This window comes from Rhinolophus sinicus, linkage group LG04 (genome assembly GCF_036562045.2).
Source record: "Rhinolophus sinicus isolate RSC01 linkage group LG04, ASM3656204v1, whole genome shotgun sequence".
Classification (NCBI taxonomy): domain Eukaryota; kingdom Metazoa; phylum Chordata; class Mammalia; order Chiroptera; family Rhinolophidae; genus Rhinolophus; species Rhinolophus sinicus.
The window spans coordinates 161,464,646-162,041,361 of NC_133754.1; the positions used below are offsets into that span (position 1 = coordinate 161,464,646).

Genomic DNA, 576,716 nt, shown 5'->3' on the forward strand with positions numbered 1-576,716 from the left:
GAAGATAAAGCTGGATCCAAACAAGAATATGAAAGAAATTTTGGGCAAAGAGATAATGGAGTAAATTGGAAGCAGCTGCAGATGGGGGAAATATTGGAAGTTAGAAGAATTTGACATCGTGAAGAGCAATTGGAGCAGGAAAGTTCCAAAATGATTTTTCTAAGATAAGTAAACAAGTGCACTGCCCAATGCTACTTAAAAAAAACAACACAGCATTCTTCCTGCTAATTTTAAGTGACTTTGTAACTTTATTGTATGTAATACTATATACACTTGTGACTGTTTCTAGACTTTTGATCCTGTTCCTGTGATCTGCCTATTTCTGAACCAGTTCAACACAGAACAAATTATCATAGCTTTATAATAAGGTGTTTTAACAACTTATAGGGCAAGTCACCCTCCCTTACTTTTAAAAATATTTTTCTTAGATAGCTCTGAATGTTTGTAATCCCATCTAAACTCTGGCATCATTTTGTCAAATTCCCAAAACCTGTCATTAAGATTTGGTTAGAATTTAGAGGAAATTCACATTTGTATAATTTTGCGTTTTCATCCAGAAATATGATGTCTTTCATTCTAATCTTCGCTTATCCCTCAGGGAGTTTTGTGCTTCATACAGTCCTGCATATTTCTTGCTAAATTAATTCCTAGGTCTCTGTATTTTTTTTTTTATTGCAATTGTGAAAGGAATTGTGTTTTCTATTGTACTTTCTAGCTGGTTTGTGTTGTTTTGGTTTGTGTTGCTTCATATGTGTATGTGAAACCAAAATGTATATACATGTGTATACATACATCTATACATGTGTGTATATATGTGTGTATGTATATGGGGACACACACACACACACACACACCAGCCTTCTGAAAACTTAAATTAGCTCTAAAAGTTTATTTGATTAGCTTATATTTTCTAAGTATGTTCTAGGTAATAGTTTTGTCTCCTTTCCAATATTTATAGTTTAATTTTCTCTGTTTAAAACGATGGCTAAGAAAGCCATAGTGTTCTTAAATATTTTCAGTAATATTTGGCACCTTTAATGGAATGTTTCTAAGGTTCATCATTAAGTAAGTTTATTCTTAAGTTCTCAATAATAGGCTTAAGAAATGTTAAGAAAATCTCCTTCTGGTCTCATTACAAGTTTTAAATCAATAATAGGTAGTAAGTTGTGTTAAATGCCTTTCTGGTACGTTTGTTCCTTTTTTAGTCTATTTAATATAATGAATTACATTAATAAATTTCATGATGAACTATTCACAGACACCTGAAATTTCAAAGCCCCACATTACATGGTTATGGTATATTTAACATAGTACAAGAATCAATTTTCTAATATTCCTATAGAATATCTACATCCATTTTCATAGGTGAGGTTGATACAGTTGTGTATGTGCATCAGTTTTATCGGTTTAGATATCAGAATTATGTCTGATTCCAAAAAATTGAGATTTCTGAATATTTCTAATACCCAAAATATTTAACAAACATTGAACATTTCTAGGAATTACCCAGAAAGTCAACAAAATTTGATGTTTTCTGGGTAGAATACATCATTGACAATCTTTTACAGTTCCTTGTAGGGGTCCTGGTATATGCAGGTCTTAATTTTGAAAGCTAGATTATTTATTCCTTGGAAAAATAATGCATTTTATCATGACTTTCAGATCCATAATCCTAAGTATCACGTTCACTTGTGATTTATTATCTCCCTCATATCTGTGGTTTCATACCCATTTCCAATCCTATTGTTGTGGTTTTCCTTTCCTCTTCTTTCACTGGCCTTAATTAGGTTTCATTGTTTCTCAACAGTATACATGAATTTATCAGTCCACTCTCTTTACATTTACCAATTCTGTAATTTTTGCATTGAATTGTGTTAGTTTCTATTCCCTACATCCTCAGTTGTATTTATTATTATATTTTTAATTTCTTCAATCATTTACTCTTCTCTTTTTCATATTTAGTATTAAATATATGCTGCAGGCAACAAATCTGCTCTAAGTACTGCTTTGGCCACACCCTTAAGTTTTTTGGAGCAGTTATTTTCATTAATATATACATTTTCTCTTTGCCACAAAAAGTAATTTAGGAAAGTGTCTTTTAAATTACTGAGTTTAGACTTTTCTGCTTTAATCAATTTCAAATTTTTATGGTATTGTTGTCAGAGAATGTCACCTATACATTTTCTGCTTTTGGAAATTAAAGTTTTCTGTCTGGCTCACTATAATATCATTTTATTATAATATATAAATATATATTTATATATTATTGTTATTATAAATTATATATTATTATAATATATAAATGTTTAATGTGGACATCCAGAAGCAATGAATACTGTATTTTATAAGGCATAGAGTTTAATATGTATCATTGACTTTTCTCATTCATATTTTATATATCCTCATTTTTCTATCCACTTACTCTCCACTTATTCTGACAATTAATGAGTTGCAGTTATTATGGTCAGCTCAAATCCCCCTTTCATTTATAATATTTGGGTTTATATATTTCAGTGTTGTATCCTCCAGATATAAATATTTATGAATTATACCTTTTATTACTACAAAGTGCATTTCACTGTTTTATTTAACATTTTATGTAATGCTTTTGCCTTGAAATCTACTGTATCGGATAGTATTACCACCCATTTATTTGTTCTTTACTATAATTTTTGCCCAACAGGTCATTGCTGTAATGACATATAGTTAACTATTGGTTTGGTCTTTATAGAGTATATATATATATAATGCAATACCTAAACTTAAGGGTACAATTCAATGAATTTTGGTAAATGTACACACCCATTTAACCACCATACCACAAGATATCACACACTTCCATCACTTCAGAAAATTACCATTATCCTCATAGGCAACCCCTGTTCTTATTTCTATCAACATAATTTTTGCCCCTTCTAGAATTTTATATAGAGAATCCTTCAGCATGCATTATTTTGTGTCTGGCTTTTTCACTCAAAATGTTTTTGAAATTTGCTCTTGTTGCTGCATATATCAATAATTCGTTCTTTTTTCTTGGTGAATAGCATTGTTTTACATGAATTATACCATTATTTATCCTTCTGTTGATGGATATTTGGGCTTTTTCCAAGTTTATGGCATTTATTAAGAATCAAGTTGCTGTGAACATTCATATGTACCTCCTTTTGTGGGCATTTCACTTCTTTTGGATAAATACCTACAAGTAGAATTTCTGAGCCACACAGCATTTTGGTAAATGATTAATTTTATAAGAAACTGCCAAAATTTTTTCCCAAATGATTGTATAATTTTATACTCCTGCCAGAAATTTCTCCACATCCAGTAGTTGGTATTGTCCATCTTTTTAATTTTAGTCATGCTGGTGGGCATGAAATGGTATCTCATTTTAATTTCCATTTGCACTTTCCCCAAAGACTAATGGTATTGAGCAATTTCATGTGCTTATTGGCTAGTTGTACATCTTCCTTTATGAACTTCTTGCTCAAGTCTTTTGCCCATTTTTGTATTGTCTTCATCTATTGGTTATTGATTTATAGAAGATGTGAGTATTGCAAATCTTTTATCCCAGTCTGTCTTCCCTTTTCACTTTTGTTATGGAAACCTTTGATGAGCAAATGCTTTTAACTCAAATTTATCAATATTTTTCCTTTCTGGTTAGTGCTATTTATGCTCTCTCTAGGGAATCTTTGCCTAACTCAAGTGTTTTCTTCTAGAAGCTTTATAGTTTTGATTTTATGTTTGAATCTATGATACATTTCTTACATATTCTACGTTTGGGGGTGTTATCTAATATAGAATTATATCCTTAATTTTCCAATTGTTTGCTGCTAATCTATAAAAATACAATTGACCTTGTGTTCTATGGCCTTACTAAATTCACTTACAAGTCCTAATAGCTGTCTCACAGATTCCTTAAAATTGTTTATGTAAAGAATCATGTCTAGATGAAGGAGGGGATTTTACTTCTTCCCTTCCAAGCTTTATAGCTTGTACTTCTTTTTCTCGCCTCATTGCAATGGCTAGCAGCCCCAGTTCAATATCAAATAAAAGTAATAAGAGAGGACATCCATACTTTGTTCTCAGTCATGGGGGAAGGTTTTCAATATTTTCATGTTAAATATGATGTAGATGTTCTTCATCAGGTTAAATACATTTGTTTCTATTCCTTATTTGCTGAGTCAAGAATTATTGATTTTTTGTGAAATGCTTTTTATGTACTGAGAGGATTATATGATTTTTTCCTTTATTATGTTAATATGTGAAATACATTAATTTTTGGATTAAAAAATGTTGTATTCCTGGAATAAACCCACTTAAAAATGACGTATTATTCTTTATGTTGCTGGATGGATTCAACCTGCTAATATTTCATTAAGGATTTTAATTTGTCTAAGCAATTTGGACTGTTATAACAAAATACCACAGACTGGGTGACTTTCAACAACAAACATTTATTTCTCAAAGTCCTGCAGGTTATGAAGTCCAAGATGAAGGCACCAGTAAATACAGCATCTGGTAGGGCTCTCTTCCAGGCTGAGACCGCTGACTTCTCCATCACTTTGAGCGTTAGGATTTCAACGTATGGATTTGAAGGGACACAGACATTCAGTCTACTGCAGTGTCTATCATTACCAGAAATATTGATCAGAAATTCTCTTTTTTTTTTTAAATATTTTTCTCAGGTTTTGGTATCTGGATAATGCTTGCTCCATAATGAGTTAGGAAATGTCCCCATCTTCTCTATTTTCTGAACTTAACATTCATATTACTTCTTTAAATATTTTATAGTATTCACCAGAGAGGCCATCTGGACCTGTAGTTTTCTTCACAGGACGGTTTTTCATCACAAATTCAAAATTTTAAATAGATATAGGGCTATTCAGATTTTCTATTCCATCTTGTATTAGCTTTAGTAAGTTGTTTTAAAGGAATTTGAAAACATTAATTTGTTGTTTATTGGCATAAAATGTCCGTAATATTCCTTTATTATTCTTTTTTATAAAGTTTATTGGGGTGACAATTGTTAGTAAAGCTACATAGGTTTCAGGTGTACAATTATTTAATACGTCATCTATATATTATTCTTTTAACGTTAATATGATCTATAGTGATATTCCTCTTTCATCCCTAGTGTTGTTAATTTGTTTTCTATCCTTATCAATCATGGTAGAGATTTATCAATTTCATTTTACTTCTCAAAGAACAAACTTGGCTTTGTTAATTTTCTCTATTGTCTCTTTTTATTTGGCTGATTTCTATTCTAATCTTTATCTGCTTGCTTTGGGTTTAATTTTCCAATTTCTTAAATAGGTTTGGATACAGAGTAGGCAGTGAACAAGATTTGTGTGTGAAGCACAAATTCTAGATTGGGTATCCCTTTCCTTTGAAGTCTTGGAGCCTATCTCCAGATTGTAGACACACACACTATACTTGGGCTTTAGGAGCAGATGTTCTTCATCTAGGGACACACACTGAGTGTTTCTGCATATTGCAGTGCATTGCATGAGATCCAGGACCAAAGTCCTAAAAGACTAGGTTCACCGCTTTGAACATGTCTGGATAGTCCACTAGTGCATTGTCTAAACATGACTAAACATGAGTCTGGACTTTCAGGCAAAGATAAGGTCCTGAAGTTTAAGCCTCTTTTTCACATTTCTAAAGGTTTGCCTAGGAAAACAGTGAGAGGAGGACTGTCTAAGGATCACTGTCTACGTAAATTTGAGTTCTTATAGATACCAGAATTATGAGTGTTATTTATTCTGGACCATGGGCCCAGATATCTGTATCTATAATTTTGCAGGTTTTAGCACCGTGATCACTAAGTGATGTCAACAAATTCGAATTAAAAATTCTAAAAAGTTAATAGTTAGTGGGTGAAAGGTGTATGGGAGGGCTGAGGTATGAAGACAATTATCGGAGATTACTACGGTTTCAGATATAACTGATGATACAGCAAGGAGTTAAAAAAACTGGAAACTAAGAGAATTAGGTCTGCTGCTCCATCCCACCAGGTTGCAAGTCTGTAGAAGTCAGTGATTTCCAAGGTTTTAAACCTAGAAAGTGAGTTGAAACAATGAACTTGGGTTTTCTGGATATCTTCTACTTTCCAGAGATTATTTTCTCTCCACCCCTAACAGTAAGTCATATGTCTCCTATGATTTAATAATTTCCTTTATAGACTTAAATCTGTGGAAACTTTTCCACTGTGAAGTCATGAAAATGCAAAGAACTTGGAGAAATAACAGATACCATGAGACAGACCTGATTCCAACCTGGAGATCCATTTGTGAGATACACATTCAGTTCCTTTACCACCAGAACTATACTCGGGGTACTCAAATAAATCTAGAACTTGTATGAGCTCTAATGTGGCAGTGGAGGCTAAGATGGGCACACCTGCTGAGAACAATCTTCTCTCATAAAAAAAATTAAAATGGCAATATTTTTGCACATTTTTCTGTCATGGAATATTAAGGTATTGAATATACAATGCACCTTGCCTTTCTTTTATTCTTTCAAAAATACTGAATGCCTACTATACATCATCCGGCATTGTACAAGGGATAAAAGGACAAAATGGTGAGTAAAGAAACAGAGAAAATAAAGCTAAAAGACAGTCATAAGAGGAAAGAGTAGGAATGGAGAAAAGAAAGTGAATTGCTGGTAGGTTCCTTTATTACCGAAGATTTTATATGTTCTTGGGTCCTCAGAAAAAAGAATGAAGGAGTTATGCTGGATCCTTCTGACATGAACGGCAAGGAGTGTGTGAGTGTGTGGGGTGTGTGTGTGTGTGTGTGTGTGTGTGTGTGTGTTGGTGGGTTTTGGAGAAGATGAGGGAGCATAAGGAGAATACCTCAATTTCTGCCCAATAGAAGTGGGAGGATGGAATCACTGATGTTCCAGAAGCTAAGAAAGGAAAAATGTAAATTATTTTCTTTACGCATGTGGTTTGCACAACATCCTCCAACATAAGACTCCCACTTAGGTCCTAAAGTTGGAAAAATCTAGGGAGTATGAAGAAAGGGAACAGAACAACAAGACTTGACACGGTATACCAGGTGTCAGCACTAGCAGACCAACCCCTAAAGGGCACCTTTGGCAAGACACTCTCCAGTGTCATTAGCCGTGTGCATTGTGAATCTGGATTTAATGGCATTTGCATAAATTATAGAGATGCATTCTCTTAAAATTCCCTTATGTGCAGGCAAGGTAGAAAAGGGGTCATTTGAAGAGCTCCTAAGAATTCCCTACCCCAAATGGTATTTCCCATACTGACTGAAATTCTTCAGTTTGTTTCACTGCTTCAGAACCCATCTTTATATCTCACTACAACCACGGAAGCAGTTATAACATAGTATAGTAATTAAAACTTCTGAAATCAGATTGTTTTGTTCACCCTGGGCTTCACCACTAACTGCTCGTGTGTCTTTGGGGTATGTTTCTTAACAATAGTTAAAAATTACATTTATTGAGCATGTAATCATATAGCAACTATATGGCCAAGCACTTTCTATATATTTACATGTATCATTAATCCTCACAATAACCTATGAATTCAGTATGAGGTAGGTATCATTATCATTTTACAGATGAGGAACCTGATGCACATGTAACTTTCAGGTTCAAAACTAGTAAATGGAGCAGCTGACATTCACACCTAGCAGACTTAACCACTACACTACAATCCCCTTACTTAAACCCTCTAAATCACTATATCTACCTCAGAGAGTAGTTGTAAGGATTAGGTAAGGTAATGTTTGTAGACTTGATGGACTATACAAAGAGTGTTCAACACAATTACTGTTATTTCATATAAATCAATTCTTTAAAAAATAATTGGAGTGGTACCCAGCAAATCTAATTCAATTTTACTGAGCCTCTATTGTGTATTTAGCTCTGAATTAGGGGCTAAGGTGATATAGTGATGTGTAAGACTTGAGTCCTGCCCTCAAGAAACTCACAGAATTCAAAGTTTACTTCCTTAAAATCCTGCAAGCGTTCTATACCGCTTTCAGAAAGGTCACATCCCTAGCTTAGCGTAACAGGCCCATGACATTCTAGCCCTTCTTGCCTGTCTGGCCTCTTCTCCTGCCACTCCAGAATCCAACCTGAGCCACTTATTCTTCAAATATGCAAGACATTTCACATCTCCAAGACCTACCATGTGCTGCTTTATCAACTTGGGAGATTCCCTTTCCTACCTCCATTTCTCTAACTTCAACGTTCAATTCAGATCTTTCTGTAATTTCCCCATCCCCTGCTAGATCAGATGCTCCTTCTCTGTGCTTCTACAGAATCATGAATACGTTCGTTGTTACATTGTACTGAAACTGTTCTGCTTATCTGCCTCTTCCGCTATTCTATAAGCTTCCTAAGAACAAGTTGTCTTAGTGGTCTCCATCCTTAGACCACAAATTGTCTTAGTGGTCTCCCAAAACAACATATGTACAGTAGGCACTCAATGAATGTGTACAGAATGAGTAAACAAATTAATGAACAAATTGTAATTAATCCTCTAACGGAGGTATAACAACTGAATGGAAGAATGAGTAAAGAGTGAAACTGAGCGGGTCTATGATGACTTCTTTGAGGAGGTGGCATCTGATTGACTCTATGGGAGTAGTACTTGGGTCAGTGGGTACATACAGAGGCCCTCCCAGGAAGAAAGATTTGAAGAAATGCCCTAGATGGAACTTTTGGGGTATGGTAAGTATGACTACAAACATAGGAAAGAAACACAGAGGCTAAGGACATATTGGCAGTAAAAGGGGGAACTGCAGAGAATCCAGACTATCAAGTTTATTCTCAATTTTCAATTTTAAAAAAATCTGACTGCTGCAAGTAATATGATCAGCTCCCAATTATTCTATTTGTATTTCTTTTCATTCATTCATAACTGACCCCTGATCACCAATCAAAAACACGGCTGTATTTATAAGGTGGTAGCAAAAGTATAGAAATGAAGAAAATAGTATGGAGAGAATAGGAGGAAACTACTCTAAATTAAAATACTCAGCAGACAGGAGTGTCTCGTCTGTATTAGAGTATGGACCATGTCATCAGCAGTTCAGTTATTCTTAAATTTATTTTTAACTGTCAGTTTTTACTACATATATTTCTATAGCAGACCCATGCTAACTAATTTAAGATGTAGAGACAGAGGTCCCTGGAGGCAACCAATATCATTACGTGCTTTGCACTGTACCTAATTAGCCACTGGCATTACTAAGGAGATAGTAAATCTGATATAGTAGTGAACGCAAGTTGCGTTACACAAAAACAAAATGCACAACCACTTCACTCACTGTGCTCCCTGCTTTAAGCACCAACCCAGTATTTACTGCACACCTGTTATGGGAAACACACTGTTCTTGGCACAGAAATACCTGAATAAATTTGGTATGATCCAAGCCCTTAAAGGGTGCACAGAGTAGGTGGGCCAAATGTATACATGATAATGCTATTCAGACTGTGATGAACGTATGAAAAATGTCGCATGGAAATAAAGATGAGGTATTCATTAATCTTAACAAAGGAAATGGGGAAAGACTTCATGGCAGGATTAACTGGGACTCCTAGGAAAAGTTTTCATTATGTTTCCTTTTTATTCTTGTAATTTTTTTGAATTACAAACGTGATATATGTTCATTATTAAAAAATTTTATTTTGGAAAAATGGAGGAAAAACTGAGGGTTGCTAGATGGGCAGGGGGGTGGGGATAAGGGGAAGGTGAGAGGTTTTGGGAACGTACAGAGGGATAGTGGATGGGGGGAGGGGGGTTCACACAGAGGGATATAAATGATAAATGTCTAAGTTTTGCTTTGTCTTGTGCACCTGAAACTAATTAATAAAAAAAAAAAAAAAAAAGAAAGAAAAAAAAAAAAAAAAAAAAAGAATTGTAGGGTACTACAGTACCTACTGTGGGAAAAAAAAAAAAAAAAAAATTTATATACAGATAAGCAAAATATCACAAATAAACCACTATATTTTTGTATATGCCATTTTAAAATTTTATTTATAAAAATGAGACATTGTACATTCTTTTCATGAGGTAACTTTTTTCAGACAACAATATATTACAACCAGCTTTCCATGTTATTTACTGTACTTCAACAACTGACTTTTTATATTTGTTTAAATAGGTGCATATCAAAATATATAAACGAGTATACAGTAAAAGCATGTCTCTCCCCCATCCCAACCCCCATCATCTTACAGTTTTAACCAGAAGCAACACTGCTACTAGTTTCTTGTGATCTTTCCACAAATATTCTATGAATATACGAGTATATGTGTAATATTTCTTTTTAAATAAATGGTAGCCATGCACACAGTTTTTTACTTTGCTTTTCTCTCCTCAGACAATACACATATCACCGTCTTGTTCCCTTTCGTGCCGGAAGAGTGTTCCATTGCATGGATATACAAGAACTTATTCATCCAGTCCCCTTTGGTGGACATTCAAAATAGTTCCAATCTTTTGCTATTACAGTATTGCTAGGTATATCCTTAAAATATAAATATGCACACATTTGTGATATAGCTGCAGGAAAATTGCCACAAGTGGAGTTTGAAGGTGAAAGAATATGTATATTTTAAAACTGGAAACATATTACCACAGTGTCCTCCATTCAGGTGGCCCTCCTGCCAACTACAAATGAGGACGCCTACCTATTTCCCCATGGATAGCTGCCCAGCCAGATACTATTTCCCATCCCCCTCCCCCCAAACACACACACACATACCTTTCAAACAGGTGAGTTACTGGTCTGGCCATAGGATGTGGAAATGTAAACAGAAATGGTATGCATTCTGCACCCCATCTTTGCTTTTCCACCAGCTGGAAACAGAAGCTTTCAAGGCCCTAGGCAATGGCAGAGCCATGTGATGCAGAGAAACTCTATCAACCAGAAACATCCACACTGGACTACTATAGGAGAGAAATAAATTTCTATGGTATTGAGTTGCTGAAATGATGGTATTTGTTATAACACCTTGCTTTACCCTAATATAGCAAGATTACCCTTTTTTATATAAAACCCCAGATCCACAGTTCACAGGACACACTTAGGAAATATTGCTTAAGTATTCCAATGTTAAGTATGCCAATGGCTATTAAGAAAGTACCCTTTATTCCTGATTATCAATAGCTGTTTTTACTGTGTGTTTTTTTTTTTAAATCAAGAATGGTATCGATTTTCAAATAAATGCCTTTTTAATATTTGTGGAAATGAGCCTAAGATTTTTTTTCCTTTGATCTCTTAAAGTGATATGCTACATTAATACTTCCTAATATTGAATAGCCTCGCATTTCTTATATACACTGCATTTACTTGGTTATGGTATTTTTATATGCTATTGAATGCAAAGGAATAACCAGAACACAATAATAGACCGGGAAATTCTTTAAATGTGATTTATAAATTTTAAATGTCCAATAAGGAAGTAAAAAGTAGAACAGACCCTTCTGAAAAACAAATTTGTTATCCCACTATCCAGAGCAAAAACAAAAAGAAATGGAATGCCCGAATGAAGAGAATTAGAGGATAGGTCTAGGAGGCCTAATTGCAAATTTAAAAAGTTCAAGAAGAATCATAATGGAGAAAGCAATAATCAAAACAGTACAAGAAACTTCCCTCAGGAAGAGACTAAAGTAGCTAGATCAAAAGCACACGATGAGTGCCAGGGAGGAGAAATGAAAAAAAAAGTACACGCATAGACATAATATCCTGGTAAAATGAAGTTTAAAAAGAAAAAACATATAAGCTTCCAAAAAGAAAGAACAGGTTACTACAAATGAATAAGCATAAGGGTAGCACTGGAGAGGGATAAGAACACAGGCTGTGAAGAAAGACTCCCCACGTCTGGGTGTGAACTTGGGCAAGTTACTTAACTTCTTTGTGCTTCTGTAAAATAGGGACGATGACAGGATCCCAAGCTTGGTCAGAAGCAGTATTTGAGATACTACATAGACGAGTCTGCACACAGTTAGCTAGTTAGTTAGAACCGCTGGACTTCTATCTGTTAATACTAAAAGCCAGACCAGAGAGTCAAAACTGCAGACTTTTGAGAGGATAAAAGCCTGAGTCCTCCCGAGCTTCAGGTACAGCACTAATGATCGGAAGTACTGTATACAGAGCCCCATTCTAATGCCTCTAAGGGTACACTTGCTCATGCTAGTGAAAAGTGAACCTATGGGACAGAGGAATCTCATTGATGAATTTTATTAATGTGAATAAGGCAAGGACGACAGTTTTTTGGCCGGGAGCTCAAGATAATCAGAGATGAACAAGTTGTAGGCTCTGTCAAAAGTAAAGGGACTCAGAAGCATATAGATTGGGGGAGGGCGGTTATCACTTTGTGAGGGGTATAAATGTCTAACTAGTACATTGTTTTCCACACCTGAAACTAATAATAATAAAAAAGTAAACAGACTCACAGTAGAATCTCTGAGGGTCAGTGAGGACTCTCCTACAATGATAGACCCTATTGTTATTGAGATTCAGGACCGTCCAAAGAGTGAACCAGTAAGGGACTCGCGGCTGCCTGATTTGAGCATTATAAAAAGTTATTTCATTCATTCAGCAAATTGTTTGAGCACCTCTGTGTGTCAGGAACTGCACTAGGGATCTAACTGAGAACAAGACTCATAAAATCCCTTCCCTCAGAGTTTACTTGCATATACTTGTATATACATGGATCTCGATTTATATGATCCAAATTAGAATACCCATGTGATATAAGAAACTGATCATACTGACTAAAGCCATTAACAAAATACCTCTCTCTCTCTCTCTCTCTCTCTCTCTCTCTCTCTCTCACACACACACACACACACACACACACTCACACACTCACACACGCGCGTACCTTTTAGCCCAATCATACAACAAACAGAAAAGTCAACTTTTAATAATGTTAATCATGAATAGTCAGATGTTACTTTAACTTAATTTAGTCCCATTTTTTATAGTTCTGTGAATGCAAAAGCTAGCATAACAATTTGGTGGAATTCTTGTGTTAATTATTTCAATTCTAGTTACTAAGCACTTAGCACCAACCGGAAATATCTTAAATGTTCCTCTCTACATACTAGCTAAAAATTCCATAGTCCACTGCCCATCTTCAGACAGAAGAATATTTCTTCAATACAAAAGGAAAACACAGAATTAAATGGCATATAAAGAATGTAGTGGGTTGAATGATGGCCCCTGAAAAGACATGTCCATGTCCTAATGCCTGAAACCTGTGAATATTAATCTAATTTGAATAAAAGGTCTTTGCAGATGTAATTAAAGATCTTGAGATGAGGAAATCATCCTGGCTTGTCAGTCTTATAGGAATCCTTGTAAAACAAAGACAAAGAGAAATTTGAGTCAGAAAAGGAAAAGACACAGAAAAAAGGAGGACTTTATGTGACCACGGAGGCACAGACTGGAGTAAGGTGACCCCAAATTCAGGAATGCCAACAGCAACCAGAAGTTGAAAGATGCAAAGAATGGATTCATCCCTAGAGCCTCCAGAGGAAGTGCAGCCCTACCAACACCTTGATTTTGGACTTGTGACCTGCAGAACTGTGAGAGAATAAATTGCTGTTGCTTTAAGATCCCCAGATTTTGGTCCTTTGATACAGCAATCACGGGAAACTAATACAGTGAACAAAGGCATTTTGGTAAGGAGCTCTGGGTTTAAGTCCCACTCCGTCATTTAGTCCTTATTTACTCTTTCGTCTATTAGCTTCTCTGAGCCTCCATTGCCTTATTTGTAAAACTGGGATAATCAAACCTGTGCTTCTCTCCCCCACCCGGAGTTCTGATAGGAATCAAATAAGATCATGTACGTGAAAACATTCCAAATACTGTAAAATCCTATACAAATGTGAATTAATATCCTCATACATTATCTGACATTTCAAGTGAGGTTTGGAGACTGGCAATTCACACAAATCAATACTTGCCTAATTTTCGCAATGCCAACATTGTATCAATTCTTAATATTAAACTTTTATAGAATTAAGCTGTCACTAATGTACATATTGTAGTACCTCTTTACTGCTAGGATTTGATGAAGGTCTAATTACCACCCACCATATCATCTATTTCACTTCCCTCAGATACCTTCTACTAATGTCACACTAATTTAATAGAGACCATCTAATTGGTTTATTGTCCCCATATATATTAGCAAATCAGTTCTAACCGACTTGTTTTCAACAATATCTGTGAATCACTTAACATAATCATAACTCTCTGACCTTAATTATTCCATGCTGAATTTTTCTCAGCTAAGAATGAACCATTACAAACCTCCTCCTATGTCTGGTTTTGCCGAGTAGGCACATCCTGATCTACTGCCAGACCTCGTTCTTCTTTCCCAAAGTCAAGTATGTTTATAAAGTATATAGGACTTTATAAAGTATAAAGGACATTATAAACTAAGGACATTAGTTCCACAACTATGCACAACGGTTAATTTCATAACTCTATAATCTCCCTTTACCCAAGTATAAGTTTATATTTTCTAAATAATTTTTCCATTTTTATTTCACAAGAAAAGTCAAGTTATTGAGAGGCTGTTTCTATTATACGCTTCAAATTTATTTCCTTTGGGGTAAGGAAGTTTGACACTAAAATTTTTCTAATGAATTTTTGTTTCTTCATTTGTTTGTCTTGTTCCTTTGTTGTTTTCAGTTTTATTGTCACCCCAATAAACTTTAGTTAAAAAAATTTTTTAAATGACACTTTCATAATGCAGTCTTGTATCTTGTATCAGAATTTACTTTTTTGTGCCTTCATCATTCTTTTCTGTATTAGATGTGAATACTAATTCAACTTTTCCTTAGATCTAACACAGTACCATAAAAATTTTATTCTCTGAAATTTTGCCTCTTCAGAGATCGTTAAGAAAACTTAAAAGAATTCTTCCCAAACAGAAGTAAAAACTTCAATGGACTTTGACATTTGTAATGTAATAATTACATGCAATTATTATCAACAACATGCATCCTTAGGAGGAGCTGTCCTTCAAGAATGTATTAGGTGTCCTTATCAAGCCACTGAATTGTGGGTAATATGTTATTTTAATATACTCAATTTCACCACTTTTCCACAGGTAGCAATTAAATCACTTCTTGAGATGCAAATTAAACATTTAGTTCTTAGGATAGCCACTGAAACTTTCAAATCAAAAATCATACTTAGGAAATCACAGCCATTATTTTATATGAATATAGACAAAACTACGCTATGGCATTATCCGTAACTTAAATACAGGCTTTCTCCCCCTACAAATGGGTTTATAAAGGTACCCACTGTATCATCTCAGAAACAGTAAGAAATTTAACAACAAGTCTCCTAATTTTCATGATCTCTAGATGGCCTGCATAAAAATAAACTGAACCTCTTCCAATAACCATAGCCTCTACATTTTTCAATCAATTCCACATGAGAGTGCCAAGATACTACTTATTCTGTGAAATGTGTTACCTCTCTTGATAAACAAAGCTGGAGCTAAAGGTCTTTCCTAAGAATCCTACCTCTAGATCCTCAGGACTCTTAGAAACTTAAACATCCTAAGGAGTCATCCACTCTCCAGTCCCCCATCTTAGCAATCAAGTATAGAATCTGGCTCCTCGCCACTAGAGGGGGGTGTTTCCCCTGCTGGTTTCTCCTTCCCCTGCCTTGGCTCACCGGAATTTCTGGTTGAACTACAAACAAGCCTCAAGTTCAACATCCTGACCTTCAGTTCCTTTTGCATATTGTGTGGCTCTTTCTTTTCATTTCAGGCTATAGGTTGCCACCAAAATATCAACTTCAATCCCTAATTACTTCTATTATTATGCCCCACATTATATTCCATTACCTTTCTACAAACAGACTAACAAGCTACACAGAACTGATTCTAGGGCCTTTGACATTAGTTCACCGGAAAATAATCAGAAAATCCAACCAAGCTTGAGCACTCCTTTTTCTAAAAAGCTTTTTTCATTTCCATGCTCACCCTATTTCATTTGAATCGTAGTAATACTAAAAAAATTAGGCAAGAATCAGTAACAAATTTCAAAGAAGAAACTCAGTGACTTGCCCAAGATTTTTCAGGTAGCAAACAGTAAAGCCACAAGGCAGACTCAAGTGCCCTGACCCCTAGGATCACTTCTGGTGCTTCTTATTCTACGCCATGAGTAGAAGGCACTACTGAGAGAATGAAGCACGTGCTGACTTCTTCTTTTTTACCATGCCAGTCTAGACCAAATATCCGTATGATTACTTATTTAACTTAATTCACCATTACTTCTGGCAAAGAGTATATCTGCTTAGAATAGCCCCCACTGGGGCCACAAAGTCAAGCCACAAAGTGAGGAAGGAGTGGATGAGACAGATTTGGGGAAAGAGAGAAGGAAGAGGGGAAAATAAATCTATTAAACAATCTTGAGGACAGGCTAAGATGCAAAATATGCAAGAGCAGGCACCAAGATCAAAGCAAGAAATCAGAATCAGAATCAGGAAAAGAAGGAACGAATAACAAACAGGAGCAGTCCCACCACCAGCTATCTGAACAGTCCCAAAAGCTCCAGAAGACACGGCTCCAGGCTTGTTCCTTGTTGCTTTCTGTGAAAAACTCTGGTCTAAGAATGAGACAAAAATACGCCAGTTAGAATTTGCACCCCCTTTATGAAGCCAGAAGACAGGGGAGGGAAGAACCCCTGATTTTATCAGAATAAAATCAAACCCATCTGACGTGAATCTGCTTGGAACAAAGTAGTAAATCCATCACTCAGAATGCTTTTGGCTGCAAGTGACAAAATCGCAGATCACGCACGCGGGCTTAAACAATAAGGAACTGTATTATCTCACAGAACTGGAAGTTCGGAGGTAAGGCAGACCAAGTACAATATAATCAGCAGTTCAATAAGGTCATCAAGGGCTCAGGTTTCTTCTCTCTCTGTTCTGCCATCTTCTAGATCAGATTCATCCAAAGCTAGTTTCTCCTAAAATGGCTTGGGCAGTTCTAGCCCTCATATTCAGACAGAACATCATCATCAGAGAAGAGGCACCATCTCTTTCTTCTATCTCTTTTTAGGGACAAGAAACCCTTTCCAAGAAGCACTCTGGCCCTCCTCCAGACTTCCTTTCACATCTCATTGGGCAGAATAGGTTACAGGCCATTCCTAACCCTTCATTGACAAAGCAAATGGGATTAACCATGATTGCTTAGACTAATCATCTGGGGTGGAGTGAATGGCTGCAAAGTCAATCACCATGACCATGGGCAATTTATAATGATGAGCATTATCGTGACACTGTTTTTACTCCCTAACAAACCCATAATTTAATTATGCCGCTTCCATGATATTAACTATGAGGCATGTGCTCGGCCTGAGATACAGATAATTACTCTTTGCTCACATCCCATCATATCATTGGAAAATTACTTATCAGATATAAAACATTTTATAACTTTGTTCAACCCACTATTTTAAAAAAAACTTGAATGCAACATTGTAGAGCAAGAATGGTAAAAACTTTGTCCTCCACAGCAACTCCAATAGAAACAGCTACCTAGAACCCCATTTCAGAAAAAGATCCAAAGCTGAGTGTGGATCCAATGAGAAATAGTGCCCTGACTGATTACTGATGTCTACCGTGGGCTTGGGTTTAGGCACAGCACATGGCATCTATTTACCAACACTGACTTAGAGTCTCTTTAAATAATTTCCCTCCAATGATAATGAATTTGTTTCAATGCTTCCTTATTTTCATTTTAGTGGGAATCCAACATAATCCCTCCCCTCACTTCACTCGCATCTAATTTACACACATACACACATAAGCATGAACTCCAAAACGATTTTATATATATTGGGAGCGTTCCACAGGAATTGTAGAACTGGGTCCCTTTCCTAAGTCCACAGAAAAGCTTGGCAGAATGGCTTCATTTACAAACTGTCTCCTTTAAAAAAAGGAAAGGGATCTTTGGGGCCCAGTCTATATGTGAACCGAGGCAGGACTGAGGGACAAAGAAAAGAGAATAGAAATGTACTCCCAATTAAGGTGGACTAGCTCACAGGTGCAAGACAAAAGGCAGAAAGGGACCAAATCCTGGACAAAGGTGACTAATCAATAATTGGAGAATGTTTAAATAATGGCAGGTCACAAACAGTATGCAGAGTTTATGTCTATAAAATGTATTTGAAAAGACACTGAAGGACAACAGTGGTTATTCTGGCGTGAGTTAATTTACGGCTTTTATTTTTTTCTTTTGTCCTTCTATTCCTTATCTACATTTTTCTGAGTGTCCTGTACTGCACATGCACTGCCTTTTTAATGAGGAGAAAGAAACAATAAAGGAAACATGCTTCTATCTTATCGCTCGATGTTTTGATTGTTCCAATTAACCTCTTATTGCCATATATTTAAGATCAAGCTTGTTCAGATATTCTATTGTTGGTCAACTAGGTTGTTTTAACTTTTGGTATCACAAGAAAAAAGTACTCTTGTAGCTGAAAATTAATTTGAAATATAAAAGAAAAATTAGAAAAATCCCTAGGATATGAATCAAAAGTATTTCATCACCCCATAACACACTAAAATTACCACTACTCAAAAAACTTAGGATACTCATTTTTTACCGAATTTGTCCAGTTGACCAGTTTGTTTTCAATTTAATTGTATTTGGCCAAAATTGGTTTCGGCCAAAATAACTTTAAATGAAATTGGTACTGGGCGAATATACTACCAGAATCAGAGGCAAGTCTGAAGGCAAAGATAAGAAAAATTATCCCCAAAAAAGGTCCAATAATAAAGAACAGGCAAGATGCCCTAGACAAGTTTAACAGATACAGATCACGTGGAGCAATGGTTCAAAGTGGAAGGAAGTCTTTTATCAAGGAGCTGTACAATTAGCCCAAGTAGCTTCAAAAGTGCTAGCAAGGAGATAAGTAAATTCAATTTCATCTGCCTGCTTGGACACTTTCTCCTAGGTAGAACAATGCTATGGCTTTCCCTAGGTTCCCTAGATGAAAAACTTGGGGGTTCAAGTTGAGGATGCATGTTCCCCAAATCATTCATCTACAATCACTTTCCCAAATAAATGAGGTTCTGGACGGGTCACTGTATGATGGGGAATCCAAATGACTTTTTTCTTGACATATTATGGTTCCCACTCCAAACTACAAAAGGTAATACCCCATACTGTCAGACAAAGCAGAGGTGGTAGGTGAGGTACATTTGCAGAGGAAAAGCAATCTGAACCAGACTGCCTCAGGAGTGAAGGACCCAGATAGTAACTTTCAGCTTCTGCGATAGCTGGTACTATGGCTAGACAGAGCTAGAAGACATCTCTGGTTTGAATAGTCTTCAAAGGAACCTGATTATAGTTAGGATTTCTTGTTAGCCAGTTATTGCTCAATGGAAAATCCTGGAGAGCTCTGAGCAGCCTGTTTTCATTCAAATATTGTTGGCCAGGCTGGTGGTGTTGCTGAGGAAAGCAGAGAGGTAGCACAGTGAAAGACATCTTTGCAATTAAAAAAGGTGTTCTATCGGAAGGAAAACAGAGAACTGTATTTATATTCAGTCACAGCAAAGTAGATGTGAAAAACAGGTAAATGAAACAGTCTTGTTTTGGGCAAGAAGCAAAACAATGTAGATAGAGATAGACTATTCACTAATGTTAGGGCAACTGAATAGCCACATGGAAAAAAATAGTTGGACCTATTCCTCACACCATTCACCAAGAAAAATGGGTCAAAAATTTAAGTGTAAAATAGAAACCATAAAAGTAGTAGAAGACAGTATGAGGAATCTCTTTTACAACGTTTAGTGAGGCAGGCTTTTTTCTAACTATGACACAAAATCCAGAAGTCATAAAAGAGAAGACTGACAAATTGAACTACATTTTAGAAAAATACCTACAAAGCAAAAACACCATAAGCAAAGACAAAAAACAAATGACAAACTGGGGGGCAGGGAAGGTATGTTGCAACTCATAGTAAAAAGGACCAGTTTCCATAATATAAATAAATGTTGGCCACATGGTTATTTTTAAGCAACCTTGCCCCTCTCAAAATAGGCAAAGAATATGAGACATTTCATAAAAGTAAATACAAATGGCTCTTAATCATATGAAAAGATATTCAAACTCATTCATAAGAGAAATAGAAATTAAAACTACACTAAGATAACATTTTTCACATGAGATTGGAAAAAATCCTAAAGTTTATAACATATTTTGTTGGCAAGAATATGGGTAATCAGGCAGTCTTGAACATTTCTGGTGGGGTTGTAAATTGTACAACCTCTATGGAGAGCAATTTGGTCAGACCTATAAAACTACCATGAGATACACTCTTTGGTCAGCAATTCCACTTTTAGGAATTTACCCTACAAACATATTTCACAAGTGTGAAATAATCTATGTAACAAAAGCATTTATTGCAGCATTGTTCATAATAGCAAGAGACTGAAAATTTCCCCAAAGTCCATCAACGTGGGACTGGTTAAATAAATGATGCTACAGCCACACGATGTGGAAGAGATCTCCAAGGTAAATTGTTAAAGTGAAGTACATCTTGGATATTTTCCACTGTTATGGAAAGAACTCCAAGATACACTGTTTAATGAAAAAGGCAGAATACATACAAGCTTCCATTTGAATAAAGAAGGAAAAGAGAATTTATATTTGTATTGGCTTACATATACATTTAAAAACTCTGGAAGGATGGGACTTGAGTAAATGGGGGATGGGGTGGAAGGGAAACTTTTCATCACTAAACATTTTGTTGTTTGAATCCTGTAAATTCATTCTTTTTAAAAGTTAAGCCTTAAAATATTTCATAGATTAAATGTTTAGTAGATATAATTCGAATTCCTAGATAATATTCTACATTTGGGGCCCTTAGTCTATGGGTGATAAGTGGCACATAACTGACTGCACCTGGAGGCCTTGACTAGCAGCATCCAGAACTGGAAAGCAAGTCAGGGTTAGAGTTGGAAATCTGTTGACTACAAGAGAAAAACTCACTGCTGCATGCCCAGGGCCGAGACAGTGAAGACAAAAGGGAAGAACACAATCTTGTGAGACTGTCAGAGCTAAAGTGGCACGTCCAAATAAAGAGATAAGCCAGAGCTTAATTCTTGGGGGTACTGGGGTCAAAACGTGACACAATTCCTTAGGATATCTAAATGGGTTCTCAATTCAAACACAGATGTCACAGAGTGATGTAACTTGGGGGTACTGCCCTCAATATGGGCAACTAGAAGACGAGCTGCAACAGTGGGACAGAGAGATGCAGCAACAGCAGGACAACGTACCACACAGAAGGCCTTCTCTGCTCCTCCCTTACGCCTAACCCCTGAGTAAAACTCTCTTGGAGAAGTTAATAAGGCCATGAGTTTGCTTAGGACAAAGAAAACACAGTATTTTGAATAAAGCTTCTTGAAACTGCTTTCATTCATTCATCAAATGTCTATAGAGCACCTACTCTGTGCCAAGTGTTCTAAGAGCTCAATCAATTCATCTCCAAAAATAAATATGGCCACGATGATTTAAACAAAAATGCCTTTAAAAAGATTTTGAGATTAATAGAAGCTTCTTTGAAAAAATGTTTGAAATACTAAAAAGTCCATTGATAACTGTAAAGTGCTACAAAACTGTGGTAAATTGTTTTCAAATTTTATCCAACTTATTCTATTATTTTTAAAAAGTGAAAATAGTGATTTAACATGTGAATTTAAATAAGAATCATTTTCAGAAATTAAAAATAGTCAGGTAGTTTATTTCAATTTTACTAAATTTCAATAGCAAAAATCTTTAAAATATGGCTTTCTACAAAAACTCATAGACACAGACAACAGTTTAATGGTAACCAGAGGGTAAGTGGGGAGGGCGAATGATAGAAGAGGGTAAAGGAGGTCAAATACATGGTGACAGAAGAATAACTGACTCTGGGTGGTGAGCACATAATGGGATATATAGATGATATAGTATAGAAATGCACACTTGAAACCTATGTAATTTTACTAACCATTGTCACCCCAATAAATTTAATTTTTAAAAATATGGCCTTCTATTCTCATCACTGCAATTGATAAAACAAGAAAACATAACTGAAAAGGGAACTAATTTGGAACAGATGTTAGAAAGGAATTTTTCCAGTGAACTATAAACATGCGGAATAAATACTGGAAAATGTATTATGGTAAGAAAAAAAAATCAGAATGAGTTGCTAATTACATGATCTAAGCAGGAAACCAGATACATAAAAATGTAGAACAGGCATTTAAAAAATAGCCCTAAATTAATGGACAAACCATGTTTTTACTATGTAAACTTAGATTAATACATCAACCTGCAATGTGTTAAAACTAAGGTATTTCCCAATGCTTATCCACTCAGCTCACATTTACCCATAAAGATGTACCCAAATGCAAACCTAACAAGTTTGCAAACAAAATTTATTGTATTCTTTCTGCTTGCTTTGATATTTTTGCAACTTAATACCTATTTGGTACTTTCATTTTGACCTGCCTTATTTTACTTTCTCTACTCATACTTATATCTCTAAAAGCAGATATAAAATAAAAACTTGCAACCCCACCATCATCAGGCCTTCTCTAGAAAAAAGCAGAAAGGACAGTTCTGCCTTGGCTGCAACATTTAAGATGAAATGGCTTATGCCTAACATGCAGTGACGATCAGAAAAGAACTGAAGAGGAACAAACAAGAGAATCCATTCCAATGAAAGTTTATTCATTTTTATGAAGTTAGTTTGTGATTCAGCCATATTCAAATGATTGCACAAAAACAAATTTCAAAGCTAAATACAAAATGACTTTTGGACTATCCAGGTTTCTGCTTGTTTCCACTTTATGGACAGGCGAAGGCTATGACGCTGGAGGTACATTAACTCTCTCAGGCCACCAAGATCCCACTCAATGCCTACAGTTTATTATTAGATCATGCAAGTCAAAGCAGTTTAATATAATATTACTACCAATATTACTACTATAAGCATGCACGTTAAATACAAGAGTTTAACGAGCCTCCTGACTACAGCAATCAGGCAGTGCTAGAACAGGCCAGAGTTGACTCATGATTCACAGTATTTAACCAACGTAAAGAGCATTCAACTTCACAACCTAAAACATCCTTAAAGATCATATTGTAAGCCCAACACTATCATTTTTACAGATGATGATGTTAAGGCGTCCCAAAAGATTAACTAACTTACCCAAGGCTGGGCAGCATCACTGCAGCAAAGCCAGATGCAGGCCTCTGAGAAGCAATCAAGTGGTCTCTGTGAAATACAGCATCCCACTCTTGGAGAATATGCTGAAGGAACCGTTCTTGTGTATGTGAGGCAATCTTTTTTTTGTTTGTTTTTTGTTAGGTGATGGGAAAGGGTTGCGTAGTTATATGTGGAAAGAGATATTTACTTCATCTGTCAACTCTAGCTAAAATGCAGATCTTATTTCCCAGGCAGAAATAATATACTGAATTGATATATTACACACGAGTAATAGCTTTTCTCCCCTAAATCATTGTGGTCTTCCAGAGTTTACAAGAGACTGGGGAAAACATAAGAAATAAACTATCTTTTTAACCAGATTGCAAGCATGTCCTGTTATTTACTAATGAATAGAAAAATATTACTTAATGAGATGTTAAAATATTATTAGCACTTACACTACTAAGCAATCTTTCTATCTTGGGTTTGCACTCTTTTCCAAAATTTTCTATAACAGAGAAAATCTTTCCTGATCTATAACATTACTTCTTCTTTGTTAAAATTAAATATTCTAAGTCACATGGGCGTTTCTCTAAAACTTCTGACAAATCGTAATTCCAAAACTTCTTTGCCTAGTTTACTTCTGTGTGTGTGAGCGTGTGTGAGAGCGTGTGTGTGTCTATATATATACATCTATCTATATATTTATATACATACATACACACATATATAGTCATAAAATCTATTTAAATACATTTAGGAAAATGTAAGAAGTTCAAGAATTTTTATTTTTAACTGGTTATACATATATATCATGATTCTCAATTCTCTAAACCTTAAGAAGTTTTTCAAAAGAAGTTGATATTAACATTGCCTAGCCTACAGCATCCAGTTCATCACTGAGAAGCAGCAGCCTAAGAAACAGTACACATAGAAGAGGAAAGAGGGAAAAGAAGAGTGAAACCAAAAGTTTATCAAGAAAAAATGATAGCAAATCTATCTACGCAGGTATAACAGGTACAAGCCAAACTGCATATCCTTGTAATACCATGCAGCTGTCTGGGCTTGTGGGGGGCACCTTGACAAGGTATATTCAATCAAGAGTATCAAAAGTTCAGATAAAGAAAACAACTACTGTATGACCTCATATACGTCTATTCATACCAAGGATATCCTAACCCATACAATTTGTTACTTATATTATGGCCGTTCTCAATTCATATTCAAATTTAAATGGGGGGATATTTTATGGATTTTTACTATCTATGTTAAATTTAAGTACCAAAGAAATCTCAAAGATATGTGAGGCATGCTTCTGAAGCTGATAGTTTGACAGGGGAATAAGCAACGGACACAAGAACATAAAAAGGCAGTAAAATGAGAACCTTATGAAAGACTAAAGCATAATCTGACTTCATTTCTTGAGCTAGTTTTAGAGGAAGAGTAAGATTTCAATAAGCAGAGAAGGGGAAGAAGAGAATGCCATAAAAAGGAAAATTATGAACAAATGTAGGAGGGTGAAAGGATGTTTGAACAACAGTGAGGATACCAATTTGACTAGCACAGGGAAATCCTGTGAAAATTAAGGCCAGGATGTGGAGGCTTTGGGGTTTTATTGTAGAGTCAACGTCCAGCTGCTGAAGATGTTTGAGCCCAAGAATGACATAACAAAAGGCGTATTTTAGGAAGATTAATCTGGCAATGACAGAATTGATCAAGAAGGGATAGTATGCAGGGAGGTCACATAGAAAGCTTACATTAGTCCACCTTCTAGAGCCCAGTACACTTAAGTATGTAAGTCAATGTCAGCTCAAGTTATAAAATTTTATATACATATCTTAAATATAGTATTGAACTTCTACGCTGATTCTAGAAAACTTGGACTCATACCTTTTTTTTTTTTTACTTTTCCTTCCTATATTCACCCTACTTAACAACTTCTGGCTTGGAATTTTTATTTTACCTTTCCTCACCCAATCTTTGCATTATAAGACTCATCATCATTCTTTTTTTTCACCATCCTTTACATAATAGCATAACCAACAGATTATATGTCATTGCTTGATCACAAGAGGATTTAAAGCAATTGTTTAAATCCCACACTGTTATAGCAATTGCTTTGTATCACACACAATAAATTTCTCCCAAATTTCGTTATTTTATTTTCCAAGAGAAAGAGCCTTTCTTTCTTACATACATACTCTATCAACAAAATCAAAACAAAATGAGTTAACTATCCAGTGAACCTGTAACATTTATTTCATAGAAAGAGTTAACAGACTGGCTGCCATAAGTATCATAAAAGCAGAAACTAACAGCTTTCTTTGCTTTGTGTGTATAAACTAGGGCATAAATATGAAAGTCCCTCTTCTAGAAAAAGGACCAAACCAGGTAAATGCTCAACATTTCATTGATTAAGGTAGTCTTATGCCACCTGATTTCCTAAAAGAAGAGATTTAATTATAAAATATTAATTTTCATTTAATAAAAGATAGTCATCAAAAAGGTAATTTCGATGACTGAAATAGTCACACATATGCCTTACAGAATATTATGCCTGATTTCTAGTAAATCAGACTTTTGAAAAGGTATAGAACAATAGACATTTGAAAAAGAGAACAGAATGATTATTATGTTTGAGGTCACCCAAATATTGCACATGTTCAGGGACCTAGGGTTAAGCAGAGGATGGTGTCCCACTTTGTCATGGAGCCTCATCTCTGTTTCCATGACTTTCCATTTGAGTGCAAAAATGTTGCCACTTATCAGGGACCACTGGAACCTCTCCAATAGTCAGTCCAGCTTCCTACCCAGAGAAGCACTAAGCCAGTTGATTGGCTTTGGGCAATGAGACAACAGCCTTCAGCCTAATAGCCATTAAGGAACAAAGATTGGTGACATACTCAGGAAGGGAAGGATGTAAGGAGTGGGTGGGTGGGGGGGGGAGGAAAGCAAAGAATTAACCAACACAGCCGTCCAGAAAGATACACCTACTCAAAGAGAGAAATGCTTTACCTGGAGATAATCAGCAAGGAATGGAATTTTTTTTAATTCAAGGTAAACAAAGAGACAGGTTTAAAACTGTCACTGAGGATGCCCAATAAATACGAATATGGTTAGTAGCTTTATAACTACCACGAGTGGGCAAGGACCTTTTATATATTAACATTTAGAAAACGTAGCTTATTAAATAAATTCAATGAGTCCTGTTTCCTAAAAACTGTACCTAATTTTAGGGTTCCTACAAAATTGTAACTCCAATTCTGCCTGAGATTTCAAATTGAAGGGGGAATGAGCGAGGTGCAGAACACATGAAATTTTTACAGCATGGAAATAAAAGTATTTTTAAACATTCTTGGGGGTGAAGAGTTAGTTAGGCAAGAAGTAATACGTGGAAACTGTCAAGTGCTTCTCTACACACCCACCCACCAGATACCATCGCAGCCGGCTAGGGGAGTCTCCCTCTTCTTGCTTGACAGCTTCACTTTCTTTGAGGTCTGGAGCTGGTGATCACACTGGCTCGTCATGGTATTTTCAGTTAACAAAGCAGTTACTCAACAGGGGAAAAAGCCACAAAGGAGCATAGCAGCTGCTGCTGCACCCGTGATGCAAGTGCAGGATGAGCCCCGGGCCGCCACCGCCGCCTCGGCTCCTCCGTGACGTCCGGGAGGGGTATCCCCGGCTCTCAGGAAGTGGTGGCCGCGGGCGGCTCCGCCCCCACGCGACTTGGGGCAGGCCAGGCCGCCGGGTGGCTGGACTGCCGTGTCTGCCGCGGCCGGGATCGCCGTCCGTTACACACATGCGCCCCGCTCCCTCGCCCGTGCCACCCTTCACGGCGGACCCCCGCGCCCGCGCCTCGCCCTCCTCTCCTCCTCTCCCGTAGCAGCCCGCACCGCCCTCTCCCACAGCTCACACCCACTCACCCCGACCCGCAGCGCCAAGCCAGGCCCAGCGTCGCGGGTCACCAGACGGGGTCGAGCAGAGTCCAAGATGGCGACTCCGCCCCCACCCCCTCCGCACTCCTGGCGGGGTCAGGGCGCCCCCTCACGCGGCGCGCTCGCTCCCGAGGCCCAGCTAAAAATAGCCAGGCCCGACTATATTTGGTGTGGCCGGATCCCCACGCGGCCACGCGCACCGCACCCCACCCCGCCCCGCCTGGCGAGCCCCGCCCAGCGCAGCGCTGAATGGAGAAGGGGCGGGGGTGACCGAGGGAGAACCTACTCCGCTATCTGCCGCGCGCGCCGGCGACTGGGCCCAGCCAACCGCCGAATTTAGTAACATCGCCTGCGTCAATCACGCGCCTCGCGTGCGTCAGCGACGCGCGGCTCTAGGTCCTGCTGCCCCCACCTCCTAGCTTTGAATGGATACAATACAGCAGCGCCCTCCTTCCTTCCGAGACTGGGTTGGAACCCAGGGCAGCGCAGAGACTCGGTTCCTCTCTGCCAGGTCAACTTTCGGGGCATCCTCCCACGGTCTTTTCCACACCACCCTGTCTCAAGTGGAAGTTAGGGGAAGAAATATACCCGTGTCATATATGTAACATTAGTTTTATTTTCAAGTTTCTGGTGCTAGGTAGAATCTTCTTCGATTCTGAAACGTGTGCTGTGGACAACAGGATCGTTCCTCCACTCCGCCCCCTGACACACTCAAATATTGTGACAGGTTAAAGAACTAATATGTCACATCTGATTCAAGTGGACCCATGGGGGCCATGTCTGTCTGCATTGTTTCAAATATTTTCTCCTCAAAAATTCGTTTCTGTAAAAGAGGTTGCTTTCACTCAGATGCAATCTTTGGAACTATGGTAGGAGCCCTTAACTGATAAAATTTTGTTTTTGTTTCCAGCAAGAAATTCACGTTTAAATTCATCATTTCCAAGGAGAAATTGCTCTCCCTCACACAGTCGCCCAGGCTTTCAGCACACCACTTAATGACAAATGTATCCCAGGAGACCAGATCAAATCCCTTAGGGAGGGACTGACTCATAAATCCTGTTGATTGATTTCAAAATGTTTAATTTAGGAGATGGGAAGGAAGGCCCGTCTACAAGCATCAAAAAGTGAAAGTGCGAGCTGAGAGTTCCATTTCTGACGAGGGAGGGGCGGGGGGAACACTTGCAACAGTCAGACCTGCTCAGCTGTTCAACACGTGTGCGTTTTACACACATCTAAATAGTTTCTGCTGCAGCACGCATGTGGATGATAGCTGTGCATTTAGTTGGGTTATATGGGTCCAGTTAGGAAACTCACACCTTAAGTATAAAGAAGTAAAACCTTCTCTTCCCGGAGCTATCTACATCCCTGTGTGAAACACGCACCCAGCAAATGATGGGAGATCAGGGATTAGCCTAGGCGCAGAGGGCCAGAGAGACGCAAACAGTTTTAGAACAGTTGCTGGCAAAAAGCGCAGCTGCACCTCAGGGAGTCTTTGGGTTGGTGCCTGACTCCTTCTGCACTGGCTGCCAGGTCACTCGGAGAAGCTGGCTAGCGGAGCCTTCCCTTTCGGAAGAGCTGTCCTCTCCCTTACCCCCTCGCCCTGGCTCCCTGCCTCGGGGCAGCCTCGGAGGCGCGCCAGCAGCACTCCTCCAACTCTACTCCACCCGAGCCTGACAGCTGGGCGGTCCCGCCTGACCCGCCGGCGGGCTGCTGCTCCCACTCGCCGACTCGTGCCCAGGCGAGCAGCGCCACTGCAAAAGGGTTGCCAGCGCGCGTCCGAAAGGCCCCCAGGCTGAGGCTGGCTGCGCAGCGTAGTTTCCATTGTGCCGCCCGGCGAATGGCCGGGCAACAGCGCGCGCTCACATGCACACATACCCTCCCTCGCACACGCGGAACCGGCTGGGCCAGGGGGAGGGAGGAGGAGGGTGACGTAGCGTCCCATGGCGTCACATTGACGTCTCGCATTCCAGGCACTCTATGGAGAGGCCGCTAGGGCTCCTGTGGCATAAATGACGTGCCGAGAGAGCGAGCTAACGCGCAGCCGGGAGAGCGGAGTCTCCTGCCTCCCGCCCCCCACCCCTCCAGCTCCTGCTCCTCCTCCGCTCCCCACACACAGACAAGCTCACACCCGCTCCCTCACTCTCACACATAGACACGCGCGCACACACACGCTCCGCACACACACTCCACTGTCTCCCGTGCGCTCACACCCCTCTCGCCCGGCGTCCTCGCGGGTGCAGCACCGCGCGGCAGCCGGACGCCCCTCCAGAGCTCACTTTGCAACGCTGACAGCGCCGGCGGTGGACTTGGAGGTGGGAACAGCGGCGGCATCCTTCCCGCTGGTCGCAGCCGGAGCCGGGACGCCGGTGGAACCCCTCGGCGGCGCTCTCCCATGAGTCGGGATCACAGCATCCCCTGCCAGCCTCTCACCGCCTCTGGGAGCCGCTGGGCTTATACACCGCAGCCCTTCCGGGACAGCAGCTGTGACTCCCCCTCAGTGCAGATTTCGGGACAGCTTTCTAGAAACTCGCTCTAAAGACGGAACCGCCACAGTACTCAAGTACGTATGAGATTCGCCCAGTTAATTGGGGGACTTGCTAAAAAGTTGGCGCTCTAGGAAGCGTCGCTGTGAAATTGACAACTTTGAATGTGGGGGGTTTCTCCCTCACCTCCTCACTGAGGCTTTGCTCGAGGAGCGTCCAGTGGGTTCCTATCTGAAACTTTTCCCCTGTAGCGGGCCCGTGGGGATCACTGGAGCTCGCGGGATTCCTCTCCCTCCAACCCCCACCCAAAGAGGCGAAAAGCCTCTAACAAAGAGGAGGACCAGGATTTGTGCAATAGCAGCTCCAGCGATGTAATTCAGGGTATTTCGGCTCTAGTTGTCATGGTAATGATGCTCTCGGCGGCAGCGGCGGCGGCAGCAGCGGCAGGGAGTTGCATCTCCAGTGATGAACGGCAGTAATTTCCCTGCCTTTTAACTAGGATTTAAAAATAGGGGCTTTGGTGGATCCTAGTTAATACACCTAATGGTGACTCTGAGTGGTTGACTGGGAGGCAGTGGGCCTGGGTAGCAGCAGCCGGAGTTTGCAAAGCGCTCGGAGGATCTCAGAAAAGAGGGCATAATTGTAAGAATGTGACTTATTGTATTGAAATGAGCCTAGGGCTCCACTAGACACGTCTGCCCATCTTCGCTGACTTGCCGGTTTACACTTTTCCCTTCGGAGGTAATCGGGTGTAATTGTGGACTCCCGCGCCCCGACACGCGTGGGGACCGTGTTCCTCTCCTCCGTGCTTGGCTCGTGTGGGAAAGGCATGTTTTACTCTTAACTGACAGAACTCGCGCTTTTGGAGAAGTTGCTCAGAGTGTTTTACTCTTAATAGAAACGAAAGTTCTCGGTGGTGAGAGAACAGTCGTGCCAATGCAGTCAGTGGAGACTGACTTCCAAAGGCACCTCTAGAACCTGTTGGAAACGTGGGGCAGTCGTGAGGGAGAAAGCGTTTGTCCATTGAATCCAAAGAACGTTTTTGAACACAGCCGTGTATTTATGCCTCTAGATACTCCAGAGGAAAGCTGCAAAGGGGTTGGTAATCAGAAATCTCGGGCTGTTATCCCAGGGCCTTGGGGTGCCAGGAGAGAGGTGCCGGGTGCCTGTTTAGTCATTTCATCACAAATTCAATCCTGAATCTTCTTTTCCCACGACGAAGAAATATTTTGTAGAACTAAGTTGGGGAAAGAAAAAGCTGCCCAATGCGTCTACTGGGCGCAGTGAGTGAAGTTAGAGTTTATTCGAGTTGTCTTAGGGCAACAAGATGCTCCAACGTGAATATCGAAGACTCCTTAGGCCACAGCAGCCTCCACACCGGCTCCCTCTCCCTGCACCCACGCACCCCCTTCACTGGGACCGTGCGCTCTCAGGAATTCTCCCCGCCGCTTGTCTCCTCGCTCTCCCTCCGTCTTTCTGAGAATCTCTGTCTTTCCCTTTCTGTCGGTCTCTCCTCCACGCCTCCCGCCCCCGCCCAACCTCCGCCCCCGCTCCCCAGGGTTGGAAACTCCGCGGAGGAGCCCGGGTCACAATGGTGCGTTTCACGGTTTCCTCCACACGCTTCACCACCGGGAGGGGAACACGGGGGTGTTCCTTTCGTCTGCCTATGAGAAAGAAAGGGGCTTTGACAGAGGTAGTTATTTCTTCCTAATTTACAACCCCGAGGCTCCGTGCTCCCGGCCCCAGAGACCGCGAGCGGGAGCCGCAGAACGTGTTTCCAGGCGCGGAGTCTTTGCCTAGGTAACCGGCCAGTTGTGTATGGGTTGGGGGGGAGGGGGGGACGAGGGGCGCTCCGCTCAGCTGTAAGATACGTGGTGTGGCTCTCTCCAGCAAACGCTGATGCGCGAGAGGAGCCCTATCCCTGAAGCGACCATCGCCCACCGGAGTCCTAGAGGCTAATCTTCAGAGAAGGGCTCGGCTTGAAAGGCCCCGGGGAAGGGCGGGAATGCGGGCACCAACTGGAGGAAGTGGTTGGGAGGTTGCTGGAGACCCCCATTGAAGATGCGAAGGGTGGGGGGCAGGAAGCGCTTGCTACAGCCGTGGGAAGATCCGTCCGTGCCTGCGCTAGAGCTCGCGCAAGCTTTCCGTAGAATTAGCTGGGGCTGGGGCTGAGGGTAGCAAGGGAATCCCTTATTTCCTGGCCGTCAGGGCTTCCCGGACCTGAAGGCTCCAAGTCCCTCTCTCTTCCTTGGGGGAAGCCCCGGGCTCAGGGTCTGCGGGAGACGAAACTTACACGACCATCGCGGCCGTGCACCACCGAGGATTTGCGGGGTTTATTTCGGCTCCAAGTTCCCACCCCTGGAGCTGTGAGTGGATCCCAGAAAAGGGGGCGCTATAGGCCGGAGTTTGGGGCGCTAGGATCCTTCCTTGAGGCCCGCCGAGCTGTGCTTTCCGCTACAAAGTTTCGCTGAGGCAATACGCAGAGACGCTGGCCTCGGAGCCGCTCAGGCACCCTCCGGAGTGTGCCCCTTCCGGGCCGCGGGAGAGCCCCCAGCCTCGAAGTCGCCCACACTCGAGGATACCGCCTGCTAGTTGCCTCGGCCCTCCCCGTCAGCCACGAACCCCATCCGCCTTGTCTTCTTGCTTCCAGCAGGGGCCTATTTCCACTGTGCCCTTTTGTTTGCTTGACCCTTGGCCCCCGAAACTCCCGGCTAATAGAAGCGAAGCTCCATTAGCATTTAGAATGAAAAGCTCAGACTTTCTTAATTCCTCAGAGCATTCATGCATTCGTTCCAGACCTTGTGCATTTCCTATGCGACGTGTAAAATTTGTGTTTGAGGGGTGGTGGCGGGTGGAATTGGGAAAATGACTATTTTCCGCTCGTGCACACTCACTGACCCCCGAATTCGGGCGGAACTCTTTCCTCAAGTGTTTTCCTTTCTTTGGTTTTCCTGACTTCGTGAGCTCGGAACCAATTGTGGGGGCAGAGGGATCGATTTCTGGGCGACGTCAGACTGCACCTTTTTAGCCTCCCTTCGGGTGCCACAAAACGGCGGTGAGCGCGGTGGGTGCGGACAGCCTTTCCTCGAGGGTGTGATGCCTTTTGCCTGGTGACTCCCGGCACTGCTTTCTTACCCTTATAATTCTTCGTAATTAACATAGCATTTCCAGAGGCCCCCACCAACTCCTAACACGCCCAGCCCAGGCCGCGGTGACCCAGCCTGGTTTGACTGTAACCTCTGTCCTCTCCTGGTACCCGCAGAGTCCACTGCGGAAGTGCGCAGCCCGGCAAGCCCCGGCCCTGAGACTGTACCCTCGGTGGAGCCGGGCAGCACCACCGCCGCTTCGACTAGCCAGACGTCTCTGCTTCCTCCACTCTCGGCCTCTGCTGGAGAGACCCACAGCCCCACCATTCAGCGCGCAAGATATCATCCAGGTACGTCTGAAGGCACTCCCCCTGATGTCTCCCCGGCTGGGAGAGGTGACTGGAGGAGCTACACAATGAGCAGGCAAGCTGGTCGACTTGCCCAGCGCCAGGGCAGTGACTGCTAGCCGAGCATTTCACAACACAGGTGGCTTCCTTGCACGAAGCTCCTCTGGATACCACACCCTGTTGCTACTGATTGGAGCAGCCAGATTACATTAAGCATTGCATTTCTCAGAAACATTTTTTCTAAGAAAAATGCAAGTATACCATAGATCAGAATCTTTTAATACATTTTTATGTCTCCATTTTTACTCTTCTTTTATATCTAGTTTATACATTTAAAAGTCATGGGTCAGGTCACTTAGAGCAATACAGAGCATTTTTGTTTGTATAAAACCCAAATCATTTGGGTGCAGAAGTGTGGATTATTTAAGCTCAGAGGGAAAGAGAAAAAGCATTTGACCTGAAAACCAAGGAGTAAATTTGAGTTGGCAAAAAGAAACTATTGCAGGCTTGGCTTGTAACACCTCTTTATGTATTTGTTAAAGGGATACCAGGTGCCAGGCCTGTGTAGGCACCAAAGATATGCAGATAAATAGAACTCAGTCCCAGCAAGCCACAGTCTATTTGGAAACCACAGAAAGACACAAGAGCAATTGGTAGGGGGAAATGGCAAAGAAGAATGACAGAAAAGACTAATGGAGGAGAAATCCTAGATGTCTGAAGGAAGGAGAATACGTGAAACATCAGACAGTGTTCTTTATTTTAAATGATTACCCTTTTATTTCACCCCAACAACTGGACTGCAGGATAAATAATCCTTTAACTTCAAACTAGTGAGTGTTTTGAAGGCCTGGTTGGAAAATAAAGGCTTGAGCAGGCCTCTCCTCATCACTGTTTCTTTCAACAGGCCCTCATCACCTTTTTTTCAAGTCAAGATTTTATCCCTTACAGGCATGACTCAATCAGATTTGGAAATGTGGGTATAGAAAGATATCAAAGGAAATGTGAAGCACTCACTTTTCTATTAGTCACATCTTTTACACCAGAGGCTCCAAATATAGACATTAAACCTGGTTTTCCCTTGGTTCAGAAAAACCAACCACCAAAAATTGTCCATTTTACCATTTACATTTAGCCATTAAAGGAAATAATTAGATAATTCATCCACTAGATCCAGTCATTCTCAGAGCCTTCTCATCCAGCCCAACCTCTCTGAACAGTAGTAAACACCCTGGATACCAGTTGTTTTGGGGGCTCAATAGAGTCAAACTGGCAGAGAAACTAAATCTATTAAGAAACTGCTTTATTTTCTAGGGGTACTGATTCTGTCGTAAGAAAATATGTCACCTAATTTACCTATTATGATAGCTGTAAACTGTTGTCATACAACAGCTACTGATATATTTTATTAGTCAGATTTGTGGGGAATACACACACACACACACACACACACACACACACACACACACACACTGTATATGGCAGAGAGCAGGTTTGGTGGGTGTTTTGTTGCAGATGCTGATCTTTTTCTTTGCAGATGGTGCACACTCCCCCAAATCCATTTCCTGGGCCTGTGTTCCCACCTCACCACCTAGCTGGCTGAAGTCATCAACAGGGATCCAGTTTTTGTAGGCTGCTAGCCCTGTCTGGAGGAGTGGGTGGAAGAAATCAACCACAACTTTTGTGTGGGTGGCCTTGGTTGGCACTTATCACATGTTAGAATGTCATTGTTTCCCTTGGCCAGTAAGCCCCATGTAAGACTGACTTAGAGGTTTATAGATCAATGTGTGTGACTAGGGGGACCAGTGGCCTCTTTTCCCCAAAATAAACCAACAGGGCATTCACTGGCTTTCTTTTTCTCCTCCCAACTAGTGGCTGAGGTCACTCCAATTGATTTATTGGGCTCCAAACCACTTTTAAAAATACCACTGGAGGGGTGGCCGGTTGGCTCAGTTGGTTAGAGTGTGGTGCTGGTAGCACCAAGGTTGCCAGTTTGATCCCCACATTGGCCACTGTGAGCTGCACCCTTCTTAAAAAAAAAAAAAAAAAAAAAAAATCACTGGGCCTATGAGGGAAGACATCAAATTTCCCATATCTGGTGGAAGACAGGGCAAGGAAGGAAAGGTGGGTACAAATGTCCCCAGGGAGCCGGGTTTTGGCATTCTGTGGCCTCTTTTGACAGTCTAATCAAGGCGGGATTCAGCTTTCTTGTTAGAGAAGGGAGGGGGAAGGAAGGAAGGAGGGGGTTTTCAATCTGCGCTACCAGGAGGAAAGGAGGTTTCTTCCTCTCTATTTCCCAGACTGAAGATCAATGTACCCAGTGCTACCTATTAGCTAAGAAAGAGTGCTACCTTGCTTCTCAAAGACCCTCTCCCCTGTCCTTGCAGATATGCCCTGCGTGCAAGCCCAGTATAGCCCTTCGCCTCCAGGTTCCAGTTATGCAGCGCAGACCTACGGCTCAGACTACACCGCGGAGATCATGAACCCCGACTATGCCAAGCTGACCATGGACCTCGGCAGCACCGAGATCACAGCCACGGCCACCACATCCCTGCCCAGCTTCAGTACCTTCATGGAGGGCTACTCAAGCAACTACGACCTCAAGCCCTCCTGCCTGTACCAAATGCAGCCCTCCGGGCCGCGACCCTTGATCAAGGTGGAGGAGGGCCGCGCGCACGGCTACCACCATCACCCCCATTCCCACCCCCACCCCCACCCCCACCCCCACCATCACCAGCAACAGCAGCAGCAGCCATCCATTCCGCCCCCGTCCGGCCCGGAAGACGAGGTGCTGCCCAGCACCTCCATGTACTTCAAGCAGTCCCCGCCGTCCACCCCCACCACGCCGGGCTTCCCGCCGCAGGCGGGGGCGCTGTGGGACGACGCTCTGCCCTCGGCGCAGGGCTGCATCGCGCCCGGCCCGCTTCTCGACCCGCCGATGAAGGCGGTGCCCACGGTGTCCGGCGCGCGCTTCCCACTCTTCCACTTCAAGCCCTCGTTGTCGCACCCGCCCGCGCCCAGCCCAGCCGGCGGCCACCACCTCGGCTACGACCCGACCGCCGCCGCAGCCCTCAGCCTGCCGCTGGGAGCCGCCGCCGCCGCGGGAAGCCAGGCCGGCGCACTCGAGGGTCATCCGTACCGGCTGCCCCTGCCCAAGAGGGCGCCCACGTTGGCCTTCCCGCCGCTCGGCCTCACGGCCTCCCCCACCGCGTCTAGCCTTCTGGGCGAGAGCCCCAGCCTACCTTCACCGCCCAACAGGAGCTCGTCGTCCGGCGAGGGCACGTGCGCCGTGTGCGGGGACAACGCCGCCTGCCAGCACTATGGCGTGCGCACCTGCGAGGGCTGCAAGGGCTTCTTCAAGGTGAGCACACGCCTTCTCCTGGCGCCCCCTCCCTCCGCAGCCAGCCTCAGCCACCCGCTCAAGTGAGCATCTAAGTAGGTCCTCCCGGGTTTGAGAGGTGTAATTGTTATACCCTGCGTTCCTGCAGCCTTTCCTAGCACCTTCACATCCATTTTCTCAGGTTGGTTTAACCTGAAGTCTATTACAGGAGGCCGCCCAGATGGACTTGAGGGGCCTGTGAACTTCTGAGTTGGCAATGCCTTATGATCATTTTCCTGGAGGGAGCTTTCAGTAGATTTGCAAAGAGATCTGTGACCTCAAAAGTGCTAAAACCTCATTACATTCCTCGTCTGTCCATCCTGAGGGGATAGGGTATGTGTGCCAGGTCCTGGGCATTTGTATCTCATTTGTTCCTCATAGTAAGAACTAGGACTCTAGAATCAAACAGACTTGAGATTGAATTCTGGCCACTCAGTAGCTATTTTTATTAACAGTGTCTTTAAGGTAGATCTTAATTATCCTCGTTTGGTAGATGAGGAAATGGAAACTTGGAGAGGTTATTCAACTGCCCAGGACATACACTCAGAGAGTGAGATGGAGACAGGATGCCAGCCCATGTTTGCATGGCCCCAAAGTGTGGAGCATCTTCACAGCTCTGCAAGCTGCAGAACAGACGGGGCAACTAGCTTGATGTAGTTTGGGGCAGCTCCCCCCTAGAAGATAGAAGCTGGAGTCTCACCAATCCATTCTACTTCTGTGCCCCACAGTACGAGGTGTGGAAGTTGTTCATTATCTCATAGACCCAAAGGAGAATTTTATAGTGGGAGGGTCTTCAGACTCCCTCGTATGTTACCCATGAGGAAGCTGAAGCCTGGAGAGGTGAAGCCTTGTGGAGCCTGTTAACAGTGATTTATCAGCACATGGGACAGTTCCAGCTGGTTTCTTCTGATTCTTTAATTCAGTGCTCTTTACACCACTCAGGGGAAAGAGAGCTTGTTCTCTTGCTGCTCTGCTTTAAGTATTGACTCCTGGATTTCTTCAGACACTTAATTCTTTGCCACCCTCCCCACTCCCCTGGCCATTGTCTCAGGAACTTGCCAACGCACAAATGTCCTATGATAATTAGTCTCTAGCCTCCAGTGCTGGTCAAGGTGGAGGGAGAGAGGAAGCTGGATGCTGATTGGGTAACCTAGGATTTGGGAGGCGAATAGGATGTATCTGGGAGCAGGTTGGAATTGGAGTCAGAATACTCAAATAGGAGTCCTTGATCTGTCACCTACCAATTGTATGACACTGGGCATGACACTTCTTTCGAGGCCTGAGCTTCCCTATCAGGTGAATAAAGGCTGTATTAAACGAGACAACATGTATGAAAGCACTTAAAACTACAGTTCATTATAAGTGAAAACTGCCAAGTATTTTTTAAAATGCACGTGTTTGTGGATTGGCATACATACCAACAGGCAACAAGTTATTTTTGACCTGGAGATAGGAATCGTGTGATTAATTAAATTCTGCAGAAAAATGAGAAAATGCTTGTGGAAAGACTGCAGTCTGTTAAGTGCCATACTGAAGGTATGCATGATTCTGATGTTTTAAACGTAGAACTCTCAGGTTAGCCTTTTTTTTTCTGCCTTAACTGCTCAAGCTTTACCAGGGTTACTTTCAAGGAACGGCATTCCTTTCCCAGATTTGATGTGTACAGCATTTCAGTGGAAATGCTGAAGGGCAGTGAAATGGGCAGCCAAGAAAGGAAAAAGAAAGAAAAACACTTAAGAGGAATACAAGTAACTTCAAATATAATCATCCCTGAATAATTGAAAGTTGACCAAAATACAGGAGTGGTAATACATTCCTAGTCTAGAAATGTCAATTAAGTTTCCCCAACAGCGTTCCTTTTCTGCAGCAATCCCTTGAAAACAAATCTATACTTGAAAGGGCGGGGGGTGGCATGGGGGAGAACTACCCCACAGATCTGTTAATTAAGGGAGCAGGAGCAGGTTTTACCCAGTGGCTTTCTACCATTAAATTGAATTCTTTAAAAATGTGACATGAAATGCAGTTAATGATGGAATTCAGTGATTGAACTGTAACGATCTCTCCCTGTCCTTAAACTGCATAGGCACATGCAACGGTAGAAAAGGTTTCAGGTTATTGGAGAAATGTATACCTGAAGCAAAATGCCACCAGCCCTGCAATTGGCATATAGCCTTGAGGATAATGGCAAGAAACAGAGTTTTAGAAATTACTGCATGTTTGAGGAAAGAGAGCTTTGTTCAGGAAATACAACTTTCCTACCCTTACAGACTGCTGAGAATTTAAATGCTGGAAACTCAGAAGGGTGATTGTGTTTTGGAATTTTGCGTTTTAAACTAAAATCACCAACTAAAGCAGGGGAAATGTATCTGGCTTTGTTAGATTTTTTTTTTTTAATTTTATATGAGCAGTTGAGAAATGATCTCTGAACATGAAATTAAAAGGTGATAGAGTGAAAACTAATAAACGGGGGTTGAGGATTGCTGAAAGTAAACATTGAAAATAGATCTCGAATTTTGGGCACAAAATAGATGACCAATCCCAAATTACCTGGATTTCTTTTTCTTAGGCTTACCAAATAAATTCCAACTGTCTGCTCTATTTAGAGTTGTATAGATTCAGGTAATTTCTGAATGATTTCTCCCTAAGTGGTAAATACACAACCTTTGCACAGAAGTTTTTAGTTTTTAAAAACTCAAGCCTCACTTATATAATATTTGGAGCATAAAATTATTGTTTTCATTTATTAATTGTTTCCATGTGTCATTTAAAAAATTATATGTGATTCTGAAGAATACAACATTATTTTATATCCAAGTCTAAGTTTTATCTATATTTTACAATATGGCTATTTTGATACCTATATCAATAGTTATTTATCAAATAACCTAGTAATGGGAATTTTCATTGAAAGTACATGGCTCTCATATTCCTTTCTTTCTCTCATTCTTTTTTGTTTTTGTTTTTGTTTTTTTCTTTCTTGGATGTGATAATGGTTTTTAGCATCCAATTTTAAGATTTTGTTTTCAGCAATCAGAAATGGCCAGTTCGCCATATATATTCTTTTAAAGACAAAATAAACCACACAGCCTAATTAAGTTATTTTTTTTTGCATTAAAACATCATTTCCTGTATGTTTTAACTAGACAAATCCTAATTTTTGCTTTTTATGATTTCATCTCTATTGGGGAACAAAGCCAGTTTACTGTGATATTTGACTTACAAAAGTGATAGCCAACAAAGTACATCCCAGATAACTTTGATTTTATTTTAATAAGGTCAGCAATAATCAGGGGAATAGAACAAGTCGAAAATTGTTCCCAAAGGGATATTAAAAGTGGAGATAATCTAATCCTCCAAGGTATGATATGTTGACCTGGTAATTTCAGATATGATTTTATCATTCAGACTTGGATGTCTCCTGAGACTTGCTTCAGAATAATCCAAGATGATTTTCCGTGTCAGCAGCTAACACTAATAAAATTGTTTTTCCTGCAGGCTAGCGTGTTAGGAAATTAAATTTATCTAATTATACGAATTGCACTGTCACTTTTCACATTGTAATTAAAATACATCTTGTCAGGTCCTACCTCTTTCCAGAAACTATTAGTTGACTATCTCTGTATTGTATTTTCTCAGAGAACGGTGCAGAAAAATGCAAAATATGTTTGCCTGGCAAATAAAAACTGCCCTGTAGACAAGAGACGTCGAAACCGCTGTCAGTACTGTCGATTTCAGAAGTGTCTCAGTGTCGGAATGGTTAAAGAAGGTATGGATATGATGCTTTTTATACCACTTGTATATACGTATTCTCAGATAGCACTGAAAAAAAAAGTTAATATTTACGTTGGGATGGTGAATTTTCCTTGTTTCCCTTTCCTTCCAACATTTTATTTTTACGGTGTATGTTTACATTTAAAAATAGTTGAGGACTACGTATTCTAATTTCTCAAAATCAATAGAGAGCTTGTGTACACACATTTTTGTTCTATTTAAGAAGGAGACTCTTGGGGCTAATTCATTACCATATGTAAGTATATGGGTGAGCTTTATGCTGCTTGTTTCAACTCTCATTACATCACTCTGTGACTATTATTCCAAACTTATTGCCACTTTTAAATGGTTGGTCTCATTAATGATTGTTCAACTATAAAGTGTTTTGATTCCTTTTTGTGATTTATGGCATGCTATTCACGAATATGTTTGAAAACATTTTTTTTCTCTCTTTCTGTTGGTACCAGTTGTCCGTACAGATAGTCTGAAGGGGAGGAGAGGTCGGCTGCCTTCCAAACCAAAGAGCCCGTTACAGCAGGAACCTTCTCAGCCCTCCCCACCTTCCCCTCCGATCTGTATGATGAATGCCCTTGTCCGAGCTTTAACAGACTCAACGCCCAGAGATCTTGATTATTCCAGAGTAAGTTTTATGATGTCCTGCTTTTGATGGTACTAGTAATAAGAGTTGATTGAATGACTTTGTGCCTGCCACTGTGCTAAACAATTTTCGTACCGTGTTTCCCCAAAAATAAGAGCGAAAATATTTTTTGCTCCAAAAGACGCATTAGGGCGTATTTTCAGGGGATAGCTTATTTTTTCATGTACGACAATCTACATTTATTCAAATACAGTCATGTCATCTTCTGGAACATCGTCATAACATACTAAATGGGCCCGTTTGGCCGAAGATCTTAACTGGGGCTTATTTTCGGGGTAGGTCTTATTTTCAGGGAAACACGGTACCTTTCCTACATTTCTCACTTCATTTAGCAATTCCAGTGCATCCATTGCACCAAATAATTTTTGCCTTATTGGATCTCTAAATGCCTTAACAAATGACGCTGACAGTGCTGCACCTGTCATAGCCATTGTTACAGGATTCCCGGTGGTTATGCCAATGAAAGTTTGCACAGGTGAATTACAATTTATAGATTTCTTTCATGGCTTAGACAAAGTGACTACTGGTTTTTCCATATTGTAATCAAACCATCTGGGTGAGCTTTAAGTTATCCTTAAGCAGTTTGCCCAGTTGCACTAGCATTGATTGACCTGCTGCTTATTCAGAGGGATTAGACCATTGATGTAGAGCAGGAAACTCTCGCCTTGACATCGGGAGGCATCAGGAGGACTGGGACGCAGCACTTCCTCTGCTGCTTCCTACGTGAGTCACCCGGCTTCTGCTCTTGGCTTTCTCATCCCTGGTGAATGGTGATGGTGGATTTTCCTTGTTTCCCTTTGAGAGATGATCCCTCAGAGGGAGGTTTTGAACATCATTCGATGGTTGAGAAAACATTCAAAAACCATAAATGATTACCAGTGTTGTTATTTAAGTCAACCAAAATATAGGCACATTTTTATGTCATATGGGCGAGAGTAAAATACCAGTTAGAATTCTGCAAACCGCCAGAAACTTGGATAACACAGGGAAGAACCATGAGAAAAGGTTTTATGAGCAGATGTATAAACATTACTGGAAGGCAGTTTTTACAAAGGCTTAATTAGAGAAGTGAACTTCTAGTAAGACAGGGTCCTGCCAAAGAGGGAAAGGAAGGAAAAAGATCACAATTCTCAGGCAATTTCTACATGCTAGACATTGTGGGACATTGTCTCCTTCAACCATTTAAGGAACCTTGAACTATAGGGATCGTTAACCCCACTCATTCTAAGACGAGAAAACTTAGAAACACAGTTTGCACACAGGTCAGAGAGATTCCAGTCCAGGGATCCCCAGTTGGCTGATCTGGCCTGGCAGCTGCGACCAGATTGCCCTTCCCAGGCCTACTCAGTATTTCAAACTTCTGACTGAACCACTGGCAAAGAGTGTGGATGTGTCTGTTATGTGTCCTCCTTTTAGGTTGCAATGTTGACAGAAATGAAAGGGTGATTGGCACACCTGCTATGATCCTCCTTCCCTCACCCCTACCCTGATTATCGGTTGTGAAGCCTCCTCTCTGCACCTGATCACAAGGCTTCATACGAGAAGCATGGTAGATCCTTAGCACCGAACGTTGAGGACTCTTAGTCTCATTTCAAGTAGCTTCTCTTGACTGAAGTCAAGTCTCAAACAATAGTCTAACAGAATAATGCAGAGGTTAAGGCCTTAGGCTTTGGAACCATGCAGGACCCTAGATTAAAATCCCAACACCATCATTCAGTAGCTGGGTGACCTTGAGCAACTGATTATACCTTTTAATGCCTCAGTTTCCTCATCTGTGTTATGGAATAATAATAATACCTACTTCCTGGGGTTTGTGAAGATTAAATAAGATTATACTTGTCAAAACGTCAGCAGAATGCCCTCCCTGTTTGCTATGTCCTTGCCAAACCTTATTCTACCATTTGTTGAGTGTCCTGAGTATGAACACTTCACATGTCAGGTGCCACATAGCAATACCATTAAGGTAAGTATTACGATTCCTGCTTCACGGATGTGGAGAGAAAAACTGAGAAAGGCTAAAGGACTGACTTGCCCAAGGTCACACAGCTAATATGCATCAGAGGTGAATTAGAAGCTAAGTGTATTGGACCCCAAAGTTCGTGCTCCTAAATACCAAGCTTTACTGCATCTCTGATTTCAGTGAAAGTGGGTGCTGGGAAAGCATGAGGGAATAAAGACTTCTCCCTCAAGCAACCTCAGCCTCCCTCCTGCAATTTTTCTGAATTAATGAAGCTTTGCCGCACTGCCCACATGGAGGCACAGAATCTGTTATTGGGCGAGGGCATTTGAAATCACTATTGATGGTCAGTCTAGAGAATTTAGGCCCCAAAGATGATTTGTTGGGCCCCAAATTATCAGATTATTAGTCTACATGGCTAATTAGTTATTTAGTGGCAAACCCTCCCCAGAACTTGGAGCTGTCCCAGCTGGGAACTCTCCACACTGAAAAATCAATCCACCATGTTTGCTTACCTCTGCACCATTGAATGTGTTAGACTGGTGTCATCATCCTCATCAACAAACATTTATCCAATTTAATTGTTAGCTTTGTTGAAAATAGCAGATTGACCATGCCAGAGTCTGGGTCACATTGATACCACCTTTGGGGCCTGGCTCAATTTTGTAAAGCGTATTTATTTTAATTGCATTGTTTTGGAGTCAGGTTGAACCTCATAGTTTGGATTCTCCTGCTTTAAGATAGCTTTAAAAAATTATCAAAAATTGGACCAAAATCAATTAAATTAAAAGACTTTTTAAAAAATACAGTGAGTTTTTATCAGAAACTTGGATGAAGACAGAGAAGGCATGCTGATCACATTTACAGATGACAGAAATCTGGGAGGGATCGTTAATATGATGGATGTCAGTATCAACATTCAGAGTGATTTCGACAGGTTGGAACAGGATGGGCTGACACCATCATGAAGAAAGTTAACAAAAATAAATGTGAAGTGAAGCATTTAGAATTTTAAAACATGGGAGAGCCTTGGCCTGTCAGTAGTTCATGTTAAGAAGATCTTGGGAGTTTATTCCATACACACTTACTGTGAACCAACAAAGTATATGTGTGGTGGAAGGGAGGGATGCTGAATTACCTTAGGCTGCAGAAGGAAGGGACCAGAGCCAAGCTGGTGTTGGTCCCACGAACTCTGTCCTATCAGACCACACTTCAGGATTGAGTCTAATTCTAAGCTGGGGTTTAAGCGGGATGTGGACATACTGTTTCTAGAAACTTGTACGAGATGATTGGAGGAAATGGAAATATGTGGACAGGAAGGGAGAAGCTTGGGCCAGGAGTAGGTCATTCTTTTGCCCTGTGGCAGAGGACTGTTGCTCCCAAGGATAGATCTACAGGGAGAAGGAGGGGGCCCCTTTCAGATCACTCTGAAAACAAAGATGAGCCCCCTTAGCTGCAAGAGCTGCTGTGGCAGTGTGAGTTCATCAACACAAGTAACTGAGAAGGACACATAACAAGATTTCTCACAAGCAGAGGTTATTTTGGATGATATTAAGTTCCTTCCAACTGTAAGATTTTATGATTCTGGGATTTACCTTGTTACCCTAAATGCAAGGGATTATCTATACATATAAGAATATATGTTGTGAAGTAACTTATTATTTAACAAGATGGAACTTGCTTTGTTCTCTAAATAAACATTAACATAAAACGAATGAAGCAAAATGAATTTACTGAATGCCTTCTTTGGGCTAGGCACCGTCACATATATTCTTACATAATTTCACTTAAGCTCCAGCTTTATGTGATATAATTTATGGTTTCAGTCATTTTTTTAAAGAATGTCATTCATTGAAACTCAATTTTCATAATACCTTCTCCTTAAAGTTTTATATTTATAAGTTTCTAGAACTGGAGGTGCCTTTGAGATCATGTACTCCAACCCCCACATTTTCAGAGTAAGGAAAGGATTGCAGAGGTTAAGTGGCTTGCCTAAGATCAGTGACAGAGCTAGGCTAGATCCAACTCTCCAAACTCAAGGTGATTTGTTTCTATTTCACCATACTGCTACTTATATTTAATGGCAATTTACTAGATATTTAAAAAAATAAAAACTTCATTTGCTTTTTAAAAATTACTATAATAGTAATATAGATCCACTGGTATTTAAAAAGGCAAACCATTTAGAAGTGGATAAAGTGAAAAATGAAAGTTTCCTCTCATTTATTCCTGCCTAATCCTACGCGTCAGCAGTAGCTCATGTTAACATTTTAATATGTATCCATAATTTATTACATTTTATATAAGAATTTGCTACAAATTTGCCTTGTCAGTCAGTTGATTTGCCGGAAAGAATTTATAAAAGGTATTAGCTTCCCCTAGTGAATCAGGCGAATAGAGAAATGAGGAAACGTTTGCCAGGCAGGGATGTTCAGATCTTCATGTACCAGCATACGTGCCTTTCAGGTAGCAGTGGGGCGGTTTTCCCCATTTGTGGGAAGAGGAGGTGGAGGAGTTGTGTTCCAAGTCTCAGAGGAAACAAATGTTTTAGAGGCCAGAGAGAGAGTTCCTTGCTCTGTGAAGCATTCCTGGCTCTGGGACCTTCACATTTCCTTTGGGCCAAGCTTCTCTCCTTCAAAATTGAGCTCAGATCATTGTATATCAGTGCAGTCAAAACATGTCACATTTGATTTCTTTCTTCTCGAAATGTTGCTATTCTCTGCCCCACAGTTGCTTTTAATTTAGCAATACAATTATATATAGATACTGGGCTTGGCATCAGAGCCTGCATAATTATTAATGAGAAAGTATACTTAACATCCTCATTAGTTGGTCATTTTAAGTTTTTTTTGTTGTTGTTTTGTTTTTAGCAAACTAGGATATTTTCTGGTAATTGGTGTCACTTAGTATAGTAACAGAGCCAAATACAAGAGATAACTGCTCAGACAAAATCAGGCACCAGCAAATGGCATTTACGTATGTTTATAAGATAGCCCGAGAAACACCAAGCCTAACATGTTAGACCTACAGAGTAAACAGCATGAAAACTGCAAAGAGGGTGGTTTCATGGCCTCCTCAGAAGATCCTCTCAAATTGCCTCTCAATTTGTTAGATGATTTCAGGCCAGTCCCGGCCCCTCTGTGGGCCTGCTTCCTCTTCTGAATGGTGTGGGGGAGTGGACTAAGTGCATTCCCATGATCCCTTCCAGCTTTTTAATTCCCTGACCCGCTGACCATCAAACCTGCTACGTGTAATTCCACTATGGCTGCAGGTCTGCAGGTCCCAAAGGATGGTGCCCAGACTGGCCCTGTCAAAAAGAGCCAGGATGTTGGCTTAAAATGTAGATTCCTGGGCCACACCCAGACCTACTGAATCAGGGGTTGGGGCGGAGGGGGGAGGCAGTCAGGAATCTGTATTTTAACAAGTGCCTCGGATGATTCTCTGGCACGCTAAGTTTTGAGAACCACCAACGCAGTTTAATAAGAACAATTCAATTTCACCTCGAACCTCCTCTTTCCCAGCTTTCCAGAAAGCAATGAATTCATTTAACAGATGTTGATGGAATGGCTCCTGGGTGTCAGGCACTGTTCTAGAGCTGTGGACACGTTGTTGAACAAGAGAAGCTCCTGCTCTCATAGCATTTCCATGCCGTGAAGGAAAGAGGAAGTAAACAGACACTTAACTGCAGTGATGACTTTGGGGGGAGGAGAGGGACTTTGGGGGGTTTTGTTTGTGTTTGTTTTTAAGGGGAGGTAATTAGATAAGAAAAAAATAAATTGGGGGAAAATATATTCACTGCCAATTTTTAAAGTATCACTTTTTAAAGTGTAAGAACCTAAGAGTATGTACATGTAGTTTGGCTTGTAGAATGAGCACATCTAAAATATACAAAGAAATATAAACACCCAAGGAAAAGTAACATTCTAAGGGGACATAAAATATTCTTAGGACGTTTTACATAGTTAGCCTGCACTGACAGTGAGATAGAGTAAATATCAGATTCCATGCTGCTAGGAAAGCATCACATTGCTAATTTTTTAGGGCTGGTGTTCCCATTCAAATAACTTATTTTAGGCCCAGGGTGTGCCTGAAATCTGACCTGTACAGTCATGTTACTGCCATAGGAAATGTGTAGACTCATTTTAGTTTCAATGACATCCATTGTTGTTTGCAGGTCTAGATTCTCATTCGGGTGCTTTGGTGAAATTAACCATTAGACATTAGCTGTCAGTAAATGTAATACTGTGTCACTGACTAGTGATAAAGCCAGATTTTTGATGGATCAATTATCCACATAGGCTGGAACAAAACGTTAGCATAAACAAGAAAAAAGACTCATTTCTAAAGTCTTCCACTATTTGGCCTGTGTTTGATTGGAATGATCAATAAACAAATATTTTTAGATTTTCTTTGGTGAACCCCATACCTGCCTAGCTCTGAGACATGGACGTACAGGAGCACAGAGGCAGAAGTGGGGGTCTGGCTCTTCCAGCTCTAGGTCCAGTATTCCCTGGTGAGGTTTTTATGAAGGGCTAGGCCAGACAGAGAAAGAATCTAAAATGTTTCATGTTTCTTTAAATCTTATGTTCAATAGAGGGAATACTCGGTTTATCTTTTCCCTCAGCATAGGATGCTGACTCTCCAGTCACCCCCAAGTTACTGGTGGCTCAGGCTTAATCCAGTTTGGCCCCAGAATTCTAGAACATGGACTAGTGTCACTGCAGGTGAAGCTCCAAGGGTCTGGCTGGAGTCTGGCATGCCAGGCCTGCTGGCTTCCCTCCTTGCTGGGCTCCATCAGAGAAAACTGCACACACAGGGCAGGCAGGGCCTGTATTGCCCTGTATGCAGGATGCACACAATGTGAGCCCAGCAGGGGCAGAGGCCTGCAGAGGACCCAGGGTGAACACTAAGCACTCTGGAGGATTCTGAGCAAGTAGTGGAGCCAGAGAGATTATTGAGTTGTGAGCCATGGTTTCAAGGAAGTCAGTGCAAGAGGGAACCGTGAAGTCTCATTCCCAGGAAAAAGTTTCTCTCTCCATTTAACCTTTCTCTCTCCATTTAACACACTATTTTAAAACAAAATAAAGCTGAATCAATGTCAAATTCTAGGCAATCATATCATACCTGGTGTGATTAGCAACATTTTTCATTGAATGCAAGAGCCATCACATGGAACATTCACCAGGACAGATGACAGTCTGGGCCATAAAACACACCTGAACAAATTTAAAAGAACAGAAATCATACAATGTATGCTGTCAAACCACAGTGGAATTAAACTAGAAATCAGTAACAGAAAGACAGCAGAATGCAACAGCCAGAAGGACTCCTAAGGAACAGCTAGCCCGGTCACTTCCTACGTTAGACGCAGAAGCAGACCCAGAGAAGTTAAGTGATTTTGTCTAGGGCTGCACAGCAAGTCAGTGCCAGAGCCTGGGGGAGGACCCCATGGCCTGCTGCCTCTACTCCACATTACCACTCACTCGGGAATGTCACACGTAGTGCTGTCAGCTCCCTAAGGTGGTTCTGCCCTGAATTTTATCCTGCCCTTGGAGAGCATATGGAATTAGATTCATATCAGAGGAGAAAGCAAAAAATAATAAAATCCCTTTTTTCTACTCTCCTCCTATTAACAGTATATGAGCTGAAAGGAGATGGTGGGAAGTGTCTTTGACACCAGGATCAGGCTGCCATCCTTGAATATCCGTGGGAAGGAGTTCTCCCAGACTGTGCTCCCATGGTCCATTACATCACAGAAATATCCAGGGCTTCACAGAACCCAGGCCCTGCCTGGGTGGGACAACTGGGCACAGAGGAGCCAGGGCTCTGAACAGGACCTGATGTTATAAGATCCTAGAGAGTCAGGGCTGAAAAGTAGAAACCTTCTGGTTCAACCCCTTCCCCCATTTTATAAATATGGAAACAGGGGCAGTGAGAGTTCCAAGTATCATAACCGTTATCAGTCATTGCTGTCATTGTTTGGGAAGCATGTCCTACGTGTGAGGCCCTTCACATGGATTATCGCATTTAATCATCGCAACAAAATATTGAGGACGGTATTGTCTATTGTCCCTATTTTACAGAGGAGAACATTGAGTCTCAGAAAAGTGAAGTCATTTACCCCAGATAACTAAAGTAAGCGGCAGAGCTACATTATTTCAAAAATTAGGGGCTGGATAAATAAATCTAGGATTAAAGTAGCTGGGCTCCTTCTCTGATGTTTCTTTTGTTATTTCACGGTACCTCTTGGGAAAGCACAAAGGAAAAAAAAGATCCAATTAAGCCAAGTGCCTCATTCCCTCATACCTAAGTAGTTCTACAATAAGTACCTGGCTGCCTATTGGCTGTTTCTCCTCCAGCCAGGTTAGGGCAAGCCTAGTCACTCCCTTGACTATTCTTTCATTGAACAATATTCAACAACTATTTACTGAGGGTCAATTATGTGCCAGTCACTGTGCTGCTTGCAAAACATGGGACCAGATGAATACATATCTGGACACCTCCAATTAGAGCAAGGCAAAATACTTCTGAAAACGCTCCCCCAGTCTACTAGCTAGTAACATCATACATATTTCCAGCCAGGAGGTGTAGGACTGGAAATCACAAGGCCACTTTTAAGTCTTGGCTGTACCACTGTTGGCTGTGTAACTTAGGGAAATCTCTTAGTTTGTCTGAGCCTCATTTTTTTCATCTGGAGAATAAGAATTAAAATCCATGCCCCACGAGTATTAACGGAGTGAAGGGAGGCAAAAGCGCATCTGGCTGTTATTGTGAAGGAAATGAGATGCATGTTGACATGAGTGTTTCTGCTTATCTCTTAAGTTTCTGTGTGGTTGGTTGTCCCTTGATTATTAACTTGCTGTATCAATCTTCCTGCCTAAAAGCAGGCAAGATTTTCTTCCTGTGATTCAAGCAAAACCCTGACTCTACTAGAATATCCAAACGCTGGGTATAAACTTGATTCCCACTTAGATTTTTCTTCTCCCGGGACCCTGTAGGTCAGTTCTGTCCAATAGAATGTTCTCATGGACACGTTCTGCACCACAAGTGGTTGTTGAGCTCAAAATATGGCTAGTGTGACTGAGCGGCTGAATTTTGTATTTAATTTTCATTAATGTAAGTAGCCACAAGAACTGACTCTGATGGCACACAGCAGCCTGGGCCCTGCCAAGGAGACACCCATCCCCCGCTCCCCTTCCTGGTTTATTGTAACTCACAGAAATCCACCTACAGGAAGCAAAAGTCATTCTCTTCTCCTGTTGGTTAATTCTGTGATCCCCAAACTTCAGCGTGCATGAGAATTACCTGGATGTCTTGGTGACACAGTTTTTTGGGCCTACTCTCAGAGTTTCTGAATCTGTCAGTCTGGGGCAAGGCCTGAGATGTTCTTTTCTAGCACATTCCCTGGTGTTGCTGATGCTGCTGGCCCAGGGACCACACTTGAAGAACCACGGGTTAACTAAGCATCTTACTTGAAGGCACCTGTACTTTAATGGAATCAGTAGGTCCTGGAAGCCCACTCGGACACAGACCCCTGGGGGATTGGTTCTCAACACTGGCTGCCCTTCGGAATCACCTGAGGAGCTTTCAAAACTCCTGAGAATTAGTCTCCACCCTAGACCAATTAAATTAGAATCTGTGTGGCAATGACCCAGATGTGTTTTTTAAAGCTCCCAAAATGATTGCAGTCAAGATTGAAAACCACTGCACTAACGGGACGTCAACAAATGTCTTTGCCTGTTTCGTAACAAAACTCACTCTATTTATATCACAGGGATGTTGTGAGACTCACATGAGACTGAATGCAAAAGGGTTTTATAAACTGTGGGACTTAAACGTGAGGATTGGGCATAGACAGTCTTGGAAGAGCCAACTTGCAAGTGATGCTCTCATCCCCGTTGCACTGAGATGACACTGCTCTCTGTGGTTTGCATTCTAGTACTGCCCCACTGACCACGCCACTGCGGGCACCGATGCTGAGCACGTGCAACAGTTCTACGACCTTCTGACAGCCTCCATTGATGTATCCAGAAGCTGGGCAGAGAAGATCCCTGGATTTACTGATCTCCCCAAAGAAGATCAGACTTTACTTATAGAATCAGCCTTTTTGGAGCTGTTTGTTCTCAGACTTTCCATCAGGTAATTACTGCTATTTTACTGTCCCTTCAGTCCACTCCTTCTTTTAAAGAAGTTTGAAACTGCTGTGTTTGTAAATGAGTCATCAGGGAAAAGTCTGCTCCAGAAGGAAATGTAAAATATGATCAGGCATTAAAACATGACAAGCAGTGGGTAGAACACTGGACTGGTAGCCAGGACTCCTGGGTTCTACTCTCAGTTCTAATACGGACTTGCTGTGAGACCCTGCGCAGGTCACTTGCCTTACTGGAAGTGCAGTTTCCTTCTTTGTGAAATGAGCAGGTTGGGTTTGGTGACCCCTGCGGCTCCTCGTATAGCTCCAGCTTTCTGTGGTTCTAGGAAGAGGCTCATGGTGCATAAAGGATTTCCTGGGAACAAGTATTTATTCTGAACATTGCATTTACCTCACAGTTTCTATTTATAAGTCACTGTTCTAGTACACGAGATGGGGCTGTAAAGAGTTCCCGCAGCTTCTCAACCCCCAGTGTTTACTCCAAGAGCATAGCTTCTCAATCAAAACTCTGGTTCAACCTGTCAAACTCAGTGACACCAAACACCAAAGCAGAAGTGATTTTTCCAAAAGGTGGGACCCAGGACCTCAGCGCATCTCAGGAAAGTCCACGTGTAGCATTTTAAATTCCATCTTCCTTGTTTCCTGGCAGGTATGTGTTTTTAGGAGATGGTAGCAACCTTTCACCAAGTATTATAGGAAAAAACATTTCCTTTCCCCTCAATCTCTTCCCTACCACTCCCTCCCCAACTTCATACTGTGTTACCAGAAACTCTTGTTTAAAGTGCAGATTCCCATGCCTCATTTCCAGCTATTTCAGTTTGAAATCTGCATTTTTAACTCATGTTCTGACGATTCTGATGCTGGTTGTCTTGAGGACCAGGTTTTAAACTCTGAGCTTGAACCATACTGTCCTTATGAGCCACTGTGGAGGGATCTGTGGCAGAGACAGAGGTGGAATTACAATGTGCCAGTAATTAGCATCATTACAGCTAATATCCAGTGTGCACAGGAGCCAAGCCAGCAATGTGTCCTGTATCAGGCAGGCAGCAAAGGAAGAAGTCAGTGACGAGCTGCCTGCGGGCAGACACCATATATGCCCTAACCACCAGGTTTTCTCCTATGTCTGGCCCTCGGAATGGCACACACGTGGTGTTTAGGAAATACTTGCCAAGTGAATGAATGAGTGAAGCTGTCCATCTAAGAGGCACAGTGAAAGAGATGCTGCTTGTGAAGGCAGTCGGCTGAAAGAGACAGGGTGTGACAAGAGATTTAAAAACTAAAGGAAGGCTAAATTAAAGACTACACAGAATTCAGAATTAATTCCACCTCATACTCACTGAGACCCTCTCGTGTACCAGGCACTGTGCATGGGCTTTCAAGTCCTTTTTTTTCTTCTTTTTTATTTTGTAGCAAGTCCTTTCTTGTATTTGATTCCCACAACCATCTTAGGAGGTAGCAGTGAGAACTCCTGTTTTATAGATAAGGAAACGGAAACCCAGAGAGAGTTAAGGAGTGCCCAAGGCCCCACAGCTAAGTGGTGATGTCAGCTAGAAGTTCCAGAATATACACTATCGGGGCAGATTTAGAGATAGCCCTCCTGCAGCCCCACTGGCAAAAGCCTAGGTCATCCAAAAGGACTCCTTTCACTTGAGGCCACTTTGCAGTTTGGGATGGAATTCTGGCACTTGCAGGGATGTGGTGTTTTTAGAGTCTGCACATGGAATTGTAGTGTCTAGCCTCAGGCCTTATTGGTTTTTGACATTTACGAAATGAGGGAGAAATCCTGGCGAAGGAGCACGGAAGGGAACAGTCTGGGTGCAGAGAGAGGTGGTGCTCGGGCCTTCACCTCCACTGTCTGTGTCCGCGGGCCAGCCAGCAGCTGAGTCCAGCAGCTTCCCCAAGGAAGTTAGTTAGCATAGAGAAGCGGTGATGGTGGTTTATCCCAGGAGCACAGTCTTGTTCATCAAGGGTGTGGGGGCAGGTTTCACAGCACCACACGGGGTTCTGAATGCTGCCCCACGGCTGTCTGGATGCCTGTGTGTTACGATGTGATCCCATTGCACAGACTGAACAGACTTATTTGACACGTTCCCTTCACCCCCCACACGTTCTCTTGTAGGTCGAACACAGCGGAAGATAAGTTTGTGTTCTGCAATGGACTTGTCCTGCACCGACTTCAGTGCCTTCGTGGATTTGGGGAGTGGCTCGACTCCATTAAAGACTTTTCCTTAAGTTTGCAGAGCCTGAACCTTGATATCCAAGCCTTAGCCTGCCTGTCAGCGATGAGCATGGTCACAGGTAAGTGCCACCCTGCCGTCACCGGAAGTGACCATGTTCGCTTTTCTCTCCTCTCCTGTGTGAAGCTGCATTCTGGCTTTGGCTGTCACACTCACCAGCAAGTGAGGAAAGTGACTGCCATTTTTCTGAAATCTACTACAGTTAACCTAGTTTAAACAACGAGACGTATATCTGCAATATTTTGTCACGAACTTTCAGGAAAGAAGATTCCTAGTCTTGAGTTATCATTGTAACGAACCCAATGTGTGAAAATCTAAATTTCCACAGGAGTTCTGCTGACACTTGGACTAGCTGCTCCAGGGTTATTTGTACAGAGGGTTTCAAAGGAAGATTACCTTACCCAGTCTATTCCTGTGGAGCAGAGTGGCACGTCTTCCCCTCTTCCCTGTCCTCGACTAGTGACCCATATAAAACACACCTTTATTTATTTACAACTTTATCTAACAACTTTGATTGGCAGTGGGTTGAGGAAAAATGGGTATTTGTAAATAGCAAAAAATGGCTCAACTCAACAATTTTTAAAAGTTAAGAAACAGAGCATAAAACATATTCAATTTCTATATTATGCCTTTCTCTTCCTAGATGTCTCTCCCTTTCTATCTTTTGGGAAATAAAGGATCCCAAGGCAGAAAGAGAGAGAGAAAGAGAGAAATAGAAAGAGAAAGAGGAAGAGAAAGAGAAAAAGAAAGGCATGTCGGGTAAGAGAGGGAATGCAGCATCTCCCTGTGGCCGCCCCTTTGCTCCTTCATACTTTCAGAGTTTCCTGTTTGATCTTATCCTTCTCAGTCACACTGGGGCATGATGAGGCAGTGACAGCAGGTAGAGACCCCAGAGGAGGCTACCCAGACTTGGGGCTCACCTCCCATCCTATTCATGAGCATGAACCACAGCCTACGCTCTAGGACTAAGAATTGAGGTTCAGATTTGATACCCTCTTGACTGTAGAAAACACGTTTTTCAGGCAGGTGGTGAATTTCACAGAGGACCAAATGCATCCTTTGGCGCAGATGGGCCCTTCTTTCTGACACGTCAGAAACGTGTGTTGTTTCCATGCACTTTCTTGGGACATCTCCTGTTAGCTACCGTGAGAGATGTCTGAGTACCTGAAAAGGCTAGGCTGATTCATCTTATAATGGGTTACATGAAGGCAAAGAAAAGTAAACGGCACGTACTACAGTAGGAATCAGACACTATCTTGTTCCCTAAGTATTCCAAGCAGAACCCCACCTCCTCTGCATCTTTGGTCCTGTATAGACCAAAGAAATTCCCTTCTTTTGATGGGAGCTGTCAGAGACTTCCAAGGGAGCCATTAACAAAACCAAAATAGAGGCAATCTCCAAGAGTATGGATTCCATTTAGAGGGCTTTCAAATGGCATATGGGAGCCCCCTGAAGAAAATAAGCATATTGAAGGCACAAGCACATTACTCCAGCAGGACTGTAATGAAATTGGTTCAAAGGCTGCCTTTCAACTAAATCTCTTCAGCTCAATTTCAAAACCATTCAGCTCTTCCTAGGACAGTGAAACATTCAAAACTAGAAAGTATGGAGTTTAGTTAAAAACAAACAAACAAACGAAATAAAAACTAGAGCCAGCCTTGGCTTGGCTTTCTGGAAATAAAACCAGGACATTGCCACATCTCTGGAAATGGGTGTTGAGTCTAGTTAATCAAGAGTCCATTGATCTGGGGACTCTGCTGCATGTCAGTGGGTTTTCAGAGATGAACACACACATCCCTGGGGAGACAGAACTTGCAAAGTAATGCATATGATATAGGTGCTGAGTACGATGGTGGGGGTGCAGGAGTGGGTACAAAGTGCTGAGAGACTGAAGGTAGGGGTGGTCGTGTCCAAAGAGGTAACATGAGCTGGGCCTTGATAAAAGCATACAGTGTTCCAAGCTAAAATGGAAGGAGTGAGATTTCTAGGCATAAACGAAAATTTGCTAAAGCCATTGAAGTTATGGATGTCATCAGTTTCAGCAAGGAAATGTCTGAAAAAGGAGAGTGATGAGAAATGAGACTGGTATGATAGGTATGGGTCATGAAGAACCTTTCACTCCTAAGTGAGAAGGTTGGAGTTTATCTTGAGAGCACTGGGGATCTACAGAAAGTTTTGTCCGGAGGAGCATCGTAGCAAAGTCTGCATTTTAGAAAAATCTACCCTGACAGCTGCTTTTGAGCACAAACTAGCAGGAAAGAGCCTAAGAGGGAAAAGTTCAGTCCAGGTGTGAGAGCTGTAGTTGAAGAGGAAGGTCCGAGGTGTATGTCTTTTTGTGTTTTACTGTTTAAGTAGAAATTCAGAGACAGCTATGAGGCCAGGCAGCCCCAACCTGGAGAGATTGGGCAGCTCAGGGCTGAGAATACGGAGTAGGAAGGAGGAGAGGTGTGTCAGTGCTGTCGCTGCCTCCAGTTTGCTGCTGTGTGTCCTGTAGTTACATCTGCTCAGCCTGGCTGCCCATTTATGTGGAGACTTGCTCAGGGAGGAGGCAGTTGGGCATGGCAGAAATAGCGTGGGCTTTGCAATCCAGCACTCCCAGGTTTTAACCTGGGGTCCTGTATTTAATAAGTATGTGCCATTGAGTGATGCATTTTATTTCTCTGTAAAATAGGGATAAGAACATCTATTCCACGAGGCGGCAGTAAGGATTATGTAAAATTAGGTTTGTGATGCAGCCAAATTGGATTCAGAATGGGCACTCGATCCATCCTGGAAGGATGGTGACAGGGACTCCCTCAAATTTGGCACATGCCTGCCCCCTTCCCCTTGGGAACCCCAGGGAGCCCCAGATCAGTCTCAGTGGCATGAGGAAACAGGTGGTGGCTTTAGAAGTCAGTATGTGGGGTGACTATCTCCTTGGGTGTTTGAGAGAGGCTCAGAGAAGGACAGTGATATTGAAGGAATTAAGCTGCACTTAAAATGGGCCAAGTCTGTTAGGGTGTAGTTCCATTTCCTGTCCCCAGCCCTGCCAGCCTGCCAGAGCGGGTTGTTAGAGGTGCTGTGGGTATAACGTACAAGAGCAAGAAGCCCCTCTGCTCTCATTTCTGGACCTCACAGTATTCTCTGTGATTTGCTCTCTCTGGGAGGGGGTTTGAACTGTGTGAAAGCCTCAGGAAGTGGCAGAAAGGCAATGCCTGGGAAACAGCAGTGTGCGTTGTCGTGGATATTAATTTTCATTTCAATATGGGCTCCCGTGAAATCTTGACTTCTGAATAAGCTCCATTGATCATAAAGGGTGATTGTGGAATATCCGTTGGGCTATTGGCATCAGAAAATACATCCCCAAACTATCTGCTCCTAAACCACAGAGAAGAACTCACAAAAAGGAAATGGGGTCTTAGAAGTCTAACCAGTCTTGTTTCCAGGAAAGTTATTAAGAATCTGGATAGTATTGATAGTTTGCACAAACACGGCTTTTTTTTTCTTTCTTTCTAATTCTTTCTTTTCTTCTTCCTCTGCCTCTATGTGAAAAACTAGGTGGTGAGGTGGGGCAGGAAATGGTTTCTTTCAGATCACTCTCCCTCCCTGCAGTAAAAGGGAATTCCCCACAGTTGTGGTTGTCAAATGTTTTTAGGTTCCTGTTCATTTACCCTTTGGCCAGTGCCACGTCCCTGACATCGGAGTCATGGAAAAGCTCTGTGTCTGATAGGATACCAATGAGGTGATATCTAGTTGCAATTAATTATGATTAATAAATAAGAAGCCCCCTAATAGAAAATTTCGTGTAGAATGACCATTTTATAAGTATCCATTCATTCAGTAAATAGTCAAGGCCTTCTATATTCAGGTATGATGTCAGTCTCTCGGGATGCAAAAATGAGCAATGCATGAATGCTGCTGTCAGGAAAGGTATAGCTTATGAGGAAGTCATATGATTGTGATGTAATGAACTCAATGTACGGTGGTGAGTGCTCACGTCCTTAAAAGGGACAGATTGAGTGCAGGGGAAGTCCAGAGGACTGCTAAGTTTTGGGGGGTGAAGAAATGTGGAGGTGTTGGTCATGAATGGCTTCCCAAGGATTTGGCATGTACACATAGAAGGAGGACATTCCAGATCAACGTCCTCCTTCACCTTTGGGGGGAAAGCGAGTATGGTGGAGTTGGCATTACATATGCTTTAAATCGCACAGACGCGTATCATCTCAATAGTAAGAAGAGAAACATGACGAGTGCAGACTGTTATACTCAATGACTGACTATATGTCCTGCAGTGAGCATGAGCGTGAGTCCGCTGTGGGTCCTGGTCTCTCTGCTTCTGGTGCTGAGAGCTGCACTTTGGGGAAATTTAAAGGATTTTTAGAGGGAAACAATGGTTCTATGTGATGTTTATCTTATGGCCTAGTATTATGACCTAACCTCAGAATAAAATTTCCCCTATAATTAAAAGGGAAAGCAGACTGGAAAGGCAGGTTTGGACCAGATAGATGGTGGAGGGACTCTTGAGTGCCCAGATGCCATTTTCCTCATCACTGCGCTAAAAGAATGTTCCCCATGGCTTTGTTTTCCTTACTCCAGACTTCTGTCAGGTGAGAAACTTGACTCCTTTCTTTTCTGCCGATAGTCTTTTTCCTGGCCTGATTAGAACATGAATTCTAAAAATTGAGAAAGAGGAAAGAAGGCAGAACCAGGGGCAGAAAGCCATGAAGCAGTGACCTGGCAAGACCAAGCAGGCCCTGATCCTGCCCACTCCTGTCTTCCCCGAGTTCCCCCACTCACCCTAAATGGTTACCTGGTTACCCTGGTTTTGTATCATGTATAGCCATCAGCTACATTGCAAGGAAAATTAAGTGTAAAATTGGTGGGGCAACATAGTGTTCTTAAAAGGTAGGGCAGGGGTGGAGAGGTTGTCATGGGGTTTGGAGATTAGTGATCCGAGTTCAAGTCCAACTTGCCACTTTGGGCAAGTTTCTTACCCTCTTGGAATCTGTTTTCTCATTTTTCACAGGGATAATGATGTCTACTGCAGGTTTCTTGTAAAGATGGAATGAGCTAATGTGTACTTTACAGAAAAGAATATTAGACAAACCTTCATTATTATTATCCTGAATGTTATGTGTCTTAATTTCAGGAAAAGCTAGCTGTTCCCCTCTCTCGGAATCCATAAAAAATGTTCATGCATCCCTACAATTGCATATATACATATTAAGTAATTTCTTTGTGCTTTTCTTTGCAACTAGACTGTGGGTTTCTTAAGGGCAGGGAGAGTCTTTTCATCTTTATAATTATTTTAGCATTTAAAGGTGTCTGCCACATGGCAAATATTGGTTGAATGAATGAGTTAATTGTGACTATCAGAAAGTCTCCCAAATTAGGAAACTCTGAGTTAATTATTTTCAGCCCACCGCTTTGTTATTAGAAAATAGACTAAATTCCTGAGAACTACCTTATTTCAATTCATATTAATTCAGAAATATTAATTGAGCATCTACTATGTGCCAGGCATATAATCCCTTACCCTTGGAGAGTTTGTGCTCTCACTGGGGGAGACACTGACTTGTCGCTTCCTGATTGGTGTGTGCTCAGTGCCTCTGGGACTGCCCATCAGTAAAGGATGTTACACAGCACATGAGAACTAGTAGTGGCCTGACTTCCCAGAGCAGGAAGTCCTGTTTGTTGGTGTGTGAGCTATACACACCTCTCTCCCCAGGAGCCCTCTTCTGCTCCCCTTTGGCCGGACCTGTGTTATTGTTGTCACTGGGTTGGCCTGTGCCCTGAGACCTGCTCAGAAAGAGCTGCTTTTCCTCCCTGGAGCTCCTGATGGTCCCATAATCCCTTTCTTCACCCTGGGCTCCTTGCCATTAGGAAGAGGAGTTGAGGTTTCTTATGTGCGCCTAAAAGGCAGAACTGGGAACTGGAGAAAGGCAAAACTTAGCTCAATATAAGAAAAACTTTCCAACAGACAGAACTGTTTGAAATTGGAATAAGCGGCCATGGGGAGTGAGTTCCCGTCTTGGGGAGTGAGGTTTACAAACAGAGACTAGATGAACACTAGGTGTAGACTGGGTCAGGAGTCTTCCGGGGACTAGGAGTGACCAGAGCAGACGTCTCCAGCTTATGTGCATGCACATCACTGGGCATCTTGTTACATTGTAGATTCTAATTAAGTCGCTCTTGGGCAGGGCCTGAAAGTCTGCATTTCTAACAAGCTCCCAGGTCATGTTATGCTGCTGGTCCGGGGCCCACACTTGAGTAGCAAGGGACAAGGGAACCTATTGGTCACTAGGAGCCCGTCAAATTAATAACAGCTTCCATTTAAAAATATGTGGTGTCAGGCACTGTGCCAAGGGCTCTATGTGCGCTCTGTTATTTAACGTTGGTTAGTAAATAAATTTGAAAGGACTTGGGATGCATTGCAGCAGAGATGGGAAGCAGAGAGACCAGTCAAAAGCTATTAAAAAAATGTGGGTAACAGATTAAGACCTGGTCCAGAGGCAGTGAGATTGAGAGGAGGAGATAGACGGAAGGACATCACAGCGATAATAACCAGAGTTCTTGCAGTGGATTAAATATGATGGGCTGGGGGGGGGGTGCCGAGAGGGGACGAATAGTTAAGAGATGATTATGAGAGTGATGGGGAGGATTGTGGAATCATTCATAGGCCAGCTCAGAGAAGTGGCAGATTTGAAGGGGCAGTTAACAAGTTGAGTATGGGATACAGAGGATACTTACTAATATCTAAATATTACTATATGCTAGGTTTTGTTCCAAATAATTCACATATATTAATTCATTTAATTCTCACAATAACCCATGAGGCAGGTTTGAGCCCTATTTTACAAATGTGGACACAGACCCAGAGTCTCCCAGCTAATAAGTGGCAGAGGTAGGCTTTTATATCCTGGAAATCTGGTTCCAAAGCGTCTGATGTGGTAGGTTTTTGAGCTTATAAAGTTCTTGACGGTTGCTAGCTTCTTAATAACTTGACTCTGAGCAACCTACACATTTAGTATTCATTGAATCCTATTCTACAGGTCTTTGACCCTCCATTTACATATTCGTTTAACAAATATTTATTGGGTGTCTCCTATGTAGCAGGCTTGGTGCTGGAGATACAATGGTGAGCAAAGACAGCCCAGGCCCCCATGGAGCTTACGTTTAAAGGAGGAGGCAGGCGATAGTCACACAAGCATCTGTGTTCAACCTGTTATATGCTTCAAAGAGAAAAAAGAGAGTGCTATAGGGGAACATCATCTAGACTGGGAGTAAAAAGAGAAGAGTTTCCTGGAAGAAATAGTTGATCTGTGATTTAAGGATGAGTAGGTCTTAAGGAAGCGAAGAGGGAAAAACACGAGCGCAGACCTAAATAGCTCTATTACGTCACTGAATTCTCCCCTCCCTCTTCCCTCCCTTTCTCTTTCCTTCCCTCTCGCATCTCAAGCCCCAGACGCTCTGTCTTCCCTGCCTCCCTTCCTGTCTCTCTTAGCAGAGGTGTCCATGGCTTGGATAGCTAAAATCCACAGGAATCCAACAGCATCTTTAGATACTCACACCATGCGGGTTAGGAGTGTGATCTGTTGTCTGTTTTGTTCACGGCTCTGAACCTCAGTGGCTATAACGCTGCTTGGCACAGAATAGGTACTCAATAAATATTTGTTGAAAGAAGTAATGAATCAATTAGTTAATTAGGTACACAAAAACTGGGAGGAAGTTACAGGGAGGCTGAGATCATCTCAGGATGAGGAGGCACATTCTAGCGTAATGTTCAGGGCCACCTGGTATCATAGAAATGTCTCTATAGACTTGGAGTGAAAGAAATTAACCACTTGTTAACTTGGACCAGGGGTTAGTCACTTAACATTCTGAGCCTTAGCTTTCTTATCTATTTAATAAAGATCATCTTTGTCTTGCCTAATTCAAAGAGTACTTGGGAGGATATGATAAAATAATCTAGGTAAAAGAGTGTAATAGAAAGTGCTTTTAAATATTATCAGGGTGAAATACTGAACTCCCACGTAGTGAACTGGACTCTGGTTGCTGGTGTCTGGCATTCTCTGTGGTATCTTGTAGTGGAAAGTCTTGTCTTAGGTGGGAGTTTGAACTAAATGACTCAGACTCTTACAACTCATATAGACTATGATTATGACACATAAATCCATGACTTAACCATTACTTAACCATTTCTATAACTTGTATTTTAAAGTTATAAATACGTAAAGCTGAGTGAAAATACAGAAGTACTGGATAAAAATGATGCTGATCAAAATGCAAGAAATACCGAGAAGCTTGTTTTGTTTAATGGTGGACAAAGATCTTAAACCAAAATCTGTGTGTAATTCTCTAGGAAGGGGGAAAATCCAAATATCTAATTTCCCCCAGAAATTTATGAACTCTCTGAATATCAGCTCTGCAGCCATGTTTACCAAGCTGCAACAAGAAAGGACATCCCGTAAACAAAAATGTCAGTGATTGGAGTGGTGTGGAATTTCAAATTACTAGGAAGCTCCTACACACTTAGTGACTCCCTAGTGATCTGGAAATCTTGCTGGCTTCTGGCAATAGTTTACATGGAGACTGAATTTTATCTCAGCCGCTTTTACAAAGCAAAGAAGCCACAAATCCAGTAGCTGTTCAAAACAACAAAGAAGGTGTCTTTGGCTTCTAACAGGAGCGTCTCTGAATTCCTCAAGGAATTCCAGGCCTAGGGTTGATCCAGCTGGCAGGAGGTATCGATCTCCACTTGAATTCACTGAATAAATAATGGTTGCCATAGTTATTGAGCAGTCACAACTGGTTGGAGAGCAGGGAAAAACTCTGAGGCACCTTTTGTGAGTTTGGCCATGAGAAAGTCTGGTTACGAGGTTCCATAATCAACCCCCTCCCGAAATCTGGCCAACACATGGCTCAGTTTCTTTATCCTGATAATGAATATGGGATTTTGAATATAATGCAAGACAGGAGGCACTGAAAGAAAGGGAAAGATTAAGTCAATGGACTGTATTTTGTTCTGGGAAAAGCATCCCTCCTTGGGTTATGAACTAATTTAATATATCTCAGTATTAATAGAATGAATGTATTATCAGCAAGACAACTGAGCATGTTACAGCTACCAGAGGCTTCACAAAGGACCAAATCCTTGTTTTTCTATTTTAACATTGTTTATTACACAAATAGCATTAACCTGGAAATTTTAAAAGAAAGGAGTTATCGGACATTCTCATAAATATTTTCACTTTTCTTTTATCCTTCTCTATATGCAGAAATAATTTTTGCATAGATACAATCATGCCTAGATACTATTTTATATTCTATTCTCTATTTAATATGATGTTATATATTTTTCCATTTTGCTTCATAGCCTTAGTATTTGTCCTTTCTGATATCTACAGAATCTTCCATTATGTGTATGTACCATTTAACAGTTTCCCTATTCTTCCACCTTTTATCTTTCCCCAGTTTTTAAAATAGATAATGCTATCCCAAATGTCTTTATGCATAGTTTTACTCTTCTGTTGAATTTTTCCTTTAGATAAATTCCCAAGAGTGGGATGACTTGGTCAGAGGCTATGAGCATTTCATGGCTCTCGAAATTTCCTGCCAAATTTGCAGTCTGCTTTTCTTTTTGCTTTCATAGTCAGGACACCACTGCAGGCTGGATTACTCTTAAAGTTCACTCTTGGGTGCTTCTTCTGAGACTGAAACAAGAGGACTGTGTATTTAGTAAAAACAAAGCACAGAGGACAGATTTGCATCTGGATTGATTAGCTAATAGTTTCCTGCGGAAAGCAAAATCATACATTCAAAGCTTGGGAATTGGGGGGCTTCTTTGTCTTTTGTTTGGCCCTGCAGTTACCCACCACTTGCCATGGGTCAGGCATTCTCTCAGGTGCTGACTGTACTGGGCGTGTTGACAGCTGACAGAACAGTTCATGTATCATCTTAGTTGAGCTTCACAATTTCCTCTGGAGGTGGGGTTTTACAATTGTACTTTTTCTTTTGATTTATTGTATAATACTTAAGACACATGGAAAGGAAAGAAGAATACAACAAAGACGTGCAGATCTACCACCCTGTAATCCCCATTCTCCTAGCCTAGGAGGACATTGAGCCTTAGAGAGATTAGATCACACCACTAGTAAGCGACAGAACCAAAACTGGAACCTGGGTCTGTCTGATTCTAAGCCCGGTGCCCTTTCTCTATATTATGCTGTGCTGAGAGGAGATGTCTATGAATTACAATCCACTGAAATGCTGCTGGCAATACTCATGGTTGTACTTTAATAATAACACATCAGACCTGGAAGGGCCCTTAGAGGTCATTAAATCCAACCTTGTCCTTTTAGGATGGGACCTAGAGAAGGAAAAACTCACCCAAGCCATACACAACTAGCCCAGCTGGAGAAGAATGCAGATCTGATTCTTGGGTCTCCTTGTATTTACTGCAAGAAAAGAAAAACATGTCTTGGATAGGTGCTTGGATTTTCTGGTGACTTTTCCTTTAAGGAAATAACTTTCCTAACAAAAATATTCCCAACTAAAAAAATAAATTAATGTGGGGAAAATTAGAAACTAAAACGTGATTTCCCATTGGATGGATGTCTTCCATCTTTCAAGAATTATTATTTTACATGTACATGTAATGAGAGATGAAAACTTTGACTGAGATAACTGGGGCCAAAGTCTTCTCTCAGGAAAGATGCTCTGATATCTACATGCTGAGGGAGAGCAAAGTAATTGGTACCGGATGTCAGGCTCCTTTCTCATTACAGGGAGATGCAACGTTGCTCTGGGTTGATGCCAGAATCTGCCTCAGAAGACTGGGTTCAAATCCCAGCTTTTAGCAGCTGTATGACTTTGGGAAAATCACTTGTATCTTATACATCAAATAAGAGATCATCATATTTGCCATGGGGATCATTTTATATCTTGTGTTACAAAAATAAGATACTGGTATTTATGTCTGGCTACCTTAGAAAATGCCTGCACTGCCTCCTGCTGCCCCCCCCCCCCTTTTCTTTGACTTGGCCATCTCCACAGCTGGAGGACATGTGTATTTTGAACGGACTGTCAGGTATAGGTCAAGAGGTGTTTCAAGGGGGGTGGGGGGGAGGAAATACAAGGAAAAGAAAAGCCGGACCCTTCTCAATGCTGGTGGGCATGAAAACATGAGTGTGCTTTGTATTGGGTCTTGCGGGGCAGCCCCGATTAGCAGATGGCACTTCTAGCCACCACGTAAGTCTGACAAGATGGGAACATTAATTCGTTGGCCTGGATGTGATGCTAGTCACTCTGAGAAAGAGTTACCTCCTGCCACAGCTTTTGTAAGACCTCAACAAGATAATATGGACGCTGTCATGCATTCAGTGTGGCTACATGCCGGAAACTGCATGCTGCCTCTGTGTCAATCACCTAGGCGGGTCTTCCCAGAAATCCGGAATTGGGTATGTTATTATCTTCATTGTATAAGGAAACGGGGGCTCAGAACTTAAGGGAAGAAATGTAGGGACTTACTCCAGGGCACACAGCGAGTGACAGACTAGGATTCAGACCCTAGTGCTGTTTGATACCAAAGGGCTTGAAGTACCACTAAGAGGAGGGCACTTTGATTGTAAAATGCAGAACAGGATACGGCTTTGATTAGGGGGTTCCACATTTCTTAAAGTGTTAATGGCCTCCTAAATGTGCCCTCTTCTATCCCTCTGCAGAACGACATGGGTTAAAAGAACCAAAGAGAGTGGAGGAGCTATGCAACAAGATCAGAAGCAGCTTGAAAGACCACCAGAGTAAGGGACAGGCTTTGGAGCCCCCCGAGCCCAAGGTCCTGGGCGCCCTGGTCGAACTGCGCAAGATCTGCACCTTGGGCCTGCAGCGCATCTTCTACCTGAAGCTGGAAGACCTGGTGTCTCCACCGTCTGTCATCGACAAGCTCTTCCTGGACACCCTGCCTTTCTGAGCGGGAGCTGCCTGGCCTGCCGGCGCCCACTTGCTAAGCAGCAGACTGACGCGTCTGGACAGCTACCGGTCCTGTCCTTCCTTAAGAGGAAAAGCAGCTCCTGAGAAAAAGACTTTTGGTTTTGGTTTCTTTCTTTCTGGCACTTTTCCTTACAACCTAAAGCCAGAACACTCGCAGAGTATTGTGTTGGGGTTGTGTTTTATATTTAGTCTTTGGGGTTGGGGTGGGGGTGTTCTAGCTCATGAGGGTTTTCTAAGAAATTGCTAACAAAGCACTTTTGGATGATGCTATCCCAGCAGGGGGAAAAAAAGGATAATATAACTGGGGATACAATTATAGTTGCTTTGTATTTAAAAACAAGAACAGCCAAGGGTTGTTCGCCAGGGTAGGATGCGTCTTAAGATGACCCCTTTAGAATATACTTCCTGTATCAAGGGTACGTATGTGGTGCAAACAAGGCAGAAATTCCCTCTTCTTAATTTCTTTCTTCCTTTATTTTAACAAATGGTGAAAGATGGAGGATGACCTATAAATCAGACATAGTAAAATGATAATGGCTGTTCGCTTCCATATACAAGTGCAATTTTTAAAGTGCTGTCTTACTAAGTCTTGTTTATGAACTCTCTTTTATTTTATATAGAAGTAAAGAGGAGGCAGTCATATTAGCCAATGACACACGCTACTTTCCTAGCAGAGGCTTTGTCCACCTGCTCTATAGACCTTTCTGAGGTATGGTCCGTCCAAGATGTCAGGCCATTCTTAAAGGATCCAGATCCCTGCCCTGACTGTCCAGCTGTCCCAAAGGGGGCTCAGATTGTACAATGGATTGCATACAACTGTTTTGGTTGCATCGTATAGACCAGACAGAGTTCCCCAAACTCGCTTTAGTTGTAGCAACTGACTGAGACGTTCATTCAGAAGCCTAGGAGTGTTCAGTGAGTCTCAAGTATTTGATCCGTAGATAAGAACATGCAAATAAGTAGGAGGAACTGGATCATACAGGGTAAACACCAGGGGTAATAAGGTTTTTAAAAATATATATAATTTAATTTTTGTTATTGGTTAAAGAGACAATTTTGGAGAGCAAGCAAGTCTTATTTTTAAAAAAACTAGTATGAATGTGAGTACTAGAAAGGATTAGTGGGCTGCGTTTCAACATTCCGTGTTCGTACTCCCTTTTGTATGTTTATACTGTTAATGCCATATTACTACGAGATGATTTGTTGCATAGTGTCTTTATTTGTATAAACATTTGTATGCACGTTATATTGTAATAGCTTTGCCTGTATTTATTGCAAGACCATCAGCTCCTGGAAGCTGAGTTACAGAGTACTTAAATGGGGTGTTCACAGTGACTTGGATACACCAATTAGAAATTAAATAAGCAAATATATATATAAATATAGCAGGTTACATATATATTTATAATGTGTCTTTTTATTAACCATTTGTACAATAAATGTTACTTCCCATGCGGTTATTTTATGGTTCATTTGCAGTGACTTTTAAGGCAGTACTGTTTAGCACTTTGATATTAAAATTTTGCTTATGTTTTGCTAAATTCAAATAATGTTTGAAGATTTTTAGGTCTAAAAGTCTTTATATTATATATTCTGTATCAAGTCAAAATATCTTTGGCCATTTTGCTAAGAAACAAACTTTGAATGTCAAACTGATGTCACAGTAGTTTTTGTTAGCTTTAAATCATTTTCAGTTAGTCTTTTTAAAGGAAAAATAACAAAACTATGCTGTTTATATTGTCATTAAATTATACAATCAAACAAATGCCAAATGAATTGCCTAACTGCTGCAAAGGATAACCCAGATAGCAAATCATATGTGTTTTTTTCCAAGAGTCATTCTGATATTTGATCATGTATTATGTTTGTGAGCTTTTATGGAAGATTATTATTTTTATATCAAGATGATAGGATCTGAAATGTTAGGATCTTGGAACGTTAGACTTGGAAGGGGCCTGACTTGTCAACTAGTTTACCCTACTTCCCTTGAAATTCACAGAGGAAAAAACTGCGGCCCAGTGCAAGGTAAAGAGTTACCCAAGGTCAAACAGCTAATACCAGAATCAAAACTAGGACCTAATTCTCCTTTCCATAGTCTTTTTACTCGACTTGCTGCATCTATAGGAAAAGAGGCTTTTAAAAATAACCACTAATACTTACATTTTACCTGATGATAACCATGAGTAAAGTAGTACTTTTGCATTAATTTTTTGAGCTTATGTGCAAACATAATAAACATTATTAAATATCAGGAAAGCTAACATTTCATACAAGGTAGCTTCAGACCAAATTCAAATTGAATTTGCATAAATTAGAAGCACTGTGCGTACATAACCCTTTTGTGCACCGTTAGTATTGGAAAGTCAATCCTTGTTTTTTTGTCATGTCTGCAAAAGAAAAAAGAAAACAGAAAAACAGAGCCCCAGAGAAATGCTGTTCCTTTTCATTTTGACACCCTGCAGATTTAAGCAAAAGACTCTTTAGCCGTGATGTCGACTGGCTGGACGGAATGAAGAAGGTTTTTAGTTATAGGTCCAGATACTAGTGTTGAAAATAAAGATGATAACCAGTGTTCTTCTGTCTTCCATAGTTATTACAACTATGAGGGCCTCCCAAGTCATCTATCAACTCAACTCTTTTTTTTTTTTTTTTGGTCTTACTATTGACACACAAGTTTATATAGAGTGGATGACCAAACCAGCTCAGAAGAGGACAGCAAGAATTAAAGCAGGTGATTCTTCCCATGTGGGAGAGCTCTCTTAGTATGAACATGCCTTCTGCGGGCAGAAATCAGGAATCCACCAGCTGTTAATGGAGAGTGCCTTGCTTTTATTTCAGACAGCAGAGTTTTCCAGAGTTTCTCTGCTCCTCAAACAGCATTGCTCTTTAGTGTGTGTTAACCTGTGGTATGAAAGAAATGCTCTTGTACATTAACAATGTAAATTTAAATGATTAAATTAAATTACATTTTATCAATGGCTACTGGTGTGTTGAATAGGCATGCTTCATTTAACAGTATTCTCTTAATCATTTATATAACGTTTGCTGTGAACTCTTACACACGTCCCCAAATGGATTTTTTTAAAAAGGCTTACTAATGCTGAAAAATTAATAGGCATTCCAATTGGAAATATATTTAAACCTCACTGATTGGGAAAAAGGACATTTTAAATTCAATAAACATTTATTGATTACTTCCTGTGGGCAAAACACTGTTGGGTGATTTGAGGAGATACAAATGCACAGTGTGTGAAACTGTTTTTCTTCCAACTATATACAACTTAAATGGAACTAACAATTTGTTGACTAAATGTATTCTTCAAGCGTATGAAGGATTTATTTCTATATCAAGATGGTGTGATACCAATTGTTTGTGAACCAGAATTTACAAGAATCAGGGTTAGAGTTCTCAAAGATTGATCAGTACTCTGCCTTTTTGCTGAAGTCATTACTACTATATTGCTTAGAAACCCCTCTCTGTGGGCACTGCCAATGCAACTTTTATTCAATTCTACCCCAAATACCATATACTGGGTTAGTACAAATATGTTTGTGTGTGTGTTGATGGTTCAAAAAAAGAAATGTGGAGATCTCATGATTTACTTCATCAGTTCGTACATGAAGTATTTTCTGTGAAGCTAAATGCCATATGTGGTCTAAAAGCCAACTCCTTCTTCCTGCTTCTCAGCAGTACTTTCATTTCCTCAGTGGTAAAATATGATTAGTAAGAAAAAAGTGAGAGAGATAGTGAAGCACCATCTTGCACATGAGTACAAATACAGGTACTTGGCCAAAAAAGGAAGGAAGGAAGGGAGGAAGGAATGGAGGGAGTGGGGGAAAGGAGACTTCTCTGGGGACACTAAGGGCAAGAGTCTGGTTTAAATGGGCAGGGAGGCAGGAAGGTCAGCGCTCAACAAGGGGAACTTGGCCTGTAGTTGAATTTCCATAAGTTAAGTGCACAGAGATAACACAAAAAGCTAACTGTTGAGTTTTAAACAAAAATTTTGTTAAAGTACACAAAGTTGACCATCTTAACCATTTTTAAGTGTATGGTTCAGTGATGTCAAGTACATTCATGTTGTTTAGCCAGGCTTCAGAACTTGCCATTTTGCAGAACACATGACTACAGGTCTTTGTGAGAGCACGTTTCATTTCTCTATAGAATAAATGCTAGGAGTGGAATCGCTGTGTAGGTTTCACTTTATAAAAAGCTGCCCAGCCTTTTTATATAGAATTAGAATATTTAGCCAGGAACATGCATGCTCAGGATAAACATGATTCTCAGACGTCCTTGCAGCTAGGGGTGGACTGGGCAACATGTTCTGGTCCGTGGGACAGAAGTGACAGTGTTCTGGTTATTATGTCCTATATGCCACTCTCTACTTCCAGATGGCATTTGACAGCGGCCTTCTAGAGACAACAGTATTATTGTCTGGCCCCAGAAAGTGGCTCTATGGGTGTAAATGTCAACTTGGAAAAGAATCAACAGCAGTATCAAAATAGGGGATATTTTAGAATGGCTTGTGTATAGGGCCGGTCTTAGAATTTCTATGTCGGATTTATATTGTAACCCACATGTTAGTTGTGGCCTCTTCTCCTTAGGATCTAGAAGGAATTGTTTTTAATTCCCTATTCCACAAATAGGGAAGTCCAAAGACCTCCTCAAAATATCTTCCAATTCTGCAGATTTTTACATTAGCCCTAGGTTCAGGGTCCTACATCTGTTCGTTCAGCTCTGTTAACGGCCCATCTTGCTGTGCTTTCTGGTGTCATCCCTATTTCTGGTGTCGCTCTAGAAGCACAACTCAGATCTTTCCCTTAATTTCTACCCTCAAATCATGGATAAGACTGGAATTCCCAAGTTCTAGAGACCTATCTTGAGCAATAGCTGGTGTCATTCACCTCTTCTTATTCATCCCCCTCTCCGCCTTCTATCTGGAACGCGGATGCTACCTTTGACTATGGACGTAAGGGTTCCTCCTAGGGAGTGTAGATAAGTAAGTTGGAAGGAATCCAGGTCTCTGAGGGTTTTGTGGAGAAGAGCTACCCTCTGAGTCCTGGGTTGTTTATACCTAAACTTTTCATGAGAGAGAAATAAACTCCTTGTTTAAACCACCGTTATTTTGAGTTTTTCCATTACTGAACTATATCCCAACTAAGAAACACAAGGTGCAAGAAAAATACCCTATCTGCAGCATAGGTTAAAAAAAAAAGTCAGGATTATTAAGGATAGTGATTCAGTGTGAATCAGTCATATTTTGAGACGACCAAAAAACACAAAGACACTTTAGGTCACAATTATTTGTTCATTTCTTAATTCCTTGATTCATTCAACTTTGAACTAGGTCCTCGGTTTCTGCTTCCTCATAACCTCATAACCTGATGCTGCCTGCCTGCCCTCTCATGGTCATACTTCTTTCTATCTTGTGGTTTCTCTCTTATCACCTTCTAATTTCACTTTTACAACTAACCACCTATTCAGTCTTTTCCAATTCCTATTCCTGAGAATCAAAAATTTAGTAAGTCTAGCTCAACTTTTCAGGCCAGGGCAATTGTAGGTCCTTGAACAATCTGTGGACGAAGTGCCCTTGGGTCATCTCTAGTTCAATCAGCTGTGGTTGAGGAAGAACACGCATTGACCCTTCAGAAAATATTGTGACTTGAATAGTTTCAGTCTGACAGGGCTGCAAATATAGTCGCGCTGTTAACTATCACGCCTAGTAGAGTAGGAAGCTTGACTTGGCTCATGGGGCCAGCTGTGGAGGGCAGTTTTGGTAGACTCATTCCTTCTTGCTCTCCTTAGTGCCTAGAACAATGCCTGGTTCTCTGGAAACCCTTAGAAAATGCTTGTTGAGTGAATTCAAGTCAGATATTCATCAATAGGGGTGGGACATAGAAAACATCACACTTTCAAGAGATAGACTATGTCATGATTTCCAAAGTCGGTATCTATCTAGAGCCAAAGTGTCTCGTTTCATATTTTTCTGAACTTTAATGGGAAGGGGGAGGAATCAACACAATCCCAAGGAAGGTTTGTTTTTTCCTTTCCTTTAGAAAGCAGCTGTCAGTTTAACTTATCCCAAAATACTGTCAGTGATGAGCATGACTGAAAATGCATTTTATCTGTAATTAGAGAGATTACATTAAACACTATTATTTGCAGACACACATTGAATTAACCCTAATCGAGGCTAGCAAATAGTAGAGCCTGCCTATTTTTCACCTCAAAATTTTTAGAAAATTGTGACGGTTGACACACAAGGGACAATGCTGATGAGATTTCCTTCCATCAAATGCTAGACAGTAATTGTAATTGCCTTTAAAAATGTTTTAGCAGTTTCATTAGTAAATCAGAAGTTGCCACAAATCTGGACTTTCTAAACATGGAGTTTTTTGACTGTGCATTCCAATACGAGTTTAATGAATTGATTTTCTAGGGAATTTAACTTTGCATCTGTTTTCAGGTGTAATTAATTCATTCTGATTAATGTGATTAGCATGGATATCAGTGGATTACACATGATCCCTTTTATTTATTCACTCACTTTTAATCTACCACACTGTCCATTGGGAAATTATATAAATGTTTTGGGGGAAACATCTGCTGGTAGCTTTGATCACATTAGATTTCTGAAAGCAGAATCCTGGTAGCAATTCACTGATTATTCACAGACTGTGATGCAATGTACCCTTGTTTGAGGGACCTATTCAAGTTTACATAGACCCAGTGTTTAAAGAGCTTATAATCCAGAGGGGACGATGAGACAAACATTACAACACTTGCAAGAAAAAATGACTGTCCTCAGATTTTGCTTTCTCTGAGCACCACTCCCCCACTCTCCTTAAATAATGCTATTACCTAGGGTTTGTCAATGGTCGCCTCTTCTTTAATGCTTTCCACTATCCTGGACAGTCTCATTCATGGCTTTAACTACCACTCCTGAATCTCTAACTCAGTCCTTCCCCCTGAGCTCCTGACCTGGAGGCTCCATATGCCTACAGATACCTTCACCAGGATATCCCACTCCACACTGAACATACCAAACCCAAATCTGTGATCTCCATTCAAGTTTGCCCCTCCTGTCTTCCCAGTCTCTATAAATGGCTCCTCCCCCCATCCAATCATCTAAGCTAAACTATTGTGAGTCTCAGGACAGGACATTTATTCCCCATGGTTCTCAAAACTTAACATTCATCTTTAATGTTCCTTGGAATCATCTGGAAAGCTTAATTAGTACAGTTTTCTGTGACTCATGCCCAGAAATTCTGATTCAGCAAGTCTGGACTAGGGTCCATGAATTTGCATTTCTAATGAGCTCGCAGGTAACACCAATGCTGTTGTGTCAGGGACCACATTTTGAGGACAATTGCCCTGGAGAATGAAAACAATTCCGGCACATCTCTATGACCCACCAAATCATCACTATGTGAGTAATCACTGCCAGAGAATGAAAGTCCAGGAACCAAATCTCCTCTGGGCAGAGTATTTCTGCATCAGCCAGAGGCGGCATGAGTTAATGAAACAGTACGTGATTTAAATATTCCTTCATCCACCAACTATGTATTGCGTGCCTACTCTCTGCCACAGGGCAAGGCACTGAGCTAGGCTCTGAGATCCAATATTGAGTAAAAGCATGACACAAATCCATGTCTGAACAGGTGAACTCTAACAATTCATTGAGACTTAGATGTCTCATCTGAAAAATGGGGATAATAATGTCATTGTGGAGACTTATGTGAGAGATCAAATAGAGGACTCTATTGGGTGCCTAGTCCTGCACGTGGCACACTGATTCTCATAAGGATACTTACTTAATAAATGGCAATTAGTTCTTATGTTTATGTTAGAATTAGCCACTGTAAAGTGCTATCAAATGATAGTTGTCATTATTTTAGCATTATTTCATAGACTCTCTCAATGAGCCTACCCTGGTAGTTGGCTAGGCTTTAACAATGAGAAAAGACCCCAAACAACTGAAGACATGGTGTAACTTGGAGGGTCACAGAGCCCAGAGTTTCTTTCATTCTTTAAGATTATTGGGGTTTAAGTGTTAGTAGTTTCCAAACTCCCCCCCACAAAGACTCTTACAATTGTCATACTGTTTAATTAACTGTAAATTCTTACAGAAAAATTCAAGGTGGCTCAGAAGTAAGAAAAACAACAAAGTTTGATCATTCTTACCAGATTCTAAGATTTCAAGTGTCATACTGTCTGAAAGCAAGTGGATATGGAGAGACAAAGAAAACTCCTAGTTGTTATTAAAGACTAAATGAGGTACAGCCAAACAATGGAATGTTATAAAGCCTTTGGAAATAGTATTGATTTGAATTTACTAATGTAGAAAAAAATGGCAAAGACAGCACTATGTATGTCATCTTGATTTTTAAAAAGATTATAGGCTTATTTATATGCCTCTATATAGAAAAAAAGTCTGGGAAGACATATACCAAATTGTTAACTACTTATTTCTCTGGGAAATAATTATGATTAACCTCCAAAGATTAGTCTGTATTTTCTAGATTTTATTCAATAACTATGTATGATGTAATAAGCATTTAGAAAAGAGAGAGAAAAAGAGAATGAGTCCAGAGGTCCTACAGGGAACAAGTAAACGTGTGGAAGTAAACATTGATCTTAGGTAATGTTTCTCAATCTCACTGAATATTAGTATCACCTGGGGAGTTTGTTTTTTTTTAATTAAATTTATTGGGGTGACAATTGTTAGTAAAATTACATAGATTTCAGGTGTACAATTCTGTATTACATCATCTATAAATCCCATTGTGTGTTCATCACAATGGAGTTTTTAAAACATCTCAATGGCCAGTCTGTCCCCAAGACCAAATAAATAAAAATCTCTGGGGCTAGAACCCAGGCTTCAGTAGTGTTTAAAGCTCCCCAGGTGTCTTCAAGGTGTAGCCAAGGTTGAGAACCATCGTCTCTGGAGAATTTCTCCTGCATTTCCTTGCATTGGTAGGCCCTGGGGGCCTTGGTTTATAGGGGACCACCATGGGTCCCCACAAACAAGCTAGTCCACAAGACAAACATCAGTGTTCATTGGCCCCCAGGATCAACATGGTTTTATTCAGGTTTCAGAATAATTTTGCAATGGATCAAGGCTGGAAATTACTTTGGCCACTGGATGGATTTCAGAAGAAATGGTGGAAGAGGATATCAGTTAGAATATCTGGGCTCTCTGGGAAGTCTGTCATCGGATAACTGTGGGATCTTGGACAAGCTATTCTTTTCTGGGCCTCAGTTTCCTCATAGCACTTGCCTGTCTGGGATGCTGTTAGGATTAAGTGAACTAAAACCCATGAAAAGAGTTTTGTGAAATGTACTGTGTAAGTACTATTATTTTTTATTAGTTTGTAACTAATCATATGAAGAAAGCAGGGAAAGATGATATCTGAGGAAAACACAAGAAAAGTCTGACTTATTCCCGGAGAAGGAGACACAGGCCTCTGCATGGATAGGGAGGCCAAAGGTCAAACAAATTAAATAAAGGACAAATCCATGGACTGGTATTAAAAGCAACCTGACAGGCCAAACATGAAACATTTCTTTCTCAGAAATCCAGAGAAGAGACGCTGAGAAAGGTCTTCCCTTTGCTTTTCTGATGGCTTCCAGGAATTTATACCAAAGTGGTGATGTCCCAGAATAAATAGGTTTTCTTCTCATAATTAAGCCAGAGGTTCTGGGAATGGGATGAGCACAGGGCTGAATTCATTACTGAGACTGCCTGCAATTTAATTCAGGGCCCAAAGAGGTAGCTCCTATGTGTCACCAGGAAAGAATCCTTGCATCTAGACAACAGGCTACATATGTCTACAGATTGACTTTATTTTCCTCTGCAGCTAATTTATTCTCCAAAAATAATGAGCTCTGGAAAGAACTTTACTGCAACACTGTCTGAGGGAGGAACTCAGTATCACAGGACCACCTGAGACATCATTCAACGTGGGTAGTGAATGACGCAAGCTGAGAGCCTCTTAATCATTGGGGCCACGATGTTTTCATCTCTATATTCCCTTCGTGTCACATCATGTTGGACCCAAAACACTACACAGTGAACCAACAGCTTGGAAGTGCCTCCTGCAGGCACAGTTCTTAGCTCACAGTAGGAAATTAGTAAATATCCGTGGAATGAAGAGCATTGTAGCCAGGACTAACACACTGAAAATGTCCACTGTTGTGCAAGTGTGTTCCCCTTTTGTTCACTTTCACCCGTTATCGGATGCAACTTCTCACATAAAATGCATTCATTGTCCCATATACTCAGGGTTAAGATGGGTCTACACTCAAGATAACCCATAGCATTTTTATGGTGCATTCCAGGTGTATTATTTAATTGAAACTTTACTTCTGAAAGCATGACTATTGTTGTATTCCAGGCAAGAAATAAAGAAAACCTAAACAAGGAAAGTGGCAGTGAGAGGGGAAAAAGTGGGAAACTTTCAAACCAGGTTTCTGGCTTGGACGCCTGAGTGGCAGATGACGTTATTCATTGAGCTATAAGGACATACAGTTTTTGAGGGGAAATATGAGTTTCGTTGTGGACATGCTGAGTTGTAGGTGTCTATCATCCAGGTGGCAGAGTGGCCATTGGATGTGCAGGTATAAAACTCAGAGAAGAAATCTGGAGAGATACTGTAGAGCACCATTAGCATGTAACAGTAATGAAAATCCAGAAAGAATGAGCATTGGGAGAAAAACAGTGAGAGGAGTTTTAGGGGGAAGGATGTGACAGAAGCCAGTAGCAGAGGGCTGAGGAGAAGGTAAAAATGGACACAGCATAAAAGAAAAGAGGGTAGTATGGGAGGGGACATGAGGTCCAGTGTGAGATTTTTAAAGATGGGAAAGACATGTTTAAATGTTAATGGGAAAGGGTAAGATGGACTTACTAGGTACCTCTGTATCTGTCCATCACCACAGCTGACCATAGCAACCCTCAGAGAAGAATGGTCACTGCTATACTTCTGCCTTTCAAATCCAGCACAAGTTCCTCTCTTGGCCAACTCTAACTCAGAATAAAAAAAAAAAATGGAATTCTTGGAAATGCGGTTCAGTTTATCCAAGTTGACACAGCACAATCCAGCACAGTCCACCCTTTGTCAACTTGGTAGCTACACACACTTCCTTAACCATATTTAATTTCCAAATGAAAACATCAACAAGACCATGCTATTGTATAACACGATTCAACTATCCACACAATTTTACTCATTCTGAAGGGCCAGGTTTTGCCACCCATCTGGCACTGAACTGAGCCTTCAAAAGGCTGTGACATAACTCAGTCAGGTCCGCTGCTTCCAGGTGATAGAAAGACCAGTACTGCACTCGTTCTCTGTAAAATGAGTTCTCTGGTAAGAAACAAGGCTGTACGGGATACCATGATGATGAATAAAGCATTCTGTAAGTCGGCAGATGGATGGCTTTGGAAGAAACACCACAGGAAGGAAAGGCACATCCATGTCCAAAATAAGTATCTATTCTAGTAAGAACAATGCACTTCCTCTTCCATGGTGGAAATGGCCCAATATAATCAGCCCAATGTGATGTCAGGTGGCCTGAAAAGTAGTGCCGTATCTCTAGTTGGTATTGGTCTTTGCTGTTAGCAGTTGGGGACTCAACAGTGGAAATCACCAGACAGGCTTTGGTGAGAGGAACTCTATGTCACTCTGCAGCCATGGCCACTTTATAGATGAGTTCACTGGGCAAAGGCAGGAGTGACTGGGGAAAGAGGCTGCCTGACAGCGACAGAACAGGTCATCTCGTATACCTGATGATTAGATCCTTCTCTGGTAAGATTGCTCTTTGGTGAGCATCACCGGGGACATAAATAACATATTCTGTGTTCATTCAGAGAGGTTTAACCTCCTATCTCTTCTCTAGACCTCACTACCTCCAATTCTCCAATCATCTTCCTTCTAAGTCCAAAGCCAGCCAACCAAACCATTAGTTACTGCTCATAAGTTAATACAGATCCATACCTTTGGTCATCTCTCCTTCTAGGCAAATTAACCAACCAGGTGCACTGCTTGGAGTTTTGCCACTGGGAAGATTTCCCTTCAACATTGTCATTCAAAGGCCACACTTTAATGGGGCTCTAGTGCTACCAGCATCCAGTTTCAATTTCTGCCAACATTTTTGGTAGCTATACCTATAAATCTGACCCGTTTTTTTTTTTTCTTCCTCAATCAAATGATCATAAAGATTACCCCACGAGGCCACAGGTGCAGATGAGGAGAGAAGACTCACAGTAGCAGAAGCAGCATTTATGGCAACGTGAGCTGCTTACTAATGCAATTTACTTGTGTCTTCAGGACCTGCTTGCGCGTGATCTCTTACATATCACTCCCGCTTGATGATGAAGTGCTGCTGGGCACAGCCTAGCTTGCTGGGTCAGACATCACCCACTTTATGATGGGCGTCTCAGGTTGTACGGTTACATAGTCAAGTGTTTAGTCTCTACTAGGACCCAGCAACCAGCCAGAAGCTATTTCTCAAAACAACAGCAATTGGGAAAGGATCACACAATTTTGCTTCAAAATCTCCAAAGGTCTATGCTGTGATTCTCCTACAAAGGCTTGCCCAATTCTTGACAATGCACCTCTGTCAAGACACTCTAAGAACCATTGAATCTGATGAGTCAAACAACTGTATCTGGTGGTCTTTACTAATGGGCATTGAGAGAAAAGCATTTGCCATATCAATAGCTGCCAGAGGACATACTGTTTTGCTTCAGTAAAGAAATCACATCGAAACAGTTGGGAAGAAAACTATTGGCAGAGTAGACGAGAGCAAGGATAATCTGGAACTTGCTGGAAACCGCTGCATCTGTCCATCACCACATCTGACTATGAATACTCCACTTCCATTTTCCATATTTGCGCACATTCTTCTTTTGGCCAACTCTAATTCCGAGTTATAGAGTAAAGGGAATTTTGGGAAACACAGTTCCCAGCTTAACCAAGCTGACCTAGCATAATCAGGTATATTAGGTTTTGTGTATTAATTTTTAACAGGTATATATAAATTATGTTTATTCTTTTGCGTGTGCAATTTAGTTCATAATTTTAAAAGACTATTTTAAAACAAATTTAAAACTTGATGCACTGCGGCGGCCGGTTAGCTCAGTTGATTAGAGCACATGCTCTTCACAACAAGGTTGCCAGTTCAATTCCCCCATGGGATGGTGGGCTGCACCTCCCCTCCCATGTCCTCCCTCCCTCCCCGCTCTGGGTTTGAGGATGCAAATTGGAGAGGGAACTATCAGATGGGGGTGAGGTGACAACTTGGGATGAGAGGCTGAAAAGGAGTGTGAGTTTAGAGAACAATCCTGGAGGGGTAACACTGTATGTGAGCCAAGCATTGTTCCATTTGGGAGTCTAGTAGGACAGCATTCCTTTCAAAGTTTTTTAACTAGTGGGGCCACTAACGTAGAGAAATTATTTGTTGTTAAAGTGTTTTCTGTCATATTTAGGAGTGACAGCTCAGACGTGGACCATACGTATTAAGAGATGGTGATAACCTCAAAAGTACATAGCAATTTACTATTACTTCTTATAAATTTGTTGTAACAGGTATATCACATTCATTTCTTCTTATAGTAAGTTTGTTTTTTTAAATGTTATATCTTTTATTTATTACACCAAGTATCCCGTATCCTAATTTGTGTTATTTCTGAATTTAAGATGCATGTTCTGGAGTTTGTCAAACTATTTAGTTAGTCATCACTACCTGGAACATTTTAGCACCAGGTGGCAGCAAAATCTGAGAGGTGAGATAAAATTCTTGGCAGGGAAGTAAACACCTAATTAAGAATTTATCTCAAACCCCAGGATGGTTAATGAGGAATAGCATTACTTCCCTACTCCCCTTGTTTCTATTTAGATATTCATTAATATTCTCTCTCTCTCTCTCTCTCTCTCTCTCTCTCTCTCTCTCTCTCTCTCTCTCTCTATCTGAGTGATTATCCAAATTGTGTACATACCCTCCCCTTGCTCCCATATACTCAACATATACTCTTATAAACACAGAGAATACCCACCAGCCAGCCGAGCGGACTATGCTGCAAGTTAGCTTCAGATGGGCAAGAACTACGACAGACCGGAGCATAGAAAGCCAACAGAAGAAACCAAATTAGAATCCATTAGGAAAATCCCGGATGCAAAGGAACAGAGACCAAGTTCAAACACCCATTCCAGATGGATGGAAGCAAACCAAGTCAGGTAACTGAATGAGATGAAGAGGAGATATAAAGCAAGAACAAGCAAGAAACAACAGTCACTCACCGTTAAAGGTCAGCAAGGGCAGGGGCGTGGTCTCTAAAGAGACAGAAAAGAAGCTAGAGTCACGCTGTCTTCTTAACTGTATCCAAGTGTTGACTACATGACCTCTACAAGAGTCTCCATTCTCTACAAGCTGGCCAAAGCACAGAGTCCTGGGATCCTTTTTGGCTTTTACCCTGTACTTGCTGGGTGATCCAAACTGGCTGTTTCCAAGCTTGGGGTGACTCCCTCATCAGATGAGAGTCAGTGCTAATCTAGTCTTGTCAGGAGAGATGGTAGTGATTTTGGATGGCTGTTCCAATTTGCTCTTATTTAGGAAGCTCTGCCTCAGTCACTTCAGATTTTCTCTGGGTAGGGCCTGGTACTTAAGCTGTCAAACTGGATAGAGATGTAAACTTTTTAAACACAAATACAAAATCACTTTAAAGTCCATTAAATAGAGTTTTTAGCTGGAAAATAACTAAAAATTGCCAACCAACTTTATTTTCAGATGCTTCCTTAATCATGACATACTTCCAAATAGTATTTTTCAATAATTATATTTTGTAAGCATTTAAAAAGAATACGTGTTTGAGCTTTTAGGCATTTTCAATCCTTTTTCCTACTTGTTAAGAAAGGCCCTCAATTCAGTCCTTGGAACATGTATCAAACTCTCAAATTAGACATCACCGTTTGAAGAATCTCTAAAAGGTTTGGAAGGGGATCTGCTGTAATCTTTCTTTATTCCTGAAGCTTTCCACACAACTGCATATTTCATTGTATGGCTGTAAAATAGCTGTTCATGTCATATGTCTAAAGAAAAACAACAGTCTTTGTTCCATTTCAAGATTCACAGGTGTTAACAGGTGGGAGAATTCCAGCTTTTGCTCTTAGGAAGAAAGGACCTATTGTGATCAGTAACTCCCTCTTGAGGAGTAGCTGTGTTTATTTCTGGCCTTGCAAACCAAGAGGTGGACTGTCTTCACAGAGCAGGTGTTTGTGGACAACTAGCAACAAGATGGACTCAAAGTACCCCACGCTGAAGAGTTGCTAGGTGCCCAAAGAGGCCTCAGAGCACCCTGGTGTGATCTCCATGTTCCCAGGGCTACACCTGGGAACCTGATTTAACAGCATGGTAAGAGTGGATTTCTCTCTCTCTCTCTCTCTCTCTCTCTCTCTCTCTCTCTCTCTCTCTCTCTCTCCTTTCTCTCTCTCAGCTGGAAACCCACTAATACACCCTGATGTATAAACCAGGAAGTTTGTTTATTAACTTATAACTAGGGACTTGGATCCTCTGATAAGTATATTCCTCATCTATAGACAGATCTACACAAAAAGCCAAAATATTATCAAAAGTCTGCTGCACACAAGCATAGACTCAGAAGAAAGGGAATTAGAATCCAGTATTTAATAGTATTAGCTTTGTTATAGCCCAATGCACTTGTCTCCATAAGGAACAAGACAGATTACATCCCTCACTGTGTCTTTATTTGGACTTGATCTAATAGCTTTACTAGATCTGACATTTTATATTCAATTTCAACTTAATTTCCATTGTCTTCTGGTGCAAATGGAAGCATACTAGGAACTCAAAAGGGTCAGACAAACCACAACAGTAGAGAACCATGGCTCAAGATGTATGAGGAGGAAGAGTGCCCTTAATTACTCTGCAGGACTTTAAATCTCTAAACTCAGATATATTCTATCCCATAATATACAAGAAACACAAACACTGCTGATTGTCTTCTGAGGCATTATGAGACATCATAGAGGTGATAAGAAACAAGTGTATGTTTTGATTTTTCTAAATAGAGAAATGATTTGAGCCTGAAAGGACAGAAAAAGAAGTAAGTCTAACATTAACCTCTGGAAACGTTTAGACAGATTGTTGGGCATCGAAAAGAAAGCAGCGATCCTGAGGAAGCAACACGAGTTTACTACAAAGGCATCAGCCTTTCAACCAGTTCATCATTTACACTGTAGGCTGGGTTATTAGCAGACATATTTATGTATTAGTTTATCAGATTTAAGATCAAACTCAAATATACATCATAAAATCAACTGGATGGTAGTTAATTTTCTAGGTCCCAAACCAGTGAATGCAGCAGCAATAATGTGTTCTTCCGAAGTCTGGGTGAAACTATAGTGGGTCTGTCCTGACCAATACCCACTCCACCTCCTGTAGTTACCCTGAAGGCAACTTTTTAGTTCTGATAATATTGCCTTTACTGAAAACATATATAAATTCTGCTTTCAGAATTCCATTCTGAAGTTTACTTTCTTTCGTTACTGGTTGAAAGTAATTGTCCTTTGAAAAATGGGTTTTTAAATTTTTTAGAAACAGTCAAGTCTATTAAAAACAAGAAAAAACGATGAACTCTGATCACCTAGTCAACTGAATGAGAGGGTGAGGAAGTAACGAAGGCAAAGACTAAGGGTCTACACATAAACCAAGGAAACAGATTTAATTGAGGGTCTTATAAATTGGCCCTAAAAGCAATCTCTAAACGGGGCTTTTCTAATGGAGGAAAATGTCCTTACTACTTTTGAATTTTTACAGATTATCTTACTTTCAAATGTTTAAAAATGTAAGTTTAAAATGATAAGGGAGATTGAATATAGGAAGACATACAGACTTTTCTATATCTTCCTTTCTTCTGACCTAGCAATGTAATCCGAGCATTACCAATATCTTTTAGTAATAGAACAGGTTTCATTCCACTTTAAATGAATTTATATATATATATATATATATATATATATATAAAAATCATATATATATATGATTTTTGAAAATTGGGATAACAGATTTTATCTTTTAATGTTCTGATAGGGTGCAAATCTTAGTTCTTTTATTTAAACTTAAATAAAAATTTTAAAACACATAGGAACAAAGATTTAGGTAGTTTTAAGTTTGTACCTTCTCTTAAATTCTTTTGAAAACAAAATTCAAACTTTAACTCTAAATGCAAAAATATTCAGTTACCAATTGATTCACATTATATTCAAATGTTATGTTATACATGACTTGAACCAAATTTTAAAAGTTAGAAGATCAAAAGTAGTACCAGAAAGAAATGCATGTAATGTTACTTTTCCAGTATGCCTCATTCATGCAAATTTCCCCAGGGGACATTTCAAATACTCTATACCAGAAGTTATTTGAATAAGAAGTTAAAAAAAAAGAAAAAAAAAGAAATGATCTTTACTTATAATTTAACCTTATTTCAGGAGGATTAAAGATGATTTACAAAACTCCATATAATTCAACAAGATATTTTATAAGCAAGTATTAAAGGAAGTATTAAAAAGAAAACAAATGTGGGAGAAGTAAGCCAGGGCTGACATAAGTATTCACATTCATGCTTTGAAGTCCCATATACTTGTTAAATTTGACTTAGGCATTCTAACAACCATTGAAAAGAAGGACACAATCAAGTCCATGATTCATAAAGTTTAAAAAATAAAGTCTATTTAGAGGGGGGAAACATTCTAGGTTCTGAAGTCTGAGGGTAGAAAAGCTCAATCAATCTCCTGCTAACTTAAAATATTTCCTGGTGGTACACTGAGGTGGTTGAAAGTGGGATTACATAATTGGTCAGGAATACCTGAAGTACAACTCAGACCATTTCACTCCTCTGCTCTAAAAAGTTCTCCATTGCCTATAAATTTTTTGTTCTGCCATTTGAGGCCATCCTCAAAACCAAATTGAGGTGCGCTCCCTGAAGGCAGATGGCATTTCTTATTCAACATTGTGTTACCAGCATTGTCACAGACCGTTGTGATAGACCAGGTGACAACTGATGCTCAAAGATGTTATATTACACAGAAGGATTCTCCATCAGCCAAGAAAATCTGTGGAACTTTCTCCAGCCCTCATCTCTCTACCTATAAGGTTTTCCCCTGACAACTCTACCTGTTGAATGGTGACCAGCATCCTCAAAGTCGATAATAAGGATGATAATGTCACCAAAAATAACTATAATAACATCACCTTGTATTTGTATAGTGCTCTACGGTTGACACAAACATTAGAATCTATTCTCACAACCAGGTTGCTTTGTGGGCCAAGCAGTGATCGTGACCCTGCTCTACCATGCAGAAGACATTTTGTAGAAGGTACCTCCTTAGTAAGTGGTAAATGCCATTTCCTCCCGATTTCCATAACGGGATGTGGTTTCTTCCTCTCCTTCAAACCCTTGTGGCATTTGGTTTACACATCTCTTGTGACTAATAACTACATCCATTTTATATAGTGCTACAGTTTACAAAAACACTTTCTCATGCTAAATTCCTATTTCTTTTTCATTCCCACAACATTATTTAAAGAAAAAAATAATCCTCTCCTTATCTTGAGGATCCTGCTGCCCTGCTGCTCTCTCCACACTCTCTAAAAATATACTCAGATTACACCACCCACAAATACTACCACACTCATTTTATCATCCTCCAAGAACAACAAAAACTAACTTCTAGGTCCCTACTCTCTGCCAGGTGCTGCTGGGATAATTTTTTATAGATACCACTACGTCAATTTAGCTCTTCTTTGCTCTTAGATTGTTAAATTTGATTTCCCTTCAAAAAACCCCACACCAACCAAATTCTAGAAATATGTACTTTCTTCCTCTGTGTATACTTTAAGTCATAAGGCCAAAGGGTAGTGATGCTGAGGAGGAACTGACACCCCTTCTGAAACTCTGCTGCACTGACACATTTAGGGACCGATTCTGGCTGGAGTTCAGCACGATAGTGTAACACATCAGGTGAATCACAGATGTGTTGACAAGAGCTGCCAGTTAGGGAAATTTCTGATGATGACATCATCAGGTAGGAAGACTCCAGCAGAGGTATTCTGATGATGAGGCTCTTCGTTCCTCACTTTGGCTCAGAGTGACAGCTTCAGGTCAGAAGAAGGCTGGGAACAGAACCAAGATAAAAGCCACTACCAGGAATCTCCTGGGTCTGATGTGGCATTACACAATTCCAGGGGATACTCTTCACATGGAACACAATATGCACGGTATTCTTGGAGTTGTGCAAGAAGAGGTCCTCCCCTCTGTGTCTGGCTCTTTCCCTCCATTCCACTGACTGAGCGCCATAGGAGACATCCATGTTGGAGACCCTCAACGGAACAGGACACGCTCAGGCTTTCATAACTCATTTGATGATTTAGTGTTTGGTGTTTTTATTTCAGTTTATTTAATGGCTTCCTGTCACTTCCTGTTAAAGATACCCACATAGGTGTGGGGCACAATGGGATTCTCCAGACTTACTGAATGGGAACGTGAAGACCAGGGCCAGGCCCGAGGGGTGACTCCTCTCACAGCGTAACTCCAACTCCTTGTGACAAAGATTTCCCCGGAAAAAGTCAACTTCACCTGGCATGTGTGGCCTCCATTCTTTTAGCTATGTTTTCCTGAGGAAAGCATCACCTTTTGAGAACAGTGAATTAGAAATTATTCTAATTCCTATCTGGGGCCTGGTGACTATTCCCACCTGCCCTTTCAGACTGTGGTTCTCAAAACTGACTGCACTTTAGAATTACCTAGAGAACCTTAAAAAACACTTTGATGCCTGGTTTCTATTTCAATTAAACCAGGATCTCTGAAGGTGAGGCCCAGGCAACTATATTTTTTAAAAGGTCCCCAAGTGGCTTTGTTGTGCCATCAGCATTGAGAATCAATGCCTCAGGTGGTTTTCTTATTCCTCCTCTGATCTCACCCTCAGTGACAAACTGAGCTTCAGAAGGTTTGCCCAGCTGGAGCACCTCAGTTGTGAAACTAGAGAAGGGACCAATGAGATCACAAAGGTGATGAGACAACATGTCATTCAAAACAAATATTTATCAAGCTCCACATTCCAGGCCATGGGCTGGGAACACACAATAAATAACACAAGTTGCCTGTGCCCTCAACAAGTTTCTGCTCTAGTTGGAAAGAACAGATATGTGAAGGACTGCACTGCAGAGCAAAATTAAATTGAGGTATGTGGGAGCACAGGCTGGGGGAATAAGGAAAGGTATGGGGGGACAGAAGGGATTTGACATGGGTCTTCAGGGAGAAGTAAAATTTGATCAATGAAAAGGAGGCAAAAAGCATTCCATAGAGAGGAATAGCTTGAGCAAAGGCATAGGAGCAAGGAAGTGGATGGGATGGTAGGAAGTTATAGGAATCTGGTGGAGCTTCAAGAAACGGTGGGTTATGTTGCTGGAAATTTAAATGAAAACTTGGAGAGCCTCAGAAGCCCCCGTGAGGAATAGACAGGTGTGTGAGTCTGCATGACACGTGTCTTAGATGGAGGGGGCCACGACAAAGGTTTAAAACTCAATAGTGCATGACCAGATCTGAAACAAATGGGAACATGATCAACATGAACTTTGATAAATGCATCTGAGGTAGTTACTCATCCTGCCCTCTGGCAACCTGTTCTCTGCTTAACGCCCACTACTTTTAGGGACCTGAATACACCTCTGTTGCATTCTTTGTGCTGTTTACATATGTTCTCTGTTCAGAATGCTCTTTCCTCCCTTCTTTGACGACTCCTGTCTACTGATCAAACTCTGAAATCACCTTCTCTGTGCCTCTTTCTATACAGCACTTCTGCAGGGATAGCTAATAATAGTGCTTGTAAATTGTATTGTATTTATTGAGATGTCTGCCTTTCCTTCCACATTGTGAGTCCCGAGAAGACAGGAATGGGATCTTTTTAAACTTTCAATCACCAGGACTCAGCACAATGGCTGGCATGTTGCAGTACAGACTTACTGGCTGAATGGGAAAGCATCTACCAGATGTTGGAAAGATTCAAACTTAGCAATTATGTCCTTTAACGTTTGAGTATAGGGATTTAGAAAAAAAAATTTCCATATTTAAAACCATTTGCTCAGGCTTGAAACATTTCTCTTCTGAAGTGTTTACTTATCTAAAAAAATGACAGTTGTTGAACCTATCAATTTATTTCCATATAGCAAGCAATATTTCTTTCTTTGGTAATAATCTGCCAAAGAAATATTAAAGTTAATATGCCTTTGGCTAGTGGAAACATAAGTATCACTCAAAAAGCACCTACAATCCAGTGAGGCCTACAGAAGGGGAAAAAAAATCCCCTAGGGGGTATGACAATGGGTTTTATGGGCTGAGAAGAGGGAGGTTGGGGCTCTTTGAGAATTCTGTTGATTTCCAATTCCTGACATACATTTCACTAGTTGGGGGATTAAAAGGTTTACTGGTGAGAGTGTTAGTTGTCAAAGGATTGAGGGCAGATTCTACAATCCTATAAAAGAGAGTTCTGGCAGCTTCTCCAACAGAAATCTAGAAAGATTTGGTATCTTGGAAATCATTTTGCCCTATTGTTATACTTTTTTAGTTCTTCTATAACAATCCTGCTGCTCTTGGAAAAAACGGTGACTTTCATGAACTTAATTTTTGCACTGTTGCTCTCATATCCTATTTGCAGGGCACTCTGACATTTCTCCTTGAGGTTCTGTTTGTTTTTGCCTCACATATTTTGAAGCTCTGTTGTTAGGTTCATACACATTAAGGACTGTTATGTCTTCTTGGATAATTGAACCCCTTTATTATTATGCAATGTGCCCCTCTTTATCCCTGACAATTTTCCTGTTCTGAAGTCTGCTTTGTCTAAAATTAATATAGCTACTCCCACTTTCTTTTGATTGGTATTAATTAGCATGGTATATCTTTCTCCATCCCCCACCCCATTTTTTTAAGGAGTGCGCAGCTCACAGTGGCTCATGTGGGGATCGAACCGGCAATCTTGGTGTTATCAGCACCACGCTCTAACCAACTGAACTAACCGGCCACCCTGAGTGCCTTCACTTTTAAAGGATAATTTTGCTGCATATCTCAAGTTTGTGTTGTTGTTGTTGTTGTTTTTACCAACACTTTAAATATTTCACTCCATTCTCTTCTTGTTGGCATGGTTTCTGATGTAATTCTCATCCTTCTTCCTCTATAAGAAAGGAGTTGCTTTTCCTCTTGCTTCTTTCAAGATTTTCTCATTGTTTTCGTTTTTTTTTTTAGTTTGAATACGATATAGCTAAGTGCAGATTTTTGGGCATTTATCTTGTGCGTTTTCTTCTGAGCTTCCTGCATCTGTGGTTTGGTGTCTGTCATTAACTTTGGAAAATTCTTGGCCATTATTACTTACAATATTTCTTCCATTCCATTCTCTTTCGCCTCTCCTTCTGGTATTCCAATTATGTATATGTTACATCTTTTGAAATTGTGCCACAGTTCTTACATATTCTGTTCTGGTTTTTTTCTTCATTTTTTTCCCCTTTGCATTTTAATTTGGAAATTTTCTATTGATGTATTTTCAAACTCACTGATTTTTTCCTTGGGACCATGTCCAGTCTACTGACAAGTCCATCAAAAGGAATGCTTTTTCCTCATCTTCATTACAATGTTTTTCATTCCTGGCATTTCCTTCTGATTCTTTCTTAAGAGTTTCCACCTCTCTGCTTACATTACCCAACTGTTCTTGCACATTGTCAACTTTTTCCATTAGACCCCTGAGCATATCATTCATAGGTATTTTAAATTCCTTGACTGATAATTACAAAATCTTTGCCATATCTGAGTCTGGTTTTGATCCTTGCTTTGTCTCTTTAGACTATGACTTTTCTTGCCTGTTAATAGGCCTTGTAATTTTTTGTTGAAAACCAAATATAATGTATCTGGTAGTGAAAACTGAGGTGATTAAGCATTTAAGGTTAGGTTTTAAATTAATCTGTTCAGGAGCTGGACTGTGTTTCATGTTTGCGGTACCAGTAGGTATCAGAGGCTTCCATTTCCTCTAGCATCTTTGTTGTCTTTGGATTTCTCCCAAAACTCCTTCTTATATAGAGATTGGACCTTGCAACTCTTTCAGCTGTAAGCCATTATTTTACTGGAGCCCTGTGGATGTGGTGGTAAGGTATAGGGAGAGGGGAAGCATTTTATAATCCTATGATTAACTTTCAGTCTTTAGTGGGCCTGTGTTCTTGGGCTGTGACGTTCACAAGTATTTCTCAGTTTTTCCCTCCTTAAAAGGGACTGGAAGGGTAAGGGGGTGCTGCAGTTGGGTAATGCCCTCCTGCCCCCCACAAACCTCTCACTAAGTCTTTTCTCCTGCTGAGTAGACCTTCGTTATGGAGAAGGCTCTGGTATATTTCGAAATGGTTTCTTTTCCCATCCTCTACCAGAAACATGAGGATTTTTTTCTTGGCTTTTTACCTTGAGAATCTGGTGAGCTTCCTGGAGGTAAAATCCAGGAAGTGTAGGGTCTCCCTAAGACTGCAGTCCCCAGGAGTTTCTCACTCTCACACTAGACCATACTCCACCTCCAACAATTTGTCCATGTTACTATTTAAATGTTCCTACCAGCTTAAGGCTCCAGGGACTTCTACTTCCAGGTAAGCTGAGCCTGGCTGTGATTCTCTGATTTGCATGTCTCTTCAGATTTTGGGCGTGTGTGGGGGGGAGGTGAGAGGGGCAGTTTGACCTGCAATCTCAATTCTCTGAAGAGTCCAAGAAAAGTAACTGTTTTTAAGTTTGTTTAGCTTTTTTCTTCTAAGGATACAAGTGACAACTTTCAAGTTCTTTACAAGTCAGAGCTGAAACTGGAGGCCCTTAGAATTCTGTAAAAGCAAACTTATAGTATTTTGTCATTTACTCAATTACAGTTAGCCTTCTGTATCTATGGGTTCTGCATCTGTAGGTTCAACCAACTGCAGATCAAACATATTTGGGAAAAAATGTTATATTTTGTTGATGATATGTACTATGTAGTTAGGCCTACAATGGTTGTGTGTACTAAACATGTACAGACTTTTTTCTTATCATTATTCCCCCAAACAATACAGCATAGCAATTGTTTACATAGCATTTACATTGTTTTAGGTATTATAAGTAATCTGGAGATGATTTATAGTATACGAGAGGATGTTCATAGGTTATATGCAAATATTATGCCACTTTATATAAGGGACTTGAGCATCCAGATTTTGGTATCCATGAGGGGTCCTGTAACTAGTCACCCCCATGGATACCAAGGGATAACTTACTCCCCTTCACACCTCCTCTGCTCTAACCAAATTGAACTCCTCAGTAGTCTTCATCCCAATCTTTTCTCCAATCCTACCCTGTGTCTTTCACCTGGAATATTCTCCACCAACTGCCTTTCCCTCTCTGCACATCCAAATCCAACTCATCTTTCCATGTCCACCCCAATTTCTAGAATTTCTAGATTTAATGTCTCCTTCCTCCAAACACCTATTTTATAATTTGATGTTTTTCTGACGCATCACTGTCTACATTTTATTCCAGTAAATTGGTATGTGTTTTGTTGCCGCCTCCAGTGCTTTACAACCTTTTCCCTATCATGGCACAAATAGAAAATGATATTTGTAAAGCAGAACTAAGACAGAAAGCTGCTCTCAGCCTTTGCCACTGGTTTACTTACACTGGGAGCTGGGGAAGTTAATCTCTCCACACACCTGTAACACATTCAAGCACAGGGCTTGAGAAGCTGTTATGTACTCACAGACACGGAGGGCCAAGTATAATAGGAAATAAAGCTAGAAAGCAAGGTTGGACCCATGTGGAATGTCTATCTATTTGCATGACTGTATATCTATCGTGTGATATTACTGACATTCATAATAACTAAGCTACTACAAAATTCAAGGTGTTTTGTAAATTGCCAAAGTTTAAATAGCATTTATTAGGCTGATGCAAAAGTAATTCTAATGCTAAGTATGTTTACTGTGTTTTAATTGAAAGCATAGTGTACAGTAGCATCTTTTGAGGGTAAGTTGGAGGGTGAGGGGTGTGAGTATGAGAATTCAAGTCAGTGAATAAAACAAAAAAACTGTATAGTCAAAATTGCCCCTGAAAATTGTTATATTGCTCACAAGGTCCATTAAGCATTGGTTTTAGAAATACTACCTTATGCAATAATTCTCGGGCACACTGTTTTGAGAATAATTAAGGTAATTAAAAGAACAAAAGGTGGGGGTAGGAGTCTGTAGGCATATGTCTGGGCATTTAAGCTACTCTACATGTAAAATGATTATCAAATTCCTATGTGGTGAATGGTTGATGAGTGGAGAATTCTAATGTTACTGGCTGCCGCAGAGTTTACTCCTTTTGGTTTGATATAAGGTCTTTATAACGTTATACGAACAGACTGGTGATGGTGATGATGACAGCAACGGTGACAATGATGTTGTGTGTGTGGTGGTGGTGGTAGCGGGGGACAGCAAAGCAAAAAGTGGAGAGGATGAAGTACTATAGTCAGTGACCATTACATATAATTTTAAGATGTTATAATAGTAGAAATAAGTGGGATTTTTGTGTCTACAACAGAATTCTCTTGATTAAAAGTAGTTCCCCGGAACGAGTTTAAGCAATTAACAAAAAGTGGGGTTGGGAATGGTGGGGTTTAGAAAGTTTTGGGGTATAACCAGACGTAAGTGTTGGATGCAGTTAAACATTGAGAATAAACTGGAATCAGGAATTTGAATGTGCTGCAAACTCTGTTTCCTTTTTCTGCATCCAATCATTCTCCCCTCCCTCCCCTTTCTTTCTATCTCTTGCGTGGCTTTTGATTATATTTTCAAAGGGGTGAAGGGCTTTAACAAAGGTAGAGATTACTGCTGCTATTTCACCACTATTTCACAGAGGTAATAGAGAGAAATAATATTAAGGAAGTTTCTATTCCTTGTTTAGAAAGGTGTTTTATTTGTTTTAAATCAACAATTGCTAGTTCTATATTTTCCTTTCTCACTGTGGTATAACTTACATGAAGTTCACAAATCCTAGCTGTACAGCTCGATGAATTTTCACACATGAAATCTCACCAGATCAATATATAGAACATTTCCAACACCCCAGAAAGCTACTTCATGCCCTTTCCCAGTTAATCCCATTCCCAGGGTAACCACTTTTATCACTTTATTTTTAATCTTTCTTCATCTCAGTTCACAAGATGGTTGGAATGATAAAATGCACAAAGAAATAGAATGCATTCAGAACTATAGTAGATATTTCAATAATTCATCGCTAGAGAAAGAACCTAGTGAACATAGTGGCTTTTAATGTTTTTGAACATGACCTAAAGAAACAACTTGTTTTTAATACCATGACTAGGATTTACATATACTCATCTCTCCACACTTCTAAACAGGATGTATGAGCAGCATGGTTTCCTCTGATTCACCAGCCTATGGAGTGAAAAAACACGGCCACCAAGAGCTCTGCTGTGAGCATCTTTTCCACTCAAGAAACCATCCCGACTAAAGCTAGAGTCCTATCCCCAACCCCAAATTCCTGGAAAGGTATTTTATTGTTCCAGATTGAGTCAGGTGTCTGCTCCTGGAACAATTCAATGGCCTAGGGTGTGGATTCATGCCTGTACAAAATGGCTGCCAGAGGCTCATTAACTGATAGCATGCAGATCTGGTGTGGAGAAACAGTTCCCAGAGAAGGAATGGGCTGGGAAGACAACTTAGGAGGCCTATATTATCGCGCCAAATCTGAATATGATTCTCAGGTTCTCCATATACTTACCCTATGATACTGGAAAAAGTATTTCTTAATTCATATAGATAATACATATTTTTCTCTTAGTCTGTTCCAAGCACTGTGCTAGGTTCTAAGTAAATCATAATATATACCTTTCCTCAAGAAACAGTTTTATTCAGATGTAATGACATACAATAAACACATACACACATATTTAAAGTGTACAATTTGGTAAGTTTTGATATGCATACACCCATGTAACTAGCACCACAATCCTGATAATGAACACTTCCATCACTCTAGAAGTTTCCTCATGCCCCTTTGTAATCCCTTCCTCTGCTCCCACCCCATTTAGCTAGTATTCTGAATTCTTCAAATAGGTCCTGTGATTCCCTAGAAACACAAACTTGATTGTGCTATTTTTGAAAGTGATCTTTTTGCCCACTACATTTTTAAATTGGCAATTTTGCTTAGGAAAGGTATTTCTCTGGACACTTTTTGAACTTGTTTCAATAAGCAATCATAATACCCGAACATTTTTTTTTCCTATATATATGTGTGTGTGTACACAAACACACATACACACACACACATGTTTGGCTTTCCTGGTTCAGTTAGGACCTCAGGAAAATGTTGGCTAGTAGTACTGGGCCTGTTCCTAACAATTTCAGGGCCCAGAGCAAGAGTACAAAAAGAGGTCTATATACCAAATGTTTAAATATTTAAAGATTACAAATCAAGCTAACAAACTGTGAGATTAAAAGTTCTATCTTGCTACCCTGACACACCTAACTTACAGCAAACATAGGTTTAATAACTTGGAGGGCTAGGTTCAAATTTACAATCTTTGAGGGCTATGCTTCTCTATTGTACTTGAGATAACTTTTTCAGAACTTAACTTGAATAACCTTTACTTCAAAAGATAATGTTTAACTGACCATTGAATAAAAAAAATTTTCACATGGCATTGTCAAATACTTTAATTTTTCTCCTTAGAATTAAAATTTTATAAGTACCTCATTCCTAGAGTAAAAAAACAAACATCGGTATTTATTTATTATACCCACAAAGAAAATCCAAATTTCTTAGATTTTGTGCTTTATTTTAGAAATTGCCTTTCAAGGCTTTCTTACAGGCCCCTAATCTTCCTTGGTCCACAATTTCTACCTCTACTCCCACTCCACTGGAAGAGCCTAAGAATTGAGTTGCCTTAGCTATGGCTTGACTATCCTTATTCCTTCTGAGGACAATACCATCAGTGGATACATCCTAAGCAAGTCATCTGAACATTGACAAACATGTGTTAAAAAGGCTGGGTCTGGAAGTTCGGCCATCCAAAGCGGAGGACCTGTAACCTGGACAGGGCTTCAAAGCCAGCTAATCTGCTTGTTCATTGGTGGTAGCAGGTATAACTGGAAGAACTTGCGATGGAAATTAGCATATCCAGCTGGAGTTCCAACTCTGCCACTCATTGGCTGCACTGGAGTGAGTCACTGAAAAAATCTTTGTTGAACCTCAGTGTCATTAGCTATAAAACTGGAATAAGGACATTGACATTAAGGGCTCAACTTGTTTTGGGGGGGGTGGTTATCAAACTTTTCTGAGCTTCAATTTCTGCGCCTGTTATAGTTAAGACTTGTACCGGCTCCACCTCAGGTTTTGTTTTTTCTTTTCTTTCTGGGAGCAGTGGCGAGAGGAAGAAGGCACAACTTTTTTGAGCTTCAGTTTCCATATGTGTAAGGAGCTAAGAACACAGGGCCAGCCCAGTCAATAAAGTTCCTGGGAGAACAGAGGAAAAGGGACAAAAACTTTGCAGAACGTAGAGGGCTATACATATATGAATTGTCTCATACTTCACAGTCAACAAACGGACGAAAACGCCTTTGTGTGTCTCCTTCCTACTGGCTCGAGTGTTACCACCCCACTACATAAACCAAGACCACTTTTTAAAAAGATTCCCGCCCGCGTTTGTACTCACCTGCGCGTGGGTCACACCTCTCAACGCTCGGACGCGGCGGGTGGGGGCGGGGCCTAGCCCGGCCGGCCCAATGCGACTCCCCGCCCTGTCGCTCCCGCGCCTGCGCCCTACGCACCGACCACCCTCGAGCGCCCCGGCGGGAGGTAAGGGGCTCGCGGGAGGCCGCCGTAGGGTCGTCAGAGCCTGACCCGCATTGTGGGCCCGGCCCGCGGGAGAGGCCCCCCCCTGCGGGAAAGAGGGGCATCAGATCGGAAGTGCGAGCGCCGTTGGGGCTCCTCCCGGCTCCAAGAAGTGGCAGTTTCGTTTTTGGAAGCACTGTCCGAAGCGGGTATAGGGAGGCGGCCGACAGGACGAGCGTGATGGCCTCCCGGGGTCGCGGGGTGGAAAAGTTCCTGGCGTCTGCCTTGCCCGTGACGCACTGTAGGCCTTAGGTCGCCGGGGTCCTCCGGAGACGAGCCCGCCCATCCGATCTCTGGTGGGGGGCGTTTGTTGTGTGTGGCCTAGGTGCGCCGTGGGTGACACTGCGAGGGTGACACTGCGAGGGGGTGACGCGAGGCTCAGGAGTGGTGCGGAGTGGACCAGGAGCAAGAGATCGGAGCCTCTTGTCAGCCAGACTAGGAGGTGGTTCACAGACGGTCCCACATCTAACTCCCTCCTTTTGTAAATTCGCGATCCGAGGCTCAGAGAGGAGACCTTATAGTAGGACTAAAGGCCTTTTCTTCCAAAGTCAATACCCTGCCCCCCAGTCAGAAACACGGGGTGACGTGCTTGAGGAAATTCGGTGCCACCAGTGTGGAGAAATGTGGGATCTCTAAGCCGATGGAAGGTGTTCATTACTCTTGGGTGAGTGTAGGGGGGTGTTTCAGCGATTTTGGACTTTATCTGGGGAATGGGGCTTTTCAGTTATCAACAATCTCTTAAGTAATTTAGTTAACTTCCCAGTACTTTTTTCTCACGAGAAACATGAATATTGTGGTACTCAGCTGATAATAGTTGCAAGTGCTAAATGGTAAAGTCTGTAACATCTGGAAACCCCTCCCCCCAGGTGTTAGTGTGGTGAATATGGTTTCAGTTCTAAAGGTTTGCCCTGGGTTATGTGAAACATCAATCCATACATTACAAAAAGACTATTTTGAAATAATTTGACATTACAGAAAAGTTAGAAAAGTAATACAGAGTCCTCTACGGCCTCCTTTAATGTTCACACCTGATATGACTGGTACAATTATCAAAGGTAAGAAATTAACATCGGTACAATACAATAAACTACCAATTTTCTTCAGATTTCATTTTCTTTTCTTTTTTTTCTTTTTTTAGTAGTAATGACTTTATTCTGTTCCAGGGTCCAATCTAAGACCCATCATTGCATTTAGTTGGCATGGCTCCTTAGTCTCCTCCAAGACCAAGACTGAGGAGCTCCAATTTGACAGCTCCTCAGTCTTGGTCTTTTATGACCTTCACACTTTTGAAGGGTCCTGGTCAGTTATTTTGTACTGTCCCTCAATTAGGTTTTTGTTTTTTTCCCCTTATGATTTGATTAAGGTTATGCAATCTGTTGCTACCACAGGTGTGTATGTGCCCTTCTCAATCATTTGAGGGGTGCCTGACATGACACATTGCATTCAATTATTAATGGCTTAGTTAAGGCGGTGTCTCCTGGGATTCTCTAATGTAAAGTTACTCTTTTTCCCTTTGTAATTAATCGATATCTTGGGTGAGAACTTTTAAACTATGCAAATATCCTGTTTCTCCTTAAATTTTCACTTGCTAATTTTAGCATCCATTGATGGATCTTGCCTTCAGTAATTATTACTGTGATGATCTGATGGTGACTTTGTTTCTCATTTCTTCATTTATTAATGTTCTGTAAGGAAGAGCTGTCTCTTCTCATTTATTTATTCAGTTATTTATCAGTATGGAATCTTTTATTTTTCTACTTGTTATTATCCTACCCTTTTGTTATTTATTTTATGGCTCAAGTTGTTCCAGCTTTGGCCATTGGAAATTTTTTCAGTTGCTTCCTGTGCCCTTTTGACAACCCGCTATCCTCTTTTGAGAACTTCCTTCCTTTCTGGCACCATAAGATGCTCCAGACTTATCTTGTGTTTTCCCTGCCCCAGCCCTGGGACCAATCACTTCTCCAAGGACCCCTGGTTTCTTTTTTTGGAGAGTGGCATTTAAACACCAAGATCTAGGGGCTAGATATGCTCATTGCTACTGAGGTATCATTGCTTCTAATGCCTGGCATGTGCATATATATCAGTGTGTATATGTATATATACACACACACGCATATCCATGCATACACAAAGATTTATTTTTATATTTGTATAGACATACATCTGTACATATATACAGATAGAATATATATATTCTATATATATACCTGAGTGTATATATATACACATATATAATAACACACACATACACACACATATATATATTTTTTCTGTTTATGTTTTTTTAAAAAAGTTCATTCTGATACCTCTGACTCTAACACCACAGGGTTCATTCTTTTCTTGTCCCTTATTTGTAACTTCTTTCTTTGACAGAAGTCTGGTTTTTGTGTTCTACAAAATATTTTCTTATTTGTTCGATCCAGTAATACACATAATTTCAGTATTTCTAACCCATACTTCTATGAGAAACAAATTTACTGACTAGAGTATGGTATAGTTTTGTGTAACCCTTTTTAGCTTTGTAGTATCCAGTTTAAATACAGTTTTGTAAAGTTACCTAGATTATTCTCTTCCATCCCTTCTTTCAGTATGATTATGCTATTTATAATACAGTTAATTTTATTTTTTATAGTGTGTATTCCATTTGGGTTTCCCCACATACTGTAGTTGTTTTTGTTTTGTAATTTATAAAAATTCGCTTTGTAGTATACAGTTCTGTGAGTTTTGATGAATACATATAATTGTGTATCCATTACCACTGTCATGATGCAGAACAATTCTATCACCCCAAATATTCCATTACACTTGTTAAAAAAATTTTAAAAGTAACACAGCTCTACAGAAGTTTGAGAAATTGGGCATTTTTGTGTTTTCTCTTGTCTTTTTCATAGGCATAGTTACATAGTTTGATGTTGATGTAAATGTATTTTTTGTTTTTTTGTGTTTTAATTATATCATAAATATGTTCCAATTTTCTGACTGAAAAATCAAGAAATGCTTAAATACACTTTCATTTATTATTCAATTGCACTTTTAAATCACATTTGTATATTGAATTACGATTTTCCCTTAAGAGCTTACAAACATTATTTGAGCTATTTTATCATCAGCCACTGCTGGACAACTTTGTGTTTCAATAGCATCATGATTTAGGCAATTATTTGAATGTTATGTTCTCTTCTTAGTTTTATATAGGCATTTTGTTATAATTTCATAAAAATGGAAATGCTGGAGAGAAGAAAAAATATTAGCTGGAAGGAGACCAAGAGTTGGAAAACAAGTTGGAAGGTTCTGGGGGCAGAATGGCTTCCCTGAGAGATGGCCCTTATGAGGCCATAGGTTTTTCTTGCACATGGAAAGCTGAGGGGCAGAGTCATGCATAACTCTGACCTGGAAATACCACTATTGGAACTCAAAAAAGAAAGCTAATCAGCATAGGGCAACCTTGAAAACAAGCCACATATCCAGTAACTGGAGATTGTTAAGCATTATAAACATTAGTGGAAGAGAAGACAGAATCATTTGAATTATGTCTCAAATGATACATAAAGTTTAAAGGCAGATGGGATAGAAAAGAGGATCTAGAAAGAGGGAACATCATTGCAAAGCCAAAAGTAGAGATTGGGTGATAATAAATTAGGCGGATCTACTTATGAACATTGTCTTTTCTTGTTAAAATAATAGGGAACTTGCAAAAGTTTTCGTTCGGAGCAGGAACATGTTACAGTTGGTGTTTGATATATAGTAATTTGGTAATCGGGGGAAAAATTGGAGAAGGCAAAATGTCTAAAGGCAGGCCAATTAGGACACTTGTAGTGTGCTAAACATACTGTGCTGTTTGACTAGAGTGATAGGATTAGAAATGGTGAAGAAGGGGCGTGTGAAGAAACATTTTAGTTTCATCAGCATCTATTGAGCACCACGGATGTTTAAAAACATTTTGATAGGAATAGTGATAGGTATAAAGATACATTCCTACAGTATTTACTCTGCATAGTAGAAGAAAACACAAGAAGCAGTGTGATAAACTGGAAAACATTAATGTTAAATAATTTAAAATTTATGAGTCTATTATATGTTAAATATAATAAGAAAAAGATACACCTTGTAGTACAACAGACACTTTGCACAAGCTGGCAATTCAGGAAAGAAGAAATGTAAATGGCTAATAAATCAATCCTATTAATAATTTAAGAATTGCAAAATAAAACAATAATGAGTAATGAGACACCATTTTGTCACCAGTAGAATGTTTAATAAAAATGATAATACCAAGTATTGGTTGGAGTATGGATAAATGGACATTTTGATGTATTGCTAGTAGGAATTGTAAATAGGCACAATATTTTTTTAGTACATTTGTTATCAAAAGTCCTACTTGTGTATACCTACTAATTCGATTTCCAGAAATAATTATAGATGTACTATGGATTTATGTATAAGGAGGGTAATTACACTGTGGCATAGTGTATAATGGTAGAAAATTAGAAACAGCCTAACTAGCAAACAGTAGATGATTAGTTGAATTATGTAACGTCTATGTAATGTAATACTCTGTGTTATAAAAAGATGCATTATAGAAAAATAATTTAAATAAAGACATTATTCTTAGATTATTCAAAATAAACCTTTTTTTTCTTTGTTTATTCATTCATTTATTCATTTATTCACCTAATAACAGTATATTATATTTGTTGCTACTTGCCATTCCACTCTTTTGGGTTTATTTTCTTTGTTGTTAAAGTATGTGTTTTAGTAGTTCTTTTAATGAGGGGCTTGGTAATAAACTCAGTCTTTATATATGTGAAAATTATTATTTTGCTTTCATTTCTGAATAATTTACCTGGGTATTTACCAATTCCCTCAGCACTTTGAAGCTGTTCCTGTCTTTTGGTGTCTTGCTTTGATGAAAAGTTTGCTGCTTTTGTTTTAGTTTATCTGTCTTTTATCCCTGGTTTGCTTTTTTAAGATTTTTTTCTTTGCCCTTGATGTTCTACAGTTCTATGTATTCAGGTAAATTTGTTTTTTTATTTATGCTATTTGGGGCTTATGCGCATTTTCAGTTTGAGGTCCTATAAATTCTCAGCATATTCTCTTTGAATAATGCCTTTTCACCACTTTTTTTATTCCCTCTTTATGGGACTTCTGTTATTGAGCTTCCCATTTTATCCTTTATGTCCCTTATCTTCTTTTTACATTTTGTATCTTTTAGTCCTCTGTGTTCTAACTGATATCTTCCAACAAATAATTCTCTCTTCAGTTACAGTTTACTGTTTACCCATCTTTTTAGGTGTTTGAGTAGGATTTTTTAAGTAGAATTTTAACTTGGTTTATTTTTAGATTGGCCTGTTACTGTTTCATAAAATTGTCTAATTTTTAAAAAGATTCTATTTCTTCCTTTATATCTTTGAATAGTCTAAAATGTACCTATTTTAATTTGCCTCTTAGATTACTATCTCTAGTCCCTTCGCTATGAATTTTCCTCTTTTGTTGGGTCTGAGGACTAACTTTTGGCAATTAACTTCTCTATGTATCTCCAGTTCCCATGCACTACTTACTGTAGGACTCCATTTTTGGTGAATGGAGATTTTCTTTTTTTTTTTTTTTTTTGCTTTTGAGCTTAGATCAAACATAAAATCCAAATTACAAGAAGATGAGATAGTCTGTAAAACCAACACTTCAAGATTTTCCTCTGTCGCAGGGGAACAAGCTCAAGAAGAAAGGAGCACTTGGTGTGGTCCTGGCATGTCATCTGTTTTCGGTCTCTGTGCCTTTCGCCGGCCTCCCAACAGCGCTGCTGTGTTGGGAGGTTCACAACTTCTGTCGTTAGTAGGAGCCACTGTGAGGAGGGCCCAGGGAAAAATGTGCCATTTTCAATGGAAAACAAGGGGTGGTTGCTTGTTATGATGACTATGTACTTTGGATCTGGATTTGCCACACCTTTCTTTATAGTAAGATACCAACTGCTTAAGAAATAAGGTTGTTTTACTTAATCCATGAAATAGATATGAAGGGGAGCATTTTAAGAGGTGCAGTCACTTTGAGAAATGGATCAAACTGTTGAACTCTACATACTAGACATATTTGTAAATAAACATGGCGTGGAAAAAAAAAGATTTTCAAATATGAAAGAAAGAAGAGAAACAGAACATGATTTATAGTAATAGTTTGTAATGTTTCTGGAATGATAGATCCTCTTTGATAATCTCACGAAAGCAATGGACTGGGTCCTTTAAAATAACTAAAAAATACATTCATAAGTTTTCATAAAGATTCAGTGAATCCACAAAGCCTTTTTGTGAACCCCTATCTCTATGGACCCTGGTATACAACACCATAACCCAATGGGATTAACATGGTCAACTTAATTTTTTTTTGAAATATGGAGGTGGTTGTGGCTAATGAGATGGCATGAAACCATGGTGCCCAGCAGTGGTTTTCAAGCATGGTTAAGCAGTGGAGCCCTTTATGTATATAAAATCTAATAAACTCAAATTTATGAAATAGATATAAGTAAATTTTCCCCAGTTGGAGCAAGTGTGGGGTCCTAGAGCCTCATTTTCTAATCCCTGCCCTCTCCGATCCTGGCCCCAAAGGCCATACCCTTGGACTTCCTGGAACACTGGTAGAAAACTGCTGGTGAATTAGAACATTTGATTGTACTTTGAGGAATCCTGGGATCTTATTTTAGCTGTGCCAATGGTTATTTGTATTAGTTGTAGACAATGCTAATCACTTGGTGGAAAAGGGAAGAGTTAATTTAAAGGACATCAATAAGAAGAGTTGGATGCAGTGGTATACTTACAGTATGTAATTACGTAGATACATTATGATATTGGAAATTAAGTTTGATAACAAACAGAAATGGTAAGAATGAAATTTTTTCCTCCAATTTTGCCATTTGACACCTTTTTCAAAAAGGTTTCAATATCCCAGATACATTTGGAAATGAAAACTTTGGCAGTATATTCCTAGTTTTTTTATAAAGGTATTTCTATACATGCATGCATACATCCTTATGTAAAAAATGATGTGGAAAGACATACATCAAAATGGAAAGAGGAGGGGATAGGAGAAAAACATGGAAAGAGAAGTTAACTGGGTAAGCAGATGATTGTTGATTTTATTTTATTCTTTTCATATTTTTAAACATTCTAAAGTGAACATACATTACTTTTGTAGAGAAAAAAAGGTTTTAAAATAAAATGTTTCTTAAAAAACAAGTCATTCAAGTTTAGCATTAAGTTGAATACATATTTAGAATAAATTATAAAATTACCTAATAGTTGGCTTTTAAAAATAGTAAGAACTCATTTAAAAAATTCTTAAATATTTCCCTTTTAGGTTTTTCTATATGAGTAGAAAAGACAGTCGTTGCAAGTAGAAGTGACATAACACTTTTTTAGGATGTCTGACGATGAAGAAAAAGTGAAATTACGCCGTCTGGAACCAGCTATCCAGAAGTTTATTAAAATAGTAATCCCAACAGACCTGGAGAGGTTAAGAAAGCACCAGATAAATATTGAGAAGGTAAGTTTTTCCATTTTCTACCACACACAAAAAATCCAGTTACATATTCTGATTTATATTTGTTGTACATTTTAGCTAAATTCAGAATATTAGATAAGAGGCTTTGCTGCCACATCTAGCTCCTATTGATTTAGCAATATTATTCATTTTTTTTAAATCTGGTTTTTCTGTTCTACAAAGACACCTCTCATTCCTTTTTTTAGGAAGGGATATAAGAATAGAATCTACATTTTTCTAGTTGTACATACTGATGTATTAGGCAGTTAATAATTAAAATGCAAACTGTTTCATAGTGTACCATAGTGTGGAGGCGGCGAACTTTGGCTAAGGGGCTACATTAACTTCATTCACCCGATGGCAAGTGTTTTGAACCTTGACTGTGTGTCTATCAGTAACTCCGATCCTCTTCAGGTGCATGTAGATTAAAGAGGCAAATCATTGTGTGATGTGAGGGAATTTCCCACTTTCACTGCTTCCCTTTGAGGAAAGCCCAACATTGAGAAATACTGCCTAGAGGTCAGTTTAGGAACCAGGAAGAGGGAAGAACTAGTCTCAGGGACTATGGTGGAGGTTGCAGAGCCTGGACTGGCCAGGGTCTGGTGGAATGGTGATGCCATTTATGGGACCATCAGGCTTACTGAGTACTGAGCATTGATTTTGATAGGTTATATTTTTTGATAGGTCTTGTTTGCTGTGGGACAGGTCAGTGGTATTTGCTCCTTCAAAAAAAAAAAAAAAACACCTCTCCCAGTATCATTTTTAATCTGTGTGGCCCTTCACTGATTTTTTTTTTTCTGGGGTGATGGGGTGGCGGGGTGTGGAAGTGATCATTAAGCCTTTCAATATAAACAATATTTATCACCCTCAACTGACTACCTTATACAAGTAAAAAGAATATCAAACATTTTTTCTCCCATAGATAGTGTCTGTCTCCCTAGTACTTAAGTATTTTTAAAAACTATAGAAAGTAAGTGCCAAGAATATTATGATGAAAATTTCAGTGCAAATATGAAGGTATTAGTATATTCAAGATTAATATTTTGTCATTTCTTAATTTCTTTCTTCTTATCCATGAACAATAAGTACTGTGACTTTTAAGGATGGAGGAGTTGTCTGGTAAACTGGTTATTCTGGTCATGACCAAAAACAAATTAAAGGGTTCCATGCTTGGATGAATGAGGAGGGCTTGTTCTGTTAGCACTCTAACAGTATAAAAATAGACTTGTTTACGTTTGATTGATCAGATCCGGGTTGGAGGTTTGACACGCTTTGGAGGTGTGTCAAAGTCCTGAGCTCATATTGAAGTATTCAGTTACAAAGATGACAAGAATTTGGCAGAATTGATTCTGAAAAGCAGAAATAGGTAGACCGTGGTCTGCTGAGACCATTTCTTTCCTTTATTATCCTATTTTACCTTTGAGGTTTGGCATGTTTTAGATTTCTTTTTTTCTTACATTCATTTTACATGAAAGTGCCTGCTGTCATTACCCTCAGAGCCTAATTACATGTACCACCCAAACGATTATCAGTGGCAAAGTCAGAGAGAAAGGCGGATGGGACAGGAATGGGTGTATTACTGATTTGGTTAGTTGTGCCAGACTTCATAAGAAAATTATTCTAGGATTATATTGATCTTCCTTTGCTGGAACAGTTTTCTTTTAGCATTTGGTGAAATTTTTACTTATTGTGGAAATGTTAGTCAATATCAGAATAATTACAATTTACCGTATAGGTGATGTTGTCTGAAACTAAGCAATTAAACTCATACTTATCTATGTTTTATTCCATATTCTTGATTATTCTACTGCCTCTAGGATTTCTCATTAGTTATGAAAGTGACTTTTTATCTATATGAGAATGACTAGCATATTTTAGTACATAGTTTGTGGCGATGTAAAAGCATTTAAAAGCAGCAGTATTCACTGTGGACAAAAGAGTTAAGAACTACGTTTATAGGCCAGGTGTCTAACGATGCCTCACTGTCAGAAAGGCATATTCTTCCTGGGGGAAGGGTGTAGAAAGATAAAATATTTATTATGTTAGCCATCAGTCATCCAATGTGAATTTCAAAGAAGAAAGTCAGACTGAAGGGAAATTGAAGGTAAGCCTTAGTGGAGTGATTCTGCAACATCCGAAAACAATGAGAGCAGTGTGTTGTGGACACCTGGGGCTATGTTCCATAGGTCCTTCAGCATGACACGTTATTACACAAGATAGACGTGATTAGAACGTAATCCTGAAATTTGAAGTGTTAGCATTCAGCTTTCTTGGCTAATGTAGGATAGACTTAAGCATAGTGAATAGGAACAACAAGATAGTAAACGTGGAACTTCATTTTCTTTGTTTCATATTGTAGGGGGTTGAGGGAAAACTTATTGTGTAGCATGTACTGTATTAGTTAGTATGTGGTTGAAGTGCATGTGGCAGAAAACCCCAAAACAGTGTATGAAACAAGACAGAGGTTTTTTGGTTTTTGCTTTCATTTTTAATCTTTCATTTATGGAGATGGTCTAAGCAGCTCAACAGTCATTAAAGACCCAGGCTCTTTTTAACTTGCTGTCTGATGCTCAGCTTGTTTCTATTACATATAAAATGGCAGCTCCAGCTCTAACTCGCACATCCACGTTCCCGTTAAGATTAAATAACCAGAAGTGTATTTCTTCTTTGTTCTCCTTTTTTCTCTCAATTCTCTCTCTTTCTCTTTATTCTTTTAAAGAAACGACTCCTGTTCTTGTTTCATGGATACAGTATCATATCGTCTCTCTATGGTGGTATTATTATTTTTTTGTTCTCTTTAGCTTGTCTGTTTTCCTGGTTTCCCTTTTTTCTTTATTTTCTTTTCATTTATTTCTGTCTCTCTCTTTCCTTCTCTCCCTCTCTCCTCTCTCCCTTTCTCCCTTTCTTTCTTCCTTTTCCTTTTTTGTGGTAGCCTACAGAATTACAGGCTTTGCTTGGTTAGCTGTTGATATTTAAGAGTGCTAATTGGAAGGTATTTGTGTGTGTGTGTGTGTGTGTGTGTGTGTGTGTATGAGTTACAAGGTAGTAGTGGGGGCCTTATTACCTGGAGGGGTGAACAGGTGAGGATCTATTTTAATGGGGAACCACCAGATACTCTTCTCAAGTGTGGTCTTCTCTGGTGATAGGGGCAATGCAATTGCTTGGGCCTGCGGAGAGGGCATCTGGTGGACTACCTGTTCCTTACATAAACTTTAAACCAATCCTGCTGCTTTTAACCCCATGGCACACATCTGTCTGGTTACCTGGTAGGTGGTATCTCTGGTTACTAAGTCTTTTTTGGAGTAGTGCTATGCTTGTTGGCTTGCTTCTTATTGCCTCTCACCCCCACCATCCACCCCTTCTGCAGCCTTAGTTTTCAGCTTTCTCTGGTCAGCTAAGTAGTTGCAACATCTGCATAATCCTTTCAGCTTCCAAAATGTTAAAATTTCTTGTCAACTGATATCTTCCATTGTATTCTCATTGTTCTTGTGAATTTATACCTTTGAAAGTTCTGTACTGTCATTTTAGTTGGATTTTGGAAAAGAGTAGAGATAAGTGTGTTCTATTTGACAGGTTTACTAAGAGGGAAATTATTTATCACAGGAAATAAATGTATGTCAGCTTTTCATAAGCGTTGGTGTTCATTGTTTCTTGCATTGTTAGCACTGAAAATGATGTAAAAAATAGGTTTCTAATCCTCAAGAAGTTTACAGTTCAATTAAGTATATAAGATAGGAAATATTTAGAGCATGATAAAAGGCAACGTATACGTGTGAAAATGAGTGGCTTGGCTTAGTCAGGAAGTATGAAGCCTGAAGTATATGGTACAAAATCAGACATAATCAGTCTTATGGATGTTTTTATTGATTGATTTGTTTTTGTTTTTTAACTTGTGATTACAACAAAAACCTTTTCCATTTCTCTTTTTAGTTTATTTCAATCTTGTAATCACATTTCCCCACCTCTAGTCTTTTTTTTTCTGGCAGAACCCTGATTCACTTTGCCTTCCTCTGGGTTTCAGGATAGAAAAGCCTCAGCCCAGGTGGTGATTGATGAAGGGAGTAATGGGGGTAATTTCATTCGTGCCATTGGTTAGCTGAACAATGTCATATATTCTATAGTTCTGGCTAATGAGACTTGAGGGAAAAGCCTGTTTGGAATATGGAAATTTCTGAAAAAGATTTTTCTACTGTTATAAAGATATACATGGGAGGAAATGGTCCTTCTGCTTCTGCTGGTCTTGTGTCTCCCTGTTGTAACCAGAACTATAGCCAGCAGGCGACAAGTCTGAGGACAAAACTCTTCAAAACTGTAAAAGATAATAAAGCAGAAAGAATTTGGGTGCTTGATGACCTTCTAAGCTTCTGAACTCAACTACCCTCGAATTGTCATCCTACTTCTAGGCTCCATCTAATGTGAGATGATAAATGTCCTTATTATTAAAGCCATTTTTAAATTTTGAGTTTTCTGTTACTTGCTACCAAAAGCATCCTAGTTGCTTTAAGTTATAGATAGCATTGTTTTAAACTGTCTCTGTAGTGCCACTGTGCAAGTAGATAATACAAAAACGATATTTTGTAAAAACAGTGCAGTTTAGAAATGCTTGTTAGTGGCTCCAACTTAAATAAATATTTAAGGAGTTACTTCTTGTAATTTTTTTTAAACATATTAAATCACTTTAACCTTTGTCTCCTCTCCAAAGATTTGGAATAATAGTTTTTAATAATGTAACCTAATTTAGTTATAATGTTGCATAGCAAGTAGAAAGAAGTCTGAACTATTTTATTCCTTATTTTCCTTAGAATTTTGTTATAAGAGATCAGGTCATTTAGTTCAGCTGCCACCCAAGACACTAATCTCTTCTACAGTTTACTTGACAAATGAGCAAATAATAATAGCAAAGGGAGTAGCTATTGTTTTTATTTGAGTGCTATGTTAGGGGTTTTATATACTGGGGGTGCCAAAAAATGTACACACATGACTTGTATTCATCTTTTGTTATTGGTATATATTATTACAATTTTAATACAGTTTTTCCTTTCTTAAAATGTGTATACATTTTTTTGGCACCTTCTGTATAGCATATCATTTAATCCCCACAACATCCTTATACATTCGCCTTATTATTGCCTTCCTTTTTTAGGTGGGGAAGCAGACTTACAGTGGTTAAATTACTCTCTTGAGATTACTATGTTGGTTAATGTGTTAAACTTCTAATTTTGTATTTGAAACATAGTGTGCTTCTAATAAAAATGTGTTGAAAGAGTGAACATACGTATGCGTGTTTACAGCCTAAGATTACATCAGTTGTTTTAGAAGCTGCTTTATCTTGCTGGCTTTTTTATTTGTTTTATAATCAACTAAATAAAATCCATAGGACTTTTTTATATGCACTTCAGCTCTTGGGCCAGAACATATTAATACCTATTTCTTGTACAGTTGCTCTTTTTCATTTAAATGTTAGGCTTTACATTTATCATTGTTACATTTCTTCTTATCATGTGGAATTGTGATCTTTCCTTTTTGTAATTATTCCTTCTAGTTTACGTTATCTGCAAATTTGGTAATTATGCATTCTTTGTTTTCACGGCATTGATAAAAAATGTTGGACAGGAAAGGGACAGAGTACTCTGATATGCTGTCACCATTTCTCTAAGTTCTCACAAGCCATCTCTCTGATAATCTGGTATAGAATTTTCCCAAAGATTGACAGTCTGCAGTGTTTTAAAGGTACTTTCTTTGTGAAAATTGGGTCAATATTTGCTGGTCTCCAGGAGCCTTTCCAATTCTTCACAGTTCCTCATAGATAAGCAAAAGTGTTTCTGTGATCACATTTGCAAGGTCTTTTTGTTCACTTGATGTAATTTCTTTGGGCCTGTTGACTTGGACTCATTTGAAGTATCTAGGTTTGTTATTACTCTTTCTTGGTTTTCATTTTCCTCTTAATCATGTTTATTGTAGACTGTTCTCTTTCGAAGATCACTTTTCTCAATGAAGAAGGAAGAAGAAAAAAATAGAGTTGAATCCTTTTGCTTTCTTTCGTACGTCTGTTAACACTATCTTCTCCATTTGCCCACCTTTAAAACATTGTTTTTTGTTCAAATCTCAATTTAGTTACTTATTGTGGAACATGCCCTGATTGATGCCATCCCCAGTCAAATATAAACACACCATCTTCACACCGCACTGGAATGGACCTTACAGTTCACAGATATAATATTCACTGATGTAACCATTCAGGGGAAAACGGCAAATGCCCATGATCTTTAGAGAGTTGTAAAGGTAAAATTAAAATCTTCCTCATAGGATTATTGTGAGGATTAAGATTTGAAATGCCCCTGAATGCAAGGTAGATACTTGAAAATGGGTTACTTCACAAGTAAGTTAGCCTACCCGAATACTCAGAGTTGGCACTGTCAGTGAATAGTTTCTAATGCATTAGGAGATTTACAGCACTTCTGGGATTCTAGCCTTTGTGTTTGTTTTGGAGTTTGTATTTTTGATAATTTGGTAGGCACCATGAGGTGAATCACGTTTACCTACACTATTATTAATTATTATTAATATTTATCTTCATTACATGAGTAGCTCTCAGTTTATGGCTTGCAATCTTGTGCCATCTGTTTATATTACATAGCTTTTCTGTTAGAGTCTATTTTCTAGTATGTAGATAATCATCTATGAAGACAAACTATTTTATTCTCTCTCTCCTTCTCTCTCTCCCTCCCCTGCCTTCTTCTCCACCCCCCTCACCTTATTGTACTGGCTAGATTTGTCACATGGTTGTCTTTAAATCCACCATGTTGCTATTTTTGTCAGTTTGTCCCATTTTTCTTCTTTTGCTCCCTTCTAATTGCATATTTTTTATGATTCCGTATTTTCTCTTTGTTGGCTTATAAATTGTACCTGTTTTTTTTGGTGTGTGTTTTTTTTGTGTGTGATTGCTTTATAGTTCAGAGTATTCCTCTTTAACTTATAACACTCTACCTTCCTAATATATATATCACTTCATGTATACGAACCTTAAAACAATATATTTCCATTTCCTCTCTCTTAGGGTCTTTGTAGTGTTATTGTCATGTATTTTGCTTCTATGTATGTTATTAATCCCACAATACATTGTTATTTTTGTTTAAATAGTGTTATCTTTCCAAGAGATTTTAAAACTAAGGAAAAAGACACATTTTGTATGTACCTATATTTACCATATTCAGTGCTTCTTTCATGCCTTTGTGTAGAACCAGATTTCTATCTGGTATCATTTTTTCATCAGCCTAAAGGGCTTCCTTTAACATTTCTTGCACTACAGGTCTGCTGGTGATGAATTCTGTAGACTTTTTTATGTTTGAAAAAGAACATTTTTGCCTTCGCTTTAAAAAAATATTTTCTCTTGGTATCGAATTGAGGTTGAGTTTTAGATTTGTTTTCAGTACTCTCTGTCTTCTGGCATTTTTCTCATGAGATGTCTTTTGTCATTCTTTTCCTTGTTCCTCTGTATACATCTGTCTTTCTTTCCTCTAGCTGCTTTTAAGATTTTCCTCTCTCTCACTTATTTTAAGTAATTTTATTATGGTGTGCATTAATATAATTTTATTCATCTTTCTTGTTTGTAGTATTCCTTGAATGTCTTGTATCTATGGGTTTATAGGTTTTTATCAGATTTGGGAAAACTTTGGCCTTAATTTTTCAAATATTTTTTTCTGTCGTCTTTTCTCTTTTAGAGTCCAATTACCTACGTGCTATGTTGCTTTCAGTTGGCCCATGACTACTCAGTGGACACGCTGTTCATTTATTGTCCATCTTTTTTTCATGTGTTTTATTTTGGGTTATTTCTATTGCTATGGTTTTAAATTTACTGATCTTTTCTCTGCATTGTTTCATTTGCTATTAATCCCATCCAGTGCATTTTTCACTTCAGTTGCATTTTTAACTCTAGGAATTCAATCTTTTAAAAAATACCTTTCATGTCTCAGTATGCTCACATTTTTTCCTACTTCCTTGCATACATGGTATACATCATAATAACTTTTAATATCCTTGTCTTTTCTGTTAATTTCTATCATATCTGAGTCTGTTTCTGTTGAATGGTTTTTCTCGTTCCAGGTCATATTTTCCGGCTTTTTTGCATGCAAGATAATTGTTTATTGGATGCTAAACATTGTGAACTTTACCTTGTATACTGAATATTTTTAAATAAACCCAAGTATTTTTGAGCTTTATTCTGAGACACACTTAAGTTATTTAGGAACAGTTTGATATTTTTGAGGCTTTCTTTTAAACTTTCTGGTGTAGCATCAGAACAGCCTTTATTCCAGGGCTGATTTTTCCCCCGTAAAGGCCAATACTTTGGACTATTCTACCTGATGTCCAGTGTATTGCAATGTTTTTCCTCTGTGACTTGTGGTCATGTAACTGTTTCTGGCCTATGTGATCTTTGGGGCTGAGTTCACATGTTCCCTTTCAGTGGTTCTTTTTCTAACCTCAGGTAGTTTCCTCGTGTGCAGGCGCTGATCTGCACTCAGCTATAGACTTGAAAAGAAAACCATGTGGGTCTCTGGAGCGCTGTCAGTCAAGGCCTCTCCTCTCATTGTAATTGTCTCCTCATATGCAGGTCTCTTCTCTTTGATGTTCTGCCCCAAGAATTCTAGCAACTCTGGCCTCCCTGAATTCTCAGCTCTGTTTCATTAATTTTTCTTAAAATATCATGACAGATTAATATTGAGTAATAAATTTAAAAGTTTATTTTTAAACATGTATCTTTGGTTTCCATTCTCATCTTTTTATTAATATCGTAACACTATCCAAAAGCATTCATACTGGATCTGATGACATCAATTTTTCTTATAAATTAAAGCAGTTTGATAGTTGTTTTAAATGTATTTGATTGGATAATGGTTTTAAATTTATGTTTGTAAATATATATTTAATATAGCTCAATTATTTTTAAGCTTAATAGTTATTGTTGAGGTCTTAGGTGATGTAAAACAATTTAAGAGTCTCAAAAGAGGTGGTTTTTTATTTCTCTGCACTGTTCACTGCTAAATTTCAAGAATATGCAGAATAGCTCTATTTTTATAATCTATTATGCCTTACATACGTGAATGGGGCGTTTTCATGTTTCTGTCCTTTCAATGGTTGATTTTTTTTTTTATGTGTAGTATACTGAAAACGTATTTAATGTCATTAGTCCACATCTGCTAACATCTTAATTATTTGTATTTTTTATTCCAACCAAAAATAATATGTGATGTTTGATGTTGATATTCCCATTTTGTATAGTGTAATGCTATACTGTTACCATTTTTTGCTATGGTTCCTGTCAAATGAAACATTTTCCATTATCAGGCTCATCCAGAGTTTCTTGGATGAAGCTTTAAAAGCTGAACATTGCCTTGATAAAAACTAAAACATATATATTAAATGTTTATTCTCATTTTTACATCCTTTTTATCTGTAGTATCAATTTTACTTTTTCTCTCAATTAGACTTTAGTTTCCAATACTTGACACTATCATGGACAGAAATTAAAATTCTTCATGTATACTAAGAATCTCAGATGAATGCTATTAATCTTTATTTTTCACATTCTCATTCACTTTTTTTCCTCTCCAAAGAGTTTGCAATATAGGCAAAGTTTATACTCTCATTTGGTAAACGAAATAGTATCTAGTGATTTTTTTTTGTTTTGCCACTTGCCAGAATTATGTAATGTTTTTGAGAATTTCCTACTTGTATGGTCTTTGGACAATTAACTGCCACTGCTAAGTCAATAACTTTTTCAACTGGTATGTTTAAGTTTTGGTAGATGAGTGGGGATTTTTGTGGTAACTAGAAATAATCACTTTCGTGATAAAAAAAAATTCAATACCTTTCCCCTCTCTTTTCTGTAGTATCAGAGATGCAGGATGTGGGACAAGTTGCACGAAGAGCATATCAACGCAGGACGTACAGTTCAGGTAAAGTTATAATAATGTTTCTAGTAAATCAGTATGAAAAAGAGCCTTAACAAAATTTTGCTAAAATACATGCCTTTGTAGATGAATCCTTTTATGCATATTTGTAACTATTTCCTTAAGGATGCATTTTTAGCAGGAATTACTAAATCAAATGTCATACATATTTTTAAGATTTTGATTCATATTACCAGAATTTCCTCTAGAAATTATATGTCAACTTACACTCTCACAATCACTGCATCTTCCAAAAACCTTATCCACCTTAGTATTACCCATTTCTCTAATTTTTGCTAATTAATTATTAAAATAATGCTGCTTTTTTGTTTTAATCCGGATTTTTTCTTTTATTGCTTTGAAGGGTGAAAGGTTTTTTTCATATGCACCTTGGAAATTGCCTGTTCATGTTCCTTGCATATATTGTATCATGTTGTTGTCCTTATAATTTGAAGATATTGATCTCCACTGTAATATTGTTGAATTAATATAGTGTTGTAAATATTCATTGCTAGTTACTGGCTTTTTAATAAATACATTTTAATTATTTTAACTTAATTTTTAAAAATCATATATTTACATAGTTAAAACTCAAAATAAAATTAAAAGGCTGATAGTACCCTTCCCTTATCCATCTCTAAGTCTTAGTTGGAAGAAACCACTTTTAATCCTTTTGGCCATTTTTCCTGGTTTTTAGCTCTTTATCCCTGAATACTATGTGTAGACTGGTATTTCATAGTCTTGCAGGTTTAGGCATTTTTTCTTCACTTCTTGCCATGGTAGCTGGGGATCTAGCTTTCCACTTTGCTATTCCCCATATTTAATTACGTATGTTAGAATTCTTGGTTGAATTAGTAATTAGTGTCTGTTATTTTGATTATATAGATATTGTTGTTTGTTAAAGCAAATAGTGAAATACAGTACAGCCTTTTGTTTTCTTTGAAATTAATTGCCTCTTTTGTTGTTGTTGCCTGGCTTTCTGTATATTGGTAGTTTTTGTTTTGTTTTGTTTTTTTACTAAACTTTCCACATCTCTGCTACATGCTATCAATCATATTTTTTACATACTCAAATACATCACTTCCATTTTTTTATCCTAAAGACTCCTCCTGGAGCCTTTCTTCTCTCAGTTCCATTCTGGACTCATTTTCTAGGCTTGTTGCACAGCTGCTGTTCTAGGACTTTCTTAGCTGCTTCTCTGTTTCAGGTCCCTGTTTTCCTTGATCTCATGTCTTCCTCATTTTTGGCTTACTCCACTGTTTTGTTGGAGTACCTCTTTCAGGAGTTCTCTAAATAACTTTAAATAATTTTTAAATTACGTGTCTAAAAAGGACCTTTTTCTCCCCTCATGTGATTGCTAATTTCAGTAGGTATAGAATTTTAGTTATAATTCCCTTTCAATTTTGAAGGTGTTCTAGACTTTCCCGTTTAGTGTTGCTTTTAAAAATGTTGATATCATCTGATTTCCTAGTCTGTTTAGGACCTATTGTTTTTCTCTTGGAAGCTTTTGTGATCCAATTATCACTGGTGTTCTGAAATTTGATGATTATGTGCTTTGTGTTGGACCCTTTCAGTCTAAAAACTCATGTTCTTTGGTTCTGGGAAATTTTCTTAACTTATTTATGTGATAATTTTTTTCCCTCTGTGTTTTCTCTTTGCTCTTATTTTTTTTCTTTTTTAATCTTTTATTGCAAGGGCCAGCAAACTGTGGCTTACCATCCAAATCTGGCTTGCCATATGCCCCATTTGTTTACATATTGTCTTTGGCTGCTTTCACACTGCCACAGCAGAGTTGAGTGGTTGCAACAGAGACCATATGGCCTGCAAAGCCTAAACTATTTATTCTCCGGCCCTTTGCAGAAAAAGTTTGCTGATTCCTGTTCTACTGGATGTTAGGACTCTTGGATTGCGTGTTTAAGTTTCTCTTCTGTTTTCTGGGAGATTGCCTCAGCTTTATCTTCAGTTCTTCCTACTGAATTCTTTATTTCTGCTATTATGTTTAATTTCCAAGAGCTTTTGTTTTTTTGATTGTATTTTCTTTTAATAGCATTTTGTCTTTGGATATATTCCAAAGACAATAACTTCTCCTGCTCTTCGAGACACTAAAAAGCTGATGGCTTGTCTCCTGGTGGACTTTGCTTAAAGGTGCTTTGGCAGGCTGGCATTTTCCGTAGAGGAACCTCCAAATATCAGAATCTGGAGGTTGTTCTACTATTATAGTTTAGTTTTCTAAAGAAGAATCCTCATTCTCCTCCTCAGGCAAGTAGGCACTTATTTTTCAGTTATAGAAGCAGGTTAGGTGAAGGCTGCTAGGCTCTCATTGTTCAGTACAGGCTTTTACATAAATCCCTTCTTTTAGCCTCGTGCCTGATGCTTCTAAATCTATAGTCTTTTTCTCCGAAAAATGCATCTCTGGTCCTCTTGCATTTTAAAAAGGTTACTACAGCTGCAGTATACTGAGTAGATGGGGACAGAATGAGATGAATGCAAGAGATTAGGAGGGGGTTACAGAAATAGTGAAGATGGAGAAAAACAGATTGATTTGAGATCTAGATAGAAATTTGACTTCTCTCTCTCTCTATATATGTGTGTGTGTGTGTGTGTGTGTGTGTGTGTGTGTGTGTGTGTGTGTATATATATATATATATATACATATATGTATTTTACTGCTTGCTAATTAGATTACAGGCCTAAGGGTCAGGGAGTATGTCTCCACTATTTGTGTATCCCACAGTACCTGGTGCTCAGCAAGATTCAGTGATTATTGAATGGTACTAAGCACATTAATGTCAATGAGATTATTATGACTTGTGTTTCTTACCATCTTCACTGTTTAATATGTCATTAAGAATCACTTATGATTTTCTTGAGATAATGGTATGGTTAAAGTGTTTGTTTACTGATTTCAAAAAATATATCTATTTACATTATTGACCTCCATCTGGCACAAAAGATTTATGTGTACCATTAAAATAGTGCAATTGAAACTGTGGTTAGATGTAGGTATTTGCTTTGTTTTATTCATTTCTGCCCTGAATTTTGTGTATAGTTTGTTCTTTGCTAGTTTGTGTAAAGATTATTTTTGGACAACTTAATGAGCAATTACAGATTTTCTAGATTTATCATTATTAGATTAATCTAGTAAGGACTATCTTTTCACTTTCATTATAGTGTGTTTATTAAAAAGGAGTTCTTAATTTAAATGCAACTTAATTTATCAATCTTTTCTCTTCTGGTTCATGTTTTTGGTGTATTGTTCAAGGAATGCTTTCTGTCCTACGATCAAGAAGTTATTTTCCTGTATTTTCTATTGGATGTTTTAAATGTTTTGCTTTTAACATTTCAGTCTTTCATCCATCTAGAATTGATGGTATGAGGTAGATAGAAATAAAATTTCATTTTATTCCATTTGAAAAACCAGTTGTCTCTCACTATTAGCTGATTTCTGCAGTGTTCATTTCATATATGCATGGTCTGTTTCTGGTATTTCTATTCCATTCCACTGGTCAATTTGTCTATTTCTCCACCAAGTTCTACACTGTCTTAATTAAGACAGTCTTATGATAAGGCTTGATATCTGATAGGAAAATACTTCCACTTTACTCTTCCTTTGCACCAGTGTTTTGCCTATATTTGGCTCTTTAGTCTTCCATTATAAAATTTGGAATCTGCTTTTCAAAGTCCATACACAGTCTTATCAGGAATTTGGAAATCGCATTGGATTTATTCATCTATTTAGAGAAAACTGACATATTTACAATACCTAGTTTTCCTACCTATAAATATGAAATATTCTTATACTTGTTTATGTCTCCTTTAATATTTGTGTCTATGGTTTCCTGAATGTAGATTGTGGTAGATTGTACTTTTTAAAGATAGTCGCAAAACATCTTCCATCCTACATGATCTTCTGTAGTATGACCTTCCTACTCCTCCCTCAACAGGGGGAATCTGATTCCCCTTCCCTTGAATCTGGGGTGAGGCAGAAGTAATGCTACTTGACTTCTGAGGCCAGGTCCAGAAAAGGTCAGATAGCTTCCACATGTTCTTTCAGGATGCTTGCTCTGGGGGAATTTGGCCATCATGTAAAATGTCCAAGTATCCAGAGACCCCCGTATGGGAGATAGCCACAGCTGAGCTCTTAGGAACTTCCAGTCTTGAGTGCCAGCCACGTGAGAGCCGTCTTGGACGTCCAGTGCAGTTGACTTCAGATGACTGTAGCTTGAGCCGACGTCTGACTCAACTGCATTAGTGAGAACTGTTCAACCGAGGACTTCCTCAATTTCTGATCCATAAAATCATTAGCAAAATCAAATGGTAGTTTTAGGCCCTGAAGTTTTGAAGGAATTTGTTATGCAGCAACAGATGACTGGAATACAGGGCTTACATTTACTTTGTTTATCTATTTCAGCCTATTTCATTAATCTGTTCTTAAGTATTTTACAATTTTAGGGTGGGTGGTTGCGTGTGTGTTTGTTTGGGAAGATGTTAAATGTCTTTTAAATTACGCTTTCTAACTTTTGGTGGTATATATAGAAATATAGTTAATTTTCATGTCTACATCTTGTGGCCAAGTATATTTAAACTCTTTTTATTTCTAATAATTGGTCTAAACCCTTTGGACTTTTTATTTGTAGGTTTTTTTTGTTTTGGGGTTTTTTGAGTAGTAGTTTTCCTCTCTTGTAATAGTACCCATTTTTCCTGATTTCTTTCTTACACTGATTTCTTGTGGTTTGTTTTTTTCAGTTAGGCTCACTAGTTATTAGAAGAAACAGTTAGTTATAAATAAGCTTGTTCAAATTTATCTTTTTTAAAAAAGACCTTATAAATGACTCTAGCTCCCTTTGCAAGAGAATCCTTAATACTAATTATACATATGTTTTTTCTGAAAGTAAGATCTCATTCTGTTCTATCCAGGATGGTTGTAAGGACTGTCACTCATGTGTGCAAAGTCCCTGCACAACCCTAGCTCACAGTAGATATTCAGCAAATGAGAGTTGGTACGAAGCTTTTTTTTTTTTTAAACTTTTATTTATTTTAGTGTGTTTTTCCAGGACTCATCAGCTCCAGTTGTTTCAAACTAGTTGTGGAGGGCGTAGCTCACAGTGGCCCATGTGGGGATCGAACCAGCAACCTTGTTGTTAAGAGCACCACGCTCTAACCACTGAGCAAACCGGCCCCCCCAAGAAGCTTCTTTGGATACTCCCACTTTTAACTGCTCAATCAAACTAAAAACATTTGTTGGCTTTTTGTTAGTTTAATTTAAAACACATGTAATTGCATCAGTTTCCCCCATTTTGGTTAGGTTGTCATATAAAAGTATAACATGTATATTTTTTAAAAGCTCAGTCTTCCCTACCTCCCTCTCCAAATATTTAACACATAGTAATAACGCTATGTGATAATAGAGGATTCTGAAAAACATATCAAAATTTCTCCTTTGTAGGAACTAACCTGAATAGGAATTCACAAAAAGTTAAATAAAATATTTAAATAATGGCTTAAAGCTTTAGTAAAAGAGGTAATGTACATCAGTGTATGGTTGTCCAATATACTGTAGAGACCAGAAGTGATATAGTGCCAGCTATCTGAATGCTGGATAAAGACGGTATTATCCTCATTTTTGAGGCAAAAGGAGGCTGAAGAACAGAGAAACTTAGTGTATGTCTACAGCACAAGGCCTTAATAAGTGGTAGTGCAGAAATCCAATCTCGAATTATTTTTAGTAGTAACTCAAGTGGATAGAAAATGGAATATTGCACTTAATACCTATGTAATAGGTTCTCATTAGATATTTGTTGAGTAAATGAATGGAGACCTTTTTCTCCTATGATTTTTATTCCTTTTGGTGGTTCAGTTAATATTTTTAAAGCTATATATATTCTTTTTAGTAACCTTTTGATGTTGAAATACATGTGTGAAGTCATTACATGGCTATCAGTACTTTAATGTAGCAGTTACGTAATACAAGTAAAGAATAGTCTAGATTTCTTTTAATTAAATAGCTGTAACTCTGGAGCCTTTAATAAATTATATGACGTCTAGATGTATTTACTCTAAGTTGTTTAAATGTTTACCAGTGGACTTGTGCTCTATGTTTGTAAAGAAATCAGATGAATTCAGATAACCAAATGTTTTCTGCTGTACACAGTTTGCTCTCAAAATTACATGTTGTCAAAACACATTAGGAATCCTTAAATCAGTATTTAACAAAGGCAAATATATGCATAGCCACTCTTCTTTTAATCATTAAACACATAATTAGCCATTTTCAGAATTTCAATTAACTCAGAATAATTACTTTTTACAATTATCAGTATAGACAAGTATGTACTTAAACATATCTTTTAATCTTTTGACAGGAATTTCAGGATATTTCTGAAAGGGGGAAAAAGCCATAACTAGTTATTAAATTTAGTTTAAAAACTGAAGAGACAGAGAGTGGTCACCTTTATTTTTGCTGAAAGTTTCACCATAGTTTGCAGTTTACTACTTGCATACTGCAAAGCTTATTAATTACTGAGTTGGCATACTTTCTTCCTTTAAAACTTACTTCATTGATTATAGATCCATTTATCTAACTTGTGGATAGTTCTGAAAGTTTTCAGAATGAGGCTTAATATCTGCTTCTCTAACGTGATTATTAGAAGGGCAGAAACATTTGAACATATATACTATGTTCTAGATACTATTCTAGATAATGGGGATATAGCTCTGAGCAAAACACAAGAAAACTTTTGTTCTCATTGAACTTATATTCTGGAGTGGTGAGTGGAGAAAGCAGAGGCAGATAATTTTTTTATAAAAAAATATGTAATATTTAGATGGTTATAAAAAGTGCCACGAAGTAAAAGTTGGGCAAGTTAAAGGGAACGAAGACTCACAGAAGGTGATAAGTGTTCTTTTATATAGAGAGTGGTTGTGGAAGGTTTCTGTTGACATTTGCGCAGAGACCTGAAGGAAGTAAAGGCATAAGCCTGGGGAACAGACTTCTGTAGGCAGAGGGAAAATCAAGTGTGAAGACTGAGGTGAGAGGATGCCTGACATATTCAAGGGGTAGTAAGTGTGGCTGCTATGAGCAAGGAGAGTATAGAGGATGAGGTCAGGGAGATCAGCGGGGTCTGATGATGAAAGGCCTTTGCAGCATGTGGGAATTTGAAGTTGGTTAGAAAGCTTTTGGAACGTTCTGAGCAGATGACCTGACAGGACTTCTAAAGATGACCTTGACTATTATGGAAAGGATGGATTCTAAGGGGGCAAGGATGGAAGCAAGAATACCAGTTAGGTGGCTGATTAATAATAATCAGCATACTTGAGTTTACTTTTCAGAAAAATGCAGATACACATATGTACAAATTTGTGTAGAATGTTACAAGTGGAGCCTAATATGTTAGATTTTTACTTACCTTCTTTGTAGCTCTGGTAAATGATTCTGAACTCAACAAGCTTGACAGAGGAATAAGGAACTACCATGACCTTAGCGCTGAAGTACCTTTTTGAAAAATTACACACACACATCATTCAAACATATAAAAATGTAGCAAAGAACACTTGAGCTATCTACTTTTTAATTAAAAAACAATTTTGTTTTAAGTGAGAAGCAGTAAGAAAGAGAGGGAATGAGGAAAAGAGAGGGAGAAGTAAGGACAGTAGACAGAAGTTAAGAGAAAAGCAAAGATTAGAGAGAAGCAAGGCCAGGTAGAGAATGGAAGAGAAGACAGAAAAGTAGATGCCACAATGAATGATGTTAGAAGGTAAATTGTTTTAGGTTATTATAAGCTTCAGAGAAATTTAAACTTAAATTCTGCCTTGAAATATTTATGAGCTGATTAATCAGGACTTAGGATCTTTGACCTCTACTCTGACTGGTGTAGGTACTATAGAACCTCGGGGAGGAAATGAAATCTAAGGCACCAACAATTTCAGGACCCACCATTATTTGAAGTACCTCTAAGAAAGAAAACGTGGTGCCAATTAAGGATGATGCAAGGGTTTTTTTTTAACATCTATTTAAAGACACATTCCAATTTCAGAGATGTTCAAAAAGATACTGTCCTAAAATTGATGAAATACAGTGTTTACAAAGCTTCTATCCTCTATTCCACTTCTGTCTTTTCCCAATCTATTCTTTCTATTTGGTATGTTCTGTTTTCCCAATACTATTCTTCAGGGACAGCTCAGCTCTCACCTCCTTCATGAAGCCTGTCTAGATCCTTACAGTAAGATGTCTCAAGTGTCCTTTGATTGTGGTTCTTATGCTCCTTCCAATTTTGAATATTTCTCCTTAATAGAGAATCAAAAGCAAAATAGGAGTTAAGTAGTTCTGCCTTCTCTGCATCATCTGTTAACGTTATACCATCTGCCCTAAGCAGTAGGCCCAAACCTTCTTTCCTGTTCTTCTTACTCTACATGTATTTTTTAAATCCTTTTTATTGTTCTTAACATTTTTCACCAGCCTCCGCTCATTATGGGCTCTTACTTTACTTACATGAGTCTCCTCATTTCACACCACTCTTTTGTGTTTATCCTTGTTCACATGCCTTTCTTTCCATTCCTTTTTTTTTTTAACAAGTCTCATAAAATTCTGAACTTACAGCACACCTTACACAACTATATTGGATTCTTAAGGTACCACTCTCTTTTCAGATTAACTTTTTGTCATAGTGTCAGAATTTTACTTTTTAGAAACTATCTCTCTTTTTTAAAAAGATCTTCCTACTGCAATATAATTTCTGATATGGCATCATACAACTCTTTTCTCTAAACTGATTCACTTCCGAAAGTATCACTATTTCCAGTGTATCGTTGTGTTAAATATTATGAACTTCAAGATAGCACTATTGCTTTCTCTCATGGGTTTCATTCCCACTTTACTGTTTTATGCCTGTATGTGAGAATTAATTCTGAAAAAATCATTCCTTTCATTATTTTCTCCATGTAAGAGGAAATGTTTCCTATACTGAGGATTTACATTATACTTTCCTAGGGAAGAATTCTAGTTGGTTTCTTGATAGTTGGAGATCCCTGTTGTTGGACCACTGCTTTGTGGATAATAATGAGAAAGCGTTCATTCAATGACCAGGTTTAATTGAATCAAACTATATATATATCAGAGATATACAATGAACCGCTGACAGTAGTGTTGGTAAAAATTTAGCCATTATTTGTGTTTTTGTTAATCTGGTATCAGATTTTATAGTTCAGTGGGTATTTTCTTTCTCTACACTAACATTATTTCCCCTTCATCAATAGCAATAGAGTTCTTAGCTGGACACCGCAATTGTTCTGGGGACATAAACATATGTATAAATTTTATAACAAGGGAAGAATGTGTGACAGGCAATGCTCATTGGCTGCAGAGACTTTTAATGGTTTTCCAAGGTAATGTTGCCTAAAATATCTCTATGGACTATGGAATATGGACTATGGCAACTATATAACCAAACTTTACAACTGTAGTCCAGAAAGGAATCTCAGAGCCAAGGGATGGTGGTGTGTTGAAAACAGTATTGTTTCAGGATTTGTGAAATGAGCTGTAGTCCTCCTTTTGCCACGGCATTCATCTGGACTCATTTCCTTATTGTAAAATCATGAGGATGGATTAGATGCTCACATGGTTCTATGATTTTTACATAGTAATACTTGTGTACCACATATTTTTAATCTACAGTCCAGTTGTCCTTAGATTTTCCAGCTCACATTGGAATGGTATGATTGGACGTAATGTTAAAGGAAGAGTGGAATCATCGTAGGGTAGAGGCACAAGCTTTTGATTCGCTCAGAAAGTCTTACAAGATGCTTTAGGTTGTAGCTAAACTACTTTTTCCTGAGTTAGCTTTAATTTTACTAGAATAAAATGGATACCTTAGAATGTATTAAGCTACCATACAGATAGGGATTATATTTATAGTTTAATGGAAAAATTGCTGGACTTGTAAGAATACTTGGATTTTAACCCCAGCTTTGCTGCTAAATAATTAAGTAAATTCTGAACTGTTTTTTTGTTTGTTTGTTTTGATTTCTCTGTATGTAATAATGTGGCATGTAATAATATGGAACGTAACACCTTACTCAGAGTAGGCACTTGAGAAATTAAATTAATATTTGTTGTCCTGTCTACTACACAGGATTTGCATTAGTATTTATGAAAGTACATTAGAGGAAAAGAATTTAAAATATTATGTGAGTCAAGATCTATAATATTTTACATCATCATACTGAGATTATTCTTGCAAGTTAATTCTATTTAATTGTAAAAGAATTCTTTTTATGTTTTTCAAAGTATAGAGCATTGAAAAAGATGGAAAGCTTCCCAGTTCATCTTATGAAGCTAGCACACCTTAAACCTGTTAAAGTGTGTTTAAACCTAGGAATGATAGTATAGACACTTGTACTGTTGACATATGCACATGTGTGCACAGGTATGCATATACATACATTTTCTAAAATTCTGAATACAATATTAGCAAATTGAATGCAACAGTGTATTAAAAAATTATGTATATTGACCAGGAAGGATTTATCAAAGAAATACAAATATGGCTGTATACCATGAAACCTGCTCATAATTCATTATATCAACACATTAGAGGAAAAGTTTTGTTTATGCCAATAGATGATTTTAAAAAGAGGGAAAAATCATTTGGAAAAAATCCAACAGCTTCATTCAGAGAGAAATGCAAGGTAAAAACACTGAGCTATATAACATGTAATACTGGTAGGATACTGGCAGTGAGAAAATGGACACTCCTGCTTTGGTGGTAGTGTTACAACCTTTTGGGGAGACAACTGATAATAACTGTTGAAATAAAAATGCACAGTATCATATTATCCTTTGAGTGCTGTCATTTTTGAAAGTCATCCCTACAAAATATAGTATAATAGTATATACTATGCTACGAATATATACTGCTTTAGCATATTAGGATTTATAGTCAAGAACATTTGTTTTAAACTGAAAACTAGAAACAACATGACTGACTTTTGATCACCGGAGAACTGTTTGAATAAGTTATATTACATCCATATTGTGGAATATGGGACAGCCACTGATCAGGAGGGACAGCCATGACGGTATTGTCAAGTTGGGGTGTAGAATGACAAATTATATATTAGTGTGCATAATGTAATCTTTTTTGTCAGTGTTTGCTTGAGCAATGAGAAATCTGGGTTAAGAGAGGTGAGACTGGTGAAGTATGGAAATCATCAAATTTTTCTTGATATGTTTCTTTTGTGTGTGATATATTATGAAGAACATTATTACCTTTGAAGAGATTATTACCTTTGTACTAATCATTTAATGAATGAAAAATGCTAAATAAATTCCAAGTATGAGGATGTGAGTTCTAAAGAAGCTGGATTTAGCCAGAGACATGAAACATAGAAAAGTATTATGCATACCTTCTGTTGTACAGAATGCTTGTAATCATTTCCATTCACAGCCATTATCACAAATTACTTCTGAAAATAAAGGTATTTTATACTAAAACATATGGTGGCTTTAATAATGTTTTTTTTCTTCTTTTTATAGCAACTCCGCTCCAACATCCGAGAAATGGAGAAGCTTTGTTTGAAAGTCCGAAAAGATGACCTTGGACTTCTGAAGAGAATGATAGATCCTGTTAAAGAAGAAGCATCAGTAGCAACAGCCGAATTTCTCCAACTCCATCTGGAATCTGTAGAAGAACTTCAGAAACAATTTAATGATGAAGAAACGTTATTACAGCCTTCTCTGACCAGATCTGTGACTGTTGGTGGTAATGTACTGTTCTAATTCTTGATCATAGTAATGCCGTTAATTAAAGTTCACCTCCTTGTATAGATATTGCAGATAATGTATAAGTTCTTGGACTGTGAGTGTGCCTGGAAATGCATAGCCTAGAAGTTTGGCAGGGTGAAAAATTTGGGGCTATGCTGGCTGGATAAAGTAGAACTTCAGGACTTCAAGTATCTATTTGTCTATATATTGAAAATAAATTTTAAAGTATTTCCTAAGGAGAATGTCTTCCTTGCCTGCAGAGTACTCGTCCCTCATCTCTAGGTATTGGACAAAGGTGGCCTCGTCAGTCATGTGTCTTTCTTAGGCATTCTGATTTTCACAGAGGAGGATAGATCTATCTTCCAGCCCCATTTTCTGAATTTAACTGACAGCATAAACAAAAAAACAACATTGGAGGTCATGCCATCGACTTTTATGAAGTGATACTTTAAGAAACAGCTCAGTGAAACTTTTCATTATATCTCTACCAAGGATGAAATTTATAATTGTTGAGCATATTATTGTAATTTCTTTATAAGGAACCCTGAAAAGAAATTCTTAGTTTGATGCATAGTAGTAGTAGTACTTCAAAGCAATCAGTCTTTTTTTCTTTTTTAAACTTATGGGTATAGAATGGCAACACTGATAAGGTTTCTCAATTTGAGTTGTTTACTAGAAAGCTTAAATCCAAAGATTTTAACTACCAAAAGCCAAATTTTTAAACTATCCTGGCTTTATTTTATAATTGCTGCCTTTGTTTTTCCTTTTTTGTTTTAGAGTTTCTTTTTTATTTTTAATGTATGCCATCTTGTTACATTTTATTTTTCAATTTATTAAATTTATTGGGGTGACATCATTTAGTAAAATTAGATAGGTTTCAAGTGTACATTTCTATCATACATCACCATATATTTGACCCCCTTTTCCCTTTTCTACCACCCTGTCTCCCCTTACCTACTCGTAACCACCAAACTGTTGTCTGTGTCTAACGAGTTTTTGTTTCTTTGTTTGTCTTGTTCCTTTTTTGTTTTCAGTTTCGTATTTCACATATGAGTGAGGGCCTCTGGTTCCTGACTTTTTCTGTCTGACTTATTTCGCTTAGCATGATAATCTCAGGATCCATCTATGTTGTTGCAAATGGTCCTATTTCATCTTTCCTTATGGCAGAATAGTATTCCATTGTGTATATATACCACATCTTCTTTATCCATTCATCTATTGAAGGACACTTTGGTTGTTTCCATGTCTTGTCCACCGTGAATAATGCTGCATTGAACATCAGGGTACATATATCTTTATGGATAAATGTTTTCAGATTTTTTGGGTAGGTACCCAGAAGAGGGATTGCTAGGTCATATGGGAATTCTATTCTTAATTTTATGAGGAGCCTCCACACTATTTTCCATAGTGGCTTCACTAATCTGCGTTCCTACCAACAGTGTATGAGGGTTCCTTTTTCTCCACAGCCTCTCCCACACTTGTTACTTGTTTTGTTGATGATAGCCATTCTAAAGGTGTGAGGTGATAGCGTTTTTACATTTTATATATGTTCTAAGCTGCCTTAAGTCTTTATGGAAAGGGTGGCGTATAAATAAATTACAGATTAGCATAGAATCTGAGAGATACTATACCTGTGCTGTTTTCCTCTTTTCATTTACCTAGAGACTCTTGTACCACTCCTTGTTTCCAAAACCAGATTATTTTTAATGTTGTATTTTCAGTGCTAATGATCCAGTAATTTATAGGGACATAGGAAAAAAAAAAAGAATAAACATTAGGCTATCATCCTGATCTTGTGGGTAATCTTGCTTTTATTGTATCCTTAGTACCTAGCATATACTAAGTACATAGCACATAGAGCTTGGCACACAGTGGACCATTAAAAAATGTTTTATAAACATGAATGAGTAAATATCTTTTTAGAGGCAATTTTGTAATTTCAGATATAACTGCTTCACTCTGTGGATAAAATGTTGTTTGAGGGAGAAAGAAATGTTAGCACTCAACCCTTATTTGAAGAATATTTGGGAAGAATGCTTTTTGATAGTTCATAGTTACTGTTTACATTATTCTGTTCATATGTAGTTATCACCACCATATTGATGGGGCTGAATGCTATTCTTATCATTTCGTATGAACTGATACTTTATGTGCATGTATAGAGAAACTGGGCTTTATAGTTACTTGTGATTAAGGGGCCATCTTATTCACCCAGACATTTTGACAGTCGTGATAGCAGTAATAACAGTGAAGATTCGCTGGATTTTCTGGAGAGAGTTGCTGGCATCAATCTGTTTCACTATTTAACTTTGAATTGCCCATCAGCAGCAAACAAAAATTTTGAGTTCTGTCCGAGAGTTTTCTGACAATATGATACTATTCTAATACTTGCTTTAATTTGCATTTTATTATTGCATGTTTTGTGTTTCTACCGGTAGGACTGTTTGGGTTCAACAAATTTGGGTTTATATATTATCTGAGGCATCGGGTGATTATTAGAAGGCAGTTTACCAGTTTGTTGGCAATTAACTTTCTCCATAGGAAACTGGTATAAAAAAAAATGTTGGTAAAATTTGAAGAAGCATGTATGTGTACAGAGGAAATGAAAAAGATTGGGGCAGTGCCAAAGGATGAAGGAGAAGATATAACAGGTGAAATTCATTTTCCAGACTTCTTGATTCTCAGACTTCTTAATTCATGGAACACCAAATTGGCCTAAGATCTAATTACTTGTCACTGGGAGAAACTACAAAAATGATCTCTGCAAATACCGATTTGATTAAGACAGTCATTCCATTTATAAAATCAAATACCTAAGTTATACTTAAAATAATATTAGAATGTCAAATTCTTAATGGTCTGCTGGTCAGATTATGCTTTGACTTTGAATCCATTGCCAACATTAAGCAGTTTAAATTAACTGTCTCACCAAATGCCTGAGTATTTCACCAGATATGAGATTTTCTACTAGGTTGCCTTAAATCCAGAAGTATTAGTAACAAATAATTGAGAGGAAGGAAGGAGAATATGAAAAGAAAGCAACTAATTTACATAAGACTTTAGTAGTGGGGTATAAATTGGATTTGCTCCATATGTGGTCGTCTTTTAGCTATAGTCTCTTTTCTGTCATTCTATATGTTTTTATCCAGTGTTTTCTGGTTTCTCCTATTTTTGCCTCAGATACTCATTATAGTAGTGACAGCCTATACAAAAAAAAAAATGTGTTTGATTTGCATAGAAGTGCCTTAAAATACTTTTTCCTTTAAAATTCAATCTGATTCTAAATAAATTGGTTGGAAACATCAGCCGAGATTCATGAGCAATGTTGCCACATTTCCATGAGTGAGATCAAAATACGAAAATAGTTTTTCATTTACAGATAGAAATAACAAGTAGGCTAGGACGTTTTATGTTCTCTGGAGAATCAAAGAAGCTTATTAAGTTTAGGGGAAAGCCGTGATGATTTTGCTGTTTCTTTTGTCCAGATTCTGAGAGTTCCTAAAGCACATCTTCTCTGCCAATCTTGCTTGATCTGAAAAACCCCCTCTGTCTCACTTGTGTGTCTACTTTCAATTTTAGCATATTGCTTCCCACCCAGAGAAGTGATGAGCCTACAGATCGGATTTGTACTTGGAAAGGTGTATCAAGTCATACAGAGTGAATCACTGCTCTTGTCCATCTTTGTCTTCCTTACTTTCCATCCAGCACACAACTTCACTAGCACAACAGGAACAGAATCTTATTACATTTTAAACAAATATTCACAAAAGAAAAGAATCCAATCTTAAAACTGCTGGGAACTTCAGACCAACATACTGAATTTAATGAAATATTAGATTTTATCACAGGTATATACAGGTACTGAACCGTTTTTGTAAAAAGTGTAGATGGTTTTTGTATGTTATTCAGAAGATGTGTTTTCTATGGGTTTTAATTCTCTTAGAAATCCTGCTTTGCAGCTAAGTTAAGCCATGACTTAGAAGTCATTTTATTCTGATAGATAGGCTTCTGTAGATGATCAGTAAATTCATTTCTTTCTTTTTAAGCTATCAGAACATGAAAAAAATTCAGGAAATACTTTTGAATTAATTTAGATTCATAATGACACTTTTTCTAATACAGTAAAGTTTAGTGGAAATTTCTTGTATATTGTATTATAATTCTTGGCAGAATCATTACCCTTCATGAAGTATGGAGAAAGAAAGCAGGGGGTGTGGGGAGAGGGTGAGAATGAGTATGAATACAGAAGTGAACGAATGAATGTTTAGACATATATAGAGAAGGGAAAAGCCTTATGTCTATGCTGTTTAACTTATTTCTCATTTAAACTAAAACTATCTTAATGTTTATTTGACTTTGCAGTCAATAATAAGGTTTTAAAACTGGAGTTTGAAAAACAGTGGTGAGTGACATACACGAGCATATACACTTTATACTTGAAGTTGTTTGCATGTGGATGGAACTATCTGAGATTATTATGTCATATAAAACAATAGCAATTTTGACTTACGTGGACAAGATAGGAGTTCTTTAGCCTTCTTTCCTGCAGCTGTAACCTGTCTCAGTGTTTTGCCTCCTCACGTCTGTAGCAATTTGTAAAAGTTCAAAGTCAGTGGATGACCACTGAGGATCTGATTTTTAATACAAGCTGAAATAAATGAATTATGGAAGTTGTAGAAATTAAAAGGTTTCTTAATTGTTAGTCGTGCCTCAAATTGATGAGTGATATTCAGAGTTGTAAGTTTACAGCAGGTTTTTCCATGAAAGAGAACAGATTTCTTTGTTCTAAGACTCCATTTGAACTAAGATGCATTCGCAGTTTGGTTTCAAGTGAGATTGTAAGTGACTTAAACATTTTTTGTTTTTTACTGAGGGAAATCTTTACTTTTGCTTAAAATGTCAGACCTTTCCCATCCCTTCATTTTTTTAGATCAAGAATTTATATATGATAATCTCTCCTCATTTTGTTATATACCCTGGCATTCTTTATGTGAATCCTCTCTAGTAGTACAAAGGTTGTGGCATAAAAAAATCTTTAGAGTCAGTGTTGCGTTTACGAAGTTATGCTTTACATTTGGTCTGTTAATAATGAAGTTATCATTATTCATCATCCTATTAAAGAAGTTGGAGGTCTTATAAAATAGGAATATTACGTGGAAGAAAGGCCTTAGAGTAATTCATTCATCTCGATTGAAGTGAAAATGGAAGTGTCTATGCAATAACTTAGGACACAGGGTAAATGACTCTGAAGCATTTGTAAAAATCATAGAGAGCTTTTACAATATCAGATACTTGCCATAATGTTGTAATGTAAAACTTTATATCTGATGTTTTTGCTTTTCCATTAAGATGAAAAAATATATTCAGATAAGTTAAGATTAAAAATTAAAAGAACACAGTCAATTTTGATAAGCCTACTAAATTACTTTTTAGTCAACTGACTGGGCCCTTCCTAAACAAATTAAACAGATTTTTTTCTTGAGAGGTAAAGCATTCATAAATTTTGAAAGTAAAATAGTAATGCAATTTTATAAAATACCATTCAGTTATAAGCAAGGATGAAAAAACAAATTGCGAGAGAAGATGAACTTAGAGGTATAATGGCTTTTGGGAGTAGATCAGGTGTCACTGTCATTTCCCTGTTTATAACCCTTCAGTAGCTCTCCACTGTCTATCAGTTAAACTCCAAGGTCTTTAAGTGGCCTGAAAGTCCCCTCCTAACCATCTATAATGTGTTATACTTGTAACATTGTCTTTTACTGTATGATTTGGCAAGACCAAACTGCTGATTTTATGTTAAGCTATATTGTTTCTTCTTTGAGAGCCTTTTTTCATGGTGGTGTCTTTACCTGGAATTTATATTCCTATCTTCTTTGTCTAGTAAGATCACCTTTTTCAGGATGCTGTCCTATAAACTGCACACCACACCAAGCTGGGTCAGATGCCACCCCCAGCTTGGAATTCCCACAAAATATAATATGTATCTATATTTATTAGATATTAATGAACTCTCTTACTGTTTTAGGATTGTCTCTGTATATCTAACTCTTCTAGAATATAAATTCCTTGAGAGCAGCTGCTTTGTATTACCTTTTCATTCCTGCTGCTCAACACAATACATAATGGGTGATCAGAAAATATTAAAGTGGTAGGTGTTTTGAGCTTGAAGTAAGGGGGACAAAAGAGCTCTTCTTTCCATTTCTGCTGCCGCTGTCCTAGAGCAGACAGACCATCATCATTTTGGACCAGATACATTGAAAAGCCTCCCAACTGATTTTTCACACTCTTTTTTGCGTTTCATTCCACTCTCAATCTATTCTTCACACTATAGCTATGGTTCCCGTTCTAAATCTGAAATCGGATGTGGCACCCTCCAGCTTCCCAAAAGTCTCCTACTCCTTTTAATAGTTCCAAATTGATCTTATGAGAAAGACAAAACTCTCTAACATGGTTTAGAGTGCTATGAGTTATGTCACCTTAGATTTCCAACCTCAACCTTCGCTTTTCTCTTGTCGTCGTCTGTGCTTCAGCTATACTAGACTCCTTTCAGTTCCCAAACCTATGCACATATTATTCTCCCTGACATGAATGCTCTCAGCTTCTCCCTCCACCTTTGCCCCAGTTCACTAATATGATTTCTGTTCATCCTCAAGCTATAGCTTCGGAACCTTCTCGAACCACTCTCCCATCCACAAGTCTAGGTTAAATAACCTCTCTTCTGTGCTCACATTGCATTCCGTACTTAGCCGTCATAGTTCTTATCAGACTATAATGAACTTGCCTGTTAACATGTCTGTACCACATATTACTTAGGAAGCTCCACTAATAATAGCAGCAGTAGCAATACAGTAGTGGTAACTCTTTATTAACCATGTACTTGATACATAAGCCAAGCGCAGTGCAAAGTAAATATCATCTTATTTTACAAATGAAGAAGATAAGTCAGAAAGATGAAATACCTTCCCAAGTCAGAGCCAGTAAATAGCCAGACCAGGATTCTTATCCAGGTCTTTCAGACGAGGCCCAGTTGACTCCTCGGAAATGTTTCTATGATTTACCACTGTGTCCCCAGCATCTTAGCACACTGATTGGCATATAGTAGGCACTGTATAAATATCCATTTAATGAATGAATAATCGATAAAACCAATACAAGGAAATAAGAAAGACCTGAAGGTGAAGTCTGAAGCACAAATTAATTTGTCATCATAGCAGTGTTTAATGAGGAAAGCTTTAGTGAGTTGATGACTTTAAAACTCAGAAAAGATAGAGAACCAGTGGAGGCATTGGCCAGAAAGATGAGTCTGAGGAGAAGTAGAGTGACAATATGTATTAGGTGGGTGCGAAAGGAATTGCGGTTTTTGCAATTTTTTTTTTAAACCTTTTAAACTGCCATTACTTTTGCACCAACCTAATACAAAAAGATACGTGTAGTAAGAGGTGTTAGTTTGATGACAAATTTATTGTTAACAAAAATGACTGTTTTTCACTGCTAACAACACATCACTTCTCTACTTTTAACACCTTAAGAGTCTGGTATTTATTACTAAAATAGGCAAAGAAATGATTAATGATTTAGCAATGAAAAGCATTGAACGTATTTTTACTGGAAACCTATCTCTTCCTGGAACATTGGCCAAATTGAAGTTTTCCTTTGGTGCTTCTTCCACTTCTAGCCCTGGTTATTCAGACTGGATAGACAGTATTTGTAACCTTTTTTTTTTTTTTGAGGTAGCTTTCTGGAGTAATTAAAAAAAACATTTGTTAACCTGGGAACAATGTGCCCATAGATATATATTTTTTTGTAGCATAATTTATTTTCGGCTTGAATTCAGTTAGTAAGCATTTTATATGGTAATGTTTTATGGAGTTTATTCATGCTATTGCGTTTCTAACTAAGCAGATAAACTCTAAACATGGAACTGTGTTTGTCCAGGAGCACTTCACACCACTGAAACTGAAGCTGATCCTCAGAGTATGACTCAGATATACGCATTGCCTGAAATTCCTCGAGATCAAAATGCTGCAGAATCATGGGAAACTTTAGAAGCGGTATGTTAAATTTTTTTTTTCCTTTTGGTAACTGTGAGGGATGAAAGTAAATAACTTCCTCTTTCTCTCTCTCTTTTTAAGGATTTAATTGAACTTAGCGAACTGGTCACAGAATTTTCTCTCCTAGTGAATGTAAGTATATAACTATTTTTGACTCAGAGATTTTAGCTTAATAGGATAAGAGGTTTATTGGTCACTAGGCTTGGATTCAAATTTTAATAGAAGTTACAATTTTTAAGACTGGTCTTAGGCCCTGGATAGAAGTCTAACTGTTCTCAAATTCCAGATCAATTAAATAAACATTTATTAAGCTCTTGTTATATAAAAGGTATTAGATCTTTGGCAGTGGTGTCTGACAAGGTTGGATATAGAAATAAATGAAGCCTGCTCTCTGCCTGTAGAGATAAGCTTGGACCCCCAAAACGGAAATTTCAAGCATGATTATTAAATGCAAAAATGAGGTAGATGAGAAGTATTATGAGCCCAAGAAGAAGCATTTAATTTCAAGGGAGGGAGGACGGGGTTGTGAGGTGGAAACGTTAAGGATAGCTTCACAAGATATGTAGCATTTACTTGAGCCTTGAAAACTGAGTGAAATGTCTAGAGGTGGAGAGAGAAGATGCATTTGAAAACAGCTGAACAAAGATATGGAGTAGAGAAGTAGATGGTCTTTCAGGAATGATAAGTTCTGCAGTGTAATCAAAGCATAAGGTACTGTGGGCAAGCAAAGCAAGGAGGGTTAGGGCGAGATTGAGACGGCATTCAGGCCATGCCAAAGCATTGGAACTTTACTTTGTAGGCACTAAGGAGCCAACATAGATTTTTGAGCCAGTTAGAGTGATGTGACCCAGCCTGTGCGTCAGAAAGATCATGTTAGCTTTGGGGCTGATATATTAGCCTAGTGTGAATGATAGCCTTGGGGAGGGGGGACTCTTATAGGTGGGCTGACTTGTGAGGAATCCACTGCAATAGTTCCACCAACAGCAATGGCAACACAAGTACAGTAGTCCTCCCTGATCTGTGGTTTCGCTTTCCACAGTTTCATTTACTGCGGTCAACCACGGTCTGAAACTACTAAAGAGAAAATTCCCAAAACAATCAATTCATAAGTTTTTAATTGCACATTGTTCTGAGTAGCATAATGAAATCTGGTGCTGTCCTGCTCTGTCCCATCCAAGACATAGGCGTAAATCATCCCTTGGTCCATCATATACACTCCCTGCCATTAGTCACTTAGTAGCCATCTCAGGTCATCACATCCACTGTCACCGTGCCGCAGTGCTTGTGTTCAAGTCGCTCTTATTTTACTTCATAATGGCCCCAAAGTGCACAAGTAATCATGCTGGCAATTCAGACATGCGAAAGAGAGGCCATCCGGTACATGTATGTGTAGGAAAAAGCATGGTATACGTAGGGTTTGGTACCATCTGCAGTTTCAGGCATCCATTGGGGGTCTCACAATGTATCCCCCAAGGACAAAGGGGAGTACTGTACGAAGGTTAGGGACAGCTGCGAGGTATTGCTGGGGTAGACTAGGTAGAAATTGGAGAAAGATGGAAGAGTCAAAGAAACATTAAGGCTTCATTCTGCATAAGCAGGTAGCCAGTGATACAGTTAACATAGATTAGGGAACATAAAGCAGATTCGGTGGGGAAGATAGAATAAATTTTCTGTTATTATTTTTCTAAATTATTCTTATTTTTCCTTCCCAGTTATTATGGGAAGGTTGGATGTGTGAATGTGTGTGTGTGTGTGTACATATGTGCAAGCCTGTTTCTGCTTGTGCTTCTAGCCAGGTTCAGTTCTTCGTTCTTGGTCATGAGTTGGGGTTGTACATCTTTGAGTGATGGTTTCCCTGACACCTGGCTTTAAGTTATAAGAAGTTCCTAGATCACACAATCTCAGAATTGGAATTGGAATTGGAAAGGACTTAAGAGGCCAACTAACCTAATCCTTCTATTCTTGCCCCAACCTCTCAAACAGATGGTCTTTTGACTCTTTTTGAACAGTTAAACAGTGCAGGGACACTTCATGCTTCAGCCGTTCCATTTGGAGGCTCTGACTCTCAGAAGTTCTTCCTTATACGTGTATAAACTCTGTCCTATAATAACTTCCCTCTGGTACTTTTGTCCTCTGGGGCCGTATACTAAACACGTTTTGTCTCTTTTCCATATAAGTTTTCAACTTTTGAGATCAACATTATCCTTCCTCACCCGACCCCACCTCACCATATTTTCTTCTCTTGAAAATCCTTGATTCTCTATTGTGTTCCTTCTAGAATATGATTTCTAGGCTTTTCAGTACTAGTCCCTTACTCTGCTTGTTTTCTAGTTTGTGCATGTTTCTTCAGTAATCCCTAAAATTAAATATAGTAAATTGTTTAAAGCATTTTCCTTTTTTGATACCTCTAAGTTGGAAGAAGCAAAATGTTTCAAGTTTCTAAGTTGTCTGTACAGTCTATTAATATATTCCATATAAAAGGAAATGATAAAACAACCCCAAAATATTTGTTGTTTTTAGAATCAAGATTTATTCAATTATTGTAACTCATAATCTGTGATCTAATGCAGTTTGTAAAATCTGTACTTGTATGGTTACACAGTTATATACATTTGTCAAAAGTCATCAACACGTACACATTAAAATGTGTGTTATAATGTATGTAAACTATACTTGAATAAAGTTGACTTAAAAACCAAACTAAACATGTACAAAGTTCTTCTCATTCAAGACAAATACATTTCCCTTCCAGTGGGATAGGCACATGAAAGGAAAATTAAGGGTTTGTGGCCATTTTGACAGTTACATGTCTGATTAGGTTATGTAAGCAGTTCCTAACCTCTAATGTAAGGAAGGTTTGTGCAGTAAGACTTTGGTTATAGCCATAGCTCTATACAAATGTCCTATTTATAATAATCTGTAAGGACATGAAACAGAATGTTATGAGGCTAAAGCTCAAAGGAGAACCCCTGATTACTATTCCCAGGGTGACTGAGTTCTCATGACCACATTGTCCAGGACTCACAGAAGCTCCATTTAGGCACCAAATGACTTGGGAACATAACCAGAGTGACCACATCCTCTCATTATCATCACATGGACATGATAGTATTTAGGCAAATTAACCATTTATCTATGGAGTACTTTCTACATGCGTGGTACTGTGCTCAGCTCAATGAAGACTAGAGACCAGTATAAAGAAGAATCTACAGGATAGTCGTGATAGTTGCCCATTCTGAATGTACTTATGCCACTGAATTGTATACTTAAAAATGGTTACAATGGTAAATTTTATGTTATGTATATTTTTACCACAAATAAAAAAGAATCTACAAAGCTATTGAGAGATCCAGGTGTGGTCCAATAGATGTTAATAAATTAATATCTCCTAGGCACCCTGCTTCATTTCTCTTCAGCCTTTATTGCTCAAGTGCCCTCTTTCCTCTGGGGCCAGCCCTATTCCTAGTCAAGGGGAATTTAAGGAACTCTGGGCCAGTTGTTCAATAGCATGTCATCCTCGCTGCAGGTCCAGTTTTGTCTCTACCTTTTGCCTTATTCCTGTGACTTTTTAAATCCAGTTTTACTCTGGCTGCATTAAACACTGGGTTGTAATGGATTCAATCAGATTCCTCCTGTTGTATTTCTCCTATGATCTGTGTGACCTTCGGGATGTCATTTGACAACAAAGAGCTTTGTAAAATTCATGGGACGACTAAATGGGATAATGTCTATTACTTCCCATCCCCTTCCCTTTTACTGACCCCTGCTGCATTTCTGCTTTTGTCCCTCCCTTATTTGATTCCCTCTTTGACTCCTTGCTTAGAATTCTACTTTGGCCACCAACAGTACCTTTAGCCAATTTAGTATAGCCATTGTAGTGTCTATAGTCTCTTTCTTATTGCTGAATCCCCTGATGTCAACATCCTACTTACTTACTCTGTTTATTGCCTACTCTATGTCAATATAATCCTGCATTCTGCCTGTATATCATAGCATTTGCATGTTTGTTTCTGGGCTTCTCTGGATATGTGATTGTATGTGCTTAAGGAGTAGAGATTACTGCCTTTGGAGTTTAGAAGCAGGATAGCTCAGTGTTATCTGGAAAAGTCAAGATCTAAGATTAGAGCTGGCCTTGAAAACTGGCTGGAATTTAGTGAGGAATAAAGGAAAATACCTGGAGTTTTGGCATTAGCTTTTTACACCCATAGCTTTTCACACACATTCATAAATCTGCACAATTACTAACAAGACTCTTCAAGGGAGAGCATTTTTATTGATGTAAATGGATTTAGGGATGGATTTGTTGAATGTATTACTATTGCTTGATACAGCGGATGCTGGGCCTGTAACTGTCCACAACAAGCATTCAAGGGAAAAACAATTCTTCATTAGGTTTGACTTCAAATGCCCAAATTGCTTTCTATTTGACAAATATTAACTTAATGAATCACATTTTCTTCACTGCTAATTAAGATTCAGTTATTTTTTTCAGGCAGATATGGGACCTAATTCAATGTTTTTCCTAAAACGAAATTCACAGACACATTCTTGGAGTCTTTTGAGAATTTTTTCCTTTAAAAAGGGAAAAGTTTATGCATAGCTCTAGTCTGAGAAATACTGCAGTGACCCTCATAAATGGTTTAATTCATTGCTAAAGGGATGCTGAGAACATATTTGAGGTGCCAATGTATAAAATGTCAGGAAGACAGTTTGAAGATTGTCAGATGTGGGAGGTCCAGGCAGGTGAAAACAAACATAAGCAAATCGGAAGCAAAAAGGGGATGTTGGTAGATGGAGGTAAGGAAGCTTCTGAGCCACCACTGTTGTTAGGAGCTTGGTTTCCTGTACTGGGGCGAGGTTGTGTATGTGTGCTTAGGCCTTGCATAAAGAGCCAAGGACACAGTGGACAAGGGACCAGATTCAGCTCTGAATGGAGTCTGGTTGGTCATTCTATGGACCGTGATTGACAACTCTGACACCAGTTTGCTGCCTAACTCTAATTATGTCATTGGGTCCTCCTTACTCAAGAAGCAGAATTTGAAGATATGGGCAAAGTTTGGGATTCAAACCAAGCAAAATAGGGGAAGAAGAAGGCATATCTGCACAACTAAGGGATGGCTGTGGGTCCCAGGATAGGGGCTGGTGTACCCTCTGCTTTATGTCCGTGCCCGTGTTTAAGCACGCTTCCTTGTGTCAGTGAATCAGTACTTACAGGTGTGGGGTACTCCGCAGGGTGAGACAGGCCTCATTAGGTACTGGTGATACAGTGATGGGGAGCATTATAGTTCAAATAATCAGTAATCTCGGGCTTCCTTTTGTCTTGTGGTTCTGTCTCTAATTTCATATGAAATTTTTATGAAATTAAATTTTTATGAAAATAATTCAAATAAAATTATTTTTAAATTTTACTTCATAAAAAAAAAGTCATAAAGCTGCAATATCCAACCTTTTAGGAAAGAGTTTTAAGAGATATTTCCCTGAGGCCTTGAGGTAACTCTTGGTGTATAGAAATGGCGATAATCCTGGTCCGCCCCGCCATCTTGATGGAATTATTTGGGGGCTGAGATAAAGGAGACACATTGGCTATTTTCCCTTTACCCTTCAACTCATCAAGATAAGGAGTTTGATGATAGAGTTTTACACCTATGATTTATCTACTAGGGTAGACTTCCAGGCAAGAATGGAAATTGTTGGGCATGTCTCAGATAGAAACAATGATAGGGTGACAGAAATCCAGACAAGTGCTGGCACTTATGCTTCTATGATTTGGGGAAAGAAAGCCAACCTTAAAAGAAGTTTTGTTGTCCGAGGAACATAAACATTGAATAAATAAATGCTAAGAGAGATCTAATGTTTTAGTGCTCTGGAATTTTAAACTACCATAGGAAAAAATTTAATATATTTTTTGATAGAAAAGAAGATGGAAGATAAGCTTTCTTTCTATTTTCCCCCTCATACTCTACAGACACTGTCTCACTTTATCCTTTCAGCTCTATGAGATATAAATATCGTTATCCTCATTTGAGAGATGAGAATACTGGCACCTTGAGAGCTTGAGTAATTTGTCCATTGTCACACAGTGATAATTGTGGGATTTGAACACAGGACAGCTGACTAAAGGTTGTGTTCTTAATCCTGTCATGTATATACACTAGTGTTTTTTTGTTTTGTTTTTTAAATTAAATGTATTATAGTGACATTAGTTAGTAAAATTACATACTTTATCACCATATGTTTGACCTCCTTAACCTTCTTTTATCACCTCCATCCCCCCTTACCCTCTGGTAACCACTAAACTTGTCTGTGTCTAATGAGTTTTTGTTTCTTTCTTTGTTTATCTTGTTAATTTGTTGCTTTCAGTTTTATATCTCACATGAGTGAAATAATACAGTTCTCGATTTTTTCTGTCTGACTTATTTCACTTAGCATGATAATCTTAAGATCCATCTGTGTTGCCACAAATGGTGGTATTTCATCTTTTCTTATGGCTGAGAAATATTCCATTGTATATATACCACATCTTCTTTATCCAGTCAGCTATCGAAGGACACTTTGGTTGTTTCTATGTCTTGTCCACCATGAATAATGCTGCAATGAACATTGGGGTACATATATCTTTATGGATAAATGTTTTCAGATTTTTTGGGTAGATACTCAGGAAAGGGATTGCTGGGTCATATGGTAATTCTATTCGTAAGTTTTTGAGGAACCTTCATACTGCCTTCCACAGTAGCTCCACCAGTCTGCATTCCCACCAGCAGTGTATGAGGGTTCCTTTTTCTCCACAGCCTCTCCAACACTTGTTACTATTTGTCTTGTTGATGATAGCCATTCTGACTGGGGTGAGGTGGTATCTCACTGTGGTTTACATTGGCATTTCCCTAATAGCTACACTCGTGGTTTTTAAAGTGAGAACCATCATGCAGCATCGGCATCACCTAGAAACTCATTATTAGAAATGAAAATTCTCAGGCCTCACTGGACATCCACCAAATCAGGAATTCCGGGGTTGGGACCCAGCCATCCATGTTTTGAGAAGTTGTCCAGGTGATTCTGGTGCATACTCAAGTGTCAGAACCACTGTTACATGAAGTGTGATAAAAAAATACAGTGAATATTTAAATTAAAAATATTTATTAGAGTAAGACACATTGCCATTAATCCCCTTCAAAAGACTCCCCCTCACTTCAAACACACTTATCCCGTTGTGCTTGCCATTTTCTGAAGTAGTTTGTAAGTCCTCCTCTGTGAGTGTCTTTCATCCTCCATCGTGACAACACTCCGTGTTACGCATCACTTCTGATACGGCAATTTCTGTCAAATAAAAACATTACGGTGGGTCCTCATCCACCATGTTCACTGGATCTGGCACCATGCGACTTCTGGCTGTTCACCAAAGTCAAAATGATTCAGGACATCACGACAGTACAACTAATGGCACTCATGGAAAAGGACTTCCAGAACTGCTTCAGAAAGTGGCAAGAAAGATGGGATAAGTGTATTCGAAGCGAGGGGGAGTATTTTGAGGGGGGGAAATGGCAATGTGTCTTTTACTGTAATTTTTATTTAAACATTTGCTGTAGTTTTAGATCACAGCTCAAATTTGTTTCTGACAGAGATGTTAGAAGGGAAACTGATAAAAGACTTTTTTGGGGGATTGTGTTGGAGATGTCAAGATAGTGGTGGAAAATATAAGAATGAAGGGTTACCTTGAAAGGTCTAGCAGTCAGAAGGTACATACTGGGCGTAGGAGAAGGGAAGGAATGTCAGTAATGTTGGCAGGAAGCAACTGGTGGTCGGGGGCAATTAGCTGTTATTTGGGCATCATGTTCTCAGATGAAATGATGATTAGAATTAGAAGTGTGTGTGTCTGCTTCAGTACAAGTGAAGAGGTCAGCTATAGAAGAGCAATCAAATACTTCTGGATTAAAGTTGAATTATGTCACAATCATTGTAGGAGGTGGCATTTAGCTGGATCAAAGAGGGATTCTCTTTTTTCTGTGAATTAAATAAAAACTGGATAATCTATATATTGATGTGATAGTGGTTACATGGGTTTGTGCATTTGTCAGAACTCACCATATACCCTTAAAATGGGTGCATATTGTTGTATGTAAATTCTGTCCAGATGAAATTGATTTAAAAATGGGAATGTGTTTCTGTGGCGAGTGATGAGTTCCTGTCACTGGAGGTGTATGAGCAGAGGTTTGGTAACTTGTCAGAAATGTTGTAGTGGGGCTTCCACATATCTGAAAGGAAAATCACATGTGATTTTCCTCCTAAACTTCCTTCTACCCAGAGATTTCATGAGTCACAATTTCTGTTGTGTCACTGTAAGTGTTGCCATTTTATGTAGAATGATTTGTTAATATTTTGATCTGAAACATTTTAATTCATCATGATTTTAAAATGTATTAAAATTGTATAGGTGTAAAACACAGGACAGTATATTCATTCTCTGCTCATTACTGCGTATCACCCATGGAAAGATTCCATGGCACATATTGTATTCTTATTCCTAAAACGTAATAACTTGTATTTATTAAATTAAGGGTGTTTTACTCCTAAGGCAGATTTGCTTGTTTTAAACTGAATCTTCAAAGAAAATAGGGAGGTTTCTTGGGTGGATTTTTTTTTTTTCTGTCAAACACAACATGACATATAAATGCTTATTTGGATTTTATTTTTCTCCTGGAAAGTAGATTCACTCGGAGAATAACATGTTTGCATGTTTGAATCAATTTTAGCATGAGATGCTTTTTCCTGTAAAGGTGCCACCGTTTTATTACCTAATAATTAAGTCACGCTCTTTTTTTCATACAAGTGAATTTGTACTTAGGACGTGGCTTATCAGATGCTGTTCATGAACTGCTATTAAGACTGCAAGGCTGCAGTCCATGGGCCCTGATTACAGGAATTAAAATAGTGTGTATTGGCTCTCCGCTGCTCCCAGCAGGACCGCTCACTCATAATTCCTTTGCATCTAGTCTCAGCAGGAGAAGATTGACGCCATTGAAGACCATGTCAACAGCGCTGCTGTGAATGTTGAGGAGGGAACCCGAAACTTGGGGAAGGTAAGATTCCGCTCCCACTGGCAAATCAATGGTCCTCCGGCTCCCAGGAATCTGCAGTATTAACCCGATTGATCTGCTCTCTCTAATGTTGAGGGAACCAGCAATTAAGGAAATAAGGAAGAAATGACACAAGTAGTGCAAGAAATCAATGGCTTTTGTAATATTCTGCTCCAATATTCTACTCTTCGTTCTGTCGGCAGAGACATTTTTTCAAAGAGAGAATAAACCAAAGCCTCACCAGAACGCAAGGCATTTGGCGTTACAAGGGGATAGCTGCAGAGGTTCGGTGAGAGGAGTAGAGAGGGTTGCCAGAATCCAGTAGGGTCACAAGTCTGAGGACGTGACAGCATGGGTGGAGTGGGACAATCTATTCTCCATAGCATGTTGCTTTTATTTAACCCCAGGTACAGAGCACAGAATAATCTCTGTGCAACATAAAAGCTTTGGGGGTATCTGTGGCTGCTAAAACTGTTTAAACCAGCTAGATAGTTAGTAGATGGATTGTTTTGCAAGTAAAATCAATTTGTCGCAGTCCACTCTTTGTAGCCCATTTCTCTAAATTCTGAGATCCGGAGTAATTGTAGTACCCGTGCAATACTTTCTGTCCTCCTGCCCCTGAATACAGTCTCTAAGGGTAATTATGTACCAAGAGTGAAAGAGGCATTGCCAGAAGTAATGGGAGAAAAATGCACATCACCACAGGCAGATATTCTCAACTCAATTTCTAAATTGAATTTTTTTTTTTTTTACAGGCTGCAAAATACAAGCTGGCAGCTCTGCCTGTGGCAGGTGCACTCATCGGAGGCGTGGTGGGAGGGCCGCTCGGCCTCCTTGCAGGCTTCAAAGTGGCAGGAATTGCAGCTGCACTTGGTGGTGGGGTGTTGGGCTTCACAGGTGGAAAACTGATACAAAGAAAGAAACAGAAAATGATGGAGAAGCTCACTTCCAGCTGTCCAGATCTTCCCAGCCAAACTGACAAAAAATGCAGTTAAAAACCAAACTTCGGGATTATTGGTGCCAACGTGTCCATCCTAATGAGGACCTTCGCTGCTGGTGGACACTCACTCAGCATTGGAACGTGCTTGTATCCAGCTAGTGACTATAGATGCAAGTGGGATGGAACTGGGATAAGTGGAGACATGTTGTCGTTTGCTGGGATGTTAATGGAGATGTTAGAAATGGGCCTGGGCGGAGGGTGTATGACGTTTGTCAGGTGAAGTTGAAAGACTTGAAAGGAAGTAGATTTTCTGCCTGGAAATGTGAAAACTGAACCCATGAACTTCGATAAGGATATGAGATGTGTGGACATGTTGGGTTATGGAAGAATAGTTTCTTTCCTAACCCTGACTTGGAGACCCTAAGGCTTCGCAGATTATTCACATGCTTATCTGTCTCCTACATGTAGAAGAGTATTTAGGCCTGTTAGCAAAGAAAAGTTCAAGAGCTTTTCTTATCAAATAGGGAAATCAGGATCTGCTGAGGGGCACAGTGACCGAGGCCATGGAGTCCGTTTGGTGAACCCTATTGCAGTTCGATCCATCCATATTTTCTGGTGAAGGAAACTCATAGTGTAAGAAAGTGGAAAGAAAGGCCCAACTTCTCTTTCGAGTATCTTAATTTGTGACACCGACTCCTTCTCTGAACCTTTCCTCTGCCTCTCTTTAAATAAAGACTCTCAAGTGGTAGGAGACAACATTACTAAGGCAATCACTAAGCTTGCTCTGTCAGCCTGTCTCTTAATACCTCAAAGATCTAGTACCCTCTGCCTTCCTTCCCATGTAATTTTGAAAAGTTCTCTGAGTTGTGGGGTGAATTTTACCCATATATAATGAGAGCTTTTCTCATAATCTGCTTTTTTGTGTTGTCTCCCATCTCTGTTCATCCTTTCCTATAACTTCTATGAAGAAAGAGAGAGAGAGAGAGAGAGAGAGAGAGAGAGAGATCCAAATATTTCCAACATTGTTAGACTTGGAGCTAAAAAATAAGTGGGGGAGGGGAACATCACATCATTTCTTGGGGCGTCTTCCAATTTCAAGGAGCTGATGTACCTGCCACGTGGGGACTCTCTGACCCCAAGTCTTTCCACCAGCCCTTGGTGAAGCTAAGAACTAGCTTTCTACCTCACTTCTGTTACTACCACCCTTTTCCCCAGGCTTTGCTGTCTCCTCTGCTGGCCTTGCTATTTCTTCCCAAGGATGGCATTCATGCTTGCCTTTTCTCACATTCAGAGATGATGATGCACAAAGCCTGGTGCCAAGACTTGGTCCCAAGGAAGGATTTGTGGTGCTAATCCCAACACTTGACACTGACAGTAAGCTTGCCACAACCCAACCAAATTATCCAAACAGCAAAAAGCTTTTAAATTTAGAAAAAAAAGAATTTAAGATTCCAGGTAGCCTCATCCTGCACCCCAGCTCATTTGAAATAGGAAGGAACCACCTGTTGCCTTATTGTTTTTCTCTGAAGCTAGAGGAATGGGTACCTATACCACATAAGGTGTGAATTTTCTCTGCTCAGGAGCCAGATTAATCGGGCAGTTGAATGGTTTATCACTTCTCTTTTGCTGCTTACTCTTAATAACTTTTATTGATTGCTACTTTTTACTTCAGTGTCTAATCTAAAGAGACCTTGCTCTTTCATGCTTTTTGACTCTCACCAATGAATTCCAAAGAGAAAAAGCACCATTTCTTACTGTCATTAAATAACTAGAAAATACCAAATCTTGTATTGCTATGACCTGTGTCTTTGATGTAATATCAAGAAGGAAGTGCTCTGAGTAAGTGTCAGATTCTGATCCAGTATTTGATAGTGTGAGGTTGGGATAATTACTTTTGAACTCCACCTTTTTCATGTTCTGATCCTTGCTGTCCCTTTAGCACAGGGGGTTCAAACCAGAACAAGGATCAGAATCACCTGGGTGTGTATTTAAAACAAGAGTCCTAAACTTCAGTCCCACAGACGATGCTAATAATGACCAGTCTGGCCTGGTCAGCTAAAATAAATTGAAGATATAGTTACATCAAGATTCAGCTGTGCCACTGAATTCTGTACTTACTGGTGTTCTACCTTCAACACGTCCCGTTCTTCATCGCAGCATATGGTTCCCACTCTGCCAACCCCAAACCGGCTATGCTTTTTAGCCCATGATCTTAACACAACCAGGGAGTCAGGCTGGTTTTACATCAGGACCTGAAGGAGAGACGAGGCCTATAATTGAAGCTCATGTTTTGTTTGGGGACCTCATTTTTACTGAGGCAGTGGGGATATGACTGTGCTCCTACAGGCCTTTGGTTTTTATTACTCAATAGGATTAGACTATTACTCTATCAGTCTTCATGATTAGGCAAGTTACAGTTCTTTAAAGAAGTTTTATCATTTAAAATTATTGAGAAATTGTATCTAATTTTCCCATCCTGGAACCTAATAGCCAACTTTTTGTAGAAATTTCTAGAAGTGTTTAATCAACTATAAATGATATACCTGTAATCTACAAAGTGGTTAGGAGTATAAATTAGTCAATATGACCCAGAAACCAATCTTAAAATTGAATTTAATGCCCTACAATATCAGATTAAATTCATCTCTATGATTCATGTTTTCACTGCAACAAGTTAAAAGGTGAGGAACACTTTGAATGAGTTCTTCAAGTTTATAGAGACTCATTTGTGTAAAGGAAGAGCTACTAAACTCTTTGGTATAATAATCTGATAACTTCTCTGTAGAGCCGAGACTGAAACTTTTTGGTGTAACCCACAGTAAAAAATGCACTTCCATCAAAACTCAGCATATCCATGATGGAACAATACTTACCATTATGTACAGTGCACTTTTTTTTTTTTTCAGTTTTTAAAATATGCTGGTTGTAACCTAACTAAACTGATTTCATAATCTTGAGACCCTTAGTTTGAAAATAAAACAAAACACCCTTATAGGGGAACTGATTCTCGTTGAATATCTTCTGTTTGCCAGGCACTTCTCTAGACATTATACAGATAAGGACACTGAGTCTCAAAGAAGTTAAGTAATTTGCAGAGGGTTATTCAGCTACCCATGGGGGAAGCCGAGATGTTAACTAGGTCTGTTGTCCTGCAAAAACTCCCGTTACTCTCTGCTGCTTCTAAATATAAAATTGAGGTGGGCCGTTCATGCTGTTTCACCCCAATACTCACATACTCTGTAAGGCAGGCTTCCTTTTAAATTACATGTGCCATTGGTTTGCTTTTTTTTCAATCTTTTCTTTCCTCAAAGTTTTTTATGGGGGCCAATGCAGAAGCACATGAGTGCTTAGACTCTAAAATGAAAAGTGTTTCTAGCCCACCCACACATCCTACAAATTTCCTTATGTTCATGGGTTATAGCCATCACTTAAGCAGTGCTTTTTATATTTAATTAAAAAATAAACTTTTTAAAGACAAATCTATCATAACTCATAGAATCAAGTGATTATTATCCTTTCAAATGGTACCCTTAGGAAGCCATGCGCTTCCTGTGATGACGCTACTATTACTTAGAACATTTTTGAAACTTTTCTTTTGGAATTGCCTCCAAAGACACTTTGCAAACCTACGTTTAAAAAAAAGCCATCTCAATGTTTATTAGTCAGACTCTACTCCCTGTCATTATGACCTCTCCTCTCTTCCTTCCTGTTTTGCTTTTCTTCTGCGGGCTTTGCTCTCCTACCGCTTATGCTGAAGCCAGTGACCTGAGGATGCCCAGAAAGGGGCCACACTGGCAGAGTTGCTGGAGCAAGAACTGTTAGGTTATACTGTAGCTGAGCGCTGTAGAGGGAGAATACCACAAGTCCCAAAACCCTGTGTGAGCTGCCTGCCTGCCCGTAAGTGCCGTAGTAGTTTGCACAGCAGTAAGGACTGAATACTGGTAATATCAATCACCAGAGGTTGAGGAAACCTGAAATATAAAAATACAGTGTACGTTTTTCTCCATTGAAAGTACCAAGCCATTGAAACAAAGCCAAGCCATACTGTGTGTCCACTTTAAGACTGAAAGGTCTTTTTTAGGGTCCCCTTTGCCCTTCATTGCTGCCATATGAAATCTTTGGGAGGAAGGATGACGAAAAGCCTGGGGAAAGGTTCTCCTGTGAAATGGGACATTTTCTTCTCTTGTAACAAAGTATAAAGTGGCTGTGGCTCTCAGGTACTTACGAATGTTAGACAATGTTCTTAAGTAGTCAGAGGCATAAAAAAATGTAGAGGTGCTTCCCTGATAGCCTAAATTCACGTGAACAGTTCGGGTTCCATTTGTATTTTTGTTAACACTTCATTTTGTTTCTAACAGGTGGTTCTCACTATTTATATTCATTAATTTGACACCATTTTACAGAGAAACTTCTTGGGTATTATAAACAGTCAGTGGTAAAAGACCCATATATTATTAGCCACATCACTGCCCTCAAAAATTATTTACTGTGGGAGACAAGAAATATATATGTGCTATATTAACTAAAGAAATAAATTGAAAGGAAAGTGTCAAAGGCAAATGATTTGCCCAAGATCAAAGCTAGTTAACATAAAAGCTAGCAGTATAACCATGTGCTAAAGAAAAGAAAAAACCCTCCAAGTAATTTAACTGAGTTCTTGTTACACCATATCAAGTTGCCTGTGGGTCTGAAAGACCAGCCTCGACATTCTCAATCAGGCGATACAGTAGAAAGAGAATGGGATGGGGAGTCAGGAAGTCAGAGTTCTAGTTTTGGCTTTGTCTCCTGTAGTTAAGTTTTTTCTCAGGGGTGGCTGCCTTCTCGCATTCCAGCCAGGGATTCCCCACCCATTCTTTACGTCTGGCCTCTCCCCGGGTCCTGTTCATTCTGCTCTGTCAGTGGCATCAATTTCTAAATATATTCACGGGCATCATTCTAGTAAAGGACTTTATTACCTCATGCTCTCTACCTCATCTTTCCTGACTTTAAGCCATTCCTCACTGACTGCCAGAGGAAGGAAATGTTTTCAGTGCTTCCTGACCAAGTTCAAATTCCTTAGGTTGGCATTCTGGCCCCAGACTTACCTGTTCAGATTCACAACTCATCATCTGACAGTGCCATTAAGAATCAGACATGCGCCACAAAAAGGATCTTAAGGGTTCTCTATGGTGAAAGTACAAACTGGTGATATGCTAAGTTTACATTTTTCCAGACTAAAATAATTTCTGTCATATCACATTTTATGAAAATAGCTGAGATTTGTTTAAGCTCTTGAACAAGACTAAAAGTTGTTTCCTAAGGAAAATAAATCTTTTCTCCCCCAGAAGAAATTACATTCAATATCTTAACCCCCAAAAGAATGTCACCTGTGCATCTGATAGCCAAAGCATGAGAATTTTTCTTCAACAGCATGGGTACTCCAGCTTTGAATGGACCACTGTCCAGCTCCTGTGAGAAACTTGACTAATGAATATTTGAGAAAAACAAGAGTACATGTTATCCATAAGTTTCTCAAGTACCTGAGATTTTCTTGTATTAAGGTTAATCACTGAAGCGATACTTACCTGGGCTGCATTAATTAAACCCCCTAAAGATATTTTCCATTTTATTATTAAACCCTTGTTGTTAGCAAGGGTCAGCAGAAGAAAAGGCCGAATGGCGAGAATTTCTAAGTATTTTGTAAAGCTTACTGAATTTGTTTATTACGTTGTTGAGTGGTGCTTGTATAAGGAAACATGCAATAAATTCACTCATTCAACATTTAGCTGAGTACCTGTTGTGTACTGGGCCATACATAGAAAAATATTAAACCCATAGAATCTACCTTTGTCAACCATTCAGGCTAATGAATTCAGATGCCAACAGAATGTAAGTGACAATAAAACATGGTAAGTACCCTAACAGAGGAATGAGCAAAGCCATAGAGGGCACAGAGAATGGAGAGACCAGCTCTGCCTGGAGAAGTCGGGGAAGGCTTTGTAGAACACGTAGTATTTGAGCAGCACCCTAAAGACGAATGTGCCTCACTGAAGCAGGGGTGTGGGCTTTCAAGTGGCAGAGGAATCGAACGTACAAAAGGCTCCAGGCATGAAAGCACAGTGTGCTTAGAGAAGACCAAGAAATTCACTGTGAGTGATGAGGCTGGTCAGATGGATATACAGACCAGGGTAGAGATTTTGTTTAAAAGCTGCATGTATTGCTTTGTATCACATCAAACTGTTATAACCCTCTTGAGTTCTTCATTTTGCCTTTGTTGCCAGGGAAGTTCGTAATAAACTTCACATTTTCCTGGGTTCTTGGTGTATTTGGCTTATTTGCTTTTCTTTCCCACACGTAAATTCTCCTTGCCTCTGCTCTGAGAATCCAAGCTTAGTGTCGAATGCTTGCTTTCTTCCTGTCCTTCTATTCATTCCATAAATATTTATTGAAAACCCATTGAGAAAATAGTCATGAAATTTACTGCTTAGTGTCCAAGACCTTCAGGTTCCAGTTTTCCTTCTCTACACGAGTATTTCTTGACCATGGCAATTCAATGGCTCCCATTTTCCTTAGTGGGTAATTTTGCAGTGTCTTCCAACTTAATAGCTGTAAAAGTCTTTCATTTGTGGTGGTGTGGTCTCCCCAAGTAGACTGTAGTGTCTTTGAGGGCAGGGTCCGTATCATCTGCTTCTTGGAGTATTTCGTCATATGAAGGACAGTGATAAGGGGAGAGAAACCACACTCCCCTTACTGACTCCCCGAGGAGATCACAGTAGGTGTGTTCTGCCTTCTTTCAGGGAGATGTATTGAAATGTGAAAACACGTTCTAAGTCATATCAAACCTTTGCTCAGTACTCACTTTTGTATATTAACATAGAAATGAATGATGCAACAGAAGAAATCGGGAAAACATCTCTAGAACTTGGAAGTCATGAATTAAAAATTTCAGAATTTGGCGGTAAAGATGTTTCTTTTTTCAATTACAAGTCACGACTTGGAAAAGAGAGGATATAGGACCTGAATCACTGAAGAAATGGTGCAGAAAAATTGGGTTTACCTTCTCACCATAGGATTGGAGTGGTCAGACAAATAGGGACCCAAGTTGGATATATAGTCTGATGGCTTAGTATTGAAACACCAGCAGCAGCAGCAGCAGGAACTTAAGTGCTCTGCCAGGCAAGCAGACATTGGAAGTAGGCAAGGGCCGGGCTGAAGCTAAGAGGTAGGCATCTGACAGGATTTGAACCAAGGTCTCTGAAACTCAGGTTCATGTATTTACTATTCCCACTAAACCACCTCTCAGTGACTTGATAGGAATGAAAAGGAATAAAGTGCTCAGCACTTACTAATTCTCCACAGACGTCAGTTCCCTAGCTTTCCTTTCTAGGTTTTATTGTTCATAACAAATGGCTGCTTCTTAACTGGGTTACGGTGGGGACCAAAAACTCAGGACTTCCTCAGCCTTCCCCGCCTTGTGCCCCCCTGCGCGCACTCACACCTTGCCCATCTTACAGGAGGATGGAAAGAATTAGTATGTGTGAAGTGCCTAGAATGGAGCCTGGCTCATAGGAACTCTATAAATGTCACTACTGTTATTGCAGTTGTTACTACCATTCTTTTTTCCTGAAGTTTAAAGGAAAGGCACATTGTATCATGCAACTGCAAGAATAGTGTTAGGGAGACATCTAAAATGAGTGAAGCCTTGATAAAAATACTAAGAATTCTTAAAGTGACTTTTTTTTAAGGGTTAGTTATTAAGAAGGTGCTACAATGACAGATGTCTGGTAGAAATTAAATCTTTTTCATCTCTGTTAAGAATGATATTCAAACACCAAAATGTGTAAGATCTGGTTAGGAGGAAGGTAAGCCTAACATCCCAGTATGTCTGGAACAGTTTTAATTTACATCTGTTGTCCTGGTGAAATTATTACTAATGTGCCTTTTTACTCTTAAGTGTCCTGGTCTGCATGAAAAAAATTACATGGTCACCCTAGTTATAAAGGCAATGAAAATAAGTGTGAAGTTATCTCCCTCAACCCCCCAAAAAGCATCTGTGTTTTAAAATAATTCATCATATCTAGGCTCAGGTAAGAGAATATCCTAAGGTAGTGGGAACTTGTAGGTTGATTGTAAAATACTACCAGTAATCTTTCAAGAACCAGGAACCAGAAAAGGTGCCAGAACACTGAGCTTGGGCAAAAGTTTAAAATTTAAAGGGTGAAGTTGGATTCCAGAAGCCACACACCAAAGAATTTACCTTCTAACCCTAGAAAATGTCTGAAATGAACTGTTAAATAGTGTTTTAAATCAGGAAGCCGTGCTCATTATGAAGACACAGATAATTGTCAATGATGAAGCACTAACCGGTCAGTCAGAACAGATGCCGTTCCATGTGCCTGAGGACACAGCAGGAGCTCTAGTCCCCGTCTTGGCTGGTGGTCAGGGCAAGAGAACGGTCACAGTAGCAGGCTTCCAAGAGGGATCTGCTCCTACCTGGTCAGGTTTCCACTTGGCATCAAGAGAGTGAGCAGGTTCCTCCCTGGAACCCCCACCCCACCCCCTCAACCGGCAAAACATACAAGACACAGCAGAGAGAGGCAAGTCCGTGATCTTCTACCTGATGGCCCAGAATTGAGAGAGAAACAGGGCAGCAACACCTAACAATGCTTTGCTGGAACAGTGAGCTAACAGAACAGTGACAGCCTCTACCCCTATAATTCCCCTGGAGGGGAGAAGGAACCTGCCGTGTTGGAGAAAGTAAAGCTCTTTCTGTTCCTAGCCAAGAAACCACTTCCTGGAGGAAGGCTCCCGACTCCCAGGCCACACATACACCTCCACGCTCCTGTGTTAACACACAGCGTAGCTCCTACAAGGTTGTTACCTTTTCCCCCATCTGTTTTGCTCCTTCACTCATCTTTCAGCCCTGTGATGATAGGGGCAGTCTCTTGTTCACTGTTGCATCTTTAGCCTGGCAACAGTAAATAACTAATACTTGCTGAATGGTAAATGTGTTTTGTAAACCACAGAATGTATTTTGTCAACTCACTATAGTCTGTCATTCCCCAAGGCTGAATGACTAAGCCAGGGGTCAAGTCTACCTCACGGAAAACGTAGTGTTCATAGGAGTTCCAGCATCTCTGCAGGCCTCTGCCCAACAGAGCACTTGTCATTCTGATAGTTATGTATCTTTGGGTGAGTGTAAGATTTTAATCTATTCTAGACTAAAATTTAGGACCCCATAGCCAATTTAGGATATAGGATTAAAGATAACTAGACGTCAGGTAATTGGGACTGACAGATGAGCCAGCAGGGTCCATTCCTTTATTCATTCGTTCATGTTTATGTCACTTGGCTTTTTACCCCATCAGATTTACTGTTCATGTTGCTAAGAATCCAAATATAGAGGAGTTCCAGCTTCCAGGGCATTCGCACGGTGTTAAGGAAAAGGGATACGTGTACTTCCGACTTTGTATTAGACTGGGAACTCTACAACACAAAGTGCTGTGGAACCACAGGGGTGAGCGCTGGCCTGGGCACTGAAGGATGGATAGAAGGAATTTCCCAGGCAAGGTAGGGGAGGGGGTTGGAAAGGGGGTTTAAATAAGCCATTTCTAAACTGCAGTGTTCCCCTTCTAGTGATTCAAAAGCCTACTGTCTGTGGGCAGGCCAGCCCTTCCCCAGGGTATTCTGCAAGAGGGAGCTCTGACACTTCACCTGAAAGCTAGGTTTGTGTTATCAGCACATGGATTCATACAGCTTCTCATTCCAATTCGAGCACAATTAAATGATCTAAAAAACTTTAAACCGGAAAAGCTTGTGACTCTGGTCATATGTATTGAGTAAAATCTTCACAGTATGGTATTATTTATGACAAACTGAATTAGTAAAAAGTCTCAAATATAGAAATATTTTATAAATATAGTTTTATTACTTGGAAATACATACAAAAATTCAAACAGCTAAAAAACAGTTGCCAAGCAGAGTTCCTACCCAACCTGTTTTAATGAACACATAAAACAGTTATAATCAACATAAAACAACTTAACTCCTTAAACAACTTATTATCCTCAGGGTCTTTAAATATTGGCCTTAAAAATTAATTTTGTTTTATTCTTTACACCCATTTCAATCTTTCCCCCGAATATAGACTACTAACATTTCAGTTGGGTTCATATTTTCATTCAGAAAAATAGGTAGCTATTTCCTATAATTATTTTGAAGTCTTCTGTCATTCTTCATGGTTTCTCAGATTCCCAACAGATGCAAACAAAGAAAGCATTTGAAACTTCCAGCTCTCTAGAATACTGGTTTGGGTCTAAGAGCCCTGAAATTACTAAAAGGGGTAAGATTTTTACTTCTCATTTTTGCAGTTTTGTCAGTCATTTTATTTTTGTCCAGCCAGACTACATCTCCTTGAGAGAAAAAAATAAAAGTTCAGTTTTTCTGCTTTTCCTGATTATTAATCCATTATACTGCTTTATCCATTCTTTTTGGTTTTTCAAATGCCTTCTTGGCAATTTGAGTGTTTTCTGCAAATTTAAGTTCATTCTGGGCTTTTACACTTCAAACAGTTATATATTTCAATCTTCTTTTTGGCCTTTTCCATGCGTTTTTCCTTCTTTTGCACATGATTTTTTGACCACTTGACTTCATCAGAGAGCTCTTATGAGATGCTTTATATGCCCACTCTCTAAATGTTCATAAGTTCATCTAAAGAAAGTTTTCATCCTGTTATGGCCTCCCTCACTACTGGAACAATGTTTGAAAAACTGGAAAGGGTGGCGGGTTGACAGGAAGGGCCCGCTTTTCATTTTGGTTTTGCATTCAACTGTGTTCTTCAGTCTAGTCTTTCATCCCCTTCTCTTCACAGCTGAGGAGCCTGATGCCCAGAGTAGACTGGAAGACTTCCTTCCACCTGGAATAGTCTCTGACTCATGGTTCAAAGGGAAGACGTCTAACTTGTGAGTTCTAGATATCTGGAAGTTCTCTTTACACATCCAGCTGGTGGCAAAGCCCTATGGATCGACATCTTTGCCACGTCTCGTATCTGTTTTCTCTATCTCTGCTGTCACTGTCTTAGTTCTGGCTGTTCTCTCTCCTCTGCTGGACTCATTCTATTACACCCAGACCTGCTGCCATCTTCTTTCTCAAACTTAAATATGAACATACTTCTCTGCTTAAAACCTGTTGATGGATGTCTGCTGCCTACAACATACAGTACAAACCCCTTAGCTTGGTGTACAAAGCCCTGCAGAATTGGCTCTCATTTCCCTACCCACAGGTCACTTCCCCACGCTCCACACATTTGCTCTATGACAAGAACTTATTTTCTGTTATGCATTTTGCTGTTTTACATTTACGCTTGTTAATGACTTTTTATAAAATTGGGCAGATTCCTGATGAGTGCCGAGTCCTTCAGAGGTACAAAAATTACCCAAGGTCATTTTGCATCTCATTCATTCAATAAACATTTGATGATGACTCTAGAATTGCTAGAAACTGGACATACAGACATAAGATTCAGTCGAGAGACGACACTTATAGTGGCACTAAGTCCCAACATGAATGAATGCTAAATAATGCATCTCAAACCCACTCACTGTTGTAACAGCCACTCACTCATCTTAGATCACACGGAACATGTGCTCCTTGAGCCCTTTCTCATATTAACTACTCTCAAGCCAGCACTTCGCAACCCAGTACTTGCGTCTTATCTTTCATTATTTTGGAAAGACAATTACAGGGTTACGAATTTATTCCAGTTAATTGCATGTGCTGCTTTTGGTTTTGTGTACTATCTTGTTGAATGTTTGTGAATTTTCATTCTGGCCACCTCAGATTTGGTCCTGAAGACATCTCTGATTTCAAAGTTACTGATTACAAGCAATGAAGATCCAACCTTTAGGCAACTCTGTCCTGCTGTTCTAGTTAATTTGGTGAAATATACTAAACATGCCCCTTATCACATTAACAAATTTATTATTCTAAATCAAAGATGGATAAGTCATGCATAACTTAACTAAGACTTCTAGGCTGAGTTTTAAAAAGAACAATCATTAAATATCCATTATAAATATTCACTTTATTTTGAAAGAATTGGAAGATGTTACATATATTACATACTACATATAATGGCACATGTCAGCCTTTTAAGCTTAAAAATAATCTTTCCCCAAACTGGGATCGACAGACTCCAAATATAAAATGACTCTTGGCCTATAGCACCAACCCAGGCCCAGAGGAAAGCCAATTTTGAACGTGTCTGTCCTCTGGCATTGGGCTTCCTGATAGGATACCGAGGTTTTTGTTCCCTCTGGTTTTTGTTCCCTGGCAGTATTGAGGCCTGGTACAGGGACCCATTTGACTGTACCCTGCAGGCCTAAGAAATCAGAGAATCTGGAGGGGGCAGGGTCCTCTGACAATTTCACAATGGAAAGAAATTAAAAACCTACGTGCCTACTGTCTGTTTTTGATCTATACAACTATAACAAGAGTACAAGATAGAAGGAGCTTAGAATTATTGAAATACCATTTGTCTGCTGTTTTTTCCTCTTTGGAAATGGAAGTGTCACGATAGGAGGAGCCTTAAAAGCCATCTAGTTCAACACTGGTAACCTGCTCCACGAGTAATTTCCTCTCCCAGGTTTAGGTATAATTCAGAGCTTTAAATGCCATCCATATGCCACTTTGTTAGAAAAACACATAGAAATTTAATAACGCCTTTCATTTTTTTCTTAATTCATAAGGACAGTTACTGCCAAATGTTCTGGCTTATGGCTCTCCTCCTCTTCATAGTATTTTTAAGTTACACATTAAGAATCCAAAAAACACCTCTATGGAATTTTCATAAGCAATATCCAACCAGTCAGTAAAACACAGCACACAGTGTGAAAATTTTAATTTATTCCCCTCCCAAGTATCCAGAATACGTACCCCCTTAGCTTTGAGAAACGTGATAATGAAAATACCAACAGAATTGATCATATGTAAAGAGCAGAAAGGAAAGCACACAGTACACAGGAAAAAGCCCTAAGTCCGCCTAACCTAATAGTACTGCAAGTTAATGGGATGCTTCTGGCAATGTCACCTTTCACTTGATTCATACAAATTTTACAGGACAGACTGAAAGCAAAGAGAGGCCTCTGATTTTTGTGTTTTTTTTTTAACCCTAGCCGATTTTTAAAAAAGAGGCTGTATTAAATGACAATGCATTTTGAGTCAGGGGAGGAAAAAAAATTAAAAACCCGAAACTTCTTTCAGTTTATTCAAAATAAAAATACACATAGAATTATGAAAATATAGGTTTACTATTTCCACCACGTAAGTTGATGCTGCTGTTTGAAAGGCTTTCAAATTGTTTTTCAAGTTTTTAAAGCTCATCTCGATCCCTCAATAAAGTGTACCTATATTCGCTGGGTGCTAGTTTCTGGAAGGAGCTCTCAGGTGGACTGCTTGCTACATCTTGGACTTCCTACAAGAGAGAATAAAACATTTTTACATCAACATACTTAATGGAGTTATAATGTTTTAATAAGAGTATTAGATGAATGGTAGTTGCCCTGTAATTATTTGCTTAATCTTCAATAAAAGATAGCTACTATGTGCCAAAAACAAGAGTTAACATTTGAAATCTTGCTTTCCTCATTTCATATGCCTTTCCTCAGATTCTCCAGGGCAGAGCTGCCACCGAGCTATTAAGTGTGGGCCCACTGACAGTTCCTGAGGTGTAGTGGAAGGAAACAAAGCACCCGACACCTGGGTGTTTTCCTAGAATATTCTACAGAGGCAGCACAACCCTTGATAATAAGTCGGCCCAAACCCTTCCCTCTTACAAATGACTGCTAAGAGAATTAAAGGCACCTTACTCTGCAGCTGGAATTCTTATTTAACAATTACCTGGATGCCTTATGTCAAAACTTAATTGACATAAGGAAGAAAATAAACACTTCAATACTGCAAGAAATTATTTTCTGCAGTTATTTTACTTGTGTACAAATAGCAGACAAAAATACACGGTGGAATTATAAGAGCGACTTCCAAGAATTTCAAAGAAAAGGCAGTGTAGTCTATCCTTTATCTCCGCACTGTAAGCTCCTCAAGAGCAAACATGATTGTCATTGTTTCAATATCCCCTGTAGTTAACACAGGCACATGGTGCATATATGATATCATACACATAATGGCACATTCCCATTATAATGGTAAATAAAGTGTCTACAAACTTCCTATATAACTTTGTCATGTTCCATTTCCCCCAATGCATATTTTTATTTTTTGTTGAGATATAGATTTGGTTTAATTTAGCTGAAATAATATTACTCTGAAACAAACATATTTAGTACCAGTTAGTATACAAAGATGAATAAGTAAAATACAAGGAGTTCAACTGTCTAATGGAGAAGTTGAGACAAAGCAGGATCATACAATAATGGTAAGCTACATCTTTCCCTAATCTGGTAAAATACTATGCAGGCCCATTTTTCTGAAGAAAATAATCACCTGTGAATTACTGCCAACAAAAGGTTTGCCTGCTTCTATAGTTGTTTAACTACCAAAGAAAAATCTGACCTCAGATTTTAAGGGAAAAATCTGTCATCAGATTCCTAAAGGGAACTCTTGACTCTCAACTTAATTTGATTCAAAGTGAAGAAAAATTCACTTAATTTTTCTTTTTCTTTTATATGTGGAGTTTCTTTGGGCAAAATAGTGGATTGAAGTTCTGGGCATATGAAATAAAAGAGAGTTTGGTATATATCATCTTCCCTCTCATTATAGTTGTAATAGACATGATGTAAATCAATAATGTATCAAAATGCAAATTTAGGGGTGTTTAACAAAGCAGGAACATAGAAATTACTTGTAACAAGTTACATGGTAGAAATAGCAAAATTCTCAGGTTAAAAATATATATATAGGGGCCGGCCTGGTGGCTCAGGCGGTTAGAGCTCCATGCTCCTAACTCCGAAGGCTACCGGTTCGATTCCCACATGGGCGAGTGGGCTCTCAACCACAAGGCTGCCGGTTCAACAACTCGAGTCCCGCAAGGGATGGTGGGCAGCGCCCCCTGCAACTAAGATTGAACACGGCACCTTGAGCTGAGCTACCGCTGAGCTCCTGGATGGCTCAGTTGGTTGGAGTGTGTCCTCTCAACCACAAGGTTGCCGGTTCGACTCCCGCAAGGGATGGTGGGCTGTGCCCCCTGCAACTAGAAAACGGCAACTGGACCTGGAGCTGAGCTGCACCCGACACAACTAAGACTGAAAGGACAACAACTTGACTTGGAGAAAAGGCCTGGAAGTACACACTGTTCCCCAATAAAGTCCTGTTCCCCTTCCCCAATAAAATAAAAAATATATATACACAAAGCAAATACAAAATGTCAAGCATTCGAAATCTCAAATGGAAAGCTGCATGAAACCATAAGCTTTCAGCATTATGAATACTGTACTGGTGAGGGCTCTTAGGATGGGTTAGCCAGAATACCAAATCATTTTTTTCTTCGTAGTGTGGTCAATCTCCGAGCTACAGAGGACGGTGTGAACAAGGAATGGAATCCACTGATTTCTTCACTGATCTACATGCTTCCATTTCCTACCTCCTATTCTATTTGAAGCCAATTGTATTTAACTCATAGTTAAGCCATATCCACAAAAGGCATACTCAGACCAAAAACATATATTGCAACATTCTTGCAACTTTTTTGAAGGAATGAAATTTAAAAATTTTTTAAAGGAACATAATTTGCATATTATCTAGAGTCTGTTCAGAATTTCTTTACAAAGACATTCAGGAGCAGAAACTCAAGCCTATGCAAGAGCTTTAGATCCTCTTCAAGACTAACTGAAAAAGGAAAAAAGTTCCCATTGGAAAAAAGGAGTCCTACCTGTCCTGGGGCTGTATCGGTTGGGTCAGGACCGTGATGGAATTCTCTGTGAAGTTTTCCAGAATGTAAGTCAATTACGAACTGCTTGAGTTTTCCAGGAATTCTGAAACCAAAGTCACATAAAAACTTAGCTTACACTATTACTTCTATTTTACCAACTTCATAAAAAAAATATTTTTTTTTAAATTTTAACTGCAATACTATTTCAGTCCAGGTAACAAGTCGAACATTTTCACACAGTTGTAATCATATCTAGACACTCAGTTCTGTGTTCTAATTCTTGCATTTGGTTCATAGAAATTTTTCTATGCTTATCATTGTAACAGATGTATCAGAGTCAAGATGCTTTCCTAAAACTTACTTAACCATCCCTTATTGTTGGACATTTACATATTTTCCTTAATGTAAGTAACTAAAAAACCTTCTGTTCTGCAAAATCACACTAAAAGTAACAGGGCTCAAGGGAAAAACAGTGCAAACCATTTAAAACTCTGTGGCACTGTAAGCAGAGTCCAAGGAAGTACCTAGAACAGAAACAGCACCATTTAGCCCCGACCAGGACCGGTGCCTGGGTCAGCCTGAACCTGGAGCTTCCGAGTCCTCTTTTGAGATGCGGGTCTTTAGGTCCTTGAGGGCAGAACCAATTCTATCAAAGAATCTAAGGTAGTGGATAGCTTTTTCATGTTTTCTCCTAAACACAACTTCTTTAACCACACGGGCAGCCTCACTGGATCACTTAACACTGTGAAAAGCAAAAGCACCTCTCAAGGCCATGAAACTGTCCTTTTTTTTTTTTTTTTTTTTTTAGGTCTTCATGTACCACTATGCCATCCTCTTTAATGGTGAAAAAGCTTTCTTTGATGGCTTCAAAACATCGAGGAAAACAGCATATGAACCAACACAAGTCATTTTATATTAACATCATTCCTCTAATTACTAATCAGGGTATAAGCAAATTTGCAGTACAGACATGCACTGTAGCAAAACAGACCATTATAAAGCTAAGCAGATTTATATACAGCAGGTCCTTGAATAACGTTTCATTACAATGTGAAAGAAGGGGAAAAAAAACCAATTCCCGGCCTTTTCTCTGCGTGTCTACACGGGTTTTCTCTGGGTACGCTCATTTCCTCCCACATCCAAAAGATGTGCAGGTGAGGTGAATCGGTATATCTGAACTGTCCCCCTCTGAGTGGTGTGGGTTTGGGTGTGGGCGGCCCTGTGATGGAAGGGCGTCCTATCCAGGATTGGGTCCCACCCTTCACCCTGAGCTGCCAGGATAGGCTCTGAATTGGAGCTGCCAGGACAGGCTTTGAATTCAGCTTATTCCTGAGTTGGAATAAGCAGGTTGGAAAATCATTATCTTGTTTTCATTAATCATTCTTAAATGTATGTACAGCTCACATTTATTTCAATGTTTAATATTAGAAGTGTTCTGGGTCTTCATTTAGAAGTTTGGTGATGTTCTTGAGACCAGAAATATGCCATGAGAATTTAATGTGTTTATATTCATTAGCCTCTGGTAAAAATGTATTCATTATATATCGTTTTGCTTAGTTTCAGTTTCCAAGAACCTATGTAATGCCATTAAGTGAGGACCTACCTGTAACAGCCTTTTTTCTTTGCATTTGAGTTATAACCAACAAAGTATTAGGTTAAAGAATAAGAACTTTTAACAAAGTATGGGCAAATTATGTCTACAAAACATCAATTTTTGCTGCTACTTGTCTACCTGCTTATTCTTTGAAGTCTTGCCAGCATCTTTTTTATTATTATTAAAATTTGCTAACTTGATAAGTAAAAGACATCTGCATTTTAATTTCCATTTCTTCAGAAATTGAGCATTTTTCCATTGTTTTAATTTATATTTCTGCTCAGATAATTTGTCTTCTGAGTTTTGATGTTTTTACATTTTATTATATATGTTTAAATAGAAACCCTTTGTTTTTCATATCTACTACAAGAATTAAAACCCAGGTTGACAAACACTTTCATTCCATCAGTAAAATTGACTGACTTTTTAAATCATTATTTTTTGGTAGCGAAGAATATTACCAGTTTTTCTTTTCATCCTCTCCTGAGGTCCTGCAAGTGCTGTTTCTTCCCTTCAATAACTCCCACTGAGATGTACCAACCAATAACTTCACTGCACGCCCATTGTGGCTCCCCACTAGCTCCAATGCAACAGAGAACAGTAGGTGCCAAATGCACAGTTTCCAAATACAAATGACTGTCAGGTAGCTGTATTGACAGAATGCCTCTGAAAGGTTCTCTGGTGCTGAAGAAAATGCACATGCACCAGAGATAAACAATGAAAGGAGATCAATTCAAATTTAATCTGACATCATCTACTGTCACCCACAGCAAAGTGCTAAACTAGAACCGGTCAATTCAAAGAATTGCAAATAGTCTATAATGTTTAAGATAAAGCCCCTATTAGTTTGTTATTTTATAAGGTCCAAAGATGACCACAACCAACACAATGTGAATTGCTTCTGCTCGTCAAGAAATAATTTATAGTTAAATCTTAAATGTAACAAATTCATAGACAACACTCAAACCACATTTTTCCCTAACATGATTTGTATCCCCTTGGTCGACAGATGAGAAGAGAGGAGGAACTGTGAGCAAAAGGCAAGGACATGGGAGACAGGACAAACCTGACCTGATGTGGTAGAGAAACAGATCACAAAAGAGGTCGTATCCAGTTGTGGCCAGAAACTATCATTATTAAGTAGCAGTTGGTGAATCAACAATGTATTGTCAAGGAAACAGACAACATAGTACTCTAATGAGAAGGAAAATAAATGAACCTTTGCCATAATAAATTCGATTGTATTTTCACACTTTAGGTTCTAATTTTTCTAATTAGAACACCTAGGTGTTTCTTTCCCATCCTCCAAACACTGTTTGTTTACAATCTTTATTTTTAGGTGATGCAAAATTTAGGCACAAATGTTAAGTATATCATTAAACGAGCTTTGAGAAATGCATACATGGTGAGAAGTACTTTTATTATTTTAAAAAATGTACATATAGAATTCACTCTTTTAGGTTCAGTTTTGAGTTTTAAAATATGCATGTAAGCATCTTGTTACCATCTCCAGAAATGGCGTAGGGATACAGAACAATTCCTACACCCTTTTTTAAAGTCAGACCCTCCACCTACCTCTAACTCTTGCCAATCACCGATCTGTATTCTGTTCCTATAATTTGTCTTTTCCAGAATGTCAGTATGTAATCATGAGACTGGCTTCTTTTATTTAGCATTTGAGACTCATCCATACTGTTGCATGTATCCAAATGTGTGTTCCTTTATTTATTGCTGAATAATATTCCATTAAGTGGATATACCACAATTAGTTTATCCACGCACCCACTGAAGGACATTAGGGTTCTTTCAAGATTGTGGGGATTCTAAACAATGCTACTACAAATCCTTGTGCACAGGTTTATGTGTGAAAGTAAGTTTATTTCTCTAGGAAAACTACTGGGTTAAGGGGAGGTATATGTTTAACTTTTTAAGAAACTTCCAAATTGTTTTCCAGAGTGGCTGTATAATTTTGCAATCCTACCAGTAATGTATGAGAGTTTTGGTTGCTCCATATCCTCAAGAACACCTGGTATTATCAGTATTTTAATTTAGCCATTCGAAAAGATGTAGAATGGGATCTCACTGTGGTTTTATTAGGTTGGTGCAAAATTAATTGAGGTTTAAAAGGTTAAAAATAATTGAAAAAACTGCAATTACTTTTGTAACAATGTAATAATTTGTATTTCTCTAATGACTAGTGACGTTTGAGCACCTTTTCATGTTCTTATTTGCCATTCATATATCTCTTACATTCTAATAGTATCTTTTGCAGAGCAAAAGTTTTTAATCTGATGAAGGACAATTGATTAATTTTTTCTTTTATGGATGGTGCTTTTGGTGGTCTATCCAAGAACTCTGTATAACCCCAGGTCATGAAGAGTTTCTCTTAGGAGTACATTTACTTCTAAGCGTTTTATAGTTTTACCTTTCACATTTTGGTCTAGAATCTGAGTTAAATTCATAGGAATTCTTTTTTCGGTATGTGGATGTTCAGGTGGTTCAGTACCATTTGTTGAAAAGATTATCCTTCTTCACTGAATTGTCATATCAGATAGTATGAGTCCTCCAAGTTTCTTTTTCAGTACTGTTTTCGTTATCCTAGTTTTACTTTTCCAAATAAATTTTAGAATCAGCTTGTCTATACAATAAATCTAGTGGAGATTTTGATGAGATTGCATTAAATCTATTGATCAATTTGGGGAGAATTGATAACAGTATTGAGTCTTCTAATCCAGGAATACAGTATGTTTCTTCATTCATTTTGGTCGTCTTTGATTTCTTTAGTAAGGGTTTTGTAGTTTTCAGCAATAGACCTTGCACATATTCTGTCAAATTTATTCCTAGGTAATTTCCTTCCCCCTTTATAAATGGTACTTTAACAGCTTGTTGGTTTCCAATTAGAAATAAAAGTGTATAGAAATAAAAGTGTTAAAAAGTTGAACTTTTATCTTGCTAAAATCACTTATTAGTTCTGGAAGCTTTTTCGTAAATTTGGGAATTTCTGCGTATACAATTATGAGCTATGAAAAAAGACAGTTTCTTTCCAGTCTGAACACTTTCTTTTATTTATATTCTTGTCTTATTGACTTGATAGGGCTTCCAGTATCATACTAAATAGAACTGGTGATGGTGGACATCTTTATCAAAAACAGTGAAATACTTAGGAATAAATTTAGCTAAGGAGGTGAAATATTTGCACACTGAAAACTATAAAACACTTATGAAAGAAGACACAGATAATTGGAAAGATACCCTGTACTCATGGATTGGAAGAATGTTGTTAAAATGTGCATACTACCGAAAGCAACCTACAGATTCAATGCAATCTCTATTGAAATTCCAATGACACTTTTCACAGAAATAGAACAAACAATCCTCAAATTCATATGGAACCACAAAGGACCCTGAAAGCCAAAGCAATCTTGAGCAGGAAGAACAAAAATGAAGGCATCACACTACCTGGTTTCAAAATATACCACAAAGCTATAGTATTCAAAACAGTATGGTACTGGCATAAAAATAGACATAGACAAATGGAACAGAATAGACATCCCAGAAGTAAATCCACATATTCTAGTCAACTAATCTTCAACAAAGGTGCCGAGAATACACAATAGGGAAAGGATAGTCTTTTAAATAAACAGTGCTGGGAAAACTGGACATCCATATACAAAAGAATGAAACTGCACCCTTATCCCACACCACATACAAAAGCAATTTGAAATGGATTAAAGACTTAAATGTGAGACCTGAAATTGTAAAACTCATTTTCAGTGATTCAGTGATTTGGGATAAATTACCTAGAGCCCAGAACTGGGGAGCTCATTAGCATTAGAGTAGCCTGTCCCGTTTTACTAGGAGTAAACTGAAACCTGTCCTGCTTTCCCCCAGTCACTGGGGCTCCTGTGGCAGCTGAGAAAAGAACTCTTCAGCAAACGTACAGGTGGTAGGGTGTTCGCTGGCCAGTTTTTTGGACGGTAAGTTTCCCCTGAAAGTCCTTCACCGGCCTTTATACCATACCCTGTTCTTTATGTCAAGCTATAGGAAAAAAATCAAGGTTCATAGATATGTGATTTAATTTCAGGTACCAGTAAGTACTCTCTCTTCAAACATCTTTCACTTTCACGCTTACACTGCTTTCCATATGTATTAAAAACATAATTGCTTTTGGTATAAAATTATGAGCTTGGACTTTGGATTTAGTGTATTCTGACATGAATCCTAGCCCTGCCACTAATCAGCTCTATGGCCTTGCTGGCTATGTTGCCTCCCTAAGACTCAGTTCCTCTGAAAAGGAAGCGGCAAGCAGAACACTGGTGGCAACCCACCCTACCCCCAAGGCCTACCTCTGGCACAGGAGGAGCCTGGACCATAAATCTGCTTTCGCTCTCCTTACCATAACCATACTTCCTCCATTTGACCCCAGAAATGCTGAGTTACTAAGTCGTAGTAATTATAGTAATTTATGGAAACTGCTTATCATTTAAGCCTTAATTGCCATGCAGCATAATAACAATTATGCAAGCCATTAAATGTGTCAGATTCACTTTGCTGCATGTTTTATTTGATTTTTAACACTAACATCTATTTACATAGGCTCAGTTTGTAGTTCACACAGCATGTGCCTCCTTACAATTAAAAAAATATTAGTTAGAACAGTGCCTAGGAGGTGAAATCAAGTACCTAAGAGAGAAATTAAAGAAGTAATTTGTTTCAAAGAGCTTCAAATATAGTCACTTCTGTTATCTTCCTCCCAACTGACGGGACTAAACACTTGCGGGGTGGGAGAGGAATAGTTCCTACTTCCAGATTTCTTAGGAGAATCCTATTGGCTCAGTTTCTTTTTGCATGAGGGCATAAATAGAATGCTGGTGGCTGCTAAGATTAGCTTTTCTTGGGTCAGTAAAGTACAACTGCAGCGCAGGGGGACTGGGTCACATGATAAAGAATACTACCCCTGTTAGTCTGGGTTCTCGGACAGACACCAAAATGGGATTAGAAGTGCTAGCGTGTTTTAAATCTGACTTCAGAACTGGAGGAGAAAACTGAAGCTAGCCAAGATGGAATTCCTCACAGGTTTCCTTTGATGTGTAACACATTCTAAGGACCAAAAGCCAAAGTTGGGCATATAGTTTGGTTGCCAATGAGTAAACCTAACCCTTTAGTGAGCATCCTGGTGACTTCCACTCATTTGAGACTTTACAAGTAGGGCTGTAAATTTCCAGTGAAAGGGTAGAGGTATATAAACCAGCCCAGGTTTCTCCACTACTAGAGGTAGAGAAATGTGCTGACAACAGTTCATGGAAAGGACCCAAGAGTAAGGTAGCACTGTGATTCCAAGCCCAGTCACTCTCCCGGGAAGCCCGTGCAGTGAGCCCCGCCACTAGAATAACTACCACCTCTCTCTCTCCTAAGAAATTCGTCCTTTTAGCTTGAGCTTGCAGCCTCAGGAAGCAAGCCTATGAAGGAGCGAAAGGAACAGGACACCCAACAGCGAAGTCGGACACTTCCATCTAGCCCCACCGTCCAAGTCCACACACTTGCTAAGGGACTAAATGAGTCCCAATGTTTAAGTAAATGCCGGGACGGTAGGGAGATGTGGATCTCTAAGGTGGGTTTCTCCTCCTGCCCCCGCAAGCACCCCCTACCTCCCCACTCACAGCACATGTTCTTGCTTCCTTAGCCATAGTTAAAACGAGACTCGGACAGGAAACTGCGGTCTTGGCTGCTGTCACTACCGCCAGTCCCTACACACCACACTCTCCCCTCCTCTTCCTCACTAGAGAGGAAGGAGGGTACTTCCTTTCCTTTGCTTCTCATTCCCTTTGTGCTCCTATGGTTTTGCTTTATTCAGCAGCCTCTTTTTTCCCTAGCTCTTCAATAACTCCTCACTCCATCTGATTTTGCACCACAAGAATTTAATCATTAATTTCTTGTGCCCTCAAGGGGGGAAAAAAGAAAAGCTAAAACTACTTCATCCTGTCTCTCTTGAGCTATCCCTCTATTTTTCTTTCCCTTTAGAAGCTAGCTTCTTGCAAGAATTTTCACGTCAAATCTTCATTTCCTCACCAAATAGTCCCTCTTCAACTCTTTGCAATACAGTTTTTTAATTTTGGGTTTTGTTTTTCTTTGGTCAAATCTAACAGATGCTTCATCCTTTTCTTCTGCTGAGCATTCCCTCCTGATAGAAGTTCTCCTCCCTCAATTGCCATATTACTCTTTTCTGGTTCTTTTTTCCCTTCTTTAATTCCTCCTTCTCCTCACTCTTTTACATCTTTCTTCTTGTGAGTTCCCCTTAAATGTTGCTACTCATCAGGGTTCCATTCTCATCCCCGTTCTAGGTCATCTCATCTGTTTCTATAACTTCAGCTATATCCTTATGTGTTTAAGACGCAGCCCCTATCTCAACTCACTGCTGAATCCCAGAGCCATGTAAACTTGCTACTGGACACTCCTCTCTGTAGCCTACAGGCACCTCAAATTCAATATGCCAAGAAAGGGAACTCATTACATTTAGCACAAGGCTGCTCCTCTAGTGAGCTCCCCATTTCAGTTAACGACAACACAACCAAATTAGGGGCCCAAGTCAGATTCCTGGCCATCACGGCTGGCGTCCCCTCCCCCATTTACTAAGCTACCGAGTGTCTCAAAAATCCTGCTGCTCTCTAGCTCTAGTGCTACTGCCAGAATTTACTTAGGTAATTCATTTATTCTAGAATCATCTACTGGTTATCTATCTTCAACTCTTTCCTGGGTTGCTGAACCGTCTCCAAGATTCTATTCTGAGCCCCTCTAATCTAGTCTCCAGTTTGCATCCTGAAGTGATCTTTAAAAAACAATCCCCTCATGAAAACCCTTCATTGGCTCTTCCTAGTTTTCAAGGTATCAAACTTCCTCAACACAGGACATGAGGGCGTTCATGAGCCCTCATCCCCCTGCGGCCCCCTCCCGTTCACTCACATTCAGCCAGCAGTCTCTGTACTTGTTGCTGCCACTGTGCCCTTTCTCCACGCCCTGTCTCCTTCTCGCCTCCAGACACACTTCTGCAGAGCTTTAGGGCGTACCACAGGCATCAACATCTCCCGAAAGAGGTCTCTCAGGGACCTCTTTGCTGAATTCTGTCAGAGCACTTACTACGTCACAAAACAAGTGCCTGTTACCCTGCGTATTTCCTTTCTCTACGTGGTTGTGAGTTCCCTGAGGGCAGGGACCTAATCTTAGTATACTTTAAACCATTGGTCTATATGCAGTGACTGTCAGATAGAAGACCTGGGTAAATACTTAATGAGTTCGTAGCTAAATGGTATTCTTTTGAGTGCACTTAAAGTTAAAAGCAACTCGTGTCTGTTAGTACTCTATGAGTTACAACACAACCATCAGCTCTCATTAATTTTCATAACAATGCCATTAGGAAGGTTGTACCGTCAACCACACTTTGAGTGTAAAGAACAAGAACAGACGTTGAAGGACTTGCTCGGGCAGGACTCAGCCCTAGGCCTCCTCTACGTTAGGACTGAACATCTACCAACCAAGCACAGCTCTACTGAAATCGGACCTCAGGTCATCCTCTCACTGTGCAATGTCATCTTTGGACATAAAAAAGAGTATTTAAATGAATTTGAGGAAAAAAAGGTCTAATTTGAATGAACACCAGTATTGCTTAAATTTTCACGTATGAAGAAACATCTCCATTTTGTACCACTGTATTTAACATCACAAAAATTGATAAAAATGTACAATCTGCGGTAGTTACAAGGTTTCTATGTTTATTAATACTATGAATAGATGAGGAGAGTCAGAAAGCTTTCCTGTTCTTGCAGAGGTCTAGAGCCGCATGCCCTGAGAAATGCGCCATCAGGGCTATCTTCCGGGCAGTAAATGCCACTAACATGCTTGCGATACCCAGTCACAATGAGCAGCGACAGTACCGAGTTCCTTTAAACTGACCTGGATTCTAGTCTACTTACCATGACGTGCTGACAAAGACCACACTCAATTCAGAACTAATTTCTCAAAGGCCAAACATTTTCTTTCAGAGATTAATTTCCAAGTATGAGGCTCACCTAATGCTGGCATTTCTATAAGGCTCTATCATAATCCTCATAGTCAATTATATCACACTTTAGAGTGAAAAAACAAAACAAACTTTTTCCACCCAAATGACAAAGTATTACTGTTTCAGTGTAAGATTTAAAATAGTCAAACACTTGTTTTTCAGTTCATGTTTGAGACACATATTAGTAATTTAAGAAAACCAAAATGAATACTTACAATACCTCCCTGAAGTCTCCAAACACATACATATGCCTAAAACTGTCAATAGCTATGACAGGACAATCTGCTGGAGTTTTCTGTATGTGCAGAAGAGGATGTCGAAATTTATCACAGTCGGCATGTAAAAAGTTTATTGTACCTTTAGAAGAAACAGAATTTGAAGAGGTAGATTAGAATCTTCTTGATTATATTCTCGTAAGATTGCAAATTCATAAAAAGTGGCATAACTAAAAAAACCCCCAACATTCTTTAAAGTAATATAGATCACAAAAGCTAAAACCTAAATATTATAACACTTAAAAGAGGTAGGATTTTAGTTCTTAGAGCAGAGAGTACACTCTTCTTAGAAATTACATCAACTCGACTTGAATTCAAATGCTACAGTGGATTTGTCTTTGTCTTAAATGGGCATCCGCTCTGCAGAATACCCAGGTCTGGGAGCAAGTTCCTGAAACTGACATGGGAACTATTCTCAAGGGACCCCCTTCATGTCATCAAGGGTGTTCTTCTAGTTCCTACTGGTTGATTTTTAATGTAATTCAACTCCCAAAATATTTACTAAGTGACTAATATGGGTAAGGCTCTGTACAATGCCTTCAGTTTATTATGTTTGACTTTCTTCTCTAACTACAAAGGGAACGTCGGTGATACCTTAAATTGTTTTTTGATGCTTTGGAGAAGTCCACAGGGAATTGCTCAACTTTCTTTCATTTAGAAATAAATGTTAATCAGACTGTGAATTCTCTTAGCAATATGTCTGGGACTATCGATTAGAAAGGAACCAGACAAATATCAAGGTGCTGGAAGAAAGTGCCTAAAACTAATGGAGTCCACTTATGAGCCCACTTTTCATGCTATTTGACTTTAGGGATTACTTGATTTTAGGAAGCTAGAACAGTCATGGTTGTAAACCACTGCTTCATATTAGCTCTCTACTAATGCCTCCCACCCCCATGTTTACATGTAAATGTGGGGGTTGTAATGGGGGAAGGGGATGGGGAGAAAGAAAGAAACAAAGAGGAAGGATGAAAATAAACACCTTAATCTGTCTACCTTTTTCACTTATTAATTGTCGGGCTACTTCATTCTGGAATATTTCTAAACTTTCTGTATCTTCTTTCATGTGGAAGAGTATTAGAAAAGGCAGTCCTTCTTCTGTCAATTCCTGTATAAAGAAGTATTCAGTGAGAATTATCAGGCCTCTCCATTCGGTTCTAGCTATTTTCTAGGTAGGAACAATTTTGAACCCAACCCATGTAACATGCAACAGTTGCAACATCCCAGGAAAAAAAGGCCCAGTGGTGTAAATAAACATTAGCTTTAATGGATGAAGGAACTCATTCCCTCCACCTGAGTGAAGTACCCAGGCATTCAGAGGACCTGCTGTTCTGCTCTGTTATAGGAACTGATCTGCCAAAAGTAACCACTGGGCTGGGCTGTTATCTTACAGTATTGGATGCAGCCATGGCATTTGAAAAATGAGTTGACCAAAGGAGGAACTATGCTGGTTCTATATCAAGATTCTGATTTTAGGGTGGGGTAAACTATTTTCACAGATAACACTGAAAAACTGAGTGTACCAGCAGTAAATAAATCTGAGTGATTTGCAAGCTTATGTTTAAGGTTTACTGCAAAAACTTACATGAGACCTACCCAAAGCTGAAAAGTGTTTGATTCAGAGCAAATAACAATAACATAGCCAGTTTTCAACCAATACACAATTTTCAACATTGTTAACAAATACCTGCCACTATACATGTGTGTTTATATGTACTTTGTATATATACATACACAAAAGCACCTTGAAAATTATAAGGTGCTTTAAATTTTTAAATTATTATTAGAGAATAATACAAGAGAAGTATGATGAGTAGACAGATTTGAATCATTTATTCTCTCTGACAAATGCTAAATCCTGACTCAAGCAAAAGTCCAGAAAGGGCCTAATAATAAAATTATTTCCATCACTTATCCTTTGTGTGTCTCTCTGTAATTTACGAACTGCCTCTGCAGAAAGTTCAAATGTTCTTTACCCTAAAAAAACTGAAACTGGAATCTATTTTGTAGGAGTAGAGTTTTCTTTTGGTTCCTATCTCCACAATTAAGCCTGTCGCATTCATATACAAAATAAATTATTAAGCATCTTGTCATGTTTACCTTTTTTAAATTGAAGTATAATTCACATAGCATGAAATTCACCATTTTGAAGTGTACAATTGGGTGGGTTTTATTAGATTTACAAGGTTTGCAAACATCAACACTACCTAACTGCAGATTATTTGTATCACTCCAGAAAGAAACCCCATACTCATTAGCAGTCACTCCCAATCTCTCCTCCCCCAACCCCTGACATCACATGGAGCTTTTGGAAGCTGATTTCAAGTTTCTTCTTCCTCACATTTTTTTCTTGCCCCCACACACTGCTACTACTTACTCCCCATGGTTCTGTCTTTGGACTTCTGTGTTCTGTGTGAAGTTCTGTGACAACTTCAATGAGTTCAACAATCTTAATCACCTCCACTAACTGGTCCCTTAGCTGTGTCTCCATGCCCAGTTTCTAGTTCAGAATCCAAGTCTAGATTTCCAAGTTCCTGCTTAATATTTCCATTTCAAAGTCTAACCAAATACTTTCAAGACTATTAATGCACAGTCTCCTCCTCTTACTTCCCTAGTTCCATTAGTATTTCACTATATTTCTCTCTTACCCCTTTTGTTGCAGGACTGAAATACCGCTTCTAGAAAACCATCCGTGATTCTACCTCATTTCTGCCAAAGGTGGAAATGAATTTGCTACTCTGAATTTCCAGAACATTTTCTCAGTGCCCTGCACATGGCATGGGGCTTGTCTTTATATTACATTATCTGTACAATATATGTGAACTTCTGGACTGGTAACCCAGAGAATCTTATTTCACTTCTCTTCTGCTCATAGATTTTTTTGTACATAATAATGTGTAATCAACCTATGACTGAATAAATGAAGACAGAAGTGTTGCTGAATAAATACTAATTGGGAAAGAAGACTCAGCAGTCATCTTTTAGAAAATTTAAGAGCTGGGAAGTTAAAAGTAAAAACAAATATATTACTTTATTAAACAAAAGTATGGAGGAACTAACAACTCTTAGGAGAAAAGTAATAAGCAGATTAATAGTTTGAAAATATCTGTTTGCTAAACTAATTTATATACATTAACAAAGTAGCTGGTAGTTTCTGCTGCTTGAGCTTCCAAGTTTATCCATGTCCACAACCAACATATTCTCTACCAAGCAAGTACTAAAAGATTCAGAAGAATGATATCAAGACAACTAGATTTAGAGGTTCCTCCATAGTTTAAATGATTTATGGGGAGTTGGAACTTCTGTTTTATTGTTTAAGATTTTCCAGCCTATACCTTTAAACTCTATTTTTTAAACTGTTCCTGCAAAAAGTGCCGAGCAGGTGAAAAATCGTGACAAGCTACTAAATCTTTCTGAGCCTCTGAGGACTAAATGAGCTAATACAATAAAAATGTAAGTAATTCAGGTAAGCGCACCTGAAGCCTAGAGAACTGAGAAAAGTAGCAGGGTTGTCCATTTGATAAACTAAGAAAGAACACAAGCAAGCAAGCTTTACTGGAACACATGCACACTGATTTATGTATTGTCTAAGGCTGCAAAGTTGAGTAGTTTCGACCGAAACTGTATGAACTGCAAAGCCTAAAATATTTATCATCTGATTCCTTTACAGAATAGCTAACCTCTGACTAAGTGGTGATTATAGGGGTGTGTTTGCTATGTGCTAATTTCTTGAGCTGTGTATTTAAAATCTGAACTATACACTTGTTATAATTTTTTGAAGTGTATATGCATATAAAAAAGTGTGTTTTTTTTAATTGCACTAAAAATATTTCTTAAAAATTGCATTCTTAGCCCATAGGTTTTAAAACTAGGGTGAAATGAAATGAGAGACGTGTTTCAAACACAGTAAAGAATAGCGAGAGGAACCTCACAGCCATAGCCCTTTGCACTTGCTCCTCCAACCTCGTAGATTTTTTTGTTTTGTTTTTGTGGGGGTTGTAAGAGTTTGCATGTGCTTTATTTCAGGCATACGGGATCACTGAGGTCAGTTATCTAAAAACTGATAAATGCTTTCCTAACTTCATTCTTTTAGGATAGATGGAAATCAGAAAAACCTTTTTATGGCAAAGGATGATTCACTGCATGTAATTAATTGTAACAAAAATCGGCAGAGCATTGTTCTGAAGGACATCCCCTTAAACAGGGATCTTCAGCCAAGGATGGGTATCAGAATCACTGGAGAGGCATTTTTAAGACTGCAATGAGCCACTGCTATTGCAGGAAATGCCACAGAGGGGTCCTGGGACAACGCAGTTGAGAACCACTGGCCTGTATTACAGAAATATCAATAGCTATGATGTTGTTATGGTCACTATGTTATTTTTACAACTGGTAAGTCTGTGGTCAAGTAGTAAAATGAATGGAGGAAGTCTGCTCTTTCAGAAATCTGAATTAAAAATAACAGCACATATTAGAAAGCCCATACCTCTCCATTTTCAAATGTTATTTCTCGGACAAGAGGAACACATTTATCTTGAATCCAGTTGTAAGTCCCATCAAAATTGGTCATAGATCCCAAGTACACCATGTCTGGAGCAGAATGCTGTTACAAAAACAGAAAAAAGTATTAAACAAATCTAACCTGTCCTGGCAAAATGACATTCCTGAAGCCATTTAGGGGCCCAGAAAATTTTCAGGGGACACAAAGAAAACCAACAAACATGGAACTTCTGAGAAAGAGGGCTGTAGATGGTAAAAAGCTGGAAATTCTGCGACTATCAGAAACATGGTTATCCAACGTACGATGTCTAAGCCTTCTGCTTTTCCTTGGATTTGGGTCAATTAACTGTTTATCAGTATCTTCACCAACAGCAGGCAGGCATTGTGAAAAAGAATTATCCAAATGAATTAATTTAGCTATCCCTTATAGTTGAAAATGTTCGAAGAAAATTTGGAGGCTTCCAGTGAAAAAGCCCTAAAAATTACAAGATACTATACAAATTGAAGGCATGGCTACCTCTAATATTAATTACCTACAGTATCTGTTTCCACTTAGACTCAAAAATCAATATTTATGAAGTGCCTAAAATGACAGTAAAAATAATAGCTAACATTAACTGAGTAAACTTACTATATCCAGGCACTGTTGTAAGCATCTTGTATGTGTTGACTCGTTTACTCCTTAAAATATCCCCATAAAGCAGGTATTATTATTATTGTGGCTATTTTTACTAATGAACAAACTGAAGCCCAGAGAAGCTAAGAAATTTTCCCAGAGTTATATACACTTAGGAAAGTGGCAAATATGACATTAAAACTTAGTCTCATTCCAGAGCCTATGCTCTTAACAATCAAACTACACCTGGAGACACCAGACTGGATTATGATAATCTAGAGAAGATCACACTGTGTAAGCTACTACTAAAGAAATGCCCTTGCAGAAAATACAGGCAAATACCTATCTGAATTCAGAATAGCAAATAAGTTTTCTGAGCAAAGAATTCATTCATATGACTATATAAAAACTAAAAACTTCAGTGTGTCAAAACACTGTAAACATTAAAATAAATATTATCAATTGGAAAAATTCTTATAGATTTCTGTTTTTGTGTGTGTGAAAAATTGTAGTGACAGACTGTTAGTCAATTCATGTATTTAAATTATACACACTAAGAAGGAGCAACTTACCCCTGGTGGTTTGTAGATTATGTTGTCTCCACTGTATCTTTCTGGTTTTGAAACAGTCCTAATAGGACGAGAAAAGTAGTAATAATACATTTTAAAAAAAAAAACACACAGCAATGATATACCTGAATGAAGCAGAATTGGCTAGTTGTTTTTGCAATGTATAAATTACATACTTGAAATATATACTTGACCATCATCTTTCCTACTTATAAGACTATGCAATACCAACAAAAGCATATATTTTTAGAATTTATTAAATAAAAACGAATTCTCTACTTTTTACTTTAACCATAGCAGCCAAACTAACCCACTCCCACTAACACACTCTCAGTTAAGACACTTACCCAAACGCAGAAAGAAAGGCACAGTCATCATGCAAAATATTTGCTACTCTTTCAAAAACTCTATAGTTTTCTGAATCCCTTTGCTCAAAATATCCAATGATATTTCTTTTGCTGCGCTGTAAAATAGAGTATGTAATTATTTTACAAACATATAGTTCTAGAAATATGTTATTTGACTTATTCAGCTGTTGTTCAATTATCTCCAAATAAAGTATGATATAAATGCATATTTGGCTTTTAAAATTTAGTCCAAAACTATTAAAAATTACATTGGATTGAAAATAATCTTTTAACTACAGTCTAGTATTTTATAAATATTTCCTTCAAGCATTTTATTTTAAAATGTCAAGAAATAGATAACTTTAATCAATGAAATCTTTTCCTAAATAAGGTGACTCATTCTAAAATATGTTAAAATAGTACATCACTTCCTAACATGTGACTGTAGGCAGAGACTCCTCCAGGGGTCTGTCACTCCTACACGTCTATACCCAAAATGCAAGACCCTGACCACTTCTTCCCCAGGCCATTTGTCAGGGTTGTATTTGCAGCTAGAAACACTGAGGTCTGAGGTAATCTCTCCCCCTGGACAGAGGGCAGGCTTACTGCTGGCTCTGACATGGGAGTTCCCAGAGTCCAGAGTTCTTCTCCTGTGTCTGTAGGCAGCAACCTGGGCACTAAGTGTCACCTCTATAAGTACTGGAGGGGAAGCAAGCAAACCAGTGCAAACCTGCTCATGCTGTTGGCTTGATGTGAGCAATAGCCCTATGTCTTACTCTGGAGCCTTGTGTCTCTAACAGCATCCATGAAACTATAGCTAATGTATTAGCTTGTAAGGAGGGTACAAATAAAATCTCAAACCTGACAACAAGCTAAAGCCCAAACTTAATTGTTTCTTGTTTTAAACACTACTTAGTGTACAAAGAAAAGAGTTTGCTAAGCTTATTATTAAGGGGGCCTATTTCAGTGGACCCTAAAACACATATCAAAAGAGCTGATATAGGAGTACTTAGGCCAGATACCCTGAGGTTCTCCCCTAAGAAAAATCTGGAAACTTTGGTTGTATAAGCCTGATGTAAACATCTATTTCTTCGTAACTCAGGCTATCTTGAGCCCTCAATTAATTCAAATTAGTGCAATTTACTGTACGCCATATATTTTATCCAAAGGTTCAGTAAAACATTAGCATTTACCTTGAGAAATAATTCAAGAAAAATTCAATTCACTAAGTATGTATATGTCAGATCCATTGTAATGAACTATAAGATGTCCAGATTCTTTGATTGAATAAAAATTTGTTTACAGGCAGCCAGTTGGCTCCATGGTTAGAGTGCAATGCTCATAACACCAAGGTCGCCAGTTTGACTCCCACATGGGCCAGTGAGCTGCGCCCTCCACAACTAGATTGAAAACAACGACTTGACTTGGAGCTGAGCTGCACCCCCACAACTACTGTGTTTCCCCAAAAATAAGACCAGGTCTTATATTAATTTTTGCTCCAAAAGACGCATAAGCCCTAATGCGTCTTATGGGCTTATGTTCAAGGGATGTCATCCTGAAAAATCATGCTAGGGCTTATTTTCCGGTTAGGTCTTATTTTTGGGGAAACCGGTAGGTTGAAAACAATGACTTGACATGGAGCTGATGGGTGAAAAACACACTGTTCTCCAATATTCCCCAATAAAAATAAAAAATAAAATAAAAACAATAAAAAAAGAATTTGTTTACATTAATTAAACTGGCAATGTTCATTTGATCCAGCAAAAGTTAACAACTTACATCAAGAGTGGTAATTTCTACTAAATCATGAAGTTCTTGAACAGGGTCACTTTTTTGTTGCCTGATGTAATCTGCAAGTGCTTTCACTGATCGCTGACCCCTATATTCTCTCTTCATCATCATTCCATTACGAAACAATTTAAGGGTTGGGTATTTGCTTATCCTGTATCTCTGGGCTATATCAGCTAAAAGAAAGAAAACAAAAATTAACTTCACCCTCGTACTTGGTCTGGGTGAACCCATTAGCCCAAGAGTCCAAAATCTTAACAATTATTTAGTGGGAACATTTGGGTTCAATAATACTTTTATGGTGTTAGAGAAAAAAAATTAATCATGACAGGTTTACATCAGCTAAGAGGACAGGCTCTGGACATACATTGCATGGTTTAAATCCCAAATTTGCTATTTACTGATTGAATTTGTAAGTTGCTTCAACTATCTACACCTTAGTTTTTCATCTGTTAAGGATAATAATTCCTACCACATAGGGTTGTTTTAAGGACTACAGGAGATAATACAAATGCATGGCACTGTAAACTCTTAACAAATGTTAGTAAACTATTATAAATTCCTGAAAAGAATTAGAATGCGCAAAATTCCAATTTTTAAAATATTCATTCAAGTCACTTTATACAATGAGGCTCTCTTATAACATTTAATAAAAGAAAATTAAATTTAAATTAAAAGCACTCTCAAAGGCTAAAAACTAGTATTAGATTCTTTGCTAGAATAATTTATAACCTCAAATATGCAAATCTTGCACATGCTAATACAATGAAACCCAAAACTCAGCAGTATATACTAAAAAAAAAAAATCCCTTTATTATGACCTATGTGTATATTCATAGGCAGTGAAATTTTTTAAAAAAAAAAATCATTAAAATTTGTGTTTATAGTCTCTAAATAAGAACCTAAGTCATGATCTCATTTTTTAGGAATCACAATTACTAAGATATAGACTCAGTCAGAATGAAAGAACCTTTAAATTTTTGTGCTGTTATTTTCAATAAAAATAACAGTACATAGTAGAAATCAAAGGCAAATAGAAGACATCAAAGTTTTCTAGACACTAGAAAAGCTCAAATGTCATATATGAGAATGATAAACGATGCACTGAATTTTTAGAATGAAGCTGACCTGAGAAACACTGAATTGGTCTAAAAGAGATGAAATTATTTTTAACTGAGCTAAAATGAGGGCAGAATTCTAAAATGGTAACACAAAAACCATGAAAGTTCTCTAACCCCACCTCCATTTCTAGAAGTTATAAAACAAAACAAAACAAACAGAACGGCAATTTTGTTTTATCTTAATTTTCTAGGAGATTTGATGGTAGAAACAACTGTACTCCAGGGAATCTTCTGCAATAGTCCTGAAAGAAATAATGAGAAGTCTGTCTACAAACTTAAACATTACAATCTTTAGGGTGCCTTAAAATTCTAGCTATGGATAAAAAAGATTAAATAATACTTTAAGACAATGAGGAATCGATGCTTCCTTAATTCTCAAACAACATCATGGCAGCAGATGTGCTACAACGAGGTGGCTTTTAATTATTAAGAAGCAAAATCCTTAAACATTAAAAAAACCATGAACATTAAAATTACATTGATCAATAATCTCAGACATAAAGGTGATTTTTTACAAGCTTTGGTCAAAAGTGATTTTAAGATAATTATAATGTGACATTTTGACAATATAACTAAGAATGACTTACGGGGTATAATAATTATTTTTTATTAACTAGATGGAAGAAATGTTAAAATGGATGTCAAAAGAATTACAAATTTCAAAAGGTTAATAGCTTGCTAATTGGAAAATTAGCATGTACCTTTGCTTCAGTGGTCCCTTACTTTCCTTGATGGGTTCTGCCTCCTGCCTGCCTCACTAATGCCCAGCAGGACTCCAAATGGGGGCACTGTCTCATGCTCTTTTCTCAGTAGTGTCTCTTCCTGCTATGCGTATTCACAGCAGACAATACAAAGAGGCAAATAATTCAACAGGAAGGTCTTACTGTTCTTGAGGTTCCAGAGTTAAGGACCACTGCTACCTATGTACCCTTTTCCATTCCCAAACCATGCCCTCCCCCTATGAGGAACACAAAACAAAAACACAACAAAATAAAACCCTAAACAGAACAATTACCAAGAAAGCCTAGAAGCTTACTCAGGACTCAGGTTAAGCCTGCAGAACATCTAAGTTCTATTTTATGTACATGAATTTTTCACTGTATTTTTTTTAACTTTTATTTTGAATTGAGCTATATTTCACATACAACACTGTGGTTTGATACGTTTATACATTGCAGTATTGCAGTGTGATTGTCATTGTAACTAGCATTAGCTAGCACCTCTATCACTTCACATAACTATTTTTTTTCAGTAGGAATAATTAAGATCTACTCTCTTAGCAAATTTAATGTTTTTAATACAATATTGTTGCCTATAACTATATTCTTAATGCCTCATCTATACATAGCTCTTATAAAAGCTTCTCAATTTACAATGTGAAAGGTTCAGTTAGCATTGGAAAGCAGACAGGTAAGAGTAACTCTGGTATTTGGGAGCATGTGCTTGCTTAATTCAAGGACAATTACAAAGTACTTTCCTAAAAATGCCAGTAGGACTCTGAATGTTCAGCACTGACCAGCAAGTCAGTGAGGAATGTCTCTTGCCATGCAGCCTATAGCCACTGGAGGTCAGCAGAGAACCCGGTCCCACCGGGGGCAAATGGATGGGACGTCCTACATCTAAGGCAGCATGACCACCAGGGAGAGTGATAAACTCTACTCCCAAACTCCCCAAATGAGGAGGCTGCAGAAGATGAGATAAAGTGAGATCATGATCCACAGTAGAAGCAAGGGTAAGTTTTAAGTGTGTGTGTACATAGAAATTTTGGAAAACAAAGACAATCACAAAGAAGAAAACATGAACCTTTGTAATCCAACCACTACTAACATTTTGGTTATGTCTTGCTAACTTTGAATAAAAGCTGCTTAACTAGCAGTGACATTTCAATTGAGAAAAATAAACTGAGGTTAGTCAAATAGTAAAAGCATCAATACTTGCAGAATGGGTATTAGTGGCTTGCAAGAAAATCCTAGAAAGAGTGAAGTAACACTCTTTAATCAAGAGCATTTGCAACACTCTGAATGACACAGAAGTTGATACTGTGTGGAAAAAATACAAAAATCAGTAACTCAGAACTGGAAGGTGATGCACCAGAGTCACATTCTGAATGTGAAATTGTTTCAGGATTACTTGAACGAATTTATTTTTCTTTCTAGTTACACACATTAATTATATGACAAAAAATATCTGTATCTAAGTAAGTTTAAAATAGTTCTTATAGTACATATAAAAATTCTAAGTGATAAAGCATTGTGTTGTAGTTCAATTTTTGTTTTTCTTCAGTGATAAAGTGTTCCTATAAGAAATCCAATTTAAATTATTTTGACCTTCAAAACAGTTACCTGGTAAAAGCTGCATCCTCCTGGGTTACAGTCTAGCTCCCTCCATTTACTATGTAATCTTGGTAAATCTCTCAGCTTCTCTAAGTCTCTCAGTGTCTTCATCTGTAAAATGATAATAAACTCCAGCTCTCTGAAAGCCCAATGTTCATTCCTACCTCAGAAACTTGACACCTACTCCTCCTTCTGTCTGAAACACTCTCGTTCCCCTTAAAAATTCCTATTCTTCCTTCAGGTCTTGTATCACTGTCTCAGAGAGGACTTCTCTATCCCCCCAGACCATATTCTCTCATACCACATGAAACCTTCCCTTCAGCAGTTATCGCGATGAGCAGTTGTGTATTTATTGCTCTTACTTTTTGGGTGTGTTTGGTTCACTGCTATTATCTTTAGACCCTATCACCCTGCATTAGAAAGGGTAGGCATATAAAAAAAACTGTTGAATGAATAAATACTATCTAACTCAAGGGGTTGTGGCAAACACAACTGAAATAATACACGCAACAGCATGCCTAAATCTGAGCACTAATTAACATAAACAGAAGTTTCCCTGGTAATCTGACTAGAAACTGTATATAAGTGTGTTCCCCCACCCCTCCAAGAAATAACACTATTACTCTGAATGGAAAGTCTAGGTGACACAGTGAGTCAGAAGCAAGGCAGACAGACTAAAGTATTAGAGGGCAGGACAGAGTAGGCTGCCACAATACCAGACAGGTGATGAATAAGAATGAGACATCTGTGGGAAGGATGGTATCTTGATTCTCAGGTCACCTTCTGTCTTTGCTAGGAAGCTTCACTTAGATTTTCTGCCTGACAGAAACTAATCCTGAAGCAGCAAGTGGGTACACTTGGCTGGAAAGAGTACTGTAAGGAAATATAGACCACAGAAGTAAAACTGTTTTTTTAAATTTATTGGGGTGACAATTGTTAGTAAAATTACATAGATTTCAGGTGTACAATTCTGTATTACATCATCTATAAATCCCATTGTGTGTGTAAAACTGTTTTTATTTGCATACAAAATAACTGTCTGAGTAGAAAATACTATGGGATCTACATAAAACTTATTAGAATTGAGTACCAATATATAATATCATTATGCAAAAATCAACTGTATTTCTATATAATAGTAACAAACAACCAGAAATTACAATTTTAAAAAAATCAATGCCATTTATAATATCATCAAAAATAAGAAAAACTTAGGGCTAGATCTCACAAAAGATGTGTGAGACCTAAGAAAAAATACCAGCCAAACCCAACATAAGGATGTTCTACAAAATACCTTGACTAATACTCTTCAAAAGTATCAAGGTTGTGGAAAAAGGGGAAAGAATGAGAAATGGAGAGATCAGAAGACCTGATGACTAAATGCAATATCCTAGATGAAAAGAAGGACATGAGTGGAACAGCTGAAAAAAATCTGAATGAAGCCAATAGTTTAGTTCATAGTAACATACCAGTGTAAGTTTCTTAGTTTTGACAAATGTACCATGCTAATGTAAGATGTCAACATTAGGGTATAGTAGGTAAGAAGCATACGGGAACTCTTTGTATCATCTTTGCAACTTTTCTACAACAAAAATAATTTTTTTAAAAATCCCATTTATAATAGCATCAAAAAATACCTGGGATAAATCTGACAAAGATGTGAAAGACATGTAAATTGTAAAACTACTTAAAACTGCAAAACATTGCTGATAAAACCTGAAAAGATCTCAATAATAGGGAGACATACAATGCTCATGGACTGGAAGATTCAACAATGTTAAAATGACGATTCTCCACAAATTGGTCTAAGGATTCAAAGTAATCCCAATTAAAATCCAGCAGTCTTTCCCCACATCTTTTGGTAAGAAATTAACAAGCTGATTCCAAAAGTCATAAAGAAATCCAAAACAACTAGAATAGCCAAACCACTGTGAAAAGAGTACAAAGTTGGAAGATCTATACTGACTTCAAAACTTATTATAAAGCTAAAGTAATGTAGAAAGTGGTACTGGTTTGAACAGAGACAAGTAGACAAGTCACAGACAAATAGGTCAACAGTACAGAATAGAGAGACTAGAAATAAATCCAAACATATACAATTGGTTGATTTTGACAAAGATGTAAAGTCAGTTAGTGAAGAAAGGACAGTCTTTTCAATAAATGATGTCAGCACAGCTTGATAATTATCTGCAAAAAAATGGATTCCAATCCATACATTGTGCCACACATATTAATAAAATAACTCCAAATGAATCACAGGCCTAAATGTAAAACTTGACACTATAAAGTGTATGAAAGAAAACATAGCAGAAAATCTTTGTGATATTGGGTGAGGCAAAGATTTCTCAGATACAACATCAAAATCATAATCCATTTTTGAAAAGGATAAATTGGACTTCATCAAAATTAAGAATATATACCCTTCTAAAGACACTCTTGAACAAAATTGGAGGTCTCACACTTTCTGATTTCAAAGTTTACTGTAAAACTACATTAATCAAAACAGTGTGATACTGGTATAAATGGAACAGAACAGAGACCAATGGAACAGAACAGAGAGCCCAGAAATAAACCCTTGATTTCTGACAAGGGTGCCAAGACCATTCAATGGGGAAAGGCTAGTCTTATCAACAAGTGATGTTAGGAAAGCTGGATGTCCACATGCACAATAATAATGTTGAATCCTTACCTTGAACCATATAAAAAAAAAGCTCAATGGAAAAGACCTAAACTATATATACTATACCTAAACTATAATACGCTAAGAAAAAAAGTTTCATAAAATTGGATTTGCAATGATTTCTTGGATATGACACAAAAAGCCCAGGCAACAAATGTAAAAACATAAATTGGACATCAAAATTTAAAACTTCTGTGCAAAGGACAAAAAAATCAACAGAGTGAAAAGACAACCTACAGACTGGGCGCAAATATTTGCAAATCATATATCTGACAAAGGGGTTAATATCCAAAATACATAAAGAACTCCTACAACTCAACAACAATAAAAATAATCTGATTTAAAAATAGGCAAAGGACTCAAACCAATATTTTTCCAAGGAAGATATACAAATGGACAAGAAGCACATGAAAAAATGCTCGACATTACTAATCATTAGGGAAATGCAAATCAAAACTATGATGAGGTAGCACTTCACACCCTTTAGAATAGCTATTATCACCAAAACAGAAAATAACAAACGCTGGTGAGGATGTGATGAAATTAGGATCCTCTGGACTTGCTGGAGGGAATGTGAAATTGGTGCAGCAGCTATGGAAAACAGTATGGTGGTTCCACAAATATTAAAAAAGAGAATTATCGAATGATCCATCAATTAATTCTACTTCTGTATATATATCCAAAAGAATTGAAAGCAGGGACTTGAAGAGATATTTGTATATACCCATGTTCAAGCAGCATTAATTACAGTAGCCAAGAGATGGAAGTAACCCAAGCATCCATACACAGATGGATAAACAAAATGTGGTACATACAATGGAATATCATTCAGCCATAAGATGGAAGGAAATTCTGACTCATACTACAACATGGCTAAGTGAAATAGGCCAGTTACAAAAAGACAAATACTATAAGATTCCACTTACATGAGGTATCTAGTCAAATTATAGAAACAGAAAGTAGAATGGTGGTTGCCAAGGGAGTGGGTAGGGGACAATAGAAGTTATTGTTTAATGAGTACAGCATTTCAGTTTTGCAAGATGAACTTCTAGAGACTGGTTCTAGAGACTATACAACGGTGTGAATATACTTAATGCTACTGATCTATACATTTAAAATGGTAAAGATGGTAAATTTTATGTTCTGTATATTTTACAATTGAAGACACTCTTAGAGTGAATGGAGAAAATATTTGCAAATTACACATTTGAAAAAGAATTTATATTCATAATATATAAAGAGCTCTCAAACCCAGTAAGAAATTACTATAAGAAATTATTATACCTGTTAGTAATTCAACAGATATGCTAAATTAAATATACTGACCATATCAAGTGTTGGCAAGAACAGAGAACAACTAGAATGCTCCGACACTGCTAGTAGATATGTAGGACAGTACAAATGCTTTGGAAAACAATTTGACAGTTTCTTAAAACGTTAAACATATACCTAGCATATGACCCAGGTATTTCACACCTAGGTATTTGCCCAGGATAAATGAAAGCATATGTACTAAGAGTTGTACCTGAATGTTCATAGCAGCTTTATTTGTAATAGACCAAAACTGGAAACAACCCAAATGTCTGTCAATAGTTAAACAAATTCTGGTATATGGCCATACAATGGAATGCCACTCAATAAATAAAAATGAGTAACATGCAATAATCTCAAAACAACCATGCTGAGTCAAAAAAAAGAGGAAAACAACATATACATGCGAGGAACACATAATATATGACTCCCCTTACAAAAAATCTTAGAAAATGCAAACTAATCTAGTAACACAAATGGTCCCCTGGGGAATGATGGAGGGAGACAGAAACCACAAAGGAGCACAAGGAAAATCAGGGGATGACAGGTATGTTGATATCTTGATTGTGGTGATGGTTTCATGGGTGTGTACATGTGTCAAAACATTAAATTGTATAAAATTGTACAGTTTATTATATGTCAATAATACTTCAATAAATCTCTTTTATTAAATAAAATGAATCCTACAATCTGCCTAACAGGCAATCCTCTCCAGAACGCAAGATGCTTAGGGTCCCTCCAGTTCAAAACCTCTGCAATCCAACTGGCACATAGGGGGTTACCAAAAGTACAATCTGTCTTACTGTCTCTACAGAGTGGAAGATGTGATTAAATCATCAATAGGAATTTCATAATGTCACTTTTAAAAAGTGAAGACTTACAGAGAAGGTAATATATATTTAGAGACAACACACAATACCTGCACTGTAACTTTCATTAGTGAAAAACTAATTTTGTAGATCTCTCTGGTAGATCAAAAAGCATCTGAACTATGGCCATTTATTCTCATTAAAAGAGAACTTTATTAGCAATGATGTCAGACTTATCTGAAAAGTTGATCTTTTTTAAAGGATAGTATAAATATTTAAGGGTAATTTAACATCAACAGTTAATTTTTCTTCCCAACAACTGTAAGCTTGAGAGCGTAATTTCAGATCTCATGGCCGAAATTCAGAGTAGGGACTGTTGTCTTCACTGTGATGTCCAATCAAATATATAAAGAATAGAAAGATTTGAAATGAGAGCCCACATAAAAAGCATCATGTTCTCTGTCAATAAGAGGTGGGAGGAAAGATCCAGAAAGCAGAGTAGAAATGCAGTCCATACTTACACTGACAACCTTTTATTGCTCCCTTCATCCTACCTAGTTATGAATCTCAGCAGACAGAAATGTGGGGTACAGCGTGTAAGATTTTGAAATGCTTTGCGGTTAGCATTTCTGTCTAGCACAGGGCTTTACCAATAAATTCCCAAAACAATTGTTGAATTGAACAGAAAAGAAGTAAATATAGCAGGTCCTCAAATATCATTTTGTTCAATGCTTTGTTATAACATTGATGAGATAGATGCCGTACAAATTTAACTCGTTTATATAACTAGCCTATGGTAAAACTATATTTATGTAACTACGTTAAAATTGTATGTCCTTTCCCTTAAAGTTGTTGAACCTATCGATGATGTTAAGTGAAGACTTACTGTAGGTCTGTGAAGGCATTTGGTCAGGAGATCTGGATTCTAAATCTGGCTTGACTAGACATTATGCTGTGTGAGACATTGGTTAAGCCACTTTATTTACATTTCCTCATCAGTAAAACGAAAAGTTAGTGTACACACACACACACACACACACATTCTAATTGTCAGATTACGTGTAAAGGACAGGAAATCTGCAGAATGGGAGAGTTCTATATTCAGGCCAATTTACCAACAATGTAATGCTCTCTTTCTCCCACAAACTGTCAGAGGCTTGAGATTCAGAGATTAATGAGTACTTTGGTAACCACTTAAAAGGGATTAAAACAAAAGAACTGAAAATAAAGAAAAGAAAAAAGTTCTTGCCTTTGAAGAACGGACATTGCAACTGGTGAGACAACTAAGACACAATGAACCAGAGTTACAAAATGCAATGAGTTTGATACTGAGAGAAGGAAGTTCAAGTGTAACGGGAGCTCTCAGGAAGAAATACCAGTGGAGGCTGACAAGCTCAAGTTAGAGAAATCTGTCATGTATACAGAAAACCACGAGGATTTCATAGAGAATGCCCCACTAGGACAAGTGAAATCCAAGAGACTGGATTTTAAGTGACTCTAACCTAAGTTTCTCAACACTCTCAATAATTATAATCAGTAACTATAGTTATTTACACCTCAAAGATAACCTAAGCCAATCTTAACAGAATCTTATAAATAACAGAAACACAAAAAACCTGAGATTTTTTTTTTTATTTGACTGACTACAAATGGTATTTTTGCATGATTCTAAAACTAACAGAAATCCATTTTTTTCCTAAAGTACATTTCAACTTTATTTATTAATTTTGGTATTTGCTTTGGTAGAAAACATTGCTAGTTATGATTTACTACCTATATGCTTGCCCTACTATATTTTAATGAAAAACAATTTTAAACGCTTCACACAGGCAAAATGGAAAGTAGCGCTGTAAGTACATAAAGATTAAATATCAACATTTTGAGCAAGGTCACTAGTACCTTTTTCATTTGTTCTCCACTTAAAGCAGAACATTTTTTTACAAAGAAAAGTGTGTGTGTGTGTGTGTGTGTGTGTGTCTCAGGAGAGGTGGGGAGGGGAGTTTCTTCCAGACTTCCTACTGAGATACTTACAGTGCTGATCACAATCAACTCTGGCAAACACTACTTGATTTTCATTTGGATATTCTTCCTTAATGACATTGGAAGCTTCTTCAAAAATTGGATGCAACATCTGGCTGAAACGACACCTATGCACAGAGAAGGTTACCAATTAAAACTGAAAAGCATTTAAGTAATAAAATTTCATTTCAGTTATTATCCATTGATATTTAGCATATGTACAATAAACAGCTTTTGAGACAATCACAGTTAATTTAGTCATAAATTCTGATGTCATTCACTGAAGATGAAGACAATTTTGAATTCGAAAACCGTACAAATAATTAAAAGATGTTTTTTCTTTCACCTTAGGAAAATGGCCAACATTATGGAGCTAAGGATCTCTCAAAAAGGCCATAAAACAAGCGTGAAATAAGCCCTGTAAGATGTATCTGCTTGGACTTGCAACTACTGAGACTCAGGCATTTATAAAAGAAATGAGCTTTCTCTAAATAATGAACATTATTTTTAAACTACTGTGCAAAATCTTTAAAATGGTAAGTTTATTGCACATATTGGATTGATTCACCTGACTAGTTCAATCAAATCTTATAAGCAAGTTAGCATACTAAATAAGTAAGGTGTATAAAAAGGATATACAGTATATAATGAACTGCTTCCCCTCAAAATTTACCCCTGGTTAAAATGGACTTTTGTATCTATAAACAAATATACTCAGTCGAAGAGCAAAAATCTTAAATTTCTAAGAAGATTTCCTGTCCATGTTTCCTTTGTCATTTTTGTTTCATTTTTATTTTTAAAAAGGGGCATAAACCCCACAATATTCCAGAAACTTGACACTTCTAATTCTGACTGTCCCTTAGTCATGCCAACCACTTCACAAATATATGCTGTGGGTCATTAAAAGGACCTGATAAGAAAGAAAAGAAGAATCAGAATCAGCGCACAACCAGCTGGGTTAGAATGGTCATTCTCATATGAAAAAGGTATTGAGATTCTGATAACAACAAAAAAAACAAACTATAATTGCTACCATTGCTTCCAGAGCCCTTTTCCACCAAGAAATATACGTAAATGAAGCCTGTGAACTCTTTAAACTGTATGTGATTAAGCCACACATATTAACTGTAATTCAACAGAAATAGCATCAAGTCTGTGAGAGGATGCAAACTTTAAACTTCCTCCCTATTTCTATGTGTATGTATCTCTTCTAGCCCACTCACCTGACTTCCTAAGGAGATGTCCTAGAATATACCAAGGAGACACAATCTGTATCTTCAATCTCTTGCTTTCAAGTGGCTCTTTCCTCTTTTAGCATTCTTAAATCTCTCCCATCTGGGATAGGTGGGTGGGGTCTGTGGACATCAGGGACCGTGTCTTATTGGACTACATATTCTAATAAGCATTTCAATAGATGTCTGTTAAATGAATAAACTGATAGACTGGAGAAACTAGACAGGCTAGAACCACAGGATTGTGGGTTCTTACAGTTTGCTGGAAATAGGGTGCTGGAGGACAGGGGAGGCAAGGGTAGGGACTGACTAATGATTTCTTGAAGAATTAGAATATGGCCTAGTAAAGATCAGTGGACAGGCTCCTGGCTTACGGGCAAGGTACAGACATACATTGAGGGTTCCTTCTGTCTGGATTGTCCAGTTTGCTGTCCAAGTCAGCATTTAAGAAGCACTGGTTCTTGTTTAAAATAGGATTGGTTTTAATACCAAAGGGTGGAAGAGGAAGATGAAATAAAAGTTCAATTGCAATATTACTGTACCTTCATACACATGTACCCTCTACATATGGAAAATTGCATTTATAAAAGTACCATAAAAGTAACATTTATAAAAATAACAAGCAATAGATCTATTAAAAGGACCTTCATGGTCATCTGCATCCAATCTCCAATCTGGTGCTTGAATCAACCCTTTGGGTAAAAGTCTTTTCACAGGGGACAACTGGGGGCACTAACTAATATGACCTAGTGAATAAAAATAACAAGCTTTGGAGTTAGACGTACCTGAGTTTAAATCCCAGTTCCACCACTTACTAGCCGTATGACCTTTCTGAGCCTGAACTTCCTCAACCTAAAATGGAAATTATAGTACCTACCTGCAGGGTAGTTCTGAGCATTAAAAACAATGTATGTAAGAGCTTGGCACATAACATCATTAGGAAGTACCTACTATGGTTTATTATTAATACCTTCCAAGACATATCAGTATTTTTAGGCAGTTCTGTTTACAGAACTCTTCCTTAAACTGTGTCACGTCCGTTATCTTCCAGAGCGAACTTAGAATCTAGTCTTTGAGGCCACACACTGTAAGTTCTTTCAGTTGAATAAAAGAGTACTAATTCATGAACGACTCAAGGTATTTTGGGCGCAATATGTTTTCCCAAATAACTGCAATTAGTCCACATTTCCAATTCAGTTTTTGCAACAAGGTCAGTGGCACATTTTACTTCTCTTTCTTACAACGTACAAAATCCCTTGATCAAGAGAACTATGTCTAATTTTAACTCTGCCACAATGTGGTCAGGAAACCTTGGGGAAATACTTTATTCCTCTGGATCTCAGTTTTGTTCTTAAATAGTTGGACTAGATAATCTTCTATGAAATTTTGTGGCTATTTTTACATCTGGATAATCCTAATTTACCTTGGAAAATGCTACCTTTGTTATACATTTTACAAATGGTATTTTCTCCATAAACCTTCAACATTTTACTGAGGTTCTTCAAATATCTATACATCATTCATTCAGGAAATATTAACTGTATACTTATCTGCCAATTATTATGCAAAGTGCTTGGGAATTAATGTTGAAAAAAGATAGATGATAACTTTTCACAAAGCTAACAAAGTAGTGTAGGGTGCCAACAACTAAACGATAGCAAACAAGTGTTATGGTTGGGTTCAGAAGGGGTGTTACAGGAAGATATAAAAAGGTTTCCTAACCTGACTGGAGAGGAGGAGTAGAGGTATTGATCTAGGGAGGTGACCTGGAGAAAGACATCTAATCTAAGACTTGAAAGATGATTAAAACTTAACTAGGTAAGTAAGTCGGTGAGAGAAGAGTGATCCATTCAGACAGAGAAAATACCACGACTAAAAGTACAAGATGAAAACTCTAGACTACTAAAGAAACTGAAAGACATTTAGTAAAACTAGAAAAGAAATATGGGAATAGAGAGAGGCAAGAGATTTGGCTGTAAAGGTAGGAAGGGACCAGGTATCAGGTAAGAGACTTACCTAAAGGTAACAGGAAACCATTTAAAGATTTCTTTTTAATAAAATTTATTGGGGTGACAATGGTTAGTTAACACTACATAGGTTTCAAGTGTACAATTCTGTAATACATCATCTATATATCACATTGTGTGTTCGCCACCCAGAGTCAGTTCTCCTTCTACCACCAATTTTAAGAGGCGGTGTAAACTGACCCAATTTTCATTTTAGGAAAGACCACTCTAGATTACTTTGTAGAGAATAGAATGGAGACACATAAGACTAGAGGCACAGAAAATAAATTAGGACATTGTCGCTGGAATCTAGGTAAATTGCAGGACTATGGCCTGAAATAGGGTAATGGTAACTAGTAGGTGGTAAACCTAAAAGGGTCAAAGAAGATACAGGTTGTCTAGGAATAAAGATTATGTGAGTGTTTCAAGCTTCTCTCTAGTTGAAACTGCCTTCTTCCTGTCCCCATGCCACATTATTTAACATCTATCACATATTATGTCCTTGCTCTAGATGCTCGGAGTACTAAGTAAGATATCTCTGCCTTCAGAGTTTGCTTGCTAGGACACAAACAAAGATAAAAGACAGAACAATGTAGTAAGGAAAAGAAAGTAGTACACAGGATACTATATGAACACAGAAGACAGAATGTGATGCAGACAGGAGAATGAATAAAGGCTTCCTAGAAGTAGTAGTAGATGGTACATATTTAAAAATTTATTTTATTATTATTATTATTATTGGGGTGAAATTACATAGGTTTCAAGTGTACAATTCTATAATACATCATTTATATATCACATTGTGTGTTTACCACCCAGAGTCAGTTCTCCTTCCATCACCATATATTATAAAAATTTCAACGTTCTTTTTCCTTCTAAACTTGCCAAACACTGCCCTATCGCCACAGTCAGGAAAAATACAGAATTGAAACATGTACGTGTGTGTGTGTGTGTGTGTGTGTGTGAGAGAGAGAGAGAGAGAGAGAGAGAGAGAGAGAGAGAGAGAGATTTGAATCTTTGTGTTGTAACCTGCTTTTACTTTAAGATGTGGGATAATGCAATCAGGTATATTTCTCGCTTAAAACACAAATGCTCAAATTATGCTCAAATTGTGAATGAACCTAAAGTGATTCTGTGGATGGAATACTGTCTCACAAAAGAAAAAGGCTTCCCCACTCACCCCTTCCTAGGAAGCAAAGAAAAATTCACTTTTACCAAGTTAAACCACAAAAATAAGATTATTACTTACCAGTCAGCATAAAAATTTACTAAAGCAACATCAGCATTATCTGCAATTGAAAAACAAAACCAAACAACCTAAGTTATTTGTGTCTACATAATTTTGACATAATTCAAGATATGGTTTCATCATGGTCTTTTTCCATTGTAAAGATCCATTAAAAATAAACAATAGCAATTAAGTTACCTCTTGCTCAAAAACCCATACATGGATGCCTTATAATTTGTGGGAGTCCCTATTCCTTTACTCTATATCCTCCATCTTTATACCTTCCTGAAATGAATGTAAAACAAAAGAGGAATCAGACCCAGATAAGGCAAGTGAGCTACTAAACAGCCTACTCTTATAAAGTGAAATAAGATGATCTGGATTTTAATAATCTATTTATGACCTTCTATATTTATGAATAACAAAATTAGCTTTGCAAGAGAAATCCTATTTCCCAGACAAGACCTCCATTATGAAACTGAGATGCCCCACTTAGTTATAATAAGTAATCTATAATAGTGTTGGGTAAAAATGTTACCTTTTTTGGTTCCTATCCACTTAACAGTTATTCTCTGTTGCAAAAATAACTTAGTATCATTTGCATAGGATGAAGACATGAGAAAGTTATGTTCCTTTCCCCTAAACCTAATACAGACAAACAGAAACACCTCAGGTACTCACAAAAATAAAACACAAAGATATTCTAGAATTTGGAAGATTAAAGGAATGAGAATATGTGAGCTTCAGTTCTCTTCTTCTTTTTTTACCTTCAAAGCACTTTTTATCCACTTGCTTATTCACTCTAAGTTCACAGACAGTGGTCCCTAGACCAAGAAGCACCAGCATCACGTAGGAACTTAACAGAAATGCAAATTCCTGGGTGAGTCTAGCAGTTCCTATCAGAAACTGGGGCTAGGTCTGCAATACAGATATTAATAAATCCTCCTGGTGGTTCTGGTATATGCTATAGTTTGTAGAACCATTGCCTTAAAGATATCCCCATAATGTGAGAATAGACTTTTAGCATTTAAAACAAGTTCCAAAAACACAAAACACTGTATGATGCTCAATGAATAAACTCCTCTTATTTCTATTATTTTTGGTTTTTTAATGCTCAAATCAGTAGGTTGAAATGGAGTGCTAAAAAAAATAATTTATACACACTGTACATTTTCTTAAATTCTCCCAAGTTGTGATCTTCTATCAACCATGTCTTCACATTTCCTCTACTACTTTTAAGAACAAGAAATGTGTTCCCCAAAGTTAATTGTATCTACAAGGACACTGCGAACAAAGCGCTCAGTAAAACTCTATTGAACTTCATTGGACCAATGACAATAAAAGAGATCAGAATAAGTGATTTAGCTAAAAGTTAAAAAAGAAAATTCTAGCTGTGTCCTAAAGTCATTAACATTTAATACTGCATAGTGACAAATGTTGGCCTCTAAGAAGGCTTTAGCAAAATACTTTATGAATTGTTAAGAATGGTATTTCAGGCAGGGCAAAGAAATAAAACAAGACTACAAGTTTTTACTTGTAACACAGGAAAGTAGACTTATATATTTTAAGAAATTATCCTAAAAATTAAAACCAAAAGTGCTGTTGATTCAGTGCTGTTAAACCATGGAATTAATCAGAAGGCCAGCTCCTCAATTGTTCTAGATGATTGAGATTTTATTTTATCTTTGTATATAAACTCTTTATAAAGAAAAAAGTGTACTTTAAAAATATCATAGTACTTACTTAAAATGTCATCTATATTCTCTGTATCAAGACTTGTTATTTCTGTTGTTACAGGAGTAAAAACCCAAGTTACCTGGAAATTTCAAAACAATGAAATTAATAAATGTTTCCACCAAAGGCAAATAACGAAAGTCTAAACAGAAAATGTATTAATAAAGTTGGTTCCATTTGTTAGTCACAAAATCATCCATCAATTGGTTTTAATCTTTATTATGGATTCAAACCCTTCACTAGATCAATGAAATTGGAGAAGTACAACTTCTCAAGCCTGAAAACTGGTCAAATAAGACTTCCTATACTTCCAAATATATAAAAGAGATTGTTTCTAAACAAGTGAATTGAGAGTTTCACTCACTGTTTTAATACTTTCAACTTCATCTCTACTGCACCATAAGAAAAAATGTGCCAGATGATTATCAGTTTTGAAGGAATATAAAAGCAAAGCTAAGTTTGCTGGTTCTAGCCCACCTTGTTTCTAAAACAGAACAAAATGAAGCGAATTCAAGAAAGTCTTTCAAATTGTGACCCTAAAAGCCCTTCTCGCTTCATCTTCACTTACTGGTGGTAACAATGTGTTAAGTGAGAGGCTATTAAAAAAGAGAATAAGAATGTTTTGCTCTCACTTTAACTTGTCTACCCAAAGTTCAAGTTTATCAAAGAAAATCTCAGTTTGCTACCTGCAAAACAAAGAAAAGATAAAATTTTAAAACTAAACTAGCAACTGTTAATTTATTTTTAAAAGTACTATTTAGTGTATTTTATCTTTAGCTTCCATCTTTGACACACTATGTGTTTTTTGATGCCTACACAGTTTTTGTTCAAGCCAGAGTTTGCATGTGGAAATTTATTCACTGAACCATTGGTATTGATTGACAACTAATGTCAGGCCCTGATTAAGATTAATATTAAAGACTCCTCCCTTGTCTACCCATTTCATGGTCACTTCAGTACTCGTAACAGTTACAACTCAATTTTATAATTCACCAACAATTCCATTTCTAAATGATATAAAGAGATACGTTGATGCTAGCATGTAAATAAGCCCAACTAGTTATTTTAAATATTTCTATAAATTTATTTGTTTCTTAGAAAAAGCCTAAAAATAACATCTTATTTTCAAGTTACCATAATAATGTAGCTAATAGTATTCTAACAACTAATAAATTATACTCTCCGAAAAGATAGAGAACTTAAAATCCCTGAATATTTGACTTACATAACTAATTTCATTATTCTCAACCTCAAAAATTAATTGTAAAGCTCACACTTCCCTCATTAGTCCTTACTTACTATCCACATCTCAATTAACAGATCCTCCCCTCATCAGTGTATGACTAGCCCCAGATAACTGTTTAACCTTTAAAAGATAAGCTGAGGCATATTAAAATTTTTAAGAGCTGATTTTGAGCAAATATCAATTAAAATCAGGCAGCATCCAGTCCAGCAGACAGAAAGGAGCTTCAAGGAGCTGTACAAAATGACATTTATAGGGAGAAGAGAGTGGGAACAAGAAAGTTATACTAGACAAACAAGTGAGTTGGTTACTGAAAACTTACTTTCCTTTAGGGCATGGCAGGGATCTACCAGGCAGATGACCTAACTAGTGCTGATTAGGCAATTCCTGATTGACTGGTTTAAGATTCCATTTCTAGAAGAACTGAAACTGTAATTCTTAGTTTGGTGATGTGGAGCTTGACATAAGTCACTCCTTTTTGGGCCTGTTGTCATCAAGATTTATTGGTCATCAAGATTTTAGAGTAGATTGTGTATTGAAGAAAAATTCAAGACGATGATGCAAAAACAGTATCACAAAGCAACAAAGTTGGTCATTATCAAAGTCAAGTCATTAAATAACTCAATAGTCACTTATAGAGTAGCTACTAGGCACTGAGGACACAAATGTATTAGGCAAGGCGTGCTCTACCTCAAGGAGCTCTCAAACTAGAAGTGGCATAATGAGGGGAGAAACGTGGAAAATGAAGATACAATAATGGTTTTCAGTTGTATAATCCAAGGAAACCCATTTATGAATAGTTATTACCTATCAAAATATGTTCACAGAGAACTATACTCTAAACTTAACTTCTTTTTACGTGCTAGGTAATGACAAAAATGAGGCAACCATCAATTTGCCTATATTAAATGGATAACAATTACTTAAGAAACATTGTACTAATAAGCATGCAACTGATAAGACTAGCCAGCTAACGCTGTGTTTAAGAAGGCCTACAGCAAGAAAACTGTCTCTGACCCAATAATCACTCCTCCCCATAGGGTGTAAAGGAGGCGTTTTATCATTACCATTTCTGTTAATATGCAGTATGAAGGGAAAGACAGGTTGTTTATTTGAATTGTTAGCAAGCTCCACGAGTCTGACAAATTGCTTCTTTTCATGTCAGCCCTGGGCAGAAACAAGATTCTCCTGGGGAAACATCTTTATGTGTCAAATGCTATAGTGCTTAAGTATTAATAAAAGTAGCTCTAAACCAAGAAGAGGGTAATCATTAATTTAATTTTTTAATTTAGACTTGAAGTAATTTTAAAATTTTTAAAAAGAAACAACAAAAACCTACACAGAAATTTTGAATAGAGATCTTACTACTAGTCATGGAGAGAGAATACAGCCTCTAATGATGGAATATTCAGACAATATATAAAAATATAGACATAAACATGAACTATTTTACAAATTGGTCATTCTTTTCAGTTCATTAGCTTATTTTCTTGCCAAGAAAACTAAGAGGCATCTCCAGTCATCTATAATTCATTAGATAATTCCTTCCACATGCATTTATTGTACCAAATTAAACATTCCAATGTTTATAACAGATCTCCAATGAGATATGTCTAGTGATATATTATATGAAAGGTACATCAGTGAAATAGTAAATATTGCATCCAAATTGATTTTAAAAAAGTAAAGTGACAGGCTAGCTTTAAACAGGAACTTCTTCAGCAAGTAAAGAATATTTTCTTCCATTAGATGGTTTTTAAATATTGAGGTATCTTTGGGAATTAAAAAGCTTTTCTTTCCTGAAATTTCCCCGTCCCTTCCATGACCACCTGGCTGCCTAGTGATGATGCCAGTACACTAGGGCTATTTCCATAGCATTTTTGAAGCCACCTAGCAGCCAGCTGCTTTTCCCCAAAACATGTCCCACAATTTTTCTGCTTCCATCTCTGCCTACATGGTTTCTTCTACCTGGAGTCCTCTTTACCACTACTGCATAATCCATCCTTCCAGCACTGATTCTCTCTTCTAAAGAGCACGGTGTAGTTTTCCTGGTAGAAAATGCCTTCTCTTTCTGAAAAGCCTCTACTCCATAAAGATAGAAAAAAGGAAAACGTAGGCTTGTTTGACTCTACAAACAAGCATGTGAACTCATTTTAAACTTTGTACCATGTTTTTGGTCCTCAAATATGAACACAAGAACAAGTAAAACTCATATGTGAGAATTCTGCACTAAAATGCAAATTACTGTGATTTTAGAAATATGTGGAATCTTCGATCTTATTGGAAATTTACATGTATGTTAATTTTTGAAAGTATACTGCCTTCTGTTTGAATACACTTCTACATCAAAATTATTGGCATAAAACAGAAGCATCAATAGAGAATGTTTCCTTCCCTGTGGCATTCCTGTTCTCCACTGGCATTACACCTGCAGGGCATTCTTCAGTAATAGCTTAGTGTACTCTTGTGAAATCTTTCCTTTACCTGCTTTTTTCTGTTGGAAGATTCTCAAAGCCCTTTACAAACTAGGTGTCTCCTACAGTAAGAAATAAGTAATGTACCAGGCAACAGCTCCCTTCCATTTCTAACCTGGATTGACAAATCAGCCTCCAACCTGAAGTTCCAACACACGGGACCCAGACTGCTTCTCCTCCCTGGGCCACGTCTCTCCCTCTCAGTTGTGCATCAAGCTGGCAAGCGACAGAAGCGTAGAGATTTGCAGATGGCTGCACAGAGATGAGAGAGATGAAAGGTGCCGGGAGAAAAGAAGCTGAGGCTGAAAGGCACTGTAAGAGCCTTGCAGCTGAGTATCAGTCAAGGCACATCTCACTGTTAGTGTTCCCAGAAACATTACAATGAACTAGAAGTTCAAAGAGGGGGAAAACAGGACTAAGTACAGAATAACACTGGGAAGCTTCTTTAACCCTTACATTGCTCAGTGATACGACCAACCTTCCTATAATATCAGTGCAACCCATTTAAAACAAGTCAGAACTAATCTGCTTTGTAAAGAACCATTAGAATTAACAACATTCTTCCTTAAATAACTCAAAATATGGTGAGCACAGACATGTTTGGTAAAACAAATTCTATGCAAAAATAATAATAATTCAAATATAGATAATATAATCCCTAAACTCAAATTCTGCTAGTAAAAACCATAGAAAATAAAAATAAATTGTTGCAATTCATACTTTCGCCTGCATATCAGTTATTTGATCATGCATGGATTTCCATTAAAAACTGAAGCCATCTGTGTTTTGTTCTTCACTGTATTCTAAAAATGGGATGAACTAATCTACCTGGAATAGACACTGTACTTCTCTGACCTTCAGAGAAGAATGGTCTTGTTATAAAAAGATTTTCAGAACCAGGAATGAACCAAGACTTTTCTCTTAAATTCACCCCATACTATTCCTCTGAAATCCAAACTTCTAGCAATGGCGGTACTAACAAAGCATGGGAACTGAGAGAAAATTCAAGTGAGAATTGTTTACTTCTTTTTCTATACACACTCTGGAATCTGAGGGTGGTGGGGGAAGAATACATGTTTGTGACATTGTTTCTTTCGTCATGGTTTCCCAATTAGTACCTTGCACTGGATCTTATAAGTAGCAGTCCAGAACAAATACACACAAGTGGATGCCAGGAAAAAATTACGACTGCTCTTTGTGCTACACTGTAATGCTTGCCCAGGATACATAGTGAAAGTGAGTTCCTTTAAGAGAATCTATATACATGTCAGTACATACATTCTTTTGTTAGGTCACTCATTCGTCCCACAAATATTTCACTGAGTCATCTATTACATGCTAGGCACTGGAGATAGGGGTGTGAATAATATATATAGATGTTTGCAGTACATCTGGCAAGATCATCAAATTTAACAATTTCACTTTCAGATTACAATCGCGAGAAGATTCTCTCAAGCATTTTAAGAGTCATCCACAATTCCAGCAAAGTCATTATCTATTCTTAAAAGAAGAAAAGTGCTGGGCACTGAACAATGAGAATTACATATATGTCATACTTCCTTTTTGACTAGGCTTTCAAAAAAACTTTGAGTTAATCTTAATGCAGAACAAATGCATTGACAGTTATTGAACAATCTTAATATCTCTAAAAGTGGGACAACCAGATATTAATGCTTCTTGATAAGATGCAATAGGAAATAGAAAGCACTACTTGTGACGTATTCTTAACCCCCCCAAAACTGAACCTGATCTCAATCTAATCAAGCCTAAGAACTAGTGTATAGAAAACAATGAATACAGAAGAACATGTAAAATGACACCATGAGGATGCAAGCAGCCATGTTAAAATACAGAAAATTTTATAGAAAAAATGACAGCCTATCTTCATTGGGGCTCCCTCTAGAAGTGGATCCCGTGACAAGCAACCCGTGAATACAACCAGTTTATTTGGGAGAAAAAGGAAGTACTCATAGAGAAATGGGGAAGAAAGCCAACATACCATATAAGAGAGTGAACTAAAATACCAATGTTTTCACTTTTAAAAATTTTTTCAAGGTTTATACCAAGTAGACTGTGATATCTCTTAAATTGTATAATTTAAATTCTTTAACTCTCTTATTACCAGCTTTTCCAGGTGGCATATGCATTTCTACACAGCAGAATGTGAAGAAAATATCTCCTACACATGTCAAAGAATGCCTTTATTTCACTACTAACAAATGACCCTGACTATTTTTTGGTGAGTCAACAGCCTTCAATGAAAAACTGTTCTTCAGTGAAATCTTTGGTGTCTTATTTTCCACATTCACTTAGTTCTAGAATGACTTTCAGGTTTTCTAGTTTCTTATTCCTGAATACTACACATTCTAGTAAAATACTGTGATTACTGAATCCAAAAATGATTCCATTATTGTATGTGCCTAATGTATTGATCCACTGCTTACTTTTATAATTTGTGTAACCATTTGTTTGGTTACTTTTAACCAACCAATTCTAAATGTCAATCAGAAGTAGTCCTTGAAAGGTCATACTTGCTCAGATACCTATCCTAATTAAATCGTCTTTAAAAGAATCTTTAATGCTGCCCCGTATGCCACATACTGTTTTAGTTAAATATGTAAAGCAAATGGATTTCTCTGTCCCTCATTTGGTCTAAAATCCCCCAGTGACAGTATCTAACCTTTCATATATACCAACAGTCATTATCTCATGACCTCCATCACTATCATGTAGTATTTTAGCTTTCTAAGCACTTCTACCAAAAAAGTAATCAGGTATTGACCAAGGTTTGTTAAAATGAAATCTGAATTTAAGAATCTATCTCCCTTGCGCACTTCTGTCTCCCTTTTCTTAGTTGCCATGCGATAGAGGAAAAGAAAGACGTATTAAGCATTGGCACAATTAGCAATCAATAATATCAGAAATGAAAGGAGGGACATCACTACAGATTCAATAGACAGTAAAGAATACCAAGGAATACTATGAACTGCTCTGTGCCCACAAATTTGATAACTTAGAAGAAATGAACCAATTCCTTGAATGACACAATCTACCAAAACTCACCCAAGAAGAAATAGACTATCTTAATAGGCCTATATTTATTGAATAAGAAATTGAAACAATATTAATAACCTTTCAAAATAGAAAGCACCAAGCCCAGATGGATTCACTACTGAATTTGACCAAACATTTAAGGAAGAAATTACACTAATTCTCTTCAATCTCATTCAGAAGACAGAAGTAGAGAAAACACTTCCTAACTCATTCTATGATACCAATGTTACCCTAATACCAAAATCAGACAAAAACATTATAAGAAACCTACAAACTAGTATCTCTTATGAACATAGATGCAAAAATCCTCAAAAAGATACTAGCAAATCAAATCCAACAATGAATAAAAAGAATTATACATCATGACCACGTGGGCTTTATCCCAGGTATGAAAATCCAGTTCAGCATTTGAAAATCATTTAATATAATCCATCACATCAACAAATCATATAATCATATCAATACATGTAGAAAAAGCATTTGGCAAAATCCAATACCTATTCACGATACTCTCAGTAAAGTAGGACTAGAGAAGAACTTCCACAACTTGTTAATGAACATTTACCAAAAAACCCACACCATACTTAATGGTGAGAAACTTGAAGCATTCCCCCTAAGATCAGGTACAAGGCAAGGATGTCTTCTCATTCGATTTTTTTTCAAGATCATACTGGATATCCTAACTAATGCAATAAGACATGTAAAGGAAATAAAACATATGGATTGGGAAGGAAGAAATAAAATGGTCTTTGACATAAAGATCTATGGAGAAAATCCAAAAGAACTGACAAAAAAATTCCTGGAATTTTGGTTGCAAAAGACAACATTAACATGCAAAAGTCAATTACTTTTCTATATACCAGCAATAAACAAGTAAAATTTGAAATTCAAAACACAGTACCATTTAACTTGGCACCCCCCCAAAATGAAATACCTAGTATAAATCTAACAAAATATGTACAAGATCTATACGAGGAAAACTACAAAATTCTGATGAATGAAATCAAAGAAAAACTAAATATATGGATAGTTATTCCATGTTTATGGATAGGAAAACTCAAAATTGCCAAGAGATCAGTTGTTCCCAACTTGATCTAGAGATTCAATGCAAACTCAATCAAAATTCCAGCAAGTTATTTATCGTGGCTATTGAGAAACTGACTAAAGATTACATGGAAAGGCAAAAGACCCAAAATAACCAACACGGTATTGAAGGACAAGAACAAAATTGGAGACTGACACTACCCGACTTCAAAACTCACTATAAAGTTATGGTAATCAAGACCACTGAGGTACTGGCAAAGGAATACAAAATCAATGGAGAAAAAGTAGAGAGCCCAGAAATGGAATCAACTGATCTTTTTGACAAAGGAGCAAAGGCAATACAATGGAGAAAAGACAGTCTTTTCTACAATGGTACTAAAACAACTGGACACCTCAAGCAAAAAAAACAAAAACAAAAAAAAACCAGAATCAAGATACAGACCCTACACATTTAATAAAAATTAACTCAAAATGGATCACAGACCCAAATGTAAAAACACAAAACTATAAAACTCTTAGATGATAACACAGGAGAAAATCTAGATGATCTTGGGTTTGGTGACGACTTTTTAGATATAACACCAAAGGCATGATCCATGAAAAAATGAATTGATGAGCTGGACTTCATTAAAATTAAAAATGTCTGCTCTGCAAAAGACACTGTCAAAAGAGTAAGATGACAAGCCACAGACTGAAAATATTAAGAAAAGACATATCTGATAAATGACTGTTACCCAAAATATACAAAGAACTCTTAAAACTCCACAATAAGAAAACAAACAACCTGATTAGAAAATGGACCAAAGACCTCAACAGACACCTCACCAAAGACATACACATGGCAAATAAGCATAAGAAAAGATGAGCCACATCATATGTCATCAGGGAAATGCAAATTAAAATGAGATACCATTACGTACTTCTTAAATGGCCAAATTCCAGAACAATGACAACACCAAATGCTGGCGAGGATGTGGAGCAACAGAAACTCGAATTCATTGCTGGTGGGGATGCAAATGACACAGCCACTTTGGAAGACAGTTTGGCCGTTTCTTACAAAACTAAACATACTCTTTACCATACAGTCCAGCAATCACACTCCTTGGTATCTACTCAAAGGAAATGAGAACTATGTCCACACAAAAACCTGCACATGGATGTTTATGGCAGCTTTATTCATAATTGCCAAAACGTGGAAGCAACCAAGATGTCCTTCAATGGGCAAACAGATAAGCTGTGGTATATCCACACAATGAAATATTATTTAGCATTAAAAAGAAATAAACTATCAAGCCATGAAAAGATACAGCGGAAACTTAAATGTGTATTAGTAAGCGAAAGAAGGTACTCTAAAAAGGCTACATACTGTTTGTTTCCAACTATACGGGATTATATGAGGAACAAGGGGGAAAAAGCAAAACTATGGAGATAGTAAAAAGATCAGTGGCCAGAGTTTAGAGGGGAGAGATGGATGCATCAGTAGAGCACAGAGGATTTTTAGGCCAGTGAAACCACTTTGCATGATATTGCAATGATAAGTACCTGTCATTACACATTTGTTCAAACCCATAGAACGTATACCAAGAGTGAATCCTAATGGAACTATGGACTCTGGGTAATAATGATGCGTTAATGTAGGCTCACCCACTGTAACAGATGCCCCACTCTGCAGGGGATGTTGCTAATCGGGCAGGCTGTGCATGTGTGGGGACAGGGAACAGACAGGAAATCTCTATGCCTTGCCCTCAATACTGCTGTGAACCAAAAATTGCTCTAAAAAACAAAGCATATTTTTTAAAAGTATTATTTCTAATGTCATTATTAATGCAAATGAAGTTATTTTCCTAAATACCTTTATGTAACAAAAGTACTTCTTTTCTTTTCTATTTTTATTAGTTTCATGTGGTAACAAATGTACTTAATTCACTACTTTTATTGTTTTCTAATCTAAGGAATAACATTTGAGATGTACACAGATGCACACAAATAGCTTATTTCTTCCTGCCTACTGATCTAGGTAAATGTAGATTTGGAGAAAAAAAAAACCATATAGGCTGACGTGGTTGAACAGGGTCCCCCAAAATTCACGTCAGCCAGAACTTTAGAATGTAACCTTATTTGAAAAAGGGTTCTTGCAGATATAATCAGTTATCGACCTCAAGATGAAATCATCCTGGAGTTAGGGTGGGCCCAAGATCTACTGACTGGTGCCCTTCAAAGCAGAGGAGAAGACACACAGACACATAGAGGAGAAGACGATATAAAGATGGAGGTAGAGATTGAAATGATGTGTCTATAAGCCAAGGATCCTCAAGAAGCTAGAAGAGGCAAAGAAGATTCTCCTGTAAAGTCTTCAGAGGGACAGTGACCCTGCCAGCACCTTGATTTCGGACTTTCGGTTTCCAGAACTGTGAGAGAATAAATTTGTGTTAAGCCATCAAATTTGTGTTAATTTGTTGCCGCAACCCTAGGAAACTAACACAGAGGCACAAACCACGTTTATGAGGTCTGGCAATTCGGTTCATGAACTTGCCACCATGCGCTTACACTGGCAGCACTGTACACAGAGCTCAGTAAGGTTTCGTAACCTTGGTACCCATATACAAGAGAAGTCACGACCACTTATGTATGTATTTGCCAAAGCACATATACCACTAGCAAGAAATGCTGACCGTTATAGCCCTGTTGTGTGCTAATGACCTTGCATCTGAAAAACCTAAGACTGTTACAATGAAAAAGTTATTTTGCTGTGGGAATGCCTTTCTTTTTGCTTTATTTTATTTTACTTTTGGCAAGGAGGTATAGGTTTTATATTGTTTTATTCATTTGTTTCCTTAGTACCTAGTAGGGTGCTTGGCATATGGTAGAAACTCCACAATGTTTGCTAAATGAACAAACAGACTGAACCAACTAACCTTAAAGTTCTTCCATTTTTAGACATGCAACAATTCTATGAGAACACAAAAGAAGCGAATCTACTTAAACGGGAGAGGCCATGAATGACATGTATTTTTCAGTTAGAATAGAAGGCATTTTCTAAAATCTTTGTTTGGTGACTAGAACTCCCATTATGACAGTGAAAGGGATTACTTTTAAATAGAAAAAAACATAATTCATCATACAGTAAGAATTCAAGAGAACTCCCACCTCAAAAAGACTCGAGAAAAATACTTAGCCTGCCTTAGCACAAACTACCAAGTAAAAACGTGACAAACCAATTTACAATCAAATTTACAGAGTGAGTACCAAAAAAAAAAGGAAAAAGGAAAAGAAAAAGAAATACAGTACTCACCACTGGATTAGGTTTAAAAAGGGAGAAAACAGCAAGTCTCGATCTGATGAAGTTCACATCCTCTACTGCTGTGGGACGAGCATAATTTTCCTACTTATCAATATATGAAATGAATGCAGCAGTTTCAATGAACGTTTTGTTTTTAGTAATTCAAAACAATAGTTTTCAGATAAAGAGACTGTAGGCTAGACAGTCTTCTAAATGGAACTCTCAGTAATCAAATGACCAAGTGTGAAGGCCACAGAAATATATTTTATAATTTCAAATTCTGTGTTCAACATCATGAGCTGTAAAGAGAGCACTGAAATATAGGACCCTAAACTATAAAGACCACTCAGCTATAAATTATGAGTATTATTGTTTAATTTCTTATCATTACCCTAGTTAATCCCTCAATTCTCATCAGCCTCTCTGGCCTCTACTTTATTAGGTCAAAATAGTAGTTATTTAGAATTACAAAGTTGAAGGGAGCCCTAGTTTATCTAATTGTATAATATTCCCCTCCTACCTCATGCAGAACTCCTCTTGACAGCTTCCCTGGCAGAATGGCCATGTAGCCTGTGGTTGACCACTTGCTATGATAGACAGCTTACAGCAATGTCTATCTTACTGTGATCCGCTGTAAAGTAGGGCCACTAGAAAGTTTGACCTTACCGGGCTGAACATCTGTTCACCTTCCCATTCTACACATTCACCATAACCCTATCACGAACAGCTCACCAAGAACATATCCACCTACTCTTCCAAAAGCTTACGGCCGTCCTTGGATGAGAAACCATGCGGATGGAAGCACTGAACCAGGTAGGTAGGGCCTGCAGGGAATTCAAAGGCACATTCTGTCCTTCAAGAGCTTCATGACTGTGCATGAAAAGTTAGCACAAGCTGTGTGATGCAAGTACTATAAGAAAGTATACTAGAAACATAAGGTAGAAAAAGGCACAGAATATGGTATGGGTTAGGTGAGCAGAGTCGTTTCTAAGGATGAAGGTGAGTAGCAAAGCCTGACTATGGAAGTTCACAAGTGCAGTGCTGGAAGATGAAGTTGGAAGGTTAGGTAAGTTGGGGGCAGAGTGTTAGAAGAGTAAGAGAAAACCAGATAGAGGGGTTGACATCTACTATAGCAGAAAACAAGCCAATGGAGACTTCTCAGTAAAGGAAGAGCAAAATGATTTCAAGGCTTAAGGAAGATTAGTGTTCCACGCTTTACGACAGAGACTGGGGAGAGGTAAGACTATACAGCTAAGAGAGTGCAATGATAATCCAGGGAAGGGAAAGAAGCGCCTGGACTGGGGTGGAGGAAATTTGGGGAAACTTTCAAAGGAAAGACACATAGGTCATGATGACAAACTAAAGAGCTGAAAAGTTCGACAAGCCAAAGTTATAAACCTAGGTGACTGGCAGAGCCGAAAGGGGGAGTAAGACTATTTTGGAGAAAATGTGTGTAGCCACTGATCTATTTCAATTTCACTAGCTATATGCCTTGCCCAGTTAATGAGAAAACAGCCGACAGTGAGGAGGTGCTTTCTACCAACTGCCACACAGAGTTTGGAAACTGTATCTGACTACTTTTCATACCCAGGACTAAAGCATCAAGAAAGTAACTGAGCCCAACGTACTAACCAAAACACTAACAGACTTCCAAGCGACTCCAATCTTTTAAAAGGCAATAGTTAAAAGCTGTGGGTTAAAATGACCAGATGACAAGATGTGATGAGAAGGGAGAAGAGAAACTCTTAGATACTACATGACAGAATATTCACATTTACCTCCTTACTGTCTTCTGTCTCTTAAAGGTAGGCCTTTTCCCTTTCCCCAACCAGCGAGGAACAGAAAGAAACTGAAAACGAACTACTGAAGCATAAAAGAAGAAGGGGAAATAGCATTTAAAAAAGAAATGGGGTAGGTAACAGCATGAGATGCTATAAAGATTATGAGCATAAGACTTACTTAAGGGTCATATAATTCACAATTAAGAGGCTACTGTTACCCTTGGAACACATCAATCACAATCATCATTTTTAAAAAGTTAAGTCATATTTGGTAGCCTCCGGTAAGGCAGACACCAGCTCCTCTAATTACAAACTTTCAATCTACAAACTTCAAAGTTTTCACGTATGCAAATCAAACAAAACCACATAGACTCTGCCTGCCACCAACAGATGAAATTAGCCATTCCTTGTATGACGTGTCACTCTGGACTTAGGAACCAGGGCATTAACAAACATTATTTCAGAATCTAAAGAAAAATGCCTCTTCATATTCTTGAATGATTTCCAGAAAAAAAAAATTGGTTATACTCACACACACATTTGGCTTGTTTGAATGGTATTGGCTTTAATTACCTAAAAAACAACAACAACTTACTGATATGAATTACCCCAGTCCTGATAATGGGTTCATAAACTTTAATAATACAAGTCAAGTGTCCTGTATTTCTCTTAGAAGAAAATGTACCCTGAAGACACCCTTGTTCCCTTCTAAAACTAGAAACAATTTAAACAACCTGAATAAAAGTGCATTTTAAGCCATTAAGAAAATATCTTCTATCCTATTTTACAATATTCATGGATATTTATTTACTCAGTACAGTAAGTCCTCACGAATGGCATCGATAGGTTCTGTGACTTTAAGGGAAACAACATATAATGAAACCAGTTTTACCACAGGCTCATTGATACAAACAAGAGTTCAATTCCTACCTGCATCTCATCAACTTTGTAATGAAAGGACATTGAACAAAATGACATTATTCGAGGACCTGCTGTACTGCAAAGTACTGTAGTATTCCAAAACAAGTGATAAGCTTCAAAAATCGTCATATGGGAATATAGACAAGCTCTCTACTAATTTCCTCCAATATCACAATCCATTTTGCATTCGAAGTAACAACTATAGCTGATCCCGGGAAGTGAGTATAGTACTACAGTACAAATCAGTATTCCCCAAACAAAGTAAGCTAAGAAAGACTCACTAAGGCATCAAACACAACGGCCTTACATACAATTAACTACTTCAGTCATATCTAGTCAGGTGGTTCTCTTGCCTCATGCGTCAAATGAGAAAGAGAAGACCGAAGATCTGATTATTTTCCTGCAGAATATTAGATACTTCTCAGATCTAAAACTATTTTTTGAGGACTCATCTTATTATATACCTTAAACCACTCTTTTGTTCAAGATAACCAGTGTCTACCTATCAAGGAAGTCTTTATAGCATTGTGGACTGGAAAACACAATTTACCCTTCGTTTCTAACCAAGTACCCACTTTCCCAATGGGAGAGCTTTGTAGATGTATTAATGAGACTAGAAAAGCAATATGACGGCCTTTTTTTCATCAAAGTTAAAATACCCATCATAAACTATCTTATATGCCAGTAGGTTCTTACCAAATACCTTCGTCACAGTATCTAAATTAAAAATATTTGTTATATCCTTAGTTTTCATCAAACATATAAACAGATTTAGTTTAATGGCCAAAACTTACTAAAAGTAGTAGATATTATACATGCTGTGTGTAAATAACTTTACAAACCACTGGAAGCAATATTTAAGGGTAACTATGGTATCTGTAAGTTAGGTTTATAGGGAAAAATGAAGCTGTACAACCAGCAATTTGAGACGTTCCACCCTTACACAAATAGAATTTTTATTTGCATCTTTTCAGTGAACCAAAGTCGGCTGTGATAATCTCTTCCCTTACTAAATTCAGCTAGAGAAAGATTATATATTTTTAAAACTCATCATCATTTTCCAAATACCTATTCAGTTACAACAGTCAGAGATAATTTTTGAATGATTTTGAGTGTACAAAGTAATGTGCACAACATAAAGCATGTTTCCCCACCTTCATTTATACCACTTACAGGAATTTACTAGCTTTTGCATTAAAAGCAGAAAAGCATATCAAGTTAGATTTTTATTTCTATCAATCATAGTAGCACTTGTCACTTTTTAAATAAGTTTACATCATAACTCACCGGGGAAAGAGACAACTTAATATGTACTTTAAGAAACCACTAATATTTAGAATCAGACTTTTAAAATAAAAAGCCTCATTTACTCATTTCAGAGGGTTAAAAAGGCAGAACAAGCCCAGAAAGAAGTCAGCACAAGCACTATCCTCCTCCAAGGTCCTTTCTCCATTTCATGACAACCCCATCCGCTGCCAAGCTTTCCTTCTCTATTCACTACCTTACAAAATAAAAATATGTCCTGTATGCCAGACGATGCAAAATACTATACATACATACATATATGTATACAGAGAGAGTACCACATATATATAAAGCACTATATGATATATGATACATGTATGTATCTTAACCATACAACTGTGTGAAATAATAACCCCCACGTTTAAAATAGGAAATTTGAGGGCCAGGAATGAACTAAATAGGACTTTCTGGCGTTGAAGTCACTCTACCTTCTAGTATTGTCAGTTATCCTGGAATTACAGATCCTAGAACTATTTCCATAATGCATCAACTCTCCCTGACAGGGATGTACATTGCATACCTAATCTTCTGGGAAAAGAATCCCAAGTACAAACATATGCTTGAAGCACACAAAAATATTTCAATTGTAACAACTTATATTTACTGTTTACAAACATACATATTAATTTTATTTTTCACATCATCATAGCAACTCTAAAGCAAAGGTAGGAATTATTTGATTCCCATTTTACAAATGAAGAAAATGAAACTCTGCAGTATCTGACATATAGTAAGTGCAGTTATTTGTTAAATTATAAGACTCAACTAGGCTAAGTAACTTGTCCAAACTAGTGGCTGAAGTGCGTTCAAACCCAGGTCTCTTTTAATTCTAAAATCAATGGCCTATACAACAAAATACAACTATTTCCATAAACTATTTTCATCATTTATACTGAATTTAAGTACAAAACTAAATAGTTATAAAACAGGTAGGCAGATAAATTGTTGACTTAATAGTCACATTGATAGGCTGCTTTTGTTAGTACAGTAACGATGGTGCAGTATCAGCATTAGAAGAGCACAGGGCCTGAAAGTAGTCACACCAGCTCATTATGTTAGTGCACACAATTTTAATACCACGCACGGACAATTTGAAAATACAAAAAAAAAAAGGGGGGGGAGGAATCATTCATTCATTCATTCATTCATTCATTCGCTGATTCCTTCATCTAAGCATTTGCTGAGCATGTAGTATGTGGCAGAAACCAGAAAAGTTTAAGTGCCTACAGCGTACCATGGACTCATTCACAAAGAGTCTCATTTTTGTCTTCCCAGAACTCTACAGTAGAGTTCTTTATCCCCATTTGGTAGGCGAGAAAATGGAAGTTCAGAAAAGTTAAATAACTTTTTTACATTAAGTGGTCAAGCTAGGTGTCATTTCCAAGTTGTACGAGTACAAATACATGTACACACGTGGGCATCTTTTCCTTCTAGATTCCCACGTAACCAGTGGTCTAACACTCTACACCAGGATCAAACAAAAGCAAGAGCCCAACCCTACCTTGTTCAAAATATACATGTTACTATTAAAAGTCCTTTCAAATATACACAGAAAAAAATGTAAGGCTATATGGTTGACCTTGAACAACATGGATTTGAACCATGTGTACATGGTTTTTTTTTCAATAAATACATATAGTACTGTAAATGTATTTGTGTTATGATTTCTAATAACATTTTTTTCTCTAGCTTACTTTAAGAATACAGTATATAATAAAAATAACATGTAAAATATGTGTTAATAGACTGTGTACTATCGGTAAGGCTTCCGGTCAGCAATAGAGTATCAGTATAGTTTCGGAGGAGTCAAAAGTTATATCCGGATCTGCAACTGTGCGGGAGGTCGGCACTCCTAACCTCCGTGCTGTACGTGAAATTGTTATCAATAGTTGGGGTACGCGCTTTTTTCTTCATGATGCTTTCCTATACCGTGAAAGCATATTGCTTTCAGGAATCAAAAAATGTATCCGGAAATCTTTTGTTTTAACATTTTAAGTTGTGACAACTACAGGTTGTGACCCACCCTGTCACACACAGAGACACACTGGGGGGACGCTGGGGTGAACAGCCAAGGCTACTCCCAGCAGAGGCATTTGGGCCATGGGCTACGGAGATCAATATTATCACCAACCCTGTTAGGAAGTTCTACCTTATTGGGTCAGATCAGCAACTTTTAAAACTTAAATTAAGCAGAGAATAGAAAAAAAGAAAATATCAGCAAACAACGTACATAGCAAGAAATCAGTACAGTTTTGTGAAAATGTTTTAGCGACATGCCTTAATCTTTCAATATGCTGTAGCTTATTCACAGTATGACAACCACATTGCCATCTTTGCCACTCCTTGAATAGGCCTGGGACAGTCTCACATTAGGGAATTTGCACGCGCTAACACCCTCCCTGGAGGCTCTTCCCTGAAGAAATCCAAATGACTAACTGCCTCACCCACTTCAAGGCTCACCTTCTCAGTGATTCTTACAAACTTCAACTTGCTATGCATTCCTTACCCTCCTTACCCTAGCTCTACCACTTCTTCTTCCCATACACTTAACAATTATTACTGAGCACTTAACCTCTGTAAGGTATTGTACTAGAAACTGAGATCTAAGAATAAGAAATTGTGATAGCTTTTTACCATTTTTTAGTCCACAAAATCATAGAAGCATGCAAATAACCCCTCCTGAGTCAGATATAATACTTGTATTAGTCTTCACGAGTTAATAGGCAAGAAAACAAAGGTAAGGAGCAGCAGATCCAAGGTTTGGGCCCAAATCTCTGACTCCTAAACTGAATATTCTTCTGAAAACACAACTCTAGACAACTATAACTTCAGTCATTACAATTGCATGTAATCTACTCATGGTTCCTATATCCCTTCCCACCTACTAAACTGAGCAAGACACTAATGTAGAGTCCTATAGAAATAAGACCTGGTTTTATTTTAATATAAGACCCGGTCTTATATAAGACCGGGTATAATATAACATAACATAACATAATACCAGGTTTTATATTAATTTTTGCTCCAAAAGATGCATTAGAGCTGATGGTCCAGCTAGGTCTTATTTTGGGGGAAACACGGTAGAATGATTTTCTGAGATGATTTCTTCCTTCTTTTCATTATTATATTAGTAATGTTCATGTCTACAAACTCAGGTGACTAAAAATTACATACATTAAAACACAATGCTCAAGCTTCAACATAATGCGAAAAATCACAGGGCTGGAGGAATGAGAGATCTGACCACAATATCACCAAGGGAATCAAAGCAGTCAGAATTTTATTTCAGTCTGTCAAGGACAGAGCCAAGACCTGAGATCCATGGCATTACACACGAAGACTTCTTTCTCCTAAGTGCACTTTTCCCTCCCCTCTTGAATGGAATAATCGGAATGCCAGTGAGAATCCGCTAAAGACCATGATTTTTATTTTGGCTAAGGTAACAATGAGCTGTTCTAATGGAAACTGGCCAAAGGATTTTCTAGTGTCTTTAGGGCCAATTCTGACATCTGGCCATGTCAGCAAGCCATATAGCAAGACTTCTTTAAAACAAAACAGGTATTAGATTTAGTAAGTTATCCAACCCTTTTTATTCATTCCATTGAAGACTGAAAATAAACCCATCAATTTAACCCTTCGAGGCCCTACTCTCAGCTTTCTTCAAGACTTCTGTGATTCTCCCATTGCGAAGTACGTCTTTTGCCTCTTTCAAACATGAGAAGCTGTCCTTCTCATACTTTAATGGGCATATATGAATCAGCCAGGTACACTGTAAAAAGGCAGATTCTGCCTCAGTAGCCTGGGAGGAAAATGCCAGAATCTCCCAGGTAATACAGATCCCTAGGCTCCCAACCACATTTCTGTGTAGCAAGATCTATAACCCACTTCTACAATACCTTAAGGGCATCCTATCACGTTCCTTTTGAAATTCTAATTATTTACATACACATCTTCTCTCCCCACCAAATTATAAATTTCTTAGAAGCATGACATGCATCTCAATATTCTTTTTCTTCCATTGTAGATAGTACATAGGCATTCAAACGACAGGAGGAAAGAATACCAATGAAATTAAAAGTTCTTGCAGCCTGGGCCGCAGATAGTTCCTCTCTATGGAATGAAAGGTAGGCTACAGATCAATAAATGCTGTGAAAAGTCATACTGCTTTTAATCACTTACTTGATTAGATGAAACAGCACAGCAATGGTCAGTATCAGGAAAGCAGTGACCAAACCATGCTATTCCTTACACTGGATAAGGGTGAGGGGCACAGACCTGCAACTTGTTGAAAAACTAGCAGAGTTTTTTTGAGGAAATACCCAATCAAATAAAGTCATTAGGGGAGTTAGATGAATATCCTTTTTGAAAAACAAAACAGACTAAACACAGAATCACTGAATCATTAAATCCAGTGTGCTTACCTTCTGGACTAAAAATTTTACTTCGGTGATTTATCCAAAGTTAAAGCATTAAGTATATGAAAGACTTGGAACTTGTACATAGATGCCCTGACATCTAGTCCAGCATTCTTTGCACTACACTACCTCTTGAAGGCACACTAAATGAATAGACAAAGTAACACTTTCCATTGTTTTTTAAACTGTATCTTGTAAGTACATCTATTCTGAATTACTGGAGGAAGTAAATCATCTTTTTGAAAAAGGGCAAATAACATGGACACTTACATTACATATACACAATTATAAATGGTTAATAAATATGAAAAAATATTCAACTTTGGTTGTAATCAAAGAAATGTATATTTAAATCAGATTATCAGTTTTGGTCTACTAAACTGGCACATTACAAAAACACCCACTGATTGATTAGCAAGTGAGGAGGCAGTTTGCATACTCATACACTGTTGATGGAATACATATTGGTACAATGTGTATTTTCAGTAGAGCAATTTGGTACAATGTATCAGGAATCCTAAATAACAGACATACTATATGATCCAAGAAATATAATTCTAGAAAAGTTACCTGAGGATGTATTTGGAGATTTGCAGTGAATATCCTTGTATGTGTACCTTCTGTACATTTTTAATAATTTTGTTTATATGGCCAGGGGAGAAAAATATCACACTAAGCTTTTGTGTTTAGGTACCCATCCCAGAAAGGCTTCTTAGGTATAAAGTGATATGTTCCAAAATGCCTTTGAGATCGGGGAAAACTACTTGCCTACAGAAGTTTAGGATTATATGTTTCAGCTGTCATCTTATGAACATCACTAAGTCTGAACAGATCTAGTTCTTTAGAGCTGAGCTATAATTTGCCTGAAAAAAAATATTGTAGTAGGAGAATAAATGGCTTTTTAGAGCAGGACGTTTAAGGAAAAAATGATGACCTCAGTTAGGTGGGAATTTGGATATTCAGTGGCTGCATGTGGGAGGGAATAAATGAAGTCTGAAAGGGGAAGTGAGGGAGGAGGAACAAAGTACATTGGGGAAGATAAAGGATATTTTTTCAGACAGGAAAGATACTGAGTAAGCAGGTTCCATCACTAGGACATAATTACCAGTTAGATAAGTAACTCAAATTATGATTAGACAGATGTTTTATAAATATGTGATAACTAGTATGTGATTATTAAAACTACTTTGGTATACACTGTGTTCCAACTGAATCTAGCTTGTCTTGAAATTTCGGCTTATTAAACCTTTTCTTGGCTTTATTTTCCAGCCCATTAATCTTTATAGGTATTCTCTAAAACAGCTTCTAAGTTTCTATTCCTCTACATTTATTTATATATACAAAATGTTAACTAGATTTTAAAATTATTAGAAAAAATTCCCTCTTTTTTATATTTAACAGGATTTGGTTTTCTATAAAAAGCATGAGTTATTTCAAAATAAATTCTTTCTCCTTCTTAAACTTAGCTCTACAACCAAACTTACCATTCCAGAAAAGAGTATCTGATGTAGTTTTCCTATTCATTGTTTCAACTTTTCTTTCAAATGTCTTAAGATTTTTTTCCCTTCACATGTTTTGGTAACCTAAAAGTAATTTCTGGCAGACAACCCATATTCAGGCCATTTTATGGACAAGGAAAAGAATATTATCTAGAATCTTTAAAAGAGAGAATGCTCTCTAATAACAATAAGTATTATTCCAGTACTTCTAGAAGGAAAAGAGAGCCACATTGTATATTGAAATTACCAAGAACCAGCTCTATACAGAATATTTCCCTCTTTACAGAAGTCCTTCATTACGGTATAAGAAGTGTCAATAAGACATTTTATCAATTAACATTATCGTGTTTATATACAACCTTTAGTTCTCAGAAGTACTTCGACATCCCCTTTAGTTTTTCATACAGTTTTTCCTCTGAACAGGTCCAAGTACTGTATGACTTGCAAATCACAGAGTGAAAAGGAGGAGAAACAGAAACTATTTTAAACACAAATATTAAAAATTTAATGTAATATGGTGAAATAAGCACTGCAAGTCAACAGACCTGATCAAGTCCCTGTTCTGCTGGTAACTAGCTATATGAGCCTGAGTCAATCATGTTTCCAAAATTAAAAAAAAAAAAAAAAAAGTACCTTTGACTTAATGTCTAGCTTAAATTTGGCTTTTTAAAAATCTGCTACAATTAAACTGTTTTCAAATATTGTATTACAGTAACAGCTCAATACACATATGTCACTTCTTCCCATGTGGAGTTGAGTCCTTCACTTTTGGAGTGAGTCCTTCACTCAATTTGACTTGCCCCCTGGCTTACTTGCGTTGCACACTCATTATGTACTTTGGAGGAAAGAGACAGAGGAAAGATTCCTTTATGATGGGATGGAGCTGAGCAGGTGAAGGAGTTAAGAAATGAATGCTTATGTATACAAAAGATCTGGTCATTCTCAAATCAGGAGCACGGAAGAAGAACTCTACTTAAATTGGGAGGAAAACGGTTGTAACAAAAATTGAGGGAGGCCTTGAGCTGAGGCTTTCAGCTTAATAATAGCTTCCACCTTTATTTCCCCAGTGGAGACCAAACCAGTCTCCAGTTCCGGGTTCCCAACCAATCATATCAAGCCACAACAGAGGCTCTGCCAACCCGGGCACCGTTTCAAGACTCTAGAGTGAGATTCACACGACCCCAGCACCTGTCGGCCTCACACCCTTTCCAAAAGGAGGGGGTAAGAGGGGACAGTAGGTCTATCCCCCCGTCCTTTTCGATTCAGGCTACCACCCGGTCCAGGAGCCCTGGAGACTGAAACAAACTCCGTACTCCGGAGAAAGGGGGAGCTCCTCGCTGTGACCCACCCATGTATCCTTCCTCCAGGATAACTCTATTTACAGGTCCCAACCTCCGACCATGGTTTCTCAGGCCTCGGGGACCCTGGGCCTGGAGAGTGGATAGACGGATGCCAAGAGTGAGGGCAGCGGAGGAGGGTGCACTCCTTGCTACCGGAGAGAAAGATACGAAAGCAGGGGTAGGAGCGGCTGTGGTCCCCCTCGGCGAGTAAGGGAAAACGTCCCTGCGTCTAATGAAGTGTCTGTCATTCCTTCACTCACTCACCAGGAGCAGCAGGGAGCATCTCAAGTCGGGTAAGGATAGGAAGACTGCAGGATTCATGGTAACGCTGGGATCCGCGGCAGGGACAGGCGTTGGCTGCTTGGACTGGGCAGGGTTGGGTTAGGTTAAGAAAGGGCTTGGCTCCGGGAGCCGGCAGCAGCGGAGGTTTCTCCCTGCAGCCGCACCTCGTCCTCTCGACCCGGAGCTCTAGCGGCGAACACCCGGGACAACTTCCAGAGAGGCCTCGCAACCCTCACTTCCGGGTCCTTCCCACCTCTGAGCATATCGGGAAATGTAGTCCTGCACCACTCTCACTGAGCACGTCACCGGGCATCCAGAACTCATTTCCCATAAGGCTCTTCGCCCAGGACCACAGAGTCCTTTACGCGCGGGGCCTTGTGGGATAAAAAGGGCGGAGAGCGGGTGTACCACTGTGTTTCAGAGGGTGGGAACCACAATTCCCAGAAAGTTGTGCGGTTGAGAGTCTCGGACGGCCTCCCGAGGTGCTCTGTTAGTTTCAGCACGGTGGGGTCTGTCCCAGCCGGACGTAGTGTACTGTCCTGGCTGGAGGGGCGGCCCGGTGGGGGTCGTGCCTCCTGGAGCCGCCCCCAGGACGTGAGTCCTGGAGGAGGCAAGGGTGAGTAGGAGGGGGCCTGGATGGGGAGGCTCGGATCGATCTGTACTGGCTTGTACCCTGCCTTAGACTCACGGCCCTCCTGGCCTGGGCTGTGGCCTGAGCCTCCATCACTGGCCTCCTCGCCTGCTGCCTCTTCTTTCTGTGCTAATTACTGCATTATAAAGTCGGAGGCTTCTCAGGGTCTCAGTTGAATAAGTAAATGATTGTCCCTTATCCCTAATTGTGTCTGTGGGCTTGTGTAAGGAACAGCTATGGGATAGGATGCGAAAGCACGTTGTAAACTGAAAAGTTCATGTGTGAAGAGTGATTGCTCATAATACATGGATCACTCCCCACAAGATAATTACAAAATTCCTTAGCCAAGCAGTTGAGGCTCTTGACCTGGTCCCAGTTAGCTCTCCAGCCTCATCTACAAATACCCAGCCAGGTTTACGTGCCCCAAATGGTAGCCAAACAATCACTAAGTCCCCAGGAGGCATTCTGCTTTTTGTGGTTCTCCCTATGCTTTGCCTTTGCTCCAGCTCTCCTGCCGCCTGGAATGGCCTTGTAACCCCTTTTCTATCTGGAATTCCATCTCAAATGTCACACTCTCTGAGAACTTCCCAAGCTGCCACCCTTTAGTCCTAATCAGATTTACTATTCCTTTGGTAGTGACTACAGCACCACTAGTTTTGTACAGTTACAATTATTAGAGCATTTATTACACTAGCTTGTTTTATAATTAGTAATGATAATGATACCTTTGCATTTTATAGCATTTTATAATTGACTGGTTTTGATTTTCATCTATAAATATTATTTACAAAAAAACAATAGCTAAAAAAATACATTTGAGCTGGAAAAAAAAAGACCTTAGAGCATCACTTTCCCAGGGTGACAAAATTAGACAGTGGCAAAGCCACTACTTTTAGTTAGTTTTCCTGTTTCCCAATCCAGTGGGCTGCTCTGTATACCACACACCTGCCTCTCTGACAGAGGAGATAGAGATGAGGAATTTAAAAAGAGCCGATACTCATGAGTATGAACTTATTACTCCAAGAAATTAAATTTTGATCCTGCTTACCCTCTGGACTTAGTACTCAGCCTATAACTTTTCATTCAACAAATATTTACTGAACACTAACTATATATATGCCTGTTGGTGAAACATATATAACTATAACTGAGATCTAATTTTTAGTGTATTTACAAAGAGTATCAAGAGTTTGGGGGTATTTCTTGTGTGTGTGATTCTGATGGGCCTAAAACTCTGATCACTTAAAATCTAAAATGACATGTATTAGAGTTTAGAACAGTGCCTAGCACCTAGCTGATACTCAACTTGTTGAATGAATCAACATTGTCTACCTTTTCCATTTTCATCTTTTACAGAAAATCAGAGGTGAGTTAGCCTAAGGGCATGCTGCTTGTTATTAACCAGGCCTAGAGCCCAAGTTCAATTACTCTATGGTGTTTCCACCTCCATCCCTCTTTTATATCTTCTTTCAAGTCACTTTAATATAATCCTGCATATGACAGTGGTTTTTTGTGACATGACAGTAACGCTAAGAATGACGGCAGTGTCTCTCAATGTCCATAAAAAATAAAGATGTGAAGAGCTGACCTTGACCAAAATGAAAACACTTTCCCTCTAAGGCAGAATTTGAACCTAAAATCCTTGTCAATGACAACACAAGTACTAGCTCATCAATAGTGATAAGTTTGTCTTACAAAACTTTCAGATTCTCGGGAGTCACAGAAAGTGGAGTGACTCTTTTTGGTAAAATAAGAAGAGGGCCTAACTACCTTATGACAGCTATTAAGTGTAGCTGGTTAATAGCTGCTCTCTTTAGATAAGTATGCATGCTCTAGTGTACCGTGATCCCCATGATTCCCTGTGTTTCTTACAGTTTTTAACCTCCGTGGTTCTTGCAGACATTCAACTTTGAAACTTTGATCTAACATCTTGTGTTTAGGAAAGAAGTTTAAGATCACTGATGCAAACTACCCCTCTTTCCATCAGGTGCTTGAATTCTTGCTGCACTTCTGACATAATCCAGCCTCTGCTTACATACTCTTATGATAGAGAATTCACTATTTTCCTATGCAGAAAATGCATTTCTAGGCGGTTCTAGCAAACCACATCTATCTGACTACCAGTCAGAACAAAATTTTCCTTAATGAAATATGGTTAATCCTAAGGGTATGGTGTTCCAAGTAAGATCCTAAGGTCAAGATCTCAAGCTAGGTTTGTATCCCTGGTGGACATAGGAAAGGAGAGAACAAATAAAAATTCCTCCTTTTGTCTGCATGAAAGAAAGAACTAGGTACTTTTTAATTTAGCACTTAAACCTAGTTAATTCTGACCTAACAATTAAGGTCACATCATACCTAGTTGGTGGCTTGGCTGTCACCTTTATTCTCAGTACCAATTCTAATTTTTAGTGTTATGTGGAATCAAATTACCTGTATTATTAGAAATAACTTAGAAATCAATGTGGTTTCTGGGCCCTGTGCCTAATGTTAAATATTGAGCCTCCTCCCTTTTTTTATTCCCTCAGATAGCTCCTGACAAAGGTCTTAGAAGCATCTAAAATCTCTTATTTTACGGATGAGCAACTTGTACAACTTGTACAGATGGCAATCCTAGGATGGCAGATTTTTTGAATTCTAGTCACGTATTCTAGTAAACCACATTTATAATAGACCTACTTAGAACTGATGAGACAGCTTTCAGAAATGATTCCTGCATATGCTCATTGTTTCCATCATCGTTTCAGGTTGGTCCCGTTGTTGAGAAGACTATGAACAGGTCAGAGAACTTGTTCTTTACTGGCTCCTCATTAGCATCCCAAGTTCATGCTGCTGCTATTAATGGAGATAAGAGTGCTCTTCACAGGCTCATCATAGGTAAGCAGTCCCTGTAAATACCGAAGCTTTAAAAATAACTCTTTGTCCTAAGGAAGTTTGCTAATCTTAATTTTAATTCGCACTGTACTTACACATTTTAATAAAAATACATTATTATTTACATTTTGTTCCAGAACTTGAACAAGAAAGAAATTAAGTCCTGAAACTTAAAAATATGGATTAGGATTAGGTGAAAAGTACTTGAGAAATATCGGCGTATTTGGTATTGAATCTGGATATGTACTCTAAGGTGCGAAGAGAATTCATCTTTGTGATAACAAAGATCTAGAATGAGATAGTAGATAATGATCTTTAACATTTAATATATACCAAAAATACTAAAGTTTACAAATATTTTTAAATGTTAATGATTGAAAATTGATTCAGTATCCTCTCTATCATTGATTCAACTGATTGAAATTGATTCAGTGTTCTACCTATCATATGTATAGAGATATAGAAGTTCTAGAAAGAGAGAACAAGGTGCATGGGAGAGAGACAGTATTCCGGGACACGATGGATAAGAATTTTCCAGAGTTGTAAAACCCACAAGTCATTAGTCCCAAAGAAAAATAAGTAAAATAAAAATGTATGTTATTTGTGACCATTTTACACACCAGTGTCTGGTTACATCATGATTGACAACTTGGGCTTTAAAATAAAGTCCATAATACTTGAACTTTCATATTTGTTCCTTCAGAATTTGTTTTTACCCTTACCTTTCCTGTGTCTCCAAGAACTTTTATCCATGCACCCTAACCTCTGGCTAGGCTTTCTGTTCCCCAATATGCCATGCATTTTTCTTACTTTTCCTTATACATCTGTTACCTCTCCTCTTTTCTACCCTTTTCCCACTTACCCTCTTCTCTACTAAACGAACTCCTACTTCTCTTTTTAAAATATATTTTGTAAGATTTTTATTAAAATATAGCTAACATACAATATTATATTAGTTTCAAGTATTCGCCATAGTTACTCAACATTTCTACACCTAAAGAAATGATCACCATGATAAGTCTAGCACCCATCTGACACCATACCATGCTAGCACGATATTCTTGACTACATTCCCTATGCTGTACAAAAACATACTTTCTTATTTTGAAATAAGGTATAGAGAAGTACATACAACTTACATGTACAGGTTAACAAAGAAACATAAAGCAAGCAAACATCCATGTAAGCCCCACTAAGTCGAGAGACAGGATATCGTTTCCCCTGAAGCCCCTTAGATGTCCTTCCCTGCCCCTTGGAATAATTTGCTATCTTGACTTTGATAGTAATAATTACATTATAGTTTTACCACCGAGGTATAGGTCTTAAACACTATAGTTTCACTCTGCTTTTTGAACTTTTTTTGCTAAACGTTCCATGTTTACTAGGACTGAAAATTGTGTATACAGTTTTGTCATTTTCCCACTCAAAACTCTTTAATTGCTTCCCATTATATTTGGAATAAAATTTAATTTAAAAGTGTACCTATACCTTTTCCCCTCTCTAATCTCACCTTTCACCACTCTCTTCCTAGAAAAACTTGCTGTCTTTCAGTTTCTCAAACTTGCCAACCCCTTTTCCATCTCAGGGCTTTTGCCTGGAATTCCGTTCTCTCCGTTCTCTAACTCTTACTCAACCTTCAAATCTCAGTATTCAGGTCACTTCTTCAAAGAGTCCTGCTCTAACCATCCAATCTCAGTGAAATTTGTTCTTTGTGTTCTCTCTTGGAACTCTGTCGTTTCCTGTCATAGAACTTGTCTCAAATTCTAACTGTGTGTTTTTATATGTATGACTATTTTCATGTGTCTCTTCTGTAGGCTAGTAGCCTCCATGAGTATAGACTGTCTGTTTAATTCATCACTATATTCACAAGATCCAGCACAGTACTTGGCACATGGTAGGCACATGATAAATATTTGTTAAGGGAATGAATAAATATTGGAATCATTTTGAGTATCTTCCCTTCTAAGAAGTCTATAATCACCTTGAAGGCCAGAATTAAATGTGAATTGAATTGACTTGAATTGAATTGAGAGGCAGGTTAGGACTAAATTCCAATGGAAAAAAAATTTTTTTAAGCCAGAATACCTAAGAGAAAATATCTTATAAAATGGATTCTTTATTATTTTAATGAAAAATATAACCTTTGAAGGAAACAGAACGTGAAGCGTGCTATAAATTAAAAATACTTACACATGCTCAGTCATACAAATTAACTAATGTGTTACATAATAAAACTTGAAATATTCCTATAATTTTTATATTCCCCAAGGAAAAAAATCCTTAAAAACAGAAAATTGATGATGTGAAACCAATATAAAACTGATAAATTTATTTATAAATTGGTTCCCTATTCTGTCATCTTGTCTCATTGCTTATTTTGAGCTATAACATTGCTCATTTTGTAAGAATTCTGCCATTATGTCTTTGGTGCAAAAACAGTAATACCTTTGCTTTGTGGTATTTCCCAAAATTTGTATATTCCTACTAAAATAATAACTGTTTCATCTTACATTTCAATATATATTATATATTCTTTTATGTAGCACGTTTCTCTTTTCTAAACTAGTAACATAGTACTACAGATGAATTATGTTTTTCTTGAATCTTTGCTCACCAAATGCTCAGTGAATTCATTCACTTTAGCATTTTCTATTTTCCCTTCTCTGTTTCCATGGAGAAGTATGTCAGTGATGTGTTTGACTCCATGGAAACAGATGAGCATCTCTTTCTACATACACAACTAATTATATCGAACACTTTCTGTGCTGCCCATTGTCCTGGAGGAGGATTGAAGAGGCTTTCCCTGAGTGAGACATCATCTTAGTAACAATTTTTAGTCTTTAACCTAATACAGTGGACTAATGTTTTAACATAACTTATTACATCCTAGATTCATATGAACTAGGGCTTAGTCCTGGGACCTAAAAGTAAAAACATGCATAGTAAAATCCTTATATGCTGTGGTTTATCATTAATAGATAGGTAGCTTTTTCTCTTAACATCAAACTCAGATAATTTGAATGAATACCAGCGCTATATTTGATAATAGAATTTAGTAGATTCATTTTAATCCTATATAATATAGTGTAGTAGAAAGAATATGGATTTTTAAAGTCAGGTAAACCTAAGTTGTGAGTTCTGGCTTTGTCATTTATTAGCTGTACTACCTTGACTAAGCCTCTTAATCTTTTTGAGCCTCAGTTTCCTCATCTGCATGCTATAGATTGTAATACTCTGCCTATGTGAGAATTAAATGAGATAATGACTATGAAACATCTAGGGCATCTATCGTTAATATTACTGTATTGTATATTTGAAAGTTGCTAAGAGTAAACCTTAAAAGTTCTCATCACAAAAACAGTTGTAATGATGAGTGGTGGTGGATGTTAACTAGATTTACTGTGATCATTTCACAGTATATACAAATATCAAATCATTATATGGTACACCTGAAAGTAATATAATGTTACATGCCAATTATATCTCAAAAAAAATCTATCAGGTTGGTGCAAAAGTAATTGCAGTTTAAAAGGTTAAAAATGATTGCAAAAACCGCGATTACTTTTGCACCAACCTAATACCATCACACCTGACATAGTAGACAATAACTAGAACCTTGTTACTATTATTGTTGTATCAGGTTGGACTTCCAATAAAATAATCAAGTGTTACATAGTTTCAGAGATGTCTCGAATTGAAAAAGCTCTAAATACAACAAAGAATAATACTATTTTCTTTGTGAAAACCAAACTAAATCATTTGTAAATATGCACAGTGTAATGTTTGATATTGTCATTACTGCTAATAGTGTTTGGGATTATTGGCAGTGGTTAAGTGACCAGGCCGCACCATGCTGATTCCACCACAACTTTTGTTGCCCTGTGCATGTTCTGAGCAAGTATAAGTCTTCCCGTATCATTTTCTCTCCTTGTTTATGACATCTCCCGAACACAGTAGTTAGGTATGCAAGGAGCCTCGTAAGTAGTAAGTAGTGGTATTATTTCAGGATATTTCTTCCTTTACCTCAACCCTGACCTTAAATGTCAGGGTCACTAAATGTTTTATAAATGCTTCCTTACATACATAGGTGTATATCAATATACTTACGTATGTATGCATCCATACTACTAATAGTAATAAAATTATCCAACATTTATAAATTTGTCATACGTGCCAGGCACTGTATTAAGTGTTTTGCATCTCATTAATTCATTTAATAGTGAAACACTACAGAGTTTGGGTACTATTATTCTCATTTCCTATGGGAGGAAACTGAGGCATAGAGATTAAGTAACTTTTCTAATAACTAGAAGAAAATTGAAGCCTGGAAGTCTGATTCCAAAGCCCATGCTTTTAAATACTAAACTATGGGGCTGTTTTTTGCGTACACAAGCACCTTCGTATGTGAATCAGAGAGAAAGAGAGAGATAAGGAAACTGGTTAGGTCTTAACCTTGACTGATGAACTTAATGGTTATCTAAATTAGATTTTTCTTAACTTTTTTTGTGCTACAAGCCCTTTTGGCAATTTGGAACCCTTCTCAGAAATATGTTTTTAAGAGCTTAAATATAATGTATAGGAATCCAAAGAAAATCAGCTATATTGAAATATAGTTATCAAAGTATTTGAGAGTCAAACTCAATCTTTTGATTACGAATCCTGTGTTCTTTTTCATTGTTCTCATGTTGCCTTTAAACAATAAGCAAATATTTTTTTAAATGACCAAAACTGTGACAATGCAAAAGATGTGACATAAGTAGATGAAAGCAGGTGAAATGCATCTTTGATGTCACACGAAGGTAACATTGCAGAACAAGCAAATAAGATGTCAGTAGAGAATGATGGATTTACTTGTGTTGGAGAGTGTGATGCCAGAGCTATTGTGTAGTCTGGCACAATTGTCACTAGGAGTGACAGTCGTTTCCTATAACTGCTGGAGTTGGAGCTCTGATTTCCCCACATACCAGTCCATTAACCAAACAGACTCTTCTGGTTCAGCAAACCTTAAAATAACTGCATGCAGTAGAGCAGCGGCTTTCCAGTGAGGGTCCAGCTCAGCTTTCTGAGCTATGTTCAGACTGAGCGCATGCAGGATGCCAGCCCCAGCTAGGCAAGCACCAATTGGTCAGGGATTAGAGGCTCTCTCTACAGTTGCCAGAATAATTAAAACAACACACGAGCCAGCTGCTTTCTAGATTAGCTGTTCCTGACAGCAATGCAAATTTAAGTGCACTGTCACCCAGTGAATATTAGTGTACATTATAAGCCCTACATTTGTACATGTTGCAGTTACCAAACACTTCCAAAAAATAAATCATTTCACTGGAACATCAAAATATGCTGTTGTGTAGGCTGGACAGGTATTGGCTGAATCTTAGAATTGAAGAAACTAAGGAAGAGGATAGAGTAGGTAGATAGAGTAGGCACCAGCCTCAGTTAGCCAGGAAGCTCCGAACCTGACAGGACCTTCATTACTCAGAAACTAGCCATAAAGCCACTGTCCCCCTAGAGCAACTCCAAACAGGACCCAAGTGAGGCTGAATGCTGCTATTGCACGAATAGGGGATACATGCCTTCAGGTTCCTCAAATACACAAATTTTACCTTATAGGCACAACATATTGAGTGGCAGGAACATACAATTCAATCTTCTCTGTTGGGAAGTATAACTACCAGTTACATAAGAAACCAAGTATATCAGGTATTGAGGAGAAGGTTGAAGTTTCCCTGTATCTTATAGCAGACTTGGGAAGAGCATAGCATTTGGCCTAAAGCTCTGTGTCCTCGATGTGGAGTTACCTATTAGCCCCTGGTGCTGCGTTCACGTTGGCCCTGAGAAGTCTAATCAGTTAGCATTAGCCCAGTATGTGATGATTGCCTCCGTTTCTCAGCATTTGTTCTTGTGACCACAGTTCCTAAATCCTCTCCCTTATTAAAGCTTCTGAGGAGGAGGAATCACACTCTAGGGGGAAATTAGAATATGAATTACCATCTTCTTGCTAATACTAGGTACTACTGTCTGTTTAACACTAACAAATAAGATGCTAGTAGAGAGAGCTGTTTAATCACAAAAGACAACTAGAGACAAGCCTTATTATGGCATATGTATTCTCTGAAAGTATCATTTTGACTCCAGAAGGGCTCAAACGATAAAAAGAACATTCTCTACCTATAATACGTTTTGGTTCTGTAAAGGAGTTTGGGTTTAAATCAGTCCTTATCTGTAAGTGCAGCGATAGAATCTCTGGAACCTTCTGGATTAGATATTGGAGGCCCTTATGGAGAGAATAGTACCTACCTCTGCTTTACCACTCAGAAGACTTGTGCACAGGGGCTTTCGTTATCACATATGTTGCATCAAATGCAAAACTTGCCTCCATCTTCAAAACCAAGATTTTGAAAAGGAACACCTGCTTCATCCAGGAGGTGTACACAATCTGAATATATTTGTAAGGCTCTTTTAAATTTCAAGAGCAATGACCTTTCTTGCCTTATTACCAGATTACGTGGAAACATGGATTAGCAAAGTGAGTTATCTGAACAGCTGTAAAGTACTTCTGGGTCCCAGTATATCCAAGATTTAAATATAAATTAAAATATGTAGAACTAAAAAGGTAGCTTAGTTTCAGGCACTAAACAACTCAGACAGAAGTGCAACACCTTCTCTTTCTTTATCTAAAATTTCCATTTCCCCAAAGAAAATATTTGGCCAGTATTTTTCCCCCACGAGCAGAGTTCATGCTAAAACACCTAAAAAGTAACTGGCTTCTCTCATGCTCAACTCATATACGATTACCCTCAGCTAGTATATGAGCACCTGATCATTACGTGTGGTGAAAGTAGCAAAATGTTTTCACTTAAAGCGCATGGCAGAAGCCATGGTATCTTTTGTTATTCTTCTTGTTAAGTAAAATTTATTGAGGTATAAATACAGTAAATACTGTAAACTTCTCCCTTGTTGTGTACAGTTATTTAATTTTAACAAATATATAGTTATGTAGTAACACCACAACAAGGTATATAGAACAGTTCCATCGCACCCCAGAATTCCCATGTCCCCTTATAACCAGTCCCTCCCACATCTCAGCCCCTGGTAACCACGCTGTTTTCTGTCCCTATAGTTTAAGCTTTTACAGAATGCCATGTAAGTGAATCATACAACGTATACTCTCGGAGACTGTGTTCTTTACTTAGCATTACGCATTTGAGATTCCCCTCCCCTCCCCGTTGTTGAGTGGGTCTGTTGTTCATTTCTTTTTATTGCTGAGCAGTCTTCCATTGTGTGGATGTACTACGGTTTCTTTTGTCCTTCTCCAGTTCAGGGACAAGTGAGATGTTTCCAATTTTTAGTAATTATAAATGGAACTTCCATAAACATCTACATACAGGTTTTTATATCTTGAAATCTAAAGATAAAGGAAATAGAACATAAGTTATCATGAACATAAGTTTTCATGCTTCTATTTCCTCTGAGTAAACACCTAGAAGAGAGATTACTGGGCCATGTAGTAAGTGTATATTTAACTTAATAAGAAACTGACCGTTTTCCATTTTGTATTCCTACCAATTATATCTGAGAGTTCTAGTTGTTGTACATCCTCACCAGTATTTGGTAATGTCAGATTTGTTTTTGGTTTTGTTGTGTTAGCCATTCTCACAGATGAGTGGTTAGAATTTGCATTTCCCTGTGTATTAATGATGTGACCATTTTTTCATATGCCTATTTGGTTAAATGTTTATTCAGACCTTTGCCCATCTTAATTTCATCATCTGTCTTTTTATTATTCACTTGTAAAAATTCTTTATTCTGGATAGAAGGCTTTTCAGATACACGTTTTGCAAATATTTAAATTTGTGGTTTGTCTTTTTGTTTTCTTAACAGTCTTTCAAACAGAGTTTTTAATTTGGATGAAATCCAACTTATCAGTCTTTAATGGATTGTTCTTTGTTATCATATCTAAGAAATCTTTGTCTAAACCAAGGTCACAGAGACTTTCACCTTTGTTTGCTTCTAAAACTTTTATGTAGTTTTAGGTTTTACATTTAAATTTGTGATTTATTTTGAGATAATTTTTGTTACGGTGAAAAGTATAGGTTGAGTTTTGGGTTTGTTTGGTTTTTGTTTTTACACGTGGATTCTAAAATTTCCAGCACCGTTTGTTTAAAAGACTATCCATTGGTTTGCTTTTGCACCTTTGTCAAAAATCAATTGATCGTATGTATGAGTCTATTTCTGTACTCATGATTCTGTTTTATTAACCTATGTATTTTTTTGCCATTTCACTTAAATTGTGAATTTATGGGCATAAAATTGTTTATTGTTTGTTGTTTATAATATTCCCTTATTTTCCTTATAATATCTGCGGGCTCTGTAGTGATGTCCCCACTTTCATTCCTGATATTGGAAATTTCAATATGCTTGTTTTTAATGATCAATCTGATCAGAGATTTACCAATTTTATTGCTATTGTCTAAGAACCAACTTTTAGCTTCATTGATCTTTTTCTAGTGTTTTTCTGATTTTAATTTCATTTGATCTCTGCTCTTACCTTTATTATATACTTATTCTGCTTGTTTAGGGTTAAGTTAGCTCAGCTTTTTTTAGTGAGCTAAGGTAGAAGCATAGATCATTGACTTAAAACTATTGTTCTAGTCTAATATAAGTATTCAATGCTGTATATTTCTTTCTAAGCCCCCCTCATGTGTAGGGTAGAAACAGTATTTTTATTTTCACTCATTTAATTATGTTTTTTTAAGTTCCCTTGGGACTTTCTCTTTAACCCCTGGATTATCTATGTGTTAATTCCCAAATACTCAATGATTTCCCATTATCTTTCTGTTATTGATTCTAGTTATAATACATTACTGTCAGAGAACATACATTGTGTGATTTACTTCTTTAAATCTGTTAACATTTGTTTTATGAACCAATATATGGTCTATTTTGGTGAATGCCCCATGGGTGTTTTAAAAGACTGTATATCTGGCTGGTGCTGTGTGACATGTTCAATAAATATTAGTTATATTCTGCTGCTTTATGGTATTATTCAGTTCTTCTTTATGCTTGCGGATTTTCATTTTAGTGGCTCAAGCAATTATTGAGAGAGGTGTCTTGAAGTTACTAACTATAAATGTGAATTTTTCAAGTGTTTTTTTTACAATTCTATCAGCTTTTGTTGTGTGTATTTTGTAGCTATGTGGTTTGGTACATACACATTTAAGATTGTGAATTGACCCTTTTATCATTATATGTTTTTATTTGTTCCTGGTAATTGTTTTTGCTCTGAACTCTACTTTATCAAATATTAATATAATCACTTCAGCTTTCTTTTGTTTAGTGTTTACATGGTGTGTCTGTGCTCATTCTTTTACTCTTAACCTACTTATATTGTTATATTTCAAGTGAGTTTCTTATGAATAGCATATAGTTGGATCCTCTTTTTTTATCCATCTCTATCTTTTTACTGATGTGTTGATACCATTTACCTTAATGTAATTATTAATGTTAGGATTTAAGATTTCCAATTTGTTATATGTTTACTGTTTGTTCTCTCTGTTTTTATTCCTCTTTTGTCCCTTCCCCATCTTCTTCTGCATTTCTTGAATGTCTTAGTAGTCCATTTTAATTTATATGCAGTGAGGCTCTTTGTAACCACTTTATTGAGATTCACCATACATATATACCATATAATTCACCAATTTAAAGTGTACAATTCAGTGTTTTTTGTATTTTCACAGAGTTGTAAAAACATCCACAATTGATTTTAGAACAATTTCATTACTCCCCAAAGAAACCCTAGACCCTTTAGCTATGACCCGTCAAATACTGTTTCGCCTCCCCCTTTCCCCTCAGCCCTAGGCAAGTATTAAATGTAGAATTCTGGGTTGACAGCTCTCCCCATCACCTAACACTTGAAAAATATTGTCATTCCCTTCTGTCTCTATAGTTTCTCATGAGAAATATACTATAATTTGAATTGCGGTTCCCCTATAAATAATGTATTGTTTCTCTCTGGCTGCTTTCAGGATTTTTTCCTTTATCTCTAGTTTTCAAAAATTTGATTATGACTGACTCAGCATGAATTTCTTTGGTTTATTCTGTTTGAGCTTTACTCAGCTTCTTAAATCTGTAGATTTGTGTCTTTGACCAAATTTGGGCAATATCCAGTCATTATCCCTTCAAATATATTTTCAGCCCTTCATTCTTTTCCTCTCTTTCTGTGATGATATGAATGGTAGATACATTCTTGTTGTGCCACAGAACCCTGCGACTATTGATTATTTTTGTTTCTATATTTTCTGTAAGTTGTTCAGAACGGATAATTTCTATTGGTCTATATAAAGTTCAGCGATTCTGTCCTCTGTCATCTTCATTCTGCTATTGAGCCTTTTGAATGAGGTTTTTATTTTGGTTACTTCATTTGGTTATTTACTTATTTATTAAATGTTTATTAGTCTAAAATTTTCATTTGGTTCATTTTTATGGTTTCTCTTTCTTTGCTGAGACTTTGTCTTTTTCCATTTGTTTCAAGAGTATTCATAGTTGCTTGTTGGATAATTTTTATCATAGTTGCTTTAAAATTCTTGTCAAATAATTCTAATATCTGTATATTCCTGATGTTGGTGCCTGTTGATTGTCTTTTCTTGGTTAAGTAAATATTTTCCTGGTTCTTGATTTATCTAGTAATTTTGGATTATATCTTGGGTATTTTGTGTATTATCTTATGAGACTCTGGATCCTATTTAAATCTATTTTAGTAGACTGACAATCTATTTAGGTTTTGAATGAACATTTCTTTCCAGTTTTGTGAACTGTGGTTCATGTGTCAAGTTATTTTTCTAAGCACTTGTAAGGCTCTTCCGGTCTGCTCCATTTCTGTGATACCCAGGCCAATTTAGAACCTGGGCAATATTCCACCCAGAGTTCAAGTCTCAGAGAGTTTGCTATTTTGATTCTGATCAGTTTCACACATGAGCTGCTCAGAGTTGTCTACAACTTCATGTGTCTATTTAAGGAACTGCTTTCTCCAGCTTCTGCCTCTCCATAGTACTCCCCCATTCTCTACTTGGAAGGGGTAAGATACCACCTCATTGCTATTCTTTGCTTAATTCAAGGCCCCATGGTTCACAGGGCTCCTCCCTACATTCTCTGCAGAATCCAGCAGGGAGGAAAGGAGTTGCAGTCTCTTTTGTTATATGTGCTTTGGGTAGAGCCGGTATAGTCAAAATAGTTCATACCTGCAGGGCTACCCTCTTGCCAATCTTTTGACTAGAAAGAGTAGGCTTCTTGTAGAATTTTGTGTCTATGCCCATTGGTGTTTCTGGTGTGCTACTTTAGCACCAAGGCTGACTACGGTATATCTGGGAGGCAATAAACCTTCAGGGAACTCACCATCAGGTTGTTCCTGAAGTTTCATAGTTCCCTAGCCAGTATGCCTAGTTTTCTTGACCTTTCGTATATTTTGTCTGGAGTGTTTAGTTGTAATTATCAGGAGAATCAGGAAAATATGCACTTGCTCCATATTATCTAAAATGGAAAGCCAACTATGATTCATTTTTGTATCTCTCAGAAACATACCACATTGCCTAGTGTATGCCCTTCCCTAAGTATTTGTTGACAAAAGAAAGGAGTGAGGGAGGAAAATGAGTAGCTTCGTTATCTCGAAATGTTAATTTAGCATAACATAGTAGTTAAGAATATGACCAAGAGTCAACAATCATTTTGAATTTTAGCTGTACCACCTACTTTCAGTATAATATACAAAAGTTACTTAACGTCTCTGAGTCTCAGTTTCCTGTATTATACGGGTGGTAATAGCTATCTCATAGGGTAAGCAAAATGAGATAATGTATTTAATGCATTTAGCATTTAGTGCTTGATAACAAACAGTAAACGTAGTTCCTAGTCATAGTAGTAATTACAATGATCAAATATCACTATTTTTTATACTCACAGGAAACTCTGCCCTTAAAGACAAAGAAGATCAGTTTGGGAGAACACCACTTATGTATTGTGTGTTGGCTGACAGACTGGATTGTGCAGATACTCTCCTGAAGGCAGGAGCAGATGTGAATAAAACTGACCATAGCCAGAGAACAGCCCTCCATCTTGCAGCTCAAAAGGTGAGATTTAAAATTAGTTTGAAGTATAAACCTTTTGTGTGCTACTTATCAATTGCTTAATGGAACTGTACAATGGACAGATGATAGAAAAATCACATGTACATGACTCTTAGTTTCATATGTTTTCTGTAAAAACAGTCTTTAAGCTGCAGATAAGATAGTAAACCACAATCATCAGTGACTACTGTCACTTATCCAAGTTCTTCGAACAATAGAATTTACTTTATGATCTAAGATTAAGTCGGGAAAAAGGAATCAAAATTATATGTACAGTACGATTAAACTATGTTACAAATCAATTTATGCATGGGGGAAAAGTAAAGACAAAAGAAAAAAGAACCCAAACAAACCCCACTAAGATGTCAGTAGTAGTGGGTTTAAACATTGGGAATATATATGAATTTTTATACTTTTTCACTGTTTAAAATTTTTCCTTTAATTAGTATTACTTTTACAAGAAAAATCTGTAATCTCTTAAAATAAGTGGTATTGGGGGCATAAAATAAATTTATTTTCTGAATATATTTTCAGCTTTTTATGATTTCAAGTTTTTAAAGGCATTGTCAAGAGCTCAGATTTTTAAAATTAAACATATCAAAAAAATGAAATGGGAAGCTTTACTAAATTTACTTAAAGACTTATTTCCCTGAAAACTATTTTCCCGCATAAAATTTCTGTGTATAAAATATATTGTTATTGCCTGGTATTTTCCTTTTTGTTATTTTAGACGTATATTTTTTTAATAAAAGGCAATGGAAATTAGTTAGATCCAGCAGAAACTATTAGTGTTATTTCCCACTTAAAAATGTGAACCAGATAAAGCATATTAATTGAGGGGTTAGAAAAATACCTGTTCATTAGTTGAGTACATAAAAAAAGACTGACATTAAGATATATTACTGAATGTGCTAGCTATATGCTCCTATCAGTCGCATCTGTCAGGTTAGTTCCAAAGCTACTGCTCTTGAATTTGCATTTCATTATAGTAATTTTTTTAAACTCTCCCTCATTTTGAATCTCACTTTTAACTGCTTCTCGGATATCTATAACCTTTCACCTAGACTTGTCAGCTATTAAAATTATTCACTCGGGAGGGGTAACTCCATTTAACTTGCTATCATAAAAAAGTAAACATTTCATATTTGAAATAGCCTCAATATTAAGAATTTGATAGTTAGATTTTTTTATTGTGATTCATTTGAGTTTAAAACTCAACTTCAAAAATGTTAAGTTGGAGGAACCTAAGTTAATATCAGTGGATCATGTGAAGGGAAAATGAGGATTTAAATTGGTGATCAACAGTATGACAGTTTTGTAGAGGTATAATTGAAAATGAGTAATATATCTTTAGGCTATACTAGCATTAGTAGAATTTCCAGAACAAGGATGGTAATAATTCTTTAGTGCTCTGTCCCTATCAAACCTGGGTATTGTGTTTGATTTTGTGCTTCATACAAAAGCACCCTTATTAAGAAGCCAGGATAGTATAGATCAGGCAGGAACAAGACGGTGAAGGATCTAGAAATAATTTTCAAAGAATACTTGGAGATGATATGTCCCAGGTGTGTAGCACACCCTGCCTCTGATCAGACAGTACAATCACAAATGCTTTTTAGAGAAAACATCTTCACCTTAAACTTCTAGGATTCCCTCATATTAAAATAGATCAAACAAGATCTCACAGTGAAATACATGAGGAAGCAATCTACCACAAATGAGAACAAAAACAATAAGTAGATTTATTCCATCAAAAACATCAGATATTGGCATCATTGAAAACACAATATAAATAACCATTGATGGAATGTTTAAGGATATAAAAGAAGAAATCATAAAAATGAGCAATCCATAATAGACTTTCATAACTAGGCATAAATTCTGGCCATAACTACGTATTTTAGAATAACCCAGGGGTGTCCAAACTGCGGCCCGTGGGCCAACTGCGGTCCACAATCCATTGTTAATTGGCCCGCAGCAAATTCCAAAAATATATTTCGTTTACTTAAATAAACCAGGTGAACCAATACGTACTTCACCTCAAGTGAGTGGCCCGGCTGTTTGTGTATTTTACCGCATATGGCCCTCGGTGAAAACCGTTGAAAAAAGTTTGGACACCCCTGGAATAACCCATCTGCCAAAAACATCTCCAAAAACTGAACAAAATATATACAGCACATTGTTTGAAGACACTGAGAACAATCAGCACAGGCAGTATCTAAGAAACTACGATCATTCAGAGAAGGGAAGCCCCACATTCGTCTGGCCTTTTTCGTTTAAGGCATTTTCCAAATTGGAATCCAAAAGAATAAGACCCTAGCAGGAAGCAGGAATCTTAGGCTGAGAAACCTGGATGGAGTTTGGAGTTAGCAGTGCCTGGGACTTGCAGGGCAAAATCCTGGAGAGAAGGGGGCTACAGAGAAGGAACCCAAAAACTTGGGTACAAATTCCTCACAAATCATTAGCAAATTCCTAAACTGTGCTTTTATAGGGCAAGGCTCTCAGAAACCCAGCAATAAACAATTGCTGGGACTCTAAAGACCTAAACAGAAATAGTTTTAAAATTATCCTATATTATCTCTTCTATTTAAGTCATTTAATATATAACAACTAGATTTTTTTGTGTCGGGATCCATTCTCACTTGAAAACATATGAATAATTAATTTTCTCAGAACAACCTAGCTCATTAATTTTTAGCCATTTACTATCCGATGTGGGCCAATGCCAGGGTTTTATACTGTGCAATTCCTATCCTATTTTTTAAAATTATACCAGGGGTGCCAAAAAAATGTATACACATGATTAGTATTCATCTTTTGTTATCGGTATATATTGCGTATTGCAATTTTAATAATTCTTTCCTTTCTTAAAATGTGTATATATTTTTTGGCACCCTCTCTCTATATATTTCTTTTAAATAAAATTAGCTGAGGTTTCATTTGGTATTTTGGTCCTTGTCTGTCCAAGATTAATTATATTTTTTTAAATGAAAGGTCCTGACTACTAGGGAAACACTTAGGAAATATGAAAATGAAAGTTACAGGATCAAGTACTTTAGGCAGACTAATATGGCAACTAAAGCTACTTTGGAAGAGAAAGAGAATGGAGGTACATAGAAACATATTATAGTTCAGACCAGTAGACAGGAGGAGTTGGATCCAAGAGATATATTGTGGAGGTAGAACTATTCATTCAAACAGTAGTTGCCAAATGTCTACTATGTAGTCATGACTATATACCTAGAAAAAAACATGAAAAATGAATCACATGTGTCTGCTATAAATAAGTACCGTCAGTACCAATCCCTATTAACCTTCAGTTCCTTTGTTTAGTGAACCTCTGATATATCAGATGTCAAATATTCTGTTCAGGTATTTCCTATTCCATTATGTGTGAATGCAGAAGTGTGCTATTTATGTAATCATCAATATTCACATATATTGCATGCATGCATTCATTCAACATATGTTAAAACAGGTCCTGTGCCAGACCTTGGAATACAAAGGTGAAAGACATGATTCCTGCTCTTAAGCTGTTTACAAAGATCATGGATAAAGATATCAAGTGATGATTAAAGCTGGTCTATGTGCCTTACAATACCTAAGTGTTTTATATTAACAGCCATGACATGTAAATAGTGATTATTATTGACCTGAAGATCAGTCATTCTCATATGTTATTTGCTATGTTTTTGCTTTTTTGTGTGATAGTGAACTATATACTATGTTATCTTTCTTGAAGATGGTTAATAGGAAAACTCATGTTCCCCATAACATTTTGTTCATGTCTCTATTAGAGCCCATTATCTTGTATTGTAATCATTGCTCACCTGTCTCTTTCACGCGAGATTGGAGCTCCAGGCAAGAACCTTGTTTTATTTATTTTGAATCCCCCAGAATATAACACAGTGTCTGACATGTCTTGGTTGAATGAATGAATGCATGGTATGCTACGTGTATAGAAAGTCATTATTAATACAAATGTTAGACATTTTGTTTATTAGAAACATTTATCCACTTTCAAAATACATATATGGGAAAAATCTTATTCTACTCTGGTGATTGGCTTAGTTTTTTGACACATATTCACTTCTCTGGAAACAAATTGCTGTTAGACCAAGCAGCTAAGGAAATGTTACCCATGAGAATAAAATTAATCTCAATCTACTGAACATCTGTACCTAATTTGTTTTTCATTTAGTACCCTCAGTTTAATCCAAGAAAGCAATCAGTCATACCTTTCCTGGGTTCTTACAAAAGATATCTAATTGTTAGAATTGTTTTGCTCAAGGGAAACTACTATTTCTCTGACTTCCACAGATACATTTATTTGTTAATAAAGATACAAAAGCTTTAGCATTCTTACTGAGTGTTCATAGTTATGCATTTTTAATCTTCCAGGAGGTTATTAATTTGGCTTCAAAAAGATTAAGACTACCCTCTTTGAAAAATTAGATCATGCTCAATGCAAAAATTAAAGAAACTTCAGGTTAAGTTTTTGTTTTTTTTCTGGTTTAAATCAAAACCAGAATTCTCTATTCATCAATGAAAACTGAATGTTAATTTTCAGTTTTCAAAATATGTTAAAATATGTTTCTATGTGAATGATTTACCAAAAATGAAGAAGCGTAGAAAACCTTTGAAACCTCTCAAGGAAACTTAATACCAGGTGACAGTATTAGGTTTCCTTATTGTACACACACTCACACTTGCACACATACACACCAAGCAATCCACGCTCCCCAGGCCCCTTCAACTCCATGTTCCTGTATTCCCTCTCAGTACATGTACACCTCTACCATAACTCCTTACCTACCACTGCTAATCACTTACCTGTATTTCACCCCTTCTAATGCTATTTGAGGGCAGAGGCCATGTCTTATTGATTTTATAGTTCCAGTCTTAGCACGGCTCCTGCCATTTAATTGGGATTCAGTTGTTAATACATGAATGAAGGAATGAACCACTCAGTCAATAAATGTGAACATCAGATGAATTTGTTATGAATGGTATGGTCTTCAAAATTGTTGAAGTTTAAATTAATAGTTGTACTTTTCATTACCCACTCACCTCATTATAATTTGGTAAGTAGGATTTTACAAGACTCCGTAAGCTTAATTTCTCAACAGATATCACTCTTGTATGCCTCAATTTCTTCATCTATAAAATGGGATAATACTTTCCCCTATTTGCTGTGTAGAAAAGATGAACCCTTAGCTATAAAGCATTTTGCTTGTTAGGGAAATATACTCTCCAAGAGTGGAAGTTATCAAATGAAACAAAAACAAAGAAAAGAGTGTAAGTTATCAATGTTATTGCTATTAATCATACTGCAATACAAGTGTAAACATGAAATTGCTCTTTGGGAATCAGTAGATGTCAGAGATAGAAAGGTCCTTGAGGATCTTCTTAGTCCAATTCATCATTGGATGAAGAGATTGAGTCAATTCTCCTTTCAATTTTCTTAATACATTATTCATCGTTTTCTATGCCTTTGCATATACCAGAATGTTTTTTGTCTTGTTTTTTAAACTAATTATTTTAAACATATAGATAAGAATTGAAAGTAGTATTAAAACACTGTGTACCTAATATTCAGAAGCGATAAAACTGGATTTTAAGAATTTGCTTCTGATTTTTTTAATGAAATAAAACAAGCTTGAAGTTTTTTATTTATATTCCAAAGTCCCATTCCCCTCTTTTTCTGCCTCCTCAATCTATCTTAATGTTTATGGTTTCAATTCCCATGCATATTTTTCTACCACACACACACACACACACACACACACACACACACACACAGAGGGTGCCAAAAAAATGTATACACATTTTAAGAAAGGAAAAAACTGTATTAAAATTGTAATACTCAAGATATGCTGATAACAAGAGATGAATACAAGTCATGTGTATGCATTTTTTGGCACCGCTACAAGATTTAAGTGTGTAAAATAACATTTTATATATGTAAATATGTACATATTTGACTTAATATCATGTTTTTGAGATTTATTCATGTTGAAACTATGCAGCCCTTGTTCACAAAGATTGTATCCAAATGTTCAAAATACACATGAAAAGGTGCTCATCATTATTAATTAGGGAAATACAAATTTAAAATCATAGTGAGATACCACCACACAACTATTTGTATTAGAACGTCTAAAATGAAAAAGTCTGGCAGTATCAATTGATGGTAAAGATATGGAACAACTGGAACTGTCAACTATTTTTGGTGAGAATGTAAGTTGGTGCATTCCCTCTCGAAAACTGACTATTTCAACTAAAGCTAAACACACACACACACACACACCCCCAACATCATTGCAGTTCACACCCCAACCTCAATAATATCTAAGAGAAATAAGTGCTTCTTTCCAACAAAAGACACGTATGTATATGATAGCTTTATTTATAATAGCAAACATTCTTAATAGCACAGGCAACCCAAATGCTTATCAACAGACAATGGGTAAATAAATTGTGGTATATTCCTACAGTGGAATACTACATAATAAAAAAAAATGAACTGCAGATACATTCAACCACATGAATGAATTTCATAGACATCATGTTGAGTGAAAGAAGTCAGACTCATATGCCAATACATATGAATTTCAAGAACAGATAACACTATATGGCGATTCAAATCAGATTTGTGATTAGCCAAGGGATAGGCTTTGACTGAAAAGGCCTGAGGAAGCTTTCAGGGGTACAGGAAATGTTCCATATCTTGATCTGTGTGTTGGTTACCTAAAATTTTATCAATCTTTACACTTGAGATTTATACTCTCTAATTGTATGTGTCACACCAATACAAATATAAAAATGGTGAAATTTTCAGAAATCAGTGACTATGATTTGTAGGTAGGATAAGGGAGAATGGAATCAAGAATGGTTCCTGGCCTAGGCTTTTAAGCACTTAGGTTGCATTTCCCCAGCCTTAGCCTCAGGAACTGTATGCAATCATGTATCTATACTCTAACCCAGTGGTTCTCAAATTTGAACAGGAGTCAAAATCACCTGGAGTTGTTTAGTGGGTACTTCTAGGCTTCTCTGTGGCTGTATTCACTCAGTGCATTTAAAAACAATTTAATAAGTACACACTTGACCACAAACTGTGTAGCCAGTGGGTATCTGAAGAGTAAGCAAATAAGGTTTTAGCTGTTGGTGTGCTTCTAAAAGAAAGCACCAGAAGACATTTGCAATGCCATTACTTAGAAACGTATGAAGGTCTGAGTGTATGAAAGAAACCCTTATGTTCTGGAATCTTAATGCTCTCTCAAGAAGTCTCTGGACTTAGATGGGCAATGTTAGTTACAGTTCACCCCATTTGACTTCAGCCCTACCTCGGCTGCCTTTTCCAGGTAGGCCAAGTCCTAATCTAAAGAATCTTTGCTTCATTGCATTCTAACTTTTACATTGCAAGTAGCATCAAGTTTGTCCTCTTCTGAGTATTTAGAAACTACCTCTAAACCTGTCCTCTGGTTTCCCAGTTTAGAAACTGATTTCAAATATTTAGGATCTTACATTTAAATGAGTGTTCCAGCCAAAACCGGAGTTAGTCTGTTTTTAAACAAATCTGAGAATTGGAGTAAAAACCTGTCTGCCCTTTAATATTTTGATTATACTTAATGTACTTTTACTTGCATGGATGAAATTTACAGTCACGAGGAACAACATGCCAACAAATCTTGATTGAAATCACTGTTTTGGATTTTTCTAACATAGCTCTAATAAGGAAAAAATATTTCATTTAGTTTCATAGAAGCTTCATTGCAGTTAGAATAGTTGAATATTACCTATTTTCTATATGAGTGAACTGAGTTTGAATTCTTCAAAGCCACTTTGTCACTTGTAGAATCAGAAATTATTTTGTTTTGCTGATTCTCAGCTCAGTGCTCCCGATAAAGCTTCACTGAAAGACAACTTACATGCTCTTCTGCAGCTTGCTCTCTCAGTCTCTGGTTTTTCTATCTTAGAGTAATTCCCAAATCCAGTTTCCCAGTCAAACCCCCAAAGAAGTACTTAAGGGTTTCTTTCTCGTGGGCCAGATTCAGAATTTGAACCAAGAGCTTCTGCTTTTAGGTCCAGTGTTTTTTCTTTATGACACAATACCTCTCAAATAAAATAGAGCAGACTTGCAGATTTTAAAATCTCTGTGGCTTGAAGAATTTTGTTTTGAATATGATCATATTTCCTACAACCATATTCATTTCCTAATCATCTTTATCTCTTCACTGACCCCCACTTTTACGAAGTTATGAAAATACAAGCATCTGCTTTCCATGAATAGATTAGAGATCCCCACAAGCCTAGATTCCCATGGAAACCAATCAAAAACTAAAAGGAAAAGAAAGATTATATATTGAATTTCCCTGAGACCTGCAGCTTGTTTTTCATTAGACTCATGCTGATTTCTTTTAAACTCTGGGCAGAAGGCCAGTGAATATTTTTTCAGCTGATAAAAAGAAACTTCAGATCTATTTACTTTCATTTAAACTTTAAAAAATTAATTTTGTATATAACATTGTGGAGGAGGAACAAATTTTTCTCTACCCTTCTAGGTTCTTCTGCCTGGTCAAATAATTAAATCTACTTGAGAAAAATTCACAAGAGAAAATAACCAAATTTAATTACATACATAATTTGTTTATATGGGAACCTCGCAAACATGAGAGAGTCAGAGACCCCACATACGTGAGAGATTCAGAGACAGAAAGTTAAAGTAAGGTCTATATGACGTTCTGAGCTAAGTATGAGGTAAGGCACCTTGGGGCTGCAGAGGGGAGAAAGTCACTTGCAGGACTGTAAGAAGAGCAGATGTTCAGTAATTAGAAGTTTGCCCTGCCACATAGATAAATCATGAAAAGTTATTTCTGGTAATAACTCTTATTATGGGCAAGACCCCAAATTTAAATTCTTTAAGGGAGAGGTAAAAGTTTCTCATGAGCCCCCAAGGTCTCCATTGCCTTCAGCTCAAAATCATTCACATGCCAAAATGGGACATCTTGGGGAGGCCTGTTCTGAACCCCTTCAACATCAATTCCAAAGAAAACTTGAGCGTTAATTTTCTAATTACCTACTTACGTCATAGGACCATATTTGTTTATATAATTTCCTCGTCTTTTTTTTTTCCTACTCATATTTTACTGTTCAAAACAGAGAGAGAGAGAATCGGAGGGCCTATTATTTTGAGGCTGGATTTTGTCAGTGCCTGGGCACATTTTCCCCATGACCAGTCCTAGGGCTTTTTACATCTCCTTTGACTGTTAAGCTTTTACAAAGCCCAAATAATCATTTACTAATACGATAACAAAAAATAACGAAAATGCCAAAGTAAGGGGGAATCAAGAAAGCCAGGGAGGAGGCGACTGGGGAGAGCAGTGGCCTGTGAATTTAAATAAGGCAGCCAAAATCATCTTCATTGAGATGTGGACATTTGAAACAAGACTTGAAGGAGATGAGGAAGTTAGCCATGTGAACAGCTGAGGGAAGAACTTGCTTTCGTTTCAGGCAGAAGGAACAGTCAGAACACCTTAAAATGGGAGCACGACCGGAATGTTTGAGGAATTTCAAGAAGGCCAATGTGCTTAGAATGAGTGAGCCAGGGGAGAGCAGTAGGCGATGAAAGACATGGTGGCTAGATCCTACAGGGCATTTTGGCCATCATCAGGAATATGTTTTACTCTGAATGGGACAAGGAGGCATCGGAGGGTTTTGAGGAAAGGAGGGACATGATCTGACATACGTCTTGATAAAATAATTGTTCTGGCCAAGTGAAGAAATTTTTCTTCAGGTTTACTCTTATCTGTTCCTTCATTCCTTCTTCATATAATGTACTTTCAAGACTCCTCCCCATCCTAATCCCTTTTACCATATTTGCACACAATTACCTAAATTCCCCTGAAATAAGACTCCTGGAACAGAATGCAGTGCCGGTCTGATGTACATTAACCTTTTGGGAACTAAATACAGTTGTTTCATGTTTAAGGTTTTTTCAAATAAAATCTCCAAGTCTGCTTTATACTTATTACTGCTTAAAGTAATCCTGTTTTTATGTTGTTGTGGTTCTGGACCCAAGTGTAGCATCTTATTGCATCCATATTTAATCATTTTTTTGAACTTCCCAGACTTACTTAGGTAGAGTTTACCATTCCCTCCTTTGCCCTCCAGTACCTTTGTGCCACTGTTATATCACCTGTCACACTGAAAAATATTAATTTGTTTACACATTTGATTTCCCTACAGACAATGGGCATCTTCATATCAGGAAGAGTATCATGGTCATCTTTTTTGTTTGCAGGGCCTAGTAGTTAACAAATACTAGGTGAATGCTTGGTGAATTGAATTGGGTTCATCATGCAACCTGTCACGGTCCTCCTGATTCTTGAGTTTGTCATTCAGTATAGTTGTCATCTCTCCCACATATGAGTCACCAGAATTCTCATCCTAATCTTTGATATCAAAATAGATCCTGCCTGCAGAAAGTTTAATCAGTGCAATACTACTTCTAAAATTAGCTTCACCAATTTAAAACACTGTTTTATTCTTTCCTTGTTCTTGTCTATACAATGTCATCAGTGGTAACTAGGCTTCTTGAAAAATTTTGTATGACCTGTCAGAGTCTACTTGTTCGCCCTTTCAGCTCTGATGAGTATGTAATTCATTTATTCAACAAATAAATTTTTAGTATTTAATATGTGTCAGGCATTGTACAATATGTCTTGAAGTATTAAATTCAATCTGTGTCTAAATATTTAAAGTCCTTCAGATTCTGAAGTTAACATTTCGCCAATAAAACTAGTCATTTTCGAGAAATGTATTGAGTATACTCAGTTTATCTCAAATAATGTTAGATTTCAGAAGATATGGTTTATATCCTTTTAAATTTTTTATTCAAATCCTTTCTATCTCTTTGTGCTTCATCAGACTGACTCTTTGCAAACCATTTGTTAGGAATTTGAGCTAAAATATCAGACTATACTTTGAAGTTATTCCTGTAGACGTCTAACCATGTATGCAACTGGTCATTTTAGTGTTGTGCAGAGTGTAAACTAGTATAATCTGTGTGTGTTTGTGTCCATGTGCACACAGGTGCATGCTTTAAACTGTTATTTAATTGAATGGTAATGTGCATACATATTATCAAATGTTAAATATACCATGAAGGTTTAATCTTCGTGTGCATTATCTAGGAATAGGGAAAACCTTTTATCTGTGAATCAAAACATAGATGCTATAGGAAAAATATTAATAAGTATGGCTACATAGAAATAAGAATGACTTTCCCCTCTCAGAAAACATCATAAACAAAGAAAAAGACAAACTGAGAATCAATATTTATGTACAAGTTATATCATCAACAAAGGATTACTATCCCTAAAAATAAAATGGAGAAGAAAAAAACAAATGACTCTATTTAAAAAAGGAGCAAGAGGTATAAATAGATAGTTCACAGAAAAGGAAATGCAAGTGGCCCTTAAATGCGTAAAATATGCTCACGTTGTTCATTGTAAGAGAAATGCAAGTTAAAATTACAATGAGATAACATGTTTTTTATGTGTCAGGCTGACAAAAGTCTAAAAGTTTGGCAGTGTGCTCTGATGGCAGAACTATAGCTGGACGGAATGAAAAGTAGTTACCACCCCTATGGAGGGAAACTTAATGATATCCTGCAAAATTAGCTAGCCTATGCATTTACCTTTGACTCAACATTTCCTCTCCCAAACATACACTGGTAAAAATAAGAAATGATGTATGTACGAGGCTATTTAATTGAAGCATTATTTGTAAAAGAAAAAGCATAAAGGGAATGTTTTGTTAGGCGATTGACTGAATAAGAGTATTCCACACAATGGAATGCTATGTAGCTGTAAAAAGTGATGAGAAATATTTTTATGTAATATTTTAAAACAATATCCTGGAGTGAATAAAAAGTGTGGAATATTATGTAGGACTTATAATTCAGTTGACAGTGAACAGGCTAGACTTGGAGTGCTGGGACTGAAGTTACAACATTGGCATGGGCAGAAAATGATGGCAAGTCCAACCAGAAATAATGGGTGATATCCCAGCAAGTGAATCTAAAGGGATCCTGGAGTCCAAAACATGCTGAGTTGTAGAGATGAGGAAAGTGAGTCATCTGTCACCGAGAACTCAGCCACAAAATTGAAAGAGCAAGTGAAGCATGACAACATAGCATTCCCTGGAAGAACTCACAAAAGACAAGACTTGGAAAAATTTGGATAGTTGGCAGGGTTTTTTATTTTTTTATTTTTTACAGGACTTTATTGGGGAACAGTGTGTACTTCCAGGACTTCTTTTTTTCCAAGTCAAGTTGTTGTCCTTTCAATCTTAGTTGTGGAGGGCGCAGCTCAGCTCCAGGTCAAGTTGCCGTTGCTAGTTTCAGGGGGCGCAGCCCTCCATCCCTTGTGGGAGTCAAACTGGCAACCTTGTGGTTGAGAAGGTGTGCTCCAACCAACTGAGCCATCCGGGAGGCAGCTCAGCTCAAGGTGCCGTGTTCAATCTTAGTTGCAGGGGCACTGCCCACCATCCTTTGTGGGAGTCGAACCAGCAACCTTGTGGTTGAGAAGGTGCACTCCAACCAACTGAGCCATCTGGGAGCTCAGTCAGCAGCAGCTCAGCTCAAGGTATCGTGTTCAATCTTAGTTGCATGGGGCGCTGCCCACCACCCCTTGTGGGACGCGAGGACCGGCAACCTTGTGGTTGAGACCCCACATGGCCCATGTGGGAATCGAACTGGCAGCCTTCGGAGTTAGGAGCATGGAGCTCCAACCACCTGAGCCACCGGGCTGGCCCCCAGTAGGCAGGTTTTTAAGTTAGTATATAAAAAGCATAATTGGATTCCCAGTGCCTAAGACCATAATACTGTTGAATGGATGGATGGATGGATAGATAGGCATCAATTTGCTAGACCTTGAGTTATAAGATTGGGACTAGATTACAGGAGCAAGATAGAAAACGCGGTTACATGATCTAGATCATAACATTAAGGCATCCATGCTGGCTTGACTCACTGATCTCACCAATGAGCTAGACCCAAAATTTTCCTTAATTAGGGTCAACGTAAGTTCCAAAGGTGGGGAAGGACAGCATGCAGACCACAATATCTAGAATCAGAAAAATTGAACATCCTTATCTTGTTCACCTTTTGAATGGCTAGAAAATCCTGCCCAGAGCCCTGCGGCAGACTTTCCTTCTATCTCTTTGACTCCCACACCTAATCCACTCTCTTGGCAAGGAAAATGAAACCACCATGATGGTTTATATCAGTCAAAGCCACTGTATGGATTTGTTGTGGGTCCAAGCTCTGGGGGACATAAGCACTTAGAGGAGGACCAACAAAAATCAGGGTTCTGTTATGCTGGAAGATGGGCATAGATGTTAGGCAGGCATTCTGGTGTCGCCACAGTTCCTTGGGACACTAACTGCTATATAAAGCAATGAACATAGGCCATCTTTGTGGAATTCCTTGCCCTTCCGCTCTAGGCTACAAAAAACACCAGCCATACCAACTCTGCTTACAGTGGGCGTGGCTTAACACCTACCCGACTTTGATGTCCCCCCTCCTGTTTTTTAGCAAATGTGGATATGTCCTCCTGAATGCTCCCAAATAAGGGAATTACCAAATTGCTTAGTTTTATATGTAACAAACATAGGCACCACCTAGCATGTTGCTCCACCCTTCAACCCACAATTTGGAGAAGTATAGTTGTAAAGAGCACTGGTCTGAAAAGCAAAGGATTCATTTAGTCCAAAGATAGTTATTTATTGAGCACTTACTAGTCATAAGGTACTGTCCTACATGTTTAGGATATAGCAGTGAACAAAGCAAAACAAATCTCTGTCTTCAAGAAACTTACATTTCGTTGGTGGAAAATAAATCAGTGAATGAGAGTTATAAAATACCTACAGTGTTATTTCAGATGGGGATACCTCCTACGGAAAAAAAAATAAAGCAGATCTAGAGCAAGGAGCCTAGGGGTTGCAAATATAAATAGGGTGATCAGAATAAACCTCACTTACGAATGTAACACTAAGCGAACATGTAACATTTAAGCGATCTAAAGGTGATGAGAAAAAGACCTTTCAGGGAGAGAGAATCCAAGTTCAAAGACCCTGAGATGGGAGCATGCATGGTATTTACAAGGAACAGTCAGCAAGGAGGCCACTGTGGCTCTAGTGGAGTGAGGATGAGGTCAGAGATCACGTAGGGCCTGTAGGATATTTAAAGATTCTGCTTTTACTCTGCGTGAGAGAGGAAGGTTATTGAAGTATTTGAGTACAGAAAATATGACCTAACATATTTTGAAAGACTCATTCTAACTGCTGTGCTGAGGGTAGACTGTCAAAAGGATGAGGGCAGATAAAGGGAGACTAATTAGGAAGCTGGGAGATGACGTTGGCTTGGACCAGAGTGGCAGTGGTTGGAGGTGATAAGACGTGGTTCAGTTTTAAATACATTTTGAACGTACTGATGGACCATGGAAATGAGAGGAGGAGTCAATGAATTTGACACTAAGGTTTTTTCTAAAGCCTCATTATCTTTTTAAATGTTTTATTACAGAGAACTTCTCCCCTTCCCATGTTGAAGCAAATCCCAGATATTATATCATTATATGAACATTTATTTCTAAAAGAAAATGAATCTTTTTAAGTATAACCATGGTAGTACTAAAAATTTAACAAGAATTATTTAAAATCATAGTATCATAAAATAGTTCATCAATGTTCAAATTCTAAGTTGTCTAACAACTGTTTTTATTTGTTTATTTACATTTCTTTGAATCAGGATCCAAATAAGGACTATATATTGTAATTGGTTTATGGCTTTCAAGTCTTTTTAATCTATAGATTTCTCCTCCATCTCTCTTTCTTTCTTTCTTTGTCTTACAATTTTTTTGTAATAGTGGCTTAACTCCTACCCTAACTTGATGTCTAATTCTAAACTGATTGTCTCAGTCTAGCCTGTATTGATTCTCTCTGGGTATAGTTAACTTGTCTGTCTTCTGTATTCTCTGTAAATTAGTTATTGGATCTATAGGCTTGATCTGATTCAGGTTCAACTTTTTTTAGCTAAACTACTTTATTATTATGATACATTTCTCATCAGGAGACACATGATGCTTCATTGTTTCTATGTTTGTGCCATTAGCAGTTACTGATGTTCAGTGCCTAAAGCCAGTTGCTTATTGGGAGTTGAAAAATGGTGATATTCTAATTCCACCATCCCTTCTATAATTATGAGCTGGAATAATTCATTGAAGAGAAACTTCCCCTTATCTATTATTAGATTACTCAATGGTACAGTTTATATAGAAAAGGAGGAATAAATCCTTGATTCTTTCTCTTTACCAGTTTTCAAAATAATGAGTTGATTTCCTGTGTCCTCCCATCATGACCACTTAATGTTTTTTCCTTTTTAATATCATAATGTACAAGGCATAGGATTGTTTATCATTTTAACATAGTTACGGTATGAATCCAATAACATTATTATCCTTAACTAACTGATATTCAAATTTCTCCATCTTTGGTTGTGAGAGGTCCTTCAGGGTGTTTTATGGGTAATTTTGACATGATCTTATTGTTTGATAGCTTCCTTGCTATCTGCTATGACCAGATATTCTTGGTTCATTTATATTTTTTGTTCCAGATCTGGAATCAGCCATTTCTTTTAAGAACTATGATTCCTTATGGTCAAAAAAAGAATTTGGAGACCACAATCTAGACTCTAGGTGGTGTTCATTGTTACCGGGTTGGTGATTGTTTCTAAGCCTTACAGCAGACACTGCTTGGAAATATTTTTGTCATAAAAATATGATTTTGTCACTTCCTATTCTAATTCAGGACTATGGTGTTTATTTTTAACTTAACCTTTTCTATCTTACATCTCTACTCCTTTTTCTCACCCAGCTGAGAATGATAGAATATCACATTGTGTAGATGAAGAAATGGGAACTCAGAGAGCTTGAGTCATTTTTCATGAAGTGGCAGAGCCCAGGATTCTAACATAGATATGACTCCAAAGTCTTTGCTTAGATTTGTCTTCTAAAAATTTGGCTTGACACAGCTCCCTTGCTTCAAAGCATGGCATTTTTCACAGAACTCCAGCTAGGGAATTCAATTCAACTAATAGGTCTTGAGCGCCCATTTTTATGCAAGATTCTGTTTTCTTGTATAAGACTGATGTCCATCAGCAAATCTTGTCAGCCTACATTCTGAAATTTATGTACAAGTCAACCACTTGTCAATGCCCCTTTGTCACCACCCTGGTCATAAGGACCAGTGTCTTGGATTGGATTAATGTGGGAGCCTTGTTTGGATTTTTGTAGGGGCCTCCTAACTGGCGTTCTGACTTCTGCTCTTGTCCCCTGCAGTCTATGCCTCTCACATCAGCCAGAATGATCCTTTGAACCTCAGGTCAAATCATGTCACTCCTCTGCTCCAGACCCTCCAAGAGTTTTCCATCTCAGAGTAAAAGCTCAAGGAATTCCTATTACTTATAATACCCTATATGTTTTGAGTCCCCTGTTATGTATATGATATCTTATTTCTAACCTTCCCCTTATTTTCTCTGCATAAGTGGCTCTGGCCTCAGTGCAGTTAGTTACTCCTAGAAGTGAAGAATGCTCTTGCCTCAAAGTTTTTGCAGTTTGCTCTTCCCTCTGCTAGGAAGTCCATCCCAAAGGGCATCTCTGTGTTTAACTCTCTCACTGTCATCAGTTCTTTACTCAAAAGCCTTTCCTGGCTATACTATCTAATACCCCTCACTTCTCACATTTCAGTCCCCCTACTCTGCTTTATTTCCTTTTCCTTTACTATCTAAAGTACTATATATATATATATATATATATATATATTTTAACTTATTTACCTTGTTTAATGTCTTTTACCCCACCAGAATGTCAGAGGTTTTTTTGGCCTGTTTTTTTCACTACTTTCTCCCTATTGCCTAGAACAGTGCCTGGTTGGTGGTCAAACAATATTTGTTGAATGAATGAGTATACTTCTAAAGTTACAGCTTTATTAATTTTCCCAGGTGGTCCAGCATTTTTTTCATTATGCATGTATTCTTGACTGAAAAATGTATGATGATAGTCCAGTCGTCTAATAGAATATTTTTTTAAAAGGAAGAATAGCTCTGCTTTGCTATCTGTCTTTTTCTGATGCAACCCTCTGCCCTCACCCCAATGACTCCTGCTTGTTCTTCATAGAATACTTCCTCTCTTGAGACTGCATATTTCTTTTCCTTTTCTTCCTTCGGGTGAAATAGCCACAGACTGTCCATTGGCGCTGACCCTCCTGGGAAAGTGAGCTAGTGCAGCCTAGTGGAGGGCCGGGGCCTGAGCATTTGCATCTCCAGAATGTTTGTATTGACAAATGGCAGCCAGTTATTGACATTTATGTCCCTTGGTGATACTTCAATTGGCTTATCTTTGCTGGTCAAATGCCTTAATTGTTCTGGCCTTTAATTCAGTCAAAGTTGGAGCTGGAGCAGAGGGGCAAGAGAAGGAGCCAGTCTAACCGAACATCAAACTTGAGCTGGGGGGCGGCTGGCAACGATCAGCCTGTCATAATGTTATGATTTGTTCATTTTTATACCATTTATTAGCCTTTACTTGTTGTGCCATTTGGCCTTCAGGGCAGATAAAGTGCTGTCTAATTTGGTAGGTTTGCTTCTGTCAGAGCAGCCTCGACAGGGAAGGTGTTAGCTGCAGTGACAAATAATCAATAGCTGTCGTTGTCATGAGGAACGTGAGCAGTTGGGCCTTTCATCTAGAGGATTAGAGGTCTAATTGGATTGCGAATAGGGAGGGTGGGCTGTTGGGTAACCTTGTCAGCCTTGTGAAGCTGTCAAATGTTGGCCTTATTCATGGTGAAGGGAATAAGGAACCATGTGTTTTCAGAATTGAGGAGGAAGGCATGTGAAAGCTCTTTTATACAAAGGAACAGATCCTGAAGTCGACTCAGCTAACACGTTCCCTTTTTTATTTGGTTAGATAGCCCTTTAGATAATAAAGCTATCTAACTTTAAATGCTATCTTCAAGCCCAGGTGTGCAAAACACCCGCATGGTACAAATCCACGTTTATACTGTAGTTGTTTGGTGTAGTGATCTATATGATATCAGTTAGGCAGATGTGGTTGATAGTCGTGTTCAAATCTGTTATGTACATATTGACTTCAATGAAAAAATTATTTTCAAAACATGTCCCGCTTACAGAAAAATTGCAAGTACAGTACAACAAACTTTATTTTTCCTGAACAGTGTGAGTGAATTGCTGACTTGATGCCTCATCACTTCCAAATGTTTTAGTGTGCCATTTTCTAGAAATAAGGACATTCCTCAACATTACCACAGTATCACCATCAAAATCAGATAGTGAGCATTGATACAGAACTACCATCTCATCTCATCCTCAGACTCCATTATTATCCCAGTAATATCCTTAAAGATTAAGTTCAGAATCACACCTTGCATTTAGTTTCTAAGTCTCTTTAGTCTCCCTCAATCTGGAAAAAGTTCCAGTGTTTCCTCAACTTTCACGGTGCTGACACATTTGAAGATTACAGACTAGATATTTTATATAATGCCCCTCAATTTAGGTTTGTGACATATGTTCACATAATTAAATTTATGGTATTCCTATTGGCAGAGATATCATAGAAGTGATGCTGTGTCCTTCTCATTGGATCTTATCAGGTGTCACACAATTTTGATTTTCCCCATTTCTGATGTTAACTTGCTCACTTGATTAAAGTAGTGCTTGCTTTTCTCCACTCTATTGGTACTCTTTCTTCTTTGTAATTATAAATATTTTGTGGGGAGGTACTTTAAAACTATGTAAATATTTTATTGTCTACTTTATCTGATATTAATGTAGTCACTCCAACTTTCTTATGATTACTGTTTCAGGCATACATTTTTTCCATGCTATTCCTTTCAACTTATCTGTGTCTTTATATTTAAAATGCATCTCTTGTAGACAGCATGAAGTTTTTTTTGTTTTTCGTTTTTTTCTAATGTGACAATATCTGCATTTTAGTTGGAATTGTTAGTCCATTTACATTTAATGAATTGTTGATATGGTTGCCTTTCAGTCTTCAATTTTGTTTATTTATTTTTTCTGTTTGAACCATCTGTTTTTGTTCCTCTCTACCTGTTTTCTTGCTCTTTTTTGGATTAATCAAATATTTTTTTATATTTTATCTTAGTTCCTCTATTGGATTTTTAGCTATGCCTAAGTATTATTTTTAAGGAGTTGCTTTAGGATTGACAATGTATACCTTTTACTTATCACATTGGAGTATTGTACTATTTCTCATAAAACTTAAGTCAGATATGTCATTCCATTGTCTTTTGGCCTCCATTGTTTCTGATCCACCATCATTCCTATTATTTCCATGTGTGTAATGGCTGTTGTTTACTGGTTTCTTTCTTTAGGTTTTGTTTTCAGCAGTAAAATCAAATGTAAAAAGTCCAGTGATTTGTACATTTCAGATAGTGTACTTTTCAGTTTAGAATTTCAGTTTGTTTTTTTTATAGTTTCATTTTATTTGCTGAGATTTCCTCATCTGTGTGACCATGATGACCATCTTTTCTGTTCAACTGTTATAACTGCTCTAAAGTCCTTGTGTGCTAATTTCAACATCCAGGTCATCTTGAGGTCTGTTTATATTAATTTTTTTTTTTCTTAACACTCAGTCCTATTTTTCTGTTTCTTTGCATGTACAGTAATTTTTATTATATACTCAGAATTTTGGAAGATAATTCTGTGACTGTTCATTCTTTTATCATCCCCCTAAAGAGTGTTGATTTTTTTTGTTTTTGTTTTTCTCAGGCAGTTAAAACTGGCTATTCTCACTGAACCTGTTTAGTATTTCAGTTTTTCCCATAGTCTTTAGTTGAATCTCTTAGACCTGTCCATTCTCTACAAGAAAAAAAAACAAAAAGTCTCCACTTTTAAGGCCTGGCTCTTCTGAGATTTCAGTGAAAATCCTGAGAGGTATACCAGGCTTAACTAGGTGGGACTCAACTCCAAGTTCTATCTTCTCTGCATTGGGTGGTAGCTGAAATCTCTGACAACTTTTCCAACCTTCCATTTTTTGGTTTCTGCAGACTTCTTGGTGTCTCCTCATGCCTTTGCAATTCAGGGGTCAGCTGAGTATTTTTGCGGTGTCTATATGCATTTGACGTCTCCCACGCTTTGGCTCATTTTTCCATCTGTTATTCCATCATCGTAATCCAGTCTGCCATAATCTATTGTCTAAACAACTGAAATAGCCTATCAATCTTCCTGATTCAAGTCTTTGTCTTCTTCAAACCATTCACCATGCTGCAGCCGGATTTCATTCACTCATTTACTCAATTGTCAAATAGTTGATGAGCACTCACCCAAAAGACAGTACTGTCAAGCAGTTAAGTTATTGAAGCTGTTAGGTTGGTTTGCCACAGAGGTTCAGCTGGTAAAAAGACCACAGGACCAAATTTATTTATATAGTCTATTACTCACAGTACAGTTGGCAGCGTGAGCTTTATGTTTGCATTGGTTCTCCTTGGCCCCAAGACCTGCAGGGGTGATGTGGAGACAGGTCCAGGTAGATGCTGCACAGACAGTGGGTCTCTGTCACACCTGAGGAAACATGAGCGTAGAAAACCCCCAATCTTACATCAGGGTTTCAGACAAACAAATCCAACCTTTGTCCCCAAGTGAGACATTATTTTTATTATTCTGGTTAGCAAGTCAAATCTATCCTCTGACCTGAAGGGAAATATTATCTTTAGCTTCCAAGGTCACTTGCTATACAGACATCCTTAAAAAGACAGTCTAGTTACTAGACATGTAGAAACAGGAGGGGGAATTGCCTCCAAAGAAATACAAGGACCAAAGTACAAAGCTTTGGTCAAGTTTGAGAGTGATTTCAGAAGTAAGAGAAATGTTTTCATCTATTCCCCGGGTCATTGTCATTTCATCCTTCCCCTTTCTATCTGCAAAGGAAAAAAGAAATCTCAATTACATGCTAATTATAAGCTTAAAGTTCCAAAGTAGTTTTTAAATCTTTCATCCCACAACAAGATAGAAAGCTGAGAATCAGGATTACCTCAGAAGTCTTGGACTTACGCTCCTTTACACTAAACTGGAGAGGTGTGGCCTGCAAAGGCATTATCTGTTTATAATTAGCAATTTAGTAATACTTTGAGCAACTAACCAAAGGAATTGAGTTTGATTTGATCAGAAGAGGAAGAGACTAGAGATATACACCATGATTTTAGCTACAAGGGCCTTACACTGAAGATGAGGAACATGGGCCTCTACTTAAAGAGTGATCTCACAAGACAGTGTTGGTATGCTGAGAGTATGTATGCCTTGTAAGGAAGTCAGGCTGTAAGGGAAGCAGTCATCAAGGGAAGCATTTATGGAGCAGTCCAGTGTCTGTTATTCTTCCTGCTAGGTGTTGAGAAGCAGTTATTCCTGCAGCTTTTTTATCCTGACTTCCTGGTGCAGACACAGGCACTGAAATAGTTACAGTGGTGGCTTTGCATTGTTCAGGGACTCATTCCTCGAAGCCTCACTAAAGTTCTTCCAATTATTTTATAAGCATGAAATTCCTTGTATCAAAGTCCTCCCTGCCTGAAATACCTAAAATAGTTGTTATTTTCTGCACTGAACCTGCCCAGTACATGGTGGAACTGAAATTTCAGGTGGGCCTTCGTGAAATGGTCAAACTTAGACAAAGAATAGGTGGGGGATAGAATTTCAAGCAGAGGGACTTGAGTGAGCAAAGCTTGAAAGGCAGGAATAGCCATGGCATTTTTTAGAAACACCGAGGACATTGATTACAGAAGAGAATGAGAGATGGATTAGAGCTTCCTACCGTACAAATTTCTTTCTTTCCTATCTAGTCTTAATTATTTTTATTTCTGTGTCACCATTTCACATTGCCTTTCTTTCTCTCTTCCTGGTCCTTTCTTTCCCCCATATCACTTGTCTATAGCTCAAACCTTTTAGTTTCACACAGTAGCACCTATACACATTGCTTACGCATTGGATGACCTTCAGAATGAAAGAAGTTGCTTCATCTCCAAAGTTCTGTCCTTTCCATTGACTATTCCACTATTAAGTCGTCAGGAGGCATTCTTGAACATGACTCTATTACTGAGCAGACTCATTCATAAATTTAGTCTCCTTGGACTAACTAGATTTATTGTGGGCTACCAGAAATCCTTCTCAGATGTGCATGACTGCGCTTGGAAGCTCTGAGCTTTACAACCCTGTATTCTGCCACCTGATTCTAGCGAGAGCAATATCTCTTATCCATTGGCAGAGGAGAGTTAAGGATGTGACTGGGAGTTGGGGCATAAAAGGAATGTGATGGACTTGAAGACCTGTTGGAGGGAATAAGACAGGCACTTCACTATAGCTACAGGCAAATTATATCTCCTAAAGTCCAAGACATAAAGTCCAATAAATATTTGATGTTTAGCATCTATAGTGTTTGGAGAGCCATTGTGAAGTACCTACCAGTTCAGTTACTTTTTGATAAAGTAAATTGAAAGGAGGCTTGATTGGAATGAATCCCTGTTTCAGGTGTTTTAGGTTTGGATTTTGTTGTTGTTTTTTTTGTAAATTTGTTTTCTTACCATGCTTTCTGGTATTCATTCTCAATGTTTTATGTTACCCATAACCCACTACTGGGACTTGTTGTTAACTGTAGTCTCCAGTAACTTTCTCCTTGGCTTTGTGAGAATTTTTTTTTTTCAAGTAGAGTTTCCCAAGTTTATTCCATCCAACAAAAATAAGACTAGGTATTAAGCAGCTCTATGTTTCTTATAAAAAAGCAATATAAATTATAAAAGCTTAAGAGAACCCTGAAAATCATCCTGTGCATTTCCTAAAGCTTCTTCCTTAGAACAATATTCTCATGAAATGTTGTGTGAAAAATGGGTCTCATGGTCAAATAAGTTTGGGAAATACTGATTGTTTCTTCTTGGAAATTTATAGTGCATATTCACAACTTAAAGGCTCTGAGAAGTCATGCAGTAATGAAACTTGTTTGGTTTATTTTTTTTTATTCAGGATTTCTCAAAATCATTTGATTGCAGTACTTTTTTTTTTTTTAGCATGAACTAATAGCATCTTAAGGATATGGTGATTTGAAAAACGCTTTGGTAAATACTATTAACAGTTTAAAACTTAATTGAATTCCTTTATTTCACAGTTGAGGAAACTGAGGCCCAGAAAGTTGTCTTACTCATCACATCTAAAAACAGTGCCTTACATTACACAAAGTAGATGCTCAATAGTGACATGCTCCTGTTTAGATCATTAGGTAGAGCCAGGACCAAGACTTAACACTTAAATCTACAGCATTTCATAATGATAATACAGTTAAACTTATATTCACTAGTATTTATGCTGTTGATAAATAAAAATAGATTTTATTGCTGTAAAAAATGTTACATACTAGCTAAAAAGGCAAACTACAAAGGATATTGTTTTTTAAGCAATACCAATGAGGACTACAATTACACAAATTTCACCCAAGTCATAGAAATACAGTTATGATTCTATAACTAATACTACATGAGACCAATAAGCTAGATCAGTGCTTCTCTAACTTTAATGGTATGTAGGAGCCACCTGGAGACCTTGTAAACTGCAGGTTTGCCTTCAGTCAGCAGATCTGAGGTGGGGGCCGTGAAGTTCTGCATTCATAACAAGTTCCCAGATGATAACTAATGCTGCTGGTCCACAGACCACACTTTGACGAGCATACAGCTAAGATGAATTTTGTGACCAATACTGAAAAGCTTTTTTCCTGGAATGAAATCAAATCTAGGCCAAGTCTTGGCCAAAAGAGCGATAGAGGAAATCGCTTTCATTCCTCCTCTAACAGTTATTTTCACAACACTCTTATCCTCTATCTTACACCCTGAAGTTTGCTTATCAAGATCTCTAAGACCCCAACTTCATGCAGCCCCAGTTTTGGCTCAGGTCACCCTACGCCCATACTCAGCCTCCCCTTTTATGAATAGGTAGGGTAGGAATGGCTCACGTGCAGACCATACCAAAAATATTCCATTTTAATATTTTATACAGAATGAATTTTGTGTATTCTCTTTTTTAGTGCCCCATCCGTGGGCTTGTTTAGTTTTCTGCTTGTAAAGTATCAGGGCACCTACCGCTTTTTTAAAGACTACTAAAAATTGCTCCTCTGTGAAAGTACTTTGTCTCTCTCCATGATAGACTGACTCATAGAGTCCATTGTCCACCGGTGTCACATTAAATTAATCCATTTGCATACAAATGAAGTATATACAGAGGGTGCCAAAAAATGTATACACCTTTTTAGAAAGGAAAAAAACTATTAAAATTGTTATATTCAATATGTACTGGTAACAAGAGATGAATACAAGTCATGTGTATACATTTTTTTGGCACCCCTGGTATAAACCAGAAAAATAAATAAAAGAGACAAACTAAAAATTTGTGGTTTGCTGAGATTTTAAATAGTTTTAGACTACGATTCTATCTCTTTAGTCTATAACAGTCTCAAATGTTGTCCCCTTGAAATTGGTGACAGCGCTCTGGGTTTTGAAAAATCGGTTCAAGTCTGTCGAAAGCCAACTGAAAGGGGAATTTTCTGAAGCTTTTTCTAGTCCCATGATTCTCACAAAATTCTTCAATTCATTCCAATCTAGAAAGTAATGGATCTTCCTTAAAGTCATGCTAATCCCAAAGTGATCACAAGAGACACATTGTCCCTTCTCTGATCAAGTTTCTTCTTTTGTTTTGCTTTTTTTTTTTTAGCATTCTTTGTATTTTATCCCCAAGGCATTTCTTTTTTCACAAAATATTATACTATCTATAAGAAACATTCTTGGAAGTTTACATTTTAGGACTCCATTTTGACATGATACGTTTTGGTCATTACCATACTTAGCTAAGTTATATTTCACTGTCACCAAAGAAGATATCTTAGAATTAAGTTCTTGCATTGTGCTTGACCTTTCTGGCTGGCAGTTTAAATTAGATAGTATCTCCCACCGTCTTAAAAGACATATCATCTCTTAGAAATGCTACCATTTGCAGAGAAAGAAATTGTGACAATAGGAAAAGGATGTGAGGTGAAGAAAAAGCTCTGTGTCTACTATTTGGTCATCAAAAATCTGTGCATAGTTTTTATTGCTAAAATAAAATGTATCACGATTGGTATGTGGGGGCTCTCGTTAGTATCAGAAGTTTTTATGGGCACCCTTCTGGTTACTTGATACAACCTGGTATCTTGTGCTGTGTTTTCTCAACGGCCTTTGTAAACACCGTAACCTTAATAGATCATTTTGAAAGAAGCTGCCATCCTGCTGCATCCATTGGAAGCCTCCTTTCAGGTTTCTGACAGATCCTTAATCTGATGCTCAGCTTTGTCATTTGGATCAATAGTAAACCAGATAAGATGTCTTCTACTTGCAAGGCTATGGCTATAAAAGATATTTGAAAAATAAATTCACTTTTTATGTCCATGCCACAAACCTGGGGAGTACTAATTTGTCATTTGTCTCTCCACCTGTCTGTAAACAGTCAGTTAAATTGGTTATTGATGAGAATAAGGTGAATTATACTTGAAACAAGAAACAAGAGTAAAATAGAAATAAACTTCATAGTAAATTTCTTCGATTCCTACAAAAAGATGACATCTCTTTATTTTTAAAAAAGGGGCTAGCATATCTTCATTTTAATCTCTTTTTGGAACAAGCAATTAGTTTTATATTGTTTTCTATTCCAAATAATCAACAATAACAATTAATTATAAGTTATACTTTACAAAATACTTATATATAGACGTATATGTATATATGTATATACATATATGTATATATATAGTTTAATCCTCATTACCTCTACAACATAACTACCTATTTTATAATTTGTAAGGTATTTGTTATTCATTTAAAAAGTGTTTATCTAGGGCCTACTGTGTATAAGGCACTGTGCTGGCTGTACAGATTTTGTATACAAAAAAATAAGTTGATGATAATAGAAGAGGTTAGAATTGTAGCATTTTAATGTTAGAAGAAATTCTTGAAATCATCTCCAAATGTGAATCACAACTAGCTATTGAGTGGCATTATTTTTTTCTGTTGTGTGATGGAAACTGATAAACTTTAAAAAATAAACCCATAGTTTAATTTTTTGAATTTGTATTTTCTCATTTATGAAGTGACAATAATTCTGGCTTTCACAACAGGGATACTTTGAATATTAATTAAGATGATATTATGGAGCATCTCACAATTTAAGTGCAAATCTAAGGATAAGGAACATTCTTTGTAGGTAAGAGATAGAAAGAGTATATCAAAATATAAACCGTGGTTACTTCAGGTTTGTGAGGTGCAGGCTGGTTCTTGTTTTCTTCTTTATATTTCTCTTTGTTTTTGAAATTTCTTCAATGAATGATATTACTTTCACAATAAAAATTAAGGTATTTTTTTTCTTTTTTCTTTTAACTTTATATTTTGGTATAATTTCGATTTAAAGTTGCAAGAATAGTACAAAGAATTCCCATGTATATCCTTTACCCAAATTCCCAAATGTACACATTTAACCACATGTACTTTATCCTTCTTTCTTGGTGTGTGTGTGTAGACATTGTCTGCTGAACCATTTGGAGTAAGTTGTAGATGTGATACTCCTTTGCCTCCAAATCTTTAGTACGTTATTTCCTAAAAAAATAGGAAATTCTCTTATATAACCAGAGTTCAATTATAAAAATAGGGCAATTAGCATAAATACTATTATCCAATCCATGAACCTGATTTATATTTTACCAGTTGTCCCAATAATGTCATCTATGTAAAAGAAGATCCAGGATCAGGCAACAGTCCCTTAGTTTTGTGTGTGTGTGTGTTGTGTGTGTGCCTGCCTGCACGCATGCATGCTACATGCACGCTTTATGACATGGACATTGTCTAAGCGTACAGGCCAATTATATTATCTTTCATTCTGGATTTATCTGATGTTTCCTCATAATTAAATTCAGGTTATGCACTTTTGGTAAAAATACCACAGGAGCCGTGCTCTGCTCAGCATATCGTACAAGAAAACACATGGTGATGTTAACTTTGATCACTTGGTACTCCCTTGTAACATTACTATTATTAATACTATTTTTTCCTTTGTGATTACTAAGTATTTTGTAGAGAGCTAATTAAAACTATGTAAATATCCTATTACTCCTTAAGCTTTTATCCACTAGTGTTAGCATCCTTTGACTACTCCCACCTGAATCAGTCATTATGGTAGTTGCCAAATGGTAAAAGTTATTTTTTAAATCACTGATTATCCCAGATATAAAATTAGATGTACAGTTTGATGAACACTATAAAAATCACCTCTCATGTTAAACAAAAAAGCTAAGGAGGAATGGAAGAGATTGCACCAAAATGCTAACAGAGCTTGTGGTAGACTTTGGGTAGTGGGATTGTAAGTACTCTTTCTTCTTACTTTATTTTCCCAATTTTCAACATTTTCCCATACATATAAAATATATAAGTCCTAATTTTTAATGTTTTTCTAAAATATATGTTTGTTTATTTACAATTGGTCCCCAAAGAGCTTGAGGGAGATACTAAAATGTTGATTTAACAGTTGTGACGTGCTTGAACTTAGAACACCTGTTAAACTAGAATTAAAACATAGCTCTGGCAAACAGGACACCTACTTGGGATAAGTTACAAAACGGAACAACTGAAATAGCTTTTGATTTGCACTCCACTCCTTTGATTCTCCACATTAACCTCTAAACCTTAGCATTATTCTTTACCAATTCAGTTGCCTGTCTGTCTCAAAGATAAAAGTTATAGAAATGGTGGCAGGAAGGTGAGGAGTGGTACAGAGTTCAGGGATTGATCTGTAGGTGGAGGTGGGTTATGATGCGATTTTCAAAAGGTTTGAGACTAGAAGACTCAGGTTTGATTCAAGTATTACCACTGTAAGGGCCTTGGCGACTATTTTGGAAGTAGGTAATAGTTACCAAGTCAGATTATTAGTTAGTGCTCAGCATTTAATTAAATCCTTTAATGCATAGCCTGAATGAGATTCGTTAAGAATTTCTGAGTTTAACTGAATTTATTTATACATTTTTCTATACATTTATCTTTTCCACTATCTAAGAAATCCCATCCATACTGTGGAACTGAAGTAGAGAAGGCAACAGATGGATTCAATCAGTTGTTTGAAACAGTTCCCCCAAAGGCACATATCTTAGCTGAGTAGATGAATTGATTTTTTTTTAACTGCCTGTTAGTATCAATAAAACTAAGGCACCTTGTTGGAAGACTCAGGATGGAGCCTACCACAGGACTTGGGGTGCTGATAAAGGAACCATTAGATAAATAAGATTTGTGAAAATTAGCTTCTGAATTTAATGTTTAAACATGATTTTTAAAATAACTGCTTGCAACGTAACTCAGAAGGCTGATCAGGGTCAGTGAGGAGAACAGACCAGCTAGATTATAAGTGACATCAAACAATGAGAACACTAGAAGTGATCTGAAACAAACATGGTCAAATAAAAAATGTTTTGTTTACAAACACTACTTTTATGATGAGGGAAAAACCATAATGGTATCGGAGAAAGAAACCAATATTTATTAAGACCTTTCTGTGAACCAGTCACTATGGGTTTTTTTCTCTTCTTTTTTCACCAAAGGGAAACCTGAGGCTTTGAGCAGTAACATGCTTCTAGTTAATACAGCCCATGAAGTACCCTGATCTGACTGGTTCCGATATATATTCTCATTGAATGATACCATGCTGCCTCCCCATAGGGTAGCATTTCTGATTCCCTTACAGCTTGAACTTCTTTGTTAGGAAAATGAATTTTTGTATCAGGAAAAAAGAAACAGACTCAAAAACTATTACCCTGTGGTTAAGAAAAGTAAAAATTATTAGAAATGAAGTTATTCTTGAGGCAGCTAGAATTAAAAACACTTTTAATTTTGACGTAGCTATAAAGAGTGGGCCTTTGGCTTCTTAGAATCACAGTCAAAGTACATTAAGCTGTATGAGCTTTTAGATCATAAACCAACCTCCCCATTTGTCTTGTGAGAGGAACCTGAGGTGAGGAGAAATTCATTGCGTGGAGATGATCTGGCTGAGACTGCTCTCGTGTCGACGACTTACTTAAATCCTCTAGTACTACTTCAGAAACTTCAAGGAAGAAGTCCAGACTCCTTGGTCTGGCACCTTTCATCATCATCAACTCCTTGCTTACCTTTTTGGCTTCAGCTTCATGTACCCACCTTTTTACTCCATCCTCAGGTATACTTTTTTTTTTTAAAGGAGGGAGTAGCTCACAGTGGCCCATGCGGGGATCGAACCGGCATCCTCAGTGCTACCAGCACCATGCTGTAACCAACTGAGCTAACCAGCCACCCCGTCAGGCATACTTTTTAAAGCTTTTATTCTGATCATCTCTTCCTCACCCTCATTCTCCACACACAGTGCCTTTTCACATTCAACTTTCTTCCCACTGAAACTGGTTTAATTGTATACATACTTTAAGATGCAGCACAGGTACTGTTTTCTCTAAGAAGCCTTTACTGGCCCCCTAAATCTGTTTGAGGGGCCCGTCTTTAGAGATCTTGTCACTGTCTGTCCTTACATAGGACTAATCTCATTCATTATATTACAATAGTGAATAATATTTGCAGATGGATTTACTATCTTATGGCCAAAGTGAGGGATAGTGGGAATTATTGCAGTGTGTATGCAGTAAGTGGATTCAAGAGACTTGATATACAGAACTAATGTTGGCTTCAGAATTTCTGTGTAGGAGGAGCTTATGGGGACAAATTAATTGGAAGGGGTGGGAATAAGACCCAAAGCTATCTTTGTTTAGCACTTTACATAAAATTTACAAAATAGCTATTGTGCATATCAAAGAAATGGGGAGCCAGAACAAGATGGCGACATGGATGAGCGCTAAAGTATTGGCGATTCCAAAGCAAGATCCAACTCAGCTGCTATCTTCTTCATAGATTCTTTCCTGATCTAACCTTTTCGCCTCACCACAAAAGGCTGAAAGTACATCCCCTAGCTGCCTGTCTCTATGGTCTGTTCATGTATTTGTTATGTACTTACCCCCTCCCACTGCTTGCACTATATATTGTATTGTATACAAGTGTACATCTGTATTTTAATTATTTTTGTAAAGCTTCCAAAGCCCTTAGCATAGTGTCTAATTCAGAGTAATTACATAGTAAATAACTAGTGAATGTTGAATGAATGCTTGAATTAAGTCAGCATTTCTCAGTCTTGATACCATTTTTTAATCACCTGCAGAGCATTTAGAAAATATTAATTCCAAAGTCTCAGAAATTCTGATTTCATTGATCTGGGATGGAACAAGAATGTTTTTTTTGGTGGTTTGTTGTTTTGTTGTTGTTGTTTTTTAATTAAAGTTTATTGGGGCAACAATTGTTAGTAAAGTTACATAGGTTTCAGGTATACAATTAATTCTGTAATACATCATCTATATATCACATTGTATTTTCACCACCTAGAGTCTGTTTTCCTTCCCATCACCATATATTTGATCCCTTTTACCCTCATCTACCCTGTTTTGTTGTTCTAGTTATTGTTGTTTTAAGCTGTTCAGGGTTGAGAACTCTGACATTAGGTTCTTTGTATAAACAGTGATTCTCAAAATGTGGACTCCTGGACCCAACAGCACTAGCATTTCCCAGAAACTTGTTTAAAATGTAAACTCTTGGGCCCCACACCAGAGCTAGTGAAGTGAACAACTCTGAGGAAGGCCTCAACAACCTGTGTTTTCAGGCCTTCCAGGTGATCCTGAGGTATGCTAGAATTTGAGAACTACTGATTTAAGATAAAATAAATGTTTTCAATAAATGAAAGACCAACTATGAGAAACAAAACACGTTTTAAAATCATCCCAAAAGGCTGTGACAATTTAAAAGAGCACTCTAAGTAAATGAGCGTACCTCACACAAGCACAATGGAATTGTACTTGTGGAAATAAGCATTTTATAACTTTTAAAAATATTTACTTTTTATATGAGGGACTAAGTTTTTATAACTATCTACATAAAAATAGGCCCTATTAGGCAGGAAAAGCACATTAAAAGTCTGGCGTTGGATAAGGAACATTCAGAGTCAAGGATAGTTTTCCATCTATTCTCAGAGAAAAGCCTATCTACTTTTTATTTTGGACAGTAACATTTTCTCTTTCTGTTGTGTTGTTTGACTATGTGCCACTTGATAGCTCTGTCTATTCCTATGGAAACCAAGTTAGTGGATAGAGCCGAGGCTTGGGGGAGGCACTGGGGAGAAATATTAGAAGAGTTCAGCCACGGAGCAACTAAAGATGTTGCCTTTCCTTCAGTCAAATCCTCTTTGAGAGCCAAAATCTGTTTTAAGCCAGAAAGATGTTGTTAGCTGATGTATTGTCTAACTGTTCTGCTAGATGGATGAACATCTTAAACTTGGAAAGTAACAAGTAAAGCTCCTTTTCTGTCTTTGACGTGCCATTCTTAGCCTTTCCTTAGAGAATTGTCAAATAGCTAAAAAAAAAAAAAGCGTTTTTAAAGATTTGCTTTAGATGGCAGATTAGTCATGTGATTACCATCATAGTCATTGAGTAATTAGAAATTTTAGCTATAAACACGGTATTTAGGCTTGACAATCAGAAATTTAAGAGGGAAAATGTCCATGACTGGGGAAAGCAGTGCAGATTCTGTTCCATTTCTCTAGCTCAGTGAATTAAATGTCATTCAAAAACTTGGTTTTTGTAACTATTTGCTTTCCTATAAAGATTTCTGTTAAATAAAAGACCAAGAAACCAGAGTACAACCAGGCACCTAAACCAATTTAAACAAGGAAATGATCCAAGCAGATAAGAATAATGAGTAAAGGCCTTTCTCCTTTCCAATCCATTTATACTCTATATTTGATACGGTACTGGTATCCCATGGTCTAGGTAAAAGAACAATAATACTAGATTGCATTGTACTGAGCTATTTATGTGGATATTTAAATTATGTTTATATTTCAGTTAGCATGTAGAGGTTTATTTTTCCAGTTTTATGTACTTTCATTTATTCCAGAAATTGCTGTCTTTGGATAAAAAAGTTGAAGCAACTATTAATATAGATGACTCATAACCCTCTATCTTGAATCTAGCCATCTCTTCCAATCTTTAGATCCATATATATACTTTTTTTTTGCTAGACGTCTTTATATAGATTTCCCTCACATGCCCCAAACTCCACATGTTAAAAAAACAGAACTTAATAAATCTTCATCCCCCTCCCTATTTTTCCTTCTATCTTTTCAGTTGTTGGCACCATTCTCCATCTTGTACTAATTCAGGAGTCCTCTTATATATTTCACTAACGTCTCCTTCCTTCCATTTAGCTCTCAACATTTCTATTTTGGATTGCTGTAGTAACCCCCTAACTAGTCTCCCTGCCTAAAGATTTGTTCTGCTTAAACCAAAGCTTCACACAGCCTCCAGATATTTTCTAAAAATACAAATCCACTTATATCATTTCCTTCTTAAACTCTTCATTGGTTTCCCATTACCCATACAATAAATTTTACACTCTTTATCATTCTGTTTTAAACTTTCCATTTTCTCGCCCCTCTAATCATAGCTTTCACTTCCTCTTATACTACATTTTCATATTATAGTAATATAGAATTATTTTCAGAGTCTGAGGTTTGATTTTACCCTGTACGCTAAGAAGGGAGTCTGTCACTGTTTCATGGATGCTGACGATAAACAAGAGACTCCAGAGTCAGAGACTAATGAGTTTGCTACTCACAGCACAGCAAAAAGCATCAGCTCCTGTATGTCTGCATTGGTTTCCCTTTCCCCCAAGAACCATGAGGGAGTCGCAGAAGGCCCAGAGGGATACTGCACACCCAGTGGGTTTCCATTATAGCTGAGGAACATTGAACTTCAGGAATCTACTGCTTTTGTAGTAAGCGGGAAGCCCAGAGGAAAACATGACCTCATCCCTCAGGTTGATTGCTGCAGACACAACGCTGAGAAGTTGCTTAGGTAGAGTGGTCACGACCTATTGCGTTACATGCAGTGATGATCCGGACTTACGGTAAATTGCCTCTTCCAACAATCCGTCCCTTAGCCCTACATGTTCTTGACATGAGCATGCCATTCCATCAGCTAATCTGATTAATCTGACCAACAGAGACTGGGAACAAATCTGTTTAATATGTCTCATACCACATTTAATTATTAGGTTGGTGCAAAAGTAATTGCGGTTTAAAAGGTTGAAAATTATTGCAAAAAACCTCAATTACTTTTGCACCAACCTAATACTAGCACGCCTCGCGGCAGGATGAGAACAACCTGTAGTATTGAGTATTGACTTCATCTATGCCCCGTAGTATCCTGGACTAAGTCAACTATTCATAAGCATCAAGGGAGACAGTACGTCTTCTTTTATACAACCAGGATGTACTCTGAGGCCAGCGTGTTCTCTATTATGACTCATGCAAGGAAGTTTGACTCGCTTGTTGATCTTTGGTGTCATTGCCAATAATTCCAAGAGACTCTACATGGACTAAAAAGCAATCCAAACCCAGCGAGGGACTATTTCATGGCCCACTCCCCACCATATACAGACATACAACCTGAAGAGGCACAAGTCACATTAGTTCAGGATTTGTTGTTAAAATTGGACCCTCATTACACTGCTTTGGCTAAGCCACAGGCAGTAACACCAAGTAGTCGCAGCTTCAGTTGTCATACATGGCATAACCCAAGGCTTCTCGTGCATCAGGAGAAGCATATTAATCTGTATCCATCAGATTCAACTAAGGCTGTGCCAGTATCTGTGTTTGTACATGTGCAAGGGGTCCACATTCAGGAGTTGCCATTGGTGGCATCAAGCACAGCAGAAAAATGTAGGACCATCACGTCCACATTAATTTTTCTGTTTCATGGATGGGGATGACAAACACAGAAGCAGGTCAGATTGCTAGCCTCAGCTACTGTTTGATTCAGGCAGCAAACGATATCTTTTTTTTTAAAAAAAACTCCAGGATGTAATACTGGCTCCAGAGGACAAAGGCAGCGTTAATTGTTGTTTCCCTCCCTATACCTCCCAGTGTCTAAGGGGTACCCTTTTCAGCTACTGAAGTTGTTACTTTCTCTCCTTAGCCACAAAATCAGTATGTCCCATAGCTATAACTACATCTTTTCTCCGGTCATCCCCTATTGACATCCATACCTTTCCTCTGGAAGGGTAGGTGCCTATGGGACAAATTTACAGAGACCGTTCTGTCCCCCACCTTAGCCCACATGGACCCTGTGGGAGGACTTGGTGACCATTGAGCTCAGTCAAGTGGTTATTATGGATATTAATGACCTAGGACCATGTCAACTTAAAAAACAAATCCAGATGGCTAAACCAGAATTAAGTTTGCATTTCTAAGCCCCCCTTTGGCAGGGCTGCCGCCCATGGGATGTACCAACCAGGTCAGCTGAGATGCCTGTTAGGGAAAAGAAAGAAACATCATAACCAGAGATGGGCAGGGAAGAATCCCAAATTTTCAAAATAGGTGTGTAGACACCCCTCCCCCATCCTTTTGTGATGATTGTTTCCCAGGAGACTGCCAAGAGGAGACAGACCCTTTCTGGGGGTGCCACAATCGGTAACCAAGCTGCCTCACTTAGGTATGTTGACCAAAAGGAGTCAACTGAGATAGAGTCAGAAATCTTTCTGAGTTTATTTTCTCAGAGGCCATGCCAGCTCTTGACAGTTTTGATGCCTGAGCATGGCAGGAAGCTTAGCATGTCCATCAGATACCTTAGCTATTGGCTCTTTGTTGGACGGTCTTTGTGACAAAGGTACACCATAGTCAGACTATGACAGTCAGGTAGTATCAAACCCCAAAATATAAAAGTTTAGTGTCAGGGCCTCAGTGCTGTGGGCAGTTAGGGTAATCAGGCTGGAACAGCAACATGGTAACCTGAAAAATGTCTGCAGTGATGACACACAAGGTGGCTTTGAGAGGGAGTGGTTAGCAGTCCCTGCCAGGAAGAAGCAGGGGCAATGCCCTGTGTAATGTGGTGTCCTTCACCACAGGGAAAATAGGCCACCCTAGAAGAATACACAGTCTGGTTCATGTTTGGTATCTAAATACATTGTATACTTAAATAATTATATTCTGTATTAAAATTTTACTATGTTAAATGTATAAATTTAGGAAATAAACATAACTTTATTATATTAAATAGATAATAATTACATTTTATATTAAAATTTATGTTTTAATATTAAATACAAATTAATGTTAATTTATATTAAAAACACCTTTTACTTTGTGCCCCGTCTATGATGATGGATTCATTGCCGTGTTCAATGCAGTGATGGATCCAGGTGGCAAATGGCCAGTGACCCGGGGAGTGTAATCTTATTCAGCAACGTGATTCCAGTCAGTCTTATCAGAGAATAGACCCTTTCTGTGGGACCTACATGAGTAACCCAGACTGGTCGATTTGCAGCTACAATTTATTTCCACAGTTTTTGTCTCCAAAGAGGGGTGTCTTTAATTTGCCATCTATAGTCTTTCAAGTGGCAGATCACATGACAGAGCATTGACAACAGCCCAAGAATTCATAGAAACAGACCTGTCTGTAGAGTAGGTCTAAGGTAAGGATGATGGCTTCCATTTCAGCCCACGGGCTGACTTGCCCTAACCACAGACATTCTTCCAGAGTTGTCACTGATGTTGGACTGCCTCCCAATGGAGGTTGCCTCCCATCAGTAAACCAGGCCGAGGCATTCAGGGGAACCTCTGTGCATCAAGGGCACCATTAAGTGAGCAGCTTTGCTTCGAACAGTGGCCACCTATACACCCCGTGCTGTTGCCAGACAAGTTAGACAAGTCAGGCTACGGTAGCGATTGGGTAGGTACATAGTGCAGTTGGCTCTGGACTAGGCTTTGCATTCACTTTCGCTTTTGAGTAGTTGCTCACTCGTGTCTCAACCAAGTGAACTTCTAATGTTTCCAGTCCACCCAGAGTTCTGTCTTGAAGAGCACGGTCCTCATTGCTCTCACCATTTATTTTCACTTCGGAGATTCCTTGGCTCAGCAGCCATGACCGCATTGCCTATCAGCTTGCTGACCCATTGGCAGGCTAGCATCCCTTCCTCTGCCCAGACATTAAGGCTGCTTGTTTTAATGCTACTCCTCACCATGCAGACTCATGAACAGATAAGACAGTGGGGTCCCTGACCTCCCCAACCTTGCCCACTACTTGGACATGATCTCAGGGAGTCTTCTCATTCCTGAACCTGACCTGCAGAGCCCAGATGGACACTGAGCACACAATGGGTTTACATGACATCTGAGGAATGCTGAATTTTGGGAATCTCCAGATTTTAGTCAGTAGTAAGCAAGCCTGCTTTTATCTAATGTCCAGAAGGGTGATATTACCTCATTCCCTAAGATTGCTCACTGCAAACTCAGCTCTGAGAAATGGCCCAGGTAACAAGGAGTCCAGGCTTTGCATTCTTGGCATACCCTATAAGGACATGCAGGGACACTCAGGGTCATGGCACATTGCCTCTCCCAACGCTATTGTGGTATTTCCAAGACTCATTGGTGTCTACAGCCATTACTGATATTTGTGACCTATAGACTTCCTAGGGATGGTGATTCTTTTAAAAAATTAATATGGTAAATGCCTTGAGAGTTTATAAATATATAATTATATAAATATCATTAGAATTAATAACATGTTTCATTATTTCCATTTCAGTATTAAACAATGTATCTTTTGGTACCTAATATGATTAGGATTCCCAATAAAATATGGCAGAATGCCTACCTTATATTTTTATGTGGTCTTAGAGATATAGTTATGTTCCCAGGACAAAATTATATACAAAGCCATAAATGAATAAAAAATATAGTGAACATTTGTATATATAGTGAACAATTGCTTTTCTTCTCAACTACGATGAGAATAACTCTTAAGTGCTGATGATACAGAGAGAACAAAAATGCAAAGCTATTAATCAGATAACATGTATGTCCCAAAATATTGGTTTGGGTAAAATATCTGTTCTCTTTGGTGTTCCAGGGGGGCTGCTATAGTCAGGGTTGACCAAATCTTGAATATTGGAGGCTGTTAAAGTAATTGTTTCAACTGAAGAAGAAGCAAAAAGCAAAGGCTCCTAGGAGCCAGATGTACAAACTATGGTAGCCATTTTGGGAAGAAACATAGAGGTGGGTATCTAGAATGTTTTGATGATCAGCTGCCAGTTGTCTGGAAGTTAATGATTAAGGCACTTACCAGGAACAGACAGTAGTTTTGTAGCACATGATTTCAGATATTTCTTGTTAAGAAATACACTCCCTTTTTTCACACTGAGTGAGTGAAAAGTGGTCATATTTACACTAAAGAAAAAAAAATACTTAGAATTTGGGGGGGTAATCTGTGCTTTATTATGAAGCCATAGCTTTAGGAGGAGCTGTTTTTCTAGAGAAGCTTTAGGAGGAGCTGTTTGTCTAGAGAAGCTTTAGGAGGAACTGTTTGTCTAGGGAAGTGGCAGGAGCAGGACAAAGATCAAGTGTCAGAACCAGGAAGCTCAGTGACAATAAGTGATAGCCTCATATCACTAGAAATAGGGCTGCAAAAGATCATTGTAAGAACATATTCTTATAACAGATCAAGAGATGGGTGTTAGCAGCTATCAGGGTGAGCAAAGAGAAAAAAGAAAGAAAGAAAGAAAAACAATAGCAAACAGTCTTCTCTTTAAAATGAGCATGCAAACAAAAATTCCAAAATATATAAAGAAATCTCATGCTAGAAAAGCTAACAACATCGCTATTCAATTCATTACTAGTGGAAAAGCATAAACAAGATATAAGAGACAAGCCATACAAAGAGAGGAGATATTTGCAAAACCAACCAAGAATTAATACCAGAATATATAAATTACTCCTACAGATCAGTAAGAAAAAAACAAATAGCTAAGATGGGAAATGAGTAAACAACACAAAAAGACTATTCACAGAAGGCAGAAGCAAATAGCCAACAAATATATAGAAACATTCCACCTCAATCAGGGAAATGAAAATGAAAGCCATGGTAAAACACAATTGTATACGCATTTTATTGGCAAAAGTTAGCAAGTCTGACAAAACCAAGTATGGCAAGGATGTAGAGAAATAAGAATTCTCATGTATTACTGGTGGAAATGTGAATCAGAGTAGCCACTTTAGAAAGCAATTTCAACCCAGCTTCAGAAATGTGTTACCAGGAGATATGTACAAGAAAATTTATCACAATATTGTCTATATAGTGAAAAATGAGAAAAATACTAAATATTCCTCTAGAGGATAAATAAATTCATATGACAGAATACTTTCATATGACAGAATACTTTCCACAGTGTGAATGTATGAACCAAGGCAACTTGGATAAATCTCAAGAAATATTGCTTTGAGTAAAAGGTGGCGAGTGATTCATGTAGTACCATTTATACAAAGATTGGAAACATGTAAAACAATACTATGTAGCTAATGAATACATATATTTGTAAGAAATAAAAGTATTAAAACACTGGAATGATAAACACAAATTCAAAATAGTAGTCTCTTAAAGAGGGAGAGAAGGTAATGGAATTGGGGAAGGGCAAAAAGGGAACGTTAACCATATCTGTTATGTTTTATTTCTTTAAAAATGAAAAATCTTCAACTATAATTGAAAAATAAACAATTTTAAAAATGAAAAATCTAAAGCAAAATATCAAGGTATTTCACTCAAAACTTCTATATTATTTTAAGATTTAATGACGATATGTTTTTTCTAAAAGGGTTCATCTTAGGGAACTGTACAGACAAAATTATGGTATAAAGTTTAAAGGAGCATTTTGGGTTGGTTTGTTTCCCAGATTCATTTCAAGTTCTGTTCTCCAGGTCAGTCAGAGAACTTTTTCATTATTTCACTCTTGCAGAGATTATACTCCTTCTCATGCATCTGGGGAAAATCCAAATGGTGTAATCATTTACATTACAGACAAAAGAAGCTCTTGCTGTTAATAATTATGGGAAGATTAAGAAGATTATGACTACCTAACCAAAAAAAGAAATGTCACTCTTTCAGCGACATTAGAAAATTTTTCACATTTCAGTGGCATAATTGACCTGATCATATCAGAGTTAATGTTTTTTCTTTTTAGTGACTAAACGAGGACTTTTCTGTAACGTCAGCTCTCTCACTTCTGCTCACTTACTACCAGAGTTTTCTTAACAACATACACTCTTTTGATCTGTAACCTCCTTCACTCTTTACTATTTTCTACCCAGTCAGAAATTATAAAAGCAGATCCTAAAACAGTCTATAGCTCAGGATCAGGTTCTATGTGGCCCTAAGAGTGATCCTAAATGATTAACTTCCAAATCCTCCCCCAAGTATTTGTGTTACAAGAATAAACCAGAAAACTTAAGAATTCCTAATTTGAAGCAATAGTGAGGAAATGTTTAGACATTTTGTTTGTTTGCTTTTGTATTGAGGGGGCTTTACAGGAAGCAGAGTAGCCTGTCACGTGTCCCCAGAGTCATACAACCTTCACAGAGTTATCAGTTAGCTTGTGGCCTCAAACTAATATCTTCCCCGTGTCGACGAACACTAGAAATATTCTCCTGATTTTAGCTCTAAGAGTTCGCTGTCCCCTCCGCTTATTTCTGGAATTGAGTTTACATACACTGGACATTTAATAAATGCTCATTCATGAGACCAAGGATGTTGACCTTGGTTCAAATGGATTATGTTGTTTCTAGTTACAGCATTCTGATGTGTCTCTGTCCTTGGGAATAGGAGAAGCTGACCTGATCATATAGCTGACCCCTTCCCATGGTACCAGCCAAATTCCTATTGGGTATGACCTTGTCGGCCCTGTAATCATCATTATCTATAGACAGCGTATGGACATCTTTCTCCATGTGAAAAAAAAAATCAGAAAAACCATTATTTATATTCCAACTATTTTTACTTTAACCTGTCCCTAACCTTGGTTCTCTCCTGAAACACTAGCTGAACTATGGAGACTATGCACAGTCACATCTTTCTATCTGCATGCCTTCTGTCATAGGCCACTCCTGGCTCCGCTTGGCCAGTGATTTTTTGTTGCCTCCTCCACATTGGAAAACTGTTCATAATAAAACTAGCAGAAATTTACTGAGCATTTGCTTTATGCACTATTCTAAGAACTTTGCAAATATTATCTTTATCATTTCACATGCATGAAAATGTCAGCTACTATTATTATTCCTATTTTACAGAAGAGGCAGTAGAGGCACAGGAAGATACTTTATTTAACCTGTAAAAATTTTCCGTGGTACTTCTGTGAGGAGCAAAGATGCAATCTATGTCAAAGAGCTTTGTAATAAGTGAAATTAAGTGCAAACATTTTACTGCTTCGGAACAAGGCTCATGAATGTTTGTTGAATGAATGAGCAAATTATCACTGAGATATATCGTGTTTTGTGTAGGTAGAATCCTCAGAATAATGTAAAATGTAAACATGCCAAGCACTCTGTCTGTAACTCACTAGTCACCCCCTCCAACATATTCTAGTTTCCTTCTCCTCTAAATTTCAGAATCAAAATTGTCTGATTTAATACCTCTAAAAGGTCATGATGAATTATTCTGTAATATTTGAAATGTTACACTCAGAAAGGTCAAGCGTTATTTTTTGGTATGAAGTACCACATAGATTTGTTTTTCCTGGGCACTTTTTCCTTTTCAAAGAAAAGATGGCAAGAGATTTAGAGCAGGGTGCCCTCTTGAGGAAATTTTAGTACCTTCCATCTCAAAAGCTGACACTGGGTGAAATGAGAAGTCCAGATAAATGATGTTCACTACAGTCGAGGCTCAGATACATGGAACATTAGGTGGAACATTAGAAAGTAAGAGGAACGAAATACCAGATATCTGAGAAGTAGGATTCTTGAATGGTTACAATCTAATGTAGCAACTGTAAATAAGAATTTTTAAATAGAAACAAAACCTCTACAAGAGATTTCATTCCTCTTATTCACTCAGTCCTTCACGTAATATTTATTAAGCACCTGTCGTATTTTGTGCCAGGAATTAACACCAAGCACAGTGGTCAGTAAAGCTTAATCTCTGCCCTCATGTAGCTTACAGTTTATGAGGGAGATCACAGTGAAGGGAAACAAATTCATGTCAGTACAAACAGAGAAAAGCAGTATGAACGAAATGAGAGGAAGCTGGAATAAAGAAGGACAAAGTAAGTTCAACTTGGGGCACGCAAGGACACGCCTCTGAGAGGAAGTAACTGAGCTGATTCAGTTTGCTTTTCAGTCCACTCTAAGTCTGCCCACCTAATCACAGTCTTTCAGGCCCTTTTCTAGCCTCGTTCTTTCTGGTCTCCGTCCTAGTTGCATCCTGTGTCTGCCCCTGTGCACAAGCAGGCAACTCCCACTCGTCCTTCTACTCCTCCTTGTTCTAGCGAGTCCCCTTCGCCTTGCAGCCTCACAGTCTTCATGATCGCGGGGCGTGGGGGCTGCTTAATTAACCAACGTCTTCATTACTAATACTCATAGCCCTCCACAGTAGAACATCAATGCATTATGATGTTAAAGTTCCAACAAGGTTAAGGATGGAGAGGATCTCAGATGATGAAAAGGACAGATAACCCTGCCCATTACGCTTTGAAAAGGGAGAGATAAATAGGCATGAAGCAGCCAGAGAACTTGATCATGTAATACAGTTGGGCCATGTTGACTTTGAAATATCTGTGGTACTAAGCATATTGAAGGCTTATTTCACGAGGTCATTGTATTTTAATATAAATAATATGTACTTTATTGGTTTGATGTGCTGAAACTAATATACTTATTGCTACTACTAAGTAGCAATTTGGAGAATACACCAAAAACCATAAAATGTACAGACTCCTTTCACCCAATAAATTGGTCCCTGATAATTTATTCTTATGAAAAAGGTAAGAAAACTCTATGCAAAAAATATGTACATTGTAACATTTTCTATAAAGAAAATATTAGAAACAATATTAGAAGGGTTAAATAAACTATGTTGCTTTAACACAACGAAATATGCATATAGAAAGGGGTTTGAAGGAAACATGAAAAAATGAAACAATTGATAGAGTAGCGGAATTATAAGTGTTTCCTTTTACTAATTTATCTGAATGTTATGACTCTAGCAGAATAATTAAAATACCTAAAATATTTTAAAATTTAAAAAAAAGGAAATTAGCTCCATACTAAGTTTCTTCTTACCGTCCCTTGTTTTTCATTTAGGGAAATTATCGTTTCATGAAACTCTTACTAACACGTAGAGCAAACTGGATGCAGAAAGATCTGGAAGAGATGACTCCTTTGCACTTGACCACACGCCACAAGAGCCCCAAGTGTTTGGCGCTTCTGCTGAAGTTTATGGCACCAGGAGAAGTAGACACACAGGATAAAAACAAGGTAACGACTGCCCAAATCAAAGACAAATAAGAGCAGAAAGCAATTGCTTCCTTTTATGATGTGAAACCTCAAGGAAGAAGGCCCAAATTACCACTCAAATACATGGTAGGACAATTCCAAGTCTCCATACCCCAGTCAAGTATTTCACTTAAATTCTGTCATTTAATCCATCTAGCAACCGTGTGTGGTAGGTAATATGATCTCCTTTACACAGATGAGGAAACTGAAGCTCAGGAAGGTGAAAATTTTGTCTGAGATTAAGTGGCAGGGCTAGAATTCAGCCCAGGCCTGTCTAACCCCCAAACCCATTATTTGACAGCTAGGCAGAACAGTGACCATGGGGGTTAGATGGTGGGCGCCAGCACGCGGAGCAGGGTACTCAGTGCGTAGCTGTTGAATGGCCTGGGCTTCAGCATCACACTTCTTGGGTTTCCATCAAGGAGATGCCACCTACTTGTTCTGTGCCCTTGGGCAAATTACTCTTCTATGCCTCAATTTTCTCATATGTTAAAAGAGGGTAATAGATGTCGAAGAGAAAATGAGATAATACAGTATATAAAGTGTTGAGCACATAATACATATATATATGTATATATAAAGTATCTAGCACAATGCCCAGGGCAGAATATGCTCTCAACAAATGTTAGCTATAAAATAATTATTATTAGTTTCATTTTGGTTCTAACATCTGCTCTGGCATTTGTTGCTAAGATCTGCTATCTTCTCTGCCCTTGAATTTTAACATATTGTATCCATTGGTCATTGTTTTGATCGACTGGTTATTGCTCTGATCATTCTTTATAGGGAAAAAAAAATGTGGTCTTTAATTAGACGAATGCAATAATCCTCTTCATTTCCTCCAGGCACTTAATTATAGAGTCTTGCTAACTCTAACATTCCCATGTAATTAAAACTCTTATGATTAAATCCACTAGGTTTATATTCAATAATCCTTTCATTGTCATAGTGTTCTTTATGTAGTTTGCAGATGTTATTTAGTAGTCACTCACATGACCCAAAGTTCTGTGATCAACTTTATGTTACAACTACTGTAAACTAATATGCCTAACTCACAGCATTTCTAGTGCTGATATTTTACTGAAAAGAGCGCTTTGATAAATCCACAAACACCCATTTAATTACTTAAAAAGCTATGAATGTCTTTGGACTTTATAATATCTTCCCCAAATATTCTAGAAACTTTCTACTGTCTTTCAGCATTTGTATATTCTTCTGTACTGAACAGGGATGGGAGGTATCCAGTCAGACAGGTGGAAAATGGATCTACACCGTCCAGGCAGGCACAGAAAAGAGAGCAAAACAAAAAGCATAGAGCAATGATTCTCAAAATATCTGAGGGGAAGGATCAGTTTCTTTGTTTTTTAATTTCCAGTCTGCCACAGACCAATAATTTTATGACATACATTAAAACTGAACACCAAAAAGAAGAACAATCCAATTAAAAAGTGGACCAAGAACTTGAATAGACATTTCTCCAAAGAAGATACACAAATAGCCAACCAGCACATGAAAAGATGTTCAATCACTGATCATTAAGGAAATACAAATCAAAACCACTATGACATGGTACTTCACACCCTTTTGGATGCTATTATCACACACACACACACACACACACACACAACAAGCAAGTGTTAGTGAGAATATAAAGAAATTTGAAACCTTGTGCAGTGCTGGTAAGAATGTAAAATGGTGCAGCCACTGTGAAAACCAGTTTGGCAGTTCCTCAAAAAATTAAACATAGACTTACCATATGATCCAGTAATTCCGTTTCTGGGTTTACACTCAAAAGAATTGAAATCAGAAAGTAGGACAGATATTTGTACATCCATGTTCACAGCAACATTATTCACAATAGTAAAAAAAATGGAAACAACCAAAATGTCCATTGATAGATGGCTGGATAAGCAAAATGTAGTTTATACCTACAGTACTGTATTGTTCAGCCTTAAAAAGGAATGAAATTCTGGCACATGATACAACCTAGATGAACTTTGAAGGTATTCAGCTAAGTGAAATGTCAGATACAAAAGGATAAATATTGTCTGAGTCCACATATGAGGTACCTTAGAGTATTCATAAAGACAAAGGAGAACAGTGCTTGCCAGGGGCTGAGAGGGGGTAGGAATTGGTAATTACTGTTAAATGAGATGGAGTTTCAGGTTGGGAAGATGAAAACTACAGGTGGATGGTGCTGAGGGTTGTATAATAATGTGAATGTACTTAATGCCGCTGAACTGTACACTTAAAAACACTTAAAATAATAAACTCTATGTTATGTATTAGGTTGGTGCAAAAGTAATTTCAGTTTAAAAGGTTAAAAATAATTGCAAAAAAAACGCAATTACTTTTTCACCAGCCTAATATATTTTATCATAGTAAGAAAAAAAAAGAATTACTGGAAAAATAAAAAACAAAGATATAGAAAGTACAACCCCAAACTTGTTACTCTTAGACTCAACAAACATAATAATAAATTTCGGTAAATATATTCAGAACAAATATAACATGGGAAAAGAAAAGAATCATGAAACTGTATGTTATTTATTGAAAATGTAATCACAGGCAATTAATTTCTATTTGACTTTTTGTTCTGATTATTACTCAATAAATAGTAACAAGTTAAATGACTCTTCATATTAATGCCTATAGGTGCACATTGAATGAATACCACATATGTCAGTATTTAAAATTTTTAATGTGACAAATAAGCTTGGTTCCTGCTTATTCTAGATTGATCTAATTCTAGATGGGATTGATGACAGTGCTACTAGAAAGGGATAATGTATATCTAAACAGTTTCTATGTGTCTCCTTAATAACTTTCCTAGTAAGGAAACCAGTCTTACTGAGGTATGTTGATGAGAATACAAAAGCAATTTTAAAACAAGTTGAGGATGTTAATTTTTAATTTTTATCTAAAATAAAGCAAATCTTGCTATGTTTTTAAAATGTATCATCAATAACTAGGTCTAGCAATTTATCTTGTAAAATTATAGTTACACTTAAATTTATCCTTTGATGTAAGAAACAGATTCTTGATGTATGATTTCCTATGTATGGATCTTCTTTTTAATAGATATTAAAATTCGAAACATTCTATCCCATTCTTAAGGTACTTGGTGCAAAATCAAGATCATCACTTACTTTGTTAATTATTCATAAATCACTGGGCTGCTTTTCTCTTTCTCAGTATTATCATTTATCAGTACCTGCTGACCTAAATGCTTGCCATGATTAAGAGGGCAGATTGTGGAGTCAGAGAGCCTGGGTTAAAATCTCAATTCAGCCACTTACTGCCGTTATGTCCTTGAGCAGATGCCGTGCTCAGTTTCCTCCTCAATCATGTAAATTCAGGAGTACTTACCTCCCAGTTGTCGTGATGACTACATGAGATAAAATATATAAAACTCTTACAACAGTGCCTGTTACACTGTAAAAGCTTGGGGAAAGTTGCTTGTTGCGTTGTTAACTGTTACTGTTGTTACTGTTGTTGTTCTGAAAATCGCTCAATTTTGCAGCAAACGGCTCTGCATTGGAGTGCTTACTACAACAACCCTGAGCATGTGAAGCTGCTTATCAAGCATGATTCCAACATTGGGATTCCTGATGTCGAAGGCAAGATCCCACTGCACTGGGCAGCCAACCACAAGGATCCGAGCGCTGTGCATACAGTGCGATGTATTCTGGTGAGTACGGTGGTGCCACTAGACCTGGATGGCCTTTCCAAAAACATTTTTCCCTATGAAATATCCAATATACACAAAAGCATATACTGTACGTGGCACACAAGCAAATTATGAAGCAAAAGAATGCAACAAACGTGAACCCATCCCTCAAGAAATAAAACATTTTAGTACCGCTATTTAAGACCACAGAGAAGTTTTCTATGTGCTAGTTTCCAAATGCATGCTCTCTCCCCGTGCCGTGCTCATTTCTGTCCCCCATAAACTACTTTCCTGGATTTCTACTTATCAACCCCTGACTTTGTTTTATCCTTGTGTTTATTAACTAGTGAAGAGATGTAAGGGAATATTTGTAAAACACATGTCAAATGTAAAGAATAAGGAAACAATGAATATTCATGTATTCATCGCTGAGTTTAAGAAAAAGTGCGTTTCCATTACCTTTCAAATCCTCTGGATACCTTCCAGTACCATTCTTTCTCAGAGGCAAACAATATCCTCAATTTTGGATTTATTATTCCACTGATTTTCATTATAGTTGTACCATATATATTCATGTTTCTAAAAAATATGATGTTCAGTCTTTAATATTTTTGAATTTTATATACATGGAGCCATATTTTACATATTCTTTTGCAACATGATTTTCTTGCTCAATATTATGCTGGTGATTTTATCTATATTGCTGTGTTTAGCTATAAAATATTAATTTTTACTGCTATTTGGTATCATTTTATAAACAAAACACACATTATTCATTCTGCTATTGACAGCCATTTGTAACTGTTCCAGGTTTTTGCTATTTACAAACAGTGCTGCTTTGAACTTTTTATTTTTTAGCCTATCTATGGGTATATTCTCACTAACACTTGTTAGTGTGTGTGCGTGTGTGTGTGTGTGTGTTTGATAATAGCATCCAAAAGGGAGAAGTACCATGTCATGGTGGTTTTGATTTGTATTTCCTTAATGATCAGTGATGTTGAACGTCTTTTCACGTGCTGGTTGGCTATTTGTGTATCTTCTTTGGAGAAATGTCTATTCAAGTTCTTGGTCCACTTTTTAATTGGATTGTTCTTTTTTGTTGTTCATTTTTAATGTATGTCATAAAATTATTGGTCTGTGGCAGACAAATATATTAACTGGTTGTTGCATGTGTATAGAAATGCAATTAATATTTTTGTTTGTTGAGTATATATTTAACCAACTTTCTATCCTTTTTTACTAATTTTGAATATCCGTAGATTTTGGAGGGGTGTTTTCTAATCACCCTTTCCCAGATTCCAACTTATGTGCTATGAAATTTTCATATTTTGTCCTATTTTCTTGCAACACAAATTAGACTTTAAAAGATATTATTTTGTGTATACAATGGTTATTTATTTCTATGTACATGTTGACTAATTTCTTTGCTCTGCATTTGTTTATGAACCTCAAATTTTCCTTCTATAGTTATCTTGCTTCCTGAAATATAAATCTTAGAACTTCCTTTACTGTAGATCTATTGGTAGTAAACTCTCTGTTTTTAATTGTTAAGAATGTCTCTATTTCTATGTTGCTCTCGAATATATAGTTTTCCTGTACACACAATTCTAAGCAATTACTTTTCTCAACTCTTTCAGGCTATTATTGCGCTGCCTTCTGCCTTTCATTGTTCCTCTTAAAGAGTCTGCTATTGGTCTAATTGTCATTCCTTTAGAGATGATTTGTCTTTCCTCTTAGGCTGCTTTTAAATTCTTCTCTGTATGGCATTCTACAGCTTTGCTACAGTATGTCTAGATGTGACTTTTTTCCCCCCTTGTTTGGTATACATTCTGATTATTGCATCTCAGTTCTGGAAAATATGTAGCCATTATCTCTTTAAATATTGACTCTTTTTCATTCTCTCTACTGTTGCTTTTATTGTCTCTAATTATACATATTTTAGACCTTTTCATTTTATTGTCCATGCCCTTAACTTCTTTTTTACATTTCCATCATCTTGTCTCTCTCTGCTATGTTCTGAGTAATTAAATCAGATCTGTCTCCCAGTTTACTAAGTCTTTCTTCAGCTGAATCCAATCTATTGTTTATCGTATTCATTGAATCTTTAACCTTAGTGATTATATTTTCACTTTTAAAAGTTCTATTTGGTTTTTTCAAATCTGCCTGGTCATTTTGATAGTTTTTGTCCTTGTTCACTTTTTGTTTCAGTTTTATTTTTTTACATGTTTCATTGATAGTTATTTTATATTCTTTATGTGTTGATTCTAATATCTGAAGTCCTTGGAGGATAATTCTCAGTCTTAATATCTTATTTCCTCACAGATTTGCCACTTTTTTACTTGTAAACATATCTTAGTCCTTGGGAAACTCAAGGACCTAAAATACTATTGTGGTAATATTCTATTTCTTTGTTTTTTTGAAGCCTTTATAATACCTTTCATACTCTTTTTTGTAAAATAAATCGGCTAACTGTACAAGCAGCTCTAAATCTGGAATGACCCTTCAGACAATTCTCAAATTGGGGCAAGAAGGCTTGGCTTTGGATATGACCTAATTTGAGAAGGGGCATGGCCTTGGGTGAGGTAGCTCTCTGTAGCTGAAACAATTCCAGAAGGCTGACTGTTGAGGGTCATCTGCTGGCAGCACTCCCAGCAGATGGGAAAATAAGTCATTTAGTCTTGAAAGGGAACCTAAGCAGTGCATCATAATATCTGCTACAAAGATCCAGTAGAAAAATGAATAAATGTTGTGAACTGTCAGTTTACAGAGAAATAAAACTTACTAGCCAATAAACATATGATAAAAAAAATCTCAACCTCATTTATAAAAGAATTGCAAATTAAAACACCAGTGAAACGACTTTCATACCTATAAGGGAAAAATATACTAAGCTTGATAATACCAAATGGTTTATTTGTACCAGCATTTAGGGAAATAAAAACATTTACACATTGTCATGGATCTGTTAATTGGTACAACCATGTGGAGAATGCTTAACAATATCTAGTTAAAGATGCAGATATCCTTCAACCCAGCAATTCCCATTCTAGGTGTCTAAACTAAAGAAAAATGTCACATATGTGCTACAAGGGGACAAGTAAAGGAAGCATGTTCATTGCAGCATAATTGTTAATAGTGGAAAAAATGTAAATAGCCTAAATATCCCTTAATAGGAGAATGGATAACCAAATTATGGTCTAACAAATGAACTAGATACCCTAAAGTATAGTGTTGAAAGAAAAAATTGCCAAAGGATATACATAGCATAATTCATAAGTGTAAATATTGAAAACACACATATGAAATTCATGTATTGTTTATGACATATACATATGTAGCAAAAGAACAAAACATACAGCTTTAGCTCAATCCATAACAGATAAAAAAGCACATTCTGCAAAATATTGATACCTATTTAATCTAGATAGTCAGTACATGGTATTTATTATCTTTCATAGTTAAGTATGAAAATAATTTTTAAAGGTTTTGATGTAAACTTTTTTCTGAATTTTATCACTTGTGCTGAAAGAGAATATAGAAGTTTAGGAAATTGCTTAGTTAATACTTATGTAAAATGTGATTTATTGAGGATTCTGTTTGTCTGAAGTCTCTGGTTCCTTAAAAATAGGATGCTGCTCCCACGGAGTCTTTACTGAACTGGCAAGACTACGAGGGTCGAACTCCTCTTCACTTTGCAGTCGCTGATGGGAACGTGACAGTGGTTGATGTCTTAACCTCATACGAAAGCTGCAACATAACATCTTATGATAACTTATTTCGAACCCCCCTTCACTGGGCAGCTTTACTGGGTGAGTTGAATGTGAATCAAAAGATCAACAGTAGGAGAAACTGCATGCGTATGGGAAACTCTATGCCTGCTCTTCCCTAGTTCCCATCTCCTATTTAATTATTTTAATTTTTAATTATGTGACATTGTTTTATATCTGAATCTATTTATGCTTAAAGTTTAGTAATATAAATGTATTCTCTGTTATATATTAGTTTTAATTTCAACATCATATCTTAATTTTTATTATAAAAATAATGCACATTCATTGACAAATACAAATGTAAAATAAACCTTTTTTTAACATTCAGTGCCTTTATTTTTAGGGAAGAAAGCTTTAATTTTATGTTTGTGCTAAAACAATCATATTTGATTTTTCTCTTCATATTTTCCTGATATACCTTTTACTTAACCTTTTTGGAGATCACTTTTTTTAGGTGAGAGGGTGCATATATGTGTATGTGTATGATTTGGGGGGGGCAATCTGAGAGTCTTTCTCTTTCAGTGAAGGAGTTTTACCTATTAAAACTCATTGTTATAAGTAAGATATATAATATGGGGGTGGCCGGTTAGCTCAGTTGGCGAGAGCGTGCTGGCTGATAATACCACGGTTGCCAGTTCGATCCCCGCATGGGTCACTGTGGTGAGCTGCACCCTCCTTAAAAAAAAAAGAAAAATATATGTAATTTGGTTCTTTTCTTGATATTCTGCTCAAATCTCTTTGAGTGTTGTGTTTTTTGTTTTGTTTTTTTAATTTTTCTTTTGTTTTCCTGTTTGTTTTCTGCCTTTTGGTGTGTGGATTAGGTTTGTTATTTGGTTTTGAATTACCTAATGTTTCAGGAGGTTTTTAAGGTTTTGTTAGTGGTTATTTTTAAATTGACCGAGAACTCTGTTAAGCCTGAGTCAGAGTCAAGAGTAAAACTGCATCTGTTAGTTACTGCCTATGTAAAATGAGGAATTTAGCGCACTTACTTACTGCTTTTTTATTATTTGTTAATATAACCTGAGGTTTTCCCCCAATTATTGTGATCTTAGTTTTTTAAGTTACACATTGTCTCTTTGGAAAGTGATTTTTACATTTGCATTCAGTTTTATAGTCAGAATTATAATTGTTACTTAGAGTTCATTTCAGTGTGCAGTTTCATTCTTTTTTCCTTTTTTTTTTGCATTCTGGGAGGACTTTACAAATTTATCTCCACATCACTAAATTGATTTTTTGTTCCGCAAGTTCTGCTTTCTTTCTACCCCTTATAGATTTTATTTCATTTCCTTCTCTCATCCATATTTCCTTTTGTCTCAGTCTGTTTCCCTTTTTACCTCTTACCATTACCTTTTCATTTCAGTCTACTTTCTTCTTAGGATATTCTGTTTCATTTCATAGAGGCCATCTCTTTGCACTAAATTGAGGATGCCAAACAGTTTCCTGAATTTTCCTCGGGATCCTTCTCTAGATCATTTTCTGAGGTATGCGCTTCATCTGTCTGATGGTGTTCTGATTTCCCTGTCCTGTAGAGTGTTTTCATGTAGCCTTTACTGAATGTTTCTCTTTATCCTTCAAAGAAGGTAAGATGTGTTTCAGTTGACTGTGTGGCATAGATTGCCTTTGATCCTACTTTTGTCCCTCTGTGTTGTGGAGAACTTGATCTTAAACTATAGCTGGAGAGCAGGTAGATGAGAACAACTCTCACTAAATTCTTTTTTTCTGCCTGACTGTCATGCAGTGTTTCCTTACTCTGCTAATGTGGCATCTTCATTGCCTGGTTCCCCAGTATGCTAAAGCAAGAGAATTTATGAAATTCAGGTTTCCTAAATATACGACTGCCAGGTTTGTTCATTCTTTGATTCTTTCTACAGTTCTTCACTTGTGGAGACCACATCCTCCAGAATGCACTGTAGGGTATTTTCTACACCACCACTTCATTATTCCTGCTCACTTGCTTTCTGGGATTTGAAATCACTGCCTACATGTTAAAAGACTGGAAGAGGGAGGTTAGAGGGAATGGATAGGATACCTTAGAGATTGCAGGAGATCGTACTATAGTTTGTTCTCCTGAACAGTAGAAGAGAGTAGCCATGCACTTCTGATTGGTTATGCAGTGGAACCTGAAGACTAAGGGACATTGATGGCTGAGAGGGGCTGGCTTCTGATACAACGTCCTCCTTTCTTATGGGAAGTTTTATAAAGTGAAGCCAAGGAATGCAATGAGCTGATACCTAATATTTTTTTCTCAATCTGTTAATAATAATTAATGTCGTTTCATTCCTGATTGAACATTTAAATCTTTAGTATTGTGTCTGCCTTTGTTCTACTTTATCATAGTATTTTAATGAGAAGTTAGAAGAGGCTGCACTGGGGCTGCTATTCAGAAACCATTTTGAATGCTGTATTATGTACGAGTGATTTTTCTAACCCCTTTCTTTTACATAGAATATAAATTAATGTCCTTGGTATGTGACAGCTACCTTGTGTGTCTGCTTTCAGGCCATGCACAGATTGTCCATCTCCTTTTAGAAAGAAATAAGTCTGGAACAATTCCATCTGACAGCCAAGGAGCAACACCCTTGCACTATGCAGCTCAGAGTAACTTTGCTGTAAGTAACACATGACAGTTTTTTCTTTTGATTAAATTTTAATTTTGATATCATTGTAAATGCATTTGCAGTTGTAAGAAATAAAACAGTGAGATCCCATGTACCCTTCACCCAATTTACCCCAATGGTAGCAGCTTGCAAAAGTATAATACAATATCATAAACAGGAAATTGACATTGATACAGTCTACTGGCCATTTAATTGCGGTTTAAAAGGTTAAAAATAATTGCAAAAACTGCAATTACTTTTGCACCAACCTAATAGCATGTGTTCCTGAAAATAAGACCTAGCTGGACAATCAGCTCTAATGCGTTTTTTGGAGCAAAATTTAATATAAGACCGAGTATTATATTATATGATACCTGGTATTATATTATATTATGTTATGTTATATTATATATTATATTATATTATACGTGGTCTTATATAAGACCTGGTCTTACATTATAGTAAAATAAGACCAGGTTTTATATTAATTTTTCCTCCAAAAGACGCATTAGAGCAGATTGTCCGGTTAGGTCTTATTTTCAGGGAAACACACGGTATGTATATTATATATCTGAGAAAGCAATAATATGAATTATTGATATTTCCAAAGATATGGGATATCATTAGCAGTTCTTTCCTTACCCCCCTTTATAGTTTACTCCAGCCATTGTGTCACTCAATCCAGCTAGCAACGTGGTAGTGTCTAGGCTGCTTCAGCTTCCTGAGTATGAGTGGCCACCAAGGACCGCAGACTTGTCCATAGAGGCACATATGAAAGCAACCACATTTGATTTTGCTGCCTTCTACATGGTGTGCATAGTGAAACCCTTGGTTTCATTAAATTATAAGAATGCTATCATTAGCATAGCATAATTCCATCTTCCTGACCTCCACAAATGTAACATTGAATACCTGAGTACTCAGATTGCTAAAATACAGAGGGTGCCAAAAAAATGTGTACACATTTTAGGAAAAGAAAAAACTGTATTAAAATTGTAATAATATATACCGATAACAAAAGATGAATACAAGTCATGTGTATACATTTTTTTGGCACCCTCGGTATTTTATTTCCCATCCTTCATTCTCTCTGGTACTCAGAACAACTATAACTATAGTCCTTCCTTCCTGGCATTCATGAAAAATTATTTTACCACCTAGGGTTTTGGCAAGCTATTATCTTTTATCTTCCAAGATCTCAAAAAAATACAAAGTAGATTTTGAAGAGGATCTCTTTTTACAAACAGATGAGAAATTCAGTTGGCCCAGGCTAGTCAATCTATGGAAATCAGAAGGCAATCCATGTTTCAACACAAACCTATGAGATAAGATCTGTTATCTCTATTTACAGATGATGAAATCAAGGTTCCAAGAGATTAAGTGACTTGCCCAAGATCTTCAATCCAAGTCTTAGGCTCCAAATTTAACATATGTACAGATACCAGTAATTAAGTAATTGTGCTAATGGGTGTAAGAAATAATGGTAGAACATATGGATGTTTATTCAAAAAATACTTGCTTTGGATAATCTTCCAATCCCAGAGATGGTTTTTTAACAATTATGCAAATTTTCTAAGCTCAATTTGAAGCCCCTTAATTTTCTCAGTCTCTGTTACTTCACAAGAGGTTGCAATTCTCTTTTTGAAAAACATCATCAACAACAGTAAAAAAAAATAATTATTTGATTCAAAAACGGAAAAATACTTTGCTTCTTAGTGGCAATCACATGTAACAGTGGCTTTGTTACCATAAAAAAATACTACTCTCTTGTCTCAAATTTTTAAATGAAGTTTTCTTAACAGGAAACAGTTAAAGTCTTTTTAAAACATCCTTCAGTGAAAGATGATTCAGACCTTGAAGGAAGAACATCGTTTATGTGGGCTGCTGGGAAAGGCAGTGATGATGTCCTTAGGACTATGCTGAGTTTAAAATCTGACATTGACATTAACATGGCAGACAAATATGGAGGTACAGGTAAGAACTGGGAGACATAATGAATTTGCTTTCATTCAGGCTCTGAAGTGTGGGTGGTGCTATAAAACTTGTACAATAGTACTTTAAAATCATTGTTCCTAATTTAATATTGTTTGACTTTTCATCTTCACTTTTTCAGTTTAGGTTGCCAGGATATCACTCCAAAGACTTTATTTCCAGCAGGCATTAGGGCTAAAATTAGCCTATATTTCTCTACCTGCTGAATGATGGCATTTGGTTTAAAATCTTAGTTGTTTCTTAGACATGGTCATGGGAACTCTTCTGATTATCTTTTGTTAAAAAAGCATAAACCTATACTTTAAAACTGTGCATATTTAGTAGTTATTGATTATATTTTCAAAAATTTAGCATTATTTTAAGGAATGCACACATCTAAGTATGTTCTCACCAGTCTCATTTAATATGCTCTTTACTCAGAATTGCATAGCATTACTTCATCCTGAATCTGCCATTTTAGAGATAACCTCTCAGGACTCTAAAAGCTTCAAAACTTCAAGTCAGCTTTGCATAAAAATCTCTTACTAGATGTTTCTTTCAATCTCTTTCTCTAATAAGAGAGCCCTTTAACTATGTGTTAGTTAATGAGAGAGGTACACGTTTTTTAGCATTCACTGTCAACTTGGCAGTCTTCTCCTGTGTTCTGTATCCTAATTGCAAGTCAGAAAGAAAGAAAATTCACACAACAGCACTGAAGAGAATAAAAACTCAGCTATGAGCGTCTCAATGTTATTTTTTTCTTATTTGTAGAAACATACTAGAGCCATTTGCAGCTACCTGTTGTCCTGGATACAATCTTCCTTGGCCACCAAACTATTGATCCAGCACTGGGGGGAAGAGTGGAGAGGAAATTACATCTAATAATCTCTCTCTCTCTCTCTCTCTCTCTCTCTCTCTCTCTCTCTCTCTCTATCTATCTATATATATATATATATATCTTAATATATATAGTAATAAGTATATATATATATATATATATATATAGAGAGAGAGAGAGAGAGAGAGAGATATCTACACCACCATACCCTCTAAATTATTTTTAAGAGTTTTTAGATAATATCAATTTTGATAAAGTCTTTAACTTTCAAAAAGATTTCTTTATCAAAGCCTCGCAGCAGACCTTAAGCTTCTTAAGAGGTATACTGCAGACACGTAGGACATTGAATTCATAAATGGTCCGAACATTTAATTTTTTGTCTGACTTCCATTAGTGTGCACCCTTTCACTTTATCACTAGCCTTTATTTTAGCTTAACTTTTTCATGTATTTTAATAAAGTATAGGTGAGGATACTTGAATCCTTTTGACCAACGGTGTCTTTTGGATGTGCACCATGGTTGGAGTTCAGACGTAAATTCTTCTCAGATTCATTAATTCCCTGGGCTCTTTCTCCTATGGGGATTTTATTATATACCAGAGATGCTTCCTGACATTTCTCGTCTAGGAAAGTGACTTCCTCTGCATCATCCCTCTATAGGGTTGTTGTTGTTTTTCTCCTTTCTATTGGGAAAAAAAAAGTTCTTGTCAACAGCAATATACGGACATTATTTGGATCCTGACTCAAATAAATAAACTATAAAAATGCTAAAGTCATCAGAAAAATATGAACACTGTCTGGATATTTGGTAATACAGAATTTTCGTTAGTATGTTTTAGGTATAATAGTGGGACTTTGCAGTGCTGGGCCTGGAGCTCATTTCGCCTTTGCCAACAGGCGCCCTGTTCGAACCAGCCCATAGGGGGCAGTAGAGGGACTGGAAACCTGGAAGAGATTACATCTTTCTGTTTGCTTACCATATGTCTTTGTTTCCTGTTCCTGGAAGCATCACCCTAGTAAGTCTTCTTCAGCACAGCAATGACACTTAGTTCCAATGGCAACAGTTAATTTCACTGTGCAGTTTTTCCGTCAGTCCCAGTAGCAGCCTCAGAGCACCCTCCTCAGAGGTCAGAGTTTGAGCTCCGCAGGGCTCCACTTCTAAGCTTTTAAGTTTTAATAATTCCATCCTCTTGTTTTTGTTCCCCCAGTCCTAGAATTTGTAGCTGTTTTCTGCATTGACTACATCTGTGATACATTAGTGTTCCCTTTTTGCTTTTTTCAGTTCTTCATTTCGCAGCTAACAATTCCTTGTATTGAATTCTCCCTGTTCAAGTATCTGGCATGGTTTCTGTCTCCTAAATGGACCCTGACTGATACAGTGGTTGTGTTTCTAAACAAAATACATGTGTTTCAGATACACTTACCAAAATATTTACAAATGGAAGGATATGACTCTAGAATTTTATTCAAAATGATCACAAGTAGAGGGGCTGGATGGCAGTTAGATGAAACAAGATTAGTCGTGTACTGATAATTGCTGAAGCTGGGTGATGGCTATACTGAGTTTACTGGACTATTGTCTTTACTTTTGAATATGTTTGAAATTTTCCGTAACGTAAAGTTAAATTAAAAATATAGCACTCCTGTGTAAACTTGTGGCACTTTTTCAAAGAGGGAGCAACAACAGTTAAGTCTAAGGTTATTTTAATATAAAGTAAATGTAAATAGTCAGAAATGGATAATTTCCTTTAATAAGATTGCTCTGTTTTTTGCTTAATTGACATTTTGTCTAATTTTGTTTTATTTGACATTGATATTTGTCTGAAGAGTACCTATTGTATCCTGATGTCATATCACAGAATTGTAGAATTTCAGAATTAGAAAGTACCTTAAAATTAGATCTAGTTCAGGGTTTTCCAGGCCATGTTCTCCAGAGCACCGGGTTTCTATAGAGGTACTTGAAGTGTTGCTGAGGACACAGATGCTTAAGTGAATAACCCTCCACCCCTGCTTTAGTCAGAACAACTCTTACCGGTTTTATATGTGGAGTGTTTTATAAAATTTCATTTGGAGGAAACAGCATTCTTATGCTCTTAAAATGTGAAAATCACTGAAGTATCATAGGTATATCATGCTTCAATCTGCCTTATAACATTCTCAGTAGTGGTCTTTCATCCTGTGTTTGAACAGCTCCGATATAGGGAACCCACTCCTTGCCTCTTAGTTAGGTTAACTAACTCTACTAGAATGTTCTTCCTTATACTGCGACAAAATTTGTCAAACTGAATGTTCCACTCTGTGCTTTCTTCCATGTGACAACACTTCAAATATGTGAAATCTCTCACACTAGTCTGAATCTCATCTAGGTCAAATTAACAGTTATCCATTTAGCTCAGGACTCTCAAACTCAAGTATGCAGAAGAATTACTAGGGGTGTTTGTTTAAATGGAGATTTCCAGAATATATGGGCAGAGAACCTGTTTCAAATTCTGTCAACAAGTCCTGTTGACTCCATCTCCAAAATATATTTTAAATCTTTCTATTTCTCTCCATCTCTACTCCTGCCACCCTAGTTCAAGCCATCATTTTTTACCCAGTCTACTGTAATAGTGTTAACTGGTCTCCCTGCTTATGTTCTAATCTGCTACAATGCATTTTCCTCAGAACAACTAAAGTGTTGTGTTTAAACCGTAAATCAGATAATATCACTCACCTATTTCAAGCCCCTCAATGTCTTTGACATTCTGCCCTGTATGTCCATTTATGATCTGGCCTTTTCTACCTATTGTGCTGCAGTTTCCTTGCCTTCCTAAAGCACATGGATTCATTCCTGTCCTTATGTTAACTGTTCCTTTTGCCCAAACTAGTCTCTCTGCAGGTCTCCACATTGCTGTCTCTTTTTTATGATTCAGATCTCAATTTAAATGTCAGCTCCTTAGCAAGGCTTTCTCTAACCACCAATCAAAAGTAGTCCCCCAGTCATTCTACAAATCAAAATACCTTTTATTACTTTCAATTATACCATCCATTACTAGCTAATACTTGTTGTTTATATATTCGGGTTTTTGGGGTTTTTTTTTTGCTTCCCATGCTAGAATGTAACATTACCTATTTTGTTCCCTGCTGAATTCCCCTCATTGCATTCATACCCAGCCCATAGCATTCTCAACAAATCTCTAGGAGTCTGCATTTTTATAAGCTTCCTAGGTTTGGTCCATGGATCACACTGTATGAAAGAAACATTGTTCTAGGCATTATAGAGCCATAATACTTAGAAAGAGCTGACCCGGACCTCTAAATAGTTATCCTGGCAAATTCAGAAGAATTTAAAGAGTGATGAATTTAAATAGAATTTAAAGAGTAATCTAAAGATTGAAGGCATAAGTCAAGCACTAGAGTGGTATAACATAGGTAAGGGATCAGCATAACATGAAACTCATATATAGTCACAATTACTCTTGCAAACCCCTCACAAAAGCACCAGAGAAGAGACCACATTCCATCTCAATGTTTTCTCCAGTGTTGAAACAAATTGCTGTTTCTTAAATTGGGCCCTGAGGAAATAGCTGGCTTGCCTTTGGAGGCACATTGTATGAAAAATGCACTCAATGCAGTAAGGTGCTCGAACTCTCAGTATCACGTGGGTACAAAGACCAACCACAGGAATAGCTCGTGAAGGAACCATAGATTGACGTGTCTTGTCACACAGTCCCTCAGGGGCTTGTGCTTATTGAGTGGGTTGGTGGGCAGAATTGCCTGCATCGTTTAAATTATTTCTCTTTGTCATTTATTTTTTTCTTGCTCTCTTATAAAGAGGAAAAGATAATAAAACTAGTAACTGAGAAGAGGGGACCATTTCAGACCAACAGGACAGAGGAAGAAAACGGTGAGATGAGAAAGGTAGAAGGAAAGGGGGAAAGTGTGAGTAACACATATGAATAGAAGGAAGATAGAAATCTATAAAAGGGAAAAATAAAGTAGAGAATCCTTAAGATTAGACTGCATTTAGCTAAAATGGGGAAGTCAAACGAGGGAAAGAGACATAGTTCGAATAATAAAGAGGTAAAGTTGCTATTACAGCGTTCATCACTTTCTTTTGCTCCCCTTTTAGCTTTACATGCTGCTGCCCTTTCTGGCCATGTCAGCACTGTGAAGTTATTATTGGAAAATAATGCTCAAGTAGATGCTACTGATGTCATGAAACATACTCCACTTTTCCGAGCCTGTGAGATGGGACACAAAGATGTGATTCAGACACTTATTAAAGGTTAGTTATTAAGAGTGCTCCTCATAAGTCACTCTCAAAAGGTAGGAATTCTTGCATTCATCATTTGAAATATACAGCCTTATGGAACAGAGAGCCTCCTGGGTAGAAGGATGGAGGGAAGAACGCCACCCCTGGCAACAGGAAACTCGAGGTCCTAGCTCCACCTGTTGGTAGTTGTGTGATTTTTGGAATAGTCACTTCATCTGCCTGATCCTCAGTTTCCTTTTATGTACAAGGGAAATAATGCCTACCCTGATCAACTAACAGGCTTATTGTAAAAATCTGAAGTAGATAATATACGTGGAAGTATTTCACTGAGACGAAAGCTGTTGTTATATTTTTTAAGCTTTTATTCTTTTTGATAAATGCCCTCTATATTAGACATTTTTATTCTATTTTTGCTTTTTTTCAGGTGGAGCAAGGGTAGATCTAGTAGACCAAGATGGACATTCTCTTCTCCATTGGGCAGCACTGGGAGGAAATGCTGATGTTTGCCAGATATTGATAGAAAATAAGATCAATCCAAATGTGCAAGATTACGCAGGAAGAACCCCTTTGCAGTGTGCTGCATATGGGGGGTACATCAATTGCATGGCAGTGCTCATGGAAAATAATGCAGACCCTAACATTCAAGACAAAGAGGTAGGAATTCTGGGTCTTTTTCTGTTGTTTCTAAGTGTTTAGAGTAGTTTTACTTTGTTAACTAAAATTGAGTAAAGTGACAATTTGCCAAATGAAGAGATCTCTCACAAATCTATCTGTTAATTAAAAATGATTTTTATTTATCCACGTTCTTTTCAAGTCCTGGTCTGTCTATGTAATTTAACAAAGTCATAATATAGGATGGGAATAATTTTATAACTTTTATAAAATATACATACATGGCATATGCATATGTATATATATGTATGTGAGTATATATATATGTATATATATGTACATATATATACATATAGTTGTATGATTTTACAAACCACATTTTGTTTTGTTCACTTAAAATTATCACAAGTATTTTCTCACTTGGTATATAATCTTTTTTGTAATCATGGATGCTAAACATTCTAAACTTCTAAGAACTTTATGTTTAATCATAAAGATCAGTCCTCATCGTAACTCTATAAAGTATTTACTATTATTACCCTCATTTTACAGATGAGGAAATTGAAGCTCATGGAACTTAAATAATTACCCTAAGGTAACAACAGTGGCAGGGCAATTGGAGGGAGTCTGTGTCCAAACTATGCCTATGATTCAAATTTTACAATTAAATAAGTAACTTCCTATCACTAGACACTTTTTCGTTATTACAGATCATGTGGCATTAGTCATCTTTGTGCATTTAATATTTTTTTCTTTTGGATTATTTCCTTAGAATGGTTTCTCATAAGTGAGATTATTGAATCAGAGTAATGAATGGTATATGAATGTAATTAGGCTTTGATATACGAGGATACTGTTGAACTGATTTTTAAAACATATGGGTTAATCTATGCTTCCCCCAGCTATGTAGTAATGTATTGATTTCTCTCAATTTAGCCAGTATTGACTTTTTTGCTAGTTTAATTTAACTCTTTAAAAATACTAGCGTGTTTTCCATGTCAGAAAATATATTCCATATTAATTATTTCAATAAATATTTATCAAGATTATTACTACATATAAAAGTAACATAATGAAAATATGTAAAATGTGGTCCTTGTACCTATGTTATTAGAAATGCATCTTTTATAATTTACAGTATCTTTTACATTTTTTACAAGTTGTCAGTTTCTTACACAAGTTGTATATATTAATCCACTTTCCATTTCTATTTTTATATGTATTGTTTTAATGTGTATTGTTTTGGATTATCTACATAAACAATCATACTATCTGTGAATAATAACATTTTTGTTTATTTCTTTCCAATCCTTATGCCTTTCATTTCTTGTCTTACCTTATTGAACTAGCTAGGACCTCCAACACAATGCTGAATACAATTGGTGATAGTTAACGTTCTTAACTCATCCTGGCTTCTCAAGGAGAAAGCTTGAAATATTTCACCATTGAATACAAGGTTTGCTATAGGTTCCCTTATAGTTCTAGTTGCTAAGATTTTTTTAATCACAATTAGCTGTTTAATTTTTGTCAGATACTATTCCTGCATCTATCAACGTGATCATATTATTTTTCTCCTCTGTGCTGTTTATATGGTGAATTACATTGATTACATTGTTTTTCAGATGTTAAACCACCCTTTGGTTCTTAGAGTAAGCCCACTTATGATATATTTTAAAACTATATATATTAGTGGATTTTATTTGCCAATATTTTAAGATTTTTGCAGCTAGGTTCATGAGAGAGTTTGATCTACAGTTTTTCTTCCTTGTATTGTACTTGTCAGGCTTTGGTAACAAGGTTACACTCACCTTATTAAAAGAGTTAGGAAGTAGTACCTCTTTTCTTATTCTCCTAATGAATTTGTGTGAGATTGTTGTTAATTCTTCCTTAAATGTTTGGGAGGATTCCCTGGTGAAGTCATCACATCTAGGGGTTTCCTTTGTGCACAAGTTGTTAATAATGATTCAGTGCTATTAACAATTACCAAACTATTTAGATTTTCTAATTATTTTCATTTCCCCTTTAGTAAGTTGCATTTTTGAGAAATTTATCCATTTTATTTAAAAAGTCAAATGGATATGCATAAAGTTGGTCATATATGCTCTTACCTTTTTTATGTCTGTAGGATCTATAGTGATTTCCTCTTATTCATTCCATATACTGGTAATGTGTTTTGTCTCTTCTTTAAAACATTTTCCACTTTGCTTATTCACCTTTTCAAAGGACTGACTTCTGTCTTTGTTGAGTTGCTATATTTTAAGTTTTTAGTTTTACTATTTCATTCGTGTTTACTCTTACCTTTATTATTTCCTGCCATCTATTTTCCCCAGGTTTGATTTACTGTTTTTTTTAAAGATACTGTTGATGAAAGTTTAAATCATTGATTTTTTTCCATATTCTTTTCCAATCTATGTATTTACACATGCTGCTGCTTCTAAGCACTGCTTAACTGTATCCGACAAGTTTGGATAAGTTATACCCTCACTATCATTCAGCTCAAACATTTTCTAATTTCTATATTGACTTATTATTTGACACATAGATTATTTAGGAGTGTATTGTTTAATTTCCAGACAGTTAGGCATTTTCTTATTCTCATTTTGTTGTTGATTGCATTAATTTCCTATTGGTGCTGTAACAAATTTCCACAAACTTAGTGGCTTGGAACAACACAAATTATTACCTTACTGTTCTGGATATTAGAAGACCAAATGGGTCTCACAGGGCTACATTCCTTTTGGAGGCTCTAGGGCAGAATCTGTTTCTTGGACTTTCCCTGCACCTCGATGCTGTCCTCATTCCTTGGCTTGGGCCCCATGCCTCCATCTTCAAAGCTAGCAATGACTAGCTGAGACTTTTTCACACTACATCACTCTGACACTCACCCTCCTGCCTCCCTCTTTCACTTATAAAAACTTGTGATTCTACTGGGCCTACTTGGATAATCCAGGATAATCTCCTCATCTCAAAGTCAGCTGATTAGCAACCTTAATTCCCCCTTTCCATGTAACATAACATAGTTACAGATTTCAGAAATTAAAATGTAGTTATCCTTGCTAGGTAGTGCATTATTCTGCCTACCACACTGATGTGTACTTTAAATTCTCCTGTGGTCAGAAAATATACTCTGAATTATCATAGTCTTTCAAAATCTTTTAAGTCTGTCTTTATGCTCCAGCATATGGTTGATATGGTAAATGTTCTATGTACACTTGAAAAGAATACTGATTTTGTCATTGTTTGGATGCGGTGTTTTATATATATCACTTAAGTCAAATTTTTACATTGTATTGTTCAGGTCTTTTATAACGTTCCTGCTCTTTTATCTGTTTATTCTATCAACTATTATAAAAGATGGGTTAAAAATCTCCCACTGTAATTATGGATTTGACTACCTCCCCTTTTAATTTGTCAGTTTTCAGCCTATATATTTTGAAACTGTGTTATTAGGTACATACAGATTTAGGATTGTGCTATCTTCCTCTTTGCTTTAACACCATGAGATATCCCTCTTTATCTCTATCAATGCTTCATGATTTCTTTATCTTTTATGACACTGAAATTATTTAAGAATGCAGGTCATTTGTTTTATAGCATTTCACTCCATTTGGGTTTAGCTTATGATTCCTCACAATTGGATTCAAGTTTTTCATTTTGGGTTGGAATATTACATAAGTGATATTGAATCCTTCTCCGGAGATCACCTCTGGAGATATATGATGCCCCTTAACTTGTGCTAATTTTCATCACTTGGTTAAAGTACTGTCTATCTTCTCCACTTCGTACTTTGGGGAGAGAATTATATATATTTTTTAGTTAGCCTAAATAACTACGTCCAAAAATACTGATTCCAGATGTACTTGATCTCTGCTTGTGCTTGTAGGGAAGAACAGCTTTGCACTGGTCCTGTAACAATGGATACCTAGATGCCATTAAATTACTACTAGACTTTGCTGCCTTCCCTAATCAGATGGAAAACAATGAAGAGAGGTAAGTCAACTGTTGATAAAAAGTGTGTACTATTGTGCATCTCACATCCTTTCTGCTAGATTTTTAAAATCTCAAGTTTAAATACTGGTTCAAAAATAGTAAGTATATTTATACGGCAATCCTGAACCAGAAGAAAAGAGTAAAAGGCCCAGGCCATGTTGACTTGGCTCATGGGATTGGAAAGCTATTTAGAACTTTAGAGATTACCTAGGGCGAGCTTACATTTTACAGATGAGGTAACTTCCTTTCTTCTGGCTGGTGACTAGCATCAAGTCAGGGGTTTCTGATTGACCAAAACTAGGAATTTAGTGGAATGTGTTACAGGTTCAAGAAGTTTCTCTTGATGAAGAGGATATTATCAGTTAGTGGACAGAGGTGCCGTGATATAACATGAAAAAAATAAGGAGAAACTAAGATGAAAGCTCGGGACTTTAGTCTAAATACAGATTTCTTGAATAATATGAGATCCACAGGGTTAGGCTGGGGGTGTTCTCCAAGGACCCAGGCCCAGTGAAAAAGGACCAGATACAGTGTGAAGTCGAAGCAGAACAGATTCTTGGTGTTCTTGCATCTAGGAAGATTCTAGTAATTTGTAGGTAACAGCTAAATTTGTGGTCAGACTTCCATCCCTGAGCTTTCCCCAACCCAGGTCTGTGCTTTAGTTTTCATTGTCCATGGATGCTCTAACTAAAATGACACCATCCCCACCTTCTTAGCCACCACCAATTCTTTCTTCCTGTCAGGAGGTGGGAAACTTTGAGGAGAAGGGGGGACTTTCTCTGTGGGCCAGCTGTCTCAGTGGGAACATGCTCTTCCTCTCTGGGGCCAACCCCTTCATTTTCCCCAGTTCTTCAGAACCATACCCCATTAATTATATCCTCCATCCATTATTTTCCGAAACTTTTTCCCTGAAGTTTGTCTTTTCTGCCCATAAAGTCTTCTCTCAGACTCTCTTCACTGCCTCCATTTCCTCATACTCACCATTCATGCCTTTGTAATCAGGCTTCCATCTTCACATTTGTACTGAAATCTGTGTCTAAATGGTCACTGACAAATTCCCAACTGAAAAATCGTACACTGGCCTCTCTGTCCGCTCTCACTGGCTTATTCTGCATCACCTAGTTCTGTTGCTTCCTCTTCTTTACTTTATTAAGACTAAACCTTTTTTAAGCTTCTGTGACAGTATATTTCCCTGATCCTGTTCTAATTCTGTCTGCTCTTCTCCATTTCTTTTGGTTCCTCTTCCATTTATTATTTTTTAAATACAAACATTCTTCAAAGCCTGGATCTGTCTCCTTTGCGTCAGCAGTCACCTGGGCACTGCTGAGTTCTAAAACTCTGTTTCAGACTCAGCATATCTCTCTCCTTGGCTCACACTGTCATCTCCTCTTCATCACCAGCGCCATTGTCTAAATCAAGCCCTCTTTGACTCTTTCTGGAACTATTGCACTGTCTCCTTGCTGTTTTCCCTCCTTTGATCTTTCCTCATTCAACTCACCTACTTCCAAGGTAGCCTTCCTAAATCATATTTCTAATGTCATTGTTAATCATGTCATTCCTCTGTTAGAATGCAGCCTCATCTAGGGAAAGTGTTCTGATTCCACAGTCATGTGTCCCAAACTTTCTTCTCCTGTACATGGTGTATTTCTATAGCATGTGGCACGTTTCACTTTATGTTATCATTTTATGTAATCTGTCCTTTGTATTAGCAGAGAACTCCTGAAGATCATGGTCATCTCTGTATTGCTCACTGTGCTTTTCATGTAGTAGCAGTTCAGTAAATAACCTGCACTACAAGTGGATGTTTTCAGGCTCCTAGAAGCATGACCCTGCTCCATATCTATTTTAGAAATTTCTGGAATTCTTAGAGCACATGCAGAATTAGATAAAGCAGACTAGTATGTCTTACTTTAGGAGCAATTATATTCAGATGACAACTGCAAAACAAAAAAGATTTGAAGATTTAGGGGGTTGGACATGTAAGGAAGCTGGAAAGCCAAGTGGAATCTTCAAGGCTGAGGTTTTGATATTAAAGCAGATATGTGAGAAAGCTGAAGAATTCTCCCTCTGAAATCCTAAAAAAATCAAAAGGGAAACTTTACAAATCCTAAGTGCTAGTAATGATTTATTTCTAGAAAGGATTTATTCTCTAACAATGTTAACTGACTACTAGTTTTTTAGGAAACAGTAAAAAAAATTTTTTTTTGTAATTCAATTCCCATTTATATGCTAATCAGCCTTGAATTTAAGACCTAAGTAAGCCTGTGAATGAAGATGCTTACTGCTTCCTGGAGGAAGCATATGTTAATTACAGACCTAAAGACGAAAGGAAAAATCCTCCTACCTGTGCTGCCAATCATACAGATGAAGAGACAGTGCAATATTCCAGCCTCCTTTAATGTTTCATCAGCAGTGCACCTTGCTGTGCAAATGTCAGAACTTGGCACTGCCTTTCATGTTTATTGACATTCTAGTTTAGGCATTCTGCTCATCCCCTCAGACCATTCCCAGATGGCAGGTCCAATTGTGTCTTGTTCTTGTCTTTATCTACATTGTTTCTTGACTGGTTACCATCAATGTAGAGCTAATTTTTACTTCTGGTGCATCGACACTACCGCTTGATGTGCACAGCATAGACATAATTTTTGCCAGCTACTTCTGGCTTTCAGTCAATAACTAGCTGACAGCTACACTCTGACATCGATGGGAATATTCACAGCACTTGAATGTTTCTAAATTGAACTGGGGATGAAGAAAGATTCAGAAGTAATAAACACAATACGGTCAGTTGCTTAAACTGTAGGTATAAACTTCAACCTTAAAACCTTGCTAGATATTTGAATTGTGTCTCCTTGGTCAAAAATTGACTAAGAATCCTAAATAAACCAATTGTAAAAAGACATTTTTGAGAAAATTGGGGAAATTTGAATATGGAGTGGGAATTAGATCTTCCTAAGGAATTCCAGTTAATTTTGTTAACACAAGAAAGACATTGTGGTTATGCTCATATTATTTATAGATGAATACTGAGATGGAGAGATATGAAATGATAGGAGTTCTGGGATTTGCTTTAAAGTACTTTAGCAAAAATAAAGAGGAAAGGCTTAGATGAAGCAAATATGGCAAAAATCTTGCTAATTGTTAAATTTGGATGATGAGTATTTACAGGATTATGGTATTATTCTCTCTACTTTTGTTTATGTTTGAATTTTCTCATAATAAAAATATAATTTTTTTCATTAAAAATATTTATTTGAAATGAAATTTTCCATCCAGAAGCAGCCTAAGAGATCTAGTTTTTCTTACCTTCCTTTCACCACCTTTTACAAATGAGAAAACAGAGCTCAGAGAAGTAAAAAGAATGCCCAGGGTCCCACAGATCTGCTGACTCCCACTTCTGCGTTCTTTCGGGTGTATTATGCTCCCTGTTATTTCCTTTGGTCATATTTGTAAGTAAAGGTATAGTTTGGGCCCTTACTTTCATAAACCAGATTTTGATAATCCTGCTTGTATACTATGTGAAAGACACTACATTTTAATTATAGAAGAAATGATCAAGCTTACTAAATATTATGTTATTTGCATGTTGATTTTAGAAGTTTCATTCTATAGGAGACTTATACTCAGTAATTGACAGATGTATTGTGGAAGGATTATTAAACAGGGAGTCATGCGATCTTAGTTGCAGTCTAGATTCTGCAGGTAACTAGTTACATAACCTTCAGCAAGGTACTTATTTTTTCGGGGTCTGTTTATTTTATTACACTGAATGTCCTCTAAAATTCAGTTTGGCTCTACTGTTGTGTGGTTCTGTGACTCTGATAACCTTTTCCATTGAATATGTAGTTAAATTTTTTAAATTTACAAAATGCTACCTACTTATAAATAATATTTTAAAGTTTATATAGGGACTTCTACTTATGGCCTCTGGTCCCTGAACAGTAGGGGCAAATCAAGCTGTCCTAAAATGGGGGTTCCTTAGTTTCAGTATTTGGGGCTTCCTTCTGAATTCAGAGTTTCCTTACTGAAGTGACCAAACCATTTATAACCACTTATAAATACTAGTTTGGGTCCTATGGAAATAATATTTATAATGAGTGACTGTGGTATCATAGATCATACTGCAATGTATGTCCTATAACAATAACAATAATAGCTGGCATTTATGAACTCCTTCCTTTGTATCATGTATAATACAATGCATTCTTTACATTTATTACATTTTTTTCCTCATGCCAAGTCTGTGATGAGGAAAGCTGGGTCTTAGAAACATCAAGTAGGTTGTTTAAGAAGTGACAGTTATCACTAGCATTGTTGGATGGTAGAATTTGAATTTGTTTTGTTTTTTTACTTCAATTTTTTAGCTTTTTGTATTGTTTGAATTCTTAAAAATGTGTCATTTTTACCAAGTAGTCATTTTTCTTTAAAAAAGGAAAACATATCTGCCAAGATATTAACAGTGGTTAATTGTGAGGGTGAGAATACAGATAACTGTTATTTTCTTCTGTGTATTTATCCGATTTATTTTATATTTCTAAAAATAGAAGATACATTTTTAAGAAGGAATTTGCCTAAAATCACACATCTAGAAAGTAACCAGTTGAGATTTAAACATATAACTCTATGGCAATAATACCCATCTTTTCTAAACAATATATTTATCAAAAAGGTACTATATACACACTGTACAAAATTTAAGGGCATAAAAGAGCATTTAGTGAAAAGTCAATGTCCCTCCTATCTCTGCCTCTCAGACAAGCAGTTTCCCTCTCAGAAGTGGCACCATTACCAGTTTCTTGGGAAACTTCTGGAGATACATCTTACACAGAAAAGCATATAGGGATATATTCTTTTCTGTACAAGTGGAGCACGCCATAATACTGTTCTGTTTCTTACTTTTTTCTTCTTTGAACAAGACATCCTGGAGATCGTTCTCTATTTATTCATATACCGCAGTAATGGCTGCATTATACCGATGACTTCATTGCGTGGATGGCGGGTGCTTTATTTAAACAGACTTCTGTTGATGGATATTGAGGTTGTTTCCATTCTTTTACTATTTCAAACTGTGCTTCTATGAATATCCTTGTACATAAAGCATTTCACACATGAGAGCAGATCTGTGGGATAAAGGCCTACACGTGAAATGGCTCTGTTGAAGGGCAGATGCATGAGTAATTCTGACAGATATTGCCAAATTGTTCTCCCTAAAGATTAATGTAGTATATGAGAGAAGCTGTCTCCCTCCATCCTTGCCAGCACAGTATGTTCTTAAACTTCTGATCTTTGCTAATCTAGTTATTAAAGTGCTCTCTCATGTGAGTCTTAATTTGTGTTTCTCTTAAATGAGTGAGACTGGACATATGTTTAGGAGCCATTAGTACTTCCTACTTGGGAACCATCTTTTATCTTTGTCTTTGGTGTTTTTGCCCTGCAAATTTTTGTTATTTTTATGTAGTTGGATTTATCATGCTTAAGTTTCTGTTTTGTAGCTTAAAAAAAAGACTTCCCACCCCAATTTAAAAAAAAACCATCCATGATTTCTTCTAATATTTTCATATATATATATATATATATATATATATATATATATATATATATCTTTGGTTCATCCTTTTGAAGTAAAATGTGATATAAGGATCTTTTCCACGTGGCTAGCCAGTTACCCCAACACTGTCTCATAATCCATTCTTTCGGCAGTGATTTAAAGGGCCATCCTTATCATACACTAAGTCTCTCCATTTGGAGGTATATTTTGTATCCCATAAGCGCTAACTGTCAGTAATCATGGGCTCAGACATCTGAATCTCGCAGAATATTATTTGCAGTACTTTTTCAGATAGGAGCGAGGAATTACTTGGAATCTGGGCAAGAGGAGAAGTGAGCATGTGTTCTCACAGCCCCTGGTTTGTGAGCAGTGAGCAAAACTCAGGAATGGGTATGATCAGCAGCCCAAAGCACCTGACCCCACGTTCACCCTTGTTTTATGCCCCTCAGAGAAGAAAAGGAACAGCCCTGGAGTACAGAAAATAGCTTTGCCTGACAGCATTCCACGTCTTAAAATGAGGTTTCCTTCTGCTGCGTAATATTGCCAGTTTAACTGCCTTGAATTATATTCCAACACTTGAAACAACAACAAAAGCTCTTCCTGCTTCAGGTACACGCCCCTCGATTACGCTTTGCTTGGTGAACGCCATGAGGTGATCCAGTTCATGTTGGAGCACGGTGCCCTGTCCATCGCAGCCATACAGGACATCGCTGCCTTCAAAATCCAAGCTGTCTACAAAGGGTACAAGGTCAGGAAAGCTTTCCGGGACCGGAAGAATCTCCTCATGAAGCATGAGCAGTTGAGAAAAGATGCTGCTGCCAAGTAAGTTTGAGCTGGAGAGACTGTTTTCTCACAACTAAGAATCAGAGTGGAAGGGGCGGGGTGGGGGGGCGTGGCCAGGACAGGGAACCTGGAGAGAATCTGAGACAATTTTGAACCCTGTGCCCATGTCACCCTTCTGCTCACCAGTCTTTCAGAGGACTGTGGCTAAAATGAAGGCTGAAGGCCTAGTCTCTACTTTGTGGCTGTTCCTCTTGTTTAGTCCTTGATGTTCTAACCCAGGGACAAACCACTGCCACCCCACCCATGGCAAGTAGTCGGAGGGTGGGTGTGCTGCCACAGTGAGCTACAAAGAGGTAACTGGTCTTCTTGCCTTTCCTGTCTTTGCAAAAGTAACTAACACCGATGTCTACTCTACTTTCACTAGATTAGTCGCAGTCTAGTTTTGATGTGATTAAAGCAACCAACTTGTATAAATAACTTGCTTTTCTCCACCTCGTCCTTAACAAATATGTACTAAATAAATGTAATTTATTCAAGAAACATTGATTGAATTTTTAATATAAATACAAAACTATTGGATGGAACCTACCCAGAAAATAGTAACTATAAAAGCAAAATACTTGCTTCAAGGACCTCACACTTGTCTGGATAATGATACAAAATGTGCAAAATAGTCATTTATGCCTGTTATACATTGTGATTATTTTACCATAAATGAATGATTTTAGATTTTGCTTTGGTTTGCCTTTTCTTAAATAGCAGGAGAGTATTGCATTAGCAGGTATAGATCCCAGAACTTCTAATGATAAAGATGTGAAAGACAGGCAGTTTCCTATAGGATAACTTCCTGGCTGTGTCCTGAATGTTTCCAAATCCTGGGTTCTTCCAATTCTTGAATCCTTCCATATCTTGCCCACAAGGGGGAAGCATAAGTGTGATAAATAACAACTAAAAATAATAATAAAATGCTGGGTAAACCATGGTAGTAAGAAGTTAAATACCACGATGAACTGGAATGCTAGCTGTAATGTCAGCCTTTGCTGCACGAGATTGACAGAAACACATTATTTTCTGTGTCTCTGAAGCTACCAAAGTAAGTGGCGTCCTAGGAATATTATTTTGCATTGTTTTTTCTCTTATTGAGGCTCTCTTTGCTTCACCTTTGCCAACGAATCCAGTGTTAACCTAAAGCCTCTACATGCATCTTTTTCCAGCCTTCTTAGGAAAGTTCTGTGCATGTGAGTGACAACTGCCAGTGGGTAACACATATGACAAATTATCCTGAGTTGCAAGTAAATATGCTCTACAAGGGATAGAATATTGTATTTCCTTCAACTGATGTTTCTATAAACTTCAATTTAATATGTGAGAATCTGTTTTCAGAATTTGAAGTCATATCCACCTGAATATGGCAGCATGACTGACTTCGTATGTCCCTCAAAGAACTGTATTAATCCACACACATTCCACTTTTTTTTTGGAGAAAGGGGACGCTGGAATCCTTCCCCCATATACTCCCTTTCCAGCAGAATAGGAGGGTTGTGGGAGAATGGAAAGAAGACCTGGGTTCTAATCCAGCCTCTGATATTTACTTGTGATGAATTTCTCTCTCTCAGCCTCAGTTTCTTGATGTGTAAAACATGATCACTTAGACCAGTTGATTTCTAGGCGCTCTCCCAAGTCTTCATGTTTAGTGAGCTCAGCCTCTTCCTCCTCTCTTTTGTCTGTGGTGCTGCCCAGAGGCTGTCTACCTGGGGTCAGGAGTTTGGATTCAGTGTAGAGCTCGGAACTAAGAATACATTTATCAGAAGATGTCCTCTACAGAGGGAGGTGTTTCAAATAATGAGCCTCAATAAAGTACATAATGGTTTACAATAGTTTTTTCCCTAACTTGCCCTTATATAATTCCCAGCCCAGAGGGTTTGAAATGACTAGATTTAGGAAACACTTAGTTCACCTTTATTTATTCTTTGTTCTTAATTCTTAGTTTCTGAAGTTCATTTTTTAAAACACTTTTAAATTGGAGCTGTGCTTACTATGATAATATTTGAAATTGCCAAAACTGAAAAATTATAATCTCCTTTACTTTTTCTCAATCACAATCTTCCCTTTAGTGGGTGTCATTATTGGACGGAAACAAGTTTCTTACACTTTTAACTATCACCTCCTATAGTCATTGTAGCATAGCTCTCCAAGTGAAATATTTAAATGTTAAAGAAACTGATTGAATTTGTTTTAATTTTATTTCTCAAAAGTTATTTCTTAACATCCGAGTCAGTGTTTAATTTTTAGTTTGGTTTTTGTTTTAAGGAACAGAAATCAGAATGTTAAATTCAGTCTGTGCCGCCGCGGCCTCGTTAACTAAAGGAGCCCAGGCACATCCTGTTACCTCAATGTAACTCTCCCCATTTCTCACGACAGGGTGGCAAAAATCACCTTCCTTAAAGCAAGGATGTGAAAGGAACGTATTAAACTTAAAATGATTTCTAATTTACTGATAGAAAAATTGGGAGAGAAGTTTTAGTCATATTTTCTAAGGCGTGCTTTTTAGAAAATGCTATTTAAGGAATACTTATAATCCATTTAAAAGCACTTTATAACTCATACTGCACCACCTGTGTTGTTGCCAAAATGAACATTACTATAATTTACCCGCCAAAGCACACAGTTGAATGCACACTAAATTAAGACTGTATTTATGTTGATCACTCTTCTTTCCTGAAGCTTCCTTTTTGCCAGGTTTTTATTTCACTCTCTAATCTCAGATCTCCTCTAACTCGCTGACTCTTCCTTCTCACATCTTTTTAATTATCCCATCTCCACACTGAGGACAGTCCCGTGGGCTAACTCCTTAGACTTCCACTCCTGCTATATATTTTCATTGAAAATGTATTTACTCCTAAAACTTAAATTACTTCATCTCTGTAGATAACCCCTTAATCTGTCTCACATCTTGACCTCCTGGAACTCTAATCCCAACTCATCAGTTTCCTACTGGGCGTTTCCACTTGACTTTCCTTTTGTTACTTGCCAGCATTTCAGATCACTGGACATTTTCATTTGCATATCTTATTGTCAGTATCACTTCAGACTCACTGTGTGAAACCTACAGCTCACCACAACCTCTCTTCTCACATCCTTATTTCCCCGCTAGTGCCACCACCACTGATTCTGTTTATTCCTCTTTTGAAATGCACTTTTATGTCCTTTGGCTTTCATTCTCTGTCCCACCACTCTATACAGGCCACCATTCTTGAATACCAGCCATGATGCTATGTAAGACCTTTCAACATTTTGCTTCCACTTATATCTCCAAGTCTCATTTCTCTCCACTACTATCACCCTCCCACACGCTCCCACTTGAAGTTGTCGGCCATCCTGACCTTGCTTTACTTCCCTTCACACCACTTTCTTTCCTTACCACACTCTCTGGGAGACCTTAGCTTCTTTCTGGCTAGTGTATGAGATTGAATTTGTCTCCTAGGGTTATATAGTCAAGTCCAGTGCAGGTCACCCAGTTCATACTCTTGTGATGCTTAAGTCCCTTCTGCAGGACGTTGTCCTGTGTCCTCAAAAAGTCAAATGACAAGGAATTTTGTACCTTTCAAGAAGTGCATTCCATTAGTGGACAGTTCTATCTGGCAGAAGTTCTTTTCTACCTTTCGGTTTTGAGCTACCCCTTGAAGCAAAAGAGAAAAGTCTCAATCCTTTTCCATAAACCACTTTCAGATAATTAACGAAAGTGCTCATGACACTCCCACTCATACCCTGGTGTCCTTTTTGCCTCATAGTAGATCCTACTGCAGCCTGCTCCCCAAACACCTTCAGTTTGTCAGTGTCGGTGCCAAGGTTGACCCATAGGTCTGACTCTTCTGCTCATACTGTGGTCTGACCCATGATTCTGCTGCATGCCTTTTCCTTCTCTGAGCCTCAGTTTCCCATCAGTAAGATGAAAAGATTTCTTCATCCAGGACAGGCTCTTGGGCTCCATGAATGCCCTTAAACTATGTGCAGCTTTTTGTGTATCACGAGAACATGTGAATTTAGGGGGAAGGGACCTGTAGATTTTTATTCCATTCTCAAATAAAGTCCATGAGTCCCAAAGAGATTTTTTTAAAAATGGACTAAGTAATATCTGAGGTACCTCCCAGCTGTAACATTCTATAAATGCAGAGGTCCTAAAACACATGACATTTTCTTAGTCCCTTGAGAGGAAGTCAAAGACCAAATATTAGTAGGCCTGTTATTCAGCGACAATGAAGAGATAGAATCTGACAGACCCCCTACATACAGTGCGATACCAACTGAAAAGGTTAGAACTAAACCTTTGCTGTCTGGTGAGGCAGTCAGTTTCCTCTCACTGGAAATGTTCCAGCAGAAATTGAATTATCATCTCTCCAGAATAATATATAAGGAATTTTTAAGATTATATGAAGAGCTGGTCTCTAAGATCTCTTCTGATTCAAAGATTCTGTGAGAGCTATGTTGCGTGTCTGTGCTCATGCTCTCTCTGTGCCTCAAATAATCTTCTCTCATTTCCCTCCTCTCTCATTTGACATTCTTTTTTTTTTTTCTTCCTAGTTAATTAGGCTCTCACATCCTCTATTTTAGCACTCATCCCATCTAGAACTCACTATCTGCAGGAATGTATGGGTTTGATTCCGCACTAGATTGTCAGTTCCTTAAGAGCGGGGATTGTTACATATCTTCATATCTCCAGTGCTTTAGAGTACTTGGTATATAGCAAGCATATAATAATAAATGTTCGATAACTATCCCTACACAGGGTCTAAGACCTTATATAAGTCACTCGTCATTCTAGGCCGTAGTTTTCCACTCTGTCAAATGGAAGTGTTGGACCCAAGACTGTCTTAGGTCTCCTTCCGCCTAATACTGTGAATCTCTGTAAGTTTACTACTTTAACTTGTTTGCCTTACTCAGGCAGCAAACACATTTATCCTCAGGACGCATGCAAGCGCTTATATATTTGTGCATTTAGATTTCCAACTCCCTCCGTATTTATTGTGAGCAAACGATCATTTGACAGGTTTATGATTTTAAAAAGAAACATAAGCACAAAGGAGTTTATCACTGCATGTACCTGAACCTTAGACCCCACTATGTGGCTTCCACAGAGAGTTGTATTTGCCCAGAAGAAATGAATTCTATTAGACACTGCATTCCATGAATATTCAAGTTTCCATTGCCCCGAGTATAGGACCTAAGAGAGGTTCAAGAGATGTAACTAAAATGGCTTCCACAGAAAAGGGAGTTAGTTGTGTGGTTTCAACAAGGAGCATTTTCTAAAAATATTCTTAGTCCCAGCCCTGTAGGCCCACACCCAGATTTTTCCACTTCTAACCAGATCCAGTCACAGGGCAGCTTATCTTAACAGCTTTACCTCTAGATAAAAGTAATATAATTCATATTATTTTTATTACTTTATATAGTGCTTTACAGATTACAAAGTTCTTATACACTAATTCATTAAATCCGTACAATAACCCAACAAAGAAGACAGATTAACTCTCCTTAATCTCACTTCATAGATGGGAAAACAGCACACTGAAGTTAATTTGCCTGAAATCACACATCTTGTAAGGGAGAGAGATGGCACATGAACCTTAGTCCCACCCCAAGCCAGGGTCCCCCTCATTGTCTGGTTCAGGGGAATCACCCCACCAGCCATGCTTGTGCTAGAGGCTGTCCCCAGCCTACAGCACCTGTCTGATAGGCCAGCATGGAACAGCCCTGGCTTCTTTTTTCTGACTCATACCCAGAGGTATAACTGCTGGGGGCAGAACCAGACCCCTAAGTCAGCTTTTCTCCTGACCCAGTGCTTATTCAATTCTGCCGTTGTTGTTTCCAGTAATTGTTCAGAGAGTGGTGCCAAGCCACCATCATCAATTCTGAAGCATAGTTCAATAAAATGTTCCTATTATTCTCAGAGCTAAACAGCAGAGCATACCAATATTTTCCTAAATCCTTAAGAAAGTTAAGAAAATTAGTTGGCCCCAAGCCTATACCAGGACTATGAACGAAAGGCATTGGCGCAAAGCCAGGTTAAATCATACAACAACGGGACACACTAACTAGACCTCCATTTTCTGTGAAAACCATTTAATCACATCTCTCAAATCTCTCTTAGGTCCTGTATTCATGGCAATGAAAACTTGAATACTCATTGAATGAGAAAGAGGCTGCCTCTTTCTGCAGTGTCTCATAGAATTAATTTCTTTTGTCAAAATTAGGCAAATACAACTCTCTGTGGAAGCCACATAGCAGGGTAGAAAACACCCCGTCAACTTCTGGGACTTAAACTTTCCAAGTCCAGATACAGGTCTGTGCCATGTTGTGCCGTTGCATCCAGTGGTGAGATGCTGAAGCCATTGGATGTTCAAGTCATTTAAGTTACTGCCCTCGATCTGGCTCCCTTCACGTCAAGCAATCTTTTGATTAGTTTCTTGTTGGCCCTTGTTTTGCAGTTGTCATCTAGGCAACTAATTTGTAGAAATCCCCATCTTTGGGTCTTCGATATGGTTTGGGTAGGGAGGCTCCGGGGTACATCTCTGCTCCACAGTAGCCCTTCGGGGATTTGAAGGAGCCTTGTGTCCCTTAAATCTCTTCTTTCCTGGACAAAACAGCCCCAGTTCCTTCAGCCCATCATTTGTAGACCCCCCTCACCCTGTGTTGCCAGGAAGGACCTGAAGTAGCTGCTGTCAAAGCTCTGATCCCTGGTTCACTTTCTCACCTTGTTATCCTGTGAGGCTCTGGGGAGCCACAAAAATTGCTGTAGAAAAGACACTATAAACCAGACTAATTGGCAGCCCCTCAAAGGCTGTTGTCTGGCCAGTTTCCCTTAAGATAATAGAAAAAAAAGGAGGGGAAAATGTGGGACTATTTTATACATTAAGATTCTGTGATGTTAATAAATTCCCTGCTAAAATGTTACTTGCTGTGTCATGGACAGGATATTTTCTTCCTCTTTGCATTTTCATATAAACTAGAATAACAATGGTTCTTTTTCTGGTATTTGTTTCCTAAACTTTACAAAAATAGGTCAAGTTTATAGCATAGCCCACCATGAAGATTAAAGGTCTTTGGAATTTTGTAATAAATTAGTTGGAGGGAAAAACACTTACATTTCAGGACATTTATTGAGTCTAAGAGTTTAGGACTAAAAGCCACACTGGAATCTAATTTGAAATGCTGTTAATGGTTACTTTGATGTGATATTACCAGTTTCTTCATATGACCCAATTAACTTGTTAAATGATGGAAAAAGATTGAGTGAAATTTTTAAAAACAATTTTGTCATTTAGATGAATTTTACAGGAAGAAGTAAAGCAACTGAGTTCTGTGTCAGCTGTGTGTGTGGTTTACCATGTAGCCTTTGGTAAGTCACTTATCTCTCTGCATCAGTTTCCTTATCTACCAAATAAAAGTGTTGCCCTCAGTAAACTGAGGTTCCTTCAGCCTCTTTGACTATGAGCAGTGGTTCTGGACCATTTTTTCCCAGGGAGACACGTAGATGTGGGATCATGTGCTACTCTCAGCAGCTATGTTGTGTGTGTGCGCGCGATGGTGGTGGTGGTGGTGGTGGTGGTGGTGGTGGTGGTGCCTTTGTTTTAAGGTAGCAGTATAGATAAAATAGGATGCAGGTTATGCATAATTCCCAGGTCTAGTAATCCCACCCCTCTTTTCCCCAATGATCACTATTTTACAGCAAGAATCATAGTGCTGGAGAACTGTACAACTATGGGCTGTATGCCACCTGGAAGAATTTTTTTTTAATTTAAAATGCGTCAATTTTTAAAAATCATTAATATACTTCTATTCATAAGTTGAGGGTCTAACTATTTATTCTGATGATTACATTCTTTCTCCCAAATGTACTTATGTGGTTCTACCAAAATGAAAAAAGCACCTCCTGCACACCTCCCCCTACAAAAAGTTTTCAGAAGGCAGAGCCTCCTTTCTTTCTGGATATCCTGATCTCTATAAAAGCCTGGAGCCCTGTTTGTCTTTGCTGCAGGCTCAGAAAGGTCTACAGTAAGAAGGTTTGCCCAGGGGCTGATTGTACTGTGACTTTTTAGAATTGAAAAGGAAATCTGTTTGGTTTCCTAAAAGAAATAGAAATGACTGCTCATATAACAAAGTCTAGTTTATCACCTTAATGCCCCTGTTAATGGCAGTGAGATCCATGTAGCTGCCAAGCCAGACCACCACACACACGTGTCTGTCTAAAGGACCAGTATTCTCTTAAAGCAGTTCTCTTCATCAATGCAAATAAAAAGAGCAGCACTCCCTCTGCCTGTCGGAAAAAAAAGGCTAATAGATCAGTTAGCAGCACCTCACCACCCAGATGCTTCTACCTTCTTCTGAAAAGCAGCCTTCTTCCAGAAAGATCACACTAAAATGGCACCTGCTAGCATCTGCTTGAACCTCGAGCCCTGATGATGACAGGCTGTCCAACTAGCCCATCAATTGCAGTGCAGCACGCACAAGTGTCAGCCGTTGGCAAAGCATGTAACAAAACCAGAATCAAATAAAAATACTAGAGCTGTACAGGTGTTAGCCACTTTCTCTGGGAAGGAACTCAGTGGGGCTGGACCCCAGATAAAGGGCTTCACCACAGGAAGACCTTCGGAAGGGGTAGTTAAGTTGACAAGGCTTCATATCAAAGACCCAGGTAGCTATCATCTGGGTCTTCTCTGTCCCTTGAGATCTAAGTAAGTTTTGTTTCAAATTCCACAGTCTGGAAATCTGAATTCTATGACTTCTTGGGGGCTTAGGGTCACTGCCTTAGCTCTTGCTTCCTCGTCTGGTATCTTAGCTCTGCAACTTGTCAGGTTGCTTATAAAAAAAAGCATGTATGAGCGTAGTAGACCTTACAAAAAGTTGGTGTCATTGAGGAGCATCCCATTTCCTGTCCTATAATGGTCTAGTGAACAGACCGCACGGCACTTTCCTGTTCTCCTAGCCTTGTACTCGAGGTGTGGTCAGAAGCCAGCAGCACTTGCAGGCCCGGGGTGCTTGTCAGCAGTGCAGGAGCTGGAGTCCCACCCCAGGCGTGTAAATCAGAACCTTGATTTTAGCTAGATCTCAGGGGACTCAGTTCATGACAGTGTGAGGAGCACAGGTCCACCGTCCTTCCTGTCGCCTTCCCGTAGGCGGGTCCTCGGCCCTGGCCCTTGCTCTGCGCGGTACCCAGTCTCTCCTCTTCTCTTTCTTCCCCCTCCCTTCTCTCTCCTGTGGAGCTGCATACACATTTTTTGTGTCAGGACAGAGCAGCCCTCTTTCGAGCCTCAGAGCCAGTGACCACCTGGAGGTCTCACCTTCTACCAGCCCTCAATCCTGTTCCCAACCTTAATAATAAAGTATTTGCCTATACAAGGTCCTCTGGAATGCAATTCCAGGCTCTTGGTCTCACGTGGAAAGGTGCTGGCTCGGGTCGTAAATGGTCATCAACTGTGATCGGATGGCCATAAGCTGTGGCTAGTTGGCTGTCAGCTGTAACCGGTGAGCCATTGGCCACTAATATAACTGCCATGACTACGCTAGTAGATGATGGTGGCTGGCAAGCGCGGATTGTAGAGAGGTGTGGATTGCAGTTAGCAAGTGAGGTTGGTTGGCAGAGAAGCAGCCGGCGGATTGTGCATCGTGTGGCTCCTGCTTCCTGTATCTCCAACCCAGCCGCCAGCGGGAATATAGTAATATGACTCCTCCCCAATCTGTGGCTCCGTGGGTGTTCCTTTTTGGCCTCACCATGTCCTGCGTTCTTATATGGGGAGCAGGAGCTGAGACCCCGCATATCACTCTTCATGATAGTGACTCACTCGAGGTCATTTTGTGGTTATTGGCAGAGACAGGAGCAGAAAAGTTCTTCCCAGTGCAGGCTTCTCACCACTACACCCCTCATCGTTCTGCTGACCCTTTCAGTGGCTACCGGATTCTCTTCCTGAGCAGTAAGAGTCATCTGGGAGGTAAATACATATTGGGTGCCTGCTATGAATAGCAAACACTGGTCCAAGATCAGGAGAGGCAAAGCGGGCCTATTTTTCCCACACGACCTCCCTTTGCCCACACAGCTCCCTTGGACTGAAATTCTCATTCATTCCCACCTGTCTGCCTGGCAAAACCCTGCATGCACATCTTGGAGAATCAACAGCTGGGACCGTGTGCTGGATTCCTCCCGACGAAATTAATCACTGCTTCCTCTGTGCAAGCACACTAGTAAAACATTTCTTCCATTATATGTTAGGTCTTTTTTTTCCTAGCTGGTCCCCTCTGATAGAAGTTTCCTCAAGAGAGGACTGAACTCTGTTGTCCTCATTACTGTACCATCGGTGCCCCACACAGGAGAGGCTCAGAAAATGCTAGTTTTCTTCCTCCTTTCCCTTGGAAATTCCTACACATTAATAGTGTCTGTCAAACAAATCCTGTCCTTAACTCAGCCCCTTTATCCTCAAGCATTTGCCCCTTTTTGGACCTGGGCTGCCTCAGGCCATCTGTTTAACACTGCTGCTCATTTCCAGACCTGGCCTCCTTTCTCTTCTGTTGCTGTCCAAAGGTTTCAGCTTAGCCAGGAACTAGTATATGACTTGCTACTAGTATATGATTTTTATTATTATTAAATGTATTGTTAAATTTAATGTTACCTCAATAAATTTAGTAATATTCAAATTTACCTCATAAATTTCAGTTGTCCATTGTAATTCTCTATCTGTATACTCTAATTATATATGCTCACCACCAGAAATCCCGTCTCCTTCCATTACCATATATTTGACCCCCTTTATCCTAGAAGAAAACACAGATTCTTAAAAGTGAACATATTTAAAAGAAACCATTAAGCTTCTGGACGTTGGTCTCAGGGGTGTTTTTGTGAATTGGACTCCAGAGACTGAAAATCATCCTACCTTCTGTACCTCATCTGCAAAATGAGTGGGTTTGACTCATGAGCTAGAGCTCTCGATTGGCAGGGTTGCAACTCACATGTGTGGTATAATCAATTGTGAGGTGCTTTGTAATTTTTTTCATATAATCATTAAGGTTTGCCAATTGTCTTTTTAATAGAGATTTAAGGTTATCATTATGACTGTAATTCTGTTGTGTTCTGATGTGCTTTCTGAAATAGGAGAACAAGCTTGCAGATACACACCTTAGGATTGTGTTGTCTCACAAAAAGCTCCCTGATTCTCTGTCATGTGTGTCTCAACAGGGCAAAGGCTGACCTCTAAGATTCTTTTCAGCTCCATCATCTTATGAGCTATAAAGCTTGGCGAAAGACTGCTCCTGAAAACTGTGAATTTCCAAATCCCTCCTGTGATGTGGTAGTTCTTCTTAAAATTTAAATCTTGTTCAGGAAGACTTGAGAGGTAACACACTCTTTTAATTTTTAACTCTTCCTCCTTGGCTTTGCTTCCAGGAAGAGAGAAGAAGAAAACAAGCGAAGAGAAGCAGAACAGCAGAAGGGAAGGCTGAGCCCAGATTCCGGCAGGCCCCAAGCCCCTCCCTCTCTGCCTAGCAACCAGGCTGAGCCCCACAGGCAGAGCTGGGACCCCAGTACACAGCCTCCCACCAGCATCTTGGCCCAAGGTCCTGAGCAGAGAGCCTGCAGAGGGTCTCCAAGCAGAGCCACCCAGAAGGAGCAGCGTCTGTCCCCAGATTCGCAGGGAACAGACCCCAGAAAGCCAAACGGTAGGTGTATTGCTTTTGTTATCTGATACCAACCCATGGGCTGTGGGCCCCTTTTGATTGGTGTATTTAGACCATTTACATTTAAGGTAATTATGTCAGCACTTAAGTCTGCCATTTTTTAATTCATTTTCTATTTATTTTCTCTGGTTCTCATTCCTGTTTCTTTTCTTCCCTTCCTGTGGGTTACTCAAACATCTTTTAGGATTCCACCTTGATTGATTTATAGTGTTTTTGAGTACATCTGTATAGTTTTTGTAGTTGTTGCTCTGACTATTACGATATACACAAGTGACTTATAAGAGTCTACTAGTATCAGTGTCTTACCATTTGAGTGAAATGTGGAAACCCACTTCCATTTAGGTACCTTTACCTTCCCCCCTTTTAAATATCTTTGCTTGCTATCAATAGTTTTATAATTTTGTTTCAATCCTCAAATATAATTTATAAAACTCATGAGGAAAAGAGTAGTCATATGTACCCATATTTTTTTTCTTCCTTCCTGTTGCTCCAATTTCCTTCTTTTATCATTTCCTTTCTGTTTGAAGAACTTTCTTTAGTCAATTTAAAAGATAGGTCCACTAACAACAAATTCTTTGAGTTTTCCTTTGTCTGAGAATGTTTGTATTTCATTCCTGAACAATTGTTAAACCAGATCTAGAATTCAGGGTTGGCAGTTCTTTTGAGTTAGCATTTCAAAAGAAAGTTCCACTTCCTTCTGTCTTGTGACAAATTCGAATTGGTGTTCCTTAGTAACGTGCCTAGGTAACATGTCATTTCTCTCTGGCTGCTTTCAAGGTTTTTACTTTATCTTTGGTTTTCAAGAGTTGAATAGGATGTGACTTCCTTAGCATGGATTTTTGCAGTTAATCCTGTGTGGAGTTCACTTAGTATGTTGGGCGTGCCTAGGTTCAGTAATTTGCTAGGAGGACTGATAAGACTCGCTATACATCTGTACTCATGCCTATAATTTATTATAACAAAAGGATACAAAGCAAAGGGAAAAGGCACAGGGAGCGAAGTCTGAAGGAAACGAGGTGCAAACTTCGAGTTCTCTCCTAGGAACTTCTTCTCACACAGGACATACTTAAATCCTCCAGCAATGTAATGTGACAACCAGTTAGATAACCTTTTTCTACCAGGAAAGCAACCTAAACCTAGGACTTGAAGATTTTTATCAGAAGTCAGTCACATAGGTACCATCTCTGCCTAACATATACCAAAACTCCAGACTCCCATAAGGAAAGCAGATATTCAGCATAAACTGTATTATTTATACAATGCAATTTAAGCACATTGAGCCATTCTAATTGGTTAGAGAATAGTGAGAACCCTCCAGAAATCTAAGTGCAAATGCCAACACAATGAAAAAGGCAAATAATATCTTAGTATTATTATGAAAATTACCATGTTTCCCCAAAAATAAGACCTAGCCGGACAATCAGCGCTAATGCATCTTTTGGAGCAAAATTTAATATAAGATCTGGTATTATATCATATTATATTATACCCAGTCTTATAGTAAAATAAGACCGGGTCTTATATTAATTTTTGCTCCAAAAGACGCATTAGAGCTGATTGTCCGGCTAGGTCTTATTTTCGGGGAAGCACAATATGACCTTGTGAACCCCCAGAAAGGGTCTCTGGAATCTCATGGTCACATAATTCAGGGCTTGGACAATTCAGTCTATCTCTCTGAACCTCAGCTTCTTTACGGGAGCTATAAAATGGGGGTATATTCTCTACCCAGCAAGGTAGTTGTGAATAGAAATAAAATAATTAATGTAGAGTACTTGTTATAGCACATGACCCATAGTAAGTCTTCAGTAACTACTACTATTAAACCACACTGCTGATCGAGCCAAGAATAACCACATGAAAGTATACATGAATGACCACAAACACTTCTAGACTATAATTCCATAACCCACTTTACAGAAACAGTGCATCAGTGATGTATGCCATAAGGATGGCATGATGCTTTGTTATATGTTCATTCATTTACTCATTCAGCCAGCATTCTCCAAACTCCCATAATGTGAAAGCCATGTTGAATTTCCTCAAGTTCTTTCTTAGCTTGAGGGCTTGGCATATAACATAGAAAGGTTGTATTCTGTGTCTAAAAGGCTGTACCTTTTTAGATTACTATTTAAGTTTACTGATTTAAATTTTTTAAGTAAATTTAAACTGAAATTCTGTCCTCTATGTATATGGATAAAAAGTGCCACTGAGGCCGGCCTGGTGTCTCAGGCGGTTAGAGCTGCATGCTCCTAACTCCGAAGGCTGCCGGTTCGATTCCCACATGGGCCAGTGGGCTCTCAACCACAAGGTTGCCAGTTCAATTCCTCAAGTCCCGCAAGGGATGGTGGGCTCTGCCCCCTGCAACTAAGATTGAACACGGCACCTTGAGCTGAGCTGCCTCCCGGATGGCTCAGTTGTTGGTTGGAGCGTGGGCTCTCAACCACAAGGTTGCCAGTTCAATTCCTCGACTCCCGCAAGGGATGGTGGGCAGCGCCCCCTGCAACTAAGATTGAACACGGCACCTTGAGCTGAGCTGCCACTGAGCTCCCAGATGGCTCAGTTGGTTGGAGCGCGTCCTCTCAACCAGAAGGTTGCCGGTTCGACTCCCGCAAGGGATGGTGGGCTGCGCCCCCTGCAACTAGCAACGGCAACTGGACCTGGAGCTGAGCTGCGCCCTCCACAACTAAGACTGAAAGAACAACAACTTGAAGCCGAACAGAACCCTCCACAACTAAGATTGAAAGGACAACAATTTGACCATTGTTCCCCAATAAAGTCCTGTTCCCCTTCCCCAATAAAAAAAAAAAATCTTTTAAAAAAAAAGTGCCACTGAATAACACAGTTCACCTTTCTCTGGACTTCATAGCAATTTCTTCTTTGCTCTTCCAGGCTTCACTCACAGTCTCTTCATTGTCTTTCCAGCTTCCATTCACCAACCAGTCCCAAAGTCAGTGCCATGGTTTTAGATTTTTGTTAGGCCAGCACCGCTCTTTTTTAGGAATTAGTTTCTGTGTCGGTTATCTCTTGTGACAGTACAAACCACCCCCAAAACTAAGTGGCTTAAAACAACAATGATTTATTATTTTTCACAAGTTTGTGGGTCAACTGGGCAGTTCCTCTACTGGATCACCTGGGCTCATTCAGGTGGCTGCTAGAAGGTTGGTGGGCTGGAATGTCCAAGATGGCTTCCTTCATGTGCCTGGCAACTGGTGCTGGCTGTTGGCTAAAGTGTCTCAGTTCTCTTCTCCATGACCCTTCATCCTCTGGTACGTTGGACCATCTTCCTTGCATATCATTCTCAGGCCAGTGCTCTGAGAAAGAGAAGGCAAAAGCTACAAAACCTCATGAGGCCTAGGCTCCACAATTTTCACATCACTTCTACCACATTCTGTTACTCAGAGCAAGTCACAAGGCCAGCCCAGGTCCAAGGGGCTGGAGACATAGACTCCACCTCTGGATGGAAGATGTTGCCAAACCCCATTTTAAAGGTGAGTGCATACTGGGACGGGAAGACTCTTTGGCCATTGAACAATCTATCGTAAGGAGCAGTGTGCTCTCCTGTATCCCTAATGCCTACCAGTGTTCCTGGCACAGAAGAGATATGATAAATATTTGTTGAATGGTACTAGCTGGGTGCTTGAGATTCAGAGATGAAAGACAGATTGTTAAACATGACAGGAAAAGCGTTCATTGGGTATACTTGTTTTCTGTAAGAATCTATTTTTATGGCAAAGCTTTGCGTCTATTCTGTTCACTAAATCACTGATGTATGCATTTATTCCACAGGTATGTTTTTGAGCCCACACTATGTGCCAGCCACACTGAATTATAATTAAGGCTAAGGACCATATCAGCAGCATCTTTCTTATAGCAGTAAGCACAGTATTGGTTACCTATGTAAATAGTTCTTAACCTGACTCCTCCTGCAAAGCACCCACTCAAAGTTTGATTGGCTTGGGGTTTACTCTGTATCCTAAGAATTATATTTAATGCCTTCAACTTCAAATGGACCACTTTTACCCCTAATCCTGTGCTCTACAGAGCAGAGAGAAGGGGGAGCACAGTTATTTCAGACTTTTTACAACTACACATGATTGTGGATCGTGTTCATGCTTTTATAAAACACCTTCCGACAGTTGTGCTGAAAGGCCAATCAGACCTGCTGTGGACCTGATCACATACTGGCAGTCCCCTCACGTCCTGTACAAGTATGGAGTTTCAGTTGTGAATAACCAATCCTTCTGCCTTTCATTCCACTGATACTAGTTAAGACTGCCTTTCCTCACTTTTGGTTTAAAGGTGATCAAGTACATGGTTTTAGAATGATTTTCAAGCCATGTGGAGGTCATGAAATTAATTTAGTGGATTGGGCCAGGATAATTTTCATGAAATAGACTACAATAGAAAATATCAAAGTATATTGCACATTATAAAGTTAGTAAGTTCTGTTGCAGTTATCTGTGTACATGGATGTCTGCATGTCTATTGTGTGTGTGTGTGTGTGTGTGTGTGTGTGTGTACGTGTATAGCTGTATACTGGGCCACAATGGAAGATTTAATTCTTGCTATGGGTTATTGTAAAAAAAAATTGAAAGTTACTGTTCTAGAACAGTTCTGAAGCAGGGGAGCTCCTCATTCATTTGAGCACAGGAAGTGTTATCCTGAATAAGAGACATTTGGGAAGAACCAGAGTCAAATATGCAAACAGAACCTCAGAGCAGCCCAGCACCCAGACTTTGGGGAGAGTTGAAGGGAGACCAGTGAGCCTGATTCAGATGTGAGGCGAGGGAGCTCCAGTTTCATGAGCAGCTTTTGCCCCACTTCACCTTCTTCAGAGGCCAGAGTACAAAGGAAAATACCGTGTTTCCTCGAAAATAAGACCACGTCTTGTATTCCTTTTGCTCCAAAAGACGCATTAGGGCTTATGTTCAGGGGATGTCCTCCTGAAAAATCATGCTAGGGCTTATTTTCTGGTTAGGTCTTATTTTCAGGGAAAAACAGTAGGGAGATACTTCTAGGAATTAAGACTAGCCATTGACTGGAGCTTCTGTAGCATAGTATTCCCAGGAAACCCCAACATAAATTGGACAAAGGACATCCCAAGCCACTTCATGTTTGGCCACATAAATAAGGGTCACAGCTGCTTCAACTGATCAGTGCTCAAGCAGTGTAGACCTTAAGGGGTGGACATCCCACCAGGAACCCAGAGATGGAAATCATTGACCCCTTCTTTGACTCCTTCATCCTATGTCATAGAAGTAGAGAATGTTAGGTCTTGAGGGTCATTAGAAAGTATGTATTACAGGATCTTCAAAATAAGTCAGGAAACTGAGGCCATGAAAGAAGGGTTTGCCCAAGGTCCCTTAACAGGGATTTCTTTCTTCTCTCTCATAATAATTCCTTCCTTTTTGTTACGTATGATGCGTGCAGAGCATAATGGCTAAGTGCACAAGCGTTGGAATCAAATAACGTAGGTTCACATTTAGACCCTACCACTTATAAGCTGTATAATCTTGAGCCGGTTGCTTAACCTCTCCGAGCCTCCACTTCTTCATTTGTAAAAGAGATAATAAGTTGTGAACATTAATGTACAGATTTAAACACAGTGCCCAAAGCACTATAAATACAAGCTGTTATTATAATTAACGTCCTTATTATTTCAAAAGAGGGGAAGGAAGGAGCCATAGTATTTAGAAAATCACTGTGGCTGAGTGGAAGGTGGATGTGGGTGACCAACTAGGGCCTACACCCAGATACAGCAGCAGTAGGGTGATGGGTATGGGGTGGACTTGCGAGGTAGAATTAAGATGACATGGTAGCAAGCAGATCGTTTGTGGGAGGTGGTGGGATGAAGTTGTCTTTGAAGCAGTGTGGTTTTCAGGAGAGTGTAGTGGAGGAGAAACTCAGTTTGAAGGGCCATCCGTGGTGTTCTCTTCTTCTCACCATGTGGGCTACCAGCGCGAATGGGTCTGACTGGTGGGAGTGTAAGTGGGCCCTCCATTTGGTACCCGTGTAATGGCTAAGGCAGCAAATTACTACCTACATGCCAAGACGCCCTGGCCTCTTTTCCTTGCTACAGTTGTATATATTCAAGTATCTACTTATATCTTTACTTGAATGTCCCAAAGGCATCTCAAACTCAACCTCTCCAAGACAGAACTGATTATGATTTCATGTAAACCTGCTCCCGAAATTGGTTAGTGACATACTCATCCATCTGTATGTTCAATCCAGGAGTAAAATCTAACCATTTTCTTTTCCTTTACCACCCATATTCAGTCAATCACCAGGTCTTGTCACCTTTACTTCTTAAATATCTTTCAAATCCATTTTGTCTGTCTCATCCACCACTGTCAACCCCCGCGTAGTCTAACATACTACCTTTGTCTCTAATTTGAGCTATCACAGTGTTTCCTTGCTGGTCTTACTTACCTACTGACTCCCCTAATCCATTTACCTCTCTGTGTACATAATGGTGTCTTCAAAATGAAATGTCATCATATCATCCCGTACTCAGGGCCCTGGACTCAGCCACTTCTCCAAGGAGCGGGGAATTTTTTCGTAATTTTGTTGGCTTTTTTCTGGGTTGTTCACTGATATCCTCTGTCAGTTTTTACATTGGTCTTAAATTTTCCCAAAATTTTTAAAAGCTCTTTATCTAATAAAAATAGTAACCTTTATCTATCATATGTAATGAATGTCTCTTTTTAGTTTGCCTTTTAATTGTTTAATTTTTTTTCTTTTGAGAATTTTCTCCTTGCGGTTTTATACTAAGAAAAGGTTTTCCACACTTCAAGATCTGATAAACACGTGTACTTTGTAATGTTTACGATCTCATTTTGTTCTATAGTGAAATTGGGATCTAATGATTTCTTTTTAGACAATAAGCAGTTGTTCTAGCCACAGACATGGAAAACTCCTGATCTGCGACTGGCTGTGGGCTTTGTGAATAATGGCTTCCGGACGAGTCCAGCATCCCCTCTGGGTTCCTACCCAGGAGCTCAGTGCAACTCATCTCCTCAGCACAAATTCCAAATGTTATCTTCATTATATATTTTTACATATGGGTATATTTTTAGCTTTCTGTTCCTTTCAACTGGTCTATTATATCATCTAATGATATAAATAATGTGATTTGGGTCACATTATTTATATCATTATTAGTCAACAGTATCTAGTAATATCTACCAATCTCTTCATTATTTTTCCTTTTAATAGAGTTTACTTTTCAAAGCAGTTTTAGGTTCACAGAAAAATTGAGCGGAGAGTACAGAGAGTTCCTGTGAACTCCTGTCACCCCACTAACTTCCTACTCCAGAGCTGTACGTTTCTTAGTCGGTGAGCTGAGATGATGCAAAGCTGGGCTTCAGGCCCTGCAAGGGTCAATTTACTATCAATTCAGCCTTTTTCCTAAGACAGCCTTCCGTGGTCCCGGCAAAAAGATTGCTTTTGGGCAGGTTATGGTCCTCAAACCTCAAGGTATTGGTTCCCCTCGGGATGTGTACCCCTCAATGCCTTTCTCATCTCTCTTGGTGTTCTGAATCTCCTGGATCTTGGCTTCATATTTTTGATGCCTTCAGACAGGTGGTTTGTAATATTATGTTCGACTTTTCTACTGTCCGCAATGGTGACTATGCCTCAGTCCTGCCAGTACAGAAGCTTAAGTTCCTTCACTGCTTTTTACACTAAATTTTTCACTTTAGGTGTTCTTTTTAGTTCTTTTTCCAATATATCCTTTTCTCAAATTTTAATTTCTTTTGTGTGTTTAATTAGTGTGTGTGCGTGCGCACCGTGTTCGATTAGCTTTAGTTCTTGTTGATCGAAGCTTGCTGTTGGACCTGCTCACTGTCGATCCTGGTAGAGTGTGTCCTCATGTGTGTTATAATTTGGGACTGTGAAGTTATTTTCAGGAGGACCCCTCTGTGCAGCCTGAATTGAGGTCACGCCACATGAAAGCAATACTGTGTTCGCTTCTATGAGTCTTTTGCCTCTATGACATCGCCACCCGGAGACCAGTTTTTATATTAATTTTTCCAATAGGTTGAAAATAATACCAAACCCACGGGAGACTTTCCCCTATCCAGAACCAGGCTGAGACAGACTTCCTTGTCATCTCCCAGCACCGGCAAGCAGAGTTTTGTACCTGGACTATTATTTCCCTTGGGTGTGCCACCTCAAGAGTCCCGACTGCATGCAGGCTCTTGGTTTTAGGTAACTTCCTGCCGGCAAGGCCTCATCTTCTGTTCTTACCTGGATGTGAAAACACAACCAGATACTTAATAACACCAGCTGTTGCCCACTCCACCGTCACTACCTGCCTAGATCAGCTCACACACTTCTTACTGGTTTTCAGTTTTCTTTGTTTTTGGCTCCCAGAATTTCTTTCATTTTCTTGAAGGCACTCTGGTGCTTTTAAAAGGATGCTTACTATACTTTCATCAGCATTTATAGGTACTTGTAGTGGGAAGACTTTCAAGTTATCTAACCTACCACTGCTAGAAATAGAAGTTAAAGTATTTTTTTCTAATCATAATCACCACTATCAGGTGATGCTATAGGATGGGTCTGAATATTTTATGTAAACAGATGAGCAGACTTGCCCTACTATGCAAGTTTTGGACACTAAATGCTTTCCTCTTTCCCTTGTTTCCCCAAGAAACATCCAGAGAATATTCTAAAGGCCGATCTTCCTGTGTCCACTTCAACCCCAGTAAAGGCAACGATGGAAACAGGTGTCGAGGAGTCTCTGTTGAAAAGTCCAGAGGTGAGACAGTTGGCGAGCAGCGGTGTGACAAGGGGAAAGGCTTCCTGAAGCAGCCCTCCTGTAGCAGGGTGGCTGGGCCTGGTGAGAAAGGAGAGGACCCCAGGTGGGCAGCTGCAAGCCTTCCACAGCAGGATGGCCACCGGAAGCCCAGCAGGCGGCATGACACAGCACCCAAGGCCAAGGGCACCTCCCAGAAAAGGCGCATTCAAGAGCTCAGAGGAGGAAGGTGCTCCCCAGCTGGTTCTAGCCGACCTGGCAGTGCCAGGGGGGAGGTGGTCCATGCTGGGCAGAATCCTCTCCACCATCAGACACCGAGAAACAAAGCAACAGAGGACAAGCTCGAAGGAGAGATGTACTCAGATTTGCCACAGAGCACAGAGGTGTTGAGGTCAGGAGCCAGGAAGCTGGGGACCTGTACCCCGCCTGAGGACGCTCGGACGTCTAAGGAGACTCATCCAGCTCCTGGGCCCCTCTCTGCGCAGAGCGTGAATATTGACCTTCTCCCTGTAGAGCTGCGGCTGCAGATAATCCAGAGAGAAAGAAGCAGGAAAGAGCTGTTTCGCAGAAAGAACAGGGCAGCGGCAGTCATCCAGCGGGCCTGGAGAGGGTAAGGAGTGGCAGCGTCTTTGGTTCTGTGGTTGTCCCGCTACCCCCGACATGACACCCCTGAGCACCGCCATGTTTTCCAGTGAATTCCATGTGCTGGCGTGACAAGGCCAATGTAATTGAGCCTACCCATGAAATTCACACGTATAGATTCTAGTACTTTATGCTGGATAAGCTATTTGGAAGGTGGTTTTTGCCAAGAAAGATAGGAAAGCTCCCAGGATAGCCTGGTGTAAAGACAAAAGCCCTTGGTGTGCAGCCTGGAAGCCTGCGTTTAGCTGACGCTCTAACAGGTTGTCTGACCTTGGGCAAGTCACTTGGCTTCCCTGACCCTCAGTTTCCGCATGTGGAAAATGGGATTTAACAGTCGCTGCACCGGTCCTGTTCCTATGGCAGGTTGTGGAATGAGGTAATGTGCGCTTCGTAAGTTCTAAAGCCCTACACATGCAAGGTGTTTATATTGCTTCTTTTTATGCCTTTACTACCCAGTCACAACCCCAAATATCTAAACCAGGGCACATACAGTGGATTGAGTGACTGAAATGTATACAAAATCCTGTGTAAGCATCTCGCAAGGCCCCTGAGAATGTGGGGTAAGTGCTGGGAGTAGGGGTGGAGGCTTCCTAGAATACTGAGATACCTCCAGGGAGGAATTATGGGGGGCTGGGGGAGTTGTTTGCTGCAAGTTTTCACATATCTCATAATCTCCTTCACACTGCAGGCCCCACTAGGGCCTAAATCCAGATCAGGCCTTACAGTGACGACCAGTGCCCAGGCCAGGGCTGGCCATTGCCAACAGGTGGGGGGCACATGGTCTCCATCTCGAGAGAGGAAGGGTGATGGGGGAACAAAGCAAGCCAGACACTGGGAGTACAGGAGTGTTGCATGTCAACGCCCCCGTCAGAAGATAAAAGGGCCAGACAGCACCTAACATTGGCAGACGAAGAGAGTGCGAGAGAGCGATTCTTGTGAGACCCAAGGAGAGGTGTCAGGGTCTGCTGTGCCCAAGACTGTGTAACCCAGAGCCAGGCCATCTGCTTTGTGCTTGCACAGCCTTTGCTATAGTGTGTCCTTAAGTCTGTTCAAGCTTTTGGCCGTTTACAGTCGTCTCACACCTTTGTTCTCCCAACCACACCAGGAAGCCATCGTGATAAGGGTTAGTGTCCCCATTTTCAGACGAGCAAATGGTCTCAGAGCGGAAACAGGACTTGCCCTCGTGGTGCAGATCCAGCACTTGAAGCTGTGTCTGAATCAAGTCCAAGGCCTTTCCCTTACATTCTCAGTAAAGGTAGTGTTTGCTGTGGTCAAGGTGGTGGAGGCAGAGCAGGCCTCATGCTCATCAGCTGAGAGCAGGCTGGAGGAGAAGGGCTGCCTGGAAGGGCTCACAGTCGTCATAGCAATGTTGTTACGGGGGCTGTTATTACTAGTAGTTGGCATTTATTGGGCACTTGTGCCAGATGCAGTTCTAAGTAGTTTTACATGTAGTATTAACTCATTTAATCTTCACAATAACCTTGTGAGTAGATACTCTTCTTATCCCATTCTTCAGATGAGGAAACACGCCAAGGTCACGGAGCTACCGTGTTTCCCCGAAAATAAGACCGGGTCTTATATTAAAGTTTGCTCCAAAAGATGCATTAGGGCTTATGTTCAGGGGATGTCATCCTGAAAGTCATGCTAGGGCTTATTTTCCAGTTCGGGCTTATTTTCAGGGAAACACAGTAGGAAGTACCAGCATTGGCTTTGAACTGAGACAGTCTGCCTCAGAAGCCACAGATGGGACTGGGACTTGCTCCCCCTCCTCGGGGAATTCTGCCAGGACGTGCACTGGCTACCATCCCAGAGGAACTTTTTGTTAAGTATTTCAGCTGAAACCTGGGATCTAAATAAGCGAGTGAGTTTTACCACGTCAGGCACCGCAGCTGTGCTCTCACTGAAATGCCTTCCCATCAGGCTGTTCTCTGACTCCTTTGAAGAGTCAGAAGCTGACAGGTCCTGTCAATAAGTGCCCATAGCAGCAAATGAGCTTTCAGTCATTGCCCCAAGAACAGTGGGCTCATAGTCTGCCCACCTGGGGAGGCAATTACACAGGCCCCCTCTGGCTGCACCCTTGTGCAATCCTGAGACCTGCGACATCCACTCCCAGAGGGCTTCCCAGAAGCTGCACATTGTGGGAAGTTGCACGTCTGGTGACAGTAAATACACTTGTAGTGATTCTCTTGTAGTCTTATTATACATCTTCCATTCTGGAGTACAGGACTGCAGGGAGCTGTGCTGGGCCAGTGTGTGGTGTCTGACACCAAACCTAAGGAGCTCCGAGGGGTTGAGTGGTGAACGGGGCCTGGCACAGAAGTGCCCCGTCAGTGCAGGCTGTCGTTATAGGAGACATGTCACCGAGGGAGAAAGGCAGACTGGGAAGCGCAGGGATCGGGTGAGCAGATTGAACCTTGGGCCCGGAAAAAAATGAAACTTAGCCTTAAAGTGTGAGTTTTATTACCAGTCAAGACTTGACTATTTTAAAGATTGAAACCAGATACTGAACAAGCTAAACTGGGCCTGAAAGTTGCTGTGGCTAAGAGCAGCTGCTGTGTAAAACACTTCCTTTTACCTCGGCACGTGTAAGTCACCTTCCTGCCCACTCTTCTCCGGCATGTTTTGAGGGGAATAAACAAGGATAGGCTGGACCATAGAGCCCTGAGCCCAGGGCTGAAAGGACAATCGGGCGTGTCAGTTTCTCAATGGGGGAAGAATAGAGGCTGTTACTCTGACCTGCAGGCCTCCGTAGATTAGGTGGAAGTTGTGCCCACTTAAAGCCAGAGTTGTCACTGTTTCTGCCAACACCTGGGCTCCCCAGGAGTTCTCTGCCTGGAAAGCAGAAGGTGTGGAAGACACATGGCATCTCAAACAGAAGAAGCTGAACTGTTCATGAGGTCACTTAGTATCCTTTTACTTTCACTCAAAGAACTCCCTTTAGCATTTCTTGTAAGACAGGTCTAGTAGTGGTGAATTCCTGAGCTTGTTTGTTTGGGTAAGTCTTTGTTGCTCCTTAATTTCTGAAGGACAGCATTGCTAGGTATAGAATTTTTATTTGACAGGTTTTAATTTCTTTCAATATTTTGAACATACCATCTCATACTGGTTTCTAAAGTTTCTGTTGAGAAATCTGCCAGTGTTCTTCTGGGAGTTCCCTTGTATGTAACTTCTTTTTTCTTGCTGATTTCAAAATTCTTTGTCTTTAACTTTTGACAGTTTAATTATAATGTTTCAGTGTAGCCCTGTTCAGGTTCATGAGGTCCTTTAGGCCTCATGAATCTGGATGTAGATCTGGGATCTCTTCCCAGATTCTAGAAGTTTGCAGCCATTATTGCTTTAAAAATACTTTTTCTTCTCCTTGTGGAATTACCATAATGTAGATATCGGTTGTTTGTTTGTTTTTTAATTGTGTTCCATAAGTTCTGAAGGCTTTTTTGTTTTACTTTTTCTGGTTTTTTTTCTGTTTTGTTTTGTTTCGATTTGATTTTGTTTATTCCTCTAACTGGATAATTTCAAATGTCCTGTCTTCTAGGTTACTGATTGTTTCTTCTGCATGGTCAAGTCTGCTTTTGAATTCTTTAGTTTCAATTCAGTTCTCTATTGAATTCTTCGGTTCATGGTATTTTTTCAGCTCTAGGATTTGTTTGGGGCTTTTTTGGTAATTTCTTATTTCTTTGTTGAACTTCTCATTTTGTTCATGCATTGTTTTCCTAATTTCATTTAGTTGTCTGTGTGTTCTTGTAGTTCACTAAACTTCTTTAAGAGGATTATTCTGAATTCTTTGTGTGGAACACTTCATAGATATCCATTTCTTTAAGGTCAGATATCAGAGCTTGTTTAGTTTCCTTTGGTGGTGTCATGTTCACCTGATTTTCCATGATCCTTGATTCCTGAAGTTGGTATGTGTGCATTGGAGTAAGCAGTCTCCTCTTCCAGATTTGCTTTGGCAGAGACAGTTCTTCACCAGTCATCTCAGTCTAGGTTTCCCGACATGTCAGATGGTAACGTTCTTGGGCAGGTGAGGCTTGCTCTTTTTCAGACAAGGCCACTCACTGCCCAAGCTCTGAGGTCAAGAGTCAGGTGAGGGTGAAGAGGTGGGGCGGTGCCACTAGCTAAGAACTGTTGGATAGGATGGCTGGCTTGGTTCCCTGCCCAGGAAAGGCTGTAGGATGGGCTCTGTAGTTGTGTGGGTTCTCTGATCAGGTTTTTAGACAGTTGGGACTGGGTACTATCCTTTGCAATAAGCAGGACTACAAATTAGCTTTCCTGCCCTGGCAGGGCAGCAGGACGGACCCCCGGACCTGCACAGCACAACATTTGGGTACTTGAATGAGGCAACACACTCAATTCCATGGTCAGACACAGCCACTGGTTTTGCTCTGCAGATGAGGAAAGCCACAGGCTGTGCTTTCTGGTCAAGTGCCACTATAAGGATTGTTGGATGAGCTGTGTAGCTTCTGGTGTGCTTTGGTTAGGTTCATCGGTAGAATAGGCTGAAGGCTGTACTCAGAAATGCCCAGGGCTATTAATTACTTGCTCTGCCCAAGCAGATTGGAAGAACCAGTCTCCAAGGGTGGCAGATTTCCTTGTGATCTTGATTCAAGCCATCCTGCTTTGCAAGTTCCCTGACCGAATGGTGCTGGCTTTGCTCTGCAGACGATCAGCTCTGCCTGCCATACTCTCCTTGAGTGTTGCTGGAAGATGCAGCTTCCAGGTGGTCTGGTCAGGTGGGGGCCAGGAGCTATACTCAGCAGTGTCAAGCTGTAACTCACCTCCCCTGCCTGGGTGAGGTCAGACTACCCTCCAGGGCCAGCAAGGTTCTTAAGGAGCTGAATCAGGCAGACCTGCATGCTCCTGAGTTCCCTGGTCAGACTGCAGCACCGTCTTGGCTGTGAAGATGAGCAAAGCCACTGGCTGGGACTACTACTTGGATTCTGCAGGTAGGAATTCAGCCTGCAAAGGTCCCCATGCTGGTTGTTCCAAGTCCCTCCCCTCTTCTGCATCACAATCAGATTCCCAGTTGTTCAGCACCACAGATTCCCCCCACTAATCCCCAGGGTCAAGACTGGAGTGGGGGCTCCCAAAAAGCAACCCACACAACGCTAGGGGAGCTGGATGTCCTCTCTGGGCTCTTTTCTCAGTGGAGGAACTATAGGCTCAGGTAGACCTCTCAGTGGTGCTGTGCTCATGTAGCAGCTCCTCTTTCCCTTCTAATGTGGTCTGTCCTGGTCTCTGTGGTGCAGGGGGTGGTTCAGCTTCATCCCCGTAGTTAGGATTTTCTCAGTGGTACCTTGTCCAGTTGTTAGTTGTTCTTGTAAGAGAATGAAATCAGGAATGATGTATGTCACTGTCTTGGTGACATCACCTCTACTCAGCCTTTGTCAGATTCAGTCTGCGTCACAGATTTCTTTTCCAGCTTAATCAGAGGGTAAGTGCCTGTTACACAACAGGCTATGAACAAATGTTGGCTCCTTCCAGTGTAGCCCAGCCTTCCATCTTTCACCAAATATACAGTGCTTCATACACATCTCATTACTGACTTTCCTGCACAAATGCCCACACGTCTGCTCATGCCCTTTCTGCCTAGAATGCCTCCTCTGACTGGTAAGCTCTTAACCATCCTTTAAAGCCCTGCACAAATATCAGCCTCGTGAAGCCGTACCAAACCACCACAAATGATCAGCCCACCCATCTCATGCCACATAGCTACTTGTTCACATACTTCTCATACTCCATTTACTTGTTTACACACTGGCCTATCCCAGTTGGGACAAGGACTTACCTGATTCTTAGTTCAGGATGTGTTTGATGGAAAGAGAATTCAACATTCAACATATTGCCACTGAAATTAGGAATTGGGAGCTTAAATGACTCTCCCAAGAGTTCAACAAATACTGTTTCTATAGCTTCTAGGAACCTTAAGGAAATGTGGTTTTCTCAATACTGTGATCATAAAGCCTCTCCCCTCCTTTGACCCCACCAGCTATCAGCTCAGGAAGCACCTGTCCTACCTTCTGCATATGAAGCAACTTGGAGCCAGAGACATGGACAGATGGAACCGAGAGTGCATGGCATTGCTCCTCCAGGTTTGGAGGAAGGAACTAGAAATAACACCCCCGAAGACCATCACAGTAAGCAGGACTGCCAAGAATCCATCCAAGAGCAGCTTGGGCACAAAGCCCACCAGGCACTCAGTGCTCAAGCAAATCTACGGTAAGTGTCCTTCTGGGCACTTGTAGTTTACAACAAGCACCCTCAGAGTGTCACGTCAGAATCTGAAATGGGATTTAATCACATTGAGCAAACCCCATTCAGGTCAGGTAGGAACTTTATTATACTTCATGGCACCCAGAGAATTCTCAGCACATTTAGTGCCTCCCTTCCAGCAATTCTGGGTCCAAGTTGGTGTGAGGAGGCATCCTGGCATCTCAACCCAGAGAGCCTTCTAGCCATGAGATTCTCTGCTGGGCCTCATAACTGAAAGCCTCACCATTGGAATCTCTTCAGGCCGCTACCTGGGTCTTCCCCTGACGTTATCAATTTGGAGAACTCCAGGCACAGGGAGACCGTGCCTGCCACACTTTGACCTTCCCTATGCTGAGAGTACAAGGTTACCTATCTGTGGGATGCTCCAAACCCAAGTACTACAGTAAGTACTTGCTTAGCAGATGAACTGCTGCAAATTAAAACATTTTCAGCTCTGGAAAAGAGCCCATCCAAATAAACTCAGCAGAGAACAAGCCTGGCTAGTTCCCCAACAGAAAAAAAGTTGAGCCAAGGCACCTTTAGAAACAGATCTGGGGCCCAGGCAGCAAAATCTCAGGACTTGACCGTGGGCCTTCATGGTATTTCCACACCATACCTAATTTATCTTGGCTGACACTTGCAGGCTCAAGCCTTCACCTCAAGGAACTCAGAACCTGGTCAGGCCACAGCTGTCATTGGTGAAAGATAGGTGATCATTGTTGGTTGGTTTCAGGTTGTTCTCAAGAAGGGAAAGTACATCATCCCGCAAGATCTTCAAAAGCCCATTCTGCACTGCGTCTCAACTCAGGTAAGGCAACCACTGCACTGGCAAAACAGATTGGGGAGACAGTGCAGGGAGGAAGGCTCCCTTTTTGTTTCATCCTCAAAGATAGAAGACATTAGAACAGAGACTGAAGGGTTTCCAATGGTCATTTGGTTTCAGGTATGCATGTTTTTCATGCCCCCTTTCATGTAATTATTACTACAGTCAACCTCTATCTCCAGAAGAGGCAAGTTACTTTTATAACCTGAAGCTATTATTGTTAACATTACCACCAGTAGAAACAGTAATTGGTAGCTGTTATGATCACCTTTACTTACTAGTTCACATAAAGGGAGGGGAAATGAAAATACTGTTATTCTTCAAAGACCCCAAGAGTTTTTGATCCATTTTGGTTCCACAGTTAAGATCTTCCACCTCTTTCCTAAGGACGGGAAGAGGCTCTTAACCACAAATTCTGGCTTTTGCTTTTTAGGACCCCATAAGGAAGACATTAATATTTAATAGCATATGCAGCTCAGGCTCAACTGCAAACTTTCACTCATACAGGAGCAGCTCAGGGAACTTTCTTTTCAGTTGCAAAACAAGAGTGTTTTACTCAGGGCCCCTTCATTCACACCAGCATTAAATATGGGTGATAAGTTCAGTGCTGTCAGCAGTTAATGCCAGGTCCAGTTTCTCATGGGTGACTATGGCAACACACTCCCCCCAGCCTCCCTGAGCTCGTCATCCTGCAGGACAGAGTGCAGCTGGGAAGGTGAACAATGACTGTCAGCATGAACTTTAACATTCATTTAGTTTTTGATGGAGGGGGAGACCTGGAGCTAGGGGGAGAGTAATTACTGCCAAACCTTTAATAAGAGTTGGGCAACTCATGTAATATAGGCAGGCTGATCGGGGAATGGTTGGTGGGGTAATTGGAAACTTTCAAAGGAATCAAGGCCCATGGTTCTAGTATGTAAAAAAACTCGTTATACTTGAGTGACTTGAAGTTTCAAAAACAGAACTGTCAGATATAACTACCAGAGAAGTAGCATTTAGACAAGTAAATATTATAAATTAATCAGCATTTTGTCAAGAAAATCCAGTACTATCAGAAATCTTTAAAAATGGTATTTAGCAACATAAAAGGTTTTTAAAGGATTCACAGTTAAAGCAAAGAATAAATTCAAAGAAATGCATAATGGTTTCTTAGGACTTCATATGAACCAACAGCTTGTTTGTGCTACACATATAATTGTGACTGGCTTACAAATGGACAAGGACTGAAGAGAATCTTTTCCTAAACCTACACTTGGGGCAACACAAGGTTTTATTAGGCCCACCCATCCCCAGTCACCACTAACCAGTGAATAAGGCAGATGGTAAGAACTGCTAACTAGTTTAGCTGAAGGCTGTGTATTTTATGCAGAAAACATGTCTGTAATTTCCATAAAATAGACATGACTTGAACATATATAGAAGTTTCTGCAATGTGAAATCAGATGCCAAATTGAACCAAAAAGAAATCATTAATTTTGGTCTTGTTCAAACCTTGGCTGGAAATGTTAATTCATTTTTTGCTTAGAGAATTCCATGGGGCCTCACGATCTTCTGATTTTCCTCACTCTTCTGTTTAGCTTTAGGAAGTTGTTTGGCACATTGCAGGTACTCAAATATTTGATGAGTGAAGATTGTTGCTCCCAATTTATCAGATGTAAGGCTGATAAATCATTCTGTCTCTACAAGAAACTGTCACTTTACTGAGCACCATGGATAGTCCAAAACTAAACCCTTATTTCCTTACCACCAATGAACTCTTCCTTACAGCATTAAAATTAATAACCTGAACATCTATCTGGTATTTGTTTTTAACAGTGAGCAACTTGCAGTGTATACACCTCCTTGACTGTGGAAGATCAAAGAATTTTTCTTATAACCTGCAATCAGCTACTCAATCAAAAAACAAAACAAAGCCTCGAGTGCCTGTAGAGGAAGACCGAGTCCGGGGCAGCTCCAAGAGCTAGTGCGGAGTTCTCTTTCTCTGCTGCTTCTCTTTCACATCTCGGGGAAACTTTAATAGCCATGCCTGAAGCCTTATTAGCCTGGAAATGTGGCAACAACTGAAAGTTCAGAGTGTTTGCTTTCTGCTCTCACACAGCACTGTTCTGTAAATTCTCTTCACCCGCGCTGGAAGGTGCAGGGTAGACTATGCCCGTGGTAACTGCCTCGCTGTCTGCCTTCACCTCAGTCAGCATGGGTAGAATTTACAATTAAGTCTAAGTCTTAAGTCTAAGTCTAACTAAGAATGTGAGTACTACAGGGACTACTGGCTTAGGATTTCTGCCAGGCAGCTGGCACAGGCCTGGTTTTTTGGCTCCAGTGAAGAACCTAAATGAGATGGGAGGAAACTGTCCTACAGCAGCCACCTTCATTTTGCCACTTTTCTGGAATCTAATGCAACAACTTCATTACAGACACCACATCCTGTTAGGCCAACATTATCAGTTTTAGGCCAGAATCATGATCCATTGTTTGCTTTGAGGGATTTCTGTAAGACCATCACAGGTGCTCTGTTCACCTCGGTTGATCCCGGAAGGCCACAGGCTGCTGCCACGTCTTTGTGAACGGCATGACTAGTATCACAGCACCAAGGAATCAGCCATTTACGCACAAAGTACCAATTCAGGCCTTAACATTCCACTTGTTTTCTGCCTGACCCGCAGAGGTCTTATCAAAATGCCATTCCTACTGACAGGGGAAACTTAACTACACATTCTAGCTCTATAAGAACACGAAATCTAGAGACTGGGGGCTTTTTTACATTTTTAAGGACAAAGCTAATGTAAGAATATAGACAGGAGGCCTAAACAGTGACATAGTAGGCTCACAAAGATTTCTAGGACTGCTTCCATTTTCTTAAGATTACTGCCACCCTTGTCCTGACAGTAAGAGATAGGAAGCAATAAAATGTTAATTACCTTTGCTTTTTACTTTGCTAATTAAATTATTACATGATTATGAAAATGTCATAGAAATAATTATGTATAGTTAATAATTTTTTAAGAACTATAATGGGTAATTAATAGAAAATCACTTTGACAGTAGTTACTTCTATCAGACAACCACCATTTAGGTACAGGAAAATCCAGAACAACGGTAGCACTGTCTTGAAATCTTGCTCCTGCATACAGGGCTCCAAAACCTCCGTAAATAACAGAACTCTACAGTGAGAAGCTCAAAGTCATGATGGATAAGGACAACCACTCCCAAACCAAACACAAAAACTGGTTTCTGTTGCTGTCTGAGTGAACTGGAGCTGAGAACACCACAAAGAACGAGGTTTGCCTAGATGCGATCACAAAAATTTAGCTAATTTCTTAGTAAATAATATACCATATGATCACTCTGTATTATATAAATTTTCAGTTCCCATAAAATGTAAAATATACTACCCCATAGCACGTGCGAGTCCAGGAAGCCAGCCTGCATTATTTTCCTACCTTTGTGCAAAAGAAGGTCCATAAACAACTTCTTTAAAAGTTCAGCTTTAATGACAAACATTTATTACATCAGTCTCTCTTCAAAATTAGATGCGAATAAACAATTTCAAACAGGAAGTGCCATGGAACCTCTTAATACACTGTGTTCAATGTGCTGGGCCCCTGCGGATGCCCAGTGATATACACGCTGAAGCAATAATGTAAGTCTGTGAGCCACTGCTCCTGAACACCTCCACTCTTCAATGTCTGCAGAGAAAAGCAAGAGTAATTTGAGAATTCTACCAAAATTGCTATGCTCCCTGAAGTGTTTTTCACATCCAAACAAGATCAGAGCCATTGCAACAGCATCTCATCTATAAATCACCACAGGAAAAGGGGACCCACTAACTGGGCATCGTCACAGGCAGTGAAAATTCCTCAAGTCCAAGTGCTACCACTTGTTTGGTTTGTTCCCTCCCGCTCAGATTAGGGACTAAAGAAATTTCATCATCACCATCCCCACACTTCAGACGTCCTCCCCTCAGGATTCTGGAGTCTCTAGATGTTTGTACTAACATCAACTGAGAATCATTCTACAGGACCAACTGACGATTTCTGTCCTCCTCTTCCTTACGGAGATGGGCTGATTCTCCAACCTTGGAATAATCCAAATTCTTGATTTTCTTCCCTTTTATTTCTGACTTACTATTACATGTACCAATTAATAACCCCCCAAATACCTCTACAAAAAACCTCCCTAACTCTCCCCAAACTGAAAACACCAAAGGAATTCTAGAGAACAGAACTGCCCCCCACCCCAAAACAGACACAGCTGAACACAGAGAACCAACCATTAGACAAAGCTGTAGCCTGCAGCTTCCTTCTTCCAACTACTTCCCACTCTCCAGGGAACTAACTGGATATTGGCCTGAAGTTTATTCCTGCTAAATAATTTCCTAATGACAGCTAACATTTGTAGAGCACTTAATAAATGTCAGCTACACTAAAAACTTTACTTGGATGATCTCATTTAATGGTCACCAAAACCCAACGAAGTTACTTTAGTCCCATTTTTACAGCTAAGAAAACAAGCCGGATAGGTTTTACAACTTGCCAAACTATCAGTTATCCAATAGTCTACTAGAATCCAGGTAGCAGTGACTCTGATGCCTGTACCTTTTCAAACGAAGCTGCCTGCCACCTTAATTCAGACTGAGTACTTTAAAGCTTCTACAGCTCATTCTGGGATCAAAGACATGCCCCGGTTCAGTGACCGGTACTAGACGGCAGAAGCCGTGGGAAATCGCCACACGGGGCTACACTGCAGGAATGGGCCTCGCACAGGATCCCTGGCCTCCCAGGAGCGCGGCGTGCCTTGCCCAGGAATCCTTTCTCGCACTGACAGCACATGCTTCTTACCGTGATATTCTTGATGATCTGCTGCACCAAGATGGCGTTGGTCAGCATGTGCGTCCTGAGGGGTGCGTGCTGCAGCAGCAGGCGCAGCAGCTGGCCCACCACCGGCAGCTCCTCGGGTGCAGCTCTGTTCACCCGCAGGCTCTGCAGCATCAATCTGAGGACTCGAGGCAGCAGAGCCAGGACCGAGACACAGACCCCCCACAGCTTGTCCCTGCAACAACACAGGCAGAAGAGAGTCAGCCAAACACACACAGGGAAAGTACCCTTTCTAGATTTCCCAAAACCGAAAATGTCCTTTTAAGAAACATGGTATTTTCTGATAAAACCCCAAAAACCAAAACTAGAAGAACTGGGTTTCATCAGAGCTCAATAAGCAAATCCAATGAAGAATTAGCCGCTCTCCCCAATTTAATGGGTTCCGGGAAGCCTAGCAACTAGCATTTTCCTGGGCTTAACAAGATGTTCTTAAAGCCCCCGTGATCTTACACAAGGCAGAATTAGCTAGAGAACAGAATGCTCTACACAAGCATACCATTCTCTGCCACTGGACATTATTCAACTGTCTGTAACACCAAGTATCAAAAGAGTAAGAATATCCCACTGGTAAAAAGGGAAGAAGAGAACTTCATGAAACTCTAAGAAGTCTATGACCTGGTTTGGGAGCCTCTTCAATGTTTCTGAACAGTGCAGATTTGCAAAGCAAGATGTGCTCACAAGGGAACAAATGGATTTCAGAAGATAGCCAGTAAGGAGAATATTACCGCACTACCAGGTCATGGAAGGCCTGAAATGGTAAACCCAAACTTCAGTAAGAATCATTCTCTTGGTATATTATACAGCAGGGATAAAAATGTTTTATGATAGAAGTGGATGTGTAGCTAGCCTAACCACATTCTAGAAGAATGTCAATTAAATGGAATGTGATACCTTTTAAAGGAAGAGGCCACTGGCTGCTGAAGGCTCTGACCTCAGTCTGTTAGTTTTTTACCAGAAATGCATAATCCTCCCAGTCCCCAAATCTTCCTAAGTGAACCTGGCCACCTCCAGATGTAGGAGCAGCCCTCTCATCATTTGACCAACCTCCCCAACTTCACAGACAGCAATTGCATCAAAGATGGACACTGAGTCCATTCTACCTCTTATCTAGGGAGACTTTATTCAGCTTGTTGATTCATGCACAGCCAGGGTAGGATAGCCATGTGCAAAGAGAAGAGAAAGCCAGCCTGTAGACACAGCTAATGAGGCAAAGGCACAGAGATAAAGACTACGCAACCTAAAAGAAAAGGAACAGAGAAAGCTACTTTGGTTCCTATTGGGTTTCAAATTCCTACTTCCACAATTCCTAGCCCTTGGGTTTTATGAGTTATTCCTGAAATGTTCCAATACATTCATTTTCTTCACTAACCACAACTATGATGAAAGGGCTTACACATACTACATCAAACCAAATATAAGTATACTAATAGGTGAGTCAAGTTTAGAATTCCACCTTCACACACAACTATAGAAAATTGTCAAGCCAAAGAGAAATACAAGAGACCTGGATACCACAAGTGATACAAGAGGAAATAGCACATGACAGCCATTTTTGGGTGTTCTGTGAGTTTTCACATATAAGAATAATTTTACTTATCCTATAAAGTGTTTATAGTACAGAACTGGAACCAATGAAGTTGAGGTTTCAGCTGAACATAAAGCAATGGTTTTAAACCACTCTAGAGAAACTGATGAAATTTTAGCATTTTGCATACAATTTCCAGGAATTCTGCTAACTCCACAAACTTCTGATATATTCTGCTCAGATAATACCAACTTCTTACCGCAAACAAAGAAAAATACAGATATTACACTTAAAACACACATACTACCGCCAAGCTCAAAAGACAGAACAGTTGAAATCTGTTGAGTGCTAGAAACTAGAACAGAACTCATATAAAGATGCTCACTGGGTACAGGACTGGATGTGGAATTTTAGGGCTGGGTTTTCAAACACTAACAGTATTGGAAGCTGAGGCTTCATGCACCAGGTGTGGGAGGCAGGGAGCTAGAACTAGGTTCCTTGTGTATAGCTGGAAGCGAGGAAAATGTCCCATGGCAGTCTCCACAGAACTCATATAGGTGTACTCAGAGAAAAGGTACCCATCCAAAACAAGTTTGCTCAACCCCATGAAAGACAATGTGTAGGGCCACACCTGCTCCCCAAAATAAGGGAGAATTCCCACACCAGAGAAAAAAGGAAAGAATATAACAAATGGACAGGAACTTTAAAGTAACACCAACAAATCAAGAACAAGCAAGAATGACTAAGAACCAAATAAAAACCCAAATTATATCAAAGAAAACAAAACAATAGCTGATGAAATAAAAACTCAATAGGAGAATTAAATAAAAGATGTTAAGACATAGAGGACAGAAAGGGAAGCTATGTTTAAAAGGGATTTTTAGAAGGATAGAACAAACAATAGGAAAGACAACAGAAATAATAAACAGTATTTACCAGACCTGAAGGAAAAAAAGCATTTGGGTCTTCAAATTAAAGGAGCACACAAAGTCTCATACCAGGACATATCCTGATTTGAAACGATAAAGAGAAAACAGTAAAACCATAGAAAAGAATAGAGTCCTAGCTACAAACCAAAAGGGCTCAGTCGAACAGCAGATTTTCCATTACTAACGAGTCAGGAAGTCAAAAGCACAGGACTTTCTTCAAAGTCCAGTAGCCACAGTTTTGAACAACTCAAATTGGTCATGCCTGATTTATTTTGCAAGCACTTGTGAAAACAAAGGCTCCCAGTCATTTGACTGGCACTTGTTACTTGTAACCTCATAAATGCCTTCTCTAAGGGGGTAGGAGTAGCCTGAAAAGTAAAGTTTAAGTACAGGTATACCCCACTTTCCGAAAGCTCACATTACACCACTTCATTGTTAGGAAAAGACCTATCTTGGTACCTGTTTTCACTAATCGAAAGATCACCAAAGAGAATTTCCACTTTTATAAAAAGGCAGAAAGCGGAATGGAGTGCAGTGTGGTTTACTACAGCTGTGGTAGAGGCGGCAGCACCCCCGGCAGCGGAGTGTCCTTCACCAGCAGCAAGTTGCCCGAGCTCTGACGATGTCTGTGAGCACCTGTGCTTTACCTCGATTTAACTTGAGCGTCCGTTATCAAGACGTGTCTTAAGGTACCAGAAAAGCCTAAGATAGCTCTTAAGGTGTTATGCTTAGTGTAAAAGTGAACATAATTAAGCGTATCGATTGTGGTTTGTGCATGTGTTGAATTTTGGGTCTGGGAACACTCAGAAATTTTTCCATTTAAGTTAACAGTAATTGCTTCTTCACTTGACACCATTTTGGAAAGTTTTCATAGGAACACTCCACTTTCCCATAATGGAGGAAACCTGTACTAAGACTCGGACAACATTTCTTTGTGACTAAGTAACGTCAGTCATCCCAAGAGATGTAAAAACATCAACCTTTTCAACACCCAGTATAAAACACTTTTAAAACTAGGCATTTAAAACAGGCGAAAAGTATCACATACACTTAATTTTGTTCTGTCCGGCCACATGAAGTCAAAACATGATGTTCCTCTACAGAAACTACAAAAGACCTTTGAAACTTCTTACCAAAGTGTTACTATAAAGCAGGGGTCCTAGACCGCAGCCAATCCAGCTCACTGCCTATATTTGTAAATAAAGTTTTACTAGAAAACAGCCACACCTATTCATTTACGTATTACTTGTTGCTTTCACACCAGGAAGGGGTTGAGAAGTTCTGACAAGAGATTTTTATAGCCTTAAAAACCTAAAATATTTACTACCTGACTCTATAGAAAAAAGTTTGCTAACCCCCGGTATAGAGAAACAAAAATGAATGAAATACATTTCTGAATCAACACAAATGCCTCTCACAATGATGAGAATCAAACCACACAAAAAATACATACAGTATGTTTCCTTTTATATAAAATTCTTTCAATATGAAAAACAAAAACGCTACTGTTTACAAATGTGCATAAAATGTTTTAATAAAAAGGCAAGAAGTGATGATCACAGAAGTGATCTCTGGGGGTTGTAGAGAGAAACGTAACTGTGACGGTGCATGGTGGTGTCTGCTGGCAATATTCTATTTCTGCACCTGGAGGCTGGTTAGACGGATGTTCCAATTATACTTACTCTTTAAACTATACAAATGTTTTGTATAAGCATATGCACGATATATTTTTATGATTTTAAAAGTTCAAAAAAGACTAGAAAAGCAAACATCAAAATGTTAACAGGTGAATATAAGAAATATTTGTTCATCTGTTAGATTTAAAAAAAAACAACTTTCTGCAATGAATTTTAGCATGCGTACCTAAAAGAACATAAGCCTGAGAACACTTTTTAAAAATTAAAGTGACGTCTTCCAAACTCTCCTAGAAGCTTTAGTCTGAATTTCATATAGGAGCAAAAGTACTGACTAACTGAAAACACTAGCATCTTAGAACAATATTCTTAAGTCCAAGAATTTAAAATCCCACTCTGGCAGTTCTCATGAAGGCCGAAACAAAACACAAAGGTTTGTACGAATAAACACATCCTTCTCAAGGCAGAATTTCTTTTCTTGCTAGACCTATAGCAATGTTAATAAGGGAAGCTCTTAAGAAACTAACTTTTCAAATTTGTAGCTTTAAAAGAAAATATAAAAATTCTCACAACACATAGGATTCATGAGGGAAAACAGGAAAAGCTAACTAGGTTTATGTAAACTCTGAAAGAGAATGTAGGACATTTCTAAATCTAATTCTCTTTCACTCTTATTTTTTAAATTAACTTATTGATTATTGGTGGGGGGAGTAGTACAGGTAGGAAAAAAATTAAAGTTGAAGAATACAAAACTATTACCTCTTCCTTAGATGTTCTGCTTCTCCTTTCTCTAAAGTGAGCAGAAAATACAGAAGACTGTAGCAACAAGAAGCCAAAAATGGCAGTAGAGTTTCACTTAGTACACACGTATGATCCAGGAGCTTACAGATAACACCCAAAACACAGCCAGCCGTGCTGTCAGGAATTACAGCCAACCCAACCTAGGCAGAGAAAAACGAGATTAATGACCTCTTCTCAACAGGCCCTCTTCCCCAAGATAAAATCAAACCCCACTAACTGGATTGTTAACCTTACATCACCTCTACTGAAAACTAGTATATACATAAACATGTCACCTGCCATACCTTTGAGGTCCTGTTTTCCTTTCAGAATTTAATCCCTATGTTTAATGAGTTTGAAAACATGTGAACTTGAAAAGTACTATAACCGAATCCACTACTTACTTCCCCTTCATAACGAAGTCTTCTAAAATGTTCTAGATGTTATAATTCCTACTAATGGTCAGAAATACCGTTATTTAAAAGGATTACTTCATGCATCCAAAGAAAGTCTTGATACCAATAATCACACTTATATGATCTTTAGATTATTCAGACTGGAAAACTCTAATAACTGGCACCACCCCTATACAGGAGGTCATTTTGCAATTAACCTTCCCCTGCCCTTTGATTTAGCTAGTCATTAAGACATGACTAAGAAAAATACTTGCAATGGAGACAGGAAGCTATTACTAAACACTTGACTGCTTCACTGCCCCAAAACTCAGGTAAGGGACACCATGTTATCCTAATTCATCTGGACTCTACTGTATTAACTGTCATTCAGGTGGACTCTTAACTTGTAACTGTATGTATGCATGGTTTAAATCTCCTAGAAACCCCTGTTGAGTAATCATTAAAAAGCCTGCAGGCTCTGAGGTCTTAACCTTTCTATCAGGCTGTCTGAAAACAGTGGCTTAGACTGACTGGCACGTTGATCTTCTACTAGGACAATGAATATAATTAAAAGAGGGCCTATATTTCTGGAGTGGAGATGGGAGAAAAAAAAAAGGCGGGGACACAAGGGATAAGGATTAGAAGTTTGATAGGGGAGAAAAGAGTACTGGGAATTCAAAGCAGGATTCTTCCAATTCAAGGGCAATAACATTTTAAAGGAGAAAAAGAGGTGTGGATGTGCCTATAAAATTATGCAAACAAGTACTGTCCCTGGAAGATAAAATCTGGGATCCCTCCCTTGCACTATAATACATTCTTCTTATTATTATTATAAAAAGCCAAAGGTCCAAGTGTAAACATTGAAGAAGTTAAAAAACAAAAATCCAGGCATACCTAGTGTGAATTTAATACCAATGGGAAAAGGAGACACCCACTTGCCAGAAGACAAGTCAGTCTCTCATGGCTGAGCTCACTCCCTCTAGTGACCAGGCCTTGAGCCAGTTAGGTGACATCCTTATTTTAGACCCCAAATCCTCTAAGTAGAAATTACGCCCTACTATGGATGATGGATTTCCAATACACTAACACCAAGCACATGTTAAAGTATTACAAGTCAGAAGGACCTGAGGCATAATTTTAAGGTCTTTCAGTGCACAGATATAAAAAGTAAGGTCCTGGCAAAAGGGGGTTTCCTCAAGCTCAAAAATTAATTAGCAACAGCCAGGAAACACACCAAGATCTCCCAGTTCTGACCATAGCATCATGCTGAGAAAGGTTATTATTAAGCCTTGATTCTCACTCTTCTTGGCTATGGCAAACTCAGTCTTAACCAACGAATCTATATGCTTTCTTGTGTAACAGATAAAAGTGTAAGTATATTTACCAAATGCTTACTGATGGCACTCTGCAGGATGTCAAAGCTCTGGCTTCGGGCAGGGATAACCAATAAACTGTGACAAACTGTCTGTCAGGAGGAGAAAACCAGTAACCAAATCAGGACATTTTAAGTCAGAAACAAGTTCAAGAGATTTTTTTTTAGCCACCTGCTCTACATATTTACAGGAAACTTAACAAAAAATGACTCTGAAGATGCAAAAGTCAAAGGTCAAACAATTATCTCATATATGGGCTAATTTTCCAAGTAATTCACTTATACATGTACTGAGCCTGACTTAGTTCTTCTATTCGCTGCCATGTACAGGAATGAGAGATGAGAAACTCTTCTCTTTAACAGCACTAAAGTTACTTAATTTACCAAGGCAGAGACTATATTTCTATTAAGTACAACAATAAAAAGATCTAACTGATGTCAACAAAAGGCTGATTAAAGCCTTTTTTCCATTCGGTAGAAAAAATACAAAAATACTTATGATTCAGGAAATACTAACACCCTGTTCAAATTAATTATAACACTGTCTCCTATTCCCCAAAGGTAAAAGAGAATAGTTTATAGGAGAAGAACAATAATGAGGGAGGTGGGAGTCAAATCCCTAATATTTTCCATTTTCTAAGTTTTCAAGAAAAAAAGAAGAGGGAAGGAAAGCATCAAGTTCTCAGAAACATCGTAACGGAACTTCAGAAGTTGATGGCATATAGTGCCAAAAATGAAATATGCAGAAAAATCTCATGGCGAGACCAAGACTGGCGGAAAGAAGAACGTCACTCTAGAAAGAGGCTAGTCAAGCTACCTTTAAGAGAACTGTCAATCAACCCTCAAAAATCAATAGTTCTATGCCTTGTTTTTCTGTAAAACCTCTCGTGGATTAATACCACTCAGTTTTCACATGGCAAATTTTCTTCTTTTATACCTGTAAGTGGCAATTTTCTTTACCTTTTATACCTGTAAGTAACAATGTAAATAACATATTTCCACTGCCATCTTCCCACTTCAAAATGAGCACAGTATTTCCATTACCAAAAGGTAAATCACGTTTGAATAGGCCCATTTAATAACAAATGACCACTGACCACATAATCCCTTTCCTCTGTCTCCTGTTCCCTTCCTGAACAATTCAGTTCTAAAGGTAGGCAAAAGCCAGGTAACCATCAGCAGTACAGTGGATGGGAGAACTGTAGTGGCCCAGAGCAAGCCATCCGTGAATAAACAGAGGAAGACTGTCCCTGAGAGGTGGAGTTCAAATGGGGTGAGGAAGATACCTACGCAGGAGAGGGGTGGCACCAAAAGGAGAGTAGTTATAGACAGAGAAGTTAAAGACCTACATTCATGCAAAAACATACACATAAATATATATATATATAGCAGCTTTGTTCATAACTGGCAAAATCTGAAAGCAACCAAGATGTCCTACAGTAGGTGAATGGATAAAAATCTGGTACATTCAGACAATGGAATTATTATTCAGTACTAAAAAGAAATGAGCTATGAAGCCACACACACACACACACACACACACACGGATGGAACCTTAAATGAATATTACTGAGTGAAAAAAATACAATCTGAAAAAGCTATATCCTAAACTATACAGCTCCAAATATGACATTCTGGAAATCGCAAAACTACAGAGACAGTAAAAAGATCACTGGGTTTGGGGAGGTGGGGTGTGAATAGGCAGAGCAGAGGATTTAAGGGCAATGAAATTACTCTCTATTATACCATAATGATGGATACATGTCATTATATATTTGTCCAAACCCACAGAAGGTACAACACCAAGAGTGAACCCTAATGTGAACTACGGACTTCGGGTGATATCAATGTATCGATGTAGATTCATTTATTGTTAACAAATGTCCCACTCTGGCAGGCAATGTTCATGGAGGCGGCTATGCATGGCTGGGGGATGAGGGGGGGAGGATATAGGAAATACCTGTTCCTTCAATTTTCCTGTGAACCTAAAGCTGCTCTAAAAATACTATTAATTAAAAAAAACTTTTTTGGTTGAATTTAAGATCAGATTAAATACTGCAGGAAAAAATTCAGTGAACTTGAAGACGGAATACTTTCTGAAACAGACAGGGGAAAAGGTTTAAAAAAAAAAAGTGTCAAAGGCCGCCAGGATAATATCAAGTGATCTAACATACACATAAATTGGAGTCCCAAAGAAGGGCTCAAAAACATTTTTTGAAGAAATAATGGCTGACATTTTTTCCCAACACAATAACTATAAATCTAATAAAATATTCAGGAAACATCAAGCTAAGGAAAAAAGCACAGAAAATAACACCACGGTATAATCAAACTGCTGATAAAAGTGATAAAAGGAAAAATCTTTAAAATATGTAGGGAAAAACAGCACGTAGAGAAAGACGGATTACATGCAGAAAAACAAAGAATGACCTCACTTATCATTACATGTTACATTACAGTAGCAAATGGTATAGTATAATATGAAGGTACACTTTGTTAAGTTAAAGAGTAAACACTTTGAAGCAAATTACTTCACTTTTAAAAACTTCAGTAACATGTAAAACTAAACAATAGTTTGGAGTTACATGCTAATATGGTGAAACTATGAAGAAGTAAGAGTATGATAAAATTTAAAACAGTGTTACTCCAAAGGGAGATGGGAAAGGCACATAGGGGTTTGAAATATAATGAAAAATGTTTCTATTTCTTTAACTGGATTTACGATTTATTATTATTCAGAGCTTATCCATTTTAAAAATATTCTTTTACAACCATTCAATATTTTATAAGGGACAGTTAACATTAACCTTAAAATCTTTCATTGGCTCTGGAACAGAAATCTCCATTTGGGAAAAATATCTCTGTCCAGAGATTCCTTTTCCCTTGTGATCTTTCCCTGTTAACTACTGTTTCCATCATTAACAGCAAAGTCCAGAGCAATGTATAGAGTGTTATTTCTATAAAAGGAGGAAAACAAAAAAATGTATGTAGTCATTTGTGAAGACACAGAAGACATCTGAAAGAATATATTTAGAAACTGGGGAGGGAAAAATGGGTGGCTGAGAAGGAATGGAAGACTTTTTACTATTCTCCTTCTGTTCTTCTGAATTATACTTTCTGAATAATACCTAGTCACAAAGTCTGATTTTAAAAAAAATCACTTCAGCCTAGGCAGATAAAACTACAACAAAACAACTAAGAAATCTCAACTCTACCAGCTAGTAACTTGTTCAAGTGAAATAATTAGAAAAGTAAGTTTTTAGACTAAGGATCTCAAAAACTGTGTGTTTCCAATACGTACTTTAACATGAAAAGGTCAACTTAAATACAGCAAAGTTTACCCAAAAGAAAATTGAAATCTTTGCTTAAGAACTTCAAAAACTAAAAATGAGACTTTCAGATTTTTCCTAATTTGTGTCTTAACATTTTAAAGACAGCAACCCTGAAGTTTAATAAATGTCCCTGCCAAATGTTCACTTCAGAAATATAACTAATCACATTTTCATATTGTGTCTTGGCTTTACACAATGATGTGCTTACGAAAAATTTAAATTTCAGAAAAAAGTTATATGAGCTGTCCAAGTTACCAAACTAGACGCTGGCAAATCTATACTTGTATTCTGGGACCCATTAATCCCCACACAATGTTTTCTCTAATACATCATGATAGTTTAAATATATTAGAAATAGCCTGTCTTTAAAACGACTCCCTTGCTACTGTTGGCAAACCCAAACTCCCCAATCTAGTATCAAAGGCCTTCAACTCAGTCTTTCTTAGCTTTCTTCATTTACCACGGATGGAATAAGATAAAATTTTAGGTTTTAAATAATTAGATTGGGTGCCCAATTCATTATTTCTTCTCACTTTTTAAAATCCATTATTTTTGAAGAACCTACATAAACACAGTACCAAGCACTAAGGTAATAGAGAGAAGATAAATGTCATTGGCATGACCTGACCTAAGTGTTGTGATCAGAGTCAGAAAAAGTCATGAAAGAAATGCATTTAATATCTACAAAAGGGACAGCCCTAAGATATAGGGCTATATAGCTTTTTGGATTCTGACTTAACATATTAATTAAGTCGCCTAATTACAAGTCTTACAAGTCTAAGATATGGGAAGAACACGAACAGTATACAGAATACAAAATAGAATGAAAGAAGTAAATAGATCAGTTGAATAAAATCAACTGATATAACAACAAAACAGAAGTAGGTCGTAACTTGAATCTAAATACTAACCTGTTAAGACCACTGACTAAGGGATTTAAAAAAAAAATTAGACTTTTGGCCTGGCAATTATGAGTTACAAGGAAAGAATATAGTCAGAGAATATAGAGGCCTTCCGAATCATTAAAAAGAAAATTAGCTGGCAGAGAAGATAACCTCATAATTTGCAAGAAAGATTTAAACCAAAATCATTTGGGATGACATAAATACATTCTTACTGAGCAAGTATCTTTCAATGCAGGGAAAGAAGTTGAAGAAATGAATAATAGAAATTAATTAATGTAGAAATGTTTTAGAGAATCACACCCTTAGTATTAATGTTTGTTTTTGCATATTTAATTTATGTATTTGTACCATATAAGATAATTTTGCCTATTAGGGTAAAAAATCAGCCTTAAAATTCCAATATAAAACATGTCAGTAATTAATTTAGACTACTGATTATAATTTGAATTTCACTATAAACAGTGCCTTAAGAACTAGTTTATTTCACTATAAACTTAAGGTATTAAGATTTATCATGTTTAAGTTTAAATTTATTAGATATTTAAGATTTATTTTAACATTTGTGTAGGTTTGTCAGAAAACTGAACTACTTGACAAATAGTGAATATATTAAAAGTTATTTAAAACAGTTTAAAATTTTAACTGTAAAAGAAATAAAATATAATCAAAATCCTTTTAAAGTGACTGCTTAAATTTACTACATTTATCTAACAATATTTTTAAGTTGAACTTTAAAGCTTGAGGAAAAACCAGGGTTTTAACTTTAATACACTACATATTAATTCTTACAACCAAAGAGACTGAACAATCTTTTGTTTAAAAAAAAGCCACCTTCAAAGATTTCAAATCCTAAAGTCTTCCTCACCATTCAATACCTAAGTGAAATTCTTCCTTTCCCATGAAAGCTTTCTTTTCCATATATGTATCCATCTTACGCTAAATAAATTTGTCTCTGTCATTCAAATTGCTAATTTATTGTATTCTAGTGGCACAATTTCTAATAATAAGAAACACTTCTCTTTTAGAAACATACAACTCCTTTCCAAGCTCATAAGCACTTCAGAACATGGATCATGTCTTACACAACTCAGAGTATCTGCTGTGCGGAAATCCTATATATAGTAACCATTGGTGACTGATGAACTGAATAACCATCAATTTCTTTTTAAATGCACTATTACCTCTGTTACATCCCAATGATGTAAAAATTGATCCAAGTCTGTAAGGTAAAGAAGCACAGGGGAAAGCTGTGTCTGGATGACATGAGGAACTCCTCGGAGGTTCTGAAGCCAAGTCAACTCCTCTTTTGAAAACCCTAATTTAGGTACAAAGAAAGTCAAATTAAAAAAACTAATCACAAACCAAGTGACAGTCTTCAAATTTTTATAAAAAAGAGATGACATGTACCTTAAGTTAAATTCATTAAACTACCTTGTTTTCTCTGAATTTCTGCATCTCATGTAGTATTTTAAAAAATGAATAGCTAGCAATGAAGACAGTAACAGTGATATAATTATGTACACAAATGATGTGTCGATCCAATCTCTAATACAGCAAGAAATAGCTTTTGCCCCTTATATAGAGGGGTTTACCACTTTTATCCAAAAAAAGTGAAAGGAGTAACTTTCCAATTAATAGTAGCTTAAAAAAAGCAAATGAACATTAAAATAATATATTCCTTCATATATATATATATATATATATATATATATATATATATATATATATGTATATATATATATATACACACACACCAAACTATATTCTCTTATATAATAGCTCTTCAAATGTTTTAAAACTACTCTTTCCCTCCTAAATCTCTTTTTTCTTTTTTTTGATAATGCACATGTAGTTCCTTCACAACTACACCTTATACAAAATTTCTGATTCTCTTACCTTCCTACTACACTTGGCCTGACCGACACAGAAAACTTGTCGAAGTCCCTCCTGAAAGACAGCTCTCAGAATGATCAGAATACCTGCGGAGTCGTCTGAGCCTAGCTTTCTGCTTTCATGTTCAGATCACTGTGTTTCCTGAACAGGCATCACCTAGTTTGACAGCCACATCACATCACTGACTCCTCATGAGATTTCTAAAACCACTAAACCTTTTGCCAAGTACTACTATGACACTGCACAGGATATACACTAAACCTTTTGCCAGATACTATTATTACAACATAAAGCCCCCACTTTCATCTCAAATGTGTATATCCGAAACTATCAAATAAATATGTAGGAGTCTACATTTATCTTTTTATGTAGTATTTATCTTGCAAGATTCAGTTCATTATCAGAATCTGTCAAGTTCTTTTTGGATTCTGACTTAACATATTAATTAAGTCTCCTAATTACAAGTCTTCAAAAAATTTCAAAGAATCTCATTTTTATTACCCAACTACAAAACTGAAATGTTGAACTAGTACAATCATTTAAAACAATAGTTACTAGTTACACATCTAACTTACATTATTTCTAGACTCATTTTACTAATTTTTGAGGGCAAATAGAATGTAGAAAATGTTTAATCAAAATCTAATGCTCAAGTTGAACATTTTAAATATGTTTAAAATGGATATTCTGTTCATCACATTTTTAAAGTATGCAATGGGGCGTCCTCTGGCTATTTGAATATAAGAGTCAAATATCTCCACTGCTCTATAAACAAAGATAAAAATAAAGCTGAGAAATAAGACTAAGAAGAAAATGAAAAAATAATCATTTGACATTCAAATAATCCCCAAGTTTTTGGTACTTGTACTATGAGAGATTGAAAGACGAATCATGCATCTCCCTACCTCAAGAGCCTGACAATGTAGGGTACAAATAAAATTCCTTCAAAGATTTCCACTTATTAATCAATAAAAATCATTCTAAGATAGATAATTTATCATCTTCAAAACTTAGAACCAAATATATAAGACAGGAGATTTTAGGATAATCTTCATACTAGGTTTTTTCCCTTTAACTTGGCAGGTAAATGTGGTTACCTGTAAGTGTTGAAAATAAGAAGCTGAAATAGTCTACATCACTCATCAACCAGTCTTTAACTGAATACTTCCATCCAGAAAATGATGATCTATAATAAACAATGGAAGAACTATTATTACCGTAAGTGACCAACCTGAAGACTCAAAAATAGCACAGTCTATAACCATTCTTTCTTTATTGAAAACGAGTCTGATTTAATAGCTTAAAACCCATAGTATGTATCTACTTGATATATAAGGGGGTTCAAGTACCATAGTATGGAAAATTTAACGTCTCACATATTTATATTTATGTAGTTTTGTTAAAAAGCCTAATTGGTTTACGTATATAGTATAACTTAGAAAATTTCCACACCATTTGAAAATCAGTTTTGCTTTTCAGTAGCTATGTATTTACTACTGGATTTTTATGGAGTCTTATTCTTGCTTACTTTAAACAAGCTCCAGCTTCCTACCTAAGCCAAAATATCTTAATTAGGCGAAGAATACTTCCATTTAACACCACTCTAAGATGACTATGTGTTCCTATACTTTGCAAAGCTGTAACTAGGTCTACTTAACAATAGCACAGCTAAAGTACTGGAAGGGGACTCAAGGGAACAGCTAAATGTAAAGCAGCTTCTCATTAAATGAGGATTATCTGGTTCCTGCTATGAGACTGGTTTCCAGGGACTCCTTTAAAAACTCAATTCAAGGTAAGGCTCAGAAGGAAGAGAACAAGTATCAACCAGGAATAATATAGCAAAAGGGGCTGAGAAAGATCAGATCCAACACGCTGAGACTACAAATTTTATCACAGATATCTGAATAAGTATCAGACAAAATTAGGAGTTTCTAATTCAACTAGAAGCACTTAATAAACATTTTTACTATTAAATGCATTTAACCCAATGAAAACAGGAATCAACTGCACCATCCAGTGGCTAAAAGAGGTTGCAAATCCATTTAAGAGTCTATTTTGGACCAACGACAAGCAACAGGTCACACTGTACTTAAAACTATGATGCCCATATATACTGTTCAAGCCAGACACTTCTGAGAGTGATAGGGGATGCCAGTACTAATTTGCTGGGACAAAAGAAGTAAACGAACTGCTCCTCACAGGCCAGAACATATAGTCACCCTCCTTAAAACCAAGCCAAATTTCTTAGTCCAAGAATTTCTCCCATCTTAAGAGATTTTTATCTAACATTTATGTCTTATGTTCCCCAATCTAGCTATAAACAAACTAGGGGCAGAGAACAGGACTGAGCAAAGGCCAGAGGAACACCACAAGTATAATGGTATGGACAAAACATAAAACTCTAAAAAGCTCTAAGCGAGTGGTATAAAAGGTAGGGGCAGCAACTCTAAATACATTTAAAAAAACAAAATGAACACCAATAGTTTTTAGCTGATGGGTTTTTCCACACATGGAACGAACTGATATTCGTTGGTGGTATCCTGCTTTTAGATAAACTCCCTGATAGAACAGGGTATCAGAACTCCCAAACCTGAACTGAACTTGATTTCAGTCCCATTAGTGTGACAAACAAAAATCATAAATGATTAAAGAAATATTTCAGGCAAATCTTGCAACAGTGCACAAATAGATGGGATTAAGAAGACTATTAGTACAGATGAGAGATAATGAAAAAGTTAGCTAGTTTATCGTCATGGTCAAGAACAGAAAGGGATAGTTTGAAGAGAAAACCAAAGATATGAAATAACCCCAGCATATGTTGAAAGGAACTAAACATTATTCTTAAATTCAAATCTAGGAAAAGTGATACAATGATGCTATTTGCCTGAGAAAAGTTGAAAAATCCCAGTTTATTATTTTTTAAGAGATTAGTTTGAATGGGAACAATACAGCTACAGAGAGAGAGATCTAACAGACTTTGTAAATACTAAAAATCAAATTTCAACTTGGTGAACTTTCAACTACAAAGACAATCAGCTTTTAATTTAATGATCATGAACCCCTATTATCTCTAAGTTAATATATTTTCTCAACACTCACCCCACATTTCCACAAAAAGAAAAAAGACCTTTGAAAACTTCCTTGACAAAAGTTAGGCATAAACATAACTGATGTTGATAAAAATACACCTTCCAAAGAGAATCAATTTCAAAGGGAAATGTTCAAAAGGTGATTTAAACTGAATGTTAAAACAGATCCTCCATTAGTTACATCAAAGGAACAGAGTGCCCTCTAGTGGAAGTTAAACACAAGATCACTTGAGTTACATAAAAAGAAATAACATCTATTTTTTTTTAAAGGCCTAGCTTGTTAAATAATTGTTTGCATTAGACAAAGAGTAGGGTTTTCTTTTTTTTTTAATTTCTAAGGAAAAAAAAACACGGGAAACTAATAGATGTTTAAAATACTTAAAAATAAGACCAAGTCTCTCTCTAATGCTCACACAACAGAATAACCCTTGAATTTTCACATATAACACATTGCAAATAGCTCTCTTCTGCTAAAAGGAAAAGTTATCATCAGTTATGAAGCATACTTTGGGTAACCAGATTCAAATATATGTCCTATACTGGTGTGAAAAGACTGGCAAACAAAGATAAAGAAAGTCTACCAATAAAGTGAGCTGCTCCTGTCTAACTAGGGTAGGGGATCTACACAAAAAGCTACAGGAAGCTAGTCTGTAAATTTTACAGTTACAGCCTAGATTTCAATTTCTGCCCAAAACCGTATCAGACCCTGTCCACAAGCCACAATAAGTAATAAATATTGCTGAATACTAAAATACTATGTCTGGTGATACAAACAAGATGTTTAAGGATTCTGTGAACACTCGCAATATGAAACACTATTAGTTATAAAACCTTTCAGAGTAAAATGATAAAGCCACCGTTGAAAACATCCTGACAGTTACTTGAAAAATTAAACAGAATATGATCTGTCAATTCCACTTCTGCATATATAGCCAAAAGAATTAAAAGCAAGGACTCAGAGGTTTGTACACCAATATTCACAGCAGCATTATAGCCGAAAGATAGAAACAACCAAAGTGTCCATCAACAGATGAATAAACAAAATGTAGTATATACACACAATGGCACATTACTCAGCCTTAAAAAGGAAGGAAATTCTGACACATACTACAAGGATCAACCTTGAAGAGTTATGCCGAGTGAAATAAGGAAGACACAAAAGGACGAACATTGTATGATTCCACTGACATGAGGTACCTAAATAATCAAAATCATGAAGACAGAACAGCGGTTAGCAGTCACTGGGCGGGGCAAGGTGAAGGAGAAGTTATTCTATAATGGGTATAGAGTTTCAGTTTGGATGATGAGAAAGTTCTGAAGATGGATCGTGGTGCTAGTTACACAACAGGAATGAACTTAATGCCACTGTCCAGTTTTAACTGCACACTTAAAAGTATGTTTTAACACACACACACACACACACACACACACACACACACACACGATTTCAAGTGATTCCTTGTCTTGAGTCCACAAACTTATTTAGTGCACCAGCTACACTAATTTCTGAGCTCCCTGAAAGGAAGGTCTGTACCACAATTCCTTAACACCAAAGGTTTTAAGCATAGTACTCCCACCTACCATGGAACCCTTACTATACGCTTTTGATTATTTCAACCCTTTTTCCAATCTATCTCTTGAAATCATTGAACAAATAACTCAAAACAGTCTTGCTCTAGTGAACTTTAGCTAGCAATAACATCAACAGTTTTAACTGTTGCATTAAGAGCAAATGAAGGTAGTAGCACTGTGATTTTAAAAGCCTCCTGTACTTCACAAATTGCCAAAAGAAGGGATGAGGGAAAAGATTATACACTTAAAATACAGCTCACTTGAGCATGCTACCTCATGTGCAGTATCCCAATAAGCATGGCAGCTAAACTTGAACTGAGTCTTCCCATAATACAGCAACGACTTAACCGAGAAAGCAAATCAGCAGGCAAACTGGGCAGAAAATATACAAGCTGGACCAAACACTGCTGAGAAGCGGCTGGCAGAACCACCACAGCGCCTTCTTGTGGATCTAGTGGGGTAGACAGACATATTAAATTCAACGACAGTCAATTTACAAACCAGAGATTAAATTAATAAAGCAGACTGATAATTTTCACTGTTATGCTAAAGCTATTATTTTCACTGTTATGACTAAGTTCTATCATAAAGCATGTATGTATGGCTTAAGCTATTTTCTAAAGTAAAACATAACCATTATTCATTTAAAGATATATTTACTGTAATTAATTTCATAACATCCAAGTGTCTTATTTGAATTATGAACTTTGATGGGGGTAAAGGGATTGGACACAATGCAAAACAGTAAAAATCAAGTACTTTTGCTAAATAGTGACAATTAACAGTATCAGCCTAATCTAAAGCAAAAGACCCCTTCATATAAGCAATACCAAAACTACAAATTTAAACATACACCCCGAAAGGTGAAAACAAACCAAATGTCCACCACTGAAATGAATGGATAAATATAAGTGGTATTTCCACACAATGAAATACTACTCAGCAATAAAAAGAAATACTGATACATGCTTCAATATGGATGAATCCTGAAAACATGTTAAGTGCAAGAAGCCAGACTCAAAAGGCCCCATATTATATAATTCCATTTATATGAAATGTCCAGAACAGGCAAATCCACAGAGACAGAAATGTAGATTAGTAGTTGCCAAGAGCTGAGAAAGGAGGGAATGGGGAGGGACTACTAATGGGTACAGTTTCCTTTGGGGGATGATAACATTATTCTAGAATTAGATAATGGTGATGATTGTATAACCTTGGGAATATGTTAAAAAAATAACTGAATTGTACACGTTGTGAAATGGCAAATTTTATGGCATATGAATTACATCTCAATAATAAATATAAATTATATATATGTATATATCCTAGAATGCTTTTGATATTTTTGCTTAAAATATTAAATAGTTCCAGGGATGAATAAATATTAATATATGGAAGTTATACAAGATATCCATGATGTTAAAATGAATAATTTCCCACCAAAGCTTCAAAGGTTTTTAAACACCTGAGTTTTAAATTTGTGAATAGCAGGTGAAACTTAAAAGACAATTTAAGAATGCAAAAAGCACCTACAACCATTAACCTAAAATCATTCTAATAAAGAATACTTACTCTTGCAAATGAATTTATAGTTTGATGTTTGCTTTTGTTTCAGCAATCTAATCATGACATAACTAATTCATAATAATTTAAAAGGAAGGCAAGTCTGGAGAGCTTCCCTTAGAAACTTCTTTCCTAAATCAGGGTAGACCAGTGATAGCCTACAGTTAAACCAACTCTTACCATAGATTCGGAGAGCAGTAGCTTGTAAGCTTTTTAGTAATTCTTTATGTGCTCGTGCTGCAGCAGTATGGATGATATCTATAAGCTGTGTTGAGAGCTCAGGGTTTCGGGAGCCAAGATGAGCGAGCTGCAGTGGTAAACCAGCCAGCCAACGGGATAACACTTTACTACGATATCTAAGAAAGGCCAAGGAAGAACAAAATAAAGTACAATTTCAAAGACAAGAGAGAAATTTAAAGATTTTTTAATATAAGTAAACCATAAAAAGACAAGTCATTTATCAATAACACCACATTTACTCATTTAAACATTTGAGAGCCTCTGAGATTGTCGGCATCATTTATTCAGCTGTAGCATTTTCTAAGGTTTTACTCCCTAAATTAAAAAGTTCATGTAATTTGGGGCACAATCTAAACTGTATTTTTATCTTAAAGTACACAGACACTACTTAACTCTTTGTGTACTACTTATCTTATTATTAGTGTTAATTATTAAACTATATTAACTCATGATGCATTCAATGTAGAGTGTCCCCACATTCAATGGCTTTGACTTGTCATTTCAGTTCTTTAGTATACCTGCTAAAGCTCTAATGTCTCCTTACGCAGGTAACAGCGATCACTTTTTCTGTCCCCCAGACGCTTAGTGGTTTCAGCATGACCTTTGTTGCCACAGACCTGAATTTACACTTTAGCCACTACCTCTACCATGTCACTCACCAATTTATTTAACTTAAGCTTGTTTCCTTTTGTAAAATATGAGTAACAGTACGTACCCTTTATAGCAGGAGCATGAGATTTAGATAAAAACTATGAAAAGCACCTGGCTTATAGTAAAGACTCAAATATATTCCAACAACTCCCTACATATGCTGAGGTGTCCAAAATCTCTATCTTCCAGTCAAACACCTCTTCCTGATTGTCTCAAATAAACCTCAAATTCACCATATCAAAAAACTAATTCCTTAGTTCTACCATTTGTATTGTCTGTCTCATCTGATAACACCAAGCTAAGCCACAAACTCTCGTCATCTTCTATTGTCCTCATTCTCATACCATATGCCCCAATATGTCACTAAGGGCTAGGGTTCAACCTTCTTAATTTTTATGGAAAGTAAAAGATACTGCTATAGCTTGTTCCCACTATCCTTTAGCTGTAAGTGGACAAGTGAAAATATATGCTCAAAGAGGCTTTTACCTGCTCAGTTATGCGTATAAAGATTGCTGGCACTATTATGTATGCTTCTTCATAAAATTTTAAATCTCTTCTTAAATGCAACCAACAAGAGTGACCTTCTCCAAAGATTTAATCATTCTAGCAACTTATTTAAATAGACTGCAAAATAACTTGGTGAGAAAAAGAAATGCCAAATAAATGAAACTTTACCTGACTCTGTAAGATCTCACTTCTTCTTTTTGATAGATTTTACTGAAAAACTTCAGTAACAAAGTCCGAACTGGAAGGAGAAGGCCCCTCTGCTGATACAATGTATAAACTGCCTTGATGAGAGACTCTGTACCCTCTAAAAACAGAGAAAAACCAACTACATGTGAATAAAAAACGTTTCTTCACCAGCCCCCCAATTCCTCTAAAAGCAAAGAGGTAGTTTTCTGTCTTCCAGTAACAAAGTAGATATTAGCTACAAACTGATGACTATCATGGAATTCCTATAGCAATGGCCTAACATAAAAGCCCAACCAATCCAAGATTACAGTATAAATTTTCCTAAGCGATAACAAAGCTAAATAGGAATAACAAAAATCGGAATATTAAAAAGGTGAATAAGATGGGAATAGGAACCGAATAGGAAAGCTTTGTTTTTGAATGAGAGAATTAGTAAGTCACACTAAAAACTAACTTAATGTGACATAACTTCAAGCTAGAAAAAACGTAAAGAGAAAAGCAGAATTCATTCTACAAGAATCAAGGAAAAAGCTCTGAAATTCTAGTCAAACTAGGTAAGAAGAGGGCATTTCTTCATCACGAGGCTTGATGGCATTTCCTCCTAATAATACCTACCTCCTTTTACAGTAATTCTGTAACCTAGAAGTCTTACCAATTTGCTTCAGAATGGACCTATCCATTGAGAAAGGGATGCTCAGAGCCATAAACAATTTGTGTTCAAGTAGACAGTTCTTTATAATTATGCCAGCTACCTTTTATGGCTTGAAGGTAATTAACTTGACTACATGGAATGTTTGAAAGTTATCCATTTAAAGCTAGACCCTAAATAGCATGCGTAAGAGCTCCTTTCCTAAATAAAGATAAAGCAGCATCACCTACCTCTGTTTGGTTGTATCTCCATTAACCTCCACGATACCCCAAGCAATCTGTTCAGCTGCTTACTATTTAGCCTACAGCCATCTTCAAGGGTCTCTGTCACAAATTTCCTTATCATTTCTATCCAATTGGAATCCTTCTGCAAAGTTGAGGCATTTGCCAGGGAGACCATGATATCAGACAGTGTTAAATTCAGTAAGAGATGATCTACATTATTGGAGAGAATCATGCAATGCTTGATGCTAAAAATAAACAAAGACATACACATCTGTAAGTGCCTGCTTCACTTAGAATACTTAAAATAATCTATTAATAAGTCAAACAGTATTTCCTTCCAGGATAAATTGCCAAGAAGACAGGTATGTAGGTACGATTTAAGACACTGTTTTGTGAATAAACCATTCATTACGGAACGAGAGTTGTTAAGAGGTCATGAATTAGAGTATATACTACTTAGTTCATTACCTAAGTTGTTATTTACACAAAAAGTAAGGGCCCCTGTAACACTGCTTGGTAATCTTAGAAGTATTTGGAGATAAGAAGACTTGAAAATCTCAACACACAAAGATTTTTTTTTTTTTAAGCAGATACTAATATTTGATGGAGATCACAGCCGAACTTGGCTCTGCTTCTAACTAATCATGACTTAACAGAATCACTAACTTCTCCTGACCTGTTTCCTTACATGTGAAATAAGGAGACTGGTCCAGATAAGCACTGTTCTGAAATAACATGATCTTGTAATTCACATATAAAAATCAGTTGTTTCTAGCCAAATTAAACACATTTCTTCAAAATTGAAAGAAATTTCAAAAAAACCTCAAAATAGAATACCTTCATAAAAACAGTATTTGCAACTCAGACTAGACTCATTTCAGACTATAGTGTATTCAACAGCACTGCCTATTTATTTCATGTTTAGAAAAACGTAAAGTTGATTAAAGTAAAAAATATCTCAAACTGAACCAATTTTAAAGGCAAATGTTAATCCTGGATTAAGCCTGAACAAGGAAGGACATCTTGGTTTCCGACAAATACACGGAAACCACAAATACATGGGGAAGGAAATAAAAGAAATTTGGTGTTATTACAGCATCAAATGTAGGGCTAGGAGTGATAAATGAACCTAGAGAGGTAAAATGGGGCCAGATTACAAAGAGGTGGAGGTTAAGGACACTGAAATTAATTCCATAGGCATAGCAGTAACATGACTGAAAACGTCTTTCAGATGGATGATTCTGTGGATGGAACAGGAAATACGAGTTATAAGACTATAAGCAAAGAAGCAGGTATACAGGTATTGTAGCAATCCAGGCAAGAGATGACAAGTGCAAGAACCAGGGTCAATGCTGGCATGGACTGGGAAAACGGGGGACATTTAGGAAGAATAAAAATTAGCTGGATTTGAAGTTTGCTTAAATGTATACATGTATGTGAGTTTTGGGATGGTGGGTATTGGAAGACTCAAGGGCTCTACACTGGTGACTGGGTTAATGAAAATGATATAGAAGAGAGAGGAGCAGTGATCCAGAAAATTAATTCTACTTTTGATATGTTGAGCTTAAAGTGTCTCTGGTATAAAGTCAGGCAGGGAAGGCAAACAGACAACTCAACGTACAAGTCTGATAACTGAAGGCAGAAGTCGGAGCTATTTAATAGAATTACCCATATGACCATTCCTACCTCCAAAAGAAGCTGGGAAATCTAGTATGCCCAGCTAAAAACTGGGAATTCTATCATTAAGAAAGGTGAGACTGAAAACTGGGCCAGATGACTAGCAATCTGCCATAAACCCAAAATTACTACTAGATTATTTGCCAAACTGCTCAGCACCCAAAACCAAGGCACATTCTAAACTAACTAAACCACCCAAAAACTGAATTGCAGTATTTCTTCACCACAGGTAGAGCTTTCCAAGATTTACCCTAAGCAGATTTATCTCAAGCAGCATAATCTATTACTATCTAAAAGGCCTCAATGAACATTGCAAACTTGGGAAAATTCATTCTGCTCCTCCAATAACTTATACAAAAATTGAAAGACGAAACATACCAATTGTCAATTCTGAGGGAGGCAGGCCTCTGGGAAAACTCCGATTATCAGTAATGATAGTGTAAGTAATAAGAACTAATCCCCTTTCTGAAAAGAACTTGAAAAGCTAGATGCAATTCTTTTTAAATAGTCTCTAAAAGCATTCAAGAGCTAATAAGATAATGAACATTTACTGGGCCCCAAAATCTGGGAAAAAGCGAAATCCCAGCACTCAAGGATTAGGCATAAGGGCAATTGCCAATCCGAAAGAAAAAGCTGCAAACTGCAATAACCTTTCAGTGCACTCGGGAAAGTCAAAGCCAAGGTCCTGCCAAACATGAGGACTTTAGTACATTATCCCTACTTCACCCTTAAAGGCTTCTTCTCTCCCAGAGTAAAGGTGAACTAGAAGTAAAAATAGCTCTTACATAAAAATCAATCCCAGTTTAGTATCATCCCAGCAATTTAAGTAACAATTCTTCCCAACTAGATACTATATAGATTCAGTGCAACTCCAATCAAAATCCCAGCAAGCTATGTTATCAACAAACTGATTCTAAAATCTGTAACAAAAGGCAAAAAACCTAGAATACCCATCACAAGACTGAAGCAGAACAAAGTTAGAGGACTCATACTACCTAATTTCTATAGGAAGTATGACTTACTATAGTCATAGTAAGTTGTACAGTAAGACTTACTACACAACTACAGTAATCAAGGCAGCATAGTATTGGTGAAAGAACACACATCTGATAATTAAAAAAAGAGCTCCAAAATAGACCCACAAAAATATAGTCAACTGGTTTTAGACTAAGGATCAAAAGCAATTCAATGGAGAAAACATAGTCTTTTCAACAAATGTTGCTGGGAACAGTTGGCCAGAAATTCTAGAACTGAAAAACGTAGAAAATAAATTCAATGGATTTGTGTTTAACGACAATTGAACAAAACTAAAGAATTAAAATCTGAAAGATATGATAAAAGAGAAATAGGTAGAAGATTCAGTAAATAGTACACATTAATTAGAGTCTTTAAAGGAAAAAAGAGAAATGGGACTTCAATGTTTTAAAAAATGACAATTTTTTTAAAGACATTTCACTCAAGATCTCAGATTTACTAAGTCCACTGAATCCCAAAGAGAATAAAAAACAAAACCACAATTGGATACAGCATTGCGAAACTGCAGAAAACAAAAGACAAGGAGAAAAATGTTAAGGGGAGAAAAAACAGGTAACTTTTAAAGTAGCAACAGTTAGACTCATAGCTGACTTCTTGGCACAACAATGAAAACCAGGAGAGAGTAAAGTGTAATTGGCAGTGTGCTTAAAGAAAACTGCCAGACCTAGAGTATGACGCAGTACTAGACTGCTATGCTCTGCTAAAACATCCTTTAGAAATGAAGGAGAAATATTATTAAAAAAAAAAAACTCCAGCAGACTTAAATGATCCCAGATGGATGGACAGAGATATATGAAAAAAATGAAAAGCAATAAAGGAGGAAATACATGGCTAGAACTCAGGTGGTAGATACAAGTTCTCCAAAATATTAATTTTTGCTTGGACACTCAAATTTTATCATTGGCTCAGATATTATCGGTGGTTTTCCTGGAATTGAAAGGCTTACTTTATTCATTTTTGAGAAAATATCTGCCAAATACCCAAGTCTGAATAACCTGTTCATCTGTTAGTCACTGTTTCACATTTAAATCACCATGTCCAATACAGGAAAATACTCACAAATAGAATAATCACACTAGTGTATTTCCTTCAGACAACCATCATTCTTTGGTATCTAGCTGAAATACTTTATGCACACAGAATATTAAAAATATGTGTTCTCAAGGGTCACGCCTTAATAAAATTAGCAATTTTCACTGCTTTATTAAGGACATTTTTAAGTGAAAGTGGCATGTTCTTTTAAACTATCAGTGCAAGGTGGTGAAGCATACAATGTCTATTAGTACTGTTTTGGTGTCACTGCCTTAATCATGCTAAGATACCAGCAGTTTTACCCACCATTGTCTTTGTACCATCAGTGCAAATGTCAGAATAGTGAAAAAGGCAAATAATACCTTAATATAACTGTGAAAATAGTTCTCACCTTGTGCACCAAGGGTCACAGACCACACTCCTTTAGAACTGCTACCTTAGATAAATGGCTTAAGAGTAAGCTGGCTAACATGGGGGAGGGAGGGATGAACAGGCAGAGCACAGAACATTTTTAGGACAGTGAAACTATCCTATATGATACTATCACAGTGGATACATGTCATTATACACATCAAAACTCATAGAATGTATACTAAGAATGAACCCTAATGTAAACTGTGAACTCTGGCTGATGACGTGTCAGTGTAAGCAATGTATGACTCCACTGTGGGTGTGGATGCTGACAGCGAGGGAGGCTGCGCATCTGCGGAAGCTGGAGTACGTTGGAACTCTGTACTTTTTGCTCAATTTTACTATGAACCTAAAACTGCTCTAAAAAAATAAAGACTATTAAAAAACAAGAATGAAATGCTGGTATATACTACAACATGAATAAACCCTGAAGACATTATGCTAAGTGAAATTAAGCCAGACACTAAAGGATAAATATTGTATGATTCTTACACGAGACACTAGAATTGTCAAATTAATAGAGACAGAAAGTAGAACAGTGCTTCCCGGGAAAATAGGAGGCGGAGAACATGGGGAATTATTGTTTAATAAGTAGAGTTTCAGTTTGGGAAGATGAGAAAGTTCTGGAGATGGCTGGTGGTGATGTGATGATTGCACAACATACTGAATGCCACTGAACTGTGCACTTAAAAATGGTTACAATGGTAAATTCCGTGTTATGTATATTTTACCACAATAAAAGTAAATATCCTTTTTTAACCCTGTATTTCAACACATGAAAAAATTTAGACATGAGGTAAAAATTTAACTGCGGGTACATTCGTAAGTGTGAAGACCACTGGCCCAGACCACTGTTGGCTCCACTGACTTGAACTTACGTTGCCCTCCACAGGCTTTCTGCTCAGTGTTCAATGCACTTCCTTAGGAAGTACAAGAGCAGCCTATAGTCCCTAAAAATGAATCGCAGGGGAACCTTATGGAGAATTAGTTACCCTACCAATCCATTTTTACTAAAAATTCCACAATTTCACCATCTCAGCTCTTTCATCAAGTTAACGCTTTTCACCTTTTCCATCTTGGCACAAATCACTTGATCAGGGCAGCCTTCCCTAGGACTCTACTCCCCTCCCCGCCATGAAAGATCAGGACCAGCTCCCTATTATATACTCTTTTGTTACCCTAATCTCTTCCTTCATTAACTTTACCACAGTTGGTCACTGATTAAAGAATCAAAGAAGTAAATGTCTCCCTTATTAGACTATAATCCACAAGAACTGGCACTCTACCTATATCCTTTACCAATAAATGCTCAGCAAGTACTATACCAAGTGCCTTGCACGTATTACGGTGTTTTCCCGAAAATAAGACCTAGCCGGACGATCAGCTCTAATGCATCTTTTGGAGCAAAAATTTTACTATAAGACTGGGTCTTATATAATATAATAAATATAATACAATATAATATAATACAATACAATACCAGGTCTTATATTAATTTTTGCTCCAAAAGACACATTATAGCTGATTGTCTGACTAGGTCTTCCTTTTGGGGAAACACGGTATGAGTCCAATAAATTTGCTGAATAATGATGGTACACCCATATACTACTGGATAATTTACTTGTATTTAATGGTCTACCAAATTCCAAACATCCTAACCATGATTTACTCTCATTTTGATGAAAATTACATATGGAACCTCTTACTAAAAAAAAAAAAAAAGAAAAGAAAAAACACACACATACAATTCTATTCAGGAGTTCAAAGACTTTCTGAAACTTATTTATGGACCTGATTAAAAAATTTTGCTCTAGTAAGCAATTATATGTGGGGGGAAAAACATCTTGTTCAAGAAAGTATCTCCCGATTTGACTCTGTCCTCTCCATCTCCAGTTACTCCATAAATTAATCTCTCTAAAACATACTTTTGATATCCAACCAAAAGTCTTCAATGCCAAAAGGATCAAAGCTGCAAGATAAATGAATTTCAACGACAAGAAATTACTTTCCGCATCAAGGCTAGTGAACCGCAGAAACCAGATTTGACCCAGATCTGCCCGATGCTCTCCCTTACCCTAATCCTATAGCTACCTTGTAGGGTATCTGCTCCGGGTAGTATTTCTCATCCCTTGCTCCATTTCTGCCTTCTAAAATCATATTCATGCCCATTACTCTTCAATACAGCTTGTCTGTTTATCCTAACAAGGATCTGTCTCTTCCTATGAATTCCTATAACACTTCTTGCATACTAACATTTATATATTGCCTTACGTTATATATGTAAATTCACTTTTCCTCCTGTCAGTTTTTGAGCTCTTGTTTCTCAGCTTCAAACCCAACCTTCTACCCTCTGCTCCATGAACCTGGGGCTGGGACTCTGAGCCACATTTTTTTCTTTTGCAGCTGGTTTCTTTTTAGGCTATGCCAATAAGGGGGTAATAGAAAAAACTAAAAAGCTATAGGAGGAAGAAGGGATGCTCTCCTTTCTGTTTGCTGCCTAGTTCTGCGTTTGCTTCAGCTTTTGCTGCTGGGGCAACCCAACAACTCTTTTTCAGGCTAGCAGCAGTTCATTCTAGTAGCCACAGCTGATTCCACTTGGCAGTTTTTCTGACACAGCATGAGCATCAATCCTCACATCCCTAAGAAACACCAGCACCAGCCAGCCAGAACCTCCTCTGCAGAATTCTGGAGCCCAGCTCCATGGGGTCCCTCTTCTGATCTCAAAGACATTAGCACCAGCTGAGGACCAATCGCTTCTCCAGAGGTTTGAGTTTTGGCTTCTCATGGCCTTTCCTCCAGACTTCCTCCCCTGTTCTGTTCTCCGAGTCCTAGAGATAGTAGCCACTTCCTGCAATTGCTACCTCCATAGTATCTTACTGTTACCTTGTCTTTTCAGTTCATACCTAGTTAGCAATTTTTATATTAAATTCTGTTAAAATCACTGATGTGGTTTCTGCCTCCTGACTGGGCAATGGCACACTCTTTTGCCAATTTTATGGTTTTTTTTTTTTTTTTTACTGATTTTATAAAATCGCTCAGGAGAACAAGGAGTATACCTTAAGACATCTGACTATCTCTACCATGCTACTTTGTTTATAGTAAGCATCCAAAATAAATGTTTGGTAAATGAATGAAAAGCTCATCTCCCTGTGACACTGCCTTATCACTTCTGAGCATATCCTGTGAACCCTGCTCAAACAGCCTCATTGATTCTCTAGGCACTTTCTTCCTGTTGGCAACTTTAAGAATCTTTTAACAGACTTTAAGGTCCTTTCAAGTGTTTGCTCCCTTGAGGGAACTGCAGTTAGTGCTCTAGCTTGTACCTACCTAGCTTATCAAATTTTACTAGATAACTTGTTTTTAGGTTATCTGCTCTCAGTTGATGTAAACATTTTAAATAGTTTCAAGGTTTACATTTTGTTAACTCCATCTTCTAATCCAAAACCCTTTCTTTCTGCTTATTTTAGACAAGAAAACTATTTTTCTCCAATTCTCATTCTTCCTTCAGGCTATGTTACTGATAACACACTAATACTGATATTAGTTTCAGCTGATATATGAGAGCAACACTAGACGACTTTAAGAAACTCTCTTGCTCAGAGATAATTACACAGTGCCTCTCCCAAAGAAACCACCCACCTCAGCAAATTTTATTAAATTCGTATTTACATAATTTTTGACACTCATTTAGCACAAAACAGTCACTTTACAGATTTCAAAAAAACAAAAATTTTTTTTAAAAGTGAAAACACATAAAAAATTAAACCAAAGTCCCAAGGCGTAAAGTGACTTGTATAAGATCAGCCAAACTACTGCTTTCATTTTTATTTCACAAAATCTAGATATAAACACCGTGTAGAAAGTCCTAAGTTAAGGCTAATTATTTTCTGATAATTTCAGGTTAACCACTTCTCAAGTCTATACAGTGACAAAGAATCACGATACCTTTTATTCATCTCTTTCCTTCTGTGCTTGGTTATTTCTTTTAAGGCATATGGAAAATGACTCATAAAATGGTGTTTGAAATCAATAAGATAATTCTTTCGAAGCCACGACTCCTATTAAAATAAGCAAAGATTAGAAAAACCTACTAGACACCATTTAAAAATAACCAATAAAACTTTAAGCAGAAATTTGATAACCTGTCAATATTCAACTGTAAATTTACCATTATACTACCTCTTCTGCTTTGACATAGTATGTATACAAATTTTAAAACCAGAATAAACTGTTAGGACATCCAATTTTCACCCACAGATCTTTTTGGCGTTTAAATAATTACTTTTACTTGCATTTATTTACTGTTTAAGAGAAAAAGGGAGAACGCAATGAGCTTCTCTAGCGTTCTTCAGCAGTATTTGTGAATGTATCATTTTCTCCTACTTGAAATAGTCTAATTCCAGATTACAACACTCTTATTTCCTCCTATCCAGAGGACCAACCATTCCATTTTGCCAGGGACTGAGGAGTTTCTTGGGATGTGAGACTTGAGGTGCTAAAATAGCAAGTCACCGCACAGCTTCCTGGTATCCTTTACTGGATTCTTCTCTTCTTCCTGGCCTATAGACTCAACATCTCCTGGTGGATTTCTAATAGGCACCTTACATTTAACATAAATAAAATGAACTGTCATTTAGACCACAACACATTAATCCTTGCTCCTCTTTCCTTCACTATGCACACCAGCAGTCCAGCTGGCTTTACCAGAATCCAGCTGCTTCTCACCACTTTAACCACTAGCTGCTATTCTACTCCAAACCACCTTTATCGCTTACTTAGGTTACTGGTCTTAACTGGTCTCCCTGCTTTTCCTCTTGCCCCACAAGTCAATTCTCTACAAAGCAGCCAGAATCATGATTAAAACATAAATCATGCTTCAAAATAATACAGGAAAGGAGAAAGAGAACAGGTGTGTAGGTAGAGCAAGGCTGGTCATCCATGGGATGGATGGTCTGAGTTTGGGCTCCACAATTTTGTTAGAGCTGGATGGTGAGCACATGTGAGTTCATTAATGTTCTATTTGTAAATTCAACATATTACAGTTAAATAAACATAATTCAGATCAAACTCCTCTGCTCAAAACCATCCGATGCTTTTCACCACACTCAGGTTAAAATCCAAATTCCTTACCATGGACCACAGGGTCCCACATGGTCTGGCCACGGTCACTTTTTCTCCCTCATCTACCATTTTCCAAGTACGTCACTTGCACAGGCCTTCCTGCCACTCCTCAAATATGTCTAACTTGTTCTCACTTCAGGGCCTTTGCACTTGCTGTTCCCTATGCCTAGAAGGCTCTTCCCATAGGACTTCACAAGACTTGCTCCTTCATTGACATTCAAATGTCATGAAAGCATTTCCTGACCACCTATTTTAAATAGCTCCCCTCACTCTGTTCCAGCACATAGTCTGTCTTTACCTTGCTTTATTTTCATCTTTCTCCCTAGTACTGACGTTATATATTTGTGTACCATATATCAACCCACCAGAAAGTAAGTACTGTGAAGGCAAGCCCTTTATCAGTCATGTTTCTCGGCATTCCCAAAACCTAGACCAGCACCTGGCACATTGTAGAGCAGTGCTATTCAACAGACCATTCTGCAATGATGGAATCGTTCTCTGTTGTCCAGTAAGTAGCCACTAGTCACATGCTGCTGAACACTTAAAATGTGGCTAGTGTGACTGAAGAATTGAATCTGAATTAATTTAAATAGCCACATTTACAGATGATCAATACATCTTTGACAAATGATTGTACATGGTTTCATAAACTCTAATCCTCATGGGAAAAAGACAACAGCTATGTAAGACATATAGACAAAAAAGTAGCAAGTATTAAATACAAAGCTAAGGGGCAGCCTGTTGGTTAGAGCGCAGTGCTCTTAACAACAAGGTTCCCGGTATGATCCCCACATGGGCCACTGTGAGCTGCGCCCTCCACAACTAGATTGAAACAACTACTTGACTTGGAGCTGATGGGTCCTGAAAAAAACACACTTAAATAAAAGTTAAAAAAAAAATACAAAGCTAAGACACAACAAAATTTCTATAGTGTATAACTATAATACTGACCCTAAGGCTATTAACACAAGAGCATAAAAACCCAAGTAAATTAAAAAGTTAATGTTAAACTGTATTTCACTTCTAAAACTACCTATACATTAAGGATATACATACTGTATCAGAAATAAGCAAACTCAGCTCAGTAAGGATCTGAGTCCTCAGGCACTGCAAATAAGAGTAAATGTACCCTGAGATTTCTTTTCAAAGCAGAGATCAAAGATTGTAAACTCCTAACAAGGATTTTAAAAAATACTACTTGAATAAAAATGAAATGTCTCAACTGTGTAACAAATACTAACAAACTAAATGCATTTAGCAAAACCTAAAAGCAGTCAGTGATTCGAAGATTGCACCTTGGATTAGGATTCCAATTCATTAATAGCAAACCTGTACATTTTCCAAGAGAAAAAAGCCACAATTCAGCCTGTAGTACATGACTTGAGTTTAAGGCCAAGGAATGCCATTTCATTCTTCCTAAAGTTTGAGCTGTTACAGTCATCCAATATTTTATACTAAGCTATAACTGAAGATGAATGAGAAAAGGGAACGGACAGTGGTAACAAAAAATAAACTAAAATGAATTTTCACGTCACTTTATACAATATACATATGTATACTATGTCTCTAACATATCCAGTTACTATAGTTCAACATAATAATTTGCTAAGGTAAATTAGAGAATTCTGCCAGTGGGTGCTTTTAAATATCATTCCTAATTAAATTAACACCCCGCCCCCCCCCAGTTTATTTCAACTTCACACAGTATTCCAATTTAGTATTCTACACAGCCTTCAACAATCTAAGCAGAAGTCTTCTGAACTTAGTATCTCATGTTAATAAACGCTAATAAATATAGTCGTGTTATAATAGCACAGAATAATTCTAAAGCATACTTTAAATATCCATAAAATTAAGGCAGTGTTTAGATCCTTTGTCAGTGTTACGTGCATGAGATGAACCAAAAGCAGCACAATTAATGAATTTGCATTTGGTCCTACCAAATACTATTATTAAAGCAATAATAAACATCAGTGCCAATAAGTAACCAAACACCAAAATGCTTAGAATTTTTATTTCTCAGCTTTCTAAAAATGAAGGAAAGACTAGGTGCATGCTGAATATCATTACTTTTCATCTCTGGCTTAGCCTTTCAGTTGAAAATAGATCTACTCAAGACCGGAAATAATTATACTTTTCTAAGAAACTGTATGTATTATTACTGTCACTAGCCTACATCACAGATTAACTGCCATAAAGGACAAGGTTTGCTTTTGTAAAATCATACACTATACCTCTAACCATGATCAATTTCTTGCCAATGTATGCAATGAATCATAAGAAATGCTCAAAATACCACCCTATTTGAAAAAACAATTCATCAAACATCCCTACAGATGGGTAGTTAACAGAAATAGAGCAAGCTCTTAAGCACACACCTTAGTATGATTACATAATGCTTTTCAAGATGATCAAATACTATTTTTAATTTATCCCTAGTCTTATTTTATATCGCACACAAACTCAATGTAAACTTCGGCTTGAAATAAAATAATTAAAACCAAAACACTGCCTCATCAGTTTTATTATACATATGTTGGCAAGTTCAAGGTTTCACACTTGCCTAGTCAAAAGTCCTTGCAAGAATTCTTCTACAAACCAGATGGTTCGCTTTAAAGTATTGTTCCTGCAGCTGCCCTTGTTAAGTGTGCTACCATATTAATTTAACACCAATTGCTCTTAGAGCTTGTTCTTCCTTACTTGTACCATGCACTACAGATTATATTCGCTATAACACAACACTTAAAAAAAGATGCCAACATTCAATTCTCCCCAAACAGCAGGTTAAATTTACTCATTAAGAAACATGTCTTTACTACCAGCTTTCTAGTAAAAAACTATTTGACTTAGAATTCACTTTGGTTAACTTCACTCACACCCTACCTAAACTACAGCTTACCTGCAGTAAAGGTAACTTTTAGAAATGTTTTCTGACCTGACATCCTTTATCAAAAGAAAAGCATACACTAACCAAATTTGTGTGCAGCTTCTTTTCTAAAACACAGCAGTTTAAAAACAGCTCAGGGTTGGTTATGAGCTCTTCAGTTTGGTTCATTTCTGCTAAACTTGGCTGTGTGGCACAAACTGGAAGACACTACTTAATAAGCAACGTTTTTAATCCTATAAGAGGCCTCCAGAAACTACAATGTTCCTACATAATCACCCTGCCATAATCAACAAATTGTAACCTTATTGTGAATTATAGCTGATGAAAACAAATGAAACCAAGCACATTAAGTTATACATTTAACTTTCAATTTTTAAAAAAATATTCAGGTAATCTCACAAAACTGTTTTAATTTGTAGTATGGGGCAAAAGAAAGAAACAAGTTTACAGTTAAACCCTGGGAACTTTTTGGAAAATGCACAACCAATTAATAGTAATATGCTAACATCTAATCCACCTATTTATGATAAAAGGCATTACTAAGAAAATAAAGAACCCATTAGTTCTCACCAATTTATGGGTTTCATCATGTTGTTTAGAGAGTTTCCATAGAAGGGAAATAATGTTAAGAACTTGCTGCATAACCTGCAGTGGCTCTCGTTCTATACCATTTCCAACAGAAGCAGCTAGTTGTGGAGGCACAGCTTCAATCCAACACTCAATTAACAATGGAATTATTATCTCAATAAATCCTTTCAAATTTTCAGTAGATGACAGGCCTTCATCCACACTGCCTAGTCCTCCAACCAGGTACCTAATAAGGAAGGGTAAGAATGAAAAAAAATTCAATGCTTAAAAATTGTTATTCCTTGCTTAATGTAAATCTTAAATATAAAGTACCAGTAAAATGAAGTACCATGAATTGATAATTACATTGATCAAGACTAGTAAGAAAAATAAAATTCTAAGATGACAAAGCCGAGAGACTATCAAGTTTTACTTCTCATTAGGCTTTGCTAGAAATGAGTAAGTTAATATACTTTCAAATGACTCCTCCCATCAGTAAATAAAACCAAATCATGGGTAACTATATGAAAACGATGAAAGACAACTGCATGTCTTCCCATCATTAGCCATCAATGGTCAGCAGTTATAATTCAATATAGGAAAACTGAGTGTGGACATAACTGAAATCCTTCTTACCGTAGCCTGAACTGTGAACTGACATTTGGCTGTGAACCCCCATTTTCATAAACCTGGATGTGTTGCTGGTCGTTGGCATGTTCCTTCCAGTTGATAAAAATGGAGTTGCTAGTGGCATGGTTATTTTCTTTTTGTTCCTGAAGTCCTTCACTTTCTCTCAACCTACTGGATCCATCTGCCAAGGCCTGAAGGAATTTACTTAGTCTCACTAAGACTTTCAGCCTCCACTGCTGAGAAGTGAGTCTCCGATTAGGATTTACAGAAAGTATCCAGGACTGGGATCTGTCTCTATTTATCAGTCCTTTGGACAGCTGCTGATGAGAAATAAGTTCTACAAAATTCTTAAGCAATATACTGCTACGGCCAGTAATTAGAGCTGGGTACTGTTCCAGCAGAATGTCCAAAACTTTTAAAGAGTCCTCCTGAATTCCTTCAGTAATGTGAGTCATGGCACTAGAGAGATGGGCACTTACCAAAGGAAAAAATGGAGAAATTTGTTCAGCTCGTATTTGGGGGGCCAGGAATTGAAGAAGTTGAACTGCTGCTAATCGTACATTAGCATCTTTATCTGTAAACACAGCAGCCACTTCACTTAATATGTTTGAAAGGTGTGCATCAATTATAAATGGGTACTGAGACAAAAGGTCTTTAAGTCCAAGAAGAGCACTTTGCTTAACCCCAGCATTGTAGTGATGCATCTGTGATAGCAAATCCTATAAATAAATGTAAAAATACAGGTTTTAGGTATACATACACATACACACACACACTTATATATATACACACACACATACACATTATATCATTTTCAAATAAAAATGCTAACAAAAACTATGCCAGTAAACACACTCCTTGGGGAAACTGCTTCAGTATTTCCAAATGTTACTTAGCTTTTATTAAGATCAGAAACACAGTTTTATCTTTAAAATAGTTTTAGCTTAATAAAAACATCACATAATTTTCAGTTAGAATTTTGTTTTTGAAAATAACCTGCATGCAGGCTTAGGCATGATATCATTTAGAATGACAGTGATCACCATCACTATTTAAAGACCTACTATGTACCAAACATATGTTAGGTGCATTTATATACCCAACAGGCCTTTTCTGCCTATTTTAAATAGTTTTTCAGTTTGTGTATGTATTTTATTCAGAGTATAACATTTGACAACTTTATTTGTAGAATAATTTACGTAATCCGTGGGGAAAAACAATGACTGCCAATACCTTTTCGGTATTATTTAACCTTTGGAGCTTAAAAGCAAAACTGAAAAATGTATATGCCCACAGAGTTGTTCACTAATATTTGTAACAGCATTATTCATAAAAGTCATAAAGAGAACAACCAAATGTCCATCAACTGATGAGTAATAAAACTCATGATGAGTAATAAAACTTCAGTGACATACCTTGTACTAAAACACTATTTGACAACACAAAGAAATGAAATACTGCTCTGATACATGCTATAACATGGATGAACCTCAAAAACATGCTAAGTGAAAAACCAGTAACAAAATACCAGGTATTGTTTGATTCCATTTATATGAAATGCCCAGAAGAAGCAAATCTATACAAATATAAAGTAGATTAGTGGCTGCCTAGAGTTGAGGGTAAGGAATGGGGCATCACTTCTAATAGGTATAGAGCTTCTTTCTGAAGTTATTAAAAACGTTCTAAAATTAGATCACTATGATAGCAGCATAACTGTAAATATTTTAAACAATGAATTGTACACTTTATATGGGTGAATTTTATCATGTGTAAATTACATTTCAATAAAATTGTTAAATTTTTAAGCAAAACTATTGCTCAAACATCAATTAACTTCACAGATTTACTATGAACTTGTAATAAGCTACGTGCTATGAGGGTTCAAAAATGAGGAAGACAGTATCTTATCTCAATGAGCTACAAAAACAGCTGGAAAACTGAAACAGCAAAAACCTGACACATTAAACACATCAAAAAGTTAAACACAAGATATTTCCAGATGATATATTAAATCATCAAATAAGTACACAAGGGAGAAATCACTGTGGATTTAGTTGAGCGAGTCTTTCTGGAGGAGATGGGAAAGCTGCAGTGGCAACATCATATTTGGGTAACAGATGAATTCCAAACTTCAACTATAGATAAATCCTAAGAGTTAAAACAACTTTTCATAAAAAACATTCTAGATGATTTCAAAGAAAATCTAACTTTATCAAAACAATATGATTTACCTTTATGTTAAGTTTTCTATTGTTTGTTGGAAGTGTTCCATCCTCTTTGAGTTGCTCAGGCAGATGTATAGTCTTTGTTTTAAAGTTTGTAACAGTAGCATTTTCTAACTTGGGCTTCTTTTTACCAACTTTTAGTTTCACTTTTTGAAAATCATCTTGGCGTTTTCTTTTTTTGGTCATTCTTGAATGCTAAACGAAAATAATTTATTTTAAAAATGGATAAAGACAAATGATAAAAGAATAAAGAAAGTATTTTCCAACATTTACATTACTCTACCATGTATTCAAAGATAATGAATCAAGAATCAAAACCAATAGTGACTATACTAAAGGATGAAAACATTAAATGGAAAATACCTTTGTGAAGTGCCAAAAAAAAGATCAGTTTAGCCAAGATTGTAAAGAGGAATCATTAACAATAAGGCAACCGGCTTGCCACTGATTTGTCAAGGTTTCTTAGCCATGGAACCTTGTGTCAAGCAATGTGCTAAATGGAAAGCTTTTGAAAAACTTTGAGGGGGTAGGGACTCAGAGGGTGAGTTGGAAAGCAGCACAGAGTTGCTAGAGATATACCTTCTATCTAGTGGGAAGCTCCCGGCCCTTAGAATTCCCCCCAAAGGAACCTCTAACAAAACAAAGTTTGAAAACCAATGTTATTATTAATGCGGTCTGTAATAGGACAAGTTTCATGAACCTAAGCGGGATGCTGAAAAAATGGGTAAGAATCAGATATGCAAGCAAGGAGAATTCACAAGCAAGGAAAATGGTACAGATCAGGAGGAGGGGATAAGCCTATAGACAAAAATGAAGACACCAGCATTTTGAACACCAGAAGTTAAAATTAGATATAAAAACAAAAGTTTCCAAAAAACAGGATTAAAAACAGTATAAAAGGAAATAAAATGTGACAGAGGGATAAGGAACAAGACCAGCTAGGCCACTATTATAATAAATAACTCAGGCACAACCTGGTCAACCTACATCCAAATTTTCCCACTTACACACAAAATCTTTGATCTGTGCCTCCTACCCATTCCCAGGCCACTTCTTAAGTTCTTTATTTCTACCCTAGACTGTTCAATAGTTTTCCCACAGGTATTCTTGCCTTCTCTCTAGTGTCTACTCCGAAGCCCATTTGCTAGTCACCAGAGAGCTCTTTCTAAACACAAATCTGACCAACACGCAGTTTTTCAGGTGCTCCCTTACAGTAAACTAAGCTAGACATATCAGGTACTTCCTAACTTCCTCGCCAGCTTTTTCTTCCTACAAGCTAACTTCTATTTAAAAAATACCCTCCTATACGTAGAACCAGCTCAGCTCTTCTTGAAGCTTTCCACACGCTGCAAGAACAATAAATTCTACCTTCCACTGTACACCCACTGGAGTATGTTTATTACCTCTGGAATAAATAAAACTTCTCCTGGCCTATCATAATTATCCTACGCCCAGCTATTTTTTTTTTTTTTAAGTCACAATGCTATACATAGGAGTACAAAAAATTTGAGTGAAATGAAGGTTTACATTATTGTGAGAGTAATAAAATGGAAGATACAAGACTAAGCAGCTCAAGATCTATGACAATTATGTCCAAACACATGTGACTTCATTAAAGTCCATGGGCTAGGATCTGGCTACACAGATTCTAGAGCCAAACTGATTAGGTTCTTATCCAGACTGCAACTTTCTAGCTGTAGTTAACCACTGTGCTCAGTTTTTACCTACAAAATAGGGATAAAAATACTTCATTATACAGTTGTTATAAGGTAGGATGAAGAGCAAATGAGTTCACTATTTGTAAAACATTCAGAACTGACTGTGCCTAGCACACTGATAAACATACAACCTATAAGCACAAACATGTATATTGTCTTAAAATCTCAGGATTAGTGCATACCAAGCACAATATTAGATGCACTATTTAAATTAACACTCTATTCTCACAAAACCATGTGAAGATAGAACTAAACCCATTTAAAGACGTGGCTTAGGAAGGTTTGTCAGTCCTTTATTAAGGCGTCCAAGAGGGATTCATACACATGACAGAGGTCTGCAAAACCAGCTTTACGTTATCCATACTGGAATTAAGGTGAGCACTGGGAAATTGTGCGGCAAAATGGCTCAATTTATTTCATTCATGCCATTCCCAAGTTTTCATCCCACCCACACCTCTAGTTATCCCAGTCTTAAAAAAAAAAAAAAAAAAAAGTAAAACCTAAAAAGAAGGACCTAATACTCACCTGGCCTCTTTTAATATAAAAATGGCTTTCCTTAATTAAGCAAGCACACTTTTGTGAGCTTTCCCTACAATTTTATTAATAGCTAGTACCAGATATGGAAATAAATCAGAAAAATCAAACGAATTACCCTCCACCCTTCAATCCTCTGTGCTATCTGTTGCCACTAATTACCTGATTACCTGACTGGTGTCTAACACACAGTCTGTCAAAGCTTATGCCATATTATCCATCACTTTGTATTTGTCATACTACTGTTTTCCCTCCGTTTGGAAAATTAAGACGGCTGATGGCCCTTCCTTGACTTTTTTTGAAGCTGGTAAAATTATCTTTATGGTATACAGAGAGCATTTTTATACTAGGAACTCTTAAGTTCTATTAGCAGTTTTTGTTATTTTCACTGAAAATAAAAATTTTCAAGCACAGCAAATCCAACAGTCCGCCTAAGCCACGTCTTACAGTAGCCGGTATTGAACAGAAGGAAGGTACTCCAGTCTCAAGGGCTGAACTCTCTCTCATCACTGGACATCCTGCATAGGTGAACCCCAAAGTTTTAAAACTGAACTCCATGTAATCCAACTGTAGGTCTTCTCATTTCAACAAAAGTGAGATCTTGGCGTATCAGGATTTCAACCTAACCGAATTCCAGCTAATTTGTCTGCCACCTCATTACCCTGATTTCCAAATTCTTTCCCCTCCCCCACCTCCCCCCAAAAAATCAAGGAGAAAGCACGCTGCACCCAGCCTTTGAAAAACACCCTCTCCAACCCTTTACGCTCACGAATTCCCCCAGACTCTACTGAGGGGACCAATCCGAGACACCAGACTTCCATTAATAAAATGCCCCAGGCAGGGGCGACTCGAGAAAACAAACCGGTGGTCGGGTTCTGCTCGGTACAGAGCGCTTAACCCTCCACACCTGGATGGCGAGAGGGCCGATAAGCAGACGGCTGCTCATCCCCACCCCAAGTCTTCGGTCCCGCATCCCAGAATCAAAACCCCGTGGGTTTTCAGAAACTATCGTTGCTTCTACTCCGGTGGACCTCAGTCAGGACCACAGTCGGGGAAGTGGGGCCCAATCAACGCACACCGGCCTGAAAGTCTCTCAGACCTGAAACCGCTCGAACCCGCCCAGTCAGTTGAGGCTCTTCAAATGCCCGCAGGCACCCGCCCCGCGGAGGCTCAGCACCCCAGCCCTGCTCCGCGGGGGGCGGTGGCCGGGCCCCGGGGGAAGGGGGGCGCAGACGGGCCACAGCCGGCCCTGCCCTCCTGGGCCCCCGACGAGGGGGCGATGGCTCCGCACGCAGTCCCATGCCTAGGGCGGGCCTGGCCCCATGGTTGGCGGCTGCTCACCTGAAGGCCCAGCTGGGGCTGGAGCACAGAGGCAGAAAAGAGCGTCCGAACGGAAGCCCACGGAGCGACAGCGTGCCCCACCGGCCACAGGCTCTCGCTCCTGGAGCGTGTTTTCAAATCGCCTCGTCCTCACGCGGCCGCGTCTCCTTCCGCCGCCCGGAAATAGGGCCCCTCCTCCGCCGCGCTGCGCTCACGTGACCTCGGCCCGCAGCCGCGCTCAGGCCGGGAGGCTGGGAGGCGGGAGTGGCAGGCCCCGCCCCCAGGGGGAGAGCGCCCTCACCGGAAGCCCATGGCGCTCCTGGTAGGGGAGGGGGGAGTGCAGGACCTGAGGACAAACGTGAGGATAAAGCTGAGTCCTGGGTCCTGCCCTGACCTTGTCCGACCTGCGTCGGGATATCGTCCAGGTTACAGCTGCTTGACGTCATGCCTTTTCTCCCTACGCTCGACCACGGTTCTTCAGACCTAAAGGCACATTCAAAGAAGAATATAAGTTGAATTGAAAAAGGGAGAAGTTTGGGACTGCAAGGACCATAGAATTCCTGGGGACATTAACCTGGATGGAGCAGTTAAGAATTATTTGACAGAGGGCAAAATACACCTAGTAGCTGGACTCTTAGTCGAGGATTTTCCCTAATATTTCAGTTTCTCAGCATTAAGATTCCTGCTACTGAAATTAAAGGGGCCCAGGGAAATTAAAGGAGATTAAAATGTATAGAAAGGGAATGAGAAAGCAAGGAGAATGGGTCTTTGAAAGATAGCCTTGCGAAAGACTGGCAGTTGGGGGTGGAGAAAAAAGCCCCAGGTATGGATTCAAATTTGTCTCTACAGCCTACCAGATATAAAACTTAGTGAAGTTAACAATGGTATGAGTCTCAGTTACTGGGTAGAGATTCAGAGCAGTGGTTTCTGAGGTACGGAGAGAACCAAGCTCTGGGACTAAGACCGTGACTATTCTGTGATCAGAGATAAAGAGGCAGACCATGATGACCATTTCTCTTTTCCCTGGCAACACACAATAGCCTTCTTTGAATCCACTATAAATAAACATTTGGGAATCATCAGGATTATATGGCATTGTATGGTATTAAAAATCATGAGACTGGATTAGAAGATGAAAGGTTTATTGCCATTCAGACATGTGCCCTGAACTCCAAACTCCTATTTATCAGCTTATTCAACATTTCCGTTGGATATCACTATACATCTCAAGGTCAACGTGTCCAAAATAGAACTCCGGATTTTCCACCTGAAATCAACTCTTCCTCCAGCTTCCTCATCTCAAATAGCAACTCCATCCTTCCAGTCGTTCAAGCCAAAACCTTTGGGGTTTGGGCCGGGCTTCTGTCTTTCACAACTCACATTTAATCCATCAGGAAAAATCTGTTGACTATACCTTCAAACACATCCTGACTTCCACCACTTAACACCACCTCCCTGGCTGCCATCATTATCCAAACCGTCTCATGATCACTGTAGAAGTCCTCTGAATAAGTCTCCCTTCCTCCACCATTGCAGTCTAGTGTCTTCCCCCTACAGTCTAATACCAGCAGAGCAGCTGTGATTCTTTAAAAATCTAAGTCAGGTCAGGTCACTCTTTGGCTTAAAATCCCTCAATAGCTTCCCATTTCATTTGCAGTAAAAGCCAGTATTATTAGGAGGGCCTCAAGGTCTGCTGTATTTTGAGTCCCTTAACCTCCAGGCAGTCCTCCTACCACTGTCTTCTTTTGCACTCTGCTCTAGCCACTCTTGTTTTTTGCCTGTGGCAAAGTGGGCCTGGTGATATAGCTGACAGAAGTGCTGGTGACCTGGCTAAAGGAAGCAGCCCGTCTTCAGCAATAGTCAACTGTTAAGGTAAGGGAATGCAAATCACGTTTTCAAGGAAAAAAAAAAAAAACAAGTTCAGAAATGTTTATGAGAAATCTGATCTTTAAAGATTGGTGAGCAAGTACATTTTGTGTCCTATTTTAAAACACTGTGTGAGCCAAACAAAATACTTATGAGCAGGTTGCCAGTTCACAACCTCTGTTTTAAGATATAAAAAGTATGTACAGGAAGACGGGCTTTTTCCAACTCGAAGTGATGAACTCAATAATTACAAGGATTGTCTGCTTATCTGAGCAGAATAGACCTTTGATAAATAACAAGCATATAACTAATCAAGGTCCTTGACCCATGCCAGAAAAACATGTATAATGAACATGCATTCTAGAATCTGTAGGATATTCCTCCTTCAAAATCTGTACAGTTGGCCACACAAACCACTATATTAGTTTCCTGGGGCTACTGAAACAAAATACCACAAAGTAGTGGCTTAAACAACAGAAACCTATTGGCTCTCAGTTCTGGGGACTAGAAATCTAAAATCAAGGTGTTAGCGGGGTTGGTTCCTTCTGAGAGTTCTGAGGGAGAATCTTTTGCAGGTTTCTCTCCTAGCTCCTGGCAGCCCTAGATATTCTTTGGCTTGTAGGAGGCATTCTCTCTGTGTGTCTTCCCTCTGTGTGTGTCTGTATCCAAATTTCCTCTTTTTTTAAGGATACCAGTTGTATTAGACCCCACCCTAATGACCTCATTGTAACTTGACTACCTCTGTAGAGACCCTATCTCCAAATAAGTTCACCTTCTTCAGGGGTTAGGACTTCAACATATCTATTTAGAGGAACACAATTCAAACCATAACAGCTGCTAAGATCCGTGTCCAGAAATGCCTGTATTTCACCATCTGAACATCCTCTCCTTTTTGTCTATGCTCGGAAGCATCCCAAGATTCTAGGTTAAGAAACTTACTACTACACAGTCTAGTTAACATTTGCAGCTTGTCTTTTTATACTGGGCTTCCAATTAATATTTGACTTGGAAATAGGGTACCACTGCTAAAACAATTGAAACCCTGTTAATCAAATACACTTGACTTTATAATGCCAAGGCAAATAATAAAACAATAAACATATTAAACTGAATCTTACCTTATCTTTCAGAGCTATTACTAACACAAAAAGCAGAGATTCTTTGAAGAAAGATGAAAAGGATGAGTTGACATTTGGTACTATAACCAGGGACAAAAATTCAAATCATTCTCTGGGAATTGATTGATATGACATATGAAAATTACTTGGCACACTGTCTTGAGCATCGTTAAGTCCTCCAAAAATGACAACAAATATCACTATTGATGATGTGTCATTGGGCCCTATTCATACAAAATGAAACTTTTAGTCAGGTTTCTTAGATAAAGTAACAAGAAAGCAGTTCTGCCTTTAAATTAAAAGGAATTTATTTAGAAAATATTGAGTAATATGAATGGCCAGGAAGACTGCCCATCCAAGCTTGGAAAAAGACAACAAGGAAGGAGATCAGCCGATAGCCAGCAGTACAACCACCATTACACCACAAAATCAATCCAAAACATAAAAATGGGAAATGAGGAAGTGAAATTATCTCAATTTGTAGATATGATTGTATACCTGAAAAAATATCAACTAAAAACTACTACAAACAATAAGAATTCAGAAAGTGTAAGGCAATATGAAATTAACATTTAGAAGTCAATACACTTCACATACAAAATCAATAACCAGTTAGACATACGATGGAAAAGAAGGCCCCATTTACAATAGCAGCCAGAACAGATAAATTTCCTAGGATTGAATAAAAAATCCTAAAGATGTTGATTCTCCCTAAATTAATTGGTAAATTGAATGAGATCTGAATAAATATGTCAACAGGTTTTTTCCTAGACCTACAACAAGCTGATTAAAATTTGTATATGAATAATTAAACAAGCAATAATGGCCAACAAAATTTTGAAAAAGAAAAGGAATGTGGGGGAGGGGGAGTCAGCCCTATTAGATATGAAAATATAAAACTTCAAAAATTCAAAATGTGATTTTGGCATATAGAATAGACAAACCAATGGAACAAAATACAAAGTCTAGAAATAGAACCAAAGAAATATAAGAATTTAGTATATTGCAAAGATGACATCTCATCTCAATGGTATAAAGATAAATGGTTTACACAAATTAGGAGCCATATGGAAAAAGATAATGTTGGGGCCATACTTCACATATTACATTAAAAGACATAAATTTAAAAAACAAATCCATAAATGTCCCAGAAAACAAAATGGGTGAATTATTTTATGATTTTGGACTTCTACTAGAACTTAAAATTTAAATGCTCGGAAAAAAAGTTTTAAAAATTTGATTACAGGCTTTTCCCAAACCTTTTAGAAATTTTCTGCATGGCCAAAAAAAACTGAAGTCAAAAGACATGACAATTTTGGAAAAAATATTTTCAACTCATTTCACAGCTAAAGGATTAATTGTGCTAATAAATAAAGAACTCCTAGAAACAAAGAAAAAAAGATCAAGTACTTGGTAGAAAAATGTTTATTTCCAGACAGTTTACAGAAAAAGAAATACAAATCACCCTACGTAAAAGATATTCAACCTGACTCACAAAAAGAGAAATTCAAAGTAAGAGATCATTTATGGTCAGAAATTTATTTTTTTTAATATTACCTCAAAAATTTTAAGACAATAAATTACACACACACAAAGCTACGCTATAATTATGATTAGTTTCTGAAAACAATGGGTGAGTAAACATGAGTCCCACCAAGTAGTTCAATAGTTCTCCATAGTTTTGAAATTCTAAGATTAATTTTTAATTTTTTCACATGTGAACAATTGTTTTTTCTTACTTTTATGAATTCTATAAAATAAATAATGAGCCTGGAATTTTCTTACTGTGTTTATAGTAGACGTATTCCTAACTCAGTTGCTACAATTTACTTTTAATATAAAACACAGAATACAAACACACTAAATATGAGAGAATGATAATAACATATAGGGAAACAGGCATTCCCACTGGTGGAAGGGATAAACTGGTGCTTTTCAGGAAGACACTTTTCAATATGCAGTAAAAAGCTAAAAAAGTGGACTTCCACTAGTAGACATCTATTCTAAAGAAATAACCAAATATGTAAGTAAAGATTTATGTATAAAAAATGTACAAGAATGTTTATCCCATCAATGTTTACAGAGTGAAAAATCAGAAACAATCTAAATGTCCAGCGGTTAAGGAATGAGTACATAAAGTACAACAAATCCTTAAGAAAATATGTACTAAAACCTTTTAAAATCATATTTTTAAAGAATATTTAAGGTTATGGGGAAAACTTCAGTGGAAAAATTGGACAAAAAAGTAGACCAGAGGAATTTTCTTGTTGTAGAAATGTTCCAGCTAATAACTGAGGCAGGAATGACAGAGTTAAAACGTTACCATTTTGCAACCCTTAGTAAATAAATAGATCTAGGACACAATCATCAAGCTGCTAAATCACAAACTGTGAAGCAGACATTATGTACTTTGTTATTAAAGTGCACAATACTACCTTTTAAAAAGTCTTGTCAGAAAATTCAAAACTGAATCTGATCAAGCCTAGATCTAACTACCAATTTATTGAAATGAAGAGCAGAGGAGCAGTCAGCCCAATCTGGATGTAAGAAACTCAGCAAGACAACTTTGTTTCTTTTAAAAAAATGTTTTGAAGGAATAAAAAGAGACTGAGTAGGAAGCTGTAGAGTAAGAGAATCTTAAACCATGTATCAACGAATTGTAATATATGGACCTTCCAAGGATCCTGATTCAAACAAAGAAACTGTAAATTTTATTTATACACACACACATACATATATATGTACACAAAGGGTGCAAAAAATGTATACACATTTTAAGAAAGGAAAAAAATGTATTTAAATTGTAATACTTAATATACACTGATAATAAAAGATGAATACAAGTCATGTGTATACATTTTTTTTGGCATCCCCGGTATACACACACACACACACACACACACACACACACACACATACACCAATCAGGGAAATAGGAACACTAGATATTTGATAATATTAAGGAATCATGGATAATGATAAAGGAATTATAATTTTTTTTAAAGTTCCTATCTTTTAGAAATACATACTGAATCATTGATGTTTGTAATGACGATATGGAAATCCCTATTCCACCACTTTTCAGCATTGTAACTCTGGAAACCTTATTTAATCTCTCTATGTCCTAGCTGTCTCATCTGTAAATAAGAACTATTGGAAAGACCAAATTTCTGAGACACAAAGGGAGCATTAGTCTTAAATGTTAGTTAACACGGCATTACCTCTTTCATTTTACCTGAAATTACCATTGCACTTTCAAGGAAGCTTCTGACAAATTTACTTTTTCTCCAACAAGCAAACCTATTATAGTTTCTCACATAGAATATGATTTATTATACAGAGTCAGATTTTGATATTATCCTTAGGGACACTTATAACACATATTTTTTTAAAAAAATTTCTACATAGCAATTTAAGAATAGTGTAATTTGAATATTTCTCATCTGTTCATTTCAAAACATTTAAATAGTTTTCGAAACTTACCTCCTAACTAATTGATATCATTGTTGGTTTTTAAAAAATAGTTTTCAAGAGTTTGAATATTTCATCAATTTTATCTTCATCTAATTTTAGAGCCATTTTAGAGATACCGTTTTCATTTTCAGCATTAGAGGTCATTCCATCCGCAAGAGAGAAAATTATTTGTGTTGCTATTAATTTGATTCTGTAAATTAACAAATGGCAACCTTTTTTCTTTTCTAGGAGAGAAAAGCTCTCTATAAATATTATTTCATGATAACCTTAATGGATCCTTGAAATGAACGGCAACTGTGTTGATGTTTGGAAAGAAAACTGTGCTCAGTGATGCAGAAGTCTTTTGGGGGGAAATAATGGGAATTTGTGCCGTTACCTTGGTAACTTCACTAAAGTGTCTGCAGGGTCTGACTCACCTTTTGAAGGCTTAAAGGTTAGCCTAGGCCGACTTAGAAGAAGCTCGTATTAATCAAGCTCAAAGGGGCTGGTGCTTAAAGGCCGAGTGTCAATGTCTGGATTTATATCAAAAATATACCTGCTACACAGACCGGAAAACTAAAGTTAATAAGCCTAGTACATTCTTCCCTGATGGGCAAACCTCCAGGGGAAACAAGAAAAATTATGACCACAAGGTGGAATGGTGGACATGAAAATGGAACAAAGGGACTAAGTCAAATAACCAGAATGATTACTTGTAAGAGACTTGATGCACCCACTTTTAAAATTGGATTAGATTTGCCACTGAGAAGGTGATTTCTGAAGTTTTCCAAGTAAGTTTCTTCCCCCGAACAGTGTTAAGTAAGCACAGCCAAAATTTTCTTCAGGGATGTCACTTTTCCTTTGTTCAAAAGACCAATCAATTCCTCTTCTGATGGACATATTCTTTAGGTATAAAACATACAATGGAGAAAAGACAGCCTCTTCAATAAATGGTGCTGGGAAAATTGGAAAGCCATGTGGAAAAGAATGAAACTAGACTGCTGTCTGTCACCATGTACCAAAATTAACTCAAAATGGATCAAAGACCTAAGCATAAGACCTGAAACAATATATTGCATAGAAGAAAACACAGGTACTAAACTTATGGATGTTGGGTTTAGAGAGGATTTTATGAATTTGACTCCAAAGGCAAGGGAAGTAAAAGAAAAATTAAATGAATGGGACTATATCAAACTAAAAAGCTTCTGCACAGCAAAAGAAACCATCAACAAAATAAAGAAGCAACCAATTGAGTGGGAGAAGATATTGCAAACAACATCTTCAATAAGGGGATAAGATCCAAAATATGTATATAAAGAACTCGTACAACTCAACAACAAAAAAACAAACAATCCAATTTAAAAATGGGCAGAGGACCTGAACAGAAAGCTCTCTGAAGAAGACAAACAGCCAACAGATATATGTTCAACTTCACTAGCTATTAGGGAAATGCAAATGAAAACCACAATGAGATACTACCGCACACCTATTACTTCTAAGTAATAATAAGTGTTGGAGAGGTTGGAGAGGAAAAGAAACCCTCATACACTGCTAGTGGAAATGTAAATTGGCACAGCCACAATGGAAAACAGTATGGAAGTTCCTCAAAAAAATTAAGAACAGAATCGCCATAAGACCCAGAAATCCCTCTTCTGGGTATCTACCCCCAAAAATCTAAAAACACTTATCCGTAAAGATATATGTAACCCTATGTTCATTGCAGCATTATTTATGGTGGCTAAGACATTGAAACAACCAAAGTGTCCTTCGATAGATGGTTGGATAAAGAAGATGTGAAAAATATGCACAATGGAATATTACTCGGTCACAAGAAAAGATGAAAAACTGCCATTTGCGACAATATGGATGGATCTTGATATTATCATGCTAAGCAAAGTAAGTCAGACAGAAAAAGTTGAGAACCATATGACTTCACTCATATGTGGGATATAAAACTGAAAGCAACAAAGGAACAAGACAAAAACAGAAACAAAAAAACCTAGACACAGACAACAGTTTAGTGATTACCAGAGGGTAAGGGGGAAGGGGAAGTGGTGAAAGAGGGAAAAGGGTGTCAAACATATGGTGATGGAAGGAGATCTGATTCGGGGTGGTCAACACACAATACAATATATAGATGATGTAATACAGAATTGTACACTTGAGACTACATAATTTTACTAAGCAACGTCACCCCAATAATTTTAATTAAAAAAAGAAAATAAAGAAAACGCTCCACTGGAAATAAAAAATAAATGAAAATAAACTGAATTTAGCTTCAGTCTTGCAGTGCTAGAAGCCAGTCTTTCCTTTTAAGTAACATATCCCTACTTGAAACTAATGTAAATTGTTTTTGTACTTTAACTCTAAAAAATGGAATTTTATTTCCCTTATTTGTAATTTCTATTTGGGCATCCCAATCACCACCACCTCCACACACATAGAAATCTGCCCCGTAATATGATTGTCACTATTGATTATACGATTATACAAAACCAGAATTAGGAATGAAAAAGTTTTCTTTTGAATACTCAGGCAAACCAAATTGATTTCATTGTGAGACATAAGATTGTCTCAGAGCTTCTGAGGCTTTGTAAGAAAATCATTTTCATAATTTATGAATCTTAATAGTTTTTATTTTACTATCACTAAATCTGAATTCTAAATTTTGATTCTGTTTTCAGTGTGGACTTCAAATATTAGAAAACACAAATGCTCTCATTTGTCCTCACAGAGTATAGGAGAAGACAAAGAGAATCTTTGAGCAAAATGTATTTTTTGAGTTAAGTAAATAAATAAATACACACACATTCATACACTCACAAATGTATGCACATTTATATTTATATGAGTTGCAATTTAAACTAGAAAAAATATTTCAAACTCATGTTTTTCATTTTCTGCACCACTTATTCTTTTTGTGTGAAATATGACTACGTATTTATTTATATCACATATGATTACATTACACACATATGTTACATTATATATTACTTATATTACATATGATTACATATGTAATTACTAGGGACTAATAACTACAAATTAAGAAAGCTACCTGTCATTCAAATGGTTCACAGATATTTGCTATTTATATAGCAGCTACTTTCTTTGTAGAGCAGTAAATCAGATGTTTTGAGTTGAAAGATCTAAGGGTTGTTTCACTCTGCCCTAATGCAAGGGCTATTCTTCAGTCCTCCTTCCTCTTCTGAAATCATCTCCATGACCCAGGAGGGAAAATTACACCTCAGCATCCAAAGCTTTGAAATATAGGAAGAACAAAGGGTCAAATTTATAAGATTATCTACTCAGGCCAATTCTTTCTATTTGTGCATGAGAGTGAAGTAACTGGATTACATAAAATATATGTAATAGAATATAAAATATGGCATATATATATATATATATATCATAGCTCTCTATATATAAACTATACCTGGAGCATCAGTATGTAAAGAGTGAGAGCAATGGTGGAAGCAGGTTACCAGATAAAAAATTCCCTGCACCACAATTTGAAAGTTGTGTGACCCTGGGAAAATTATTTCCTATTTCTGTACTTCAGTTTCCTCATCTATAAAATTTGGGTGATATTAGTATATTATGAGGTCATTGTGAGGATGAAATATATATATATTTTTTCTAATATATCTCTAAATATATATATATATATATATATATATATATATATATATATATATATATATTATATATATATATATATATTTAGAGAGAGAGAAATTGGGCACAGTCCCTGCTGTAAAGGAGGCAAAATTTTACCTCTACTCCTCTTAGTTTTTCAGATGGGACTTTTCAACAAAAAGACAGATTAACAAGATAAATGTGTTCCTAAACGAAAAGTAACTCAAAATAGTGGCTTTGAAGTTCAGCTTACATAGCATCTTCAACAAAGAACACTAGATGTATGACAGGACAAAGAAAAGCAGCTTTAGGCTTCCAAGGTCAGCAAACTGTGGGACGGTAAGTAAATAGAGTAAGGTTTGTTTGAAGATTTGTCTGGTGCCATCTCTGGGCTGATAAGAATGTCTTCTTTCTCCTGTACAGTGAGGGTACCTTTCACAGGGGAGTTTTACGTCCTGCTTTCTGGTAGAAAAAGGAGGGTCACAGTGTCCCTGTACCTGCTGTTTCTAACATGCCTATTTGTGTAACTATGTGAAGTAATGATAATCTTTTCACAATATATAGCATACCAAGTCATATGCTGTACAACTGAAACTCACACAATGTTGCATGTCAATTATATCTATTAAACTGGAAGAAAAGAAATAATCAATGTGCCTACATGGCGTATTTTGGGTGACATAGTTTGATTTCCTTCACTGACATGTATATGACACCATCAAATGGTGGCAAGGAAGTGGAGTTAACAAAAATTCTTACATTTTGCTGGCATGGAAAAATGGCATGCCCCCTTTTGAAACTTGTTTTTCAGTTTCTAATCAAGTTTAATATATATTTACCATTTGACCCAGCAGTATTTAGACAAGAGAAATGTAAACTTACATCATGAGAAATTTTGTTCAAGAATGCTCATAGCAGCTTTAGTCATAACTGGAAACAACCCAAATGCCCATCAACAGGAGTATGAATAAACAAATTGTGATATGTTTATACTACTTCGCAATACAAAGGAATGAACTGAAACACTCAACATGGATAAATCTCACAGACATTACTTTGATCAAAAGCAGCCAGATACTAAAGACTACACACTGTATGGTTCCATTTGTATGAAATCAAGAATAGGCCGAACTAATTTTTTGAGACTGAACGATGGTTACCTCTAATAGGGTAGGAAGAAGAGGCTTGAAAGGGGCACAAGGGAACTTGTGGGGTGACAGAAAACATCTACACCTTGACTGGGATATGGGTTATACAGGGACATACATTTACCAAAGCTTATCAAACCATAGTCTTAAGATCTGTGCATTTCACTGTTTTAAAAGTTAAAAAGAATTGTATCTTTATGGGGTAAGCAGCTACTTCATCTCCTTTATTAAAAAAAAATGTTTAACATTTATCGATCATTTACTTTATGCCAAGCCATTTTACATAAACTTTATCACGCATACTCGCACATAACTTTATAACGAGTCTATGATTTAGGTAGTAGTAGTAGTAGTAGTGTAGTAGTATACAGCAATATATTGTGTGTTGCTAGGAGAGGTTAAGTAGCTTAGTCAAGGTCGCACAACTAGTAAAAGATGTCACTGCGGTTTGAAGTCTTATCACGTTGTTTGAGGCCTTATCACTTCCAATGCTATCCTCTCTTCCTTACTTCAGACTGAGTTTACAATTCAATTCCATAACTAGAACAAATCATATTAATTGGAGTTCACTGTTCCATGTACTTTCAAATATTTTTTTGAATTTTGACACAATTTCAGACTTCTGGTCTACAGAACCATGAGATAATCAATGGGTATTGTTTTAAGCCACTACATTTGTGGTAATTTGTTACAGCAGCAATACAAAAATATTACGGCTGTCTTCTTCTTCAAACTAGGCACCAGCACTGTCAAAACACTTTGTATAAAGGATGATATGGTAGCCCCCAAGCATCTAGTACCATGCAACACCCACATTAGATGTTAAGTACACTTTTCAAAGAATGGAATGATGTTTTACTAAAGGATCTTTTGGTGGTTAGGTGCAGAAAGCCATTTAAACAACTCAAATTAAAAGAAGTTTATTGTAAGAATAGAAGAGGAAATCTCATCAACCACAAGCATAGATTAAAAAAACAAAACAACAAAAAACCCCCAGTCATTCTACAAAGGAAAAGGAGATCTGATAGCTTTCCTGGAAAAGTTCCCTCACACCTTCTAGCAAGAACAGAGTGAGAATAAACATAAAAATAGGTAATGTCAACAAATTAACTAAAATTAAATGTTTCATTTCACCCCACACTGCACATTCATGGATCATTTGATAAACCCCTCTAAATCTGGTTATGTAGAAACTATGTACCCTAGGATTTTAAAAAATATCTAGAACAGTGACGCTTTTGGGAAACAGAGGAGGAAGGGTACAGAGTGGTACTATGGATGGAAGTGGAGTTTGCAGATGTTCATGATGGACTGGGTATAGTGGTGAGAGAAGTCAGAACCACGCATAATTCCCAGGATTTTAACTCCTTTATAAGTTACAGGAGGAAAAATACAGAATTTTTATTTTCCTTGTCATCATACGTGCAGTGTTCAGGACACAGTAGGTACTCAACAAGGATATTTGTTCTTCAATGCTAGAAAACCACTGAATATTTTTTTTAGCAGGGCAATGACATGGTCAGAGTTGGGATTCAGATAGCTAGCATTGAAAGCAGTGTGGGGGATGGACGAGGCTGAGAGGGTGTGGCAGACTGAGAGCTGTCTATCAAAACGCCTTTTCTTTCTGAACACACAGGTAGACTCCATATCCCAGCCTGTCCTAAGTTAGGTATGGCTATGTAAGTATGTTCTATCCAAAGGAATGTAAGATGGAACCAATGTGCACCACTCCCACATCAGCCCCTTCAGACCAGGCTGAACCTTTTTCTACTTTCTCTTCCCACCAGCTGAAATATGAACATGGTGACTCTGCCTCAGTTGTACAAATAAGGAAAATGTCCTAGCGGATGGCAGAGACGAAAGATGGAAGGACTTTGAACCCCTAACTTACTATATGAAGGAGACTCACCTGCTGACTTGGAAACCTACTCTGGAACAAGATCAGAAAAAGATTTATTGTTCTTTAAGCCACTAAATTTTGGCAGTCTATTGTTTTCTTTCAACACAGCCATCCTGATTAAATGCAGGGTGACAGACAGTGAAGCTAGAAACAGGGCTATTTTAATAACTCAGGTAGGGGATGATAACCTGTGATGGGATTGGGAGGTAGGTGAAGAAAAAATATGGAGATATTTATAAAATACACTCAACATGATTGCTTCACCTTCAAATTTCTTAAAATGCTGACACTTCTTTCGCCCACTACTGTGCTTTCAGCAAGAAGACGTCTATTCTCATCAGTCAGCTAAAACTTTCCTTTCAAAAATTATTAGAGACCTAACCACACACATTTAACTTCTAAGGAAGAAAAAACTAGGACTCCAAATCTAGAGACTTTTAGGAAATATGCTAAACAAACAAGAGACATTTATGTCAAAGAATAGATCCAATTGTTGAAACAATAATAATAAAGGACAAAAGAATGCAAGTCCTAAGTAATGATTTAAAATGGAGAAAGACATGGTAGGCTCTTAATATTTTTTTGAGTGAGTGAACACTGGACATTTGCTAACTCTTTAAAGATTATTTCCTGCTTTTCCCCCACCCCAAATAGAGAAGAGCTATGGGCTATCTATAATGCCTCGAATTTAAAAACAACCTAACTGCTCAACAATAGGGGTTTGGTCAAATTGATTATGGTAAATTCATACAAGGAAATATTCTGCAGTCATTTCAAATTATGATGTACATAATACTTATTCAAATGAAAAGTTAAGAGTGATATTAAGGTTTAAAAAAAAAACACAGTATGTTCCCATTCATTTCTATGAGTATGAAGAAAATAGTCTGGATGAAATCTCACCAAAATGTTCGCGGTAGCTATCTATGTTTGTGCGATTAAAGGTGGTTTCCTTTTCCCCATTTTTATTTAGATAAAAATTTTCTATTTTTCTAAATTAACATGTGCTAATTGAGTAATTAAAATTGAAAATAAAAATATACTCTCTAGCACTAATCCTTAGTGAAATGCAAATCAAAACCACAGTGAGATACTGCTTCATACTGATTAGGATGGCTACTATCAAAAAATGCCAGAAAATAACAAGTGTTGGTGAGGATGTGGCAAAATTAGAACATTGGGCACTTTATGTAGGAATTTAAAATGGTGCAGCCACTATGAAAAACGGTATGGCAGTTTCTCAAAAAATTAAAAATAGAATTACCATATGATTCAGCAATTCTACATCTGGTTAAATACCCCAAAGAATTGAAAGCAGGGTCTCAAAGAGATATTTGTATACCCATGTTCATAACAGTATCACTCACAATAGCCAAAAGGTTTCAGAAGCAACCCAAATGTCTATTAATGGATAAATGATTAAACAAAATGAGGTATATACATAGGCTGGAATATTATTTAGCCTTAAAAAGGAAGGAGATTCTGACGCATGCTACAACATGGATGAAACTTAAAGGTATTTTGTTAATTGAAATGTCACATTACATGATTCTACTTATATGAGAAAACTAGATTAGTCAGATTCATAAAGACAGAAAGTAGAATGGTGGTTTCCAGGGATGGAGAGACAAGGGAATGAAGTTGTTTAATGGGTACAGAGTTTTATTAGTTTCACAAGACGAAAATCATTCTCAAGATTGATTGCATAACAATGTGAATGTATTTAACACTATTGAACTGAACAGTTAAAAATGGTTACAATGGTAAACTTTATGTTATGTGTATTTTACTAAATTTCAAAAATATTGTAATGGAAAATAAACACAAATATAATTGTTTAAAGGAGAGTAAGTATGTGAGAAAATGGGTCACAACTACCATTTCAGAAAACCTCTCCTAACTAAACCAACTCTGCTGGGATGACTCTTTTCCGTATCTTATCTATTTGTTTTGTACTTAATTACTTTGATCTTTTGGATAAACAACTCTGATTTTTTTCATGTTTTTATGTGAATTTAGATTATAAGCCCCTTTTGAGTAAACATCCTTTTCTACTTTCTTCTCTTCTCTGTATATAGTAAATATTTAGTTATATTTTGGAACTAAGCAAATTTTGGAACCTCAAAGCTTTCATTGTGAGTTACTAGTGAGAATGATTAAAAAGAAAAACTACTGGATACACCAACTGCAAGTTCTGGATTTTTACATTCTCTAGTCTAAGGCTTTCTAAAGTGTGTTCAGTTGTTTCAGGATCTCAGTAAATGACAAAAAAGATATCATTCAAAAATAAAATCTTAACTATATTTTCTCTTCCTTCCCCATACAATCAACTCGCGTGAATAATAAAATTATATTAAAATGGAGCTGGAGAAAGGATATAAATCCCTTGTCTAGTACTTCAGCTGCAATTTGCCTGAAACAGTTCCCTGTACCTATATTACTCTAAGAGGTCTGACAATTAAGTTCGTGAATTTGTTGCAATGGTGTTGCTAACCTTTTTTGATATCAGAGGGATTATTCATTATTATTTTGTGCCAACTGGACAAACAGTTAATCAAGTTTACTATTTGGAAGTGCTGAAAAGGCTGCATGAAAAAGTTAGATGACCCGAACTTTTAGTCAACAATTCATGGCTCTTTCATCATGACAATACACCAGCTCACACAACACTGTCTGTGAGGGAGTTTTTAGCCAGTAAACAAATAACTGTATTGGAACACCCTCCCTACTCACCTGATCTGGCCCCCAATGATGTCTTTCTTTACCCAAAGGTAAAGGAAATATTGAAAAGAAGATATTTTGATGACATTCAGGACATCAAGGGTAATACGATGACAGCTCTGATGGCCATTCCAGAAAAAGAGTTCCAAAATTGCTTTGAAGGGTGGACTAGGCACTGGCATCAGCACATAGCTTCCCAAGGGGAGTACTTCAAAGATAACTGTAGTGATATTCAGCAATGAGGTATGTAGCACTTTTTCTAGGATGAGCTCACGAATGTAATTGTCTAACTTTAATAGTTCACTTCTCCTCTTTCCCCAGGTATTTAATTGTGTTCCCTTTAGCCTGGGTCATCCAGGAGTGTTGGAAGACTGGGTGGTAATCATATGTGTGCTCAATGCTTGCTGAAACTTTTACTTCTTTAGATCAACCAAAAATATATCACATTTAATAAGAAAAATTCAATATAATATAAAGGAGAGAAGAAGAAAGGAATTAAATTGACATTTTCTAAGGGTATATACTTTATGCCAAACTCCATGAGAGAGTCTACTTTAATAACAAGAGTTATTTGTTATATAACTCTTAACCTTACGATTACAATGCTTATTTCCTTGTTTGGTGTAGGAAATATTATCTATTCATTGTATGTGTGTGAAGGGAAATTAAACTTAAATTTACTCATTAATATTGTAATATTTAACTAGCATACTATGACTTTACAGATCTTGTTACAATTAACTCAGTCAATATAAAAGACTATTTAGACTGTCTTCAGTTAAGAAAAAAGCACTTATATTCCTTTTTAAATCAATTGTGGTACATGTAAAAATGAATGGTGATTATAGGAGATATATTTTTAAAACACATTATAAAACTAGAACTTTTGTGACTGTTTCTTGAAGCCACAACTGTCCCCAACCCACAACCCTCTTCAGCACAATAAACTTATCTATTAACTCTTATTTGAAATTTGTTAATTATTTTATCATAGAATTCTTGTAGCAAGTATGTTAATGAAGGAAGAATATTGCATTTCAATGAAATTTCTGTGCCAATTAGGTGTTACCTGGGGTATGCTAATGCAAACATAGCCTTTATTTTTCTTTGGTACAATTAAATATTCACCATAGTGGAATTTTAAATATAGCTTGGGGGAAAAAAAACACTGCTAAATGTAAATTATTCATGCAATAATTTTCTAGTACCTCCCTCCTCAGACTGATAATAGCCACATTAGCACTTGTCTAAAATAGCAGCATCCTAGTTCTCTCTGGTTTCTCTTGGGAATGACAAAGTTTCATTTTTTACTTAGAAATCCCATTAACCCAACTATATTATAGCATTTTTACATTGTCATAATTATTTCAAGTCATTTGCACATTGTACAAACATGTTTATAAAAGAAACAGAGTAACTGTTTTAAATTATATACTTGTGACTCCTGAACAGAAATATATCTGTCAAAATGGACTTCTCATGGTTAACTGAGCCCAAATTCATAACCAGAGTCTAGCAGCCATTGCTGACAGAGGCCTCTCACACACTCCGCATTTCCTGAAAAGACACAGACTGAGTTTTCAGCCTCCTGTACTATGCCCTTGAATGTTTACCTTCTGAGTCAACCACTTCAGGGAACCCCTGGTTTTGTTTCTCAACCAATGGACTGAGACCTGCCCCATCCAATCTGAACTACACAAATTGTATCCTCATTTACATCTACACCAACCAATCAGAACTGCACAATTTGGAAACCTCATTTGCATAAAACACACTAAATTAAAAACTTGGTGGGAACTTTATAAAAGACAGACTCCTCTTTGTCTCAGTGCAGCACAATTTAAGTTGCAACCTGGTCTTTGTCTCCCGGGCAGCAGCTCTTTTTACTTAAACAAATGCTTTTTATTCTTGACCACAGTCTAAAATTAGTTTTGGTTTACATGCTTTTGCTCCTCACAAAGCATTTCTATATGGAATATTTACTAATACCTAACATTAAAACATTCAGGAAATATTTTTTGATAAATAGATATTGTTCAAATGGCAGTCAAAATAGTGAATCATATAAATCAACATTGAAAATAACTTCCAAAGGTGAAAAAGAAAACCTTTGTTAAAAAGTACTTTCTTATAATCAGTATTTCTAAGAGCTGCAATCTCTAATTCTAAATCTCTTTCAGTTTGCCTTGCTCCTTCAGTGCCTTCTCTAAGGTCATTATCATTTGCAGTCAGCAGAAGGAATCAAGTTCCCTAACCTTAAGCTGACCAAGCATAGATAATTAGGTCAATTAATAGCCTTATTAAACTATTTATTCATATTGAAGTTTAAGTTGTTGTATTTCGTTGCCTAGAAATGATAATTCTAGGGTTTACGATTTTTTTCTTAAATTAGCATGAATAACCAGCAATCTGATTTTAAAAAACAGTTTAAGAATAATCACTCACTGATGAGGACTTTACTACTTGGAATTCATTACATGAAAGTAATAAAAGCTTATAGTCATCAAGTACTTAATGTGTACCATGCACTGTTCAAAGAGCTTTACCTGAGTCTATTTATTTAAGTCTCATAAAATTCTATGAGAAAGCTACTTTTATTATAGTTTCACAGACTCAGAAACTAAGGTCAAGTAACTTGTTCACAGTCACATAATTTGCAGATGGAGGAGCCAAAATTCCATCTCAGGCCACTTGTCTTTGAACCTGTGTTCTTAACCACTACAGTACAGTACTTTTCAAATACTATGTACCCACTTGTCTTGAAATTGAATTAGTGAGGAATTCACCTCATTGTGTTTGGCACCAACAATATGACTGAAAATGTAATGGTAAGAGAAAAGAATTTGTTTTAATAGAAAAACCACCAAAATTATCCCTCACCATGTCCTCTGCACACCTCTATTTCTTGCCTAAAGCAAACAGCACTTATCACTTAGCACTCTTTCACCCTAAGCCCACGTTACTGTGAGCCCTCAGAATCCTTCCCGTCACAACACACTTAGTGGTTGGGATACAAAAGGGAATCTGTACACTAAGTCTAGCAATAAACTGAAACATGCAGTTTAATATAGCATATGTGTATGTTATATTCCATTCTTTTTTTTCTCTTTTCACAATGTATCTTAGAGACAACTTACCAGGCCAAAGCAAGTTAAGAGGTTGCTGCTTCCATTACTGACAACCCCATTTCTTTGCGTAACTGTTTGGAGTCAAGCTCTCTGGAAGCAGAGCCGGAAATAGGAGATAGCATTCATATAGTTTATTGAGGGAGTTCTTCTAGGAGAAAGGGAGTGAGGAAAGCAGAATAAAGTGGAAGAAGCAGCTGAGCAAGGATGTTGTCTTCTACACTGTGGAAGCAGGAGCACACATTGCCACAAAGAGTTGGTCCCACCTGAGGCAAAGGAGCAACTTTTTATATCACTGCATTGGGTCAGTCATTGACTGTGTTTTGCTCCTTGTTGTGGGAGGTAATCACCACGTGATGTAGCTCCCATTTGGCCAAAAGCAATTCTCCAGAGAAGGATGCAGCTGTGAGCCTTAGTAGCCAACAGTCAGCAGCTGGGAATGGGTGTGCTGAACTGGCAAAGGACCTGGGTAGGTGCCAACAGTACTGACTGCAATGTCCTTTAACATTCTTTGGAATTTTGTCCACGTGCATATACAACCTATTCAAAACAGCAAGTAGTCTATATACATACTACTGTAGGGGAGGAACAAACTTTTCTCTACCCTCAAGGTTCTTTTGGATGGTCTAATAATCAAATAGACATGAGACAGAATAGCAAGAAAAAATAACCAAATTTATTACATACATATATATGGGAACCCCACATGCATAAGTGGTTCAAAGACAGGAAGGGAACATAAGACATTCTGAGCTAAGGATGAAGTAATGCACCTTGGGGCCTCAGAAGGTCACTGCAGGGAGACCACGTGTTCAGTAATTAGGTCAGACTGGTCATTCTTGGGGGAGAGTGAAGGTGAAAGGGCAGGGCTGCAAATTAACTGACAATCAGAGGTGACGGTTCATATACCAACTTAATAAAAAAAGGAGGGTGATGTAGGGCTTCAGTGGGAAAATATGGAGGGTTCCTTCCTTCTTTCTTCTCCTTCTTCTTCTTCTTCCTCTTCTTCTTCCTCTTCCTCTTCCTCTCCTTCTCCTTCTCCTCCTCCTCCTCCTCCTCCTTCTCTCTCTCTCTCTCTCTCTCTCTCTCAACAGCTTTATTGAGACAATTCACATACAATACAACTCATTCATTTAAAGTATTCAATCAGTTGATGGACATTAGATTATTTACACCTTTTGACTCTTAGGAATAATGCTGCTATGAACATTTATGTACAAGTTTTTGTGTGGAACAGTATATTCATTTTTCTTGGGAATATACCTGGGAGCGGAATGCTGGATCAGATGGCAAGTCTATGGTTAGCTTTTTGAGGAACTGCCAAACTATTTTCCAAAGAGACTGCATCATTTTACATTCCACCAGGAGTGTTTGAAAGTTCTAATATCTCTACATCCTTACCAACACTTGTTATTATGTCTTTTTTATTATAGCCATTCTAATGGGTGTGAAGTGCTGTCTCATTGTGGCTTTGATTAGTATTTCCCTAATGACTAAGGATGTTGAGCATCTTTTTATATGCTTATTGGCGATTTTTTCTTTGAAAAAAAAATCTCTATTCAGAAAATTGCCCTTTTAAACATTGGATTATTTGTCTTTTCATAGGATAGCTCTATTTTAAATATAGGATAGTTCATAAAATTTTGGCGATATACCAATGAATTATTACAATCTACCATTTCAAATTCTCTTGTTGTTTTTCCTTTTATTTTTTCATTATGTGACTAATATATATCTGCTACAGCTGAACTAGAAAAATTCATATAAGTAAAAAGAACTGTAAAATTAATCATAATCCCACCACCAAGAGACAACCTATTATCATTTCATATCTATCATTCTAGTCTTTTTACATATGTAAATATACAAACAAAATTTTGTAAGAATGATAGCAGCCTCTGCATATTGCTTTGTGATGTGTATTGTTCCTCAATAATATATAGTAACCTAAATAAATAAATAAATAATAAAAAATATATAGTAATCTTATGTCATGAAATATAACTCTACAACATTATTTTTAAAGGCCATATCATATTCTTTTATCTAGATGAACAACAATATATTTAATTAATTTTTTATTGCTTGATATCTAGAGAACTTCGGCAAAGCAAAAAATACTATTAAAAACATGACTATGCTAAATTTTTGCCCAATCTTTCATCATCTTCTTGGATAAATTTCTGGAAATAAAAATTAGTGGTTCGAAGTATGTGCGTGTTTTAAGATCTACCTAGTAAGATTGGTTACATTTATCCTTCCATCAGCAATAATGAAGGTGTTTCCTTCTCTGCCCCTTGCCAACACTGGGCACACCCTTTTAAAAATCCTTTCTAAGCTAGTGGGATAAAAAAATAATATTTCATTGTTAGTTTAATTTGAATATATTTATCAAGATGGTACTTCTTCTGCGTATTCGTTGGGTATGTCAGAGATAGTTAGTTGCCTACCCAATATTCATTCTCTTTTCTTTCTCACTAACAGAAGTCCCACTTTTATTAGGGTACAATGGTATGTTTAGCCAAAAGAGTACATTTCCCAGTTACCTTTGCACATAAGGGTGGCTGTGTGTCACAGGACGGTGACATCTAAGTGTATGTCATTGGGTGGAACTTCCAGAAAGGCATCTTAAAAGGCAATCAGACTCAGCTGGTATGTTTTCCCCGCTTTGTTTGTCTGGAACATAGATATGATAGCTATAGCTATAGCAGCCATTTATAACAAAACATGGGAATTAACTTGAAAACAAACATGGCACATTAGTCAGCTTGGGCTGCCATAGCAAAACACCATAAGCTAGTTGGCTTAAATAACAGAAATTTATTTTCTCACAGTTCTAGAAGTTGGGAGTCCAAGATCAAGGTACAAGTGTGGTTGTTTTCTAATGAGTACTCTCTTCCCAGCTTGGAGACAGCCACCTTCTCAGAGTGTCCTCACATGGCAGAGAGAGACAGATGTCTCTCTCTTCCTTTTCTTATAAAGCCACAGTCCTATCAGATTTGAGTCCCAATGTAAAGTCCAGCCCTTACAATCTCATTTAACCTTAATTATCTCCTAAAGGCTTCTATCTCTAGATATAGTCACATGGGTTAAGGCTTCAACATATGAATTTGGAAGAGACACGATTCTGTTCATAGAACACGGGAACTTTTGCTAAGAGAACTAAAAAGAACTTGGCCTTGAAATCCTAGTTATCTCAACAGCCTAGATAAAAACTTCTTCTAGAATATCTTATTCAAGCCACCATTACTTCAGTTTTCTATCACATTAAACAAGAACATAAAACCTAACTCCTAATTGATAGTTTGGCCATTCACAGATCCTTAACAAATGGCTCCTTCAGGCCATGCTGTTTTCTCTGTCACCAATCTGCAGCCTTCCCAAAGCAATGTTGAATTAAGTTCATATTAAACATGACTTTGTGTTTTCTAAAAATAAAATTTTTAATCTTTAATTACGTTTAGCTCTCTATAAAATAACATATATTGATTTCAACCCATCAATTCAACTAACTTCTCTCTTACTAATTCTTTCTTTGGTGTCATATGTGATTTTCCACTTTGCTAAACCCCTTGCCTAGAATACCTCTCACCTTCTGCACTACACTTAAAGACCTACCCATCCTTCAAGATCATGTTCAAACCTTAATTTGTCAAGAAACCTTCCTCAGCTACTCCAGCTTACACTGTTCTCTTTCTCCTTTGAACTCTGTGGCATTTATTTTTTGTACCTTTAATTTTCCCTTTTGCATCGTATTTACTTCTAACTTGCCTTGTCACTTGAAAAAAAATGAAAATATTTTCAAACTTGGATCTGAGTGTTATACATATAGCGGGTACCTAATAAGTGTTTGCTGGTGGTTATGGTCATGAAAATTTTACCGTAGATGTCTGTAATGCATGCGGACAGTGGAAATGGTGCTCACTCGCTCTTTAATGGATCTCTATTGACTGGACAATAAAGTCCAACATACATAGTATACCAAAAACACCTAACTTGCTACTGCCTCTACCACCAACTTGAACAAAATGTCATAATTATACAATCATGGCCCATCTCAGCTTTGCTACTACTACTCCCCGTCTTTCTGAACTTTTAAAAATTTCTCTGTCAAATGAGGTTCTCTTTCTCTTCTTTCTCTCTTCTTTCTGTTCTTTCTCTCTAGAATGCTATTAACCTCCTATAATCAATTGAAAAACTATAAGAACTAATAAGAAAGATTAGAAAGGAGACTGGACACAGAAATTACATATGAAAATCAAGAGTTTCCTGAAACTCAGCAAAAACTAAAGAGAAAACATCATATAAGAAGAAATTCCCACTTACAATACCAACAGAAACAAAACAAAGCTTAGGAAAACATTTTTAAAAAAGTAGAAGACCTATATTTATAAAAACTATGAAATGTGGCCAAAGGATATAAAAGATTCTGTGTGGCCTGGTTGAGAAGACCTAAATATAGTTATGTTTCTTTTGTCCAAATTAAATCTATAAACTTCAAAGCAACTTTATTTAAAATCTCAATGGGGCTTTAAAAAATATAACGTGACAAGGTGATTTTAAATTTCTTTTGATTCACTGTAGCATTGCTTGTTATATCAAAGTACTGGGAACTACTTAAATAAATGTGATTGGGAAGGAACAATAGAATGATAGGTAGTTAAAATGAATGAGGAAGAACTATAAATATTGACATTGAAAGCTTTGCAAGATATATTGTTAAATATAAAGATTTAAAGTGAAAAAAGCAAAGTAAAGAATAAGGTACACAATATGCTACTATCAGAGCCAAGAAGAAAGAGATTCATATATATATTTAACAATATATCTTTAACAACACACACACGTGCACTTGTATATATCTAGAATGTTTCTGGAATGATATAGAAGGATCTACTAAAGGTAGTTTCCTCTGGAACTGAGAGTCAGAGATGGGAGGGAAACATACTTTTCAAAAATCCTTTTGTCATCATGTGCATGCATTAATTAAAAAGGGAAAACCTTTTTACGAAGCAAGTTCAGCTAGAAGTATATACACAAGAACAGCCAAAAATATTCTGATAAAGACAATGTAGGGGACTTACTCAAGTGAATTTCAAAATGTACCATAAAGCTATAGAAATTAAAATTGTGATATCAGACCTAGAGTAGACAAATAGCTCAATGAAACAAATGAGACCCACATATATTGTGTTTGTCTGGATCCTCTGAGAACCGAGACGAGATGGGATGTCTCCCATCTATCGGGGGAAATAACTGTGAAGAAAAACGGAGAACAAGTGGAGAGGACTAGGAACACACAGTCAGACCACAATACAGATCCCCCTGGGAATAAGAAAAGGAAGCTCTTAGCCTGCAGTGCAGTTCTAAGAAAATTTCAAAGAGTAGAATGGTGGCTTACGAGGACCTGGGGGTTGGGAAAATAGGGACAGGTTGGTAAAGGGTTACAAACTTTCAGTTATAAGATGAATAAGGTCAGAGAATCTAATGTATCACATGGTGTCTATAGTTGCTAACACTATTATATAATTGAAATTTGCTAAGAGAATATAGAACTTAAGTGTTGTCCCAAGAAAAAGAAAGGTAAATATGTGAGGTGATGAATGTATTAATTAACTCAGTGGTGGGAATCCTTTCACAATATATACATATATCAAAGCATCACATTGTACATTTTAAATATATTACAATTTTTTTTTTGTCAATTCTACCTCAATAAAGCTGAAAAAATAGAGAAATTTTTAACAAAGCTCAAGGAAGCCTTCCAGCTAAAGTCACTTGTCAGAGAACTTCTTGTCTCCCAGAAACGGACCTACCTTAGTATCTTTGTTGCACTCAACCACTACCTTGGAGCAACCCATGGGAAGTGAGGCCTCAGAGCAAAAACAATGGTGGATTTCAGAGTGTAAGAGCCAGAGTCACTGGTAATTACTCTCCTGCAGTAAGAGATCTGAGATCTCTACATATGGCACACACCTACACACACTCTGATATATATGTCATGTCAGAATTTAGTATGTGATAAGTGAGACATTTCAAGTCAGTGAAGGAAAAGCTGATTCAACAAATGACGTTGGGATGATTGGTTATGGATTTGAAGATCACAATTTTATTTATGTCCCAACCAAACATTTAAATGTTTAAAAAAATACATTAGAAAGAAAACATAAAACAATATTTTCTTGGACACGTAGAAGGTTTTTATAAGAAAACCACTAAATCCAAAACCCATAAGGAAAAGTCTGACCATTAGATTGTATAAAAATTTCAAGCTTTTATGTGGTTAAAAGATATCATAAGAGATTAAAAAAACAAGCACCAGATTATTTAAACACACACATACACACACACATTGACCAAAAGATGGACTTGAAAAAGAAATTCAAATGATCATTAAGTCTATGAAATGTTGTCCTTACTAGTAATTAGGAAAATGCCATTTAAAACAATGAGATATCATTTTAAGTTATCCATGCAGACTAAGATTTTTTAAATTGATTACACCCAGTATTCATCAGAAGTGAAGAGAAAGGAACTCAGATGCTTTGCTGAAGGAAGTATAAATTCGTGCAGCTTTTGGAGGGAGAAATTGGACAGTGATCATCAAAAATATAACTGTCCAGATGCCTGAACTCTGAATTCCAAATCTAGAAATCTGTCCAACAAAAATATTCACACATATGATGTGTCTGACAGTTAAGTTCGTGAACTTATTGCAACGATGTTACTAACCTTTTTTGATATCAGAGGGATTATTCATTATGAATTTGTACCAACTGGACAAACAGTTAACCAAATTTACTATTTGGAAGTGCTGAAAAGGCTGCATGGAAAAGTTAGACAACCTGAACTTTTGCCAACAATTCACGACTTTGCATCACGACAATGCCCCAGCTCACACGACACTGTCTGTGAGGGCCTTTTTAGCCAGTAAACAAATAACTGTATCGGAACATCCTCCCTACTCACCTGATCTGGCCCCCAATGACTTCTTTCTTTACCCAAAGATAAAGGAGATATTGAAAGGAAGACGTTTTGATGATATTCAGGACATCAAGGGTAATACTACGAGAGCTCTGATGGCCATTCCAGAAAAAGAGTTACAAAACTGTTTTGAATGGTGGACTAGGCGCTGGCATCAGTGCACAACTTCCCAAAAGGAGGACTTCAAAGGTGACCATATTGATATTCAGCAATGAGGTATGTAGCACATTTTCTAGGATGAGTTCGCGAACTTAATTGTCAGAACTTCATATGCACAAAGATATATGAACAAGAATATTTAGTATGCGCAATGCTTCTAGAGGTAAAGAAACAACCTAAATAATTGTCATTAGAAGAATATTAAAGAAACATTAGAGGACATAAATGATTCTGGTTACATAAAATATATTCCATGTAGTAAATGGTTGTACTCATGTACATATATTACATTTTATGGAATATTGCAAATCCATTATAAAGCAAAGAATGCTATAGTTTTATATATACTGATATGGAAAGATCTCCATGTTATATTATTAAGTGAAAATACCATGTGTGGAACAATGTTATAATGATTCCTTACAGGTTAATTTTTAAAACAAAAGAAAACCGTATAGTATAGATAGTAAGTGTTAATAAATACAATTTTTTTTTTCTGGAAGAATCACATGCTACCAGGTTTTTCTTTTCTGAACTGTTTCCATTCTCTAGCCATGAATGTTTATTACTTTTATTATTTTAAAAATATCAATAGATGAGCAATGGGTATAGGCTCCTCTTTATTTTTCTCTGAATTTGAAAAAAATGAACAAATATTCTTTTTAAATAACATTGAAAAGAAGAAAAACTTTAGAATAAAAAGTAAAACTGAATCTGACAATTACATGTAAAGATTCATATGATTTATTGTTACATGAAAAGAGAAAGTTGTATAGCAAATGTATTGTAAGATCCCCTTTATTAATTAAAAGAAAGCAAATACAGACATACTGAACTATACAATATATTTGTACAAAGATGTAGATATAGATATAGATGTACACCCATATACTAAGCTGTCAATAAGGATGATTTGTGGAGAGGGGGGTGATATTGAAAGGACAGGTAAAGGAGAACTTCAGCTGTGTACAATTTATACTTCTGTATTGTAGTTTTTAAGTTTTTCTGATTCCTTATAGTTTTACAGATTCACTAGAGTGTATCTAGGGCTTTGTCTCTGAGGACGTAAGACTTTACTCAGTTCCAGAAAATTATCAGCTCCTGTCTCTTCAGAAACACTTCATCACCCTTCCCTCTACTCTCTTCTGGAACTCCTATACATCTGGATGTAGATCTAGATCTATTTTTAAACAGCTTTATTGAGATATAGTTCACATAACACACATGATCATTCACTCACTATTAAATATGTTTTGGAATGTCTCAAACTATCCTCCCTGTTTCTTTGCTGCTTTGTCATCTTATGAAAACAATGTTTTTATTTTTGTGGGTGCTCTGGATGAATCCATCAGTAGTATTTCCCAAGTATTTTTCCTCTTTTTCCTGATGTTCATTCTAGACTTAACCTTGTTTATTGAGATTTTTACTTCATTATGGTATTCCTTTCCAGTGTTTTATTATTCTGTTCTCTTTTATGGACATTCTTCCTTCACTCCTTTGAGAATGTTAAACATTTTTTGTTTTTGCTCTATCATCCCTTTCCTTAGGAGTTCATCTTCCACTTATACTTTGAACTTTAGTTTGCAGGCTCATTTTCTAGGATGTTTCTTGTTGCTGTTTTTCATTGTTTGGTCCTACCCCTCCATGTTTGGTCATTTTGCGGTGTTCTCTCCACAATTGACCATGATACCTGTCAACAGATAGTACCCAATCCCTAGTTTATCCCATTTCTCATCCTGCCTTGGAAATGGCAGCCGATCCAAACTGATCCCCACTCCCCTTTTACCATCCTTGGAACCTTAAGTAGGAACTACAACCTTACAAAAATGCTTCCTTCCTCCCTCTTGTTGAACGGTGTTTCCAGTTCCTCTGGGGCACTCCCCCCACCCTCTGCCTTGCTGCAACAATCTACAATGTGAATATAATCTTTAGTTAATTAGGCTCTAACAACATAGTACAGCCTTCTGTAGCACCGTCTCTTGGGCTTTTTTAGGTGATGGGCTCCCTGAGGCAGAGTCCTCCATTTTCTTACATTTTCTGTATATCTTGGGCCTAATTACTTTGGGACCACTGTGATCATCCTCAGGACTAGTAGGAGAATTAATGGTCTTGTCTTTTATAGGCACATCTCTGGTTATTTGTCCCTCATTTAGTGCTTCTTTCCTCAATTTATTATTGTGAGAAATCTGTCTTCCATCCTCTCCAAAATGTAAACTCCAAGAAGGTAGGACTGAAGTCCTCATTGATCTTTATATGCTACACATTACACTACCCTTTGCGAAAAGGGTCTAGTCCTTCATCATATTTTCACTCTTTGCCAGGAGCTCTGTTAGAGCTAAGGATTTCATTATGAGCAAGACCTGGTCTCTGCTCTCAAAGAGCTTGCAGTCTAATGGAGATTACTGACCACCAAACTGGTAGCTAGAAAACATGGTAAGTGCGGATGGGTGTAGTACAGAATGCTGTTGAAGTTAGTGAAAGAAATCACATAAAGATTTGTGGGTGCTACCAGGATTGTGAACACGTGGAGATTCAGCGTGGCTCGCTCAGAGGGCACGGAAGCTCATCACCTCTTTCTCCTTACTTTCCGCTATGCATCTTGTCCATCTGATTGTTCCTGAGCGATTGTCCCTACTTTCTTTGATAGTAAACCAATAATCTAATATCGAAGCAGAAAAGCATCATAAAAAGCAAAAAGAAAGAAATGTCACCACACAGGCATCAGTGAGTGAAATTAAACAATTTTAAAAACATATATTGGGATGAAGAAAACTGATTAAAGTAATCAATAAAAGAAAAAAATATCTTAGGAATACAGAAGAATTAATGTAATTAAAAATTAAAGAAATTCAAAATAAAGATCTCTCTCTCAAAAAAAAAGAAAAGAAAAAAAGCTTTGAGGACTCAAAAGACATTGCTTAGAGGCTGTCCTGAGAGCCATGTTTGGACCTTGGCCTACACCATCTTATTCTGTAATTCCATTTCCCCACCTCCCATGCAGTCTCTGCTCTCAAAGAGCTTACAGTCTAATGGAGATTACTCACAACTAAACTGACAATTAGAAAACACTATAAGAGCTGATGGATTTAGTATGGGATGCTATTGAAGATGGTGAAGGAAATTAAATAAAGATTTGTGGGAGCTTACAGGATTGTGCACATGTGGAGATTCAGGGAGTGTGGCTTACTCCCCACTCATATTTTTGTGCTGTTGCTCTTATTGAAGTGCATTGCAATGCTTGTCCCTTCTACACCTACAGATGAGGCGACACAGGGAATGCAGCCCTCTTGCCGGTGGGAGCCACCACATTGTAGACACTCATGCATATTTCTTAAATAATGAAATAAAAAGACATAGTTGGAACTGAAGCCTTATGCTATTTCTTCAACACAGAAACTGTGTTGAGCATCATTCCACAAGCCCAAAGCGACCGCCGTTTCAACCAGACCCTGCCCGCTTCCCAGCGCTCCTCCCAGGCCCCGCCAGCGTGCGCCTTCTAACACCAGTGGGCACGGAAGTGTTTTTAACCTGGATTGTGGTGATGGTTGCACAGCAGTATAAAGTTACTAAAATTCATTGAACTATACCCTTACAGTGGATGAATTACATAGTATGTGAATTATATCCCAACAAAGCTATTAGAAGTTTAAAAAGAAGTGAGGATGATTTACAGCTCTGGGAGCCAATCTGGAGTATCTGGCACAGAAACACTTTTTTTTTTTTTAATAAATGGAATTATAGTTTACGTATTTTTTGCACATGCTATTTTCATTTAATATGTACTAGAAAAGACTTTGTTGCTTAACACACATACTCCATTCATTCTTTACATTTTAATGTGAACACCTCTTATAACTGACTTAACATGTGCATCAAAACCTGAGAATGGGTGTCGGGGGCTTGGTAGAAAATCTCAGAAACTATAATAGAGGGACTTTTTTAAAGAAATACTGTATCACCATGTTTTGGATGGCACACAGTACAACTTGATGAAGGAAAGCATATCACTGGTGTCTGAATCAAAAGTGATGCAGAAGAGTCAGACTCTCAGTGTGAAGTTGTTTTAAGAATTCCTTAACCTATTTATTTCCTTCATATTTTCTTTTTTATAAGAACATGAAAGTGATACATGACTTGTAAATCTAGGGTCAAATAAGTAAAAAGGATCTTTTACTATATATAAAATATAAATTCTATATAATAAGAAAGCATGTATCGTGGTCTGATCGTCACCATTATGTTTTTTTTATCAATACACAAAATAATGATGGGTCTTACAGTTGATGTCATATTAGATTCATTATTAAATAATATGTTAACTTTATAGCTTTTTAATATTTATAAATATTAATGCTCTAATAAACTCTCTTATACTTGTCTTTTGGTTCACAGGTATATGTATTACTCTAGAATAAATACATAGGAGTGGAATTTCTAGATGGAAAGGATTGCACATTTAAAATACAACTAACAGATGTTGTCCTCCAAAAAGTTTATATCAATTTAAATTGGCACTAACGATGTACCAAGTCCCCATTTTGTCACATAATGGGTGCTTTTTTATGAAGACATTTTTGCTAATCTGATCCTGAAAAATGGTATCTAATTGTTTTAGTTTGCTTGACTTTTAATTTTGTTTATGATCTCATTCAGAAGACAATTTTTGCATAGTTAATTGCCATTATTTTGTATTTGCATAAGGCATTCATAAAGATCATAAACAAATTTCTTATATTTGCTTTTAGTACTTGTATAAATCCTTACTGTTAAGCTCCACAACCCACCTAGAATTTATTTTTGTCTTAGTGTATGGTGAGGATTTTCTTTCCAAATATAGATAGCTTTTTCAATACCATTTATGGACTTGTATATTTCCCCTGTGTTTAACATTCCTATTTCTACTTGAATTCTACTTTGTTCCTTTGTTAAAATTGTCTATTTCTCCATAATAATGTACATTTCCAATTACCTATCTTTATAGAATATTTTAATATCTGATAGAGCAAACCCCATCAATTTATTCTTTGCAAAAATGTCTGGACCATACTTGAGCAATTCTTCTTTCAGACAAATATTAGAATCATCTAGTTAAATTCCATGAAAAATGCTATTGGAAATTTGATTGGCATGTATTGGTCCCTCCTCTCTCTCTCTATACTCCCTCTCAGTGATCTTATCCATTCCTTTGCCTTTAAATACTATTGGAAGATTATTATGTGCATCAGAATTCTAGGGAAGGTAAGTTTAATAGAGGCATAAAGGTGAAATGTAAACCTACAAAGTTTCTAGGAAAAACAGGAAAATGCCTTCTCATGACCTTGAGGTAGGTAAATATTTCTTATAATACAGGCACTAACTGGACAAGAGACAATTGATGAATTAAAGTTCATAAAAATTAAAAACCTCTGCTTGTTAAATGACACTTTAAAGAAGTTAAACAGCAAGCTACAGACTGAAAGAAAATGTTCACAATAAATAAATCAGACAAAGGACAGGTAGTAGGCTAAAGAACTCCAACAAATAATAAAAAGACAACCTAATTTTTTAAATGGGCAAAAGATTTCAATAGAGGCTTTACAAAATAAGACATCTGAGGGACTACTAAGCTTAGGAAAATGTGCTCAACAAACTAAAATCATTATGAGATACCAACACATACTCACCAAAATTGCTAAAATTTAAAAGACTGATAAAATCTAAGTATTGGTAAGGGTGTGGAGTAATGGGAGAGAATATAAAATAGAACAACCAATTTGGAAAACTGGTAGTTAGTTTCTTATAAAGTGAAATATGCCCCATGACAGAGCAATTCCACTCCTAGACACATACCAAAGTTAATGAGTGCACATGTCCAAAGAAGGACTTGTACAGAAATGTTCATAGCAGCATTATTCATAATTGCCCAAACTAGAAATGACCCAATTGTCCATCAACAGAAGAATAGATAGAAAAGAATTTGTGGTATATTCACATAATAGAATACTACATAGAAGTATAAAGAAATGAACAATTGATATGTACAATAACAGTACATACTATATGATTTGCCATTTATAACAGACAAATTCAAGCTATGAAATCAGAATAGTGGTCATGTTTTGCCATGGGCAGGAAGTTGGGGGGGGCGGGTACAGAGTGTGGAATGACAGGAAGGAGACAGGAGGGGATTTTCTGAAGTGATGGTCATTTCTTTATATTGCTTTAGACCATGGTTGCACAAGTATATATGTTTGTCAAAATTCATTCAACTTTACACTTAAACTTGTTCATTTTTAATACATAAATTATACCTCACTCAAGTATTGTTAGCATAAAGTGTTGGAGAAAGGTGACAATGGACATTTGTATGATTTCTGATGGGGAGTATAAGACATATTAATGGGTTCTAAGAGTTGATTGCATTCTTCCTTTATTAAATTTAATTTTACTCTGAAACTTTTTGATTTCCTTTTACTGTGTTCTACCACTAGTACTCATTTCACCTGATTACCGTGTTTCCCTGAAAATAAGACCTAGCCGGACCACCAGCTCTAATGCATCTTTTGGAACAAAAATTAATATAAGACCCCATCTTATTTTAATATAAGATCGGGTATAATATAATATAATACTGGGTTTTATATTAATTTTTGCTCCAAAAGACACGTTAGAGCTGATGGTCCAGCTAGGTCTTATTTTGGGGGAAACACAGTAGTTCCATTTCCAGAATAAAATTAGAACTGAGACAAGGGGAGAAAACAATTGTACATGATGTACAGTGATAAAATAGAAATGGACTTACCTAACAAAAAACCCTGTAATAGGATTGACTAATAGGATTACCTAAATTGTAGGTAGAGACAAATACAGGAAAAGAAGTATCTCTCCAGAGGGAAAGAAGGATATCTTGGAGGAAGTCTTCAGAGAGAAAAGGAAAGCTGAGAGCACTAATTAGCTCTATATGAACTTCAGGGAAGTCACGTAATCTCTCTGGGGATGATTCCATTTTACAGATTTTCTTGTATGTTAAATAACAGTGTTATCTAACTGAAGAGAGTCTGCCCACTGGAGGTGCAGCAGAGCCAAACACTGAACACTGAGTCTTGCAGTGGAGAAATTAAGGCAGCTTACTGGCAGGATGCCAAGCCAAGAGAACAGGTGAGCTAGCATTCACAATCCAAGCTCACCGATGGTTTTTAATCAAAGATTTTTAAAGGGAAAGATTGAGGGTTAGAGCTTAGGGGTCATGGGAAGAGCTGATTGCTTAGTCTTGAGCAAGCTTCAGCAGTTTTCCTTAGGCTGATTCATTTATTTCCTAGTGTCATCTACCGGTTGAAGAACCAAGATTCTGCAAAATAATTCATAATTATGTGTCCATTATGTTGTCTTTAAAGCAAAAAGTAGAAATTAAATATCTTGTGACCTTTATTATTGTTTAGGCTATCAGTGTTTTATGCTTAACTAACTATATTTTTCTACTATCTCAAAAAAGAGTACTTATAATTTTTGGGGGGCATCTTGCTTTATAGACAGGCCTTCAGGATAGAACTGACACACTTTCTTAATCTTTGGCTATAAACCATATGACAACTAAAGCAACTGAAACGTTTAGTTGAAGCCTATACCTGTATCTCTAGATATTATGATCCAATACCTAAGCATGTGTCGTGCAGGGTGTCATGCGGGGTCTCTAGTCCCACTCCCCACATAAGAAAACAGGATATGGTGAGGCCAAAAAAGAACACTCACGGAGCCACAGATAGGGGAGTCATACCACTATAGTCTTGCTGGCAACTGGGTTGGAGACACAGGAAGCAGGAGCCTCATTATCCGCAACCTGCCGTCCACTTCTCTGCAATCTGCAACCCGCACTCCGCCGTGCTAACTGCAATCCGCGCTTGCCAGCTCAGCCACCATCTTCTTGCTAGCCCCCATTTACTGCTAGCATAGCCATGACAGTTATATTAGTGGCCAATGGCTCACTGGTTACAGCTGACGGCCAACTAGCCACAGCTGATGGCCATCCAATCACAGTTGATGGCCATTTACTACCTGAGCCAGCACCTTTCTATGTGAGGCGAGAGCCTGTAGGGGTGGAGTGTGGGGGCAGAGCCCCAGAAAGTAGTTTGCAGGCTCTCGGCCTCACATAGACAGGTGCTGGCTCAGGTAGTAAATGGCCAACTGTGATTGCATGGCCATCAGCTGTGGCTAGTTGGCCATCAGCTGTAACCAGTGAGCCATTGGCCACTAATATAACTGCTGTGGCTATGCTGGGAGAGGAGAAGGAGAAGAGAAAATGGGGGCTAGCAAGAAGGTGGCGGCTGGGCTGGCGAGTGTGGATGGCGGTTTGTGGACAGTGTGGATCCAGCCTCCATTGAGAGTATAGTGCCGCCAGAGAGAATATAGTGGTATGACTCCCCTACCTATGGCTCCGTGGGTGTTCCTTTTTGGCCTCATCATATCCTGCGTTATGAGGGGAGCGGGACCAGAGACCCCGCAGGCCGCCCCGCACGACAAATGGCGCAGCAAGCAGGGTCTCCAGCATGACAGCATGTTTCCTGTACTGTTAACTGCCAGTTTCAATAGGATTGAACTGAGTTCAGAGCATCATGCTATTAAAGTACAATGTAATAATTAATATTCGAGTCATTCAGAAAAGGCTAATTTCTATTCTCCATATTTTGTTTTGTAAGGTAGAGAAGTATATTGGGGGGAGGACCAAACTTTCCTCTATCCTCAAAAGGTTCTTCTGGCTGGTGTAATAATTAAAATAGACATGAGACAGATTAGCAAGAGAAAATAACCAAATTTAATACATACATATGTATGGGAACCGCACATACATGAGAGAGTCAGAGAGCCCACATGCAGGGGAGGTTCAGAGATAGAAATGGTGATGAGATTGAGGTATATAAGACTTCCTGAGCTAGGGATGTGGTAATGTACCTTGAGGGCTTCAAAGGGTCATTGCAGGATAAGTAGAAGACATTTAGTAAATGGAAGTTTGCCCTGCCCTGTAGTTGGGTCAAAAGAAGTTACAGCTGATAATGTCTTATGGGCAAGGTCTCTAATTCAAAGTCCTCTAGGTAGTTATAAGGAGGGGCAGAAGTTTCTCTTGAGTCTGTGGCTAAAATTGCCTTAAGCTCAAAGTAATCTGCATACCACTGAGGCACATCTTGGGGTGGCCCATTCTGAACCCCCACATATCAACCAATGATTTGTAAACAATACGTTATTGTTGATACATTGAATGCCTACTCTGTGCCAAGTAATGTCCTAGACAATATACTTTCATTGTCTAACTTACATTAGTCATAATGATTTTTATAATTTGTATAATTGGATCAAATAAAAATGTTTTAAATAGCATTGTATGTATATATTTTTTCGTTATAATAACGTGGTATTATTGCAGAAGACTATAAAAACAGAAAATCATAAAGAAAAGATATTTTTGTTACCCTGAGAGTGACTATTACCACGTTGGAGCATTCTCTTGTTGAATCTTTTATACACACACATTTGTTTTATAAAATTGAAACCAAATTCAACATATTCCTTGTATCCTGTTTTATTTCTCAAAAACATGATTTATCAATAACCAAGAGCGTTCAATTTTGTAAATATAAAGGATTAGAAAATCCCTTATTGTTGGCCATCAGGAAAAGTTTTGGCACTGGTGATGTAAATTTTAGTTACAGGAAAAATTCCCTGAGGCAATGTCTCAATCAGGGTCCCTGGGGGAAACAGATGGCACACTTTAAGAGAGTAATTTGAGGATTGTTTAATACAGGATCTATTTATAAAGGCCCTTTAGTGAGCAGGGATTAGGGAAACCACAAGTAATAATGCTGCATGTGACCACATTGCTGATGGCACGCATTAACCTAAGGGCATGAGGAAGGAGGAGGGGGCAGTTACTTAAATCTGGAAACAAAGAAACCTTGGTGGAGACCCCTGCCTGATAGACACTGTAGTAGACACTTTGTTGAGGGAACAGCCAGCCAAAATAGAACTATCATATGATCCAGCAGTCTTATTATACCACGTTGCCCCGAAAATAAGACCTAGCTGTTAAAAATTAATATAAGACCCAGTATTATATTATATTATATTAAACCTGGTATTATGTTATGTTATGTTACGTTACGTTACGTTACGTTACGTTACATTACATTACATTATATTATAAGACTGGGTCTTATAGTAAAATAAGATCGGGTCTTATATTAATTTTTGCTCCAAAAGATGCATTAGAGCTAATTGTCCAGCGAGGTCTTATTTTCTGGGAAACACGGTCGGAAAAGACCATGAAGACTATTTTTACAAAAAAAGGAACTAGGAGGTTGGATTCCAAGCCTGCTGCCTACATGCTGTAAGACAGAAACTAAGGCAGATGTTGATCAATCATACAGAACAAAGACTAGAGATTCCATTATGGCCATTCCTGCAATTAAGCTCACATAAAATAAAACACAGGTTGTGCTTTACAAGAGTAAAAAACAAACCTGTATCTATTCTTCTTGCATCTTACAGAAATTAAAAATAAACCTACCATTGTTCTTCTTTCCTCTTTTCCCACCATACCAATAAATTGTCCATGGAAAAAGAAAATACATATAAAGCCTAGCCCTGGGGGATGGAGGGATTCTCTCTTCCACCAGCAATTAGAGACCACCGCTTTGTCTAAGAGATGGCCTTTCTTTTCTTACTTACTCTCTGCTAAGTAAACTCCCTTTTACTTTAAACTCTATATCAGCTCACGGTTGAATTCTTTCCTGTGCAAAGGCAAGAACACTCTTTTCCTGTAACAGTCCCAATTCTGGATATATATCCAAAAGGGAAAAAAATCAATTCCTTAAAAAGATATGCATACCCACGTTCATTGCAGCATTATTCATTATAGACAAGATACGGATGCAACCTAAACATCTGTTAATGGATGAATGGATAAAGCAAATGTGGTATATATACAATAAAATATGATTCAGCCAAAAAAAGGAGGAAATTCTTTCACTTACAACAACAGGGGTGAAACTGGAGGGCATTATGCTAAGTAAAACAAGCCAGAGAAAGATAAATACTGTATGGTATCACTCGTATGTGGAATCTGAAAAAAAAAAAAGTCAATTTCACAGAGTCAGAGAATAGAACGGTGGTTTCCAGGGGTTTGGGGGGAGGGGGTAATGGGGAGATATAGATCAAAGGTATAAACTTTCAGTTATGAGTTTGGAGATTCTAATCTACAGCATGGTGACGACAGTTAATAATGTTATTGTATACTTGAAAGTTGCTGAGAGATCTTAAGCATTCTCAACACACACACACACACACACACACACACGAGTTAACTATGTGAGGTGATAGATGTGTTGATTATCTTGATCTTAATAATCATTCCACAATGTTTATGTCTATAAAATAATCATATTTTGCACACTTTAAATATATACAAGTGTATTTGTCAATTATTCCTCAATAAGGTTGGAAAAAAATTTTAATTTTAAAAAGACTATAACGAGTAAGGAAAAGAACACTCTAGGCAGAGGGGAAAGCATGTGCAAAGTCCCTGAGGTGGGAGGGAGTGTTTAAGGAACTGAAAGGACAGAGTGGGTCAAATGGAAAGACAAAAGGGGAGAGCAGAGTAAAAGAGAGGAAGATTTTGGCAGGCCCACACTGTAGGTCCCATTAAGGATTTTGGTTTTTATCTTTAAAACAAAGGTAATTCATTGATAGGAATTAGATAGCCAATGACAGATTAGATTTGTGTATTAAGAAAATCAGTTTACTCTGGGGAGAATGGATTGGCAGGGAGGCAAAAATGAAACGGAGATGGGTGTAGCAGTAATACAGGTGAGAATTTGGACTAAGGTGGTAGATGGGGGTGATAAGACAAAGAGAAGTTTGATAACTTTTGGGGACATCAAATTGCCAACACTTGGTAATATATCAGATATGGGAGTGGGAAGAGTGTTAAGGAATCTACTAGATGACTTGCTTGTAAAACTGGATGGATTAAACCCTTTTTGGATCTGGGAAATTATAAAATAGTCAGCAAAGTAGAAAAAACAAAAAAAGAAGAAGAAAGTTTGGCTGTGTTTTAATGAGTTAAAGACTATATATTCCAGAGATAAAGGGTATTGGTTTAAAAGCTGAACAATGGGAGCAGAAACCATTTCTACAATTTAGGATTTGTTAAACAGTTATTGGGGGAAGGTGATAGGCATGGGGAGAAAGAATTGAGAGGGAGGGCAGAGGGGTGACATGAAGTAGACATTGAGAAAAGAGAAATTTATGCAAAAATTGCCCAGGTTGCTGCAGATTTGAGAAACTATTCAACCTTGCAGAAAAATAGAATTGCAATGAAAAATTTATCACAAAAACACAAATAAGCAAGCAAAACAAAAATCATTACTTTTCTATTCATTTTTATTCATTAGCTTTCTCCTAGTTAATAGCACAGCCTCTTGTTTCTACTCTTTAGTTGTTGTTTTTTGTTTGTTCTTTAAAGAGATTGTGAGTTTGCTGAGCCATGACCCTCACTTTCTCAAATATTCTGAATATGTTGGGTCTGTCATTGCCTAGTTATGTTGAATCAGTGATAATCCTGGGGACCAGCAAGAGGATTAATTGTCTGCCTTCTACAGAACCATGTTTGCCCCTCAGTTGAGTGCCCCTTTTCCTCACATTTTGGTCGAGTGTTCTAACCCCATTAGAGTGTAAGCTTCTAGAAAGCAGGACTGCCATAATTCTGACATAAATGCCAATGGGGTAAGTACAAGTGCCCTGGAGAATAGAATGGACTAGCAAGCCTAGAGACAACCTGGGTGCCATTTCCTTGGTAGGTGCAGACATGAACCCTGACTTAGACCCTTTTTTCCTCCTACTGCATTATGTATTCTCGCCTATAGATGTTGGGCTGGCAGGCGGTTGAGGTGTGTGGGGAGGTGTGGGGGTGTGGGGAGGGTTTAGGGAACATCTCTCACATCTCCCAGTCTGTCACTCCCTCATGTTACACTGTATCTATCAAGAGCCCAGGGAAGACAGTCTTCTTCATGCCAGGTGGGTCCCCACACATAATAGTCATTAACACATATCGTATTTCTGGAATACATGGATGGGTGACAAAACACTTGTGCAATGGAAACTTCTTGCCGCTCCTTACTTGAGAGAAGCCTACTCTCTGCTGTTTGTTCCGCAAGCCCAAAGCCTACACTGTGTATAAATACGTGTTAATTTTTCCCCCAAAAGTTCATGCTCTTCTTTCCATATGGGCAAGTAGTATTTCTCTAGATACCTAGAATTGCACATTTAAAAATGCTAATAGCTACTGTGCTCCCCAAAATCCATAACGCCAGCCTAATACTGAGAAAAACTAAGGGACATCTATAAAATACCTAATACTTCTCAAAACTGTCAAGGTCACACTGAACTAAACATAGTACAGTGTTCGCATCGACTCCCACACCCAGTTTCTCCTATTGTTAACCTCTTATATTAGTATGAAAACTTCATCACAATTAATGAACAAATATTGATACATCATTATTTTACAAATATTGATGTATTATTATTATTATTATTAATTTTACCCAATTTGTTCTCCATCCTTCAGTCAGTGTACCTTTCTTTTCTTCTATATCCAGCTTGGGGTTGGGAAGAGGAACACTGATATGTTATGAACTAAAGCTCATACCCTATTCAGATTTCCTTAGGTTTTGTAGTCTCTGCCCTCAGGAGCTCACAGCCTAGGGGGAGACACATCCCGCAAATTTAAAACAAAACAAAACTCCGTGATGAACCCAGCACAGGAAGGTTGGCTGGTCTAAGTAGCAGGGAGTCTCAAAAGAAAAGGGGCCCATTTCAGATAGGGTCTTGGACTGAGCTAACTCAGGTCCATAGTCGCCGAATCCCTTGTGACAGACGCATTCTTTTGTTGTCCATGGAAATGAAACAGTTTTTCAGGCCCTTCAGGAGCTCCTCCGCAAAGGTGGGAAAGGGAACTCAAGCAGCATGAGGATGTCGGCACAGAGAAAGAGGGTGGGACGGTGGGGGACACCCCGCGCCCCGCCCCGAGCCTCCCGGGAGGCCGGCGGCCGCAGCTCGGGGAGGTGGCGACTGCGCGGGGCCGCGCTCCCACCCTGCTCCGCGCCGACCGACGGGTAGCGCCTGGCGGCCCGCGAGGGGGCGGCGGCTCCCGGGCTTTGTGGCCGCAGCGCGCGCGGCGGGGCCTGGCCGGCCGGGGGCGCGCCGCCGCCGCCGGGCGTTCCGGAGCCCGCGGCGCTCCTGGCGGCGGCCCAGCCTGCGAGAGGAGCCGAGGCCACCCGCGCTAGCGCCTCGCCGGCCCCTCCTCCGATCGCCGCGGCCGCCGCGCCGCCCCTGCAGGTAGGAGGCTCCCAGCCGTGTGGGCCGCAGCGGGCAGAGGCAGGGGTGCAGGGCGCGGGCAGGGCGTGCGGGGACCGCGGGCCGGCATGGCGGGCTTCCGGGCCGAGCCGCCGCTCCCCCTGCCCTGCAGGCCGGGCGGCCGCCTTGGCGCGCCGCGATGGGACTCGGGGAGTCGGCCGGCCTGCGGAGTACAAAGCCCGGGGCGCGGACCTCGGGGAGATTTAACTGCGCACCCTGGATGGTGGACTCTGACCCCCGGCCCGGAGGAGCTACTTGGGAGAAACCCATGTGAGCCGCAGTGCCTCAATCTTCCCATCCCGGGGTCCCCACTGTAAGACGGGCGCTGGGCTCGCTTTTCCATACTTGTCCCCTTTAAAACCCCTTGTGACCAGTCCAAGGGGTCCCTCATGAATGAGAGGGGACCCTCATTCGGAGGCCGAGGGCCCAGCATCACATCCGTGCCCGCCTGACCTTGGGAAAGCTTCTTTACTCCGAACCTTGATTCTGCTTTTGTAAATGGGGGTGCAGTGGGATGCGGGTGGAGTGTGTGGTGTAATACCTACTTCCAGGTGCTATTGTAGGAGACAGAATGTACGTAAATGATAATAGCTAAATTTGAGCACTTTCTGTGTACCAGGCCCTGGGTACTAAACAGTTGGCATGAGTTACCTAATTAAATCATCACACTGGAGCTATGATGTGGCTACTGTAAATTGCGTGCATAATCTTTATTTAGGAGTAGGAAACTGAAGAATTTAGTCTCCCTATTGTGATTCAGAAGGTTGAGTGTTTCTCAGGTGTGGTAACAGTTAAGATTACAGATGTTCCTGCATTATCAGGAGAGTGGTTATAGCAGGGACATATTTGTCACACGTTAAAAATCAGAGGTAGGATAATATCAGCATGTCTGATAAGTTGGTTGTGTTACCAAGGAAATTGTTGAATGTTAATTCAAAAACATAGTTCCTGAGTTAGGACAGAGGGCTGCTATGGGAGGTTTGGTGCCAGAGAGAGACAAGGTGTAGTTTAGGGGGAGAGGGAAGGATTCTGAAGCTCTGAAAGAGGGTGTTGAGGAAGGGACCAGGGTCTACCACCCCAGCAGAATTCTGGATCAGGATTCCATCCTGCCCTTAGAGACCAGGCATCCTGCCAGGGGTGGGAGGTGTGTTGGGGGAGGGGGAGTAGGCAGTAGGAGGGATGCTGGGTGAGAACACAGGTTGTCTCTTACTCCCAGGCCACTCCAAAAGTATTCTGATGGGTTGAGAGCCAAGTGATTGGGCCTCCTAAAATATCATTGTCCCTTCTCATGATTCCTGAAATTCTTTTAATGTGTTTGAGGAGACTGGGACACTCACCAGCACTAAAGGTAGATAAGATGCTTAAATTACAGAGACCTAACTGATGTAATGAGTGAGTGCGTTTTGAACACAGTTCATTTGGTTAAAGAAACATTGGGCCTGAGGAGATTATTGGGGAGAAGGAAGAGAAAAGCAGGAAGGTCCAGGGACTGCACTCAGGGGAAAGAGAGTAGAAGGAGGAGCTGACTTCACCGTCTGCACAATACCAAAGCAGACTGCTCAGTTCTCAGCTCCCAACGAGGCACCCTTTCTTCTCCCGATTTGTGACCATTCTTGCTTGAGTGCTGTGGAAGGTCAAGGTTGGACTCAGGCTCACTTTTCTCCTGAGTAAGCAGGAAAGGATTCTTGGAGAAGGGTTATTTTAAAACCAGGCTTGATGGAGGGGGTATTTAGGCACATGGTGATGGTGAAGGTAGGGAATAGCATGCATAGTGAGTGGAAAGGGCAGTTGCTTTGGAGAGAAAGAAAGTCTGGGGTTTGAATCCTAGCTCAGCCACTCCTCAGCCATGTAATTTTTTTGTGAGGATAAAACAATGTTTTATTTTTTTTCAAATGTGTGGTGGGGAGTTCAACAAACACTACTACGCTTTTCTCTGTCCATGGTGACATTTGTTGAACAATTGTCTGCTGAGCACCAATCGTATGCTGAGTCATATGCTTTATGCCAAGGATACAAAGATGAGTCAGAAATTGTGTATTCCCTTAGGAATTTCCCAGTCTAGTGGGGGAGATGGACACAGAGCAAATTACAAAAAATATGGGAAGTGCTGTGGTACAGTCATGAAACTGGCAGTGATCTCATGGAGGAGTAACTAACTCATTCTGGATAGAAAACTCAGGGCCAATCTACCTCTAACAAGATGAATATGAGACCTTATAATGGAGATTTTGAATGCTACACCACCCCTTAGATTCTATCTTTTTAACCTATATTTTATCTCTGCCCTGATATTCTCTCAAAAAGAAATCTAGTTGCAGTTTGTGCAGTTTGTGAATTGCCTCAAATTCATTTTAGAAGGAAGCTGTTATAAATATAATAAACACGACAGCCTGAGTATTAGTTGAGGAAGGCTTTACAAAAATTACACAGGAGTTGGATCTTGAAGGATGAAAATGAGCCCTTGGACCTTGGGGTAAAGGATTCCAGCCGGAGGAAGCCCCATGTACAGAGGCAGGAGAATACAGAGGGTCAAGGGCATGAAGGTCGTTAGGTCTGGCTGGGTTGAAAAATATATGGAGAAGGTGGGGTGGAGGGAAGAGGGTACTGTAATCGGAGCCAGATCTGAAAAGGTCTTGACTGCCATGTGGGGAGTGTGGACTTTGTCACGTAGGCAGTGGGGGAGATGTCAGAGATTTACACGCTGGACGGGCATGATCACTGTGTTTTAGGAAGATCCCCCCATAGCTGTGTGGAAGAGGGGCTGGCAGTTTGAGAGATCATTTTGGGAGACTAGGGGTGGCCTGACCTTAGCCATGGCAATGAGGACGGGAGAGAAGAGAATAGATATCGAAGTAAAACCTATAGTGACCTTGATTGGTTACACGTGACTGAAGAGCACACTGGTTTCTGCTTTGAGAAGCTAAGTTGATGTGGCTGAAATCATCAGAAATCAGGAGCTTTGGAGGTAGGGGAGTAATTCATTTGCTTTTGGCTATGGAGAATTGGAGATTTTTGAGGTGCCCATAATGGACGCTAGGTAGAGGTGGCTAGTAGACAACTGGAAACGTGTGTGTTGCTGAGGAGAGAGCATGAGGCTGACACCTCTACTGTCTTTGAACAAACCCTGAGAATCTACTCCGTGCTAAAGATACAAATAAAATGTAGTACGTAGTTCTAAACCTCAGGAGCTCAGCCTCAGATAGGGGAGACTCTGCAGGATAGGTTGCAGTACAGGTAATTTTGAGTGCTGCAGTAAGAAGTAAACACTTGGGTTCTGGGCCCAGAGATTTGAGAGCTGATGGCTGTTGCTCTGAAGTGGTGGGAATAGAGGAGAGAGTCTTCATAGGCGAGAAGCAGACTGAAGTGGGAACACCTACATGAGGGGACTTTCTGTATTGTAAAAGCGCTTTCTGTGGAGAATAATAATGATTTCAAGGGAATTTCAGAGAAGCTGGGGTGGACATGGGAAGGTGGTTTAGCATGGAGCTGCAAGGGAGGGAGCGGAAGGGGTCATAAGAACTGTCATCTGGCTTATAGAGGAAACTAAGGGTGTGAGGGTGGAAGATCTGGAGGTGGGCGCTCTTGCCTTAAATGCAAGGCTGGTTCTACTCACAGTCACACTCAGACACAGATGGTAAAAATAAACACTTCTAAGTTACAAGATCGCCTGGAGTGGGTGGTGAAGGGGAAAAAGAGGCAGTGCATTAGAGGAAGCAAATTCCGTGCTAGGTTTCAGACTGGAAAGCCCTCTGAAGGGAAGGAAGATGATGAAAGGGCATAGGTGATCATCCTGGGTAGACAGGTCTGAACATGCAAAAGCAGGTACGGGCAGGTGTGCATAGGAACAGTCATGTCTGATTACTCTTACTTCTGGATGAGATGAAATCCTGAAGGCATCAGAGTCGCATTGTATGGCTCTTGAAAATTTGCCGTACAATACAATAGTATTTGTAAGAAGAAGCCAGGAAATTATTTTTGTTATGATTAGTTCTTTATAAAAGGGGAAATTTAAGATAGCAGAACATCTAGATATAATTAGTAGAAAACGCAAATGGCAAGCAGTTAGTTTCAACATATATGCCACAAATATTTATCAAATGCCTACTGTGTACCAGGCACTCTTTAAGGAGCTGAGGCTACAGCAGTGAACAAGATCTGATCACCTGCTTTAGACAGTTCACCTGGAACTACTTAAGCTACAGAGTTAAACCTAAGTAGGGCCTTCAATCATCTAAAGTGCTGAAGTCACTTTATTCTTTTGCAACGTTCTCATTCCATTGGCTAGTAGGTCCACTAGCCTTATAAATGATCAGAAATACCATCTGTGCATATTTTGTTAAGAACTGTGGAAATAAGATTGCAGAAAAACCATTGTAGCGGCTGTGCTAGCATACACTGCCAGCTCTGGATGGGACTTTAGAGAACACTCACTTTAGCTTTATATTTAGAGATGAGAAATTGACAGGGAAGAAAGGGGACTTGCCTAATGTCACAAAATGAGTGTGGGAGATAAGAGCAGCGCCCTTGAGTTTTCAGATGGGATAATGGGGGAAGGTTTGAGGGTCCCTAGCCAAAGGGCATCTTGATAGTGAGAGGCTTCCAAAGAAGAGTTTCACTTTTACGCCTTCTTCTGTTACTAGGGCCCCAGGAAGCCCCCTATTTTGCTCTGAGCCTCAGTTTTCCTCATCTATAAAGCAAGAGGATTGGCCTGAGGTCCCTTTTTAGTTTTAGCAATATTATGATACATGTTGCTCCCCAAAAAGGTTGTTTGGGGGACGCTGAGTCAGGAGACAGAGTCAACAGATGAGGACAGGAAATAGCTTTTTATCTCTTTAGAGCAGATTGATCACCCATAACCCTTTGCGAGGCTTCCCTTCAGGATATGGGTGCCACATTTTTTTGCAGCTCACCCACTATTTTTGTGTACATTCCTTCTTTCAGTTTTTCCCAAGTCGTGGTCCCGCTCTGTTCTAATGCCAATCTATTCTAATAAGAATTCTTATTCTGGATCCTCCCAATCCTGGAGTAGTGTCCCTGGGCACATCTCTGTCACTGTGCTTATCACACTGCCTTGTCACCAGCCCATCCACAGTCCGCTGTGTTGTGTCTTCATTGGTCTAGGATCTCCTCGATCTTAAGGAGGAGATCTCTGGTGCCTGCACATTCGTGCTCAGTTAATCCTTGTGTATCCTCTTTGCCTCTCCTTTCGCTTGATCTCCGATCCGAGTGTGGGCACACATGTCCTGGTAATTCTTGCTTTGACACGGTCTCTGGTGTGCACCTCCTCCTTTGTATGAACATGGTCACTGCTCAGAGTCCAAGCGCATTCTTATCAATTATTGATCTCAATGATCTCCTTCAACTCTGTTCATATTCTACACATTCTTAAAGATCTAGCTCAAATGTCCTCTTGTTCATTAAGAATGCAAATAACTTGTCCCCTCCTCTGAACGCCCAAGGCGCTTTGTCCTCTGTTATGGTGTCTATTTCAGCGTGCCTGTCCTTTTAGTTACCAGTTTATGCATGCCAGCGCTCCTTCCAGGCTAGAGGGTTCTGTTTGTGTTTGTATCTCCCACGTGTTTTAGGACAGTATTGAGCCTCTTGCAGGAGTTACCAGTATTATGTATTTGTTGAATTGCGTGTCTATGAAATAAAAGAGCGAATAAGTATTTGAGTCTACAGATGGTCCCGACTTACGATGGTTTGACTTGTGATTTTTTTTATTTTTATTTTATTTTACCCTGGTGTGAAAGCAATACACATTCAGTAGAAACTACTTGGGATTTTGAATTTTGATCTTTTCCTGGGTTAGCGATAAGTGATATGATACTCTCTTGTGATGCTGGACAGTGGGAGTAAGCTGCAGCTCTCTTCAGTCACACAATCACGAGGGTAAACCACTGCTACTCTGCAGTATAGTGTGTTACCGGCATTTTTGGGATATTGTATTTTGTGTTTTGACATCCAGTCATGTCTATAAAATACCTATCTGTGTCCTTCTGCTGAGAAGAAGAGAAAGGCAATTACTCTTGAGATGAAACTCAAGAGTAAATGCCCAACTGTAGGCTAATGTAAGTGTGTTGAGCACATTTAAGGTTTGCTAGGCTAAGCGCTGATGTTCAGTAGGTTAGGTGTATGTAATGCATTTTTGACTAATAACATTTTCAACTTACAATGGGTTTATCGGAATGTAACCCCATCGTCAAGGAGCATCTATGTATTGTGTATAGACTATTATTCTACTTTTTGAAACAGTTTAATATGGGTGGGAGGGGTGGAAAGAACAGAATTTATTGAAACTGTAGTCTGTGCTTCTTCTTTACTCCCAATACAGAATAGCTGTGCAGAGGGAGCCCTGTCCATGGCTCCGTGGGTGTTCCTTTTTGGCCTCACCATGTCCTGCGTTCTGGTGCGGGGAGTGGGAGCAGAGACCCTGCATTACAATCCTTCATTGGACTTCAAATATATTAGTCAGGTTGAGCTGTCATAGTAAAATACCATGGACTAGGTATCTGAAACAGCAGTAGGCGACATTAATCCCGTTTCACAGGTGAAGAATTGCAGGTTAATTGACTTGTCCAAGGTCACATTAGGTGAGTGCCGAAGTCAGGAGTTGGTTTCTTGGTTCATTTCACTTCACTTTAAGAGCAGTAGTTCACTAATGTCCTGATATCTGTCCAAGGTCTCAGTGCCACAGATCTTTAGTCCTGGTTCCCATTCTGAGTGTTGACTTCAAAGAACTCTCTTTTCCAGGAAGGGAAGTAGAGTGAAATCTGGCCAAATTTCTGTAGTCTTTGCTCAAATTTTGAGACTTAGTTTGATCCTTGTGGGAACAGAGTCCCAGAGAGCAGTTTCTAGGCTCTCAACCTCACGTGGAACTGTGCTGGCTGGGGTAGTAGGTGACAATTAGCTGTGACTAGTTGGCCATCAGCTGTAACCAGTTAGTCATTAGCCACCATGACAGCGCTAGGGGGTTGGTTGTTGGCAGAGAAGCTGATGGCGGGTTGTGGATCATGCGGCTCCTGCTTCCCATGTCTCCAACCCAGCCGCCAGTGAGAATATAGAGTTATGACTCCCCATATCTATGGCTCCGTGTGTGTTCCTTTTTGGCCTCACCATGTCCTGCGTTCTTGTGCAGGGAGTGGGACCAGAGACCCTGCATTATAATCCTTCATTGGACTTAAAATATATTAGTCAGCTTGGGCTGTCATAATAAAATACCACAGACTATGCGTCTTAAACAACAGAAATGTATTTCTCACAGTTCTGGAGGCTAGGAGCTTCAAGATCAAGGTGCTGGCAAGGTAGGTTTTATTCTGAGGCCTCTTCTCTTGATGTGTAGGTGGCTGCCATGTCTCTGTGTTCACATGACCTCTTTCTGAGCTCTAGAGGGTTATGGGGAGAACAAGCTCTCTGGTGTCTCTTCTTATAAGGGCATTAATTTCCTCCAGCCAGCCTTATGACTTCATTTAACTTTAATTCCTTAGAGGCCCAATATCCAAACACAGCCACCATGGGGATTAGGGCTTCAACATAAAAATTTGGGGGGAATACAAACATTTTGTTATAACAGATGGATTTTTGTATTAGGTGGATATTAAATGTACTTATTATAATCTTCTGGTGGTTTAGTCAATGTTAGTGTTTTGGGAATTGTGCTGATTGTTGCCTCTTTGTTCTTTTATCATATTGGAATCATGCTCTTTTATTTAGTCCTGTCCATGGGTCCTTGCCTAGGTCAAGGGGGGACTACCATTGCAGGTAGATTTTGCTATTTTATTTGACCATTTTTACTTTAATGCAATTTATAGTGTGTTGATGTTTTATCATACATGATACTCAGTGTGTGCACAAGAGGTAGTTTTACACCTATATCAGAATATAGTCATTCATTGAATGTTTGCTGGAGGCCCACTGTGTGCGGGTCACGGGGCTGCTTGTTGGACCACAACCATGCAGGAGAATGGGTAGCACTCTGTCTAGCAGAACAACAGTCAAAAAAGATAATCCATACTGAGCAGGGTTGGGGACAGGAAAGGCCAGTCTCTCTCCAATGAAAGCTGATCTGCTGGGAAGGCTTGTTATGTTGTCATCTATAACCAATTATGGACATTGCTGAGTAGTTTTAAGCTAGAATGTGCTTTCTAGCCTAGAATAAGCTTTACCTGGAGATCTCTTTGGGAAGTGCTTCTTTACTTAGGACTGTCAGTCAGGTGCTCAAGCAGAATGTCAGCGGTCCTCTGAGGAGTGGACTCCCATTTTAAAGCTCTATATTATCTCTACAGTTACTTTTCAAACATACATTCTTATCAGATCAACAGCAGGAATTATTTCAGAACTCTGGTTGGAGGGAGAGAGGTACAGTTGGATGGGGGTGTGGGTGGGGGCTATGGGTCCTAGGTTTGGGGCATACAGGGAGGAAGGGATGAGGTGGGGAGGGAAGGGGAAGAGCCACCAGAATGGGGCCTGACCCAAGCTGGCACAGCTGCCCCTAAGTGGCTCTACTCTCAGCCCTTTCTCTGCTGACAATTACCTTGCCGTGTAATTGGACATGTACTTTGAGCGGGCACTAGAGGCTGTCACTATCTCTGAACAAAGAGAGCTAAGCAGAGCAGACAGCGGCAAGGGCATTGGAGTGAGACCTGAGTTGGAATCCAAGTTCTGCCACTTAGTATTTGTGTGACCACAGGCAAGTCACTGAGCCTCACTTTTCTGATCTGGGAAATAGGAATAAAAATTGATTAGTGAGATAAACAGCCTGCTTCATGAGGCTGCTGAGACTCCATAGGGGTTGCTTGGGATACACTGTCTCATACCAGAATCCCTTTATAGCCCTGCAGAGTGCAACCACATGGCCCAGGGAGGCCTGCTGTTCTACAAAATTAAGCAAAGTAAATTGGTAACTCTGGATTTACTTAGCTAGTGATTAAATAACAGTTTAGTTAATAGGCTATTAATGGCCCCCAGGTGTTGGTAATTCTGCGTATTTGCTTTTGAGAGCAGTTGTATAATTTCATCTGGTACTTTAATAAAGTTGGTGGGGTTTTTTTGTTGTTGTTTTTTTTTTTAACAGAAAACATTGTATTGTGTAGTGCTATAAATCATGCTCTCAGGAGCTATTTTGGGGAGGATTAAATGATATAGTGCATATTAAGCACTTAGTATAGTGCCTAACCCACATTATAAGGCTCAGTAAAAGTTGCCTGCTATTATTATTGCTGTAGAGACTCAACTGTCTACACTTCAGGGCAATATCCTTTGTGAATTTAGAATCCACACGAGTTCACCACCACCTGGTGGCAATTTATGGTACTGCACACATTGTGAGGAAGAATTATTAAATTGCTTGGAACTAATTCCATGTATTTTGAATTCCACCAAGTATAACAGGAACTTTGTTCAGAGTGTGACTTGTTTATCTGAGAGCTAGAATTTCATATATCATTAAACAATGAAGTGACATTTTTTACCTCCACAGTTGGCATAGATTTTTAAAAATCTTAACAGCAAGAGTAAATGAAGTGGGGTAACAGATATGCTATTACAGTAGTAGGAATGTAAATTGCTACACCATTTCTGGCAGACAGATGGTGATGTAACAGAAGTCTTAAGTGTTTTCGTCTTTTGTGGCAACGATTCTTCTTCTAACAATTTACCTTGAAGAAATAATCAAAGATAGAAAAATAAAGATTTATTTAAAAGAAAAAATATACATGTATATTTTATATATACATAAAATATAAATATATAATATAAATACCTATAACAATATATTATATATATTGTTATATGTAATAGCATTACCTGTAATAGAACAAAACGGGGTAAAATCCCTTTTTCATTTGTGGATCAGATTCTAAATCCATATAGAAGTAATTCTTAAAAAGGGTGAGGGCATGAAGGAAGGTAGGTATATTGACATCTGGGGCAGAGGAGTTGGGTGTGGAATGGGATCAGAATCTACTCTGGGAGCTGTGTAGTTTAAGAATGTTCAGTATACCTATTGGTTTCATAATAAAAACCATAGGAAGTAAAGTTGGACATAGACATCTTGGCATATGGAGATAATGCAGAAGAGATATAGGGGTGGGTGTTAATAAATTTCAGTTTAGGGAACACTGATATATAGGAAATAGGAGTATTGATGAAGGCAAATAATTAATTTTGGACCTTTGGGCCTGGATTAGGTCATTGTGGGAACATTAGAGCTGCATGATTGAAGCACAGGCCTGGGAATTTAGGGGTGCAGGGACACCTCTCCAAAGATAAATTTCCCCTCATTTAGCTTTGCCCAAGACCTGAGGGCCAAATCACCTAAATATCTTGAGTTTTGATACCAGATGTGCCCACGATGAATGTGCGACAGGGTATCTGGTATGTGGAGACACTGACCCAGTATTCAGTCTAACCTGACCTTTTGGGAGGATGTGGTACATAGTGGGAGACCCTGGTCAGCTTCTATTGCCCTCATGTAAGGCCTATACTCCTTGGCCTCAATTTCAAGGCTCTCTCTTCTGGCCTAAGTCCCCTGCAGCTTCAGGTCTAACTGATTTCAGCTATTCACATCTACGGAAAACCCTCCCCAGGCATAGTATGTGAATAGCTGGCTTGTAATAGTGTGATTTTTTAAATGAGTGTACCATAAATTAAAAGCCACAGCCCTTTCCCCCCTAACTTTTCAAACATGCACAAATATCAAAAGGATAATTTAACTAATTTTTGTGTACCCATCACCTTTGTTGATATTCAAATGTCCCATCTTTGGCCAATAGGATTCCTTTCAAGTTAGTTTCTAGTTCTTTTGGTACAGGTTGGTCAGTTTTAAATGGGCTAAGTCGTCAGTATCTTAATGGTTGCCTGTTACTCTGAAAGACCAGAGGCTTGGAGAACATAAGAAGGACTGGGGCATGTTGGTCCTTTCCACCAAGGGAAACATGCGACACCTACATTATTGCTGTACTCACTGTTGCCATAATGTGTTTGAGAGATTAATTTTATTGGACACTTCCTGTGTTTAAAGGATGTGAGAAAAGTGTGGAGTCACAAAAAAGCATATAGGTTCAGTGGAATAAGACATTTACTAAGCACCTATTGTGTGAAAAATGCTAGCTCCGCACAGGGGAGGATGGCAAGAGGACCTAATGGAGTCATAGTTTGAAGTCACTCAAGGTGAGAGCCCAAAAGGTAGTTGTGAAGTGATACTAAGAATACCAGACTATTTGAACTCACTGAAGCAGAGAGTAGAAGAGTGCTTACCAGGGACCGGAAGTGGAAGAAGTGGGGAGATGTTGGACAAAGGGTACAACGTTGAAGTTATGCAGGATGAATAAGTATAGAGATCTAATGTATAGGTGTGATGACTATGGTTAATAATTCTGTATTGAATATTGGAAATATGCAAAGAGAGTACATTTTAGGTGCTTTCGTCACATGCAAAAAGGTAATTATGTGAGGAGATGATATGTTAATTAGCCTGACTCTAGTATTTGTTCTACTATGTATATGTATATCAAATCAAATTTATGTTATGTTAAACATACATAATTTTTATTAAAAATATAAAAAGGTAGGTAATAATAATATTGGAGTAAATGTAATGTCAGTTTGAATTTTTAAAATAATATATGATTGGTAATTCTTAGTATAATATGTGAACAAAGACTTAAAGGAATATGCATAATAAGAGTGGCTATTATCTGCTGTGTTAATGGGGGAAGAAAACAATATCAGACTATTAGGACAGTCCAGGTTCTTGACTTCTCCAGTTGTCATCTTCGTGATGTTGGGCAATGCATTTCACTTCACTGGCCCTTAGTTCCTTCAACTGAAACAAGGGATAAAGAAAATGTGATATGTATGTATTATTCACACACAAAAAGGAAGGAAATTCTGCCATTTGCGACATGGGTGCATTTTGAGGGCATTATGCTAAGTGAAATATGTCAGACAGACAAAGATAAATACCATACAGTCTCACTTATAGGTGGAATCTAAGAAAACCCAAACTCATAGATACAGAGAACAGGTTGGTGGTTGCCAGAGGCAGGAGTGTGGAGGGTGGGTAAAATGGGTGAAGGTGGACAAAAAGTACAAACTTCTAGTCATAAAATAGATAAGTCCTGGGGATGTAGTATACAACATGGTGACTATAGTTAATAATACTGTATTGTTTATTTAAAGTTGCTAAGAGAGTAGATCTTAAAAGTTCTCATCACAAGAAAAACATTGTTGTGTGGTGCGGTGGATGTTAACTAGACTTATTGTAGTGATTTCACATACACTATATGTATATCTTGAATCATTATGTTGTACACCTGAAACTGACACAATGTTATATATCAATTTTAGCTCAATAAAAATTCATTAATGGAGAAATAGAATGTGCTACATCCATAAAATGGAATATTCGGTAATAAAAAGGAATGAAATACTGATACATGCTGCAAGGTAGATACACCTTGAAAACATTATGTTAAGTCAAAGAAGCCAGTCACAAAAGACCTCATATTGTATAATTACATTTACATGAACTATCCAGAAAAAAAAAAGAGGGGTATTGGGCTCAATCTGTAAGTGCCTAGGCCCTTTCACCTCTGAAATTATAGAAATTATTTATGTAGGACTGTACACTTTTAAAAGTGGCCCTTTGACCTTAAGGATCACAGACTCCAAGTGTTCGTTTTAAAGATGAAGAAACCGAGATTCTTTTAGGAGAGTGCACATAGCCAAGGTCACAGGCATAGTGATGGAAACGTCAGATGTTTGGGGGTGATTTCTTGATGATTCTAATATCTTGACAGTTTACATGATCTGTTATATTTGGTTATACAGTGGCTTCTCTGTCTTCAGCTGTGACAAAACATGGAGAAAGCCGTTAAGTTTAAAAGCTGCCTAACATTCAGAATTTGGGGAATGATCAATTCCCTAACAAGAAGCACACATAAATGAACAACTTAAGAGTTCCACATTGAAATTCCACAAAAGATGTTCAACTTTTGTTTTTTTGCCGTTACATACCAGATATTCACAGAACGGCCAAGACCTACAACAGAGGACCTACCTGAGCGTCTCCTCTGCAGTAAAACCCCACTCCTAGTAAACTGTTGAATGTTTTCCTGAGAATATCATAAGGCAGCATTAACGGGAAACAACATACTACTGTATTCCAGACAAGGGAATCAAGTCAAGGTTTATGTTTAAGTCATTTGCTGACATTTTTATTGCTGGCATTCATAATTATTGTTTCAAATTTTCTTTTACAGAATAGCTAACGGCCGGAAGAAATAGAGTGGAAAATGCAAAACAACGAAATTATAAAACCTGCCAAATACTTCTCAGAATTGGAAAAGAGCATCCTGCTTGCTTTAGTAGAAAAGTACAAATATGTGCTGGAATGTAAGAAAAGTGATGCACGAACTATTGCACTCAAGCAACGTACCTGGCAGGCACTTGCCCATGAATACAACTCTCAGCCAAGCGTGTCACTGCGGGATTTCAAACAGCTGAAGAAGTGCTGGGAGAACATCAAGGCTCGGACCAAAAAAATTATGGCGCATGAAAGGAGAGAGAAAGTGAAACGGAGTGTCAGCCCACTTCTGAGTACCCACGTCCTAGGGAAGGAGAAGATTGCCAGCATGCTGCCGGAGCAGCTCTACTTCCTGCAGAGCCCACCGGAAGAAGAGCCGGAGTACCACCCTGAGGCCGCAGCCCAAGGTATCCGTGCCACGCCCAGCTTGCATGTTCTCACTGAGTACCAGGTTGACAGTTTAATTTTAAAATCCTTAATTTTAAGGGACTTTATAGAAAGAAATTTTCGTATCAGACTTGACTTTCCCAACTGAAAATCTCCTGATTACATAGAACATTCAAGTCATACAGTACATAAAAACAGAAGTTCATAGCCTTGTGCTGTCTCTCTTAGAGCTCTCTTATTTCTATCATTACCTAAGAATAAGGCGAGATAAGGACTATGTTAGTAAGTTGTTATTAATGAAGTACCTCCATTGTTTATCTCAACCTATCTCCCATATATTAGATTTGTTTAAAGATTTATTGCATTCAGTCAATCTTTTTAAAAAAAAAACATTTTGAGGACCTATAATGTACAAAACACTGCATTAAATCATTCAAAAGGCCATGTTAAAAAAGTGAACTATTTCAAACTTAAGAAAAGTACAGAGACTAAGAGCAAACACCCATTTAGTATTCACCGAGATTAAAAACAAGCATTTCTACCCATTATGATATTGTGATCCACAGTTGTGGTTTGTGGCACTCCAGGGAACTTGAGAAATTCTGGAAGAAATTCAGTTTTGTTTTATATATTTGCATTGAAAAGAAAAATCCATCATACAGAATTCTTAGGAAAAGAAAAGACGGTCCTATAATTAAGAATGAAATGGTAGTGTGTCATAATTTTAAAAGGTTGGAATTAAGGAGCTACTGTTATGTCCAACAAGATAAGGGTGGGAATGCATATAGGTAAATTGCCAATAAGATAAGCATGGCCATTTTATATAAAGATCCATTGTAGTTTGCAGAGGACACACCGTGAAGCAGAGGAATATTCCTAGGGAGACCAGAGGACTGCTCATAAGGTGCTCCAAGGGTCCAACAAGCATTTGCCTAAGAAAATCTGATTTTTGGCTTGCAGGATGAGGCATTCACTTATTAGTGTTCCCCGAGTAGATTGAGCTCTGAGGGACTGGTTAATTAAAAATCACAAGAAACTGCCTGAAACCAAGAATGTTAACCATATAGAGTGAAAAAGATAACCAAGTGAACTGAATACACATTTTGAGTAGCATATTTTTTCCCCCTGTAGGCAGATCATTCTGGGAACCTAAATTATGATTAAAAGTTCACTTGCTGATCATTTGACCAAGGTTCAGTCCAGGGAGCCAGTTGGGCAACCATAGTGGCTCATATCATGAGCCTCATGCATTATTTTCCAGTGTAGGAAATCTGTACCTGAGTTTTGATTCATAGGTTCCCAAGCCAGGGTACGTACCAGCAGACAGTGTTTACGTGGGCACCGCCAGCTCTCTCTCTCACCCCTCCTTGCTGCTTCTGTGGCAGATGGGGCTCACTGCTGATTGACAGTGGCCTTGCTTTGGAGATGTTTATAGTTTGGGCCAGTTACTCTCCATCCTCTGGCGTTGGAGTCAGTTAGTCTCTGTGAGACAGCGAAGGGACTGGTGCTGGGCGAGGGAGGCTGGTGAATGAACAGGGCTGCTTTTCAAATTGCTATGTTCCCTGGGAGGTGTTACTGAGGAGGATGCTGGTATGGACTGCTTTCAGGTCACTTTGCAAATCTCTGAGCTAGATTATTGTGTATTGATTTCATAGGGCGATTCTAAGGGGATAGTCTTATTTCCCCATTTTGAAATTCTAGGGTAGGATCTAGAAAGTTCATTCCATAATTTTTTTCTCTTTCTTTTTGGAGGAAATTATGTCATCCATTTATTCATAAACACAATTTATAAATTTCCAGCAAGAAGGGAATAAATATGGGTTCTCAGTGTCATTGTAGTGACATTTGCTAGAGACTCCCTTGTAAAAGAGATTTATTGTAAATTGGATGTTTGTACACGTATGACACATGAGACTTCTCTTGTTGCTGGTGATTGTTCAAATATAGCCAAATGCTGCCTGTTCCTGTTTCCAGGTCAGAGCTGGAGGGCGGTGGAAAACCATGGGGCTTTGTCAGTTGGGAAGTGTGTCCGAGTAATTTGTTAACACCAATAGATAAGGTACTGGAACTCTTTCTATGCATTAAAACAGCTTTGACGTTATGCAACTCATTTTGTATTTAACTTACTTTCAAGAAAGAAAAAGGAAAGCTGGAATTATCAATCATCCCTTCTGGGTCTCGGTGGGAAAAAGGTTGAAAATCTGCAGTAGGATTATGGCTCTCATTACATCGTGTGTATTTTGGCACATGGTGTGTGTGTGTGTGTGTGTGTGTGTGTGTGTGTGTGTGTTTTACTTTAGTTAGTATCTGTAACAATGTGCTGTTCAATACAGTAGCCACAAGCCACATGAAGCTAGTACGAAGCCTTGAAATGAGGGTAGACTGAATTGAGATCTAAGTACCACACACCGTTTCCTGGAGACTTAGTACTAAAAAAGAATGTAAACTATCTTACTAATACTTTTTATATTGATTACATGTTGAAATAATAATATTTTAGATATATTGGATTTAAAAATATATTACTACAATTAATGTCACTTCTTTTTAGTTCTTTAATGTGGCTAAACAAACATTTTAAATCAAATATGTAGCTTGTATTATATTTCTATTGGACTGCACTGTTCTAACACCTTACAATGTGCCTGTTACAGAATTAGGTGCTCAGAGATTTGTTGGAATTTAACCAGGATGGAACCTCGCAGTATTCCACTAGAGGCCTCCCTCCAACTATGTTTTTGTATGAGATGATTTCAACTTTTTCCTCTTGATCACTGTACCCAGGATATTGTTAGTTTTGTCAATGACTTTCTTGAAATGCACATCTGTATTTTAAAACGTAAGTTTAACACTTAGGAATGTATTTGCAAAAAACTTGTATTTTCCCCTTAAATATATTAAAACACTTTATATCCTTCAGACTTATGATATGTGATAATTTTGACACTTACCTCCCATTTTAAAGATAAGTGGAATTATCTTTGGGGAACAGGTTTGCAAAACAAACTAAAGGAACCAATAAAATTTGTTAGAAGTGGTGAGGAGGGTAGGATGACTGGACGTCAAATACATGTAAGCAAACTAAGCTTGCGAGTAGTACTCAGGTATCTTAAGAGAACTTATATTTAATTTCATATGCTATTATCTACTATAAAGCTATAGTTGAATAATGCAATCATGGGTACTCAAAGCTATAATTAAATAACACAAACATTACTTATTGCATTCCACTATTACACTATTTAATCCAACCCTATGCTTTTGGGATGAGAACTTGAGTACAGGAGACTGAGCTTTATTTCCAGTCTTGGTCCGTGAAAATTCCCCTTTTTGTGTTATTTATATGTTTATTCCCTTTTTATCCCCATTCACCACTTTCGTTCTCTTCTACACCTTAATCCTTCTAATGTGGTTGTGTATTCTTTCACATGTTCTCGAAAGCATGTGTTACTGTTTTGTGTGCATATATTTTAATTTATGTGGATTAAAAATTGTGTCATATACCATTCTTTTATGTGCCTTTTTTTTGCACTTACAATAATGTTTTAAGATCTAGTCCCATTGCAGTGTGTAAATCTAATTTGTTTTAGTTGATGCATAATATTCTGTAGTACACATCTGCCATATTTTACTTACCCATTCTCCCAGCTCGTCCTGTTTCCTTTGTTCTGTTGAAGAGCGCTGGGGTTTGGCCTGGACTCAGTTTCCTTCCCATTCTTTTATTGCCATAGTAGGTTTTTCCTGCTGATAGTAAATTTACTCAAATTATCCAAATTAAAGAACAGCCCCTTGACTGTTCTTCCATCCCAGGAAAGTCCTTAGGCCTTCATATCCATTTTGCACAAGATTGAGAATTTTCTATTTTGGGCGGCTTTGTTTTACCTGGGAGAGAGATTACGGGATGTATGTTTGCAGCAGGTTGCCATTCCCAGGATGGTCTTTTTCCAATTAAGAGAAGATTCTACCCATCTGAACACTAGCTTAAGAGAAGATTCTCCCCATCAGAACACTAGCTTCCATTCATTGGAGCAAATATTTAAGTGAAAGTTAATTACTATTTTGGGCTTCTCTAGTCGTAAGTCCCAGCTTCTGCCAGTCTTCTTAAGAGCCCTGGATATTTTTCTTTAAAATTTATATGATAGCACCCATTTAAACTAAAAATAATAGTGTTAAAGTACAGTAATTTCTCTGCTCCCAGACATGAACATACTGTCTTCATGTTTGTAGCTCCAGAGAGAAATTTGGAGATCAAAATTTGGAATATACACCCATATTCTTAATAATAGATGGTCGTGGAGTGGATACAACTTGGAGGCTGCATTTTAAGATACATAAGCGATCAGCTGAGCAAGTGAAGTAGTGAGAGGCTGGGTGTTGCAAGAGTTGAGTTTGGAGTTTTGGAATGATGAAGACCCGGGATGGTATCCTGGTTCTTTCAACTGGCCAAATGACTTTGGATATTGTGTTTGGTATTCTATAATAATGCCTCCTTCAAAGGGTTGTTGTAAGGATTAAATGAGAATCCTTGTGAAGCACTAGCCTACTACCTAGAAAATAGTAGCTGCTGTCCTCCTCCTCCTCATCATCATCAGGTCCCTAAAGCCTAGAATTGTTGAGATAAAAACGAGCATTTAGAAATTGAGAGATGAGCAGCATTGTGAGGGCATGAACTCAGGAATATTACCTGGAATGATATCAAAGAGGAAAGAGGTGAACAATACCAAAAAAGATCTGTGTCCAGTCTTCAGAGAAGGCACTTTCAGATCTAAGACTAGAGAGGAAACCGATGAGGTAATCCTCTTTGCAGTGAATGCGCACCTCTCAGGGACCCTGTTCTTAGCCCTTCCCGTTCTTTTGTTCTATGCCTCAGCTATCCACACAGAGCATTGTTCTTTCTACACAGTTGTGCTGTGTTGGGAGGGATGTGACCCACTGCAACCAATTCAACCCCCACACATTTTTTACGTGCCCAGCAGTGTACCAGGCTCTGTGCTGGGTTCTCCATGACAATGAATAAGAAGTAGTCTCTGTCTTCAAAGTATTCAGAGACCTGAAGGGGAGCTGGTTAAATTGCCTGTTTTAACAAGTGCTCTGCCAGAGGTAGGCCCAGGAGGCAGTGGCAGCATGAAGGGAGGACATATAATTGAGGCCAGAGCCATTGGAGTTGGGAAAGATTCCTAGGGAGACATTTTCATTATCTCTGGGTGCCACAGAAGTACTCTTTTTGAACTTCTGTTTCAAAAGTGAGATTTTTACCTTTTCTTGAACCTTAATTAAGGACTAGTTATGGTTTTTACCTAACCCCTTGGAGTGAAATAATCTAAACAGTAGCCATTTTCCTTCTATTAACAGAGTATCATGAGTTAGGTTTCTCCCACTAGCCATTAACGTTCCCAGCATCCCATCTTCTGGAATAATGGAGTGGATGTAACAATGTAATCAACTCTTGTGTATAAGTTGATGTTTTTCTCCAAGGAGATGATTCTCATTATTGGAAGTGTAAAGCTTCACAAAAAAGCCTTGGAGTCACAGCTAGAAGACTCCATGGGTTAGTGGAGTTAGTGGTTTCCTTATTGAAACTCCCTAATTGATACCAATGTCATAGCCCTATAAAAATAGCAGTGCAAACATGGCACCATCGAAAGTGACATCCTTTTGTATCCATATGCCCTCTTCCCCTTTTGTTCAAGGCTTCGTCCAGTAAATATTTACCAGGCATCCACTGTGTGCAAAGCAAAGTAATTGGTCCCAAGGATAAAAGAAATGAATAAAGCATGGTCCCAAAAGAATACCAGTATGTGTTAAGTTCTGCAACAGAAGTGTACATATAGAGAAAGGAGAGAGCTGAGGTTTCACAGAGCAAGGGGCATCGATCCTGAAAAAATTAGAAATTGGTGAGGAGGTTGAAAAAGGGAGACTGGGATAAGAGTGTGTTTGAGTGGCACTAGGGTGGCAAATAGTGAGCCCAACATAAGGCTGAAGGAACAATGAGTAAGAATTATAGGGAAAAACATGGCCTTTAAGAATGTGAGTAGTTTTTGGTAGGATTGAAGGGTGCACGGGGCATTTTGGAGAGTAAGGCAAGAAAGATAAAGGAGGGTTGGATCCAGATTATGACGGTTACTTAGGGTGGATTAAAAACAGCCAAAGATAAGAACCTCAGGGGAATATTAAAAGGTAAGGGGTGGGTGGACCAAGAGTCTGAGTCCTGACAGGAGACTTGAGAAGGAGCAGTCAGAAAGGAAGCTGTAGGAAATTTGGGAGAGAGCAATGGTTCGGAAGCTAATGGGAAAAAATTCAAGAAGGATTGTCAAGTGCTAGGAAGAGGTCACCTAAGAGGGACACTGAAAAGTGTCTTTGGAATCTGAATACTGACCCCTAGATGGCAGTGTTAGCGGTAACCACAGATGCAGAAGATTGCAGAGAAATGGCAGGCTGAGGAAGTTAAGCCAGGGAGTGTGGACTCATATTTCAAGGAAGAATATTTATGTTCATAAGTAAACATTTATTTATTTACGTCCAGGGGAAGTGTTAAGACCTGTGACCAGGAAACAGCAATGGCGCCCTTATGCACGTGGAACCTAAGTGTTCATGGCTGAAGGAGAAAGGGAGAACTTAATCTGAAGACCCAGTGTTGGCCTCGTACTGTGGTGTTCTGCTTGTTTGGAGTTCTGCACGCTTCGGTTTAGAATTTACATTCACATCACAAGGTCTCCAGTTCTTGATAAGTGCAGTCTTTGACCACTGTTCCTATAGTTCGCAGTTCTAGAAATGACATGATGAAAACACTTTGTCATTACTTCTTAAGGGACAATTGCTTTGGATTTATGGGTTTCTAAAACGTCAGGTGTGGCAAGCGTACCTGTACACCTGCAGGCTAACGCAGGTGCTATTTCAGATACATCCTGTAATGGGGGACCCTGTCATTGAAATAGGATGATTTCCTCTCTGCCTGTAAAATCTTTGAACGTATGTTTTCTGCTACTGTTTTTCAGAATCATTTGCTGTTTCAAATAGAGAACTGTGCGATGATGAGAAAGAGTTCATACATTTTCCAGTATGTGAGGGGACCTCTCAACCTGAACCCTCGTGTTCAGCTGTCAGAATAACAGCCAATAAAAACTACAGGAGCAAAACCACTCAGGAAGGTGCTTTAAAAAAGATGCATGAGGAAGAACACCATCAACAAATGTCCATCTTACAACTGCAGCTGATACAAATGAATGAGGTGCATGTGGCCAAAATCCAGCAGATAGAGCGAGAGTGTGAGATGGCAGAGGAGGAACACAGGATAAAAATGGAAGTTCTCAATAAAAAGAAGATGTATTGGGAAAGAAAACTACAAACTTTTACCAAGGAATGGCCTGTTTCCTCATTTAACCGGCCCTTTCCCAATTCGCCCTAAGACTGTGAGGGTGGCTCCCTTGTAATTAATCTGTGTTGGCAAAGGAAGTCTGGAACCTGAACTTGTGGTCAGTAACTTGTAACAGAGCTACAACTAGGAAAATTAGACCGGTAGTAGTCACTTATTTAAGAATACATTCAGGTAAACAGCTGCACCCTATGTACCCCTTACGTGGCAAAGAAGTTGTCACAGTCTTCTGAAAATTATCACTATGAGTGCTATAATTCTGAATGTAATGTCTCTTAATTAGAATTCATACAAGAACCATGTGTGAGTGTTGTATTTTTTTTTTTAATGCAAGTGTGACTATAAAGGAGTGTGGGGGATTTTTTTTTCTTTTTTTTAATAGACAGCAGAACTTTTCTATCCAAATGAATGCCCTCCTGTTGAAAGTGGCTGTTGGGAGGCCACATGTGTCTCCGGGGATGAAGCTGTCGCTCAGAACACTTGCTAGAGGTCTTTAGGAAACCTCCACGAGAGCTGAGCACCTCGTTCATTTTCTCGGGGGCATCCTTTGAGTGTGGGTTTTCTGATTATAAGCAGCCCAACATTCGGAAAGCTATTTTCTAATGTGGCTCATAAACTGCCTTTTAAGGTCTTTCCCAAAGAGGAGTTCAAATAATGTCCGCAACAAAGGTAGCTCTATTAGAACTAAGGATGTAGCTACGGGGAGGGAGAAATGTTCGTTTAGATTTCTACCTTCTGTCATGTTTGTTTTATTAAAAGAAAAGACTTGCAATTTTATAGTCACACTGTGTATGTTTTTTAAGGGTGCTGCCTTCCCCACTGTGCTCCAGTTTTGCCTTCCCTCCGTAGTTTGCTCCCTACTTTGTACTACTGAGCTAATGGTTGCCCTCGTTTTAAATCTTTACCCACTTACGGAAAGGCCTTTCCCTCACCGTGTTCCTGGTGCTAGCTAATCGTAAGGCTACGTAGTTTACATTATGCAGTTAGCATTGGGCTTTTTAAGAATCCATTACCAACATATTATGAAATATGGTTTGATAAATGGATGTTTTGGTTAAGCTGGGAGTTGGGCACAGCAGTAGCTGGCAGAAGCAAAGTGACACTTACATGCCAAGGCAGGTCAGCAACTTCTGAGAATGAAATGTCAAGGCCACGTGGCGGGGAAGGAGCAGTATGTGTGGCAGAGGCTACACATACAGGGCATGGAGGACTAGGAGTCAGGGTCTGCATTCTGAGCTTGGTTCTGCCTCAAGTGCTCTGTGACCTTGGGTAACTCCTGTGGTCATTCCTCTCCATAGAGCAAGGGAGTTGGCCTAGGCAATGTCCAGAATCTGCTACAACTCCTTGACTATAGGTGGTCTGCATAGTCTGGGGTACGTACCGCTGACATCATAATTGTCCGAGGGTCAGCAGGGAGCAACTGTATACTGCATTGCCTAAGCTTCCCTCCTTCATAAGTCTGGAATTTGGGTTTTCAGGGACTTTCAGTTCAGTAAGGTACACATATACTTGTCATTTATGCACTGCATAAAACTTAAATGGATATCAATTTATTTTATACATTGATCCTGTTTTTAAGTACCTTAGAGGAACTGGCTATTTAAAGAAACCCTGAGAAGACTGGTCTTCTTTGAAAGGAAGGATCCTTTGGTAAGGGTTTGTGTTCTTAATTTGGTTTTTACCTAATGGACCTTTTAGTGAAGAAGCATCTGGATAAAGTCCCAAGCTTCAATGGTTAATGGGAGACAGAACTTGACTCTCCATGCCCTCTCGGGAACACAGGTGTGAACTGAGAAAAGTTTGCCTTTGCTTCACCTATTGATCCATCTGGAAATCTTGTTAATATGCAGATTCAGGAGCGAGGCCTGAGATTTTGCATTTTTTATAAGCTCCCAGGTTGTGCCAGTTTTGCTTCTCTGGTCACCACATTACTGTGTAGCAATGTTTTAGAGGACCCTGTGCTGTTTTTATTCTAAAAAAGAAATTGGGGAGTTAGGTACATTGTTGTGTACAGCAGTGTGCTGGATATTATTCTCGAAGAATTCACCACTTAAGCACACAAACAACAACGTAGAACAACACAGAAACGGCTCATACACATAATGGAACTATAAAAGCATCAGACTATTTCCTAACTGAACAAATCAAGGATAATTAAGCCAGCAGCCTAAAGCACCTGGTCCTACTGTTAGTGGCATTTAGGAGTTTTTAACAGTAGTTTTCAACCTTGGCTGTGCATTAGAAACAAGATTTTATAAATAATTAATCCCACTGGGTCCTGCTGCCGGAGGATTCTGATTCAATTGACTTGGGTAGGGGCCTGGTCTGCTATAGTTTTGGGCAGCTTTTTACCCCTGAAAAGGTGTAAAGTTCACAAATGTGTTTCATTCGATCCTTAATCCTGTGAGATCACGAAGTGCGGAAATGATGCTCAGAGAAGAACCACCAGGCCCATAGCTAATGAATGGTAAAGCAGAACCTCAGCCCCAGGTCTCTGGACTCGAAAACAAATAGTCCCAACTGCCTGCTCCCCTCCCGCATCTGTCAAACTGTATTGTGGATGTGTTTTATCCTGAGTATCGGAGCAGGTCTACAGGGTATTTGTAGTGTCTACGTTCATGAACAGGTACATCTCAATCCACTTCTCTTTGAAGAGAGAAAGTTCATTACCTGAGATAGAAATGCAATAACTATTTCTTGGTAGGTGCACTAGATAATTGACAGATAAATATTAAGACACAGTTCACCATCCCCCACCCTGCTAAATCATCTACTGGGACAGCCCAGTAGAGGACGTGAGGCTTGTACACGGTTGTCATGTACTTGATCAGAGCATATAGCAGTGCATTTGTAGCTTATAGCCCAGAGCTAAGAAACTTGAAGGAACACCTCCCAGAGGAGGTGGCGTTTGAGCTAAGTCTTTAGAGTTGGCATTTTGGCAGGTGGAGATTTGGAAAGGAGAGGAACATCACTAGATTTAAGGAGCCACTGAAGATTCAAGATGATGAGACGTAATTGGGAGGTAGTGAGAACATAGGGGGTTTCCATATTGGGCAGTAATGTGATCAAAATTGTGCTCTAGGAGGAAGATTAGATGATGGAACTGAGGGAAGACTGAAGTCCGGGAGACAAGGTAGGAAGATTTGGCCCTGGTTGGGGTGAGATGCTAGGAGGACCTAGAGGAGGCTGTAGTAAAAGTGACCGATGTGAAGGGCATTGCAGAAGTGGGGTCGGTCAGGCTTAGCAGTTGATTGCTTTTGTTGGAGAGGACAGGTAACGTTTGAAGGCTGGGTGCCTGAAAGAATGATGCTGCTACTTGAAATAAAGGAAGGGATGGATTTCTGGCTCTGACCTGTCTTAGAAGAGGCCTAGACACAGGCTAGTGCAATTGCTTCCCACTCAGTCTCAAACACCAGCACCTCCTCTCATCTCTTTGGTTGTCACCTCTTTGCTCAGACTTCTGCCTCTTCAGCTGCCTGTGCTGCCTCTTCCACCCATTCACCTGACACTTTAGCCCCTCCTCCTGAGGTCCTTGTCACCCCACTCATTGGTACTGCCTCTGCCAGCAGTACTTCCACTGCAGCTGGTGGTATGTCGGTCTCCATCTCTGATAATGACTTCGCACTAGAAAGATCAAAAAAGATTATTTCTTTACCTTGAGCTCCAATTCTTTTCTAGACAGTTGGCATCTACAAATTTCAGTTTCTTTCTTTCTTTTTTTAATGTCCCATGTTGTATAAAGGAGCATTGGCTGAAAGGGGCTGTTAATCCCATGTATGTCTATTGCAGCCCCGTTACAAAAATCAAACATAGAGTCCTACCCTATTATGCATCAAAAATTTAGGAAATGTTCTAGGAATTTTTCAGGCTGACTCTTAAAATGCATTGTCTTTTTTCTTTTTTTCTTTCGTTTTTTTAAGAAGACAGAGAATGGAGGAAGACAGGTGGCATTGTGGGAGAGTGCATTTGAGTTGTCAGCAGCCTCCAGAGTGTCAGGTCAATCACATCAGCACTTGGTCTGGACCAGGGGAAAGGAATGGTTCTACCCCCTGGGAATGTCAGAAGCACCTGATAATTACATTTGGCAAAGCCATGAAGAGTGGCTCTGTAATGTCATTGCTAAGAATTACCCTTTTAATAGCATTTCTGGATGTCTGAGCTTTTCAAATGGAATGACACTTCTTGTCTGCTGTGGCTTTCCTTTCTGTCGGGCTGCTTGCTTCCCAGCTGGTCCCCCCTGTTCTTCCTCACCTTCGCTTTCATATCATTTGTGTGTTTCCTTCTGTCTGCCTCCTTCCTGGTCCTGTTTCTCCAAGCCCTCCCTCTGTACCTACGACGACTCCACTCTCCCGTTTTAGAAGTGTAGTCCTGTGAGAATGGGTGTGAGGGAAATACTTGCCAAAGGACAGCATAGTCAACACCTGCTACCAACAAGGTGAAGTGTAGCCTTAGCCTGGCCAAACTATCGCTAAGTTGCTTCCGTGCTGCATCCGCTACTTCTGTGTTGGTGGGACTCAGAAGTCACGGGAAGGGTCACCAGTGATCTATGATTACAACACATTCTTTTCCTAATTGTGCAATACAGTGTGCCCTTCAACACAATTTACTAATCTCTGCCTCAGTTTCTTCATCTGTGAAAGTGATGTAATACTTATCTACCTCCCTTGAACGTTGTGAAGATTAGTCTTTGTTAGCAAAGCACTTTTGAAATAAAGAGTGATGTAAAGCATTTTAACATTACTGTTGTCATTGTGATATGACTGCCCTCCTGTAGAGATGCTGCCTGTAAGAGAAGGACCCAGCTACACCATGGCTTAGGAACACCCCGTATAGAAAACTTCCATAGCAGATACAAGAGTGTGATTATTTTCTTTGTGAAACATTTCTACATGGCATTTCCTTAAATAGCCCTTCGGTGCATTTACAATGAGATTCAATTTATAGAAGGGTGATTTACATAAGATTTTTAAAGAACACATCTATTGAACTTGTGTTATCCAATATAATGGTTGCATTTGCAAGCTGAGTATTAATCTAACAGTACAGTTTATCATCATTAGATGGGAAATTTCTATTTCTCCATTGTCCAGATGCCCAGATGATGTGTGAAGTGTCTCTCACTGTTGCCACCGATAGGAATGGGTTTGTTAGGGGAAAAATTCCAAATCCTATTATTTAAGAGATTGGTTAGTTTTAATCAAAAGGATACTTATTATAGTGGAAATACTTTAAGTAGCAGTGGGAGGTAAGATTCTAGTTCCTTTTCTGTCCCATCACCTGGTTTAGCTTCTAGAGTAAAGAAGGAAACTCAGAGGCTGGTGCTCTGTTGATGAAATGCATATGGATCTAGATTCTTACCCTCGAGTCCCAAAGAGTGTCTTTAGATGGACTGATATTATACTTTCTACAGGACTAGAGGGTCCTTAGTGACTCTAGTCACTAAGCCAGTGGGAAGTCTGGGGGGTAGCTGGGGCAGGTCACTCCTAGCCCCACGCTAAAACGCTAGGAGCTATCCAGGCGAAGCTCTTCTCATTCTGAGTAAGTCCAATGGGTAAGCCCAACTGTGGAAGCAGATTTCAGGTTTCAGTGTCGTATCTGCTAATCTCTCTTTGGCCAAAAAGTCTCATGGCTGAGCCCAAAGCTAAGGGGAGGGACGTAGACTCCTAAGAAGGTAAGGTGAGGAGGTGAATATTTTTGCACAGTAAGCGAATCTACCACAGTATCACAAGTGGGAAGAGAACTGATGGGATACCAAGGAGTTGTAACTATATTATAAATCAAGGAACAGGGAATCTGTGGGGAAGGTGTTACTATATCCTTATCTTCTACTGAGACACCCCTTCCTTCTCTCTTTCTCTCTCTCTCTCTCCTCTCTGTCTCTTTCTCTCTCTCATTGTGGCAGGGAGCTTTAAAATAGTGGTAATAATAGAATATATGTCATAGGGATGTGGGATTAAATGAGTAGTATGTATTTAGTTCCATGTACTAGAACACAGCCTGGCATATAAACCCTGTAAGTTTCAGCTATTATTTTTTTCTCTCAAGTTTGTATGGCTTCTAAATGGTGCCAGAGAGATTTGAACCCAAGTGCCTGGCTCAGGATTAAAAATTAATATTTTTATGAATCAGAATACACAGGCTTTTCTAACTCAGAGCCTGAGTCCAGATCTTTGCTTTGCAAAGAATGTGACCTCCTGAATATTTGACCATCATCTCTGTAATATCTACTTCCCAAGATTGCTATAATGACTACATGAGAATACAAATATGGAAGAGTCATATGAAGTATAAAATCACCCCCCGCAAATCCCTAAACCTCTCTTCTAATATTCTTTTACAAGAGAGTCCAAGATTCTTTTCTCCCATCACAAAACTTCAGCTTAATCTCTCCTTCCAGCCTCCTCATTCTGTGACACTCCCTGAACACACGCATCAGTCTCTTGGTTTCAGAGCCAGGCTCTGAAATTACTTCGGTTGACCCTTCTAGCTGGGGTACTCTCAGCCTCTCTGCAACCCCTTGCCATCGCCTTGCTGCTGAAGTGTTACCTAGCCTTCAAGGCCAAGTGACACCAGGATGCACTCCTGAAACTAGAGCTCTGGTCCCAGCTTTGCCAGAAACTTACCATGTGTTTGAGGCCAAGTTACTAGGTCTCTCTGGATATTAACTTAATTTCTTTGTTTGTAAAATAAGAATGTTGGAGGAGAGGATTTCTAAATTCCCTTCCCATGTTCTAAATAGTCTAATTCTAAAGTTATACTAATTTTTTCAATTTACCTTACATAACATAAGTTTTCAATTTAGCATTCTCCTTAAAAGATAATGTGTATATAAATGGAATTCAAATGCTTCATCCAAGTGGATCAGCCCTAAGGTTGAAAGCACCATTTGTGAAAGTTATTGGTATTAACATAATGATTGTACTTAAACTGTTTATAAAACAATCTAGATATAGTCAATACAAGAATTTCTATATAATGGGCACGAAAAGGTTCTTGCTTTCTAAAATATGGTTTTCCCAACAGAATGCAATTATTGACGTCTACTTTAGCTGTTTCAAATTGCCCGATTCTATAGAATACTTCTATTTTACAAATTGCCCATTCTAAGGCAGTAATGTGCCCAGAATATGTAGATTTTTGTATATGCTTTAAAAGTTCTTATCATTTGATTTCAGTAGACGATATTTGTTGTAAACATCCAGGGCTGTCTAAAAACCTACTTCAAATTGAAGGAAGGAAATTAGCATTTACTCAGCATCATCTCTGCGTCCTAGGCACATTTATATATTATGTCATTTCATTCTTGAAATACTCTGCAGGAGTAGGTAATATTGTCCATATTATAAAGATAACACAATGGAGCTTGGAGAGGTTAAGTGATTCACTCAAAACCACAGACCAAAAGTTCTGGAGATGGTTGTAGCACAATGTGAATGCACGTAATGTCACTGAGTTGTATGCTTAAAAATGGGTACAATAGTAACTTTTATGTTATTTCACCACAAGAAAAAAGAGAACAAATCACATACCCGGCTTACCTAGATTTAGATCCTGAGTCAGTATGCTTTGGTTAGTCAGTTTCTGGCATGGGAGAAAATAAGCACTTTGATTGGCTGTTTATGTTGATCAAGATCTGCTTGGACTGAGCAGCCTAAAAAGGAGCGAGAGAAGAGCTAAGTGAGGATAAAGGTATCAATGGCAAAGGTGGTACCCCAATTCCGTCCGACAGCAGGCAGAGAATCAGTGACCAAGGCAAAAAAGAGAAGTCACCCATCAGTCTTGCTCTTTACATTAGTGTTTCTCAAATAGTAATGTGCATAGGAATTACCAGAGTATGTTGTTAAAAATGCAGATTCTGAGACAGTAGGTCTGGGATGGGGCTGGAGTTTGCACTTAACATGTTCCCTGGTACTCGTGATTGTGCTGGTCCATGGGCCAAACATTGAGTAGGAAGGATTTTAGGTCACAGGAACCTCCACAGCAGCTAAGTATAGTTTTCAGATCCCTTCCACCAGAGAATAGGGGTGCTTTCAAAAAGCAAATTCCAGGCCCTAACCCAGACCTACTGAATCTCTGAGGGCAGGATGGGAACCTACACTTTTACCAAGCTTCCCGGTAGCTTGCTAGGTACTATAATGAAGTTCGAGAACCACTGCTAATAGGACATCACGATGGCCTGATAACAAAAATCGCTTCCCTTGCATCCCCATTGCAGTTTATAAAGCCTTTTGCATCCTGTTTCTCCTGTACCTGTACAACAGGCTAATGAAGGGGATACCGTTAGCCCCACTTTGCTGACAAGGAAACTGGCATCTCCAGTGGCTAAGTGCTGGACCCAAAGATCTTCTGCCTTCGGGAAAGTTCTTTTTATTAGTTCGTGGCTCTCTCTCCCACTTTACCATACCCTCACTTACACCCTTACACAAATTACAAGGTCTTTTATGTTAAAAAAGCTTTGCAGAGCAATTTTCTTGCTATGATGCTTTTAACAATTTCAATCTAATTTAGCACATTAAGAAGCATAGTTTATCCTATAAGCATAAAGCTATCCAAGGTCATGGCAAAATAAATGTTTGAAGTAATGAAGAAATAGACTGCATTGAGTTCTTTTTTAATCTTTTTTTTTTCCAACCTGGATATACCAGTTGTTAACAGTTTGCTTTTCTCTCTCTCTTTCAATCACTTGAAAGAAAGTTGCAGACATGATGACACTCACCTCCAAATTCTTCAACATGCATGTACTAAGAATAAGAACATTCTCCTACATTACCACAATCCCACTATCATACTTAAGAAAATTAATATTAACTCAATAATATCATCTATATGTAATCTACATTCAAATTCCTCCAGTGGTTTAAAAATGCCTTTATTGCTTTTTATTTTCTTGGATCCAATCAAGGTTTATTGCATTTGGTTGTTTTGTCTCTTAAGTCTAATTTAATCTAGAACAAACCTCTCTCATTTTTTGTTTTTTCATGACATTAAATTTCTTTTAGTCCATGTCTTGTCAAGGCGCCCTACATTCTGTATTTATTTGATTACTTCCTTGTGATTAGATTCCAATTAAATTCCTTTGGCAAGACTCTATCATGTAGCAAATGTCACCTCTCTCTCATTACATTATGTCAGGAGCCAGGTGGTCGAAAGCTGCCCTACCTTTGTTGAGGGTAAATGTCATCACCTGGTGAAGGTGGTATCTTCTGGATCTCTCCATTATCAAGTTATTTTCTTTTACTCATAGTTAGTAAGTTATCTGTGGGGTGATACTTTAAGACTCTGTAAATATCCTGTCTCCAACAACCTTTCACCCAATGGTTTTAGCATCCATTGATGCTCATTCATTACTCACTTATTTCATAGGGATTGCAAAATGGTGATTGTGTCAGTTTTAACCACTTGCCAGCATTCATATGGAAAGAAGGTATGCTGGAAAGGAAACGCTCCACTTTACCCCAACTTCCTTAAGAGGCCATCTCCCTTAGAACTCCTTTGCTGGTGAGTAGTAGGAAGGGCAGCTTTTTCTCCAATGCTGATAAATGCCCACCTGAGAGACAAAGCTCCTCACTTTCTTCTCCTCGGCACCCCTGCTCCAGGTTGCTTCTCAGGTGTCTTCTCTGGTGCTGTCCATCTCTCTTGAGCTCTGCTGGGGAAAATCTTTCTCTCCCCTTATCATCAATGACCACTTCAATTTTTTTCACCCTTCTCAACTCTTACCCAAAATAGCAGGTAGTAGGACCAGTAATCTGGTTGAAAGGGAGGAACGGGGATACTTGAAATGGTATCTGTTTTACTGGGGTGCCAAAAAATGTACACACATGACTTGTATTTATCTTTTGTTATCGGTATATATTGAGTATCACAATTTTAATACAGTTTTTTCCTTTCCTAAAATGTGTATACATTTTTTGGCACCCTTTGTATACAGTCCATGTTATAAATCAGTTTTTATTTAAAAAAAAAACAAAAACTTTTTATAAAAGATTGAGATAAAGCAATTGCCTACATCAGAGATGATGATGAAGACCAGGGTGGAAAGGCTAAGTGGGAGCTGATGGAGATTATAATGGTGCCAACGCTGCCTTAAGCTACCTTTGGGTGCAGCCACTCACTCCACCTACTCCTGCCACTCCACCCTACCTCCTTTCTCTTCAGAGACTATAGAGCTAGGATCCAGGAATTTCCTCAGTATCTCAACACCATACCCACAAACCCACCTTTGTCAGCCTCCATTCACTCTACTTGCCCTCTTGTTACACAGAAGAAAATGTCTTCACTCGAAAATTAATCCCTCCATCTGTGCTTTGAATTCCACTCCTTTCTGTCTTCTCAAGAATCGTATACTACGGATTATCTTTTTTTCCTGTGTTGTGTGTTCATCTCCCCCACCACCCCACTGGGTCTTGGTTTTCCTCCTATTTTCAGCATTTAAATATTTTAGTCTCATCTTAAAAAAATCCCTCCTCCACCCACAATCACCTCTAGCTTTGTTTCTCTTCTTTTCTTCACAGCCAAGCTGTCTAAACATTCTGTCTCCACTTCCTACTTCCTGCTCATGTCTCAGAAAATTCTAATCTGGATTCTGCCCCCACCATTTTATCAAATGGCTCTCACTAAGATCACCAATGACTTCAAGTGACCATTGGACACTATTCAGTAATCATCTTGCTTGACCTCTCAGCAGCACGACCAGAATATATAATCCACTTTTTGAAACACTTTTGTTTCTTGGTCACTGTGATACTTTTTTTCCTTGGTTTTCCTCCTATTTTCTGGCAGTTTTTTCATAGATCCCTCCATTGGAGTTCCTCAGGGCTTCAGTCTAGATCCTCTTCTAATTTTATAGTATCTCATTAATGTCATCACACCATGACTTCAGTTCATGTATCCTCTGATAATTCCCACACTTATATGTCCAGTGTAAACTCTTATGAGCACCAGACTTATAAATCCAACTGCTACTGGACAGCTTGCTACCGATGCCTCCCTGGCCCTTCAAACTCAATATGCCTACACTGAACTCATCATCCTCTCTCCAAACCTGCTTTTTCTCCAGAGATGAATATTTTTGTAAATGCCCCTGTACCTTGGCTTGACACTTCTCCTTCACCTCCCACATCTAGTCAGTCACCAAATTCTGTTGATTTTAACGCCTTAGTCTAATTAATTTACCTGTCCCCATCTTCCCTAGTCCAAGACACAATCATCATCAGACCACTGCAATTGTTCTCCCATGGTTTTGGGTACGTTTTGCCATTCCAGTCCATTCTGTACATTGCAGCCCAAGTTATTTTTTTAACAGCATCATTAAGATATAATTGACATATCTTACGGTTCACACATTTAACTAAATGATCTTTTAAAAACACAATTCTGAGCAGGTTATTCCCTGTATATAACCTTAGGATCAAGTCTGAATCTGTCTTCTGGCTTAAAAGGCCCTGTGTTGTCAACCTTTGTTTCCTGGAGTCTCTAACGTCATTCTTTTGTGTCATTTGCCTCCCCACTCTCCAGGGTTCAGCTATAGGTGCCTTTTCTCTGTTTCTTACCATATTCTTTATTTCATTTTTACATGAGGAGCTTTGTTCATAGAATAGTCTCCCCCCTCTAATTCTTCATCAGTCTTCCAACCTTAGCTGAAATATCACTTCTTTGGAGGAGTTTCCTTAATACCTCCAGCTCCTGGTACCTTAAGGGCTCCCTGTCTGATGCTTTCGTACATTCTTCACAATGATGAATGACTGTTTAAAGTCTGCCTGTTAGACTATAGGACAGGGATTGTGTCTATCTTGTTCATCCTCACTGCCTCACATGGTTGCCTGGCATGTAACATGAATTTTGGATGAATAGTGCTACTGTTTCCACTCTCTGTGCCCTGTCCTGACTCCTGCTCCCACTGTTGTGGAAGCCACCACTACCAGAGCTGCCCCAAGTCTTACCACTATTGTTCTGGGTTGAGAGGAACAGCTTCAGAATATGGTCTTGCTGTTTCACCTTTACAACTCCCTTAATTAGGAACCCAGACTAAGTACCGAGTCTAACCATATTGACCCTAATGCTGAGTCCTGAGGCCATCAGACTTGATCTTAAGGTTATATACGGGGAATAATTTTTAACTGGGAGCCAAGGGAGAAAAACTAGAAAACAGCTGACACAATTCAAGTTTACATGTACTGTTCAGTGAATTGCTATACACAGTAATATGTGCATGTACATGTTAGTGTGCGTGTACAAACACTGGGTCCAGCTGTCACACTCAAATTTGCATGCATACGACACTCTCACAGAGGCAACCTGATATATACTAATTCGTTACATAAGTACACAGAGTGTAAAATGACATATGCTTGGCACTTATGCATATGTACAGAGGCAAGCTGATACACTCATTGCATATGTGCAGAGGCAAGCTGATACACTCATTACATATGTATACACACAGGCAAATGACATATGTCCAATACATATGTATACATACAGAAGCAAGCTGACATACTTAAATACATGCAGTGGTAAAATATAATTATTTAGCTCCATTTGACTCACTCTGATTCCTCCATGTACTTAACTCCTTGCCTTATCTCGCTTTTGTGATTCTTTGCTCAATGGAAGCCATTCTCCAGTATTCAGGCTCTTGGCTGTAACCTCGTGGCCTTCCCTTTGACCCACCTGGCAATTTGTCACAACTTTTCCTCCCAGTAGTTTGGCTGCCCCTGCCAGCACCAGGCTGCCTTCCTGCAGACATCTCTAATAGCCCGTCAGCTCAGATGAGCTCTTCTGACTGCTGACTTGAAGTATTTGAGTTTTGTTTTGGACCATAGTCTTTGGAGTCAGACAGACCTCAATTTGAGTCCCAGTCCTGCTGCCCACGGACTGTGTGACCTCGGGCAAATTACTTCACCTTTGCAAACCTCAGTTTTCTTATCTACAGAATGAGGATAACACTAGCACCTTCCCCATTAGGTTTTTGGGAGCATTAATTAGATAACACATGTGGCGCTTTTAGCTTATTATATACATGCAGTTAATGGTTACTGCTACTAATAATAGCTAACATTTATTTTGTACTTACTATGCCACTATTACTTCCAGCCAATTATTTATTGAGTCTTGACAATGTATTACACATGGTTTTAAGCGCTGTACCTATACGAACCCATTTTTATCTTTACTACAACCCTATGAGGTAGATAAAATTTTCATCTCCGTGTTACAGATTATGAAGCTAAGGCATAGAGAAGTTAAGTAATTTGCCCAAGGTCATAAAGCTGGCAAGGGGCAGAGTTAAGTCGCACAAACAGATGGTTCAGTTCCAGAGCTTACACTCTTAATGACTATGCTGTACCTCTTCCCATTTATATGTGATTGTCTTTGTCAGAGAAGCTCTCTTTGGTACAATCCCTTATCAATTAAACCCTTGGAGAAAGTTTTGAATTGCAGCTGAAAATTTCCATTTGCTGAAAGACGGAGAAATATCTTAATTCTGTATTCAGAGCAATACCGAACCATTGAATGACAAGAAGACCTGCAGGAAAACCCAGAGATGCCGCCCCGGTCTCTCTACCCACTCACAGGGACTATTTAGGCGAGAAGTCTTTCAAATTGACGGAATTATAGTGGTGAAGCCTTTTCTCCTTCAGGCGGAGTGAGGGATTCCCACAGCACTTTTTGTTCCGATATCGGTAATCCTTGCCTCCTTGGCGTCTGCGTAATTGAGGACCACGAAGGGGATGTGGGTAGCAATAATAGTGCCTTCAACTGGAGTTGTAATTATAAGCAATGTGATTATAATAATCCCTACATGCAATCACAAGAAGCCTCCACAAAAGTCGCCTGATAATGTTGGCAGGGGCTCAGGATGGCTTGGCCATACTCCTCGGTGGCTGCAGTCTTGGTGCCAATCTTTGTTCCATCTTGTGATGATGCTCCTCTACCTGCTTATGCTAGTGATGTGGTGGGGCTTTGGCGTCGATGCAGCCAGGTGACCCCAACTTCCCAGCTTTGTGGTTTGGGTAGGTCACTTAACTTCACCAGCCTCAATTTTCCTCATGCATAAAATGGAAATAATACCTACCATTACTGGGTGGGAAGATTAGTGACAAAAAATAGGAAGTGCCTGACAGTACCTGGGATGTAGCAGGTCTTCAGTGAATTATAGTTATGGCTCGATCTAACACTGATTCTCTCCCACCAATATTGTTATTATGGCGTCTGCCCTGCTAGACTATGAGTTCCATGAGAAGCAGGGACTTCGTTTTGTTCACTGCGTTTCTCCACATCTAGAACAGTGCCTAGGTCATAGTAGGTGCTCAGGAAGTATTTGTTGAATCAATGAATGAAGTTTAAAACTAGGTGAGCTTGCTCTCTGTCCTTACTCTACACTGGCTGGCACGCAGAATCTGTTATTCACAGGCCTTTTGTTCATGTTCCCTCTGCCTGGAACACTCCCTCTTCACTTGATTAACTTCTACTCACCCTTCTGATCTTAGCACAGGGATCACTCAAACAGGTAAACCCCTGACTTTCCCCTTCATAGTATTTATCAAGATTGATGCAATTTTACTTTTATTTATATAATTGATTAATATTTGACTGTAAACTTCACAAGGAATGGGGTGGGGGGACCAGGTCTGTTATACTTACCATTGTATTTTCAGGGACTAAGGGTAGGCCTTCAATACAAACTTACTGAATGAATGAATGCTTCCATTCACTCTCTTTCCATTTTTAAAAGACCTCTCTTTCTAGAAAGTGAGGTCCAACATCTCAAGCTGGGCCAGAGCTCAATTCCAGGCTTGCACGCGTGCTGCACCACAAATCATTCCAGTGTTTCTGGACTGAGCTCAAGTGCTCTGACTTTCTCCTACCGAAGTGAATTTGTCAGTCTCAAATTGTCTCATTATCATTTATCAGGGCTTTATTATGCAGCTAGACCCTCCAGCCAGAGGTCCAAAAAAGCCAGGATTTCGTCTGGGCTGGTAGTATAGCGTAGGATTTGCCGCTTACTCCTCCCACACACCATCAAACACACACATATATGTTCCATTTCTATTTAGTGTTCATCACACTGAGTTGTAATTGTTAATTTTCAGACATTGAGGCAGGATTATATCTTGACCACAGAGGCTACTGAGATACCTAGCATGCAGCTGATGCTTACAGAGATTTCTTGGAGGAATGCAATGTTTTCCAACTCCTACGAGAGGGCACTACCTCTGGCTTTTAAAAAAAAGCTGAGCCAATAAATCTCTTTTTGTTTAATTAATTTGGCTTGGACTTTCTGTTACTTGGAACTAAAAACATTCTGACACAGCATAAATAATGGTGTTCAAGTATAGGATTTCTGATGGATTATTGTTCAAAATTATTCATTCTGTATTCACTCCCTCTCACTCATCTCCTTAAGAACAGACTGCCCTATCCCTTGTCTTTGAGCTCAGCTATGAGACTTGCTTTAGCCAGTGGGGTGGTAGCAGACATGCACAAGCAAGAGTGTGAAAAGTGCCTGCACAATTGGGCATGTGCCCTGGCACCACTGCCATTTCCGTAAGAAGAGTTCCCCTGTGTCGCTGCAGCCCCTTCAGACAGGCACTAAAATGAATAATACTAGAGAAGATCAGAGCTCAACCTGCACGCAGGAGCCAAGCCCAACTGGACCTGACCTTGAAGCACAGCCATTCAGCCAAGCCTAGCCTAGATCAGGCAAACCCCAGACCTATAAGAAATGTTTATTGTGGCACCTGACTGACGTTTTGTGGTTGGTTATTGAGGCTCAATGACTGACTGATCAAGGTTAGGCCAGGGGTTTCCAAATTGGCAGTGCATCTGAGTTAGAGAACTTTCATATAAATAAGGGATACTTGAGATACCCCCAGAATGTCTGGAGTGGTGTTCAGAAATCCACATTCTTTAAAAGACTCTCCGTGGTTTTATGTCGCAAGTCCCAGACTCTTTACTGTCTGACATTTTGCGGTTACCAATATTAAAGCATGTGATGGGGGTGATATGAGATGACCAGTAAAATCTTTTTTCCTCTCTGAGATTGGATGATTGAGGTGGAAAAATCCTGTTTCTGAAGTAGAGTCCTTTTCAACTTGAAAACTTTTCAGAAATCTGTCTTGAATTTGTCTTACCTAATTTGGAGAAAGATGCAGATGTGAATAATTTGTGATTTATGGCCACCGGTTTTGCTTTTTATTTAAGGGTTGTCTCCTGTTAGTATTTCTGCCTGGGCTATGGTTAGCAGTCAAATGAAAATTAAAGGTAGAATAGTGGGGCTGGGATAGCCAAGACACAGGGCAAGAAAAAAGCACAGGAGAGGTCAAGGTGACCAGAGAAGTTACTGAAGGAGTGGTCTGAGAGGGAGCCCTCAGCTGTGGCTTAGCAGTCAGGAACCTGGGATCACACCTGATTCAGAAGCCAGAAGTTGAATTTTGGTTGCAACAACTGCCATGCCACTGCTAACAGTTTCGAGATTTGAGGCGTATCTTAACAACATGTTAAAAATGTGAATTTATGTAAAAAGCATCATGAAAGTATAATGTAAAAAGAAATACATTTTGAAAATATAATAAAAATTTTCACTGAAAAAAATTCAGACAATACAGAAAAATATAAAGAAGTACCTATTACTCATAAGCCCACCTTTTAGAGATAATCAGTGTTAATATATTGCCATGTATTCTTCTTGACTTTTTTCCGATGGATGTGTACACACATGAGTATTTGAGAAAAATAGGATTTTCTTAAACCTACTCGTTAGTATCCTGCTTTTCTCCATGTCCATAAACACTAACCCAGTCATCGTTAAAGCTGCATAACACTCCATTGTACAAAGAGGGCACTATACTTTACTTCTCATGGACATTTAAATTATATTTACTATTATTAAAAGGTTGTGTTGAACATCCATATATACATTTTTGTGTGCTTACCCAATTATTTCTTTAGGTTAAATTCCAATATGTGGAATTGCTAGATTAAAGGGTCAACATATTTTTAAAGGTTTTTGATACATGGTTGAATTACCCTCCCAAAAAGTACAAATTAGTAGTGCTAGGTTTTGTCAATTCTTCTATTGTTAATCATCTATAGAAAAAAAACGTATGGTTTTAATCTGCTTTTTATTACTAGTAGGTCTAAATAGCTTTTTATACGTTGTCTGTATTTTATGTGATAAGACAAGTCAGCTTCCCATTTTTTCAGTTACGTCAATGTTTTCTTCTTAATTTATATTCCTTCTTTATATTAAGTATACTGTCTCTTATTTACATTGAAAATATTTTCCCTAATGTGGCTTTGTTGGTGGTGGCTCTTCACAGGTTAAAAAAATTTTGAGTTAAATTTATCAGTTTTTCAATGAGATTTAAAAATTCCTTCTGAGGTAAGAGGCAGCATAATAGAATGAAAAAGTGAAAGGACTTTTAAACAATCCTGTCCATAATCTTACTGCCATGGCTGGGTCTCACTTATCAGGATGGGACAGGAAGAGAACTGGACTGGGGGTCAGATCATTTTATCTCTCTGGGTCCCAACTTCCTCATCTGTAGAATTGGGATGAGAATGAAAACTCCCTTGTAGGTCTGTAAAAAGAATGGGAAAGAATGCAGGTACAGAAACAGCTTTATCCAGGTCTTCTATATAGCAATTACTCTCTATATATTAGCTATTATTAGTGGGAGAGGGCAGCATAGAATAGTCTATACTGTTGACAGAGCTTAAATGAAATCAGAACGCTTTGGCTAGAAATAAAAGGACTTATTCAAGGGTCTCAGAATTTGCAAACTGGAAACACAACTACTAGGCAATACCCAGAGTGTTCCAAAGAAGAAAGAAAAGTTGAGGGTTCTTATAGTAAAAAGTACATCTTTGAGAATCCGTCCTGGATTGGTCTTGATGCTAATCGTCTAGACGACCAGTAGTCTAGATAATGGATGTCAGGTTATGTCACATTTTTTCCTTAGTCAGTCTTTCAGGTGATAATCAAAGGGTTTTCTGTGGGTTTGTTGTATATCCCTACCCAGGAATGGAAAGTTCAAAAGTTTAGTAAGTTCCCAGGCTGGTTAAAACAAGAATAGAATCATTTTCTCATACCTCAACCTATTTGATTTTAGTAATTTAGCAGCTTGACTATAATGACTCTCATTTATGTCTTCCCTTTATTCCTTACTTTAAGACAGTATTTTAGATTCAGTTGGTATATGTGGAAATGGGGTAGGAGTGAAGATACTAGAAATTTAACCATTTACCCCCATCTCTAAGAACTACACAGCTGGAGTCAGAACATGGGTTCCAATTCTGGTCCTGCCCATTACTTGGTATGTGACCTTGGACAAGTCACCTTCACCTCTCCGTGGCTCAGTTTCTTCACCTAGAAAATAGACCACCTGCTCTTCTTTCCCAGCCGGGCTGCTGGGCGAAGGAAATGCTCCAGAAATGCTTACAAAGGACGGCAAAAATGTCTGTTAGGGTAATGCCTACGGAGCATCCTCCGCGCCGGCCAGCCCACGGAGGCCGCACTAAGGGGCGACCGAGATCCCCGCCCTCCTCACTCCCGCCCCGCCGCAGGAACAATAGCTCCCCTGGAGGCGGCGCCGGCCACGGGCGGGGGCGGAGCTGCCGGCGTGGGCGCCGGGGGTGTGCGCGGGGCGGGGTCGCAGCCACCCCTCCCGCCGGCGGCTCTGTCACGCGCCCCTCACCGGGCGGGCCGGGGTCTTTGTGACGCGGTGGCGACGGCCGTGGACACAAAGGGAAGGCAAGGAGGCTAGTGAGGGGCTGGGCCCTTCCCTGCCCCGCGACCCCCGCCCGCCGCGCGCGCGCCCGTCCGCTCGCTCCCCCAGCCTTGGTCTCCCCTACGTGGGCTCGCACCCTCGCGCGCACCCTCGCGCGTCCGCGACCCTCCACGCGCTTGGACCCTCCGACTCCGTCCCAAGCGCGGCGGGCCGAGGCCTGGCGGGCGCTGCTGGTGGGACGGGGATGCAGAGGGTCTGCTCACGGGCGCAGCGGCGCGTCTTCTAGGAGGCGCCGAGGCAGCGGCGGGGCTCCCGGCGCGCGGCTGGATGCCCCGGGCCTGTGGCTCCCTGCGCTTCCCGCCGTCCAGGGGAGCCAGTCATGGGCGCCGCGGCCGCTGAGGCGCTCCGGCTGCCGGCCGCGCCCCCGCTCGCCTTCTGCTGCTACACGTCGGTGCTTCTGCTCTTCACCTTCTCTCTGCCCGGGAGCCGCGCGTCCAACCAGCCCGCGGGTGGCGGTAGCGGCGGCGGCGGGGAGTGTCCCGGCGGCAAAGGCAAGAGCATCAACTGCTCAGGTAGGACCGGCCGGAGCCTGTCCCTGTGGCCCCTCCCTCCGCCGCCTCCCCTTTCCTCCTGGTTCCCGGGGCCAGGCTGGGAAAGGCCCCGGCCCTGGGGTCCCGGGGAACGGGGCCCAAGGGCGGAGGGCAGGGCGAGAGCGTGCGGTGCGGGCTTGAGGACCAGCATTGGGGATGGGGAGTGGCCGTGCGTGCGTCCTTGTGTGTCCAGTGGCTGGGCGAGGGTGGCCCGGCGTGTTGGGAGGTGGTGAGGCCGGGACCCATCGAGGCGTAGACAGCCTGCTAAGGCTCCCTGTGTGATCGTGGGTGTGCACTAGGGAGCGCGTGTTTGTGTTGTGAAGACTCAGGGGAGGGGGGCGGCCCCAGGCAGGGGTTTCTGTGTGTGTGTGCGTGTGTGTGAGATGGTGAGGGACGGGTGGGGGGGCAGGGTGAGTGCCAGGGGAGTGACCATGTGCTGGCGAGGTTCCTCCTTAGGGAACTGGAGTCTTGAAGGGGTCGTGTGAGTAAAGGGAACCGGAGGCCCAGAGGACGCGGATTGGCGATGTAGAGTGTGTGTGTGTGTGTGTGTGTGTGTGTGTGTGTGTGTGTGTACGTACGTGTATATATGTCCTTTGGGTGTAGAGGGGGGCGCGCTAAGGGCTTGGAGTGACCCTGGATCTGTGGATATGAGCAAGGAGTAGTTCTGGGGCCCAGGAAATGACCCTAGGTTTTTGTGTGGTGTGCCTGGGTGAAGCCTGGGGCTCAGGGCTATGCCCTGGGATATGCATTGTGGAGGAATGACGGGTCCTGGAGCGAGCCCCGTTTGTGTGGATTCAGAGGGAGAGAGCTAGGGAGTCATCCTCTGTAGGGTATGGGTAATAGAAAAGAGCTAATTAGGTCCAGAGTGCCTCTGTGTAGCAAGGTGTGACCCTGGGTTATTAAGGTGTTGTGGAAATAGGGGACCGGTTCCGAGGGAATGATCCTGTACGGGGGTTTGTATGTTTTGCGGGAGGGCCTGGAAATTGGCAGCCAAGGGAGCAAGGGAGTGACCTCTCCCCTCAGTCTAAGGCCGCCTGTCCCCCCCCCCCGCCCCCCCCCCACAGCTGTTGGAAACAAAGAGCTTGCTGGGGCTTTAATGGATGAGACTGGGGAGGAGGGTATTCGGGCAGCAAAGTTCCCTCTTCCTTTCAAAACGGGTCCCAGAGGAGCCCTGGGGCTAGGAGAGGCATCCAGGTCTCATTTAGGGGTGGATGGGTCCTCCTGGAGCTCGCTTAGCAGATGCTGGTGATCATGAGCCACAGCCTTGATAACTTTCCCTTTTATCAATTCTCAGTTCTCCATTTGTCTTCTTTTAGGGGGTGGGAGAAGAGGCATTGGGTGGGGAGGGGGAGAGGAGGAAGAGTGGGAGGGACAAGGGATGGATGGACATTAGACCACAGGGGACCCACTAGCCTGCCTGCCAGACAACCTTTGTACCTTTGGGCTATTGAAGGGGCATTGTTTCTGGGGGAGTGGAGGGAGCATGAGGGCCTCGACACAGAGTCTTATGTTACCCTAAATGAAGAAAACCTTTGGCCTGCTGTTTAGGTTAGAAGGTAGAAAAATCTTAATAATTTTCATAATAGTAGGTTTTATGATGGGTGAGGGATTGTGAGCACAGGAAACAATGGCATGTCCCTTAAAAGCTTTTCCATCCCTGCAGTAACTTTTGCTTTATTTTTCTAATGTTAAATGGGATATGGGATAAAGCTTTATAAGTAATTACACATTAATGGTTGAGAATAAAAACCATTTGTATTTTAGAGTGCCTTTTGGTAACATACTGGTTATCAAACTCAAGTGGTCACACCATGTCGGAATATTTCACTGGCTAATGTGCTGTGGTCATTCTTGCTAAGCTGATTTTTCCTTAGCAATATACAGTGTTGATATATATTTTTGTGTATGTTTTCTAACTCTTCAGTGCATAGTACAAATTTTAAGAAAGGACCTAGAGGTGTGGGAAAAGGGAACTGATTTGGGGATCATGGCCCTTGCTAAGCAGCGATGTTATTTGGAAGAAGTTACTTAATTTTTTTAGTTTCCTCATCTACGTAGTAAAAGGAGGACTTGGATTTAATAATATCTGAACCTTCTTTCAAGGATATATTGATACAAATGTCCATAAATTAGGCTCGTCAGATAAAATATTTTCTAACCCTAAGATACACTTGAATAACTGAATATAAAGCTAGAGTTTTAACTAACTGACATTTGTAGATTTTTTGGTTATAACTGTTTTTAGGATGAAGATCTGGGAATGATTCATATGGAAAAAAATATTTTTAAATTAATTAATTAGAGAACTACAGTAATCAGGTCTGGACATATGCATCTTATTAACACAACTTGAGACTGTATATAGATTTTTTTGTAGCTTTTATTACTCAGGTATTTCCCACATAAACTACAGTTTAGTCGTATATATGCATTTGAGTTTTAAAATCTAAATGCTGGCCTTGACTTACTGTTGATTTTCAGTTTTGGTTTTGGACCCTCATTTCAGGGGACTCTGTCCTTTATGAGTATGTCAGGCTGTGTGTGTTGGGTCACGCCAAATTTGTGGCCCTTGCAAATGTGAAGAGCAGGTCTGTGGCTTTATTAAATTAATGGAAGTTGTCTAGACCATGGAAAAGGATGGAATTCTGTGATATTTTATTGGAGACTTCCTTCCAAATGGTTCAAACAGCTATGCATCCTCCTAGTAGAGTTTAACAGATTTTCAAGCTTCTGCTATTCAACATTTTCTCATTTTTTTCACTAGGCTGTCATTAAAAGATTCTGACAAATTGTCTTATTAGAATCAGTTACCTATATGTCTGTATTATCCTTCCTTTTTCCACTTTAGTAATCCTATCACGAAGCAAATCTTGTATAGTCTGCCTTAATAAAGACCCCACAGTGCCTTTTTCTTTTTATTATGTTAAAAAAAACTCATGTACCCATTCTAGAAAATTTCAGGGGCTACCCATAGACAGTTTTCTGGATTTGCAGTTCTCCTTTTTTGAAAATTGAGAATTCATTCTTTCATTGCTGGTCTTTTTGGCACCTTGTCAAGATAGCTTAGATAATCAGCAGTCAGATAATCAGCAGTCAGATCTAAAAATCTTTTCAGTATCATGGAGTATGATTTATTTGGATCAGAAAGCAAATTCTTTTTGAGCTAGCTCTGTGTCCCGTCACTGTCCACTCTCCATGCCACTTGCCTTAAATGTTAACTTCCTTTTATCAGAGTTCTACCCTTCCCAGTTTGAAGTTCATGCTCCTTGAAGATAACCAGAGCAAAGAAACTACATGGGTCTGCATTTGTCCCTGTCATCTCTTGATATTACAGCATCTTCCCTAAGCAGCGGGCCCTTTGTTTAACTCTTGTTCTAAAAAAGCTTGTTTTTCCCCTTCTTGCCTCCGCTCTCCAGTTATTCTGGACTTTATACGTATTGCTTTGATTTTATGTCTTTTTATTTGTATTTATTCTTTTGAAAATCTAACTTATTAGAAAGTTCCCTCTTCATCTAAAGAGAAAAGAGTTTGGAAATACATGATTCATGTGAAGAAAGATGAACTTTGAAGAAAGGTGACCTTGGACATTGACTTTTTTTCTCATTTGTAACATGAAAATAATAATAATTGTCCCTTTTGGCTCTAGGGTGTTTGAGAAGAAGGAGGCTAAATACGTGAGATATTTCTATCTTAGGGAATGAAAGGTAGAAAAACATAGTGAGAGACCAGTAAGTTACATTTGGTGATAGACATAAGGTGGAGAATTTGAACTAGGTTTTAAAAATGTCATGGAAGTTAGAAATGTGTCCTAGATTGTGATATGGTGGTAAGGCTGGTATAAATAGATGATACGTACTTTAGATTAAGAGAAGTGCCTTGTTGGTGGCAATTCAGGACTATGGGGAATAAACAGTGAGTTTTCCCTAATTAGCATGGAATCTTGGTCAGAGCATTTCTAGATCCCTGGTTTCTAACATGTGGGCTTTTATTTAGTGAACCTTGATTGAATGAATACCTATTTTGTGTAATCTAATATACTAGATGTTAAAGGAAATACTGTATATGAGAAGCCATCCCTACCTATAAGGGCCTTGTATTTCCAACAGAGGTGGTTATAAGCCTCTTGTAAATATATACAGTGGAAATTTCTATTTAACACATCCAGGGTTTTGCCCCTCATCAATAAGCATTTATTGAACACTGACAGCCGTGAAATTTTTTAAGGTATACAAGTCAGTGGTTTTCAGCATATTCACAAAGTTCATATATTCATCACTGTCTAGTTCCAGAACATTTCATCACCCCAGAAAGAAACCCTCCATACCTATTAATAGTCATTCCATGTTCCTCTTTCTCCCCAACCTCTGACAACTACCATTCTACTTTGTCTCTATGGATTTGTCTGTTTTGGACATTACATATCAACAGAGTCATATAACATGTGGCCTTTTGTGATTGGCTTCTTTCACTCAGTATAATGTTTTCAAGGTTGATTATTTTGTAGCATGTGTCAGAACCTCATTCCTTTTTATGACCGAGTAATATTTTATTGTATGGATCTATACCATGTTTTGTTTGCCCATTCATCAGTTGACAGACATTTGGGATGTTCTCAGGTTTTGGCTGTTATGAGGGTGCTGCTATGAACATTCACGTGCAAGTTTTTGTGTGGACATATGTTTTCAATTCTCTTGGGTTTATACCTAGGCGTAGACTTGCTGGATCGCATGGTAACTCTGTTAAACATTTTGTGGAACTGCCGAACTGTTTTCCAAAGCAGCTGCACCATTTTACATTTTCACAGAAGCGTCTGAGGGCTCCAATTTCTCCACATCCTCTCCAACACTTGTGATTGTCTTTATGACTATCGTCATTCTAGTGGGTGAGTTGTGTATCAGTGTGGTTTTAATTTTCATTTCCTTAATGACTAATAACGTTGAGCACATTTTCATGTACTTATTGTCCCTATAAATGACCATATCAGTAGCTTATTTGGAGAGACATCTACTTAGATCTTTTACTGAGTGTGATTTTAACATTCTGAATTAAACATGCCCTTAGTAAACCATGCTAGCCAACTCCCCAGCACACACATGCTCGAACTGGTAGGTTAGCTCTGGTTTGCCTGTGTATCATTTGATTTCTCTGTTTACCAAGAAAGTGACTGTTGTGTTTGTTCTCAAAGTTATTGATACCCAGGGTACTTATAAATTGATAAGTATTACTCAAATTGATTAGATATAAATGCAGAGAGTTGTTTTCATGAAATGCTTTAGAAGGACTTGATAAAGGCAAGAGGCTGAAAGACCTGCCGTTCTCTGAATTAGACTGTGGTTAAGACAACTCAAATAGGTTGGAGAAACCTTGTAAATCTCTGAAAGGATTCTGCTCCTAGAAAACTTTGCAAGTATTTTTTTATGGTCTCTTCTCTACTTTAAAGGAAAGGAAAAATGGACATTGTAAATAATGGATTATGGTTGTGGCTTATCCAAGAAAGTGGCAGACACATACTCAAAGAAAAGGTCTAGGTGCTATCATCGGTTTGAAGTTAAAAAATGGTTAAAATATGTACCTATATTTCTAAATGATTTCCTGCTTTACCTGATTTTTTTGATGAATTGATCAGCGATTACTTTTGTAATGTTTGAAAAGAGAGATTCCTCTGTACCTGTTGCCCTGAGGAAGACACAGAGAAGGTGCTGAGGCAGTGAGTCATTCTGATTTGCAGGCATCAAAACAGTTTGCCTGAGTAAGTGGCACTTGAGCTGGCCTTTACTGGCAGAATGGAATGTGAGCTTGGAACACCAGGCGCACTTGCCTGAGGCCTTTGCTGTTGATGCTCCTTTTGCTGGGAACTTTCCTGTCCCGTTATTTACCCCTTAGCTCTGTCAGGTTTTTAATGTCACTTTCAAAATGGTGCCTTAAAATTGCAGCCCTTTCCATCTTCTGTCCCCTCTGCCCCTCTCCCCCCTTCATCTCCATTTATGCTTTTTTACTGCTCCGAAGCACCTTATCTTGTGTGATGTGTTACTTATTATGTCTCCTCTACGTAGCAGCATGAGGGCCAGGCTTTTTGTTTTGTTCACTGCTGTGTCCACTGCCTAGAACAGGGTCTAGCACCACATTAGATGCCCCTTACATGTTTAATGTAGTGTGTGGAATGAATGAATGACTGAAGGAACACAGAAACCGAGGAGAGATGGGAAGGGTATTCTAGGCTGAGGGAATGGCGTTAGAACAGGCACAGAGAGGGGGCACTGAAGGGAATATTTTGGGATACTGGGGTATGAGCTCTTCCCATTGCCGGTCCCCACTCAGCTAGCCTTTCATTGATCTTTTTCTCCCTTGGCTTCCGGATCTCCTGCTGTTGGAGGTGGAGGGGAATGTGATGCTCTTAATTTGGGATAGAGAGCCGGTTGGGAAAAGAGTCAAATGGGTGTCCATTTCTTCTCTCATTCCTCTTACTCACAATCACCAAATTGGATGCAAATCCTTCCTTCTGTAGTACCTGGTCCTGCCTGTGCTCCTTGCAACAACATCCCCTGTGCTGTTCTTTTCAACCCTTTCCTTAAATCCACTCCCTACCTCTCTGTGTTTGAAAGCTACCCTGCTATCTCTGATTATACCATTTTCTTTGAACTACTCTCTGATGATGTTTTTTATCATATCTATTTTTCCTTTATTCATTGTATATCTTAGTTTTAGTACTTCCCCTTTTTCAACTTTCCTTTTTTTCTCTTTCTAAATTCCTTAAGTGAAAACAGATTATATTTATGTTTCCTTTTCAGTACAGATTTCTGATAAAACTTCTCTTAGTATTGTTATGAAACATGTATTTAGATATGTTTACAGATAGTTTTGTGATTTTGTATTATGGTCTACGATTGCTGTTGTGGAATGTTTAGCTTTTTGTATTAATACTAAGTGTGTCTCTGGGTCCTAGTATGAGAACAAATTAGGTGAGAGATCCTTGTACCCCAGGAAAAAAAGTCTTATTTCCTTGGCTTCTAAGTCCCCTAACTATATAACTGTTAATTTTACTTAAAACTTTTATTTTGAATTAATTTCAAACTTAGAGGAAAATTGTGATAGTATACCCAGATTTCCCAGTTGTTAAGATTTTACATTTGCCTTATAGTATCTGTCTGTCTGTCTGTCTGTCTGTCTATCTATCTTCTAAACCTTTTTTCTCACCGAACCTGATTCTGTCGAGTTGGCCCCTACCAAAGGGGGGAATGGTTTAATTTATACTTAATGTCAGTTCTATACCTTTGTTTTGTCATCCCCAGTTACAATGATACAGGTTTATCTTTCACAGTTTTTCAGTTTATCTTGTAGTTTTGTTATTCTATTTGGAACAGAAACATTGAATTTTGTTTCATTGTTTGTTGTATTTTTTATTTTTGTGTAGTGTAGATTTAAAGTATCTCCTGAAGTCATAATGATACCCATCCTTTTCTGGATTTGTGTTTGTCTTTTAGTTTTTAAGTGTTAGGCTTTGTTTCCCAGCACTGATACAGACCATTCTGCTTTCATAGGCGTTTACTCATTTAATGAAGTAATTATGATATTTGTGCTACTGTCCATCATCATCATCATCATCATCATCATCATTTTTTGAAGTGTACAATCCCGTATTTTTCAGTATAGCCACGAGGTTGTGCAACCATCACCACAATCAAATTTAGAACACTTTCTTTCTCCCCAAAAGAAACTTCATATTGTTTATCAGTCACTCCCCAAACTCCACTTCCCCCAGCCCTCGGCAACCACTAATCTATCTTTTGCTGTATAGTTGCCTGTTCTGGACATTTCATATAAATGGAGTCATACAATATGTGGTCTTTTGTGATTGGCTTCTTTCACTTAGCATCATGTGTTCAAGTTTCATCCATGTTATAGCATGTATCAGAATTTCATTCCTTTTTATGTCTGAGTAATATTCCATTACATATATAATACACTCACACACACACACACACACACACTACATTTTGTTCTGTTCGTCAGCTGATGGACATTTGGGAGGTTTCTACTTTGGGGCTGTTACGAATAATGTTGCTATGAACACTCATGTACAAGTTTTTCTGTGGACATGTGATCAGTTCTCTTTGGTTTATACCTAAAAGTAGAATTGCTGGATCAGATCACATGGTAATTCTGTGTTTAACATTTTGAGGAACTGCCAAACTGTTTTCCAAAGTGGCTGCACCATTTTATATTTTCTTCAGCAATGTCTGAGGGTTTCAGTTTCTCCACATCCTAGCCATTACTTGTTATTATCTTTTTAAAATTATAACCAACCTTGTTCTTTTAAGTTCATACTGTTTATCCCTCATGATTCTGAACATACGTATGTGGTTTATTTAAATTGGATTTGAATTCTCCATTCCTTTTAAGCTGGATTGGGAGATAATGTCAGGCCATTTACTCCCTTCTTCCTTCTCCCTCTTTTTTTTTTTTTGGTAAGAAACATTGTTTTAACAGAACTATTTCCATTATTCCTACTATTAATTCCATTATTAGCTTCTCTCGTGGGAGAAATGAGGAGTTGGCCTATTTCTCTTGGAATTCTATGTTTAAATCTTAAAATTTCCTATTTGCTTTTAGTTTATTAGATGATTTTAATCCTTTGTTACTATTTGAATGTATTTCTTTTTTACAAGTGTCATGTATTTTTCATGGCTCAGTTGTTTCATTATTTTTTTTTGAACAGTCGGGTTCTAAAGTTCTTAACATATTCTTCTGCCGTCAAAAACTTTGGCAGGTATTATGCTTTCAGCCACAACTCCATTTCTCTCATTTTTGTGCAAGTATTCTGAGTGCAAGTATTCATAGTTTAAAAAAAAAAAAAGAAAGAAAAGCCACACCTTTTTTCTTAGTTATAAAAGCAGTATTTGTTTGATGTAAAAATTTGAGGAATATAGAAAAATATAAAGAAATGTGTGGTGATTGCCATTCTCCTCTGTAATACTTAATTTTATGCTGGAGTTATTTCATTTTATACCAGAAAAATTTTGAACTTTTTTCTTGATACTAGTGTTTGCTTTGGCATTTTTTGTTTTGTTTTGTTTAACCAGGAAGCACTGTTGTTCACAGGTCAGATCTCCTTTGGGGATTTTTAGGTTCAGTTTATTTCGCCTTGTCAGCTTTCATCTAATATTGTTTTGCAAGTGAATTTAAACTGCTGATATTTGTATATCATTTCTGTTGCTTAGAGCGTAATTGATATATTTAGATTCTCTGTTGTTCACAAGTCAGTTCAGTCTTTGTTTAGTGTCCTGTGTTAATTTTTCATCGTATTTTTTTCTCTTTAAAGTGGTTTGAGATATTTTTTAGGTGGTGCAGTTGTTTTTACCATTATTGTTTCCTTCTTCTAGTTCAGACCATAAGTGCTTCCTAATTACCATTTAATTAAACCTAGTTTTTTGTTTTTTGTTTTTTAATTCCTCACAATTTTTCAACAATTTGCTGGGGTTTTAGGTTGTTGTTGATTTAAAGGTTTTCATTATTGTAACCAAAGAGAAGTATCCTTTATAGTTTCCATTGTTTTTTTGTAAAGCTCTCTCTTAGTCCTGGCAATCCTAGGAGGGATTATTAAACCCATTTTTACTCTAAAGAACTGGGATTTCTCAAGAGAGATCTAGTGCTTGGCCAGGACCATAGAGTTACTTAATTAAATGATTGGCGCTCCAAGTCTGGAGCGCTTTCTAATGCACCAGTTTTGTGAAGTCCTTTAAAAGTTCTCTTTAAAAGCAATTAATATCAGGTTCTCCAGTGCCAACTCGCAGGTTGTTTTGTAGATTTTTGTTTTTGGGGTCACTTCCCTGGATTCTGGCAAGCTCCCATTCCACTTAGTATTGCAGACACTAAGGAACAGTGGTTAGAATAGAGCCAGAGGACCATATTCTTGTGTTTAGATTTATTTATTGATAGTTTTAAAATTTTGATGGAGAAAATGTGTTGAATGTACTTGCAAAATCTTAAAATACATATGTAAATATGTATATGTTGCAAAATATAAATTGGATTGCAACCCTAAATATTGTTTTATAACCTGTTTTTTTTCACTTCACAGTGGATTGTGATATTTCCATATCAGTACGTGTTTCTACTACCTACTTTAATTTTAATGACTTAATAGTATTTCATCAATAATTTATTTAATTAATTCCCAACAGATGGACACAGTTCATTTTCCACTTTGTCGTTATTAAAAATGCTGATGTTCACAATCTTGTACATACATTTTTGTGTGTTTTTCTTCTATACCTGTCATAATTTTGTAGAAGTAGGATAAAGAAAATTAAAATGTTAGTATATGCTGCCTCAGTATTTCTTGAGAGTTCCCGCCAATTTATACTCTCACAGTTGGTTTGAGTGTTAATTTTTCCACACCTTCTGCAGCACTGGTCTTAATAAAAAAAAATAATAATAATAGCCAACTTAATATAGCACTTATGTATCATGCACTATTCTGAGTGTTTTCCATATCTTTATTTAATCCTCTGTCAATATTATGAGTTATGAGATAGGTGCTGTTATTCTATCCATTTTACAGGTGAAGGAATGGAGGCACAGAGTGGTCAATACTAAGGTCACTTTGTGGATGAGAGCCCGGGTACTGATCTAGGTAGTCTGGTTCTAGGGTCTGTTCCTTAAACACCAAATTATAATGCTTGTTCATTTTTTTCAAAATCAAATCAAACATGGTTTATCAGATTTTTAAAATTATTTTTTTATTTAACGAGATATCACTCATTATATAACATAACATAAAATTTACCATTTTACCAGGTTTCCCCGAAAATAAGACCTACCCCGAAAATAAGCCCCAGTTAAGATCGTCAGCCAGATGGACTCATTTAGTACGTTATGACGATGTTCCAGAAGAAGATGACATGACTGTGTTTGAATAAGTGTAGATTGTTGTGCATGAAAAAAGAATACATCCCCTGAAAATGCCCCAATGCAAATTTTGGAGCAAAAATTAATGTAAAACCCGGTCTTATTTTCGGAGAAACACAGTAAGTATATTTCAAAGTAATTCAGTGGTTTTTAATTTATTCAGTATGTTGTGCAACCATCACCTCTATCTACTGTCTAATTACAGAATATTTTCATTATTCCCCCCTAAAATTTTCATACTATTTACAGTCAGTCCCAATCCTCCTCTGCCCCTATATCTTGGCAACCACATATTGATTTTATATCTTTATGGATTTACCTACTCTGGACATTTTATATGAGTGAATTCAGACCGTATGTGGCCTTTTGTGAGATTCTTACATGTGTAGTACGTAATTATTTTATCTGATTTTAAAAGTCTCACAAGTTCATTGTAAAACTCAAACAGTTCATAAAAAATACAGAATTAAAGAAGAAAGTTTAAATTCTACCAAGAGATAACTTTGGTTCATATTTTGATGTATATACCTTCCATTTTTTTTAACAGGCATTGAAAAATAAGTTTTGTTATACATTTTTGAAAAAAATGTGTTTTCAAAAAACTGTGTCATGTCAGGAAATGTGGAGAGTCTTCATCATTCTTTTCAATAACTGCAGTATAACAAATTTAGCTTATGGATCTGTGAGGAAACACACCGGTTTGCCAAGCTAGTCAGAAATAGGGGTAAGGGAGATAGTATCGCAGCGCAAGACCTTTGGTTAGGACTGCATTGGGCTAGAAAGACCCTGAGTACCTTTAATACCGAATTGGGGAGCTGGGTCTTTTTTTCTTTCTGATCCTGCAGTAGGTTGTCCTCCCCATCACCTTGGCTGAGGGTCCTGACGACAGGCAGTTAGAACTGAAGTAGGTGGCAGGGAATGATGGTAGGTATGGGGGTGGACGAGTGACACCATCAAAGTGGTATTTAATAAGGGTTAGCTTGGCAGTAGCATGTAGCATGTAGAATGGGATGAAAAATACTGGAGTCAGATAAGTGTGTGGCATATGTGAAATTTCTGTCGTTAAATGTATCTTAAGAGATGTTTTAGTCCTCTCTGTTGTTAGTGCTTTTTGATGTTAATGTAAACTGCTTTTGGTTTTGTATCATGAAATATTGAGTACAGTTTATTTCCCCCTCCCCCCATATCTTTTAGTGGAAGATAACTAGTGTAATATGGTTAATTTAGTAAACAAGTTGAACAGAATTTAATTTCTATTTATCTCATTTGCTGGGACTGAAGTCAACATTTATGTACTAAATCCATCATTTGATTTTATCCTGAAATGTCTTTTCAGTGATTTGTGTCATGAAAGGTGTCCCTCAGATTGGTCTGGGGAAAGCAAAGAAATGAATCTTGGCCGTATACCCACTTGTTCTAGGCACTGTTGCTTTTTAGTACATATCTAATCATTACAATATCTAGGGAAGGTGTTACTGTTCTAAAAGGTGAAGAACTAGCATGTGAACCTGGCCCTGATTGACTCCCAAGCTAATGCTCTGTCCGTTATATAGCACACTGTCTCTGGGCTTGTGTTAGAAATCACATTGAGCTCCCCCCCCCCCCATTAAATATAACCATATAGAATAGAGGAAGAAATCATCCATTGTTCAATTGGTGTAAACGCAGTCCCCGTTACCATTTTTGTTTTTTTTTCTTGGCTGAGTTTTCCTATATGTGTATTTTATACACAATCCTAGTGAATGTGTTAAGTTTTGTCTTCTACCTTTTGACTTGACATTCATCAGCATATTACCATATTGCCACATAAAATATACGCAGCGTTTTAAACAGCTGTGTAATATTCCATGTCTGTACCACACCATTTCCTGGTGTGGGATATATTACATGTTTAAATATTTTAAATATGTTTTCAGTGTATATAGAGATTGTGGAATTGTCTCATAGAGTTTTGGATGCAGAGTCAGGAACAAGCAGGGCATGTTTTGGGAGTGAAACCAACTAGCGGGGATCCTGTCAGATTGGATTGGTGTGCTTTTCTAAAAAAGGGAAGGTTTTCCCAAACACTGTTAATCTCTAGACAATGAGTATAAACTCTTTGATATTGGGTTAGTCTTAAGAACAAGGTGAAAAATTTGAACATGTCGTATGGGGAGTCAAGAAATCACCTAGAGAGGAACTAAAGATTTCCACATGTTGGTAAGTGGTGGGAGTGGAAGAGACTGCTGAGAGAGAAGAAATAAGACATGATGACGCAAGGGGATGGTGAGGGCAGAATGCTTTTATATATAGTAGGAGCCCCCTTATCTTGGTGCCTTGATTCTGGTAGCTAGTTGGTTAATCAAGAAAGTTATTTAAAGTGGGAGCCACAAAAATGATTCATAGTGCATATAGCATTTTAATGTAAAAACATATAAATTTATTAAACAGCATTTTGATGAAGGCCCAGAATTTTTCTTTGAGAATTTACTCTTTTTTGAATAAACCACATTCCTAATACATTGATTACAAACTACGGTTTTAAGCTCTTCAAAAAGGAACTGAAAGACTTGTGGTTGCAGAATTCTAGATTTTTCTTACCTAATGCAGCAGCGATTTTTTAAAAGCAACTTGCCTTTCTTAAGTCTTTTCATAGCATTCAATTTTGTTTTCATAGTAACAATTTATTTTCACTTTTATGAAATGTCGACACCACATACTTACAATAACAAATACAGTTGGCATACACAGGCTGAATTACATCTATAACTGACTCTTGAAGTGCAAGAGCAACACCCCTGGTTGGAGCTAAAATATTCAAGACTGTTCTAGAGAGTGACCTGAGGTAGAGAGTAGCCTTGAGGACTCATTGTACCATGGACATTGGTTTGTGTGTTTTACAGAGAACAGCATACTGGTTAATCTGGAGAGTTGATTAAGTTGGAGATAAGTTCTAAGGGTGCTTGTGGACATGGACTAGACAGTAGAAGGAGAAAAAGAGTGAGTAAATGAGCACTGGTCAGAGTTGGGGGATACTCAAGATTATGAGGTTGGCAGGAGAGGCCAGGAGTATCAACTGCTGTAGAAGAGTCAAGAACAGTTGGAAGAATAAGAAAAAAGCTATGGGATCTATAGAATAGAGGACATATTGACCTTGCAGAAGAGTTTTGATAGGAAGGGGGAAGAAGCCAGGCTTGCTGGGGGTTAAGGCATTATTAAAGGAGGGGCACCCACTGTGAGCCAGGACTTGACATAAACTTGGAGGCAATATAGAAGTGATCAACCAATATGCTGAATGTTTAAATAAAAAAAGTTTATTACAGCAAAAGACACATTGCTGTTAATCCCCCTCAAAATACTCCCCTTCACTTTGAACACACTTATCCCATCGTTCTTGCCACTTTCTGAAGCAGTTCTGGAAGTCCTCTTTTGTGAGTGTCTTTAGTGGTGCTGTCGTGGCTGCCTCAATGTCTGGAATCATTTTGAGTTTGGCAAAGAGTCAGAAATCTCATGGTGCCAGATTCGGTGAATAAGGTGGATGAGGACACACCGTAATGTTTTTATTTGACAAAAATTGCCATATATCAGAAGTGATATGTGACACGGAGAGTTGTCATGATGGAGGATGATTTACGGCACACTTTAAAACGCAACTTCTCTCAGTGTTAGCTCACACCTGACTGACTGTACCAAACAAGTTGAAACTTGTCACACACTGTTGCCACGGTTTGACGTGCCACTTCCCTGCCTTTCCTGCCTTTCTGTTGGATGGCACTGGGCATCAGCATTCACTGTATTTTTTTGATCACATCTCATCGTATTTAGGTCCCTCTGTTGAAATGAAAAATGGCTGTGGTAATGGGCAGAGAGATCTTCGAGACTACTGCTTATTTGACTCATTTTCTCTTTAGTGATTATGTGAGAGAACTACCATAAATGTAAAGCCTTTGGTTCACCTTTTATAGTGGTTCTCAACGGGGAGTGATTTTGCCCCCCCACCCCAGGACATTTGGTGATGTCTGAAGACACATGGTTGTTACAGGTGGGATGGTCCTACTGGCATCTCGTGGGTAGAGGCCAGAGATGTTGCTAAACATCCTCTAGAGCACAGGTGAGCCCTCTACAACAAAGCCCTCTATCTAACCCAAAATGGCAGCAGTGCCGAGATTGAGAAGCCCTGAATCCTATGTTAACATTTTGCAAAGTTTGTTCACGGTTGGCTCTCCATAAATGTTAGCAAAGTCATAAGATCCTCAGAACTACCTTCTGTTTAATGGAAAGGTTACTTATCAATCTGGAGGGCTAATGGGTCTTATTTTGAACTGCAGCCTGAACCTAGTTAGTGCTGCCAAAAGGTGGGAATTTTGGCATTTCAGGTTCATAGTAAGTAGGGTTCCTTCCCCTAGTGTGTATTGTTTCTCAGCTTTGAAATGTTAATGAAAATTAAGACAAGTTTTACATTTAGAAAACTGTATAATGGCCAGATTTGCAACCAGAGCAAAATATTTTTTGCTTTGAGTGCTTCTTTGTGTAAAATATTTCTATTTGGAAAATTGATTTTTGAGGGCCCTCAGTAATGGCTCATCCATTTTGCTGAATTTCTATCTTGGGCTCAGGAAGGCAGGTATGTAATCATCATTATTGACAGGTAGTAGAGTACCCTCTTGATGCCTGATACTGTATAGAATACTTGAAAAGAAATAACATTCAGAAGATGATCCCAAATAGAATTTCTTCTATACTGAATTTGAGGTAAGGTAGTGGTTCTTAAATTTGTAAAGACTCAGAGCACCAGGTTCTTGAGAAATTCATTTTATCATGTGGGCTGTGATGTCGCACAAGATTGTTGCTCAGAAATACTTATCTCAATTAAATTTACATGCAATCATTATATCAGGCTTGTTATTTAATCACATTTATCAATGACCTAATAGTGGCTTAAATGATAAGGGTTTCATTTATACATTTGCTTATTATAACAGTAAGTCTGGAAGGATGAAATCCAGGGTAGGTGTGGTGATTCCATAATTTTTCTTTCTTTCCACATTTTTGCTTCTGTCTTTTAGGTCTACCATCTTTATTTTTATTTATCTTTTTATCTTTTATTTATTTATCATAATAATTTTTTATTTTTCAATTACAGTTGACATACAATATTATATTAATTTCAGGTGTACAACATAATGATTAGATATTTATAAAACTTACAAAGTGATCACCCTGACAAATCTAATATCCATTTGACGCCATAAATAGTTATTACATTATTGACTATATTCCCTATGCTTTACTTTACATCCCCATGACTATTTTGCAACTACCAGTTTTTACTTCTTAATTCCTCCCCTTTTTTCATCCATCCCCCCAAACCCCCTCCCATCTGTCAACCATCAAAATGTTCTCTGTATCTATGAGTTTGTTTCAGTTTTGTTTGTTCATTTTGTTTTTTAGATTCCACATATAAGTGAAATCATATGATATTTGTCTTTCTTTGTCTGACTTATTTCACTTAGCATAATACCCTCTAGGCCCATTCATTTGTAGCAGATGACAAGATTTCATTCTTTTTTTATGGCTAATATTCCATTGTATATATGTACCACTTCTTTATCCATTCATCAGTTGATGGGCACTTAGGTTGCTTCCATATCTTTGCTATTGTAAATAATGCTGCCATGAACATCTGGATGTATATATCTTTTCAAATTAGTGTTTTGGGTTTCTTTGGATAAGTACCTGGAAGTGGAATTGCTGGGTCCTTTTTGTCTCTTGCTATAACATGTATTTTGTCTGGTATAAATATTGCTACCCCAGCTTTTTTAAATTTCTATTTTCATGAAATATCTTTTCCCATCCCTTTACTTTCAGTCTGTGTGTGTCTTTCGATCTGAAGTCTCTTGTAAGTGTGGTCTACCAGCTTAGCTTGTAGTCATAGCAGTCATCTTCATGCAAATAAGATAGCTGCTATAACCTTGGGCACAGGTTTATTCTCCAAGCAGGAAAAAGAAATGAGGAATGAAGGAGGAAGGGATAGTGCTTATATATGAACTGTGGCATGAAGTGAGGGAGTTAGGGAAATACCGGTTATGTAGCTGAATACTTTGTCTCCCTGAACAAAATTGTGATTTCCTTATTAACTAAGAAGGGGAGAATAGATTCAAAGTAGGCAATCAACAGTGACTAGCACAATAACAAAACATTTAAAAATATACATTCATTAGCTTGTGACATTCATGGTCATTTGTTCTTATAAAACACTGTTGGAATTTTTCTATCAATATTTTTTCACATTTGTTGAACAGTTTTGTTGATAGCTAGCAAGGAACTAATCTCAGATATTGAAAGTTTAAGAAATGTAAGTGAAGAAAACTCTTAATTTTAGAAAATTCCTTCCACTGACTTTTTTTCCATGGCAAATGAGAAAGTGAAATTCTTATTTTATTTTAATGAAGGTACGCTCTAGTCTAGGACACCAGGTTTCCCTGAGGAATATGATTTGGGAATCAGTGATACTAATATTTATGTGTACTATTAAATGACGCATGTCTCTACTTTCACTAGTACTGTTTTCCTAGATAAGAACATTCTCTTTTTTTCTCTTGATTTTGATATAACCCACATGTTATGGGCAATTAAAACATTATTTTTAAATGTCTTTTCTAAATTCTGTATAATGATCCTTTATTAATTTTATAATCAGAAAAGAAGGCCTTACTAAGTTTTCAAGGTCAATGCAAGTTTTGCCATTTTTGACACAGCACCCTGTGCTTCAAATCTATTTTTATCTCCTTCTTGAAATTCCTAGAGCAATCATAGCCTGTACAACACAATTCTTCTCTTAATTATAGACTATTGAATTCATCACTAATTGTTCCATATGTTAGCAAGATCATAAGCTCCCTCTTGTGTATTTTCTGGTGTATCCCAAATTCTTAGCATAGGATTAGATACATAGTAGATACTTAATTGCTTCTGATCAACTAAATAATCACATTTAACATATTAACACACATGTAAATAACATGGATTTGATAGCAAGATGTGCATAAAGAAAAGCATGACTAATAACCAGTGTAATCAGAATTTCATGACTTTTACTCTTTCCTGTCAGTGTGGACCTCTAGCTCCCCCAGAATGCCTCCCCTTACCTCCAGGTTATTCTTGGATTCACCAAAGGGTGTTTCATGTGGGCTTACTCGTGTATCCTGGCCACTGCCCCATGGCATGTCTTTTTCTAATTGTGATGTTTGCTGCCTCTGCCGTTGTATAGTGGTACCTCCCCCTAGATATCAGGTACCTCAGTGCCTGATACTACTATCTCGTTGGCCTTGTGCTGTTCTGCCAGGTGTGTTGCTGATATGCTGGGGCTATTGAGGTGTCCCAACCCCCTTTCCCCCTATTAGTATATCTTCTTATGTGGGCATCAAAACAGAACTCTTTATATCTTGTTGCTTCAGAGCTTTGTGAAAGCCATTCTTGAGTCTCCTTGTAGCCCCTGTCGCTGTCATGATGGGCCTTTGGGGCTGGGCTGTGGGAGCAGCCTAAGCAATAGACAACCACTCCCTGTTTGGGGGACGTCTCCTGTCCAAGGCTTTGCTTATTGGGCCAGGCTTTTCTGCCTCACCTTAGTAAGGACAAGTATTCTCTTCAAATGTTCCTTAGTCCCTCATGCAAACATACTTGAACAGTCCTAGGTCTCCAGCCATATGTGAGTCTTAGTGGCAGGGATAGTTTAGGTTCTAGATCGAATCCCATTGTATTTTTAAAACATAACCAAGTAAAACATTACAACTCCAAGAATCTCAAGCCAGGATAGCAAGTCGTAACTCAGAGCATGATGTTGACCCACAGACAAAATGAAAACTTTACTTATTCTTGCTTTATATGTCTGGTTGTATTGGAACCCAGTGTGAACTTTAAGGATACAAAGAAAAGAAAAAAGAGAAATGCACTAAATTTTACTTCTGAAATTGTGCAATTCTTATTATTTCTGTGGCCCTAAAATTGGTTAAGCCCATAGTTGAGCAAAGAAAGGTATTATACATTCTTAACTTCTTTTCCAGAGAGGTTCTTGATTAACATTTAGTTAATCTTCCTTGAGTTTCACGATGTACATTAGACAGTAATTGGTACCAGACCTCATGCAAGTTCCCAGTAGGACTGTGAGTAGGTAGAAAACAAGCAAACCCCACATTTAGGATTGAGCTTTAAGAGCTCATTCAAGTAGTCAAGGGGGAAAGGGGCGACAGCAAAAATTGGGAGATGAGGAGAACTAAGAGCATAAAGCCTACATAGCCAAGGTGAAAGGAATTGAAAGATGGTCATCTGTGCCTGGAAAAGTTTGTGAAACAGTGAGAACAACAAAGCAGGGATATTAGTTTCCTGTTGTTTTATGTTTCTGCTCATGTCTTTATTTGTTTTTTTACATGTATGCTTAAACTTTAGAGTAATCCAATTCTGTGTACCTGAGATCCATTTAAGAAAAAAGGAGAAAAAATTTTTGTAACCTCTAGTTATATAGACATATACCTACCTTCATGCAGTGTTCGGTACTGTTGACTGTCAACGCCTTGGGTATTTTAGGTACTTGACAGCCAGCTCCTAGAAGGGTCAGCTAAGCGTGGGAGACCCAAGACACCATTGCAGAGCAGTGAGAACAGATGGGACAAAGAGAAGCAATGAAATGTCACTAGGACAGATGTCACTAGATATAGAACTTCCTTGACTCAGGCCACCGAGGAATCCTGCTTTGAAATCTAGAAGTGGTAGATAACCTGGGATGAGGGATTGCTGAAGAAGTGCTGTCTGAGATCTGCTTGCCAAGACCTCACCTTGACTAGAGCTGCAGGAGACCTTGTGCTCTTCCCCAAATCTCTCAGTTATTGAGGAGCAGTCAGAAGCTAGCTTAGGCCTCTCTGTGCCCAGACTCATGTGTTTACCACTATACTGGGATGGGTTTTGTAAACAATTATTTCTTTGCATAAAAACATTTTTTGTTGTCATTCCCATTTTCCATACGAAGATATGGAAATTGCTTTGTAGTGTTTTTTACCCAATCCCATGTGATTGGCAGCTTTGCTTAGCGATACCTTAAAGCAATTTCTGAGGTTTCCTAGAAAACTTAATTTGATGCTTCCAGAGCAAGACTGACAGTCTTGGAGCAGGAGCAGAAATGACCACAGAATGCTAGTGCTGTTGATTGGCTCTGCTTCCTGGGGTAAAATAAAATTAAATCAGTCATTAAAAAGTTTTAAGTCTGCTAAGATTTGAATCTCTTTAATTTTGTGCACGTACATGCTCCATATATGTGTGTGTGTGTGTGTGTGTGTGTGTGTACACACACACACACACACACATATACTGTATGAAATTCAGGTTCACTTTATAATTCTTTTGTAATTAAAAGAGTTTATTTGTCTGGAGTGAATAACGATCCCTCAAAATTTATTCTGGGTACCAAAAAAATTAAAATTCCATTTAGTTATTCGTTTTCCTTTTTTAAAAAATCATTTTTTACTTCTGAAATGATAACTGAATGTGCTTAAAATTTTTTATCATATACTATTTTATAGAAATAAAATAATACCCTTTAAATATTTGGTTTTTCATGGTTTTGAGCTTTGTATAAATGACATCATTCAGGATGTGACTTGCTTTTTCTTTCTTTTTTTAATTGAAGTTTAATTGACATATAACATTCTGTTAGTTTCAGAACAACATAATGATAACAGCATAATTCAGTGTGCAACATAATGATTAATATTTGTATACATTTTGTAGTTATTCTTGTTATCTTTAAAATTAGTAGCTATCACTAGAAAAATAATTAAAATATTAAGTAAAACAATAGTAAGGAGATTATCTTAAGATCTTAGGAGACCAAAATAGAAAAATTTTGTAGATTTACCTTTTAGAAATGTGAAATCCTGATACTTTGAGTTTTATTTTGGTTTGGGTTACTTATAGGCATAGTCTCATTGGGAAATCCTGAACATTTTGTGTTTTATAGAACTTGTGTTTTGTATCTTATGTCTTATTATACTTGTGGATGAGATGCTTAATATATTTCAGGGATTTTTTTCCCATTTATTTATATTTGTACATTTGGATACAAAAAGACAAATATATATATGAAACTGCTTTTCTTCTTTTACAGAATTAAATGTGAGGGAGTCTGATGTAAGAATTTGTGATGAATCATCATGTAAATATGGAGGCGTCTGTAAAGAAGATGGAGATGGTTTGAAATGTGCATGTCAGTTTCAGGTGAGGAAACCCAACCTATTTTGAAAATTTTCATATTTCTCATATTTTATAGTTCTGCATTCTTTAAAAACCTTAAAAGATCTTGAATCCCACAAGGAAGTTGGGTTCACAGCCCACGGATTCTTGTTTTGTTAGGTAAAGTGCTATTATTTGTACATTCCATGCTGCTTTGCTTGAACTAAGAGGACAGACTGGCAATAATAGATGTGAACATGCTTTGAAAAAGTATTAAAGTTCTATTCAAATATATGGTATAATTGTCATTGAAAGGAAATAAAGTACAGGTTGCAGTGGAGTCTCTTACTTAAAATGCTGACACTTTCCTTCTCTATCTAGGCTCTTTCCATTCCTTTCTTATTTGCTGCTGTCTCATCTCTTTAGGCCAAAGAACATGACCGCCTTGGTCCCTCAGGGTAGGTCAGGGTTAGAGATGGACCACAAAGGGAACCTCAAACTAAGAGCTTTGCTTCTCAGGTGCTGCTGTGTTCATTGTGATTCTGGTGTCTATAAAGAAGTAAAAAGAAAAGAAGCAAAATGTGCTACATTTCATTCTTTCTTTGTGTTTTATTTTGTTTGATTGAAGTATAGTCTGGCTTTAGAGTGTTGGTCACAAGATGGTTCCTGATTTAGAATTTGGGATGAGACAAAGAAGGAACTAGAATTTTTTCCCCACTCGTGATCGTGTTCTAATTTTACCCACCATTTGGATTTTAAGGGGAGGAAAGGGTACACAGATCAGGGATGAAAGCATAGGAGAGTCAGTATTTCCAGTAACTCTGTAACCTCAGTCAAGTTCCTGTATGATCCATCTGAAAAAGAAGGAATATTTCCTACCCTTTCTTACGGTATTGTAGTGAGAATCAAAATCAGAAAAGAGCTTGCATATTAAACCTCTTTGAAAACTATAAACTGTCATGTTTATTTTCGTTAAAAGAAGTGGCGAGCTGGTATATTATTGTCCAGTCAGAGAGCAAAAGGGACTTCACAATCCATTATTTATTCACAATAGCCACATTTGGCGCGGCTTAGCCACTTGTGTGCTCACCCCTACACGGTTACTCATGCAGTAGTCTGGCCAGTGTGTTGTGTCTGGCTGCCTGCCTCCTGCCCCAAACCCTTTCACAAGGGATGGTAACTGAAGTGGGCTTCTTTCCTTAAAAGAAAGTGTTGATGTGCGTAGTGTGCAAGCGCATATACCAAGATCGCATGAACTTTTACTTCTTTATGTTTTTCACATTAGATAATTTTTATTGATTTATCTTCAGGTTAGGTCAATAAATCCAGTGAGTTTTTTACTTCAGATATTTTGTTTCTAGAATTTATAGTTTCTATTCATCTGAAATTTCTTGTCTTTTCATTCATTGCAAGCATATTTTCTGTGAGCACAGATATTAGTGCTGCTTTAAATCTTTGCTCATTTCAACATCTGGGACATCTCAGCGATCATCTTTGTTGATAGTCTTTTCATTTTAGAGTGGATTGTGTTTTCCTGTTTTGGGTGTTTTTTTTTTTTTTTTTTGTATTTGAGTAATTTTGAAATTATCCTACACATTGTGAATGATAGATATGTTTTAGAGTGTTTGAATTGTTACGTTATTCTGAAAAGTATTGTCGTTTTTGAAACAGTTAAATTGACTAAACTCAAATGGCAAATTCTGTCTTCCCTTTTGTGGCAGCAACACAAATATCAGTTCATTTATTTTAGCCTTAGCTGGGCTATTTGGAGTCTGCCCCATGAGTGGCTCAGAAGTCAGCCAGAAATGTGGTCTGTTTATATACAGAATCTGGGACTTCCCTCTGACTCGCTCCTTTCTGGGATTTTCTCCCTCACTCTCCAGTGGCCCTGGTTGGCCTGAACTCCTTCCTCTGGTTCTACAACCCAGAAAGGTTGCAGGGTTTCTATTAGTGTTCTAGCCACCCTGTATCAGGAAGACTGGGACTCTTCTCCTCTTCCAACTGTTTTATATTTTCTGAGGTTAAATTCCTTGATGTGGAATTGTTGGGTCAGTGGGATACTCACGTGCAGATAAACATTTGCCAATGACGGTATGTTAGACTGCTTGTTTCTCCTCAGCCTGTTGATGGTGGATTTTGTCAATCTTTTTACGTTCTATAAATCTGAAAGGCAAAAAAAATTTTAATGTGCATTTGATTACCAGAGATACTGAAAATGTTCCATATATTATTGGCTACTTTTTTTAAAAATTAATACTTCGTATTCTTTGCCTGTTTTGGGATTATTTTTCTTTTTCCCTTATATTGATTTGTAAAGATGTATGTATGTATATGGGTATGTATGTGTATGTACGTGTATACATGATGTATAATACATTATTTGAGTACTTACATATTGTTTACAATGCTAAGCATTTTATATTCATTAACTGTTGTAAACATTTTATATGTATTATATATACGTTTATATAATTTATAAACTCGTGAGAATCTATGATGTTAGTACTGTTTTGATATTTTAAAAAGAGTAATTACGCCTATAGTAAATAACTTGAACAATATATAAAAATATATATGATGTAATGAAAAAAATGTGTTCCACTTCAGACTACCAGTTGCTCTTCTCAGAGGCAATATTTGTTATTTCTTGTATTTCCTTTAAGAAATATTTGTAGCTTATATCTTATACAAATATATGTGTGTTTAATTTCTCTTTTAAGTACTAAGTCACTTAATAGTACTTACTTTAGAACTGGTTCCTTTTCTGTTTATATAGATTACAGAAAAAGAATTCTGTATTTTAAAGAACTTATCCTGGTGTCATTTTCATTTTTTTTTGGATACAAAGTTTTAAATTTTCACATCATATTTATGTGTTTTTGTCTTTATGATTTTGTTTTTCATGCTTTGAAAATCTTTCCCTGCAACTCTTAAGATGATAAAGAAATCGCTTTCTTGACCTTTTAAACATACTTGAACAGCTAGAAAATCCTCTCATGCTCTGTCTGAATCCCTTGTGGGAAAGCGGGAAAGGGAAATAAAAGTTTGAAGAATTGAGGTCCGTGGACACTTATCCAGTGCTTACTTGTTGCAAGGCTAGATGCCGAGGATATAAAAATGTTTAAAGACAAGTTCCTTGCCTTGTAGGAGCAAACTGCCCAAGGGCTTCCAGCGTGATGTGATCCTGCTGCTGAGTGAATCTTCTTTTGATTACTTTACTTTCTTATAAGCTCATAAAGCTGTTCGAGTTAGACGTAGGTTCTTGCCAGTTTAAGAACAGTGACCTCATAAGCCCATTAAACATATGAAGATGCTTTAGCAAGATCTTTAGCTCCTTTAAAAAATTGGCTTATGATTCAGTGTGTTTTCAGTATTAATATAAGCTTCCTGGGATATAATTTTTTAACACATTTTAACAAATAATAACAGGATTTTAAATGAAGTCTAAAATTGTTTCTTTCTGTCTGTGAATAAGAGCTGCTGTATCTTGCCACATTATATAAACAAAGCCACTTTTATTCTGTATGAAGTAAAAATATCAATATTGCATCTTCCCATTAAAACTTGGGTAATATGCAAAGAGGAGTGGCTGCAACTTTTCTCCTGTTTTCTTTCTTTCTTCCTGTGTTTCTACCTGGAGTTCTCTGGACTATGTCTCTGTCTTCCAGAATTTATCAGTGCCTACTCCCACTAGGTGACATGCCCTCCTTCTTAGACGTTTGTGTTAGGGTTCTCCAGAGGAAACGGAACCAAGAGGGGTGTGTGTGTGTGTGTATACATATATGTACGCTCACATCCATACGCACATGAGAGAGAGAGAGAGAGAGAGATTGATTTACTATCAGGAATTGGTTCACTTAATTATGGAAGCTGAGAAGTTCCACAGTCTGTGAGCAGGAGGCCCAGGAGAGTTGGTGGCGTAGTTTCAGTCCAAGTCTGCAGATCTTAGAATCAGGTGAGTTTATAAAGTAAGCTCCATCTGAGTCTGAAGGCCTGAGAACTAGAAGACCCACATTCCAGTTCAATAGTTAGGCAGAAAGAATGAATTCTACCTTCCTCCACCTTTTCATTCTATTCAGACCCTCAGTGGACTGGATGATCCCACCCGCACTGGGGAGGACACTTACTCAGTTCACTGATTCAAATGCTAATCTCATCCTGAAGCAGCATCACAGACACATCCAGAAATAATGTTTAATCTGGTCACCCTGGGGTCCAGTCAAATTGACACATACGTTAACCGGTACAACCTTCTTCTTATTTAGGTATTCAGCATAGTTCCTGATACACACAGTAGGTACAGTAAATGCTTGAGTGGATGTGGTTCCAGAGCTGAACACTGCTGCACCTTTCTAAACTACTTCAAATCACATTCTTCCAGCTCAAGAGAAGGTATAGGGGAGAGTTCTTAACCTCCACCAAGGGTGGTGGTACAGAGGAGGCAGGCCTTAGGTCAGAGTCAGTGCCTACATCAGGAGTTGCATGTTGTTAAAATTGCCCCAATCCCTTAATTTTCCCCTAGCATGAGAGGTTCTTAAGAGAGACCCCGGGAAACAGACTGACCGAGGAACAGCAGGTCTACTTGTCCCATCTCATGCTCACTCCTAGGTAAGTGCTTGTTAGGTTGAATTTCAGGGACGTCGCCTGGACTATTTTAAGCTCCCTGCTCATTACCACCAAGTGCCATATAACTTGAGTGTGTAGTGGTTCGAGTACATCACTTGTGAGGAATTGTGGCTCTTCCACTTATTTAGCTATGACTCCAGGCAATTACTTAAAACTCAGAAATGAACATAAGAATATCCAAACCGGCTAATGTTTATTGAAAATATGCCATGGCCGGATATCAACGCTAAAGATGAATTTTTCTTGTTTAATCCTCATCACAACTTTGTTAGGTAGATACTGTTATAATCACTATTTTACAGATGGGGGAAATGACACTGGTGCTAGTGCCTAGTCACGTGAATGGTGGATCCAGGGTTTGAACTCAACATTTAGTTCAGAGCCTTAGCTCTAAGCACAAAGTCATGTGCTTCACGGGATTGTTATGATATTTAAATTAGATAGGACATTTAAAGTTGTAGCCAGTGTTTACCAGATAGAAACTCTTGAGTAAATGTTCGCTGTTATCTTAGAGATTCTCAGCCCTATTTTTATAATCAATCATTTATATTCCGTTTCTTTACTACTCTAATGAAATTCATAGATAATACAACCTACATAAACACATAATTAAAGAAATCAATATAATGTATAATGACACTAGAAGACAATATAGTAATCAGATGCTATATCTACTTCTAATGAATGCTTGGATTTAATAAAGATCAGCGCTATTGCATTCTAGAATGACTTGAAAACAAAAAAGTAGAGGTATGGTGGATGCTAGAATATTAGGATAAGTGATAGCTGAGCATGCTTATTTGTATATGGTAAGTCTTATCATGGTTCCTCTGTGAATGGCTAGAGAAGCAGTCAGGGATTGTATGGTACGTTTGTCTTTGTTGTGTGGAACCGTCATTTCCTTTGTAGTACGTCTAGCATCTTTGGAATCCATCTGCTAAATGACAGCATTCTTTTATTGTGACAACCAAAAGAACCTTCGTGGGGCACCCATGCCTAGGGGACAATGTTAGCACCTTTGAGAGTGTGCCTTTAGAAAGTCATTAAGCATTTGTTGAGCAAACAGTAGGGATGAAAAGTCCATAGACTTAGCACTGGACATCTTGAAGCTTAGGGTCTCCTTTGCTAGTTATGCATTATATATAATTACAAAGTAACATTGATTTGTGCAGACTTCATACAAGTTATTGTGTATTTTAAGGAAAGAGAATAAAGACATGTGATCCATGAAAAATCAGAGCAATATAGGAGGGCTTCCTAAAGTAAAATTTTAATTTTAATTAAAGCTGATGTAGGAGTCTGCTGATAATGTACAACAAGTCAACTTGGTTATAAAATATTATATTAGAAATTGTTCTTACCAGTGCTTGACCTGTGGTAGCATGTCATATTTATGGTTCATAAAGTAAATCCACCACTTAAATGATAAAAGTAAATCTTGTTCATTGGAGAAAATTGAGAAATATGGAAAATCATGGAACTAAAAAACCATGACAAGTAATGTGAAAAATTTATTGATGTTTTCTTCCAGGATTTCCTTTATGAATATTTATTTTTTCTAAATAATTGAGATTATATATGTAATTTATTTTTTTGCTGTATTTTTATTTATATAATTATATTATTTTAAAAATTTGCATTCAGTTTTGTGGACTAGATAATACCTTTAAAAATGGTGCAAAATTCTCATAAGTTATATATGTGGTATTGCTTGATTTTCACCTAACATTATGCTATCTTTTCCTGTCACATGGTATTCTTTTAAAAGGTAATTATCAAAGGCTGCGATATTAATTCCTCGAACAGATATAACATGCTTTAATTAAGCATTACCTTGTTGGATATTTAGGTTGTTTCTATGTTTTTGATGTTAATAAATTTCTGTTTGAAATGGCTGTAATAAACTTTTGTCTACAATTGTTTCCTTTATAAAAATCCCTAAATAGGTAATTCTGGATCAAAAACTGCATCTCTTTTTCAGGACTCTTGAAAATGTATTGCTAAAATATGTTCTCAGAAAGTTGAACTGTGGATGGACCTAGAAAGTATTATGCTGAGTGAATATGTCAGACAGAGAAAGACAAATACCGTATGATTTCACTTATATGTGGAATCTAAACAACAAAATAAATGAACAAATAAAACAGAAACAAACTCAGATACAGAGAACAAACTGATGGTTGCCAGATGGGAGGGAGGTTGGGGGAATGGGTGAAAAAGGTGAAGGGATTAAGAAGTATTAATTGGCAGTGACAAAATTGTCAGGGGGATGTAAAGTACAGCATAGGGAATATAGTCAATAATATTGTAATAACTATATATGGTTGCCTAATAACTAATATTGTAATAACTATATATGCAGTCTCATTTTTATAGATAGGTAGGTACTAGATTTATAGGGGTGTCATTTTGTAAGGTACATAAATGTCTAACCATTATGCTGTACATCTGAAACTAATATAATATTAAATATCAACTGTAATTGAAAAAAACGTTGAATCAATTTAGGTTACACAACAGGCATATTGGTATGCCTACCAAATTGAAATTTTTGTCTGTTTAATAGCCAATTTTATAAGTTAAAAGTAGCATCTCATTTTAGTGTACAACTCTGATTACCAGTGAAAGACAGCATTTTTAATACATTAATTGACCACTTGTAATTTTTTTTGTAAATTTGTCTTTTGTCCATTTTTTATTAATTTATTATCTATTTTTTAGTAATGATAATAACTTGTGCTATGTTGTTATATTTCCCCCAGATTTTAAAACTTCAGTTGCTTATGATATTTTTGACATTTGGAAGTTTTAAAGTTTTTTAAACATATAGGTCCGGGGTCATTTCTCCAACTTCACCTTTTTTCCTTCTTCATCTGTCTTATTTTACTCATCCTTCAAGGCCCAGTTCACATTTTACTTTCTCTGAGAAGGCTTTTCTTGGATACTACAGCTTACAGTAATAGGTATTAGATATTATACGTATCATCTTATAGTTTTGATTTAGTACACAAACTAGCTTTAAGATGTATACATACATATGCATATATATCTATATATGTGTGTGTGTGTTTTTCTTTCTATTTGTATGGCTCTCTAACAAGATTGTAAGGTCTCTGAGAAAAGAGATCATATATTTTTTTGTGTCTTCTATAGCATTTACCTTGGGACTTTGTGTGCTAGAGGCATTGAATACATGAATTTTGATTATAATAAAATGACATTTCATAATTAGTACTCATTACAAATATTGCCAAGAATTTCCTCTTAACATTATCTCATTGAATCTTTATAGCAAGCAAATGAAGTAGATAGGATAGGGATTTGCAGTCTCATTTTTATGGATAGTTCATAGTTATTTTTATTATGAATATGAATAAAGGTATGACAAAATAAAATGACTCTTCTTTGTTTAAAACCAAATGAAAGAACAGACTATTCTATATTAGAAGGATGTTATAATACTATGGTATTGCATTCATGAATATGAAATAAACTATTAGTATTCATTTCTAGTTCTGAGAATTTATTTTTGTTTCCTTTGCAGTGCCATACAAATTACATTCCTGTCTGTGGATCAAATGGGGACACTTATCAAAATGAATGCTTTCTCAGAAGGGCTGCTTGTAAGCACCAGAAAGAGATAACAGTAGTAGCAAGAGGACCATGCTACTCTGGTATGTTGTGTTGTTCTTCGGAATAAATGTTAGAAATAAATGTTAGTGTGGCCGGCCCCACCCTAAGGTCTGATGTGTCAGCTAAACAAGACACTTCAATCAGGTATGACATAGATTACCTTCCAGAAGCTGAGGACAAAGGCCAGACCTCTCTTTGGCAAGACCAAGTTCTTTTCCATACACTAAACAAGTAGAGGCTTGGTGAAATTACTGTGTTCTTAGGCCACTTGACTACCATTTGATGTGGTTCTTATATACTTCTTTAAGTACATTGCGTTTCAGAGACTTGATTTAGAGACTAACAAGGAATATGGAGTTCTTGACAACCCCACATTAATTCTGCATCTTTGTGAGGCATCTATGTTTGAGACACCAACTGCTCTGATAGGCAGTGAATGTTAAACATTAAAAGGCAGAGTGGTAGATTAGAAAGAGCCCTGGCACTCAGGCTAAAAGACCTGCCTTTAATGTCATTCCAGCTCTTATTTACTGTATGTCTCTGGACAAGTCACTTAGCTTCTTTGAGTCCCAATTACCTACATGGTTAAATGGATATCATTTCCTGAGGTTGTTAAAGGAGGATTGAGTGAGCTAAGCTATAAGGTGCTATATTGATCTTGTTATTTGCAGGGTGGGCCAGTGTTGGTCATGTCATTTGACCTTTGATTTGTTCTGTTCCCTGTGCTAGAAGTAACATTCTCTTTTGCTTACTTGAAAACACCTTTCTTATGCTTTATGATTGAGTTTAAGCCTTTCCTCCTCTGTGAAATCTGTCTTCTGTGGCATCTCCTGGCAAAGTTTGTTCACACTTTGTGCATATTTCTATGCATGTAGCATACCTTATTTCGTTTATCTGACATCTCTCTCTCCAGCCAGATCAGTTGTTTCTCCATAGGAAGAGAGTGCGCCCCGCCTAGGGAATTGTCATAATTCCAGGGGTGGAGTGGAGTTGAGTGGGAGTGGGAGGTGAGTGTACAGTGAAAATATAATCTACATGAAGAACTCAACCTCATTATCAACAGTCACTGTTACCGAGCAAAGGCTCGCTGCCTGACATGCAGAGTAGCAGCCAGTGCTATGACATCAGCTTTTGAGGAAAGAAAGGGCTTTATTGTGAGGTGGACCAGCGAGGAGACATATGAGGCCCGGCTCATAGCTGTCTCCCTGATTGAGGGCTGGGGTGGAATTTAGGGGTTAGGGCAGGACGCGCTGGTCTACGGAAGGTCTGGCAGGCTTCAGCACCCGATCCTCCTGGACAGCACACTCTTTGCTTCTGAAAGGGTTCCGGTGATGGAGTCCTGTCCAATCCCAGCTCTTTGGTTCCTTGGGGGAGCATGAAACTTTGGTTATGGGTGTTATTGAAAGTCAAAATTCTCTCCTCTGTACGTGTTTTGGCAGATGACTTTCTTTGGTTTTGTTCTGTTGTTGCTGAAAACAATTCAGTGTTTGGTTAGAAACAGGATAAGACCAGTTTGAGCTGGTTCTGCAGTTACAATATTTAATTTATTTTGGAATTTATAAATGACACTAAAAGAAGGTGTGAAATACGATATTTTAAAAAATTGGACATGGGTTGAAAAAAAGATTGGGAGTAAGTATATCGTGCACTGGGACTGTCTTATTTATTAATTTATTCGTAGCATTTACCACGTTGCCTAGCACATAACATGTACCCAACCCAGTCAGTGTATGTGAATAGAAGGAAAAAGGGAGTGTTTTCCTAAGGAAATTATGGTCATAAAAACAATTTAAGTTGAAGTCCATTCATCCTTCTTTTTTATCATGCTCTTTCAGTCTTTCTTTTCTTCTTTACTACTCAGCGAAGATATATTTTTTTTATGATTGTTTAATTAAAATTGAATGTAATTTAAGACTTTCTATACAATCCCATGAAGATTTTGAAATGCGTACTACATAAAATATGTATTTTCCCAAGTCTCCCTGTTTCTGCCATATCGTGGGAATTTGATTACTGTCTGAAGGAGCTTGAAGGGAGGGAGCTGTACTGTTATGGGTGTTGTCTTTCCCACTCTGTTTGAAGAACTGGAGTGGGTTCTCTCGGATATACTCTCCCTGGGAAGTGCTGGATAAAGCATCAAGTTCTTTGCTTGCCATCTCTGCTTTTTCACTGCTGTGTGTTACTGATACTGCAGCATTACTCTGTTGTCAACATGCTCTGTGTCATATGTTGGTTCTTTTAGGATTATAAAGTAAACATTCTACATTCATTACATTTTAGTCTGGTTTCTTGCTGGGAACTTTGAGAGAGGCTCTTTAATTTCACTCGTGACAAGTCTTCCACCTACATTTTGGTGAGATTCCTCCTGGTTCGGTTTCCTAGAGGAAGTTAAAAATGATTAAAGATGCCCATCAGTAATATGAAAACCTCAACCCTGAGGTTGTTCGGGGGCTTTTTAAAACTTTCGGCTTCAGATTTTTATCCATATATTTCATTAAGAAGATTTTTGGAGCAAGACCCAAAGCTCTTTTTTTCCCTTTATAATAAAAGCAGCTTATTCATTATTCCTCTCAAGCTCTAACAAAATTAAATTTTTCTTCTACCTTTTAAGTGAGTTAATTAAAATATTTTCTATTTAGCCATTTGCTTTACAATATTTATTGATCTTTACTCTGTGCAAGGCACCTGGATACTTCCCGAATGGGCTACAGTGGTGTATGAGGTATAGATGATTATGTGTCCAAGGAACTTATATTTGGAGAAAAAGGCACAAAATAGGTATATAAAAATAAACTGTTAAAAACTCATAGACACAGACAACAGTTTAGTGGTTACCAGAGAGTAAGGGGGGTGAAGGATGATAGAAGAGGGTAAAAGGGGTCAAATATACGAGTGGTGATGGAAGGAGAACTGACTCTGGGTGGTGAGCACACAATCTGATATATAGATGATGTATTACAGAATTGTACACCTGAACCTATGTAATTTTACTAACCATTGTCACCCCAATACATTTAATTAAAAACGATAATAAAATAAACTGTTAGATATCAAAAAAAAAAATGAGAAAAGGACTCCATGAGAATGGGTATCTCAGTTTGATTTTTGATAAAAAAATTTTACTGTTTGATAAATGAAATTCGCAGGAAAAGTGTTCATATTTACTCTTGGTTTTTGTTTTTTTCCCTCAGATAATGGCTCTGGATCTGGAGAAGGAGGTAAGTTTGAAGTACCCCTTAATAGGCTTTTGTTTTCTTTACTTTTTAAAAATAGCTTTATTGGGGTAAAATTCACATGCCATACAATTCGCACATTTAAAGTGTACAATTCAATGGCTTTCAGTATGTCCAGAGAATTGTACGTTCATTACTACAGTCAATTTTAGAACATTTTCATTACATCAGAAAGAAACCCTGCACCCCTTTGCCATCACCCCTAACCTAGCTCTGTCTCCCTTAACCTGGGCATTCTGTTTCATGCAGTTATTTTTCACTAAAGGTTTGTTGTCAGATGAAGAGGACAACTCCTGTTAAGCTCCTGTTAACTTGAGGTTGCACTATCTTGAGGAAAAAGTTCAGGGATGACAGTTATGGCTTAAAAAAAAAAAAAGATTAAAATGGTCAACAGTACAATTTGATTTAAATGGACATGTTCGAGCAGAAGCTTCATGATCATGTGGGAAGGATCCGATCATAAGTTTTAGATCTTCGCGCTATAAAGGATTTTCAGAGATCATGTGGTCTAGCCCCCGTGGTTAGATATTCAATTAGGAAACTGTCATTGTTACTATGTTAAAGACGTGGAAGTTATTCTCAAGATTTGCTTATATAGTACAAATACTGGATGCCTTGCTCTGCAGATGTAAGCTGACGATTTTTTTAGGGAGTGTGAGTTAGAAAGGCTGAGTGGTTTACTCAGATCAATACACAAACATTAGTGAGCTCATCACAGTGATTGTATGACTTAAAGGTCTCATGATGTTCCTGAGGCCTTAGGTACAATTCCTTAGGGTTATGATCTGGAATCTGTCTGGGAGTTCATGAGAATTGGGGGAGGATTTCTACCTAAAATGTAGGTCCTGCCCTGCACAGGAGAAGCCCAGGGCCCTAAAAATTGGAAGTTTGGAAGTATTACCAAACAGACATGTTAGGTCTGTGTACTTTCCTTTTAACACGTTCCCTACTGATTGACACCCCCTGAGCAAGGTGTTCTTTCCCAAACCAGATTGAGAAATTTCTGGACTAGACTGTAACCCGTAAACTGGCCTCAGAACTGATCTCCCTGCCCAGTTTGAGGTTATTGGAACAGGGTCCACTCTAGTTGAGACCCACAAATGTAGGGTTTCCTAAAATGTGGGATGTGAACTGAGTTGGGGGCTGGTGGTAGGCACTGTGTGTTTTTTTTTTTTAGCTGGATCATAGGCGTGCCACACACTTCTGCATCACAGGTATTTTTGTGGCAAAGCAGAAAAAGGGGGGCAAGTTCTTTGTAAAGAGACCCCTTTTTAAAATTTGGAGATTAAAAAAAAACAACTGTGGAATTCGTTGTTATGCAACTAGAAAGGCAGGGGTGAAACTGATGTGAGGAAAAGGTGACAGTTATACTCTACTGTGTTTAATCACTTATTTGCTAACCAGCATTGCACAGTCTATTGCAATAGCGAAATCACTGGACTAAAATTATGGCTCATATTTTTATGTTTATCCTCTCTCTTAAATGATGTTTGTTATATAGTAATTCTTTTAAAGGCAATTAATTATTAAAACCTACCATATTGTTCCTTTGTGCATAGGTTAAGAGATTATTATTATTATTATTATTATATTGCTAGCACCAATATTTGTTTTTCTCACAGAATATGTTGTACTCAGAAATGTATTGGCAACATTTTTGGACTCAGGCACTGATAAATTTTGGAAGTTACTGTTTTCAAGAGCTCGGGTGCATTTCCCCCAGAAATAGAATAATAGCTGCTGAAAACATGAAGCATATCGGGAAAGGATCCCGACTTTTGGTTGAAAATTTAATTTTTCTTTTTAAACAGAAGAGGAAGGATCAGGGGCAGAAGTTCACAGAAAACACTCCAAATGTGGACCTTGCAAATACAAAGCTGAGTGTGATGAAGATGCAGAAAATGTTGGGTAAGTTGACTGAGGAGGAAAAGGGATAAACTTAATTTAGAGGCTAATCATCAGCATTATTATACTGTAGAAAGGTATCATTTAGCTGCTTCTGTATGTTTTGTGTTTTTCTTCTAAATTTTTTTGTTTAATGTTAGCCTGTTGACTTATCTCTTAAGTTGGTATAATACTATAGTTATTTAAGTGAGTTTAAGTGTTATATTTTAGAATGAGAACCCATTTATAATTTTTTTGGTTTATACCTCAGCCTTTTTTTTTCAATTGATAGTTTTATATATTTTATACCAAGGGCTAATTTGATTCATCGGAAATATTCTTATTCTGAATTATCCTACGATTATACTTTCCACTACTTTGAATAATGCATAGTTTCTTCTTAACTGCGTTTTTACAAAAAACCTTCTCATATATTTCAAAGTACTAAAACATCTAGAACTGTTTCAAAATTTTAGGTTACAGCAAGTACATACTATATAATAAGCACAATTTATTTCTAGAAATCCCAGTTGCACAGACTGGCATTGTATTGTTTTATTTTCTCACTCATGTTCAGCCTCAGGTGGGTTTTATAGCTGGACAGCCTCGTTTGTCCAATTTCCCATTCACTCCCTGTAAGAAATAGTAGTGTGGGGTGGAATAACAGTAACATCGTCAACAGTCATGTCTGTTTCTTCCATTCATCAGGTTCCTGTTCATTTATTCCCAGTCTCAACCTTCTTTCATTTCCCTGTGGTGCTTGCCTTTTGCAAAGCTTCTTCTAAAAGCTTTCAATGCTGACTTCAGGATCTCATGGCACAAATGGATATTCACTTTCTCAATTTCCCCTTAGTGCCTATTTTAAAACACTTATTTTAATAAAGATTTGCTCTTCCTTATTTATACAAACGAGTATTTTCATTTTGTATTTTTCAGTCCTATGTTTTATTCAGCCTTAAGTGCATATTGGAGCCGTCCATTGAGCAGTAGTAATATGTTCAATTAGCATTAATGCCCAAAGTGGGTTTTACAAATTAGGATCACACCATTTTCAGTATTATGTAATGTTCAAAATTAGCTATTTGGATGGCACTTGGTGAAATTAATGTCTGATAATTTACTTGGTATATATTTCAAAGTAGGTGAGAATTGGCAAAAGACCAGTAAGTTCAGTAAAATGTGAATTCAGCAAAACCTGAATTTGCTCTCTTTCTGCATGGTGGTCCTTGGATTGACATGTGTCCATCCATTTCAATGAGTGGTTTGATTTGGAAGAACATGCTTTCCAAAGTAGATATTAGTGTGTAGGATGAGAGAAATGAGCAATACAGACTTGCAGAGAGGACAGATAATAGATGCTATGCTCTCTTCTCACTTTATACTAATGATACGGTCTGGTGAAACACCATTTTGTGCGTGTGTGTATTTTTGTAGAGATTTACTTCTTTCTAGTGTTTTTCCTCAGAACTGTTTTATAATACTGTTCAGGGTCAAAATAGCTGTCAGTGATTGATTGGCTTGGTCTGTTGATCTGTTTTTATTCCTTTGACAGTACCTCTATTCAGTCCTATTTTATACATTTCTTTGCTATCATTTTTATCCCGTAATTGAAAGGGATCTTTTGTTTAGAAGGAGAACAGACTCCATCTAGTCTCAGCGGCTGCCCCAAATGTGACAGCTATATGTGTAACATACACACCTTTCTGCGAACACCTCCTCATGATATAATAGGCAGCCTATGTACTCGATTCATTTTTTTGTGTTTATTTCTTTGAGAGCCTGCAACCACGGTTCTTGCAGATACAGGCTCTAAGCATAAGGGAGTGGGGAGCGCAGACCAGGGGCGGGCTTACCAATAGTAAGGAACATGCAGGCTGAGGAGCCACCTGACGAGCACATAGATGGGACAGGCAGCCAAGTCCAGGCCAGGAAAGTAAAGCAATAATAGGAGAATGTTAAGAAAGCAGTTGGTACCTGTACCTAGACAATAAGGGGTTAAGCGACAATGGTGGTTCTTACTATGGAGAGAGACAAAAGGAAATTTTACGATTATCTAACCTTTTAGTCCGTAACACATTTATTACCGATTGGGGTTGGGTTTAACAGTTTAAATGGTTATTGTAATTTTTTTTTTTTTTAACTTTTAGATGGGCCATAGTACCAAGAAAGCTCTATGAAGTTTCTGTAATTCCTTCAAGGCACCTTCTGTGTACTTTTTATGGTTGCTACCAGGTGAATAGTAACACGTTTATCTAAGAGTAATTTTGACTCAGCCAGCTAGACTTTTTATGTATAGAAAACTGAGAGATGCTGAAATACGACATTAGCCATTAAGCCTTGATTTTTATATAAAGACCTATTCTTTATTAAGATGTTATATAATTTTTTATTAAAAGATAAAATTTTGGTTGTTAAATACAAAAGGTCTTAGTTATACACCAGGTATTCATATCATGACTTATTATAAACTCTACCAGAGTCAGAGAATGTTAAGGTTGAATAGGATCTTAAAATTTATCTTCTAGTCTAATCATCTTACTTTACAGATGAGAAAATTGAGGACTAAAGTTAGGAGGGTTTTATGAGGTGGATTCTCCAAAGTTCTAGTACAGTTTTTCTTACTATCTGCCTCCCTGTATTTGTCTTTTTTATTCCTTAGAAGGAAAGCTGTTATCTTTTTCCTACTTTGTAGACTGCTGCTTGATGATTTTTCAAAAAACAGTGCCCTCTTCTTCAGCCTGGTCCCTCCTGTGAATTCTTTACTTCCTTATCATCTCCTGGTCACTCTGAGTACTACGTGCTTCTAAATTCTGTTTAGTTTTTATCTAGACCACCACATGCCAATTTATTGGTTTTTTTATCAGTGACTTTCAGACTTTTTTGACCACAGCTCCATGTAAATGTAAGCAATACATTTACTCTGTGACTCAGCACTTATGTACATATATACATGGTAATAATACATTAAGTAAAACAAAAATCTATGAAATGATACTTACCTTTATTAAATGTAGTGTATTCTAATATTTTCTATCTTATTTTCTTAAAACGTGCTGGTAGTGAATCACTAACTTGACTTCATAATCCACTAGTAATTATGACATACAGTTTGAAAAATATTACTCTATAATATAACTAATAAATATGATATTTCGTGTTATACTCTTAGGTATGGGTATTTATTTAACAATGTTTTATCTTTTCTTCATTTTGAAATGTCTTTCCTGTCAGAAGAAATGTTATATAACCTATCTGGTTTCCACAGGGCAGCTAAAATCTTTCTCTAGCTTTAAAAACCTTTTTCTCTTTTTCTTGCTAATAGTTTTAAAACATCTGGCATTTGGGGAAAGGGACACGTGGTACCATGTAGGTTAATTTTCTGCTACCGTGTTTTCCCGAAAATAAGACCGTGTCTTATATTAAGTTGTGCTCCAAAAGACGCATTAGGGCTTATGTTCAGGGGATGTCATCCTGAAAAATCATGCTAGGGTTTATTTTCCGGTTAGGTCTTATTTTCGGGGAAACATGGTAGTAACAAAAGTGCTAAGTTTTTATTTAGCTACTTAAATGGAAATAGATTTAAATATAGTCTTCTTATACAGAATATACAGAACATATTTAACAATATTAATGTTACATATTGTATAGTGTGTTACTGTTTCCAGACATTATTACATGAATTATTTTTTCAGCTTTTTATGGCAGTTCTGTCTGGTGGGTAGGGCAAGGAAGTATGATCCTGATTTTTACAGGAAAGGCTGTGGTAAGAGGAGGGTAAATGGCTTGTAATTAAGCAGCAGAACCAGAACCCAGGTCTTAAGAAGAGGGATTTACCCGTTATGTTGTACACACACGTGTGATAACACCATGATATTCTCAGAGGCCACTAATGTTCTTAGTGGCTTAAGGTTCCATTCTGCTTTGGGTTTTGGATTTTTGTTTCTGGTTTTTAAAAATAATTTTTCTTCTCCCATGTCAGGCTCTTTGCTGCTTCTGAGTGCTGTTCAGTGTGCCTTGTCAGTCAGCCTGACTATAGGCGACCCAAACTTTTGATTTGCTTCTTTGCTTCCCTGGAATAGGAAACACAATGCTTGTAGGAACTGTATCTAATGTAAGAACAAATTCTAAATATAAAATCAGAGTACATAGGTTCTTCGGAGTGAAGCGCATGAACTTTATTAATTACATGTATTGTATCTCCCTTGTCTGTTCAGTGGCTATTTTAAATTTTTTATCATTTGAATTATTTTTGCTTCTGAAAAGCTTTTCCACTTCTTCCCTCCTGAAGCACACTGTGTCTCTCCAGTGACACTGGGCTTTCCATGGCTATCGTCATTAACGCTTACCTTTTGAATTTATATTCAGGGTAAGGTAGTTGAGGTTCCAAAAAATTTGACTCCCAAATAGGTGAGGTTTCAGGATTCCATGGTGACCATTGTGAAACACAGTGGATAGACTCTCTACTTAGTCTTAAAAGTTGCAAACAGTACCTGCTTTATAAGAAGTTGTATTTCTTAAACCATATATTCTTAGCCACCCCTCTTTTTCTAAACAGTATTTCTAATCTGTCCAATGCTGACGTTTTTGCTGCAAGATAGTCATGAGCCATTTGTCTGGACAGTGGGGCCAAGTAATCACAGAGCTCCTTTACCTCAGTACCTTTGAAATATCTGTCAATTCCGTGCCTACGAGTGGTTTGAGGAGGCAGTCTATAGCATCATCAGGCATAATGTCATCACAGGTGAGGTATAAACAAATCCTCAGATTATTTCTTTGGACTTTGTCTGCCCTGCATTTTATGGAAATAGTTCCTGCTTTTCATCCTCTTTGATGTCAGTCTTGTTGGAGATACTTTTCCTATTTTGTCCCCTGAGGAATGGAAGACCTCTGAGTTGCTCAGAGAGTCATGTAAGTGTGCCGTATGACAGACAGCGTTGATAAGCAGTTAACCCACCTGCTGGACAGCTCTGCCCTTTTTAGTGACCATTTTCAGTTTTGACACAGATTGCTGGTCAGTATCACAGTCTGATGAGTCTCTCCCTCAGAAGGTGCAGTGAAATCTTTTTCCCGTTGAAGCAGAGAAAATCTGTGTTCTCCATTATGGTCTGTTTTCTGGGAGCCACATACACTTTTTTTAAAAAAAGAACCAAAGAGGTACCCTTTCTACCATTATCTACTTTTCTATTCTTATTTCCTCCTAATCAGAGATGACAATAACTTTCATCATTTAGCATTGCCTTACTCTGGGAATATAGGATAGCAGACATTTAAAACGACTTAGGTTTAATAAATTCCTTCCAGGGCCCCTTAGATTATAATGGAAAAGTAATTGTATGCTGTTCTTTTCCTTCTGATAACAGGAAATAAACACCATCAAACTTTATTTTATGTGAAATATAAATTGGATGTTAGCAATGACAGGCTCCTTTGTCCAAAATTGTGTTCTTACAGGTCTACACAGCTGCCAATAACGGTTTCCTTTGAGAGGTGTGTTTTGCACACGCAATTTCCCTGTAACCTCTTGCTGTTTTCTGAATGCTCTGTTACTCTTTGATACTGTCTCTTATTTCTTCTGCCTGGAGTCCCATTCCTGTTTATCTACTTGTTTAATTCCTACTCTTCCTTCTAGACTTGGATGAAGCGTGACTTAGGTCAGAAGTCCGCAAGTACCTCTTCTTGGAAGCGTCCCTTGTTCTCCCACAGTCCCTATGAGTTAGGTGATCTTATTCTGTGTCCCTCCCTGGTCTTAAAAAGCAACCTCTGCATAGCACCTGTTATACTGTTGGAATCACTAGCAGACTGTGGGTTCCCTGAGGACGGGGACTTTGTCTTGCTGATTTTTATATTGGATGAACTTGCCATAAGGTTGGGTATCTTTGGGTCCCTCCATACGTCTTTAGTGATTTCATGGCAGTTCACACTGGGGCTTTGTTATTCACTTAGAGCTGCACACAGGGTCATTTTGAGGCTTTAATATGTGAAAAAGACTACTATTGTACCGAACTTGTTGCAGGCTTTATTAGGTGTTTGTTAAATCTTAATAACTTCACATGACTTATTTTAAGCCAGTTTTCCTAATTGCTAAATAAACTTACCATATCGAGAGGAATGGCACTTTTTATGTAGAGTAAGGAGAAAGGAAGGGAAAGGATAGATATTTTTCAGTAATAATGATGATGATGTTGATGATACACCTTCAGATGTGCATAGTATTTGATGATTTCAAAGGGCTTTTTACAAAAGCAAAAGATTCTTTCACCAGTATTATGAGGTATTATCCCTATTTTAAAGACAGAGTAGTGATTTGCCAAAATAGAGCTAAATCATAGAATTAATTGAATCATTTATTTATGTATGCATTCATGCCTTTGAAATCTGCAGTGTTAGAAATTCAAAAACTTTAAAAGGCATTGCAATGAAAGGTCTGTTTTCCACCCTGTTCCCCAGCCAGCCAGTTGCCTTTGCTAGAGGCAGTCTCTGTGATCTGTTTCTTATTTAATCTCCTGGAGATGTTTTATGCATGTGCAAGCAAACAGGTACATGTACTCTCTTTTCCTTTTTTAAAGCTAATGACAGCACTGTGTACATACTGGTCTATGCTTTATTTAAAACTTTTATTGTCAAATGTACATTGCATACAGAAGTATTTAAAGTATATAACTGCAATTTAAAGAGTACTACACCTATGTACCTAACACCTGGGGTACACAATAGAATATTGCCATATTACCTGTACCAAGCATTAACTCAGACATGGAAAGAAACGGCAGTAGTGCCACTATTACGTCAAGACTTACAGAAGATAATACATTGAACAATCTTTGGGTCAGAGCCTGGCTTTTGGCTTCCCAGAGAGTTTACAAGATTCCCTTCTGGGGAAGTCAGTAGGCACTGTATATTTTTGTTATACCAGAAATATTCTATAAATTCCTTTACCTCTGTCCCATATAGGACACTCTTGTTTCTTGTTTTTGTTTTGCCTTTAACTTCCTGGTTTTACTCTCCTATTTTAGTATACGCGTATCTTTTAGTAGCTTCTTGCAAAAGCGTTCTAGATGTAAAACATTTTTGAGATCTAATGTTTGAAAGTGTTTTTTCCCTATACCTAACACTGTAACTTGGCAAGTACATAAATCTAGGTGAGATAGTTTTCCTTCAGAATTGTGAAAGCATTGCTCTGTTGTCATCTAGCTTCCAGTGTTACTGTTGAAGCCTGAAGTTATTCCGATTCTAACCTTTTGATTTCTTTTTCTCTCTCGAAGCATCTTCTTTTGGTCCCCAGTGTAATGAAATTTCACAGTGTTATGCCCTTTCCTAGAAACTTAGTGACTTCTGATTTGAGAAATTTTCCAGTTAGTTCTTTGATGATTTCTTTTCCTCGCTTTTCTATTTTCTGGTTGCTTCTATTATTTGGATGTTGGACATCTGGATTAGTCTTTTAATTTTCTTTGCTCTCCTATTTTATACTTTAAAAATTTTTTTGCTGTGCTTTCCGAAAGGTTTCTTTAGCTTTATCTTCTAGTACTTTTTCGGGTTTTTCATTTCTGCTGTAATTTTTCATTTTCAAGAGCTCATTTTTGTTCATATGGTCATTGTTTTTTATGGCATCCCATTGTTGTTTTATGATTGCAATATCTTTTTTGTGCCTGTGCCTTATTAGTTGGTATTCTGTCGCAGTAAGGATGAGATTTTCTCTTATTCATTTTTATTCAATAAGTTATAATCTGTATTTTTGTTTATTTCTGTAATGCTATATGGCCCTATAAAATAAATTAGGGAGTGTTCTTTTTATTCTCTGTACACCTTTGTGTAATAATAGAATTATCTGTTTCTCGAATGATTAGAATGAATATGTTCATGAATTTTCTTTTTAAGAAAACACCTGGATCTGATACTGTCTTTGAGAGATTTAAAAAAACAACAACAAAAAAAACTGATTTGATTTCTTTAATGGTTATAGTACATTCAGCTTCTATTTCTTTTTTGGTAAAATTTGATAGTTAATATTTTTTAAAAGTTATTTGTTTTACCTAAGTTTTCCAACTTGCTGGCATGAAGTTATCATAACTTTTTATTTTAATCCATAATTCCCATTGAATTTATAGTCTTTTTCATTCCTAATACTGTTTTTTCTCTCTCTTTTTTTCTCATCCTGCTTTGTCAATTTAAAAGCCTTTTACAAAGGAGCAACTTTTGGCTTTATTGATCTTTTTCATTGTAACTTTGTTTTCTATTTCTGCTGAGCTATATCTATACCCATATTCATAGCCATGTCATTTATATTCACTCCCTCCCTGTTTTTATTTTCACTGGATTTACTCCCTAGTTCCTTTCTTAGTTATTAAATGGATCCTTAGAGATTTAATTTCCAACCATTCTTTTAAGATTTGAGGAAAAACTTGAAAGAAGTGAGGGATCGAGCCAGGTGGATGTTTGAGGAAAAAGTGAAGGAGGGGAAACCCTGGGGCAGGAGTGTCTCTAGCATATTTGAGAAAAAAGCGAAATCAGTTTAGTGAAAAGATTTTTCATGATATAAATGTGGAAAATACTTATCTTCTTTCATTTGTCACTTTCTATGCAGATACCTATTTTATGTAACAGCTGTGACGAGAAGAGAGAACACAGTCTCAGCCACTTATTATTAGTTTGTGATCTTGCGCTTTTTAATTTCCTTTATAATTAGTTTCCCTGTTCATAATTTGTTGTAGCCTCGCGTAAATGAGGCAAATATGACTGACTATACCCTCCAGTAGGTGCAGAGTAAATGGTTGCTTAATGTTTTGAATTTGTCATGTTTACCGAAATACTTCTTTCTACTATAGTACTTTGGGCATCCTGGCCTCTGCTAACTGTCGCCAATCTGCAAAAACCTGTACTTGCTGTAATCAGTGGTATCAGTGGCCTCTGGAGTTTGATATTTTCCTCCTCTGCTCAGTCTTTCACTGAACTAGACTTTCCTCTTTAGATGGGAGTTTCATTTTCTTTCTTCGTGTGTCATTGAAAGCAGTAGTGATGGTTGGTTCTCACAGTTCTTGGTCTTCATGCAATGGTACCATCCCACTGAGGAGCGCCCACTTCTTCCAAACATGTGACCCAGGTGGTCGGGTCCTGGCTGCGCTGCAGTGCCCACTGCTGCTGAATCGCTTGTTTCTCCTTATTGGGTTGGAATGCTATCTTGCCCTTGTTGCTGAGCCTTTTACTATTCCCGAAACAGTTTTACTGGTGTTTTTATCTGCATGATATATCACTGTAGAGAGAGGCATGTTAAAATCTATGGTGGATTTGGCTGTTTCTCATTGTGGTTTTATGAATTTTTGCTTTATAGATTTTGAGGCTATCTTAAAATGTTTAGAATTATTCTGTCTTCCCGATGAATGAAACTTTTTACTATTATGAAGGGCCTTTTTTTCTCATAATCCTTTTGCTGTGTAGTCTCTTATGTCTGATATTAGATATAGCCGTATGAGGTTTCTTTCATACCAGGTGTGGTATATCTCTTGCTATCCTTTTATTTTCAACTTTTTGAGTCATTAAATGTGTTTCCAATCTTTTTATTGTGGAAAAATAGGCATAACATAAAATTTCCCATCTGAACTCTTTTTAAGTGTACAGTTCAGTGGTATTGTATACTTTTATAATGTATTACCATATGACCCATCTATTATGTCATTATTATATTTATATTGTATCTTGTATGCAGCATGTAGCTGGCTTTTATATTTTAAAACACAATAATTTCAGTCCTTCCAAATTTGTATACTATCATTATAATGTATTTTAATTTACTGTTTTTAAAAATCTAGCTGCACAGAGCATTGTTGTTTTCTTAATATAGTCAGTATTTCGTTAACATTACTTACATATTTATGCTTTTGTTCTTCCTTTTTGTTTGCGTTTCAGATTTTCCTTATAGGATCATTTTGCCACTGCCTTTAGAATTATTTTTACTGACAGCAGGTGACAAACTCTCTTAAGTTTTCACTTCTTCCAAATTAGTTTTATTTTACCTTCATTCATGAAAGCTATTTCCCTTGACACAGAATTCTATTTTATCTCAAAATATTGTAGGTATTATTTCACTGTCTTTTGGCTTTAAATAGACAATCTGGCTTCAGTATTGTTTTTGAAGACACTTGTCCTTATTGTTGCTTCTTTGAAGGTAATCTTTCTCTTTTCTGGCTGCTTTTAAAATATTCTTTTTTATTGTTATAAAATTCCACTGTGATATTTCCGTGTCTAGATTCCTTTTCAGTAATCCTGTTTGGAATTTATTAGGTTTCTTAGATATTTAGATTATCTTTTTTATCATTTTAGAACGTTTGATGAGAAATTGCTGAAAATATTGCCTTTGCCTCTTTCTTTTAACTCCAGGTCTCTTGCTATTTTTTTTGTATGTTCTGTCTCTGACTTTCTTCTGTGATCTGGGTGATTTCCTCTGATGTGTCTTACAGTTCATTAATCTACATTTACTTGATCTAATCTGCTGTTAAAATCTGCCCATTGATTTTTTTTTATTTTTAATAATACATTATTTATTAGAAGTTCTTTTTTTTTTTTTTAAATTGGCTTGCTGTGCTCATGGTGTTTAAATTCCTTGTTTGTTGTGGGTATGTAAGTGAGTGTGCGTGTGTGAGATGCCGATTTTTCTCAGAACTGTATTTTGGAAAATGTTTGAGGTCTAGGATAATCAAGTTGGGTTTCTCCAGAGGACATTGCATTTGCTTTGTCAGTTGCCTAGGGCCCCTTTCACTCCTTGACTCCTGAAATAAATTCTGAGCTTGAGGTTTTTTAGAACACCCAAGTCGTATTTCAAGTTGTGATTACCCATGTGAGGCTGGCTTATGGTTTTGGATTCTCAGGGGAGATGTTTTTCTTTCCTCTCTTCAATGCTTTGGCTCAGGGCAGTGCTTTTCTCCCCCCTTTAATCAGTCCCCTGTTTAAAATATGGTAACTCATTTGTAGTTTACCCTTATGCTTAGGGTAGTAGCTTTTTGAGATACCAGCTTTTCTTGGGTTTCTAGACTCTCCACCTTAGCTGGGTCAATAATCTTTGTCTCTGTTCCCAGAGGTCAACACAGCCAAAAAAGTTTGTAATTGAATATACCCAGTTTGGCAAATACCTTCAAGGTGAAAAATCAGCTTTAACAAACCTCAATTGACCTTCCTCTGTTCCTGTCTTCATTTAACTTTTGTCCTGCATATTTCTTGCTTTCTTGCCAATGTATGAATGCATTGGAGAAAATGTTTAAAAATATTTTATGTGGTATTTTTTGTTTCAGTAGCAGAGTTAGTCCACACTGCTAGTCCACCATGTTGCTAGAAACAAGAGTGTCTCTGCATTTATTATTTTTATATTCCCAACTAAATTTAGTTGTTCTGTTATTTTTTAAATCTTCCCAATTGTTTGATGAGGTAGGTATATTATTATCACTTTTTTTTTCCATCAGATCAGTAAACTAAGTCTTAGAAGAAGAATCTGGCCATAAATCTGGTGATTAGTTGGGCTAGGATTTCAATTCATGACTTTTGACTAATAATTCTGTGTCCTTTCTACTCTACCATGTTACTTTTTAATTAATGTTGGTGACATTTGACATCTCCCGATTATTGTATCTAGATATGAAAATTCTAGAGAAACCACTGGATTAATTAATATCTGGATGAACTAATCTATAAATTCTCACCTGAAAGAAATTGTTAACTGAGCATTTGTTTTGCTTCAACTTTTATCAGTGACTTAAAACAATTTTTTCCTACAGGTGTGTATGTAATATAGATTGCAGTGGATACAGTTTTAATCCTGTGTGTGCTTCTGATGGGAGTTCCTATAATAATCCCTGTTTTGTTCGAGAAGCATCTTGTATAAAGCAAGAACAAATTGATATAAGGCATCTTGGTCATTGCACAGGTAAAATCCATTTTGCTGATCCAGAGATCTGTCTTTAATATTATATGTTGCTAACCTTATTTGTACATTTTGGTAGTGTTCCAAATTTGTAAAATGAGAAATCTTTGATGCTTTATTTTCTTTTATTACATTTTAGAATTTCTTTGTTCTGTTACTATATTCAAGTTTTTTTCATTTATTTTCATCTTCTCAAGACTCAAACCAGGCTTTTTGGTTGTTTATTTAGGTAATAAGCTGATTCTAACATGTATTTGTAGATAACAGTTATAGTTCTTAAAGGTTGTCTCAAATTTGTAATTATTATAGCTATTTAAGAATTAGTCAACTTATGTTAATTATAGTAAAACTATAAATATTGCCATGTATTTCTTCATCTTTTTTTCCTAGAGCATAATAGTTTACTCTGTTTTCACATTCTCTCTGTAGTTTTCGCCACTACATATTATTTACTTTTAGAGCTATTGGTGTGAAGTTATAGAATGTAAGGAAAAATTATTACCTTCAGTTAAATTTTCTTTTTTGCCCTTCTTGCTTTTTGTATAGTTTAAAAGCTATGATACCAACTAAGAATGAGTTTTTGTTTTCCATCCCTAGTAGAAATATCCAGTCACTAAAGGCAGAGGTTCTCAAACCTTTCCTCAGCAATATGCACACGGGCTAGGATAATGTATCTTTTCGTAAAACACGCTAGGGTCGGGCTCATTCTCATGAACTAGGATTGTACATCGTTCTTGCTTACCAGGTCTAATCACCCTCTCTCAACCCCCTGCCTTTTTTAGACTTATTAAAGGGGTGTGTTTTTATCTAAACTATGGGGGGAAAAAGTCATAATCCAAAGTTTGGTACTACTTTATATCAGTAACAAATTATTTGTGAAATATTGCACAACTGATTGCAATACTTCTGGTCTCAGCTACCAAAGAATACCCAGAAAACTCATCTGAGGATTTCCAGGTAGGGGTCAGCTGTGAGCCTGGTGGAGGCAGCCATTTGCTGATAGGGACCCCTTGTAGGTAGACAGTCCACTTAGCTTTGATCACGAAGAAGTAGCATGGTTTGTTTTCTTTCATGGGGTGGCATTTAGAAGCTAAGTTGAAAGAATAGCTTAGAGAAAGAGTATTTTTTCAAAAGAACTGGTGCATGGTTGAATGGTACTACTTGGAATTTCAGATTCAGAGCGGTTGGCCAAGCTTGAAAAATTTGTTAATGGAAATTCATACAGATTTAGAATCCTTTGGCATACTTGGTCCTTAACTTTTGTATTGGTCCCTTCTATAATATTTCCATCCAACCTAACTATGCCTGTTCTTTCCTCCCCCACTGTGCATTGGGAACCCCAAGCTTGCGCTTCCCAACAGGTACTTATGGTTCATTTACAGTCATCCCAGTCCAAATACAATTCTCCAATTAGGGGTCATTTTGATAGTAAATTTGTCTGATAACACAGCTGAGATTCCGCATTTATCTTAATCTGATATATTTCCAGGGAAACAGTAGTAGAAGGTAAATCTTGAGACCATTGTCTAGTGGAGAAATGATTAATCCTTTTTCTTCAGGGTATGTATTATTTTAGTTTGCACAGGGAAGACTTTTTAAGGAGATGACATTTGAGCTGAAGTCTACACGAAATTAGACTGCTCATCATGCAAAGCACGGATATATATCTGGGATGCCTTGAGGCCTGTGATAGAAGTGGCACAATAGATCAAGAGAATGGTGGAAAATGTGAGCAGGATAAGTGGACAGAGTTGGAAAGGACCTTGAGCATTTGGAATATTTGGGAGTTTTCATGGTGTGACTTAAACCTGTGTATCTTAATTTGAAAACTGTTTTCTCTTATAGACACAGATGACACTAGTTTGTTGGGAAAGAAAGATGATGGACTACAATATCGACCAGATGTCAAAGGTACTGAATCATGATTTTCCAAATTTGGGCCAACTACTGAAATATGGTCACTAGCTGTCCTTAGTTCCATGTCCCTTATAACAGCCCTTCCAACTTTGCTCTCTGTAGCAATATACATGATGCAGTTGATTATTAGTAATACTATTAACTGAAATAGCTCAGGTGCTTCTCAATTTACAGAGTATTCTCAGATATGCTTTTTCAACTGAAATTTTTATTGAGATAATTGTAGATTCACGTGCAGTTGTAAGAAATATAGAAATATCCCTCATATTTGCTTTTTAAATCCTCTTCACTTCTCTAGAATCTACTATTAACACTGGCCCTCTATGCACAGGTCTTTCAGCCTTGTTCCCTCTGCCTGGAACTCTTGTTTGCCTGACTAATACTCATAATTTCAGGCTTAGCTTTATAAGTCATTTCCTTTTGAGAAGTATTCCTTGACCCTTAAATCTAGACTAGGTGCCCCTTTTATATACTACCCTACCCAAGCATTTAACCTACTCGAATTATAATTGTCTTTTTTACTCATTTGTATCTCCCTCTAGGCTATGAGTTCTGTGAGGACAGGAGACTGTATCATGTTCACTTTTGTGTTCCTAACACTTAGCAGAATGTCTGACACATACGTAGGTGCCCATATTTATCATAACGGAATGGATGCAGCTGAAAGAAGCTGTAGGATTTATTTATACAAAGTCTTACATGTAGTGAAGGTCAGAGCAGAGATTCGATTCCATGTCCCTTGATCTCAAGTCCAATACATCTTCACTTCTCATTTTCATATCCATTATTTCATTTGATTCTCACACCTACTCTGAGGGTTAAGGACCAATGGGAACACTGAGGTTCAATGAGGTTATATCAAGTGAACTGAAGCAGGTCTAGACCTTGGGGCTCGTGGTCCAGGACTTCTATATAATTGCATTTTCACATATGCATCTTTTACTCATTTGTTTGGTTATACTAATGGGCAATTTTTTTTTAGATGTGTGATCTACCTTGTATGTCTACTTTCTAAAAAATACGTAAAATGAGGATAGTAATAGTATCTATCTCATAGAGTTACATAAAAATTTTCTGACATACTCATAAGTGCTCCATAAAATGGTGGCCATCGTTATCATTGAATAATTTATTTCCCTCACTTGAATCATGTCAGACCTGAATCAGTTATATCCCATGAGCCCCTGCAATATCAGTTTCCTGTGTTGATACAAAGTGTTGTATTTAAAGTAGGAAATCTCCTGTAGTCCCATAAGAGACATAATAGGTCAGCTCCAGTTTTATTCTCTATACTGTCCATAATAGGAAAGCTATTTTTCAGTAGGTAGAAGCTCATACTTTAGGCAGTTTGGGGAATTGTGTATGCCCAAAATACTTGTCTGCCCTTGATAAAAATCACACGGATAATTTAGTGCCTAGGCTACTTCTGAAATACTGAACATTTTTACACATAAGAATTGATCTGTAACTGAAATGAAATGATCATAATCATCAGATACAGTTTATTATGTGCCTACTTTATAGTGGTCATTTACCAGACACTATTGGTAGATAGAAAGATGTTTTATTTCACTTAGCATAGTACCCTCTTATACACAGCATCCATCTTTAAAGAGCTTGTGACATAACAAAGGAATACAACCCACTTCTAACAAAGTAGAAATTGAAATTGGTTGTTGTCATAAATGTAGTGTGATTAAAAAGTGGAATGGGAATTCAGAAAAGAAGAGATTACTGTTTGGTGGAGGATAGTGAAAATCTGAGAAACTTCATGGAAGAGGTAGAATTTGAGCTGAACCTTAAAAGATGATTAGGATTTAGACAGAGGTAAACGGATATTTAAGGAGGTTGAAAGAGCATGAGCAGAAATATGGATGCAAGCATGATAGGATGTATTGGAGAATGGTAAGGAATCCTTTTTTGGCTGGTTAGTAGGGTGCTTAAGAGGTAGAAGTAGAAGGCAAGACTAGAAAGATAGCTTGGTGCCAGATTGCGTAGTGTCTTGAATATTGTATTAGCCTAGAACTTTAGGAATTTGAACTTTATTTGTAGGCAGTGGAGAATCATTAATATATTTGAAAAAGGCAACGCTACAAAGTTAGCCAGTTGAATGAGTGATATCTGACAGCAACATTGTGCTCATTACATACATTGGACTGAAGTCAGGGAGATCATTTAGATAGACTCAAAAAGAATAGACATCTGCTTGAATATGAGGAATAAGAGTTCAAGCTCACATGACTAGGATGAGGGATTCTGTTTATCAAACTAAGGAGGGTGGGAAGAGAAAGGTGTTTGGGGTAAGGTAAGGGAAGAGTTAATGGTGAAGGTGATTATTTTAGAGTTTGAATTACTTGTGGAAATCATCCAGGTGACTTTGTTCCGCATAAATTTATGAGTCAGTCCTTGGGACTAGAGGTGATAACTAAAGTCATGAGAATGAGTGAGAGAGATTCTAGAGCTGCATTGTCTAGTATAGTGGCTATTTAAATTCAAATTTATTACAATGAAAGTTTTGTTTCTCAGTCATACTAGCCTAATTTCAAGTGTTCAGTAGCCACGTATTGGGCTGCACAGATACAGATCATGCCTAGCGTTGTAGAAAATTCTGTCAGCACTGCTGTTTAGAAAGTTGAGGTGGTCTTACTTAGGATGAAGCAGAAAGAGGATCCAGAGGAAGAAACTGTGAAGAACAGTGTCACAGAAGCCAAAGGAAAGGTAGGCTAGTAGGTGAAACTGCTTAGAGGATGAGCCTTGAATTTGAAGACAAGGAGACCAAGGAGTTTCTATAGTTATGAAGGCAAAATCCAGATTGTGAGACTTAAGATATGTTCTAATAGTAAGGGATCAGAGGTCAAAGGGTACTACTATTTTGTATTTTTACCCCCTTTGCTTTTATTTTTTTGTTCCCGAAGGCATTTATAGGAGGCCCTCAGTAAATATTTCTGATCCCAGTACACAGCCAAGACTAGGTAGGTAGCCAGGGACCTAGGGATGGAGGCTACAAAGTGAAAAGCAGGAACACAGCATCAGCAAGTAGCTGGAAAATTGTAAGACAGTGCTGAGCAAGAAAGGTCTTTTAAATTGAGCTCTTGGAGAAGAGTGCGCGTGACATGGAGCATTTGCATGTCCAGTACGGTGGCTGAATTAGTGCTTTTCTTGGGCTGTAGGAAAACCGTCGGTAAATAGTGAAATTGTAGTGTTAGAAGCTTTCTTTGCTGTAGATGCTGAAGTCAAAAGGATGTAAGGTTGAGCATGAGATGTGTGGGAGATGGGTATGTGCCATTTAAAAACCTTGATTATAGAAAATTTCAAACATATAACAACAGAATAGTGTAATGAACCATCATGTCCCCAATACCCACCTTCAACAGTTAATCAGCATTCTTGTTTTATCTGCATACCTTCACCCACTTGATTATCATTATCTTGTACAGGTGTTTTTTTGAGGTATAATTTACATACACTGAAATGCACAAATGTTAGCTATCAGTTTGGACAAATGGATACACTCCATGTACACCACACAACCTATAACATTTCCACCTACCCAGAAGGTTCCTTTATGGCGTGTGACATTTTAATGTGGCCATTTTTATTGAAAGATATTTTCATACAGTCTAAAATTTAACCATAACACCTTTTAGTTACCAAGACATTTTTGCTTCTTTCCTGAGCTTCACTTCACCCCACCTATGTCCTCATTGTCTCAATAGTTTCTATTCCAGCTGACCAGGCATACTAGAGATACCGAGATACCAAATAGTGTTGTTTCCATTATTTGGTGATCTTTGTTTGTATATTTTAATACAACTCTTTAGATATGCCCTTTTAAAAACGGTATTGATAAATTCTGCTTCATCAGGAGGTAAGACTGAGCCAGTTGCTAAAATCATTGGAGGACGTCTTAGGGCGTGCGTTGTGGACCGTGGTGAAGGTGATGATGAGGATGGTTAGAAGGCTGTGTGAATGGATGGCAAAGACCCCCAAGAGAGGAAGGTTGTTGGGAGAGAGAGTGGAATGCTGATCTGCAGATGACAGGTGGTGAGCACAGCAGGGGAAGGTGGAAGGAAAAGGTTTGTAGGAAGTAATGTGATCTTGGTAATCAGGGAGGTGAAAGGAGGACTTTCTAAAGGAATAGCTGAAGAGGTGGATAAGTTCATTCATGTTGAAAAAAAGTGTTTCACTTGGCAAAGTGGAAAGCCTAGGAAAGGAAGAATTAGGGTTGGTGTGGAAAACAGCGGGATTTAGAAATGAGAGAGTGGGAGGTGTTGGAGGGTAGGTAGGAGTTCATACTAGGTAGATAATTCTATGATGGGGTCCGAGAAGATTGGGGTGAGGAAGCATGAATAGAGGGATATGTTAGTGATGAAGCTTGGGGTGCAGGGTAATATAGGGAAAGCAAGAAAGAGTATGTTGAATTTTTAAACTGTAGGGATTTGTAGAAATAATGAGCCCTAGAGTTACTGCTGCAGAATTGATATAGTTGTGGCCTCAGCAGTTGCCTTCTAGGTCCATGTCTTGGCTGTTAATACATCTCCTCCTGCTTTATTGGGATTGTACACCGAGAGACCAGGACTAAGAGCCAGTGGGACATGTCTTTGCAGGTATGCCATCTGGTGCTGGGTTTTCTCATAACATCATCACTTAGACCAGCCTCTCCTTTGCACTGAAAACACTGCTTATGGTGGTGGATTTGTTTCTGAATGCTTCTGTGGTGGAAGGAGCCACTGGGTGACCAGTCCACTGTGTGTATTGCACAAACACAAACACTGTTCAGAGACCAGCAGTTGCAGCTGTTGTTCCTGGAGCCTGTCACCACTTCCCTGAGGGCATTGTTTAGACGGGACCATTCTGTGCCCAGTTCTTGCTGAGCGAGGCTGCGTCTCTGCTTGGGTTTCTGAAACCGTGCTTTATGATATCTTTAAAGCCTTTTCACTTTTCCTTTTTGAAGTTATTAATTTACTTGGCCTAGAGAGCAGGTGTTGGCACATTCTGCTTTTGTCCATTCCCTACACATCTCCCAGGGAAGCTTGGCGAAAAAATAGTGTGATGGTTAAGAGCTTGTGTTCTGGAGTCAGACTTGGTCTACACTTAAAGGCTGAGAGGCCTGATTTTTCTGAGCCTCAATCATCACATCTATAAAGTGGGGCAGTAATATCTATTGCCTAGGATTTCTCTGAATATTAAATGCTATGTCGCTGAATTCCTTTTTTGACATTATCATGGTGAGTGTTGATACTTTTGTGTTCTAGTTTCAGTGTTGGTAGCCTGGCTGTGCTCAAAGGTCTTCCTATCTATAGCATATTGAATATGATTTATAAGTAACATCAGTAGGATATTCACCCATTCAGCAATATCAATCGAGCACCCTACTATGTGCCAGGTGCTTTCACATATTTGTGTTGTTATGTAATGCTCATCACAGCTGCAGAAGCTGACACTGGGATTGTGTGGCTCATGTAGAACAGCAGAGCAAGGACTGGATTCAGACTTTCTGACCTTCAGCCCTGGTGCGCTTTCTCTTATGTTACAACTCTTCCAGAAGTCTGTTCTGTCCCCATTGTTTTCTTAATTTCCTATAGCATATTTAACCTACTCTTAGCTATCAGATTGGTGAAAATTTGTTCTCCAGGCTTTATCTTTCTTTAAGCACAAGTTTTATATATTCAGGTTGCCTAGTGAGTCTTTGTACTTACATTTTGTGTGTACTGCCATTGCCTGAAACTGCAAGAACTTCCATAGTGTCTAGAACATAACAGTGCTTAATAAATACTTTTTGGATGACTGGACGCCTAAATTTGAATTCAGCCTACTACATTCCCTACTGAACCTCCTGTTATTAGGAGGTTCACTAAGGCTCACATTTAGTTTTTTCCCCCAACTTTTAAAATCGTGGTGAAATATACATAAAATTTACCATCTTAACCATTTTTTTTAAGTGTACAGCTCAGAGGTGTTAAATGCATTCATGGTGTTGTGTAAGCACACCACTATCCATCTTTAGAACTCTTTTCATCTTGTAAAAGTGAAACTATACCCATAAAATAGTAACTCCCATTACCCTCTCCTCTCTGCCTTGGCAACCACCATTCTACTTTTTGTTTCTACAATTTTGACTACTCTAAGTACTTCATGTAAGTGAAATCATGCAATGTTTGTCTTTTTGTGACCGACTTATTTCAATTAACATAATGTCCTCAAGGTTCATCCATCTTGTAGTATATGCCTGAATTTCTTTTCCTTTTAGGACTGAATAATACTCCATTGTATATACCACATTTTGTTTATCCATTCATTTGTTGATGGGCACTTGGGTTACTTCCATGTTTTAGATATAATGAAAAATGCTGCTACAAACATGGGTTTATAGCTACCTCTTCAAGACCCTGGTTTCCATTTTTTTTGTTGTTTTGGTTATATACCCAGAAGTGGAATTGCTGAATTATATGGAAGTTCTATTTTTAATGTTTTGAGGAAACACCATACTGTTTTCCACAGTGGCTGTACCAGTATCCATTCTCCCTGACAGTACACAAGGGTTCTAATTTCTCCACATCCTTGTCAACGCTTATCTTCTGGCTTTTCGATAGTAGTCGTCCTAATGGGTAAGGTGTTCTCTTGTAGTTTTGATTTGCATTTTCTTAATAATTAGTGATATTAAGTACCTCTTCATGTATTTATTGACCATTTGTACATCGTCTTTGGAGCAGAGTAATTTTACATAATTCTGTATTAAGAGCACCTTTAACAAAGCGGGCAGTTCTCTTCTACTAAATGCTCGAAGGTATGGGGTTAGTCCTGGGCACCACTTGTAAAGATGGTTGTTGCAAACTAAAGGCTAGGACTGGGGAAGTTTGATCTTAAGAAAAAAATTTGGTGGGCAGTGAGTTAGGTGGTGAACAGACAATGGGAAATCTACATGAAGTTTAAGAGAGATTTCATTTAACAGAAGGAAAATTTGGCAATATTGGAATTAACTGTATTATGTTGAGTTCCGTACCTCTGGAAGTGCTCAAGTAGAAGGAGGATTTCGGGGTTATAACTAAAGATGGCCTCTAAGGACCCTTCCAGATCTGAGTTTTTGAGCTCGTTTACTTTCCAAAGCTTCTTCAAGCTGTATTTATTGTTTTCTGCATCTCTAATATCTATTTCTACTGCTGAGCTTTAGCTTAACTTTTCATTGTCACAAGTTTGGATTATGTAGTAACCTCCTAATTGGTAACCTGGTCTTTCTAGTTCTCCTGCCTCTTTATCTTGCATGCAGGTATCCAATTAATTTTTTCAATCGCTTTTTGAGTCTTTCCATACCATTAAGGTTCACCTGGTTAAAGTATGTAATTTGATGTATTTTTAGTATATTTAAAGAGTTGTACAAGCATCACCATAATCTTATTTTAGACCATTTTCATTATCCCCAAAAGAAACCCCATACCCATCAGCAGTCATTCCCCATTCCCCCTAACCACTAGCCCTAGGCAACCACTCTCAGTAATTTTTTATGTAAAACATGGCTTTCATGGTATTGCTCTCCAGCTAGAAGGCCTTTAGTGTCTTCCATGTTCATATGATTAAGAGAACATTTCTCACCTGGAGTTCAAGTTTTTCCATAATCTGATTTCACCTTATTGCTCCAATTTTGACTTATACCCTCTTCTCCAGTCTGAATGTACAGCTCTTTGTAGGTTCATCTACTACTTGTTCTTGAGAATGCTGTGTGTTATGCCTTCCCTTTGGTTTCCACTGTTCCGCCATCTAAATCTATCTATGCTCTGAGACCTAACTTAGTCCTACCCTGTCTATGAATCCTTTCCTGAGTTATCCTTTGAACTTGAACTTCCATAGCATTTAATGTTGTGAAACCGTTTGACATTTAATTATAAAGTGCCATGTGGGACCCTTGTATTGTTCAGATTTTTGTGTGTATGTGTTGGTTCCCTAAATTGATTATAAGCCTTTTAAGGGCAGGGATCATGCATACATTTTTAAAAATACATATCTTCTGTAGCTTTGTCTAGAGCTTGATGGCTACATTTCTTTCATTCATTCAGTAAGTGCTGTTGGTGACATAGTTTGTCTGTTAATTAATGTTCTTAAATTAGTTAGCTTTTTCTTATGCTGTCATGTAGCAGAATTCTCTGATAGCTTTTACCTTCACATTAGTTTTGAAATTTCCTGCTGTATACAGGACTTTCTTATGTTAGATTAGTATGTTACCACAGCCTCTAGAGACCTATACAATCCTATTGTTATACACATTATAGGACTTTGTTATTATAGGTTGGTACATAACTTCAGTCTCTATAGTCCCATTATTACATACCTCATGCTGTGTCACACCATGAAAGTACCATGTTCTAAGAAGTTGCAGGATGGTGAGTGTTACAGGAGACAGCTGCATTCCTTGAATCACTTACGCCTTGATTGCAAGCATAGAATAGCACTCTTAGTTTGAAACCATAGCAAGAAAAGTACTGCATTCTACGTGTTAGGAGTTATACAGAAATGAATAATACAAACATCTAGATTCTCCAAGGAGCCCACAGTCTCATGGTAGAGAGAGGGATTAAAAAAACCCAGATAGTTACAAGACATTATCATGAGTATTATAGTAGACTAGTGGGTGCTCAGGCATATAACCCCCCAAAAGAGGGCTTGATTTCTTTTGTCACAGCAGAATTACAGTTTGGGAGCTGGAGGAGACCTTCTGAACCCTTTGAGGTCAGGATATGTCTTAATTATTTTTCTATGCCCAGCACCTAGCAGAGTGCCTGACATATGGAAGATGATCAGTAGATGATAAATACGTCATCTCTTCTGTGGTAGCTGCTGGCCACATGTGGCTGTTGAGCACTTGAAATGTGGCTCGTCTAAACTGAGATGTGTTGTGAGTATAAGGTGCTCACCAGATTTTGAAGAAAAAAAGAGTGTAAAATACCACAATTTAAAGATAAAATGTTGATTATATATCGAAATGATATTTATTTGATATATTAGATTAAATAAAATGTATGATTAAAATTAACTTACCTATTTTTTATTACTTTTAAAAATGTGGTGGCTACTACAAAATAAAAAATGCTGTATGTGTGTCTCGTGTGGTACTTCTGTTGGACAATGCTGGTCTTATTCAACTCCGTTAGAGAGAAGTGATCACAAAATAGCAGAGCTATCCTTAGAATTGAGAATTTACATTGTGGATTTCTTGAGTTCTAGTACAGTTCTTTTTCTAGGCATAAATTAGTACAATGTAAATAAATAAATTCTGAGGTGAAATGGCATCAGTTTGTTCTTGTTAGGGATGACATGATCTCTCTAATTATCCTATCACTGAGCTTAATAATCATTAAAACTTTTTCCTTTTATATGTAAATTTTGATTGCCAGAAGATCTGCATTTTCAGTTGTCAGTTTTTTCCACATTTGCCACCTCTATTCCCACTTCTCTCTTGCTCTTCCCCTTCACACACACACACACACACACACACACACACCCTCCTATATCATTCCTTTTCTTGTTTCCATTAACATTCTTCAAATTATATTAGCAACTGTATTTGTATTTGGGGCAGATAAGCCTTTGCCGTTATATGATGTGCTAGCTGGTTGTTTTAGTGGTCTCATACATGCATTATTCATCTCACATAATCCTCTCAAAACTGCCTGAAGTATAGGTCCTATTATAATCCTGATTTTAGAGTTATGAAATCTCAGGCTTAGAGCGAGTACTATGATCAAGGTCACATAGCTAATAATGCGCACAGTCTGTAAGCTGGAACTGTAGATAGAAATGGCAGGAAGCCTGGGAAGTTTTCCAACACATGCGCAAGCCTATAAACACTGGGGAACTCTGGGTGCATAGAGTTGAGGATTAATGTATTAGTGTATATGCTGGGGAAACAAGTATAAAAATCCATTCTAAAACATGTGAATAAGTATGTGCATATGTAAGTATATGAGAGAGAAAGGCAGAGAGAGAGACAGAGACAGAGTGAATGAATGAATGAATGAATGAATATGACTGATTTTGAAGACTGGGTCTCTATGTCTTCACCTTTCCTGCCCCTTTCTATCTTTCCTTCCTGATCCTCTTCCCATTTCTGACAGTGGAATTACTCACCACACTTCCATTTTCTTCACTTCAACTCAGTTCAGTTCAAATCAGTATACTTAAATGTGAACAGATGTTCATCAGCCTATTTACAATGGTTATCTTTGGATAGAGGGATCTCAGCGGATTTAAAAATTATTTTTTTGTTTTCTATATTACTTGAATTTTTTTACATTAACATCTACTAAGAAAAATGGTATAAAATGAATAGCAAAGCTATTCTCATTTGGAAAAAAATCAATATGCTTGTTAGTTTTCATTCCAAAAATAAACCTTTCACCCCTAAATTTCAAAATCCCATAACTTGCTCTCTACCTCAATTTTATAGCCCCCAGGTAAATGATTAGAGTAAGTCAATTCTCCAAAAGGCAGTGCTGTATATACCATCTCTTTGTCACAGAAGCTTTCTTCTCGAAATAGCATTTATTTCTTTAACAAAGTTTTAAAGTTTTGTTTTTTTTTGCAGATTGTTTTTAAACTACAGTAGCTCACAGTGCTCACATCCTATAAATATTTTCAAATGCTTTGAGTCTAAACAATCTACCTGTTGTGTTTATGGCATAATGGGACCTTGATTCTTATCCAGCCCCTTATCTGCGAAATTTCCTTTCCAAATTACCCAGCAGGGGATGAATTTGTTTGTTGTCTCAGAGCCTTTGAAAAGTCCATATTTCTCAATTTGCTTCTCACTATTTATTGACCTGGTTTTTGTTCTTTTAAGATGCTAGTGATCAAAGAGAAGATGTTTATATTGGAAACCACATGCCTTGCCCTGAAAACCTCAATGGTTACTGCATCCATGGAAAATGTGAATTCATCTATGCTACTCAGAAGGCTTCTTGTAGGTAAGTTAGTACCTTCATATCAGAGGTGAGACATTTTTTAAATATCAGTACTCACTGCTCTATAGAAGGCAATGAAATATGGATTAAATATTACTAAAAAGCAGTGTTTATTTATGAGTACAGTAGAGATATAAAAAAATAAATTAGCATCCTTTGGGAAAAAATTGGCAAATAATGTGTGAAGACAATGTATTAGGGTTTTGAGATTATGGACTTAACATTTTAAATATAATATATATTTTTAATATAAACAATAAATATGCCGTATTTCAAAACTATTTTGGTTTTTCAGCAGTCTGTCGCAAGGTGGATGAGGGACTAAAGAACATGATAAGAACAGAGAACATGTAACTCAAATTACGAGGAGTGATCAAACAGTGTGGTGAATGTTTACATTAAAAAAATATTACAGTATAAGACACATTGCCATTAATCCCCCTCAAAATACTCCTTCTTGCTTCAAACACACTTATCCCATCGTTCTTGCCACTTTCTGAAGCAGTTCTGGAAGTCCGCTGTCATGCGTGTCTTTAGTTGCACTGTCGTGGCTGCCTTGATGTCCTGAATCGATTCAAAAGTCACATAGTGCTAGATCCGGTGAATAAGGTGGATGAGGACATGTTTTTATTTGACAGAAATTGCCGTGATGTGTGACATGGACCCTTTCCGTTGTGATCACAAAATACGGTGAATGCTTCTGCCGAGTGCCATCCAACGGAAAGGCAGGGATCCTCAATATGGGAAGTGGTGCATCGAACCTTCGTAACAGTGTGTGACAAGTTTCAACTTGTTCAGTTCAGTCAGTCATGAGCTACGGTTGAGAGAAGGTGTGTTTTAAAATGTGCCGTAAATCATCCTCCATCATGACAACGCTCCGTGTCACACGTTGCTTCTGGTACAGCAACTTCTGTCAAATAAAAACATTACAGTGTGTCCTCATGCACCTTATTCACTGGATCTGGCACCGTGTGACTTCTGGCTTTTTTTAAAAATCAAAATGACTTGGGACATCAAGGCAGCCACAACAGTGCAACTAAAGACACTCATGAAAGAGGACTTCCAGAACTGCTTCAGAAAGTGGCAAGAATGATGGGATAAGTGTGTTCAAAATGAGGGGGAGTATTTTGAGGGGGATTAATGGCAACGTGTCTTTTACTGTAATAATTTTTTTTTAAATTTAAACATTCACCATATTGTTTGATCAGACTTTGTATATACCAAAATAAATTTCTGAAATAAGGGGATGAGGCTGTTGAACCAGGTGTGAGGTGAGAGATGGAAATGGAAAAGGGTGTGAACTTGTCTGATTCCAGAGAGTTTATGTGACTTGTTCGAGGTCAGCAACAAGTTGGAATTGGAGTTAGGACAAAACTAGATCTCAGATGTCCTAATACTTGACCTAATGATCTTAGTGCTTTTTGCTGTTCTGTCTGCCTACCGATTGCACTTCTTGCTGCTGCTGCTGGGAGCTCATCCTCTCCATCATAGAATGACTAACCTGGTCTAGTCAGCCAGGTACTATTGCTATAGATGAGGGGAGATTGCTGTTATTCTGCTCAATCCTGCCTCTTGCAGTTTGGCCAGAATCTCTTTTTCCTTTCTTAGTCAAAACATCAAAAGATATAGAAATAGTGTGCTTTTATTTTGTTCTGTTAACCTAGAAGCCAGTGAGTCTTTCTCTCCAACAAGTAAAAGAGGCTGTTTGAAATCAGGTCTCCTTTCCTCTACTCTCGCTCCCCTCTCCTGACTCTTTCACTTTCCCTCCTCTCTTCTGGCTTAAAAAAACACACAACAAAATACTATCAATTGTTAATGGTTATATAATTCTTTGTTGAGGATAAGCATTTGGCTTTTTCCTGATTGAAAGTTCTCCTTATCTTTGAAGGGGCTAGCTCCCCCCACCCGCCACCTTTCCCCTGACATTAAAAAATGCAGCTATATAGGAAAGAACAGGCCAGCTTTTAAAAATCATTATTTAAAATGTGAGACCCCACGGAAAGGAGCCTGAGCTGCTAGAACCCATTCCCTATGAATTCATGGCATAAGTGTAAAAAAATAAAAGACCTCTGTACTGTTTAAAAAAAAAAAAAAAGAGAGCAAGAGAATTGATGCAGAACATTAGGCCAGTTTTAAAACAAAATCATACAGTGGCTTCCTCATTTGTCTCGTACTGGAATGCGTATCTCAATAGAAGTTCAGATCATGTTGTCCGCTTCGGATGGAACATCTTTCAAGATACCTAAGCGAGGGATGAGAGCACTGGACATCCTGATAATGAAGTGATACCAGGTTACTTTGTAGTATTTTAGTAATTGAGAGTAAGAAGATTGAACAGTACAGTGGTTAAAAGCATTGGAATCAGATACACCCGATTAGCCAATTATTGGCTATCCCCTTTGGAAATTACTTAAAATTTCTAAGCCTCATTTTCCTCATGTCCAAAATGATGATAATAATACCTGTCTCCTAGTGTTGTTATAATTAAATTAGATAATGTGTCAGGTGCTTAGCACAATACCTGGTACATGGTGTGTATTTAATAAACAGTAATTGCTATTTGCCTGTCAGCACCATTAGGTTAGGGACTCTGTGTTCCCAGTGCCCAGCATACAACTCAGTCCAGCCGCTCCTCAGTACATTTTTTTTTGAGTGATGATGGTGATCAACTTTTCCCTTTTCTCCAGACCAGAGGTGTTTCTTAAATGCTGAAGAATCTCTTTCTGCATACTTTATAACTCCTAAAAAGCAGTTGACCATTTTCTTTTGTTTAAATATTTATAGTGTCTACAAGAATGAGGCCATAACATCACATGCATTTTCATTAGTAGTTGGGTGTATTGGGGCAGCAGTAAATGGGCAGGGGTGAATAAACTTAGCCACAGTCCTATTATTAGGTTAGAATCTTCTAGCATTATCCTGCCATTTGCTTGTTTGTTTTTTGCTTACTTTGTAACAAATTTTACCTGGCACTGGGGTTTTAAATTTGAATGTGATGGATCCAGGGAACCTATTAAAAAAAAAAAACACATGCAGTCTGATAGGAGAGACTGACAAGTAATGAGCAATTAAAAGATAATACGAAAAATGCTATCATATATAGAACTACATGAGATGATTTGGGACTTCACATAAAGCACTGCAATCTCATTGTAGAGGAGGGACAGGTCTTATAGGACCATTTGTGCCATCCCAGGAGCTCGTCCCTTTATTTTAAAGGCAGCGAGAAACCATTTAAGGATTTAAGTAAGAAAGATGTGATTTGATCTGAAAGCCACCCTGGTGGCTTTGTGGAAAATAGATTAGAAGACTGAAAGTTAGGAGCCTATATGTTAGTAAGAAGTGAGAGCCTGAATTCAGCAAAGGAGTTGTAGTGCGACTGAGATAAGCCATGCATTACGAAGAGACAATAAGGGGGTTGACTCCATAGGTTTTGGTGACCAGTTAGTTGGGTATGAGGATGGGAAGGAAGAATCAAGAGCGTTTCCTGGACTAAGGCAAAATTGAGTGGGGAAATACAATGGGAAGAGAGAAGAGGTTTGTGTGTGTGTGGAGGAGGGACTGGTGTATTCAGTTTAAAATGCTTGGTTCCAGGTGCCTCTGGGGGTATCCACTTATGGATGTCTAGTAGGCTATGGGATATATGTTGGTTTTAGAACTGAGACAGATGTAGGTTGAAGACACATGTTTAGGAATCATTCCATCTCTGGCATATCTGTTCTAGTGTTTACCCTGCAGTCCTTCCATACCTCTAGGCCTCCAATTTGTTGATGCTGTTGCCTTTTCAGCATCCCTCTTCCCCTGTATGTCCTCACCCGCTCCTCACTCAGCTTAATTAAACACCATGGTCGATCACTGTAGTCCCTATTTTGTTTCATCATACTTACTTGACAAAACTGTAATCGTGGTCCATTCTAATTTCCCACCTACTGCATATCTGTACTCATACAGCTGAACTTGGCTGTTGATAAAAAGCAAACCATCAGGTTAACTTGTGTCACTAGTGTTTAGGCTCAAAGTGGGCCCTACGTGCTGCCAGACAGTAATTGTGTAACTGTAGTCCATTTATTCTCTCTCTGTCCTAGATATCTGCTTTATGCCATCACCCCTCTCTTCAGATTGTCAGTACCTCCTTTCTCATCCTCACTCTTGGCTGATGAGCTTGTTTCTAAGTTCACTGAGAAAACTGAAGCAATGTGAAGAGAACTTCCATATACTTTTCACTATCACCTACCATCAATTCTCCCCCTTTTCTTCATATCATATATCCTTCTATTAATATATTTACAAATATATTTTTATTTCTTCTACCTTGGAAAATAACCCTTGTTCTCATTCCCACCAGCTACAGGTCCATTTCTTTCCTTTGTAGAAGAACTCCAAAGAGTCGCTAGTTCCTCACTTTCCATCTCTCTTAAATCTACCCAGGATGTATTTGCCCCCAGTACTTCCTGGAGGCGTTTTTGTTGTTAACTTCAATAGTCAGTTCTTAGTCCTAAATTACTTTTTTTTTTTAAACTTATTTTAAGTGTGTTTTTCCAGGACCCATCAGCTCCAAGTCAAGTAGTTGTTTCAGTCTAGTCGTGGAGGGCGCCGCTCACTCTTTTGAATGATCAGTAGCATTTGATCAGCAGCATTTGACACGATTGATCCGTCCTGTGCGATACACATTCCTCACTTAGCCTCAGGGATTACCTTCTCTTGGTTTTCTTCTCCCTCACTGGTTCCTCTTTTGTTCCCTGACCATCTAGTGTTGATGTGCTCCAGGGTCCTCTTCCTTCATGATTCCATCGAGTCTCAAGGTTTCACAGGACACATGCTGCCGATTCCTGCTTTACATAAGTCCCAGACCTTTCTCCTCAGCGTGAGAGCGTTGGTTTCTTTCTGTCAGGTTTCTAGGAACCTCAGGGATGGGATTGGTAGACGCACATCACCCCTGGCTTCCCCTGTTTCATCCCTGCCCCCAGGTTTCTCTGTTGTTGTTACATGTGCTTTATTAAAACTTATTTTTTGTAGTGAAGTATGAGGTGTTAATAAAACCACTATCCTTATCATTCAGATCTTTTATTAATCAGTTCCAACTGAAGGCTGGCTAATTTATACATTTCACTTCTGTCAGCTAAAATTGTGAATTTCCTGTTAAATATCTTAAATGTTTCACCTGTCATATTATCAGCTGATGTTGTTGCCTTTTTATTTACTTTTAATTAGAATCAGATAATTTCTAAGATTAGCACCGACTTTGACTGCTTGTCTTGTCTTCATTTCTGTCATTAATAACTTATTTTCATCTCCTGCCTGCATCTTAAATTATTATATTATGTACACTGAAGAGTGTCTTGAAGAGTAGTATCATTTGGTGCTATATTCAAAGAACTATAAATGTTCATGCCTATTTATTCAGTAATGCCATTTCCAAGTATCTAGCCCAAGGAATAACACTAAATATAGAAAAGTACACATTCACCAGGATGTTCACCACACCTAATGCACAATTGTGAAAAATGGAAAATAACTGATATGTCTAAGAACAAGGAATAAATAAGTTAGCTATAATATAGCCACTGAATAGAAGATTATATATCTGTTTTTGAATGAAGGTAATAAAGACTATTTAATAACTTCAAAATTAATGTGATATAGTGATAGGGAAAAGAAGCACTATGTAAAATAGACACATCAAAAAGAATGTAAGGACATAACCCTAATGGCAATTTTTTTCAGAGGGTGGAGAGTGCCTGATTTTCTATTCTGCTTAAATGTATCATTCTTTTGTACCGTGTTTCCCCGAAAGTAAGACCTAGCTGGACAATCAGCTCTAATGCATCTTTTGGGGCAAAAATTAATATAAGACCCGGTATAATAAAATATAATACAATGTAATATAATATAATATAATATAATATAATATAATATAATACTGGGTCTTATATTAATTTTTACCCCAAAAGTTGCATTAGAGTTGATTGTCCAGCTAGGTCTTATTTTCGGGGAAACACGGTATCTTTTAATTTTAAAACCTGGAGTTATTGAAATTTGTAATTCTCATAGGAATTCTTTTGTTTCTCTTTTCAGGTGTGAATCTGGTTACACAGGACAGCACTGTGAAAAGACAGACTTTAGTATCCTCTATGTAGTGCCAAGTAGGCAAAAGCTCACTCATGTTCTCATTGCAGCGATTATTGGAGCTGTCCAGATCGCCATTATAGTAGCAATTGTCATGTGCATAACAAGGTAGGTGATGCCCTAAGAAATCCCATCATTAAACTAGAGGTGTTAAAGAGGACCCTTGAAGCGCACTCACAATGATAGGGGCATTTTCCGTCCACCATTCTAGCAGGAAAAAATCCTAGTATCAGTTCACTGACGTTTCCATGGGGCTCTGACCTCTCCCTGTCTTGTTTCTTTAGAAGGTGGGCAAGAACTCATTCCCAAGGTTACAGGTCTATCTGGGCTGCAGGTAGAGGGAGCTTGAGAGTATTCAATGGTATAGAGGAATATAGGGATCTTAGAATCGTGTGCCAGTTCTAAGCACTGCAGTCGGGCACAACAATGGTAGTGACAGAATTTTTAGAAGGGTTTGCACATGCACAGAAAAGCCACGCCCAAAGTTTTTAAGCCCTGAAGAACTGCAGGGTGTTTTTATACCCTAAGACTATAATAAGAAATATAATATAATAAGAAAGGAAGAAACCAGAGGTTAAAGAACACTGCTTTTCTTACTATATCACAGCCTTATTGTCACTTTATTTTCTGGAATACAGTCATAGCTACTAAGCTTTAATATTCTCTTATAACTAAAACCATTGGAGTTTATCATGACAAAACTCCAAATTAAAGGACTGTTTAGAGTGCAGTTGGTGTAAAGTGGATGTTTTCCACACCAAGTGAAAATAGCTAAGTCAGAACTGGACTGGGCTTGAGAAAAGTCAAAGCAAATGAAGTTCATACTGTCTTTATGCTTTCCAGTTTCCTGTCTTTTCTTCCTGCTCGCCTCTTCCTTACGTCCTTTAAGGTTTGGGTCAGAAGCCCCATAAACATCATCTGTATACTTTTCTGCATTATTCTGAGCAGGGGATTGGAGCGTGTTGAGTACAGATATTGGCAGGCCATAAAGGATTTATGGCTCTTCTATCCAAGGTATGGATAGAAGCCAGACCTTCAGTAGTCTCAGCCATCTGGAGCTGAAATGATAAGTGTAGAAATGATAAAAAAAAAAAAAGTAGTTATTCTCTAAGTAACATATTTTTTCATAAAATTCAGGCACTAAAGTCAGTGGACTTTATAGAACAGATGATCTGCCCTTAGGCAAGACTACTGAGTATAAAATTGGGCACTAGATTCAAGTAGGGACATAATGATATAAAAAGTAATGATAGGAGAAAGAGAAGATAGAAAAAAACATGCAACAGCAGGCCTGCCTATAGCCATTTAATACAGGCTCAGAGGTTAAGGAATTTGCCTGTTGTCATCCAAACTAATAAATGGAAGTGCCTGATTCCCAAACCATTCTTCTTTCCATCGAACGAAAGAAGGGCCCATGTTGTGTCATCTTGGGAAATATTAATATATTTGCCAAGTATGACCATGGCATAGGAGCAAGGTTCGAATTTGATTTTGTAGCAGTTCAGGGTTGTGAACATGGGGAGGGGTTTGGTATGTAACGATTTTTCAAAACGTTAACCTGAGGGTCATCTGCAAAAAACATTGGAGGAGAGAAAATGTGAGGTCATGGGAAACCATTTAGGACATTATTGGAGTAAAGCAGGAGTGGAGTGATAAATGATTTGGAAGATGAAAGAAAGAAATAAGGTAAAGGTAAGGGAAGATTTTGAGGCCATGTGATCGTGACATCTTTAAGAATATCCAAGGGTGTTAGAGTCAGCGGGAAGCAACCTTGAATTCAACTCCTTCATTCTGGAGAAATGAGCAAACAAGCTCTGGAATGGAAATTACCTCACCCAAGATCATAGAGAGAGTTAAGCCCTTTTACAAATCCTAATCCAGCCTTTTATCAAGCTCTGTGCTTCTGTACCCAGGTGCTATAATCCTCAAGTACTAAATCAAAGTTACCTGGTAGTTCCCAAGTTAGTACCCTCCAGTGTGTACCCCGTACCCATTTGCTACATTCGCAGGCCCTTAGAAATCAGTGTATTTTTAACTGTGCTACAGTATCTTCACTGCCTACCCTCCCATGACTGAAGAAGGCGCTTCTCATTGACTTAGTCATAGATGTCTCGTTGAGGCCTGTCTTTTTATTGTGGTATTTTCTCCCCTAGAATGTCTTGCTCTCTTGAATTTAGAATATGATAATTATGAATTTTTAAGGCGTGCCTCTCCCACGCAGTCCATTATGGGACAGCTGTTCACTTATCCCATGGTGGTGGTGACTTGTTGGGGAATCTTCCTTTAAAAGGATGTTCCCGCTGACTCACTTATCAAGACTGCATGAGGGAGCTTTTCTTCTTTTATGTTTGGAATCTTTCATGTTTTTAGACTCATAGAATAATAGATTGTCAGGGTCCTTGAACGTCATCTAGCCCTTATTTTATAGATAAAAAAATACCATGGCTCCAGGAAGTTGTAACTTTTCCAAGGTCATGGTGAATTAGTGACAGTTAAAGAGGGTTGCTTGACTTCTTAGCCAGTTTCCCCACTTATGAAACAGAGATGATTCTGGCACGGTTTTCCTCAGAATGTTTTTAATGAGGATTAGTGAGAGAAAATTTGTGAAAAACAATGCATAAAATGGAAGTGTTACCGTAAGGCTATGAAGTTAAGGCAAAGCAGTGCTCTTTTAAATTGAATAAAAACATGGAACTTTAGAGTAGGCGTACTCACTGTTGCCGGACTTTATTTCCATTAGATCCTAAAATCCTTGCTGGCAGAAATTTTAGAGGTCAGTCTGTATTTTACATATAGGGAAAGGAGGTTGCACAACGAGTTTTTAGCAGAAGCCAAGCTCAAAATGACCAGAATTCATCCCAGTTCCTTTATTCCATGTTGCGTAGCACGGCACTCGGTGCGCAGTGAGAGCGCATATGCTTGCATATAGTGGGCAGGCACGAGCACAGTTACAGCGCGAGGAGACTTATACCACCGTGGAGCAACATGTATGGTAAAATGAGAGCAGTCCAGGAATATCCCTTATCCCCAGCATGGCTGTTCTTTGTTGTGTTCTGTCGTTTGCCCAAGCAGACTTTTTTTGAGTCACTTTCTAAAATCTTTAGGCATTTCCTGTGTATTCCTATCAGAGCTTAAATAAGCATTTTTCTTCCTGATGTCTCCCTTCATCGAAGCTGTCCTTGTGATCTTGGGAGTGGCCTAACACTCAGGGACAGTCCATAGGCCAGGATCCTTTCTACGGTCACAGGCTTCTGTGTTATCAGTCATTGTAGCAGGGGGCGTTGCTGGGCCAGAGGAAGGGTGAGGATTCCTCTTGGGGATACAAGTCAGCAGTAGAGACCCTGGAAATGAATTTTGCTTATTTCCATATCTGCATCATGTGTCTAACCCTCTGACCTCCCAGCTTTGTTGGGAAAACAACTGTCTGATGTGTTGGTTCTCACCTTGTCTTGCATCAACTAAGTATCCTGTTTCCCTCTCATGTGATTGTATGCAATATGATGTTATGTGTGAAATGTACATTACTTTGAAACCATTTGAAATATCGTAAACAAAATGACATTTTTCTTTTTTCTTTTTTTTAATTCAACAGAAAATGCCCTAAAAACAACAGAGGACGACGACAGAAGCAAAACCTAGGTCATTTTACTTCAGATACGTCATCCAGAATGGTTTAAAGTGATGACTTTTATATGTACACTGACCATGTGATATACATTTATTATGTCTTTTTTTAAAGAATGGAAATATTTATTTCAGAGGCCTTATTTTTGGACATTTTTAGTGTAGTACTGTTGGCTCGTATTTAGAATATTCAACTACAACAGTTTTGGACTGTTTAGCAGTGTTTGTTTTATGTTTTTAAATGCAAAAATTGATTTCACAAATTTGTACCACATGGTAATTCTAAGACTTGTTCTTTACCCATGGAATGTAATATTTTTGCAAAGATGGACCACTTCACAAATGGTTATAAAGTCATACCCACTTCTTCCACAATGACCACAGCAAATGACCAAGCATGAACTAAAGGTAAAGATGTTTACAGATTACTTTTCTTACAAAACAAAAATTTAGAAGACACTGTGTTTAAATAGACATTAAAATGTTTTTGAGCTTTAGTAACAGATTTTTTTAGACACTGCCTATCGCATGAACTGTAAAGCTGTGTGTGTTAGATGTAAAATATTTATAAGATGTATGGACTGGAATTTGATTATTCCTCTCTTGAAAAAAGTAATTCTGATAATTCAAAAAGATATCTGGTAGTAATGATGGAACAAATCACTGAAAAGTAGATTTAGATATGGTAAAAATAGTCTGTTTAACAAACAGATGGGAATAAAGCCTACTCGATCAGTTAAACCATTTTAATACACATTAATTTTTAAAGAAAATATTTGTTTTAACATGAATAAATCGTATCAGTGTTTGTGAATAAAATACAAAAATGTTAATGATTGGTGCTCTCAAAGTGAGCTTAAAAATTACCTAAGACCTCTATCCAAATTTGTCCTGTAGTAGTAGCTATCTTAATAGATTGTTGGTGTTTAAAGATCTGAAGTGTGAGTAGAATATATTCAGCCATTTAACATGTAGTTTAGATATTCAGAAGTATGCATGTAGAATTTAAGAATATGTTCAAAATTAAATATTAATTTTAATATTTGATTTGGAAAAGCATGTTATAATATAATGTTTTCACTATATGGCCTTTGTTTTGGTGTGTTTATTTACTACATTCTTTGAGATTGATATGTCATTGCACAAATATGTGAAATTAATAGAAAAAGCAGGTTTTAATTCAAAATTCCCCTTTGCTTTTACAAATACTTCTGGAAATTATCTCAAAACAAGAGCTTTACACAAGATTTGGAGTTTGTATTTTTGGTCATTTGACTTCTAGGCTTAATAACACTTTAGTAGCTTTAGTGAACTTTTTTGAAAAAAGTTTTCCTCTTCTGTCCACAGTCTTATTTGAGTCCCTTAGTCAGTCACTAAGCATGTTTGGAACAGTCCCCAGTGCTTTGCAAAGGTTCATATTGCAGAACAGTCACGTATGGGTATTTGTAGTTATAAATACTTGACCAGTCTCCAGGGGTGGGGCTTCCAACCCTTTAAACAACCCCGTTGCCTGTTATCAAGCGAACTTTTTGCTCTAAGTGCCAGAAGTGATCGTGATAGGCCGTCTTTCACTGAGAAATAAATATAATGGAACATAATGGCTCTGCTTCAAATGCCGATAAGATCCACCAGAATCGCCTGTCAGGTGTAACAGAAGATGAAGACCAAGATGCCGCTCTTACCATTGTGACAGTGCTGGACAAAGTTGCCGCCATCGTGGACAGTGTACAGGCCAGCCAGAAGAGAATAGAAGAGAGACACCGGGAGATGGGAAACACTGTGAAGTCTGTTCAGATTGACCTGTTGAAGCTGTCCCAGTCACACAGCAATACAAGCCATGCCATTAACAAATTGTTTGAGAAAACCCAAAAAGTCAGTGCTCACATTAAGGACGTGAAGGCCCGGGTGGAGAAGCAACAAATTCACGTGAAAAACGTTGAGACAAAGCAAGAGGAGATAATGAAGAAAAACAAATTCCGTGTGGTGATATTCCAGGTAAGCGTGCAGTCGGGTTTACCTTGATTACTGCTGTAATCTCTCGCCTCCCGTAATTGCCACCAAGTCCTGTCAGAGGTTTCCAGGGTTGCATCATGACTCCTGTATCTATTCATGTAGTGGAATTCCGTATCGGCAGAAATCTCAGGATAAAAGCATTTCCCTGTTCACTAACATACGATCGGATCAGTATTTTGAGCCTCTCAACCATTTCGTGTAATGTGAACTGTGGGTCATAGCTGAGGCTATTTTTTGCCCTTGAAACTTAATATTGGTAAGGCTCTTTCAGCTTATTAGCCATATTAGCTGAAGTCTTGTAGACTTTAGAATATTAGAAGTCTGTATTTTAAGTGTAACACCTCTGTATTGTATAAACAAACAAACTGAGGACCAGTGACCCCACAGTGTGGTGGTTTTTATTGTATTATGGAGAGCCAGGGAAGTCCTAAACAGCAAAATGTCAGCTTTTCAGAATATAATCTGTCTGTTGAAACTTTTACATATGAGTCAATAATAAGAAAAACTATATTTCGTAATGCATCAGGCAGTTCTTATTTTTCTTATTAGTATAGTTTTATAAATGTAGGAGTCACGCTAGTGATTGCTTACATTTGATTACAAATACGCTTTGCTGATTTCATATAATAATTTGTGTGTGGCATTGTATGCTGAGCTAAGTCCCTATATTGCTATCCAGTTGACATTCACTTTTTGAAATACGATCATTCATGGCAACTGCATCATATCTATAATATGTTTTAACACTCTTACAAATCAGAAGGAAAAAGTTGAACTTTCCTCCCATGGTAGAAAAACGGGAACATCATGATCAGACAGTTCACAAAAGACAAAATGAATGAGCAGAATTTCACTTCTAAATATTTGCAGTTACTAAAACATACTCAGAGGTTAAGGGTAGAAAAAACAAACTCTTGGATATTCTGCTGGTAGGAGTGTTAATGGGTACAACATTTCTAGAGGGGAGTTTTGTTTGTATTAAGAACCTTAAAAATTCACAAAGCTTTTGGCCCCCAAATTTCATGTCAAAGAATTTGTTCTAAGTATAAAATCAGTATTGTGTTCGGGAATGTTTGTTGTTGCACATACGCAGTGTTAACATACTGTATTTTTAAAATGGATAGCTGTCCATATGCATAGGAAAAAAACCTAGAAAAATAAAAACAAAATAAAATAGGGACACAGTTGGATTATGTAGGCAGATTTTTGTAACATACTAGCTATGTGGGCCATAACTCCCCACAGAATTCTTTATACATTAGTCAATTCTCCACACCCCATGTTGACTGATAAATTTACAGAGTGGTATTTTGGATCTGTTTTTAAGAGCCTGTTGGTTATTTAGGAAGAAGAATGGGGAGGAGAGAGAAGTGTCCCTTATTTCAAAGGTAGATAGTCTGGACTATTCCATTTGAAGCCCTTTACCATTTCCCTTTCCTTCCAGGTCCCTAGAAGCCCTCCTCCACACTTAAAAATTTGAAAACAAAATTCAGTCCCCTTACTCTCCGAGGCCAGTCCCAATGTCAGTGTGTGTAATGGGGATGTAGATTTGGTGTTGGAGAAGGCAGTATCCATTCTTCAATTCACTCTCCAAGGGCATTCGCACTAATGCGTATATATCACCCTCCGCCTGCATGGGACAGGCCAGCAAATATTTCTGGTATCCAGCATTTCTCCTGAGAACCTTTGTGCCAATAGTGAACCAGGTCCCAGTCAAGATTTACAGACTAAAGCAAAGAAGTGTCTGAAAAGTTCTAATTGCCTCCTGACATCTAATTGCCTCCTCCTCTAATTGCCTGTTAACATTATTCTTGTTTGTAAAGTTAAGATGTTTCTATATTCCCTGAAACTTGCTATTATATTTTTTTCCCCTTTCTTTAAGCCTCCATCATTACTTGAACGAATAGACGATAGTACAAAAAGGCAACTGAAAGGCACTGGGTTAGATCAGATCTCTTTCCTGGTAAGAAGATAGAGTGCTCTGAACTTTCTGCGTACTTAAATTGTTCAGGGTCAGTAGCCGTTTGTGAACAACCAGTTGCTGTCTGTGTTCCTGGGAGCGCTTGTAGAGAAACGATGAAGGCAAATAACAATGGACATAGAACTCGGACTTGATGCTTCATTCCATGGTAGAACACTATACAACATTCGCACAGTTATTCTTAGCAGTGAGATTCTTATAATTCGTCCTCATATTTACTATGTATCTGTGGTTATATTGAGAATGCCCCTTCTACTAAAATTAAGTTGCAGCTGCGTAATGCAGCTATAGGACATGTTCATTTCCATTTGGGTCTTTCCTCAAAAAGTTTTCCCTGGATCTATCTTTTGGTGGCATTCTTTATTGGTATTTTATCTCGCACCGTTGTGTATGGCGGAGCTTTCATCTAATCCTGGACATTGGTATTAAAAAAATTATCTAGTGCTTCTCACACAATTATTTCTCTTTGAGCATACTTTCACCTTGATGACCTTCTCGTTATGCCAGCCAGGAGTCTTACCATATCTTACCATTCTAACACTTTGATTACTAACCACATGCTTGTGGTTACCACGTGAGACATTTGACCATTTCCTAATGATAAGTCACAGACTTTACATAGTCCACATTCCCCTAGCTATATTGCTGGTATTCAGTCAAGGCCACTTGACTCGTACCCAATGAACTTGTTTTAAAAATCATCTCTTTTTACCTGGACTTTCACATAAAAAGATATATAATAATTGTATTTGGAAATAAACTGTAATTCAACCCAATAATCCTCAATTATTATTACCGTGTATTCACCATTGACTCATGCTGTCTGTGACTCACAGGAGTTGCAACAAATAGATCGACATGACAAGTGCTTTCTCTGACTCTACCTCTGTTCTGATTTGTTTTAAAGCCAGCTTTTGGATAGTTTGTTTTGCAGCTGAAGAAGGGTCTGTGATTCCTGAGGTAAGCTGTATCTGATTTCACAGCAGGATTGTCAGGGGTTTTCCCCCTACCCAGCAGTAATGATTCTTTGGCTCCTCCCTTTTTTAACTAAACCTTCTCAGAACATGCCAACCCACTCAGGGTTGTTGAAGCTACTCCCTGCAGCAGGTGTCAGGAAAAGAGAGGAATAATTTTGCTGCTTCTGATTCATCAGAAAGCTATGAGACGCCCACCCTGCCTGTTTTTATTTTTATTTTTTTTTATTTTATTTTATTTTTTTTTAGTTCCTACACGCTCCAATCCTGTGGCCAAAGATTTTAATTTTAAATATGTATCCAAAGAAATAAGGTTCCAAGGATACCTTCTTAACTATCAGGCTGATAGGTTTTGGAATACGTGTAAATATATTTCTTTCATACTTATTTATTTTTTTGAACAGATTTAATCTCGATCTCTGTAGGAGAAAATTTCTTTTAGAAATTTTAACTCATGGGTTCAATGAAAAGTCTCATGATCTTTAAAGTTTTTCCTGTTTAGTTTTAGAAATAATCCCTAAATAGTGAGTTGGGTTCCTTTAGCAGCTGTGTTTCTGGGCTAGTTTCAAGGTCACCAGTATCTGTCACGTTCCCAAATCCAATTCTCATCCTTATCCTGTGACACATTTGACAGTTGGTCCCTCCCTCTTTTCTTGAAACTTCTTTTCCTTTGGCTTCTGGGGGATGCTATTCTCTCTTGGATTTCCTCCTGCCTCATTGGCTGCTCTTTCTTCTTTGGGGTCTTTCTCATCTCTTCCTTTTTATCTACAAGTCCAAAATCCACTTATCTACCTGTAACACCAAAATCCAAAAGTTTCTAAAAGTAAATTTTTTTATGACTTATTTGGCAGCAGACCTAGCTTGACCTGAACTCTTGGTGGCAAACCTGATCTGAAATAGCACAAGGCAGTGTATAGTCTTTATCCCGCCTCAGAGTGAATAGTCACAATTTTTGAATAATGAAGTATAGACCCATTCCTTAATGTCTTGGAGATCTCTTTCATCTAGTCTCATGATTTTTAATTTCATCTTTATGTTAATGACTCCTAAACTTTTCTCTCTAGTCCAGATCTCCCTTCTGAATTCCAGACTTACCTACCGTGTTTCCCTGAAAATAAGACCTAGCTGGATCATCAGCTCTAATGCGTCTTCTGGAGCAAAAATTAATATAAGTCCTGGTATTACATTATATTATATTATATTATATTATATTATATTATATTATATTATATTATATAGATCTGGTCTTATTTTACTGTAAGACCCGGTCTTACATAATATAAGACCAGTTCTTATATTAATGTTTACTCCAAAAGACACATTAGAGTTGATTGTCTGGCTAGGTCTTATTTTCAGGGAAACACGGTATTCAGCTGCCTACTAGACATCTCTGCTTGGATGTCCAGTGGGCAGGCATCTCACAGTCATGTTTAGATCCCATCCTTCCCCTCCAGTCGCTTCCTCCTGCTGTTTCCTCATATCATTCAATAGCAAATCTGTCGTTCAGTTGCTCAGGCCATGTACTTGAGAATTATCCTTGACACTGTCTAACACTCCACATCCAAACCTGGCAGCAAATCCTGTTGGCTCCTACCTTCAGAGTGAAGTGGGAATCAGACCTTTACTCACCGCTACCCCGCCAACACCCTGATCCATCTCTCACTTGACTTAACTCAGTGGTCTCCCTCCTTGCCCCCATAGCCTGTCTTCAACAGAGTGATTCTTTGACAACACGGGTCAAATCATGTTAACTATTCTCAAAACTCTTTGACAGGCTTCCTCTCAGACTCAAAATAAGAGCCCTGGTCCTTGTTATTGGATACAGAGCCCTACGTGATCTGGCCCTCCTGCTACCTCTCTGACCCTCTCTCCTTCTCTTTTTGCCCATGATCACTCTGCTCCAGCCACAGTGCCCGCGTTGCTGTTTCTCCTTCCCTCCCAGATATATGCGTTACCTTCAGGTCTAGGCTGGGATGTCACCGTATTAGTGAGGTCTAACAAGCATCCTCCCCAATCGCTGTATGCACCCTTTCCCTGCTTCGTTTTTCACTTACTTCTTATCACCGTCCAACATATTATACACTGAACATGTTTATTTCTCTCTCTCCAAGACTATAAGCTCTTTTGCTCTGTCTTCTTGGCAGGAGGTTCTCAGTTCCTAGACCACTGACTGGTGCATGGTCGGTGCTTAGTAACCATTTGTTGGATGAAGGCATAAGCCTCTCACTTGATCCAACAGTTGTGTTGGGCATAAAACAAATAAGACACATGTCTGCTTTCATGGAACTTATTATCATCAAGTGAAAGCCTCAGGGAGACATTTATAAATAAGCAGAGTTCCAATTCTATTCAAACACTGATAAATACTATAAATGGAGGTATGCATATGTCATTTTGGTGTAAATTGGAGACAGAATTAGCCGCTTGGGGGAAGTTGGGGACATTTGAATCTGTTCTTGAAGGAAAATTTTCTTTTTACAAAGCTGAAAATGGTGAAGGGGCACTTAAGGGAGCAAGAACCACATATACAATGTTTTCTTGTGTGTTTGAGGAATTGAGAGTGCTCATGTGTTATTGGATTGGAAGAGTGGGAAAGTGGCTTAGCTCAAGCTGAAGAGCCTTCTAATCCTGCTGAAGAATTTGAACTCTATCCTTCGAGTATTGATGAGCTCCCCCGAGTTTTAAAATCGAGAAAGGATGTAATCAGAGGTATGCTTTAGAAATATTTCTTAGGAGATGCTTAGGTGATATTTTGGAGGTAAAGATATTGCACAAGTTCAGGCCTCAGATGACAAGGACCTGAATTAAGACATTGGTAGAGGCAAGGAGGAGAGAACAGAGGAGTTATTAAGCGGTATTATCGACAGTACTCAGCAGTTGGGTAGGGGATGGGAAGGAGAGGAAATATTTGGGGTGATGATTCTGAGGTTCCCAGCTGGGTGGCACCTGGATGGGTATTGGCGTGGTGCTGACAGGTCCAGGAAAAGAAGTAGCTGTGGAGAGGAGGATGGATGGACCTGGAGTTTAGGACCTGTAAGTTTGAGATGCCTGTGTTACATCTACATGGAGAGAAGCCTGGCCGTGATTATGTTTTTTAAATTTTATCAGATTTAATGTGCATTTGTATCATCATGTTTTTGTTTTTGTTTTTCTAATTTAATGTGGTGGCATTGGTTAGTACAAATTTATTTATCTAAAATGTCTGTTATTTAAAATTGTGTTTTCACCTTAGAAGAAGGCTGAAGAGAAAATATTTATGGTTTTGCTTGCAATTGGATCTGAAGGCAGAGGATTGCATAACGTTATTGAGGGTGAGCGTGGGAAATGAAGAAGAAAAAAGGGCCAAGGAGAGAAAAACGCGGGAAAATACCAACACTTCAGGAGTGGGCAGAGGAGGAACAACCTGTGGAGGAGACTGCAAAGGTGTGGCAAAAGGTAAAAGAACGCATCTCTACCGTACTTTCTTTTTCTCTCCTTTAGGAGGAGATGCAGTGTCCCACATCCCTCTCTATTGTTAAAGAAAAGAACTTAACGGAGAATCAAGAGGAGGATGACGTCATCTTTGATCCCCCAATCGATCTGTCTTCGGATGAAGAATATTACATTGAAGAAAGCAGATCTGCCAGGCTTAGAAAGTCAGGCAAGGAGCGCATCGATAATATCAAGAAGGCGTTTTCCAAAGAAAACATGGAGAAGACACGGCAGAACTTGGATAAGAGAGTTAATCGCATTAGGACGAGAATAGTGACCCCCGAGAGGAGAGAGAGGCTACGACAGTCAGGGGAGAGGTTGAGGCAGTCAGGGGAGAGGCTGAAACAGTCAGGGGAAAGATTTAAGAAGTCTATTTCTAATGCAGCTCCCTCGAGGGAGACTTTTAAGATGCGAAGCCTTCAGAAAGCTAAAGGCCGAACTGTGGCGGAAGGCCCAGAGAAGGTCAGGGAGATGGGGGTGGACATCACTGCCAGGGGCGAGCCTCTGGGGCCGGTCGGTGAGCTCTACACTGAGGAGTTCAGTGAAACAGACCAGGAAGAAGCCAGGGCCGTGTGTCCTCCCCGAGAAGGAGGGGAAATCCCGACTCCCGAGCCTTTAAAAGTTACTTTTAAACCCCAGGTGAAAGTAGATGATGATGAATCTCTTTTGCTAGATTTAAAGCAGTCATCATAAAGAGGAATTAAATATATTTTTAAGTATAAACTTGAATCACGCTGGTCTAGTTTAAATAGTATAGTCATTTACATTTATATGCTACATAGGAAATAATAAATGGCACGACTGTTTCTTCTGTTTAAAATCTTAATACAAGTATTATGTACATTTCCTAGTAACTTCCTTGGGAATTCTTTTTTTTCTCCCCTGGGGCTTATAAGATTCTAGCAGCTTTCTCTCAAGCCACTCTAACAGGAGGTGTGGATTTTTAAGTTCCTTTCTCTTGCCCACCAGAAAAATAGATTCCTAGTGAGGGTCAGTGAGGTGTTTAGTAATCTAAAACAAGTAAAGGGCAAATTTCTGGCCATCATCTGCAAGTGAACTCTCAATTTTGGTCTAAATAAATGTGGCCAACTGCTGGGGGGAATTCCTCACATGTGGACTATATCATCCATATGTTCAAATCAACAGATGTGTTTGTTATTTAGGAATCACATACCCTTTTGATGTTTTTGTATACAAAATATTGAAGTTCTGGACTTGAGCATTTGGTTCTGTCATCAGCTTTACCCAACAGTGAGCTACTTGACAAATCGTGTGCTAATAAGCTCATCAGTAAAATGGAAAAAGTTTCAGAGGACTGTTGTGAGATTGAAGGAGACTTTGTCCATTCTGGGGGAACAAACAACACATCCAGAGAAAACAAGCCCCGCTGATTCCTCAAAAATGGAATCGAAATAATCACACCTTTTGAAAAAGCCCTGAGCATCAATTGGTGAGGACGTAGGTTGGCCAGAAACTACAGTTGGTCTTCAGAAGCCTTTTCACAGAATCAGGAATGAAAAATAAATGTTTGGGTGACATCTTTTTTTGTCAAAGACTAAAACCAAACCTTGGGTTTAATAGTAAAAGGTTTCCTAGAAAATTCTTTCCTAATTTTCTTTCGAGTTAGATCTAGGGTGGACTAGAGCAACATTTGTTTGAGCAGTGTGAAGCATGAAACTGTGTCTTCATGAGGCCTTCCTAACGTCAGCTCAACAGTAGGTTTGGGAATGACCTCAGATGTTTCTATTTTAGAGCGTGAACCCCTCAGGGTTCATCTGGCCAAAGAGTGTTCATAGGAGTTCATCATAGCTGCTTTGGGAGGGAGCCAGCTTCCTGTTAGCTTTAGGTCTAGCCCATCCGGACGTACGTATTCTTGCTAAAGAGAGAAACAGTCATACAAGGTCTGCACTTCTGGTAATGTTTAAATCTTCTAGTTTTGTAATAGGGAAGAAATGATGGAATTATTGAATTTGGACAACAGTAAGCTTTCGGATCAGTTTTGGGTGCTCATGTAGTAGTTAATTATAGTAACTGTACACACACACACACACACACACACACACAGAGCAAATCAACTTTCAAATATTTGACCCAGGTACCCAGATATTTATTCGAGTGTGGACATTTGATTCAGCATCATTTCTTCTTCACTCTGCATGATGCATAAAGTCATAAATGGTTCATTTCATCTTTTTATATTGAAAACTGAAGTGTAGACAGCATTGAACAATACTTTGAAATGAGTAATTTAGAAAATGTTACTATCATTTAAAAAGAGCTTGGATGCCTAATCACATATTTCCTTAAAGCCATAATAAAATTGAATTTAAAAAAGATACTACAAAGTTTGACGTCAGTGTCCTATTTGTAAATATTATTACTAGTAATACAAATAGTATGGTGTGAATTTGATACAGTAACCTTTCTTATAATAGGTATGTTTCTAGATTAAGAAGGTAAAGAAGTTACAAGCTTTTTCTTTATTTCTAGCCCTATGCGGAGTAAATATCAATTGGGCAAAAATATTTTTCTGCAAATATTACGGTCAAGGAAGTTTTGTCATGTCTGTTTGCTTACTGACCCATTATATAACCAGACTTGACATGTTATAGAACATTTCCCATATAGATATATTTGAATTTTGAGGAGGAAGGAATTATAGCCTGGTCAGCTTTTCATCATGGTAGACTTTATGCAAACCCAGAAACACTACAACAATGTCATGTCCCCAGAGGTTCATGGTGACCTTGTACTGTTCTCTTGGACTAGGATTTTTCCCTCATGTCACTTCTGTCTCTCAATAGTTCTCATATTTAGGACATTTCCTAATTTTGCATTCATATTTTATTTCTCCTTTCCCCGTTTTCTCGATGTAAAGAATATCTATTTATAATGGGCTGCCAAATCACACATTCCCACTTAATGCAAGGAATATTCTAATCAGCATTCCTTATTTTAAAAGTTTCAGATGACACAGAACAGATTTTATGCTTATTTTAATCTTCTCGGTGTTTGAAATTATACACGTTAGATTTTAAACAAGTTGTTCAAATAAAACTACTAGCACGGTTTACCCCCTTTTCTTTGTATGAGGCAGAAAATGAGACACCCATAGACACTGAGGGCAGGGAGCCCACTCCCAGCTAAGCTGCTATTCCATAGGGTGGGCAGAGTGGAGTCTGGAAGTGCAACTCTCCTGCACATGATGGCCCAGAGCTTTCTTGGGAGTTTACGGTGGCCTGGTTCTGGCTCATAGGTTAGAGAGAGAAGACCAAATGTGAAACAGTAATAAGAGGTGCGTGAAAATTCAACTGCTGGGATTGTGTTTGTGGTGTGTAAACTCCTTTGAACGAGTTTTCATAGATTAAAAGTACAAACCAAAATACAGTGTTTTCATTTTGACTTCGTTCTTTGCCTGTACCCCCCATTTAAGGGTTTGCTTTAGACCAAGGCCTGACGTTTATTGTGCTTCTGTCAGCTGAAAAGCATGGGTCATGTCATGTAAAATATTACACAGAATAATTAACGGTGCAGTTCCATTATATGAAATTCCTGGGCCTTTTTTCTTCTGAGACATGTTTTCTAGAGCTGCGTTTATCGAAACCTGTTTTTAAAAATTATATATTTTATGATCCCCAAATAAATGACTCTGGCATATTTGAGTCTAGACTAGGGGAATGATCACGATGGTGTGACCCTCAGTTCTATTTGAATTTGGTGCATGCTAGGACCTGGTCTGTAGTGAATGAAAAATGAAGAAGTCTCAGTGCTGAGTTTCATGTGTTGTTCTCGTGACCACTTCCGAGGTATGTGATGCCTGAGGATTGATAGCTGTCCTTACCAGGTCAGAACCCCTCTGTGTTTTGTAAGTAGACAGGAGATCTAGGAGAACTCCCTCTTCACTGAGTGTCTCAGGACATTGGAGGATCCCCAAGAGGATGGAATGGAGTAGCAGGAGAGCCTCAGGCTTTGAATGTACTTTGAGCATCTTCCTAAAATCAGCTGTCTCGTCAAGCGCTCCAGACTGCCCTGCCACGTGATGCTTTTCCTTTGCTCATTCTGTTTGTTTCCCTTTCATTCTGGGAGTTGACTTTCAAGTTCAGTGATAATGTCAATTTTGTCTTAGCTTTCCTTGGTCACCTCCCACCCCCTGGGAAGGGCATGATTAATTATATATTGAATCTATATAGCACCTTTATATGCCAGATTCTGGGTGAGGCACTGAGGATTCAAAGATGACCCAGACCACTGTCCTTGTCCCCTCCTCCTCTCCCAACCCTATCTCAGGCTCACAGCGCTCTGGGAGACAGTCAAGCAGAAATTCAGCAACGGAACCAGTGCTGTGTATAAGATGGTGGCACTGTAGAGATGACAGATGTTTACACAGAATTTTGATCACACATTTGTCACAGCACTTGCCTTGTATTCTAATTTGTGTAACTGTCTTCTAGGCTAGACTGCTTCTCAAGGCCAGGGACTGCTGTAGAGCCATCATTAGGTGTCATGAATCTGGAGATGAAGGACCTGGTCTCTGTGCTGAAGGAGCTTTCCCACTGGTGGAGGAGGTAGACATGTAACCCAGCATCGTTGCACAATGTGCTAAGAGCCTCAGATTTAAGAAAGGATGATGGGAGCATAGAGAAAGAGCCTCTAAGAATCTGGGGAGGGCTGTCAGGGATAGCTAAAAAATGATGCTTCAGTTGGCATTTGAAGACTACTCAAGAGTCAGCTGAGTAACGTAGAATTTAAGGCAAGATGCAGCTAGAGGTTCTGTGACGGTGTTTTGGGTTTTATATCAAAAGCCATAGAGAGCCATTAAGGGATTTTAAGCCAAGGAGTGCCCTGACTGACATTTTTGAAAGGTTGCTCTATTGATACACTAGAGGCAGAGAGACCAGTTTTTTGGGCCCTTGGCATTTCCAGGTAAGAGAGTAGTACTTGCTCTAAAGCATTACCAGAGCTACGAACAGGGTAAACTTGCATGTGGGTTGTGATGGAGAGAAGCAAACGATAGCCAGGCTCTGACTTGGGCAAGTGGTTATGCCATTCACTGAGAGAGGAAATAGGATATTCCAGCTGGGGATTCTAAGATCCCACTCTTCCTGCTGCTCCTTTTACTCTCTGCTCTGATGGCCTTGGTTGTTAGTTCCTCGCCATAGCCTGAGAAACGGGAGCCATGACTGTAGCCCAGAAGCTTCCACACTAGAGGTGTGCCTAGTTTAGCTATTGTAGCTCTTGCCTATGTTTGAAGAAAAACCTGATTTGAAGGGATCCTTTCCTGGCTCTAGCAAGTGCCTTGCCCTCTCTACCAGGACTCCAAAGTCCTTGAGAAGCAGAATTGCCTTTCAGGTCCAAGTCCATTGTGAGCTTCTCTTCCACCTCTGGCTTTGCTCAAGGCCAGGCTTCTGCTTGCTCATTTTGTGCTCTAAAAAACCGCTATTCCTAATTATTTGAATGGCTGTTTCCCCCTCTAATCTCAGTTGTTTGCAACCTGACAATTCCAGCCAAAGCCACGCTTCATATTGCAACTGACACTGCAGTAAATGCTGCTGTCGCCCTGGTACCCTGGCTGAGACCAACTTCCCATGTTCATGTAACTACTCATGTCAGCTGCCGTGGTTACAGCAGCTGATCTATCTCCTTGTGGTACTGTGGTTTCTACTCTCATCCCTTGGTGTCTGTCGCATTAGATCTGCATCATGGCATCAGAAATATATGGTATTAGGGGTTCAAGGTGGGGTTTGATGCAACCCATACCTCTTCTCCAAGGTTCTGGCTGATGGAAGAGTTCATAGAAGGATGGCCAGCGAAATGGAGACCAGAGTGTCATCTTCATTACTGGTTGGGCAAATATCCAATAAATTACTCAAATGTAGAACGTCTGGTAAATTATGTAGGAGAATGTGGCTTAGACGGAAGACAGGAGAGAGACCCTCCTGTCTGCCTGAGGGACTGGAGGCGCTGCTGTGGCAGTAGGGAGAGCAGTTTGTGGCAGAAGCAGAGTCCGTTTCCTCAGTGAGCAGTGAAGCCCACAGGCCTGCCTCAGAAAGTCATCCAGAGGGAGCCGTGGGAATGGAGGCCTCCTCTGCATAACCCAGATCAGGTGGGCAGGTACTAGCAAGGAGACGGGAGGCAGAGTGGCCAGGCTGAGAAAACCCACTACGTCAGAACATAAGGTCCAGTTTGAAGCCACAGTGCTTTATGCTGTGGAGGCCTAATGTACAGTTAAATGTAGCCCAGTGAAGGCAGCTCTGATTCCTCTGAGGCCTGTTTTGGACATTGACTTGAGGTGCTAAATTTCAGTGAGCACCAAGGGAGGAGGGTGGGCAAGCTGGGTATTACAGACTGCAGCCCACAGATAGGGCTGGAGAAACACACTTGTCAGATGAAGTTCAGAGAAGTGAAACCGTGGGTTTCTATGAGAAAACCCAGGTAGTTTGACTTGGAAGGAAGGAGTGGATAAAGATCGTATTTGGAGAAAGGAGTAGGTGAAGAAGTCGGCCAACTTCTAAATGATGCGATTCTAAGCAATTCTTCTCAGGCTCACATTTCAAGAATTTTCCCCTGATCACTCTATCATTACCATCAAAAGGGTAAGAATTCTTTATCCGCAGACGCTGTCTGGTTTCCACACCTCCCTGATATATAATTCACTTTAAGATAAGAGAAATGAATGGGATTTATAGATGATGTAATACAGAATTGTACACCTGAAATCTATGTAATTTTAGTAACAATTGTCACCCCAATAAATTTAATAAAATAAAAAAAAGAATTTGCTACTAAAAAAAAAAAAAGATAAGAGAAACGTTATGTATTCTAAGCGTAAATTTAGCACTACAGTGAGCACCACAGTCTGGAGGGTTTGGTTCAGTTTCTTGCTGTGAGTTCATGGAGGTATTACTCCCAGCCCACAGTGTAATCCTGTAAAGCAGCCACGTTATCCTGATAATCTCGTGGGCTAATATTCAGAACTTTGATATCAGAGTCTCATTGGGCCTTTTATCTGAATAAGCTTTAAATTCTCAAACTGGCTATGTAGATACTGTTTTAGGGGAAAATAAAATCCATTGAAATGAGTTTGTCTCTTTAATTGTATTAGCGCCTTTCAAGTGGCCATATTTATTTGGAATGTTTCCATAAGGAGAAGAAATAAGTGAACAGAATTATGCATGGGATGTGCCTGGCTCTAGTTCAAATCGATGGAGAAGATTTCAGAGGGAAACATGCATACGCTCGTCAACTGTAAAGAAAGGACTAAATTTTCTTCAACAGGAGAGAAAATATTCAAATAAACCATAGGTTGTAGATCCATGAGGAAGGTGTACCAAAATATTCTCTACTTGAAACTCATACTTTTTTTCACATAAAAAGGGCTCACTGGCATTATAGGCAAATCTATGTTGGAGGGTAAATCACTTAAGATTTACCAGTTAGTCTCCCATATTCTTAAAAAGTTACTACTTTCGAATGATAATCTTAAACATCTTTCTCTCCCAACTTCTCTCTGTCTCTCTCTCTCTGTCTCTCTCTCTCTCTCTCTCTCTCTCAACCTTTCCATATGACAGCATCTGTGAAGGGAGCAGGGCTGGAAAGAGGCCAAATCATTGGTTAGGGTCTCAAGGAACCTGTAATTTACTCTCATGGTTTGATGGAAACCAGGCCATATGCATACGGTAGATTCTTTTTCTTCTTGACTTTCTCTCAAAACTGTGCAGAAAGGATAGTGATTATTACATTTTTCCCCCAGGGGCATGAGCTGTACAAATGGGGAGAATGGACATGGAAATCATGAAACTTAATCACTAGTCTTCCAGGGCAAAAAACAACTTTCTCAACTGCGAATTAAAGATCAAAGCCAGGAACATCTTTAAATAGTAAAAGTTAAGGAAACTGGAGAAGGGTAACTGGTGGTCTCTGTTGTCATTGAAGAGAAAGCAAAAGAAAATGGGTTTCAAATGTAGGGGAAGAATCAGGTTATCCACAAAGAAAGACTTCTTTCTACTCTGCAGAAACACCTCCTTCCAGAGAAGGTTTAAGAATTGAACAATCTTTGGAAGCAGGGTAGTAAATGAAGTGCCTAGAGATGAATGCAGGCATCACAGTTTTGTTCTTCCATAGTTTTTCATAATGGGCAGCCATGCGTGTCATATTCAGAGTTCTTTTTGTAAACTCTTGTAATGTGCATGCATTCTCTCTGAGATTCTATGAGTTAAGAGTAAGAGACTTACTGTTTCTCGTCAATACTATGTCTTTTGTACTTCCTATAATTCAGTGTCTTCTTTATATAATATTAGGTATTTAATAAGTATTTACTGAATTAAAACAAATGAATGACTGAATAACGAGCTCTGACAATTTCGTGAACTTGTTTCAATGATATTGCTAATCTTTTTTGGTATCAGAGGGATTATTCATTATGAATTTGTACGAACTGGACAAACAGTTCACCAAGTTTACTATGTGGAAGTGCTGAATAGACTGCGTGAAAAAGTTAGACGACCTGAACTTTTCATCAGTTCATGGCTTTTGCATCACGACAATGCACCAGCTCACACGGGCACTCTCTGTGAGGGAGTTTTTAGCCAGTAAACAAATTTTGGAACACACTCCCTACTCACCTGATATGACCCCCAATGACTTCTTTACCCGAAGATGAAGGAAATATTGAATGGAAGACATTTGGATGACATTCAGGAAATCAAGCGCAATATAATGACAGCTCTGATGGTCATTCCAGAAAAAGAGTTCCAAAATTGCTTTGAAGGGTGGACTAGGCGCTGGTGTCAGTGCATAGCTTCCCAAGGGGTGTACTTCGAAGGTGACCATAGTGATATTCAGCAATGAGGTATGTAGCACTTTTTCTAGGATGAGTTCGCAAACTTAATTGACCTTCGTATGACATCTTCTCTGAAGATCTTTGAATTAAAGTCATTTATTTATTTGGTTTTATATATATATATATTATTTATTTATTATTATATATTGTATATTATTGTTTGGTATTTATTGAGCACCTCCCATAAACCTTGTACTGTCTAGACTCTGGGAATAAAGCAGTGAACAAGACAAGTCCCTGCTCTCAGGGAACTAACATTCGAGTGAGAGACTAATAATAAGTAAGTAAATATGTCAGGCAGTGATAAGTGTTTGAAGAAAAATAAGTCAGGGTTGGGGGTAGGGTTTATGGGTGGGGTGGTACAGGCTGGGTGCCATTTTAGAAAGGGTGTCCAGGAAGTCCTCTGTGAGAAGGTGACCACAATGTCCTGAATCTTATGAGAGTCGACAATACAAGTATTTCTGGGGAAAAACATTTCAGTGTGATCAGGGGACAATGTGGCTGAAATGGGTGAGGATGGAAGAGTGGGAGGAGTGGGGTGTTATAGGCTGTGGTAAAGACTTTGGTTTTTACTCTAGTGAAGGGAACACATTGGAGCTTATGTCCCCTTTGCTCACATTGTGAGCAGTGATATGATCTAATTTATTGATCTAATTATTTATACTCATTGGAAAACCCAACCATGGTGTTCATACAAAAAGCTAACTACAGTTCCTGTGTTAGTTCACACTGCAAAGGAAATCACCCAAATTCAAATGTTTGCTCCTTACTAGAGTACTTCTTGCCCCAGGAAAACCCATTGTGGCTCAAGGCTGACATCTAGTGGATATTTTCATAATTGTTTATAAACCTGCAATTTGGAACATTCTACTACCTGCTCTTAAGAATAGAGGGTGATCCCGCCAACCGTTCTCGAGGGTTCCCTTTTCTCCACATCCTCACCAACACTTATTGTTTGTTGATTTACTGATGATAGCCATTCTGATAGGTGTGAGGTGATATCTCAGTGTGGTTTTTATTTGCATTTCTCTGATGATTAGTGATGTTGAGCATCTTTTCATATGTCTATTGGCCATCTGTATATCCTCTTTGGAGAAATGTCTATTCAGGTCCTTTGCCCATTTTTCAATTGGGTTGTTTGCTCTTTTGGTTTTGAGTTATATGAATTCTTTATAAATTTTGAATATTTGCCCCTTATCGGATGTATCATTGGCAAATATCTTCTCCCATTCAGTAGGCTGTCTTTTTGTTTTGTTGGTGGTTTCCTTTGCTTTTGTGGTTCCATATAAATTTTAAGATTATTTGTTTTAGTTCTGTGAAAAATGCTATTGTTATTCTGATAGGGATTGAATTGAATCTATAGATTGCTTTGGGCAGCATGGACATATCAATGCTGCTAATTCTTTCTCTCCATAAGCCTGGTATATGCTTCCATTTATTTGTATCTTTTTCGATTTCTTTCTTCAGTGTCTTGTAGTTTTCCAAGTATGGGTCTTTTACATCCTTAGTTAGCTTCATAACTAGGGATTTTATTTTTTATTTTTTGCTGCAATTGTAAATGGGATTGTTTTCTTAATTTCTCTTTCTAATAGTACATTATTGATGTATAAAACTGCAATTGATTTCTGAGTATTAATATTGTATCCTGATTCTTTACTGCATTCATTGATCAGTTCTAACAGATTTTTGGTGGAATCTTTAGAGTTCTCTCTCTATATAGTATCATATCATCTACAAACAATGACAGTTTTACGTCTTCTTTTCCAATTTGGATGCTTTTATTTTCTTTTCTTGTCTGATTGCTGTGGCTGGGACTTCCAGTACTATGTTGAATAAAAATGGTCAAAGTGGGCATCCTTGTCTTCTTCCTGATCTTAAGGAAAATGCTTTTTCTTTTCCCCATTGAGTATGATGTTCGCTGTGGGTTTGTCATATATGGCCTTTATTATATTGGTGGGATTGCAAATTGGTACAGCCATTATGGAAGATGGTTTGGAGATTCCTCAACAAATTAAAAATAGAGCTACCTTATGACCCAGCAATTCCACTTCTAGGTATTTATCCAAAGAAATCCAAAACACTAATTTGAAAAGATATATGCACCTCTATGTTCACTGCACCACTATTTACCACTAACAGCCAAGATATGGAAGCAATCCAAGTGCCCATCAATAGATGACTGAATAAAGAAATTGTGGCACATACATACAATGGAATATTACTTGGCCATAAAAAAGAATGAAATCTTACATTTGCAACAACATGGTTTGTCCTAGAGGGTATTATGCTAAGTGAAATAAGTCAGACTGACAAACACAAATACCATATGATCTCACTTATATGTGGAATATAAAAAGCAAAATAAAAAAAACAGAAACAGACTCATAGACACAGAGAACAAACTGATGGTTGCCAGAGGGGAGGCGGGGTTGGGGAACTTGGTGAAAAAGTTGAAGGGATTAAGAAATTCAGATTGGTAGTTATAAAATAGACACGGGGATATAAAGTACAGCATAGGGAATATAATCAGTAATATTGTAGTAACTACATATGGTGCCTGGTGGCTATGAGACTAATTGGGGGGAATCACTACATAAATTATATAAATGTCTAACCACTATGCTATACACCTGAAACTAATATAAAACAATATTGAATGTCAATTGTAACTGAAAAAAATATAATTAAAAAAAAGAATAGAGTGTGAACTTGAACATCGCAAACAGGATGATAGAACAATAATCATGTTATTAGCATATTAAAGTGGATTGGCCTTCTTGGTTTTCTTTGGATTAAATTCAGGTAAGTTTGCATTTCTCTAACATATATCCATTAGAACTGGTGAGTTTAGCTGTCAGAAAATTGGGGCATCAAAATGATAGGCTGGTAAGGGGAGAATAAGTCAGAACTGGGTGGGATCAATCAGGAGAAAGTGCTCTGACTCTAGGGGTGGCCCTCAAAAGATAGCCTGTGGTTTGTTGTGCAGTGTCTAAGGGTGTGTGTGTCCCAAACCTGGGCTTGAGTCAGGTTGGCACTGATTTATAAAAGGAGTGTGATCTGGTAAATAGGGCATGATGGGAGGAAGTCCAAGGCAGTGTGAAAATATTCACACTCAGGTGAGGTGGTGTGTTTCCCAAAACCTAGGTGGGGTATTTCAGGGTAACAGTCAAGAGCTTTTAGCTTTGTAACCAGATATCTGGCTCCATGTTTTATTCTGCCATTTACTGACTGTGAGAACTTGGGCAAGTTGCACTCTCTGTTGCTCAGTTTGTAAATAGTATCCACTTTGTAGGAATGTTGTATTATGTCAGGTAATTTATGCAACGCACTTAGTACACTAGCATTTAGAAATAGTCAGTAACAGCGAGGTATTATTGTTCAGAGGAGCCCAAGCAGCCATTAGACGTAGAGAAATGGGCTATTGTGGTAATAATAGTATCTGCATTTCAATTTTTTTTTTTTTTTGCTGCCAGCATTTAACATGAACAGAATTTAGCTTTTAACCATTTCATGCATCCCTGATCCATTTTATCTGCATTGATTGGGAGTAGTTGAATGTTCTGCTTAACTAAGGTATGTCACTTATACGACATAGAGAGTTAAACTTTTTACTTGCATTATTTTTAGGAAACAAGACTCAAATATTTAGTTCTGCAGGATCTGGCTCCTGACCTGAATCTGGCCTCTTCATCTTCATCAATTATCACTCTTCCCCCTCAGTTTCTGCATTCCCGACATGCTGGTCTTCTTTCAGGTCCTCCCATACTTTGTCCCACCTGTCTCAGGACCTTTGCGTTGGCAGTTCCCTCAGCCTGTCTACACCTCTCCCGCTCCCACCCCACCTCAACAACCAGGCACATACGCCTGGTTAGCACCCATTCATCTTTCAGAGTCTGCCTCAAATGACATTTCTTCAGGGAAGCTTTCCTTGCCTCCACCCCACCCCCCACTGGGCAAGCCTCCCTTGTTATATGACCTCATAGCAGTCTGCTATTAATTTTTCTTCAGAACATATCATAATTTCAAAGTATATATTTGGATGATTATTCACCCCCCAACTAGACTGCAAGCATCTTGAAAGCTGGAACTGAGCCTACTTGAGCCATTGTTCTTTCCCTGTTACAGTGACTGGGGCATTTTAGACTTTCAGGTACCGGTATTTCTTGAATAGTAAAGAAGGTAGTCTGAAGAGAGAGTTTGAAAATTTTGAAAATTAAAATGTAGAAACAGGTAAAACGCTTAGTTACTAAATCTGAGTATGAAGGCTGTAGTGGGTACCATGGTGTGATGCCCAGGTTCCCTTTTTCAGATTAGGCCCTCATCCTTCCAGCTGCTGGGAGTTTTGATGGCTGGTGCTTCCCAGCCTAGTTCTCTATAGGAATTTCCATCAGCGAACAGAGCGACCTCACCCAAGGACATGCCCTCTCCTAAAAGGCGCCCACATCTAGTGCCAGGTTGATTGTCCCACACCTTGCCTCCGCATGGAACAATTCTGAAGGGCCATCCCAGGTCCAGAGGTCGCCATAGGATTGCCTGAGGCCACTGTTGGAATTGCATCAACTGTTCAGCTCCCTCCTCCTCCCCTTCCTCCCTCCCTCAGCCCTCACAGGCACTGTTCCTGAGAGCATGCCCCCCTCCATAAACTACCTGCAAACAAGAGTCTGTTTCCTAAGGAATTCAACCCACAACTGGGCATATTGGAGAAGGAGGCATTGGAGGTAGCTTGCTGATTTCTGGTTTGAGACAGCACATTAATGCCATCAACTGAGATGAGGAACACAGGAGAAAGACAATGTACAGAAGGTGAAGCAGACTTGCTAGGAGGTGCTAAGTCTGAGGTTCTGGTGGGATTGCGAGGAGTCAAACCTCAGAAGAGAAATCTAGGCTAGAGGTGTGGGCCTGGGAATCCTTGGCACACCAACACAGTGACATGCAAGAGCTCACCCATGAAAGTGTGGAGAGTGAAAGAAACAGGGCTGTTATGACCTGGGAACCAGCAGAGGGAGGCAGGGCAAGGAAGAGAAACTTGCAACAGATAAAGTGTGATCTGAGAGGGAGGGAAAGCAGGAGTGTGAGCATTATGGCTACCAGAGGGAACAGCAGAGGGGTTACAACGATTACAGGCAGAGGTGTCAGTTGCTGTAGACAACACAGCATGGAAAGTGTTCATTGGATTTAATGACACAGCCACGGAAGACCTTGCTGGGAGCAGTTTTAGTGGAGCAGGTGGAAGAAGCCAGATTGAAGTGAAGTAGATGGGGTGGGAGGGAAGAAGAGACAGATGTGATAACCTTTTCCACTTTTTATGAGACAGGAAGCGAGGCAAGGAGAGGTAGATAGAGCTGTGAGGAGCCAAGAGACTAGGAGGATATTTGTGTATAAATGATGGGGAAGATGGGCTGAAGGAGAAGGTCCAGTTAGGAAAGGACAAAGTGAAGGCCATAGGAGTGGCAACTGGTTAGTTCTTGAGAAGGTGAAAGATGATTGAGCACATAAAATGAGTTGGAGAGGCAGAGCCAAACTAGTACTGACACCAGAGGGAAGAGGAGTAGACATGGGGGCAGGTAACAATAACTGCAATTTCTTTATGCTCTTTAAGCATCAGGAGCTTTAAGCATTTTCTTAACCCTCACAACAAATCTTCAAGTAGAATACCACTCCCACCTGCCCAGAGCTACGAGTGGTGTGAAAGGGGGGTGGGGGCCTAGGCCCGATAGTCTCCCTCCTTCCCCAGAGTCCTGCTCAGTCCCCAGGTAGATGGGTGAATAGGTATCAGGGTGGGTGAGGCTATGGAGGGGCATGCTCTCCAGAGCAGGAAGCTTCCAGAAGCCCCCACTCCCACCCCCCACAACCATCTAGAAACAGGTTCTGCAAGGAAGCAGGAGGAGTGAATACTGCCTCTTCCAAAGGAGGCATATAGGAGCAGGTAAGATGGACGTGAAAAGCGCTGACGGGTGACACATGCTTGCTGCAAACGTGATAGTGGGAGAGCTGGCTCCAGTGCATGGGCTCCAAAGCCTGCCTGCTGTGCCCCCCTCACCCTTAGAATCCCAGTTGTGTGCCTGACTGGAGTCCCAGGTGACTCCTGTTGACCCCAAGAAAGAATATACCAACCAAGAAGGGCTCCTGGTGGCTACCTGGGCTCAAATTTATAAACAGCCTAGCAATCAATGCTAAACAGGGGCCTCCCAAGCAAGCTATGCTTCAGGGAGAAGCCTGCACTGAACTGCCTGCCTGTACTGTGTTCCTGCAATCTGAGCCAACCCTTATAAGAAGTTCCTAGAATCATATTTCTACCAATAGGACTGAGACTTTCCCCATCCATCGGAGCTGTGCAACTATATCACCATTAGCATTTGCACCGACCAATCAGAATGGCTTCATTTTGACCAATCAGGACAGTGCTTTTTGGACCAATAAAAAATGTGAGGATTTGGAGTCCTCATTTGCACGAAGACAGACCAATCAGGGATCAGGGGCAGAGACTTCTCTCTATATAAGTCAGCTCCCCTCGAGTTCACAGAGTGCTCTGGCCCTTTGGGCTGAGGACTCCATTTCCCCAGCTGGAGCTGAAATAGCAACAATGTCTGGTTGGACCAGAGCTGTCTATTCGGAGAGGGTTGTCATTTGAGACCTGCCTCAGCTTCCTTGCTGTTCCACAGTTGTGCTCTCTTATAATTGATCTGTAACACTATTGAGCTGTTCCACAGACGTGCAAATTACAATTGATCTGTTGGCACTGAATAAAGTTGCTTTCCTCACCGCACCACAAATTGGGGATTTCTGTTGGTGTTGAATTTGCACCAACATCCATTGGTTGCCACATAGCAATTTGATTTCTAGGAATTCGTGCTAATGAAAAAATTTGGTTGCAGTCTATCAATAGGGAAATTTTTAATTAAAATATAGTTACGTACATATGATGGAATATTTTGCAGCCCTACCGACGCAAGTCAGAAATTAAAAAAAAAAATTTGTCTCTTTACAATCGAAATACCAATTTTCTCTCCTTGAAATGTTATCTGTGGCTGGCAGTGAAGCTGTTAATTCAAAGCTTTGCAGGTGGGACAAGTCCAGTTTCTTTCCCTTGGGTCAAATTCAAATTAGATTTAGGAACAAGTGGTAGTTATGAGAGAAAGGCAATGATGAGTGAGTTTTCTCTGGGTCAAGTGGGCTTATGGTAGGGAGCTGGTGTGGTGGTTTCCTGGAAAAGAACTCCCCTTAGAGGGCCTTCTTCTCGTGGTAAGGAGACCGGAGCAGAAGGGGCCTAGAGCTGTACTGTTAGCTGCCTTTGCCAGCTGTGTGATGCTAAACTGTCAGTAGAGGGCACTGGAGAGACACTGGAGGAGGAGAGTTTCCTTTCCTAGTGGGATGTACTGCTCTCTGCAGGCTCCTCAGTGTGCCTGGCTTTCCCAGTGCCCGGCTTCTCCAGTACCAGGTTCCTGAGCCCAGTTCCTGTAGTGCACCGTGGCCAGCAGCACCCAGCAGCCAGAAGCGTCACGTGGTGCATCTCTTGAGTGGTTTCACAGCAGAGTGACCCCAGAGAGTTACCTCTGTTTGAATGGCTTCCCCAGGTACCCTAGAGGGGGGATATTCAGCAATTTCCACCACTGCGACTTCCTTTCCACACAGGGACCCACATGCTTCCCTCTTCTACAAGGTCTGGGTCTCAGCCCTGGGGGTGGGAGGCTCTTCCTCCGGGAGTGGTTGCTCCTTATATTTGCTTTGCTTATGTTTTGTGAGTTCTCTTTATTTCTTATAAGCCAGTCTCCAGTTACTCCAATCTCCTATTAAGTAGTTAATAATCCTTGATATTAAACTTTCCCAAATTGCTATGCACTTGTGGTTTCTGTCTCCTGATTCGACCCTGGCTGATACACTGTGTGATCTTTTTGAAATGTAAATCTTATTTTGTCACTCTTCCTTTGCTTAAAACCTTTTTATGGTTTCCCTATGCTTATAGGATAAAGAAAAAACCCTCCTTTTCACAGTTTCTGAGGCCCTGCACAATCTGGCCCCTCTTTACCTCCCTGCCTTTATCTCATATCAGTGTCCTCCATGCTTTCCTCCAGCCGCAGTGTTCCCTTTCTGAAATCATCTTCCCTCACTTTTTCACCTGGTAAGTTCCTACTCACCTTCAGACCTCAGCTTAACCCTCTCATTCCCATGGATACTTCCTCCACCTTCCCTCCCTAGGTTAAATCACTTTTATTCACTTTCAGAGCCCCGTGTAAAGCTCCTTCAGAGCATTTTTTCATGGTTGTAATTTTACATATGTGTGTGTACTTTTTTTGGATTAATAATGTCTCCTCTACTCCTTGAAGGTAAGGTGCTTTTTTGGTTCCTTGTATAGCCTGTAGCCCCAGTGTCTAGCACATGTTCCAGAGTGCCTATTACAAAGCAGACGTTCCAGCTTGTTCCAGATGTATTGGTCCAATTCCCCTTTCCATACTCCAATCTCCAATTTGCCACAAGATGGCAGGCTAAGACACGCTGGTATTGGATTTTCTTTAAAACGTGATGGTCAGGTTAAAATGCTTTTCTCTGAGACAGAAGAGGATCCCTTTGAAGTGAGATTGAGTTACATATTACAGATTTCTTTGAAAATGTCCTCTGCATCTTCACTGATTTTCAGGGATAATCTGGATACTAACAAGCAAGACAAAAGAGAGATTCTCCCCAGCTTGTCTGAGTGGCTGACTATTACCATGTATTAAAAATTAATATAAGAGCTGGTGTTATGTTATGTTATGTTATGTTATGTTATGTTATGTTATGTTATGTTATGTTATGTTATGTTATATTATGTTATGTTATATTAAAGACCGGGTCTTATAGTAAAATAAGACTGGGTCTTATATTAATTTTTGTTCCAAAAGACACATCAGAGCTGATTGTCCGGCTAGGTCTTATTTTCGGGGAAACACGGTAATACTATTTGGAAAACCTGACAAAACTCAGAGGTCTTATTTGAGAACAAAGGGTGGGGTGGAGGGGAGTATTTCCTGCCCCTCTCCTCACACTTTGTTTTGCATTAACTGTGAATTCAAGAGGAAAAGTTTAGAGCGAGGGGTCAGCAAAATATGGCCCTAGTGCCATATCTGGCTCTCTGCCTGTTCTTGTAAGTAAATTTAATCTGGCTCTCTGCCTGTTTTTGTAAATAAATTTAATTGAAATAGCAATGCCCATTTGTTGACATATTGTCAGTCTTTTGCACAACTATGAATAGTTGTGACAGAGACCATATGGTCTGCAAAACCAAAAAAAATTAGTATCTGGCCCTTTAAGACAAAATTCAGGGATGTCCGTTCCAGAAGGATGTAAACTGTTTAGAAGCCTTAATATCTGGAGAGCATTTAGCTGACTTCTCATAAAAAGTAGTGATTTGACCTTTTTGGGAAAAGACCTATCTTTCCAAGAAGCAAACATTCTGGGTGAAATTGTGTGAATTTCTTAAAGTTTCTTGGAAATTGTACCCACATAAGTCAGAATTATAGTTATTAATTTATTTCAGGAATCACACATGTAAGTGTGCTATATCTTTTTTAAGTGGAAAATATGGGCATACGTGATGTAATAAATTACTTGTAGTTTCTTAGCATGCTTTCCCATAGCAGGAGTATTAGGTCACTGTTACACTAATTACTTCATTTATCAAGACACCAACCGAAGGCCCTGTAGCTATTTACCTTTCATTCAAGAAATATTCTTGGCATGGATGGTTTGGCTTATTTATGAGTTTGTAAACACTCAGACGAATCATGTTAATTCATTTTGCAAATATTAAACAGTAAAATACATTTTCTATAGGTCCTCTTCCTGACGAAACGTTTTGGGTAAATACAGTGGATATTTCTTGCAGTTTCTCAGTGTTCTTATACTTACAAAAACAGGCAAAGCAGAACTAAGCTAATTATTTTTGTGCATGCACAGATAAGAGCCTTGTTAGATCCCTTTAGTTTAGGCAGTTGATTGCTGTTGCCCAGTGGGAAGGTCTGCTTTTGGCAAGGTCTGCAGAAAGGAGATGTCAGCAGGGCAAATTCTCAGCGTGTGACTATTGGTGGAGAACAAAGCATATAGGCTGTCCACCCTCCTCTTAATTGTACCTTTTTTGCAGAAAGTTTTTAGGCATGTAGTGAAAATCCTTCTTTATATTCCAAGGTAATTATGGAACAGGATTTTCCTGTCTACCTAAGAAGGGAATTGCACATGGGAGGCTCTCAGAGTCATAAACATGTGTCACATCTTCTCAGAATCCTCCCCAGGTTATTGTAGATAAATTTGCTTTTAAAATATTATCTGTTCTTTTCAAACATTCTATTCCGCTATTTGCAACCTCTAGCCATAATTATCATATGATTTATATTTAAGGTGTTTCAGTGTTTAACTTCAGTTCTTTGCTATTCTAGAGTTTTTAATGTTGATTTATGCTTCAGTATATATATATATTATATTATACACACACACATATATACACACATATATATATATATATATGTGACAAAAAAATGAATCTTGGGGAGGTAGAGCCAAACTACTAAATAAACCACACAAAAAAACATTTGTTTACAGTGTGAGAGCTACAATAAAAAGGCAGAATTCACCTGTTCAGCCCCAGCTAAGAATATGAGTGTTAGGCAACTCAGAATTTTCCCCACTTTTTGTACATCAGCAAATTACCGTAAAAGTGCCATGAGTATTGATTTTGGGGTTACGAATAAATTTTAGCAAGTAGACAAATTTGCAAATATGGAATCTAAGATTAATGAAGATCAACTGTATAGGTATATATAATAACAAAATATATAGTATGTAACTATATTTTACATATATTTATATTTTATATATACACACAGATAAAATAATATATAGAATATATGATAAAATAATTGTGACTAATTGTGCATACGTAGTGTTGCACGACTTGGCAATATATTGTATGCATGTCAATAAACATTTTTTTACAAAATATATTCCAAATGGTGTTTCCCAGACCAATGTTGAATGTGTGCTGGGTTATAAGGATTCTATCGGAATTCAGTTTGGAAAAATGCTGATGTCAAGAAATCCTCTATGTCTGTGACATTTGAAAAAAGCCAGTGCCTCAGGTTCTTACACTTAATCTTTGATTGGAACAGGATCATTTGTGCCAAAATAGGGGCTAGAATTAATCTCCTTTTTGCAGTTGTATATTTTACCCATCTTTTTTTACTTTGCTTCCCCAAGCTCTCACAGCCCATTTTACTGTATTTCATTGGGTGGGGCACAATTTGTTCTTTTTAATACGCTTAGATATCAGCTCATCAGGGAGGGTATTAACTATTAATTTTATCAAAATGATTAAACAAAATTAGGGTTGCCCGTTTTTCTCAAATTGCACAGATTTTACATGTAGCTTTCTTCTGAAAAGGTGCAATGTGAAAGTTTAGGAAATACCTTGGTTCAGTCAGTGCCTCAGCATCTGTTCATTAAAATTTGCAATCCTACAGGCCTTTTTGGGCTTTCTCATGGCCTCTCTCTCCAGGCATTTAACAGGAGCTTAATTTGACAAGAAGCCAAAGACTGTCCTCAATTTCATAATCTCTTATCAGATGGCTCTTTTGGAAATGTCAACAATTTCTAAATTGTCAATGCAACAATGCAAACAATGCTCCATACATTGTGAGTTGTGGAAGTAATTACTAGTCCCAGTAGAACAGACCCAGGGCAGTTTGTTGTGGTGACATGTTTTTCATGTGAGATCACTAAAGAACTCAACCACAGCTGGTGCCTGTTCACAGCCTGGCATTGGAATTCTCTCCTTTTGTGAGACCTAAGAGTTACTGGTTACTTTTGGTGTGTTAAAGCATTATTCGATAATGGATGCGATATCATTTCAACTACATACCTTCTGACAGTGAATATGTATTAATACAATTTTTGCCTTTTAGAATCCATATTCTCTCCCTGTTCCCCTATTTTTTTCTTTCACCTTTGAATTGAGAAAAAACCCAACTACTCTAGTTGAAAATCTGCTCATGGTATGGTTTCAAAGTGTTTTGTTTCATATTCAATAATTATTAAAGAAAATCAAAACCTAACAAATAATGTGAGTTGGTAATTGTTTTGTCCTGATTTTGTGTTCTTTTATATTTATGTACTAAATCCAGATACTATGAAAAACAAATCGCAGATGCAAAAATTGAGAAGATAATGGTAATGAGAAAACTCCCTGTACGAACCTATAGGCTATGACCAAAACTGTAATTAGAGACAAATCTATTACCTTAATAATTTCATTATTAAATAAGGATGAAAGTAAATATACCTAAGCAGAATTCAAAGGTAAACAACTCTGTAAAGAACTCTTATAAATCAGTATGGAAAAAATACAAGTATTCCAGAAGAAAAATGGATGAAAGAAAGGCTGTTAAGAAGAAGACCCACGTGCAAAGAATTTTTGGTTCTTCAGAAAGGGAAGACTAGCTAAAACATTTTCAAATGATATTATTGTTGGAGAAGGTAATTGAGACGATGTGCCCCACCCCTCACCCGAGAGCTAAATCTGGGCTATTTGGAGGCTTCTCAACTCCTCCCCTGTCCTTGGAATATACCTTCCGCCCACCAGTCCCACAGTGGGAGCCATTTTCAAGGATGGAGCCTTGAGAGAGCCACGTGTCGTTGAGACGATCTGGACTGAATTCATGAGTGAACCTCAGTAAGACCTCTACATAAACTTTTAAGATTCTGGCAGGCAGGTGTGGCTGCAAAAGACAAGCTTCATATGTAAGTTCCCTTGCTTTTTAAACCTGCCCTGTACCAATCTGGAATGGTCTGCCTTGTTCTTTGTCTGTCCTTGCCCTCCATGTAAGGGGACCAATTTGTGAACCGACAGGTGCTTGCCTTGATCACAGGACTTTGTGATTTGTACCAGTGTTCCTCTCTTCTCTGCTCTGGTAAAAGATATAAAAAGTCAACTTATGAAAGGACAATTACAGATGCCATGAGATCTAATGAATGTTTACATTATCTAAATAATAAAATGCAAAATAAATACCGTACTGATCTACCACTTTGTCCTACCAAATTGGCAAAAATATAAAAGGATAATGTTCTGATGGACAAGGGTGTAGAAAATGAGCATTTTTATACTGTTTGTGGAAGCCTAAGTTGATTGAGCTTTTCTGAAGGATAATTGGGTCCTATACATCACGAATCATTTTTGATTCATTACTTTTACTTCCGGGATTTTATCCTGAGAAAATTAGGGATATGTGTAAAGGTAGATAAACAAGGATTTTCTTGTAGCATTTATAAGAGGGGAAGATAGGCTACTACTATGCAGTCATGAAACATCGCTATCCTGTCCTCATTTATTAGATCCAAGGCAATGTGCTAAGTAAATGTGATATCTGATCTATGAGGCCAATATTTTTTTTAAAAATTGTGGCATAAAGAGATTATATAATTTATCACAGGTCACATGGTTAAGAATTAGTAAAGTTTAAATGAAACCCTAATTTAACTACTATAATAAATGTCCTCTATCACTGAACAAGTATATTTAATGACATAAGGAAATGTTTGTAATATTATACATTGCTATATGAAAAATACCAGACTATACCTTGTTTCCCCGAAAATAAGACCTAGCCGGACCATCAGCTTTAATGCGTCTTTTGGAGCAAAAATTAATATAAGACCCGGTCTTATATAATATAAGACAGGGTATAATATAATTATATAATATAATATAATAACACCGGGTCTTATATAATATAATATAAGACTGGGTCTTATATTAGTTTTTGCTCCAAAAGACACATTAGAGCTGATGGTCCAGCTAGGTCTTATTTTCGGGAAAACACGGTATTCAGTTTCTCTAAGGATATAGGACTATTCAAACTTCCTGATACTTTTTCTAAGTTATGTTTTTCTAGGAATTAGTCTATCTGATTTATTATTTCAAATTTATTGGCATAAAGTTGTTAATATCCATTTATTATATCTTAATGTCTGTAGAGACTGTAGTTGATGTCCTTTTTTTATTCCTGTTTTTTTGCCTTTTTTCTTGGTCTTGGGGGAGTTTGTTAATTTTATTAGGCCTTTCAAGGAAGCAACTTTTTGCTTTGTTGATTCACTCATAAGGTTTTTTAAAAAAAATAATTTCTGATCTTATCTTTATTTTTCGCTCTCTTAAGCTTGTTTTGGGTTTAATTTGATGCCCTTTTCTCTTTCTAGCTTCTGGTGAGTGCTGAGATAATTGATTTTCAGCCTTTTTCATTTTTCTAATATGCACATTTAAGCCATAAATGCTCTTCTAAGTGCGGCTTTAGTTCTTCATCTGTAAAGATGGACATGTAGTTTCCAAAAAAATTATTGTCGTTCATTTAATATATTTCTCACTTTCATTATATTCTTTAACCCATGAGCTATTTTGAAGGGCATTGGTTAATTTTGAAACATATGGGGATTTTTTAGTTATCTTTTTGGTATTAATTATTAGCTTAATTTTACTGTGGTTAGTCAGGACATAACCTATATTATGTAAATCTGAAATTTGTTGAAACTTGATTCTTGTCTCAGATTTTGGATAATTTGGTCAATATTCTGTGGTGTTTGAAAAGAATGTGTATTTGACACTAGTTGGGTGCACTGTTCTATGTCTGTCCATATGGTCATTTGTTAATATTGTTCAAATCTACATCCTTACGGATGGTGTATTTGCTGCCGTCAGTTACTGAGAAAGATGCATTCAAGTCTCTGTGATGTGGCTTTTTCTGTTTCTTTGATTTCTGTCAGTTTTTTGAGATAGTGTTCTTAGATTTATAGAAATTTAGACTTACTGTATTTTCTTTTTAGATGTACTCTTTTATCATCTTAAAATGTTCCTCTTTATGTCTGTCTAGTAATGCTTTTTGCCTTAAAGTCTGCTTTGTCTTATAGTAGTGAAGACATATTAGCTTTCTTCTGGTTAGTGTTTGCATGACATATATAATTTTGCCATCCTTTTACTCTCAATCTCACTTATTTATGATGTGTCTGTTGTACATGATTGAGTTGGTTATGTTTAATCTGGCAGTCTGGCAGTGTTTTATTTTAATTATGTATTTGATCTATTCACACTCAATGCATTTTTGATATATGGTAATTGAGTTTAAACCTATCATCCTAATAGTCATTTGTCCTACTAGTCAATGTTCTTTTTCTCTCCTTTCTTGCCTTCATTTGATTAATCAAATAGTTGTATATTATATATATTTATATATATTTATATTACTATACTAATTCTGGATTTTGCAAAGATGGTAGAGCGGCTCCCCCCTCTTGCCTCGTGTGCTGCTAATGTCAAGGATATTAATGATCTATTTTAAACTCCTTATGACATTATTACTATTATTTTGTAGTCAATATTCACTTAAGTACACTGACATATTTTACCCTTTTCGTTGTTCAGCATTTTACTCTGTATTTCAGTGTTTCTTTCTGAGGTTTTATACTTTCTCTTGAAGAACTCCCTTTTGTATTTCCATTAATGTGTTTGTGCTGATCACAACTCCTTCCAGTTTTTGTTTAAATGTATTTTGTCTTCAACTTTGAAGGATATTTTTGGTGGATATAGAATTCTGTGTTAGGGAGTTTTTTCTTCTAATACCTTGAAGGTATCATTCCATTGTCTTCTTGCATTTTTTTCCCTTTTCTGTTGAGAAATCAGCTGATGGTTTTAGAACTGCTCTTTTAAAGATAATATATCTCTCTTCCTCTGGTTGATTTTAAGATTTTCTCTTTGTTTTTCAGCAGTTTGACCATGATATGCTTAGGTATGGTTTTCTTTGTAATTACTCTTCTTGGAGTTTGTAGCACTTCTTGCTGTTTTTGTCATTTTGGGGGAAAAGTTTTGCCATTATGTCGCGTCCAGCACGACGAGGGTTGTGGGGAGGGAGGAGGGCAGCACAGGGTTAAGAAAAGACAGTAGCCATGAATAGAGTTTAAGTGCCAGGGCCAAGGGACCCTGCAGCCTCAAGGTCTGGGCTGTGGTGCCTAATCGGGCCTACACATTAGCTTTTATTAGTTCGGTGGGGAAGCAAAGGAGATAAAGCTTGTCAATCTCAAGATCTGTGAATCCTATACACCATAATGGGAAACTGATTCAAGCCTATCACCCTTGCCTGCGGCAGCTGGACCATAAGTCTCAACTTCCCCAAGAAACAAAAACTATATGCATATGAATAGATGGAAAGCACACCATTGAATCTCTTCCCTTGCAGGTTTTGGGAAGGGATGCAGCCACAAAGGCAGAGGCTTTCCTTAGCCTGGGGGAGGTGGGGGGCTGTGCCCACCTATATGAACCCCATGAGTTCCTGTTGGTCCCCACTCGACTGCACCTGGCTTGAGTTGTTCCTTCCGTGAGGAACCTTACTCTTCATTGGCTGACCAGCCATCTTTCTGGGGCCAAACAGAGACATAAGGTGCAAACACAAAGGTTTAGCAAAGTCCCTGAAAGGATCTGTCTCGCAGACTCTCCTTTCTTTGGGGGCAAGTACAAGGAGACAAACGGTTAAGCGGCTGCATGGCAACACCATTATTTCTTTAACTATTGCTTTTGCTTTATTTTCTCTTATTCTTGAAAGCATTCATCGTATTTCATGTGTCTTTTATGTTAATTTCTGTATTTTTTCATTTTGATTCTCCATGCTCCAGCCTGTATATTTTCTTGTGATGTTCTACTTCACTAATTGTCTTTTCAGTTGTATGTAATCTCCTGTTGTCAGTTTACATTTTGGTTTTCAGTTTTGGACTTTTCCATTTGATTTATTTTCTTTTTTTCAGTTTTCTGCTGAAATTCTCCATTTTCTCATTTTATTGTTAGAATATATAATAATTTATCTGTCTTTGATACCTCAATATTTGTATCACTTGTGAGTTTGCTTTCTGTTTTTTTTTCTCTTGTTTTTCCGGTAAATCTCATTGTTCATACACTTGTTTTTTGTTTATTTTGTTTTTGTTTTGACTGAGTACCAGGTATTGTTTATGAAAAATTTTAGAGATAATTTGAGGCTCTGGGTGATGTTTTCTTCCTCTAGGGAAGATTTCCTATGGCTCTTGTAGACAGTTTTTCTGGACAGATCAGCTTAATCCCATCAAAACTGAGATCAGATGCAAATCTGAGCTTCAGCTCTTTTGAGGGCTAGTTTGTTTCTAGTTCACCCTTACACCTTTTCAGAATCTCACTGAAAGTGCAGAGCCCCTCTTACTTGGGATGTTTAGAACTCAAATTTTTCTTTCCCTCATTCTGTGAGAATGAAGAAAATTGTGCTCACCTTTTCAGCCTCTCATTTTTACTTTGAGAACTGGCCGTGTGTCTTGAGGGGAAAAGTGCCCTAAATTTTGGATTTCCCTCGCTTGGTTTCTCTCCTCTCTTAAATTTTGGTCCCACAACTTCTCACTGCCTTGGTAGTTCTTTGAAGCCAGTGTATATTTCAGATATACATTTTACAACATTGTGTGCATCTTTTAGTTTTCTTAATAGAGGGCTATTCTTAAACTATGCATCATCCATTTCTGGATGGAACTCCATTATTTTCCCTCTATTCATATAAATATGCAAAGACAAAAGACTTAATTTAGAATTTTTTTAGGATTATGGATGCTTTTGTTTTCATTTTTACTCCCTTGTTATATATATATATATATATATATATATATATATATATAAATTATTTTGGAAAAATGTATGAATAGTTTAGATTTATTAAAATTAAAATATATACATAAGACATTAAGATTAGTATAAGATACTAGTAGCAGCATTTATTTGTAATTGTTTAAAAATATTATTATAACAATAATAAAAGATATATAAACCTAAACCACCCAAAATTTCTTTATCTAAACTTACCTTTTATAGTTTTCAGTCTGTGCTTTTATTTCATATGCAGATACATAATGACTGCATACATTGTTTTCTTTCATAGCACTGAATTTTAGTGATATACTTTGAAATGAAATAACCTCCATGTATTTTTTCTAACACCCTTTTTTCAATTCTGGTCCAACATTTTATCATTTTTTTGTGTGCCTAGAATGAAAAAGATTGGCACATTTATAGCTATGTTGTTCTATCCAATAGGTATAAAGTTAAAGTGTTGAATAACATGGTTAAAACGCTACTAGAAGATATACATAGTATTTTTCTACAGATGTTTTTCCTTTCAAATCAGGAGAGGCATAGGAGACTTGCTTCAGAATATTACACTCGACTTTGCCTGTTTTTAAAAGCTTTCTTTCAGCCTGGATAGATTATTTCTAACCTTTATTTAAAATCCATTTGTTAAACTCTAGATGTATTTCCCTTCCCAGAACAATGCCTATGTGTCATTAATGGTGATGGTATTGATTTTAATAATACTAGACTCTGATGACTTGAAATCTTTTGATGAGATCTCTATTATCGCATAAACTTTTGGAAAAGACAAATTAGTAGTCAGATTCACATTAATATCATTACACTTATAGGCATCTGAATGAAATTCATGATCACGTAAGAGGAAGATAAGTTTCAATTAAGATTGCCCTTAAAAATGTAAGAATTCAAAGATTTTGGATAGTTCAGTAATATTAAGTAGGTAAAAATAGGAAATAAAAATTGGTTTGTTCTCTGAAGAAAAAAAAATCAAACATTAATGAAGTAGACGATAGCCCTTTCTGAAAATGGTACTAATAATTCTTGGTACATCTAAAATACCAGTCATGTAATGAAAAAAACACAGGGATTAATTTAGGTCAGATACTCACTCCCTTGAAAAAGTGGTGACTATAAGTTATGATTTTTTTTTTTCTTTTTAACAAAAGACTCCACTAAGGAACTCATAAGTAATGCCAGCTCTGGAAACTTACTTAGAGATCATAGGACCCTAGCCTCTCATTTTCTAGATGAGACTCAAGAGATTATTTCAGGCATCAAGTTAGTGGGCAATTTCATGAAAACTCCTAGAAAAGTAGTTAGCCTGGAGCAAATGTCCTATAGATGTTAAATTCTTTTCCTTTTTTCCTAGAACACAGATCTTTAGTTTCCCCATTCTAGGGATGAACACATCATGATATGTTGAATTAATCATCTAATCTGTGATCAAAAGCAACCCCAAAATCTCAGTGGCAAGTAAAATAACATCAGAGATTGATTTCTTTCTCTCATTGCACATCCTCTGTGGATGGGCTCAAGCTCTCCCCCTATTGCTTTAGGTTGCCTGTGGTTGCAGCTGGGGCTGGGGCTCTCTGTGTTCCATGTGGCTCTTTTCCATTAGTCTTCCTTTTGGAATCCAGGATAATGGAGCAGCCCATCTAGGATATGCTGTTCTGCAAGCAGAGATTAAAAAGCAAGAGCAGGCCTATTAACCTTCTGCTTGGAATGAGCATGGTCATTTCTGCTGACATTCAAGGCCAGTCTAGTCCATGGCCAAGTCTGACACTAGGCAGACAACGGGCAATGAGATGTGTTCTGCCTTGTAGGAGTCATGGCAGACAATGAAGATGTGTAATTCTCTTGCAGGGCAGGGAACAAATAGTTGATAGTAATATCAGCTACCACTCAATGGACAAATATTGTAATGTGATACCTTTATTTGATATGCTATTATTCTTTCTCAATTCCAGCTCTGCAGAAATGCAAACGGTTGGCTCTTGCTACATTTTCTATGTCAGGGCTGAGTTCTCATTTTTTCATATTATAACAATTTTTGGTTACTAGGGAAGAATGTTTCCAAAGCTGCAACAGAATTTGAGGACCATCTGCAGCAATCAATTCTCCTTTGAATCAAATGGTTTTTACTAAACTTGAGGATGTTAATTTTCTTTTGAAAAATGCTTGATGGAAGGGGGCATTATGTGCAGGAGGAGACTTTTGTCTTTTATCAGAAGACTTGTAAGGCCTTCCACTTCATTTCTAGAGAAGGTTTAAACTTTAAGGGGTTAAGTATGACTGGTGGTCCTCATAACGATGAAAAGCCTTGGGAATAAAGGATATGTTTCCACAAAGTCTTTAAAAATGTTTTAAAGCTCAATTTAACCATCAACAAGGTATTAAACATCCCTCAAGAGCTTTCTTCAAAATTTATTTTTAAGAAGAGCAAGTCTCTTGGTGTAAAGTGGGGATAGGGTCGGGGAGAGGAATGGGGAAGAGGAGGGAACTAGTTGTTTAGAGTCGCCTATATTTCTCTTAAGCTTCAAGAATGTATTTCAACTTCACAACAATCCTTTAATGGATTGATGGATGAAGAAAATAGGAGTGACAGTGCCACTCCTCTGTTATCAGTAGTGTTGTTTCTTCCCTCTATCTTACTCTCCCTTGCCACTGGCTGGGGTGAGGGATCAGGTGGGAGTCCTGAAGCACAGTGACCCTAAATAGCCTTCCTAAGAACTGACCCCTGGCCATGGCTTCATTAACAAGAAACTTGGTTCTGGTCTCCTGGCCTCTCTGTGGCACAGTGAGCTGATGGACCCAAAGCTAAGTATTGATTCTCAAATGGTGATTGATCCACAAAGCAAAACTATGTCTTATTTTTTTTTCTAGTCAAATTAATGTTGGTTGAACAGACAAATTACTTAGAGAGCTGCTACTTATGGTTCAGGAGTCTTTATTTTTTATAATGCTATTTGATAACAAATATTCTCTTTGTAAATGCTCAAAAGAAACATATCACCTATAATCTTTGCAACCATATGTGATCACATTTGGCTTTTAGAGTTTGTCTCTTTAGTCTGGTGGAAACAGTAACGACTCCGGCTTTGGAGGTGAGTTTTTACCCAATGAATTCCTCATTCTGCCTAGTAGTCCTGAGCAAGTTAGCTAGACTTTCTGTGCTTGTGTTCTCATCTGTAAAATGGGGACAACAATAGTACCTCACAGAGTTTTGTTAAGGATTAAATAAGTTAATACATGTAAAGCAATTTGGACAGTGCCTGACACATAGCATGCACTCAGTACATATTTATTATTATTGTATCGACATTAAATACACTTTTAAAAAATACACACACACACATATATTTAGTATCTGTACTGCTGAAGCAAGAACTACATACATATTTTTAACAAAAGTGTTTATTATTTGGTAACCTGGTTCTTTCATTTGTTTTACATGTAACGTCTAGGGATTTCACTTGTACTTAGTGGGAGGGAAAGGGAAAAGTATGTCAACTCCATCTTCCCAGAAGTGGAAGTGTATGTACCTGTTTCACGATGACCTCATTTGCAAGTTCTCAGCATAGCTTTGCACTGCATTTGGAATGCGGCATTTATTGCCTCTGCCAAATTTTCCTGTTAGCATTTAGTTATATACACGTGAAGATGAAAGGGTTACAAAACACATTCTTAATAATCATGGTTATGAAAAGTACCAGGTTTTCATTGTTTAAGTAACAACACAGAAACATACTCCTAGATTGCTCCTTTCTCTGGCTTCAGGGAGATCATTCTGGAAAGGTAGGTTTTGGGAAAATTATTAAAGAAGTGACCAAATTCCACTGTTGAAAAAATGAATATTGTTCCTATGCATTCTCTTGCACCTGTTACAACTAGAGGGCCATTTAGTACTTCTAGTAAAGTGGTAGCCAACATATAGTACAGATAGTGGTGGGCTGGAGTCAGCTTGTACTGGCTCATGAGAATTCTGCAAGGCGATAAACATTGCCATTAGCAAAAAATTATATAAAATTTCAACAAATTACATTTAAAAAGGTAACAAATACTCAAAACTCAGCACTTCCTAGTTGTCTTATTATATTGTACTACTGTCTGTGTTCTTGAGATTAATTACGTCGATTATCTGTGTGGTGGAAATACTGTACAATGGCTCCCTACTCTGCATCTCTTCCCAACTCCGTGTTCAGTGATGTCATGTTGTGGCTTGAAATCAGCCACGATGGATAGTTACACCACAGAAACTGGAAAATGTTATAAATCAGCGCTTTCCCCCTGGAGAGACTGTTGTGAAACATTTTCCAGAATAACAGTATAAGCCATTTTCCGATTCTCTTCCTCCCTGAAGGTAATTTTTCTCATTCTCCAAAAACTTGCCCTATCGCAGAAGCTTTTGAATTTCCAGACCTAAATTACTTGCATTTTATATAATACAATAGCAAGATAAGAGCAAGTATTTCTTCCAGTCACAGTGGGAAATAGATATATGTTTCCTATTATTCTGCCTTTTGAAGAAGACCTGACAATGGAGCTGCTGATGCTGTTCCGATTAACTACTTGAGCAGAAGAGGAAGACAAATGACTTGTTTTTTCAATACAGCTGCTCTGGCTATTGTCTTTAATTACCTTCCTGCAGGACAGATAAAGAAACTGTCTTCTGACAGCGCTGAGGAGCTGCCACACCACGAATCCCTAATATTTCTTTTTGGGTATAAGCAATAGTTGTGTACAAGCAAGATAGACAAATTATTTTTGATGTTGTGATTGGCTATGTTTCTACTATGTTTCAGGCTTTAATTTCCTTGAAGCTACATGGTCCCCATTTGGAAGTTTACCTATGATATCTAGTGAGACAGGCAATTTTAGCAGTTAAAATGCAGATGCATTTTTTGAGTTTTCAATATACTCCTATTCATATGCCTTTTTATTTGGCATTTAAAAAAATATGCTGATATCTGCTTGAAAATATGACTGATGACTATCTTGCTGACTTTTCCTTTTCAGTGTGGCCAAAGTTCTCCCAGGCTCTTCCAAATATCCCCATAATATGAACCCAAATAAAAGACATGTGGTTTAGAGACGATGTGCCTCTTTATTTGGGGTTGGGGAGGTAGGAAAGAAGGTAGCAGAACTAGGCGTTTCCATTTTTCATCCCTGTTGTTCTCACTGCCTTTGTGGTAAATGGCCAAATGCCAAAGCACAACATATTATAGAAAGACAAATGTATCACTGTATATCCCAAGTACCAAGGGTGTGTTATCTGGAGAAAAGCCATAACTGACACTTATATTGTATGCTGTAGGGTGGAAATGCTGAAGAAATGAAAGGACCTGGTGATTTTGTTTATTAAAGTGTTTTCAATTCAGAATCTACCAAATGAGGTGAAAAAGCGGCATTCCCTGTTACAGTATTCTAGAATAAGCTGTACAAAATTAGGCATGAAGTAATTAAACATTTTATGTGGGGTTGTTCAATGGTGTTTCATAGGGACTGTCATTGCTTCCATGTTTCTGTCCAATGAGGAAGTCATTTTAACTTTCCACTTCAAGCAGATGTACACTCTTTATGTAAAAGGGACTTTGAAAGATGCTAATCCTGCGGCCGGAGCTCAGCTACAGAGCGGAGAACATTGGGGCCAAGAGAGCCAGGTGCAGAGCCCTTAGATTGGAGGACCAGCGAGCTCCAGCACCAGGCCCCCCCCCCCCCCAGCAGAATCTGTGGGAGGGAAGCCAAGCCAGATGTTTCAGGATTTGGGATATGGTAAAATCAGTCCTTTTCTAGGTACTGAGACCCAAGTCTTTATAAGAGCCCTGAAATAAACATAACACAGCCAGACAGCCCAGCAGAGGCCAGGCTGGGTGGGATGGGAGCCGCCTATACCAAACCATTCAGAAGAGGGTCCAGAGAGAACCATCTGAGAAGGTCTGGTCAGTCCCTGGCCCTGCTAGTTAATTCAAGCTAGTGTGGTGGTTAAGTGTGTGGGCTCAGGAGTCTGAACACCAGGTTTATATTCTGGGTCTGCCATGTAATAACTGTGTGAGCTTGTGTTTCTCAAACTCAGTTGTGTTGTCTGTAAAATAAGAATTATGATAGCACACCTCATGTGAAGCTCTTTGCAAACTTCCTGGAGCCTAGTAAATTTTTCATAAATATTAGCTGTATGAATGCCAATGCAATTATATTATTATTAGTTCCATAATGAAATGTGACTGATATTAGAATCCACTCAATATTTCTTATGGCTTTTATGTAGTATATTAGTATAGTTAGTGAACTGTATCTCATCCTCACTACAGAATGAGGGGTTAGGAATTCCCCACAAATCCTGTTATACTCTTCACAGTGTTCCCAAGCAGAGAATCCCTAGGGTGTTATTCTACACTGATAACTACCTAGTTCAGGTAGACCCCACCTGACTATTGGACGGACCAGAATGCAAACTTACAGTCGCATGAACAGCTCCTTTGCAGGATACAGTATTAAGTAAATCTATTTTTGTGTGAATTTGCTACCAGTCAATGTAGTTTATATCTTTATGTGCCTCTCATGTGTGGTGGTGAGCAACAGGAAGATGCATGTGACAGAGGAGGCGGCTGTCCTCTTTTACTTCTTCACTCATTCATTCATTGATTCATGGATTCATTAATTGATTGAGTCATTCATTCAAATATGGTCATTGACTGCCTTGAATGTATCAGTCTGTACACCAATCTCATAATCCTTATTTTTAAGGACTTCACATCCATTAAAGGGAGACAGAAAAGGTAAACAGGGAAATCAAATGTAATGCTACTTGTTAAAAATAATGATAGTGAAGATATCTGCAATAATGACCATATGAGAACAGTTCATAACTGTAATGACAGTGCTTGGGGAAAACTTTCACTCTTACAACAAATATTTATTGAATACGTACTATGAGCCAGGCAATTTTCAAAAATCTGGGCACACAGTGGTGAAAAAGACAAGGCCACTGCTATCATAACTTTTACATTCTCTTGGGGGGGAAACAGAATAAATTAATAGGAAAACTATCAGATACGTATATTCACATAGCGGATATACGCTGTGTGAAGAATTGAAATAGGAAGATGTTTTGGGGCATAACTGGATGGCTATTTTACGTGGGATAATCAGGAAAGACTCACCGAGGAGGTGACAGTTGAGATGAGACCTAAAGGTTGAGGAAGAAAATCAAGGGAAGAACATTTTAGGCAGAGAGAAAAGCCAGTGGAAATGTCCTAATGCAAAATGCAGATCGACATGTCCAAAAGAAGGCCAGCATGGCTGGCACAGAGCAAGCTAGGTATGGGATAAGGATGGAGAGTTAGGAAGAGGCAAGAATAGGATCTGAAAGCCAGCTGAAGGAGGTTGACTCTTGTTCTAAGTGCAATGAGATATCAAGGGTGGTTTTTAAGCAGGGGAGTGACATGGTCTAATTTACATTAAAACATGTACTGCTTCTGGCTGTTGTGTAAGGACTAGATCATTGGAGGTGGTCTCAGTATTCCATGTGAGAGATGACAGTGGCTGGGATTGCAGAGGAGGCAGTAGAGAGGGAGAGATGCAAATGCATTTGGGATGTGTTCTGAAGATGGTGTTGATAGGATTTGCATATAGACTGGAAGTGTGCAGTGAGGAAAAGGAGACTAAATGGAAGGTGAGCTCTTAGGTTTTTGGCATGAGCAACTGGGTGGAGGATGCTGCAGTTTTGTGAGATGAAGAAGCCTAGGAAAGGAACAGAGTGCTTTTCGGGGGTGGGGGGGAGGGAAGATGCTGATATATGTGGGATGAGCGGGAAATGTGGGGTTCCAAAATGGCTGTATGGAGTTTGAGATATCAGACACACAAGATAGAACATGCCTTATCCACTTTTGGGGGTGGCATGGCAACTGGCACATTTTCAGTTGGGTCAGTAACCATATTTGGGTGAAGAATGAATGAATTAAGTAGATGGTGGCCTGCTGTGTCACACACCCTCGCTATCTCCAGATGCTGCTTCATCACACATAGAAAGATACAGACTAATTCAACAGGCAACACATTTGGACAAAAATAGACTCAGATAAACCTGCATTTTGTAAAGGGGCTGATACTTGCTTTTTACCCCACAAGTAGTAATTTGGATATAGGAGTTTAGAAGCCTGAGAATAGGTCATATTTGCTGAAAACAATTTGGTAGCCTTGAAAAATAGATGGTTTTTAAAGCCATAGGATGTCTTGAGGACTTTTTGGAAGAACACGTGTAGAGAGGGCAAGGAATGGGGCCTGTCTTAGTGTCCTATTGCTGCTATAACAAATTACTATCAACTCAGTAGCTTAAAACAACACAAATGTATTATTTTATAGTTCTGAAGGTCAGAAGTCCAAAATGGGTCTCACTGGACTGAAATCAAGGCATTGCCAGGGCTGAGCTCTCTGTGGAGACTTTAAGGCAGAATCTGTTTTCTCACCTTCTCTTTCTTCTAGAAGTGACCTGCTTTCATTGGCGGTAGCCCCTTCCTCCATATTTAAAGTTCACCATTGTAACCTGTTTTCATTGTCACAACTTTTTCTGACTCTGACTCTCCTGCCTCCATCTTTCCCTTATAAAAATCCTCGTGATTTCATTGGGCCTATCTGGATAATCCAGGAGAATCTCCCCATGTTAAAATCCTTACCTGCAACACTCCTTTTGCCATTTGAGGTGAAATATTCAATGCTCTGGAGATTAGGATGTTAATAATTTTACCTTCAAAGGACCCGAGAGTGAGGGTTCCTATGAGGCTGAACAAAGACTATCCAGCCAAGGAGGAGGAGGAGGAAGGGCCAATGAGAGAAGAGGCGAACCAGGAAAATGAGGTGTCACAGAAGCCAAAGTAGTTTTAAGAAAGAGGGAATTTAATTGTCTCAGCTTTGGGTTTGGCTGTAAACAATGGAAAATGCTATTGCAGTGGTTTAACAAAAGAGGGGTTTATTGTTGTCTTATAACAATAAGCCTAGAAGAGACCATCCCTGGCTGGCGCCTCTGTCTTCCTCGTCTGCCATGTTTAGTGTGTGGCTTCCTTTATCATATTTCCAAGATGGTGGCTGCATTTCTAAGTTTTGAGTTTGTCTTTCAGTCAGAAGAACGGGAAAGGAGAAAGAGCAAAGGGCAGAGGGTAAAAGGAACATGCCAGCTGAGTCTGGTTTCTTTTTGAAAAGCTTCTTCAGAAGCTCCTCCCAGTCACTTCTGCTTCTTTTCATGGTGAGGTTACATGGCCATCTCTGGCAATATGGGAGGAGTCTGTTGGCCAGGAAAAAGAAAGAATGGATACTAGGTAGGCAATTAGCAACATCTGCTGCCATATTATTTGTTAATCATAGATTTTTTTTGTGAATAACAAGGCATCAAGTGGTCTATCATTCAAGGTCACTTCTTCCAAGGAAGTTGGGGTTTTAAAAATTAAAAATTAGAAGTTAAATGACTTAACTTCTTTGTATAGAACTTTGATGATTGGTGTTCTAAAACAATTATAGAAACTCTTGTAACATTTGATTTATACACGCAAGGAGCTTTTCCTTCTGTTTCAGAATTTCCTCTCAGAGGTGATTTAATCCTATTTCTTTTTGTTCAGTCTTCTGGAGAGATGGAGTAATACCAGTCAGCATCAATCAATTATCTGGACCCTTGAAATAGTTTGAACTAGCAATCCTGTGAATTAGTGGGAAAAGGCATTGGGAGATGAAATATTGGTGTAATTCTGTTAGAGCTTATTGAGGGAATTAGTGAAGTGCAAAGTGAGGAAAAGTGCACTCCATTTTTATTGGGAAAGCACTGGTTGAATGAATTTCCATGCAAACTGGAGGGAGATGTTATATATATGGCCTTTATTGATGAGGACAGAAAGTTGAACATTTATTTAAAAAAATGGAAATGTAATAAATACTCTAAAAGACTGCAGAAAGATGATTTCAAGGCAAGAGAAAATGGTTTGGCTGTGTTGAAGTGTCACCCGCAGGAGGAGGGAGAGAAGAGAGCATGGCGCTTCAGTGAAGGCATTTTTGTGCCTGCATTAACTGAGGTTGCCATGTGTCAGTCTCTCCTGACAGTTGGTGTTTTTCTGGTTTGGTGGTTTTATCTCCTGTGTGTGCTCATTGGCAGGGTGAAGGCTAGTATTGGGCAACCATGATAAAAGAGAAACATTTTTAAAATGTCAGCTTTTAATGAATTTTCCAAGTATGCCTTAAAAGGTAGAAACAAATGTCCTTTGAAATTCATTTTCTTCCCTTCACATGCTTTTCTTGGTCCATCTACCAGGCTAGAAAATTGCTACTCTCTCCTCTTCGCTCACCACCAGTGATCCAAGCTTCAGTTTCGGAGCTCTTAAAAAAAGTTATCAAAGGGCTCCATAATCCCAGAAATTTCTTCTAGTCAGTGTGCAATTTCCCTTCATCCCCCAACACACACATCCACACATGCTGCTGAATGCTGGCTACATTAACCCTGAATCTCCATGTTACACACACACACACACACACACACACACACACACACACACAGTTTCCTGTTGAGATGGAGTGGAGTGAACCTCTGCCAGGTGAAATGGATGGCTCTCGTTAATGAGACTTACAGTAAAGCCTAATTAGAAGACCAGTGAATAATTGATGCTTTGATTTTTGATCGATTTGATAGCAAAAACTGAAAGGCCTGAGTATTTCAAAAAGTAAAAGGGATTTAGTCTTAAACATTCCACAGACTGATTTTTATCACTGATCATATCTTCATGGCCCAGAGAAGGTGGTATTTGAATTGGTGTTCAAAGATTTTGACCAAAGGGAAGGGAAGAGAGCAGTTTGAGCTAAGGGCACAGCGTGAGCATGGGTAGGAAGGCAAGACATTGTGTTGTGTACACAGCAGGTGACAAATAATCTGGCAAGGCTAGTGCATAGGGTTGGGGTAGTATTGTGATGGGACATGAAATTGGAGATACACTTTGAAACCAGGTTTCGGAAGGCCTTGAATGCTGGACTAAGAGGTTGAATTTTATTCATTAGGCAAGATTTGTGAAGATGGAAATAATCTCACCCATGCATTAGGAGATAATTTATGAAATAATAAAAGTAATTTTAGTGTACAGAATTATCATATGTGTACAGAGTTCTAGAATTTACATAGCTTTTCTACCTACTTTAAAACAATTTAATCCTTTAGAAGCAAGTGGATAAAGCCCTATGTGGGGTTGGGAATTCATGTCATACAAAATCTGTTTGAAATCACTGCAACTGACCCCTGTTATTTGAAGGGTTCTATGTAGGAAGGGTATACCCTGTTTTCCCGAAAATAAGACCTAGCTGGGCCATCAGCTCTAATGTATCTTTTGGAGCAAAAATTAATGTAAGACCTGGTCTTATATTATGTTATATAAGACTGGGTCTTATTTTATTATTTACTATTTTACTTATAATAAAATAAGACCGGGTCTTATATTAATTTTTGCTCCAAAAGATACATTAGAGTTGATGGTCCGGCTAGGTCTTATTTTCAGGGAAACATGGTAGATTTGTTCTGTATTGATTCCAAGGAAAAGTACAGACCTGAAAAGATTAATTCAACTCCTCCAAAAGCCTTTAAAAGTTAGTAAGATGGAAAACACATTAAGAACAATTTAGAAAATACTAAAAGTATCTCCCAAAGACAACCATTTAAAAAAATTTGGTGTATGGCTTTCCATTATTTTTGATACACATATCCATCTATCCGTTCACTCACTTATACAACAGATATTTATAGATATTATGGTAGATTATATAAATATTATGGTAGGTTATATAGATATAAAATAGATAAGACAAATATGATTCCTGTTCTTATGCGTCTTGTGCTTTAGTTTATTCTTCTTACAAAGTTATAATTACACATTCACTTTCTGTTTTTTAAGTTAATATTTTAAATTATCATGACATCATTTGCACTTACTATGCTATTACAGATGTATCATTTGCATAATATTTTATCTGTGGATACCACATAATTTTTCTACTGTTAGATATTTAGATGGCTCTCAATATTTTTGCTATTATAGCAACTTTGCAATAAATAATATACCTAATATTTTTCTACATTTTAGATTATTTCCTTAGAAAAGATTCCTAGAAGAATTTAGAGGCAAAGGGAGTAGACATTGATAAAGGTTTTGACAGTGGTTATTGCTTAACAAAAAGTGCACAAATGTATTCTCTATTCAGCAGTATAAGAATAAGTCCATCTCATAGCAACCTCACCACATTGGTCATTACTATGAAAAAAATAATTTGACATGAAAAAAGATAGCTAATATATTTTTTTTTTACTAGTTTCAGGTGTACAAAACAATACAATAGTTAGACACAAAGTGATAACTCCCTCCCCCAATCTATTGCCCCTCTGACTTTGTATATACCATGTTTCCCAGAAAATAAGACCTAGCCAGACAATTAACTCTAATGCGTCTTTTGGAGCAAAAATTTATATAAGACCCAGTCTTATATTACTTTTTGCTCCAAAAGACACATTACAGGTGATTGTCTGGCTAGGTCTTATTTTCGGGGAAACACGGTATCTATTAATTCCATTACTCTATTCCCTATGCTGTACTCCATATCACGTGACTATATATATATATATATATTACATTATAGTTGACATACAATATTATTCAGCTTCAGGTGTACAGTGCAGTAGTCAGGCATCTATACTGTCCATGAAATGGTCTGGTCTCCCTAATAAGACATGTGCCCATGTGACACCCTACAAAATCTTTACAACATTATTGATTATATTCCCCAAACTGTCTTTCATTTCCTGTGGCAATACTGTAGTTACCAACTTATGCTGTCTAATCCCTTCCTCTTCTCCCTCATCCCCACCCACCTCCCTTCTAGCAACCATCCATTTTTCTTTTATATCTCTGAGATTATTTCTGTTTACTTTGCTCATTTATTCAGTTCTTTAGATTCCACACATTTAGCTAAGGGAGATCATATGGTATTTGTCTTTCTCTGACTGGTTTCACTTAGCATAATGTTCTCTTGGTCCATCCATATTGTTGCAAATGGTAAGATTTCATTCTTCTTTATAGGTAGGTAATATTTTTAATCACTAGAAAGGACTATTAGAAGGACAGTTGTTAGAAAATCCAACCAAATAGCTTGTGCTTTTGTGAACTCCTTGTGACTGGAGCTGTGGAAATTCGGACTATATAATTGTGTGATTGTCAGTTTAGAATCACTCTAAAGTCTCAATTATTCGTATGGCATTTTGTATCTCTTCTATGGCAGTGGTCCAAAGTGAACACTAAGGAAAATGTGCTATTTTATTCATGATGGACAGAAGGTCATTTGATAGAGAAACAGAGTATATGTGAAAAAAGAAACTTTAAATAAGCCAAATAGGATATAATTAGAAACAGTAAGGAGGGTTGTAAGGGTTAAGGAAGAGAAACACCACAGAGAAACAGAAGCACCTACAAAAGCAAAAAAGAAGGACACCAAATGCTCCGCAGTTCCAAGAGATGGAACAGGTCACCAGGGCTTCTGATACAGATATGCCACAAGTATTAATTGCTTTGTTAGAAGAGGAAGCGGCCTAAAAATATGTGAACGAAGCTGGGCCCTAGAGGTACTAATGGCAGTGGAAATGGTTGCCATGACGACGGCAAGGAAAAGTCAACCAAAGGAATTACTAATACATATGAGTGTAAATGTGCCTGACATTGAATAATGTGAGCCAATTCCTTGGCAGATTCCAACACTATTTTTGAACCTGAAAAAAAAAAGTTTCAGTATTTATCACATGCAGGTTTTATATAATGCATTTTATGGTAAGGAGTAACTAACTTTTTCATAAGAGGTGAGCTTTGATTGTAAAATAACTTTTATGATAAGAATAGCATAGGAACATTAAAGGGTATTTTCAAAAGAAAAAAAGAAATTACTTATCATCCTATCAATGCAACAGCTTGCCTTTTGCTTTTCTACATCCAAGTGCATTTTTACATATCTGTAATCTTAGTATTTTGATAGTTTTGCATTCTCTTTTTACCATTTAATCCCACATCTAAAGCATTTTCCATATTTTAAAACCATCTTTGTAATTAACAATTAAAATTTCTGCACAACAGTTCATCAATTACATTGTACCATTTACTCAACCATTCTACTGGAAGAAATTTATGTATTATTCACAAGTTGTATTATAGGCAACGCAGAGGGACTAGGTAGAGTTCAGATTAGTATTGCTGAAAGGCTGGCTCTCAACATAACGTAGAGTTGAGCTTGTGTTTCAACCACAGTGCGTTACAATACACAAATATGCTAGTTGGAGGGTGGGAGGGATCAGTAATTCTCGACTATCAGGAAGTGCCCACAATTAATAGGATAGGGACAGAATGCTTTTCTCATTATGCCACATATTGCTTTATAATGCACATCTGCTCCCATTCCGTAGGCTTTGCTGCAATCCCCCAGTGTTTTTCTGAAAGACCATTTCTTACTCCAAATGAATCTGTCAATGATAATTATTATGGTAAAAGTAAAAAGAACCCAGATAACATGATTGAAACATTCCCTCATAGTCTTCAGTGAAAAAAATTAAGTGTATATCACAGGATGACGAGTGTCTCTTGCATTCACGGTAAATCAAGTGTCTTTTTCATTCTGTATTGGAAGGCACTCTGCTTGGCCTCATCTACTGTACCATTCATCTTGTTTTGTGTACATAATGATGCTACTGGCTTGGAAGGACTGTGCCTGTGTTTCACGTTGTTAATAGAGCTGTTTGCTTCCATGAGGGTGCATTCTGAATGTATGGCTGTTCTGACACCCTGCATGATTAGTAAATCAAAGGGCAGCTTCATAAGTCACTGTGTAGAAATGCTGCTTGAGTTTGGGAAATTCAATGCAAACTTAATGCCTTTGATGATGGATTCATGTCAGCTTGAAAGTGGTAACAGTTATCAATACTACTGTTTTGATGATCATTCAATTACTGGAGTTGCGCAAATTCAAATGGACTAAAGGATGTTGGTTTTGTGGAATTGTCATTAAAAATACATGAAGAAGAATTATAAAGTAGCATTTTGCATTCCAATAAATTATTTGGCCAGAAGGAAGAATAGCAGGATTTAAGGAGGTACAGGAATAAGCAAGAACAGGTTGGGAGAATGGGATAAACACAGGAAAGCCAGAAGAAATAGGATGAGGTAATTGATCCCAATCACCAGACACACTCACTTAGGAAATTTTTTGGATACTTAAAGTTATATTTGGTCGGAGGAACAGGCTGAGCTTTCTTCTATGTACAGATATGAGAATCAGACAAATTTCTGCCACTTTCACTTAGCTGAAGTGAAAAACTCCTTTCTTTTCCCCAAAATAAAAAAGGGCCCCTAAATAAGAATTATTTTCCTTGTGATGTGTATATTCCTAATATCTCTGCCTGGAAGCTCAAATCCTGAAGAAAAGATGATTCCACTTCTCACTGAAAGAGAAACAAAAAGAGGATGGAAAGGGAACCCAGAGATCTCAGAGAAAAGGGTTAGGAAGGAAGGAGGGGGTAGGGCAATAGCTTTCAAACTTTGGCCCTAACTCACAGTAACAAACACATTTTACATGGTGACTCAGTAGGATGTGCATAGGTACTCAACACCAGACAAGTATTTTATGAAACAGTGCTTACTCTACATAGGGCTGACATCTTTTCATTGAACATATCACCACTAGTCTGCTGACAAGACAACATACATTCATTTATCTGATTTTTGTCCTCACAATAACTGTAACTGTTTTCTAGATGAGGAAATAGGGCTCTAAGAGGTGAAATCACTGGCCCATCTTCACATGGCTGGAGTGGAAGAGCTGAAATATGAGCTGAGATATGAGCCTGTATCTAAGCTATGAGCTCAGATATAGGCCTGTATCTGACTGCTCAGAGCTAATGCTATTCTCTAGTATGCTAAATGGCCTTTCCCCAGAAAGCACTGAAAATTGGTCCTGACTTCCTTAGCAACTAAAGAAAGAAGAGAAACTGACTGGTTAAAAGATAAGTTAAAATAACTGGATATCCCAGGAACTGCTCAGAAACCCAGGCTTTCAGATTCAGTATGGTGGCAGCAGAGCACTGTTAGTCAAATCACGGGCTCCATGGGTCATATTGCCTGGTCTGACTATTGCTGCCCCACACTGACCAGCTGTTGCACTTTGGGTAAGTTAAACACTCTAAACCTCACTTGCTTCATTTACAAAGTTCTTCATTTAATAGTAGTCTCCTTGTAAGTTTGTTGCAGAGATTAAAAGAGAGGACCCATAGAAGTATTTAACATGGTATCGAGAACAGATTTGGCATTCCAAAAATGTTAGTTGTTATCATGGACATAGAGAAAATGCATAAGCATGTTACAAACCCCTTCATTCAAAGCCAGGTCCCGTCTGCTATAACTCAGTGACTTTTTTGTTTATTGCAACCCAAATCCCTACTGAGATGCCAAATTTGTTATTTGAACCAATTAGGGGTAGATGGAAACTCATAATAAACATTTGCTAACCATGCAAAGACCCTTAAGCAATTACTAAGATGATGGGGACAAAATTGCCTCTAGGTCATTTATTTCATTAAAGCTCCTGAAGCTCTGACTAAAAACAATAAAGAGTTATCTTGTTGATAGCCTTATTTATATGAATCAGTGGCTTCAGTTTAGTTTCCATTACTTAATCACAAAATTGTGGATTCCAAAATTTGAAACTTACGTTCTGAAATGGAGTAAACTTAGAAAGCTTGGAAGTATACTTAGAATCCTCACTGTGACTAATTGCTACTAGGACTTGTTTCTAAGATACGCTGTTAGAATGGTATAGTGGTGATGTTCTCTGATTTTGTTTGTGTTGTAAACACCTTATCAAACTTGGCACCTGGGCCAAGCCTTAGAGGAACTTCGACAGAATGTAGAAGTGAGACACTGATCTTTCTGTCTTCTTGAAGCACTCCCAGTTTTGTCAGCTAGTGACAACTCAGCCTACAGGGTATGGGAGTTATCATAAAAAACTGATCAATAATGCTGTCACTGGTCAAAAGAAAACCAAGCTAGTGAGATAACTCTATACATAAAGTTTGTTTTTTGTGAGCCAGATCTCATCAGGTAATAATCACACCTCTGTCTCCATCTCAACAGCTGGGGACTGTGTAAGTTGTATAAAGTGTGGGGGAAAGCTCTGTCCATGATCTTCTCAAATTCTTGGAACAAATTATTCAAGACTTTGATGGGGATTGTATTAAATCTGTATATTGCTTTGGGTAATATGGTCATTTTTAACTATGTTGATTCTTCTAATGCTTCAACACAGACTATCTTTCCGTATCTTGGTGTCTTCTTCAATTTCTTTTAATAATGTCTTGTAGTTTTTAATGTATAGGTCCTTCATATGCTTTGTTAAGTTTATTCCTATGTATTTTATTCTTTTTGATGCAATAACAAAAGGAATTTTTTTTTTCATTTTCTGAAATTTCATTGTTAGTATATAGGAATACAGTGGATTTTTGTACATTGATTTTGTATCCTGCAACTTTACTGTGTTTGTTTATTGTTTCTAATAGTGTTTTGGTGGAATCTTTAGGGTTTTCTATATAAAGCATCATGCCTGCAAAAAGTGACGTTTTGACTTCTTCATTTCTAATTTGGATGCCTTTTATTTCTTTTTAGAACCTCCTCGAGAGCTAGGTAAGACAGGTGGTTGGGGAGTTCACCCCAGAGTGCCAGATACAGGGGGTCTGGGGTGGCGCCTGAGGATTTGTGTTTCCAGAAAAGTTCTCAGGTGATGCTGATG

The 576,716-nt window shown here is 38.1% G+C and overlaps 8 protein-coding genes across 17 annotated transcripts; 6 read left to right on the plus strand and 2 right to left on the minus strand.

Moving 5' to 3' along the window:
- Positions 1-29,214: 29,214 nt before the first annotated feature.
- On the plus strand, positions 29,215-68,175 carry NR4A3 (nuclear receptor subfamily 4 group A member 3). Of its 3 annotated transcripts, none has more exons than XM_019729222.2 (8): positions 29,215-29,719; positions 32,905-33,078; positions 35,460-36,433; positions 40,088-40,217; positions 40,690-40,862; positions 50,777-50,976; positions 53,106-53,284; positions 64,926-68,175. In XM_019729222.2, the coding sequence occupies exons 3-8, from the start codon at positions 35,462-35,464 to the stop codon at positions 65,171-65,173; spliced, it is 1,902 nt and encodes a 633-aa protein (XP_019584781.2). In that variant the 5' UTR covers positions 29,215-29,719; positions 32,905-33,078; positions 35,460-35,461; the 3' UTR covers positions 65,174-68,175. The 3 variants fall into 3 exon arrangements, with proteins under 3 accessions (XP_019584781.2, XP_074186868.1, XP_074186867.1); XM_074330767.1 differs by lacking the exon at positions 29,215-29,719 and adding an exon at positions 30,147-31,442; XM_074330766.1 differs by lacking the exon at positions 29,215-29,719 and adding an exon at positions 31,523-32,697.
- A 25,856-nt stretch (positions 68,176-94,031) lies between these two features.
- On the plus strand, positions 94,032-147,738 carry STX17 (syntaxin 17). 4 transcript variants are annotated; one of them, XM_019729223.2, is made up of 8 exons: positions 94,032-94,112; positions 101,493-101,678; positions 111,566-111,631; positions 123,156-123,381; positions 131,319-131,434; positions 131,516-131,566; positions 140,422-140,508; positions 141,261-147,738. In XM_019729223.2, exons 2-8 carry the CDS (start codon positions 101,556-101,558, stop codon positions 141,498-141,500), a joined length of 909 nt encoding a protein of 302 aa, XP_019584782.1. In that variant the 5' UTR covers positions 94,032-94,112; positions 101,493-101,555; the 3' UTR covers positions 141,501-147,738. The 4 variants fall into 4 exon arrangements, with proteins under 4 accessions (XP_019584782.1, XP_074186870.1, XP_019584783.1 ...); XM_074330769.1 differs by having other exon boundaries at positions 94,086-94,112; positions 101,555-101,678; positions 141,261-142,198; XM_019729224.2 differs by lacking the exon at positions 94,032-94,112 and adding an exon at positions 94,676-94,812 and having other exon boundaries at positions 141,261-142,198.
- A 6,569-nt stretch (positions 147,739-154,307) lies between these two features.
- Positions 154,308-214,395, minus strand: ERP44 (endoplasmic reticulum protein 44). Its single transcript, XM_019729225.2, has 12 exons — positions 214,146-214,395; positions 191,535-191,607; positions 189,813-189,852; positions 185,338-185,453; positions 175,044-175,228; positions 173,265-173,380; positions 172,921-172,978; positions 171,719-171,835; positions 168,229-168,340; positions 167,173-167,314; positions 157,308-157,410; positions 154,308-154,895 (listed from the first exon to the last, which is right to left on the minus strand). The coding sequence occupies exons 1-12, from the start codon at positions 214,200-214,202 to the stop codon at positions 154,794-154,796; spliced, it is 1,221 nt and encodes a 406-aa protein (XP_019584784.1). The 5' UTR covers positions 214,203-214,395; the 3' UTR covers positions 154,308-154,793.
- Positions 214,396-214,582: 187 nt separating this feature from the next.
- Positions 214,583-332,135, plus strand: INVS (inversin). Of its 2 annotated transcripts, XM_019729229.2 has the most exons (18): positions 214,587-214,779; positions 217,539-217,668; positions 229,621-229,787; positions 272,161-272,334; positions 275,876-276,043; positions 279,651-279,831; positions 282,292-282,401; positions 284,192-284,363; positions 289,309-289,464; positions 289,877-290,106; positions 293,948-294,054; positions 300,212-300,424; positions 311,817-312,088; positions 320,763-320,870; positions 321,381-321,477; positions 327,493-327,722; positions 328,489-328,563; positions 330,394-330,675. In XM_019729229.2, exons 2-18 carry the CDS (start codon positions 217,563-217,565, stop codon positions 330,540-330,542), a joined length of 2,715 nt encoding a protein of 904 aa, XP_019584788.2. In that variant the 5' UTR covers positions 214,587-214,779; positions 217,539-217,562; the 3' UTR covers positions 330,543-330,675. The 2 variants fall into 2 exon arrangements, with proteins under 2 accessions (XP_019584786.2, XP_019584788.2); XM_019729227.2 differs by having other exon boundaries at positions 214,583-214,779; positions 320,763-321,477; positions 330,394-332,135.
- On the minus strand, positions 332,048-374,272 carry TEX10 (testis expressed 10). 2 transcript variants are annotated; one of them, XM_019729232.2, is made up of 15 exons: positions 374,077-374,272; positions 370,490-370,678; positions 368,265-368,977; positions 367,632-367,875; positions 362,999-363,111; positions 354,905-355,143; positions 354,008-354,143; positions 352,622-352,797; positions 351,152-351,329; positions 347,315-347,403; positions 345,506-345,639; positions 340,100-340,180; positions 338,300-338,481; positions 333,417-333,627; positions 332,048-332,264 (listed from the first exon to the last, which is right to left on the minus strand). In XM_019729232.2, exons 2-15 carry the CDS (start codon positions 370,667-370,669, stop codon positions 332,151-332,153), a joined length of 2,790 nt encoding a protein of 929 aa, XP_019584791.2. In that variant the 5' UTR covers positions 370,670-370,678; positions 374,077-374,272; the 3' UTR covers positions 332,048-332,150. The 2 variants fall into 2 exon arrangements, with proteins under 2 accessions (XP_019584791.2, XP_019584792.2); XM_019729233.2 differs by lacking the exons at positions 338,300-338,481; positions 340,100-340,180.
- Positions 374,273-413,988: 39,716 nt separating this feature from the next.
- MSANTD3 (Myb/SANT DNA binding domain containing 3) lies at positions 413,989-436,387 on the plus strand. Of its 3 annotated transcripts, none has more exons than XM_019729239.2 (3): positions 413,989-414,137; positions 427,813-428,263; positions 435,239-436,387. In XM_019729239.2, exons 2-3 carry the CDS (start codon positions 427,846-427,848, stop codon positions 435,646-435,648), a joined length of 828 nt encoding a protein of 275 aa, XP_019584798.2. In that variant the 5' UTR covers positions 413,989-414,137; positions 427,813-427,845; the 3' UTR covers positions 435,649-436,387. The 3 variants fall into 3 exon arrangements, with proteins under 3 accessions (XP_019584798.2, XP_074186872.1, XP_019584797.2); XM_074330771.1 differs by lacking the exon at positions 413,989-414,137 and adding an exon at positions 414,240-414,532; XM_019729238.2 differs by lacking the exon at positions 413,989-414,137 and adding an exon at positions 414,567-414,820.
- A 17,782-nt stretch (positions 436,388-454,169) lies between these two features.
- On the plus strand, positions 454,170-525,029 carry TMEFF1 (transmembrane protein with EGF like and two follistatin like domains 1). The gene is made up of 10 exons (XM_019729236.2): positions 454,170-454,918; positions 475,980-476,089; positions 484,215-484,344; positions 487,495-487,521; positions 489,348-489,444; positions 501,180-501,328; positions 503,171-503,236; positions 514,074-514,197; positions 520,270-520,428; positions 523,913-525,029. Exons 1-10 carry the CDS (start codon positions 454,726-454,728, stop codon positions 523,995-523,997), a joined length of 1,140 nt encoding a protein of 379 aa, XP_019584795.1. The 5' UTR covers positions 454,170-454,725; the 3' UTR covers positions 523,998-525,029.
- A 105-nt stretch (positions 525,030-525,134) lies between these two features.
- Positions 525,135-535,779, plus strand: CAVIN4 (caveolae associated protein 4). Its single transcript, XM_019729237.2, has 2 exons — positions 525,135-525,939; positions 532,393-535,779. The coding sequence occupies exons 1-2, from the start codon at positions 525,532-525,534 to the stop codon at positions 533,074-533,076; spliced, it is 1,092 nt and encodes a 363-aa protein (XP_019584796.1). The 5' UTR covers positions 525,135-525,531; the 3' UTR covers positions 533,077-535,779.
- Positions 535,780-576,716: the final 40,937 nt, after the last annotated feature.

Bases quoted from the DNA above. Each gene is read 5' to 3' on its own strand.
- NR4A3 (XM_019729222.2), top strand. From the start codon at position 35,462: ATGCCCTGCGTGCAAGCCCAGTATAGCCCTTCGCCTCCAGGTTCCAGT. The intron at 36,434-40,087 runs GTGAGCACACGC...GTATTTTCTCAG, and splicing joins GCTGCAAGGGCTTCTTCAAG to AGAACGGTGCAGAAAAATGC. The intron at 53,285-64,925 runs GTAAGTGCCACC...ATCCCTCTGCAG, and splicing joins AGCGATGAGCATGGTCACAG to AACGACATGGGTTAAAAGAA.
- STX17 (XM_019729223.2), top strand. From the start codon at position 101,556: ATGTCTGACGATGAAGAAAAAGTGAAATTACGCCGTCTGGAACCAGCT. The intron at 111,632-123,155 runs GTAAAGTTATAA...TTCTTTTTATAG, and splicing joins ACGCAGGACGTACAGTTCAG to CAACTCCGCTCCAACATCCG. The intron at 123,382-131,318 runs GTAATGTACTGT...GTGTTTGTCCAG, and splicing joins CAGATCTGTGACTGTTGGTG to GAGCACTTCACACCACTGAA.
- ERP44 (XM_019729225.2), bottom strand. From the start codon at position 214,202: ATGAATCCTGCAGTCTTCCTATCCTTACCCGACTTGAGATGCTCCCTG. The intron at 172,979-173,264 runs GTAAGTGTCTTA...TCGTCCTATTAG, and splicing joins GCCTTTCTTTCTGCGTTTGG to GACTGTTTCAAAACCAGAAA. The intron at 171,836-172,920 runs GTAAGTTGCTCC...TTTTTGTAACAG, and splicing joins TAATCTACAAACCACCAGGG to CATTCTGCTCCAGACATGGT.
- INVS (XM_019729227.2), top strand. From the start codon at position 217,563: ATGAACAGGTCAGAGAACTTGTTCTTTACTGGCTCCTCATTAGCATCC. The intron at 290,107-293,947 runs GTAGGAATTCTG...TTGTGCTTGTAG, and splicing joins CTAACATTCAAGACAAAGAG to GGAAGAACAGCTTTGCACTG. The intron at 327,723-328,488 runs GTAAGTGTCCTT...GGTTGGTTTCAG, and splicing joins AGTGCTCAAGCAAATCTACG to GTTGTTCTCAAGAAGGGAAA.
- TEX10 (XM_019729232.2), bottom strand. From the start codon at position 370,669: ATGACCAAAAAAAGAAAACGCCAAGATGATTTTCAAAAAGTGAAACTA. The intron at 351,330-352,621 runs GTAAGAGTTGGT...CTACCCCACTAG, and splicing joins TACTGCTCTCCGAATCTATG to ATCCACAAGAAGGCGCTGTG. The intron at 347,404-351,151 runs GTAGCATGCTCA...TGTTTATTATAG, and splicing joins ATTGGGATACTGCACATGAG to ATCATCATTTTCTGGATGGA.
- MSANTD3 (XM_019729239.2), top strand. From the start codon at position 427,846: ATGCAAAACAACGAAATTATAAAACCTGCCAAATACTTCTCAGAATTG. The intron at 428,264-435,238 runs GTATCCGTGCCA...ACTGTTTTTCAG, and splicing joins CCCTGAGGCCGCAGCCCAAG to AATCATTTGCTGTTTCAAAT.
- TMEFF1 (XM_019729236.2), top strand. From the start codon at position 454,726: ATGGGCGCCGCGGCCGCTGAGGCGCTCCGGCTGCCGGCCGCGCCCCCG. The intron at 487,522-489,347 runs GTAAGTTTGAAG...CTTTTTAAACAG, and splicing joins CTCTGGATCTGGAGAAGGAG to AAGAGGAAGGATCAGGGGCA. The intron at 489,445-501,179 runs GTAAGTTGACTG...TTTTTCCTACAG, and splicing joins GAAGATGCAGAAAATGTTGG to GTGTGTATGTAATATAGATT.
- CAVIN4 (XM_019729237.2), top strand. From the start codon at position 525,532: ATGGAACATAATGGCTCTGCTTCAAATGCCGATAAGATCCACCAGAAT. The intron at 525,940-532,392 runs GTAAGCGTGCAG...TCTCTCCTTTAG, and splicing joins TCCGTGTGGTGATATTCCAG to GAGGAGATGCAGTGTCCCAC.